The sequence below is a fragment of the Engystomops pustulosus genome, chromosome 11 (assembly GCF_040894005.1).
Source record: "Engystomops pustulosus chromosome 11, aEngPut4.maternal, whole genome shotgun sequence".
Classification (NCBI taxonomy): Eukaryota; Metazoa; Chordata; class Amphibia; order Anura; family Leptodactylidae; genus Engystomops; species Engystomops pustulosus.
Window position 1 is genome coordinate 62,560,044 of NC_092421.1, and position 554,836 is coordinate 63,114,879.

The 554,836-nt window shown below is 44.7% G+C and overlaps 8 protein-coding genes and 1 long non-coding RNA gene across 23 annotated transcripts; 3 read left to right on the forward strand and 6 right to left on the reverse strand.

The window, feature by feature from the left end:
• Window positions 1-22,003: 22,003 nt before the first annotated feature.
• On the reverse strand, window positions 22,004-71,584 carry SLK (STE20 like kinase). Of its 3 annotated transcripts, none has more exons than XM_072130925.1 (19): window positions 70,888-71,584; window positions 51,030-51,194; window positions 50,800-50,848; window positions 49,339-49,488; window positions 48,988-49,060; window positions 48,154-48,348; window positions 40,838-40,919; window positions 40,623-40,754; window positions 37,750-38,997; window positions 37,511-37,641; window positions 36,400-36,523; window positions 35,608-35,787; window positions 31,659-31,730; window positions 27,786-27,915; window positions 26,794-26,918; window positions 26,506-26,694; window positions 26,222-26,347; window positions 25,564-25,677; window positions 22,004-25,009 (listed from the first exon to the last, which is right to left on the reverse strand). In XM_072130925.1, the coding sequence occupies exons 1-19, from the start codon at window positions 71,035-71,037 to the stop codon at window positions 24,863-24,865; spliced, it is 3,582 nt and encodes a 1,193-aa protein (XP_071987026.1). In that variant the 5' UTR covers window positions 71,038-71,584; the 3' UTR covers window positions 22,004-24,862. The 3 variants fall into 3 exon arrangements, with proteins under 3 accessions (XP_071987026.1, XP_071987025.1, XP_071987027.1); XM_072130924.1 differs by lacking the exon at window positions 31,659-31,730 and adding an exon at window positions 33,061-33,153; XM_072130926.1 differs by lacking the exon at window positions 31,659-31,730.
• Window positions 69,371-103,724, forward strand: STN1 (STN1 subunit of CST complex). Of its 5 annotated transcripts, XM_072130927.1 has the most exons (11): window positions 71,705-72,011; window positions 77,855-77,900; window positions 88,491-88,615; window positions 90,519-90,614; window positions 92,896-92,967; window positions 96,146-96,310; window positions 97,350-97,479; window positions 97,601-97,760; window positions 98,519-98,632; window positions 99,506-99,578; window positions 103,033-103,724. In XM_072130927.1, the coding sequence occupies exons 1-11, from the start codon at window positions 71,705-71,707 to the stop codon at window positions 103,188-103,190; spliced, it is 1,446 nt and encodes a 481-aa protein (XP_071987028.1). In that variant the 3' UTR covers window positions 103,191-103,724. The 5 variants fall into 5 exon arrangements, with proteins under 5 accessions (XP_071987031.1, XP_071987028.1, XP_071987029.1 ...); XM_072130930.1 differs by lacking the exons at window positions 71,705-72,011; window positions 77,855-77,900 and adding an exon at window positions 69,371-69,527 and having other exon boundaries at window positions 103,033-103,720; XM_072130928.1 differs by lacking the exon at window positions 77,855-77,900 and having other exon boundaries at window positions 71,881-72,011; window positions 103,033-103,720.
• Window positions 103,725-104,486: 762 nt separating this feature from the next.
• LOC140106773 (alpha-2-macroglobulin-like) lies at window positions 104,487-171,717 on the reverse strand. The gene is made up of 36 exons (XM_072131397.1): window positions 171,573-171,717; window positions 167,217-167,400; window positions 165,957-166,113; window positions 147,862-147,914; window positions 146,297-146,317; window positions 145,990-146,158; window positions 145,236-145,320; window positions 144,815-144,935; window positions 144,200-144,314; window positions 142,980-143,089; window positions 142,709-142,864; window positions 142,399-142,626; window positions 140,823-140,886; window positions 139,795-139,940; window positions 139,189-139,338; window positions 138,928-139,098; window positions 138,263-138,359; window positions 134,478-134,604; window positions 133,523-133,751; window positions 133,309-133,435; window positions 132,212-132,330; window positions 124,692-124,743; window positions 123,645-123,728; window positions 123,042-123,218; window positions 121,880-121,964; window positions 118,469-118,625; window positions 116,629-116,703; window positions 114,864-115,026; window positions 113,954-114,165; window positions 113,186-113,401; window positions 112,138-112,262; window positions 111,917-112,007; window positions 111,760-111,828; window positions 109,831-109,933; window positions 108,741-108,785; window positions 104,487-105,189 (listed from the first exon to the last, which is right to left on the reverse strand). The coding sequence occupies exons 1-36, from the start codon at window positions 171,644-171,646 to the stop codon at window positions 105,164-105,166; spliced, it is 4,383 nt and encodes a 1,460-aa protein (XP_071987498.1). The 5' UTR covers window positions 171,647-171,717; the 3' UTR covers window positions 104,487-105,163.
• Window positions 171,718-227,129: 55,412 nt separating this feature from the next.
• On the forward strand, window positions 227,130-319,193 carry LOC140106770 (uncharacterized). Of its 3 annotated transcripts, XM_072131390.1 has the most exons (14): window positions 227,130-227,202; window positions 228,245-228,340; window positions 228,489-228,590; window positions 228,727-228,804; window positions 230,373-230,468; window positions 230,617-230,718; window positions 315,569-315,646; window positions 316,868-316,963; window positions 317,112-317,213; window positions 317,350-317,442; window positions 318,025-318,105; window positions 318,239-318,433; window positions 318,680-318,740; window positions 318,957-319,193. In XM_072131390.1, exons 1-12 carry the CDS (start codon window positions 227,185-227,187, stop codon window positions 318,431-318,433), a joined length of 1,137 nt encoding a protein of 378 aa, XP_071987491.1. In that variant the 5' UTR covers window positions 227,130-227,184; the 3' UTR covers window positions 318,680-318,740; window positions 318,957-319,193. The 3 variants fall into 3 exon arrangements, with proteins under 3 accessions (XP_071987491.1, XP_071987493.1, XP_071987492.1); XM_072131392.1 differs by lacking the exon at window positions 228,489-228,590; XM_072131391.1 differs by lacking the exon at window positions 228,245-228,340 and having other exon boundaries at window positions 227,137-227,202.
• Window positions 319,194-337,672: 18,479 nt separating this feature from the next.
• LOC140106765 (alpha-2-macroglobulin-like) lies at window positions 337,673-376,863 on the reverse strand. The gene is made up of 36 exons (XM_072131383.1): window positions 376,704-376,863; window positions 370,253-370,436; window positions 369,489-369,645; window positions 367,319-367,371; window positions 366,624-366,644; window positions 364,743-364,911; window positions 364,120-364,204; window positions 362,826-362,949; window positions 362,525-362,639; window positions 362,334-362,443; window positions 360,723-360,878; window positions 360,405-360,632; window positions 357,194-357,257; window positions 356,504-356,649; window positions 356,000-356,149; window positions 355,741-355,911; window positions 354,312-354,402; window positions 353,214-353,355; window positions 351,621-351,849; window positions 351,407-351,533; window positions 349,931-350,049; window positions 349,763-349,814; window positions 348,697-348,780; window positions 347,741-347,917; window positions 345,918-346,002; window positions 345,141-345,297; window positions 343,802-343,876; window positions 343,439-343,610; window positions 343,031-343,239; window positions 342,187-342,402; window positions 341,662-341,786; window positions 340,511-340,601; window positions 340,354-340,422; window positions 339,500-339,602; window positions 338,214-338,258; window positions 337,673-337,798 (listed from the first exon to the last, which is right to left on the reverse strand). The coding sequence occupies exons 1-36, from the start codon at window positions 376,775-376,777 to the stop codon at window positions 337,773-337,775; spliced, it is 4,401 nt and encodes a 1,466-aa protein (XP_071987484.1). The 5' UTR covers window positions 376,778-376,863; the 3' UTR covers window positions 337,673-337,772.
• A 26,025-nt stretch (window positions 376,864-402,888) lies between these two features.
• Window positions 402,889-412,339, forward strand: PHC1 (polyhomeotic homolog 1). Of its 4 annotated transcripts, none has more exons than XM_072131389.1 (15): window positions 402,889-403,021; window positions 404,957-405,084; window positions 405,632-405,742; window positions 406,034-406,111; window positions 406,217-406,369; window positions 407,070-407,228; window positions 407,455-407,779; window positions 408,086-408,639; window positions 408,771-408,903; window positions 408,990-409,177; window positions 409,253-409,364; window positions 409,711-409,816; window positions 409,961-410,120; window positions 410,747-410,972; window positions 411,942-412,339. In XM_072131389.1, the coding sequence occupies exons 2-15, from the start codon at window positions 404,971-404,973 to the stop codon at window positions 412,094-412,096; spliced, it is 2,574 nt and encodes an 857-aa protein (XP_071987490.1). In that variant the 5' UTR covers window positions 402,889-403,021; window positions 404,957-404,970; the 3' UTR covers window positions 412,097-412,339. The 4 variants fall into 4 exon arrangements, with proteins under 4 accessions (XP_071987490.1, XP_071987488.1, XP_071987487.1 ...); XM_072131387.1 differs by having other exon boundaries at window positions 402,917-403,028; XM_072131386.1 differs by having other exon boundaries at window positions 402,924-403,089.
• A 5,672-nt stretch (window positions 412,340-418,011) lies between these two features.
• On the reverse strand, window positions 418,012-428,555 carry M6PR (mannose-6-phosphate receptor, cation dependent). 4 transcript variants are annotated; one of them, XM_072131395.1, is made up of 8 exons: window positions 428,352-428,490; window positions 428,026-428,132; window positions 422,031-422,168; window positions 420,393-420,565; window positions 420,122-420,231; window positions 419,803-419,933; window positions 418,802-418,928; window positions 418,012-418,495 (listed from the first exon to the last, which is right to left on the reverse strand). In XM_072131395.1, exons 3-8 carry the CDS (start codon window positions 422,165-422,167, stop codon window positions 418,373-418,375), a joined length of 801 nt encoding a protein of 266 aa, XP_071987496.1. In that variant the 5' UTR covers window position 422,168; window positions 428,026-428,132; window positions 428,352-428,490; the 3' UTR covers window positions 418,012-418,372. The 4 variants fall into 4 exon arrangements, with proteins under 4 accessions (XP_071987496.1, XP_071987497.1, XP_071987495.1 ...); XM_072131396.1 differs by lacking the exon at window positions 428,026-428,132 and having other exon boundaries at window positions 428,352-428,555; XM_072131394.1 differs by lacking the exon at window positions 428,352-428,490 and having other exon boundaries at window positions 428,026-428,345.
• Window positions 428,556-432,136: 3,581 nt separating this feature from the next.
• Window positions 432,137-459,292, reverse strand: LOC140106774 (uncharacterized). The gene is made up of 3 exons (XR_011850854.1): window positions 459,185-459,292; window positions 434,987-435,062; window positions 432,137-432,297 (listed from the first exon to the last, which is right to left on the reverse strand). It is a non-coding gene; the product is annotated as an uncharacterized lncRNA (long non-coding RNA).
• Window positions 459,293-496,462: 37,170 nt separating this feature from the next.
• LOC140106768 (alpha-2-macroglobulin-like protein 1) lies at window positions 496,463-535,086 on the reverse strand. Its single transcript, XM_072131385.1, has 36 exons — window positions 534,960-535,086; window positions 532,229-532,412; window positions 531,227-531,389; window positions 531,045-531,097; window positions 529,760-529,780; window positions 528,805-528,970; window positions 527,951-528,035; window positions 526,435-526,534; window positions 522,636-522,750; window positions 522,113-522,222; window positions 521,268-521,429; window positions 520,608-520,841; window positions 519,895-519,958; window positions 519,385-519,530; window positions 518,532-518,681; window positions 518,025-518,159; window positions 517,313-517,403; window positions 514,989-515,115; window positions 513,714-513,939; window positions 513,501-513,627; window positions 512,299-512,420; window positions 510,748-510,799; window positions 509,314-509,388; window positions 508,549-508,725; window positions 508,266-508,347; window positions 508,005-508,161; window positions 507,847-507,921; window positions 506,116-506,278; window positions 504,471-504,671; window positions 501,538-501,758; window positions 499,691-499,815; window positions 499,383-499,479; window positions 498,600-498,668; window positions 497,729-497,831; window positions 497,384-497,425; window positions 496,463-496,745 (listed from the first exon to the last, which is right to left on the reverse strand). The coding sequence occupies exons 1-35, from the start codon at window positions 535,037-535,039 to the stop codon at window positions 497,385-497,387; spliced, it is 4,299 nt and encodes a 1,432-aa protein (XP_071987486.1). The 5' UTR covers window positions 535,040-535,086; the 3' UTR covers window positions 496,463-496,745; window position 497,384.
• Window positions 535,087-554,836: the final 19,750 nt, after the last annotated feature.

Genomic DNA, 554,836 nt, shown 5'->3' on the forward strand with positions numbered 1-554,836 from the left:
CCCCGGCGGGCCCCGACACTCGCCTCGGCAATCGGGCAGGTGCCTCCGTCCGTCCAGACAGGAAGCTCCTGCCCGTCACTGTATAGTGCTCGATGCGGCCGTTTCCGGCCGCTCGAGCACTATTACTGGAGCGATGTGGCCGGAAGACAACCCCGGCGCACATCGCTCCATGCACTAGGATGCGCGGCCGCGTGATTACGTCATCACGCGGCCGCGCACCCTTTCCTGCAGGGCCGCGGCAAGAAGATAGAAGACGCGGGACCCGAGGTGAGTATAAGGTTTTATTTTTTTTTACATCAAACAGCAGTAAAAGATGGTGGGCATCATATTAGTTAATTGTGTGGGGGCAGCATATTAAATAATTAATTGTGTGGGGGCAGCATATTAAATAATTAATTGTGTGGGGGCAGCATATTAAATAATTAATTGTGTGGGGGCAGCATATTAAATAGATCACTGTGATGGGCAGCATATTAAATAGTTAATTATGGGGGGGCAGCATATTAAATAATTGTGTGGCTGGCAGCATATTAAATAGTTAATTATGGGGGGGCAGCATATTTAATAGTTAATTGTGTGTGTGTGAGGGGTACAATATTAGCTCTGAGGCTTACATGTACGGCGCAGAAGTGTGGGACCTGTATGAAGAAGGCTCACGTGCTGAGCCCTCTCCATACAGCAGTGGGGTTTGCTGCATACTGCAGCAAACATCCACCGCTAATACCCACGATTAGTGCTAGTGCCTACAGTGGGTATTAACCCTTCTGATGCTGCCGCCAACATTTAAAGGACGGTGGCACATTGGTGCCGCCATCTTTGTTCCGATCGTTACTCGCTCCCTGGGACGTCATCGGGGGGCAGCGATCGGTTGCCATGATAGCATTGAGTCTTCGTCAGACCCAAGGCTGCATGGCATCTGCAGTTTCGTCACAATGTGCCAGTGGCTCATTGTAATGAATAATGTGTAATAATTGCATATACTGCAATACAGTAGTACTGTAGTATATAGTAGGAACGATCAGACCATCTAGGGTTAAAGTACTCAAAAAATAGTAAACTATTTTTAGAACTGATACTAATTTATTAAACAGTAAAAATCACAAACACGTTAGTTATGGCCATGTCTCAAAATGTCCGATCTATCAAAATATAAAAACGGTTATTGCTGGTGTTGAACCACATAACTGAAAATGGCGCCCAAATGTCCGAAACGCAACTTTGACACCATTTTACATAACATAAAAAATGTGATAAAAACTGATCAAAAGGTCTCACAGTCCTCAAAATGGTAGCAATGAAAACGTCAGCTCATCACACCAAAAATAACTCCTCACGTATCTCAGTACCATATATACTCAAGTATAAGCCAACCCTTATATAGCCAACACCTGCCCCTGATATAGCCTTCCCCCGTATACAACTTTCCTTTGCCTCCACAGGTCTTCTCTTGTTCCGTCGGCAGCGTGTACAGACCTGCCGCTGCCGATGGAAGAAGAGAAGACCTGCGGGGGTGCTGGAAAGGTGACTTTTTTTTCCCTTGACTCGAGTATAAGCCTTGAGTATATACGCTATGAAAAAGTTATTAGCGTCAGACAAAACCCCTTTTTTTCTTGATGAGGTTTTATTTTTTTCAAATGTATTAAAACTCAATAAAACCTCTATAAATTTATTTTCCCTGTGATCTTGCAAAAAAATACATTTGGGGGCCCAGTATATCAGTATATTACATAATTAATGGACGGGGGGTCAGTATATTAAATAACTAAATGGGGGGGGGGGGCAGTATATTAAATAATTACTTGAGGGGCCAGCCTTTAAAGTGTGGCACCCCAGTATATTAGAAAGGGCCATGAATAGGTAGGTTAATTCATTAAAGGGAGTAATATATAAATTAAGTAATGGGGGAAATATATATTGTGTAATTAGGGGGTGACATATATAATTAGGGGTACAGTATCACTCAGGGTCTGTAGTATAGTAATATATGCAGGGGACACAGAGGTTTAATTATGGGGTATATTTGGGGGGGCATATTTCTGTTATCCAGGTGGCATTATAATGTGAGTAACTGTGGTATTTTTAGGTGCAAAGTGTGGGGCATGTGCTGCCAGGAGCAGAAGACATCTGGTGGAAAATTCTTCAGCCATAAGTTACATCGATTCTGGCCCTGAAGGAGAAGACATGTCACCTGTGAGGTACTAGATGCCACTTCTACCTGTGTCAGATCAGTATTGTACTCACTGACTAACCTTCTAGTTTGAGACATCTCTCAGCTTGTACTGTACATGTCCTGTAATATTCCTAGTGTTCATAGTGAGCCAGCATTGGGATGTGGGGTTATTGTCATCAATTATTGTTATGGTTTTCAGCATTTTCTTATTGATAATATTGGTGCTGTGACTTCAGTGTTGTGTATTAACCCCCTGTACTGTGACATCACTGTGTGTGTAACCGCCCCCTGTGCTGTAACGTCACTGTTGTGCATTAACCCCCTGTGCTATGACATCACTGTTGTGCATTAACCCCCTGTGCTGTGACATCACTGTGTGTGTGTCTTAACCCCCTGCGCTGGGACATCACTGTGTGTGTGTATCAGCCCCCTGAATTGTGACAGCACTTCATGTGTAACAGTCCCCTGTACTGTGACATCACTGTTGTGCATTAACCCCTTGGGCTGTGACATCACTGTGTGTGTATCAGCCCCCTGTGCTGTGACATCACTGTGTTTGTGTATTGACCCCCTGTGCTGGGACATCACTGTGTGTGTTTACCATCCCCCTGTGCTGTGACATCACTGTTGTGTATTAATCCCCTGTGCTGTGACATCACTGTGTGTGTGTGTATCAATCCCCTGTGCTGGGACATCACTGTGTGTGTATCAGCCCCCTTTGCTGTGACATCACTGTTGTGTATTAACCCCCTGTGCTGTGACATCACTGTGTGTGTGTATCTGCCCTCTGTACTGTGACAGCACTGTGTGTGTATAAACACCCTGTGCTAGGACATCACTGTGTGTATGTATTTATCCCCTGTGCTATCACTGTGTGTGTGCGTATGTGTGTATTAATCCGCTGTGACATCACTGTGTGTGTATTAACAACTGTGCCTAATAAATTCATAAGGGGAGGACCTACCTAATGATTTATTAAAGGAGAGTCCTGCCTAATGAAATGCTAAGGGGGAGACCTACCTAATGAAGTACTATGGGGGGAACCTGCATAATGGGTTATGTACAGTGTGGTCACTGTTAGTATAGTCAGTTGTGTGGTGAGAGGTATATATGATATATGTAGGGGAGAGTATGGCCAGTTGTGGTGTGAGGGGTATATATGATATATGTGGGAACACAGTGTGGTCAGTTGTGTGGTGAGTGGTATATATGATATATGTGGGGGCAAAGTGTGGTCAGTTGTGGTGTGAGTGGTATATATGACGTATGTGGGGGTACAGTGTGGTCAGTTGTGGTGTGAGTGGTATATATGATGTATGTGGGGGCACAGTGTGGTCAGTTGTGGTGTGAGGGGTATATATGATATATGTGGGGCACAGTGTGGTCAGTTGTGGTGTGAGTGGTATATATGACGTATGTGGGGGTACAGTGTGGTCAGTTGTGGTGTGAGGGGCATATATGATATATGTGGGGCACAGTGTGGTCAGTTGTGGTGTGAGGAGTATATATGATATATGTGGGGCACAGTGTGGTCAGTTGTGGTGTGAGGGGTATATATGATATATGTGGGAGCACAGTGTGGTCAGTTGTGGTGTGAGGGGTATATATGATATATGTGGGGTACAGTGTGGACAGTTGTGGTGTGAGGGGTATATATGATATATGTGGAGGCACAGTGTGGTCAGTTGTGGTGTGAGGGGTATATATGATATATGTGGGGGTACAGTGTGATCAGTTGTGGTGTGAGGGGTATATATGATATATGTGGGGGTACAGTGTGATCAGTTGTGGTGTGAGGGGTATATATGATATATGTGGGGGTACAGTGTGGTCAGTTGTGGTGTGAGGGGTATATATGATATATGTGGGGGCACAGTGTGGTCAGTTGTGGTGTGAGGGGTATATATGATATATGTGGGAACACAGTGTGGTCAGTTGTGGTGTGAGGGGTATATATGATATATGTGGGGGTACAGTGTAATCAGTTGTGGTGTGAGGGGTATATATGATATATGTGGGGTCACAGTGTGGTCAGTTGTGGTGTGAGGGGTATATATGATATATGTAGGGGTACAGTGTGGTCAGTTGTGGTGTGAGGAGTATATATGATATATGTGGGGTCACAGTGTGGTCAGTTGTGGTGTGAGGGGTATATATGATATATGTAGGGGTACAGTGTGGTCAGTTGTGGTGTGAGGGGTATATATGATATATGTGGGGGCACAGTGTGGTCAGTTGTGGTGTGAGGGGTATATATGATATATGTGGGAACACAGTGTGGTCAGTTGTGGTGTGAGGGGTATATATGATATATGTGGGGGTACAGTGTAATCAGTTGTGGTGTGAGGGGTATATATGATATATGTGGGGTCACAGTGTGGTCAGTTGTGGTGTGAGGGGTATATATGATATATGTAGGGGTACAGTGTGGTCAGTTGTGGTGTGAGGGGTATATATGATATATGTGGGGGTACAGTGTGGTCAGTTGTGGTGTGAGGGGCATATATGATATATGTAGGGGGCACAGTGTGGTCAGTTGTGGTGTGAGGGGTATATATGATATATGTGGGGTACAGTGTGGACAGTTGTGGTGTGAGGGGTATATATGATATATGTGGAGGCACAGTGTGGTCAGTTGTGGTGTGAGGGGTATATATGATATATGTGGGGGTACAGTGTGATCAGTTGTGGTGTGAGGGGTATATATGATATATGTGGGGGCACAGTGTGGTCAGTTGTGGTGTGAGGGGTATATATGATATATGTGGAGCACAGTGTGGTCAGTTGTGGTGTGAGGGGTATATATGATATATGTGGGAACACAGTGTGGTCAGTTGTGGTGTGAGGGGTATATATGATATATGTGGGGGTACAGTGTAATCAGTTGTGGTGTGAGGGGTATATATGATATATGTGGGGTCACAGTGTGGTCAGTTGTGGTGTGAGGGGTATATATGATATATGTAGGGGTACAGTGTGGTCAGTTGTGGTGTGAGGGGTATATATGATATATGTGGGGGTACAGTGTGGTCAGTTGTGGTGTGAGGGGCATATATGATATATGTAGGGGGCACAGTGTGGTCAGTTGTGGTGTGAGGAGTATATATGATATATGTGGAGGTACAGTGTAATCAGTTGTGGTGTGAGGGGTATATATGATATATGTGGGGGCACAGTGTGGTCAGTTGTGGTGTGAGGGGTATATTATATATATGTGGGGGTACAGTGTGGACAGTTGTGGTGTGAGGGGTATATATGATATATGTAGGGGTACAGTGTGGTCAGTTGTGGTGTGAGGGGTATATATGATATATGGGGGCACAGTGTGGTCAGTTGTGGTGTGAGGGGTATATATGATATATGTGGGGGTACAGTGTGGACAGTTGTGGTGTGAGGGGTATATATGATATATGTGGGGGCAAAGTGTGGTCAGTTGTGGTGTGAGTGGTATATATGACGTATGTGGGGGTACAGTGTGGTCAGTTGTGGTGTGAGTGGTATATATGATGTATGTGGGGGTACAGTGTGGTGAGTTGTGGTGTGAGGGATATATATGATATATGTGGGGTACAGTGTGGACAGTTGTGGTGTGAGGGGTATATATGATATATGTGGAGGCACAGTGTGGTCAGTTGTGGTGTGAGGGGTATATATGATATATGTGGGGGTACAGTGTGATCAGTTGTGGTGTGAGGGGTATATATGATATATGTGGGGGTACAGTGTGGTCAGTTGTGGTGTGAGGGGTATATATGATATATGTGGGGGCACAGTGTGGTCAGTTGTGGTGTGAGGGGTATATATGATATATGTGGAGCACAGTGTGGTCAGTTGTGGTGTGAGGGGTATATATGATATATGTGGGAACACAGTGTGGTCAGTTGTGGTGTGAGGGGTATATATGATATATGTGGGGGTACAGTGTAATCAGTTGTGGTGTGAGGGGTATAAATGATATATGTGGGGGCACAGTGTGGTCAGTTGTGGTGTGAGGGGTATATATGATATATGTAGGGGTACAGTGTGGTCAGTTGTGGTGTGAGGGGTATATATGATATATGTGGGGGTACATTGTGGTCAGTTGTGGTGTGAGGGGCATATATGATATATGTAGGGGGCACAGTGTGGTCAGTTGTGGTGTGAGGAGTATATATGATATATGTGGAGGTACAGTGTAATCAGTTGTGGTGTGAGGGGTATATATGATATATGTGGGGGCACAGTGTGGTCAGTTGTGGTGTGAGGGGTATATTATATATATGTGGGGGTACAGTGTGGACAGTTGTGGTGTGAGGGGTATATATGATATATGTAGGGGTACAGTGTGGTCAGTTGTGGTGTGAGGGGTATATATGATATATGGGGGCACAGTGTGGTCAGTTGTGGTGTGAGGGGTATATATGATATATGTGGGGGTACAGTGTGGACAGTTGTGGTGTGAGGGGTATATATGATATATGTGGGGGTACAGTGTAATCAGTTGTGGTGTGAGGGGTATATATGATATATGTGGGGCACAGTGTGGTGAGTTGTGGTGTGAGGGGTATATATGATATATGTGGGGGTACAGTGTGGTCAGTTGTGGTGTGAGCGGTATATATGATATATGTGGGGGTACAGTGTGGTCAGGTGTGGTGTGAGGGGTATATATGATATATGTGGGGGTACAGTGTGATCAGTTGTGGTGTGAGGGGTATATATGATATATGTGGGGGTACAGTGTGATCAGTTGTGGTGTGAGGGGTATATATGATATATGTGGGGGTACAGTGTGGTCAGTTGTGGTGTGAGGGGTATATATGATATATGTGGGGGCACAGTGTGGTCAGTTGTGGTGTGAGGGGTATATATGATATATGTGGAGCACAGTGTGGTCAGTTGTGGTGTGAGGGGTATATATGATATATGTGGGGGTACAGTGTAATCAGTTGTGGTGTGAGGGGTATAAATGATATATGTGGGGGCACAGTGTGGTCAGTTGTGGTGTGAGGGGTATATATGATATATGTAGGGGTACAGTGTGGTCAGTTGTGGTGTGAGGGGTATATATGATATATGTGGGGGTACAGTGTGGTCAGTTGTGGTGTGAGGGGCATATATGATATATGTAGGGGGCACAGTGTGGTCAGTTGTGGTGTGAGGAGTATATATGATATATGTGGAGGTACAGTGTAATCAGTTGTGGTGTGAGGGGTATATATGATATATGTGGGGGCACAGTGTGGTCAGTTGTGGTGTGAGGGGTATATTATATATATGTGGGGGTACAGTGTGGACAGTTGTGGTGTGAGGGATATATATGATATATGTAGGGGTACAGTGTGGTCAGTTGTGGTGTGAGGGGTATATATGATATATGGGGGCACAGTGTGGTCAGTTGTGGTGTGAGGGGTATATATGATATATGTGGGGGTACAGTGTGGACAGTTGTGGTGTGAGGGGTATATATGATATATGTGGGGGTACAGTGTAATCAGTTGTGGTGTGAGGGGTATATATGATATATGTGGGGCACAGTGTGGTGAGTTGTGGTGTGAGGGGTATATATGATATATGTGGGGGTACAGTGTGGTCAGTTGTGGTGTGAGCGGTATATATGATATATGTGGGAACACAGTGTGGTCAGTTGTGGTGTGAGGGGTATATATGATATATGTGGGGGTACAGTGTAATCAGTTGTGGTGTGAGGGGTATATATGATATATGTGGGGTCACAGTGTGGTCAGTTGTGGTGTGAGGGGTATATATGATATATGTAGGGGTACAGTGTGGTCAGTTGTGGTGTGAGGGGTATATATGATATATGTGGGGGTACAGTGTGGTCAGTTGTGGTGTGAGGGGCATATATGATATATGTAGGGGGCACAGTGTGGTCAGTTGTGGTGTGAGGAGTATATATGATATATGTGGAGGTACAGTGTAATCAGTTGTGGTGTGAGGGGTATATATGATATATGTGGGGGCACAGTGTGGTCAGTTGTGGTGTGAGGGGTATATTATATATATGTGGGGGTACAGTGTGGACAGTTGTGGTGTGAGGGGTATATATGATATATGTAGGGGTACAGTGTGGTCAGTTGTGGTGTGAGGGGTATATATGATATATGGGGGCACAGTGTGGTCAGTTGTGGTGTGAGGGGTATATATGATATATGTGGGGGTACAGTGTGGACAGTTGTGGTGTGAGGGGTATATATGATATATGTGGGGGCAAAGTGTGGTCAGTTGTGGTGTGAGTGGTATATATGACGTATGTGGGGGTACAGTGTGGTCAGTTGTGGTGTGAGTGGTATATATGATGTATGTGGGGGTACAGTGTGGTGAGTTGTGGTGTGAGGGATATATATGATATATGTGGGGTACAGTGTGGACAGTTGTGGTGTGAGGGGTATATATGATATATGTGGAGGCACAGTGTGGTCAGTTGTGGTGTGAGGGGTATATATGATATATGTGGGGGTACAGTGTGATCAGTTGTGGTGTGAGGGGTATATATGATATATGTGGGGGTACAGTGTGGTCAGTTGTGGTGTGAGGGGTATATATGATATATGTGGGGGCACAGTGTGGTCAGTTGTGGTGTGAGGGGTATATATGATATATGTGGAGCACAGTGTGGTCAGTTGTGGTGTGAGGGGTATATATGATATATGTGGGAACACAGTGTGGTCAGTTGTGGTGTGAGGGGTATATATGATATATGTGGGGGTACAGTGTAATCAGTTGTGGTGTGAGGGGTATAAATGATATATGTGGGGGCACAGTGTGGTCAGTTGTGGTGTGAGGGGTATATATGATATATGTAGGGGTACAGTGTGGTCAGTTGTGGTGTGAGGGGTATATATGATATATGTGGGGGTACAGTGTGGTCAGTTGTGGTGTGAGGGGCATATATGATATATGTAGGGGGCACAGTGTGGTCAGTTGTGGTGTGAGGAGTATATATGATATATGTGGAGGTACAGTGTAATCAGTTGTGGTGTGAGGGGTATATATGATATATGTGGGGGCACAGTGTGGTCAGTTGTGGTGTGAGGGGTATATTATATATATGTGGGGGTACAGTGTGGACAGTTGTGGTGTGAGGGGTATATATGATATATGTAGGGGTACAGTGTGGTCAGTTGTGGTGTGAGGGGTATATATGATATATGTGGGGCACAGTGTGGTGAGTTGTGGTGTGAGGGGTATATATGATATATGTGGGGGTACAGTGTGGTCAGTTGTGGTGTGAGCGGTATATATGATATATGTGGGGGTACAGTGTGGTCAGGTGTGGTGTGAGGGGTATATATGATATATGTGGGGGTACAGTGTGATCAGTTGTGGTGTGAGGGGTATATATGATATATGTGGGGGTACAGTGTGATCAGTTGTGGTGTGAGGGGTATATATGATATATGTGGGGGTACAGTGTGGTCAGTTGTGGTGTGAGGGGTATATATGATATATGTGGGGGCACAGTGTGGTCAGTTGTGGTGTGAGGGGTATATATGATATATGTGGAGCACAGTGTGGTCAGTTGTGGTGTGAGGGGTATATATGATATATGTGGGGGTACAGTGTAATCAGTTGTGGTGTGAGGGGTATAAATGATATATGTGGGGGCACAGTGTGGTCAGTTGTGGTGTGAGGGGTATATATGATATATGTAGGGGTACAGTGTGGTCAGTTGTGGTGTGAGGGGTATATATGATATATGTGGGGGTACAGTGTGGTCAGTTGTGGTGTGAGGGGCATATATGATATATGTAGGGGGCACAGTGTGGTCAGTTGTGGTGTGAGGAGTATATATGATATATGTGGAGGTACAGTGTAATCAGTTGTGGTGTGAGGGGTATATATGATATATGTGGGGGCACAGTGTGGTCAGTTGTGGTGTGAGGGGTATATTATATATATGTGGGGGTACAGTGTGGACAGTTGTGGTGTGAGGGGTATATATGATATATGTAGGGGTACAGTGTGGTCAGTTGTGGTGTGAGGGGTATATATGATATATGGGGGCACAGTGTGGTCAGTTGTGGTGTGAGGGGTATATATGATATATGTGGGGGTACAGTGTGGACAGTTGTGGTGTGAGGGGTATATATGATATATGTGGGGGTACAGTGTAATCAGTTGTGGTGTGAGGGGTATATATGATATATGTGGGGCACAGTGTGGTGAGTTGTGGTGTGAGGGGTATATATGATATATGTGGGGGTACAGTGTGGTCAGTTGTGGTGTGAGCGGTATATATGATATATGTGGGGGTACAGTGTGGTCAGGTGTGGTGTGAGGGGTATATATGATATATGTGGGGGCACAGTGTGGTCAGTTGTGGTGTGAGGAGTATATATGATATATATGGGGGCACAGTGTGGTCAGTTGTGGTGTGAGGGGGATATATGATATATATGGGGGCTCAGTGTGGTCAGTTGTGGTGTGAGAGGTATATATGATATATGTGGGGGCACAGTGTGGTCAGTTGTGGTGTGAGAGGTATATATGATATATGTGGGGGTACAGTGTGGTCAGTTGTGGTGTGAGAGGTATATATGATATATGTGGGGGTACAGTGTGGTCAGGTGTGGTGTGAGGGGTATATATGATATATGTGGTGGCACAGTGTGGTCAGTTGTGTGGTGAGAGGTATATATGATATATGAGAGGGTACAGTGTGGTCAGTTGTGGTGTGAGGGGTATATATGATGTATATATGATATATGTGGGGGCACAGTGTGGTCAGTTGTGGTGTGAGCGGTATATATGATATATGTGGGGGTACAGTGTGGTCAGTTGTGGTGTGAGGGGTATATATGATATATGTGAGGGTACAGTGTGGTCAGTTGTGGTGTGAGCGGTATATATGATATATGTGGGGGCACAGTGTGGTCAGTTGTGGTGTGAGGGGTATATATGATATATGTGGGGGTACAGTGTGGTCAGTTGTGGTGTGAGGGGTATATATGATATATGTGAGGGTACAGTGTGGTCAGTTGTGGTGTGAGCGGTATATATGATATATGTGGGGGCACAGTGTGGTCAGTTGTGGTGTGAGGGGTATATATGATATATGTGGGGGTACAGTGTGGTCAGTTGTGGTGTGAGGGGTATATATGATATATGTGGGGGTACAGTGTGGTCAGTTGTGGTGTGAGGGGTATATATGATATTTGTGGGGGCACAGTGTGATCAGTTGTGGTGTGAGGGGTATATATGATATATGTGGGGGTACAGTGTGGTCCTTCTACTATATGCTGGTACATACTGGTCTGTCTGTGTAGGTTATCATATAGTATTGCAGTATTATTCAGTCATTATGTAGTGGTGATAATCAGGATGTAATGTTATTATTTGGGCTTGTACAGCGGTATCATTAGTGATATTGTCCTGTGCTCGGTGGTGTTTGTATTATAACAATATAGCGGTAAAGATCATCAGTAAGTGGAGTTTATAGTTGGTAAATTATTGGTAATACCGGTCATGTTGTGGTAATCCTGTGGGTCAGTTTCGAGGGATCATTTGCAAATTGTAGCGCTATTGTTTGGAATATTGGTCTTATGGTACTTTTATTTGGTAACAGTATTGTGGTATCATTATTCGGTAATAATATGGCGGGCGTATTTTTTAGTTTGTCATGGACCAAAATTGGAAATGGTTTAGTAAAAGTAGGAATTTATCTAAAACTAAAGATTCCTTTGTTTCTAATATCTCTAGAGCTTTGGAACTGTGTAACTATGTGAAATCTTTTTACATATATTGTTGTGGGAGGGGGCCCCACGTCGGCTGCCGAGCTGGGGGGGCCCCATTTTAAATGAGGTGCTCCATACCGCTGGGACACTTAATCTGGCCCTGCATACTACAGACGCTAACGGGTGCTCCAGGGAGAACCAGTACCACAGCCTCTCCCTCCATATAATTTCTTGCTAACACCACCTGCTGGAGACCCACCAGGCTGTAGGACAGCCCTCCGGACAGAAAGAGACTTTCCTGGGACTCTTTCCCCTATTTATTTATCTCAGTCAAGAGACTCTCCTTGAACTGTTTACTATATGTACTACATTAGCATCCACCTCTGCTGAGGCAGAGATAACTCCCAAAGGATTCTGTCCCTTTACATCCAGAGGAGACCCTTTGTTTACTGCACTTTTCCCCACATCAAGGGCTGTGCCCAGAAGATGGACTTTTCTTCAAAAGCCTTCTGAGAGACTTTTAGCCAACCACTACAAGGAAAAGCTTCCAGTGACTCTTGTGTTGCACTGAATGCTCTTTATTTGCAGGAATGAGACATTCTGTTTGCATTTATGTTTTTTTTCTCCACAGGAAAATGGACATTGTGGCACTTTGCTATTGCTACCCTGAGTAGCCATTCTCATGTAACGTTTGTAACATTCAATCACTTACCCATTGGGCTGCTAAAGCCAATGCGTGTTCAATAATGTTTGCACAACTGTCATCTACTGTCAGTAAGTTTGCATTTAACATTTTCAAAGGCTTTGCAGGTGATAGTATGACTGTGTTGGACCGTCTTATATGTAAATCCTGACCGCAAGCTTACGCCTAGAATCTGAGCTCAGTTATTCTGTGGCTTCTATAAACTGCGGGTCCTTAGGGGACCAGGGGTGTTCATTTAGAATCACCTAGATGTCATACACACAGGCAGTTAAAGTGTAAATTGTACTGTATGTATAACGTGTACTACTAGTATTACTATTTGTCGCCAAGGAAGAAGAGTTTTCGAACAAATAGTCAGGCCTTGGTGCAAGGAGGGAATTACAGGACATGACACCACACCTTTCCCTACTACACAGTTGGTTTAAGGGCGTTAGCTAGCAACTGTCACATTCACTGTATTTTGTGTACGTAGTCCAACACCAACCCAGGTGTCTGTCTCCAGGACCACGGGCGGTTTGTCCGCTACACTGCACATAGCCAGCACTTCCCCGAGAGTGCAACGTATTCCATCTTTACCCCTACCGGCTGTTATACACATAGACCCTCCGGATGACATCTGCTGCTGGACAGCAGTGGTTCTCTTTACTCCCATCTGGTCCAATAGTCGAGCCGTGGGCGGCTCTTTCAATTGCCCTGGGGGTATGCAACGTCCCTGCCAATGCACATGGCAGAGGAATTGCGAATAAGCGTTTTTTTTACTCCTCAGTACATATAGAGGTAATTGAGCAGCGGTAGATTCAGCCTGGATAGGCAAGGGTTAAAGGAATGTTAATGTCATCATCCAATGATGTTCCACTATTGTAACTGCAGTGTGATTGGAGAAGGAGACCACCTGGCTAGGGGAGTAACTAAACCCTTAGTCAGGGGAGGAGTTAGCTCTCTTCAGATCAAGCTCTCAACACAGGAGGAGCTCTGAGCACATGCTCTGCACACAGGCCTCTTAGGCCTCAGCTCAGCTATTACAGACAGAGTGACATAGGACTAACAGGAAATAGGTGCAGCTTCCAGGATTGGACACAGCTACCTCCCAGCCTGCCCCTGCATCCAGGCTGCTGAGACAACTCCTGAGGTTCCTCTCCAAGATCACTCCAGTACTGCACTTGTACAGAATTGTTTGGCGTGTTGTTACCGTTGGTTGAATAAAGAACTGTAAGTTACTTTTATGCACAACATTGCCTACGTCTGGTCCCTTCTACAGCTGTATCACCACCAAGGGCGCCCCATCTATCTACCAGGGACACACACTACAGACTCTAAGGGCTGCCCCAGGGATAACCAGTACATCAGCCTCTCCCTCCATATCATTTCTTGCCAACACCACCTGCTGGAGACCTGCCAGGCTGTAGGACAGCCCTCCGGTCCACATACCAAGCACCGTGACACTAGCGTGCCTAGGCCGCAACCGCCAGCCACTCCAGGATTCCGGGCCCCGGCTGTCTACAGGCCCCAAGAAGAGGCTAGGCCCCGGTGGGTGTCCGTTTGTTTGTAAATTTAATAAGATTGTGTTTTCTTTATCCATGTACATAAACAAGTGAAGCTTTCAAGGGATAAATAGTGGTGAAGGAAAGTCCAACATACTCGAGCAATTCTTGATACATTCTCATCCTCCAAGAAGGGTCGGGGTTTGCTGACCTCTCAGACGGGTCTACCAAAATAGGCCAGTCGCAACCCTTGTCCTTGTAATGACCTCCAATCAGAACTATAAAAATTCCTCATATAAGCCAACCAGCTTAAAGGGCATCTACCACCAGGATGAAAGACTACATGCAAATGAGCCTGAGGGGCTCCAGGCTCCATTAACTCCCAAGACTCACATTACAGCAGCCCCCGATGTGTGAGAGGCAGGGACTTACATTACACCATCCCCCGATGTGCGAGAGGCGGAGACTCACATTACACCATCCCCCGATGTGTGAGAGGGGGGACTCACATTACACCAGCCCCTGATGTGTGAGAGGGGGGACTCACATTACACCAGCCCCCGATGTGTTAGAGGTGGGGACACACATTACATTAGTCCTCGATGTGTGAGAGGCGGGGACTCACATTACACCAGCCCCCGATGTGTGAGAGGCAGGGACTTACATTACACCATCCCCCGATATGTAAGAGGCGGAGACTCATATTACACCAGCCCCCGTTGTGTGAGAGGCAGGGACTTACATTACACCATCCCCCGATGTGCGAGATGGGGACTCACATTACACCGGCCCCTGATGTGTGAGAGGGGGGTCTCACATTACACCAGCCCCTGATGTGTGAGAGGCAGGGACTTACATTACACCATCCCCCGATGTGTGAGAGGCGGGGACTCACATCACATCAGCCCCTGATATGTGAGAGGCGGGGGCTCCCATTACACCAGCCCCTGGTGTGTGAGAGGGGGGACTCACATTACACCAGCCCCCGTTGTGTGAGAGGCAGGGACTTACATTAAACCATCCCCGGATGTGCGAGAGATGGGGGCTCACATTACACCAGCCCCTGATGTGTGAGAGGTGGGGACTCATATTACACCAGTCCCCAATGTTTGAGAGGCAGGGACTTACGTTACACCAGCCCCTGATGTGTGAGAGGCAGGGACTCCCATTACACCAGACACAGATGTGTGAGAGGGTGGGACTCACATTACACCAGCCCCCGATGTGTGAGAGGCGGGGACTCCCATTACACCAGACACAGATGTGTGAAAGTGTGGGACTCACATTACACCAGCCCCTGATGTGTGAGAGGGGGGACTCACATAACATTAGTCCCCGATGTGTGAGAGGTGGGGACTCACATTACACCCGCCCCCGATGTGTAAGAGGCGTGGACTCACATTATAGCGGCCCCCGATGTGCGAGAGGCAGGGACTCACATTACACTAGCCCCCGACGTGTGAGCGGTGAGGACTCACATTACAGCAGCCCTGATATGTGAGAAGCAAGGACTCACATTACACCAGCTCCCGATGTGTGAGAGGCGGGGACTCACATTACAACAGCCCCTGATGTGTGAGAGGCAGGGACTCACATTACACCAGCCCCCGAGGTGTGAGAGGCGGGAACTCACATTACACCAGCCCCTGATGTGTGAGAGGCAGGGACTCACATTACACCAGCCCCCGAGGTGTGAGAGGCGGATACTCACATTACACCAGCCCCCGAGGTGTGAGAGGCGGGAACTCACATTACACCAGCCCCTGATGTGCGAGAGGTGGGGACTCACATTACACCAGCCCCTGATGTGTGAGAGGTGGAGACTCACATTACACCAGCCCCTGATGTGTGAGAGGCAGGGACTCACAATACACAAGCCCCTGATGTGTGAGAGGCAAGGACTCCCTTTACACCAGCCCCCGATGTGAGAGATGAGGACTCACATCACACCAGCCCCTGATGTGTGAGAGGGAGGACTCACATTACACCAGCCCCCGATGTGTGAGAGGAGGGGACTCACATTACACCAGCTCCCGATGTGTGAGAGGCGGGAACTCACATTACAGCAGCCCCCGATGTGCGAGAGGCCGGGACTCACATTACACCAGCCCCCGATGTGCGAGAGGCAGGGACTCACATCACACCATCACCCGATATGCAAGAGGCGGAGACTCACATTACACCAGCCTCCGATGTGGGAGAGGCAGGTACTTACATTACACCATCTCCCGATAAGTAAGAGGCGGAGACTCACATTACACCAGCCACTGATGTGTGAGAGGTGGGGACTCACATTACATTAGTCCCCGATGTGTGAGAGGTGGGGACTCACATTACACCAGTCCCTGATGTGTGAGAGGCAGGGACTCACAATACACAAGCCCCTGATGTGTGAGAAGCAGGGAATCCCATTACACCAGCCCCCGATGTGTGAGAGGCGGGGACTCACATTACATCAGCCCCAGATATTTGAGAGGCGGGGACTCCCTTTACACCAGCCCCCGATGTGAGAGATGAGGACTCACATCACACCAGCCCCTGATGTAAGAGAGGCGAGGACTCACATCACTCCAGCCCCCGATGTGTGAGAGGAGGGGACTCACATTACACCAGCTCCCGATGTGTGAGAGGCGGGAACTCGCATTACAGCAGCCCCCGATGTGCGAGAGGCCGGGACTCACATTACACCAGCCCCCGATGTGCGAGAGGCAGGGACTCACATTACACCATCCCCCGATATGCAAGAGGCGGAGACTCACATTACACCAGCCTCCGATGTGTGAGAGGCAGGTATTTACATTACACCATCCCCCGATATGTAAGAGGCGGAGACTCACATTACACCAGCCCCTGATGTGTAAGAGGTGGGGACTCACATTACATTAGTCCCCGATGTGTGAGAGGTGGGGACTCACATTACACCAAGCCCCCGATGTGCGAGAGGCCGGGACTCACATTACACCAGCTCCCGATGTGTGAGAGGCAGGGACTTACAATACACCAGCCCCGATATGTGAGAGGCAGGGACTCACATTACACCAGCCCCTGATGTGTGAGAGGTGGAGACTCACATTACACCAGCCCCTGATGTGTGAGAGGTGGAGACTCACATTACACCAGCCCCCGATGTGTGAGAGGCGGGGACTCACATTACACCAGCCCCCCATGTGTGAGAGGCGGAGACTCACATTACACCAGCCCCCGATGTGTGAGAGGCAGAGACTCACATTACACCAGCCCCGATGTGTGAGCGGCGGAGGCTCACATAACACAAGCCCCTGATGTGTGAGAGGCAGGGACTCACATTACACCATCCCCTGATGTGTGAGAGGCAGAGACTCACATTACACCAGCCCCCGATGTGTGAGAGGCGGAGACTCACATTACACCAGCCCCGATGTGTGAGCGGCGGAGGCTCACATAACACAAGCCCCTGATGTGTGAGAGGCAGGGACTCACATTACACCATCCCCCGATGTGTGAGAGGCGGAGACTCACGTTCAACCAGCCCCTGATGTGTGAGAGGTGGAGACTCCCATTACACCAGCCCCCGATGTGCGAGAGGCAGGGACTCACATTACACCATCCCCCGATGTGTGAGAGGCAGGGACTCACATTACACCAGCCTCCGATGTGTGAGAGGCAGGTATTTACATTACACCATCCCCCGATATGTAAGAGGCGGAGACTCACATTACACCAGCCCCTGATGTGTAAGAGGTGGGGACTCACATTACATTAGTCCCCGATGTGTGAGAGGTGGGGACTCACATTACACCAAGCCCCCGATGTGCGAGAGGCCGGGACTCACATTACACCAGCTCCCGATGTGTGAGAGGCAGGGACTTACAATACACCAGCCCCGATATGTGAGAGGCAGGGACTCACATTACACCAGCCCCTGATGTGTGAGAGGTGGAGACTCACATTACACCAGCCCCCGATGTGTGAGGCGGGGATTCACATTACACCAGCCCCCCATGTGTGAGAGGCGGAGACTCACATTACACCAGCCCCCGATGTGTGAGAGGCGGAGACTCACATTACACCAGCCCCGATGTGTGAGCGGCGGAGGCTCACATAACACAAGCCCCTGATGTGTGAGAGGCAGGGACTCACATTACACCATCCCCTGATGTGTGAGAGGCGGAGACTCACATTACACCAGCCCCCGATGTGTGAGAGGCGGAGACTCACATTACACCAGCCCCGATGTGTGAGCGGTGCAGGCTCACATAACACAAGCCCCTGATGTGTGAGAGGCAGGGACTCACATTACACCATCCCCCGATGTGTGAGAGGCGGAGACTCACGTTCAACCAGCCCCTGATGTGTGAGAGGTGGAGACTCCCATTACACCAGCCCCCGATGTGTGAGAGGCAGGGACTTACATTACACCATCCCCCGATGTGTGAGAGGCAGGGACTCACATTACACCATCCCCCGATTTGTGAGAAGCGTAGACTCACATTACACCAGCCTCTGATGTTTTTTTTTTTTTGGACAAGTGTCTTTTCTCAACCGTATAAACAATGTAACTTTAGTTTCATTGGATAGATATTTAGGAAATATTTGCCACATACTTTCTTTTTTGTTTTGTGATGTGTATTTCTCAAGAATTCGCCATTTTTGAACAATTTTTACCCATTTTGATTTTCGGTGATTGATTCCGTCAATGAAAAGGACTTGGTTATTTGGACTCCTGGGGAGTCCAAATCTACAATAATAAATGGGGATTCTCATTTAAGATTTTAAAGTTGCCACCCAACCCCGCCCCGATGGGGTGTGGGAAGGGAACAGAGTTTGGTATCATTGGATAGAGTTTTGAAAAATATTTTGGATGTATAATTTAAATTTTCAGATCCGGTGTGTTGTATTTTGCAAGGTATTCCTCCGCCCGACTTTTTTGTTACACCCTATATGTGTGGTAACAGTGAGTACACCATACATCTCCAGTATATGCTCCTGTATGTGATATGTATAATGTATAGTAACAGTGAGTACGCCTTACAGTATCTCTCCAGTATCTTCTCCTGTATGTTATATGTATTATGTGTGGTAACAGTGAGTACACCATACCTCTCCAGTATCTGCTCCTGTATGTTATAGGTATAATGTGTGGTAACAGTGAGTACACCGTATCTCTCTAGTATCTGCTCCTATATGTTAAATGTATAATGTGTGGTAACAGTGAGTACACCATATCTCTCCAGTATCTGTTCCTGTCTGTTATATGTATAATGTGTGGTGACAGTGAGTACACCATACCCATCCAGTATCTGTTCCTGTATGTTATATGTATTATGTGTGGTGACAGTGAGTACACCATACCTCTCCAGTATCTGCTCCTGTATGTTATATGTATAGTGTGTGGTAACAGTGAGTACACCATATCTCTCCAGTATCTGCTCCTGTATGTTATATGTATAGTGTGTGGTAACAGTGAGTACACCATACCTCTCCAGTATCTGCTCATGTATGTTATATGTATAATGTGTGGTAACAGTGAGTACACCATATCTCTCCAGTATCTGCTCCTGTATGTGATATGTATAATGTATGGTAACAGTGAGTACGCCTTACAGTATCTCTCCAGTATCTTCTCCTGTATGTTATATGTATAATGTGTGGTAACAGTGAGTACACCATATCTCTCCAGTATCTGCTCCTGTATGTTATATGTATAGTGTGTGGTAACAGTGAGTACACCATATCTCTCCAGTATCTGCTCCTGTATGTTATATGTATAATGTGTGGTAACAGTGAGTACACCATACCTCTCCAGTATCTGCTCCTGTATGTTATATGTATAATGTGTGGTAACAGTGAGTACACCATATCTCTCCAGTATCTGCTCCTGTATGTTATATGTATAATGTGTGGTAACAGTGAGTACACCATACCTCTCCAGTATCTGCTCCTGTATGTTATATGTATAATGTGTGGTAACAGTGAGTACACCATATCTCTCCAGTATCTGCTCATGTATGTTATATGTATAGTGTGTGGTGACAGTGAGTACACCATACCTCTCTAGTATCTGCTCCTGTATGTTATATGTATAATGTGTGGTGACAGTGAGTACAACATATCTCTCCAGTATCTGCTCCTGTATGTTATATGTATAATGTGTGGTAACAGTGAGTACACCATACCTCTCCAGTATCTGCTCCTGTATGTTATATGTATAATGTGTGGTAACAGTGAGTACACCATACCTCTCCAGTATCTGCTCCTGTATGTTATATGTATAGTGTGTGGTAACAGTGAGTACACCATACCTCTCCCGTATCTGCTCCTGTATGTTATATGTATAATGTGTGGTGACAGTGAGTACACCATATCTCTCCAGTATCTGCTCCTGTATGTTATATGTACAGGCGGTCCCCTACTTAAGAACACTCAACTTACATACGACCCATAGTTACCAACAGACCACTGGATATTGGTTATTTATTGTACTTTATTCCTAGGCTACAATAAACAGCTGAAACCGTTATTAAATGTGTCTGCAATGAAGCTTTAGTGTTAATATTGATTCTTATGACAACCCAACATTTTTAAAATCCAATTTTCACAGAGACCGAAAAAGTTCCGGCTGGGATTACAATGATAAAATATACAGTCCCGACTTACATACAAACTCAACTTAAGAACAAACCTACAGACCCTATCTTGTATGTAACCCGGGGACTGCCTGTATAGTGTGTGGTGACAGTGAGTACACCATACCTCTCCAGTATCTGATCCTGTATGTTATATGTATACTGTGTGGTAACAGTGAGTACACCATACCTCTCTAGTATCTGCTCCTTTATGTTATATGTATAGTGTGTGGTAACAGTGAGTACACCATACCTCTCCAGTATCTTCTCCTGTATGTTATATGTATAATGTGTGGTAACAGTGAGTACACCATACCTCTCCAGTATCTGCTCCTGTATGTTATATGTATAATGTGTGGTAACAGTGAGTACACCATACCTCTCCAGTATCTGCTCCTGTATGTTATATGTATAATGTGTGGTGACAGTGAGTACACCATATCTCTCCAGTATCTGCTCCTGTATGTTATATGTATAGTGTGTGGTAACAGTGAGTACACCATACCTCTCCAGTATCTGCTCCTGTATGTTATATGTATAACACTTTTATGAGCTATAGAATATTTGCTTTTACATAAATGTCGCCATGTGAGGTCTTATTTTTTGAGGGATGAGATGCATTTTTCTGTGATACCATCTTGAGGGGGGCTATGTCCTATTCCTGAAAATGTATTAACTTTTTTTGTAGGGTTAAGTAGCAAAAAATGTCAATTCTGTAATTGATTTTTGACATTTTTTTCTTGGTGTAACATGTTATCCTTATTGTACGGGTCTGTAGGATTAGGGCGGTACCTTAGGTATTTTTTCCTGCACTTTACTAAACTTACAGAATTAAACCTATGCAACTTGGAGTCAGGTCATCTGCAAAAAAATAGACACAATGCTATTAACCCTTTCCTGTAAAGAAAAGTAGGCCCAGCACAGTCTGGGATCCCCCATTTCTGAATCAATGACCACAACTCTCTGGATATGACCCTGTAGATTATTCCTACTAACCCCCCAACCCCCCCCCCCCCCCCCCATCCCATCAGGCGTCTATGAGGGACAGTATAAAATGCCTTTGCAAAAAACACTATATCCACACTAGTTTTCATTAGGGGGTCAGCTACATTTTTACAGGAAGTTGTGCTGTCATTTCCTGCTGGGATAGATGGAGTGACAACTGCTTTATACAGATAATGATTTTGTCTTCAAATTTATAAAGTAAAATTAGACATGAAAATACTTCCTATAAAGTGTACTCGGAGCATGGGCCCTTACACTGGCCTGGATGGTCATCATGTCACCACTACGGCAGGATTGTTAATCTAAACGAGAAAAAAAACACACAAAAAAAAAATCTGCAGTAACCCATAACACAGAGATGGTTACAGTATATGTGATTTATTTACAGTATAAGTCCATTTACAGTAAGTCTTTCTTCAAATGTGCTTCATAATGGCAGTAAAGCTGCAGAAATCAATCACTGGCTAAGCAGTAATTATACGAGGAGCTAGAAAAGCGACCGACCCACTCTGTACATTAAAGGGGTTGTACAAGATTAGAGTGAAAAAACAAAAAAATTCCTGCTTTTTCTGAAAACGGCGTCGCACCCGTCTAACTCGTGTTAAATATCGCAGCTCGGCTATGTTGAATTACATGGAGCTAAGCTGCAGTACACACACGGCCTGTGGACAGGTGGGGCGCTGTGTTTATTAAAAAGCAGCAATAGTTCTCCAATCGTGGACAATTGTTCCTGTAGTCTGGTACAAGTAAAAATACATATAAAAGGATATCATACAGGACGATTGATGGGTTACCTTACCAATAATTAACACAGAAACCAATTTATTATTGACAATATTTAGGATATTTTAGAAAAAAAAGAAAGTCAATGTTTTAACACTTTTGGGCTGCATTGGTCACATGGAAGTCTCCAATGGATAAGCAGCTATGTGATAATACAACTGCTCATTTAAAGGTAATGGGGGGAGGAGGGGGGGGGGTCACAATCCGTTTTTATGAGATCAAGATGATGCAAAACTGATGCTGGAGGTCACATGGGCTCGATGTTAACCTTGGATATAGGGTGGTCTAGTGTAAAGACAATTCCTCCCGGAGATATAAATATGATTATTAAAACCAAGGGCCAATAATCAGGTTTATTTTTTCATTCCTCCCTCCTCTAGGGGCGCTGTTTGATATGAAGTGACATAAACTACCATAGCAACTGCTCATAAACCCAAATATCTCTATAGAAAAATGACCAATGTGAACCAGTTATGATGTAACCTCTAACTCTGGGCCTAAAAACTCCTGTCCGATTTAGAAAGAAGCCTGATAAAATAAAACAATCCGTTGTAAAATAGCAGTAACCGAGTTGTTAAAAAAAAATTAATATGATTTATTTAGGTCCATCATTTTGTGCTTTATAATTTCTCCAAAAAATATTCAATTTACAAAGCTCCAACATCCTTACTTTGCCACAGAATTAAATGATGTAATTTTATCGACCGGCAGCCACCACTAGAGGGAGCTCACTGAATACAATTTCTGTAATAATCATAATAAAATATGTAAAAGAGTTTGGGTGATTTTTGTATAGGTAATAAGATGAACAGCTATTCCTCCTGTCCCCCTTAAACACATGCATGCTCGGGGATGGAGAGTTACGAGCTCATTAGGGATTATTCAGCTCATCTGGGCCAGAGGAAATAACGAACAAGGATAATACTGACAAGAAACGACACGAGAGCAAAACCTCACTTTTACCTTCTCATAATCTGTGCCACATAGAGAACACACGTGTTATATGTAGCACATGTAAGTAATGGAGGCACGGGGGGCTACACATGGGCAGAGTGCAACTACTTTCTAAGCAATTGCATTAGACTCGCTGGCATATATGTAGGGGACCAGCAAAATTTAAAGGGACGTGATGCACAAGGCGACAGAATATGGAGTGTTCCTTTAAGAAGACATTTAGTGCAAAATCCTTCAAGGAGAGCTGTAAAAATGGGGGATCTCGTGCCCCCCCTGCTATGCTAAATGTGCTCTACTGGAAGCAATCTGAACGAAATGCAATGCTCCTCGCCGTCTATAAAATCCCCACCCCCATAACCCTTTACCATGATTTTGTATTCAACTAACGAAATTAAAATCGAGGAAGTCGCTACAAGAAAATAGGAATTTATCAAACAGGATGTTCAGGGTGTGAAAAAGTATCATCACCCCATAAAGGGGTTTTGCCACCAAATAAGATAGGGCCTAACCTGCTGATCAGTGGGGGTCTCAGTGATGAGATCTCCCACAGATCATGAGAACGAGAGGCCGATGAAACGACAAGGGGTCTGACGGAGGTACCTCGGAATCCCCATTCACGTGATCACCGAGACCCCCACAATCAGCAAGTTAGGCCCTATCCTGAAGATAGAGCCTGAGTGGTTTGGTGGGAGGGGTTTTTCTCTAGGGATGACATTTTGACCTATGCACAACCGCGTGGGGTAATCTGGCAGATGGTGCTGTGATCTGTTGCATTCGTAAACTGCAATGATCAAGGCAGTCTGACATTCAGGATGGTATTACCCAGCTTTGCAAGGACTCTGAATGGCAAATCTGCCCATCTGTACCTGGGATTGAGCCTTCACTACATAATGTAGCAGATTTAAAAAAGATGAAAGCCAAATGGAAATGCCCTTTAAATCCTACCCATCTGCCTAGCTTATACAGGGTTAATCCATCCGCATGCATTCCAGTCCAGCATAACGCAGTGACCGCTCCTACCACAGTAGCTTTAAGTCAGGAACATAAAATTAAACTTGTGTGTAATTAAAAATCCTTCTGTGATATAATCCGCACCGGCTTCTGATATGAAAACCCGTAATAATAACCTTCACATGAACTCAATTTAGTTTTCGCATATTAAATATTATACAAAATACGGCCAATTTATTATTTTTTTTCTTCAAACTAAAACACAAGCGACTCCATAGCGCCTCCCGCAGGCCTTGTGTTCTCGCTGTACAAACAAGTCTTTTAATTTAAGCGATTCATATATTTATATAGTTTTTATATATATAAAAAAAAACAAAAACAAAAAAAACATCAAAAACAGCCTAAAAACATCTTGAGAAAAAATTCAAATAAAAATCTACCCATGCTCCCCCACCCCCCAACCTTCTAAAAAGTTCCAAAAGCGACATGGCAGAGATAAAAGCCTATAAAACAAGCGGTAAAACAGACGGAGGTTAAGACCCAGTAGAGTGCATGCTGGGTATAGGATAGAATTTAGAAATCCGGCTTTGCGTCGTGGGGTTAAGGCATTCGGATTCTCCGCTCATTTTGAAGAATAGTTCTTGCTCTTGAAGTTTCCTTGCAAACTCCTCCTCCAGCGCCTGTCAATGGCAATGTTTTAGTTAAAAAAATGTATCAGATGTTTTAGTTTGCAGATCCTCCTCCCCTCTCACAGCATGCACTCTCAGAAAAGATATAGTAGTTGCATCCCCCGCCTCCCTGGAGAACTAAAGCGGTCTATGAATATACTGACAATAAGGGGAACTCCAGGCCTTCACCCTCATTCACACAAACGTAATGGGGACCAACATTCAGCCGTAATGTGCAGCAAACACCCGGCTTGTATGGAGAGGGCTCAGCCCACAATTACTCTATATACTCCCCTAACAGACTTACGCCAATCTGATGGTTGTCTGACATTCTACAACAACGCAGGTTAGCTCCTTTTACTTGAAATTAGCTGCAAACAGCCCATATGAGGTCACATGTCTGAAAAGCCACAGTGGCTCTCAATGGAGCGCTCAAAACTACACACAGGGTGATAAAAATCATTTTTAAAAAGATCATCTATACTCCTTTAACTGAAACCACAAAGCGGCAGACAACTCTCATATTCTGAGGGCTGCCTGGGATGAGACTGCACTAGACATTATACCTTTTTCCTTGGTCTTAGTTTTTCCCTCCATTCTTTCAGCTCCAGCGCATGCTCCTCATCCAGCTCCTTCAGCTTCTGGGTTTCGTGTTCGATTAGAAGGTGACATTTCTCATTCTGAAACGGCCAAAATAATCGCGCTCTTATAAGAGTCTATCGAGAAAAACTTCTGGATGTGCTCAAAATATATTATGCAATTAGGGAAAAATTGTAACCCGGAGATACTGATGCAGGGATGTATGGTGACTGCAAAGCACCATGAACACGCCCAATAGATGGGGCCATCAGTTTGTGCAGCTAGCTCATGGCCAATGAACACATTTGTGTGCATGAAGCCCAACGACCATAACGGAGGCCTTGACTGCACAAATTATGGCCAGATCACGGCCCCCATAGAGGTCTAGGGCACCTGGTCATGGTGCGGTGGCTACACTGCAAATGACAAAGCAGGTCCTATCTTTTGACCTTTTTGCAGCCTGGCCACTCGACTTCCTGTGCAGAGGGGAGGGACAAGGACCGGTCACCCTTCTCATCCTCCCTTCTCCACCCACCCATATGCTTTGCCCAGAATCTAGCCAGGGTGAGCTCATGGTTGTGTGTAAGGGGTCCAAGAGTGTAAGCACACCCAATGGCCTACCTACACTGTGTGGTAACGTCATACCTGGAGTTGCTGCAGCTCTCGGATGTTGGCGTCACATTGTAGCTGCAGGTCCCGCATCTGGTTCTCGTGCTTCTGATGCTGAGCTAAACGTTCATTCTTCTGCCTTTTATCTTCTTGGACAGCAAACTGCAAATAGAAAGCAAAAATGTCATCGGTCATAACAGAGCAGCTTCGATGTGGAGTCATTTATAATACCATTACCACAACTTATTGGAGTACACCCCTGGCAGACCACAGGAAGGGTTTTAGGGTGTACCTGCACCATATGGCTATAATGCCTGTACCTGCTTAATCTTCTCTCTGTCCTGCTCTGGAGATCCGGAGCAGTTAATCCTCAGACTTTTCTTGAACATGGCCATGCGAGTCTTGGCGTCGCTGCGCTGGATTTTCGGGAGCCGTGCCCTCTCCTGAGCTTGCTTGTTCTTCAGTTCCTCAATCAGTCGCTGGTTATACCTCTGCATCTGCTCCATTTCCTATAGGAGAGAAGAGACGCATGAGAAGAAGTGGAAGAAACCCAACATACCTGCTAAATCTCAGTACGTGAAAGGTGACACATTTTCCCGCTTTCGTACCTTCTCGTGACGCTTCAGTAGTTGATGTCTCTGCATGAAATACTGATCCTTCAGCTGCTGCTTCAGTAGCTGATGCTTCTCTTGGAGATGGCGCTCTTCAAGCTCCCAAATAGCGGCTTCCCGCGCTGTAGTAAAAATACGTAGTATATAGATATAACATCAGGAATCAGATTGTATATAAAGAACGCTGTTCCCTTCCCTCGTCTTTGTCCAATGCCGAACGTTAATGCCGATCATTAAAAGGGGAAAATAAAACTCCACAAGGGCTGGAGCAGGGGTGGGTGAATGTACACTTACCTGGCTCCTGTGTCACAGCAGTTGTCTGCTCCCTGGGACTCCTGTCTGGGCTAAAGGTGTTGGAGGGTCATGGTACCTGCTTTGGCCAATCATTGATCTCTGTGGACCACAGTGATGTACAAAAAGTGACGTCACCTGGGTCTGCTGAGGTCGTAGCAGGTCCCATGATCTCGAGCCTATCAGCCTGGCAAGGAGGGCCAGCGATCAGAACGCCACCAAGAAGCAGAAACAGGGAGACAAAGCAGGGTAATTACATTTTGCCACCTATAAAGGGGTTGTACCAACTTTGATTGTTGTCCCCTATCCACAGGTGGGTCCCCACCAATCACAAGAACACGCCCCTCACACTTCATGAAAACGAGGGTCTCATTCTCACCTATAGAAGAAGCGCCAATACAATGCATGGGGGGCCAGCAGTCAGACCCCCATCAGGTGGTTATTCTCCATCTTCTATATAGTGGACAACAATCAAAGTTGTTTAACCCCTTTAAGGCTCTGCAATTTCTGCAATACAGCAGGTCATGGGGCACGGCTCTAGGGGTTAAGAACTTTTGGTTGGCAATAAACACTAGGAGCAAAAATTTGTGTCCAGAAACTGAAAAGATACAGTAATCAACTTTGGATGAATATGCAGATAGATCAGTCTGTAAGTGCCACAGGGCCATATTTAGTATAACAATGTGTGATGTACCTACCTCTCATAAGCTGCTGCTTGCGGCTGAGGCAGTCCCTCTCTATGGTGGCCAGCTCCATCTTCTGCTGGTGAATGATCTTCTTCAGGGATCCATCCAGCTCTTGCTGCTGCTTTAGTACAAACTCTTGTTCCTGGATGAAAGCATCTGACAGTGAATACGTCCTCCCTGATAATCTTCCCTATTTCATCTCATGCAATTTACATGGTAAAAGTCAGCAGCAGGAAACCACTCATGTATTATCACACCCAAAACCCATCTAGAAAAGCAGCACAGCACAAGGTGCATCACCCGCGGAGACCATGGGGCCCTCCCAACCAGGCCGACGAGCTGCAGACTGTCCGCCTCTAGTGTCCTACCTATGTTATTTGGCTGTGCATGTTTGGGATTCAGATTTGCCTGCAGAGACTCCTCAGTGTATAACAGTAAGTGAATGGGATTGTATTAAAACCAATCCACAAACTGTAGAATGTTACATTGTTGCAGAAGATTTCCATATGCAAATTTACAATGAAATCCACTTTAAAATCCACAGAATTCAGTGCAATTTTTCTATGGCTAATTTCCACCAGAAACACGGTATATTTTCAGAAAATAATCATCAATATCAACCCTGTGCAGATCTTACCCTATGTAGACTAGCCCCCTTAGGTAAGGTATAAAATGCCCCTTCAGGAATTTCCTCTTTCATGCTAAAACTCAACTATTTACCTATAAAAATTTACTCCAATGTCATATGAAAATGAGCAGAGAAGAGTCATATTTGCCTGAGACCTCATCATACTCCATTACAGGCGGTCCCCTACTTAAGGACACCCGACCCCTAGTTAAAGACAGACACCTAATTAAAGACGGACCCCTCTGCCCCCTTTGACCTCTGGATGCTGTAAGGTGTCTGTAATGAAGCTTTATTCATAATCTTTGGTCCAATTACAGCAAAAAATATTGAAACACCAATTGTCACGGGGGCAAATTTTCTTTCTGTCTGGAACTACAATTATAAAAAATATACAGTTTTGACTTGCATACAAACTCAACTTAAGAACAAACTTATGGAACCTATCTTGTACGTAACCCGGGCACTTGCTGTATATGCCTTTATCCCACAGTCTGGCCTATGTCACCTATCCTGTATATGCAAAGAGTGCACATCCCATGTTACACGTGAGAGTCCATCCTCTGGTATACCATCCCTTCCATCATGTCTGATATCTAGATAAGTTACAGTATTGTATAATAATCTAATTCTCTAAGGGTGAGATTTCCATAGAACTAACAGAAGACAGGAAAGGCACGGCACACTCTTATAATGTCACACTACATGTACTTTGTTCAGGAAACAAATGGCATCTCCAGCGTGAAGTCTATTCAATGGAAATGTCGATGCGGAGTAATAACAGGCTGTGAGCGGTGCGTGCCGGCTATTCCCCAGAACTTCCACCCACCCCGGCCTACTTACTGCCGTACAGTCAGGTACCGAGCCGCCATCTGTGTGATTCCCGAGCTGTCACACAATCTGACAGCTCATGCATGACACAAACAGCACCCCAAACACAACTTTTAGCTAAATCTGCTTCTGATACTGATAATCTAGAATCAGTCTCCTTCTCCCTCTGGCAATACAGACCCTGTTTACCTCTCCAGAAGAGAAGAGGTCTCTGTTGTACCGCCGTGCTTCCTCCTGACAAACAGGGCAGGAAGCCATTCCTATTGGCCGCTCTTCAGCGAATCACTATGCATATCACAGAGCTGGCTACGGGGAAGGTGACTGAGCATCTGTGTCCACCAGCAGTCAGCTCATTGGGTGAACGTGCCCCACACACCCAACACCAAACTATTTAAAGTATATCTATTATCAAAATCCATCATAATAAGTCAGGGACATTACTCATAGATCCAGGCAATGTGACTGTGGAAAACTTCTTTTATTTGTTATATGGCCTTCTCCCTTGTAAAAATCAACCTAATAAATGATGCTAATAAATCTTAACTGCTCTTGGGAGTGATAGCTTTACAGGCTGTTACACTGTCTCTCCTCTTTCCCATTACTCTGTCAGCACTACCCCCTGCCTTTTCCTTATGTAGTATAGTAGAAGTATAGTAGTAGTAGTTTCGGCACACAACGGATTGGGGGGGGGGAAGTGCTCCTGTACAGTGTAACAGCCTGTGAAGTTGCTGTATTAACACTCCTAGGAACCCTTCTGCTTCATAAGCATCATGAGTGAAACAGTATGTGAAGTTACAGCCTGTGAAGCTACAGCACGGAGGGGCTCTGGTAAAGCTCTTCTGACTTGTTAGCATAATTTTAAAAGTTGATTTTAGAAAGAAGGGGGCCATGCAAAACAAATATAAGAAGACTAACACAGTCATGGTAACTGAATCTATGAGTAAGTGTCCCTGGTTTATCGTGATGGATTTTAGATGCCCTTTAATGAGAACACGTCGGATCGATTAAAGAACCTAAACCAACAACAAGTCCATATGGACCTGTGGTTTAGGGTCTCAAATTGACCTGTATATTAGAACACTTGCAGGTTCTGTGCCTCCTCTCGTATTGGGGCAAGTGAAGCCAGCGTGTACTACCGTATTTTCTGGGTGATAAGGTGCACCGGACTATAAGGCGCATTACTAAAAAAGGCCTTATATAAGGAATAATTCCATATATAAGGCGCACCGGACTATAAAGCGCAGGGTCCGGGGGCGTGGAGGAGGTCCGGGGGCGTGGTGTGAAAACCGAGGGGAGAGGTCGCAACCAGCGACTCTCCACAGACCCGGCAAGAGGTGAGCGGTCTCCCCAGGGAGATGGGGAAGGGGGTCCGTTCAGGTGGAGGAGGGCAGCGGACTCTACTTACCGGAGACAGCAGATCTCCAGCGGGAACTGCAGACATCGCAGCAGAAGTTGGTTCGCGCTATGGCGCCTGTTGTTCGTGCCGCGTGATCTGCAGTTCCCGCTGGAGATCTGCTGTCTCCGGTAGCGGGGACCTATGTAAGTAGGGTCCGCTGCCCTCCATACATAAGGCGCTCCGGACTATAAGGCGCACTGTGGATTTCTAAGGAAATATTAGGTTTTTATGTAGTTTTTATGTGTATATAGTCCGGAAAATACGGTACATCGCCTTAACTTGCCACAATGGGCACGCAACCATGTAGAAGGCGATTTCGGACACGGCCCCATAAGGATTTCTGGGTGGTTTAGTTTCCCAATTCGCCCCGACAGATTCCCTTTAAGCATGACATCAGTCTGTACTAGATTAGAATAAATAGAAGTGTTCTCATTTGTCAGATAAGCCTGATACTAAGATCAGTGAGGCCCTGTTCACACAACACGGATTGTTAAAATGGCTCTCCTGTTCATCTCATACAGGACTGTCTGCATCGAAAACAGATTCTGACTTGGTCTTTGTGATGGACGATGTGATCCCTATTGTTAGCAAAGACAAATGCTAGGATACATATCCACTATGCCAATCCCGTTTTTAACATGACGAATATTTCCTATTTCTGTATATGAACTATATGGAGTTCATTCTACATATTAAGCTGCTACCTCTTCCTCTCTCCCAGCGGGAAGTCCCAGCACAACCACCATCTGCTGCTTATAACTAATCCCTGCTTTTGTAATATCCTGAAACCATGAAAGCTTTTTCATTGGTTCCGATTATTACACCAAAGAAAACTCCAGCAGGCATATGTCCACGCTAGGCATAGATCTCATCATAGAGCCCAGGAGAGAGAGGAGGGCCACAATTTCAGTAACTAAGATTTAGTTCAGCTCTGCGGAGTTTCCATTGAATAGACTCCATGCATCGGTACTCCTTCATGTGAATATGACATGCAAAACAGTCCACTGCAAACCTCCAGTAGTGATACACTTACATCTTGCATCTGGGCGTTGAAAAGAGTACAAGACGATAGTTGGAAAGACTGAATCATAACCTGGGCAACACCCTGCGGGTCAGAATATTATGGCCACAGAGTGAGGAGCTGAGCTTCAGTGACATATATTACACCCATACCCCATGTTTTTGCAGGGTATCAGCTGCAGACCCAACATCCGAAGATTCAGGTTCTTTCTAGGAAGTATAGAGATAGGTCTGGCCCATAGAAACCTCACTAGCGCCACTGAGTGGTGGTATCTTAGAGTAGAGGACATTAGTAAGATAGTCTGGTCACAGGAAAAGAGGACTAAAAGCGGAGATCAATAGGTGGCGCTAGTGAGATAGACCTGCTTTCTTACACACTGCCACTACACCAGATCCCTATAGTCTACGTAAAATTAAGATCTCCCTCAGTCATGGACTGACTATGACAGCGACTTCAGGACCAGAAAGGAAAGACCACCAATTATCCAGAAAATTCTGGAATAATAGTGAGCATGGCTCACTATTATTAACCCACTACTAGCCCTTTAAAATGTTCATTTAAAAAAAAAATTACATCTTCAAAGGGGTTGTCCAGTCACTGAAGAGAAATAGGATAGAGGATAGCTTGCCAATCAGTGGGGGTCCCAGTCAGGGGTGTAACTTCAGAGGGTTCATAGTAGGGTGGTTGCAACCGGGCCAAGATGCCTAAGGGGCCCGTATGGTGCACCTTTCGTTTGTGAGAAGACTAATAATCTAAACAATATATTATAATTTGGGGCCTGGCAAAATTTTGCATTGGGTCCTGACAGCTTCAAGTTACACCACTGGTCCCTGTGGTCACATCACGGGGGTCTGCTGTACTCCAGGTGAACAGAGCAGGTGGTCGTACATGTGCCCTGCTGCTCTATTCATCTCAATGGCGCAGAGATCACCGAGCGCTGTACTCAGTGTCATCAACAGTAAATGGTGGGGCAGCATGGAAGTCCAACCCGCCGCTCCATTCACCTGGGGTATAATAGACCCCCATTCTCGAGATGCATGGGGGTCACATCAATGAGACCCTGACCGATCAGTAAGTTATCTCCTTACCTGGAGATGCGGGATAATTTGTGCTGACTAGACAAACCCTTTGTAGGCACTGGGTGACGTCCGGACAATAGGTTTGTTCCCCAGCACTTGATCATAGCCATTCAGTATCACCTACCTGTTACCTTGTAAATGCTGCAGAGATCAAGGCTGTGACAATGCAATGTGTGTAGAAGGTACAACATATCTACATGGGATGAGGTCTCTAGGTTGTTAATAGATCAGAAATGGGCTGTGTTAGTGGCACATGATGTGTTAGTCGGATGACTCCATGTCTCTACGTGATGGGGAAAGCGTTAGCGACTTCTCTAGGTTTAGTAGCAGGTTACCTGCGCGTGCTGGGCATGTAAAAGCTCCTCTCTCTTGCGTTTCATAAGCTCTTTCCGCAGCTCTTTAGGCGCTCTCTCCACTTCAGTTATTACCTGGTATAAGCATGCAGAAGGTGGGGAAATGTGACCCTTTTCTGAAGAGGAAGCGCATGAGGAAGAGTAAAGCCGCGCCGCCACCAGGTGACAGATGCCCAAAGCCGTCACCGCTGACAGGTGATAGATTCATGTGGTTTAGTGATCATGAAGTGTTACATGTACCTACATGCAGTCTGTGAATACAGGTATCGCACTTGTGGGATGATGGGAGTATTATCGTATGTATAAAGGGTTAATGTTGTGGCATTTTAATTATTGACAACTATGTTTAAAGAAGCATTCCAGCTATTTTTTATTTTGCCAATAAATGTGCTATTCATGGGTATTATAAGATGGTAAATGCCCCTTCTGCCCTGATGTAGCCTACATTTCCCATAATTCCTCAGGCTTGGCGGAGGCAGAAGTAGTATAGCTTTGTCACTAGGCACTTATGAGCCCTATTTAATAGAAACAAGTGATAATCTATGTGATGCAGTATAAATGGATCCTAAGCCTCCTGCTTGTGATAGGTTTCTTCTTGTCAGCTCTTACAAGCAGGAGGCATGGAAGAAGATAGATTTGGTAGTGTGGGCAATTCATTGTAGGGACTCACCATTCTGCTACCTTAAAGGGATTTTACTGAGTAAGCAACCCACAAGATAGGGAAAATACATCAGATTGATGAGTGTGAATGCTGGACCCCTAGCTGGCTGCAAAATGGAGGTCCCGTACTCACTACTGGGTGGATCAGATGGAAATCACGTGTGCAGCTGCTCTATTCAATAGTACGCTGCCAATTTGTGATATTCCCATACTATTGGATGCTTCAATACCCATTCTTGTGATCAGTGAGGTTCCCAGCTGTCATTAAAGTAGTAAAACCCCTTTAAATGAAGCCTAAATATAATTTTGCAAAGCACTCTATGTATAAGAAATCAGAGCTACAAAAAGGGATTTGATAGTTGATCCTATTGCACATTTTGATACAGAATGTGGCTGAGCATGGATGATAAAAAATTAAGAAGGTAAAATAATATTATATGTGCTATAAATATGCTAGAGGGCTTCTTTAGTGGATGTAACCTGCACAACTGGACCTCATAGGGGCTAATAGTCATTTGTAATATATCACATGTTGTGCAATGTGTGGACCCTTTTATAAAGGCTTGTATGTAAAATATTACCTTGCATTGCAATTGTAAGTAATGTGCTTATGTGCATGAAACCAAAGTAACAAAGAATTCAGTGCAATGCCCAAGATAGAGGTTTATAGTAATAGGAGCAAGACTCATGATAGATGCGAATGGTTAAACACCAATAGAAATACACAAAGTTTAACAGAACTGTCAAGTCTGATAAACATCTAGTACAAGTTAAACCAGTGTACCAGAGATGATAATAGATCACCATGAAGACCCCCGTCAGTACCAGGGTCCATACAGTCACCAGTGCATAAAGCCCAACCACCAAGTCAAAGCGTAGGAAGGCTCAAAACACAAGTCAAACAATGGGAGAGGAAGATAAAATATCACATTATTGCATGTAAACAATAGAATCAAATATATTAAAGGGAATTGACTCATATATGACATGAAGTCTAATCCTAAACCATTGCAATGTAGAAGTACATGGATATACATCTCATCTATAAAGGATTCCATATATAAATAGTAAAAAAGAACCCTAGTACAATGTGCTTTACATCCTCTAGGGGTCCTTATCTGTGAGGGACAATACAAAGGTGAACTGGAGGAATCAAAGGGGTTCTACCAAGACAAACTATCTGATCTGTGGGCTTCCGACTGTCTGCACCCCTACCAATCATAAGAACAGGGGTCCAAATCTCATGAATGCAAGAAGCGGCAGGTAAACAACATGTCCTGCAGATCCATTCAATGCCTATGGGAGTCCTGGAAGTTGCAGAGCACAGTGCCCAGCTATCTCCTGCACTCTCATGAACAGTGAATGGGTGTGTTGGAGATATCAGAGTGCTGTCCACAGCAATTACCAACGCTGCCATAGTATTGACACTTGACTTTCTACTCCATCAATTAGCGAAAACGGGACCCTAATTCTTGTGATCTCTGGGGGTCTCATAGATTGGATTCTCCACAGGTCAAATATCAATATCACCTATCTGCAGGATAACAATAAAACTTGGCACAACCTTGCATTATAGGGTAATCCATTAGAATGGCATGCAATACTACACTTCTCCTGCAGTGGCCACTGTAGAGGTGAGGTTTAGAGCAGCTAGAGAGGTGGCGATCCAATGATTACGGGGGTTTTTTCAGATTGGCCACTTTAGAAAATAGGCCCAATATTCAGGCGAGACTGTACTGCCAAGTTTAGGAGGCAATTACTGCCCAATAGATTATATGGGGCGTACAATGGGTTGTGAGCAACCAGGTCAAGCAGTGGGATCCTACCTAAAGTTAAGACCTCCATCCGTACAGCCAGCGACCTTCTTACCTCTTTCTTTTTATTCTTTACAACATTCTGGAATTTGGACAGCTCCTTCTCCTGTTCGGCCTTGATCCTCTTCGCTTCGTCTCTCAGGCGGATGGTGTGTTCCAGCTCCAGCTTCTCGATCGTCTGTTTCTGCTGCTTCTCCAGGTTTTCTATATCCTGGTCATACTGTCGTTTCTTGTTCTAGGTTCAGAACAGACACTCATTTTATAATTTTTTCAAGACTTTTTATTCTGTTTTTTTAAGCCACATTGGGACCAACCATAAGATTAGCCATAGCCATGTATTACCTTCTTATCTTGGTTAATATACTGTATCTATACAATGAACTAGTCAGCTATAAATGGAGCTGTATAATCGTATATGCAGTCAGCTCCCCCTAGTGGTGGGCAGTTACATATCAAGGCTGGAGGGACACGATGGGGCTTATTTACTAAGGGTACCATGGCCGCATTTTTGTCGGTTTTCCCAACTTTTCGGGGATCGCGCCGGGGATTGTGTCACACACGATCGGTTTGTGTCGCACGCTTTCACGCAACACAAATTTTATGAATCTCAGCACAGTTCATCCTCGTCGGACAGTCCGGATCGGGGATTGCGCAGGGACCAGGTAAGTAAATGTGCCCCATTCAGTAAGGTGTCAGAAACTGGGTCAATGGCAAGACCTGCTTGTATATTCCCTATATATATTCTGTATTACCTAATGAGTTCTAGGCAGGAATATTCACAGTCTATGCACAGAGCCTGTAAGTGGGTTATTTTCTATCATTTCACAGACAAGTAGAGAATAATCACCGTCATTTCCTGCTCAAATCTTCGGAAGATTTGTTCTCTCTGCTGCAGCAGTTTGTTGCTGAGACTCTGCTGCGCTCTCTGTTCTTCTTTCTGTAGCAGCCGGAGTTCCCGCAGCTCTTGTCGCCTACAGGAAAAAAAAGAAGCAATGAATCAAAGGCTATCCCGCCAGGAAACCCGGCCATGTTACAATCACTGCCAAATATTGTACAATTTCCTCCTCTTTGTGCGCTCCGGCAGTCTGCTACAGGGGGATTGAGCAATGTTCTGAGACAGAGAAGCCGGAAACTGCTAGTTAGACCGCAAGATTACAGCATTTACTGCGGGATGCAATGTAGGGTGTCAGAGGCCCCCCAATGCGTCACTTATGGCGCTGCATCAACATATAGAGAAGCAATGTACAACACAAGCAGCTCACCGAGCCACACTGTGGGACTGGAAACATTATAAAAGCTGTTATACTGGAATGTATATGGACTTTTCTATTCTCACTACTAAAATACCATGTATGCATATTAAATGTCATCAGATGGGGTCCAATATCCAGACACTGCATTGATCAGTCCTTCTGGCTCCCATTGTGGGGCCCATGTTATCCAGCTCATATAAAAGAAACTATCTGCTATCTGCTGGACTATCTGCTGGAGGCTCCAAGAGACACCCAAGATAGCTGATCCGTATGGGGTCCAAAGGTCCCCAAATGACCGCAACAATCATGAAAAGAGGTCATCAATATGAAAGCTACCCAAAGGGGTCATGAAAACCTCTATAGAAGGCGTTTTCCCACCAAACAAGTTAGGCCCCATCCACGGGATAGGGCCTAACTTGCTGATCGGTGGGGGTCTCAGTGGTGAGACCCCTACAAATCACAAGAACGGGCGGTTCAACCGGGTCTGAAAGGTTCGACGGAGGTACCTCGGATCCCCCCATTCATGTGATCTGTGGGGGTCTCACTTGTTTGATAGAAAATCCCTTTAAGTAGAAATGTACACAAATCTGGTGCAGTCGGCCCAGTAAGTATAAAGTACTAGGGATGACCAGTCATTGCTAAAAGTATAAAAACTAAAATGTAAAAGTAACTTGATAATTGCCGTGTGTCACCTCTCGTACATACCTGAGGAACCTCATCTCTTCGCTCTTGTGATCATTATCAGTCACTATCTTAGAGGTTGTGACACTAACTTCCACACCGTCTACCATGAACTTGCGGGTTTTCTTCAGGGTCTTCTTCTGCCTTCTGCTATCCTAGTGAACAATGTGGAAAGCGAGATCAATGGATAAATCTATGAGGACATTACATGCCAGCAGATCAGGAGCCGGGATGAAAGCCGCGGCTATACGTGTAACCTTTACCTGGATGGAGATAGAGCCGGACTCCTTGCTCTTGGACATGAAGCTGGATATAGACAAGTTCAGGTCCATGCTTCCACTATCGGCAGTAGATCCCGTTCCTGAATCTGAATCGACCTCCTTTGGAATCTCAGCTTCTCTTGATGGAGAAGTCTCGGTCTTGGCTTTGTCCTTCTCTTCACTTTCTGCAGAGATAACACTGATACTGGGCACATTGCCTTGAGGATCCTTCTCCGAGGTGGTAACAACATCACTTGGATTTACAATGTTCTCCTGAGCCTGACTTTGAGCTGGTTCTTTATCAGACTCTGTTGGTGTCTCCTTTTCAGAGTCCAGAGGAGCTTCGTTCTCAGGTTTCTTATCTTCTACCTCCTCTGGTGATGGAGTCACAACTTCTTCTTCTTTAGTGATATGATTTACTTGATCAGCAGTCTCTGGTAATGGCTGGTCTTGTTTGTCCGATGCATCGCTATGATCCACATCCTTCTTTTCCTGGTCACCATCATCTACAAGAGGACTTTCAGAAGATTCTAGTTTCACACTAGGTTCCTCCTCAGTCTCCTTCACCTGTTCTGATATTTTGGGACCCTCAGGAATCTCCTCACTTATAACATTTGTGTCATCTATAGAATCAGATCCTTCAGCAGCTGCTTCTTCACTTATACCGTTCTCTTTTACTTCTGTTGCCTCTGACGTTTCTTTCGGCACTTCTGGAGCCTCTATCTGGGGCAGCTCCTCCTTGGCCTCAGGAGTAGCGTCTTCTCCTGGCTCACATACACTATCAGATTTCTTACTTTCCTCTTCATTTTGTGTTTCTTTCTTATCAGGTGTCTCGAGAACATCTTCCTTTATCTCAGATGGACCTTCAACATCTTTCTCCTCTGGCGTTTCTTCTGCCTTGGTTTCGGGGAGCGCGGGCACTTGTGCTGGTTGTTCAGCTTCAGCAGATGGTTCCACCACAGGTACAACAACCACATCTTTATTTTCTGGTATCACTGTCTTGTCAACACTTGGAACCTCAATGTCTTTTTTGGCGACAGCAGGACTGGCAGGTTTCTGAACTTCCGGAGTTTCCTCAACTTTCTCCTTCTTTGCTTCTTGTTCAGAGACTTTACTTTCCGCTGCAGGCGGAGGCACCGCGGTTTCAGAGACGGTTTCAAGGGTTGATGTTGATGCATTCTGGGAAAGTTTGTCATCTTCCAAGCTTGCGATACTAAGGTCTGAAGAAGCCCTTTTGCTGTCAGGAACAGGCTAATGGAAGAGTAAAAACAGAGATATTATATGTTTGTTATGTACATCCCACCCATTAAGGCAAATACGGTTCAGAGACGTTCATATCCCCCTATATAAAGATGATGCAAACATGAATTATAACCCTGGTTATAGAAAGGTATAACACAGCTCTCCAGGACTACTACCTAGTGTGCAGCTGTGCATGGTCAAAATTGCCGACAGATCCCTGCTTTATAATAGGTTTTTGTATCACGTGTATTTCTATAAATGACATGAATGCTTTCTATATTATTCTAATATATGCAAACTATATTAACTGAATGATTTAACGATTGGGCTATGAACTGTCATAAGATGGCTCTATGTATAACTATAAAAAACCCATCATTGTGGAGCTGAATGACTGTACTGCCTGGATAAATGAGCCGCTTTATTCCTTCAAACTTGGAGTTCTGCCTGGATCTCGTTATTTATGACTGTCCATTTGTGTCGGTGTCTGGACATGCTCGGATCTTTCATTTGCTGGTTTATCATTAAAAATGGATCTGTGTTGCAGTACCAGGCACGACCACACCTGTATGCATGGCAGTGCACCAGGATGAACAGTAGGTGGCTGCGCTCTACTATTGTTAATGAGAGGATGGGTAATCCTGAGTAGTCTTATATCCCTACATTTTGGCTTTACCCACTGGCATGGGCCTCAGTAAAGTAAAGTCTCCTTTATAGCTTGGCATCTCCTGTACAGAGACAATAATGATAATCAAAAAGGGATCTGGGGTCACTTAGCGACAGTTTTGGTGAGGGCTCCTGCCTTTTACACCACCTTGGACCCATTGTGAAATAACAAAAATTGAGGAACCAAGACAACCCCTTTAACCCCAACCTACCAGATAGGACAATAAGAATGTATTTGGTAGAATTATTTCTGCCTCTAACTGGTGTAATATTTTAAATGTTTGGTGAAGTCAGTAGATGTGCAGTAAGTTCTGAGTTATTAATCTGATGCAATCCTCAGTATTTGCTTATAGATCATCTTGTGTGCTCACAGATTACACGCACAGTTTCATTCAGAACTTTTACACGTTACAATAATAACGATCACTGGTTACTGTATCGCAGTGCAGACCCAACCAGCCGCTGCCAAGAACAAGGATTACAAAACTTCTTGAAAAAGCGCAATCTCACACAATACGCTTGAACTGCGCTTTGAAACTCATTTCTTCCCTGAACGCATGTGTGATCTTAGATAGATACTTTAGATCTATGCATCTGATATCCATGTATGCATCTGATATCCATGTATGGATGTCATATCCATGTATGGATGTCATATCCATCTATGGATGTCATATCCATCTATGGATGTCATATCCATCTATGGATGTCATATCCATCTATGGATGTCATATCCATCTATGGATGTCATATCCATCTATGGATGTCATATCCATCTATGGATGTCATATCCATCTTTGGATGTCATATCCATCTATGGATCTCATATCCATCTATGGATCTCATATCCATCTATGGATCTCATATCCATCTATGGATCTCATATCCATCTATGGATCTCATATCCATGTATCCATGTGTTTAGAATGTGTGAATGTGGCCACAAAAATCACAAAAATGACACTAACCAAAGAGCTCTCAGCCTCATCTTCTTCGTCGTCCTCTTTACTTTCTTCCACTTCCTCCAGGACTTCGGCCTTGGCCTCGGCGATCAGCTCACGCAATTGTTTGTTGCTGTTCACCACGGATACGAATGGATGCTGTAAAGAAGCAGAGTTCACCCATCATATCCTATTCATAGGAGAGACTAGGTAAGAAAAAGCGCAGCTGGTGTCCGTATTACCTGCAGCAGCTGTATGGCGGTCCACCGGGCATCAAGGTTCTTCTCCAAACACTTTCTCAAAAAGTCATTGAAATCTCTCGACCTGGAGGAAACACATTTGTTGTGTTAGTCATGTGATAATTGAGTTCTCTTTTCTATATCGCTTATGTTACTCCAGGTATTGTCTTAGTTTTGGATAGTTGTTTAATGCCCTGTCATTTCCACAAGCCTTGAAGGGGTTTATTGGTTCACAAGTAAATTTTGACCAGCACCAAACAGCGGAGATGAGCTGCAGTACCCATGGCCGGTCCTCTATTCAGTGGACTGAGTGTTCTGATTCTGGATCCTTACACTGCTGCATGGAAAAACTAAGGTGCAGGGTCAGGGTGTCAGACCCTACTGATGTTATAGATAAGATCTAAATTTTGCTTACCTGAAAATTTCTTTTCCTCGAAGTCCAAAGGCAGCACTGATGGGTAAGAGTCTGGAGTCCTAATTATGACAGAAGAACACAATAACAATGTTAATTAACAATAAATCAATTAACCGACTGCCCTATAAGTATCCTAGGAGTCAAGGAAGAGGCGTGTTTTATGCAGCAAAAAAATTATTTTATTGGGAGGGAATATAATAGTGCTGCCTTTGGACTTCGAGGAAAAGAAATTTTCAGGTAAGCAAAATTTAGATCTTCCTCTCGTCCTACAGGCAGCACTGATGGGATTTAGGTAGCAAATCAAAGGGGGGGACAAATTTTCTAAGCCACTGTAGATAGCACCGATACGCCAAAGGCTGAGCCAGCTGAGGAGACATCCAGCCTGTAATGTTTAGCAAAAGTATTAGAAGAAGTCCAAGAAGCTGCGTGACAGATCTGATCTATAGAGAGCATTGCATACTCTGCCCAGGAAGTAGCAGTAGATCTTGTAGAATGAGCCCTAATCTGTAAAGGTGAAGGTTGTCCCAAGGCTCTGTAAGCCATAGAAATACTCTGCTTTATCCATCGAGAGAGAGAGGCTGCAGAGGCCTTCATCCCTTTTCTTGGACCTTGAAATTGGAGAAACAGAGATTCAGATTTTCTAAAAGATTTTGTCTTCTCTAGATAAGTCAAGACGGATCTTCTAACATCCAGAAGATGCAGAACTTGCTGATGAGCATTAGCAGGAGTTGGACACAAAGCTGGAAGATAATATTCCTGATTTAAATTAGAAACTGAGGCCACTTTAGGAAGAAACGATGGAACGGTTCTTAGTATGATGCAGTCTGGTCTTATCTGTAAGTATGGCTCTTTGCAGGATAAGGCTTGCAGCTCTGAAATTCTTCTAGCAGTGGAAACGGCAACTAAAAAGAAGGTCTTCCACGATAAACATTTGAGAGAAGCTTCCTGTATAGGCTCAAAGGGAGGTTCTGTGAGATGATGTAGGACCAAGGCAAGATCCCACTGTGGACATGGTGGCCTAATAGGAGGTTTGATGTTCCTTAAAGCCTTGAAGAATCTCCGTACTAAATGATTAGATGAGAATCTATTGTTATTTAAAGCATTGATTGCAGCAAACTGAAGCTTCAAGGTAGCAGGTTTTAAACCTTTATCAAGGCCATCCTGTAGAAAAGTAAGAATATCTGAGACTGAAGGTTCAGATACAGAATTATCTGAACACCAGGATGTGAAGACTTTCCAAACTCTACCATAGGACTTAATGGTCGCTGGTCTTCTAGCTGACAACAATGTCTTTATAACTCTGGATGAAAGACCTAGACCTGTTAGGGTCTTCTTCTCAATCTCCAGGCCGTAAGCTGTAGCTTCTGTGGTGATGGATGGAAAAACCCCATCTGTTCCAAGAGATGTGGAACTGCAGGAAGTTTCCAATATTCGCCCTTGGACAACCTCATTACAAGAGGAAACCATACTCTGCGTGGCCAAAATGGTAGGATCAGAATTGCATTCGGTTTCTCTTCTTTGATTTTGTAAAGTATCCTCTGAATGAGCGGTATCGGAGGAAATATGTAAATGAACAGGTTGGTCCAGGGAAGAGACAGGGCATCCACTGCATAGGGTTGGTCTGACCTGTAAAGAGAGCAAAACATTGGCAACTTCGAGTTCTGTTTGGTCGCCATCATGTCCATTTGTAGACAACCGAACCGGCTGACAATCTGTTGGAAGATAACACTGTTCAGGGACCATTCCCCTGGTCTTAGTTGAGAGCGGCTTAAAATGTCTGCCTGAGTGTTCAGAGACCCTCGAATGTGGACTGCTGACAGACTCTGAAGGTTTTCCTCGGCCCAGGAGATAATCTTTTGACACAGTTTGATGAGGGGTGTGCTCCTGGTACCCCCTTGCTAGTTTATGTAATAAACACATGACAGATTGTCGGTCTGTACCTTCACATGCTGTTTTTTCAGCTGGGTCTGAAAGAATTTCAGGGCTAAATAAATGGCTTTCAATTCTCTTTGATTTGAGGACAGAGTCCTGTCTGTGTAATTCCATTTGTCCTGAACCCAGAGATTGCCGAGGTGGGCCCCCCAACCTGAGGATGAGGCATCGGTTGTCAAGATCTGGGGTTGAACAAAACGTAAAGATCTGCCGGACGCCAAATTCTTCCTCAACCACCAACCGAGGCTGACTCTGGTCTGAGGAGTTAGTACAATCGGTTTGTCGAATCCTGCTGGAGATTTGTTCCAAACAGCCAGAATGTTGAGTTGTAGCTGTCTGAAATGTGCCTTTGCCCAAGGAACTGCTTCTATTATTGAAGTCATCAGACCCAGGACCCTCATGGCTGTTCTGACCGTTGTGCATCTTGTCTTGATAAGGTAGTGCACGGACTGCTTGATTTTCAAGATTCTCTCCTGAGGAAGATGAATAGTCATACTGCACGAGTCGAGAATATACCCCAGGAACTGAATTCTGGTTGTTGGAATAAGAAGGGATTTTTCCCAATTGATTAGGAAACCCAGTTGTTGTAGAAGATCGATTGTCATCTGAAGATGAAGTTTCAAGAGAGATTGATTCTCTGCTATGATCAGCCAGTCGTCCAAATAGGGCACGATCTGTATCCCCCGAAGTCTCAGTGCAGCCGCCAGAACTATGGTGGTCTTGGTGAAGACGCGAGGGGCTGATGTAATGCCGAATGGCAGACAGGTGAACTGGTAGTGAAGAGTTCTTGAATTGGTCACAATTGCTATTCTCAGATATTTTCTGTGACCTCTCCTGATGGGAATGTGGAGATAGGCATTGGCCAGGTCTATTTTGGCCATGTAGTCCATCTTGAATGCAATTTTGGTCAAGAATTTGTTTAGATAGCGGAAGTCTATAATTAATCTCCACCTGTTGTTTGGCTTTGGTACAGCAAATATGGCGGAGTACACTCCTTTTCCTCTTTCTGACAAAGGGACTTCTTCTAGAGCTCTTTTTTGGATAAATTCGTGCAACAAGGGAAGGATCTGAGATTTCTCGATTTTTGTACTCAAAAATCTTTCTGGAGGAATCTTGTCGAATTGCAAAGCGTATCCGTTTTTTACTGTGGACAGTACCCAAGCATCGGATGTGATGTCTGTCCATAAGTGAGCGAAGTCTGCCACCCTTGCACCTACTGGAGACAGACCTGGCATGGCGTCAGAAGTCAGGCTTCTCGTTTTTTTTACTGTGGAAGACAGTTCTGTCTTTAGACTTCTGAACTCCTCTACGTCGGTAACGGAATGCACGAAAAGGTCTTTCCGGTCTTGCTTTTCTAGTGGAAAGCTCGGGTTTTTGGAGGTACTGGCTACTTGTGGAAAAGAGTTCCCCTTATCTTCACTAAGATTCTTCAACACCTCCTTCAGGTCTTTCCCAAACAAGGAAGATGGGTGGAAGGGAAGTGAACAGAAGTGATGTTTGGAGGCTACATCCCCTGTCCAGGGCTTTATACACAGGGCACGACGTGCAGAGTTAGCCGTTAGCATGTTCTTAGATGCAAGTTTTAAAGAGTCAAGAGAAAAATCACACAGAAAATCGCCTGCAAGTTTAACAGAAGACAAATTCTCATAAATTTCTTCTCTAGGGACTCCATCCAAAATGTCCCGACCAATCTGGCTTAGCCATAATCTTAAGGCTCGTGCAACAGGCACAGTAGCAAGAGATGCCTTAGCCATGGCTGCTGAGAGTTGATAGCTTCTGCGGAGCATAGCGTCAGCTTTCCTGTCAAGAGGGTCTTTAAGTAAAGAAGATTCATCTGCAGGAAAAATAGATTTTTTAGATAGTTTAGCCACTGGGATATCAATCTTGGGAGGCAATTCCCATTCTTCAGATTCTTTAGGGTTGATTTTGTATACTGCTCGAAAACGAGACCCCAAATCAAATCTTGTTTCAGGCTTAGACCAACCCTGTTCAAAGAGGACTTTAAGATCAGGATGACTAGGCAATACTTTGGCTTTTTTTTTTTTTCTGGGAAAATAAAAAAGTGCATCTTGGTTAACAGAGTCATTGTGAGACTCATCTGTCTCCATTACACTTTTAACCGCCTTGATCAATTTAGAGGTTTTATCTTTGTGAAACAGAAAAAAATCCTCAGATACATCTGGCCCAGAACCTTCCGATTCAGGGCTATCCCCAGAAATTATCTGGGCTTCTGAGCAGCTACTAGAAGGCAAAGATATAGAAGATGATTGCCTATGATGTTTTCTACGTTTATGATGTCTTTTAGACTTCTTTTTCTTTGAACTCATCTCATCAAATACAGCAGACATTTTTTCCTTCATCCACTGAAAAAATACGTCTCCTCCTGAAGTCTGAGCAGGAGCTGCACAAGGGGCACAAACATCATCAGGGCAATCATCCGGTATAGGCTGCTCACAGCTAATACAGTCTCTATGATGAGACTTTCTCTTCCTTTTACCAAGGCTGGACATCTGTAACACAAACAACAAGTGTTAGGACATGCCAAATGAAGGAACAAGGGCACTCATGAAAGGAACAAACCTTAAGCTCAGACTGACTCTGCTGCCTGGCAGGTGCAGAGAGCATACCTCAACAGTACAGCCTTAAAACATTCCCAACAGGAAATGCAATGCACCTGGTCAGAGGCGACACCCGGGCTAACAACCAAGTCCTTCTAACATAAGAAAAGGATGCAGGGGACGCGCTGAGCCCTAAGGTTAGCAAGAGCTTTGTTCACAACAATATAGAAACCACCTTACGGTACATTGTAGATGGTGGCTTCAGGAAGGGGGAGATGCGGCAAAACAGCAGCTATACCCCAAAGTATTGAGTGCAACACAAATCTGACCTCCACTTCTCTGCTTATTCAAAAGCCGTACCTGAGAATACAGCGGTTCCCGCTTCCAATGGGAGACGCAGTAGGAGGGGAGTTTATCCAGAAACTCTGAAAATACTGGACTTCCGCCACCACGGGGGGAAGGACAGCCTCAGAATGTAGTTTCACCAAGATTGCCACTGGTAAGACATTTGCTTCTACCCTGCTGGACGTGCACCACAGCCCAGGCCTCAGGGGAGCAAGAGGATACTGGCAGTAAACCTAATTAGGACAGAAGAAAAAAACACGCCTCTTCCTTGACTCCTAGGATACTTATAGGGCAGTCGGTTAATTGATTTATTGTTAATTAACATTGTTATTGTGTTCTTCTGTCATAATTAGGACTCCAGACTCTTACCCATCAGTGCTGCCTGTAGGACGAGAGGAATACCTCAGTATAAAATCTGGGCCGGTAAATCTAGATTCATTTTCTTGCCATTTCAAATCAATGATAGTAATTCTTCTCCTGGGCTTGACTATCTAACATATTCAAATATATCCAAACCTATAGTTAATCTTTCCTTATCCATCTCTTGCAATTCCTAATCCCCTTCCCCCTTCTTCCTCTGCACGCACCCCTCTGGCCTTACAGGCCAAACAAAACCATAGATGTTTAATTTTGGAGGACAATAAGGGCTTCTCTAGTCCCAGCAATTCCTTCCGCTAATAATGGATTTTCTCAACACTTGGGAATGCGTGAGATTGCAATTTACATAAATAAATGGCTTTAAGGAAGTTGGGAACACAGAATACAAATCCCTTCCGTAATCTAACATGCAATAGCCAGAATTTGCTACACTGGTCCCTAGTATACAAAATGCTTTGTTATAGCGTAGGTCCATAGCAGTTACCGGGCTGAGAACAGTATTCGGGCTCTTTCACAGATTCCCTGCACCGCCACAGAACAGCAGTATTAAACAATAATCATGTTCTCAGTTTGGCACTGCTATTACACAGGGAAAAGGGACTCCTTGCATCATATATCACTATCCTCGGCCTCAGTACTGTGGTTGGTCTGAAATTCACTGACTGTTCACAGCAGTGGGAAGGTAATGCATACTGCAGCGGGTAAACCTGTACATAGGGGAAAATGATGGCCCTGTTTATACCTAGGTCTACTGTTATTAGTCATAAAAATATGGAGTTTTTCTTAAAAGAGTTTTACCACTAAAAGACAATTATCCCCAATCCATAAGACAGAGGATAAGTGTCTGATTTGTAGGGGACCGACTACTGAGACTCCCAAATATTGTGAGAACGGCAGCCCACAAATGCTTCAAGTAAGTGCCACCTCATAGAAGAGTATTGGTGGACCTGTGCACAACCAATCCTATCTCACGGGAAATCTTTATAGGGGTTGGATTACATTTAACTGTGGCAAGAGGAATGATCACAGCAGTGACCTACCTAACCCAATAGCCACACATTAAAAAGCACTTAATTTTTTTTTAGGACCCTGGGATGGACCCATTTTAAAAGGTGCTCTACCATCAAAATCCATCATGATAATCCAGGGATATTCCTCATAGATCCAGGCTCCGTGATTGTGGAAATCTTCTTATATTTGTTATCCACGGCCTCCTTCCATCTAACATCAACTTTTAAAAGTTTAAACTTTTAAAAGCTTACGAGCCCGAGGGGGAACCCTGGGTCCTTTGTGATCTGCATCTACAAGCTGATACAATGTTTACACTGCGAGACAGTGTAACAGACTGTAAAGCCAAAACACAGAGGGTTGCCCTTCAGGCTTATAAGCATAACTTTAAAAGTTGATGTTAGAAGGAAGGAGGGCATGGATAACATATAAGAAGATTACCACAGTCCCTGTGCCTGGGACTGCCCGATTTACCATGATGGATTTTAAAAGTAGATTTCCTTTAATTCACAGTAATCATTAATTTAATATTATTTTTGTTTTAGTAAGAAGGAAGCAAAAATTCTAAAGAATTCCAAGGCATCCCCTGCACTTCTCTTAGCATGTTAGACGGTCTACCACAAGGTCCGCAGACTTCTATAATACTTGATCTATGCTCTTCCACCATGAGATTACGCACTTACCATCTTGACGGATGCGATAATGTCGGAGGCTCCGATTTAGCGATCTTTAACAAGACTCGCATAGGATTTAATTCATGGTGTGGGGGCTCAATCTGAGCCATCTCGATTAAAGTAACACCCAGAGACCAAATGTCTGCTTTAAAATCATACGGCTTGTCCTTGGAGGTCTCACACATCACCACTTCGGGGGCCATCCTATTATACAGTGAGAGAGAGGAAGAGATGTGGTTATAACCTACTAGCAGGACATAACAAACATGTAAAACTTGGTCCTGTCAAAGCGTGGAGTGAATGGAGAAGTCGCCATATATTTCTATGGTAGATAATATACAAGGCTACTAGGGAAAATGGGAAGAGCAGAAAGGTTGGTCATAGCTCATGTCAGTGCAGCCATACATTTCCTACCCTGACATTGTGGCTGTATGACTACTAGCTCAGTGCTTGCTCTCTAGTGTAAAGAGGTTGTCCTTCTCTACTGTGTCGCAAACTTCTTTAAGGTGTATAGGATTACAACTATCAAATCCCTCCTCACCCAGTTATACCCTATTTGCTCCCCTGCATATTGCTACATGCATAGTGAAAAAGGATAATAAATAATATTATTATTATTATGGCTATCCCGACCAGTGTGCATTGTATTTATATGAGATGTATCTTCCCTTTTCTCTTCCCTGCCTCTTGCTTGGAAGAGCTGGCAGTGAGAAAGTGATCACAAGCAGGAGGCAGACTGAAGCTGTATCACTCAGGATAACACTGAATCTCTATTTCCCTGACCCAACAAGTGAAGGGTGATGAGCTTAAGAATCAAAAATCTCCTTGGTATATAACACATACCAGTATGGTGTGCCAATGAACGAGTCTCTTCTCTGTAATGTTCTGGTGTTCTTAGCGGACACTCCAAAGTCAGCTGTAAAGGAAATATTAGCTTTTTTATCAGATGTTCTTCAGAAAATCAACAGTTTCTACATTTTTAAGGGATAACTATAATATAAACCAAGGCCACAAGACCTCCTTGACAGCAAATTCAGATCTCATTGTGGCTCGCAGGCCTATAACCAAGCTATAGGCGATGAAAACGTGTCCACAGATGAGCCCCAATTAGCTCAACTAGCAGAAGAAGAAATTTACAGGTGTATGTACCGTACCCTGGGGGCTCACTATAAGTAGGATACAATAAGCACTCACCCAGCTTCACGTCCCCGTCGAGGGTCAGCAGAATGTTTCCAGCTTTAAGATCTCGGTGGATAATTTTGTTGTCATGTAGGTAAACCAGGGCCTCCAGGGTCTGCTTACACACCACCCGGATCTGAGGTTCTGTTAATGGGCGTTCCAGCTCTGCAGGCAGAAAATCAGGAAAATATAACCCTTACTAATTAGCTAAAGAGGAGGGGGACCACACAGAAGGTCCTCTCCACTCACTGTATCCATGTAATACATGGAGCGGCCATGGATGTCTATGGCCAGACTATTATGTGTCATCTCCCCTGTACTGACATTGTAAATTCCTCTGGTGGGGGTTTCCCTGATAGATTATTGAGGGTCCATTTAGCAAATACCTGGTGACCAGCTTCCAGGTGCAGTGCAATAACTAGTCATAGCTCTAGGATAGGAGAGGCCATCGTTGGTTGGGTTTGAACACTTGGATTCTGGCTGCTTTTGGTTTAAGAATTAACACAGAGAACAGAGGAAGAAGAACTACCCCAGTTCTTTGGGTAGTGGCGGACTAGTGTTACTGCAGCTTAGCTTGCATTACCCTGCCCACAGGGCCGGATTAAAGGAGGGGCTCCTGGGGCTCGAGCCCCAGGGCCCCCACCACTTTCACTTTTTAAGGGGCCCCCACCAGTCTCCGACATTCAGCGACTCAGCTCAGCTGAGTCGCTGAATGTCTCTGTGTGCAATGAGCAGCGGCCTGTGGCCGCCCGCAATGCACATAGGCGTCTGGGATGTCAGCTTTGTCAGTGAGACACAGCTGCCTTTGCTGGGGGGGATCGCCATTTTCTACAGGGGACTGGCGGCTAAAGTCTACAGGGGGCTGGTGGCTGTATACTACAGGGGGCTGGTAGCTGTATTCTACAGGGGTCTGGCAGGCTATATACTACTATATACTACAGGGGTCTGGCAGGCTATATACTATAGGAGTCTGGCAGGCTACAAACTGCCGGGGGTTGGCAGGCTACATACTACAAGAGGCTGGAAGGCTATATACTACAGGGGGCTTGTGGAAGGGCCCCCACCAGTTTGCGCCCAGGGGCACCCACCACCCATAATCCGGCCCTGCCTGCCCAACCCCTACACAGAGAATGAACCTATTCATCTGATTCTATTCTCCGGGTGATTGACTGGTGAGAGTCTCCACTACGTGTGGGATATTGATCTACCCACCTATGGATAGTCAATATCAGTAAACTGGAAAACCCCTTTAACATTTGAGACATTCAATGCTAGGGGCCAAATATATAACATATCACATATTTATAAGCGCCAGACAACCGTGACCGGTCCGCACAGTTTCCTGTTTCACAGAGTGACCACATTGCAGAGGACATCATAGTGATCTATGCGATATCTAAGGAGTCCCTGCTTCCATGCAACACCTGAAACTGCCCCAACTCAAGAAAAGGATAAAGAAAACTGGAAGACACTTACCAAGCATTACTGCGTCTACAGCTCCTCCAGCACAAAATTCTATAAGGATCTACAAGGAACCCAAATAAGTGTCCAGTTACATCAATAATACACACAGAAACAGCAAGTTACACAAAGGATGAAGGATCTGTGCAATGAAGTGGTGGTACCGCGATGGACCTGAACATCTACAGCAGGTCCAACAGAACCCCTTCTCTGGAGTGACAATAGCAGTAATATTACCCACTTACCCAAAGGTTATTCTCATAATAAAATGCATCCAGCAGTTTGACGATATGTGGGTGATCGCAGGAGGCCAGGATGTCAATCTCCACCATATAATCTTCCAGTTCATCCTCAGACTTTGTGTCGATGACCTTTGCTGCCGCCAATATACCAGTCTCCTTATTCTGGGCCTGGAAAATGCAAACATATATGGTTAGCACGAGGCCAATAGAGACTGTGATAGAGACTGAGAATAGAGGTGATGGGAGGTATAAGGACCTCAAGTAGGAGAAGATGAGATATTTGCCGTGTAACCTCGCTGCTCCTTCACCATCACTTACAGATCTTCAACCTAAACATTTCTGCGATGACTTGTCTATAGTGATATTGTTATCTCACTCATTATCCCCCTCTATACTGGCCAGACATTATGAATTGGGTATCCCCATAACACTTGTATAGTAGATATTCTACATATTCGCCTAATAATTCATCACGCAATTCTCCTAAGCAATCACCTAATCCTGGGGGTCTTCAGTAGTTATTAACCATTGCAATAATAAGGTTAAAAGCAGAGTAATAAAAGCCGCAGAATAAGGGGACACACCAACATAGCTCCCAACTGTCCCGCTTTTAGCGGGACTGTCACGTTTTTTAACCCCTGTCCCGCCTCCCCGCTCAATTGATGATTTGTCACGTATTTCCCCGCTGGGTTCCGCTCTGGCTTGGCATGTCCCGCCTCCATGTCCCGCCTCCGTCTGTGTTCCGCCCCCCGACACCTACTTCCTTCTCTGAATGGCTGCAGTGAAGCCAGGAGGCGTGGTAGGCATCTTCCCGCTGCTGTGACAGATCTGGTCTTCGGCAGAGTCACACCTCCCCCTCATCATGATGGCTGCCCCTATCCCGAGTTTGGCCCCGCCCCCCATGTTACGATGTGCCTGCTGTGATGGGGCTCTGTGTGTGAGCACAGCCCAGCACCTCCCCTCAGTCCGAATTTGGCCCCGCCCCCTCCTCTGAGGATATGCCTGCTCTGTGATGGGGCTGTGTGTGAGCACAGCCCAGCACCTCCCCTCAGTCCGAGTTCGGTCCCGCCCCCCTGAAAAAGCATGTGTCTGCATACAGAAGAAGATGTGGGCACAGAGCCAGACAGACTGAGGACTGCGGGCAGCCAGCCAAAGAAGGTAGGCACATTTTAAAAAAGTTTCTCTGAATAATTAGTTTGGTCAACTTAACCCCTTAGCGCTCTGCGCCGTAGCTGTACTGCGCAGCTTCCCGCGAATAGCGCTCAGTGCAGTACAGCTACTGCGCAGAGACGATGCCGGTTCAGCTCTGCACAGGAGCCGAATCGGCATCGCTAGCCACGGGATTTCAGCGGTAATCTACCGCTGACATTCCCGGCTAACACCCACGGTCGGAGTGGGCTCCGATCGCGGGCGTTTAACACGTTAAATGCCGCAGTCAACGCGACCGCGGCAGTTAACCTGCCTTCTGGGGTCTTTACCCCACGATCGCCCCCCCCCCGCGCCCCAGAGAAGTTTGAAGGCACTGCCTTTAAGATGGCGTCTGTGACGTCATCTTAAAGGCAAAGTGTCAGCCTATGCATCTGCATAGGCTGGCACTGATAATACCCTGCAATACATTAGTATTGCAGAGTATTATCAAGAACAAGCAATCAGATGATTGCTTGTTCATATCCCATGGTGGATCAAGTAAAAAAATGTAAAAAAAATGTTTTTCAATAAAAAATAACTTTAGAAATCACTAAAAATGCCCATAAGCCCCAAAACATATAAAGAGACATATAACGCTCAAAAAAGTCTAAATCATAACACAAACCCCACATATATAGTATCACCGCATCCGTAACAATCCATAGAATAAAACTAAATAACTATTGAACCCATATGATGAATGCCGTAAAAAAAAACGTTAAAAACCCGCCAAAAATTAGGATTTTTACCTATTATATCCTACTAAAAATGCAACAAAAAGTGATCAACAAAACATATGTACTCCAGAATTATACTGTTGCAAATTACAACATGTCCCGCAAAAAACAAGACATCAACCAGCTCTGTAGCCAAAAACGTAACAATGTTATGCCACTTGGAAGACGGCGATACAAAAATGATAGATTTTTCCCCACATTAGGGTTTTATTTGGCAAATTTAGTAAAACATAAGAAAAAATATTCATGTCTGGTATCCCCGTAATCATATCGACCCATAGAATAAAGATAACAGGATTATTAGGCTATACGGTGAACACCAAAAAAAAAAAAAAGTAAAAAATCCAGTACAGAATTGATGCTTTTCTACTCATGACCTCAAAAAAAGTTCCTAAATTTTCAACAATAGGTGATACCAACCCCAAAATGGTAACACTGGAAAAAGCATCTCATCGCGCAAAAAAATGCCGTCACATGACCCAAATAACGGAAAAGCGAAAATGTTATAGCCTTCAAAAGGGGGCAACCATAAAACTAAAATCCTGGCAGCTGCAGGGCGCTCCTTCCCTTCTGCACCTCGCTGTGCCCCCATAACACAAGTAATGTCCACATGTGGAGGGTCGCTGCTCTCAGGAGAAATTGTAGAGCAAATTGTATGGTGGGTTTTCTCTTTTTATCTTTTGGAAATGTGTAAATTTTAGGGCTAAATGATCGTATAACCGACAAAATTTGACCATTCTAAATTTCACCGCCATTTTGATTCAATTACTATGAAGATCTCAAGGGGTTAACAATCTTTGTAAATGCTGTTTCTGATAGTTTGTGGGGTGCAGATTTGAAAATGGGTTTTTGATGCTAAATATGTAAAATTAAATTTCAAACAGTATTTATCCCCAAAATAGTCAATTCTGAAAATATGGAAAATCGCTATTCGATTTGTAGGCCGCGTGACATCAAAATAAATTATCCAAACATTTCAAAAATGATGAAAATGTAAAGTAGACAAATGGGAAATGTTATTCTGCAAGTTATTTAGGTGGTAAATCTATCTGCCTGAAAACGCTGTGATTTAAAATTTCGAAAATGGCAAATTTTTCTAAAAATTCATCATTTTTTTCTTCTTTTTGTAAATAAACGCAAAACTTATCAGCCAAAATTTACCACTAAAATGAAGTACAACATGTGGGGAAAAAAACTGTCTCAGAATCGCTTTGATAAGTAACAGTGTTCAAAAGTTAGAACCATATAAAGAGACGCAGGTCAGAATCAAAAAAATGGGACTGAGCCTTAAGATGTAAAGTGGCTGCGTCCTTAAGGGGTGATGCATTCAAAGATGCATTCAGTCGCGCGCACTGGTGCATGGGAGAGGAGAAGTGGCTCGCTCCTGCCCCTCTCCATAGAGATACAACCGTAAACATACGGTCAGTGATTCCAAAATTATGTTATTTACCAACGTAATATATAAATATGAAGGAAAAGATTATTAGTGAATTTCTGTAATTGATAAGGGGTGTGGCAAGGGGCGTGGCAAGTGGGTGTGGCTTACATGGGAAAAATCGCCGCGGCGCGCGAAGCGCGCCGCCCTCTTGTCCCTCTTTCCCTCCCTTAAAAGTTGGGAGGTATGCACCAATTATAGTAAAGTCATAAAACAGGTCGATATTCTATGTGGGTGGAAGTCTCAGTATGAGGATAAGATCTGCAGAAATCTTTTCTCCTGTGCTCTCACTCTGCAATGCAGCGATAAAAAGTAAAACTGCTGCAATGCACCGACTTTTAGTCTAGTCTAATCTTATACACAGAAATTTATCCTGTATAATCTCTATAGTAAATCACATAACAACCCACCTATTACTAGACCTGAAAACAAACTACTCCTCATAAAGGAGAGCAGCGGGGAGACAGGACGAGAACCTTTTCATGGGATATCAGAGTGAAGCACATGTGACCAGGACTCTGTTGGTTATGCATGTGCTCATATAGTCTTCCTGTCAGTCATCTCCCCCCACAAAAGCCAGAGGTTGTGACCCTACTGAATACTAGCTGAGAGCAAAACAAAGCTGAGTTATTCTCACCACTACAGAGTGAGAGGTTTATATCGTTATAAATCTTTATAATCTTTACTATTAGTGCAATGTACTTGTGTCTTTACATGTGGTCTCCCCATGGCTGTGCCGGGATTGATAGCTTCCCCCCTTGTGACCATGTAACAGAGACTTTCTAGGAGCGGCAACTAACTGAGGATATGTTTGTATCCGTGTAAAGGCCCGTCTTTATTTTGGCAAAATGAAAGGTACTGTAATGGGCACCGGACTGACCCCATAATAGTAATTAAAGTAATTAAAAATAATCATTAGCAAATTGCTCAGATTTTAGTATTCTTTCCACGGAGGCAAATTGAGCCCTGGGCTCTATGAATATTACGGCCCCTACAATCACTTCCTACATGTGGTACTAGACTCAAGCTTCCTGGGGAATGGAGGATGTGCCCCTTCTGCTGCTTACAATCTGTGGTTACAGGACCTTTAGAGAACTTGTAAAGGTCCTCAATGGCTTTTGTCTACATGTGTATTGTGAGCAGGAACAGATTACAAGGATATCACAGGTGAAGCTCTTAGTGTAATATTTGGTGGGTGGATATGGGCCCCCTAGCAGACTTGGGTCCCGGCCTACTGCCCAAACAGCCTATATAGTTATCCACTACAGTCTTTCCATTCTTTGGCTCCTATGATGGAACAGAACAGTAATGACCAAACCAGGTCCTGGGGTCAGTAAAAGCTCACAATATTATTATATGGCAGACTACTCTGTGACCCTGGGTATATGGCCATGAGTTATCCCACAACTATTACACAGCTTCTGTTCGGATTCTCGCAGGATTTTACAGCTACAGTCAGAAGGGAGTTGGGTGACTCATATACAGGATAGCCCATTTCCTCATAGCGAGTCGTACAATACTTGGGACAGACACAACCATATGGAACGTCATCAGGATGAAGTCATGTCGGCTACATTGTGAAGTGATGAAAGACGGGAGGGTCAGAGTGAATGCCCTACAGGTAAATACTGTCTGTACATGGAAACACAATCATAACAGAGAGCACCCGCGCTCCCGATGCCACCCATATTCTCCCAACAACATTCACACACAGCTGAAATAGACCTGTGAAGAAGGTTTCCAATCTATACAAAGCCTGCATCATATGTCTGGTCCTGTGGACCCCCTGTCACTGGCCATGGAGAACCACAAAGTGCAAATCACTGGACCAGTCCAAAATTTGGCAGAAGGTACCAACTCAGATCTGAGATGGGCTCCGTCTAGTTAAAACTACAACTCCCAGCATGCCCCCTAGGCTGTTACAATAATGCTGGGAAATAAAAGTCAGCGATTCCTATGCTGCAAGTCAAGAGGCAAGCAACCTGAGGCTTTAGCAATCATCTACAATACCCCGGTTATTTGTGCACCTACATGACATACAACGTGCACCAAGCTGTTTGGGCAGGTGCCAAGGCTGCTGGCACCACACACACACACAGCAGGACCCTGCAAACACTAATGTTTATTGCTAATCACTTTCTAAAGAGAGAGTAAAAAATGGTGGCCAAGGTGTCAACAAAAACACAAGACTGTTTGGCTTTCACACCATAGCCACGCCATCCATCATCTCCTTTAAGACGCTGGAAGGCCCTTTGTACTGTGACAGCTGCCCATCAATGGACTATAGAGGTCTCCTGTCTGGAAGGACATGTAGTTGCACGGAAAAGTAAGCGAACCCTTTGGAAATTCCAGGATTTCTGCATTGATGGGGGACAGTGGGAGTAGCCCCTTCACAATAAAGTGGTTGCCCACTTTTTGGAAACTTGAGCAGGGGAGGAACACAACCCTAATAGAGTCACATATATTATAGTTATCCTGATAAAGTGTCCAAGTAACTGACCAGAGCTGTGGGTCACATGACTTCTAGCCAGAAAGACTCATGAGGGTCCTGTAAAGAATAAAGATTATTTTTAACCCCTTACTTTACAATTTATTCAGTTTTATTGCTGTTTTAGCGCCTATCACTCAGTGATCGTCAGTGTAATATTCATGAATGTGTGTGGGGACTCTCTAAGCAGACACTACATGATTCCTCTGTGCTATAAGATGCTGTGTGCTGACAATGTGCTTACATGATCAGGATACAGGTTTATCTACACTTCTATTTAGCTTCCTAACATTCTACTAGTATCTGTCACCCAGAAAGAGAGATGAGATATATCAGAGATGACGAGATCCATGAGGTGGATATAAAACACAATGACACACTCTGAACTCTGCTAACTCGCCTATAACACACACAGTCAGCTCTGCTATATGTCTCCCTCCTGGATAAAGACCTTGATAAAGACCTTTTCTATCGGTAGCTTGTACAGCAAGTCTCTGCACTCTGCTGGTTGCCGGCAGGAAGTGCCTGTGTCTGAGCTAATCTTGTAATGCGGGGGGGGGGGGGGGGGGGGGTCAGGAGGCAGAGAGCACTGCAGTGTGCAGATAAGAGAAGCTATTCATGAGAAGAATCCAACCATATCTGTGAAAAGATGTATTTTTTGTTAATAACACTGAAGCAGAGAATGTTATTTTGTTATTCTGAGTATATTTAATAATCTTGTCTCCGTGGGAGGAATACCCCTATAATGAACTCTCTTTAGAATAAGGCATTATAGCTCTGAACCTGAAATATCCAAAGACAAAGAACAAACTGACCAAAGCACCAATCAGGTCACTTCTTTCATTTCTTAAAATCTCTCTAAAAACCAAGACCTGGACTCTCTGCTCAGGGCATCTGCTCCCTGACACTTGCCCTGATCAATCTCCCCCACCCCTTGGTCTTGGTGCACACTATGAGTAAGTCTTTCCTAACAGATGCCATCTCATTATGTAATGCAGCGGTCTATTTATAGGGCAGCGTTCACATGCCAGTTTCCCCTTTATTTTATCAAACAAATATTTTCCATGATATCATCTCACACAAAGACGACGTGTGAGATGCATTCACTACGGTAAATTATAAGGATGTTACAAGTCGCTGTGGTCATAAACGGATCAGGGAGGGCCATGAAGGTTTCCAGCTGCAGGAGGATGTGTCGCTGTGCATTGCATTGTGGGATATGTAGCTTGTTTCACAGGTAATTACTACATAATGTGCTCTCAGCCCAGACACGTATGATGTATTGCTGCAAAGATCTTCCGGGATGGGTTTATCTTATCTGATCCGACTCCTTCCTTCCCGAGCAGTCACATCCATAGCAGTAGAGTGGTGGAGACCCCACAATGCGCCGCACTGAGAGGGGATTACTACAATCTGCAGCCAGGAAATGCCTAGACCGGAAGAGATGAGACCGCTCTTCACTTCTGGAAGTCCCTGTCGGTGGCTATGAATCACACATTCATCATGGTCTCCTCTTTGTCACAGCAGAGGTCCTATCCTCACAAAATCATTTACCGTATTTACTTGAGTATAAGCCGACCGGAGTATAAGCCCAAAAACTGGGAAAAACTATTGACTCAAGTATAAGACGAGGGTGGGAAATGCATTGGTCACAGGCTTCCAGTATTTAGCAAGCGCCCTGTAGTATGTAGCCAGCCTGCCCCCCTGTAGCATGTAGCCAGCCTGCCCCCCTGTAGCATGTAGCCAGCCTGCCCCCCTGTAGCATGTAGCCAGCCTGCCCCCCTGTAGCATGTAGCCAGCCTGTCCCCCTGTAGCATGTAGCCAGCCTGCCCCCCTGTAGCATGTAGCCAGCCTGCCCCCCTGTAGCATGTAGCCAGCCTGTCCCCCTGTAGCATGTAGCCAGCCTGCCCCCCTGTAGCATGTAGCTCCTCTCCAGAAGAATCCCCACTGTAGCATATAGCCTGGCTGTAGTACATAGCCAGCCTGCCCCACTGTAGTATATAGCCTGCCCCCCTATAGCATATAGCATCCCCACTAGTCTTATACTCAGGTATATAAAAAAGAAAATAAACGGATTACTCACCTTTCCGATGCCCCGGGCAGCTCCTCTTCTGTCCTCATGTGCCGGCTCCAGGTCCTCGACAGCTTTGTGTGCACAGCCCCGCTCCAGTGAAGACCGAAGAGGAGCTTCCCGGGGCGTCAGATTGTTGAGTACTCTGTTTATTTTTTTTCTTTTTAAGTGCTGGCCATACTGGGGGCTCTCTGGCAGGCTATACACTACAGGGGGCTGGCTATGTGCTGAAAACTTGGCTTATACTTGAGTACATATGGTATATATTTGGGTTACATAAAACTTATTTTATATAGATAATGCCTTAGCACGAGCAAGAGTGATGTCACAAAGTATATCACATGTTGAGGACTTGCCATCTGATGGGTGATGGACGGACACCCAGTCTGTGAACCTATCAATTGTCCTGGCCCGCAGAGCTGGGGGCGGATGGCTCTGTGCTCAGTGTAGTAACCTGGCACATGTACTACTACTACTAATTCTTTATTAATGTAGCACACACAGGTTACGCAGCGCTGCACAGAGCTTACTATCACTATCAATTCTACCGGCATGCGTGCATTCTTGGGTCACTAACAACGTCTTTGGTTCGTGGTTTGTGGCCCATGGGTCATGTGCGTTTGAGGTCCACTCACCACCAATAAAAGAATAAAACACAGCCAGAAGTAGGACCTGCTTCAAAATTCACAGCTCAGGTCCAATAATCCATCTATGTAATGGAAATGTTACCAACAGTGTGATAAGTGCTGGGTAGACCCCCTGGAAATCAGGAACATGTAAACGCTAGCAGCAGGGCCTGGCCTCCCCTCCGCACCTAGCAGCAGGGCCTGGCCTCCCCTCCGCACCTAGCAGCAGGGCCTGGCCTCCCCTCCGCACCTAGCAGCAGGGCCTGGCCTCCCCTCCGCACCTAGCAGCAGGGCCTGGCCTCCCCTCCGCACCTAGCAGCAGGGCCTGGCCTCCCCTCCGCACCTAGCAGCAGGGCCTGGCCTCCCCTCCGCACCTAGCAGCAGGGCCTGGCCTCCCCTCCGCACCTAGCAGCAGGGCCTGGCCTCCCCTCCGCACCTAGCAGCAGGGCCTGGCCTCCCCTCCGCACCTAGCAGCAGGGCCTGGCCTCCCCTCCGCACCTAGCAGCAGGGCCTGGCCTCCCCTCCGCACCTAGCAGCAGGGCCTGGCCTCCCCTCCGCACCTAGCAGCAGGGCCTGGCCTCCCCTCCGCACCTAGCAGCAGGGCCTGGCCTCCCCTCCGCACCTAGCAGCAGGGCCTCCCCTCCCTCCGCACCTAGCAGCAGGGCCTCCCCCCCCCCTCCGCACCTAGCAGCAGGGCCTCCCCTCCGCACCTAGCAGCAGGGCCTCCCCTCCGCACCTAGCAGCAGGGCCTCCCCTCCGCACCTAGCAGCAGGGCCTCCCCCCCTCCGCACCTAGCAGCAAGACTCCCCTTCATACCTAGAATCAGGACTCCCTTGCACCTAGTATTAAACTAAAATAGGTGATCCCTGTATGATCCCTGATGGTCAATGTGCCATTTAACCCTATGGCTTTGTGCTGTGTCTGTCTTTCACAGCTTCAGATTTGCTCCTTTTGATATCTCAACACAACACAGAGCCAACTATTTCCAGCTCCATGCTGATAAGGCCAAACAGTTGGTGCGGTGATTAGGTGCCCTGTGGACAACCCCTTCATTTGTGTCTGCATTTTGTGGGCTTAGAAACAACTAAGATGAATGTAATGGGAGCCGTTTGGGAGCTTTGGGGGAATGTATGTGCTCATGTCTGTGCCCCCTGCAGATCTGGGCCCTGTACAACCACATGGGCTGCAGTTCCCCAAGGCTGGCCATGTACACACATATTATGGTGCTTTAAACAAGTAAAGAGCTGCTGCAGTAAGGAAACATCACACACAACCAGTGCTAGATACCGGGACTGATGCATTGATGACTTACAGCTCTTACCCAATTCCAAAATAAAGAACCAATGCACATTAGACATAAAATTAACTTTAAAATGTATTTTTAATGTCCGTGTGGTCTCAGAGGTGACTTTGTGTCCACGCGGCAGCAGTGCGATTATATTAGTAGCGGATTAGTAGTAAATATAAACTCCTTTACCCCTGATCCGCTCCTCGTACTGTTCATTCAATAAAGCAATTAAGTCTTTGGAAGAGTTATACAATGATGGCCAGCATGTGCCGCTATGGGAGGGATACATAGCACAGCATGATCCATATCACTTATCTATAGCTCAACAACCTCTGTACTAGAATCCACTGTACACGTCCTGTCACATATTACAAGAAGCAGAACAACATAAAGTAAACAGGATCCTCATACTGAGAATAATGTGTCCCCCTCCTTTCACAGGCCCGTCCCCTACCCAATACTTTTCCAGGCCCGGTATGAAAACAGTCGCCTTCCTGTCACTGTGAGTGTGAAAGATTCAATCATCCATGAGTGGGGAAGACCCAAGCAGATCCTACATGGAGGACCACAGGGGGTAGATCCTACATGGGGGACCACAGGGGGTAGATCCTACATGGAGGACCACAGGGGGTAGATCCTACATGGGGGACCACAGGGGGTAGATCCTACATGGGGGACCACAGGGGGTAGATCCTACATGGGGGACCACAGGGGGTAGATCCTACATGGGGGACCACAGGGGGTAGATCCTACATGGGGGACCACAGGGGGTAGATCCTACATGGGGGACCCCCGGCAGACCCTAGTAGGAGGAGGACCCCCGGCAGACCCTAGTAGGAGGAGGACCCCCGGCAGACCCTAGTAGGAGGAGGACCCCCGGCAGACCCTAGTAGGAGGAGGACCCCCGGCAGACCCTAGTAGGAAGACCCCTGGCAGACATTAACCTTGGTTTAAAATAAATAGAGCTAATGAAGATGCAAACATCTCTAAGACCTTTTAGCAAAAAGTTTAAAACATTCATCTCCTGCAGCTTGTAAGTATCTCAATCCATCGTCAGCTGCAGAATGACACCGATTGTAGAAACCCAAACTGCATTTTTCCTATTTTCTTGTATAAATTTCAAACTGTGGCTTAAAGGGGTTGTCTGGAGGTGGAAAAACATGACTGCTTGCTTCTAAACTAACCTGCCCCACACCTGAGTATAGTTATTGGGCAGTGTTGTAGCTTGGCTCGATTCATTTCTAAACAGCTGACCTGCAATACCGGCACAGATCATGGTCATGTGTGGCGCTGTTTTTAGAAGAAAGCAGCCATGTTTTCGAGCCTCTGTACAACCCCTTTAAGTACATACCCAGATCTTATGACATCAGATCTCTCAGCCCTTATATACTCCGTTCTGTAGGGTTATGATAGGTCTCAGTGCTGCCCCCTGTTGAAGAGCCACAGCAGAGGATGGCGGCTCCTACCAGCACTCATTCTAATGTGGCCACCGGAAACATATTACCTTATATACTCGAGTATAAGCCTAGTTTTTCAGCACAAAAAATGTGCTGAAAACCCCAAACTCGGCTTATACTCGAGTCAAAAAAATATATATATCTAAACTCACCTTTCCGGCGACCCCTGTATATCTTCTGAGCGATCTGTCCGGCAGCGGCGGCAGGCTATACACACTGGGGCAGGGTCTGGCAGGCTATACACACTGGGGCAGGGTCTGGCAGGCTATACACACTGGGGCAGGGTCTGGCAGGCTATACACACTGGGGCAGGGTCTGGCAGGCTATACACACTGGGGCAGGGTCTGGCAGGCTATACACACTGGGGCAGGGTCTGGCAGGCTATACACACTGGGGCAGGGTCTGGCAGGCTATACACACTGGGGCAGGGGCTGGCAGGCTATACACACTGGGGCAGGGGCTGGCAGGCTATACACACTGGGGCAGGGGCTGGCAGGCTATACACACTGGGGCAGGGGCTGGCAGGCTATACACACTGGGGCAGGGGCTGGCAGGCTATACACACTGGGGCAGGGGCTGGCAGGCTATACACACTGGGGCAGGGGCTGGCAGGCTATACACACTGGGGCAGGGGCTGGCAGGCTATACACACTGGGGCAGGGGCTGGCAGGCTATACACACTGGGGCAGGGGCTGGCAGGCTATACACACTGGGGCAGGGGCTGGCTGGCTATACACACTGGGGCAGGGGCTGGCTGGCTATACACACTGGGGCAGGGGCTGGCTGGCTATACACACTGGGGCAGGGGCTGGCTGGCTATACACACTGGGGCAGGGGCTGGCTGGCTATACACACTGGGGCAGGGGCTGGCTGGCTATACACACTGGGGCAGGGGCTGGCTGGCTATACACACTGGGGCAGGGGCTGGCTGGCTATACACACTGGGGCAGGGGCTGGCTGGCTATATACACTGGGGGCAGGGGCTGGCTGGCTATATACACTGGGGGCAGGGGCTGGCTGGCTATATACACTGGGGGCAGGGGCTGGCTGGCTGGCTATATACTGGAGAGGCTGTGAACAAAGCATTTCCCACCCTCGGCTTATACTCGAGTCAATAGGTTTTCCCAGTATTTTGTGGTAAAATTAGGGGCCTCGGCTTATACTCGGGTCGGCTTATACTCGAGTATATATACGGTAAGTACTAGTACATCTTTAGTAGAAATGGAATCGCTGTAATTTATTAAAATGTGAAATGTTTTCCTCTGGAGACGTCCTTTAATTAACTCTTGCAACTCCTGTAATTAAAGCAGAACATGTGCCTGTGTGCGCTTGTGTTTTGGGTATCAAAGCAGAACTTGTTGTGGCGGCAAAGAGTTAATGAATTGCACATGTAATACACGGACACGCCAGAGGCGGGATATGACACCACATGTGTTCTTCATCAGGATCCGCTGTGTATGTGGTATAGAACTCACTAAGCATTAATGGCTCTACTACCCCAAACCCTGGGAAATGTGGAGAAAATATCCTTACAAGCCTCATAGGAGTCATCTCTGGTCCTCCAGACGCCTGCACAGATACACGAGTACACCTCAGCTTCCCCTCTATGCACCCTGCTGGGTGCATCCACCTTGACATATGTTATGTATGTAATCGAGGGTGCGCCAAGGACTGTGCCCATTTCAGGGCTTGTCTGCCAGATATAACGGGTACAAGCCCTTATAAATTTGGCCCTTGCTGTAAGTCAGTGGTGGTGAACCTATGGCAAGGTCGTCAGAGGTGGTACTCAGAGCCATCAGATCCCAGAACAGAGTTTGCCGTACAGGACTCAAGGCCTCCTCCTGCAGTCTGGGGCAGCCCAAGATGTGCCACATTCAGAGCTATTTCACAGCGACACGTCCTTGGCTGCCTCTAGCTACAGGCAGAGTAAGAAAATGTGGACCTTGGATAGACGCTACAATGATACACTGAATTTCTCTACTTTTGTGTTTCTCAACTGTATTGGTGTCCTCGGGATGCTGATACCATTGTAAAACGTGACAGAGCAGGGACCAATAAGTTCCTGCTTAAATTGCCAGTATGACACTATGTGATAAATAAGTGGTTATTGGTTGTGGTTTGGGCACATTCTCTTTAAGAGGGGAGGCACCTGTTTTGAACCCGTTTATAGACATGCGTTTACAGATCGGAAAAAACACATTCATTTTTGGCCGTTTATTAAGATAATTGGGAAAACCGGACAAAAGCGGATGTATTTTCAAAAAATACATGCATTTTTTACGATCTGAAAACGCACGACTAAGGCCCCTTTCACACTTGCGTTTTTCACGTGCGTTTTCTGCGCGTGCTTTTGACGCACAGAACTTGCATTGCACTCTGACCCATTGTAATCAATGGGCTTTTTCAGACTTGCATTTTTTTCACGCACACACGCGCGTTTTTTTTAACACGCGTTTAAATCTCGACATGCTCTACTTTTGCAAATCACGCGCCATACAAGTCTATGGAGATGCATCAAAAACGCATTGCACTCCGAGACACTTGCAAGTGCAATGCGTTTTTCACGCATCAATTGCCATAGAAAAGATAGAGCTCAGCCCTGAGTCCTCCAGATAATGCGCGTGAAAAACTGAGACACTGAACAAACTCTGACTGAAAACTGATTGCACTCTGATGAAAAATGCGCGTTTTTCACTGACCAAACCCTGATCGCTCCCTGATCAAACTCTGACGTGATCTGCAACGCAAGTGTGGAAGGTGCCTAAATGGGTTCAAAACGCCACGTGTGCCACCACCCTAGAGAGCTCCTAGGTCACACAGAAAACTATACATATGTCCTTGCAGGGGAAGTCTCCTGCCTCAGAAGCAGGTCTTTCCAAGGAATTAAAGTCTGAATTTTAATATATAGGAAAACTGACCTATTTTTTTTGCACTATTTTGCTGCACTATTTTTGGGGTGCACTTATCTACAAGGGAGGAGGACAACAAGAGGGAAGTGTGGGCAAATAATGGTGCACCCAACCTAATGGACACACCCATGGTGCACTTACAGATTTATCTGCATTCAGGTCACAGATCTTATCCAGCAGGACACTCTCCCTTCAAGGCGTTTATATGTGACCAGGGTGCTGACAGGTTCCCTTTAATCCGCTCTCTGTGTCTGACGATTATGGCTTATCACAGTCAGGCCCTTACTTATCACTTCCAGTAACTGTGTCTGATGTCCAGCCGCCTCCATGTGATGATGCACATGAACGACTCGTATCTGTGATCAGCTCCAGACAATCACATGGCTACATGCAGTGAACTCCAGCCAGAAGATTGAATGACTGAAACTGGAGGCTCCCTGGCAGGCGGAGGTGAAGAGGAAGCAGGGGGTGGGGAGCGCAGGAGCAGATCAATCTTTCCCTGCTGGGGGATTGGGTTTCTTTCTAGGACTTTCCCACACTTTCATTAGCCCCCTACAAGCTGCTGTGCTGTATAATGTGCCAGGGGCTCCGCTCAGGAAGCACTGCCTCCCAAGACAAGAGAGAAAAATCAAGGGAGGACGCTGCAGTCTGGGGGGGAAGTGCCGTTTCCTCTGCGTTGATGCACTTTAGGTTTTTAGGAAAGCCAGTTATATAGCTCAGTCCTGCGTTGTGTGATAAGAGAGAAGCAGTATATAGCTACAGAAGTGACATCATATCTATAAAACACACAGCAAACATAACAGAGACATCTAGATGGTCAGTAACACTAACACTGACATAAAAGCCAACCATATACATTTTACAACCCCCGCAATATAGAATAAACCCTGCAGCATAATGACAGCCAGTTTAACCTTTTCATGATTGGGATCATGAGTAACTTACAAGCTCAACAGGAGTCTGCTAATATATCACAAGTGTCAACTAAACATGTGAGACATTACATAGGAGATGAATGTCTGATCACGCGGTGGGGTTGGTCCGGGCCAGGACCTTAGCCGCCCTATGATGACCAAGTTTAACCAATGCCAATGAGACACAAGGTTTCCGGAACAGCTCACAGGTCAGTCCGACGCTGTGCATCAGTGGGCTGCTGGACCCACTGGACACACAGGTTGGGTTTCAACATACGGGCTGGGGCTCACGTTTTGTGTTTGAATTGCGTTTTGTAACGCAATTCAAGAGCAAGAGGGAGGAGCTTTCTCAAAAGTCGACACAGTTTTGAAACACAGTGCAATCAGAACAGGTGGGGGCTTGTGCTGATTGTATCGGCCTTTCATAGGAGACGCATGTAATAGGCAGCAAGCACCACGTTTTGCATTGTTTAAATGCAAAACATGCGGTGCTGGTAACCAATCACGTGTCCCGCTCCCTGTACCGTTTGCATTGCGTTTCAAAACGCATTTCTAATGGAACGTGCAAATGCAGCCTTGGAGCTAAATGCTTGTGTTCGGAATGGTGAATCCCATTTTTAGATTGTTTCGGAAAAATATATGTGCCCGAGACTGCATTCACACGTTCCGCCGCTGGCTTTGGATTTAGAAATGGAACGCAAATGTTGGGGCTCGTCCCAACTGCATATGTGTTCTTCGGGGAATCGGCCCTTCACCCGCGCTGCAGTATTTATCCACTTGATAAAGGAGTCATTGTAGACTCCGAAACGCGTTGTGTTCCAGAGATACGAAATAAAATACCCCCGTTTTTGGATTCATCTTGTGTATGTCACCTATCTGTGTGCGCCGAACTGAGACAAGTACCCTCCCTGTTCTAACTGAGACACATGCGATCGGTACCCAGAACCACATGTTTTGCATGGAAATAAGTGTGTGAAGACACACGTGGCGTTTTTAGGCCGTTTTTAGTTAGTGCGTCTTCAGATCGTTAAAAAACGCATCAGTTTTATGAAAACGCATCCGTTTGTCCATTTTTCCGAAATTGCGCAATTAAAAAGGACAAAAACGCATGCGTTTTCACAAAACTGATGCGTTTTTAAAAAACGAATGCGTTTTTTAACGCATGCATTTTTTACGATCTGAAAACGCACTAACTAAAAACGGCTTAAAAACGCCACATGTGTCTTCACCCTAATGCAGAACACTGTGTGCCGGTTACCAATTCCATGCATTTCAGTTGAAACACAGATGTGATTGGGTCGAGCCCAGACGTTTGCATTGCAATGCAAAAGTGTAGGGTTGGGACTCGCATAAGGGTGTGGTCACACAGTGCATTCTTAGTCCATTTTTAAACACATTAAAAGTGCACATATTTTTGCATGTTTACCATTCGATTAAGCTGCATTTTTCATCAATTCTGGAAGTGTAAGCAGCTGTGAAAATGTACGCACCAAGGGCTGCGGTCACACGTTGCGTTTTGTTGGAGTTAGACCCATTGGTGTCAACATTGCGCTTACAAAATGCATGTGTTAACGCTTCGTCAACACATGCGTTTGTTAATGCATGCGTTTTGTAAATGCAATGTTGACAAAGTAATTAGGCAAATCTCCTCTTCAGCTGTCAGACGCAAAGAAAATGCATTGTGTGACCACAGCCTCACTTTATCTCCTGCATTTAAATGTAAAACACTGGGTTCCGGTTGACGATTACATGCATTTCACTGGAGACGCAGATGCAATTGGGTCGTGTCAACACAATGCAAACGCCACTTGTGAACAATACCTCAGGGTGCTGTCACACGTCGCGTTTACCGCATGCGTTTAAAAACGCATTGCAATAGCTGGAGAGTGATTTGCCTAATTAAACAGCTGCTAACACCTGTGTTTACAAAACGCAACCGTTAATGCATTGTTAACGCATGCGTTAACATCGCGGTTAACGCATGCGGTTGTTAACGCATTGTTAACACATGCGTTAACATCGCGGTTAACGCATGCGTTTTGTAAACACAAGTGTTAAGAGGTGTTTAATTAGGCAAATCACTCTCCAGCTATTCCAATGCGGTTTTTAACGCATGCGGTAAACGCGACGTGTGACCGCACCCTCAGGGTTCACTAATGCAGATTAAACTAAAACTATGAGGGAAAAAAAGGATCACCTTTGCTTTGTAAACTTTCCCTTTATAATTGCCTTTAAATAATGCATGTAAAAGCCGAATGTGGAAAAACAGACTCATGAGGGAGATACACGCGTAACCAGAACACTTGTTTTTAACAGGTTATTTCATCATAAACAGAGAAAACTATTACAGCGTTCATTAAGCGTATAATAATGATTTTGTTTTACGTCCGTATTTGGTTATTACGGACGTGGCGATGCTACATATGTTATATGTGGGATTGTAGGGTATTAGCACTGGCAGCCTATCCGGATGCATAGGCTCACTGACTGTAAAGTCACATCTGTAACAGGACCTTACAAGCATTTACTATGGACAACCCAGGGTCTTAGCCCAGACCCCAGGGTTGCCATAGCAATGATCGGCATCCCCCCCCCCCCTAAAAACGCTACGTGGGGGCGCAAATTGAGAAGGGAATCTTCCTGCAGCCATTTAAATGTCGCTGACCATAGATTACTGCTTACACCCCTCGCACAGGTTAATAAAGACTGGACAGAAAAAAAAGGGGGGCTGGCCTGGTCATAGGAAGGGTTAAATATTTTTACGGTGAAAAGATTGTACGTCAAAATTCCTACGGCTCCTGATTTAGAACCCAAGGCCCGAGATCTGCAGTAAAGACTATGGCAAATTCCCAATCACTCAGATGAGGGCCATGTATTATTACATTACTATATACTGGACACTAGACACAAGATGTAAGATGTAATGGATCACCCATGTAACCCCATGCTGGGACCTTTTATTCTCATAAGTCCTTAGGACACAACCTAAGGACTGATGTGGCAGCATACCTGGAGCACAGATGCATTTTGCGGACAATCAGACCATCAATACTGGATGACAGGAGAGAACAAATTTAATAAGAATGATCTGTGACGTGAAGTTCTTACTAACTCGGGTGTGTGAAGAGGAAGGGAGAGGTCGTCTGACTCATCATGGAAAACCAAATTGTCAGAGAAAGTAACCTTCCAAACTCAAGAAGCCTTGATGTGGGTCAGACTGCAGCCGACTTGTCCTAAGTGGCGCAGCAGACATATAGAGTCACTCGCTCCAACCCCAAACAGCTGTCAAATTCCCTCTACTGGATCTGCAGCCTTTCTGATGGGTGTCTAGAAGTGATGCTGGTTTGCAAGATTTTCGCCACACATATGGTCTTCCAAGGGAGGCGCGGTAAGATCCAGAAGGGGAGTGGCTAGTTAATTGTAGCAATTGATTAGTATAAGAATTTAATTTATTTATTTTTGAGAACGGATTCCTCAGATCTGACGCAAATCTTTTTTCTACTGATGGCACTTGTTAGTTATGTCCCCCAATTTTTCTTTTTAAGACAAGATGCACGAGTTTTCGTTTAAATATTTTTCCTGCGTCTCCAGGAGCCTCCCTTTAAGGATCATGGAACCACATCACCAAAGTACCCATGGTTCACATCACACAACTGGGTGTTGGATACAATGATGTAGCCAGCTCTTTACTTTCTACTGTTATATTTAGAAGTATAATATTTACAGTAGAAAACACAATGTTGTAAAACCATTCATTGTTAATGTTTTACTAATACGCTGCAGTAGTAAGTAGGACTGAGGAGCTCCCCGATGGCTTCCTACTCTGATCTGAACTTCCAACGTATCACACTATGAGGGTGCTGGCCCTTCACCTTCGTTTGCGTCTGTCATCCATTTTTCTCTGGATAACATTAATATCAATAACTAATGCACAGACATGTTCTTCACTGATCCACGTGGGAGCTGTGGAAAACTCAAAGCAGGTCCTATTCCTGCTCAAGGTTGGGCCTTCCTATAAGAAGTATAAGGGAACATGATGGGTTCACACATGGACCATATTTGCAGATCAGTTTCTATGCAACACAGTCACATGACTTTCCAAGAGTTTTGGACAAGCTAGTGACGTCATTTGCCAGCCCAAGATAGCCACAAAAAAGGTAATACACCATTTTTAGACCTCACAAACAGATTACAGATCAAATGTATCATATGCTAATGTAGCTTACTCTATTTAGCCAGTATGGAAGCCACTGCTTGTAGAGCTACACACCCCAAGATAGAAGTGCAAGTCCAACAATTCTCACTAATGGACCCAAAGGCTTTAGGGGGCAACCACGTGGAAACGCATGCGTTTAGAATGGTCCAAGAACGTGGCAGCATCATTCAGTTTTTCAGATGCCTATTTTGAAGCCAGAAACAGGTGAGAACATCATTGAAAGGTGCTACTCCTACTCTTTATTTCACTCCGGTCCTTTTTTGGGCATCGAAAACTGCATCTGAATAACTGAACATGCGAACACACACTTAGCTTTTTAGCAGTCAAGTGGGGCCAAATGTTATGCCTATATGAACACTGAATGGAGTAGTTGGTACTGTGACTGTCCAAATTTTGGTTTATCGTTGATGAATTCTAAAGACTAGAGGCCGGGGAGAATGTCTCTGTCCCACTGATCCGTACAGACGCATGAGTTATCAGCAGTAACCTGCTGTATGTACACAGATCATCACATCCACCAATCTTTACCCACCTTATAAACTTTTCCAAAGGCTCCATCACCCAGCTCCCCTATGATCTCCCACACCTCCTCCGGGTTCACATCCCTCTTGACATGCTCGTATTGCTTCTTCTTTTTGTCCCCGCCAAGCTTGAAGATCTTACGAAAGTTAAAGAAAGACATTTCCTCTGCTTTTAGTGGGCCGCTCCCCAAACCGCAGCCCTGGACGTGTGGAGGAGCCGGTCAGTGGGGGGCCGTTGGCTTCATGCCACTTCTAATAACAAGGGGAAACACTGGGAAATCCTGCCTGATCCTTCTGATAATGGCAGAACCGGTCCTGCTTTATCTGTCTGATGATAGAAGGGCAGATCCTATATTGTTCCTCTATACACGACTGTATGGTCCCTCTGTCTATAGAAGGACAAATCCTGTATGACTTCCCGAGTAATAGAAGATCCTGTATGGTCCCTCTGATTATGGAAGAGCTTGTCTTGCTTGATCCTTCTGATGATAGAAGGGCAGATCCAATATGGTCCCTATGATCCAACTCGATCCCTATGATTATAGACAGTATGACATTTATGGTCCCTTTGTTTATATATGTAGGAATCCGTCTGCTCCCTCTCTTTATTGATGGGCTGCTCCTGTATGGTCCATATGTTCCTATTCGATCCCTATGATTATGGACGGAAGATCAGATCCGGATTAATTCCTGCGATTCCACTAGTATATCCCAGATGTGTGACAGATCCACCCCAATCAGATCTTTCTGATAGCAGATCCCACTTCAGGACAGATGGGACCTCTCTCAGTGGCTTGATATGTCCTCACAGATCCGGTGTGGTCGTAGATGGATCGCCTGCACGACTCAGATCGAGTGGAGTCTACCAGATCCCGTCCACCTAAGGGATGGCATGGATCCCCAGCCTCCTCATCGGCAGATCCAGTCGGTGAGATGAGTAGCAGCTCTTATCAGTGTTACACCTGCTGTAAATCCTCTCCGGAGGCCGCGGGGAGCTCGCACATTACTGTCAGGCCCAGCCCATCACACAGCCGCGGCCCGGCCACAGGGGGAGGAGGAGGAAGAGGGGGAGTCACAACCCCCGCACCCGACCCGGGAACAGCTGGAGGAGGTCGGCGGGGACGTCCGCCCGGAGGTGAGAGGCGTGTAGCGCTCCGTCACACCACACCTCCGCCTGCCGCCGCGCGTGCCCGCGGAACACCGTCCCCGCAGCCTCGGCCGGGAGCGCGAACGTTTCCCTAGCAACAGCAGCTGACTTTTTTTTTTTTGGTAAAAACTTTATTAACAATTATAACGCATAGAGCCTCTGATGATAGATAAAAGCACAGCTCGGATATTGGTTATCATTATGGCGCTCCGGTGACTGCTCCGTGCAGGTGACGAGGACACCTCCCTGTGACTAGGCCTCTGGGGACGCATCTTCCAGTCTAGGCCGCAGACGAGCAAAAGTTGTTTTTTTTTTTCGTTCGAACTTTATTGACAGTGGCAAATATGAGCAGCCGTAGTAGAGTGTGTCTGTTAGTCATATTAGGGTCGTGCCGCCCAGGCTATTTATAACGAGGTCTAGCAGAAGAGACATAGCAGCGGGTTCTGAGTCATTCCTGTGCGAGGCCTTGTGCTAGTAGAGGTGTAGGCCCAGTACAATGCCTGCTCTAGCTGTGGGGAACTACAAGTCTCTGGAGGGTTCATGTAGCTTTAAAACTTGTACTGGGACTTGTAGTTCTCCAGTCACTGAACTACTGGGACTTGTAGTTCTCCAGTCACTGAACTACTGGGGCTTGTAGTTCTCCCGTCACTGAACTACTGGGACTTGTAGTTCTCCAGTCACTGAACTACTGGGACTTGTAGTTCTCCAGTCACTGAACTACTGGGACTTGTAGTTCTCCAGTCACTGAACTACTGGGACTTGTAGTTCTCCAGTCACTGAACTACTGGGACTTGTAGTTCTCCAGTCACTGAACTACTGGGACTTGTAGTTCTCTAGTCACTGAACTACTGGGGCTTGTAGTTCTCTAGTCACTGAACTACTGGGGCTTGTAGTTCTCTAGTCACTGAACTACTGGGGCTTGTAGTTCTCTAGTCACTGAACTACTGGGACTTGTAGTTCTCCCGTCACTGAACTACTGGGACTTGTAGTTCTCCAGTCACTGAACTACTGGGACTTGTAGTTCTCCAGTCACTGAACTACTGGGACTTGTAGTTCTCTAGTCACTGAACTACTGGGGCTTGTAGTTCTCTAGTCACTGAACTACTGGGGCTTGTAGTTCTCTAGTCACTGAACTACTGGGGCTTGTAGTTCTCTAGTCACTGAACTACTGGGGCTTGTAGTTCTCTAGTCACTGAACTACTGGGGCTTGTAGTTCTCTAGTCACTGAACTACTGGGGCTTGTAGTTCTCTAGTCACTGAACTACTGGGGCTTGTAGTTCTCTAGTCACTGAACTACTGGGGCTTGTAGTTCTCTAGTCACTGAACTACTGGGGCTTGTAGTTCTCTAGTCACTGAACTACTGGGGCTTGTAGTTCTCTAGTCACTGAACTACTGGGGCTTGTAGTTCTCTAGTCACTGAACTACTGGGGCTTGTAGTTCTCTAGTCACTGAACTACTGGGGCTTGTAGTTCTCTAGTCACTGAACTACTGGGGCTTGTAGTTCTCTAGTCACTGAACTACTGGGGCTTGTAGTTCTCTAGTCACTGAACTACTGGGGCTTGTAGTTCTCTAGTCACTGAACTACTGGGGCTTGTAGTTCTCTAGTCACTGAACTACTGGGGCTTGTAGTTCTCTAGTCACTGAACTACTGGGGCTTGTAGTTCTCTAGTCACTGAACTACTGGGGCTTGTAGTTCTCTAGTCACTGAACTACTGGGGCTTGTAGTTCTCTAGTCACTGAACTACTGGGGCTTGTAGTTCTCTAGTCACTGAACTACTGGGGCTTGTAGTTCTCTAGTCACTGAACTACTGGGGCTTGTAGTTCTCTAGTCACTGAACTACTGGGGCTTGTAGTTCTCTAGTCACTGAACTACTGGGGCTTGTAGTTCTCTAGTCACTGAACTACTGGGGCTTGTAGTTCTCTAGTCACTGAACTACTGGGGCTTGTAGTTCTCTAGTCACTGAACTACTGGGGCTTGTAGTTCTCTAGTCACTGAACTACTGGGGCTTGTAGTTCTCTAGTCACTGAACTACTGGGGCTTGTAGTTCTCTAGTCACTGAACTACTGGGGCTTGTAGTTCTCTAGTCACTGAACTACTGGGGCTTGTAGTTCTCTAGTCACTGAACTACTGGGGCTTGTAGTTCTCCAGTCACTGAACTACTGGGGCTTGTAGTTCTCCAGTCACTGAACTACTGGGGCTTGTAGTTCTCTAGTCACTGAACTACTGGGGCTTGTAGTTCTCTAGTCACTGAACTACTGGGGCTTGTAGTTCTCTAGTCACTGAACTACTCGGGCTTGTAGTTCTCTAGTCACTGAACTACTGGGGCTTGTAGTTCTCTAGTCACTGAACTACTGGGGCTTGTAGTTCTCTAGTCACTGAACTACTCGGGCCTGTAGTTCTCTAGTCACTGAACTACTGGGGCTTGTAGTTCTCTAGTCACTGAACTACTGGGGCTTGTAGTTCTCTAGTCACTGAACTACTGGGACTTGTAGTTCTCTAGTCACTGAACTACTGGGGCTTGTAGTTCTCTAGTCACTGAACTACTGGGGCTTGTAGTTCTCTAGTCACTGAACTACTGGGGCTTGTAGTTCTCTAGTCACTGAACTACTGGGGCTTTTACAACAATTGGGATTTGTATTTCTTCTTTCATTAAACAATTGGGATTTGTAGTTCTTCAGAAAGTAAAAAAAAAAAACAGAGATTGTAGTTCATTTAGCATTAACTTCCCAAATATTTTTGTAGCTCAACCTCCAGGAGTACACACAGAGGTCTGCGACCTTTGCATTGCTAAAATTGACATGCTCAGCACAAGTCACTTCTCACCCCGGGTGTCAGGAGCTGCATGTGGGTGAGATCTTGGTAAATCTTTATCCACCTAGCTGCTACTATATGGCGTAGGACTATTCCCCCTACATTCCTCAATAAGGGGAACTGTGACTTTTGTGCCATATTATGTCATTGTTTGGAATGTAAAACGACACCTGTAAAATTGTGGACTTCATAAGAATCCTCCTAAAAATAACTTGGAATTGTGTATTGTATGCAATCTTATGAAGGTACTACTAGTCTCAGCAGTTCTGTTTATGCCTCTATGGGTCTCCTGTGTCTATGACCCCCCTGGAGCGTGCCCTGAATTTCACCCTTTCCTGCAAAGCTACTTATATGAGTTATGTGAGGGACTGCAGAACAGCTGCGTAACTGGTGAGGTCACCTAAACCTGTTGTAAAGTGTTTGCTAAAGACATAATTGGTGTGTAACAGTAAAGGTCATAGTAATCCCCTCCGACCATGTAAACATGAACCAGGAAGCAATGTGTATGTGTGAACAGCAGTGATCTTCCACTGTGGACTGTGTACATACGATTTGCCAACGTTATCACTCCATCAGGTTACATTGCAAAAATAAATAAATAAAATGTAACAAGAACTCTTATTCTGTGAATATTGTGATATACTTGTTTTTGTATTGGCCCTCAAACAGAAATCCCCCCTCTGAAATGAGGTTACTAACCACTGGTTAAAAGGAAAAAAAAAGAAAGTAGTCGCCTATACATCGTGTCAGGCCCTTTCCGGGCTGTATAAGTGTTAATGACATCCATATCATCCCTTGTCAATCAACTACTTATAACCAATGGTCACTCAGTGATTAGCACTACAGCCTTGCAGCGCTAGGGGTCCTGGGTTCAAGTCCCATCCAGGTCAACATCTTCAATGAGTTTGTATGTTCCCTCCGTGTTTGCGTGGGTTTTCTATGGTGCAAAAAAATTCTGTCAAGTCGCTCTAATAAATGTGAGATGCGGTCTGAAACGGCACGGTAACGACCCTTTGGGTAGAGATAATGCACCCATTTCATCCAGTCTTGGTATATACATGTAGGTTCCGTCAGCCACAGTTGAAAATTATCCAAACCGGCCGATACAGTAGGTATACTGTATATAACATTGTGCAACTCATAATAGTTTTGCAACAATAACCTCCATTACAGCTCACCCTTCTGATTGGATGCAGTATTGTTATTACACATGTTGTTCCATAATTGTATTGATTCCATTGTTCATGAGTACACTAATCACGTTATGTAACCAACATAATTGTCTCTTGCATAATTAATAAGGCACCCGATTGTCTATTATCATCTTCACACATAGAGGGAACGCCTTACACATTTGGCTGACTCATGAGGGTTACAACAAGCCCTGGCAGATTCTGGGAGATTCCAGGATGTCACATAAATCTTTTCTTATTTATGTGGGTGATGCAGGTTCTGTACTTACTGAGAGATAGAATTCTTTTTACCAGGATCTTCTCTGATAATTCCGCAAATTACATTAAGGTTTCTTTAAAGCATCAGGTAGTAGGAATGTTAATTCACATAATTAGTTATATATTACTTGCCATAGGATGAAGTGTGGTTGTAACTATTTGTAAATTGTAACCATCAGGTGCATATTTTTAGATGAGATTTGCTGTCCTATCTGAGCAGGACTCCTAAGAGAGTCCTGAATACCCCACCCACACGCAATGATTGACATTGAGATTGTGATTAACCCGCCCACACATTGACTGAGTGATTGAGTCCTTTGTATGACATGTAAATTACCCCGCCCTCACACAGTGATTGACAGTGATAGTCCTGATTGCCCCGCCCACACACAGCGGTTGACAGTGATAGTCCTGATTACCCCGCCTACATAAAGTAGTTGACAGTAATAGTCCTAATTGCCCCGCCCACACACAGTGATTGACAGTGAGAGTCCTGATTACCCTGCCCACACACAGTGATTGACAACAAGATCTTTAGATTGTGTGGACATACTTAATACAGTTTATTAGTTATTATGAACCAGAAAGATGTGTTATGGTAACGCCCAGTTGTCAGTTTACCCTAAATTAATTATAAGATACAATACATAGCTAAGTTATTAATGAACATTTTTTTGCTAAAAGAGACTTGAAGGGAAGAGGTGAGCGCTCATATCCACAGTACTCTGTATAGTATGATACAGTAATAACTTTTATATAACTGCCCTACATTTCTTCTTGCTCCTGATGTCAGTGACTTTGTCTTCTCCCTCTGGTGGTTTCTTCATGGTGTCACTACACATTAGTCATTCCTCTTTATAGTCCTGCGCCCAGGACAGGAATCTCTTTGAGGGTCACGGCTTCCGGCGTGGCGTGTGTGTAAGTGTACAATGTGTGATAATTGCGCCATTATTCGCTCCATTAGAGATCACAGCCCTCATTCTTCACATCAAAGTCATGGCGGATTATTGCGGTCGCGTTCTCATCCAGGTCACCAGATTGCATAAGTCATGATCCTCTAGGGTTACCATGGTGACCACATGTGTCACATACTTCTCTTAATATATATTATTTCTTGGTAAATTCTATACGGTATAAATATAGACTGAATACATTGTTTAACGGCTTAGTACACTGGGGCACGTTTGCTTACCCGGTCCCTGCGCGATCCCTGCTGTGCGTTGTCCGAGGAGAATGAACTTTTCCGCAATTCACTAAGAACGTGCGCCAGAGATCCTGCATGTGTCGCTTCCCCGCTCAGGTCCGACGGAGTTCACCTTCTTGTTCCCAGTGTATGTAAGTGCATGTCTTGCGACACAATTTTAAAGTTAAATCCCGCGCTCAATCCTAATCCGTGGGATCGTCCGACGGGCCGCCCCCCGATTTCTGCCTCATGAAAGTCAATGTCCAATCACGTGTGACACAATCCCCTTCTAAATAGCTGTCACAGCGTTGCACATCCCCAAAGTTTCTAGAAAGTGCGATCTGCGGGACCCTTAGTAAATAAGCCCCTATGTGTGTTCTTCTAGGTTTTGCATCTCGTTGGGATCATCACATTTCAAGGTGTTGGGTCATGTAAGTATTTGCGGTGATTTTGTGTCTATGTACACATCTGAAGCTCCATGCATCCCCAAGGAATCTGTAAAATATGGTTTTCCATTGTTTTTGCCCTATTCACAGGATAGACTATAAGAGGGAGATGTAGCTTACGTGCTGGGCAAAACTATGCATGGTGCGATGTGGTGCAGATTTGAAAGCTGCCTAATGGGATCAAGGTCAAGTTTTTCCAATTGGAAGGAAGTCCATTATCATATCAAAGGTCGGAATTGTCTCCAAAATTGATCAGATCTGTAATATCTCTTGTGGTTCGAAAATTCTCAACAAAGAAGTTTGCATTCAGGAGCGGTTTCTATGCGACATGTTGTCACAGAGTTGATGGTTCTGGATCCAGTCCTTATGAATCTGCATGAGAAGCTACAAAGAATCTCTGTGTTGATAACTTAAACCACAAGGGATCTTGCAGATCTGATTGTGTCAATCGATTTCTGAGATAATTCTTCTTTGATAAATGACATGACCAATGGAAAACATGATCCAGTATGTGGGCTGTGTTGTGGACATATTTAAGAGACAGGCCCCTCACCCATTACATCTATATAATATAATCAGCCCATTGTTTCTAATACTGTTACTGTTGTTATATATATATATAGTTACTGTTTTACAACTGTTACAGTTGCTAAAAGAGACATGAAGCGCTCATATCCACAGTACACTGTGTAGTATTTGTTATATTATATATAAGCACCGCTCGCCCCTATGGACTCATTTGATACAGTCCCCCTGACCCCCATGGATTCCTTATGCACATCCTTCTGTATTAGATATGTCATTTTTTCTTTTGTTTCTAAATTAAAAGACTTTGACTCATCCTGTATCATATATATATATACACAGGCAGTCCCCGGGTTACATACAAGATAGGTTCTGTAGACTTGTTATTAAGTTGAATTTGTGTGTAAGTTGGAACTGTGTATTTTATAATTGTAGATCCAGACAAACTTTTTTGGTCTCTGTGACAATTGGATTTTAAAAAATGTTGGATTGTCATAAGAACCAGGATTAATAATAAAGCTTCATTACAGACACCAGTGATAACTGTTATAGCTGGTTATTATAGCCTAAGGCTAAAGTAAATTACCAACAGGTCCCCGACTTAAGGACACCTGACCTACAGACAACCGCTAGTTACGGACAGACCTCACTGTGACCTCTGGTGAAGATCTCTGGATGTTACTATAGTCTCAGCTGTACGGTGGCTGTAATAAAGTTTTATCGATAATCCTTGTTCCCATTACAAAATTTTGAAAATCTAACTGTCACTGGGATACAAAACAAATGTGTCTAAAAAATGGAGCTACAATGATAAAATAAACAGTTCCGACTTGCTGACAAATTCAACTTAAGTACAAACCTAAAGAACCTATCTTGTATGTGACCCGGGGACTGCCTGTATATAATATATATCTGAAAATAGAAGGGTTTGGCTAAAGACAAAGGTATAGTAATAACAATGAGATGATGTAGTGTAAATTTCAGAGAGAAATGACCACACTTATTATTAGACAGAACAGGGTGGCACCTGCTGCCAAATTTGCAGCTCAACCTGTTATAAATATGAATGATTGCATAATTGTATTACTATGTTTAGTTATTGCAAGGGAAGATTTCATTTCTTGTCGAGATGCATCAGCCCCACTGGGGCCTAACGGTAAATGGGGGCAGGTGTGCACCAGGAGGTGAGTGGTTGGCTGGTTGCGGCCTAGCTGCAGATGTCATGGTATCACAGTGCTAGTTCAGGCCTCAGGCGGGGACTCTTATTGATCTGGCATGTAAATCGCTGTCCAAATTGGTTCACTGAAGGGTTGGACCAGGACATCAGCCCTGGACCAGTGGTCTGTAGGACCTGGTACATCTTCTGGGAGCTGTGTCAGCTCTGCTGAAAACGCATCCGTTTTTGACAGGTTTTACCAATTATCTTAATTAAAAATGGTAAAAAAAGGATGCGCTTTCAAAAAACGCATGCGTTTTTTAAAAACGGATGTGTTTTTTAACGTAGCGTTTTTTAACAGACTGCTTAAAAACGGACCAAAAAAGGGTTCAAAACGCCATGTGTGGCATCACCCTAATAGATTATAGGAGGGGTTATTTATCATATGCCGGCGTTCGTGCGCCTGTGTATGATAGCCCCGCCTCTACTCTGGCGCAGCCCGATACATCAAGAGGCTTGGGGTCGAAATATACGCAGCCGGCGACTTTTCACATGTAAAAAATTCTCCGGCTGCAGCAAGTGTGCAGGGACAGTAACGCCCTGCACACCAGCCCATTCCCCGCCGGCCGTGCCCCCCCTTCACTGGCATGAAGGTGGCGGATTGGGTTAAATAATTGCACGTACGAGCAATACGCTAGCATTTGCAATTATTTCAGGGCTTCTATGCCACTGACATGACTGAGGCCCTGATAAATCTCCACCTCTGGAAAATTACAGGGTACTAGCCAATAAGACCCTGTAACAGCTAACATAATTATAATACATCTGCATAACAAGATATATATTGCACATAATATACTCACTAGTATCACTTGGTGGTGGTCTTGTTACACAATATCGGAGGTAATAGCTGGAAGAAGCTTAGGAAAAACTGGGTTACAGTCTAGAAAGCTGGGTCTCTGAGGTACAGATGCCAGAGTTTATACTTTCACTTTTTGCCTGGATGCTGGATTCCTTTTTGGATTTCTTACAGATGCCAGTAGGGTGATCAGACCATGAATTTTGTAATGACCCCCAACTCCAGGACATTGCAGAGGCAGGGGGGATGGGAGACCAACAAAGCAAAAAACGCTAAATTTTATGTACCAAACACAATTGAATGGAGAGAGCTATAGAAACCCAACAAAGCATACTTTACCTAACCCCATTTATAGTAAATCTGAAATTTTGCCTTTTTTCCAAAAATTATATACAATTCATGAAAGTGTTCATAAGATACTTTAACATCAGAGATAATCTCACTGGGGCACATTTACTAAGGGTCCACACACCGCATTTAACAGGGGTTTTTGGTGCACGCTATCGGATTTTGGGCTTTCATGCGTCACAAATCGGGGGTGTGGCCGTCGGATAACCCAACTGATTCGGACAAACCACGGAATTTAAAATTCAAATTGGGTCGGAGATCAATGCACTCACATACCCCGGGAAGAAGAAGGTGAACTCCGGCAGACCTCAGCGGGGAAGCGACACATGCAGGATATCGGGCGCACGATCTTAATGAATCGAGGCAGACTTTATCCTCGTCGGACAACGCACCTCGGGGATCGCAACAGGACCGGGTAAGTAAATGTGCCCCACTGTGTTTAAAAGAACCTGTCACCAAATTTCTGGGGATGTAAGCACCTACATGTTAAGTTATCCCCTTCTATTGTCATAAGTGTGATATATGTGTATGGAAAGATAGGATGACACCAAGAATCTTCTGGCCAGTGCCAATTTTGGGAAGAGTCATTCCCGTTCTGCTTGGATTGAAGTCATCACACGCTCTGCCAAGAAGGGCAACAGTCAAGGCATAATGGGTATAATTTTTGGTATGTTACAAGACTCTACAACAGATCAGCACCCCCCAGGATAACTCTTGAGTGAATCCTAATTTACACATATGGATCTGTATATGTATCTGTTGTTCATTTTAACTTTGATTAAACATTTTATTACAAATAAGAAGTGTCATGTAGATGTCACATACACAAGAATATAAAGTCTAACTCTTTATAAAGTGACCTCTTACCAACCCTTCTGCATTGTGGGGAGGGTGAATGGCGGCGGTTGTGTAGACCACAAGTCTCAGATGAGTCAGGAAACCTTGTATATTCTCTGCTATTCTGTACACCAGGGAGCTCCGCTGCTACACAATGAGCTTCTTGTAGGGAACCGCACATGTGTCTTACAGATGGGCTTCTGGATAGTTTCTAAACTTTACTAGGATAACCCCAGCGTCAATGTACATGTGCCATGTCATGGAGGTTAAAGCTTTTAGCAATCTTCATTTTTTTGGAAACTCTTGTAGACGGCCACTTCACAGAGCTAGATGGTCCACGATAGACTTAGCTATTGGGGAACATTATTCCACCCGTCTCACCCCTTTACATATGGTTAACTTATTTTGACAATTAGAAATTTAACATCTAAGATTCTTTTTTCCACTAAAGCAACCCAACTTCGATGCTGTTTGGTTTTCTAGTAGTTTGTGGGAAGAAGCTGCTGAGCAGATTGTACAGAGGGGAACAGGAAAATAATTGCAAGTACTGGTGGTTTGCAAGTGATATAGAGCAAGCGGAGCTAAGTAGATTGTACATAGTGTCTTATCTCCGAGCAGCATGTTATAGAGCAGGAGCTGAGAAAATTGTACCTAGTGTCCTATATGCAGGAAGCATGTTGTAAAGCAGGAGGAGCTGAGCAGATTGTACATAGGGGCTTATTTAATAAGGGTCCGCGGATTGCACTTTCGTCGGATTTTCAAAGTTTCTGGATTTACGCTGCTGTGACAGGTATTTAACTGGGGTTTGTGTAGCACGGATTGTGGCACAGCTGCGCCGGCTTTCATGCAACAGAAATTGGGGGGTGGTGCTGACGACGATCCGACTGATTCGGACTGAGCGCAGGATTTAAGATTCAAATTGTGTTGCTTCCAATACCCTTACATACACCGGGAAGAAGAAGGTGAACTCCGGGGAACCAACATATGCACGATATCGGGCGTGCATTATCATCGGACACTCTGTACTTTGTGTACTCCTCCGGAAGGGTATGTAAATGTGCCCCATGGTGTTCTATCTGCAGGCAGCATGTTATAGAATAGGAGGAGCTGAGAAGATTGTACAGAGTGTCCTATCTGCAGGCAGCATGTTATAAAGCAGGAGGAGCTGAGCAGATTGTACATAGTGTCCTGTATGCAGGCAGCATGTTATAGAGCAGTCAATAGAGACAGAAGCACTTAAAGGAAATCTAACTGTTGTGATAGATGTCACCCTTGGCATCTGAGGGCCTTAGGGAGACCCCATTATTACATATGGTAGATGGGGCCCTCTTATTACAGATGCTTTGGGTTACAGCATGTTCTCTGAAATAAACCAGTATATGAAAAACAATCTGGACGCTGCTTATTCTACATCACTGGGAGGACATGTCTGACTGGTTCTAACTGCTAATAAAATGTTTATCAAGGTAAAATGGGAGTTTCCTACTTGTTAACACTGATGTCCGCCTTTAAAGGTGATGTCATTACACCATATGTAACATTTTAATTTTTTTTTATTTGAAAGGGAACCTGTCACAAGGGACCTAATTTTCACTAAAGGAGGAGTCCGTTACAGCTGCATTGTAAATATATCTGTCTTCCCTCTCTAAGCACTTGCATTACAATATAATTGTGTGTTATTACCTTGCACCCTGACAGAATCCTCTGTGTAGTCCCACGGGCTGAGCTTTGGTTTGGATGCATTTCAAAAAACAACATGTTCTGCAAACTCCTCAGCTCTCAGCCCCCACCTTTGTGCTCCTGTACAGCTCCTCCCGCCTGCTCCTTCACTCACACAGGGGCAGAGCTAACAGCCTAGTGAGCTGAGATCAGTGGGGGATCAGTGGGGGAGGGAGGAGCTGTACATACCCACCTCTTGTGGAGATGGACGTGAAGGGGAAAATAAATGCAATTGCTGTTGTTTCACAAGTACACCAGTTTTCTTAAAAATGTTCCCCTATGAATCAATGTTTATGTGTATTTTAAAACCTTAAAAACCCATTAACGCATTGTATACATGCACTCACGGCCTGGCCAAGTGTGCATATTTAGTTTTGTCGGAAAGGGGAATAGCCTGCTGCCAGGCACTCTTGCCATAATTATCCATAGACAGGGCCGGATTAAGGTTGGTGGGGGCCCCTGGGCGCAAAATCTGGTGGAGGCCCCCACTGTGTGCAGCGTGCATACACGTCTTCCTGCACACTATCCACGCAGTAACACCGCTACATACAGCCGCCTGATCCCCAGTAATACATCTATATACAGCTGCCTCATCCCCAGTAACACAGCTACATACAGCCGCCTCACCCCCAGTAGCACAGCTACATACAGCCGCCTCGCCCCCAGTAACACAGCTACATACAGCCGCCTCACCCCCAGTCACTCAGCTACATACAGCCGCCTCACCCCCAGTAACACAGCTACATACAGCCGCCTCGCCAGTAACACAGCTACATACAGCTGCCTCACCCCCAGTAACACCGCTACATACAGCCGTCTCATCCATATTAACACAGCTACATACAGCCGCCTCATCCGTAGTAACACAGCTACATACAGCCACTTCATCCGTAGTAACACATCTACATACAGCCGCCTCACCCCCAGTAACACAGCTACATACAGCCGCCTCACCCCCAGTAACACAGCTACATACAGACGCAACGCCCCCAGTAACACAGCTACATACAGCCGCCTCACCCCGAGTAACACAGCTACATACAGCCGCCTCACCCCGAGTAACACAGCTACATACAGCCGCATCACCCCCAGTAACACAGCTACATACAGCCGCATCACCCCCAGTAACACAGCTACATACAGCCGCATCACCCCCAGTAACACAGCTACATACAGCCGCATCACCCCCAGTAACACAGCTACATACAGCCGCATCACCCCCAGTAACACAGCTACATACAGCCGCATCACCCCCAGTAACACAGCTACATACAGCCGGCTCGCCCCCAGTAACACAGCTACATACAGCCATCTCGCCCCCAGTAACACAGCTACATACAGCGGCATCACCCCCAGTAACACAGCTACATACAGCCGCATCACCCCCAGTAACACAGCTACATACAGCCGCATCACCCCCAGTAACACAGCTACATACAGCGGCATCACCCCCAGTAACACAGCTACATACAGCCGCATCACCCCCAGTAACACAGCTACATACAGCCGCATCACCCCCAGTAACACAGCTACATACAGCCGCCTCATCCCCAGTAACACAGCTACATACAGCCGCCTCATCCCCAGTAACACAGCTACATACAGCCGCATCACCCCCAGTAACACAGCTACATACAGCCTCATCACCCCCAGTAACACAGCTACATACAGCCGCCTCGCCCCCAGTAACACAGCTACATACAGCCACCTCGCCCCCAGTAACACACCTACATACAGCCACCTCGCCCCCAGTAACACACCTACATACAGCCGCCTCACCCCTAGTAACACAGCTTCATACAGCCGCCTCGCCCCCAGTAACACAGCTACATACAGCCGCCTCGCCCCCAGTAACACAGCTACATACAGCCGCATCCCCAGTAACACAGCTACATACAGCCGCCTCATCCCCAGTAACACATCTACATACAGCCGCCTCGCCCCCAGTAACACAGCTACATTACAGCCGCCTCACCAGTAACACAGCTACATACAGCCGCCTCGCCCCCAGTAACACAGCTACATTACAGCCGCCTCACCAGTAACACAGCTACATACAGCCGCCTCGCTCACAGTAACACAGCTACATACAGCCGCCTCGCCCCCCAGTAACACAGCTACATACGGCCCCCTCACCCCCAGTAACACAGCTACATACAGCCGCCTCACCCCCAGTATTACAGCTACATACAGCCGCCTCATCCCCAGTAACACAGCTACATACAGCCACCTCACCCCCAGTAACACAGCTACATACAGCCGCCTCATCCCCAGTAACACAGCTACATACAGCCACCTCATCCCCAGTAACACCGCTACATACACATGCCTCTCCAGTAACACAGCTACATACAGCCGCCTCACCCCCCAGTAACACAGCTACATACACATGCCTCTCCAGTAACACAGCTACATACAGCCGCCTCATCCCCAGTAACACAGCTACATACAGCCGCCTCATCCCTAGTAACACAGCTACATACAGCCGCCTCACCCCCAGTAACACAGCTACATACAGCCGCCTCATCCCCAGTAACACAGCTACATACAGCCGCCTCACCCCCAGTAACACAGCTACATACAGCCGCCTCACCCCCAGTAACACAGCTACATACAGCCGCCTCACCCCCAGTAACACAGCTACATACAGCCGCCTCATCCCCAGTAACACAGCTACATACAGCCGCCTCATCCCCAGTAACACAGCTACATACAGCCGCCTCATCCCCAGTAACACAGCTACATACAGCCGTCTCATCCCCAGTAACACAGCTACATACACATGCCTCTCCAGTAACACACCTACATACAGCTGCCTCGCCCCCAATATACACACATACAGCAAATACACACACATTCAGTATATACAGCATTTTCACAGACATACGGGAAATACACACACATTCAGTATACGGAGCATATACATACATACCACATACACAGCATGTAAACATACATCATATATATATATATATATATATATATATATATATATATATATATTTTTAAATCTGCACATATATATGCTTATACAAATATATGCGTGTATAAAAACAGTATATACATATATAGACAGTAGATTCATATATACACAGTATATACATATATAGACAGTAGATGCATGTATACACATATACACAGTATATACACATATACACAGTAGATGCATATATACACATATACACAGTATATACAAACATAGACAGTAGATGCATATACACATATACACAGTATATACATATATACACATATACACATATACACAGTAGATGCATATATACACATATACATAGTATATACATATATAGACAGTAGATGCATATATACACACAGTAGATGCATTTATACACATATACACAGTATATACATCATATATAAACACAGATAAATACATATGTAGTGTATACTTACCCTTTTAGGATGACTGGCTGTCGGGTCAGGCGGGTCTTCGGCGTGGGGGGGTCGGTCGGTTGCTGGTTTGGACGGGAGAGGGGGGGGTCGCATGTTCGGCCGGGTAGTAGGAGCGGAGGTCAGCCGTTTGTTCCGCGGGGGGGTGGGGGGGTGGGGGAGCGGAGGACGGCAGCTGCTTGTTCTGCCGGGGGAAGGGGGGGGGGGGGAGAGCGGAGGACGGTCGCTGCTGCTTGTTCCGCCGGGGGGGAGGATGGACGGCAGCTGCTTGTTCTGCCGGGGGGGGGGGGGTGTAGGGAGAGCGGAGGGCGACCGCTGCTTCTTGTTCCGCCGGGGGGGAGGAGGAGCGGAGGATGAACGCTTCTTACAGCGGGGGGGGGGGGGCGATGTGGTGGATGCGAGCGGAGGAAGGCCGCTTGATCCGCCGCTGGAGGGGGGGGGGGTGCGAGGAGCGGAGGACGGGCGCTTGTTCGGGCGCGGGTGGGGGGTTTGGAGTGGAGGAAGGGCGCTTGTTCCGCTGGTGGGGGGGGGGAGCGGAGGACAGCCACATTTCTGGGGGGGTTGGGGAGCGGAGGGCGACCGCTTGTTCAGGCGGGGGAGGGGGGGTTGCGGAGGGCGGCCGCTTGTTCGGGCTGGGGAGGACGAGCGCGAGCGGGGTTACGAGCGGGCGGGGAGGCGTAACCATGCAGCGAGTTGGGCGGGCAGGGAGGTGGGAACCTGTGCGGGGGGCAGACGCCTCGGCCATGTGGGGAGGCGGTCACCTGTGTCGTGGTCGGGCGGACAGCTCTGGGAGGTGGCGGCAGAGGAGCCATGGCCCAGGGGGGGTGATCTGGTGGGGGCCCCCTGGGGGGGCAAGATGGTGGGGGCCCCGGGGCTCTAGCCCCGGGAGCCCCGCCTATAATCCGGCCCTGTCCATAGACGTCTAAGGCTTCAACCATAGCTAAAAACTTACGGTACCTTCAGGTGATATGTCGTCCACATCAATTGCACGGGTTTTCCATGGAAGTGGATTGACATCCATGCTCATAGGCAGTTCCCCAAATATACTGTAGGTCTTCCCTCAACAGGTGAATCAAGAACGGTACAGACATATAGTGTGATCCTGTTTGATAAAATCCCAATTCTTTTATTTATACTACTTACAACAAATCTGTTAAAGAAAAAAAGGCCTTATTGTAAAATCAGTCTCACACGCTCAGCGTCTTTGCCCGACCCGGTGTTTCATCCTTGTTTTAGGCTTTTTCGGGGCATAACGCTTGGCCTAGTTACCAGCATTTCTCTACTAATGCAGAGTTATGTAAATGTTATGTTTCTCAGCTATCCTTTACACGGACACTTACGATTTGGCTGAGTGTGCATGTTTTATTTAGTGGCACAGGGGAATGTGCTGCTGCCAGACAATCTTGGCATACAGTAGTTATATAAAAAAAATATAATAAAAAGTTAGACAGAAGTAATTTTTCTCAGCTATCCTCTATACAGCCGCTCACGGTTTGGCTGAGGGTGCATGCTTATTTAGTAGAAAAGGGGAATATACTGCATCCTGACATCCTTGTCTAAGTTAGAAGCATTTCCGTATCATCTTCACAATGGCAAAATGTTGTATTTGTGTGATGCAGATTGTGTTACATGTAAATTTTTTTGCTGCAGTTTGTCAGATTTTTGGGTAAAATTCTGTGCAGTGTTTCAGCCAAACATGAAGTTTCGCGTCTTGTCCTTTTAGATCACCCAGACATTTCATGGAAGAATTACCATCACTATTATGGGGGCTGGATCCTGTGTTTCTTGCATTCGCCAAGTTGTACATTAAGGACATTTTGGAACTGAAAGAGTCTCATCAAGTACCTGGTAAGTGTTAGAGAATGTTCCTTTCTGTCTTGGCTGACTCCTTAATATTTTCGTCACGTATTCAGTCCGTCGCCAGCACTCAGTATAATACAAAACACAGTATCGCCATTCCAACCCAAAAGTATAAAAATACATCCCTTTTCTTACATTTAAAGGCATACTTGACTTAAAGGTGCTGTCCGTGTCCTGTGCAATGTTACTTTAATATGACGTATTGGAAAAATAACTTAAAACTTATTTGAGCCTCTCTAAAATTACCAGGGACCTCGTTTTTGTATCTCCGACTTTGTCCGGTGACGCGTCGTTCCAGGTCATTGCATACAGTCACAGACCCTAATGGTGACCTCTAAAGTCTCACAGATGAGGTCTGTGATTGGCTGCTCTGCCCTCCAATGCCACGTCTAGAATAAGGGACAGGTGAGTTTATTTTGGTTATTTTAACTCTGTTGCACAACTGGAGCACTTTTTCTAGGCTGCGTTCATACGCAATTCTACCACAAACGTATGTGATCAGGAATGAGCGCCACGTGTTTTGCACGTAAACAATATGAACCACCTGATTACTAGTCCTATACGTCTCAGTCGTAACGCATATGCGACTGGGTCATTCCCAGTGAATGAGGTTTAGTCTACTTAATAGGTAGAGTTTAAACATCAAATATTCTGTGCTTCTTGATATGTATATCCAGCTTTTTAAGATCTCTTTAGGTCCAGTTTAGTCTTGTCGCCAAGTTGGGAGCGCATTGTGGAGTAGCACTATACAGAGTAAGCTCCACTTCTGGCTCTATCATGAACCTCCTTTACCTGCTTTAAAGCTGAGGATGGTATTGTCTCTTATGTGTATATGATTATTAGTGTTGGACAGGGGATCCTTGGGCCCACCAGATACAATTATTCAGGGCGTCCACCCTTAGTTTCATAGTTTATACGGTTGAAAAAAGACACTTGTCCATCAGGTTCAACCAAGGAAGGGAAGGGATTACATGAGGAAGGGATTTAGGGGAAACAATTCTATATAACATAACCATCAATGATATTTAGGTGTAGAAAGCCATCTAGACCCTTCTTGAAGCTCTCTGCTGTCCCTGCTGTGACCAGCTCCTGAGCTCGGCTATTCCACGGATTGACAGTTCTTATAGTAAAAAGTCCTATATTCTCTGGTGATTAAACCTTGATTTCTCCAGACGGAGACAGTGCCCCCTCGTCTTTTGATTTGATTTAATCTGAAACAATTTACCACCATATTTTTTGTATGGACCATTCATATATTTATATAAATGAATCATGTCCCCTCGTAGTCGTCTGTTTTTCAGACTAAATAAATCTAGTTGTTTTAATCTTTCCTCATAATTAAGACCCTCCATACCCCTTATCATTTTTGTGGCTCTACGTTGAACCTTCTCCAGCTCCAGGGCCTCCTTTTTATGGACCGGTGCCCAGAACTGGACAGCATATTCCAGGTGTGGCCGAACCAATGCCTTGTATAGTGGTAATATTACATCCCTATCACGAGAGTGCAGACCACTTTTGATACATGACAAGAAAATAAACTTAATAATTCAATAACCAATAATCTACATCAGGTTGTCTGATGTATCTATGGAGTCCAGTATTAGGTTAGAGTGTGGGCCCCACCGGTGGATCCTCTGATGCTCTGTTGTGCCAGTCTGACACTGATGAATATGATATTATACCAAACTTATTGACACATCTGGATTTTTAGAAATTGTCTGCAATGATATAAATTATGTGCAGCACATCTGATAATATAGTGGCGTCCTGACCACTGCCATTAGGTCCTCCTGGTTTGTGAAGGCAAGTACCCTCACTAGCTGGGAAAGGGTATCATCCAGTTTTTCCCTAATTCCCATGTTTTTAATAACCATTATTTGCATCATCACAGGGATCTTTTTCTACAACGGTCATCCTATCCGACAAGTGGATATTTTAGGAATTGTTGTCAGTATCAGGGAGAAGGATGCCTTCTACAGCTATGGAGGTAAGTGTCATTCTCTCTTAAGCCTAATTCACACCCAGGTATCTTGGGTCCATATGCTCTCTATGGGTATAATAGACTTCAAATGGATCCATAATGACACAACAATAATTCACATCACAGTTTTTGAAGACCAACAAATCCTTGGAGACCATTAAAGAAAAGTTGTCTCCATTAACCTTTTGTTCGGTATCCTCCATGGAGGATGGTTGATTTGTTATATGTTTGTGCGATCCTGACCTTATCCTTTAATATACACATCACCTTTAAGTGTATTCCTCCACGGATGGATGGAAAAGTACACAACTAACAATGTCCCTGTTTGCTTAGCTGTCACATTGTATCACGCGGAGCACAAACAATGGGTAAGTGTCATGATCCCTGTCTGTGCTACCAATGGAACGATTTATTTGTTGTATCATAAACCAAAAACACTTTCCTAAATGACAGCAAAATCTGATGAATGACTGCAACTATAAACCAGAATAGCGCTCCCTAGAGGCTGGGAGCAGTAACCTCAGCTGTCAGAGATCAAACCAATTTTATCTGTTGCCGTAAGATAATGGGACCTGGGAAGAAGATGGTAACACATCAGTGGCTCGTTAGCCTCGTTACCTGAACAATACACCCATTCTGATTTCTCATTACATTTACCACTACCTCCTGTTTGTGGGCCACCCGCCAAGCCGCTCCACCCATCCCCTTCCTCCTCCACTGTCTGACGCCAACTAATGGATCAGTTTCCTGCTCTCTCCCCTCTCTCCCTACTTCTATTATCAGGCCAAGGAGATTAATAAGAGGACAGAACAAGCGGAGTGTACTTGTGTATCTAGTAATGTAACATTTTACCTAGAATTTAGATATATATATATATATATATATATATATATATATTAAATTTTACTTGTCACAAATTCTCATTTCCTGGAATCCGTAGGCGGCACACAATGGGTTACTTTTTGTTTAACCCCCTTCCCTCAGTCCATAGATTTCAGACTCCAGGGCATAAAGTTTTTAGGATAGTTAAATTTTTTTTTCCTGGATGCTGAACACAATGGATTTAATAGGAATAGAATAGGAAAGGGAAGGGATTAAAGGGTTTGTCCACTTTCAGCAAATAATTGATATTGTTTGTCTACTGAAAAGTTATACAATTTTCCCAATGTTCTACATTTTTTCTTGCTGTCATTCTAGTTAAGTAATGTCACACAGGTGCACGGCTTGTAATATCCCCGGTCATGTGATGTCACACAGGTGCACGGCTCATTATACCCCTGGTCATGTGATGTCACACAGATGCACGGCTTGTAATATCCCTGGTCATGTGATGTCACATAGGTGCACAGCTCATTATATATCCCTGATCATGTGATGTCACACAGGTGCATGGCTCGTTATTTCCCTGGTCATGTGATGTCACACAGGTGCACAGCTCGTTATTTCCCTGATCAGGTGATGTCACACAGGTGCACAGCTCGTTATTTCCCTGATCATGTGATGTCACACAGGTGCACGGCTTGTTATATCCCTGGTCATGTGATGTCACACAGGTGCAGGGCTCGTAATATCCCTGGTCATGTGATGTCACACAGTTACACAGCTCGTTATTTCCCTGATCATTTGATGTTACACAGTTGCAGGGCTCATTATATCCCTGGTCATGTGATGTCACACAGGTGCACACCTCAGTATATCCCTGGTCATGTGATGTCACACAGGTGCACAGCTCCTTATATCCCTGGTCATGTGATGTCACACAGGTGCACAGCTCGTTATTTCCCTGATCATGTGATGTCACACAGGTGCACAGCTCGTTATTTCCCTGATCATGTGATGTCACACAGGTGCACGGCTTGTTATATCCCTGGTCATGTGATGTCACACAGTTACACAGCTCGTTATTTCCCTGATCATGTGATGTCACACAGGTGCACGGCTTGTTATATCCCTGGTCATGTGATGTCACACAGGTGCACGGCTCGTAATATCCCTGGTCATGTGATGTCACACAGGTGCAGTGCTCGTTATATCCTTGATCATGTGATGTCACACAGGTCCACAGCTCATTATATCCCTGGTCATGTGATGTCACACAGGTGCACGGCTCGTAATATCCCTGGTCATGTGATGTCACACAGGGGCACAACTCATTATATCCCAGAGAGTGACCAGAGCTGTGTGTTATGCTGTGCACCTGTACACATCACATGACCATCATGTCATACATATATATTGGATTAACATTTTGGGATTTCATGCCTTTTTTTTTTGTCCAATGATACAGTGGATGACAGCACTGGAGTTATCAATTGCACATGCTGGAAATCCTCCGGGCCAAACTGTGCATCATCTTCAGGTGAGAATTTGTGTGAAATGTGGGTCTTAGCCTCTAAACATGTAACGTGCATGGGGTTGTCCCAACTTTGTAACCTTTGACAAATATTGGGGGGGCATAGAAGGGTCAGTGTGTTGATATGAGCATGTCTGATCTTCTTAGGGGAGATAAGCCACCACCAGAGTTATCTCCTTCCCACATGCACTCTCGGCTCACAGTCATTTCTAATGTAAGGCTGCAGTCTCCACGGCTGTTACATAATTTCTTTATCCATCCTACTAAGCAAATCATGGGGATGTTTACCCTCTCTTCATATTTATTCTGATTATTTCCTAAGTAAACTTTATGTATTCGGTAATGTTTGACTAGTTGCGAAACCAAGCCCAGTCCTAGGAAATGGCAGGATCAAACATACAATATAGGAGCTGCTTATTTCCTTGGTAAAGATGGAAGTATTTGCATAGGAACTTTGTGTAGAGACAAAAGTGTACATTATGTGACTAACCCTCCCCACAAAGACAAACGCCGTGAGATTAGCTGAAGCGTTTCCTCTTACTGATCTGAATCCATAATGCCCTTTAAGTGGGTGAAAGTACACGTGCCCCTTGACTAGGGAGCCCAACACCGTTACATTCAGACTATGCTTCACTTTTATCTATAAGACAACATGGACAATGCATACATCATAGGTCACACTTCTGGTCCGGAAATCTATAAACCGCTTTTATACCACTAATCTACCAAGAAATGGACCACGAAATGTCCTTTCTAGAATCCCTTCTTTAATGTTAAAATTAACCAGTTTACATATAAAAAATATCCTCTAACGGCACATGCAAGTGAGTTGGTGAGATTCACTTTTTGCCAGATCACGGTGCATTTTAAAAGATAAGATTCTTATCTTTACAATGAAACCAGAACCATGATCCTAGCTGCTATACAGCCTGAAGGCTTCTCACGCAAAAAGTGGCTCTTCTCTGCTCATTTGCAAAAGACTTTGGATGGAGTTTTTTTTATACGTAAAAAAGGAGTCTTAACCAAAAAGAGGGAAGGTTGGACAGGACATTTAATACCATACCTTGGGCCAGTTTAGTGATGTAAAATCTGGTGAGAGAGTCTCTTTAAGTACAGCAATAAGCTTACCGTATTTATTAGACTTTGATACAGTCCTATTTCTGCGCATATATATGAATATATTTTAATACAGTCCTTACACAGTCCTTACCCTAAACATACTACTAAATCGGTCAGATACAGTGTTAACACACAGTATTGGGGCCACAAACAGTGCCCAAAAAGTGCCACTTTGCACAGATGCACACATCATATACATTGTGGGCAGTAGTGGATAATAATACAGGCCCAAATCTTTAAGGGGGTCCATGGCCACCCAAACCACCCAAAAAATGTAATACCTAGAAGGACCTTTAGCTTTGAAATCCTCATACATCTGTTCCTGCTCTCAATACACATGTACACAAGAGCCATTTCGGGACCTTTCAAGGTCCTCCAAGGTTCCTGAAACCAAAGATTGAAATCAGGTAGAAGGGACCCATCCTCTATTCCCCAAGAAGCTGATTCTAGTACCAGATGTAGGAAGTGATTCCAGACTTGTAGGGGCTGTGATATTCATACAGCCCAGGACCCATGGCAGTCTCAATCCGCCTCTGACTGTGGGCACTATGCGCCTATATAATATAGTAAAGCATATAGTGAAGTATACAGCATGCTTCTATTTATTCACCAAGTTTTCACACTGAATTTTGCTTAAACTTCCCACATGGTGACAGAGAGTAATCGCAGAGAGTGCCGTGCCCTGTATACACAGATAAAGTTTATATACCACAGTGCCAAGCTTTACGATGCCCAGATACATAGTGCCGCCTTTGGATCCCTGCAACACGGATGTTCAGCTTTCTGTAGTCATGATGAATTATCAGGTTCTGCACAGAGAAGTTATTTCACAAATATCTGGACTCATTGGGGCTCATTTACTTACTCGTCCGCGGAGTTCACCGAAGATCATGCACTGTGCCGCGAATCACTAAGATCGTGCGCCTGATATCCTGCATGTGTCGCTTCCCCGCTCAGGTCCGACACAGTTCCCCTTCTTCTTCCTGGTGCATGTCTTGCGACACAATTTGAACGTTAAATCCCGCGCTCGGTCTGGATCAGTCAGATCGCGCCACAATCTGATCACATGCGACACAATCCCAGTGCAGACACCTGTTAAATACCTGTGAAAAAGCTGTGAAAATCCCGAAAAACGGCGAACAGTGAGTAGCGCGACCCTTAGTAAATAAACCCCATAGGGTGGGACTGTCTGGCTATATGTGGGAATCATTGTAGCAGCTAGGTTCTAGTCACATACACAATGCGGCAAATTTACTTAGCTAGTCCAGTCGCGATCCCCGATTCAGACGGTTCGACGAGGATGAAGTCCGGCGCGATTCATGAAGATTGTGCGCCCGAGTTCATGCATCTGTCGCTTCCCCGGCGAGGTCCGCCGGAGTTCACCTTCTTCTTCCCGGTGCTTGTAGGTGCGTGTCTTGCGACACAATTCTAAATGTTAAATCTTGCGCGTTGTCCGACGGCTTGCCCCCTGATTTTTGCCGCTTGCAATCCGGCGCCTATGCGCCAAAATCCGATTGCATGCTGCGCAAAGCGGAAATCTTCGCGGAAACCTGACGAAAATGTGCTCCGCGGACCCTTAGTAAATGAGCCCCAATGTATCTATTATATATTGAAAACATATCCATCTGTGCAGCACCCGGCACACCCTATTGGCTTATTATTGAGGGTTTTAGATACATTTTACGTCTGTGACAAAGGGGCATGGCTTAGAAGGAAATGGGGCGCGTGCCAAAAATTGTTCAAATGCGTCTTATAGGAGGTTCAAGGGGCCAGACTTATCATCAAGCATCAGACGCTGCGATAAATGTAAGACGGCTTTAGATGCTTTTGATAAATCTGCTCCAACACATTTTAGGTTTTACGGTCTCATCCTCTTTAGATATGAATATAAAGTTTACTTAACTTCAGACCCATAAATACGCAGCACATGGCACACTGTAGCCCACATCTAAGAAATGGACAAAAATCTGATGTGAAACCTCGTAACTATGCAGAACGGGGTCACGGACCTTGGCAGTGTTTTTAGACGCGGCTTGTAGCTTTGATCTTGTGCATTTGTTTTCAGAGGGTCCGAAAAGAACATCAGATGCAAAGGATCTCGATGGGTTAATGCAAGAGCTGTACAAGCAGGAGAGCAGAAAAGCCAAAATGGAAATCGGTGACGTCATCCGAGTCCGAGGTTACATCAAGGTCTTCAGGAACCAGAGGGAGGTGGTGGCCTCTACATTTTGTAAGGAAATTTTTGAAGCTTTAAGTTAGAAGAAAATATTTGATACCGGGATAGAAGGGAAAGACATTTGAAGAAGGTCTACAGGGAAACTAGTAAGGTTTCCCAGTGTTGGGCATCCTCAGTATCGCCAACGTTGTGGAACTGGTTTGACATGTATAACCATTAGGGCTTCACATAGATGACCTGTACAGTATAATACAGTATTTTTTGGACTATAAGGCGCACCGGATTATAAGGCGCACCTTATTATAAGCATGAATGACCAGCAGGTGGCAGACCTGTGCACAGTTCAAGGCAGCTGTTGTCTGTAAGTAAGGTTCACATATAAGGCGCACTGGACTATAAGGCGCACCTTTGATTTCTGAGAAAATCGAAGGATTTTTTTATGCGCTTTATAGTCCGAAAAATATGGTAGGTCTCCTTCAAGGGTTTGTCCATGAATATGGGGTGTAAGGAAAAAAAAAGAGAGAGAAAACTTTTACTTACCTCACTCCAGCTCCCATTTCCTGCATCACCCTGGTACTTTAGGGTCATCCAATGACTGACCTTCTTGGACCATGGGGCAACACAGAACATGATGCCCATGTGAAACCACTTATTGGATGAAACAGGTCCCCAAAACCTCCTATTGGGTCCAGGGCCCGAAACTGAAGTTTTCAAGTGACGTAGAAGTCAGAGTGGGATAATTATGTTATCTTTGTTCCAGAAAGATAGGAAGTCCAGTTAGGAATGGAGCATTTCCCTTCCTGACCCACGACTATGGCCTCTCGCCTAGTCAAACCAGTTTCCTACCCTGCACTGACAAGGAGCAAAGATTCTGAAATGGCGCCATCTATAGTTAGGAGTCTGTTCCTTGTGGAAGATACTTCTTGGTTTGGCTATTATCCCATTTTGTGTCACTAGGCTTCCTGAAAGTCAGACATTTGCTTGTGATTAATTCTGCTTGTGAATAATGCAATATATGTTGTGAAGAAAATTCGCTCTATAAGACAAGGTTCTGCTTTAATGAGCAAAGAAATAAAATCCCTTTTAACTTCAGACAGAGTAGATGACCCCACACTGGATGTGCAGATCAGCCGGATGCTGGACGTCCCGCACCTTTACAGAAATGTCTATGATACACCCTTTACTATACCCAATCACCTCGCGGATCCTTCCCACGGACTCTCGTAAGTGTAACCTATCGATAGGTCGGCCGCAGGATCGGAAGCTGGACGTATTCTTTGCTTCTCTCTATGAGATGATTAACCTGTTCCTCTGCCTGTCTTCTCCTCTTCTCACCTGACGCAGCGATGTCTTGTCACGTTCGGGCCTCATCTCACAGCTGAGTCAAAAAATAATGGAGTTTCTGGAAGAAAAACAGATTTGTGATTTTGATCAACGGGAATTGGAAAGTGTGTCCTCCTTACTGTCCAGCGCCACCAACCCAAACCACAAGGAGGAGGCCGGGGTATGTTCTGTACTGACCCGTCACTGCTGACTATTCTTGTATGTAATCAATATGTATAATACCAAGAACCTAACTTGCGGATCAGTGGGGGTCTCCAGAGGCCCTGCAGATCGTAAAAACGAGGGGCCCGACTGACCCCTCGCCACTCCGTCAGACTAATGGAGCAGAAGGCATCTGCTCCATCAGTCTGAGCAGCGGTGAGGGGTCGGTCGGACCCCTCGTTTTCGCAATCTGCGGGGGTCTCAGCAATCCGACAGGGTTCGCAACACCCCCCCCCCCCCCCTGGTCTCGTGATCTGTGGGGGTCTCATTACAGAGAACCCCACCAATCAGCAATTTAGGCCCTACCCTGTGGATAGGAACTAACTTGTTTCAAGGAGGGAAAAGCCTTACCACAGGCTCTGTAGGTCACAGAATCACAAGTCTGATGTAATTTGAAAGAGCGAATGCCCTCCCTCAGCACTACTATCCTGGCCGGAGAAAATGTGAATACTTGTGCCCCAGAGGAAGCCGACGTATACATGCAGTACAAACTGTGCAGGCTTACTATGTGCCAAGTCAGCTTGTCATGAGTTGTGGAAGTGAATATTAATTTATATTAATTCTTAATGTTGAAGCCCTTTTTTTTCTTAATAATTAACCAAACCCAGCAGTTAATATTAGGGACTGTTATTCTTACTATTATTTAATACGGAGTTCTATTTTATTGATGGATGGTGTAATATTTCAGGTGATATCTTTCGTGCTTTCTATTTTTAGGAAGGTTCAAGTGTAACATCCAGAGAAATTCATAACGTATTTAAAGAAGCCATACGTCTCCTTCAGGACAAAGGCATCGTCTACCTGAAATCCCACAAGACAGGAGTTTATCAGGTCTAAGACTGAACTTGCAATTCTGTCCAAAATCAAGGATTGTAAGCCCAGCACACTGACATACTGGTGTGTGCCCCCTCTGGCGCCACGGTCCGTCTGATCCGTGCCCCTATTTGTTTGCAAGGACAGGGAAGTTGCACTCGGGGAGCTACCGGCCCACCTTTCTCTTAGCATTGTGGGTGCTGGGATATGGTGACGGATGAGAGTGGTGGCCACCTCTGCCGGCCGTAAGCTTTCCGAGCCCATGTAAACAAACAGGGGCACGGATCAGACGGACTGCGGCACGGGACATCAGAAGCGGACGCAGTTTGGTTTTTTTTTAAAAGCCCACCCCGGTCCTGCCCTAATTTATTCCTAGTCTCGGATATCCCCTTTAATTAGTCACTAACTTTGGAACAAAATGTACATAGATTCATAATACAGATGACAACAAACTTTGTCATATATCTTATTAAAGAAAGGTGCTTCTCTTGCCACTTACTTTGGCTCTTATCATCCTTCCCTACTTATCTGCTTTTCACTCTCGCTTGGTAGACAGAGTGAAAAGTCTATGGAGAAGGGAGGGCGAGGAGTGAGTCACAGCAGCTAGATGTCCACTCACACCACAGGAAAAAACAAATTATGAATTTTCACTTGCTAACAAAAAAACCAAGATATTACAGAGAAGTCAATGGGGGAGGGAGGAGTGTGTCTCATCTCAAGTATACAATCTCAATATTCAACTCTCCTCCTTTTAATAGATGTGACAACGATTCTTAATTCTGCAGATAATGTGTTTTTATGGGGTGGACTCCCTATTAATTACACTTCGGGGCACCTCAAGGTGATTAGGAATATTCAGAATTTCTATAAACTTGTATTTCAATCTTGTAGGTAACTGATCAAGACAAAGAGTTGCATAAACGAGTTCTGAGCATCATCCAGGAAGATTGCCGGAGACAGAGACGTAAGTATATATGTATGTGTGTATACAAATTCTGAAAACCTAATGGGGGGTGATATATCATTATTAGACTGGCTCCTTGGGAGAGTTCTATGTCTGTCTTTGGAGCTTTGCTTCCATTAAATTTTCTTATGCTCTATTTGAAGTCGGGGATTTGTTTTTCAAAAAGTTGCAAATAAGTAGCAAGATTCATAAAAAGTCCCAGCACGTACGCCAGCAGGTGACTGGAGAGACTATGCAACTTTTTATGAAACTTTTTAAAAAAATGAATTATGGAGCCTTTTTTATGCCAAAAAAAACACCAAAACCAATGATAAATAACCCCCGATATATCTGTACTACTACTATGAAGGAATCACAGTAATTTGTATCTATGGATGTCATCGCCACCTACTGACCTTTACTAGGTATTACTGGCAAATTAAGAGAGTAGATATTAAAGGGCTTTTTCCACAGAGAAAGTGCTGCGACCCACATAGATCACGAGAACAATGGGCTTGATGGGGTCCCAAGTACCTCCTGCGAACCCCTCGTCGTTCCGTCAGATCAATGGAGCAGACGGCCACACATTACCGTTCTGTTCCATTAATCTCATGGGAAAACCGCTTTAAGTGCAATATTATCAATGCTATGGGGGTTAAGATGGGGTTTGAGAGTTGAGGGTTTAAAGTTAGAACACAATGGGGCATATTTTACCGTGTCGCGCCAAATTCCCCCGGGTTTTTGGCGCACGCGATCGGATTGTGATGCATCGACGCCGGGTTTCAGGCGACAAAAAAACGGGAAGGGGGGTGCGTGGCCGTCGGAAAACCCGACGGATTCGGAAAAATCGCGCAATTTTTTTAAAAAAAAGTGTCGCTTGACACTCACATGCACACTGAATAGGATGGTGAACTCCGGCAGACCTCGGCGCAGTTGCGACAACTGCTAGACATTGGGTGCACGACCTTAGTGAATCGCCGGAAGACCCAAATCCTCGAAGGGGAACGCTCTGGATCGCAACAGGACCGGGTAAGTAAATGAGCCCCAATGTGGCCAAAGATTGAGTTATTTATGTTTATATGCTAGTTTATTCCCAAATATACTGTATTTTAATTGAATTGGGATTAGTTGTGGAAAGCACTGCCCACTTTTACATTTTGTGGACATGAACCCACCTGACATAATTGCCAATTTCTTGTTGGCATTGAACTGTAACTAAGTATCCTGGTACCTTTTAAGAGAGGTTGGGTCTATGGTTTCCATAAAGGCTATCATTAACACATGACCTATCTCCCAAGTTTTGGGATGTCAAAAGAGGGACAAAACTTGTGCCCTGCTGAAAACTTTCAGGCCCCTTGCCCTGCTCCTAACCCCATTTTTAACTGCCTGTATCTCTGGATTTGTAACTATATGGGGGTATAGCTGCAACATCAGGTTATATAGTTCTGTTACTATATGGGGGTATAGCTGTATCATCTGGTTATATAGATCTGTTACTATATGGGGGTATAGCAGCAACATCAAGTTATATACGGTAGTTCTGTTACTATATGGCGGTATAGCTGTATCATCCGGTTATATAGATCTGTTACTATATGGGGGTATAGCTGTATCATCCGGTTATATAGTTCTATATATGCGGCTATAACTGTATCATCTGGTTATATAGTTCTGTTACTATATGGGAGTATAGCTGTATCATCCGGTTATATAGATCTGTTACTATATGGGGGTATAGTTGTATCATCTGGTTATATAGATCTGTTACTATATGGGGGTATAGTTGTATCATCCGGTTATATAGATCTGTTACTATATGGGGGTGTAGCTGTATCATCCGGTTATATAGATCTGTTAGTATATGGGGGTGTAGCTGTATCACCCGGTTATATAGGTCTGTTACTATATGGGGGTATAGCTGTATCATCCAGGTATATATATATCTGTTACTATATGGGGGTACAGCTGTATCATCCGGTTATATAGTTCTGTTACTATATGGGGGGTACAGCTGTATCATCCGGTTATATAGTTCTGTATCTATATGGGGGTATAGCTGTATCATCCGGTTATATAGATCTGTTACTATATGGGGGTATAGCTGTATAATCGGGTTAAATAAATCTGTAACTATATGGGGGTATAGTTGTATCATCCAGTTATATAGATCTGTTACTATATGGGGGTATAGCTGTATCATCCGGATATATATAGATCTGTTTCTATATGGGGGTATAGCTGTATCATCCGGTTATATAGATCTGTTACTATATGGGGCTATAGCTGTATCATCTGGTTATATAGTTCTGTTACTATATGGGGGTATAGCTGTATCATCTGGATATATATAGATCTGTAACTATATGGGGGTGTAGCTCTATCATCCGGTTATATAGATCTGTAACTACAGTATATGGGGGTATAACTGTATCATCCGGTTATATAGATCTGTTTCTATATGGGGGTGTAGCTGTATCGTCCAGGTATATATATCTGTAACTATATGGGGGTATAGCTGTATCATCCGGTTATATAGATCTGTTACTATATGGGGGTACAGCTGTATCATCCGGTTATATAGTTCTGTTACTATATGTGGGTATAGCTGTATCACCCGGATATATAGATCTGTTACTATATGGGGGTATAGTTGTATCATCCGGTTATATAGATCTGTTACTATATGGGGGTATAGTTGTATCATCCGGTTATATAGATCTGTTGCTATATGGGGGTATAGCTGTATCATCCGGTTATATAGTTCTGTTACTATATGGCGGTATAGCTGTATCATCCGGTTATATAGATCTGTTACTATATGGGGGTATAGCTGTATCATCCGGTTATATAGATCTGTTACTATATGGGGGTATAGTTGTATCATCCGGTTATATAGATCTGTTACTATATGGGGGTATAGTTGTATCATCCGGTTATATAGATCTGTTACTATATGGGGGTATAGCTGTATCATCCGGTTATATAGATCTGTTACTATATGGGGGTATAGTTGTATCATCCGGTTATATAGATCTGTTACTATATGGGGGTATAGCTGTATCATCCGGTTATATAGATCTGTTACTATATGGGGGTATAGTTGTATCATCCGGTTATATAGATCTGTTACTATATGGGGGTATAGTTGTATCATCCGGTTATATAGATCTGTTACTATATGGGGGTATAGCTGTATCATCCGGTTATATAGATCTGTTACTATATGGGGGTATAGCTGTATCATCCGGTTATATAGATCTGTACCTATATGGGGGTATAGCTGTATCATCCGGTTATATAGATCTGTACCTATATGGGGGTATAGCTGTATCATCCGGTTATATAGATCTGTACCTATATGGGGGTACAGCTGTATCATTCGGTTATATAGATCTGTTACTATATAGGGATATAGTTGTATCACCTGGATGTGTCTATATCTGCCCTCTAATGCAGTCGTCTTCTCCCACATTAGATGCTGATAAAGGCTGCCACTTTCTCCACATCCTCACTTGTGCGCAGCAGATCTCTGGCTCCAGCGTCAATGACACCGTACTGCAGCGTGTTATCGACACTCTCGAAAGGAACAGCGACATTGTAAGCACCATGGAAAAATATTACACCTCATTCTGATGGAAATCACCGACGGGAGAAGAGACGTCCAACGCTGTATTCACTGAACTGTACGTGGCCATGGAGATCCAGGATGAGCGTCTTGGTTATAGACATCACACAATAATAGAGATGGGCTGCACTAAAATATTTATCTCGTATATAAAATTTCAAGATAACCTTTAACTACATCAAAACTAAATTGGGAGAAACGTGTGTGATTTTTAGTAATTTTGTCACTGTGTGACAGGAGGTTGTTATATTATCAGCAGTAACTGTATGAAGAAGCCCAGAGCCCGAGATGATGGTCCAGACAGAAATGTGGGGGGTGTCGGAGAGGAGTCATCATGAGATCACATGACCACAATGCAGGGAGGCATCTTCGGATATATACAAATAAATAAGGGAATAATGGCAAAAATGTACATATCGGGGGGTGGGGGTGGGGGGTAAACTACGATTTTCCTTGTTGCTTTACCCAATTTAATATAGACCCCAGCTCTGATTTCTATTTGCATTGGATAAATCTTATGAACACTTTTATATTTTTTCTACAAATGGAATTATATATGATAAATAAATGTATTGGTAATATAAATATATTCATATAGTCTTCATCTATCCATGTATTCATCATCATCATCCCCTCATCTTCAGTCACCCTAACTGTAGGAGGGCACATTTTTTTTAGTTGAAGTTTTGAATCACAACCTTTTGGGGTACAGAATTTTTGGATTAACTTTTAACTGGGCAATTTTTTTTAAAAAAAATTTTATTTACGGAATTCACCATGTGGTAACATGATAATTTTCAGTCATCCTTACTGTAGGAGGGCTTGTTTTTGTAAGATGAGTTGATTTTTTTGTAATGACACCATGGGGCACATTTACTTACCCAACCGACGGAGTTCACAGTAAGTGCATTGTCCGACCGGAATGCCCTATGCCGTGATTCACTAATATCGTGCCCCCGATATCCTGCATGTGTTTCTTCCCCGCTCAGGTCCCACGGAGTTCACCTTCTTCTTCCCGGTGCATGTAAGTGCTTGATCTTGCGACACAATTTGAAAGTTATATCCCGTGCTCAGTCCAAATCAGTCGGATGGTCCGACGGCCCTCCCCGCTTTCTGTTGCATGAAAGCCGGCGCCGGTGCGGCAAAATCCGATCGTGTGCGACACAATCCCCTGCTAAATACCTGTCCCTGCGGCGCAAATCCCGAAAAAGTCAGAAGTCCAAAGAAAATGCGATACGCATAAGCCCCCATGTCTACTGACCCATAAATGGAGGGGAGATTGGAAAACATTGCAATTCTAACACTATTTTTTAGGTTTTTTAATTTATGGTGTTCACCATGCAATATAATAACATAACACTCTAGTGCAATCCTTACCGTATATATATATGAGAAGATCCAGAGCAGTACTAACAAGGGAAAAGCTGGGTGCACAGCCGTAGGTTCTGTGGCATATACACAATAATACGTTCAAGAATAGGCAGCACTCCGGATTGTTGTAGAAAAATAGGGTGACACTTTATTCCATTGCGAAGTTTCGGTGACAGCGTTCATCTTATTCTTGAACGTTTATATATATCTTCTAAGAAAAAGCTTCTACATGATGAAAGCACATTGCTTAGCCCTATGTTTTGATGATCAAGATTTTTCCTTTTTTTAAAAAATGTATTTAGTACCACAGAGACGAAATATTTTGTTACAAATGTAGACCAGGACATGACAACCCATGAGCAATTAGAAGAGGAATAAAAGAGGAACATCACAGTCACAGAAAGAGAAATCTGGAGCTGTAATTTTATATATTTACTAAAACTAAAATGTCATGGAAGTCCATGGGTCTTCTTCAGTTCTTTAGTCCACTAGATCTTTATAAACCACCATATAATAGATACGTAATAGATAGTTTGCTTTACTAGGATCCTCTATTCCCTTATGCAGCCTCACTGATGCGGATTCTTCCATCGTCTGCTTCCCAGCCACACTACTGGGCGCTCTGTGTTCCTCCTCCTGTAAATAAAAGGAGAGTCATCATCATATCAAACATGAGATTATATAATCATAAAACAACCACCAGAAATCAGAAAAGGCAATTAAATCCCAGGGGACAATAGTTGTTGAGGGATGAGGTGGAGCCTCGTAGGTGGAGGATACCCTTCCAATCACCATGTACCAGACCTAGTGTAGGTACAGGGGGCATCGTGGAGAGAGAGGGGAGTATTACAGTAGTGTACACAATCCCGTAAATTCCGGGTTGGATGTCGGAGAAGAGTGGAGGTAAGAGAAGAGTTTTAGTCTCTATGGTCCTCCTTTAAGCGCCGTTTCCACAAGTTAGTGTCACAAGAGGAGAACCAAGGAGACCAAAGCTGCTTAAAACTGCGGTGTTTCCTCTTGTTGTAGACACACAGTCCCTCTAATCTAGCCAATTGAGATATCTTGCATATCCAGTGCCCTAATGAGGGGGTATTGGGTTGGAGCCAGTGGGGTTAAATGGAACCTATCATCAGGGCTTGGTCTATTCTCTATAACCTGCTATCTCTCAGCTAACTCCCTCCTTGACCCCCTACAATCTGGCTTCCGCTCTATCTATTCCACTGAAACTGCTCTTTCTAAAGTCTCCAATGATCTCCTCACTGCAAAATCCAAAGGTGACTATTCTCTCCTTATTCTCCTGGATCTATCGGCAGCGTTCGATACTGTGGACCACCAGCTGCTCCTTAGGATGCTTCACTCCATTGGCCTAAAGGACACTGCACTCTCTTGGTTTTCTTCCTATCTCTCTGACCGCACTTTCAGTGTCTCCTTTTCTGGATCTTTCTCTTCTCATCTTCCTCCCAGTGTCGGGGTTCCTCAGGGTTCAGTCCTAGGTCCTCTTCTCTTCTCTCTCTATACTGCCCCCATTGGACAAACCATCAGCAGATTTGGTTTCCAGTATCATCTTTATGCTGATGACACCCAGCTATAAACTTCTGCACGTAACATCAGCCCTGCCTTAATCCAGAACACTAGTGACTGTCTCTCTGCTGTCTCTAACATCATGTCCTCTCTCATGTCCTCGTAATCTTTCTAAGACTGAACTTCTTGTCTTTCCACCATCTACTAACCAGACCAACCCTGACCTCTCCATCTCGGTCTGTGGGATCACTATAGCACTGAGGCAGCAGGCCCGCTGTCTTGGGGTTGTGCTGGACTCTGACCTCTCCTTTTCACCATATATTCAATCTCTTGCTCGCTCTTGCCGGATGCATCTCAGAAACATCTCCAGTTTCTGGCCGTTTCTGACATTTGAAACTTCTAAAATGCTAATTGTTGCACTTATTCACTCTCGACTAGACTACTGTAACTCCCTACTAATCGGTCTTCCACTCTCTAAACTCTCTCCTCTTCAATCTATTCTTAATACAGCAGCCAGGCTCGTCTTTCAGGCCAAACGCTACACGGAGGCCTCCAGTTTGTGCCAATCACTGCACTGGCTGCCTGTCTCCTTCCGTATTCACTTTAAAATAATAACCCTAATACACAAAGCTATGAATAATGCTGCACCTCCCTATCTCTCTTCCCTCATCTCTATCGCCCTTCCCGTGCTCTTTGATCTGCCAGTGACATTAGATTAATCTCTACCTTAATTCGAACCTCCCATGCACGTATCCAGGACTTTTCCCGAGTTGCACCAATTCTCTGGAATGCCCTTCCCCAGACTTTGAGACTAATGCCCACCCTCCAAAGCTTCAAACGTGCTCTTAAAACCCATCTCTTTAGGCAAGCCTATCACACTCGCTAACTGCTTGAAATGTCAACTCTCCCTTTACTAATCCATCCTATGTCCCATCTCCCATCTTTTATCTGGCAAACAGCTGATATATACCGAGCTCCAGGCTTTTCTGCAGTCTTTTTCACCTAGGACCCTGTAAATAAGATGGCGGCTGATGGCTGGTTCAAGCAGCAACATCGTTGTTTAGTAAATTATTTATTAAATTATTTTATATTGTTCCCTTATAAAGAATGGCTGGACCATTATACAACCTCTTGTGTCACCCCCTCATCCTCATAGACTGTAAGCTCTTGTGTCACCCCCTCATCCTCATAGTCTGTAAGCTCTTGTGTCACCCTCTCATCCTCATAGTCTGTAAGCTCTTGTGTCACCCTCTCATCCTCATAGACTGTAAGCTCTTGTGTCACCCCCTCATCCTCATAGACTGTAAGCTCTTGTGTCACCCCCTCATCCTCATAGTCTGTAAGCTCTTGTGTCCCCCCCTCATCCTCATAGACTGTAAGCTCTTGTGTCACCCCCTCATCCTCATAGTCTGTAAGCTCTTGTGAGCAGGGCCCTCACTCCTATTGTTCTATATGACTGTTTGTTCTTTGTAATGTAATATAGTTGTATATGTCCCCTATGATTTGTAAAGCGCTACGGACCTCATTTTCACTAAAGACAGATTACAGAAGCCCATGACACCTGCAGTGCAAAAATGCCTCTTTGCCTTTTCTAAGCATTTGCATTACAATATAATTGTGTGCTATAACTTACTCTTACATCCTGACAAAATCCTGGGGTAGTCACAGGGGCTGGGCTCTGGTTTGGATGCATTTCAAAAAACAACATGTGACTTGTCTGAGCTGCAGGCTGCCTCCATCTTTGTGCTCCTGTACAGCTCTGTCCCTCCCCCCACTGATGTCATCTCACCAGGCTGTGACCTCTGAGAAGGAGGAGGAGCGCTGTACAGGAGCACAAAGGTGGGGGCCAAGCTCTGAGGAGTGAGTAACACAGACAAGTCACATGTTGTTTTTTGAAATGCATCCATACCAAAGCCCAGCCCCTGTGACTACCCCAGGATTTTGTCAGGGAGCAAGGTAAGTTATAACACACAATTATATTGTAATGCAAATGCTTATAAAAGGCAGAAAGGCATCTGTGCACTGCAGGTGTCATGGGCTTCTGCAATCTGTCTTTAGTGAAAATGAGGTCCCTTTAAGATTTGGTCATTAGTGAAAGGGACCATAACTCGTCTGGAATACAACTTAGATTGCGTAAGTTTGGTGATGAGTAAGAAGCACGAGGAACCTGAGCAGATTCTCTGAATCAATCTACCATTTGGTCCCATAAAGGCCTGATTATGTCACAGTCCCACCTTAAGTGAAGATAATAACCTACAGCCAGCAAGTCTATAGAACATCATTCAACATTTTGTGAAGAAAATATGGCGTCTTGTACAATCTACTCCCATACGATTGAATGAAGCCACAGGACACATGCTGGACATGCCACTCCACCTGCTAATGGGAACGGGGTCCCCATCCACCGAATTGCCGGGAGGCCATTCCGTTATCCTAGCAGGCAGACACTCGCCCATCACATTGTTATCTCCTGTCTACAGGGTCGGGCATAACCATTAATGGTGGTGCAACCCCTTTATGCATGCATAAATCTCTATATATCAAGCCAACTTGGGTGGTCCCATGCAGCTGGAAAGAGAAATCAAAGCATGAATCCAATTTTGTCTTCCCCTCCTATAGTCACACTTCTTTAGACACCAATTCAGTTGTGATCTGCATCTCCTCACCATAGTTACTGCATGGGTGATAGTATTTGGTCACAGCAATGTCATCTGGAAGATATAAAATGACAATAGTAATAGCAGATATAGTTCATACATAGTTATACAATGAGGGTCCTGTCTGAGTCTTTATATAGAGTCTGGTGTATGTTTATATGGCTGGGGGAGGGGTCATACTGTATTTTTGGGATACAAATGCTGCAGGCTGTAGGTTTGTTTTATATATTGTATTTTTTGGACTATAAGGTGCACAAAAAATCCTTTGATTTTCTCAGAAATCAAAGGTGCGCCTCATAGCCCAGTGCACCTTATATATGAACCGTACTTACAGACAACAGCTGCCTTGAGCTGTGCACAGGTCTGCCACCTGCTGATCATTCATCTTTATAATCAGGTGCGCCTTATAGTCCAGTGCGCCTTATATATGAACCGTACTTACAGACAACAGCTGCCTTGAGCTGTGCACAGGTCTGCCACCTGCTGATCATTCATCTTTATAATCAGGTGCGCCTTATAGTCCAGTGCGCCTTATATATGAACCGTACTTACAGACAACAGCTGCCTTGAGCTGTGCACAGGTCTGCCACCTGCTGGTCATTCATCCTTATAATCAGATGCGCCTTATAGTCCAGTGCGCCTTATATATGAACTTGGACATTTAAGCAGGCATTTATTGATGGTGTGCCTTATAATCCTGTGCGCCTTATAGTCCGAAAAATACGGTAATATATCAGGATACAGATTCCATGGGGGGCATTTATCATGGCTTGTTTGCCAGTTTTGTGACATACAAGCCACGAAAAAGTTGCAATTACTGGCATACAACTACCACCCCCAACACTACCCTCATGCCAAGTGGGGTCAGTTGACTCGGATGGGGACGCCCTTGCCTAGTGCATTTGCTATAACTGGTGCCAGGCCTGAATTCAAACAGGGCCAAATCCTATATCAGGCGGATGCCCATGGGGTATCATGACTGACGGAATACATTCCCCCTCTGTATATTTCCTTTAATATTTCCTGGGTTTCTCTAATGAATAGTTGGACACCAATTCTCCGGGAAGTGACCTTGTATATGAAAATCGCTGGTGATTACCCGTCTCGTAGTAATCTAGAATGGTTGCGGTAGCGGCCTGAAGGTTTCCAACTGGAATCTCTTGTTCCACTGAGAATGTGAAGATCTGTATATGTTTATTAAGCTGATACAAGAGAAGAAATTACAAGTAAGTGATGAAACATTACATTTCTTTACATTCTAGGCTATAAATTATTATAAGCATTTTTTTAGGGTTAAATCTAATTAATCCTTTAGGGCAATAAACCTGAGCCACACTAAATGTATGACTTAGGATTTATACTGGGGTGCCGAAATTTCAAAGATGGGTGGTTTACCTGGGCTTATATGGAAATAGTCAAGTTTAACGGGGTCTTCCCACTAAGCAAGTTAGGCTATATCCACAGGATAGGAAGGGGTCTCAGTGATGGGACCCCCACGGATCACAAGAACAGGAGTACAATGTTGACCCACAACTATCAGAAACTGTGGATAGGGTCTAACTTGCTTTGTGGGAAAACCCCTTTTAAGTTTCTCCTTTAAAGGGGTATACCCGTCTTGACATTCACAATTCAGCTGATATACATATATACATTTCTTCGTATATGTACGTGCGTAAAGATTATTTTTCCATAAATGAAGCCATGTTATCTCTGGAAATAAGATAGTTGCCCTTAGATATGACCTCCCCTTACCCAACCACCTAGGCTCAGGGTTCATTACTACAGGATAGCTGTGCCAAAAAATTTGCAATCCCTCAAGCAGCGGCGGTCGTATCCAAGGATAACTAACTTGTTTTGAAGAGACAACATGGACACATTTATTGGATATTATCTTCACACAGGTTTTTTTTAATAACATCCAGTTGAATAAATGTACGTATGTAAATTACATGGCATGATGCGCGGCAGTCACCACCACCCTATGGAGCGAGCAGGTGGTCCGGGGAAGAGGCAGTGCCTCGGACCGCCCCTCATGAATACATCGGACAGCTTTGCGAGCTGTCTGACAATTACATTGTACCCCGCCACAGTGTTAGATAGCGCTACCAGAGGTTTCCGGTAATGCTATCTTTCTAACACTGCGGCGTTTGTTCAAGCACTAGGAGCTGCTTACTTTAGTAAGGAGCCCCTAGTGCCGAAATTTTAGGTGACAGGTTCTCTTTAAAGGAGTATTCAAGGAATAAACATAATTCATATTCAAATGAGTCATTAAAATATAAGCTAATATGTAATTAGTTGGCATTTAAAATTTTGCTCCCCTAAGCAGAAAAATGCCGTGGTCATACACTATAATGGAGTATTAAAATGCTACTGGCCCTTTAATCAGTCCTGTGACTTTGTCCCTGTGCAGGATACACAGGACAGAAGATGGCCGCTGGTAACATGTCCATAGTGATCAGCACTATGTTTGGCTGTAGTCGGTTGATTGCAGTGCATCCAGTATGGCTCGGTGACGTGCTGGCAGTTACACACATCATTACTATAGTAACAGAGCGGGACAGTCACAGGGAGAAGACCATAAAAAGGAAGAGATGTTGCTGAGAACTGAGGGATCATGGGAGTTGTAGTTGTAGATGATGGCCATGGAGATAACTCCACGTACTTTAGAAAGACCATAAAATTTTGTGAATCAATATTTAAGCTCCGTTTTGTGATTAATGACATTGAATTTTTTTATTTTATATTTATGGCATTATGGGTTTTTGTATCAGACATTCATATTCCCGGAATACCCCTTTAAGGCACAAACTATTGTGGCCAATATATGTAGAGGTGACAAATACAAATAACCCTTTTACACTGACAATATAGAGATATTGCACATGGACACAACACCATAAGGAAAGTATGTTTACTACCTGCTGTGTACACTGCACAGGGTACGGATAGTAGTGAATGGGATAGAAACTGTGATATAACAGGGATATAAACTCCAGAAAACCCCATGACACTAATGAAATATTCTCACCCTCTCATAGTATACAATGACTTTATTGTGATGCGGCTCTGCCCTGCTGATCGCAGTTTGTCTCTGTAGCTGGAGGGATACAAGTGAAAATGATTGGGTTAATAAAATAAAACGAATAAACTGTATATTGGGAAGATATTGTGTCCTCTTGCTGTACCTCTCTGACAGATGACTTCACCGGGGTGTATCCTGATGGGAGCTTGATTTCTACCAGCGCCATATTGGAGGCCACTCTCTTGCCAATGTAGCTGTGAGAATAGATAGAATTGTACATATATATTATTTTTCCAAAACCTCATCCTCCATAAAGACTGTTGGATGCAACAAAAGTGGCATTGGGGCACAATACATGTTGGATTTCTAGTCTGTACATCTCACCTAACATTGACATTGATGTTAAAAGATTTTAGAGACTGCACAGTACAGATCTCTGGCGCTGTAGAGACCGAAATGGTGAATGGTGAGTCTCCCTCAGGATGTGGCACATTGTACTTCAGGTTAGTCTGTAAAAGAAATGGGGAACCACACAATAACAATGGAGAAAGGTGAGGAAATCGGAAAACCGAAAATTCTTTTAAGGGGTTTTCCCATCAAACAAGTTAGGCCTTATCAGGATCTCCCACAGATCATGAGAACGGGAGGTCTGAGGTAACTCAGTCAGACCCCTCACTCTCCCTTAGATGAGTGGAGGCCGCACATGTCCATTCTGCTCCAGTCATCTCTATAGAGCTGATGGAGATGGCCGAGTGCTGCAGAATGCCCATGATCAGCTGTCTGCTCCATTCATCTCTGAGAGCAACGAGGAGTCCGACGGAGATGCCTCAGCTCCCCCATTCTCATGATCATCATTGAGACCCCCACCAATCAGCAAGTTAGACTCTATACTGTGGATAGAGCCTAACTTCTTCAAGGGGTTTTCCTGAAATGCAATTGTTTAAGGCTGTTGCCAATAATTGTACAGGGAGGTAAACTTAATGTTATAGCCATTCATTTTTTGGCGGCATGACTACTAGATAATAGACTGGTCCAACCAGAGACAGGTTTTCAAAAATCATGATCCAGCTTTACTGTGAAAACCAGTTCTATAAGTTCCGTGCGCTGACTGATTGTGCTACTAAAGATTGAAAACCAATTTACTTTATTCATATACCTTCAAGTTGGACAATGCAATAATAATAGTTATAATAATTCCTTTATTTGTATAGTGCACACAGATTAGGCAACGCTGCACAGAGCTTGAAAATCGTACACTAAAGACACAACATGCACCTCACTAAGGTGACAGCTCGGCTATAGCCAGCTAACAACTTGGCCATTTTTCTGGATTCTATGTAGCCCTGTTATCAAACACCAAGAACAGAATTATCTTTTATGTGATTTTAGGTATAACATTACATCAGTGATGGACAATTTTGTAGCTCCTTACCTGTAGATACACACATCCAGGTCCGCTGACAGTAGCCGTGTATTCTCCAGGAACTTTAGGCAGAGGAACCTTCTGCAGGAGGAGACGATTAGAGTCTTCTACATCAAATTTTGCAACTGGAGCATTGTCCAATGTCAATGTGACCGCTCTAGGATCGTCATGGCTGACAGTAAGAGAACCATAGAGAGAGAGCGCATCAAGAGCAACAACCGTGTCCTGGTTAATAAAAAAAACAATGGAGTTGAGGTTAATGTTGAGGTTGACCGCTCTTACAAAACTAAGATCTCTTGGGAGAGGAAACCTTAAGGTCGTGCAACCATATGCCATCTAATGCAGCCACGCCTCTCGACAGGTTGTGTGGTGGTAACTTTTAGGATGGCATAAACGATAGGGTTGCCCAATGTTTATTTTCTTACCCCTGCTCTGGCAAAGATGGAAAACCATTTAAGGCTGGTCTTCTGGTTGTTGGAAATGATTATTACTACTAAGACTATGGGGCACATTTACTAAGGGTCCGAATAGCGCATTTTCTTCGGGTTCCCCGACTTTTTACCGCTTTGCCCTGAATTGCCCCGGGTTTTTGTCACTAGCGATCGGAAGATCTGAATCCTTGTCGGACAGCGCACAGCGGGAATCGGAACGGGTATCTAATAGTACAGGTCAGCATTTAAATGTATTTTCAGACGCCTAAGTTACCATAGTGCCCCATAATCCTATTGTAAATCTGATGTAATAAGAAAAAGGATCACATGTGGTTGTGAAGTCTACCTGAGTAGATGAAAACCCTCCTGTCGGGTTTTGCTGCTCCATGAGCCAGGTGACAACTTTGGTGGCGGCAGTCAGATCTTCAGCGGTTAAATCGGGTTTCCATAACATGGACAGCAGTACGTAAGAGGTCATCTCCACTTCTATAGATGCAGCTCTTCTGTGATGGATGGAATCATCTGATAATTCTGGACGATGCCAACTGACTGTTCCATCTGAAATATGAAGAAAATAACATGTTTTGTATCTTTAACACGTCCTATCGCTATTAAGGATTCTAGCAGATCTTAGCAGATGCTAGCTGGATGTATGAATCACATGACCTTAGCCACTTAGTGACAGCCAAAAAGGCACATTTCATTTATGGTGATCTGTGAGGAGACATAGGGTAGACTACCGTCTAATGACAGCCAGGCTCCCTCTTCAGAAAAAGTTTCTGATAGTGTGTAATATAGAAGAATTGAAGCTGGTAAATAAGTCTTATACACACATGATGACCACAGCTTGGAGGCAGGCACACGTGCTATGCGCATCACTCCCAAAAACAACTGTGAGCTCACTGTCGGACATTGCTGGTGGGGGCCCCGGGGAGCGTGCCCTTGGAACCCTTCCTATAATCTGTCCCTGCACATCTTTGCTTCTGGGTCAACAAAGAACAGCAGTGTCAGTATGGCAATATGTTTACAACGGTAAAAAGGTTGTAATCACAATCATGGGAATTGGGTATAATATATGGATAAGGATGTCAAGAATATATGACAGAAAAATCTGCTTTGTTTTTTTCATCATGGAGCCTGCAACCAAAATGCGTGACTGATACATCACAGTTTTGTTTCGGACAGATGTAAGCTGCCATTCATCGACACAAGAGGAGTCAAGGCCGCCTGGTGCCTTAGATATCACAGCCGTTCACCTTTCTTAATGGCCTTTTCTTCCAGGGATTGCAGGAGACGAGAGCGGAGATCCATTCTTCCCGCAAGAGTAAAGGCGTAAGCCATCAGCGCTTGTGTATATACGTTATTTTCCTCGTTCAGGGCGCTCTCCAGGCAGAATAACGCATTTTGGACTACCACATCCTATGGCGAAAAGGTTTTCACTTATTTGGCCACTCTCTAGAGAACAATCATTCAGGTTTATGGAATTACAATGTTACTAAGCTTTATCACTGCAAAAGCTGAAGATGCCAATATTGAGCCTGTAAGACATTGTAGGGAACCTATCAGCAGTTTTGATCATACACAAAAGCCCTAGAGGTCTGTGTAACTATACTTTTGTTCATGTTGGACTGTGAAAAATGCATTTATATTCCAGAATTGTAGCTGGGACAATAAGAGTGTGTCCTCTTATTTCTGAATTCAAACAGCTACCCAGCCCATCCCCTCTGATCTAATATCTAATCAAAAACCTGCAACTGCTCTTACTCAGATCAGAGGGGAGGGGCTATTCTGTGTTCTGTGAAGAGATCTCACACACCAGTACATCGGGTCCAGTTACAATCCTGGAATACAAATGTATCTTTCACAGTCCGTCTTCTTCTAACAACACACAGGCATGATTACGCATATCTATGGGTCAATACAATCTGCAACTTTGTTTGGTCAAAATTTTAAACTCTGTCACCATTGTAGTTCCATTTTGAACACATAACTTTTCCAGAACTTCTTCCATTGATTGTTCTGACCCATTTTTGGACTCGGTTTGCAGCTGGCAGGGAGAAGCGAGTGCCAGTGCCCACTGACTTACCGGTGATAGAATACTGTGGTTTAATATCTATGGATTTTTTTATGATAAACATAAGATAAAGTTTTGGATGGGAAAACCGCTATATTCACATATGCAACACTCCTGCCAATACATAGGCAGGCTGGTAGTTGCGAATAGCGCCCTCTCTGGTTCAGGAGAAGTTAGGGGGAGTAGCGAACCCTCTATGAAGGTTCTAGAGCCTGGACATTATGTAATAGCAGCTGTAGACTCTGCCTGGAAAGGCAATAGTTAAATAGGTGTAATGTGTTATCCAATCAGTTGGCTGTATCGCAAACTGGAGTGTGATTGGAGAGGTGCTAACACATGACCAAGAGGAGTATAAAACCCCTGTGCAGTGGGAGCACACCTTTAGTGCTGTCACAGAAACCAATCCCAGGAACGGATCCAGGAGACTAACCCCAGAGCTGCAGCTTCCACAGTTTGGACACAGCTCCATCTCAGTTATCCCAGCCTCCATCTACTACCAGGCTGGTGCGCTATTCCTGCGGACCACTCTCCAGGACCACTCCGGTACCAGAATCCAAATCTGATGTTTGACCGTTTTGGCCCATTGCCTGCTACCTGTTGTTCAACAAAGAACCGTGAGTTGATTTGTACAACTTTGCCTCTGTCTGATCCCTGGATACGGCTGTTACCATCACAGGCTACCTATCCATTACCCAGGGGCTTATCCTACAGACACTCAGTGATTGCCCCAGGGAAAACCAGTACATCAGTCTCCCCCTCCATATTTCTTGCACACACCACCTGCTGGAGACCTGCCAGGCTGTAGGACAGCTCTCCAATCCCCATACCAAGCACCGTGACATCAGCTTGCCCTAGGCCGCAACCGCCAGCCACTCCAGTATTCTGGGCCCCAGCTGCCTCCAGGCCCTAAGAAAAGGCTAGGCCCCGGTGGGGGATGTTGCACATACCTGTGTAGATAATGCATATTCCAGTAAGGCTATGGTGATGTATGCGGACAATGTGACTTCATCATCTACCCCACCCTACAGGAAAAAAAAAAGTAATCCTTAGATCAAACTATAATACATTGTATTTCCAGAGCTCTTTATATTCAGTATACAGATGGTATTTTTTAAGATTGACACATAAATGGTAAATATATCATGTACACTTTAAAATCGTAACCCCAGTCAAAAAATTTTTTGTGTCTGTGACAATTGGATTTTAAAAATGTTGGATTGTCATTAAAACCAAGATTAGCAATAATGATTAATTAGAGACACCTTTGACAACTTTTAATGCTGATCATTGTATCCTGGGGCTAAAGTACAGTAAATTACCAACATCCAGAGGGCGGGTTGTAACTAGGGGTCAGCTGTAAGACGGGTGTCCTTAAGTAGGGGACCGCCTGTATAAAATATAATGGGGCACATTTACTAAGGGTCTGAATGCCGCATTTTCGTGGGGTTTCGCAATTTGTTTTTCCATTTTGCACTGAATTCCACCGGGTTTTTGGCGCACGCGATCGGATTGTGGCGCATCGGCACCTTGTTGCATGCAACACAAATCGGGGGACGTGGACGTCGGACAACCCGACTGATTCGGACAAACCGCGGAATTTATAAAGCAAATTTTGTCGCAAGTTCAGCACTCACATGCATCAGGAAGAAGAAGGTGAACTCGCACAACGCACGTCAGGGATTGAGACGGGACGGGTAAGTAAATGTGCCCTAATGTGTAAAGTAGTTTAGCTCTAATAGTCATTTTTGTGCTGTGCATTTTGTTTCTTTACCAAAAAAAAACAAACCTCTGATTCCTTTATGTGATTTGTTTGGGATAATGCACATGGCCATAGGATACATGGCCAATGCCAAAGATTCCCCAATAAATGGTCATTATTTCCATGCAACAGTCATTATTGCACACCTCCACAGGATAATTATGGGTAGTCCAATTAACGTTGGTACAAAGCCCTTTTAGGTATGTGAGCTTCTGTTTTTTTTTCTCTAAGCTCTCATAGCTTTTTATTTTTGTTTACAAAGATGTATCAGGGTGTGATGCACTGGGAAGCTGGAAAAAATTCTAAATGTGGTGAAATTAATTTAAAAAACACATTGGCGCCATTTTCATCCGACTTCTGTTTCTATAGATTTTACCATACAGTCCAGCGGCATCTCTCCTTTTTATGCTTACGGGACATCAACCACCAGGATGAAGGATTATAAACCAAGTACACTGACATACTGGTGTGTGCCCCCTCTGTCAGGATCTGCTATTTAAGATTCCTATGCCCTTGGTTTTTTTTTTAAAAAGGTGTGAAAAATTGTGCAAATTAGACTGACTCATGACTAAAAAAAAGGGCATGGTAAGCTTAAAAAAGAGTAGATCCCGCCAGAGGATGCACACACCAGTATGTCAGTGTACTTGGCTTACAATCCTTCATCCTGGTGCTATATGTCCTTTAAGGTCACTACAATCATAGAGATACCATATTCAAATAGTTTTGTTATGTTAATTCCCTACAAAATATTGTGGTCTGCAAACCTTATCTGTAGGTCACCTGTAGGGTCAGGTTTATGAAACTAATCCCTAGACATTGCCCTAAAGAGAAGGCTGACATCTATGGTAGGACTATCGTACATTTCATGTTCTAATGGATAAGACGGCCAAAGTTTTACATAGTTACTCCTGGTATTTTAGCATAATCAATCCTAATAGATACAAGGGATACACCGTTGTGTTTTTATATACCACTCAGATATCACCATCATTTGTTCCCTATATGTCATTTCTTCTCTTGCTCTTTACCTTCATAGCGTTGTTAAAGAGATAACCAAAATTCTCGAAGCAACCATTACTCTTCTGTCTCTGGGTAAGCCAAGTAAGAGCTTGATATATGTGCCCATGATCGATGTAAATGTAAGGTTGGGCCCTGGCAAATGACTTGAAGACAAAGGCCGTCAACCTGTAAAGAGATATAATATCTGAAGAGTAAAGATTTATGGTTCAAAGAGCCATTGAGTGATATGTTATTTCTGACAAAACAACAAGAAGACATCCTGATCCTGTAGATCTGTTTTAAAGAACGTCTGCAGGATCAGAAATGACCCAACATATAAAACCAGCATTGTGTAGGGCACTTCATAAGATTTATTCTCTTTCTATGGGAGCTGCCATTTGATATGTAAATGTTCTGTGGTAGGTTTGCTGGTCCAGCATGGGAAATCTAGCGGTTTGGAGGACCTCAAATTCATAATTTATATTCAGTAGGCATTCTCATATTTTCTTCCAAACCTCCATGTTTTCTCATATAAGAGGCGAAAGAGGCCAAAAGCACCACAAAAGCTCAGGGATCCATTTCTAGTGTTCTTAACATGCATACACCTCCAAAGGCATTGGTGGTTTAGACAAACCTATTGGCATTATTAAAGAATATAAACTTGATAAAGGAGGTGGACTGTCCACCTAAAAGTGAACTGAAAGGACACAACAAGTCTAGAGATCATTGATATAGATGGAAACTTTGTAATACTGCACTACACCTGCGGGGGTGCTGTATGGGAAACTGAGCAATCTCCAGTAAATTACACAACTTGGGGGTTCCAGAAACAGGGAACATTCTACTAATCTCATTTCAAGAGACCCTTCTAATAAACGATGTAGTCATAAGCAGAGATATTCTAGAACTGTGATTGTGTCTCTAGAAATAAATACTGCCTAGGCTAGGTTTATTCCAGTGGTGAAAATGTCTGAAAAATCTGTACTGTATAAAATAGGACGGTATAAACGTTCCTAAAGTCGTGTGTAAGGTAAAGAGACCCTCATGCTGTATCATAGAGTTAACGTAGACCAAAAAACGTAGATAAATGCCTGACTGGGTCCTCAACCAAATTGGACAATCATCACAAAAAAGGCCTAGAGGTGGCCTCACTAAGACCCATTGGTCAAAACGAAGTAAACTATATGCAAAACCAGATAACTTTATTTTTGTATGCTTTAAAAGAAATTGTGAAAATACCTCTACACACAGATATTTAAAAATCTACAGAAAGTAGAGCCAGCAATATGGAATTTTTATATTAGGGTTATATAGGTGTATCCTGGGTGTTGTGGATCGTGCTGGTTAGTTATTAGTTTATAGTTTCTTACTTGGGAAGTGATATGTTATTTCCATCCAGTGTGTCCATTTTACCATATTTATTATTCTCATACGGTGTGTCTCTTCACCGTGATTTGAGTGAGGAACACTAAATGATTTGGACACTAGGTGTCACTGGTGAGTGTTTTTTTTTCGTAGTTTTAGTTGTTTGGGTTTCTGGCGTGTGCCTAGGAACATGAATGAACAATGGAGAGTGACTGAAAAATTGTTGGGAGCTAATTCACCTCTGAATTCAGTCTGCTGAGGACGAATTGTGAATGGACACACTTCTAGGAATATCTGGTTAATTGAATGAATGAAAACAGTTACTTTGTAACAATCTCTACAACTACGAAAAAATAATCACCAGTGACACCTTGGGGGTCATTTACTAAGTGCCCGATTTGCGTTTTCCCAATGTGTTACCCGAATGTTTCCGATTTGCGGCGATTTTTTCCTGAATTGCCCCAGGATTTTGGCGCACGCGATCGGATTTTGGCGCATTGGCACCGGCATGCACGGGACGGAAATCGGGGGCGTGGCCGAACAAAAACCCGACAGATTCGGAAAAAACACCGCATTTTTTTAAAAAAAAATGTGTCACGAAACTTGCACTTACCTTCACTAGGAATAGGCCGGTGAATTTCAGGGCCTCAGTGCAGCAGCGACACCTGGTGGACGGCGGAGGAACTACCTTAGTGAATCCCGGCCGGACCCGAATCCAGCGCAGAGAACACGCCGCTGGATCGCGAATGGGCCGGGTAAGTAAATCTTCCCCCTTGTGTCCAAATCATTTAGTGTTCCTCACTCAAATCACGGTGAAGAGACACACCGTATGACAGTGGTGGCAAACCTATGGCACAGGTGCCAGAGGTGGCACTCAGAGCCATTTCTGTGGGCACTCAGGCCATCACAGAATAGACAGAGGTCACCACACAGGAACAAATCCACCACATCTTCCTGCAGTCCCAGGCAACTTAAGAGATGCTGCTCTTAGCGCTAATTTAAAGCGACACGCTATTTAAAGCAAACATTGGCTGTTTGGAATTGTGGGAAAAGTGAGAAGGTTTGGACAGGGCTGCAGTATTTTTGAAAGTCACCATTCTTCTTCTACAGACCCTGGAGACCCTGGATAGAAGCTACAACGAGAGTCTGAATATGCCCTCCTTCTTTCAACTGTATTGGTGGCCTCAGGGGCTGATACGATTGAAAGATATGGAAGAACATGTAACAATAAGTTACTGCTTAAAATACCATGTTGACACTTTGCGAAATATAAGTTGGTTTTTTGTATTAGTTTGGGCACTCAGTCTGTAAAAGGTTCGCCATCACTGCCGTATGAGAATAATAAATATGGTAAAAGGGCACACTGGATGGAAATAACATATCACTTCCCAAGTAAGAAACTATAAACTAATAACTAACCAGCACGATCCACAACACCCAGGATACACCTATATAACCCTAATATAAAAATTCCATATTACTGGCTCTACTTTCTGTAGATTTTTAAATATCTGTGTGTAGAGGTATTTTCACAATTTCTTTTAAAGCATACAAAAATAAAGTTATCTGGTTTTGTATATAGTTTACTTCGTTTTGACCAATGGGTCTTAGTGAGGCCACCTCTAGGCCTTTTTTGTGATGATAGCGTTAACGTGGATTAGTTGACTGTTGTAAGAGGTTTTGCAACAAGCAATTATTTGAAAAATACTTTCGATATGTCCTTCTTCACTTACACATTCACACAACCAACCATACACAGATGCACATAGGGGGAGATTTGCCACAGCTTCTTGCGCAGGGCAAGAATTTGCAATTAAAGTGGCGACTACTTCTCCCCCAGGCCATGTTGGCGTGGGGGGGTGGAGGGGGGTGTAGAGCGGTGCCGTGGCCGGCCAGCCATTCCAGCCCTGTGCCTGCATTATTTTGAAGAACCTGCAAACTTTTGTCACCTGCGATCTACGCCAGGTCCGGCCAGGAGCCACAACGCTGGCCGGGTACATAAAGAGGTCTAAGCTTCTTTATGTATGATAAATCTCCCCCAGACACTCACTCACACTCACAGCTTCCCACCCTACCATGTGTTTCCTGAATGTTGACTCCTTGGTCCAAATGCACTGTAGGATCCGTCATGGTGTTTATAAGCCAGCTGTCTTTGATACCCTGTATAAAAATATTAACAAGAAGAGGTAACGTACATAACCACAGAAGTTAGACTTGAGGCTTTACTTATTAACAATACTAAAGAGATGGGCATTCAGGTTATGTTTGAAGGTCTGGAAAATGGGGGGACTGTATGACACATCGTGGTAGAGAGTTCCAGAGTATGGAGGAAGCACGGGAGAAGCTCTGGAGGAGGTTGTGAGAAGAGCGGTTAGAAATAGAGTGATGCAGAAGGTCTTGTGAGGATTGGAGATTACATGCGGGACAGGAAAAGGTCAGACATATATAGAATAGAGGAAAAAGAAACCAGAGCTTTTGTGGGGCGCTGACTTTACACTTCCCAAAAAATTCAAATACCTTAGTTTAGCCAAAAAAGTCGGTACCTTTTAATGTACTTGTTAAAATACACAAATAAAAGTAATACACAAGTTAAAAAGCTTAAATGCCCATTCGTGACGCGTTTCGGGTGCTCGACCCTTTCTCAAACATAGGACAATGATCATTGTGAGTTTATTGCAAAGGGGCCTACTGAGGCTCTGTGGCCCGGGGCCTACTGAAACCTTGAGCCGACCCTGTATAGAGGGACGGGTTGTGGACGGCATGGTTAGTATTTCGTTTGTTATAACTTTTTATAATATTAACAATAACTTTTTCCAATATAGTTTCTGTATCAATTCCTCATGGTTTTCTAATTCTCTGCTTCCTGTCATTCAATAGGAAGCTTCTATGTTTACTTCCAGAGGATAAAAATCTGACCATGGTTACTCAGGTGCACAGCTCGTTATAACACCCAGCTCTGATTACTCTGTGTGATACTAACGAGCCGCGCACCTGTGTGACCATGGTCAGATTTGTGTCCACTGGAAGTAAACTTAGAAGCTTACCATAGAATGACAGGAAGCAGAGATGTAGAAAACTGTGAGGAATTTATACAGAAAGTATATTGAAAAACTGTGTAATTTTTTTTATAGTACAAACAATAACATTAATTTGCTGAAATGGGAACAGCCCTTTAAGCGTTAAAGTAACCAATCATATAAGAAGAGTTCTAAAAAGTGAAGGCTGCAGTTCTCTTACCTGTGCTCAGGTAGCTCAGGGCTTTAGCTTCTATCTCCGGTGTAAGCTGATTTGTCTTATTGAGATACTCCAGAATATAGATATTAGGAGTGAACAGCACCATGTTTTGTTCTCCGCATCCAAATGGTAGTTGAAGAAGATTCCCTAAATTCTGCATTGATGTTCCCATGATGTCCCCTATGAAGAAGAAGACCTTTGTCATTTCGAATTAGAATAAAGAAAGGACATACATTCTGTAAAATAGTCACTAGGTTTGGGGCCCTAAACCAGCTGCCCCAGTGCCATAATCAACTTGACTTGGTCAGCCACATGATCAAGTCTAGAGGTAGTAGCCCGTTGGTTCCTTGTAGTGAAACCCAGATCCATTTACAGGGTTAAAGGGCACAAGGGGAGGTGGAGTCCATTCAGTTGCACACTGGGTTCCCACCTGCAGTATTACAGCTGGATTCAAACTTTAGCAACAAGTACCAGGAAGCTGCTACCAAGGCAAATAAAATTATAGGATCATTTTAAATAATAACATTAGTACTTTCTATTCGTTAATAAAATACACCTTATCTATCCTAGTAGCATTGAACTACTGGGGACAACATGGAAACTTACCAATAACAGAGAAGTAAGCATGAGGAGATCCTTCCACTACTTTTCCAGGTAGTTTTACTAAAATTTGCTCAGAAATATCAGCACCTGAGTATAAGATTTTTTGATTGAGTTAATATTATTACATAAGTACAGTATATTTGAGGTACTTAATATTAGCATACATATTATATGATGTAATATCACTTTACACAGTGTTGGACTGGCCCACTGGTGGATCCGTTGATTCTCTGGTGGGCCAGTCTGACACTGTGTAAAATGATACTCTACATGTAAAGTAATATTACAGGTAGTAAGGTCTATTTCTTAGGGGATGATGAATCGTCGGTCTGCAGAATATTTTTATCTGTTGGTCCAAGGAACACTAGTTTGTCACTTATTTTGCATGACAATTGTCAGAACTCACTAATGCTTGTTGCAGTGTTCTGAGTTTTAGCCATAGCCTGGGCTGTTTGCTGGAAGCCTTGATTGACAACTGCCTTGGAGAGTCTTTTGCCTGGGAAAGCTTTCATTTTAGAATTCAATTGTGTATCACCTGTGACTTGAGTGATGGATGGCCAATCCAGTCAACTGCTCGGGGCGGTGTCCTTGAACTCCTTGCTGGTTTTACTAGTTTTCTCTTGCTATTTCTGTCCCATTGCTTTTACTATATTGTGTATTTGACTTCTGCTATGTTAGTTGACCATTCTCATATTTGATTACGTGCTTCGCCGATATATTGAATTTGACCCGGTTCTTTTTAACTTTGCTTGTCTGTCTGTTATCTATTCTTTGTCCCTCTCTGTCTGGGCACCTTTCCTGTGCTCTCAATCAGTGAAGGATTGTCAATCAATAGGGTTGTCCCTAACCAATAGGGTTTTTGACGCCTCTCCTCTATCGTGACAACAAAATTACTTGATGTTACTTTGCAAATATTATTTTTTTTTAATGTCCGTATGAATTTATCTTTATTTACATGCATTTTTATACCACTTGCTATTACTAAAATCTGTATCTGAGAGTTGCAACCAATTCAATGATATACCACTATGTAAAGTCTAACAGAAGTACCTTTCCCACAAATCATAGCATTCTGTATCTCTTCTTTTTCCACACCCTCGGGCTACAAGTGGCAAAAATATAGAAAAGAAAGTAGAGAGATTTTCATAAATTACAAACATATTTATTCTTACGATTACAATATAATAAATACATTCTGCATTATTTGTTTCATCTGACATCTAAGTTTACCCACTGTTGCAAACTTTGGGTATAATTCAACACATTAGGGCACATTTACTAAGGGCCGTGCACCAGTTTTCTTTTTTTTTTTAAAAGTATTTATTTTTGCAAATTTTTGGAAAATTTTTTTTTAACAATTGCAATAAACAAACCAAAGAACAAGATTGTCTGTTACATACTTTCTTCCCCACAATACAGAATAATTGAATAGCATCCGTGGTAATGAACAGGATCTTATTGCGTTTCAATATTAGCTAAGGGATATACCGCGATAAGTGACAGCAGATATTGTAACCAGACATCTTGATACAACACAAATAACTATTGACACAGGGACAATCAGTCACACACACACACACACACCAGCACGCTCAGTCTCCTTCATCATGGAGAGGAGTATATATCACATGTGATTATAAGGCTGTATGGGGAGTCTCGCACCATCTGGACCAGATGCGGTCAAACTTCTGGGGACACTTCCTGTTGACATACAGGGACCGGTAGTGGGGAATGACGCTGTTAATAAGTAATATCCATCTTTTTAATGGAGGGGGCTCCTGGTCCTTCCAGGTCATCACCACCACTTTTCGGGCGTAGTATAGGACAAACCTAAAGAAAATTTTGTCATAGTGGCCATTGATGACTTCATTTATGATGCCGAGGAGACACACAGAGGGAGACAGTAATCGTGGGAAATCAAAGTGTACATTTAGGAACTCCAGCACTTCGGACCAGAAGACAAGAACCCTAGGGCAGGACCAGACACAATGCAGGAAGGATCCGACTTCAGCCTGACAGCGAAAGCAAAGATCATTGGGCATTGCTCCCATGCGGAATAGTCTAGCAGGGGTGAAGTATACTCGATGGAGGAATTTAGATTGGATCAGGAAGTCCCTCGCACTCACTACAGATGTGAAGTAGGACAGTTCGACCTCCCTCCAGTCATCATCCGACAGGTCAGGGATATCCTGTCTCCAGCGTTCACAGGCTCTATCAAACGGTCTGGACTTTTGCTCTTGTAGGAGAGCATAGCACTGAGTGAGTGGCTTAGGGAGGTCCGGGGTACTCATCAGAGTCTCTAGTTTGGAGAATTTCACTGTCAGGCCGAAGGAGCCGAATTGGGCTTTGAATGCGTGTCGCAATTGCGTGTAATGGAAGCTGGCCGTATCGGGTACAGTATGTCTCTCCCTTAACTCGTGAAAGCTGAGTAACTCTGCTTCCGGAGATAATAGCTGGCCTACAAATTTCACCCCCGCCGCCCCCCACATTGTCCAGCCCGGGAGGGAGAGGAAGTGAGAGAGCCACGGATTGAGCCACAATGGAGTCCTAGGCGAGAGAGGGGGGGGGCCGTTTAGCTCTACCAGGGATTGTGCCCTACGCCAGCACACCGCTACCGTACGTAGGGGGAGTGGGGTATCAGATGGGGACTTATACCTGTACAGCCAGTTTGTAAGGGCCTCGTAGGAACCGACCAGGGCACCAGCCAGTGCAGTAGCTGCATTACCCATGTCTATATCTATCCACCACTGGGCATATACTAGCTGGGAAGCCAGGTAATAAAGATACAGATCTGGGGCAGCCAGTCCACCCCTAGACTTGGGAGCCTGAAGCAGCGCTAAACTGAATCGCGGGGCGCTACTCTGCCAGTAGAAGGACCTGAGAATGCCGTCTAAGCGTTTGAACAGACTCTTAGGGAGCAGTATAGGACAAGCATGAAAAAGGTATAGAAATTTGGGGAGGAAGATCATTTTGAATATATTGATACGTCCGTATAGGGACAAGGGGAGAGTGGACCAGGCTTTTAGGCGCGATTCCGTTGCAGCTATCAGGGGTGTGATGTTTAGCTCTGTATATGCCTGGACCTTGCGTGACACCTGGACTCCCAGATATTTAAAGGTGGACACCACCTGGACTGGGACGGGAAGGGCGCGTACCCCTATATCTGATAAGGGAAAGAGGGCCGATTTGTCCCAATTAACCCGGAGACCTGAGAACCCCCCATAGCATTCTATCAGGGACAGAAGGGATTCCAGAGAGGGGCCCACATCCCCAAGGTATACAAGTGTATCATCAGCATAGAGAGATACCTTTTCAATGATAGAACCTCTAGCAATGCCCTTAATGCTATCAGAGTGACGGATCGCCACAGCAAGGGGCTCAATGGCAAGTGCGAAGAGGAGGGGAGATAGTGGGCAACCCTGTCTAGTGCCCCTGGCCATAGGGAGAGTAGGTGAGATATTAAGATTGGTCCTTACCCTAGCCCTAGGGTCGTTATACAATAACCTAACCAATGCTGTGAAGCGAGGGCCAATACCCAGCCTGGGCAGGAGGGTCCACAAATAGGGCCACTCCACAGAATCAAACGCCTTGCAATTATCTAAGGATAATATAAACCCAGGGTCTGAAGACTTCTCTGCCTCTGCTACATTCAGGTGTAGTCTTTGAATATTTATGTCAGTACCCCTCCCTGGCATAAAGCCTGTCTGGTCTGGGTGGACCAAGGATAATATTACTTTATTAAGCCTTGTTGCCAGAATTTTTGCTAGTATTTTGACATCTGAGTTTAGGAGGGAAATTGGACGGTATGAGTCGGGATGCAGAGGGTCCTTACCAGGCTTGGGAATAACTACAATAAGGGCCTCTCGCATGGAGTCAGGAAGGGAACCGCTGTCGAGCGCATCGGAATACAGGCTAAGGAGATGGGGGACCAGAGTCTCACAGTTATCCCTATACCACTCACCTCCCAGTCCATCAAGTCCAGGTGTCTTACCGGGGGGCAATGATTGGATGGCCAGTTCCACCTCCTCCGCCGAGAGCGGGGCATCAAGCTCCAATGACTGTGCCGGTGTGAGCCTCCAAAGTGGAAGACTGTCAAGGAATCTGGAAATCTCGACGGAAGAGGCGGACAATCTGGAGCTGTAAAGAGAAGAGTAGAATTCGTGAAAAACCATGTTTATGGCCCGGGGTTCTGTGTTCAAGGCTCCGTTACTGTCAAGGATAGATGGAACGGATGCACACGGACGCTCAGCCCGCGAGAGATATGCAAGCAGCTTCCCATTTTTATCTCCAAATTCAAAGATGGACGCTTCCCTGGCTTGCAGGCGCTTGCTGGTGCGCTCCTTCACTACAGCTAGATGGTTCCTCTGCGCTTGGGCCCAAGTCTTTTTATTCCCCGGAGTAGGTTTCTCTAGATATTCCTTTTCTGCAGTCACCAGTGCAGCGGTCAGCCTCTCCTCCTGCGCATTTAATAACTTCCTATGGCCAGCTACACCTGACATGAATGCTCCCCGCACTGAGGACTTGTACGAGTCCCAGACTAGAAGAGGATCAGGATGGGTTGAGTGTACATCCCAGAACTCGCTATGCGCTGCCCTAACAGTACTCTGGACCGCTGGGGATAGGAGCCAGGCCGGGTGCAGGCGCCATAAGCGGGAGTCGCTGGGGGGGCCTATAAGGAGACTGATAAGCAAGGCGGAATGGTCAGATGCACTGCGCGGGCAATAGGATACTTGATCAACGTGCTGCAACATATCAGGGGAGACAAAGGCCAGATCAATCCGAGAGAAGCTCTTGTGCACAGAGGAATAGAATGAATATTCTCTCTCTTGAGGATGTTTACTACGCCAAACATCGGCGAGGTCTAGAGAAGTGAGCCACTCATTCAGACGGACCGAGCCTGTGTCTAGGCCGCTTGTGCGATCCAGGGAGGGATTAGGGACTGCATTGAAGTCACCAATGCAGAGGATCGGACTAGGAGGCATAGAAGCAAGTTTACCGGAGATTAGGTGCAATACAGCTGGATCAAAGGGAGGTGGGACATAGACCGACACTACAGTGAAAGTAAAGCCCCACAAGGCACAATGTATGACTACGTACCGGCCAAAGTGATCCGGTGCTACCTGTATGACCTCTATGGGAAGCGCTTTGGATATGAGTATGGATACTCCCCTGGCGTAGACAGAGTAGGAGGAATGATAACCTCTAGCCACCCAGGCCCGCTTCAGAGAGAGGACCTTCTGACCCGTAAGGTGTGTCTCTTGGATACATACAATGTGAGGGGCCTGACGCTTAATGACGTCTAACATCAGAGCCCTCTTGAATTTGGAGTTGAGTCCCCTCACATTCCAACTCATTACCTTAAGTGAGGACATCTTAGCGGAAGGGAAAGGGGTGTGGGGAAGGAGACGTGAGCAACCAAGCATTCATCCTTTCATACCACAGAGACATAGACAGACAGACAACAGTGAGCATAACAAATATAACCAGAACTGTACTAACAATCCCAAGAATATAAACCCCCTGTCTAACACCCTAACAGCAGTAGTGCAGACCTATACCCAATAACAATCAAAGAATAGAACAGTGGTCCCTAACTCAAGACAAACTTACACCATTTGTCCCGGGACCCCTAACCCTCAGAGTATATATAAACAGGAGGTATTTAGGCAGCCATGTTTAAAGAGAGCAAAGGAGGGGATAAGGGAAGAGTAATATGTAGAGGGGAGCGGTAAGAGGATAAGGGAGGGGGGGAGTAGGTACAAAGAAGGGGAAGGGGAGGGGAAAGAGAAATAAGTGCCATATGTGGCGCACAGGCCAAATTGACCAAAAGAGATAGCACATCAGTTATGGGGCACCATATACGAGGCGTGCGCCCCAATGTAAAGCAATATTAGAAAATTAGAGCAATGATTTAGGACCCCTAAGCATCAATACAGGACTAAGTCCAGCAATGTCATAGCTCATCAGATAAAAGGATATATGAGTCCAGTCACTCAGGAGGTGCGGGCCTTGCAGCGGGAGCCCGTGGAGCTGCATCAGCCCAGTGAAGTGCTTCGGTTGGGCAGGTGAAGAATCGAGTCTTCTGTCCGTCCACAATTCGGAGCTTGGAAGGATACATCATGGAGTATTTATACCCCTTGTCACGGAGACGGGCACGGACCTCAGTGAATTGTGCGCGTTGTTTCCTGACGGATGCAGAGAAATCAGGGTAGAAGGACACTCTGCTGTTGGCATAGAGGATTTCTCCCTTGGTACGGACAGCCCTGAGGATAGAGTCCCTGTCCCTAAAGTGCAGCAGCCGGGCCAGGAAGGGTCTTGGATTGCCCCCTGGGGGGCCAGGGCGGGATGGCACACGATGGGCCCTTTCCACTGTGAAGAACGGGGAAAAGGTATCTGCAGGAAGCAAATTTTTGAGCCAATTTTCAAAAAAGGATACCGGGTCAGACCCCTCCACTTTTTCGGGGAGGCCAACCACTCTGACGTTGTTCCGTCGCAGTCGGTTTTCGAGGTCGTCCGCTCTGTCGATGGATGCAGACATTTGGCGCTGAAGCTCTCTTATCTGTGTCGGCATAGGCCTCTGGACATCTTCCACCTCAGATATTCTGCGCTCAGTTTCGGTGATTCGCTCTTTAGCTTTATGGACATCGTGTCTTAAAAGAACAAAGTCCTGTCGCAGCTCATCCACCTTGGTAACCAGTTTGGATTGGCACCCATTAATGGCCGCCAGCACCTCTGCAAATTTGCGGTCCAGTTCAGTGGCCACGTCAGGCGGATCAGCGCCCTCTTCATAGCTTACAAGCTGTGGCGGGCTCTGGGAGCCTTCAAAGAGGGAGGGAGAGGAGTTTGGGGACCCCTGAGGAGAGCAGGGCTGTGTGCGGGAGAATCTCCCCAACTTTTTGGCAGCGTTCGACTGAATCTGTGCTAGAACGGCTTGTGATGTGGAGCAGTCCTGCGCATCCAGGGGTTCCAGGGACTGGAATGGAGGATCTTCATGGACGGATTCATCATCCGATGGAGGCGCAGACACCCCGGACGCTGCTTTGAGCAATTTAGCCGTCTTCCTCCGGTTACCCATGGCGTCTGGGCAGAGGGGGCCAGTGATAAACAATCGAGGAGCCTAGCGTCCAGTAATTAGCAGAAATAGAATCAGGGCCCACGTGGGAAATTGCAGCGGCACTGCAAGGGTTAATACAAAACAGAACCCGGGCAGGGGGTCACTGGGAGTATGGAGGACTCAGTGCTGGGCTGCACAGCTTGGGGTCCCCAGGTGAGAAGTGGGCAGCAGCAGGGGAATTACTTCCCTACCTTACTCCTGGCTGCAGTCCGGCAAGGGAGAGGTTAACCCTGCGCGCCTAGGCCTCAGGCAGCGCAGGGGAGTCCAGTATAATGGCGCCTCCGGCAGGCTGCAGGGGTGACTGGAGCGCTGCCGCGATCCTTCAAGTGGGTCGGCGGCTCCGTATGTCCAGAGGCGGGGGGGGGTTTCCCTCACCGCTCCGGTGTGCAGCCGCGATGTCGGGCGGCTACGGTCCCGCCGCCGCGCTGGGCACGTGGGAGCTGCAGGAGCTGGAGTGCGGGGGGGCCGCAAGGAGCCGGGGACCTCCGCGATATCGGCACCGGAGCGTGGAGGCAGGTACCCGCGGCACCGGGGAGCAGGCTGGAGGGGGCACAGGTGGAGGATGGCTGCCTAGGGAGGGTGATGGGGTGCCGGGTCCCGGGAGCTCCGCGGCGCACGTCCTCCTAGCTCGGCATCAGGCCACGCCCCCCCGTGCACCAGTTTTCTGTTGGACTTTGGTCGTTGTTACTGCTTGCACATGAATTTAAGAAGGGCGCGTGCCATATTTGTGTCGCACACAACCGTATTGTGGCACGGCTCCACTATTCTTCACACAACACAAATTTTGTCACTAAAATGGGTGTTCCGGTGCTCAGTCGGTTCATGCGTTACATTTATCAGGAAAACTCTGACAGAAGTGTGTCGCACGCCCCACGTTTAAGGTGCACCAAAAAAAGATGGTGCACCCTGTTAGGGCAGTGCAGGGAGTGCCAAATTCATGAATAACATGCACCACAATTTATGAATCTGGCGCCCTCTGCACAATACACCGGCACATGCACATAGTTCTATATGCACTGTTTTAAGTAAATGTGCACCATTAAGGTATGAGTGTCCATCACCTAGATATGTGCCAGCTCTTGCAGAAATGTATACAAGAACCCTCCCAGGAGCTTTGAAGGTCCTTCAAAGGTCCTTAAACTGCAGAAATGAAAGCTGTCTGAAGGGACACCCCTCATTTTCTGAGAAGCTTTGTTCTCATACTGTATACATGCAGTAAATGTTAAATAATTAAAAGAAAATTAGACTATTGGGGGCAATATATATACAGCCCAGGGGTCAAAAACTGCCCCCATGAGCAAGCTCCACATTTAGACATGTAACCTAATAGTACCACTTTGGATTGTTTGGTACATAGCCTGAAATAGGTAGTCAACTCCATACTAGGTACTTTTCAATCCATTTTATGCAGTGGAAAACCAATCATAGTATGTTATTTCGTGTGCAATATACTCACCTCAACTATGATAGATTTAATCACTGTGTCCTTTCTGCCTTGTGTCAGGGTAACAATCTCATTACCACAATGTCCCTCTCCAGGTACAGTCTGTGCACTCACTGTAAAGGACACTTCACCTGAAATACAATGAGCATGAGCATAACTACCATGGTAGAAGGTATAGCGGCTGGGAAGAGCTTGGAAACTCAGGGGAACCATCTGAATTGTTGACGAAATCTGTAGTGATAGATGTGAGACACTATGAGGGGAATTCAGTGAGTCCAAAGAGGAAAGCAAAAGACTATGGAATCCTCGTACAAGTTTTGCTATGACCTCTCTCTCACTCTGCTCCTCTTTATACCCCACCCTCTCCATAGACTTCTGTGGGGACATGTCATTTGAAACAACTGTTATATGACAGTCCAAGAATCATTTTGTAAAACAAAATTTGAAAAGTTTAGGATGGAAAAAAGGAGAGAAGAAAATAGTAGGATATCTGGATTTTTAGTGGATCCTCTGGACCACCGCGAGCAATGGCGTAAACTGACACCTGGGAACAGAATCTAAGTGGCACCTGGTTTTCACCAGAGCCCGCCGAAAAGCAGGATGGACTTGCTGCGGCAGGGTACCACTAGGTTGCTCCACTGACTTTGCACACAGTGGTGGCCAAGCCATGGTACAAAGTCGTGAGGCAGAATTGTGGTCAGGGACAGGCAGCACACGATCAACGTCAGGGACGAAGCAGGAGGTCAGGACAGGCAGTACGGAGTCAAATTCAGGAACGGAACCGGGGTCACAATGTGAAATGGGACAGGCATTAGGCAACAAAACAAGCTTTTTCTGAGGCATATGGCACAAATATCCAACAGGGAATGCTGGGAGAGGCTGGCTTTTATTCAATTCCTGGAAATGGCCACCACCAATAAGCGGAGCGCTGGGCCTTTAAATCTTCGAGAGCCCAAGCTGTGAGTAGCGGAGCAGGAACGTGGAGGGGTAAGAGAGCATAGCGGGGAGATGGGTGCCGGAGAGAGGCACAGGTGTGCCTGCGACCCGGGACTTGGGACATAGGAGCACCTGTGACAATGCCATATAAGAAAAAGTATAAAAATTGTCACCTATAGTTGATAGTGTCACTTCCCATGTTACAGTCACTCTCCCATTCGCTTCTATACAGTAATCCTCATCACCAGCGGTCATTTTTTTAGCTGTGAATTCATCAGATTTTTCCAAACCAATGTTTATCTAGAAAGAAAAAGGAAAATATAACACAAGACTGGATGACATTGGAGGATTAGGACATAGGGGCACACCGCTGCGTTGTCCGCTTACCCTTATGGTTTGCTTGAGGTAGTTAAAAACTGTGGATTTCAGATTGAAGGTCTCGCCCTGGATTGCTGAGTATGGCACAGATACCTCCAGGAAGAAAGGCTGGAACGTTACCAGTGACACCGGATCTATAAGACCAAAGCCGTTCTCCTCGGATGTGCAGAACACGCCAACCTTCCATGTTGTGATAGTGTCCGGTACGGTCAGCTTCGTATTAGAATGTCCAATGGAGCTACAGATTAAAAATAGAAAAGTTTTAAATGTTTTCAGAAATTTGGGGAAATCCCACTGAACCGTCTACGGGAAAGAACCATAGATAGTTGTGACAGCATAATCAGATGCCAGAGCAGAGTAAGTACATTCTTTTTTTGGCTTTCACATCTTCAGACCCTATATAGCAGTGGTGGCGAACCTATGGCACGGGTGCCAGAGGCGGCACTCAGAGCCCTTTCTGTGGGCACCCGGACCATCGCCCCAGAACACCAGACAGAACTCAAAGAATCTTCCTGCAGTTGCAAGCCACTTAAAAGATGCTGTTTTCATATTTTGATACTTGCTTCTCTACTTCGAACTGTAGGAATAGGGAGAATGAGTAGACAGGGCTGAATTATCTTTGGAGGATTCTCTGTGTACAAAAGGACACTGGAAAGAAGCTAAAATAATGCAAATTTTCCATCTTTTTACTGTGTTGCTGTCCACAGGAGGCCAATCTGATTGAAAATTGTTGAACAGGGAGCAATAAGTTACTGCTTTAATTTTTGGTTGGCAACTCACGATAAATAAGGGGGGTTTGGGTTGAAGTTTGGGCACTCGGTCGCTAGAAGGTTTGCATTCACTGCTATATAGGTTTTCAGGATTGCTAGGGTCCCCCCTTCCCAATCACATGAATGGACCCCCAAAGTTCACGACAAAGGAATAAAATGATATGTTTGAGACTGAAAATCTACTAAATACTTACTCAATCTCAATCAGGTCCCACAGCCAGGTCTCCGGGAACAACTTCCTTACAGTTTCGATAACTTCGGTATCATCACTATATTCACGATGAAACACAAAGCTTTGTGCTTCATCCACATCTAGAATCTCTGGAAACACAAAATGTGACTCTTTACTTGGTTCATTACTCACAAGGTATGTTTTGTTACTAAGACTCAACATAAACTACAACCATCTGCAACAAGGAGATAAAATACAGTGGGGCACATTTACTAAGAACAGTGCAGTGTGTACCATGTGCAGTGACCTGTGTATAACGCAGGGGGCGCCAGATTCAGGATTTGTGGTGCCCGTTCTTCATGAATCTGGTGCCCCCTGCACTGCCCCGACAAAGTGCACCAAATATTTTTGGTGCACCGTTAACATAGGGTTGCAACAGAATTCTGTCTGACTTTGCATAATAAGTGTGTTGCACAATAAGTTGTGTCCAACTGTGCACCGAAATGTCCCTTCCAGTGCCGAAATTTGTGTCTCGTAAAGAATAGTGCAGCCGCGACACAAAAGGGTTGGTGTGTAACACAAATGTGGCGCGGACAGTTCTTAAATACATGTGCAAGCAGGACATGAAAAGTCAGACAAAGAAATGGCACGAGGTCCATAGTAAATCTAAGCCAATGGGGCTTATTTACTTAGGGTCCCATGTCTGCATTTTCGTCGGGTTTCCCGACTTTTCGGGGATTGTGTCACATGCAATCGGATTTTGGCGCATCGGCGCCGGCTTTCACATAACAGAAATGGGGGGGGGCAGCCGTCGGAAAATCCAACGGATTCGGACTAAGCACAGGATTTAACATTTAAATTTGTGTTGCAAGTCAAGCACTTACAAGCACCGGGAACAAGGTGAACTCCAGCGGATCTGAGCAGGGAAGCGACACATGCAGGATATGGGGCGTAGGATCTTCTTGAATCAGGGCAGATGTGCATTCCGGCAGACACTCCGGATCAGTGATCGTGCAGGACCGGGTAAGTAAATGTGCCCCAACACGGGGATGCCGAACATGTTTATGATTTTGTTTGTTTACTTGTGTATTGGGAAACTGAGTTGATTTTAAGTTTTGGTTTTAAGTCTAATCGTTCATGTCATATCCTGCAATATTATGGTAGAAAATGCAAAATGAGAGGTTCCCAGCTGTCATGGCAACTGATCGGGGCCCCTGATGATCTGTGGGGGGTTAATCTGCACCGATAAGGTGACGCCCATATGTTGGTTCTGTAGAGGTGCTGTGGTTGGGTTTGACCTCTGCAGATGTGAATCGAGAAGCTGCCTTTATCGTTGCCTGTACTGTACAGGGCAATTGCCGTAGAGAGAACCTAAGAATTTCAGGGGTGCACTTTCAGGTCATGGGTGAATGTTAAAAAGACGTTGGTAGGACATTGTTTTCCTATAAGAGGTTATCACGGTTTTTCTACATCTTCACAAGCAGCGTGTTTCAGCTAGTTGTCATTTCAATAAACTTCAGGGATCAAGATGTTAGATTTGGGATTTCTGAGCCATACATCTGGATTGAAGATGAGCGAGCACTAAAATGCTCGAGTGCTCGTTACTCGACTCGAACTTTTTACTAAGCTCGAGTGCTCGTTTCGAATAACGAACCCCATTGAAGTCAATGGGAGACTCGAGCATTTTTCAAGGGGACCAAGGCTCTGCACAGGGAAGCTTGGCCAAAAACCTGGAAACCACAGAAAAGGATGGAAACACCACGGAAATGGACAGGAAACAGCAGGGGCAGCATGCATGGATGCTTCTGAGGCTGCTTAATCGCACCATTATGCCAAAATTATGGGCAACAGCATGGCGATGACAGAGTGACCGAATGAGGCTAGATAGCATCTAAAACATCCAATAATTGACCCTGACACTATAGGCATGCGGAGGCAGCGGCAGGCTAGAGAGTGGCAGGCTAGAGAGTGTCATGGCGACATACCCCAAATGGACTCAGGCTTCAAACCAATTAAAAAAATTCCTTTTGGCGAGGATAACGTGTAGCACAGTACGTATCAGTATTTGGCCTGGTTATGGTGGCAGAGAGGAACCAAAGGAGGTGAGCAAGAAATGAACTGATTTCCTATGTGAAAAAAGGTTGACGGTATATTTAGTCGATAACACAGCATGGCGGCGACAGAGTGACAAAGTTCCATAACGTATCTGGTGAAACACCCGAAAAATGTGGAGGCAGCTAAGGAGACGGCGTGTGGAGGCTGCTATGTAGATGACGTGTGGAGGCAGTGGGTACGGGTTATGGCACCCGAGATGAACGTAAGGAGGTGAGAAAAGAAGAGTGAAAAGCTAGATTTTAGAGGTAAAAGGTTATAGTAGTAGATTAAAGTTGCTGCAGTTAAAACAGCATCGCCACTGACCATCTGTGTTGACTCCTCAAAGTTACTCAGCACCTGACAGATATCAGACATCCACGTCCACTCCTCATTGTAGACTTGAGGAAGCTGACTGACCTGACTACCAGTTCTGGTGGAAGTTGACATCTGGCAGTCTACAATCGCTCTGCGCTGCTGGTAAACTCTGGATAACATGGTTAATGTTGAATTCCACCTCGTGGGCACGTCGCACAACAGTCGGTGAGCGGGCAGTTGGAGGCGGCGCTGCGCTGCCCTGAGAGTGGCAGCATCTGTGCTGGACTTCCTGAAATGCGCACAGATGCAGCGCAACTTCGTGAGCAAATCAGACAGATTGGGGTATGTCTTGAGGAAACGCTGAACTATGAGATTTAACACATGTGTCAGTCTGCCGAGTTGCAGAGCCGCCACCAGGTTACGGCCGTTGTCAGACACAACCATGCCTGGCTTCAGGTTCAGCGGTGCCAGCCACAGATCAATCTGCGCCGTGATGCCCTCTAATAGCTCTTGGGCGATGTTCTTTTTATCGCCTGGGCTCTACTAGAACACCCTAACGCTATCCCTGCAGCAGCAGCAGCTCTATCCCGGCATCCAGACAGAGAATGATCCGAGCAGCGCAGGCAGGGGCTAGTACAGTAATGGCGAACCTTTTGGAGATAGAGTGCCCAAACTACAACCAAAATCCACTTATGTACCGTGAAGTGCCAACAAGGCATTTTAAGCAGTAACTTATTGCTCCCTGTTCTTCCACATCTTTCAATTGTATCGGCCCCCTGAGGCCACCAATACAGTTGAAAGAAGGAGGGCAAATTCAGACTCTCGTTGTAGCTTCTCTCCAGGGTCTCTCTGTAGAGGAAAAATGATTGGTCCAGCAGGATGACCTCCAAAGATACTGCAGTTCTGTCAACACCTTCTCACTTTTCCTGCAGTTCCTAACAGCCAATGAAGTGTTGCTTTAAAATATCACTGAGAGCAGCATCTCTTAAGAGTGCCCACAGAAATGGCCCAGAGTGCCACCTCTGGCACCCGTGCCATAGCTTCACCACCACTTGGCTAGTATATTCCAGGGTCACCTGATCAGGCCAGCCAACCACTGCTATCGACATGTACATGTACCGCGTGATGCTGGGTGTACTGCAGAGTCTTCTGAATTGTGATTGGCTTTGTTTCTGGCCGCCAAAATTCTAAGTCTATTCACCTGACGAAAACGCATTGCCTGTGAAATTGGTGTATATTGGAAAATAATATGACTTTTGCTTACACGAACCATATCAATTATTTTCTAAAAGTGGACATCCCCTTTAATCCCATCTGCTTGAGCCCTTTTATACTATGGAAGGTATAGTAGATAGCAAGATTTATAACAAACAGGATGAATATTAGAAAAATATGTACCTTGATATGCTATTTCCCTTCCATCAGGAGAAGAGGACCCCACGCAGACAACTGGGCTTCTCACCATCGTGTTTGTGGCAACTTTCAGACCCAGGCTCTAAAACACAGAATTAAGGAAGCAAATAAATTACAAATTATCAGAGGATTTGTAACTTCTCCTGACATTTCTGTTTCCCCGTATAAATCTTAGATTTCTTAGAATTCACATACCCGTATTTTTCGGACTATAAGGCGCACAAAAAATCCTTTGATTTTCTCAGAAATCAAAGGTGCGCCTTATAGTCCAGTGCGCCTTATATATGAACCATACTTACAGACAACAGCTGCCTTGAACAGTGCACAGGTCTGCCACCTGCTGGTCATTCATCCTTATAATTGGCACCTTATTATCAGGTGCACCTTATATATGAACCTAGATGTTTTAGCAGCCATTTATTGATGGTGCACCTTATAATCCGGTGCGCCTTATAGTCCGAAAAATACGGTAAATGGTTTCCCTTTTAGATAATTTTTTACACTACCTAAAACCTAAAAATCTAAGATCCTCTGGACTGATTGGACTGCCCAGAGTTACTATAATACACCGAAATATGTAACATTAAACAAATTACGAAAGTATGTCCAACAAGAGACAAATCTAATCCTCAAAAAAAGAGAATACTGACCTTTATGATGTCATAGGCATTAGTGTCCAAGGGCGGGGTGGAGGGTATATAATAGACTCCATTCATAAAGATGGGTTCCAACTTTAAGCAGGCATCTTCCCGCTCCTCTTCTAGGTAATGACCATCGTGATTGTAACCAGACAAGTCAGTGACTGGCAGCAGATCATATATCTGAGTATTGAGACCAAAAAAGTAAAAAAAAAAGTGATTGGCAACTCATATTATAATAGCTTAATCCATTTTAATTAGGAACTTTCATACCGATTTCCGTGACATTTCAGCCTCAGACTTTAGCAGTGAGACACTGACATCCACAGCTCGTAACGCACAGAGAGAGTCTGGCTGAGCGAAGAGGGTGAGATCGACTTGTGATCCTGGAAGAGCTTCACTGGCAGAGAAGGAAAGCTTCACCTGAATGAAATCAAGGTACCATAGAGATAAACCCAAAGTTTCACAATGACCTCATTACATCACTACGGACAATAGATGATGTCACAACTTATCTCCTCCCTCTCCCTGTACAATGACTTCTATATAGATATCACCACTGAACAATCACTAGTCACAATAGATGTCACAACCAATGCTGGATTATGAAAGGGGCTCCCAGGGTGCATGCCCAGGGGCTCCCAAAGGGCCCCCCACTGACTAATGATGGATTATAGTGTGAGTTGCATGGCTGTCCAAGATCCAGCAGCAGGTTCAGACAACAGGGCAGTAGCTTATATCCTCCGCCTCCCTATACAATGACTGGTGAGACACAATGGTGGGGCGTGGCCTCTATCACTGGCGCACAAGCACCTTTATGTGATAAATCTCCCCCATGATGCTTAATAAGAATAATTACAATATTCAGTAGCATCTCACCTTGTTTGTGAAGCAGTTTTCTACATTGAAGCTGATACTATCGGCAAGGACCTGACCACTTTCCAGAACCAGGTAAACCAGAACTCTTGCCAAAGGTGCGGTGTGAACATTTACAGGAAGAGAGAATGTAAACTGTCCGAGAGATTCTATGGGAAACACATATAATATCAGTTTGTTTTCCCCCATCTATGGGTCAATTGGCATCAGCCTTATGGAGTAGTCAGATGCGTAAATGGGTCGTCTAGTTGCATCTACTAGGGCACATTTACTTACCCGGTGCCCGCTGTGCGTTTTCCCCATCTGCCGTGATTCATGAAGATTGTGCGCCCAATTTCCTGCATGTGTCACTTCCCTGATCAGGTCCGCCGGAGTTCACCTTCTTCCTCCCGGTGTATGTGAATGCATTGGATGCGACACAAATTGAATTGTTAAATCCTGCGCTTAGTCCGAATCAGTCGGACTGCCACGTCCCCCGGTTTGTGTCGTGTGAAAGCCGAGAAACCCGACGGAAATGTGGCCGCAGGACCCTTAGTAAATAAGCCCCAATGGGGCAGATTTACTTACCCGGTCCATTCGCGATCCAGCGGCGCGTTCTCTGCGGTGGATTCGGGTCCGGCCGGGATTCACTAAGGTAGTTCCTCCAACGTCCACCAGGTGGCGCTGCTGCGCTGAAGTTCCCCGAGGCCCACTGGAATGCCTTGAAGTTCACCGCCTTATTCATGGTGAAGGTAAGTGCAAGTCCCGAGAAACTTTTTTTTTTAAATGCAGCATTTTTTCCGAATCCATCAGGTTTTCGTTCGGCCACGCCCCCCGATTTCCGTCGCGTGCATGCTGGCGCCGATGAGCCACAATCCGATCGCGTGCGCCAAAATCCCGGGGCAATTCAGGGGAACCCCCAATGTGTACAAACACCATAATGCATGGATTCTGTATTATAACTACGGTATATCACACCATTTTTAACCATAACAATTTGTGACATAGTCATGTAAGGCAGTTACATCTCTGTGTGCATGATCACACTGTACCTTCATTTGCGGTTATTTTCACTTCATGCTTCCCCAAGTTGAGGATTCCTCCTTTTGCCATCATCTATAGGATAAGAAAATGACAAATATAAAAGTAGAGTTTGAATGGGTCGGGTTTGCCTTTTGCCTCTTTTTGATATCCAGCTATAAATGCATGACAAATACATAAATCAATGTATGCCTCCCATCTGTATAGCCTGTGCCGTGCACATGGCGGTGCGAGCAAACATAGAATAACTGAGGTTCCTGAGATCTTTTCATGGTGAGGATCTTCTAGAAGCCAAGATATTTCGGCAATATTTGCTGACAATGGGCAACAGCAGCAAAGTGGTTGTCGGCTTTCTTTTAGGAGGTCTTAAAAACAGAACTGGTCAAATATGATACAACGAGGAACTCCATTCTAACAATTCCATAATGGAATGTTGACTTTTTAAAAGAATACTTACAAATATTTTTCTCCCTCGCCTTAATAAAAGATGAAGACAGGTTTTAAGCTTTGTCTGCTCATATAAGGAGTCCAGGAGTTAATAGGTAATAAGGAGTTAATAAGTAAGAGGGACTGCTCACAACATGGCCGTCCCTCTCTGCGTTAGGGATGGTACAGAAAGCCGAGTGCCAGTCCCTTGGAATCAGACACCCTCTGCATGGGGCTGGCAACTAAAATGTAACCAGCTGTGATGTGATTGTGATGATCTGACACTAGCAGGGTGAATAAGTCCCTCCCTATCCATTGGTTAATTTATATGGGGTCATAATATCATAGCAAGTGACCCAGTGATGCTACCACCAGGATGAAGGATTGCAAGGCAAGCACACTGATATACTGGTGTGTGATCCCTTTAGCAGGATCTGCTCTTCTCTTTGCTTCTTATGGCCTGGCTTTTACAAAAAAAAAAAAAGGTCCTTTAAAATTATGCAAATGAGCTTGAGGGGCTCCGGTTTCCATAGCCTCATTTGCAGAATTTGTTAAGGGAAACCTACCACTTGAAGTGGCAGGTTTCTGATGGGAATACCGAGCACCAGCTCAGGGTGAGCTGGTGCCGGAGCTTATTTTTGCTAGTGTTTTAAACTGCGGTATCGCGGTTTAAAACACTTTTTAAACTTTATAGCCGGCGCAGGGAGCTTACCATGCGCGCGGCTACATAGGAAGTGAAGGAGAGCCGCGCGCATGGTAAGCTCCCTGCGCCGGTAAAGTTTAAAAAGTGTTTTAAACCGCGATACCGCGGTTTAAAACACTAACAAAAATAAGCTCCGGCACCAGCTCACCCTGAGCTGGTGCCCGGTATTTCCATCAGAAACCTGCCACTACAAGTGGTAGGTTTCCTTTAAGCCTTTTAATTTAAATAACAGGACATGAGAAGCTAAAAGAAGAGATTATCCTTCATCCTGGTCATAGATGTCCTTTAAACATGGGCAATACTGAAGAAATAAGCAATCAGGGAAACTGGATATATATTAACAAGTTGCTTGTAGTTTTCTTAAATTAAGTAAGCTGAGTTTTATTAATCATTCTTATAGTGTACATTAATGTTTCAGTGGATAACCCCTTCAAAAAGCCCTGAATAGTTATACTTACCAGGTGATAAAACACAACACTCTGAGCTTTGCCAACCCCCTCAGGAGTGAGAGCATAAAACACTGTAAACGTCTCATCATTTCCGCAGGTCAGTGTCCTGTATATGGGTTGGATCTTTACATAGCTCTTTGTTCTCGAGTAGAAAGGTTGAACTCTTTGTGAAGCCTCCTCGTAACGTGGAAACAACGTGAAAGGACTATAACATTGTTCTGACGTCTTGTAAACGGCCTGTGCGAATCCAGAAAAAAATAATAATTTTTTGAACCTTAGAATATGATATTTTCGAGAGATTTGGACTGATATTTCTCACCCTGAGATATATAGATGACGCAGGAAATGACTTGGTGTCAATAGAAAAATCTGCGGTTCCATCAGGTCCGGTTGTGTAGGTGAAGTGTTTGTTGCTTACAAAGATGGTTATATTCTCATTTGGAATTGGCTTTCCAGAGGCGTCTTCAAGGAAGATCTGCTCAAGGAAATAATAATATATGAGATAACACTGTGGTGTTATTTGTGCCTCTATTGGTGTGAAACAGAACATGACATCAATCATATCTACTCCGGACCTCATCCCCTCTCACCTGTCCATAGATGGGAATGCCCTCCTTAAAGTGGGAATCCAACTGTCGGAATGATACTTTAGCTAGAGTCTCCTTTATCTTGGATTCTCCCTCTCCGGTCATTATTTCTCCTATTGGTGATAGATCAAAAAATAAACCCTTTAAAGGGGTATTCCCACAAAGACAAGTTTCTTATATGTACTCTGGATAACAAAATAACACATTCTCTAATTCACTCCAATTCAAAAATACAGCATTTCACAGATATAATTCCAACCTCCATCAGTCCTGCTGTGCGTAATTTCAGTTGCCCCTAGACACGACCCTGTAACTTCTGACTTTAGGGTCAGGCCGTCATCTTTGATTTCTGTTTGAGTGCTTCCTGAGTTTCTCTGTCTTTCTGCTCTGAGCTTGTAGCCACGCTCTCTGCACGGAGCTCACTGACACTTACTGACTCACTTCCTGCCAGCACATCCTGAGCAGAAAGAAGCTGCAAACTACAAGGAGATAAGTGATCTGGGGGAAGAGGGAGGCAGGCACATACCTGTGAAATCTAGCAGAGCTAAAAGTGTAAAAGTCAGCCTCTGTGTAGTAGGCATCTCATCATCTCGGATCTGTCTCATTTCTCCTTCTATGTGTCAGTGTGTTAGTACAATGTCAGCAGCATGAAAAGGTTTAAAGGGCCAGTGCACCGCTGATTGGTGCTGGCCATTCCAGGAAATAGTTTAAAGCCGGCCTCTCCCAGCATTCCGTATTTGACTCTGATCCTGTTCCGCCTGTCCTGCCTTGTTACTCTGTTCCCGACTCTGATTCTGTGCTGCCCGTCCTGACCTCCTGCCTGCCCCCAACTATGATCCTGCCTAACGTCTTGGCTGCCACCACGGACAAGGTCGTAGCTGTGGAACAACCTGGTGGTACCACGCCGGGTATCACTTAGATGCCAGTCCCAGGTGTCGGCTTACGTCATCATCCGCGGTGGTCCGGTGGGTCCAGCCTGACAGTACCCTGATATTCTAACCACATTGTCACCCCAGAGAACTACATGGATCATGAAGTGTCTGCTTAGGGATTTTGCTCTGACCACACTGAGTGATAAATAAAAAAGTTAAATTGTAAAGTAAGTGGTGAAAATGATCTTTATTGTGTAGGGATTGAGATGTGAGAATTTTCTTTTGTCGGAAAATCCCTTTAAACACTCCCACTTTTTATTATTTTCTATTTGTACTCTTCTTTTACCTCACCTGTTCCTTCTTCAGTTATTTTCACACTTGCAGTAAGTTTCATCTCATATCCGGAACGTTTCATTTGGAAGAGTCTAGTCTTTACCACTTGTGAGAAACATCCATTTTTATCAGCCTGAAAAGGAAATCAATTCTTATAGGTAACTTACCATGAGCAATCTACTATCAGAGGTAGATCTGATGGTAGATTCATCCTACTGCCTCTGCCCTAATCTGTAATTTAATAATCCTGGAACCTAACTTGTTAAAAACTTTATTTTAGCAATATGTAAATTAACTGCAGAGGCTACTGGGGCATGGAGTAGCCTTAGTTAATTTGCAGTTAATTTGCATATTGATAAAAAAAAATTGTTAAAAGTTAGGTTCTAGGATTATTAAATTACAGATTATGGTAAAGGCAGAAAGGAGGAATTTTCCATCAGATCCTACTTCTACTGGTAGATTCCTCATGGTAGGTTTCCTTTAAAGGTTCAGATGACCATTATCATTCCCTCAAAACATTTAAAAGATTGATGGAAACACCCAATCACAAATGCAATGGAGCTCAATAAAGGTGAACTTTAAAGTCAAGAATAAGATGAAAAACCTAGTCATCCCATATTCTGTTGTCCTCACCCGATGTGACAAGTGTTCACATACTCCTCTTTCTTCTTGAGGGCAGGAATTGTAATTGTCTGCAAATGCTCTGCAGACTTGGACATCGATTTTGCCCACAACCGGTTTTCCATAGGTGTACCTGATGAAATAGACTTATCATAATTTCTACTTTGTTTGATAAATGGTTTCACACATTTGAAATATGACAAAAATAATGTAAAGGTATAAACTACAGCTATGGGAACATATATAGTTGCCAAAATTGACAATTGACAAACAGTGCAGAAATATTACAATGGACTCATAGTTATGTTTTCACTGTATAACTATGGGGTCACTCCCTCTTTTTCACCCCACTCCTTAGGACAACTACACACTAGAGGAGGACAGTGAGATTCTAACTATGAGTTTAATTATTGCTCCTTCTGTAAATACCTACTTGGCACATACAGTCACTGGAACCTCTTCATGCAGAATGGTAATGACTGGTGGGAGAGTCACCTTCACCTCAAATTTGGGTAGCACTACAAATAAAGAAATAAAATATTATACCAAATACTAGAAGTCTGGATTTTTGTAAACACTCAGCTGGCTATGAACAACCAGGCCACATTTTTGTTGGCCGTATGTTATCCATTAGTATCTTTTCTATGTATCATTAAAAGAAATCGACCATTTGATTTCATGCATTATGAAGCAAACATATATTGAGAATGCTGTAGCTACACTGATGCAGAATCATATCTTGTTTAATCCCCGAGCTGAGTGGTTTTGCTGAAAAAACTATTATAACATTTAGGATCTTGGGAAAGCTGGATTGCCTTCAGCCTGCTTGTTACATGGAGCTTCCTGGACTGTCCAGACAGGACTAATCAGCCTGAGCTGGATGACTCATACACAGCAGCTGGGGGATGGCGCATCTATTGATTACTTCTGCCTGTCAAGGATAACACAGTGACTACATCATTCTCTGGAGCAGTGCATAATTAGGGTAAGTGGAGAAGCGCCGGAGCAGCTACAGGAGCGACAGAGCCTCATTATCATAATTTTAGAATTGTTTTTTCAGCAAAACCACTCAGTTCAGTGATTAAAAAAGATATGTTTCTGCATCAGCATGGCTACAGAATTCTAAAGGTAAGTTTTCATAATGCATGAAAACAAATGGTAGATTTCCTGTAATGTAATAAAAATACCGTATTCCTCCACAGTAAACTGCTTCTCGATTTGGGAGCCTTTTTTCCTCTGGACAATCAGTTTATAAGTTCCCAGTAGAGGCTCAGAGGTGAGAAGGAAGGACTCTTGTGCTATCCCTTTCTTTGTCTCCACATTCAGCCATTGGGCGATGCGATTTCCATGCGGATCCTAAACGAAGAAATCCAGGTTCAATAGTCATTTTTATATGTCTATCTACAGTATCTGTCTTCCATCTGTCTGATCTCATATCTGTCTATTCCTATACTCAATAGTAACTATGTAAGATGAGAATTATAAACTCCTTACCTCAGCAAAAACCACAGGAAACTAAAAGAAAAAGAAAATATGCATTAACATTGAGAAAACTATAATTATTTCTACTTTGTTTTACTTAATTTTCTCAAGTAAAAGCAACGACCAGATATAGAACTTATCCCTCTACCTCTGCTTATCCAAACTGCATCTCCCCAAACAGGGTTGAACCTAAACTCTCTGCCAACTATAGAACCGAACCCACCTCTGCCTTATCCAGAAGTAATATTTATGTTTCTTTTAGTACGTGGACTTTCCATGCAAAGCAAAGAAGATATTTTCAATTGGCATATCCTTTGTATCGGATAACTGCGCACCTGGTGCTGCCCCCTATCTTGCTGCAGATGGTGCTTTCTGAGGCAAGAGGCTCAATTCGCCTCATGGCTGGTGAAACCCAAGCTTCTGCTAAGTGTATACATGAGGAGGAAGGTCCCCAGTGATTTCATTCTCCATATTGTGACAACACTGAGGAAAACACCTGAACATCAGCAACATCACTACTCCACTCCTATTAAAGGAGTATTCCCACAAAGACAAGATTCTTAAATATACTCAGGTTAACACAATAATAAATTCTCTATTATTCTTGTATCCGTCTCATAAATCTCATCATCTCTCATCTCTTTTTTTATGTGTCAGATACTAGCACATGTTCAGAAGCTAATATGAGAGTGTATATAAACCCTGTACCCTCATAATCTAAGCACATTGTCAGCATACAGCATCTCATAGCACAGAGGGATCATAAAGTGTCTGCTTAGAGAGGTCCCGCCTACACCCTGGCATCTTACACTGACCATCACTGAGTGATAGGAGCTAAAACAGCACAATCTTCATGGTGTAAACCTAACTAGGGGATTAAAATTTGAAAACTTTCATGGGCAAAACCATTTTAGGGGGGAGGAGGGGGCACCGAGTAAAAAAAAAATCTTTCTTACCCCTTGCTGATAGTGATCGACAACTTCATCTACATAAATATCTATGGTGAGAAATGTCACTCGCTCTGAGGTCAGGGGCAATCAGAACTCACAGGGGCATTTCTCATGGATAGCACCAGCCCCTACGTCTGTGGGAGTCCATGTGTCTTGCTATGCAAATCCCTTTCTGTTGTAGATTTAAGTCATTATTTATGCAAATTGTTTAGTGACAAAATGTATAAAATAAATGTGTTGGAGGCCGTAATCCCATCTTTCCAGCACATTCAATACCTCTTTTTATAAAACTGGTGAGCGAAAATCTCCAAAAAATGGAAGTTCACATTGGTATCTACTTTTACCACAATATCACCAAAAAAAATCTGAAATCATGTATATAATCTGACATATACAACCCATTTCTGCTGCTGTCATATACTACCCGCATATATATATATACTACCCGCATATATATACTACGCCCATATACAGTGTCAGACTGGCACAATAGAGGACCAGTAGATCCTCGGCTGGACAAAAGCTGTAACTAAATACTGGACCCCAGGGAACCCCAGTCGGATATAATTCATATAGGAGAAGTGCCGGATCTGTATTTGATATCAATGATGGAAATCTTTCACTCACCTTCTCAGACACTGCATGAAACGATTCATCCAAGGCAGCGATACGGAACAGAACTACATTAAAGAAAATTAAATAGATACAAAGTCAATAACAAGTGTTCTCAAAAAGACAACATACAGGGGCACAGTATAATGGGGAGGGTAGAGTACATACAGGGCACAGTATAATGGGGAGGGCAGAGTACATACAGGGCACAGTATAATGGGGAGGGTAGAGTACATACAGGGACACAGTATAATGGGGAGGGTAGAGTACATACAGGGCACAGTATAATGGGGAGGGTAGAGTACATACAGGGCACAGTATAATGGGGAGGGTAGAGTACATACAGGGGCACAGTATAATGGGGAGGGTAGAGTACATACAGGGCACAGTATAATGGGGAGGGTAGAGTACATACAGGGGCACAGTATAATGGGGAGGGTAGAGTACATACAGGGGCACAGTATAATGGGGAGGGTAGAGTACATACAGGGGCACAGTATAATGGGGAGGGTAGAATACATACAGGGCACAGTATAATAGGGAGGGTAGAGTACATACAGGGCACAGTATAATGTGGAGGGTAGAGTACATACAGGGGCACAGTATAATGGGGAGGGTAGAGTACATACAGGGGCACAGTATAATGGGGAGGGTAGAGTACATACAGGGGCACAGTATAATGGGGAGGGTAGAGTACATACAGGGGCACAGTATAATGGGGAGGGTAGAGTACATACAGGGGCACAGTATAATGGGGAGGGTAGAGTACATACAGGGGCACAGTATAATGGGGAGGGTAGAGTACATACAGGGACACAGTATAATGGGGAGGGTAGAGTACATACAGGGCACAGTATAATGGGGAGGGTAGAGTACATACAGGGCACAGTATAATGGGGAGGGTAGAGTACATACAGGGGCACAGTATAATGGGGAGGGTAGAGTACATACAGGGACACAGTGTAATGGGGAGGGTAGAGTACATACAGGGGCACAGTATAATGGGGAGGGTAGAGTACATACAGGGGCACAGTATAATGGGGAGGGTACAGTACATACAGGGGCACAGTATAATGGGGAGGGTAGAGTACATACAGGGCACAGTATAATGGGGAGAGTAGAGTACATACAGGGGCACAGTATAATGGGGAGGGTAGAGTACATACAGGGCACAGTATAATGGGGAGGTTAGAGTACATACAGGGGCACAGTATAATGGGGAGGGTAGAGTACATACAGGGGCACAGTATAATGGGGAGGGTAGAATACATACAGGGACACAGTGTAATGGGGAGGGTAGAGTACATACAGGAGCACAGTATAATGGGGAGGGTTGAATACATACAGGGACACAGTGTAATGGGGAGGGTAGAGTACATACAGGGGCACAGTATAATGGGGAGGGTAGAGTACATACAGGGGCACAGTATAATGGGGAGGGTACAGTACATACAGGGGCACAGTATAATGGGGAGGGTAGAGTACATACAGGGGCACAGTATAATGGGGAGGGTACAGTACATACAGGGGCACAGTATAATGGGGAGGGTAGAGTACATACAGGGGCACAGTATAATGGGGAGGGTAGAGTACATACAGGGACACAGTATAATGGGGAGAGTAGAGTACATACAGGGGCACAGTATAATGGGGAGGGTAGAGTACATACAGGGCACAGTATAATGGGGAGGGTAGAGTACATACAGGGGCACAGTATAATGGGGAGGGTAGAGTACATACAGGACACAGTATAATGGGGAGGGTAGAGTACATACAGGGGCACAGTATAATGGGGAGGGTAGAGTACATACAGGGGCACAGTATAATGGGGAGGGTAGAGTACATACAGGGCACAGTATAATGGGGAGGGTAGAGTACATACAGGGCACAGTATAATGGGGAGGGTAGAGTACATACAGGGGCACAGTATAATGGGGAGGGTAGAGTACATACAGGGCACAGTATAATGGGGAGGGTAGAGTACATACATGGGCACAGTATAATGGGGAGGGTAGAGTACATACAGGACACAGTATAATGGGGAGGGTAGAGTACATACAGGGGCACAGTATAATGGGGAGGGTAGAGTACATACAGGGGCACAGTATAATGGGGAGGGTAGAGTACATACAGGGACACAGTATAATGGGGAGGGTAGAGTACATACAGGGCACAGTATAATGGGGAGGGTAGAGTACATACAGGGCACAGTATAATGGGGAGGGTAGAGTACATACAGGGCACAGTATAATGGGGAGGGTAGAGTACATACAGGGCACAGTATAATGGGGAGGGTAGAGTACATACATGGGCACAGTATAATGGGGAGGGTAGAGTACATACAGGGGCACAGTATAATGGGGATGGTAGAGTACATACAGGGGCACAGTATAATGGGGAGGGTAGAGTACATACAGGGGCACAGTATAATGGGGAGGGTAGAGTACATACAGGGGCACAGTATAATGGGGAGGGTAGAGTACATACAGGGACACAGTATAATGGGGAGAGTAGAGTACATACAGGGCACAGTATAATGGGGAGGGTAGAGTACATACAGGGCACAGTATAATGGGGAGGGTAGAGTACATACAGGGGCACAGTATAATGGGGAGGGTAGAGTACATACAGGGCACAGTATAATGGGGAGGGTAGAGTACATACAGGGACACCGTGTAATGGGGAGGGTAGAGTACATACAGGGGCACAGTATAATGGGGAGGGTAGAGTACATACAGGGGCACAGTATAATGGGGAGGGTAGAGTACATACAGGGGCACAGTATAATGGGGAGGGTAGAGTACATACAGGGACACAGTATTATGGGGAGGGTAGAGTACATACAGGGCACAGTATAATGGGGAGGGTAGAGTACATACAGGGGCACAGTATAATGGGGAGGGTAGAGTACATACAGGGACACCGTGTAATGGGGAGGGTAGAGTACTTACAGGGGCACAGTATAATGGGGAGGGTAGAGTACATACAGGGACACAGTATAATGGGGAGGGTAGAGTACATACAGGGCACAGTATAATGGGGAGGGTAGAGTACATACAGGGGCACAGTATAATGGGGAGGGTAAAGTACATACAGGGGCACAGTATAATGGGGAGGGTAGAGTACATAAAGGGGCACAGTATAATGGGGAGGGTAGAGTACATACAGGGGCACAGTATAATGGGGAGGGTAGAGTACATACAGGGGCACAGTATAATGGGGAGGGTACAGTACATACAGGGGCACAGTATAATGGGGAGAGTAGAGTACATACAGGGCACAGTATAATGTGGAGGGTAGAGTACATACAGGGGCACAGTATAATGGGGAGGGTAGAGTACATACAGGGGCACAGTATAATGGGGAGGGTAGAGTACATACAGGGCACAGTATAATGGGGAGGGTAGAGTACATACAGGGGCACAGTATAATGGGGAGGGTAGAGTACATACAGGGCACAGTATAATGGGGAGGGTAGAGTACATACAGGGGCACAGTATAATGGGGAGGGTAGAGTACATACAGGGCACAGTATAATGGGGAGAGTAGAGTACATACAGGGGCACAGTATAATGTGGAGGGTAGAGTACATACAGGGACACAGTGTAATGGGGAGGGTAGAGTACATACAGGGGCACAGTATAATGGGGAGGGTAGAGTACATACAGGGGCACAGTATAATGGGGAGGGTACAGTACATACAGGGGCACAGTATAATGGGGAGGGTAGAGTACATACAGGGCACAGTATAATGGGGAGAGTAGAGTACATACAGGGGCACAGTATAATGGGGAGGGTAGAGTACATACAGGGACACAGTGTAATGGGGAGGGTAGAGTACATACAGGGGCACAGTATAATGGGGAGGGTAGAGTACATTGAGGGGCCCAGTATAATGGGGAGGGTACAGTACATACAGGGGCACAGTATAATGGGGAGGGTAGAGTACATACAGGGGCACAGTATAATGGGGAGGGTACAGTACATACAGGGGCACAGTATAATGGGGAGGGTAGAGTACATACAGGGGCACAGTATAATGGGGAGGGTAGAGTACATACAGGGACACAGTATAATGGGGAGGGTAGAGTACATACAGGGCATAGTATAATGGGGAGGGTAGAGTACATACAGGGACACCGTGTAATGGGGAGGGTAGAGTACATACAGGGGCACAGTATAATGGGGAGGGTAGAGTACATACAGGGGCACAGTATAATGGGGAGGGTAGAGTACATACAGGGGCACAGTATAATGGGGAGGGTAGAGTACATACAGGGACACAGTATTATGGGGAGGGTAGAGTACATACAGGGCACAGTATAATGGGGAGGGTAGAGTACATACAGGGGCACAGTATAATGGGGAGGGTAGAGTACATACAGGGACACCGTGTAATGGGGAGGGTAGAGTACATACAGGGACACAGTATAATGGGGAGGGTAGAGTACATACAGGGCACAGTATAATGGGAAGGGTAGAGTACATACAGGGGCACAGTATAATGGGGAGGGTAAAGTACATACAGGGGCACAGTATAATGGGGAGGGTAGAGTACATAAAGGGGCACAGTATAATGGGGAGGGTAGAGTACATACAGGGGCACAGTATAATGGGGAGGGTAGAGTACATACAGGGGCACAGTATAATGGGGAGGGTACAGTACATACAGGGGCACAGTATAATGGGGAGGGTAGAGTACTTACAGGGGCACAGTATAATGTGGAGGGTAGAGTACATACAGGGGCACAGTATAATGGGGAGGGTAGAGTACATACAGGGGCACAGTATAATGGGGAGGGTAGAGTACATACAGGGCACAGTATAATGGGGAGGGTAGAGTACATACAGGGGCACAGTATAATGGGGAGGGTAGAGTACATACAGGGGCACAGTATAATGGGGAGGGTAGAGTACATACAGGGACACAGTATAATGGGGAGGGTAGAGTACATACAGGGGCACAGTATAATGGGGATGGTAGAGTACATACAGGGCACAGTATAATGGGGAGGGTAGAGTACATACAGGGACACAGTATAATGGGGATGGTAGAGTACATACAGGGGCACAGTATAATGGGGATGGTAGAGTACATACAGGGCACAGTATAATGGGGAGGGTAGAGTACATACAGGGACACAGTATAATGGGGAGGGTAGAGTACATACAGGGCACAGTATAATAGGGAGGGTAGAGTACATACAGGGCACAGTATAATGGGGAGGGTAGAGTACATACAGGGCACAGTATAATGGGGAGAGTAGAGTACATACAGGGACACAGTATAATGGGGAGGGTAGAGTACATACAGGGCACAGTATAATGGGGAGGGTAGAGTACATACAGGGGCACAGTATAATGGGGATGGTAGAGTACATACAGGGGCACAGTATAATGGGGAGGGTAGAGTACATACAGGGGCACAGTATAATGGGGAGGGTAGAGTACATACAGGGGCACAGTATAATGGGGAGGGTAGAGTACATACAGGGACACAGTATAATGGGGAGGGTAGAGTACATCCAGGGGACAGTATAATGGGGAGGGTAGAGTACATACAGGGCACAGTATAATGGGGAGGGTAGAGTACATACAGGGGCACAGTATAATGGGGAGGGTAGAGTACATACAGGGGCACAGTATAATGGGGAGGGTACAGTACATACAGGGCACAGTATAATGGGGAGGGTAGAGTACATACAGGGACACCGTGTAATGGGGAGGGTAGAGTACATACAGGGGCACAGTATAATGGGGAGGGTAGAGTACATACAGGGGCACAGTATAATGGGGAGGGTAGAGTACATACAGGGGCACAGTATAATGGGGAGGGTAGAGTACATACAGGGACACAGTATTATGGGGAGGGTAGAGTACATACAGGGCACAGTATAATGGGGAGGGTAGAGTACATACAGGGGCACAGTATAATGGGGAGGGTAGAGTACATACAGGGACACCGTGTAATGGGGAGGGTAGAGTACATACAGGGACACAGTATAATGGGGAGGGTAGAGTACATACAGGGCACAGTATAATGGGGAGGGTAGAGTACATACAGGGGCACAGTATAATGGGGAGGGTAAAGTACATACAGGGGCACAGTATAATGGGGAGGGTAGAGTACATAAAGGGGCACAGTATAATGGGGAGGGTAGAGTACATACAGGGGCACAGTATAATGGGGAGGGTAGAGTACATACAGGGGCACAGTATAATGGGGAGGGTACAGTACATACAGGGGCACAGTATAATGGGGAGGGTAGAGTACTTACAGGGGCACAGTATAATGTGGAGGGTAGAGTACATACAGGGGCACACTATAATGGGGAGGGTAGAGTACATACAGGGGCACAGTATAATGGGGAGGGTAGAGTACATACAGGGCACAGTATAATGGGGAGGGTAGAGTACATACAGGGGCACAGTATAATGGGGAGGGTAGAGTACATACAGGGCACAGTATAATGGGGAGGGTAGAGTACATACAGGGGCACAGTATAATGGGGAGGGTAGAGTACATACAGGGCACAGTATAATGGGGAGAGTAGAGTACATACAGGGGCACAGTATAATGTGGAGGGTAGAGTACATACAGGGACACAGTGTAATGGGGAGGGTAGAGTACATACAGGGGCACAGTATTATGGGGATGGTAGAGTACATACAGGGGCACAGTATAATGGGGAGGGTAGAGTACATTGAGGGGCCCAGTATAATGGGGAGGGTACAGTACATACAGGGGCACAGTATAATGGAGAGGGTAGAGTACATTCAGGGGCACAGTATAATGGGGAGGGTACAGTACATACAGGGGCACAGTATAATGGGGAGGGTAGAGTACATACAGGGGCACAGTATAATGGGGAGGGTACAGTACATACAGGGGCACAGTATAATGGGGAGGGTAGAGTACATACAGGGGCACAGCATAATGGGGAGGGTAGAGTACATACAGGGACACAGTATAATGGGGAGAGTAGAGTACATACAGGGGCACAGTATAATGGGGAGGGTAGAGTACATACAGGGCACAGTATAATGGGGAGGGTAGAGTACATACAGGGCACAGGATAATGGGGAGAGTAGAGTACATACAGGGGCACAGTATAATGTGGAGGGTAGAGTACATACAGGGACACAGTGTAATGGGGAGGGTAGAGTACATACAGGGGCACAGTATAATGGGGAGGGTAGAGTACATACAGGGGCACAGTATAATGGGGAGGGTAGAGTACATACAGGGCACAGTATAATGGGGAGAGTAGAGTACATACAGGGGCACAGTATAATGGGGAGGGTAGAGTACATACAGGGGCACAGTATAATGGGGAGGGTACAGTACATACAGGGGCACAGTATAATGGGAAGGGTCGAGTACATACAGGGCACAGTATAATGGGGAGGGTAGAGTACATACAGGGCACAGTATAATGTGGAGGGTAGAATACATACAGGGACACATTATAATGGGGAGGGTAGAGTACATAAAGGTCACAGTATAATGGGGAGGGTAGAGTACATACAGGGGCACAGTATAATGGGGAGGGTAGAGTACATACAGGGCACAGTATAATGGGGAGGGTAGAGTACATACAGGGGCACAGTATAATGGGGAGGGTAGAATACATACAGGGCACAGTATAATGGGGAGGGTAGAGTACATACAGGGCACAGTATAATGAGGAGAGTAGAGTACATACAGGGCACAGTATAATGGGGAGTGTAGAGTACATACAGGGACACAGTATAATGGGGAGGGTAGAGTACATACAGGGCACAGTATAATGGGGAGGGTAGAGTACATACAGGGGCACAGTATAATGGGGAGGGTAGAGTACATACAGGGCACAGTATAATGGGGAGGGTAGAGTACATACAGGGCACAGGATAATGGGGAGAGTAGAGTACATACAGGGGCACAGTATAATGTGGAGGGTAGAGTACATACAGGGACACAGTGTAATGGGGAGGGTAGAGTACATACAGGGGCACAGTATAATGGGGAGGGTAGAGTACATACAGGGGCACAGTATAATGGGGAGGGTAGAGTACATACAGGGCACAGTATAATGGGGAGAGTAGAGTACATACAGGGGCACAGTATAATGGGGAGGGTAGAGTACATACAGGGGCACAGTATAATGGGGAGGGTACAGTACATACAGGGGCACAGTATAATGGGAAGGGTCGAGTACATACAGGGCACAGTATAATGGGGAGGGTAGAGTACATACAGGGCACAGTATAATGTGGAGGGTAGAATACATACAGGGACACATTATAATGGGGAGGGTAGAGTACATAAAGGTCACAGTATAATGGGGAGGGTAGAGTACATACAGGGGCACAGTATAATGGGGAGGGTAGAGTACATACAGGGCACAGTATAATGGGGAGGGTAGAGTACATACAGGGGCACAGTATAATGGGGAGGGTAGAATACATACAGGGCACAGTATAATGGGGAGGGTAGAGTACATACAGGGCACAGTATAATGAGGAGGGTAGAGTACATACAGGGCACAGTATAATGGGGAGTGTAGAGTACATACAGGGACACAGTATAATGGGGAGGGTAGAGTACATACAGGGCACAGTATAATGGGGAGGGTAGAGTACATACAGGGCACAGTATAATGGGGAGGGTAGAGTACATACAGGGGCACAGTATAATGGGGAGGGTAGAGTACATACAGGGACACAGTATAATGGGGAGGGTAGAGTACATACAGGGCACAGTATAATGGGGAGGGTAGAGTACATACAGGGGCACAGTATAATGGGGAGGGTAAAGTACATACAGGGGCACAGTATAATGGGGAGGGTAGAGTACATAAAGGGGCACAGTATAATGGGGAGGGTAGAGTACATACAGGGGCACAGTATAATGGGGAGGGTAGAGTACATACAGGGGCACAGTATAATGGGGAGGGTACAGTACATACAGGGGCACAGTATAATGGGGAGGGTAGAGTACTTACAGGGGCACAGTATAATGTGGAGGGTAGAGTACATACAGGGGCACACTATAATGGGGAGGGTAGAGTACATACAGGGGCACAGTATAATGGGGAGGGTAGAGTACATACAGGGCACAGTATAATGGGGAGGGTAGAGTACATACAGGGGCACAGTATAATGGGGAGGGTAGAGTACATACAGGGCACAGTATAATGGGGAGGGTAGAGTACATACAGGGGCACAGTATAATGGGGAGGGTAGAGTACATACAGGGCACAGTATAATGGGGAGAGTAGAGTACATACAGGGGCACAGTATAATGTGGAGGGTAGAGTACATACAGGGACACAGTGTAATGGGGAGGGTAGAGTACATACAGGGGCACAGTATTATGGGGATGGTAGAGTACATACAGGGGCACAGTATAATGGGGAGGGTAGAGTACATTGAGGGGCCCAGTATAATGGGGAGGGTACAGTACATACAGGGGCACAGTATAATGGAGAGGGTAGAGTACATTCAGGGGCACAGTATAATGGGGAGGGTACAGTACATACAGGGGCACAGTATAATGGGGAGGGTAGAGTACATACAGGGGCACAGTATAATGGGGAGGGTACAGTACATACAGGGGCACAGTATAATGGGGAGGGTAGAGTACATACAGGGGCACAGCATAATGGGGAGGGTAGAGTACATACAGGGCACAGTATAATGGGGAGGGTAGAGTACATACAGGGACACAGTATAATGGGGAGGGTAGAGTACATACAGGGCACAGTATAATGGGGAGGGTAGAGTACATACAGGGACACAGTATAATGGGGAGGGTAGAGTACATACAGGGCACAGTATAATGGGGAGGGTAGAGTACATAGAGGGGCACAGTATAATGGGGAGGGTAGAGTACATACAGGGGCACAGTATAATGGGGAGGGTAGAGTACATACAGGGACACAGTATAATGGGGAGGGTAGAGTACATACAGGGACACAGTATAATGGGGAGAGTAGAGTACATACAGGGGCACAGTATAATGGGGAGGGTAGAGTACATACAGGGCACAGTATAATGGGGAGGGTAGAGTACATACAGGGCACAGGATAATGGGGAGAGTAGAGTACATACAGGGGCACAGTATAATGTGGAGGGTAGAGTACATACAGGGACACAGTGTAATGGGGAGGGTAGAGTACATACAGGGGCACAGTATAATGGGGAGGGTAGAGTACATACAGGGGCACAGTATAATGGGGAGGGTAGAGTACATACAGGGCACAGTATAATGGGGAGAGTAGAGTACATACAGGGGCACAGTATAATGGGGAGGGTAGAGTACATACAGGGGCACAGTATAATGGGGAGGGTACAGTACATACAGGGGCACAGTATAATGGGAAGGGTCGAGTACATACAGGGCACAGTATAATGGGGAGGGTAGAGTACATACAGGGCACAGTATAATGTGGAGGGTAGAATACATACAGGGACACATTATAATGGGGAGGGTAGAGTACATAAAGGTCACAGTATAATGGGGAGGGTAGAGTACATACAGGGGCACAGTATAATGGGGAGGGTAGAGTACATACAGGGCACAGTATAATGGGGAGGGTAGAGTACATACAGGGGCACAGTATAATGGGGAGGGTAGAATACATACAGGGCACAGTATAATGGGGAGGGTAGAGTACATACAGGGCACAGTATAATGAGGAGGGTAGAGTACATACAGGGCACAGTATAATGGGGAGTGTAGAGTACATACAGGGACACAGTATAATGGGGAGGGTAGAGTACATACAGGGCACAGTATAATGGGGAGGGTAGAGTACATACAGGGCACAGTATAATGGGGAGGGTAGAGTACATACAGGGGCACAGTATAATGGGGAGGGTAGAGTACATACAGGGACACAGTATAATGGGGAGGGTAGAGTACATACAGGGCACAGTATAATGGGGAGGGTAGAGTACATACAGGGGCACAGTATAATGGGGATGGTAGAGTACATACAGGGGCACAGTATAATGGGGAGGGTAGAATAAATACAGGGCACAGTATAATGGGGAGGGTAGAGTACATACAGGGCACAGTATAATGGGGATGGTAGAGTACATACAGGGCACAGTATAATGGGGAGGGTAGAGTACTTACAGGGGCACAGTATAATGTGGAGTGTAGAGTACATACAGGGGCACAGTATAATGGGGAGGGTAGAGTACATACAGGGCACAGTATAATGGGGAGGGTAGAGTATATACAGGGCACAGTATAATGGGGAGGGTAGAGAACATACAGGGGCACAGTATAATGGGGAGGGTAGAGTACATACAGGGGCACAGTATAATGGGGATGGTAGAGTACATACAGGGGCACAGTATAATGGGGAGGGTAGAATACATACAGGGCACAGTATAATGGGGAGGGTAGAGTACATACAGGGCACAGTATAATGGGGAGGGTAGAGTACATACAGGGGCACAGTATAATGGGGAGGGTAGAGTACATACAGGGGCACAGTATAATGGGGAGGGTACAGTACATACAGGGGCACAGTATAATGGGGAGGGTAGAGTACATACAGGGGCACAGTATAATGGGGAGGGTACAGTACATACAGGGGCACAGTATAATGGGGAGGGTAGAGTACATACAGGGCACAGTATAATGGGGAGGGTAGAGTACATACAGGGGCACAGTGTAATGGGGAGGGTAGAGTACATACAGGGGCACAGTATAATGGGGAGGGTACAGTACATACAGGGGCACAGTATAATGGGGAGGGTAGAGTACATACAGGGCACAGTATAATGGGGATGGTAGAGTACATACAGGGCACAGTATAATGAGGAGGGTAGAATACATACAGGGACACAGTATAATGGGGAGGGTAGAGTACATACAGGGCACAGTATAATGGGGAGGGTAGAGTACATACAGGGGCACAGTATAATGGGGATGGTAGAGTACATACAGGGGCACAGTATAATGGGGAGGGTAGAGTACATACAGGGGCACAGTATAATGGGGAGGGTAGAGTACATACAGGGGCACAGTATAATGGGGAGGGTACAGTACATACAGGGGCACAGTATAATGGGGAGGGTAGAGTACATACAGGGCACAGTATAATGGGGAGGGTAGAGTACATACAGGGGCACAGTGTAATGGGGAGGGTAGAGTACATACAGGGGCACAGTATAATGGGGAGGGTACAGTACATACAGGGGCACAGTATAATGGGGAGGGTAGAGTACATACAGGGCACAGTATAATGGGGATGGTAGAGTACATACAGGGCACAGTATAATGAGGAGGGTAGAATACATACAGGGACACAGTATAATGGGGAGGGTAGAGTACATACAGGGCACAGTATAATGGGGAGGGTAGAGTACATACAGGGGCACAGTATAATGGGGATGGTAGAGTACATACAGGGGCACAGTATAATGGGGAGGGTAGAGTACATACAGGGGCACAGTATAATGGGGAGGGTAGAGTACATACAGGGGCACAGTATAATGGGGAGGGTAGAGTACATACAGGGGCACAGTATAATGGGGAGGGTAGAGTACATACAGGGCACAGTATAATGGGGATGGTAGAGTACATACAGGGCACAGTATAATGGGGAGGGTAGAGTACTTACAGGGGCACAGTATAATGTGGAGGGTAGAGTACATACAGGGGCACAGTATAATGGGGAGGGTACAGTACATACAGGGGCACAGTATAATGGGGAGGGTAGAGTACATACAGGGCACAGTATAATGGGGAGGGTAGAGTACATACAGGGGCACAGTGTAATGGGGAGGGTAGAGTACATACAGGGGCACAGTATAATGGGGAGGGTACAGTACATACAGGGGCACAGTATAATGGGGAGGGTAGAGTACATACAGGGGCACAGTATAATGGGGAGGGTACAGTACATACAGGGGCACAGTATAATGGGGAGGGTAGAGTACATACAGGGGCACAGTATAATGGGGAGGGTAGAGTACATACAGGGGCACAGTATAATGGGGAGGGTAGAGTACATACAGGGCACAGTATAATGGGGATGGTAGAGTACATACAGGGCACAGTATAATGGGGAGGGTAGAGTACTTACAGGGGCACAGTATAATGTGGAGGGTAGAGTACATACAGGGGCACAGTATAATGGGGAGGGTAGAGTACATACAGGGGCACAGTATAATGGGGAGGGTAGAGTACATACAGGGGCACAGTATAATGGGGAGGGTAGAGTACTTACAGGGGCACAGTATAATGTGGAGGGTAGAGTACATACAGGGGCACAGTATAATGGGGAGGGTAGAGTACATACAGGGGCACAGTATAATGTGGAGGGTAGAGTACATACAGGGGCACAGTATAATGGGGAGGGTAGAGTACATACAGGGCACAGTATAATGGGGATGGTAGAGTACATACAGGGGCACAGTATAATGGGGAGGGTAGAGTACATACAGGGCACAGTATAATGGGGAGGGTAGAGTACATACAGGGACACAGTATAATGGGGAGGGTAGAGTACATACAGGGGCACAGTATAATGGGGAGGGTACAGTACATACAGGGGCACAGTATAATGTGGAGGGTAGAGTACATACAGGGGCACAGTATAATGGGGAGGGTAGAGTACATACAGGGCACAGTATAATGGGGAGGGTAGAGTACATACAGGGGCACAGTATAATGGGGAGGGTAGAGTACATACAGGGGCACAGTATAATGGGGAGGGTAGAGTACATACAGGGCACAGTATAATGAGGAGGTTAGAGTACATACAGGGGCACTGTATACCGGGAAGGGTGTTACATGGTCCACAAACACAACTTTGCTTATTTCAATGTTATACAATAAAATCAATAGTGCGGCTTGGAGTAATTTCCCGTTAAACTGTTATTTATCAGTCTCGTTATCTGTATCTCCTCGAGGACAAGGACATTTGCTAAATTTCTCTTTTCTCCTCCCATTGTTTAGATGTAATAGTAATAGTTAAACAGTAAAAAATTTTATTTAAATTCAATTTGTTACATTTATTAGACGTTTACGGCAATTATAATTTTAATGGGAATTTTTACCAACATTTTCAAAAATACAGCGAGTGACAAGTAGAGCCCTAGTAACTATCTGACACCTTCTTTTTGCTAAAAATTGTTTTTCTCACATCTCCATAAATCAACTTTAACTTTTGATACCTTGTATCAGAGGGCACATGTCATGCACGACTGCCCCCCCCATCTACTCCTCCCCACGCCTCTTTTCAGCACATCATGTGACAAGGGTGTTGTCATCTCAGGTCCTTTACCCAGTTACATTTGCAACATCTATTCCATGTATGTATCTGATCCCATAAAATCTCGGCATGCCTTTTAGGAGAATGGGGAGACGTAGAAGTCTGTGGAGGCATGCTGTGATTTCATGTGATCAGATACATACAAGGAGTAGATGTTGTGAATGTAACAGGACCTTAGATGACATCTCTCTGGTCTCAAGACATGAAGTGAACAATGATGTAACAGAGCGCTCCCTAAACTTTCCACATAACAGAATATCCTAGCAGTTAGACCTGTCAATCAGGAACAAGGAGGCGGGGCAATGCAGTAACCACCCTTTGGACTCATTGGACTTGCATCAGATGATTTGCATATAAATTTACAAACTGATTTATTAACATTGCAGCCATGGAAAAGAACCATTTAGGAATAAGGGCAATGCTTTTTAACCATAGTTTTTAATGATTGTATTTTTGTTGGGTGGGTTAATTTGGATGCAGGTTGAGAATTGCTATCAAAAATCTACAGCAATTCCGGGCAAAGAAGAAAGTAGCAAAAATGCCTGGTTTCTGTCTCAGGGAGAAAGTCCAACTTTACATTGTCGTATCTAAAGCAATCATTAATATTCTACAGATCATACGGAAGGTTTTCCACAGCCACCATTCTGTTTTATAAGGTTTTTTTAGTAATTGGTTGATGCCAATTGGCCCATTGTGTGGGGAAATTGCTTATTGACCACAAATGGATAAACATGAAGTTTTTTCTTTCTTTTTTTTTCTTTTTTCTTACAGTGGATGGTAGAACAGCATCTATTTTCCTTTTTTTTGTATAAAAAGTTACTGCTGAGACCAGTGGATACAGCATTGACCCATTCTCCAATGGCAAGTCATAGCACAACCCAATCACAGGAGCGAGTAGGGGACTGTCAGGGAGGGCGCACACAGTAAATCGGAAGCTTCACGTCGTTAAGATTGGGTTAAACATTTGCAACACCCTCGCCGATGCAATGGCGAGGGAGTGTTTGCGAATACGTCCCACCTGCATGTAATCACATCACACTACATGGTCCTTATAGGACATAGGGGATATTGCAGTGGTGAGTCCTGCCTGGCAAGGCAGAAGTTAATCTGTGCATGATGTAAGATTCTATCATCCAATGTCTTGTGTTACATCCTGTCCTCTGTAAGCTGAGATGTGATTGGAGGAGCAGCCACCACCTGACCAAAGGGAAGTAATAAAAACCCCTGGCCAGGAATGTTCTGGAGATTATTCTAGTATGTCTTTCTAGGGTCTCAGATCTGAGAGAAGTCTCTCTCAAGAGATTCTAGTGTAGGAGAATCCTAGAGATTCAGTGAGTGAGTGAGCAATCTCTGTCTAGCCCATACCAGAGCAGGAAGAGCCTAGCCCCTGCCTCTGAAGAGTGGAGCAAGAAGACTAGAGTTAGTATAGTGAGGAAAGGGGTATCATCTTACCTTTAAAGGTGATACCTGAAGCCCTACAGGACAAGCTGAAGCTTCCTACCAGGACACAGCTACCTCCCAGCCTGCCCTCTACATCCAGGCTGGTGAACTATCTCCTGAGGCTCCCTCCAAAAGCATCTCAGCACTCCATCTACCTGTTAAAGGCACGTTGCTGCGGTTCCTGTCGGTTCAAATAAAGAACTGTAAGTTGTTTTCTTCAACTTCTGTCTCCGTCTGGTCCCTGCTAATACGGCTGCCTTCATCACCGGCACCCTGTCCATCACCCAGAGACTCACACTCGGGACATTAAGGGGTTGCCCCAGGGAGATCCGCTATAGCAGCCTCTCCCTCTTCATTTCTTGCCAACACCACCCTGCTGGAGACCTGCCAGGCTGTAGGACAGCCCTCCGGTTCCCCCGTACCAAGCACCGTGACAATAGCGTGCTTAGGCCGCAACCGCCAGCCACTCCGGTACCGCGGGCCCCGACTGTCTCCAGGCCTAACCTCAAGGGCTAGGCCCCGGTGGGGGATGTTGCACATTTAATATCTCGGGTCACAGGGCGTTTCGGAGTCATATAAACTCCTTTATCAAGTGAAATTATACTACAGCGTGGGAAATGTAGTCATGTTTCGGAGCTCTGGGACATGACAACATCTCCCACGCTGCAGTCTCATTTCACTTGATAAAGGAGTTTATATGACTCCGAAACGCGCTGTGACCCGAGATATTAAATAAACGTTTCCCCCAATCTTAAAGATTTACTGTGTGCGCCCTCCCTGACGGTCCCCTACGAACTGCAAAAGATTTCAATCCACACCATCCTGGCAACCGCGTCTCTTAAGGCAGCACCTAAAGATGTCCTCACCAGACCCTAAGAAGCGACAATAGCGTTGTGCCTAACTTAGCACAACCAGATTTGGTGAGCCTCTTACCAATCCTTTATTTTGAATATCATCATTTTATACTATAACAATAGTACTCTATGGGGCACATGTATCATTGTATCTGCTTGTCAAATTTTAGCGACTTTTGACGTTTTTGCACCATTTTTTTTGCACCATTTTTGCGACTTTTAACTCTGTTCTGTTTCAATTACGCCTTGTCTGCACCTTTATCATTGTTTTCCAGATGTTCCGTGCGACATTTTGCCGTTTTTGCACCATTTTTGCCCCATTTTTGAGCCATTTTTGGCGCAATTCCGCACCTGGTCCTGGGCAGGTACAAAGGAAGGGGTTTTTTTTCATGGACCTGATTTTAACATGTAAATTGGAATTATTTCACATGCTTTAACTGTTTAACATTTTGCACAGTAACCTCTTTTGTCAAAATCCTTAAATTTGTGCATTTTTTTTTTAAATTGGAAACTTCTAAAGGTGAGGTCAAACGTAGCGGTTTAATTGCGTTTTTAATGCATTTTCAAACTAATTACAACAGCTGAGGAGAGGTGATTTGCCTTATTTCATTACTGTTAACATTTGTGTTTACAAAACGCAATATAAACGCCATGTTAACATTGCGTTTACTATGCGTTTTGTCCATTCAAATGTTAACAGTAATGTAATTAGGAAAATCACCTCTCCTCAGCTGTTGTTATAGGTTTCAAAATGCATTAAAAAATGCAACATGTTAAATCCAAAATTAACAGTAGTGTCCTCTCCTGTATATAACCCCCTCACATGGCTTGTATCCTCTCCTGTATATAACCCCCTCATAAGGCTTGTATCCTCTCCTGTATATAACCCCCTCACATGGCTTGTATCCTCTCCTGTATATAACCCCCTCATGTGGCTTGTATCCTCTCCTGTATATAACCCCCTCACGTGGCTTGTATCCTCTCCTGTATATAACCCCCTCACATGGCTTGTATCCTCTCCTGTATATAACCCCCTCATGTGGCTTGTATCCTCTCCTGTATATAACCCCCTCACGTGGCTTGTGTCCACGTGGATTTGAGACATTTGCAACAAAAAGTCTCAAAAAGAAGCCAAAATTTGCGCCTGCCAGGATAGGAAAAACTGAACATGTTTCACAAGTAAAAAGACAGGATCATACATGAGGTGCAAAAACTAGCCGCCAAAAGTCTCTAAAATTCTCCAGAGAAAGAAAAAACTATGTTACACGTGCCCCTATGTGCGCTATTCCGTCGTTCCTTATCTTTCCATTTTTTTTCAATCACCGGAGCGGCAGGAACCAAGTATCTGTTGAAATTTACAGAGTTTGGAGAAGTTTCCAAGCAATTAGTGTTTGGCATTGGAGCCCTTACAACTTAATGCACAGAGGATGGCAGTGAAAAAAGAAGGGTGGGGGGTTGTCCAAATATGACTGGAAATGGGCAATGTCTCTCTCAGTGACAAATTAAAAATGCCAATTCACAAGTAAAGAGCTCTCACCTTTCTGCCCAGGTTTGTAGATGGGTTTGTCAGATTGGATAAACACTATGTTATCTGTAGGTCTGATAAGGACACTTCTTCTGTGCGTAAACAGTAATGTGTCCCCTTCAACATATAGAGTGATGTGTCCCACACTTGCATGGTCAGAAACAGGTGCCTGAAAGGTAATTAAACATTTTACTATATTATAAGTTAAGAATTAACAAAGAACCTTAGATACATCTTAAAATATGACATGTCCCAGAACTATCTATATAGGTAGAAGAAGCCATCTTTCCATCACTGGGGGGGGGGGGGGGGGGATCGGTTCAGACACCCCTATCTTGGGCTCTATAGTACAGGATAAGTACATCTGGATTGTACTTATTGCTGGCATAAGACCAGAGATACGGGGAGTTAAAATAATTCCAATTTCCATTAAAAAAAAAACTTCCTTTGCACCTGCCCTGGACCAGTGCAGATTTGCGCCTAAAAAGTCGCAAAAACGGCTGTCAGATTTTTGGCATGCAAAAGTCACAATTCCTGGCGCATGACATGGATTTGTGACTGCGTCACCTGCTTGGTTGTTCAGGGCGGGAATGTCTTCACCAGTAAAATTTTCTTTTACCTGCACCAAAATAACTGGCACAGATTATAGCTGTCAGACTGGACCTGGTTTCCATCAACTTTCAGTAAAGTTGGGTGTGCCGATTATTAAAACTTGCGTCCAAGCCGCCAGTCTTAATATAATGGCCCCATTGTTTGATGAAGTTCCAGTTCCCTACTATGTCTTTGGCTGCCCATGACAAGAAAAAAATTATGTGATTTGGAAGATTAAATTATCATCTTTGTAATGACACCAGAATCATGATGCTACGGTTCTATAAATGCTACATTGCGCAAGATATGGGCTGTTTGAAGTCATTCTTCCCCTCCAGCCTCTAAAAGTGATTCATCTCAGGCAACGTAATGTCTCTTTACTGCAATAACACTCAATCCTTCCGTCATGAAGGAGAACAGCGCTTAGAGGTTGTACTTGATTCTTATAGGTTGGACTTGATGGACCTGCGTCTTTTCCAATCTTATACACACTGATGCTATGATCATTTCTGATGCAACCTACAGCAATGGAATCCACTCACAATACTTGTCTGAATGTGGAGTGATTTTCATAGCATTTGCATTGCATGGTGTTGAATGTGATGTTGAAGGTGATTAGTTAACTATACTTTATGATGGCATATCTTGTCCAACCTAATGACTGGGAACCACTGTACTTACTTTAAAAGTGACGCAGCCATCGTCTTCTGGTCCTGTGACTTGTTTCTCCAGTAATGTTATGTGCTGGGCACTGGTCTCCAGGTCCACGGTGACATTGACAGACTCATTGAGATGGGACAACTGCAGGCAGAACTTCTGATCATTATTGGCCTTCAACACTGAAGGAACCAACAACATATATTTCCTGATGATAGAAAATACTAATATTAGGGTTATCAGAAGGATATGATGAGGATTGATTGTAAAAGAGAGTCTTCATGCTTCCCAAGTGCCAGTAGCGTGCCCTTAGAAGTTCAAACAGACCCGTTATGTTATGTGGATGGAGCATGGACGCTCCAGAGAGGATCAGGGAAGGGTTTCAAATGTCTCTGTGAAAGGGAACTGCAAACATTGGGAAGTAATCCAGTAGGGGCTATTATTGGGGGTCACACACCTTTCTTGTCACAAAGTGTAGTGGGGGTGGGCCTCCAGAGCTCAGACTCTCTTTATGGCACACTGAAGTGATACAACACGTTACCGTACTTCCAGCTAGGAGAGGACTGTAAGGTGTGATTCTAGTTGTTGGAACTGGGAATTTTTTTCATTGGTGTGTGAGGACACAAGAGAAATGAAGACATTGGGGGTCATTTACTAAGGGCCCAAATCACGTTTTTACGTCGCTTTACCCAAATTTTACCATTTTGTGAGGATTTTCCCTGAATTGCCCCGGGATTTTGGTGCACGCGATCGGATTGTGGCGCATCGGTACCGGCATGCACACGACAGAAATTGGGGGGCGTGGCCGTCGGAAAACCCGTCGGATTCGGACAAACCGCCATATTTAAAAAAAAAAATGTGTCACTTGACACGAACTTACCTGCACCCGGCCTGGCTTGGAGAACTTCAGTGCACTCTGACGGAATTCAGCGCAGCAGCGACACCTGGTGGACATCGGGGGAACTACCTTAGTGGATCACCGTAAGACCCGAATCCTCCACAGAGAACGCGCCGCTGGATTGTGAATGGACCGGGTAAGTAAATCTGCCCCATTGTGGGGACACTGTGACCTGGTACACACCGCCTGACATGGTTAATGTACACCATGATGTCACTTTTTATCATCACTGGTCCTGCTTATGGAACACATTCTGTACGGTTTGTCAATTTTTTTTAGCGTGGCTAGTAGTATATGAGTAGTAATAACAGATAGTATGACAACTGGTTTGCCGGTAAAAAATGTCTCCCCCGGAGGGCACAGTTCTTGGCAGTTACATATCTTGGCAAATGCACAGAGCTTATAAAACCAAAACAAAGTCCTTTGTGAACAGAACACATTAGGGCAGTGGTTGTGAACCTATGGCACGGGTGCCAGAGGTGGCACTCAGAGCCCTCTATATGGGCACCCTTGCCATCACTCCAGGACAGCTTATGCCAGACAGGACTCAGTGGCCTCTTGCAGTCCGAGGCAGCCCAGGACCCCAGAAGGAAGCTACAATGATAATGCAAACTTCTTCTCCTTCTTTCTACTGTATTGGTGTCCTCAGGTGACTATTCAATTTAAACCTGTGAAAGAGCAGGGAGTAATAAGTTACCACTTTAATTGTAGCACTGGCACATTGTGAAAAATACGTGGGTTTTGGTTGTAGTTCGGGCACTCGGCGTCTAAAAGGTTTGCCATCACTGCATTAGGGGGATTTATAATGCTCTGTAACTAGTTTTTTTTTTTTGTATACAAGTCCTAAAAAATTACAACATCCCCCCCCCCATGCCTCCCACATGTCAGTTTGGCTGCGAGTGATCGATGAGGGCTTTCCTACCCTGGTCCATTTACCACAACTTGCGCCATTTGTTGAAGCACTCAGTGATTATGTGCCCCATATATCAAGGAACTGGGTGCATCATGTGCCAGCGGGGTGCACATCATAACTGGCACACGATGCGCCCAGTCATGATAAATCCCCCACAGTAGAGCAGAGCTATCTAAAAGTTACCAGCTGCCTATGCTTTGTCTCTGACTGTTTCTGGTCCCTGTCAGTGTCCTGGACCATGGCTCATTTAGATATGTGCATGCATGTTTGGGCCAGTTGTACAGAACTGTTGTCGGTCCGTGAAAAAAGGAACAGGGGGCTGTATGAATTTTACGGACTGACCACAGAACAGAGGGCGGGACATATATCACTATGATGCACGGGGTCCCTTCTTACCGGCAAAACAGTATAATCATGATGACAGTTCGGTGCTGCTGTTTCACAGGGAGGATGGGATTCCATCCATTAAATATCTCTATGATGCAAGGAGTCCCGTCCTGAGCACTGTGGTCGAAATCCGCCAACGCAGGGTTAGACCGCGGCCGTATGCCACCAGCCTTACATTGACGCTCAGAGGTCCCTGGAGCTACATCAATGAGGCATTGCCCAGCAAGGGCCTCTTTCCCAGGGGCCATCCAGGTTTCATCTTTCTCCAACTCACTTGTGTTAAGTCATATACATTCGCCCACACTTCCCGAGCAGTGCAGGGGGCACCAGAGTCATGGAGAACCCCCCCATGGTGCCCCCGGCACACTTCATTGTTTTTGATCATTTAGACCTGTCAGGATGCATATGATTTATTTTCACCAGGCAAGAAAGTTCGGAGACAATTCCAAATCATTCCAGAGTGGATGATAAACAACATTTATTGGCAGAGATGTAAAGGGGTTGTTAGGTCACATGACATAATTGGACACGCTTACTAACAACAGTGCAGTGTGTACTATGTGCAGTTGCCTGTGTAGTGTGCGGGTGGCGCCAGATTCAGGATTTATGGCACCCGTTCTTTATGAATCTAGCCCTCCCTTCACTGCTCAGACAGAGTGCACCAATTTTGTTTTGGCACACCTATAACATGGGCCGTGCAACACAATTCTGCCGGACCTTGCATGTTAAATCTGGCGCACGGTCTGACCGAGCACCGGAATGCCCCCAAATTTGTGTCGCATGAAGAATAATGCAGCCGCACGTCACACAAATGTGGTCCGGACACTTCTTAAATACCTGTGCAAGTAGTTTGCGCAAAAAAGAACGTGAAAAGTCCACCAGAAAACTGCCGCATGCCCCTTAGTAAATTTGCCCCAGTGTGACCTGAAGACGTAGTTAATCTTACCCAATAACATTTTGTCTTAATGCCATTTATATTTTACTTGTTGTCACATATTGTAGAAGCATCGCTGAACCCAATTGAAAAGCGCAGTCAAACAAAGCCAAGCAAAAGGTCACAAACTCAGGTTCAAAGAAGGTAAAGAGGCAGGGTCAGGGTCAATGGTTCAGAAACAAAAGTCCCGAGAGTAGCTAAGGTGCAAGATCAATCAATCACAGAGAGGTGGTGATAGGAACAAGGTTAAAGGAACAATCCAGGCACAGCTGATTCATTGAATTATACCTTGTGCAGGACCTGGGGGGAGGAGCAGGACTCCAGGTCCTAGTAAGCTGCTAGGAATACAATGAAAAGGAGTCTTGCTCCTCCCTCCAGACCCTGCATCATGTAGTTTTCAATAAATAAGCTTTGACTGGAGTGTTCTTTTAATATTGGTGTCCTATTAGGTGTCATGTGACGTAGTGCCGCTATCTGACCACAGGAATGTAGTAACATGTGTTAGCCACATAAGTCATTTACTTACGATTTCCACATCTTAAAGGAAAAGTCCATCTTCACAATTTTCTTTTAATTGTTACAGTACAGACGGTCCCCTACTTAAGAATATTTGACTTACAGAAGACCCCTAGTTACAAACAGACCTCTAAATGTAGGTAATTTTCTGTACTTTACATCTTTAACAGTTATCAATGGTTTCTGGGATTAAGATTTATTGTTAATCCTGGTTCTTATGACAACCCAAAAGTTTTACATTTCCGATTGTCACAGAGACCAAAAAACATTTGTTTGGAATTACAGTTATAAAATATACAGTTCCGACTTAGGTTCTGTAGGTTTGTTCTTAAGTTGACTTTGTATGTAAGTCGGAACTGTATATTTTATAATTGTAACTCCAAAGTCAACTTAAGAACAAACCTACAGACTCTATCTTGTACGTAACCCGGGGACTGCCTGTACTCGATAAAAAGCATTTGAAAAAAATTCCATTTAAAAATGTTGCGTCTCTGCGGTAGAAAATGATAGATGTGGCCCAATGCTGCCGTAAAGTTGTCACGTTATTCACAAAGAGGAGAAAAACAGGTCGCCTTTCAAGCACAATCTACTATGGAATTAGTTCACAAACTACATAAAAATAAAAACTACAATGATTATATATATATGAGTATATTGATGCTACAAGGAGCAGAAAATAATAGAAATTGCATATTCAATAATAGAGAATAAGATAAAAGAGGTTTTACTTACGGGTCGGATACTGTAAATTCTCCTCCATGGATGAAGCTGAGGAGCAGGCACAGTGCGAGAGCTGATGTCCCCATGCTGCTGGCCAGATATGACACTGAAGAGGATGAGCGCTGGGGGGAGACGGCTTTATACAGCCGAGCCGGTGTACTGCCCCCTGCCCCCTGCCTACACACATTACACTGACCCTTGCACAAGGCTCGCTCTATTGGGGATGAAGCTGTTTACCTTACTTTGTGTCTGATGACTAAACTTTACTTGGCCTTTTGCCCAAGTGGACACTGGATTTCTAGATGAGAATTTTATGGAAATTGCAGAAAATTCAGAGGGGAAACATTCTAAACATCAGTGGCAGGGCCCCATAGCAGACGTCTGAATGCCCCCCCCCCCCTACCCCCAGAAAATATACATATTTTTATACTCTAACACACATTTATGCGCCATATATACCTCTATACACACATCTGTCCTAGTAGCTGCTGACCACATGGGGGAAGTACACGGCAGGAATTAGAGATGAGAGGTCCCTAGTCCTGTTGTTCTGCTATCCCCTCCATCTCCCTGACATTTCTTATCTGAGCTGCTGATTCATGCTGTATACTTTAGAAGATGTGCACTGTTATATATACTATGCTGTACAATGTGCACTGTTATATATACTATGCTGTACAATGTGCACTGTTATATACACTATGCTGTACAATGTGCACTGTTATATATACTATGCTGTACAATGTGTACTATTATATACACTATGCTGTACAATGTGTACTGTTATATACACTATTCTGTACAATGTGTACTGTTATATACACTATGCTGTACAATGTGCACTGTTATATATACTATGCTGTACAATGTGCACTGTTATATATACTATGCTGTACAATGTGTACTATTATATACACTATGCTGTACAATGTGCACTGTTATATACACTATGCTGTACAATGTGCACTGTTATATACACTATGCTGTACAATGTGCACTGTTATATACACTATTCTGTACAATGTGTACTGTTATATACACTATGCTGTACAATGTGCACTGTTATATATACTATGCTGTACAATGTGCACTGTTATATATACTATGCTGTACAATGTGCACTGTTATATACACTATGCTGTACAATGTGCACTGTTATATATACTATGCTGTACAATGTGCACTGTTATATACACTATGCTGTACAATGTGCACTGTTATATACACTATGCTGTACAATGTGCACTGTTATATATACTATGCTGTACAATGTGTACTATTATATACACTATGCTGTACAATGTGTACTGTTATATACACTATTCTGTACAATGTGTACTGTTATATACACTATGCTGTACAATGTGCACTGTTATATACACTATGCTGTACAATGTGCACTGTTATATACACTATGCTGTACAATGTGCACTGTTATATACACTATGCTGTACAATGTGCACTGTTATATATACTATGCTGTACAATGTGCACTGTTATATACACTATGCTGTACAATGTGCACTGTTATATATACTATACTGTACAATGTGCACTGTTATATACACTATGCTGTACAATGTGCACTGTTATATACACTATGCTGTACAATGTGCACTGTTATATATACTATGCTGTACAATGTGCACTGTTATATACACTATGCTGTACAATCTGCACTGTTATATACACTATGCTGTACAATGTGCACTGTTATATATACTATACTGTACAATGTGCACTGTTATATACACTATGCTGTACAATGTGCACTGTTATATACACTATGCTGTACAATGTGCACTGTTATATATACTATGCTGTACAATGTGCACTGTTATATACACTATGCTGTACAATCTGCACTGTTATATACACTATGCTGTACAATGTGCACTGTTATATACACTATGCTGTACAATGTGTACTGTTATATACACTATGCTGTACAATGTGCACTGTTATATACACTATGCTGTACAATGTGTACTGTTATATACACTATGCTGTACAATCTGCACTGTTATATACACTATGCTGTACAATGTGCACTGTTATATATACTATACTGTACAATGTGCACTGTTATATACACTATGCTGTACAATGTGCACTGTTATATACACTATGCTGTACAATGTGCACTGTTATATATACTATGCTGTACAATGTGCACTGTTATATACACTATGCTGTACAATCTGCACTGTTATATACACTATGCTGTACAATGTGCACTGTTATATACACTATGCTGTACTACTGTCTACTCCCCAGACAGCCCCAGGCCTCTGGCCTACTCCCCAGGCAGCCCCAGCCCCCCCCTCCTGTCACATACCCCCCACCCACACAGCAGACCACCAGCCTGGGTCCCGGCGCCCTCCCTCCCTCCCCCCTTCCCCTCCATGCCCCCCGGCCCAGCCAACACCACAGCCCTGGATCCCTGGGCAGCTCCACTTCCCTCCTCCTCTCCTATTCCCCCGAGTCCTCTCTGCATACCCTTGATGCGGTAGAGACCTCTATGCCCACGGTGCACCACAGAGACTGGAGCCACAGATCCCCGTCCAACGAGCAGCAACGGCACAGCAGAATGGTCTCAGAGGCCATACCGCAGGCGGGCTGCAGATACTGGCTCTGAGCTCCTCTCACCAGACCGCAGCCGCCATCATCATCATCATCACGGTGGACGCCGCGGACACTACAGCAGCCCATCGTCACCGGGTTCCAGTGGCCGCGAGGTGGCGCACTCACACGCCCGCACCCGTCACTGATACTCCCGACAGCGCCGCAGAGACTCCCCTCACCGCCTGACCAAGCGCTCCAGGCGGACATCAGAGCATCCAGCAACTCACCAGGAATCCGAAAACAGATCCTCAGCTCATCTACAGCCACCGCAGTCCCAGAGGTCATCCCGTCATGGCAGCCAAGGCTCTCAAGCTCCACCTCGCAGCTCTGACATCATCAAGAAACCACCTCAACGCATCACTTCAGCTTCCGAACATCACCAACCATCTGAACAGGACAAAGCACAGTCTTCTCATCAGGACACGTCAGCTCCACCAGCGAAGACTTCATCCGGTGAGTTCAGTGGCCTCCCCTCGTGGTCGGCCATTACCTCATCACACAAGAACACAGAGGTCATCACGCCTATTATCTCATCACACAAGAACACAGGGGTCATCACGCAAGAACAGAGGTCATCACGTCCATTAGATCACTACTCACACAATTAGAAGGCAGTCAGGATACACCTGTGGGCTTAGGGAAGTTGGCTAACGCAGGACAGGGTAACACATTTAGGGACACCATGTTCTGCAGAGTAGCTCCCCTAGGTACTTATGTTCCCGAAGAGACGAAAGAGAAGATTAGAAATGGCAGTATATTGTCATGTGGTCGCTCCTTAATGTCGACCACGTTACGGTGTATAAGGAACGATCCTATGAGAGGGGGTCAGAGTAGAAGATGAGGGTGTCCACGTCTTTCCATAATTACGCAAAATACTCCTGCCTCAGCCCCGGACCTATTTGTATGGTAACACATTTAGGGATCGCAGCCCCGGGACTGCGCGATCCTCCTTCCAGGAGCCAGGTCCGTGCCTTCTGGCAGGACCTGGCTGTAACACACTGAGCATGTGCAGGGTAATACATGTATTACACTGTGTAAGGTGAAGAATGGCTTGAACGGGCGATCAGTGGATTGCTTGATCAAGCTTACCGGTAAAAGAAAAAAAAAAAAAAGTTAAAAGCATTTAATAAAAACATTTTTTAATAATAAGAATTAAAGTTAAAGTCCACTAAACACAAACATTCCCTATACACATAAAAAAAAAAAAAAAAAAAAGTTATGTGCGACAAAATGGTATCAATTGAAAAGATAACTCAACACTATCAACGTAATCGTAGTGACCTTTTGAATAAAGATAATATAGTATTTTTAGTGTACGATGTACGACCCCCAAAAAATACAAAAAGGAAGGAAACCAAAATTGACATTCAAGAGTTAATAAAATCTCATCAATAAGCTAATGACCCACTAAAATTAAGTATTTGTAAAGTGCATCTCATGTCGCAGAAAATAAGCCCTTATATGTCCAAATTGCCAAAAAAATAAAGATTGTATAGCCAATAAAAATTGACAATGCATAATCTGCTCTGAATGGCGCAGCTCCCTTCGATGCCCTGGCTTGTGCCCATACAGCAGGTTACCACCACATATGGGGTATTATTATATGCGGGACAGATTGGGGATCAAATTTTGTGGAGCGTTTTTGTATTTTATCCACTGAGAATTTGTACATTTTTTAGAAACACATTAATTTAGCCAAAAATATGTACTTTCAAAATTGTATCCGATTTTGTTTTAACCCCTGTAAAACAATTAAAGGGTTAACGAATTCCATGAAAGTTGTTTCACATACATTGAGGGGTGTAGTTTCTATAATGGGGTAATTTAGGGGTTTTTTACATTTATTTAGGCCTCTCAAAGGGATTTGAAACCTGAGCAGGTCCCTCATTAGCAGGTTTTTGCGTTTTTTATGTAAATGTAATAAAATCGCACCTAATGTTCAAAGCCCCAGAACATCCTACAAAAATAAGAATATGCATAAAAAACCACGGAGACATAAAGTAGACATTCGGTGAATGTTAGTTACTAAGTTTGTTTTTTCTTTTATGACTATGTATGGGATAAAGTAGAACATTTTGAAGTTCAAAATCGAGAATTTTTCAAAATTTGCACCAAATATCTGATTTTCTCATAAATAAATGCAAAACATACCACCAAAATTTTCAACTAACATGAAGTACAAGGGGTCACGAAAAAACAATTTTAAAATCACTTGGATATGTTAAAGCGTTCCGGAGTTATAACCACTTGTAGTGACACAGGGCAGATTAAAAAAAAAAAAAAAAAAAAAAATTGGACCGTGTCAGGAAGGTGAAAAGTGGCTTCGGCGTTAAGGGGTTAATGTCAGTAGGATAATCCTGGGCAGCACAAAAGGCACCTCTCACCCCATCCACTGCATCAGGATAACCACCAGCCCACCGCAATGTTGGTTAATTGCGGCAGTTTAATTTTGTTTAATCCGGTATTCGCACTGGAGAAGGTCAGGAATGCGGTTTCCCCGGGTAGGACGGCCGGTCCCTTATAGAACCGCCAGGCTTAGTTCCCAATAGGAGCCCGGAAAGTTCAGATTAATCGACCACCTGTCTTTTCCCAAGGGTCCCTCGGTCAATGACGCTATATAGGAGGTTGTGGCGGTTACGTACGTCTCCTTTGATAGGGCGGATGTCTTAGTGCAGAGAAAGATGGAAGTGTCCAAAACTCTCCATAACTAGTTGCGAGCTTTTGCGGTTTCGGTCCCTGGTTTTGGGTAAATGCAGTAACTTAAAGTCGGTAAAAGGGTTGCGTAAAAGGCACATCTCACCCTGGATAACTAGTCCCTTGAAGGAAGTTTTGTGGGTTTTGCAGTTATGTCTTCGAGCAGTTAATGGGTCAGGCATCCTATTCACAGCTGCTTTACAGAGAGCAAGGAAAGTCCTGATTATCACAATACCTGATGTCCCTGGGAGGAGTGGCGTTTAGGCCTGAGAATCTGCGGGGGATAACCGCCATCTCTTATTATGAGAATCTGCAGGGGATAACCGCCATCTCTTATTATGCGATGGGGTCCATCTCAATTCCATTGAGGCGAATATTTTCGAAATATTTTCCTTCTCGGCCTGCAGGAGCTGGCTGAGATGTCCATGGCCTTGGTCTGTGTGGGGGGTCACAGCCGGAGGTAGGAGGGAGGAGGCTGCTCCGTGGCGGAAGTTACACAGGCCCTAAGGCGCTGGAAGATGCCCACATGCCGGCTGCAGGGACGCAGCCGCCATTTCGGGCGAAGTTGGTTCTCAAGATTTTGAAGATGCCAAGCGGGCCTAGCAAGTTGAGAAATGTTTTAATTTATAACGTTATTTAATAATTTATCTTAGTTGTTAATAAACGCTGTGGCCTTCCCACATTACCCAAACATTTAGTTTCCCGGTCTGTTGATGGGTGGTTAGTCTAGGTACACGGTCAATTACCAGACGGTTGGGTGGTTAGTCTAGGTACACGTTCAAGTATCAGTCGGATGGAAGGTTTATCAAAGTACAAGGTCAAGTACCAGACGGTTGGGTGGTTAGTCTAGGTACACGGTCAAGTACCAGACGGTTGGGTGGTTAGTCTAGGTACACGGTCAAGTACCAGACGGATGGAAGGTTTATCAAAGTACAAGGTCAAGTACCAGACGGTTGGATGGTTGATCAAAGTGCAAGGTCAAGTACCAAACGGTTGGATGGTTGATCAAGGTACAAGGTCAAGTACCAAACGGTTGGATGGTTTATCAAAGTACAAGGTCAAGTACCAAACGGTTGGATGGTTGATCAAGGTACAAGGTTAAGTACCAAACGGTTGGATGGTTTATTAAGGTACAGGGGCAAGTACCAAATTTAAGGTTTGGGTTTGTTAATCCATGCAGTCTAGACATTGTACAAGTTTGTGAATGACAGCTGTAGCTGGACTCTGCAGGACTTCCCCCATCACTAAAGACTATTTATATATTTAGTTGCATATTCTAGCTTTATCATCAGCTTTATGTAAAGGACATATATGGCATCATGTGTTCTCTTCTGCACTGCTATCAATCAGACAAGGACTGTCCTACCTCCTAGCCAGAAATAATTTGTGAGCCACTTAGAGGATGCTGCCCCTGCATCAGTCACATGTCTATGTAGATTGTGAGGGGCAGTCCCAGAATTTCACTATATATAATAAAGTTTATTTGAATGCTCTGGGGGGGAAGGTGGATGGAGCACTAAGCAACAACGTGTCACCTGTGTCTCTGTCCCTACTCCCTGCCCCCACCATCTCCCATGGGGGATGACTCTGTTCTCTCTGTATGTCTGTCAGTCTGTCTGTCTCACTCTCACACCCATAGAAAACTTGCTGTAAGCAGCTGCAACGACATTACAGTGGCTAACAGCACCACAGGGAATCACACTATTGGACTGGTGAGTAAGACAATTGACAAAATTGTATTAGCTGCTGTCCAGGTGTTGTTTTCTCGGTGTTAAGTAGGAAGTATATGGACCTAGTTTTCTATGGGTTGTGTATATGTACAGTTGTATATGTTTAGCTGTTGTTAGAATAAGAAACTGACTGTGTGATGTTCCTAGGTTGTGGGACTGATGTTGTTGTTAAGAAGTACTGAAGTAGGAGCTAGGCAATGCTCCAAGGGCCCGTGTAACATAGGATAGATTGTTTTGAGGGCTCCTGCATATGATAAGTAACTCATTGATGTTGTTTAAGGCGTTCTGCATGGAGCCTAGCAGATTATGGTGGTAGTTTAACCAGCTGCGGTATACAAGTTGATGCTAGACGCTTGATTCACTGGAAATCAGGTTGGCCGTGTGGGTAGGGTGCAGATTGGTTCTGCTGCACCCGGTGATTTCTAGGTGTAGGATCATGGAAGGCTGCCGATATGGGGGTCTGATCAGCCTCTTTTGTTTAAGTAGTTGCGCCTGTATTAAGGTAAGGTGCGGACTGGTAGTATGGGAATATCGGGGTCTAGAGCTAATGCAGAGATGACCACAGAGGGTGGGGAGCTACGGCAGCAGAAATAGTTACTGAACAATGTGGGGAAGGGAGTTAGAGAATGGGTTCACATACCATGGGCTGAGTCCATTTAGAATTATGGAGTTTAAAAGATGCGGCCCCTGGGAGCTAGAGATAAAGGGATGTGATTCGGAGATACACAACATAATGAACTTAAAGTAACTTTTAACAACTTTAAGAATTGTGCCTTATCTGGAACTTGTATAAGTGAATTAACGTGTCTATGTTTTTTTCCAGGTAATGTGAGTAAAAAGACAGAACTGTCTATCTGTATTGTCATAATGTAAAATGTAACGGATATCCATCAAATTGGTTAACTGGTACCAGGTCACGTGACAACAAATGAGCTCAGTTAAATTTTGCGTTCTGTGTACATTTCGTCTGTTTTTGTGTAATTGTGCATGTGCATTTTTGTGGATGTAAAAATTTGATGTTCCTATTTTTAGGTGCATGCCTTTGCTTTTGGTGCTAGGTGCATGCTGTGGAATGTTGGGAAAAAACCATGCCAATTGATTGACAGGAGCAAAGTGACATCTGTGACCATTTGGGGCTAAGAATAGGTTATGTCACATTTTTGGTGTCTGTTTAAATGTCACTTAAGTGTAGAGTCAATGTATTATTGTACATGTTAGGAATTGTATTAGTTATGCCTGGGTAAAGGCCTGCCCAGTCATCAAATGTATAAGATAAATTATAAGAATACATTTGCAATGAAGATCTTGGCAATGTCTTTATTTGTTTTATTTGTTTATATGTGAACTACAACTAAGTGTTTTATGTGTTAATACTGCGCAGTTGGAGCTCCAGTGAGAAATTTGTCACAAGTGTCATATGTGGGCCCATTGTCTATTTATGTGAAATGTATTTTGTACTACCCTTTTGGTGTCATAGGTGTCAGACAGCTGTCACATACAGTGATTTGTCTTTCTTATTTGTTTTCTACAACAGGTGAAGTTTCCTTGTGTGTGGATCATAGAGATAACAGCTTAGGGTCTGTCTGAGACTATTGTGGGAGAATGGTTTCTCTATGCATCTTCACTAAATGTTTACTTTGTATTTGTTTATATACCGCTTTTTGCTTATTTATTACCTAAGCTATTCAAATTGCTTCTTATATTGATTTACAAGGCCACAAACAAATATTATCATCAATTATGTTTTAGTCTGGTTGTTTAAGTTAGTGAGATACGCAGTTTCCTATTTAACATTTGTCTGTCTCATTGAGTATGAAAGCCTTCCTTGATTTAATTCTGTTTTTATATTATTTGTGGTGTGTTTTGTACCCTGCTATATTACATATTCAGGGTCCAAAAAGACGGGAGATATGATATGGTTAAATAAGGAATGACAGACATATGGGACTGTGGGATAGAATACAGACTGGTCACAGGGAATTCTCATAGTACACAGGTGACTACATTGCTCATTGTCTAACTGATACTTTAGGTTGTCTTGTAGATTATGTCCTGTGGAATCTAATAGATCAGAGATCTTCTTACCATCCTGACAGCTGGAATAGAGAACCACTCCTGCCCTGTCAGCACAGGAGGGGCTGAGGGCTTCGCTGATACATGTAAGCTGGTAAGAGGTGTCTTTAGTATTGTGGTTATGGCCAAGTCTGGAGATGTAAGACCTTGCTGGGTCCTCAGGAAATCTCATGATGAATGTTGATGAGTGGTTGTGATCCTGACACTGCCTCTGTATTTTGTATTATCAAGGAATGGGCACACATATGTTATCTGATGAGGCAGCTGAGGCTGCTGCCCTGCTCTACCTTTCCTATAGGACAGTGGTGGCGAACCTATGGCACGGGTGCCAGAGGCGGCACTCAGAACCCTTTCTGTGGGCACCTGGGCCATCACCCAAGAACACTAGACAGGACTTAAAGAGAACCCGTCATGCAAAATAACCCCCCTAAACTAAATATATTTTCATAAACTGCCATTAGAGAGCATTGCCTCTATCCCTTCATTGTCCCTCTACATGCCTGTAAACCTAAGCAATGAGGTCCTAAAGCTGTATGCAAATGACCTGTGAAATGTCCAATGAAGCATTAGCATATTCAAGCTGTCCACTCAATTCATGAGTGGGAGGTACAGCCACACCCCCAGTGCTTGACTGACAGCCTGTATAATGATGTGAGGCTGTATAATGATGTGCTTCCTGGTGCTGGTGGCCACGCCCCCTGCAGCCTGTGTGTGCCTGTGTGTGTGTATAGGAGAGATACAGCAGCTCCAGGCAGCCATGTTACAGCAGAACATGTCAGATTCATGTGTAGCTGATGTCTGTGTCTCTCACCTGTATATTAGGAGGATGCAGCATGTCAGCAGATGCAGCACACACTAGCCATGCTTTACTATACATTACACACAGACATGAGCAGGGGGAGGAGAGGGGGGGGGAAACAGGGGTGACATCACTGCCTCTGACCATGTGACCAGCCTCATTTATATGATAAAGAAAAGATGATTTTATAATGATTAATGTATGAAATAACTAGATAAAGGCTGGGATGGGATCCTTGTGAGCTGCTCTAACAGGAAGAGGTGACAGGACTAGTGGCAGAGACCTGATGACAGGTGTCCTTTAACCCCTAGGGGCACCAGGACGTTATAGTACGTCCCCGGGGCTAGATGCTTAGCGCACGGGGACGTTCTATAACGTCCTGCTTCTGGCACCGGCTCACGAACAGAGCCGGTACCAGAAGCAGCGGCTGTCAGCTGTCTAGTACAGCTGACAGCCTGCGCTAACACCCGCGATCGGAGCCGGCTCCGATCGCGGGTGTTAACCCCTTACACGCCGCGGTCAAACATGACCGCGGCGTGTAAGGGTGTTTGCGCTGTGGATCGGATCCCCCGTGCCGCTTACGGGGGGATCCGATCCACTTCTGGGCAGCTCTGAGGACTGGCATGTGCCCCGGAGCTGCCCGGTCTCCATGGCAGTCAGATCCCTTCCGGGTCTGACTGTAAAGTGTCTGAGCATGCGCAAGCTTGCTCAGACAGTTTACACTGCTCTACAATAAAATAGTATTGTAGAGCAGTGTATTGAACTTAAACCAGTGATCAGAGCATCACTGGTTCAAGTTCAAGTATGTATAAGTAAAAATATGCAAAAACAGTTAACACTACACATTATAATAAATAAAAAATAAATACATAAAAATATAAGCCCCTAAAATGTCACTTTCCCATAAAAACACTTAATAAAGTATAAAAAACACAAAAACAGAAAAAACCCCGCATATTTGGTATTGCCGCGTCCGTAACAATCTGTATAATAAAACAGAATCGTTACTGGACCCGCACGGTACACGCCGTAGAAAAAAAACGCAAAAACGTTCCGAAAAAAGATAATTTTTAATTAATACCCTATAAAAAAAAATGCTCTAAAAAGTAATTTCAAAAATGTTATGCACTCCAAAATAAGCCCACTAAAAAGAACAACTCTTCTCGCAAAAAATAAGCCCCTAACTAGATTTGTCAGCCGAAAAATAAAAAGGTTATGCATATGAAAAGATGGTGATGCTAAAATGAACAAGATTTTCTCCAAATTGGTTTTTATTCAGTACAATTGAATAAAATACACAAAACCCCCACATATTTGGTATCCCTGCGTCCGTAACAATCTGCATAATAAAACAGAATCGTTATTAGATCCGCAAAGTGAACCCCGTAAAAAACAAAAAAAAAAAAAGCTCCAGAAAAAAGATCATTTTCAATTAATACCCTATAAAAATGCTCTAAAAAGGGATTTAAAAAATGTTATGCACTCTAAAATAAGAACAATCCTTCTCGCAAAAAATAAGCCCTTAAACAGATTTGTGAGGCGAAAAAAAAAAAAGTTATGCATATGAAAGACGGTGATGCTAAAATTAACAACATTTTTGCCAAATTACTTTTTATGGAGTAAAAATGGGAAAAAAATAAAAAATCTATATAAATGAGGTCTTTTTGTAATCGTGGCGACCCATAGAATAAAAATAATATACTATTTTTATGGTATGGTAAACAGCCAAAAAAAACCCCATAAAAATCTTCCTGAAAAGTGATGATTTTCATTTCCTCCACCAACAAAGAGTTAATAAAATCTCACCAATTAGCCTATAGATTCCCCCAAATTACCTACCAGAAAAGTGCATCTCATGTGGCAAAAGAAATAAGCCCCTATAGGTCCACATTAAAAAAAAGAAAAAAATTATAGGCTGTACAATGTGACATAGCAAATCTGATCTGGATGGCGCCTCCTTCCCTTCTATGCCCGGCCGGGCGCCCATACAGCAGGTTACCAGCACATATAGAGTATCCGTGTACTCGGGAGAGATTGGGTAACAAACTTTGTGGAGCCTTTATTCATTTAATCCATTGTAAATGTTTAATTTTCCACCCAAAATGAGTGTATTGTGAAAAAATATTACAATTTGCAGACTGCACCTCCATTTTGTTTTAACCCCTATAAAACACGTAAAGGGTTAACAAAACTTCTTAAAAGTGGTTTTTCATACGTTGAGGTGTGTAGTTTCCACAATGGGGTAATTTACAAGTCTCACTATTATTTAGGCCTCTCAGTGTCAATTAGAAATTGAGCAGGTTCATCTAATACAGGTTTTGGTGATTTTACAAAAAATGTGAAAAATGATACCCAAATTCTGAGCCTCATAACATTCTAGTAAAATATGTGGAATCTTAAAAAACCATGCCAACATAAAGCAGACATTTGGGAAATGTAAGTTATGAATTTATTTGGGAGCTATGACTATCTGCATCAAAAGTAGAGAATTTAGAACGTTGAAAATAAAGAATTTTTCCAAATTTTTGCCAAATTTTGTTTTTTTTCATAACTAAACACAAAAGATATCATCCAAATTTTTAAACTAATTTGAAGTACAATGTGTCACGAGAAAACAATCTCAAAATCCCCTGGATATCTCATAGTGTTCCAAAACTATAACCACTTATAACAGATTTGAAGAATGGGGCCGCGTCCTTAAGGCCAAAAGAGGCTGAGTCCCGTAGGGGTTAAAGAATCTTCCTGCAGTTCCAAGAAACTTAAAAGATGCTGCTTTCAGTCATATATTTAAGTGATACTTACTTCGCTACTTGGGTGTATAGGAAGAGGGAGAATGAGTAGGCAGGGCCAAATTATCTTTGGAAGACCTTCTGCTGGCCCCAAAATTCTGTGTACAGAGGAACACTGGAAAGAAGCTAAAATGATGCAAATTTTCCATCTTGTCCTCAGGAGGCCAATTTGATCAAACGTTGTTGAAAAACAGGGAACAATAAGTTAATGCTTTAATTTTTGGTTGGCACCACGCAGAAAATAAGGGGGGTTTAGGGTTTAGGGTTGCTGTTTGGGCATTCGGCCGCTAAAAGGTTCGCCATCACTGCCTTAGGATATGGTCTCTTTCATGACTGTGAAGGATAAAGGTCCTGTAGTCGTGTTAGATGAGCTGCAAGGATGGATCCCAATGGCTGAGAGGAAGCACTGGGAAGCCTTCAGTGTATCTTGGAGTGATGGGAGCAGGAATAAACTAGTGTCTGCCTAGAACTATGTTTCCATAATGGTTTATTTTCTGGATGGAGGGACAAGTGTCAGGACAAGGACTATGTTTGCATGATGATGGGTCACCCTGGGATCTACCAATGCTGCCAGATTTGTTTCAATGATATATGTGTGTGCCATAACCTTACAACACTGTGTGAGTTACAGAAAGGCACATGGAGAGAGCAGCTTACACATCTCAGCGACTGCAAAGGGTAACTTGAGACTGTCAAGGGTTGGTGAGTATAAGGGTGTTCTGGTCTGTGCAGATCTCTTCTCAGGTGGACAGAAGGTAGATGATAAAGATATTATGTTTACTGAAAAGGTACAATCTTCACCCAAAACGGAATGTTTTAAATATTCTGGATATAGAGGTCAGGCTTTCCACACTCCTTAGTCTGAAGAGAAGTGGGAAGGTGGAAAGACTGCATTAGACCATCCAGCTTGGAGTTCAGGAGGCAATGACAAATGTGTGTTAACTAATGAGAAATGTTTGTCAACTGTCAGCTCTTTTTAATTTTCTGTAGGAGTATTGGGACTATAAGCTTGTTAAACATCATGTGACCATAGTAAAATATAATTATTATTATAAGTGTTTCCTTTTTATGGAAGTTGTTTTGTTAAATTATTGGGACCTGGCATAGTATTGTTAAAAGTATTGTCTTTTCTAGTAGTATGACATGTGCCAGGTGGTGGGTTCTATCAGTTATATATAGATCCTATTGGTCTTTGTGGGTCTAACATGATGTTGAGCAAGTTTAAAGGTTAAGGGAAAAAAATTCAATCATAATTTCTAACTCAGTAGAGGATGAGAATTTCTAGTGACCGTCCTGTCTTAGTTTGTTTAGTCAACTGGTGGTGGCCTTGAGGGATTAATCAATTTAGGGATTTAAAATTTATTGATAGTAGGGATATGTATTTTTGCTGTTTTTGCTGTCTTTTAAGCTTGTGTTTTGCTTTTGTGTAAGGTAATTTAAAGCAACAGCTGAAGATGCTGAAACAGTACAAGTCCAGTGTGGTCCAAGCCCAGCAGAGTCCAAGGGGAGATGATTAAAGCTTTCTGAAGTCAGATGATGTGACCCTTGAACTTCTGGAGTTTGGCGCCGCATAACAAGATCACCCTACTTCAATACTTTATTTGATACAATCCCTTAGATTTAGTGAAATAACTGGTCTGCAAGAGTTCCAGAGTTTTAGTATTTCCTTATGAGTTTGCGGCCCAACTGGTGAATGACATTCGAGTGTCCTGGTCTGGGGGATCCGGCCAGAAGTAGCTGTTTGGGTGCAACAACATAAGGAGGCAATAAATGTGTTCAAAAGGAGGAAATGTGAATGCAAATAAAATAATAATGTATTAAGTTTATGTGAACACAATTATTGCCTTGTGCTGGCTGTCTTAGGTCGTTGACCTCTGACAAGAATAGACATTGTACAAGTTTGTGAATGACAGCTGTAGCTGGACTCTGCAGGACCTCCCCCATCACTGATGCCACCTTCACACTATATCATTGTGCCACTCTGTGGGCTCCTCCTGCTGATGCTGCTACTGATGCCACCTTCAAACTATATCATTGTGCCACTCTGCGGGCTCCTGCTGCTGCTGCTTTTGATGCCACCAACACACTATATCATTGTGCCACTTTGCCGCTCTTGCTGCTTCTGATGCCACCTTCACTCTATATCATTGTGCCACTCTGCGGGCTCCTGCTGCTGCTTTTGATGCCACCAACACACTATATCATTGTGCCACTCTGCCGCTCTTGCTGCTTCTGATGCCTCCTTCACACTATATCATTGTGCCACTCTGCGGGCTCCTGCTGCCTCTGATGCCACCAACACACTATATCATTGTGTCACTCTGTGGGCTCCTCCTCCTGCTGCTACTACTGATGCCACCTTCACACTATATCATTGTGCCACTCTGCGGGCTCCTACTGCTGCTGTTGCTGCTACTGATACCACCTTCACATTATATCATGGTGCCACTCTGCGAGCTCCTGCTGCTGCTGCTACTGATGCCGCCTTCACACTATATCATTGTGCCACTCTGCAGGCTCCTGCAGCTTCTGATGCCGCCTTTACACTATATCATTGTGCCACTCTGCGGGCTCCTGCTGCTTCTAATGCCGCCTTCACACTATATCATTGTGCCACTCTGAGGGCTGCTGCTGCCGCTTCTGATGCCGCCTTCACACTATATCATTGTGCCACTCTGCAGGCTCCTGCTGCTGCTGCTTCTGATGCCACCAACACACTATATCAATGTGCCACTCTGCAGGCTCCTGCCGCTTCTGATGCCACCTTCACACTATATCATTGTGCCACTCTGCAGGCACCTGCTGCTTCTGATGCCACCTTCACACTATATCATTGTGCCACTCTGTGGCTTTCCCTGTTGCTGCCACCATGTTGCTGACACCTGTGGACTCCTGCTGCTGATGCCACCTCCACACTAAATCATTGTGCCACTCTATGGCTATCCCTGTTGCTGCCACCATGTTGCTGCCACCTGTGGGCTCCTGCTGCTGCTTCTGCTGCCATCACCTCCACGCTCTTAACATTGTGCCACTTTGTGGCCTACCATGTTTCCGCCACCTCCATAATTTGTCATTGTGCCACTCTGCGGCCTACTCATGCTGCTGCCAACTGACCGCTGTCTCCCTGGAACACCCTGTGATTTCCATAATGCTGTTTTCACCCTCCATGACGTTGCCACTGTTTGGTTTTCCCCTTCATTTCATCTGTCAGAAGGATGAAAAACTTCAGGATTGATAGCCAAAAGCAGGACTCGATACAGAACACAGAGGACATGCAAGTATCCCATTTGCTGCTCATCTCTATTCTGGATCAACTGTTTGTTTTTGGCTTTAGCAATACTGATGGATTATTGACCGATTGAAAGAGGACACTGACGCGTGAAAAGAAGGGCAAAATGATCAGTGACGTCAATGCAAAATTACTGCTGACATCCTCTGCACTCTTATGGGAGGCTTTCCACATGTATCCGCGTTTAACAGAACAGGTTCTGTTGTAATATATGGAATCATCTGATGTTAGTGTAAAAAGAGTGCAATCTTTGATGTTATAGTGGGATCTTGGCCCTCAGCTCGGTCCTTTCGAGCTGGCACAGACGTTACCTTGTAGGCTGCGTTCCCGCTTTGCTTATTTGGGGAAGTTGGCCTATGTAAGTGCAGATGGAAGTGAAGAGTGAAACGATTCTAAGTGCCACGGCTGTCATGTGCGTGTCATACTAAAACACAGCATTGTTTGAAGACCAAACCACGCTCCCTATGCAAATTTAAACATGGCACAACGTTCTACAACACCCTACAAATTTGGCGAATCGGGACGAAACTAATTTTAACAAATTTGCCCATCTCTAGTAATATTCTTTTTCCTCACATTGACCTATTTCATATTCTGTCCCCCGCAATGAACTATTTCATATTCTGCCTCCCTTGCAATTTTTATTTTCATATTCTGTCCCCCACAATGAAGTATTTCATATTCTGTCCTGCTTCCTTTGCTATTTTTATTTTCATATTCTGTCCTCCCACAATGAATTATTTCATTTCCTGTCCATCCTCAATGATTTATTTAATATTCTCTCCCCCTACAATAATACATTTCTTATTCTTTCCCCCTACAATGATTTTTTTCATATTCTAACCCCCTATAATGAATTATTTCATGCTGTTGGCAGCATGGTGGCTGAGTGGGTAGCACTTCTTCCTTGCAGCACTGGAGTCCTGTGTTCAAGTCCCACTTAGGTCAACATCTGCAAAGAGTTTGTATGTTCTCTCCATGTGTGCTTGGGTTTCCTCCCACACTCCAACACATACTGGTAGGTTGTTTACATTGTTAGACCCATTGGGGACAGGCACAAATTTGTAATGTTTATTTGTAGAATTTTTATATTGATTCCCCCCAAAATGATTTATTTCACGTTCCGTCCCCCATAATTAATGATTTAATATTTTGTCCTCCCACAATTATTTATCTTAATATCCTGTCCCTCTACAATGGATAATTTCAGATTCTGTCCCCCAACAATAATTTATTTTATATTCTGTCTCCCTACAATGATTTTTTCATATTCTGTCCCCCTACAATGAATTATTTCATATTGTGGGCAGCACGGTGGCTCAGTGGGTAGAAGTTCTTCCTTGCAGCACTGGAGTCCTGGGTTCAAGTCCCACTCAGGTCAACATCTGCAAAGAGTTTGTATGTTCTCTCCATGTTTGCAGGGGTTTCCTCCCACACTCCAAAACATACTGGTAGGTTGTTTAGATTGTGAGCTCCATTAGGAACTGGGACCAATTTGTCATGCTTCTTGCAGCTCCACTCAATTATAAGAAGACCCAAGTATAAGCAGAGACCCCTAATTTTACCACCAAAAACTGTGAAAAATTATTGACTCAAGTATAAGCCGATTGTGGGAAATGCATTAGTCACAGCCCCCCAAGTATATAGCCAGCAAGCCCCCAAGTAGTATACAGCCAGCCTGCCCCTAATAGTACACAGCCAACTTGCCCCCAGTAGTATGTCAGCAAGCCCCCCCCCCCCTCCATCACTTAAAAAAAAAAAATTACATACTCACCCTCCGATGCTCACATTGTCTTCTTTCTTCTGTGCGGCTCCTCTTCTTTCTTCTATCTTCTTTAACAGCCGGCATGGACAAGGCCATGTTTTTTTTCCAGCATACTATGATGTGGCCGCTGCTGACGTCATAGTATGCACCGGCCGGCCGGAAGAAAACATTGCCGCGTCCATGCCGGGAGTTAAAGAAGACAGAAGAGAGAAGAGGAGCCGGGCTGAAGGAAGAATACGAGCCGAGCTGACAACGGGGACATCGTGGAGCCGCGTAGAGCATCGGGCCGCCAGAGGGTGAGGAAAAAAGTTTAATGTTTTAATAGACTCGTGTATAAGCTGAGATGAGGTTTTTCAGCACATTTTTTGTTCTGAAAAACTCGGCTTATACGTGAGTATAAACAGTATTATATTCTGTCCCCCCACATTGACCTATTTTATATTCTGTCCCTCCACAATGAATTATTTTTTGCCCACCCCCCACAATGAATTATTTCACATTCTGTTCCCCTACAATTAATTATTTCATATTCTGTCCCCCCACAAAAATGTATTTTAGATTTTTCCCCCCCACAATGAATTATTTCATATTCTGCCCCCTTACAATTTTTATTTTCATATTCTGTCCCCCACAATTATTTTTTCATATTCTGTCAGCCACAATGAATTATTTTATATTCTGTCCCTCCAAGTTGTGTGGGATTATAGAAAAAGGGTTTACCCTTTTCTGTAGCCCCTTTCTGACAACTGACTGACAACAGAAAAGCAGCACTGGGGGCATTTTAGACTGGGGGCTGCTCAAAATGGCACATTATATGTTTTGGGTTAGATATAGGGAATTTGTGGGACGACCAATTTCTTTTCAATGGAGAGGGAGTTACACGCCCCCACTCACACACTGGCCATGCCCCACATTTTTACCATAATATCATAATAATAATCAACAATAAAAATAATATTAAACATATTTTGCCTAGCCTGGGTTTTGAACCAAGACCTCACAGCTCCACCTCTCATAGACAGAGAGAGACAGAGCCTTAAACCACTAGGCTATGGGCTCAGTAAATGTCAAAGGATTTTTGGTAACTAAGAGCTTTTACTGTTACACTGTGACTTAATGCTCTGGCATACAGAGAGGGATCTTCTTAGAGATTATTATTATTATAATTAATTAATGAGACAATTATTATTATTAATAATAAAAATAATAATGTATCCATAATAATAATAATAATAATAATAATAATAAAAAAAATGTCTTCTTAATAATAATAAAAAAATTATTAATTACAATAATAATCTCTAAGAAGATCCCTCTTTATCAGGGCATTAAGTCACAGTCTAACAGTAACAGGTAACAGCTCTTAGTTACCAAAAGCAGACATTCACTAACCCCATAGCCTAGTGAGTAGAGGCTCTGTGTCTGTCTATGGCAGGTAGAGCTGTGAAGTCTGGGTTCAAATCCTGAGGTGGGCAGAAATATTTTTAATTAATTTAAATAAGAGCTTGTGTCTGGGAAATCCCTAGGACAATGGTGGTGAACCTATGGCACTGGTGCCAGAGGCGGCACTCGGGGCCCTCTCTGTGGGCACCCAGGCCATCACCCCAGCATGAAATTCACCAGACAGGACGCAAAGAATCTTCCTACAATGATAGGCCAGTTTGCCCTCCTCCTTTTAACTGCACTGGTGTCTTTAGGAGGCTGAATGACTAACAGCTGTCAAAGAACAAGGAGTAATAAATTGCTGCCCTGTCACTTTGCAATAAATAAGTGGCTTTTGGTTGAAGTTTGGGCACTCAGGCTCTAAAAGGTTCGCCATCACTGCCCTAGGAGATGTAGTGACCATATATTGACAGCTAGTGATCTCTCCCTGATGACATGGTGCCTGCTCTGCGCCAACCCAACACATCTCTCAAAAGGATTCCCTGCCAGATGTCTGTAGAAGCCATTCAGTACTATGAGTTCTGGCTTTGAAAGTATACACTATGTGGACAACCCCTCGGGACAACCCCAGCCAGTTCAAGACCTGGAGGGAATATCCAGGACAATCTCCCAGCTGCCCGTGACGCGGAGCAGAGGTAAAAAAATCGGGACTGTTCCAGCAAATCCGGAACGGTTGGGAGCTATGGATAAGGATTATATAGAGCAGTGTACCCCAACCTTTTTGTATCTGAGGACCGGCCTTGTGTACCCCACAGATAGCCCCTATATAACCACAACCCATATAATTTTCTGCAGCCCCTGGTCTAGAATGCACCATTACTCGTAGCTGCCCCCTTTTCTGTGTCCCCCCCCCTCTATAGTGCCCATTTTACTGTAGCCTCCTTTTAATGTCTTGATAAGAAGGAGGCTACAGACAGACAGGACATTATAATATCTATCTATGGCAACACGACACACCTATAATGTCCCTATAGAGGGGGATAACCGCTGATATAGAGGATACAGGATATAGAGTCCTAACACCCAGCCACATGTTGGTTTGGACACTGAGGGGGCCCTAGTAGTGTAAACAGCCCAGAGCTCATGGGACACTTAATCTGCCACTAGTGCCTACTAATGTATGAACAATGCACATGTACCATATTTTCTGGCATAAAAAATTACCCCCCACATTTTCCAGTTAAAATATAGAGTTTGGAATATACTTGCCTTATTAGACTAAGGCACATATAGCGAAAATAAAATAAAAACACATTTGATTTCAGTATGGTAATTATGTTAACTAAGGTTTTAAGTAAAACCGTAAAAAAAACTTCTTTTTGCCATCTTTAGGCGCTAATAACCCTTCTAGTGCTAACCACTGCACCTCCGTGCTGCCCATTATTTCTGTTAAATGTCAGGAATAACCATTATATTTTGATAGAATGGACATTTTGGGACGTGGCAATGTCTAACATGTTTATGATTTTTACTGTTTATTACTTCTAGGTAAAGGGGGTGATTTTCATTTTTAGAGTAGGTATAATTAGTAAGATCCATGACACAACAGTATATGTACAGTCTCACGTACATGCATCATAAGATTACATAACGACCAGGGTGAAGACCCAAGGTCAGCAATAACCTAGCCTAACATAATACTGTTACATATTATCACAGAAAGAGGAGGCTGGAGAACAGGAGGCCACAGAAAAAGAGGCTGGAGGACAGAAAGAGGATGTTGGAGGACATGAGGCCACAGAAAGGGGATGCTGGAGGAAAGGAGGCCACAGAAAGTTGATGCTGGAGGACAGGAGACCACAGAAAGAGGAGGCTGGAGTACATGAGGCCACAGTATGAAGAGGCTGGAGGAAAGGAGGCCACAGAAAGAGGAGGCTGGTAGACAGCGAGCCATATAAAGAGTAGGGTGGAGGACAGGAGGCCGAGGAAAGAGCATGCTGGTCGACAGGAGTCCACAGAAAGAGGATGCTGGAGGAAAGGAGGCCACAGAAAGTTGATGCTGGAGGACAGGAGACCACAGAAAGAGGAGGCTGGAGTACATGAGGCCACAGTATGAAGAGGCTGGAGGAAAGGAGGCCACAGAAAGAGGAGGCTGGTAGACAGCGAGCCATATAAAGAGTAGGGTGGAGGACAGGAGGCCGAGGAAAGAGCATGCTGGTGGACAGGAGTCCACAGAAAGAGGATGCTGGAGGACAGGAGACCACAGAAAGAGGAGGCTGGAGGACATGAGGCCACAGTATGAGGAGGCTGGGGGAAAGGAGGCCACAGAAAGAGGAGGCTAGAGGACAGGAGGTCACAGAAAGCGGAAGGAGGCTAAAAGATAGGGGGCCACAGAAAGAGGAGGCTGAAGAACAGGAGACCACAGAAAAGAAGACTGGAGGACAGAAGTCCACAGAAAGAGGATGCTGGAGGACAGGAGACCAGAGAACGAGGAGGCTGGAGGACATGAGGCCACAGTATGAGGAGGCTGGAGGAAAGGAGGCCACAGAAAGAGGAGGCTAGAGGACAGGAGGTCACAGCAAGAAGAAGCAGGCTAAAAGATAGAGGGCCATAGAAATAGGAGGCTGAAGAACTGGAGACCACATAAAAGAAGACTGGAGGACAGGAGGCCACAGAAAGAGGATGCTGGTGGACAAGGAGCTATAGAAAGAGCAGGGTAGAGGACAGGGGGCCACAGAAAGAGAAGGCTGGAGGGCAGGGGGCACAGAAATAGTAGGGAGGAGGACAGAAGGCCACAGAAAGAGTAGGCCGGATGACAGGAGGCCACAGAAAGAGGAGGCTGGAGGAAATGATGCCACAGTATGAAGAGGCTTGAGGACAGGAGGCCACAGTAAGAGAAAGCTTGAGGACAAGGGGCACAGAAAGAGCTGGGTGGAAAACAGAAGGCCACAGAAAGAGAAGGCTAGAGAACAGGAGGCCATAGGAAGAGGAGACTAAAAGAAAGGGGGCCATAGCATAGAAAGAGGAGGCTAAAAGAAAGAGGAGACTGGAGAACAGGAGGCCTCAGTAAAAAGAGGATGGAGCACAGGGACCGCAATATGCAAGTGATGGAGGACAGGAGTCCACAATATTAGGAGAATGGGGGAGGAGAGAGGCCACAAAATGATGTTGATGAAGGACAGGAGGCCACAGTATGAGGAGGCTGGAGGACAGGAGGCCACAAAAAGAGAAAGCTGGAAGACAGGAGGACACAGAAAGAGGAGGCTGGGTGACAGGATGCCACAAAATATGAGGCTGGAGGGAGTAGGTCAGAAAGAGAAGGCTGGAGGACAGAGGGCCACAAAAAAGAGGAGGCTGGAGGACAGGAGGCCACAGTATGAGGAGGCGGAAGGACAGGATGCCAAAAGAAGAGCAGACTGCAGCAGGATGCCACAGAAAGAGCAGGCTGGAAGACCGGATGCCACAGAAAGAGGAGGCTGAAAGACAGGATGTTACAGAAAGAGGAGGCTGAAGGACAGGATGTTACAGAAAGAGGAGGCTGGAGGACAGGGGTGACAGAAAAAGGAGGCTGGAGGACAGGAGGCCAATTAAACATATGCATACAACTTTCCTGTATCATGTTGGCCTTGCAGCACTGGGGTCCTGGGGTCAAGTCTCATCCAGGTCAACATCTGCCAAGGGTTTGTATGTTCTCTCCGTGTTTGAGTGGGTTTCTTCCCACAATCAAAAACATGGTAAGCTGGTAGGTGGATTGGATTGTGAGCCTTATGGGGACTGAATTGGCAAGCGCTGCAGAAACTGTGGGTGCAATATAAATAAAGGAATTATTATAATTATAATTATAATTATTTGTCTAGCCTAGTTTTGTCACGACGTGTAATGTCTAATACCAACACAAATATAAACGCAAAAATAAAACACTCTCCACAACATTTTTATAAACCTCCAAAGTACCGTATATGAGTGTAAGCCAAAAAATGTGCCGAACAACCCTAACTTGGCTTATACTGGAGTCTATGAAAAATAAAGTCTGTACTCACCTTTCTGACGCCCCCCACAGGTTCTCTCCTGTGTTCTGAAGCTCCAGCTACGTCTTTGGGTCAGTGCATGCTGCGTCGCACACACCATGACGTCAGCCGCTTGCCGACATCATTGTTTGCACACCGCCATTGGCTGACCCAGAGCTTCCGATGACAGAAGAAGACCTGCAGGGGTGTTAGAAAGGTGAGTAGAGAGGTTTTTTTGGTATAGGCTGGACAGAGAGATGCTGGCTATACACTAGTGGGCAGGCACTGGCTATATACTAGGGGGCATGCATTGGCTATATACTAGGGGGCAGGCCTACCACGACTGTGTCATCAGAAAACTTTGGTATGAAACACAACAAGCTATTTCGACAGATGACAGATACACTGAAGAGTACCTTGGGGAACACTCATACTACACACAAGTATAGTACTTGTGTATATGTACCGACCCAAAACTGTAAAATACAACCCCACAAGAAAATGGCGCAAATGCATTTTTTCACCAATTTCACTTTATTTGGAAATTTTTTCCTCTTTCCCAGTACACGGCGTGGAATAATAAATACTGTCACTAAGAATTGCAATTTTTATGTAGTAAACAAGCCCTCACACAGCTCTTTAAAAAGTAAAAAGTTACCCATTTCTGAAGATGGGGAGTAAAAATGGAAACACAATAACAAAAAGAGGTCTCAGAGTTAAATTTATTCCACTTAGCATAATCACCTTGTACATTACTCATACCGACTTTCATACCGGCGATTCTTCGGTATCTCTGGTATTCTGCCCCTCAAATTTACTCTCAGTTTTATTCTTGTACAATTCCTTACTTTCTTGAATCTTAAAGGGGTATTCCAGGAATAAGTATAATTCATATACAAATGGATCTTTAACCTCTTAAGGACCAGGCCCTTTTTCGCTTTTGCGTTTTCATTTTTCACTCCCCACCTTCAAAATTCTATAACTTTTTTTTTCCATGTAGAGAGCTGTGTGAGGGCTTGTTTTCTGCCTAACAGATTGCACTTCCTAGTGATGGTATTTGTTATTCCATGCCGTGTACTGGGAAGCGGTAAAAAAATTCTGAATGCAGTTAAAATGATAAAAAAACAGATTTGCTCCATTTTTTTGTGGGCTTGGATTTTACGGCTTTCACTGTGTGCCCCAAATGATATGTGTGCTTCATTCTTTGGATCAGTATTAGAGATGAGCGAACACTAAAATGCTCGGGTACTCGTTATTCGAGACGAACTTTTCCCGATGCTCGAGTGCTCGTCTCGAATAACGAACCCCATTGAAGTCAATGGGAGACTCGAGCATTTTTCAAGGGGACCAAGGCTCTGCACAGGGAAGCTTGGCCAAACACCTGGGAACCTCAGAAAAGGATGGAAACACCACGGAAATGGACAGGAAACAGCAGGGGCAGCATGCATGGATGCCTCTGAGGCTGCTTAAACGCACCATTATGCCAAAATTATGGGCAACAGCATGGCCATGACAGAGTGACAGAATGAAGCTAGATAGTATCTAAAACATGCAATAATTGACCCTGACACTATAGGGGACGGCATGCAGAGGCAGCGGCAGCAGGCTAGAGAGTGTCATGGCGACATACCCTAAATGGACTCAGGCTTCAAACCAATGGGTGGCAGAGAGGAACCAAAGGAGGTGAGCAAGAAGTGCTCAAATAATATCGGTACATGATAAAAGTTTGCCAGTATATTTTGTGGATTACACAGCAGGGTGGCGACAAAGTTAACATGGAAGCCATGAAAACAACCCAAAATTCTGCCTGACACAGCTCGTTTGATAAGGGGACCATGTATGGAGGCAGTGAACTAGTAGTAGATTAAAGGTGCTGCAGTTAAAACTATGTTAGTTGGATCTTGGCATGGAGCTGGCGCTCCGCTGCCAGACGAGCTTTCGCCAATCCAAGCCCCTGTCTCTAGGCTACTCCCCAAACAGCACTTTTGTATAAGATCAAGTGTAGTAGCGTTCTTATAAGTTTAGGATATGCCGGGTGAGGGGAATGTAAACAGATGCGCAAGAAGCGCATGATGCGCATGGAGCTGGTGCTCCGCTGCCAGGCGAGCTTTCGCAAATCCAAGCCCCTGTCTCTAGGCTACTCCCCAAACAGCACTTTTGTATAAGATCAAGTGTAGTAGCGTTCTTATAAGTTTAGGATATGGCGGGTGAGGGGAATGTAAACAGATGCGCAAGAAGCGCTGAAATAATATCCCTAAATGGTAAAAGTTTGCAAGTATATTTTGTGGATTACACAGCAGGGTGGCGACAAAGTTAACAACTTTGATGTGGAATGCCCTGTAATAGCTCTTGGGCGGTGTGCCTTTTATCGCCTAGGCTCAGCAGTTTCAGCACCGCCTGCTGTCGCTTAGCGACGGCACTGCTGCTGTGCCTAGAGCTACCGACTGATGGCGCCATGCCCACGGATGGTAATTCGGAGGAGGAGGAGGTGGAGGAGGGGTGGGAGGAGGTATAGTAGGCCTTTGAGACCTGGACCGAGGTAGGCCCCGCAATTCTCTGCGTCGGCAGTATATGACCAGCCCCAGGGTCAGACTCGGTCCCAGCCTGCACCAAGTTAAGTGTAGTAGCGTTCTTATAAGTTTGGGATATGGCGGGTTAGGGGAATGTAAACAGATGCGCAAGAAGCGCATGATGCGCATGGAGCTGGCGTTCCGCTGCCAGGCGAGCTTTCGCCAATCCAAGCCCCTGTCTCTAGGCTACTCCCCAAACAGCACTTCTAAGAACCTTTTGTATAAGATCAAGTGTAGTAGCGTTCTTATAAGTTTAGGATATGCCGGGTGAGGGGAATGTAAACAGATGCGCAAGAAGCGCTGAAATAATATCCCTAAATGGTAAAAGTTTGCCAGTATATTTTGTGGATAACACAGCAGGGTGGCGACAAAGTTAACAACTTTGATGTGGAATCCATGAAAACAACCCAAATTTCTGCCTGACACACCTCGTTTGATAAAGGGACGATGTATGGAGGCAGCTATATGGACGACTTTTGGAGGTAGCAATGGAGACAACGTGTGGAGGCTGCTATGGAGACAATTTAATTTGGATAGTGCCTGTATGTGGCAGTCCCAAACATTTTTCAAACCAGAGGAGCAGGTAGGTGGCCCTCCAGTAAAATGGAATAGATTGAGTGCCTGTATGTGGCAGTCCCAAAAATTCTTCAAACCAGAGGAGCAGGTAGGTGGCCCTCCAGTAAAATGGAATAGATTGAGTGCCTGTATGTGGCAGTCCCAAAAATTGTTCAAACCAGAGGACCGGGTAGGTGGCCCTCCAGAAAAATGGAATAGATTGAGTGCCTGTATGTGGCACTCACAAAAATTGTTTCAAACAGAGGACCGGGTAGGTGGCCCTCCAGAAAAATTAAATGCATGAAGTATAGCAAGAGCCAGTGGGCCCTGTCAAAAAATAGCCATTTTCCTCTGCTTTACTGTACAAAGAGGAGGAGAAGGAGGAAAATGAGGAGGAGGAGGAGGAGTGGATCAATTATTCAGGTTGAGCTTCCTTCACCTGGTGGAGATTGGAAATTCTGAGAAATCCAGCCTTTATTCATTTTAATAAGCGTCAGCCTGTCAGCGCTGTCAGTCGACAGGCGTGTACGCTTATCGGTGATGATGCCACCAGCTGCACTGAAAACCCGCTCGGACAAGACGCTAGCGGCAGGGCAGGCAAGAACCTCCAAGGCGTACAGCGCCAGTTCGTGCCACATGTCCAGCTTTGAAACCCAGTAGTTGTAGGGAGCTGTGTGATCATTTAGGACGATGGTATGGTCAGCTACGTACTCCCTCACCATCTTTCTGTAAAGATCAGCCCTACTCTGCCGAGACTGGGGACAGGTGACAGTGTCTTGCTGGGGTGACATAAAGCTGGCAAAAGCCTTGTAAAGCGTACCCTTGCCAGTGCTGGACAAGCTGCCTGCTCGCCTACTCTCCCTCGCTACTTGTCCCGCAGAACTACGCACTCTGCCGCTAGCGCTGTCAGAAGGGAAATACTGTTTCAGCTTGTGCACCAGGGCCTGCTGGTATTCATGCATTCTCACACTCCTTTCCTCTGCAGGGATGAGAGTGGAAAGATTTTGCTTGTACCGTGGGTCCAGGAGAGTGAACACCCAGTAATCGGTGCTGGAATAAATTCTTTGAACGCGAGGGTCACGGGATAGGCAGCCTAGCATGAAATCTGCCATATGCGCCAGAGTACCAACGCGTAAGAATTCACTCCCCTCACTGGCCTGACTGTCCATTTCCTCCTCCTCCAACTCCTCCAACTCCTCTTCTTCTGCCCATACACGCTGAACAATGGTCCCCTCTTGTGTCTCGCCAACATTCTCCTCCTCTTCCTCCTCATCCTCCTCCACCTCCACCTCCTCCGATATGCGCTGAGAAACAGACCTCAGGGTGCTTTGGCTATCAACAAGGGAATATTCTTCCCCCGTCTCTTGTGACGAGCGCAAAGCTTCCGACTTCATGCTGACCAGAGAGTTTTTCAACAGGCCAAGCAGCGGGATGGTGAGGCTGATGATGGCGGCATCGCCACTGACCATCTGTGTTGACTCCTCAAAGTTACTCAGCACCTGACAGATATCAGACATCCACGTCCACTCCTCATTGTAGACTTGAGGAAGCTGACTGACCTGACTACCAGTTCTGGTGGAAGTTGACATCTGGCAGTCTACAATCGCTCTGCGCTGCTGGTAAACTCTGGATAACATGGTCAGTGTTGAATTCCACCTCGTGGGCACGTCGCACAACAGTCGGTGAGCGGGCAGTTGGAGGCGGCGCTGCGCTGCCCTGAGAGTGGCAGCATCTGGGCTGGACTTCCTGAAATGCGCACAGATGCGGCGCACCTTCGTGAGCAAATCAGACAGATTGGGGTATGTCTTGAGGAAACGCTGCACTATCAGATTTAACACATGGGCCAGGCATGGCACATGTGTCAGTCTGCCGAGTTGCAGAGCCGCCACCAGGTTACGGCCGTTGTCACACACAACCATTCCCGGCTTGAGGTTCAGCGGTGCCAGCCACAGATCAGTCTGCGCCGTGATGCCCTGTAATAGCTCTTGGGCGGTGTGCCTTTTGTCGCCTAGGCTCAGCAGTTTGAGCACCGCCTGCTGTCGCTTAGCGACGGCACTGCTGCTGTGCCTAGAGCTACCGACTGATGGCGCCGTGCCCACGGATGGTAGTTCGGAGGAGGAGGTGGAGGAGGGGTGGGAGGAGGAGGAGGCATAGTAGGCCTGAAACACCTGGACCGAGGTAGGCCCCGCAATCCTCGGCGTCGGCAGTATATGAGCAGCCCCAGGGTCAGTCTCGGTCCCAGCCTCCACCAAGTTAACCCAATGTGCCGTCAGCGATATATAGTGGCCCTGCCCGGCAGCACTCGTCCACGTGTCCGTGGTCAGGTGGACCTTGTCAGAAACGGCGTTGGTCAGGGCACGGATGATGTTGTCTGACACGTGCTGGTGCAGGGCTGGGACGGCACATCGGGAAAAGTAGTGGCGGCTGGGGACCGAATACCGAGGGGCGGCCGCCGCCATGAGGTTGCGAAAGGCCTCGGTCTCTACTAGCCTATAGGGCAGCATCTCCAGGCTAAGCAATCTGGAGATGTGCACATTAAGGGCTTGGGCGTGCGGGTGGGTTGCACTATATTTGCGTTTCCGCTCCAGCGTCTGGGGTATGGAGAGCTGAACGCTGGTGGATGCTGTGGAGGATCGTGGAGGCGACGATGGGGTTTTTGGGCCAGGGTCCTGGGCAGGGGGCTGACTAGCAGCTGACACAGGGGAAGGAGCAGTGGTGTGCACGGCCGGAGGTGAACGGGCTTGTTGCCACTGAGTGGGGTGCTTAGCATTCATATGCCTGCGCATACTGGTGGTAGTTAAGCTAGTAGTGGTGGAACCCCTGCTGAGCCTGGTTTGGCAAATGTTGCACACCACAGTCCGTCGGTCATCCGGTGTTTCCTTAAAGAACAATAGAAATCCAACCCCTACTGAATTTTGCCACTTCAGCCTTTGCTATGGATATGTGCGCCACTAAGCGCAGAACACAGCGGTCGCAAGTCTCACTACAAATTGCTCAGAATTGGCAAGTACATGCACTGCAGAAACTAAAGCCACCAGCAGATCAACCAGAAATCAAATATATAGAACGCTACTGTAGGCTTCAAGAAGCTGTTTGTATTCTCCTATGGCTATTTTCTAGCCAAGTATCAAAGGAAGCACACTACTATGCCAGATGAGATGACACTGAGTTATTGCCTAATAGAAATCCAACCCCTACTGAATTTTGCCACTTCAGCCTTTGCTATGGATATGTGCGCCACTAAGCGCAGAACACAGCGGTCGCAAGTCTCACTACAAATTGCTCAGAATTGGCAAGTACATGCACTGCAGAAACTACAGCCACCAGCAGATCAACCAGAAATCAAATATATAGAACGCTACTGTAGGCTTCAAGAAGCTGTTTGTATTCTCCTATGGCTATTTTCTAGCCAAGTATCAAAGGAAGCACACTACTATGCCAGATGAGATGACACTGAGTTAGTGCCTAATAGAAATCCAACCCCTACTGAATTTTCCCACTTCAGCCTTTGCTATGGATATGTGCGCCACTAAGCGCAGAACACAGCGGTCGCAAGTCTCACTACAAATTGCTCAGAATTGGCAAGTACATGCACTGCAGAAACTAAAGCCACCAGCAGATCAACCAGAAATCAAATATATAGAACGCTACTGTAGGCTTCAAGAAGCTGTTTGTATTCTCCTATGGCTATTTTCTAGCCAAGTATCAAAGGAAGCACACTACTATGCCAGATGAGATGACACTGAGTTAGTGCCTAATAGAAATCCAACCCCTACTGAATTTTCCCACTTCGGTCTTTGCTATGGATATGTGTGCCACTAAGAGCTAAACACAACGGTAGCAAGTCCCCCTGCTAATTCCTCACAAAATGGTAAAAGATGCAAATTAAAATAAAAAAAGTAGAACGTTATTGTAGCCCTAAGAAGGGCTGTTGGGTTCTTTGAGAATCACTCCTGCCTAACAGTAAGCTAATAGAACACCCTAACGCTTTCCCTGACCAGCAGCAGCTCTCTCCCTAGCGGCATCCAGAGACAGAATGATCCGAGCAGCGCGGCCAGCGGCTAGTCTATCCCAGGGTCACCTGATCTGGCCAGCCAACCACTGCTATCGACGTGTAAGGGTACCACGTCATGCTGGGTGGAGTGCAGAGTCTCCTGGCTTGTGATTGGCTCTGTTTCTGGCCGCCAAAAAGCAAAACGGCGGGAGCTGCCATTTTCTCGAGCGGGCGAAGTATTCGTCCGAGTAACGAGCAGTTTCGAGTACCCTAATGCTCGACCGAGCATCAAGCTCGGACGAGCATGTTCGCTCATCTCTAATCAGTATGATGAAATTTGTATAGGTTTTATAATGTTTTCATACATTTACAAAAATAAAAAACCTCATGTATGAAAAATAAATTCTTAATTTTGCTGTCTTCTGGTGCTAATAACTTTTTCATACTTTGCTGTACAGAGCTGTGGGTGGTGTCATTTCTTCTAACTTTTGATGACATTTTCAATGCTGCCAATTTTAGGACTGTGCAACATTTTGATCACTTTTTATTGAATTTTTAATATTTTTCAAAATGGCAAAAAACTGCCATTTGTGACTTTGGGCGCTATTTTCCAGTACAGGGTTAAACACAGTGAAAAAATGTTATTATAGATTGGCCATTTTCAGACACAATGGTACCTTAGGTGTTTATGATTTATCCTGTTTATATATATATTAGTTCTAGGGAAAGGGGGGTGATTTGAACTTTTTGTTTTTTTTTAAATATTTTTTTTTTTTACTTTTTTCAGCACCCCTAATAGATAGCCTAAAATATGATTGCCTCAGATCTTTGTGTGACCCGAGGCTGTCATGGCAACGGATCGCCGCTCCCCAATGACGTCACGGGGAGCCACTATCCAAGCCAAAATTGGGATCACTGGTGTTTGCTCTATTGTGAAGAAAACACCCGATGAGTATGAAGAGGATTCTATCCCCAATGGGGCTCACAATGTAAACAACCTACCAGTATGTTTTGAAGTGTGGGAGGAAACCCAAGCACACATGGAGAGAACAAACAATTTTTTTTGCAGATGTTGACTTGAGTGGGACTTGAACTGAGTACTCCGGTGCTGCAAGGAAGAAGTACTACCCACAAAATATGGAATAAATAATTGTAGGGGGGACAGAGTATGGAATAAATTATTGTAGGGGGACAGAATATGAAATATGTCATTAATAATATATGTCATAATTAATTTTTTTTAGTCTTCTGTTCCCCTACAATGAATTATTTCATATTGTGGGCAGCACAGTGGCTGAGTGGGTAGCACTTCATCCTTGCAGCACTGGAGTCCTGTGTTCAAGTCCCACTCAGGTCACCATCTGCAAAGAGTTTGTATGTTCTCTCTGTGTCTGCATGGGTTTCCTCCCACACTTCAAAACATACTGGTGGGTTGTTTAGATTGTGAGCCCCATTGGGGACAGGGACCAATTTGTCATGCTTTTTTGCAGAATTATTATATTCTGTCCATCCACAATGAATTATTTCATATTCTGTCCCACCACAATAATTTATTTCATATTCTGTCCCCTACAATTAATTATTTCATTATCTGTCTCCCTTACAATTTTTATTTTCATATTCTGTCCCCCCATGATTAATTTATTTTATTTTCTGTCCCACTACAATGAATTATGTAATATTCTTTTCCCCCACATTGACCTTTTTCATATTCTGTCCCCCACAATAATTTATTTTATATTCTGCCCCCCACAATACATTTTTTCATATTGTGTCCCCCACAATGAACTATTTCATATTCTGCCTCCCTTGCAATTTTTATTTTCATATTCTGTCACCCACAAGGATTTTTTTAATATCTCTCACCTCAAAATTAATTTTTTAAATATTCTGTCCCACTACAATGAATTATGTAATATTATTATCCCCCCGATTCACCTGTTTCATATTCTGTTCCCCCACAATGAATTATTTCATATTCTGTCCCCTCACAATAATTAATTTATATTCTGCCCCCAAAATAATTTTTTTCATATTCTGTCCCCTAAAATGAACTATTTCATATTCTGCCTCTCTTGCAATTTTTATTTTCATATTCTGTTCCTCACAATGAATTATTTCTTATTCTGTTCCCCCACAATAATTTATTTTATATTCTGCCCCCAAAATACATTTTTTCATATTTTGTCCCCTACAATGAACTATTTCATATTCTGCATCCCTTGCAATTTTTATTTTCATATTCTGTCCCCCCCCCCCAATGAATTATTTCATATTCTGTCCCCCATCAATGATTTTTTTCATATTCTGTCCCCCCATAATTATTTTTTTTTATATTCTGTCCCACTATAATGAATTATGTAATATTCTTTTCCCCCACATTGACCTATTTCCTATTCTGTCCCGCACAATTAATTATTTCATATTCTGTCCCCTCACAATAATTCATTTTATATTCTGTCCCCAAAATAAATTTATTCATATTTTGTCCCCTACAATGAACTATTTCATATTCTGTCCTGCCTCCCTTGCAATTTTATTTCCATATTCTGCCCCCCCCAATGAATTATTTCATATTCTGTCCCCCCATAATTATTTTTTTTTTATATTCCGTCCAACTACAATGAATTATTTAATATTCTTTTCCCCCATATTGACCTATTTCATATTCTATCCCCCACGATGAATTATTTCATATTCTGTCCCACCACAATATTTTTTTTTATATTCTGCCCCCCACTATACATTTTTTCATATTCTGTCCCCCCACAATACATTTTTTCATATTCTGTCCCCCGCAATGAACTATTTCATATTCTGCCTCCCTTGCAATTTTTATTTTCATATCCTGTCCCCCACAATGAATTATTTCATATTCTGTCCCCCCATAATTAGGGTTGATCACTTGATCACATATGGCTGTACACTTTATATAATGATAAAGGGATACACTACTTATTAAAATTGTGTTTATGTGAAAGATAATGTTAAATACTACTTTATTGTATATGTACGCAATGTTTACCCTGGATATGATGTCACAACTCTAAGAGTATATGCAACATCCCCCACCGGGGCCTAGCCTTTTTCTCTTGGGGCCTGGAGACAGCCGCGGCCCGGGATACCTGAGTGGCTGGCGGTTGCGGCCTAGGGACACTAGTGTCACGGTGCTTGGTATGGGGACCGGAGGGCGGTCCTACAGCCTGGCAGGTCTCCAGCAGGTGGTGTTGGCAAGAAATGATGAGGGAGAGGCTGCTATAGCGGTTCTCCCTGGGGCAACCCTTTGATGTCTGGAGTATGAGTTTCTGTGTGGTGGATAGGGTGCCCGTGATGGTGACAGCCGTAGTGGCAGGGACCAGACGGAGGCAGACGTTGAACAAAAATAACTTACAGTTCTTTATTGGAACCGACAGGAACAGTAACAACGTGCCCTGACAAATGGTAGAATGCTGGGGCTGCAGTTGGAGATGGAACCACAGGAAGGGATCTTCATCCTGGATGCAATGGCAGGCTGGGAGATAGCTGTGTCCTAGTAGGATGCTTCAGTTGCTTCAGATATCACCCTTGAAGGTAGGATGATACCCCTTTCTCTCACTAACTAGCTCTTCACTCCACTCAGGTAGAGAGCTGAGCTCTCCTGCTCTGGTCTCACTTGCTAGCTGTACTTGCTGCACTGTACTGAGAACTCTCTGACAGACTCCTGTCAGACTAATTGTTCTCTTCTTCTGCTCTCTAGAACCTTCCTGACCAGGGGTTTTATTACTCCCACTGGTCAGGTGGTGGTTCCTCCTCCAATCACATCCCAGCTTATAGACACAATAAGATAACACATGTGATTGGTTGACACTAGAGATGAGCGAGCACTAAAATGCTCGGGTGCTCGTTATTCGAGACGAACTTTTCCAGATGCTCGAGTGCTCGTCTCGAATAATGAGCCCCATTGAAGTCAATGGGAGACCCGAGCATTTTTTTAATAAAACTGAACAGTAAAAGAACAGTGCAAAAAAAAAAATTCCAGATGTTTGCAGATGTTTTACTTGTAAGAACACATTGAAATAACACTATTCTTCACTTTGCAGGTGTTCGCGCGTGTCTCCTGCTAAGTTAGGAGATGTGCACGAACATCTGGAATGTGAAGAATAGAATTAAAATATTAAAAACAGTGAATACAGGACCATTTAAGTGCAGAACACATTGAAAGAACAATATTCTTCACATTCCAGATGTTCCGAACATCTCCGAACCTAGCGGGAGACACGCGCGAACACCTGGAAAGTTAGGAATAGTGTTATTTCAATGTGTTCTTACAAGTAAAACATCTGCAAACATGTGTAATATTTTTTTTTTACAATAAAAATACTTTTATTCAATTTATTTTATTAATTTACTGCTCGATCTCGAGCCTTCGAGATACTCGTCCGAGTAACGAGCCGGTCCGAGTATGCTAATACTCGACCGAGCAGTATACTCGGACGAGTATACTCGCTCATCTCTAGTCGACACATATTACATCACATTCTACACTTAACTCCTGCCTTACCAGGCAGACTCTACCGCTGCAGGGTTCCCCAGTGTTATGTAGTGACCTTCTGTGGGGTTGATCAGACCCTACACAGGCTACAAGCTACATGGTGGGACGTATTCGCAACAACCCCTCTGCCTTGCATCGGCAGGGGTGTTGCATATATATATCTGTATGCACTTGGACACAAATGGCTTGACAAAGGCTGGATACACAGCCGAAACGTTGCTTGAGGTGGAATAAACACTGAATTATTTCACTACCTTGGAGTGCTGCCGTTTCTTATGTTTGTATCTATCTATCTCATATCTATCTATCTCCCATCTATCTAGCTATGTATCTCATATCTATATATCTCTATGATATGTATCTCATCTACCACTGTTTTAGCCTTCAGTATATCTGCAACCCAGCTTTCCTCGTCTCTTGAATGGGATGTCACCCTGAATGCTCCCGTAAGTATAATCTTCTATATTTGCTTCTGTGTAATGATCTCACATATTGTTATATTTTGTGTGTGACCTATGAGAGTATAATCTCCTGGCCGTCCATTATAAGCATATTACACATTATTACAGCCAGTCCTACTATTCATAAGTCACATGAAGGTTTTACTGTTTCTCATTCACACCTATTACCTCATAAAATACTCTGTATATAATGTGAGGTGATTATATCATGACCCATCATTACATGTGAGGAGTCATTTATATCATTGTCCTGGTGACTGATGAAAGACGTGGAGGCTGAAGCCATTGTTATTGTCTCGGCCTATGACAGTTGTTATGGTCTTGGCCTATGACGGTTGTTATGGTCTCGGCCTATGACGGTCTATGGAGCCATTGCTATGGTCTTGGACTGTAACATTGTATGGAGCCATTGTAATGGCCATGGCCTATCAAGGTGTATGGAGCCATTGCTATGGCCCCGGACTATGACAGTGTATGGAGCCATTGTTATGGTCTTGGCTTTTGACATTGTATGGAGCCATTGTTATGGCCTAGCCCAGTGGTGGCGAACCTATGGCACGGGTGCCAGAAGTGGCACTCTGAGCCCTCTCAGTGGGCACTTAGGCTGTTGCCCCAGGACTCACCAGACAGGAGATTAAGGGATTCTCCTGCGGGCCCAGGTAGCCCATGACGTGACACGCTGAGCGTTATTTTAAAGTGAAACATCTGGGTCTACCTGAGACTGCAGGGAGAGAAGGTGTGGACAGGGTCAGATTATCATTGGAGCTCCTGCTCTTGGATGTCAAGGGAAGCTCCAAGTGCAATCCGAAATTTTCCCTCCTTCTGTCAACAATATTGGTTTCCTCAGTAACGTTGAAAGCTGTGGTATAGCACAGAGCAAAAAGATTACTGTCTAAAGTTACTGTCTAAATTGCTGTGTGTGTTGCGTTAAATAAGTGAGTTTGGATTGCAGTTTGGGCACTCGGTCTCTAAAAGGTTCGCCATCACTGGCCTAGCCTATCATGGTGTATGGAGCCATTGTTATGGTCTCTGCCTATGACTGTGTATTGAACCATGGTATCACAAGCCCCACTGATACTAATGCTAAATAAATACACAACAACGACTTTTTGGAACAATTTTGGCCGCGGCGTTTATTATGGGTTACATAATTAACTTAATAAATAATCAATTCATAAATAAATCCTCATTTAAATAAATAAATAATCAATTAAATGAATATTCTTTAAAAACCACCATAACAATTCCAACTCATGTAATAACTCTCAAGTTAAAATTAATAAACCAGTCCACCCAGCAATGACTGGGTGACTAAATCCCACTAGTAAACGCCAGCGACAAATTACATTATACATAAAATAAAGGGAGGGGGGCGGGACAATAACTGTTTCTTCTTTTCTAGCTGGACTTGAAGAACTTCTCTCTCCAGCTTCACCTGATGAACTGATTGACCAGGCAGAATTCATTTCATTTATCACCTTCTGTGTTTCCCGCCTAAACACAGCAGCCAATCAGCTGTTCAGTTCCAGATGTTTTGCCCAGCAACTGGAAGCTTCCAGAGAAGACTATACCAACTACTGGACTAGGGAAATAAAACTTCACATTTAGCACAGCAACAGCACATACCATTCTTAAACTATCTCTATTAACCCAATACATACCAAACTCCTACAAAATCACTAAAGCTATAACATATACTAACTAATGACAGAAAGGGGGGGGGGCTGTGATACCATGTGTCCCCCAGCTTACAACTGGGGGGCCCCTATCATGGTATCACAAGCCCCACTGATACTAATGCTAAATAAATACACAACAACGACTTTTTGGAACAATTTTGGCCGCGGCGTTTATTATGGGTTACATAAATAACTTAATAAATAATCAATTCATAAATAAATCCTCATTTAAATAAATAAATAATCAATTAAATAAATATTCTTTAAAAACCACCATAACAATTCCAACTCATGTAATAACTCTCAAGTTAAAATTAATGAACCAGTCCACCCAGCAATGACTGGGTGACTAAATCCCATAAGCCTTACCCTGAAAGGGGAAGGCCACCCACACCGCAGCCAAAAATCAATAACATTATGTAAACTTGTATTAAAAACCTCAATACCAATATCTGATAAGTGCACCCAAACTAAATGGTAAAAAATGATATAACTTTCCAAATCCTGACAGGCAACCAAGACTGTGCAGCTATTTGGACATTGAAAAATTAATTCTTTTACAATTTTTTTTTTTTTTCCGTACGAAAGCTCCTTACAAGAGTGGATTAACCTAGGAACTATTTCCGAGAAACAAATGACCACATCTGTAAACATACCTTTCAACAAAGCTAAATCTTTTTATCATAACCCACAATAAACCAATTGTTTTTTCTCTTACCTATGTCATTACCCCATTATGTACTATTAACCCCTTAAGGACGGAGGGTTTTCCGGCTCATTTCTCGCTCTCCAACTTCAAAAATCCATAACTTTTTCATTTTTCCGTGTACAGACCTGTGTGAGGGCTTATTTTGTGCGTAACAAATTTTACTTTCCCGTAATGTTATTTATTTTAACATGCCGTGTACTGCGAAGCTGAAAAAAAATTCCAAATGTGGAAAAATTGAAAAAAAAACCGCATGTGCGTCACGTTCTTGTGGGCTCAGTTTTTACGACTTTCACTCTTCGCTCCAAATAACACGCCTACTTTATTCTTTGGTTCGGTGCAATCGCGGTGATACCAAATTTATATAGGTTTTATTGTGTTTTAATACATTTTCAAAAATTAAACGAATGTGTACAAAAAAGAAAAAAAATTTTTTGCCATCTTCTGACGCTAATAACTTTTTCATACTTTGGCGCACGGAGATGTGTGAGGGGTCATTTTTTGCGAAATGAGGCGACGTTTTCATTGCTACCATTTTGAGGTCTGTGCGACATTTTGATCATTTTTTATTTCATTTTTTATGTTATGTAAAAAGGTGTAAAAGTCGCATTTCGGACATTTGGGCGCCATTTCCCGCCTCGGAGGTCACCGCCGGCCGTAACCGTTTTTATATTTTGATAGATCGGGCATTTTGGGACGCGGCGATACCTAATATGTCTGTGATTTTTACTGTTTGTTATGTTTTATATCCGTTCTAGGGAAAGGGGGGTGATTTGAACTTTTAATATTTTATTAATTTTTTTTATTTTTTAAACTTTTTTTTTTCTTTTTTTTTCACTATTTTTTAGACCATCTAGGGTACAATAACCCTAGATGATCAGATCGCTCCTACCATATACTGCAATACTACAGTATTGCAATATATGGCGTTTTTGCAGGTCTTACATTACAATGAGCCACTGGCTCATTGTAACGAACCTGCATAAACCATGTAGCCTCGTGTCAAGAGAAGACCCGAGGCTACCATGGTAACCGATCGCCGCCCCCCGATGACGTTCGGGGGCGTGGCGATCGAAAAAAAGATGGCGGCGCCCGCGCGCCGCCGTCTTTTAAACGCCGCCCGCGACTTTGCGGGCGGCGTTTAGAGGGTTAATAGCCGCGATCGGTGCAAGCACCGACCGCGGTTATTAGCGGTGGGGGTTTTGTGCAAAATGCAAAAACCCCCACCTCTGTATGAAGAGGACTCAGCCCGTGAGCCCTCTTCATACTTCCCTTATACCTCTGCGCCGTAGAGCTACGGCGCAGAGCGTTAAGGGGTTAAAAGATCTAGATTAGGAAAAACAATGAACGAACATAGGTAAAAGATCCACCCACTTCAAACCTCTAACACCATGCCTTTATGTCAAATTTTCAGAGTAGGGTCTTCGGGCTGCCCTCTTCTCGGCCCAATAAGCAAAAGAATGTCCAACGATCCATACTGGTTTCTTAATCTGAAAGATAAAATAACTAGCACAATGCTATATTAGGTCTAACCTATAGCTTGAACCAGATGGACTCCCATCTTGCTGCTTCAGTTGCAGCTCCTATCTGAATTGAATGGCCCAATAATTTTTCATAGCCTAAACCCCAATTTTTTTTTTTTTTTTTAATGTATTAATTTATTTTTAAACATTTCTTAAGAACCACCTCAAACTGAAAAATAGTTACCGGCAGACCATCATTATGTTTTAACAAATATCCTTCACCCTGGGGCCTAACTTTCAACCAATCTACCATCAAACTAACTGGGCATAAAACATTGCCTTATAAACTATTAATCTGATTGTACATCCACTACCAAACTGATCTGTCTTAGACCTTCTTAGAAACAATTGTATAAAACCCTCTCTACATGTCACATCCCACAATAGCAATCCTGACTGAACTTTCTTATGCCGTCACCTCATAGCTGCAAAGAAAGCTGCAGCAAAAGCTGTTGTAAGCAGACGAACTTCAAACCCGTCCAAAAAACACTTCGCATAAACAATCAGATAAACTACGAATAACTCAAAAGAAATTGGGCGCCTATGTGCCCTTCCTGGTTCCGTTCATTTATATCCCTTCAGCATCTGTTTTACTATAACTTGAAATGTAACTAGTTGAATGCTATTAGCCTTGAAAAAGAGAGATATACCTGCCAAAGTCTTTGAAATGAACGAAAATGACAATTTCCTAGCCCTTAAACCGAACTAAAACATCACAAAACATTCAATTTATTTGTAAAACAGTTAATATTGTACAGATTAAAGAATTTTTGCCATTACTGCCATGCAGCTGAATATCCAGCCCATGTTTTCTTTTTCTTTTTTTTTTTTTTTTAGCAATAGAATTTTCAATACCCTCACTAATTATAAACAACATAACAATAGGTGGCGTAATAATTTAACTACTACGTCACTTTTATATGACAACGTATTAATTGCAAATACCACTCTTGTTATCTGAATTAATTAAGATCCCTTTGTTCTGAAAATGATTACCCCAAATCACCACGGCTACAATAATTGGAAACAACTCAAGCGCTACAATGGCATTTCTCAGCTGACCAGTTCCCGTTCCAAAACGGGCCATAAACCAAACTTCCAGCTAAGTCTGAAAATAATTCAAGCGCCTCTTAATCAATAAAAGGATCCTGAACATAGCTTTTACCATTGCATTTTGTCAAAAATTCAAACCAAAGAGCTAAATATTCCTTCAATTCTTTCGTAAGTCTGAAATGTGACTTTGTATTTTGTGACAAGAGGGCTAAAATTTCCAACCTTTTAAAAAATACTCTTCCCATGGGTATTATTCTGTTAGCAAAGTTAAAAAACCCAAAACTGGTTGTAACTCTCTAAACACACACTTTTTTTTTTTTTAAACCAACAAACTGCCCAAAACTTTTTTAATCTTATCAATCTTTTCATCCGGTAACGAAAATTCCAACTTTGTGCTATCAATTTTGATACATAAAATCTAAAACATAACAAGGATAAGCCGTCTTTTCCTCTGCTAAAAGTATATCAAATAACTTGGCCATCTGAACAAAACCGTCTAAGGCCCTGCTGCATAAGTCCGAATCACTATCACTTACAAATAAAAATTATCTAGATAATGCCGAATACCAGCACTTATTAGAAAAAGATTCAAAATAAGAACAGGATAAAGTAAAAAACCCATAGGCTGACACTTGTCAAAGTAATATTCATTATCAAAATAAAAACCCAAAGAGTTAAAACCCTCAGGATCCACAGGCAATAACCAGAAAGCAGACTTAATATCTGCTTTAGCCATCATGTATTAACTCCAAATTTTGAGAATAACTCCACCGCCTGGTGAAAAGATGCATACTGAACACTTGCAAAATTTTTGTCAATCTCATAATTTAATGTACTTTCTCTGGGTAAGATATGACCAAGCAATCCTATTCATTTTTAACTATTTTGACAATTTTTCCCTTACAACATCATAATGAAACACAGATTTTAAATTCTTCACAACATTTACCAGAAAAGGCAGGAACATGAAAAACATGCTGAAAACCTTTAGTTATTAACTCCGCCTTCTCCCTGTCTGGATACACCTCTATAAATGGTAGCATTTGGATAGCCTCACTGGAGTCAACGCTCTTTGCCACTTGCTCCTTTGTACTTGGAGCATGCTATGACTGACTGGCTTTTTTGGGTGAGTTCCTCCACAGAATGAGCACCAACGCCTATAGCAGCAGTTGGCTGGCCACTTACATTGCGACTCATTGTATGCCAAGCACACCCCTTTTCGAAAAGTAATTTGACTGGAGCTCTGACTGACACTGGATTGTCTGTTAAGAAACAGCTGTGGAGGCAACAACAAATCTAACCACAAACCAACATCCTTAATTCCCCATCTTAAAGATGGATACACTGCAAGCTTTTGCTAAAATGATTCATCATATGTGATCCAAGCCGAATCACCAAATTATCTATATGCGTCTTGAATTATATCCACATGCTGAAACAAACCACTACATAGATGCGGTTGTTTTAAAATGGCAGCATAAATACAAAAAGCTTAAACCAATTATGAAAAGACATATATGGAACTTTTTTCTTGTCATCTTTTGACCTATCAGACTTATCTGATTTAACCAAATTCTCCTTTTTAGAAGGAAGTGCAACACCCTCGCCGATGCAATGGCGAGGTAGTGTTTGCGAATACGTCCCACCTGCATATACCCACATCACGCTACATGGTCCTGATAGGACATAGGGGATATTGCAGTGGTGAATCCTGCCTGGCACGGCAGGAGTTAAGTATTTTGTATGATGCAAGATGCTGTTGTCCAATGATTTGTGTTACATCCTGTCCTCTGTAAGCTGAGATGTGATTGGAGGAGCAGCCACCACCTGACCAAAGGGAGGTAATAAAACCCCCTGGCCAGGAATGTTCTGGGGATTATTCTAGTAAGAGTTAGTGAGAGAAGTCTCTCCCAGATGAGAAGAGGAGAAGATCTTGTAGACTTAGAGTGAGTGAGTGAGTGAGTGAGTAATCTCAGTCTGGCCCATACCAGAGCAGGAAGAGCCTAGCCCCTGCCTCTGAAGAGTGGAGCATTAGACTAGAGTTAGTGTAGTGAGGAAAAGGGGTATCATCTTACCTTTAAAGGTGATACCTGAAGCCCTACAGGACAAGCTGAAGCTTCCTACCAGGACACAGCTGCCTCCCAGCCTGCCCTCTACATCCAGGCTGGTGAACTATCTCCTGAGGCTCCCTCCAACTCACATCTCAGCACTCCATCTACCTGTTAAAGGCACGTTGCTGCGGTTCCTGCCGGTTCAAATAAAGAACTGTAAGTTGTTTTCTTCAACTTCTGTCTTCGTCTGGTCCCTGCTAATACGGCTGCCTTCATCACCGGCACCCTGTCCATCACCCAGAGACTCACACTCGGGACATTAAGGGGTTGCCCCAGGGAGATCCGCTATAGCAGCCTCTCCCTCATCATTTCTTGCCAACACCACCCTGCTGGAGACCTGCCAGGCTGTAGGACAGCCCTCCGGTTCCCCCGTACCAAGCACCGTGACACTAGCCTGCCTAGGCCGCAACCGCCAGCCACTCAGAAAAGGCTAGGCCCCGGCTGTCACCAGGCCTCACCTCAAGGCCTAGGCCCCGGTGGGGGATGTTGCAGAAGCAAACTCCAAATGTCAATATACTCATTTCTCCAAATCTTTTCTTTAACTGACACTTGTAAATGAAAACCTAACGGTGTTAATATACATGCAAAACCTCCTTTACACAACTCTGAGACACTCCTTTTTCAATAATAGGCAAATTAACTGATTCAACATCATCAATATCAATTGTATTAACTTCATACATTTCTTTCAGGTGAATTAAACCATAGTTCAGCTGGCAAATTCAACGCCACTGATTACTCATAAACTCTGAAAACCAATTCATAAAACTAGCCATCCTTTTAAATTTATCTTGAAAACATTCAATAGAATAGGATTTCTCAATTAATTCATACTTCAGCTGGCGAATTCTGCGCCACTGATTACCTCATAAAATCTGAAAAAGAATTCACAAAACTAACCATCCTATTAAATTTATCTTGAAAACATTCAATAGAAAATGATTTCTCACCAGATCCACTAGATGGCGCCAAAAACTCCATGTCCTCCCTCACTGGCTCCTCTCTGCATCCAATCCAGCTGATGCTGCTGGGTTTGACACTCCTGCCTCTCACTCGTCCGCTCTATAGGACCCAGCAGTTACTTACCAGAGCCGGACGAAGGATGAGAGTAAACATGCTTTACCTTCCTGATCCACTTAGCAGGTAACACTTCCATTTCAGGCCTTCTCCCTTACACCCCTGCCTTCTCCATAACTCCTGCCTGACCTGCTTCCAAAGTAGCCGCTCCACACGATGATCCAGCTGCCACAGGCTGAGCAAAACCACACCGCTCACCTGCTTCATTACCTTCTTGCCAGGCCTCTGTTGCGGCTGTTATAGGCACCTGACTGCAGCACGGTGCGGCTTCACTCCTTCTGCCGCCTTCACTCCCTTCAGAGACTTCTTCTTGTTCCACATCCCAGACTCGGCTCCCAGACGCTTTATCCTCACGTCCGTCTTTATCCAAAACTGCAATTCTGGAGCCAGTCTTCTTTTCCTCTGCTTTCTGCCTTCTTTAGCATTCCTTTCAGCAAGTCTTCCATGACAATAACTGTTTCTTCTTTTCTAGCTGGACTTGAAGAACTTCTCTCTCCAGCTTCACCTGATGAACTGATTGACCAGGCAGAATTCATTTCATTTATCACCTTCTGTGTTTCCCGCCTAAACACAGCTGCCAATCAGCTGTTCAGTTCCAGATGTTTTGCCCAGCAACTGGAAGCTTCCAGAGAAGACTATACCAACTACTGGACTAGGGAAATAAAACTTCACATTTAGCACAGCAACAGCACATACCATTCTTATACTATCTCTATTAACCCTATACATACCAAACTCCTACAAAATCACTAAAGCTATAACTCACATATACTAACTAATGACAGAAAGGGGGGGGGGGGCTGTGATACCATGCGTCCCCCAGCTTACAACTGGGGGGCCCCTATCATTCTTTTGGTCTTGGCCTATAACGGTGTACGAAGCCATTGTTTTGGTATCCTCCTGGAAAATGTGTTTGGTCAGGAATTTTTATTGATGGCCTATTTTCAGTAGTTAATTGTTGGAGCAATGACACACAACACCCATATGATCAACTGTTTGATGCCCCATATACATAAAGTCTAGGAGCTGGAAGCAGCTGGCTCCTTGCCCCTGTAGATGTCTAGTGCCAACTCTTCAACTATTGATGGTCGATCCTTGGGAGCCCCTTTGTACCAATCTTTTTGTAAAAGACTGAAGGCACAGTAAATGGTAGTGTCACGTTGTGGATGTATTCTTACATTTCCAGGAGGAATCACGTGGAGTTCTAAGAAAAATAATTTTATGGCGTTATAATGACACACATCACACAACCTAATATACATAACTTTCTGTAGAGCTCTATGTGTGTTAGAGCTCATACATGGTGGTTATGACACCAAGCATGGAAAGGGTTGTGGGACCTCAGTTCTGGTGATGAGTCTTCCTAGTACATTGGGACACAACACAATGGGGCACATTTACTTACCCGGTCCATTCGCGTTCCAGCGGCGGCTTCTCCGACGAGCGTTCGGGTCTTCCGGTGATTCATGAAGGTCCTGCGCCCGATGTCCACCAGGTGTCGCTGCTGCGCCAAAGTCTGCCGAGGTGCCCCGGAGTTCATCATCTTCATCGTGGTGCATGTGAGTATGGCCCGTGTGACCAATTTTTATTTTAATACGGCGTTTTTTCTGAATCCGTCGGGTTTTCAGACGGCCACGCCCCCCAATTTCCGTCGTGTGCATGCCAGCGCCGATGTGCCACAAACCGATCGCGTGCGCCAAAATCCCGGGGCAATTCAGGGAAAATCGGCGCAAATCGGAAATATTCGGGTTACACGTCGGTAAAACGCGAATCGGTTGTTGCCATGTTGTGCCTTAGAAACGAGATAGCTTCCTTGGATACGAACGCCGCACATTTTGGCAGCGGTGGCCAGACATGCGCTACTGAGCCCTGCCTAACCACCTGGATTCAGAGATCATTACCACAGGATGGCTGAAGGATATGCAGTAACTGCCGTACATTTCATATACAAAAACTTTTTGTTACTTTGTGAAATCACTCCAGCAGAGGTGGCCGTATCCAAGGACACAGACTAGTTTCTAAGGGACCATATGGCAACATTTATGAGAGATTATCTTCACACAGTTTTTTTTTTAATAAGATCTAATTGAAGAAATGTATATATATCGCAGATTAATAAAATTGAATGTAAATGCCAAGACGAGAATACCCCTTTAAGTTTGTGGCAGATCTGTCTGAGAGCTGACATCATGGATCTATATTTGGAGACTTCAGAGGTGTAGGTTGGCCCTTCCATGGCAATATCTATAGATGGGCCTTAAGCTTCACTGCCAATGACTCCTTTTTTTTTTTTCTTTTTTTTTCCCAAAATCTCTAATTCTTTGATAAAACAGTTTCACAATCATCAAATTTCACTTAAGTAAAAAAGGAGTTTTCAAGTACATGTTGTATAGTAATTACATATACAATCATCGGTATTTCATCTAATTACACATGCTTAAGTTCATCTTTCATCTTATTTTAACTAGAAAAAGGTCTTTACATTACCTGTCTATAGTGATTTCAAACATTTGTGGAACTTTAACTCCTTAACGCTCTGCGCCGTAGCTCTACGGCGCAGAGGTATAAGGGAAGTATGAAGAGGGCTCACGGGCTGAGTCCTCTTCATACAGAGGTGGGGGTTTTTGCATTTTGCACAAAACCCCCACCGCTAATAACCGCGGTCGGTGCTTGCACCGATCGCGGCTATTAACCCTCTAAACGCCGCCCGCAAAGTCGCGGGCGGCGTTTAAAAGACGGCGGCGCGCGGGCGCCGCCATCTTTTTTTCGATCGCCACGCCCCCGAACGTCATCGGGGGGCGGCGATCGGTTACCATGGTAGCCTCGGGTCTTCTCTTGACACGAGGCTACATGGTTTATGCAGGTTCGTTACAATGAGCCAGTGGCTCATTGTAATGTAAGACCTGCAAAAACGCCATATATTGCAATACTGTAGTATTGCAGTATATGGTAGGAGCGATCTGATCATCTAGGGTTATTGTACCCTAGATGGTCTAAAAAATAGTGAAAAAAAAAAGAAAAAAAAAAGTTTAAAAAATAAAAAAAATTAATAAAATATTAAAAGTTCAAATCACCCCCCTTTCCCTAGAACGGATATAAAACATAACAAACAGTAAAAATCACAGACATATTAGGTATCGCCGCGTCCCAAAATGCCCGATCTATCAAAATATAAAAATGGTTACGGCCGGCGGTGACCTCCGAGGCGGGAAATGGCGCCCAAATGTCCGAAATGCGACTTTTACACCTTTTTACATAACATAAAAAATGAAATAAAAAATGATCAAAATGTCGCACAGACCTCAAAATGGTAGCAATGAAAACGTCGCCTCATTTCGCAAAAAATGACCCCTCACACATTTCCGTGCGCCAAAGTATGAAAAAGTTATTAGCGTCAGAAGATGGCAAAAAATTTTTTTTCTTTTTTGTACACATTCGTTTAATTTTTGAAAATGTATTAAAACACAATAAAACCTATATAAATTTGGTATCACCGCGATCGCACCGAACCAAAGAATAAAGTAGGCGTGTTATTTGGAGCGAAGAGTGAAAGTCGTAAAAACTGAGCCCACAAGAACGTGACGCACGTGCGGTTTTTTTTCAATTTTTCCACATTTGGAATTTTTTTTCAGCTTCGCAGTACACGGCATGTTAAAATAAATAACATTACGGGAAAGTAAAATTTGTTACGCAGAAAATAAGCCCTCACACAGGTCTGTACACGGAAAAATGAAAAAGTTATGGATTTTTGAAGTTGGAGAGCGAGAAATGAGCCGGAAAACCCTCCGTCCTTAAGGGGTTAACCCCCTCCCACATTCCTCCACTGGGGACCAACAACAAAACAAGACAAGAAAAAAAAAAACCACCAAGGAAAAAAGAAAAATTAAATAAGTAATATTACCATATTTCAGCCAATTCTTACTCTGTTTGTTGCCATAATCCCCAAGTTTTAACCCATTTTTGTAAACTCTTAGTTCCTACCGTCCTGATTAGAGATGAGCGAACATACTCGTCCGAGCTTGATGCTCGTTCGAGCATTAGCGTACTCGAAACTGCTCGTTGCTCAGACGAATACTTCGCCCGCTCGAGAAAATGGCATCTCCCGCCGTTTTGCTTTTTAGCGGCCAGAAACAGAGCCAATCACAAGCCAGGAGACTCTGCACTCCACCCAGCATGACGTGGTACCCTTACACGTCGATAGCAGTGGTTGGCTGGCCAGATCAGGTGACCCTGGAATAGACTAGCCCCTGCCTGCACTGCTCGGATCATTCTGTGTCTGGATGCCGCTAGGGAGAGAGCTGCTGCTGGTCAGGGAAAGCGTTAGGGTGTTCTATTAGCTTACTGTTAGGCAGGAGTGATTCTCCAAGAACCCAACAGCCCTTCTTAGGGCTACAATAACGTTATACATTTTTTTTTTTTATTTGCAGCTAGTACCATATTGTGAGGAATTTGCAGGGGGACTTGCTACCGTTGTGTTTAGCGCTTAGTGACACACATATCCACCTCAAACACCAAAGTGGGACAATTTATTAGGGGTTTGATTTCAATTAGGCACAGTCTGCCAGTTTCTTTTTATTTTACGTTTATTTTTTGATAACTCAGCGTCATCTCATCTGGCATAGCAGTGTGCTTTCATAGTTGGCTAGAAAATAGCCATAGGAGAATCCAAACGGCTTACTTAGGCCTACAATAGGGTTATATATTTTATTTCTGGTTGATCTGCTGGTGGCTGGCCTTGCTGTAGTGCATCTACTACCATATTGTGAGGAATTTGGAGTGAGACTTGCGACCGTTGTGTTTAGCGCTTAGTGACGCACATATCCATCGCAAAGACCGAAGTGGGACAATTTATTAGGGGTTGGATTTCAATTAGGCACAGTCTGCCATTTACTTTTTATTTTACGTTTATTTTTTCATAACTCAGCGTCATCTCATCTGGCATAGCAGTGTGCTTTCATAATTGGCTAGAAAATAGCCATAGGAGAATCCAAACGGCTTACTTAGGCCTACAATAGCGTTATATATTTTATTTCTGGTTGATCTGCTGGTGGCTGGCCTTGCTGTAGTGCATCTACTACCATATTGTGAGGAATTTGCAGTGAGATTTGCGACCGTTGTGTTTAGCGCTTAGTGACGCAGATATCCATCGCAAAGACCGAAGTGGGACAATTTATTAGGGGTTGGATTTCAATTAGGCACAGTCTGCCATTTACTTTTTATTTTACGTTTATTTTTTCATAACTCAGCGTCATCTCATCTGGCATAGCAGTGTGCTTTCATAGAAAATAGCATAGCAATAGGATAGCATCGTTTGGTTTTAAAAACTAAAAAACACAAAAAAAAAACAAAAAAAAAAACACACAAAAAAAAAGTAAAAAAAAAATTAAAGTTATAACTTTCATTTTCAAAATGTTTAACCCGAGGGCTAGGGGTAGAGGACGAGGGCGGGGACGTGGGCGTCCAACTACTGCAGGGGTCAGAGGCCGTGGTCCTGGGCGGGGTGAGACACCACCTGCTGATGAGGGAGCAGGGGAACGCCGCAGAGCTACACTCCCTAGGTTCATGTCTGAAGTTACTGGGATTCGAGGTAGAGCACTGTTGAGGCCAGAACAGTGCGAACAGGTGATGTCGTGGATTGCCGACAATGCTTCGAGCAATTTGTCCACCAGTCAGTCTTCCACGCAGTCCACCCATGTCACCAAAATCGGCACTCCTCCAGCTCCTGCACCTCAGCCTCCTCCCCCCCCAGTCTGCCTCCTCCCAGGAAAATTTGGCATTTGAACCGGCATACTCTGAGGAACTGTTTTCTGGACCCTTCCCACAGTCACAAACCACTTGTCCGGTTGCTGCTGAGCAATTTTCCGATGCCCAGGTTTTCCACCAGTCGCAGTCTGTGGGTGATGATGACCTTCTTGACGTAGTGGAAGAAGTGTGTAAAGAGGTGTCCGACGATGAGGAGACACGGTTGTCAGACAGTGGTGAAGTTGTTGTCAGGGCAGGAAGTCCAAAGGGGGGAGCAGACTGAGGGATCGGAGGATGATGAGGTGACAGACCCAAGCTGGGTTGAGAGGCCGGGTGAACACAGTGCTTCTGAGACGGAGGAGAGTCCTCGACCAGAACAGGTTGGAAGAGGCAGTGGTGGGGCCAGACGGAGAGGCAGGGCCAGAGCTGGTGCATCAGCGCCAAATGTGTCACGTAGTGAAGCTCCCGTGGCGAGGGCTCCCGCGGCGAGGGCTAGATTTTCAGAAGTCTGGAGGTTCTTTAAGGAAACACCGGATGACCGACGGACTGTGGTGTGCAACCTTTGCCAAACCAGGATCAGCAGGGGTTCCACCACTACCAGCTTAACTACCACCAGTATGCGCAGGCATATGAATGCTAAACACCCCACTCAGTGGCACCAAGCCCGTTCACCTCCGGCCGTGCACACCACTGCTCCTTCCCCTGTGTCAGCTGATAGTCAGCCCCCTGCCCAGGACCCTGGCCCAAAAACCCCATCGTCGCCTCCACGATCCTCCACAGCATCCACCAGCGTTCAGCTCTCCATACCCCAGACGCTGGAGCGGAAAAGGAAATATAGTGCAACCCACCCACACGCCCAAGCCCTTAATGTCCACATCTCCAGATTGCTTAGCCTGGAGATGCTGCCCTATAGGCTGGTAGAGACCGAGGACTTTCGCAACCTCATGGCGGCGGCCGCCCCTCGGTATTCGGTCCCCAGCCGCCACTACTTTTCCCGATGTGCCGTCCCAGCCCTGCACCAGCACGTGTCAGACAACATCATCCGTGCCCTGACCAACGCCGTTTCTGACAAGGTCCACCTGACCACGGACACGTGGACGAATGCTGCCGGGCAGGGCCACTATATATCGCTGACGGCACATTGGGTTAACTTGGTGGAGGCTGGGACCGAGTCTGACCCTGCGGCTGGTCATATACTGCCGACGCCGAGGATTGCGGGGCCTACCTCGGTCCAGGTCTTTCAGGCCTACTATGCCTCCTCCTCCTCCCACCCCTCCTCCACCTCCTCCTCCGAACTACCATCCGTGGGCATGGCGCCATCAGTCGGTAGCTCTAGGCACAGCAGCAGTGCCGTCGCTAAGCGACAGCAGGCGGTGCTCAAACTGCTGAGCCTAGGAGATAAAAGGCACACCGCCCAAGAACTATTATAGGGCATCACGGCGCAGACTGATCTGTGGCTGGCACCGCTGAACCTGAAGCCAGGCATGGTTGTGTGTGACAACGGCCGTAACCTGGTGGCGGCTCTGCAACTCGGCAGACTGACACATGTGCCATGCCTGGCCCATGTGTTAAATCTGATAGTTCAGCGTTTCCTCAAGACATACCCCAATCTGTCTGATTTGCTCACGAAGGTGTGCCGCATCTGTGCGCATTTCAGGAAATCCAGCGCAGCGCCGCCTCCAACTGCCCGCTCACCGACTGTTGTGCGACGTGCCCACGAGGTGGAATTCAACATTAACCATGTTATCCAGAGTTTACCAGCAGCGCAGAGCGATTGTAGACTGCCAGATGTCAACTTCCACCAGAACTGGTAGTCAGGTCAGTCAGCTTCCTCAAGTCTACAATGAGGAGTGGATGTCTGATATCTGTCAGGTGCTGAGTAACTTCGAGGAGTCAACACAGATGGTCAGTGGCGATGCCGCCATCATCAGCCTCACCATCCCGCTGCTTGGCCTGTTGAAAAACTCTCTGATCAGCATGAAGTCGGATGCTTTGCGCTCGTCACAAGAGACGGGGGAAGAAGATTCCCTTGTTGATAGCCAAAGCACCCTCAAGTCTGTTTCTCAGCGCATATCGGAGGAGGTGGAGGTGGAGGAGGATGAGGAGGAAGAGGAGGAGAATGTTGGCGAGACACAAGAGGGGACCATTGTTCAGTCCTTCACTGTTCAGCGTGTATGGGCAGAAGAAGAGGAGTTGGAGGAGGAGGAAATGGACAGTCAGGCCAGTGAGGGGAGTGAATTCTTGCGTGTTGGTACTCTGGCGCATATGGCAGATTTCATGCTAGGCTGCCTATCCCGTGACCCTCGCGTTCAAAGAATTTATTCCAGCACCGATTACTGGGTATTCACTCTCCTGGACCCACGGTACAAGCAAAATCTTTCCACTCTCATCCCTGGAGAGGAAAGGAGTGTGAGAATGCATGAATACCAGCAGGCCCTGGTGCACAAGCTGAAACAGTATTTCCCTTCTGACAGCGCTAGCGGCAGAGTGCGTAGTTCTGCGGGACAAGTAGCGAGGGAGAGTAGGCGAGCAGACAGCTTGTCCAGCACTGGCAAGGGTACGCTTTACAAGGCTTTTGCCAGCTTTATGTCACCCCAGCAAGACACTGTCACCTGTCCCCAGTCTCGGCAGAGTAGGGCTGATCTTTACAGAAAGATGGTGAGGGAGTACGTAGCTGACCATACCATCGTCCTAAATGATCACACAGCTCCCTACAACTACTGGGTTTCAAAGCTGGACATGTGGCACGAACTGGCGGTGTACGCCTTGGAGGTTCTTGCCTGCCCTGCCGCTAGCGTGTTGTCCGAGCGGGTTTTCAGTGCAGCTGGTGGCATCATCACCGATAAGCGTACACGCCTGTCGACTGACAGCGCTGACAGGCTGACGCTTATTAAGATGAATAAAGCCTGGATTTCTCATAATTTCCAATCTCCACCAGGTGAAGGAAGCTCAACCTGAATAATTTATGCACTCCTCCTCCTCATTTTCCTCCTTCTCCTCCTCTTTGTACACTAAAGGAAACTGGCTATTTTTTGACAGGGCCCACTGGCTCTAGCTATAGTACTCTATGCATTTAATTTTTCTGGAGGGCCACCTACCCGGTCCTCTGTTTTAAACAATTTTTGGCACTGCCACATACAGGCACTCAATCTATTCAATTTTTCTGGAGGGCCACCTACCTGCTCCTCTGGTTTGAAAACTTTTTTGGACTGCCACATACAGGCACTATCCAAATTAAATTGTCTCCATAGCAGCCTCCACACGTTGTCTCCATTGCTACCTCCAAAAGTCGTCCATATAGCTGCCTCCATACATCGTCCCCTTATCAAACGAGGTGTGTCAGGCAGAAATTTGGGTTGTTTTCATGGATTCCACATCAAAGTTGTTAACTTTGTCGCCACCCTGCTGTGTTATCCACAAAATATACTGGCAAACTTTTATGATTAACCGATATTATTTCAGCGCTTCTTGCGCATCTGTTTACATTCCCCTCACCCGCCATATCCCAAACTTATAAGAACGCTACTACACTTAACTTGGTGGAGGCTGGGACCGAGTCTGACCCTGGGGCTGGTCATATACTGCCGACGCCGAGGATTGCGGGGCCTACCTCGGTCCAGGTCTCAAAGGCCTACTATACCTCCTCCTCCTCCCACCCCTCCTCCCCCTCCTCCTCCTCCGAATTACCATCCGTGGGCATGGTGCCATCAGTCAGTAGCTCTAGGCACAGCAGCAGTGCCGTCGCTAAGCGACAGCAGGCGGTGCTCAAACTGCTGAGCCTAGGCGATAAAAGGCACACCGCCCAAGAGCTATTACAGGGCATTCCACATCAAACTTGTTAACTTTGTCGCCACCCTGCTGTGTAATCCACAAAATATACTGGCAAACTTTTATCATTTACCGATATTATTTCAGCGCTTCTTGCGCATCTGTTTACATTCCCCTCACCCGCCATATCCCAAACTTATAAGAACGCTACTACACTTGATCTTATACAAAAGGTTCTTAGAAGTGCTGTTTGGGGAGTAGCCTAGAGACAGGGGCTTGGATTGGCGAAAGCTCGCCTGGCAGCGGAGCGCCAGCTCCATCCCAAGATCCAACTAACATAGTTTTAACTGCAGCACCTTTAATCTACTACTAGTTCACTGCCTCCATACATGGTCCCCTTATCAAACGAGCTGTGTCAGGCAGAATTTTCAGGTGTTTCACCAGATACATAGTGGAACTCGGCGCGTCTGTCGCCGCCATGCTGGAGACCTGCAGTTGCAATCATAGAAGCGCAATATGGATGCCCCATACTGTCGCTCTTAATCATGGAAGTTCTCTCCATGGCTGCCTCCAAATGTCGTCCCCTTATCAAACGAGCTGTGTCAGGCTCATTTTTCGGGTGTTTCACCAGATACGTTATGGAACTTGGTCACTATGTCGCCACCATGCTGTGTTATCGACTAAATATACCGTCAACCTTTTGTTCACAGAGGAAATAATTTCAGCGCTTCTTGCTCACCTCCTTTGGTTCCTCTCTGCCACCCATTGGTTTGAAGCCTGAGTCCATTTAGGGTATGTCGCCATGCCACTCTCTAGCCTGCCGCTGCTGCCGCTGCCTCTGCATAGTCCCCTATAGTGTCAGGGTCAATTATTGGATGTTTTAGATGCTATCTAGCCTCATTCGGTCACTCTGTCATGGCCATGCTGTTGCCCATAATTTTGGCATAATGGTGCGTTTAAGCAGCCTCAGAGGCATCCATGCATGCTGCCCCTGCTGTTTCCTGTCCATTTCCGTGGTGTTTCCATCCTTTTCTGAGGTTCCCAGGTGTTTGGCCAAGCTTCCCTGTGCAGAGCCTTGGTCCCCTTGAAAAATGCTCGAGTCTCCCATTGACTTCAATGGGGCTCGTTATTCGGGAAAAGATCGTCTCGAATAACGAGTACCCGAGCATTTTAGTGCTCGCTCATCTCTATTCACAATCTTTTGTTCAACCAAGAAAGATTCTCTATTAGTCATTTAGATGCCGACATTTCGGATCACTATAAGGATTACATCTGAGCTTGTGAATTCTCCTATAGTGGAAAACCTAAATACCATAGGTGACCGCAGAGAAGGAACTTAAAGCTGCCAGGTCCCAGTAAGAAATCTATAATGTATTGGTCTTCATAAGGGAAAGAAACTGTATATAAACCCCCTAAGGCTCATTGGCCATGGGTGACCTTAAAGGAAATCTACCATCGCGATCAAGCATGAAACCAGGGGCTCTTATTCTTAGTTCCAGGCACCGTGACTGTGGTAATCTTCTTATATTTGTTATCTATGGCCTCCTTCCTTTTAAATTCAACTTTTACAATTATGCTAATGAGCCCTATAGAACTCTTGTGGTCACTGGTAATATCCCCCCAGATCGCTTCTGGCTCATCAGCAGAATTATAAAGGTTGATTTTAGAAGGAAGGAGTCTATGGATAACACATATGTGTATGAGTAATTGATCCTGGTTTATCAGGATGGAATTAGATGGCAGATTTAAAATTAGGATCTCACTAATTAATTCAGTTTTTCTATGAAGTGAACCAAAAAGTCCAAATATCTCTTGTGTCACAAATTAGCATCAAAAACTGCAACTCCTCTCATCACATGTCAAATCTGAACAGCAACTAGACAAGTGGACGGGGACTTAAAAAAAAAAGGATCAGTAGAATTTATTTTAGAGGGAAATGGCACCAATTTTTTTGTAACAAATCAATTCAGTTATCAAAATTTAGCACATTTTATAACTGAATTTTTTCCCATGTTCGTGGCTGTCTCTCCTTGTCAGAGCTGGTGAATGTGAAGCTGAGCTCTTACTATACATAGAGTCTCCCGGTGATATCTATCTATATAGCCATGTAATATAACTGTAGCAGCCAATCACAGCTCAGCTTTCATTCATACAGAGCAGCTAATAAAATTAAAGCTGGGCTGTGATTGGTTAATATGGGTTACACTACTTTTCTACAAACAGCTCATGTATAACTACCTTATGTATAACAATGGGACATAGTTTTGGCATATGCTGGGCTAATTTGGACCTAGGGATGTATATGGCAAGTATGAGGTCACCACCTGGACACTATTATACAAATGTCTTTGGGTTTAAGCAGAAATATTTTTGGCTGTCCTATCAGAAGTTGATATACTGATATATATGAGTAACTCCCGGAATAGAAGAAAGTCAAAAGGGTTAAATTTCCCATATTTAGTATACATATATCATGTCTCCATCATTTAATATACAAGATGGTCACACCCTGTACTGGGTTGCCATGGAATCAGAATCCTTCCCATTCAACTTCTAAACATGAGTTCTAAACATGATGTCATACCCGCTGTGATGTCATCACTACTATATAACTCCCGCTATGTACCTATAATTCTCTGAGGGTTGTATAGTAGAGGAGTGGAGAGTGAAGAGGAGATTTTGTTGCTGTTTTACAGACGAATGATGGAAAGATTTTTTGTAAGTAGACTTTATTTATTGACGGATATCAGGATTATTGTTAGTGATGAAATTTAGACATCAGGAAATAGACGGTCGGATTGTAATGTAGATAAGGGGAACCCTGGGCGGTGTCGTACCGGGATACTTAGGTCCACCAGATAACATTATTCTGGAGGACCCTCTTCACATTCAACTAAAAAAAAGAACCTCCAGCTTCCAAATTTAGTTATCTTCTGCTGTATCTTTGTAATCCAGTATAAGGTTGGAGCCTGGGCCCACCGGAGGATCCTCCCATCCTCTGGTGGGACAGTCCGACATGGATGCTGGGGAATATCTGCTATCATTTTTTGGTTTCTGTTCTACATTTTGGACATTATTGATAGCGCTGTGTGTCCAGAGGAGCAGGAAGAAGATTTACCCCCAGACCCCTGTCCCTAGAGGACATATTATAAAACGTGGTGACATCATATCCAGGTCCTGATGTCCCCTCCACCCATTCCTGGTTATACTGGGGTCCTAGATCTGTCATTAGGGTGACATTGAGGTGTCTGGGAGGGTGAGGGGAAGATCTAAACCCTGTATTTACTGTGCACTAGTTATAATATGTCACCCCCCAGACTCATTCTTACACTGCTCTTGCTGATAACAGTTTAAAATTATAAATTTTATGTGAAGAAATTGCAAAAATTGTATAATGTACTCTAAAAGAAAGATGGCGGATGTGTGTACTGGTTACCATAGCAATAGTATCTTTCTCCATTTAGTCAGGTTCTAGCGTGATGTCATCACTATCACTGCTGTATACAGCCTGGTATTACCCATAATGCTCTGCGTGATATTGAAGATGTTCTAGAGCCGTCTACTACATCTTTACTCATTTCTGGTTATATCAATGTCTCTTTCCACCAATGTCCTCCTATACTCCACTAGTGGTCTCCACCATCTCCGCTCCTGAAGGTCTATGGTTACTTTGCATGATTCCTTCTGGAGACGTCTCTATCATGTGGAACCACAAATAATTTCACTGACCCGAAATTCTGTTCTTCTCTCTCCCCTATAGGATAAACTTACTGGACGCACCCGTGTCCAAGTCCTGTCCCGCAGGGCACTGGAGCCGGAGGCAAAACGCACTTGGATCAAATCCTACAAGGACGGGGTAAATAATTCTAGAGACGTCATCAGCCATCACCACATTATACATAACATGTGATATTGGGGTTATCTGGGGTTCACCTCCTCCATGACATCTTATCAATAAGATGTCATTGATCTGAAAGTAATGTTTCTATTTTTATGTCTCACAGCCAGGTCGTTCCCCTGCCTTCTATGATTTGGCAGCTGCTATTCATGATGGACCAGGAGACCTGATGCCGGGGCCACCTGAGCCCTGCTGGATTGATAGATCGGTAAGGAGGCCATTACTATATAGTCATGGACTCACCATGTCCCATAACTGCTGCTGATGCTATTGATGATGATGATGGAGGTGATGATGAATTGTGGGAAAATGATTCGAATTTGACAATTAATATGTATTGACAGGAGACTTACCTACCACTGGATTCGCCTCCTGAGTGTAGTGCAGAAACAACGCCGCTAGACTTGGACTGCATCATCACGGTAATGTCTCTTCTCCTCTATGATCCACACACGACTTATAGACAATGGGGCAGATTTACTAATATTCTCTAAGAGAAAGTGCAAGATAAACTAGAGCGTGTTATCAAGTACATGATTTACAAATTTAGATGTAATAGTTACATCTGGTGTCCGCTGTACGTTTCTTAGATCCAGGCACCGTGACTGTGGTAATCTTCTTTGTTATCTATGGCCTCCTTCCTTCTAAATTCAACTTTTAAAATTATGCCAAAGAGCCTATAGAACTCTTGGGGTTGTTACCAGAGACTCTCTGTGCTGCAGCTTCACAGACTATTACACTGTCTTCCCCACCTCCTTCTCCCCCAGCACTTCCCTCCTGGGGAGGAGACTGGGTAACGGTCTGTGAAGTTACAGCACAGAGGGACACTGGTAATGCCCCCCAAGATCGCTTCTGGCTCATCAGCAGAATTATAAAGGTTGATTTTAGAAGGAAGGAGGCCATGGATAACAAATATGTGTATGAATAATTGATCCTGGTTTATCAGGATGGAATTTGATGGCAGATTTAATATTAGGATCTCACTAATTAATTCACTTTTTCTATGAATTGAACCAAAAAGTCCTAAAATCTCTTGTGTCACAAATTAGCATCAAAAACTGCAACTCCTCTCATCACATGTCAAATATGAACAGCAACTAGACAAGTGGACGGGTCTTAAAAAAAGAAAAGATCAGTAGAATTTATTGTACAGGCAGTCCCCGGGTTACATCCAAGATAGGGTCTGTAGGTTTGTTCTTAAGTTGAATTTGTATGTAAGTCGGAACTGTATACTTTATTATTGCAATCCCTAGCCAAATTTTTTTTGGTCTTGGTGACAATTGGATTTTAAAAATGTTGGATTCTCATAATAACTAGGATTAACAATAAAGCTTCATTACAGAGACCTGTGATAACTATTATAGCTGATTATTGTAGCCTAGGGATAAAGTACAGTAAATTAACAACATCCAGAGGTCCGTTTGTAACTATGGGTTGTATGTAAGTCAGGTGTTATTAAGTAGTAGACCGCCAGTATAGTAAAATGGCGCCAATTTTTGTAACAAATCAACAATTCAGTTATCAAAATTTAGCACAATTTTTACTTAATTTTTTCCCATGTTCGGGGCTGTCTCTCCTTGTCAGAGCTGCTGAATGTGAAGCTGAGATCTTACTATGCATAGCGTCTCCCGGTGATATCTATCTATATAGCCATGTATTATAACTGTAGCAGCCAATCACAGCTCAGCTTTCATTCATACAGAGCAGCTAATAAAATTAAAGCATCGCTGTGATTGGTTAATATGGGTTACACTACTTACTACAAACCGCTCATGTATAACTCCCTTATGTATAACAATGGGACATAGTTTGGCATATGTCAGGCTAACTTGGACCTATGGATGTATATGGCAGGTATAAGGTCACCACCTGGACACTATTATGCAAATGTCTTTACTATAGGTCGAAATATTTTTGACTGTCCTATCAGAAGTTGATATACTGATATATGAGTAACTCCCAGAATTCTGTTCTTCTCTCTCCACTATAGGATAATCTCACTGGACGCACCTATGTCCAAGTTCTGTCCCGCAGGGCACTGGAGCCGGAGGCTAAACGTACTTGGATTGAATCCTACAAGGACGGGGTAAATAATTCTAGAGACGTCATCAGCCATCACCACATTATACATAACATGTGATATTGGGGTTATCTGGGGTTCACCTCCTCCATGACATCTTATCAATAAGATGTCATTGATCTGAAAGTAATGTTTCTATTTTTATGTCCCACAGCCAGGTCGTTCCCCTGCCTCCTATAATTTGGCTGCTGCGACACATGATGGACCAGGAGACCTGATGCCGGAGTCACCTGAGCCCTGCTGGATTGTTAGATCGGTAAGGAGGCCATTACTATATAGTCATGGACTCACCATGTCCCATAACTGCTGCTGATGCTATTGATGATGATGATGATGGAGGTGATGATGAATTGAGGGAAAATGATTCGAATTTGACAATTAATGTATTGACAGGAGAATTTCCTACCACTGGATCCTGAGTGTAGTGCAGAAACAACGCCGCTAGACTGGGACAAGATCAGCGAGCACTGCAGCATCACGGTAATGTCTCTTCTCCTCTATGAACCACACACGACTTATAGACAATGGGGCAGATTTACTAATATTCTCTAAAAGAAAGTGCAAGATAAACTAGAGCGTGTTATCAAGTACATGATTTACAAATTTAGTGTGTGGTGTCCGCTGTGTGTACAATTTTTGGTGCTTTTCCATAGTAAATCTGGACCCGTGTTTATAGTTGAATGGAGGATTAATTTGCTTTCTATCACTCTAAATTTCTGTGTATCCAAATTCTCAACAGGATGAACCAGAAACCCCCGGGGAGAAAAGAAGATCTACTGGATCAAGATGGAGACAAAGACTCAGGAGCATCTTCTGCATGGTGAGGAGATCTCAGTCTAGGACATGTATCTCAGCCTGGTGATACATGTCGTAGGATCTCATTCACAAGTGACTGGACTCGTGATATACACATCATCATCAGCTTTCTCTTATGTTTCCTCTGTAGAGCCGGGAATCAGTCAAGGTGACTCCTTTCACGCCAGCTCTCAGAAGACCCAGCACAAAGGACTTTGGGTGCCAAGTCACCGAAGAAGATCTCAGCCTTGGGCCAAAAGTCACCGTGATCCATGTGAAACCCATGAAACATTCCTATATGGTTGACGCTTCTACCCAGGTCGATAAGGATGACATAAGTTCTTAGGTAGGTGGAACGCACATCAGTACATTGTGACAAGGACAACATCAAGGAGATCTGAGATTCTGCAGATCGGAGTCTTCAGAACTTGTCCAGTGACTTCTTTAATTTACTTCTCTTGTCCCGATATCACATATTATTTTACTATTACATGTCTAGAGCTAAGTTGATGCTACTGCTGTTTTCCTCTTAGTTTGGAAAAGTGCATTATGGGAGCTCAAAAAATATTTACAACATACACTGACTGATTTTTGGCTTTAGCGTTGGATTATATAACCTAATGTGAGACTTTACAATGAAGATAATCCAGAGATTTTTCTTTTGCAGCTTTCATTCACGAAGGATCTTCTTGATTTTATACCAGGACGTCCTGTAACCTACCAAACCTGTAAGTCCTGACTATACTCTGCCACATAGATGAATCACTTCTCTACCAGTGAGCAATGTCCATAAGATATTACAATCTAGGCTGATGTCCATGGGACATCATCACTTCTACGGACATTTAGATATGGATCATTCCAGGATGAGTCCAGTCTTGTAGACATGTAGCAGCCAGTTGATGAGGAATGTATGTAGTGATATATCTTTGTTCTTTCATTAGGCCAATAGATGTGTCCTCCCGCCCTTGGTGTCAGAACTGGATGTCTATGACTATGAAGACCATGAATGATGTTCTGAAGATATGGCAGACTTGAACACCTACACAAACCTTTGTACTCTAGGGTGACACCATGATACCAGCTATGGGCATCACTTGCCATTTCCTGATATCCAGATGTTGGCACATGGAGTCCTTAGAGTTATATTTCACTGCCAATAAATGTGCAGATTATATGAAGTGTTTCTGTGTTTTTACTTTCTAATTTGTAAAAATAGACCTGAAAGGGCTTGTTCCACCACATACCCCATCCATATTCCAGCGCTTAGTGGATACATATAAGTTGGTGGGCGACCCCTGGGGTGTTATTTACTTCAATGAGGCTGCCAGGGCCACAATCTTTGGCAGCCCTACAGAAGTGATGGGACGGCAGTCATATATACTGGCATGAAGTGGTATAGACAGGGGATTGGTATCAGTGGTGGGAGTGAAATATCCTAAACAAAGGTCACAATATACAATATCAACCCTTAGGCCTGATGGACACAAACACACAACTGTGATTCACTCACCGCCCCATAGCCTTCCATTCGGCACATTCACGGTGCGGTCAGTCATTTCCTATTGACCCGTCCTATGTGAGGGAGATCATGGTCATGTGCATGAGGCCTTAATCTACATCATCTCTTAGATTTATCTGGGACTATGAAGAAGAATTTCAGTTCTGTTATTGTGTTTTCTCTCCATCTTTATGCATAACCGGACATGTAGAGGTGCTGGGCCATAGATTCTGGAACTATAGTGTGAAAACTCACAACCACCTTACATATAAATCTATAATATCCTACAAGACTTTCTGGACAGACATGGACCTTCTCCTCTACACTTGGATATTGGGACAAGTACATTATGGAGATATATTCCGGGGCTCTTTGTATTACATGTATCATGGAAGTAAGAACCAGTCTTTCCGGCTGTAGACCCGTCACACATTCATCACGGTATCTGCTCCTTATCCTCAGCCCCAGGCCAGACCGGAGAAGTAAATTACCGAGACTTCATAGAGACATGTCAGGAGAGCGCGAAGTATACAGATTTATAGTATGTTGTGATATCAGGTTTTATATCTCATTACATGAGAGTAATTTGCTGTGTGTGTAGATGACTTATAGGACATGAGGGATTACATGGAGTAATGAAGATGGTGCCCTAACAAAGGAAAAGTTACTAAACTAAGATCCTCTCACCAGTCTATCACTCACTGATGTCCATAGCGCCTGCTACAGGGATTGGTGTGTTACTACTATTATTTTATGAGAGGAACATTGTAGGCACATGGAGGGCATTAGAGGATCATCATAGTATGTGGGCAATAGTGGAATAACAGGACCTCAGTGGGCAACAATGTGAACTTTGGATCGAACCCCTCATATAGCGAAACTCGCTCTGTCACCCGCATCTTGCACATCACACTTGATACTACACATTTTAGTTACACAGACATATGCACATAATACCATACTCATATATCATATATACTACCAGGAGTAACCTCCCCTCATGTGTTGCACAACAGTTCCCAAAAAGTAGAATAAATACCTTTAAGCTATTCCCTACACCTGCCAAGAACAGGTATGGATTAGTGACTTTTTTGTACTTAAATAATAATTCTTTATTTATATACTGCACACAGATTACGAGGCAGTGTGCCTGGAGTGTGGGAGGAAAACGGAGTACCTGGAGGAAACCCACACAAACATGGAGAGAACATACAAACTCTTTGCAGATGTTGACCTGGGTTGGACTTGAATCAAAGATTCCAGCACTGCAAGGCAGAAGTGCTTACCCCTGAGCCAGTGCACTGCCCAGTCGCAAATTCGGCATCTGTATTAGAGCGATAACTCAGGGAACACTACTCTCTAATAATCTACAATACTACTACCTAATAATCTAATACAAAACTACTACTCACTATTCTACTACAACACTGCTATTCATTAATATTCAACTACTACAATACTACTAGTCACTCATCTACTACACCAATACTACTCACTAACCTACTACAATACATTACATTCGTTGCAGAGCTCTACGGTTGGGAGCTATGGATACGGATGATAAAGAGCAGTGTACCCCAACCTTTTTGTATCTGAGGACCGGCCTTGTGTACCCCACAGATAGCCCCTATATAACCACAACCCATATAATTTTCTGCAGCCCCTGATCTAGATTGCACCATTACTCGCAGCTGCCCCCTTTTCTTTGCCCCCCCTCCCCCCCTCTATAGTGCCCCTTTTACTGTAGCCTCCTTTTAATGTCTTGATAAGAAGGAGGCTACAGAAAAGGGGACATTATAATATCTATCTATAGCAACACAACACACCTATAATGTCCCTATAGAGGGGGATAACCACTGATATAGAGGATACAGGATATAGAGTCCTAACACCCAGCCACATGTTGGTTTGGACACTGAGGACACTGGACATGCGCAGAACGCGGGCCTACGGTTGATCGGCCATAGCTCCAAGGCCGGCGCTACTGTGCATGCGCAGAACCCCGGGTACACGGACGAGGGCGCACAGCTGCGCGCCGAAGATTACATGGTAGGCGTAGAAAAGAGGCTACTGGGGCGTGAAGTAGTCGCGACGTGTAGCCTCATGTCCGGCTACTCCACGTCCCAGTAGCCGCTTAAATTTACATACAGACTTATTAAAGTTTACCAAAGGATAGCCGGGACGTGAGGATTAGCCCAAAAAAGGGCTATCCTCACATCCCATTCATCCACCTACCACCCGTTCTACCTTAAAGGGGACCTAACACCACGATTCTACCTATTAAGTTTTTTATTTTTTACGTGTTTAACCCGAGGTGAGTTTTTTCAGCACATTTTTTGTTCTAAAAAACTCGGCTTATACACGAGTATATACGGTATCTGCTTTTCAGCTAGAAATTTTAAGACAGTCAAGACCTGAGCAATAAAACAGAATAAAAAGTAAAGACGCCATAAAACCTATAGAAGCAGACAACCACGCGATGCATTTGGCAATTAACATTCATACTTTCCTAAAACAGCAAGATGTGAGGAGATCATAAAATACCCCACATGTGGATATTCACCAAAATATGCAGCAAAGGGAACGTTAAATCCCCAGGGGAACCAAACTATTTTTGCAGAAAATTGCACTGAGCGTCACACAGATCTATCATTGTATGCTTCCTTGCATAATGGTAGCCCAAATACATAATTATATATCCATAAACCAAACTAATGAGATAACAAAAGTCACGTTTAGATGTGCGCCAATGTATTAGCTACACAATAACAGAACCCTCCGCGCTTCATAAGAATAGGTGTATAGGTGTAGATAATAGAGGATGGTGTGATATAAAAACTTTATTCCAGGACATGTGTGTGTTTTTGGTGTTAAATATAACTTTATGGACATGTTCTGGGTCCCGGTGTTAATGTGTCGGCACATTAGGTGAAGAGGATTGAATGTTCATCGTATCAGTCAATTTTCTAAAAAAAAAAAAAAAACTATCACGAAATAAAAGGCAGTAAGAAAGAAAGTGTGTTCGTAAATAGTTCTGCATAGTAGAGGGTTAAAAACATAAACATTAGTTGATTTTATTCCTTATCAGAATGTAGTAACATATAAAGTGAATATTTCCATTATCTGTGAGGTGCAGCAGCTCCTGTGTGCAGCAAATTCTCCCTGCAGCCTGATGGCTAAGAATCTGGAGGGGCTACACTTCAGGGGGATGTATCTCTGGCTCCCTGACACATATGCAACATCCCCCACCGGGGCCTGGAGTCAGCCGGGGCCCGCAGTACCTTAGTGGCTGGCGGTTGCGGCCTAGGCACGCTAGTGTCACGGTGCTTGGTATGGGGGAACCGGAGGGCTGTCCTACAGCCTGGCAGGTCTCCAGCAGGGTGGTGTTGGCAAGAAATGATGAGGGAGAGGCAACCCTTTGGTGTCTAGAGTATGGGTCTCTGTGTGGTGGACAGGGTGCCCGTGATGATTGCAGCCGTAGTAGCAGGGACCAGATGGAGGCAGAGGTTGAACAAAAACAACTTACAGTTCTTTATTGGAACCGACAGGAACCGCAGAAACGTGCCTTAACAAAATGGTGGAGTACTGAGATGCAGTTGGAGGGAGCCACAGGAGGCATCATCAGCCTGGATGCAAGGGCAGGCTGGGAGATAGCTGTGTCCTAAAAGGCTGCTTCAGCTTGTCCTGGGTTGCTTCAGGTATCACCCTGGAAGGTAGGATGATACCCCTTTCCTCTCTCTGTCTAACTCACTGCTTGGTCTGACTGGCTAGTCTTTCTGACTGAATCCTGTCAGACTCACTTCTCTGACTGAACTGACTGTTGGAAATCTCCAACCGTCACTTTTTCTCAGCTCTTGGTCATGTGGTGGTTACTCCTCCAATTACATCCCAGCTTACAATACATTAGGATAATAAATGTGATTGGATGACACATTTTACATCACATAAAGCAATTAACTCCTGCCTTACCAGGCAGGATCTACCACTGCAGAGTTCATCTGTGTTATCTAGTGTTATGTAGTGACACGCTGTGAGGCTAAACAGGCTGCAAGCTACATGGTGGGACGTATTTGCAAACACAGCTCTGCCTTGCATCGGCGAGGGTGTTGCATACCCCCGGGGCAATTGAAAGAGCCGCCCTCGGCTCGACTACAGACTGATTGGGGCGCAGAGGTAGATAGGGGCACTTCTGTGAAGTGCAGGCTACATGATCTGTATGATCTGGACAAACCGCCCATGGTCCTGGAGACAGGCACCTGGGTTGGTGTCGGACTAAGACAAGGACATGTCTGACAGTTGGTTGCTGACGCCATTAAACCAAACTGTACAGTAGGAAAGGTGTGGTGTCATGTACTGTAATCCACTCCTTGCAGCGGGGCCTGTATATTTGTTATACAAACACTTCTTCCCTGGTGACAAATATATAGTGTATATATGCATTACATTGGCATATGTGACACAATAAAACATTGTACAATGTACAAGTACCTGCCGACTGACATTCTTACCCTTGTATGAGTGGCATCCAGGTGCTATATTTTTAACACCCCCGGTCCCCTAAGGACCCGCAGTTTACGGACTAGCCCCACTTGCAAAGCTTTGGTTTGAGGCATAAGATAGCGATCAAGGTTTACAGATTAGACGGTCCGACACAGCCACACTACAATCTGAAAAGCCTATAAAAGGTTAGTGCAAACTACAGACATAAATTGACAGTGTGCAAACATTTTGTAAACTCACATTGGCTTAGGAGCCCAATGGGTACACATCTTATAACATTACAAACGTTACAGATAGTTAGGCTACTCAGGGTAGCAGCATAGAATGTCTCTTTACCTGAAAAGGAAAGGCATAAAAGTGCATGTAGAATGTCCGTACCTAAAAGGAAGGCATTAAATGCAATATAAAAATAAATAAAGTAGCAACTTTTCCTTGAGGTTGCCAAAAGTCTCTCAGAAGGTCTTTAACCCCTTAAGGACGGAGGGTTTTCCGGCTCATTTCTCGCTCTCCAACTTCAAAAATCCATAACTTTTTCATTTTTACGTGTACAGACCTGTGTGAGGGCTTATTTTGTGCGTAACAAATTTTACTTTCCCGTAATGTTATTTATTTTAACATGCCGTGTACTGCGAAGCTGAAAAAAAATTCCAAATGTGGAAAAATTGAAAAAAAAACCGCACGTGACGTTCTTGTGGGCTCAGTTTTTACGACTTTCACTCTTCGCTCCAAATAACACGCCTACTTTATTCTTTGGTTCGGTGCGATCGCGGTGATACCAAATTTATATAGGTTTTATTGTGTTTTAATACATTTTCAAAAATTAAACGAATGTGTACAAAAAAGAAAAAAAATTTTTTGCCATCTTCTGACGCTAATAACCTTTTCATACTTTGGCGCACGGAAATGTGTGAGGGGTCATTTTTTGCGAAATGAGGCGACGTTTTCATTGCTACCATTTTGAGGTCTGTGCGACATTTTGATCATTTTTTATTTCATTTTTTATGTTATGTAAAAAGGTGTAAAAGTCGCATTTCGGACATTTGGGCGCCATTTCCCGCCTCGGAGGTCACCGCCGGCCGTAACCGTTTTTATATTTTGATAGATCGGGCATTTTGGGACGCGGCGATACCTAATATGTCTGTGATTTTTACTGTTTGTTATGTTTTATATCCGTTCTAGGGAAAGGGGGGTGATTTGAACTTTTAATATTTTATTAATTTTTTTTATTTTTTAAACTTTTTTTTTTCTTTTTTTTTTCACTATTTTTTAGACCATCTAGGGTACAATAACCCTAGATGATCAGATCGCTCCTACCATATACTGCAATACTACAGTATTGCAATATATGGCGTTTTTGCAGGTCTTACATTACAATGAGCCACTGGCTCATTGTAACGAACCTGCATAAACCATGTAGCCTCGTGTCAAGAGAAGACCCGAGGCTACCATGGTAACCGATCGCCGCCCCCCGATGACGTTCGGGGGCGTGGCGATCGAAAAAAAGATGGCGGCGCCCGCGCGCCGCCGTCTTTTAAACGCCGCCCGCGACTTTGCGGGCGGCGTTTAGAGGGTTAATAGCCGCGATCGGTGCAAGCACCGACCGCGGTTATTAGCGGTGGGGGTTTTGTGCAAAATGCAAAAACCCCCACCTCTGTATGAAGAGGACTCAGCCCGTGAGCCCTCTTCATACTTCCCTTATACCTCTGCGCCGTAGAGCTACGGCGCAGAGCGTTAAGGGGTTTATAGCAAAGTCCATCTTCTGGGTACAGCCCTTGAAGTGGGAAAAGTGCAATAAAGATGCAAAGGGTCTCCTCTATGTGTAGAAGGACAGAGTCCTTTGTAGGGGTGCTATCATAGCACATGACAGTGGGCAGTTCAAGGTATGTCTCTTGACTGAAATAAATAAATAGGGGTGAGAGTCCCAGGAAAGTCTCTGGCTCTTGTGGAATAGCGGGCGCTCAGCCCAAATGGGATAGCAGTAATAATATTTACAATATGTACAATAAGCACAGTATCTGGTAAGGCTTTCAGCCCATCAGGGGTTACTCAGTATCTTTTTCGGTAGTAAGTACTTCGGTGTCAGAAAAGCGTTCCTGCCTCCTCCTTCTGTGTGACACCAGTTGGTACTCCTGCAGGTACGCAGGAGCTTTACCTTTTGTCTCCCTTTGAGACCTCCGAAGTTCCGGCTGGGAGAAGATAACAACCTCCTCATCGTCCTCCTCTGAGTCAGGCGCTGGAGTCAGAGTCTCAGCTGTCTCTGATGCTTCAGGGGTTGCAGACACTGGAGCCGGATCATCCTCCACAGGCAGCAGTATTGGAGACTGCGGTGGGGATGATGGTCTCTCTGGGGTACCTCTTACTGGAGTGGAAACAACAAAACAGAGTTGAGGCACAGTCACAAGTTCTAAGAAACTGGGGGTAGGTGAACACAAGGAGGTCTGTAAGTTGGGGGTCGAGGTGAGAGGTGTGGACATAGGGGCAAAAGGACGAAGACATCTCTTCAGCTGGTTCCTATGTACCCGGAGTAGTGGACGGTCTCCTCTTGAAATCTCGTAGACTTCAGGGGAGAGACTGTCCCTAACTAGGTATGGCTCACGCTCCCAACGCCCATCTAGCTTACTGGTGGGATGGTTGTTGCGCAGCCACACTCGATCTCCTGGGGCAAGAGGCTCAGCACAGGCATTACGATCGAAGTCCCTTTTTTGTTTCTCTCGTGCCTCTTCCAACCGCAGATCCACAACTTCTCTGGCATCCGCCAGGCGCCTCTGGTGTTCATGAACCCTGTCAGTCTGGGGGAGTAAAGACTGAGAATCAGGGGACTCCATGTCCCAGGTCATATCAGCAGGGAGATGGCCGTGTCTCCCGAACATCAGATAATACGGGGTGTATCCTGTGGAGCAATGAGTGGTATTGTTGTACAGGTACACTAATTCGGGCAACAGTTTTGGCCAGTCAGCTCTTTTTGCAGGGGTCAGAGTCCTCAGCATGTTGATTAGAGTCTGATTCATCTTTTCGCAAAGCCCGTTGCCTTGGGGATGATAGGCTGTGGTCCTCAGCTTTTTACAGCCATATAGAGTGCACAGCTCTTGGAAGACGTGGGACTCAAACGCTGTTCCTTGGTCCGTAAGGATCTGGTCCGGACAGCCATAGGGGAGGATGAAGCTCTTCCACAAGGCCGCAGCGGTGGTCCTTGCAGATAGGTCTCTGACAGGTACTGCAACCACAAACTTGGTATAGTGGTCGATGAACGTGAGAGCATAACTGTGACCGGATCTGCTGGGCTCCAATTTCACATGATCCAATGCCAGGATCTCTAAGGGCCGTTGGCTCACAATGGGATGTAGAGGGGCCCTTTGATTGTGTCGCTCTCCTCGAGCAATGGCGCAGGCTGGGCATTCCCGACACCAGGCTTCGATGTCGGGCTTCATGTTGACCCAGTAGAAGCGCCTTCGGAGGGTGGCTTCAGTCTTCTGAGCGCCAAAGTGTCCGGACTGGTCATGGTACATATCCAGTACTATCTTGGCGTCCCTCCTGGGAATCACAATCTGGTACAGCCGGTCATAAGTGATAGGGTCCAGAGTTCTTCTCTTTAACAGACCCTGATGCATGTTCAGAGTCTTTCTCTGGCGCCACAATTGAGACAGTTCTCCATCAGCTCTTCTGCGGCGGATTCTTTCAGGCACTCGCCCACTAGAGAGATAGTCCATTACTTCTCCTATGGCGCGGCTATCAGCCTGAAGACTTATCCAGAGGTCCTTTTCCGCAGGGGGCTCTGACTCTTCTTGAGGAGTAGCTGGCGCTGCCTCTGACGGTAAGGAGTAAACTCTCTGGGCATCTTGACGCACAAACTGGGCATAGAACGCTGGCATCTCGACATCTTCCCACTGAGCATCCGTGGAGGGTCCCTCCCACTGGTCAGGGAGACGGGACAGAGCGTCGGCGTTGTCATTGGTCTTACCAGCCCGGTACTTGATGGTAAAGTTGAAGTTGGCAAGTCTGGAGGCCCACCGTTGTTCCAGTGCTCCAAGACGAGCGGTGTTCAGATGCGCCAAGGGATTATTGTCTGTGAAGACAGTGAAGAAGGATGAAGCCAGGTAATCCTTGAACTTTTCGGTCACAGCCCAGACTAACGCCAGAAACTCCAACTTGAAGGAACTGTAGTTCTGGTCGTTTTGCTCCGGTTCTCGGAGGGAACGGCTGGCGTAGGCTATGACCCTTTCAGTGCCGTTTTGGAGCTGGGATAGTACAGCCCCTAGGCCTTGCTTGCTGGCATCAGTGTATAGGGTGAAAGGCAGACTGTAGTCTGGATATCCCAACACCAGAAGCTCAGTCAACCGTTGCTTGAGCATCTGGAAGGCAGCTTCTCGTTCTGCTGTCCACTCAATGGATACTCGGGAACGTTGGCTCTCTTTTTGCAGGCCCCTTAGAAGTTCTTGCAGGGGAGCCGCCAGCTGGGCAAACTTCGGGATGAAACGCCTGTAATAACTGGCAAATTCCCAAGCTTTTGATGTCCCGTATGGTTGATGGGGTAGGCCAGTCGTGGACAGCTGCAATCTTCTCTGGATCTGGCTCAATTCCATGAGCGCTCACTACATGTCCCAGGTACTAGGTTGTAGCAGGTGGCACTTGGATGGCTTGACCATCAACCCATGTTGGGTCAGGATTTGGAAGACTTCAGCCAGATGGTGGAGGTGGTCTTCATAAGTCTTGAAGTAGATGATGATGTCGTCCAAATATAGCAGGACGGTCTCGAAGTTGCGATGACCCAAACATCTCTCCATCAGCCGTTGAAATGTGCCTGGGGCGTTGCATAGCCCGAACGGCATGTTGTTGAACTCGAACAGGCCCATTGGGGTGGTGAAAGCCGTCTTCTCTCTGTCTTCCGGCGCCATGGCCACTTGCCAGTAGCCACTGGTCAGGTCCAGGGTAGAGAAGTAGGCAGCTGACCCTAGGGCTGCGAGGGATTCCTCGATTCGAGGCAGAGGATAGGCGTCCTTGTGGGTGATATTGTTGATCTTCCTATAGTCAACACAGAATCGAAGGGTTCCATCCTTCTTCTTCACAAGGACCAGCGGGGCAGCCCATGGGCTGTGACTCTCCCGGATAACGTTGGCTGTCTTCATCTCTTGTACCAGCTTTTTCACCTCTTGGTAGCGGGCTGGAGGTATGGGCCGGTATCGCTCCTTGATAGGGGGATGAGAGCCAGTAGGGATGGTATGTTGGATCAGGGTAGTCTGCCCAAAATCCAGTGGGTGTTTGCTGAAGGCCTGGTGGTGCTTCATAACGACATCCAGGACACCTTGTACTTGGTCTGCAGGAGTAAAATCATTGTCTCCAATATTGAGCTCAGGCCACCAGGATTGCTCGGCAGGCTCACCTTCAGCACTTTGCTTCAGTTCCAACTGTTGGGAGGCAGACAGAGAGGTTTCCACCAAGTCTTCAGGATGGACGCTGAAGAGAGTGGCTACGGCTTGGTACTTTCTCAGATCCACTGGGGAGTCTCCCACATTTAGTAGTCGAATGGGTACTTGTCCTCGGGATACAGTGACTAGGCTCCTGGCGGCTAGAATGGGCAGGTCTTCATCGGCTGGTAGAGGTTCTACTATCGCGTGGTAGTCTTGACCTTGGACGCCCATGCAGGCTCGACACCATACTAACGTCTCAGTCCCAGGTTGAAGGCGGACAGGTTGGGGATCCTTGATCCGGGCTCTGCAGATTTCACCATTAGGGCCAGCAAACTTCTGTTGCGCCGCTAGAACCTGCATAGTCTCCTGAATCACCTTCCGGGAACCGTTGGGCACTGTTGGCAGGGAGTCGTGGAGAGCCTTCAGTATTTCAGGGTAGCAGTTGCGGAGGACATTGGTACCCAGTACCAGGGAGACGTTACCGTTTTCGGGCACTCGTGTCACCACTACGCCCTGTCTGGTTAACTCAGTGTCTCCAATGGTTAGCGTGGGCTCCCAGTAGCCACGGATGGGTACGGGCTTTCCGTTCGTAGCAATAATGTTCAAGTAAGCCTTGGGAGGCTGGACTAAGGATGCTCCTCCTCGGCATTTCTCGAAAGCAGCACTCCGGAGGGTGGTCACTTGAGAGCCGGTAGGGTAACTCCGTTGATGGTTACATGAACCATGGGGTGAGTCCCCACGAACCTGGGCATCCAGTTGGCATCTCGGGGACTTACAGGTCCTTCCCTTGGAGGTCGTCCCTTAGCTCCAAGGGTTTGTCGTTTAACTGACGACATCCATCCTCTTCATGACCATATTTATGGCAGTAGCTGCACCGCTGGCGGGGTTCCTTCTGACTCCAGGTGCTTAACGACTTCGCTTCTCTTGGGCGCTGTTTGGCCGGGGAGTCACAAGGGGTAGTTGACCGTACAGAGTTCTCTGAAGGTTTCTTCCTCATAGCGGAGACAGTCACTTCCAACTGGGTCAACCGATCGAGAATTTTATGCAGGGTGTCCGCCAGATTAGGGACCTGTCCTGCTAAGCCAGCAACTTCCGTAGCCGCAGGAGTAGGTGATGTCGACTGCGTTGCATGGCAAGCTAGAGCAGATTCCTCCATTTCCACTGATTCAGGCTCTTTCTGCGGTCCAGTAGGCGGTCGGTCCCCTAATATGTCAATGGCAATTTCCTTAAACTCAAGAAAGGAGCCCTGGGCATGTTGAGAACAGATGATCTTTAGTTGACACCTTTGATTTCTATCAACAAGTTCATTAATGAATTGTTCCCTCAGGGTTTGCTCAGAGGTTTCAGCATCTTTGGGATCAAGACGGGTTATGGCCTTCCATGTCTCCTGTAGGGAGAGGGCAAAGTCTCGGAGGGACTCTTGGGGCTCCTGTCTTTTCCCGAAGAATTGCTGCTTCAACTCTGAGGCAGTACACTTGTCAAAGGTGTTGCGCAGCCTATCAAGAATTTGGACCACATTCTGACACTGTTCTCGGGGCCAAGACTTGACTTCCCGGAGAGCGGGTCCTTTCAACTGCCCGGTTAGGATGCCCACTTTCTGTTCCTCTGTGAACGGGTACAGGGCAAAGGTGGCTAACAACTTGTCTCTGAATTCAGGGAGAGTGTGCAATTCTCCCTCGTAGTGGGGTAACCAGGGGGCCCCCGGATAGTATGGCATAGTCAGAGGCATAACGGTGGGAGTCCCAGGGACACTGGCTGTAGCAGGGCTGAAGGGACTCTCTGGTGGGCTTAACATGCTCCGGTACCCTGAGGAGGGACCAGGGGATGGGACCTGCTCCAGCCCCGTATCTTCATCTTGGGCGGACATGACTGGTCTAGCTGAGGGAAGTCAGCAGGGCACACAATATCCGTTGCTATGGGCGATGGCTAGAATGGGACGTGGGCACTTTAAGACACAGTCACTATTCCCTGGAAGGTGAGCCAATAACCTAGCATCGGAAACAATCTCTACCCCCCTTTAACTTCCCCAGCGGTACTCACTCAGGATCAGCCGCGGTGACAGGACAGCTCCGGTGCACGAAGGACTCAGTTCCCGATGTCCGGCAGGCAGCACGGGCACGGTGATGCTCAGCGGTGCTTTCCTCCAGTCGCATGACACATGTGCCGGAACTCCGGATGAGGCGCACGCTGCTGGCAGGCTTCAGGCGCGGCCAGCGCCAAAATCCAAGATGGCCGATTAACCCTCTTTGTTGCCGGCCGCACACGTTCCAGCTCCTCCTCCACGGTACTTCGCGCCACAGGGGGTGGAGCCTGGTGACGACTCTGGAGTTCCCGCCAGTGAGGATTTGGCGGGCTGGAAATACTTGCTGCGCCACAGCCTTGTGAGGTAAATGCTTCCACCGCTTTGCACCAACTGTAGTTGAGCTAACAGAGTCCGTTGGCAGGGATTAACCCCCTGATTGCTGGAGCGATGCTTCACAGCGCTTGGCAGCAGTAATAAAGTCAATGTGAAATATAGCACAAAATCACTTGGGCCTATACCCGAATGGTAGCAGGGTTAGGCAGCACAGTAGTTTTTCAATAAAGGATAGTCTCTAGTGCCAGAATAAGGCACAGAAGTAATGATCCTGTGTTCGTGACGCCACTTGCAACTTCCCCCACCGGGGCCTAGCCTTTTCTCTCAGTACCTTAGTGGCTGCCGGTTGCGGCCTAGGCACGCTAGTGTCACGGTGCTTGGTATGGGGGAACCGGAGGGCTGTCCTACAGCCTGGCAGGTCTCCAGCAGGGTGGTGTTGGCAAGAAATGATGAGGGAGAGGCAACCCTTTGGTGTCTAGAGTATGGGTCTCTGTGTGGTGGACAGGGTGCCCGTGATGATGGCAGCCGTAGTAGCAGGGACCAGATGGAGGCAGAGGTTGAACAAAAACAACTTACAGTTCTTTATTGGAACCGACAGGAACCGCAGAAACGTTCCTTAACAAAATGGTGGAGTACTGAGATGCAGTTGGAGGGAGCCACAGGAGGGATCATCAGCCTGGATGCAAGGGCAGGCTGGGAGATAGCTGTGTCCTAAAAGGCTGCTTCAGCTTGTCCTGGGTTGCTTCAGGTATCACCCTGGAAGGTAGGATGATACCCCTTTCCTCTCTCTGTCTAACTCACTGCTTGGTCTGACTGGCTAGTCTTTCTGACTGAATCCTGTCAGACTCACTTCTCTGACTGAACTGACTGTTGGAAATCTCCAACCGTCACTTTTTCTCAGCTCTTGGTCATGTGGTGGTTACTCCTCCAATTACATCCCAGCTTACAATACATTAGGATAATAAATGTGATTGGATGACACATTTTACATCACATAAAGCAATTAACTCCTGCCTTACCAGGCAGGATCTACCACTGCAGAGTTCATCTGTGTTATCTAGTGTTATGTAGTGACATGCTGTGGGGCTAGTCAGACCCTACACAGGCTGCAAGCTACATGGTGGGACGTATTTGCAAACACAGCTCTGCCGTGCATCGGCGAGGGTGTTGCACATAGAACCTCACTTCTTTTTTTCCTATGAAAGAAGAGAGTCTCATCTTTTATATGAATCTGAATGTGTTTCTAAGTGTCAGGAAAACAGAGCTATTAACTGTTAAACTGCCGTCAGGAGTAATTTTTCTATATAAAAATGGCACCTGATATTCTCACTTTAAACCTGAATATCTCTGGATCCCTGGCACCTAGAAACAAAATCCATTTTGGATTCATTTGAAAGAAGAGATTCTCCTGGGCAATTGCCCACTTTGCCTACCCATAGCGCCGGCCCTGACCCCCAGTAATTGTTTTTATTTTTTTTAACTGTGAATTTTTTTTTCTTTTTTTCTTTCAACTTGTTACAGAAAGGAAAAATATAAAAAGGTATAATTAGTAAGATCCATGACACAACAGTATATGTACAGTCTCACATACATGCATCATAAGGTTACATAACGCCCAGGATAAGGACCCAAGGTCAGCAATAAACTAGCCTAACATAATACTGCTACATATTGCCACAGAAAGAGGAGGCTGGAGAACAGGAGGCCACAGAAAAAGAGGCTGGAGGACAAGAGGCCAAAGAAAGAGGAGGCTGGAGGACAGGAGACCACAGAAAGAGGAGGCTGGTGGACAAGGAGCTACAGAAAGAGCAGGGTGGAGGACAGGGGGTCACAAAAAGAGTTTGCTGGATGACAGGAGTCCACACAAAGAGGATGCTGGAGGACAGAAGGCCAATGAAAGAGGAGGCTGGAGGGCATGAGGCCACAGTATGAGAAGGCTGGAGGACAAGGGGCACAGAAAGAGAAGGCTGGCGGACAAGGGGCACAGAAAGAGGAGGCTAGAGAACAGGAGGCCATACGAAGAGGAGGCAAAAAGAAAGGGGACCATAAAAAGAGGAGGCTAAAAGAAAGAGGGTCACAGAAAGAGGAGACTGGAGAACAGGAGGCCACAGTAAAAAGAGGATGGAGCACAGGGACCACAATATGCAAGTGATGGAGGACAGGAGTCCACAATATTAGGAGAATGGGGGAGGAGAGGGGCCACAGAATGAGGTTGATGAAGGACAGGAGGCCACAGTATGGGGAGGCGGAAGGACAGGATGTTACAGAAAAAGCAGGCTGAAAGACAGGATGTTACAGAAAGAGGAGGCTGGAGGACAGGGGGCGACAGAAAAAGGAGGCTGGAGGACAGAAGGCCAATTAAACATATGCATACATATTTCCCCATATGTACGGCCATGCAGCACTGTTTCCTATGGAGAGGGAAGAGGTGAGCAGCGCTTATCCCTCCTCCTCTCCATTGCGCTGCTGTGTGCTTGTCTGACTACGGCCAGGCGAGTGTAGATGCAGCCTTATAGTCAGGGGACTATTGCAAACTTCTGAATGGGGCCCTCCTACCCCCTCAGAAAATATACAACTCACACTTTTATACACTCCTGTTGGAAACACGATGCAGGTACACGGATCAGTCCCAGTAGCTGATCACATGGGGGAAGTAGACGGCAGGATTGTTCATCTGAGTTGCTGACTCGTGCTGTGTACTGTGCCTTTGGTAGCCATTTAAGTTCTCTTCTTTAATTTAATAAACAGTTGCGTGAAAATTAAATTGAGCTCTGATTGGACAAATAGTTCTACACTTCTGATAAATTTCCATGCAGTGGTGTGACGGTTGAGCATTATTTGTCCCAAAGGGAAATCACAAAAAAATCATACAATATGAGACACATAAACACATTAACAGCTTGACAAAACACAACACACAAACTACGGATGTGACATCTTATTCTCAAGTCTGATAGCTATTGGGGTAAAGGTTCCCCTAAACTTCTTGGTCTTACATTTTAGCTGAATGAATTTGCCGCTTAAAGGAAATCCTACCACTTGAAGTGGCAGGTTTCAGAAGAAAATACCAAGCACCAGCTCAGGGTGAGCTGGTGCCGGAGCTTATTTTTGTTAGTGTTTTAAACCGCTGTATTGCAGTTTAAAACACTTTTTAAACTTTATAGCCGGCGCAGGGAGGTACGCGCTCGGCGCTTACCATGCGCGCGGCTCTCTTTCACTTCCTATGTAGCTGCGCGCACGGTCGCACATGGTATGCGCAGAGCGCGTACCTCCCTGCGCAATACAGCGGTTTAAAACACTAACAAAAATAAGCTCCGGCACCAGCTCACCCTGAGCTGGTGCTCGGTATTTCCATCTGAAACCTGCCACTTCAAGTGGTAGGTTTCCTTTAAGGAACTCACTCTGTCATCTACAATGCAATGGATGGTTTACATTTCATGTTATTTTCCTAGGCCAGCTAACCAACCAAATTACTTAGTTCCAGTCCACCAATCAATGCAACTTTCCTGTATCATGGTGGCCTTGCAGCACTGGGGTCCTGGGGTCAAGTCTCATCCAGGTCAACATCTGCTAAGGGTTTGTATGTTCTCTCCGTGTTTGCGTGGTTTTCTTCCCACACTCAAAAACATGGTAAGCTGGTAGGTGGATTGGATTGTGAGCCTTATGGGGACTGAATTGGCAAGCGCTGCGGAAACTGTGGGTGCAATATAAATAAAGGAATTATTATAATTATTATTTGTCTAGCCTAGTTTTGACGTGTAATGTCTAATACCAACACAAATATAAACGCAAAAATAATACACTCTCCACAACACTTTTATAAACCTCCAAAGTATCGTATATGAGTGTAAGCCAAAAAATGTGCCGAACAACCCTAACTTGGCTTATACTGGAGTCTATGAAAAATAAACTCTGTGCTCACCTTTCCGACGCCCCCCACAGGTTCTCTCCTGTGTTCTGAAGCTCCAGCTACGTCTTTGGGTCAGTGCGTGCTGCGTCGCACACACCATGACGTCAGCCGCTTGCCGACATCATTGTTTGCACACCGCCATTGGCTGACCCAGAGCTTCAGAAGACAGAAGAAGACCTGCAGGGGTGTTAGAAAGGTGAGTAGAGAGGTTTTTTAGGTATAGGCTGGACACGGAGATGCTGGCTATACACTAGTGGGCAGGCACTGGCTATATACTAGGGGGCATGCATTGTCTATATACTAGGTGGCAGGCCTACCACGACTGTGTCATCAGAAAACTTTGGTATGAAACACAACAAGCTATTTCGACAGATGACAGATACACTAAAGAACACTGGGGAACACTCATACTACACACAAGTATAGTACTTGTGTATATGTACCGACCCAAAACTGTAAAATACAACCCCACAAGAAAATGGCACAAATGCATTTTTTCACCAATTTCACTGTATTTGAATTTTTTTCCTCTTTCCCAGTACACGGCATGGAATAATAAATACTGTCACTATGAATTGCAATTTTTATGTAGTAAACAAGCCCTCACACAGCTCTTTAAAAAGTAAAAAGTTACCGATTTCTGGGGGAGATGGGGAGTAAAAATGGAAACACAATAACATTCTGCCCCTCAAATTTACTCTCAGTTTTATTCTTGTACAATTCCTTACTTTCTTGAATCTTAAAGGGGTATTCCAGGAATAAGCATAATTCATATACAAATGGATCTTTAATAGAGATGAGCGAACACACTCGTCCGAGCTTGATGCTCGTTCGAGCATTAGTGTACTCGAAACTGCTCGTTGCTCGGACGAGTATTTCGCCAGCTCGAGAAAATGGCATCTCCCGCCGTTGTGATTTTTGGCGGCCAGAAACAGAGCCAATCACAAGCCAGGAGACTCTGCACTCCACCCAGCATGAAGTGGTACCCTTACACGTCGATAGCAGTGGTTGGCTGGCCTGATCAGGTGACCCTGGCATAGACTAGCCCCTGCCCGCTCTGCTCGGATCATTCTCTGTCTGGATGCCGCTAGGGAGAGAGCTGCTGCTGGTCAGGGAAAGCGTTAGGGTGTTCTATTAGAATAGTGTTAGGCAGGAGTGATTCTACAAGAACCCAACAGCCCTTCTTAGGGCTACAATAACGTTATATATATTTTTTTTTTATTCGCTTGTGGCTGGGCTTGCTGGCACTAGTAGTGCAGCTAGCACCATATTGTGAGGAATTTGCTGGGAGACTTGCGACCGTTGTGTTTAGCTCTTAGTGACACACATATCCACCTCAAACACCGAAGTGGGACAATTTATTAGGGGTTTGATTTGAATTAGGCACAGTCTGCTGATTTTTTTTTTTTTTACGTTTATTTCTTTTTATAACTCAAAGTCATCAGGCACAGCACAAAATCCAGTTGTGTGCTGTCAGTGTAGGTTAGAAACTAGCCATAGCAATAGGATAGCATCGTTTTGTTTAAAAAAAAAAAAACACAAAAAACAAAAAAAATTTACAAATGGCGAGAGCCTCTCACCACCTCTTCATGGACTGGAGATAAAAGATATCCCCGACTCCTTGCATCGCCAATCGTCCTCCTTTAGTGGGTTGAAACACAATCCTCCGCGGTGTGTTCCCAATCCTACATCAGGAGGTATGCGAAAGGATAGTGCAGATTGCCAGGTTCAAAAAGGAAATAGTATTTATTGTATATACTCACACATTCCAATTTAAAAGCGTGCATATAGTACCGTATTTTCCGGACTATAAGGCGCACTTAAAAGCCTTGGATTTCCTTGGAAATCCAAAGTGCGCCTTATAGTCCGGTGCGCCCTATGTATGGCGCTGGGCAGCGGACCATACTTACATAGGTCCCCGCTACCGGAGACAGCAGATCTCCAGCGGGAACTGCAGACCACGCGGCACGAACAACTTCTGCCGCGTGGTCTGCAGTTCCCGCTGGAGATCTGCTGTCTCCGGTAGTGGGGACCTATGTAAGTATGGTCCGCTGCCCTCCTCCACCTCCCCCTCACCTTCTCCACTCACCTTCCCCGCGTCGCCGCGTCTCTTCTCCGCGTCGCGTCCCGTCGCTTCCCGTTGGGTCTCCACTCCGCCCCGGACCTCCGACACGCCCCCGACCCTGCGCCTTATAGTCCGATGCATCTTATATATGGAATTATTACATATATAAGGCGCATCGGACTAATGCGCCTTATATTCCGGTGCGCCTAATGGCCCGGAATATACGGTAAAAGCATAAGACGCCTAAAACACCTCGCCCGACCCAGGTTTCGCCTATTCAGGCTTCTTCCGGGGCATGGTGTTTGGCATCATCACTGATGTTTTTATACCAAAATCACATACAACGACACAAAACCACTTCCCCCCTAACTCAGGGAGACCAAGACCTTCCATCCGCATAAAAATGATGTCATGTATTGCCATACAAGCCGATGTTAATTTTCATATAAAAATACAAAAATACACAAAAGCTTACTTACATGTAAACAAATTTTAAAAAACAAATTTAAAAAACTTTAAATGTTCGTTCAATATTAGTGCTTTACATATTAAGATCGCCTCCTTCATTCCTATATCAGCATTGAAACATTATACAGTCTCGCTGGTTGATAGTAGTAGCTATTACCAAGCCGGGACTGCATGGTCCAATCAGCTTTTGAGCTCTATACACCCCTCACCCACCTCTCCTCAGTCTACATAAACAGAAACACAGATGCAAAAATAGTAACAAACATCATTGCAAAAAAAACGGTATATGTAGATGGAGGAGGGGGATATATATATTTTTTTTAATAAAAGGTATTATTATTTGGGTGATTACTAAAATAATTATACAAGAAACCTTTTTAGTTCAAAGTCTATATTAAAGGAAACCTACCACCACAAATCTACCTATAAAGGTAGATCGGGTGGTAGGTGAATCAATGGGACGTGAGGATAGCCCTTTTAAGGGCTAATCCTCACGTCCCCGCACTGTTTTGTAAACTTTTATTACCCTAATATGTTAATTTACTTATGCGGCTACTGGGGCGTGGAGTAGCCGCATCTGAGGTTACACGAGGCGGCTACTCCACGCCCCGGTAGCCACATTACCCCTCCTAGACACCATGTTCGGCGCGCAGCTACGAGCTACGGCGCGCAGCCCTCGTCCGCCGATCCTGCCGTCTGCGCATGCGCAGAACAGCAGGCCCGCGCCTGCGCGGTCACTGCTCTGAAGCCGGGGCTGCACAGACGCGGGCCTGCTGTTCTGCGCATGCGCAGACGGCAGGATCGGCGGACAAGGGCGCGCAGCTACGAGCAGCTGCGCGCCGGACATGGTGAGTAGGAGGGGTAATGTGGCTACCGGGGCGTGGAGTAGCCGCCTCGTGTAACCTCAGATGCGGCTACTCCACGCCCCAGTAGCCGCATAAGTAAATTAACATATTAGGGTAATAAAAGTTTACAAAACAGTGCGGGGACGTGAGGATTAGCCCTTAAAAGGGCTATCCTCACGTCCCATTGATCCACCTACCACCCGATCTACCTTTATAGACCAAAAAAATTTAAACCTTTAGGGTTCTGGTTATGCTTCTCACTAAAGTGGGCAGACAAACTGTGTGTCTTTAAACTTTTTTATATTTCTAACATGCTGGCCGATTCTAATTTTTAGCTTTCTCCCCGTCCTCCCAACATACTTGAGTCCACATGGGCAAACGATCAAATAAATAATGGCGCAAGTATCGCAATTTATAAAATCTTTTATCTTGTATGGTGGTGAGTTCCTGTCTATATTGAATTCCTTTACTACCCCTTTATCCACCCAACTTCTATACTTGCATCCCTGACATTTTTTTGCAACTATAGAATCCTTGCATCCCTGGACCCTTTGTGTTTCCCTCTCTCACAAAGCTTGAGGTGATTAGATCCCTAATATTATGTGTTCTTTTAAAGACTGTCTTTGGTCTAGCGGTGACCACTTCACTTAACACCGGATCACTTGTTATGAGATGCCAATGTTTCTCTATTATTTTTTTAGACATCCAGTGCCTCCCTGCAATATTTCGTAACAAAGATGGGGTTAGAGGAGATGCTTTCACTTTTATCTTTTCTTTCCTCAAAAATTCTTTGTCTATTGTTAGATACCTCTTCATATGCCCTCCCCAGAATATCGCTGGTGTAGTTCCTTTCCTTAAACCTATTTAAGATGATTTCAGCCTGTTCGGAAAAATCCTCCTGTTTATTACAATTCCTTTGAATCCTTTTTAGTTGGCCTTTTGGTATGTTGTTTATCCAGGGGCGATGATGGCAACTATTAAATTCAATGAAACTATTTACATCTGTGGCTTTAAAATGATTTCTAGTTAGAATCTTATGATTTTCTATGTATATTTCTAGGTCCAAAAAATAGATTTTTTTGGAATCAATTTCGTAGGTAAAATTTAGATTAAAATTGTTTGTATTGAGGTACTTAATAAATCTTTCAAACTCAATAGAAGTACCCAGCCACACAATGATGCAATCATCTATATACCTCCTGTATACTTGTATATATTGTTCAAAAGGGTTCGTAGTGGAGTAAATAAACTCCTCCTCAAACATCTCCATATACAAATTCGCGAAACTGGGTGCGAATTTCGCACCCATGGCCGTTCCGGTTGTTTCCCCCATACCAAAAGTAATTTCTTTTCAAGCAGTAAACAATAGCTTTAATGATAAATTCCTTATGTTCCAATGTTAATTCCTTATCCTTTTCAAGGCATTTTTTAATTGCCTCTACCCCCAGATCTTGTAGGATATAGGTATATAGGGATGTAACATCACAGCTACATAAGAAAGGAGTACCACTGCCCAGTTCTATATTTTTAAAAAGATCTATAGCTTGCTGGGAGTCTTTTAGAAATGCACCGCGGACACGGTAACGAGACGAGGATTGTGTTTCAACCCACTAAAGGAGGACGATTGGCGATGCAAGGAGTCGGGCAGAGGTCGCATTAACGCCTCACCACGCGTCAGATACGTGATGAGGCGCCATTACCCCCCAAAATAATTGCCATGCGTAAAGTTACGCTTGGCAATTATTCCCTGTAGCGCGCAGGCTGAGCGGCTCGGCGCGCTCTGCAAAAGAGGTAAATGTCGCGCGATCACAGCGCGCGCCGGGCCGCTCAGCGCGACACGTGACGCAGTGATCTGTGTCAGCAGCGCTCCGGAGCGAGAGCGCAGGCCCCGCGATACCTGTGGACAGCGGGGCTGCTGCTCCCTGTCCTGCTCCATCTCTACCTGCCCGCAGATCCGGACGGGTGAGTGTGTGATTGTAGATGTAGTGTTCTGTGTGTGCAGTGTAGTGTAGTGTTCTGTGTGTGCAGTGTAGTGTAGTGTTCTGTGAGTGTAGTGTAGTGTTCTGTGAGTGCAGTGTGGTGTTCTGTGTGTGCAGTGTAGTGTTCTGTGCGAGTGTGTAGTGTTCTGTGCGAGTGTGTAGTGTTCTGTGTAGTGTTCTGTGCGAGTGTGTAGTGTTCTGTGTAGTGTTCTGTGCGAGTGTGTAGTGTTCAGTGTAGTGTTCTGTGTGTGTGTGAGTGTAGTGTGTGCTGTGTTCTGTGTGTGTGAGTGTAGTGTGTGCTGTGTTCTGTGTGTGTGAGTGTAGTGTGTGCTGTGTTCTGTGTGTGTGAGTGTAGTGTGTGTTGTGTTCTGTGTGTGTGAGTGTAGTGTGTGCTGTGTTCTGTGTGTGTGAGTGTAGTGTGTGCTGTGTTCTGTGTGTGTGAGTGTAGTGTGTGCTGTGTTCTGTGTGTGTGAGTGTAGTGTGTGCTGTGTTCTGCGTGTGTGAGTGTAGTGTGTGCTGTGTTCTGTGTGTGTGAGTGTAGTGTGTGCTGTGTTCGGTGTGTGTGAGTGTAGTGTGTGCTGTGTTCTGTGTGTGTGAGTGTAGTGTGTGCTGTGTTCTGTGTGTGAGTGTAGTGTGTGCTGTGTTCTGTGTGTGCTGTGTGCGCAGTGTGTGAGTGTAGTATGTGCTGTGTGCGCAGTGTGCTACCGAAATTTTCATACTCCTCCTCGGGTAAAAATACTCCTCAAAAATGGTGAGAGGAGTATTTTTACCCTTCTGGAAAAATGTTAGTGCGACCTCTGGAGTCGGGGATATCTTTTATTTCCAGTCCATGAAGAGGTGGTGAGAGGCTCTCGCCATTTGACAAACAGTATAAGGAGTAGAGCACTAATTTTATATCTGTGACTTTGTGGCATATACGGGAGTATGCCGTATTAGTGGCTCCTCCATATTTTGTATGTTACATTTTCCATCTTTCCTGGATATTTTATTATTTATTTCTGTATAAAAAAAATTTACAGTTTACACTTAATTTTGAAAATGTTTAACCCGAGGGCTAGGGGTAGAGGACGAGGACGTGGACGTGGGCGTCCAACTACTGCAGGGGTCAGAGGCCGTGGTCCTGGGCGGGGTGAGACACCACCTGCTGAAGAGGGAGCAGGGGAACGCCGCAGAGCTACACTCCCTAAGTTCATCATGTCTCAAGTTACTGGGACTCGTGGTAGAGCACTGTTGAGGCCAGAACAGTGCGAAGAGGTGATGTCGTGAATTGCGGATAATGATTCTAGCCATTTGTCCACCAGTCAGTCTTCCACGCAGTCCACCCATGTCACTGAAACCAGCACTCCTACAGCTCCTCCACCTCAGCCTCCTTCCCCCCAGTCTGCCCCCTCCCAGCAAAATTTGGTATTTGAACCGGCATACTCTGAGGAACTGTTTTCTGGACCCTTCCCACAGTCACAAACCACTTGTCCGGTTGCTGCTGAGCTATTTTCCGATGCCCAGGTTTTCTATCGGTCGCAGTCTGTGGGTGATGATGACATTATTGACGTAGTGGAAGAAGTGTGTAAAGAGGTGTCGGACGATGAGGAGACACGGTTGTCAGACAGTGGTGAAGTTGTTGTCAGGGCAGGAAGTCCGAGGGGGGAGCAGACTGAGGGATCGGAGGATGATGAGGTGACGGACCCAAGTTGGGTTTATAGGCCGGGTGAACACAGTGCTTCTGAGACGGAGGCGAGTCCTATACCAGAACAGGTTGGAAGAGGCAGTGGTGGGGCCAGACGGAGAGGCAGGGCCAGAGCTGGTGCATTAGCGCCAAATGTTTCATGTAGTCAACCTCCCGTGGCGAGGGCTAGATTTTCAGAAGTCTGGAGGTTCTTTAAAGAAACACCGGATGACCGACGGACTGTGGTGTACAACCTGTGCCAAACCAGGATCAGCCGGGGTTCCTCCACTACTAGCTTAACTACAACCAGTAGGCGCAGGCATATGAATGCTAAACACCACACTCAATGGCACCAAGCCCATTCACCTCCAGCCGGGCACCCCACCGCTCCTTCCCCTGTGTCATCTGCTAGTCAGCCCCCTGCCCAGGACCCCGGCCCAAACACCTCCCGTGCGAAAACACCATCTTTGCCTCCACGATCCTCCACAGCATCCACCAGCGTTCAGCTCTCCATACCCCAGACACTGGAGCGCAAAAGGAAGTATAGTACAATCCACCCACACGCCCAAGCCCTCAACGTCCACATTTCCAAACTGCTTAGCCTGGAGATGCTGCCCTATAGGCTGGTAGAGACCGAGACCTTTTAAAACCTCATGGCAGCGGCCGCCCCTCGGTATTCGGTCCCCAGCCGCCACTACTTTTCCCGATGTGCCGTCCCAGCCCTGCACAAGCACGTGTCAGACAACATCATCCGTGCCCTGACCAATGCCGTTTCTGACAAGGTCCACCTGACCACGGTCAGGTGGACGAGGGCTGCCAGGCAGGGCCCCAATATATATCGCTGACGGCACATTGGGTTAACTTGGTGGAGGCTGGGAGTCTGACCCTGGGGCTGGTCATATACTGCCGACGCCGAGGATTGCGGGGCCTACCTCGGTCCAGGTCTCAAAGGCCTACTATGCCTCCTCCTCCTCCCACCCCTCCTTCACTCCTCCTCCTCTCCTCCTCCTCCGAATTACCATCCTTTGGCATGGCGCCATCAGTCGGTAGCTCTAGGCACAGCAGCAGTGCCATCGCTAAGCGACAGCAGGCGGTGCTCAAACTGCTGAGCCTAGGCGATAAAAGGCACACCGCCCAAGAGCTATTAAAGGGCATCATGGCGCAGACTGATCTGTGGCTGGCATCGGTGAACCTGAAGCCAGGCATGGGTGTGTGTGACAACGGCCGTAACCTGGTGGCGTCTCTGCAACTCGGCAGACTGACACATGTGCCATGCCTGGCCCATGTGTTAAACCTCATAGTTCAGCGGTTCCTCAAGACATACCCCAATCTGTCTGATTTGCTCACGAAGGTGCGCCGCATCTGTGCGCATTTCAGGAAGTTCAGCACAGATGCTGCCACTCTCAGGGCAGTGCAGCGCCGCCTCCAACTGCCCACTCAGCGACTGTTGTGCGACGCGCCCACGAGGTGGAATTCAACATTAACCATGTTATCCAGAGTTTACCAGCAGCGCAGAGCGATTGTAGACTGCCAGATGTCAACTTCCACCAGAACTGGTAGTCAGGTCAGTCAGCTTCCTCAAGTCTACAATGAGGAGTGGACGTGGATGTCTGATATCTGTCAGGTGCTGAGTAACTTTGAGGAGTCAACACAGATGGTCAGTGGCGATGCCGCCATCATCAGCTTCACCATCCCGCTGCTTGGCCTGTTGAAAAACTCTCTGGTCAGCATGAAGTCGGAAGTTTTGCGCTCGTCACAAGAGATGGGGGAAGAAGATATGGCAGATTTCATGCTAGGCTGCCAATCCCGTGACCCTCGCGTTCAAAGAATTTATTCCAGCACCAATTACTGGGTATTCACTCTCCTGGACCCACGGTACTAGCAAAATCTTTCCACTCTCATCCCTGTAGAGGAAAAGAGTGTGAGAATGCATGAATACCAGCAGGCCCTGGTGCACAAGCTGAAACACTATTTCCCTTCTGACAGCGCTAGCGGCAGAGGGCGCACTTCTGCGGGACAAGTAGCGAGGGAGAGTAGGCGAGCAGGCAGCTTGTCCAGCACTGGCAGGGGTACGCTTTACAAGGCCTTTGCCAGTTTTATGTCACCCCAGCAAGACACTGTCACCTGTCCCCAGTCTCGGCAAAGTAGGGCTGATCTTTACAGAAAGATGGTGAGGGAGTACGTAGCGGTCCATACCATAGTCCTAAATGATCACACAGCTCCCTACAACTACTGGGTTTAAAAGCTGGACATGTGGCACGAACTGGAGCTGTACACCTTGGAGGTTCTTGCCTGCCCTGCCGCTAGCGTGTTGTCCGAGCGGGTTTTCAGTGCAGCTGGTGGCATCATCACCGATAAGCGCACACGCCTGTCGACTGACAGCGCTGACAGGCTGACGCTTATCAAGATGAATAAAGCCTGTATTTCTCAGGATTTTCATTCTCCACCAGGTGAAGGAAGCTCAACCTGAATAATGTATGCACTCCTCCTCCTCATTTTCCTCCTTCTCCTCCTCTTTGTACACTAAAGCAGAGGAAACCGGCTATTTTTTGCCAGGGCCAACTGGCTCTAGCTACAGTACTCTATGTATTTAATTTTTCTGAATGGCCACCTACCCGGTCCTCTGTTTTAAACAATTTTTGGGAGTGCCACATACAGGCCCTCAATCTATTTAATTTTTCTGGAGGACCACCTACCTGCTCCTCTGGTTTGAAAACTTTTTTGGACTGCCACATACAGGCACTCAATCTATTAAATTTTTCTGGAGGACCACCTACCTGCTGCTCTGGTTTGAAAACTTTTTTGGACTGCCACATACAGGCACTATCCAAATTAAATAGTCTCCATAGCAGCCTCCACACGTCGTCTTTTTAGCTGCCTCCACACGTTGTCTCCATTGCTACCTCCACACATCATCGCCATAGCTGCCTCCAAAAGTCGTCCATATAGCTGCCTCCATACATTGTCCCCTTATCAAACGAGCTGTGTCAGGCAGAATTTTGGGTTGTTTTCATGGCTTCCAGATCAAACTTGTTAACTTTGTCGCCACCCTGCTGTGTTATCCACAAAATATACTGGCAAACTTTTATCATTTACCGATATTATTTCAGCGCTTCTTGCGCATCTGTTTACATTCCCCTCACCCGCCATAACCCAAACTTATAAGAACACTACTACACTTGATCTTATACAAAAGGTTATTAGAAGTGCTGTTTGGGGAGTAGCCGAGAGACAGGGGCTTGGATAGGCGAAAGCTCGCCTGGCAGTGGAGCGCCAGCTCCATCCCAAGATCCAACTAACATAGTTTTAACTGCAGCACCTTTAATCTACTACTATTTCACAGCCTCCATACATCATCCCCTTATCAAATGAGCTGTGTCAGGCAGAATTTTCAGGTGTTTCACCAGATACACAATGGAACTCGGCCCATCTGTCGCCGCCATGCTGGAGACCTGAAGTTGCAATCAGAGCAGCGCAATATGGATGCCCCATACTGTCGCTCTTAATCATGGAAGTCGTCTCCATGGCTGCCTCCTTATGTCATCCCCTTATCAAAAGAGCTGTATCAGGCTCATTTTTCGGGTGTTTCACCAGATACGTTATGGATCTTGGTCACTATATCGCCACCATGCTGTGTTATCGACTTAATATACCGTCAACCTTTTGTTCACATAGGAAATCATTTCAGCGCTTCTTGCTCACCTCCTTTGGTTCCTCTCTGCCACCCATTGGTTGGAAGCCTGAGTCCATTTAGGGTATGTCGCCATGCCACTCTCTAGCCTGCCACTGCTGCCGCTGCATGCCGTCTTCTATAGTGTCAGGGTCAATTATTGGATGTTTTAGATGCTATCTAGCCTCATTCCGTCACTCTGTGATGGCCATGCTGTTGCCCATAATTTTGGCATAATGGTGCGATTATGCAGCCTCAGAGGCATCCATGCATGCTGCCCCTGCTGTTTCCTGTCCATTTCCATGGTGTTTCCATCCTTTTCTGAGGTTCCCAGGTGTTTGGCCAAGCTTCCCTGTGCAGAGCCTTGGTCCCCTTGAAAAAGCATCGGGAAAAGTTTGTCTCGAATAACGAGTACCCGAGCATTTTAGTGCTCGCTCATCTCTAATATTTAACCAGGACCAGGCCCTTTTTCGCCTTTGTGTTTTCATTTTTCGCTCCCCACCTTCAAAATTCTATAACTTTTTTTTGTTTTGTGCCTAACAAATTGCACTTCCTAGTGATGGTATTTGTTATTCCATGCCGTGTACTGGGAAGCGGTAAAAAAATTCTGAATGCAGTGAAAATGATAAAAAAACTGATTTGCTCCATTTTTATGTGTGCTTCATTCTTTGGATCAGTATGATCAAATTTGTATAGGTTTTATAATGTTTTCATACATTTACAAAAATAAAAAACCTCCTTTATGAAAAATAAATTCTTCATTTTGCTGTCTTCTGGTGCTAATAACTTTTTCATACTTTGCTGTACAGAGCTGCGGGTGGTGTCATTTCTTCCAACTTTTGATGACATTTTCAATGCTACCAATTTTAGGACTGTGCAACCTTTTGATCACTTTTTATTGAATTTTTTATATTTTTCAAACTGGCAAAATACTGCCATTTGTGACTTTGGGCGCTATTTTCCAGTACAGGGTTAAACACAGTGAAAAAACGTTATTATAGATTGGCCATTTTCAGACACAATGGTACCTTAGGTGTTTATGATTTATCCTGTATATATATATATATATATATATATATATATATATATATATATATATTAGTTCTAGGGAAAGGGGGGTGATTTGAATTTTTAGGTTTTTTTTTTTAAATAATTTTTTTTTTTACTTTTTTCAGCACCCCTAATAGATAGCCTAAAACAGTGGTGGCGAACCTATGGCACTGGTGCCAGAGGCGGCACTCGGAGCCCTTTCTGTGGGCACCCAGGCCATCACCCCAGCATGAAGTTCACCAGACAGGACTCAAAGAATCTTCCTACAGAATCTTCCTACAATGATAGGCGGATTTGCCCTCCTCCTTTCAACTGCGTTGGTGTCTTAAGGAGGATGAATGATTGAAAGTTGTCAAAGAACAAGGAGAAATAAATTGTTAAATTGCTTAAATTGCTGTGCTGGCACTTTGCAAGAAATAAGTGGCTTTTGGTTGAAGTTTGGGCACTCAGGCTCTAAAAGGTTCGCCATCACTGGCCTAAAACATGATTGCCTCAGATCTTTGTGTGACCTGAGGCTGTCATGGCAACGGATCGCTGCTCCCCAATGACGTCACGGGGAGCTACTATCAAAGCCAAAATTGGGATCACTGGTGTTCAGGGGCGGACTGGGAATTTATAATGGCCCTGGAAAAAACTATAAAAGTGGGCCCATTTAATGGGCGGAGTCAAAACAAGTGGGTGTGGTTAGATAATGTGGGTGGGGTTATAACAGACAAATTGTTGGTAGATGGCCTTAATGTAAAACAAGAACATTTTTTGCTAGTAAGTGAATCTAATGTGCAAAGAATGTGACCTGTCGATCAGTAAATGATGCAAACGCACGACCCGGTAAGCATTAAATAGCTTTCCGCTGTGCCATACATGTACAATTCAGAGAAAGAATATATTGATACTGCCTCCTATGTACAGGAATAATGCTGCAATAACACATTAAATCCTGCCTTCTATATACAAAATAAAACTACTACAATACCTTCTCCCATATACCAGCCAACTACTATAATACTGCCCCCTATATACAAGGATATAGCTACTATAATACTGCCTCCTATGTACAAGAATATAACTACTATAATACTGCCCCCTATGTACAGGAATATAACTACTATAATATTGCCCCCTATGTACAGGAATATAACTACTATAATACTGCCCCCTATGTACAAGAATATAACTACTATAATACTGCCCCCTATGTACAAGAATATAACTACTATAATACTGCCCCCTATGTACAAGAATATAGCTACTATAATACTGCCCCCTATGTACAAGAATATAACTACTATAATACTGCCCCCTATGTACAGGAATATAACTACTATAATACTGCCCCCTATGTACAGGAATATAACTACTATAACACTGCCCCCTATGTACAGGAATATAACTACTATAATACTTCCCCCTATGTACAAGAATATAACTACTATAATACTGCCCCCTATGTACAAGAATATAACTACTATAATACTGCTCCTATGTACAAGAATATAACTACTATAATACTGCCCCCTATGTACAGGAATATAACTACTATAATACTGCCCCCTATGTACAGGAATATAACTACTATAATACTGCCCCCTATGTACAGGAATATAACTACTATAATACTGCCCCCCTATGTACAAGAAAATAACTACTATAATACTGCCCCCTATGTACAAGAATATAACTACTATAATACTGCCCCCCTATGTACAAGAATATAACTACTATAATACTGCCCCCCTATGTACAAGAATATAACTACTATAATACTACATATATACACAGAAGCGGACATGCAAAAAATCAGTATTTATCATATACAGCTACAGAAAACACATGAGATCCTCACCTTTTGCATCCAGTGACATCAGGTGACGTGTCCTCGGATTGTATTCGTTCCTCATGTTCTCCATTGGTTCCACCATCACCTTGTCTCTTCCTCCAGGTACACAGCTTTCCTGCAGAGTTTACCACACATACGTCTTATGTTCTGCACTTTCCCGTTGTCCCTTAACTGTCCCTTCTTCTGCTACCACCAATACTGTGCCCCAAATACTGTAATAGAGCCCCCTGAAATATTCGTACCACACAAATAGTGCCCCATAATGTAACACACTGTAATGGTAAGGATAATGTATTTCTACTTACTCTCCTTTAGCCCCCTTAAACCCCCACCCCCACCCCAGTATTGATAGAGCTCCGACTATGACCCAGGTGTAATAATAATGGCCCCAGCCTTCTCCAATCATAAAATTAATCCCCCAGCCTGCCCCAGACATAGAATTAATGGTCCCAGCCTGCCCCAGACATAGAATTAATGGCCCCAGCCTGCCCCAGGCATAGAATTTATGCCCCCAGCCTACCCAGGACATACAATTAATGCCCCCTGCCAGCCCCAGATATAGAATAATGCCCCCCCACCCCAGACATTTAATTAATGCCCCTAGCCAGCCCCAGATAGATAGAATGATGTCCCCCCCGCCAGACATATAATTAATGCTCCTAGCCAGCCCCAGATAGATAGAACGATGCCCCCTGCCAGCCCCAGATAGATAGAACGATGTCCCCTGTCAGCCCCAGATAGATAGAACGATGCCCCCTGCCAGCCCCAGATAGATAGAATGATGCCCCCTGCCAGCCCCAGATAGATAGAACGATGACCCCTGCCAGCCCCCTATAGAAAGAATGATGCCCCCTGCCAGCCCCAGATAGATAGAATGATGCCCTCTGCCAGCCCCAGATATAGAATGATGCCCCCTGCCAGCCCCAGATAGATAGAACGATGCCCCCTGCCAGCCCCAGATAGATAGAATGATGCCCCCTGCCAGCCCCAGAGATAGAATGATGCCCCCTGCCAGCCCCAGAGATAGAATGATGCCCCCTGCCAGCCCCAGATAGATAGAATGATGCCCCCTGCCAGCCCCAGATAGATAGAACGATGCCCCCTGCCAGCCCCAGATAGATAGAATGATGCCCCCCTTCCAGCCCCAGATAGATAGAACGATGCCCTCTGCCAGCCCCAGATATAGAATGATGCCCCCTGCCAGCCCCAGATAGATAGAACGATGCCCCCTGCCAGCCCCAGATAGATAGAATGATGCCCCTGCCAGCCCCAGATAGATAGAACGATGCCCCCTGCCAGCCCCAGATAGATAGAACGATGCCCCCTGCCAGCCCCAGATATAGAATAATGCCCCCCCACCCCAGACATTTAATTAATGCCCCTAGCCAGCCCCAGATAGATAGAATGATGTCCCCCCCGCCAGACATATAATTAATGCCCCTAGCCAGCCCCAGATAGATAGAACGATGCCCCCTGCCAGCCCCAGATAGATAGAACGATGTCCCCTGTCAGCCCCAGATAGATAGAACGATGCCCCTTGCCAGCCCCAGATAGATAGAACGATGCCCCCTGCCAGCCCCAGATAGATAGAACGATGCCCCCTGCCAGCCCCAGATAGATAGAACAATGCCCCCTGCCAGCCCCAGATAGATAGAACAATGCCCCCTGCCAGCCCCAGATAGATAGAAAGATGCCCCCTGCCAGCCCCAGATAGATAGAATGATGCCCCCTGCCAGCCCCAGATAGATAGAACGATGACCCCTGCCAGCCCCCTATAGATAGAATGATGCCCCCTGCCAGCCCCAGATAGATAGAATGATGCCCTCTGCCAGCCCCAGATATAGAATGATGCCCCCTGCCAGCCCCAGATAGATAGAACTATGCCCCCTGCCAGCCCCAGATAGATAGAACGATGCCCCCTGCCAGCCCCAGATAGATAGAATGATGCCCCCTGCCAGCCCCAGATAGATAGAATGATGCCCCCTGCCAGCCCCAGATAGATAGAACGATGCCCCCTGCCAGCCCCAGATAGATAGAATGATGCCCCCCTTCCAGCCCCAGATAGATAGAACGATGCCCTCTGCCAGCCCCAGATATAGAATGATGCCCCCTGCCAGCCCCAGATAGATAGAACGATGCCCCCTGCCAGCCCCAGATAGATAGAATGATGCCCCCTGCCAGCCCCAGATAGATAGAACGATGCCCCCTGCCAGCCCCAGATAGATAGAATGATGCCCCCTGCCAGCCCCAGATAGATAGAATGATGCCCCCTGCCAGCCCCAGATAGATAGAACGATGACCCCTGCCAGCCCCCTATAGATAGAATGATGCCCCCCTTCCAGCCCCAGATAGATAGAATGATGCCCTCTGCCAGCCCCAGATATAGAATGATGCCCCCTGCCAGCCCCAGATAGATAGAACGATGCCCCCTGCCAGCCCCAGATAGATAGAATGATGCCCCCTGCCAGCCCCAGATAGATAGAACGATGCCCCCTGCCAGCCCCAGATAGATAGAATGATGCCCTCTGCCAGCCCCAGATAGATAGAATGATGCCCCCTGCCAGCCCCAGATAGATAGAACGATGACCCCTGCCAGCCCCCTATAGATAGAATGATGCCCCCCTTCCAGCCCCAGATAGATAGAATGATGCCCTCTGCCAGCCCCAGATATAGAATGATGCCCCCTGCCAGCCCCAGATAGATAGAACGATGCCCCCTGCCAGCCCCAGATAGATAGAATGATGCCCCCCTTCCAGCCCCAGATAGATAGAACGATGCCCTCTGCCAGCCCCAGATATAGAATGATGCCCCCTGCCAGCCCCAGATAGATAGAATGATGCCCCCTGCCAGCCCCAGATAGATAGAACGATGCCCCCTGCCAGCCCCAGATAGATAGAATGATGCCCCCTGCCAGCCCCAGATAGATAGAACGATGACCCCTGCCAGCCCCCTATAGATAGAATGATGCCCCCCTTCCAGCCCCAGATAGATAGAACGATGCCCTCTGCCAGCCCCAGATATAGAATGATGCCCCCTGCCAGCCCCAGATAGATAGAACGATGCCCCCTGCCAGCCCCAGATAGATAGAACGATGCCCCCTGCCAGCCCCAGATAGATAGAACGATGCCCCCTGCCAGCCCCAGATAGATAGAATGATGCCCCCTGCCAGCCCCAGATAGATAGAATGATGCCCCCTGCCAGCCCCAGAGATAGAACGATGCCCCCTGCCAGCCCCAGATAGATAGAACGATGCCCCCTGCCAGCCCCAGAGATAGAATGATGCCCCCTGCCAGCCCCAGATAGATAGAACGATGCCCCCTGCCAGCCCTAGATAGATAGAACGTTGCCCCCTGCCAGCCCCAGATAGATAGAACGATGCCCCCTGCCAGCCCCAGATAGATAGAATGATGCCCCCTGCCAGCCCCAGATAGATAGAATGATGCCCCCTGCAAGCCCCAGATAGATAGAATGATGCCCCCTGCCAGGCCCAGATAGATAGAACGATGCCCCCTGCCAGCCCCAGATAGATAGAATGGTGCCCCCTGCCAGCCCCAGAGATAGAATGATGCCCCCTGCCAGCCCCAGATAGATAGAACGATGCCCCCTGCCAACCCCAGATAGATAGAACGTTGCCCCCTGCCAGCCCCAGATAGATAGAACGATGCCCCCTGCCAGCCCCAGATAGATAGAACGTTGCCCCCTGCCAGCCCCAGATAGATAGAACGATGCACCCTGCCAACCCCAGATAGATAGAATAATGCCCCGCATTCTATAATAATAATAATAAAAAAAAAAAAAAACATAATACTCACCTCTTTACGCAGGTTTCTTCCTGTCCTCGGTCTTCAGCAGCTTGGTGTAGGGAGCTGCAGGGAGGGCCGGAGAGCTGACAGCTGACCTGATATGTGTCAGCGCTCCTCCACGCTACACAGGTCGCGCAATGACGTCAGTTGCGCGACCTGTGTAGCTGCTTGTACACACAGACGCTGAAGCAGCGGTGCTGCGCTGCGTCTGTGCACTAATCAATAGTACTTGCATCGTACGATGCGGGTACTATAGATTATGTTAAAAGTTGTAGGGAGTGCGGACCGGCCCGGACAAGCTCCGGACCAGCCCCAGACCGGCCCAGGACCAACCGGCCCACCGGGAAAACTCCCGGTGGGTGCAATGGCCAGTCCGCCCCTGCTGGTGTTAGTGACAGGTGTTTGCTCTATTGTGAGGCAAACACCCGATGAGTATGAAGAGGATTCTGTCCTCAATGGGGCTCACAATGTAAACAACCTACCAGTATGTTTTGAAGTGTGGGAGGAAACCCAAGCACACATGGAGAGAACAAACAATTTTTTGCAGATGTTGACCTGAGTGGGACTTGAACTGAGGACTCCAGTGCTGCAAGGAAGAAGTGCAACCCACTCAGCCACCAATAATATAAAATATTTCATTGTAGGGGTACAGAATATGGAATAAATAATTGTATGGGGGACAGAGTATGGAATAAATTATTGTAGGGGGACAGAATATAAAATATGTCATTAATAATATATGTCATAATTAATTCTTTTTAGTCTTCTGTTCCCCTACAATGAATTATTTCATATTGTGGGCAGCACTTCATCCTTGCAGCACTGGAGTCCTGTGTTCAAGTCCCACACAGGTCACCATCTGCAAAGAGTTTATATGTTCTCTCTGTGTCTGCATGGGTTTCCTCCCACACTCCAAAACATACTGATAGGTTGTTTACATTGTTAGACCCATAGGGGACAGGGACCAATTTGTTATGCTTATTTGCAGAATTTTTATATTCTGTCCCCCCAAAATTATTTATTTCACGTTCCTTCCCCCCACAATTAATTATTTCATATTTTGTCTCCCCACGGTGACTTATTTCATATTCTGTCCCCCTTAAATTAAATATTTTATATTCTGTCCACCCCACAATGAATGATTTTGTAATCTGTCCCCCCACAATGAATGATTTCATATTTTGTCCCACCACAATAATTTATTTTATATTCTGTCCCCCCACAATGATTTTTTTCATTATCTGTCGCCCTTACACTTTTTATTTTCATATTCTGTCTCCCCACAATAATTTTTTCATACTATGGGCAGCATGGTGGCTGAGTGGGCAGCACTTCTGCCATGGAGCACTGGAATCCTTGGTTTAAGTCCCACTCAGGTCACCATCTGCAAAGAGTTTGTATGTTCTCTCCATGTGTGCTTGGGTTTCCTCCCAACACTTCAAAACATACTGGTGGGTTGCTTAGATTGTGAGCCCCATTGGGGACAGGGACCAATTTGTCATGCTTTTTTGCAGAATTATTATATTCTGTCCATTGTGGGAGATTTGGCCCATTAGAGACCGATGTAGCGGGGTGCTGTGATGCAGTTCAAGACAGTGACATCAAAGTACAGTCCAAAACAGGTCTAGCCTGTGTTTATTTCAGCAGGAACAAAATAAAACAGCCTTCACATTCAGGCATCAAAACAAAATAATATCCTACCCGTCAGGGTGCTAACTAAACAATGGTTCTCTGACTCACCACTAACAAAAACACTTGGCTGCTCCAGGCACAGAGGTCAAGGCTGCGTGCTCTCCAGCCTCCACTCAGAGAGAACACACTCTCAGCTCTGCTGAGCGGCTTTATGCAGGCTGATTGGGCTGTTCCCACCACCTGTGTCCAAGGTGCTGGACAACCCAACCTCAGCACTAAGGCCTTGCATAATAGCAAAACCTAGGGGAAACATACCGCCCATCCACAGTTAACCCCTTCAGTGTCTCACATACCCTCCCCCTCTGTTTGACCATGTGGGGGCGAACACTTTTGGCCATCAGACAGTGGGTATGAGATAGGGCATCGGCATTCCCATGCAGCTTTCCTGCTCAATGTTCTACCGTGAATTTGAAATTCTGCAACATTAGGAACCACCTTGTGACCCTGGCGTTCCTCTCTTTGGCCTGACTCATCCAGGTGAGGGGAGAGTGATCGGTCACTAGTGTAAACTGTCGCCCTATCAAGTAATACCCCAGGGATTCCAGAGCCCATTTGATCGCCAAGCACTCCCTCTCAACTATATTATAGTTCTTCTCAGGAGGTGAGAGCTTGCGGCTCAGGAATGTCACGGGATGTTCCTCATCCTCCACTACTTGGGACAGGACAATACGGTACCCCAGGTAACGGGCCTCTTCCAGACCCAGTGCACATTTTTGGGGGTTCGCTGTCAACCCTGCTGCCCTCAGGGAGTCTACCACTGCTTGCACCTTGGCTAGATGACTCTCCCAATCGTTACTATAGACTATGATGTCATCCAGGTAGGCCGAGGCATATCTCCGGTGAGATTTTAGCACGAGATCCATTAACCTATGGAATGTGGCAGGGGCCCCATGTAGCCCAAAGGGAAGTACCACATACTGAAAAAGCCCTCAGGAGTAACAAAAGCGGTCTTCTCTTTAGCCCTGTCAGTAAGGGGTACCTGCCAATACCCTTTCGTCAAGTCAAGGGTGGAGAAGAACATAGCCTGTCCAAGTCGTTCTATCAACTCGTCAACTCTGGGCATAGGGTAAGAATCAAATTTGGACACCTCGTTCAACTTCCTAAAGTCATTGCGGAACCGTAGGGAACCATCAGGTTTGGGAATCAACACAATAGGACTCTACCAGTCACTTTTAGACTCCTCGATAACCCCCAGGTCTAACATCTGCCTGACTTCTTCGGATATGGCAAGCCGGCGCGCTTCAGGGACCCGGTAGGGTTTTTGATGTACCCGGATGTGGGGCTCGGTTATGATGTCATGCTTGATGACTGAAGTACGTCCCGGTAACTTAGAGAACACATGAACGTTTCGGAGCACAAACTCCTTCGCTTCCTGAATCTGGGCCCTGGAGAGGGACTCCGAGATCCGTACTTCAGGCACCTTGGCATCGGGTACACCTACCTCTGGTGTCACCTTCTTGGTGACAGATGCTTTTTCTACTCCCACAGCTATCAGGGACTCTCTTTCCCTCCATGGCTTTAGGAGGTTCACGTGGTATATCTGTTTGGGTTTCCTTTTCCCCGGCTGAGATACCTTGTAGTTAACCTCCCCCACTTTCTCCATGACCTCATATGGACCTTGCCATTTCGCCAAGAACTTACTCTCAACGGTGGGCACCAGAACTAACACTCTGTCGCCTGGGTTAAAGGTCCTGAGTCTGGCTGACCTATTGTAGACCCTATACTGGGCCTCTTGTGCCCTTGTCATGTGCTCCTTTACAAGGGGCATTACCGCCGCTATGCGGTCCTGCATAAGGGAGACGTGTTCAATCACACTACGGTGGGGGGTCCTCTCCTGTTCCCAGGTCTCCTTAGCTATATCCAAAAGCCCACGTGGGGAACGGCCATATAACAACTCAAAGGGTGAGAAACCCGAGGAGGACTGGGGAACTTCACTTATGGCAAACATCAAATAAGGCAACAAACAATCCCAGTCCTTCCCATCTTTGCTGACCACCCTCTTTAGCATCCCCTTCAAGGTCTTGTTAAACCTCTCGACCAGGCCATCTGTCTGAGGATGATATACAGAGGTGTGGAGCTGTTTAACCTGGAGTAATTTACACATCTCCTTCATTACTAGAGATGAGCGAGCACTAAAATGCTCGGGTACTCGTTATTTGAGACGAACTTTTCCCGATGCTCGAGTGCTCGTTTCGAGTAACGAGCCCCATTGAAGTCAATGGGAGACTCGAGCATTTTTCAAGGGGACCAAGGCTCTGCACAGGGAAGCTTGGCCAAACACCTGGGAACCTCAGAAAAGCATGGAAACACCACGGAAATGGACAGGAAACAGCAGGGGCAGCATGCATGGATGCCTCTGAGGCTGCTTAAATGCACCATTATGCCAAAATTATGGGCAACAGCATGGCCATGACAGAGTGACAGAATGAAGCTAGATAGCATCTAAAACATCCAATAATTGACCCTGACACTATAGGGGACGGCATGCAGAGGCAGGGGCAGCAGCGGCAGGCTAGAGAGTGGCATGGCGACATACCCTAAATGGACTCAGGCTTCAAACCAATGGGTGGCAGAGAGGAACCAAAGGAGGTGAGCAAGAAGCGCTCAAATAATATCGGTACATGATAAAAGTTTGCCAGTATATTTTGTGGATTACATAGCAGGGTGGCAACAAAGTTAACATGGAAGCCATGAAAACAACCCAAAATTCTGCCAGACACAGCTCGTTTGATAAGGGGACCATGTATGGAGGCAGTGAACTAGTAGTAGATTAAAGGTGCTGCAGTTAAAACTATGTTAGTTGGTTCTTGGCATGGAGCTGGCGCTCCGCTGCCAGGCGAGCTTTCGCCAATCCAAGCCCCTGTCTCTAGGCTACTCCCCAAACAGCACTTCTAAGAACCTTTTGTATAAGATCAAGTGTAGTAGCGTTCTTAAAAGTTTAGGATATGGCGGGTGAGGGGAATGTAAACAGATGCGCAAGAAGAGCTGAAATAATATCCGTAAATGTTAAAAGTTTGCCAGTGTATTTTGTGGATAACACAGCAGGGTGGCGACAAAGTTAACAACTTTGATGTGGAATCCATGAAAACAACCCAAATTTCGGCCTGACACACCTCGTTTGATAAAGGGACGATGTATGGAGGCAGCTATATGGACGACTTTTGGAGGTAGCAATGGAGACAACGTGTGGAGGCTGCTATGGAGACAATTCAATTTGGATAGTGCCTGTATGTGGCAGTCCAAAAAAGTTTTCAAACCAGAGGAGCAGGTAGGTGGCCCTCCAGAAAAATGGAATAGATTGAGTGCCTGTATGTGGCAGTCCAAAAAAGTTTTCAAACCAGAGGAGCAGGTAGGTGGCTCTCCAGAAAAATGGAATAGATTGAGTGCCTGTATGTGGCAGTCCAAAAAAGTTTTCAAACCAGAGGAGCAGGTAGGTGGCCCTCCAGAAAAATGGAATACATTGAGTGCCTGTATGTGGCAGTCCAAAAAAGTTTTCAAACCAGAGGAGCAGGTAGGTGGCCCTCCAGAAAAATGGAATACATTGAGTGCCTGTATGTGGCAGTCCAAAAAAGTTTTCAAACCAGAGGAGCAGGTAGGTGGCCCTCCAGAAAAATTGAATAGATTGAGTGCCTGTATGTGGCACTCCCAAAAATTGTTTAAAACAGAGGACCGGGTCGGTGGCCCTCCAGAAAAATTAAATGCATAAAGTACTATAGCTAGAGCCAGTGGGCCCTGTCAAAAAATAGCCAGTTTCCTCTGCTTTACTGTACAAAGAGGAGGAGAAGGAGGAAAATGAGGAGGAGGAGGAGTGGATAAATTATTCAGGTTGAGCTTCCTTCACCTGGTGGAGATTGGAAATTAGGAGAAATCCAGGCTTTAATCATCTTGATAAGCGTCAGCCTGTCAGCGCTGTCAGTCGACAGGCGTGTACGCTTATCGGTGATGATGCCACCAGCTGCACTGAAAACCTGCTCGGACAAGACGCTAGCGGCAGGGCAGGCAAGAACCTCCAAGGCGTACAGCGCCAGTTCGTGCCACATGTCCAGCTTTGAAACCCAGTAGTTGTAGGGAGCTGTGTGATCATTTAGGACGATGGTATGGTCAGCTACGTACTCCCTCACCATCTTTCTGTAAAGATCAGCCCTACTCTGCCGAGACTGGGGACAGGTGACAGTGTCTTGCTGGGGTGACATAAAGCTGGCAAAAGCCTTGTAAAGCGTACCCTTGCCAGTGCTGGACAAGCTGCCTGCTCGCCTACTCTCCCTCGCTACTTGTCCCGCAGAACTACGCACTCTGCCGCTAGCGCTGTCAGAAGGGAAATACTGTTTCAGCTTGTGCACCAGGGCCTGCTGGTATTCATGCATTCTCACACTCCTTTCCTCTCCAGGGATGAGAGTGGAAAGATTTTGCTTGTACCGTGGGTCCAGGAGAGTGAACACCCAGTAATCGGTGCTGGAATAAATTCTTTGAACGCGAGGGTCACGGGATAGGCAGCCTAGCATGAAATCTGCCATATGCGCCAGAGTACCAACGCGTAATAATTCACTCCGCTCACTGGCCTGACTGTCCATTTCCTCCTCCTCCAACTCCTCTTCTTCTGCCCATACACGCTCAACAGTGAAGGACTCAACAATGGTCCCCTCTTGTGTCTCGCCAACATTCTCCTCCTCTTCCTCCTCATCCTCCTCCACCTCCACCTCCTCCGATATGCGCTGAGAAACAGACCTAAGGGTGCTTTGGCTATCAACAAGGGAATCTTCTTCCCCCGTCTCTTGTGAGGAGCGCAAAGCTTCCGACTTCATGCTGACCAGAGAGTTTTTCAACAGGCCAAGCAGCGGGATGGTGAGGCTGATGATGGCGGCATCGCCACTGACCATCTGTGTTGACTCCTCAAAGTTACTCAGCACCTGACAGATATCAGACATCCACGTCCACTCCTCATTGTAGACTTGAGGAAGCTGACTGACCTGACTACCAGTTCTGGTGGAAGTTGACATCTGGCAGTCTACAATCGCTAGGCGCTGCTGGTAAACTCTGGATAACATGGTCAGTGTTGAATTCCACCTCGTGGGCACGTCGCACAACAGTCGGTGAGCGGGCAGTTGGAGGCGGCGCTGCGCTGCCCTGAGAGTGGCAGCATCTGTGCTGGACTTCCTGAAATGCGCACAGATGCGGCGCACCTTCGTGAGCAAATCAGACAGATTGGGGTATGTCTTGAGGAAACGCTGAACTATCAGATTTAACACATGGGCCAGGCATGGCTCATGTGTCAGTCTGCCGAGTTGCAGAGCCGCCACCAGTTTACGGCCGTTGTCACACACAACCATGCCTGGCTTCAGGTTCAGCGGTGCCAGCCACAGATCAGTCTGCGCCGTGATGCCCTGTAATAGTTCTTGGGCGGTGTGCCTTTTATCGCCTAGGCTCAGCAGTTTGAGCACCGCCTGCTGTCGCTTAGCGACGGCACTGCTGCTGTGCCTAGAGCTACTGACTGATGGCGCCATGCCCACGGATGGTCGTTCGGAGGTGGAGGAGGGGTGGGAGGAGGAGGAGGCATAGTAGGCCTGAAACACCTGGACCGAGGTAGGCCCCGCAATCCTCGGCGTCGGCAGTATATGACCAGCCGCAGGGTCAGACTCGGTCCCAGCCTCCACCAAGTTAACCCAATGTGCCGTCAGCGATATATAGTGGCCCTGCCCGGCAGCACTCGTCCACGTGTCCGTGGTCAGGTGGACCTTGTCAGAAACGGCGTTGGTCAGGGCACGGATTATGTTGTCTGACATGTGCTGGTGCAGGGCTGGGACGGCACATCGGGAAAAGTAGTGGCGGCTGGGGACCGAATACCGAGGGGCGGCCGCCGCCATGAGGCTGCGAAAGGCCTCGGTCTCTACTAGCCTATAGGGCAGCATCTCCAGGCTTAGCAATCTGGAGATGTGCACATTAAGGGCTTGGGCGTGCGGGTGGGTTGCACTATATTTGCGTTTCCGCTCCAGCGTCTGGGGTATGGAGAGCTGAACGCTGGTGGATGCTGTGGAGGATCGTGGAGGCGACGATGTGGTTTTTGTGGCAGCTGACACAGGGAAAGGAGCAGTGGGGTGCACGGCCGGAGGTGAACGCGCTTGTTGCCACTGAGTGGGGTGTTTAGCATTCATATGCCTGCGCATACTGGTGGTAGTTAAGCTAGTAGTGGTGGAACCCCTGCTGATCCTGGTTTGGCAAATGTGGCACACCACAGTCTGTCGGTCATCCGGTGTTTCCTTAAAGAACCTCCAGACTTCTGAAAATCTAGCCCTCGCCGCAGGAGCCCTCGCCACGGGAGCTTCACTAGTTGACACATTTGGCGCTGATGCACCAGGTCTGGCCCTGCCTCTCCGTCTGGCCCCACCACTGCCTCTTCCAACCTGTTCTGGTCGAGGACTCTCCTCCGTCTCAGAAGCACTGTGTTCACCCGGCCTCTCAACCCAGCTTGGGTCTGTCACCTCATCATCCTCCGATCCCTCAGTCTGCTCCCCTTCGGACTTCCTGCCTGACAACAACTTCACCACTGTCTGACAACCGTGTCTCCTCATCGTCGGACACCTCTTTACACACTTCTTCCACTACGTCAAGAAGGTCATCATCACCCACAGACTGCGACTGGTGGAAAACCTGGGCATCGGAAAATTGCTCATCAGCAACCGGACAAGTGGTTTGTGACTGTAGGAAGGGTCCAGAAAACAGTTCCTCAGAGTATGCCGGTTCAAATGGCAAATTTTGCTGGGAGGGGGCAGACTGGGGGGGGGGGGGGAGGCTGAGGTGCAGGAGCTGGAGGAGTGCTGATTTCGGTGACATGGGTGGACTGCGTGGAAGACTGACTGGTGGACAAATTGCTCGAAGCATTGTCGGCAATCCACGACATCACCTGTTCGCACTGTTCTGGCCTCAACAGTGCTCTACCACGAGTCCCAGTAACTTCAGACATGAACCTAGGGAGTGTAGCTCTGCGGCATTCCCCTGCTCCCTCATAAGCAGGTGGTGTCTCACCCCGCCCAGGACCACGGCCTCTGACCCCTGCAGTAGTTGGACGCCCACGTCCCCGCCCTCGTCCTCTACCCCTAGCCCTCGGTTAAACATTTTGAAAATGAGAGTTATAACTTTATTTTTTTTTTTAAACTTTTTTTTGTGTTTTTTTTTTTTGTGTGTTTTTTAGTTTTTAAAACCAAACGATGCTATCCTACTGCTATGGCTATTTTCTAGCCAAGTATGAAAGCACACTGCTATGCCAGATGAGATGACACTGAGTTATGAAAAAAATAAACGTAAAATAAAAAAGGAAATGGCAGACTGTGCCTAATTGAAATCCAACCCCGGGCCCTAATAAATTTTCCCACTTCGGTCTTTGCGATGGATATGTGCGTCACTAAGCGCAAAACACAGTGGTCGCAAGTCTCACTCCAAATTGCTCCCAATTTGCTAGTAGATGCACTGCAGCAACTACAGCCACCAGCAGATCAACCAGAAATCAAATATATATAACGCTACTGTAGGCGTAAGTAAGCCGTTTGGATTCTCCTATGGCTATTTTCTAGCCAAGTATTAAAGCACACTACTATGCCAGATGAGATGACGCTGAGTTATGAAAAAAAAAAACGTAAAATAAAAAAGGAAATGGCAGACTGTGCCTAATTGAAATACAACCCCGGGCCCTAATAAATTTTCCCACTTCGGTCTTTGCGATGGATATGTGCGTCACTAAGCGCAAAACACAGCGGTCGCAAGTCTCACTCCAAATTGCTCCCAATTTGCTAGTAGATGCACTGCAGCAACTACAGCCACCAGCAGATCAACCAGAAATCAAATATATATATAACGCTACTGTAGGCGTAAGTAAGCCGTTTGGATTCTCCTATGGCTATTTTCTAGCCAAGTATTAAAGCACACTACTATGCCAGATGAGATGACGCTGAGTTATGAAAAAAATAAACGTAAAATAAAAAAGGAAATGGCAGACTGTGCCTAATTGAAATCCAACCCCGGGCCCTAATAAATTTTCCCACTTCGGTCTTTGCGATGGATATGTGCGTCACTAAGCGCAAAACACAGCGGTCGCAAGTCTCACTCCAAATTGCTCCCAATTTGCTAGTAGATGCACTGCAGCAACTACAGCCACCAGCAGATCAACCAGAAATCAAATATATATAACGCTACTGTAGGCGTAAGTAAGCCGTTTGGATTCTCCTATGGCTATTTTCTAGCCAAGTATGAAAGCACACTGCTATGCCAGATGAGATGACGCTGAGTTATGAAAAAAAAAAACGTAAAATAAAAAAGGAAATGGCAGACTGTGCCTAATTGAAATACAACCCCGGGCCCTAATAAATTTTCCCACTTCGGTCTTTGCGATGGATATGTGCGTCACTAAGCGCAAAACACAGCGGTCGCAAGTCTCACTCCAAATTGCTCCCAATTTGCTCGTAGATGCACTGCAGCAACTACAGCCACCAGCAGATCAACCAGAAATCAAATATATATAACGCTACTGTAGGCGTAAGTAAGCCGTTTGGATTCTCCTATGGCTATTTTCTAGCCAAGTATTAAAGCACACTACTATGCCAGATGAGATGACGCTGAGTTATGAAAAAAATAAACGTAAAATAAAAAAGGAAATGGCAGACTGTGCCTAATTGAAATCCAACCCCGGGCCCTAATAAATTTTCCCACTTCGGTCTTTGCGATGGATATGTGCGTCACTAAGCGCAAAACACAGCGGTCGCAAGTCTCACTACAAATTGCTCCCAATTTGCTAGTAGATGCACTGCAGCAACTACAGCCACCAGCAGATCAACCAGAAATCAAATATATATAACGCTACTGTAGGCGTAAGTAAGCCGTTTGGATTCTCCTATGGCTATTTTCTAGCCAAGTATTAAAGCACACTACTATGCCAGATGAGATGACGCTGAGTTATGAAAAAAAAAAACGTAAAATAAAAAAGGAAATGGCAGACTGTGCCTAATTGAAATACAACCCCGGGCTCTAATAAATTTTCCCACTTCAGTCTTTGCGATGGATATGTGCGTCACTAAGCGCAAAACACAGCGGTCGCAAGTCTCACTCCAAATTGCTCCCAATTTGCTAGTAGATGCACTGCAGCAACTACAGCCACCAGCAGATCAACCAGAAATCAAATATATATAACGCTACTGTAGGCGTAAGTAAGCCGTTTGGATTCTCCTATGGCTATTTTCTAGCCAAGTATTAAAGCACACTACTATGCCAGATGAGATGACGCTGAGTTATGAAAAAAATAAACGTAAAATAAAAAAGGAAATGGCAGACTGTGCCTAATTGAAATACAACCCCGGGCCCTAATAAATTTTCCCACTTCGGTCTTTGCGATGGATATGTTCGTCACTAAGCGCAAAACACAGCGGTCGCAAGTCTCACTCCAAATTGCTCACAATTTGCTAGTAGATGCACTGCAGCAACTACAGCCACCAGCAGATCAACCAGAAATCAAATATATATAACGCTACTGTAGGCGTAAGTAAGCCGTTTGGATTCTCCTATGGCTATTTTCTAGCCAAGTATGAAAGCACACTACTATGCAAGATGAGATGACACTGAGTTATTAAAAAAATAAACGTAAAATAAAAAGAAACTGGCAGACTGTGCCTAATTGAAATCAAACCCCTAATAAATTTTCCTACTTTGGTGTTTGAGGTGGATATGTGTGTCACTAAGAGCTAAACACAACGGTAGCAAGTCCCCCTGCTAATTCCTCACAATATGGTACTAGCTGCACTACTAGTGCCAGCAAGCCCAGCCACAAGCAAATAAAAAAAAAAAGTATAACGTTATTGTAGCCCTGAGAAGGGCTGTTGGGTTGTTGTAGAATCACTCCTGCCTAACAGTAAGCTAATAGAACACCCTAACGCTTTCCCTGACCAGCAGCAGCTCTCTCCCTAGCGGCATCCAGACAGAGAATGATCCGAGCAGCGCGGGCAGCGGCTAGTCTATCCCAGGGTCACCTGATCTGGCCAGCCAACCACTGCTATCTACGTGTAAGGGTACCACGTCATGCTGGGTGGAGTGCAGAGTCTCCTGGCTTGTGATTGGCTCTGTTTCTGGCCGCCAAAAAGCAAAATGGCGGGAGCTGCCATTTTCTCGAGCGGGCGAAATACTCGTCCGAGCAACGAGCAGTTACGAGTACGCTAATGCTCGATCGAGCATCAAGCTCGGACGAGTATGTTCGCTCATCTCTATTCATTACTCTAGACATGAATGGGGTTCCCTGGTCAGTCAAGATTTCCTTGGGGAGGCCTGTACAGGAGAACACCTGGAACAGCTCCCTAGCAATGTTTTTGGAGGAGGTGTTCCTTAACGGGATTGCCTCTGGATACCGCGTAGCGTAGTCCAGGATAACCAGGATGTACTGGTGCCCCCTTGTGGACTTGACTATGCGGCCAACCAAGTCCATTGCAATCCGTTCAAACGGCACCTCTATGATTGGTAACGGTACCAGAGGACTCCTGAAGTGGGACACCGGGGCAGTAAGTTGGCACTCAGGGCAGGAGCTACAATACCGGTTTACCTCCTCCCACACCCCGGGCCAGAAAAATCTCTGCAGGATCCTCTCTCAGGTCTTCTCAGCACCTAAGTGCCCTCCCAGCACATGTTTATGTGCCAAATCTAGCACCAGCCTACGGTGAGATTGGGGTACTACAAGTTGCTCAACCTCCTCACCCCGTATCTGGTCAACCCTGTACAACAGTTCCCCAACAATCACCATTCGGGGGTATATTTTGTCAGCCCCTGGTATTTGGAGTACCCCATTTATTACTTTAACATTCTCCCGTGCTTTAAATAAGGTAGGGTCCTGTAGCTGTGCAGCCCCAAAATTTTCACGGGAGATCTCAAGGTCCGGCATATCGGCTACCTCCCCGTGGCCCTTGACCTCACCAGCTAGGACCTCTAGGGGAGAGAATTCATCACATGGGGTCACCCCTACTGCTGGTGTGGGAACATCGGCCTCAAAGGGTTCAGGGGCCAAGGCCGGACATACCTGTTGTCCATTATCTGCAACAGCACCTGAGGTGGGTCTTCGTCTCCAGAGGTCCCAAAACACCGGTAAGTCTCTGACGATAATAGCCTCATGAAACAGGGTCCCCACCACCCCCACTTCATGGGTAATAGTACCACAAGGGGTATGTAGGTTGATGACAGCAGTGGGATATTCGCGAGTGTCCCCATGTATACACAACACTCCCACTTTCCGCCCACTGTATAGTCCAGGTTCAACCAAAGTTCCCCGCACCAGGGTGACCAGACTCCCTAGACCAGAGTCTAGCAAGGCTTCCACTGTGTGACCACCGATTGTGACCATGCACACTTGGGGTTCTACATCCGTGACTGACTCAGCTACCAGAACCGGCCGGGCAAACAGTGACACTCGCCGGGTCTGGTTGCAGTCCATTGGCTCCACTGACAGGGGACAGTTGGCAGCAATATGGCCCATTTCATGGCATTGCCAGCACTGGATACGGCTATGACCTCTGTCACGAGCCTCACTAGGTTTCTGGGTATCCACGCCCCCCAATGAACCCCCTCCCAACCTGACATGTCTCCCCTTTTCCGCAGTAGCAGTCTTACCAGATGGTTTGGTGACCCTGTCACTGGCACTGCTTCGTGTGGGAGAGGCAAGTAGAAGGTCCTCCATAGGCCGATATCTCTCTACTAGGGACACGAGTTCCTCAGCTTTTGTGGGACCGGCCTGTCCAACCCACCGCTGGAGCCGAGAGGGCAGAGAACGGGTGAACTTGTCGAGGACCACTCTCTCTACCATCTGTGCTGGGGTGAAGTCCTCTGGTTGTAGCCACTTCCGGACAAGATGGATCAGGTCATGCATTTGGGAGCGTGGGGGTAGTTTTTCTGAGTAAGCCCACTGGTGGACCCAGCTGGAACGAACTTGAACGGTGACCCCAAGACGAGCCAGAATCTCCGCCTTTAGCTGGGGGTACTCACGGGCCTCCGTTTCACTCAGGCCGTAGTAAGCCTTCTGCGATTCGCCTATCAGGAACGGTGCCAGGACATCTGCCCACTGCTGGTAACTCCTCTCGCTCAGCTACTCGCTCGAACACAGTGAGATACGCCTCCACGTCGTCGGTCGCCATCATTTTTTGTAAAGCCTTTTGTACTGCAGCCCGTGCGAACCCTGGACAACCGGGTACCCTTGCAAACCAGTATGGGAACCCCCAGTAGTCGTCGCTTGCGGTGCTGCCATAATGCCAGAAAACTTCTCCATCATCAGCTGGAACATGGCTCGGGACTCTTCCTGCTGCTGGCGGGACCTCTCCTCCTGCAGCTGGAACATGGCTTGCTGCTGGCGGGACCTCTCCTCCTGTTGCTGGAGCATGGCTTGCTGCAGCTGCCGATTAGCCTGGGACTCTTCCTGCTGCTGCTGCCGATTAGCTCTGGCCTCCTCCTGCAGGTATTTAATAAAGTCCTCCATCTTGGCTGTATCCTGCAATTTGCCTGCTGCTTTAACCCAGGCCATGCAATGTTGCAGGATGTAGCGAGCTTTTCAGGTGTGTGTCTTTTTGAACTGCCTGCAATCCGAAGCACCATATGTGGGAGATTTGGCCCAGTAGAGACCGTGGTAGCGGGGTGCTGTGATGCAGTTCAAGACAGTGACACCAAAGTACAGTCCAAAACAGGTCTAGCCTGTGTTTATTACAGCAGGAACAAAATAAAACAGCCTTCACATTCAGGCATCAAAACAAAACAATATCCTACCCGTCAGGGTTCTAACTAAACAATGGTTCTCTGACTCACCACTAACAAAAACACTTGGCTGCTCCAGGCACAGAGGTCAAGGCTGCGTGCTCTCCAGCCTCCACTCAGAGAGAACACACTCTCAGCTCTGCTGAGCGGCTTTATGCAGGCTGATTGGGCTATTCCCACCACCTGTGTCCAAGGTGCTGGACAACCCAACCTCAGCACTAAGGCCTTGCATAATAGCAAAACCTAGGGGAAACATACCGCCCATCCACAGTTAACCCCTTCAGTGTCTCACACCATCCACAATGAATTATTGAATTATTTCATATTCTGTCCCACCACAATAATTTATTTCATATTCTGTCCCCCACAATTAATTATTTCATTATCTGTCTCCCTTACAATTTTTATTTTCATATTCTGTCCCCCCATGATTAATTGTTTTTATATTCTGTCCCACTACAATGAATTATTTAATATTCTTTTCCCCCACATTGACCTATTTCATATTCTTTCCCCCACGATGAATTATTTCATATTCTGTCCCCCCACAATATTTTTTTTTATATTCTGACCCTCACAATACATTTTTTTATATTCTGTCCCCTGCAATGAACTATTTCATATTCTGCCTCCCTTGCAATTTTTATTTTCATATCCTGTTCCCCCACAATGATTTATTTCATATTCTGTCCCCCAACAATGATTTTTTTCATATTCTGTCCCCCCATAATTAGGGTTGATCACTTGATCACATATGGCTGTACACTTTATATAATGTTAAAGGGATAAACTACTTATTAAAATTGTGTTTATTTGAAATATGTTAAATACTACTTTATTGTATATGTATGCAATGTTTACCCTGGATATGATGTCACAACTCTAAGAGTATATGCAACACCCCCCACTGGGCCTAGCCCTTTTCTCTTGGGGCCTGGAGACAGCCAGGGCCCGGGATACCTGAGTGGCTGGCGGTTGCGGCCTAGGCACGCTAGTGTCACGGTGCTTGGTATGGAGAACGGAGGGCTGTCCTACAGCCTGGCAGGTCTCCAGCAGGTGGTGTTGGCAAGAAATTATAGCGGTTCTCCCTGAGGCAACCCTTTGATGTCTGGAGTGATGGTGACAGCCGTAGTGGCAGGGACCAGACAGAGGCAGACGTTGAACAAAAATAACTTACAGTTCTTTATTGGAACCGACAGGAACAGTAACAACGTGCCCTGACAAATGGTAGAATGCTGGGGCTGCAGTTGGAGATGGAACCACAGGAAGGGATCTTCAGCCTGGATGCAATGGCAGGCTGGGAGATAGCTGTGTCCTAGTAGGATGCTTCAGCTTGTCCTGGGTTGCTTCAGATATCACCCTTGAAGGTAGGATGATACCCCTTTCTCTCACTAACTAGCTCTTCACTCCACTCAGGTAGAGAGCTGAGCTCTCCTGCTCTGGTCTCACTTGCTAGCTGTACTGGCAGTACTGTACTGAGAACTCTCTGACAGACTCCTGTCAGACTAACTGTTCTCTTCTTCTGCTCTCTAGAACTTTCCTGACCAGGGGTTTTATTACTCCCACTGGTCAGGTGGTGGTTCCTCCTCCAATCGCATCCCAGCTTATAGACACAATAGGATAACACATGTGATTAGTTGACACATATTACATCACATTCTACACTTAACTCCTGCCTTACCAGGCAGACTCTACCGCTGCAGTGTTCCCCTGTGTTATGTAGTGACCTGCTGTGGGGTTGATCAGACCCTACACAGGCTGCAAGCTACATGGTGGGACGTATTCGCAACAACCCCTCTGCCTTGCATCGGCAGGGGTGCTGCATATATATATCTGTATGCACTTGGAAACAAATGGCTTGACAAAGGCGGGATACACAGCCAAAGCTCGAGGTGGAATAAACACTGAATTATTTCACTACCTTGGAGTGCTGCCGTTTCTTATGTTTGTATCTATCTATCTATCTATCTATCTATCTATCTCATATCTAGAAATTAGAAAAAATAGCAGCACAGTCTCTTAGAAAAAATTGGTCTATGGGTGCTATCCTGCACTCTCACCATGCAGAGACCATGAAATATAAAAATGAAAAACGGCAGCACTCCATATAGTGAAAAACAAACGTGGTTTTTATTCCACCTCAGCTGTATCCCAGTGGCTTGACAAAGGCTGGGATACAGCCGAAACGTCGCACGAGGTGGAATAAAAACCGCGTTTGTTTTTTTTTCACTATATGGAGTGCTGCCGTTTTTCATTTTTATATCTCATATCTATATATCTCTATGATATGTATCTCATCTACCGCTGTTTTAGCCTCCAGTATAGCTGCAACCCAGCTTTCCTCGTCTCTTGAATGGGATGTCACCCTGAATGCTCCTGTAAGTATAATCTTCCATATTTTCTTCTGTGTAATGATCTCACATATTGTTATATTTTGCGTGTGACCTATGAGAATATAATCTCCTGGCCATCCATTATAAGCATATTACACATTATTACAGCCAGTCCTACTATTCATAAGTCACATGAAGGTTTTACTGTTTCTCATTCACACCTATTACCTCATAAAATACTCTATATATAATGTGAGGTAATTATATCATGACCCATCATTACATGTGAGGAGTCATTTACCGTATATACCGGCGTATAAGACGACTTTTGAAGACAGAAAAATCTTCTGTCTTCTCTGGGCTCCGCTGCTACGCTCCGGCCGCCGGTGACAGCTCCGTGGGTGCCGGCGTCGCAGAGAATATGACATCGGCATGCGGCTGACGTCATATTCTGTGAGCCGCCAGCGCTCAATGAGCTGTCACCGCCGGCCGGAGTGTAGCAGCGGAGCTTCGGTGGATCGCGGGAAAGGTGAGAAGCTGTTTTATTATTAGTGTGCCAAGCAGGCTGGCTATATAGAGGGGGAGGCGGCAGGATGCAAACTGGGGGGGCCGGCATTCTGCACAATTGGGGGCTGCCAGGCTGTATAATAGCTGACTGTATACTAGGGGGGGCAGTTTGGCTATATACAGGGGGGCTGGCTGTATACTGGGGGTACAGGCTGGCAATATACAGGGGGAGCTGGCTGTTGGAAAAGGGGTAGTCTTATAAGGCGAATATATCCTAAACTCTATATTTTCAACAGGAAAGTAGGGGGGTCGTCTTATACACCAGGTCGTCTTATACGCCGGAATATACGGTATATCATTGTCCTGGTGACTGATGAAAGAGGTGGAGGCTGGAGCCATTGTTATTGTCTCAGCCTATGACGGTTGTTATGGTCTCGGCCTATGGTGGTCTATGGAGCCATTGCTATGGTCTTGGCCTGTAACATTGTATGGAGCCATTGTTATGGTCTTGGCCTGTGACATTGTATGGAGCCATTGTTATGGTCCCGGCCTATCACGGTGTATGGAGACATTGTAATGGCCCCGGCCTATCACGGTGTATGGAACCATTGTTATGGTCTTGGCCTGTGACATTGTATGGAGCCATTGTTATGGCCTAGCCTATCACGGTGTATGGAGCCATTGTTATGGCCTAGCCTATCACGGTGTATGGAGACATTGTTATGGTCCTGGCCTATGACATTGTATGGAGCCATTGCTATGGTCTCGGCCTATGGCTGTGTATGGAGCTATTGTTATGGTCTTGGCCTATGACGGTTTATGAAGCCATTGTTTTGGTCTCAGCCTATGACATTGTATGGAGCCATTGTTATGGCCTAGCCTATGACATTGTATGGAGCCATTGCTATGGTCTCGGCCTATGACTGTGTATGGAGCCATTGTTATGGTCTTGGCCTATGACGGTTTATGAAGCCATTGTTTTGGTATCAGCCTATGACAATGTATGGAGTCATTGTTATGGTCTTGGCCTATAAATAGTATAGAGCCATTGTTATGGTCTATGATGCCATTGTTATGGTCTCAGCCTTTGACGGTTTATGGAGCTATTGTTATGGTCCTGGCCTATGACGGTATATGGAGTCATGTGTCTATTACACTTGGATATCTAGCTATCAGGGTCAAGGCATAGGAGGCGACAAAATGTCACTTGTCACTGGCTTATGTCTAGGATGGATTTTCCTCCTGGAAAATGGGTTTGGTCAGGAATTTTTATTGATGGCCTATTTTTAGTAGTTGATTGTTGGAGCAATGACACACAACACCCATATGATCAACTGTTTGATGTCCCATATACATAAAGACTAGGAGCTGGAAGCAGCTGGCTCCTTGCCCCTCTAGTGTTCAGAAATCTCTACTGGAGACGTGGCTCTTAATGAAAATGTATGCTAGCCGTGGCTGAAGCTACACAGGCAAGGAGTCAACTGCTTCTAGCTCTATGTCCTTGTGGTTGTCCAGATGACCACAGATGTCTAGTTCCAACTCTTCAACTATTGATGATCGATCCTTGGGAGCCCCTTTGTACCAATCTTTTTGTAAAAGACTGAAGGCACAGTAAATAGTAGTGTCACGTTGTGGATGTATTCTTACATTTCCAGGAGGAATCACGTGGACAGAGTTCTAAGAAAAATAATTTTATGGCGTTATAATGACACTAGAGATGAGCGAGCACTAAAATGCTCGGGTACTCGTTATTCAAGATGAACTTTTCCCGATGCTCGAGTGCTCGTCTCGAATAACGAGCCCCATTGAAGTCAATGGGAGACTCAAGCATTTTTCAAGGGGACCAAGGCTCTGCACAGGGAAGCTTGGCCAAACACCTGGGAACCTCAGAAAAGGATGGAAACACCACGGAAATGGACAGGAAACAGCAGGGGCAGCATGCATGGATGCCTCTGAGACTGCTTAAATGCACCATTATGCCAAAATTATGGGCAACAGCATGGCCATGGCAGAGTGACCGAATGAGGCTAGATAAAATCTAAAACATGCAATAATTGACCCTGACACTATAGGGAACGGCATGCAGAGGCAGCGGCAGCAGTGGCAGGCTAGAGAGTGTCATGGCGACATACCCTAAATGGACTCAGGTTTCACCAAAGGAGGTGAGCAAGAAGCGCAGAAATGATTTCCTATGTGAACAAAAGGTTGACGGTATATTTAGTCGATAACACAGCATGGTGGCGACATAATGACCAAGTTCTATAACGTATCTGGTGAAAAACCCGAAAAATGAGCCTGACACAGCTCTTTTGATAAGGGGACGACATGTGGAGGCAGCCATGGAGACGACTTCCATGATTAAGAGCGACAGTATGGGGCGTTTATATTGCGCTGCTATGATTGCAACTTCAGGTCTCCAGCATGGTGGCGACAGATGGGCCGAGTTCCATTATGTCTCTGGTGTATAGGAAAGGCGAACAGGGAGAAACCAAAAAGCGCTCATAGAGTAGTAGTTTGTACAACAATGGACAAATTCAGATGGGGGAGGGAAGAATGAGGCTCACCAGGTAGGGTTGTGCAAGTACCAGGCACAACACTAGTGGAAGGCTTGAGCTGAGTACCACTCAGGTGCTGCCTGTTGACGGGATCATCAGAGCGCAGTAGCCACACCGGTCTGGATCAAATGCATGGGATGATGGGGTGATTGTCACTATGGCGCACACTGGTAGTCAAAAGTGATTCGGAGAGTACTTCATAACAAAACTGTTTATTGGTGTCTCGGTAACACAACGCGTTTCGGAATCAGCGGCGATTCCTTTTTCAAGTGAGGAGAGACTAAAAGAATATATAGGTACAATGTGTGTCGATAAAGGACAAGAAATTGAAAATAAAAAATAAAAAATAAAAAATAAAAGCAATCCATATAAAAATGCCCATAGAGTGTTAGGGCGATGTAGATAAAACATTGCATGATATCATAGCATGGTATAAACTGACAAAAAACGTACATAACAAGTATTAATAGGTAAGCCAACATAAAATTGCATAGCAAGCATCAACTAAGTTTGATACAGAGTCCAATACAATGGATTAGGCATATATTGAGCAGAAATATAAATATATAAATATAGATATAAAATAAATAAACATGAATGTAAATATAACTATAGATTCAAATAAATAAATGTGAATATAGATACAACAATAGACATATCAATGAATAAAAATGAATATATACAAATGACAGGATAAAAAGAATGTGGAAAGTGGAGTGTCCATGATGAATCCCAATAAAGAAGTGGGCAGATAACAAAGGAATACTCATAGCTCATGGAATTTGGTGGTCATATAGACAAAAAGTAAATGATGCAATGTAGAGAAACATGAGGCAAATAGATAAATGAGCGACTGGGGTTCTTACCTAGAAGCTCAGGTCTTAGGTTTCTTCCCAGAGCTGTAAAGGTGTGATGGGAGTGTGGTCACTTTAAACAGACTGATGGGGGAGTGGCTAGCGCCAAAAAATGGGGGTGTGGCTTACTGGATTTTTTTTTTTTTTTTTTTTTTTTTCCTCTTTCCCCCTTTTCCTTTTATTCTAAAAATTACTTTCTAAGGACTCATTGAGACCATTCGGGACCAGACAATTAATTTTAAAGATCCAAAACATTTCTCTCTGGCGGAGTATATTAAGTCGTTCGCTCCCCTCAGGGATTGCTTCTACTGGGGTTATTGAAAAAGACCCCACATTTATGAAGAATTGGGATGACTTTCTTCTCACTTGTGCACAGGGCTTCATGGAGCACATCTGTGCCAAGAGAGAAGAGGTTATCCGGAAACTCACTTTTGATATCAACATCTGTCATAACCTACTTGATGACCACCATAACCACCCTGACTTCCTGAAATTTGACAGGATGATTACCAGTAGAGTCCTCTCATTTGAAAAAGAAACTATTGATAAAAAACTCAACAAATTACACAGGGACAGATCTGACTTCGAAACAGATAACATAAAATTCTGGCTAAAACCTACCCCAGACAACATGTCCACAGTTGACCCGGGTTCCATCACATCATCCAAACCTCAGATCTCCATTATACCTAAGAATGGACAAACACGCCGACCAGGTACACATACAACTTTCATCAATTCTAGAAACAAACATAGAACCAACAAGACCGGCCACACTAAGAATAACATTCCCACCACCCATCAATCCAAAAACATCAGGACTTTTGACAAAACCCCAATCATCCACAATACCCATCACCCCAACCATCCAAACAAGACTACTGACCTCTCATCCATTAATACATCCATTACAGCTCCCTTAATCAGACAACCCCAAGGTCTGCTTACTCCACATTCCAAGCCATCCACAACCACACCCCATGCCTACTCTCTGACCAACAAACAGTCTCGCACCCCTCCTCCATCCAAATATACACCAACTCCATCATATTTCACCCCTCCCTCCACCATGTCATTACTCAACAAACTAGCTCCCAATGCCTGCCCTCTCAATCTTCCGCCCACCACCTTTGCCAAAACAACCATACCTTCAGTCTCTCTCGCCTCCCCCCCTGGGTCACCCCCAACCACAATCCACACACTCAATGATTCCACACTTACAGTCCATCCCAGCTCCCCTCTGTCTCCCCCAAATACGGATCCATTCATCAATCTCTCCACCTCACCCCATCGAGACCCCACCGCAATTGAACCAGCTCCAAAACCCCATACACCTGCTAAAGTGGCCCCCCCACCTCTATCTATCTCAAAAACCACTACTAAGAAGCAAAGTTTTTTTCAATGGGGCTCCATCAAGAGCCAAAAAAGAAAAAACCTCGACAAGGCACCAGAGGCGGTACCAACAAAAGGAACAGAAATAGAAACTGTGACCCACCAACACATTCCCCTGGAGCCACTGATACTCCCTCAACATCCCAAGAAAAACAAGAAAATGATGTAAAAATATTCAATTTATCCTCCTACCCACTTCAGAAACACGAAATGGGCCTACTAAATAAAGGGCTATCGTACTGCCCCACATCTAAATTCAATGAATTCCAGCTTTTTGCTGATTTACAGTCCTTCATCCGCAAACTAACCCTGACACGCCACTTCAATCTGCCAAAAAAGGACACCAGGACAGATGCGGCAAGTTTGACTACGGCCACAATGAATAGTCTGACCCTACCACCCTTTCCGTCTGAGCATACTGATGCCACCCCATCAGAACCCCCAATCATAAACAGTGGTCTCAAACCTAAATCCTCCTTTTATCCACTCCACCACAGAGGTAGCAATATAGAGACCTTTATGACACTAGTCGAAAAAGATTTCAGATCCATCAACCGGGATCTACACCTTTCACATAACCTCTCCAGATTCGAGAGAGAGGCCATCAAAACCCTGATGAACAACCAGGACATAGTTATAAGGAATGCCGACAAAGGAGGCGGAATCGTCATCCAAGATAGATCAGTCTATATCACAGAAGCGCTCAATATCTTATCCGATAAAACATACTATGAAGTTCTACCCAAAAATCCACTTCCAACTCATACACAGGAACTTAAGGATCTGCTCACAGAAGCATTCAATAACAAAACCATCACCAAGACCGAGAGAGATTATATATGGGTTAAAACCCCGAACACTCCCATCTTCTACCACCTTCCAAAGGTACACAAAGATCTGCAAAATCCCCCCGGACGACCGATAATTTCAGGCATTTCCTCCATCTCATGTAATTTATCTCATTATGTGGATATTCACCTCCAAAGATATGTCGTCAAACTTGATTCTTAGAGACTCTACAAGTGTACTCATAGCTCTTAAAGACATCATCTGGAAACCAACGTACCATTGGGTCACCCTAGATGTCTCAGCCCTATATTCAAATATTCCCCATGATAGGGGCATCAGTATGATCGACCTGTGTCTCAGCCGTGACAACCTGATGCCCCTCAAACAGAAAATCTTTATCCTTAAAGCCATCAAATTCATCCTAACACACAATGTGTTTACATTTCAGAACACTATTTACAAGCAAACCCGGGGCACAGCCATGGGGACGAAATTTGCCCCGAGTTTCGCCAATATTTATATGGGTGAGTTTGAGAGACAGTTTATTCAAACCAACCCTGATTGGCGCAACAACATCATCTTTTATAAGAGATACATAGATGATCTCCTTATCATCTGGGACGGCCCTGAAAATCTAATCCCCACCTTTGTATCTTCTATCAACTCTAATGATTGGGGTCTAAAATTTACCCTCAGTTCCTCGACCACGGAAATAGAATTTCTCGACCTTCACCTCCAGGCAGATAAAGGTACGATCACGACAAAAACATTTTTCAAAAAAGTCGACACAAACAGTTTTCTACATTTCAAAAGCAATCACCACAAAAAATGGAAAGAAAACATACCATTCAGCCAGTTCCGCCGGATAAGAAAAAACTGTTCCGAAACCACCACTTTCATGGAACAAAGCCAAATCCTAAAGAAGAGGTTTTTAAACAAAGGCTTTCCGAAATCACTTGTCAACTCAGCTTATGAACGGTCTATGCAACTGGAACAATCCGACTGTCTGAAACCCAGGGCAAATGAAACTCTGGCAGAAAAGAAGTCTATGAAGGTAAACTTCATAACCACCTACAATAGCGAACACCGCCAGATCCACGAGATCCTCGGCAAACATTGGCCAATCCTACTCAACGACCCGTTCCTGTCCAATGACCTCCCTAAGAAACCAGGAATCATCTACAGAAGAGCCAAAACTCTAAAAAACAGTCTGGCCCCCAGTAAACTACGAAGCAAAGTCCCCCAAAGAAATTCTTTATTCCCCAAATTGACCGGGAGCTACAGATGCGGCCAGACCAGCTGCAAATGTTGCCTCAACATTTCAAACAAAGTCAAGACCTTTAGAAGCAACACCACAAATGAGGTATTTCACATCAAATCATTTATGAACTGTTCCTCTGAATTCGTGATCTACCTTATGGAATGCACATGCGGTCTCCAATACATAGGTCGAACATCACAGCACCTAAGAACCCGTATAAACAACCATCGCAGCAACACTACCAATGGTTTCACTAAGCATAGTGTTTCCAGACACGCTCTCACGCATCACCAAAAAGACTTTCTAGCTTTTTCAATAACCCCAGTAGAAGCAATCCCTGAGGGGAGCGAACGACTTAATATACTCCGCCAGAGAGAAATGTTTTGGATCTTTAAAATTAATTGTCTGGTCCCGAATGGTCTCAATGAGTCCTTAGAAAGTAATTTTTAGAATAAAAGGAAAAGGGGGAAAAAAAAAAAAAAAAAAATCCAGTAAGCCACACCCCCATTTTTTGGCGCTAGCCACTCCCCCATCAGTCTGTTTAAAGTGACCACACTCCCATCACACCTTTACAGCTCTGGGAAGAAACCTAAGACCTGAGCTTCTAGGTAAGAACCCCAGTCCCTCATTTATCTATTTGCCTCATGTTTCTCTACATTGCATCATTTACTTTTTGTCTATATGACCACCAAATTCCATGAGCTATGAGTATTCCTTTGTTATCTGCCCACTTCTTTATTGGGATTCATCATGGACACTCCACTTTCCACATTCTTTTTATCCTGTCATTTGTATATATTCATTTTTATTCATTGATATGTCTATTGTTGTATCTATATTCACATTTATTTATTTGAATCTATAGTTATATTTACATTCATGTTTATTTATTTTATATCTATATTTATATATTTATATTTCTGCTCAATATATGCCTAATCCATTGTATTGGACTCTGTATCAAACTTAGTTGATGCTTGCTATGCAATTTTATGTTGGCTTACCTATTAATACTTGTTATGTACGTTTTTTGTCAGTTTATACCATGCTATGATATCATGCAATGTTTTATCTACATCGCCCTAACACTCTATGGGCATTTTTATATGGATTGCTTTTATTTTTTATTTTTTATTTTCAATTTCTTGTCCTTTATCGACACACATTGTACCTATATATTCTTTTAGTCTCTCCTCACTTGAAAAAGGAATCGCCGCTGATTCCGAAACGCGTTGTGTTACCGAGACACCAATAAACAGTTTTGTTATGAAGTACTCTCCGAATCACTTTTGACTACCAGTGTGCGCCATAGTGACAATCACCCCATCATCCCATTATGTCTCTGATGAAACACCTGAAAATTCTGCCTGACACAGCTCGTTTGATAAGGGGATGATGTACTGCATATCCTCTCGTGCTCCAGCGTCTGGGGTATAGAGAGTTGAAAGTTGCGCATGGAGACATTGGTGGACGCTGTGGAGGATCGTGGAGGCAAAATGGACAGGAAACAGCAGGGGCAGCATGCATGGATGCCTCTAAGGCTGCCTAATCTTGGGATGGAGCTGGTGGTCAGCTGACAGGCGAGCTTTCGCCTGTCCAAGCCCCTGTCTCTCGGCTCTTCCCCACCCAAAATGGGCCTGGGGGCCAGAAGCATTTACTTTGAAAAAATTATAATTTTCAAAGCAGGCCGGGTCGTTTGAATATTTCACCTAGGAATAATGGAATAGCATAGTGGTTCTATTTTTAATTGTTTTCTCGGAAATGGTTCCATGATTAAGAGCGACAGTATTGGGCATCCATATTGCGCTGCTATGATTGCAACTTCAGGTCTCCAGCATGGCGGCGACAGATGGGCCGAGTTCCACTATGTATCTGGTGAAACACCTGAAAATTCTGCCTGACACAGCTCGTTTGATAAGGGGACGATGTATGGAGGCAGTGAAGTAGTAGTAGATTAAAGGTGCTGCAGTTAAAACTATGTTAGTTGGATCTTGGGATGGAGCTGGCTCTCCACTGCCAGGCGAGCTTTCGCCAATCCAAGCCCCTGTCTCTCGGCTACTCCCCAAACAGCACTTCTAAGAACCTTTTGTATAAGATCAAGTGTAGTAGTGTTCTTATAAGTTTGGGCAATGGCGGGTGAGGGGAATGTAAACAAATGAGCAAGAAGCGCTGAAATAATATCGGTAAATGATAAAAGTTTGCCAGTATATTTTGTGGATTACACAGCAGGGTGGCAACAAAGTTAACAAGTTTGATGTGGAAGCCATGAAAACGACCCAAAATTCTGCCTGACACAGCTCGTTTGATAAGGGGACCATGTATGGAGGCAGCTATATGGACGACTTTTGGAGGCAGATATGGCGATGACAGGTTGAGGTAGCAATGGAGACAACGTGTGGAGGCAGCTAAAAAGACGACGTGTGGAGGCTGCTATGGAGACAATTTAATTTGGATAGTGCCTGTATGTGGCAGTCCAAAAAAGTTTTCAAACCAGAGGAGCAGGTAGGTGGTCCTCCAGAAAAATTTTATAGATTGAGTGCCTGTATGTGGCACTCCCAAAAATTGTTTAAAACAGAGGACTGGGTAGGTGGCCCTCAAGAAAAATTAAATACATAGAGTACTATAGCTAGAGCGACTTGGCCCTGGCAAAAAATAGCCAGTTTCCTCTGCTTTAGTGTACAAAGAGGAGGAGACGGAGGGCAATGAGGAGGGGGAGTGCATACATTATTCAGGTTGAGCTTCTTTCACCTGGTGGAGAATGGAAATCCTGAGAAATCCAGGCTTTATTCATCTTGATAAGCGTCAGCCTGTCAGCGCTGTCAGTCGACAGGTGTGTACGCTTATCGGTGATGATGCCACCAGCTGCACTGAAAACCCGCTCGGACAACACGCTAGCGGCAGGGCAGGCAAGAACCTCCAAGGCGTACAGCGCCAGTTCGTGCCACATGTCAAGCTTTGAAACCCAGTAGTTGTAGGGAGCTGTGTCATCATTTAGGACGATGGTATGGTCAGCTACGTACTCCCTCACCATCTTTCTGTAAAGATCAGCCCTACTCTGCCGAGACTGGGGACAGGTGACAGTGTCTTGCTGGGGTGACATAAAACTGGCAAAGGCCTTGTAAAGCATACCCCTACCAGTGCTGGACAAGCTGCCTGCTCGCCTACTCTCCCTCGCTACTTGTCCCGCACAAGTACACCATCTGCCGCTAGCGCTGTCAGAAGGGAAATACTGTTTCAGCTTGTGCACCAGGGCCTGCTGGTATTCATGCATTCTCACACTCCTTTCCTCTCCAGGGATGAGAGTGGAAAGATTTTGCTTGTACTGTGGGTCCAGGAGAGTGAATACCCAGTAATAGGTGCTGGAATAAATTCTTTGAACGCGAGGGTCACGGGATAGGCAGCCTAGCATGAAATCTGCCATATGCGCCAGAGTCCCAACGTGCAAAAATTCACTCCCCTCACTGGCCTGACTGTCCATTTCCTCCTCCTCCAACTCCTCTTCTTCTGCCCATACACGCTGAACAGTGAAGGACTGAACAATGGTCCCCTCTTCTGTCTCGCCAACATTCTCCTCCTCTTCCTTCTCATCTTCCTCCACCTCCTCCGTTATGCGCTGAGAAACAGACATGAGGGTGCTTTGGCTATCAACAAGGGAATCTTCTTCCCCTGTCTCTTGTGACGAGCGCAAAGCTTCCGACTTCATGCTGACCAGAGAGTTTTTCAACAGGCCAAGCAGCGGGATGGTGATGCTGATGATGGCGGCATCGCCACTGACCATCTGTGTTGACTCCTCAAAGTTACTCAGCACCTGACAGATATCAGACATCCACGTCCACTCCTCATTGTAGACTTGAGGAAGCTGACTGACCTGACTACCAGTTCTGGTGGAAGTTGACATCTGGCAGTCTACAATCGCTCTGCGCTGCTGGTAAACTCTGGATAACATGGTTAATGTTGAATTCCACCTCGTGGGCACGTCGCACAACAGTCGGTGAGTGGGCAGTTGGAGGCGGCGCTGCGCTGCCCTGAGAGTGGCAGCATCTGTGCTGGACTTCCTGAAATGCGCACAGATGCGGCGCACCTTCGTGAGCAAATCAGACAGATTGGGGTATGTCTTGAGGAAACGCTGAACTATGAGATTTAACACATGGGCCAGGCATGGCTCATGTGTCAGTCTGCCGAGTTGCAGAGCTGCCACCAGGTTACGGCCATTGTCACACACAACCATGCCTGGCTTCAGGTTCAGCGGTGCCAGCCACAGATCAGTCTGCGCCGTGATGCCCTGTAATAGCTCTTGGGCGGTGTGCCTTTTATCGCCTAGGCTCAGCAGTTTGAGCACCGCCTGCTGTCACTTAGCGATGGCACTGCTGCTGTGCCTAGAGCTACCGACTGATGGCGCCATGCCCATGGATGGTAATTCGGAGGAGGAGGTGGAGGAGGGGTGGGAGGAGGAGGAGGCATAGTAGGCCTTTGAGACCTGGACCGAGGTAGGCCCCGCAATCCTCTGCGTCGGCAGTATATGACCAGCCCCAGGGTCAGACTCGGTCCCAGCCTCCACCAAGTTAACCCAATGTGCCGTCAGCGATATATAGTGGCCCTGCCCGGAAGAACTCGTCCACGTGTCTGTGGTCAGGTGGACCTTGTCAGAAACGGCGTTGGTCAAGGCACGTTGTCTGACATGTGCTTGTGCATGGCTGGGACGGCACATCGGGAAAAGTAGTGGCGGCTGGGGACCGAATACCGAGGGGCGGCCGCCGCCCTGAGGTTTCGAAAGGCCTCGGTCTCTACCAGCCTATAGGGCAGCATCTCCAGGCTAAGCAGTTTGGAGATGTGGACGTTGAGGGCTTGGGCGTGTAGGTGGGTTGCACTATACTTCCTTTTGCGCTCCAGCATCTGGGGTATGGAGAGCTGAACACTGGTGGATGCTGTGGAGGATCGTGGAGGCGAAGATGGTGTTTTCGCACTGGAGGTGTTTGGGCCGGGGTCCTGGGCAGGGGGCTGACTAGCAGATGACACAGGAGAAGGAGCAGTGGTGTGCCCGGCCGGAGGTGAACGGCTTGGTGCCATTGAGTGGGGTGTTTAGCATTCATATGCCTGCGCATACTGGTAGTAGTTAAGCTAATAGTGATGGAACCCCTGCTGATCCTGGTTTGGCACAGGTTGCACACCACAGTCCGTCGGTCATCCAATGTTTCTTTAAAGAACCTCCAGACTTCTGAAAATCTAGCCCTCACCACGGGAGCTTGACTACGTGAAACATTTGGCGCTGATGCACCAGCTCTGGCCCTGCATCTCCGTCTGGCCCCACCACTGCCTCTTCCAACCTGTTCTCGTCGAGGACTCGCCTCCATCTCAGAAGCACTGTGTTCACCCGGCCTATCAACCCAGCTTGGGTCTGTCACCTCGTCATCCTCCGATCCCTCAGTCTGCTCCCCCCTCGGACTTCCTGCCCTGACAAAAACTTCACCACTGTCTGACAACCGTGTCTCCTCATCGTCCGACACCTCTTTACACACTTCTTCCACTACGTCAATAATGTCATCATCACCCACAGACTGTGACCGGTGGAAAACCTGGGCATCGGAAAATAGCTCAACAGCAACCAGACAAGTGGTTTGTGACTGTGGGAAGGGTCCAGAAAACAGTTCCTTAGAGTATGCCGGTTCAAATGCAAAACTTTGCTGGGAGGGGGCAGACTGGGGGGAAGGAGGCTGAGGCGGAGGAGCTGGAGGAGTGCTGATTTCGGTGACATGGGTGGACTGCGTGGAAGACTGACTGGTGGACAAATGGCTAGTAGCATTGTCAGCAATCCACAACATCTCCTCTTCGCACTGTTCTGGCCTCAACAGTGCTCTACCACGAGTCCCAGTAACCTGAGACATGAACCTAGGGAGTGTAGCTCTGCGGCATTCCCCTGCTCCCTCATCAGCAGGTGGTGTCTCACCCCGCCAAGGACCACGGCCTCTGACCCCTGCAGTAGTTGGACGCCCACGTCCACGCCCTCGTCCTCTACCCCTAGCCCTCGGGTTAAACATTTTCAAAATTAAAGTGTAAACTTACATTTTTTTTATTTATTTTTTTTAAACAAAACGATGCTATCTATCCTATTGCTATGGCTAGTTTCTAACCTACACTGACAGCACACAACTGGATTTTGTGCTGTGCCTGATGACTTTGAGTTATAAAAAGAAATAAACGTAAAAAAAAATAAATCAGCAGACTGTGCCTAATTCAAATCAAACCCCTAATAAATTGTCCCACTTCGGTGTTTGAGGTGGATATGTGTGTCACTAAGAGCTAAACACAACGGTCGCAAGTCTCCCAGCAAATTCCTCACAATATGGTACTAGCTGCACTACTAATGGCAGCAAGCCCAGCCACAAGCAAACCAAAAAAAAGTAAAATAAAACGTTATTGTAGCCCTAAGAAGGGCTGTTGGGTTCTTGTAGAATCACTCCTGCCTAACACTATTCTAATATAACACCCTAAGGCCCCTTCCACACTCGCGTTGCATTTCACGTCAGAGTTTGATCAGGGTGCGATCAGGGTTTGGTCAGTGAAAAACGCACATTTTGCATCAGAGTGCAATCAGTTTTCAGTCAGTGTTTGTTCAGTGTCTCAGTTTTTCACGCGCGTTTTTGATGCAATTTCAATGCAATTTCAATGCGTTTTTCACGCGCGTTAAATGGACTCAGGACTGAGCTCTATCTTTTCTATGGCAATTGATGCGTGAAAAACGCATTGGGGCACATTCACTAAGGGTCCGCAGCCGCGAATCCGTCGGGTTTTTCCTGAATATTTCCGCTTTGCGCTGTATTTCACGGGATTGTGGCGCACGCGATCGATTTTTGGCGCGAAATCGGGGGGCGTGGCCACCGGACAACCCGAAGGATTCGGAAAAACCACAGAATTTAAAAAGCCATTTGTGTCGCAAGATCAAGCAGTCACATACACCAGAAAAAAGCAGGTGAACTTCGGCGGACCTCGGTGCAGGAGCGACACCTGGTGAATATCGGCGCACGGACCTTAGTGAATCCCGGCAGAACCCGAATCAGCGTCGGAGAACCCGCCGCTGGATCGCGACTGGACCGGGTAAGTAAATGTGCCCCATTGCACTTGCAAGTGTCTCAGAGTGCAATGCGTTTTTGATGCATCTCCATAGACTTGTATGGTGCGTTTTTCACGCGCGTGACTTGCGAAAGTAGAGCATGTCGAGATTTAAACGCGCGTTAAAAAAAATCCGCGTGTGCGCGTGAAAAAAAATGCAAGTCTGAAAAGACCCATTGGTTACAATGGGTCAGAGTGCAATGCAAGTTCTGCGCGTCAAAAGCACGCGCAGAAAACGCGCGTGAAAAACGCAAGTGTGAAAGGGGCCGAACGCTTTTCCTGCAGCAGCAGCAGCTCTCTCCCTAGCGGCATCCAGACAGAGAATGATCCGAGCAGCGCGGGCAGGGGCTAGTCTATTCCAGGGTCTCCTGATCTGGCCAGCCAACCACTGCTATCGACGTGTAAGGGTACCACGTCATGCTGGGTGGAGTGCAGAGTCTCCTGGCTTGTGATTGGCTCTGTTTCTGGCCGCCAAAAATCACAATGGCGGGAGATGCCATTTTCTCGAGCTGGCGAAATACTCGTCCAAGCAACAAGCAGTTTCAAGTACGCTAATGCTCGAACGAGCATCAAGCTCGGACGAGTATGTTCGCTCATCTCTAAATGACACATCACACAACCTAATATACATAACTTTCTATAGAGCTCTATGTGTGTAAGGCCCCTTCCACACTTGCGTTGCAGATCACGTCAGAGTTTGATCAGGGAGCGATCAGGGTTTGGTCAGTGAAAAACGCACATTTTGCATCAGAGTTCAATCAGTTTTCAGTCAGAGTTTGTTCAGTGTCTCAGTTTTTCACGCGCGTTTTTGATGCAATTTCAATGCGTTTTTCACACACAGAAAATGCGCTTGAAATGGACACAGGTCTGAGCTCTATCTTTTCTATGGCAAATGATGCGTGAAAAACGCATTGCACTTGCAAGTGTCTCAGAGTGCAATGCGTTTTTGATGCGTCTCCATAGACTTGTATGGTGCGTTTTTCACGCGCGTGACTTGCGAAAGTAGAGCATGTCAAGATTTAAACGCGCGTTAAAAAAACCGCGCGTGTGTGCGTGAAAAAAAATGCAAGTTTGAAAAGACCCATTGGTTACAATGGGTCAGAGTGCAATGCAAGTTCTGCGCGTCAAAAGCACGCGCGTTTTCTGCGCAAGAGTGAAAGGGGCCTTAGAGCTCATACATGGTGGTTATGACACCAAGTATGGAAAGGGTTGTGGGACCTCAGTTCTGGCGATGAGTCTTTCTAATACATTGGGACACAACACACTATGATATTTAAGGCATGTTCATGTTTATGATGTTTTTTCTTTAGGGGAATATTTATGGTGTTTTCCCATCTGGCCACTTACATTTATTTTAATTCATTTTCCATATGTAAACATTTCTTCTGATTGGATGTTATTAAAAAAATGTTCCTGTGTGAAGATAATTTCTCATCAATGTTGCCATGTTGTCCCTTAGAAACGAGATCCAAGCTTCCTTGGATACGACAGCCTCACATTTTGGCAGCGGTGTCCAGACATGCGCTACTGAGCCCTGCCTAACCACCTGGATTCAGAGATCATTACCACAGGCCGGCTGAAGGATATGCAGTAACTGCCATACATTTCATCTAATTGAATTGAAGAAATTTATATATATGGCAAATTAATAAAATTGAATGTAAATGCCAAGACGAGAATAGTGTGGCAGATCTGTCACATCATGGATCTATATTTGGAGACTTCAGAGATGTAGGTTGGCCCTTCCATGGCAATATCTAAGCTTCACTGCCAATGACTCCTTGTCTAATGATAATGTTAAGTAGAATCTACAGCTTGATCCATGTAAGGCTACATACATGTAATGGGCTGCACACCAGGGGATGTTTTGGGTTGGTTGAAGATGGGAGGGGTGAGTCCTCCATAGAGAGGAGGTTACCCAGCTCAGTCACAGTGCTGTGAGAGATGATATACTCAACACACCGTGACCTGGAGTAATAGACCTCAATAGCATAAATGGGCATCCAGATCATGACCACTGCACGTGTGCATTAGGCCTAATAGGAGCTATGGGACCCTCTAAGAGCAATACGGGGGTAGCTGTAATAATTCTTGAATAAAATATTAGCCCAAAAATTGCTGCTCAGGGGCGTGTCCTACAGCCATGCAGTGTGGACGCACCTAGAAGAGCTCCGCTCCGGGCCAACATTAAGGGAGACTACTAGCCCTATCATATGGGGAGGACAGACGCTAAAAAAACCTCCAAGAGGCTCCTGCGCCCACCGGAGGCGATCACGCCGACTTTTAACCCCTTCCAGCCGCTCCAGCAGCGCTCCCCGTCCACAGGCAGCCGTTCCCGCCGCCTCACACCACGAGGTCAGCAGTACCTCGCTGACAGGAAGCGATCTGTGATCGCCTCCAGACCCCGCTCAGAGAAGGAGAACAGAGGTAGGACAAGGGGTGCTCGCTCACCGCGAGTGGCACCTACCGCTCTGCCATCCCCCCAGCTTCCTACCTCTTTCTGCAGCCGGAGACCCCCTCCTCCAACACAGCAAACCTCTGCAGAGGCACCCCCTGGCAGTGATAAGGAGCCAGGAACAGGATCACAGGGCAAGATGGCCCCCCCTCACAAGCCCCCTGGGACATCCAGCAGCAGGGGAAATGCAGTGGGTGGAAAAGGAGAGGTGGGTAACAGCCCACCCTCCAAGAGATCCCTATTTGAGCCCCCAGCATCACCCCAGACAGGGAGAAATAAGGGCTGTAATGAAAGAAGCAGAGGGGAACCAGCCCCTAAACCCATACCTCCCAACTTTTGGACAAGAGAAAGAGGGACACAAAGCCCCACCCCTTTTTTCTAAACCACGCCCATTGTCCCACCCACAGGCATAGTATAATATCAAACTTGAAGGTCCCCATATGGTACAACGCCCCTTAATTTGGTCCTCCCTTCCCGTGGACCAATATAATATCCCCTAATGCAACTCTGCAATATATAAAACATATAAAACCCCTTCTTTAATTTTATATGTAAAGGCTTACATTTGGTTTTCAGCTTTTATTTTTCTCCCCAAACTTAAACATAATCCTATCTGTACTCCTACTCCCACCCATCCTCACATGGTGTGGTCCCTGTTCTCTACCCTCCTCATAATGTATCCTCCTGTCCTCCAGCCTCCTCCTGTATCCTCCTGTCCTCCAGCCTCCTCCTGTCCTCCAGCCTCCTGTAGCCCCCTGTCCTCCAGCCTCCTGTAGCCCCCTGTCCTCCAGCCTCCTCCTGTATCCTCCTGTCCTCCAGCCTCCTCCTGTCCTCCATCCTCCTCCTGTAGCCTCCTGTCCTCTAGCAGCCCCCTGTCCTCCAGCCTCCTCCTGTCCTCCTCCTGTAGTCTCCTGTCCTCCAGCCTCCTCCTGTCCTCCAGCCTCCTCCTGTCCTCCATCTTCCTGTAGCCTCCTGTCCTCCATCCTCCTCCTGTAGCCTCCTGTCCTCCAGCCTCCTCCTGTCCTCCAGCCTCCTCCACTAGCCTCCTGTTCTCTATCCTCCTCCTGTCCTCCATCCTCCTCCTGTAGTCTCCTGTCCTCCATCCTCCTCCTGTAGCCCCCTGTCCTCCATCCTCCTCCTGTCGCTCCTGTCCTCCAGCCTCCTCCTATCCTCCAGCCTCCTCCTGTCCTCCAGCCTCCTCCTGTAGCCTCCTGTCCTCAATCCTCCTCCTGTCCTCCAGCCTCCTCCTGTAGCCTCCTGTCCTCCAGCCTCCTCCTGTAGCCTCCTGTGCTCTATCCTCCTCCTGTAGCCTCCTGTCCTCTATCCTCCTCCTGTAGCCTCCTGTCCTCTATCCTCCTCCTGTAGCCTCCAGCCTCCTCCTGTCCTCCAGCCTCCTCCTGTAGCCTCCTGTCCTCTATCCTCCTCCTGTAGCCTCCTGTCCTCCAGCCTCCTCCTGTAGCCTCCTGTCCTCCTCCTGTAGTCTCCTGTCCTCCTCCTGTAGCCCCCTGTCCTCCAGCCTCCTCTTGTCCTCCATCCTCCTCCTGTAGCCTCCTGTCCTCAATCCTCCTCCTGTCCTCCAGCCTCCTCCTGTAGCCTCCTGTCCTCCAGCCTCCTCCTGTAGCCTCCTGTCCTCCAGCCTCCTCCAGTATCATTCTGTCCTCCAGCCTCCTCCAGTATCATCCTGTCCTCCAGTCTCCTCCTCCTGTCCCCAAGGATACCAAAATTATAGGTTTTATAATGATTTGATACTTTTACAAAAATTAAAACCTCCCCTTCATTTTGCCATCTTCTGATGCTAATAATTTTTTCATACTTCAGTGTAGGGAGCTGTGTTTGGTGTCATTTTTTGCGAGATCAGATGACATCTTCAATGTTACCATTTTTAGGACAGTACGGCCTTTTGAACACTTTTTATTACTTTTTTATATTTTGCAAAATGGCAAAAAAAGTGTCATTTTTCACTTTTGAGTTTTTATTATTTTATTTTTTTAACTACAGGCACGCGGCCATTTTTTCAGATCTTCCCCGTGTCACTATAAGTGGTATAACTTCGGAGCTTCAACGTATCAAAGTGATTTTGAAATAGTTTTCTCTAGAAACTTTGTACTTCATGTTGATTGAAAAATTTTGCTGCTAGGTTTTGTGGATATTTAGTGTATTGATGCGGCAATATCAAATATGTGGGTTTTTTCATGATTTATCATGATGCGTTTTTGTACTTTATTTGGTATAGGGAATGTTTGTGTTTAGGGGACTTTCACTTAATAAAAACAGTTTTTAATAAAAAGTTAATTATAAGTTGGCTTTAACATGTGATGCTCTGATCGCTTGTTCAAGCTCTTCTTCTTATAACACAGTGTAATACAGATGTAATAATACAGATGTAATAATACAGATGTATTAGACTGTGTTAAAGCCGAGTCCTGCTAGGAGGCAGAACGCAGCTCCCGGAGAGGAGCATGCAACCATCGGACCGGCACCCCCTTCCCCCGCGGCGTGTAAGGCAGCGGTCACTGGTTCCGCTAGCGTTGTGTTATGCCTCAGCCCGATCACATATGCGTTTCCAGAGACACGCATGGGATCGGGTTATCAATTGCATCAGTTTCCCGGGAAACGCATATGTGATCGGGCGGAGGTCCCCCTGTGCACTAGCGGTGCCTTATGAATACAACACTAGCGGAACGTGTGAACGCGGCCACAGGGGTTAACACCCGCTATCGTAGGAATCTCCGATTACGGGTGTTAGTGATCTGGCACCGGCTCCGTTCAGCAGCCGCTGACAAAAGCGGGATGTAGTACTACGTCACCCTGCATCAAGTCCTTGCCGCCCGTGACGTTGTAAGTCAATGTTGGAAAGGGTTTAACCCCTTCAGGACTCAGCCTATTTTGGCCTCTAGGACGCGGCCCCACTTTTAAGAAGTTTGTTAACCCTTTAGGTGTTTTATAGGGGTTAAAACAAAATGGAGGTGCAGTCTACAAATTGTAATATTTTTTGACAATACACTCATTTTGGGTGGAAAATTAAACATTTATAATGGGTTAAATGAAAAAAAGGCTCCACAAAGTTTGATACCCAATTTCTCCCGAGTACACGGATCCCCCATATGTGGTGGTTACCTGCTGTATGGGCGCACGGCCGGGCATAGAAGGGAAGGAGGCGCCATCCAGATCAGATTTGCTATGTCACATTGTACAGGCTATAATTTTTTTTTTGTTTTTTTATTGTGGACCTATAGGGGCTTATTTCTTTTGCCACATGAGATGCACTTTTCTGGTACGTAATTTTGGGGCATCTATAGCTAATTGGTGAGATTTTATTAACTCTTTGTTGGTGGAGGAAATGAAAATCATCAATTTTTAGGAAGTTTTTTTTTGTTGTTTTTTTTTGTCCGTTAACCATACCATAAGAATAGTATATTATTTTTATTCCATGGGTCGCCACGATTACGAAAATACCTCATTTATATAGATTTATTTTTTTTCCCATTTTTACTAAACAAAAAGTAATTTGGTGAAAATGTTGTTAATTTTAGCATCACTGTCTTTCATATGAATAACTTTTTTATTTTTCGCCTCACAAATCTGGTGAAGGGCTTATTTTTTGCGAGAAGGATTGTTCTTTTTAGTGGTCTATTTTAGATTGCGTAACATTTTTTAATCACTTTTTAGAGCATTTTTATATGGTTTTAATTAAAAATTATCTTTTTATTGGAGCGTTTTGGGGTTTTTTTTTACAGGGTTTACTTAGCGGATCTAATAACGATTCTGTTTTATATTATACAGATTGTCACGGACGCAGCGTTACCAAATCTTTGGGGGTTTTGTGTATTTTATTCAATTTTACTGAATAAAAACTAATTTGGAGAAAATCTTGTTCATTTTAGCATGTTCTTTTTAGTGGTCTCATTTTCGAGTGCAGAACATTTTTTTTTATCACTTTTTAGAGCATTATTTAAAGGTATTAATTAAAAATGAAAGTTTTTTGCGTTTTTTTCTCCGTCGTTTACCGTGCAGGTTCAGTAACGATTCTTTTTTATTATACAGATTGTTACGGACGCAGCAATAGCAAATATGTGGAAGGGTTTTGTGTTTTTGTGTGTTTTATACTTTAGTGTTTTTATGGGAAAGTGACATTTTAGGGGCTTATATTTTTATGTATTTATTTTTTATTTATTCTAATGTGTAAACGTTAGTGTTTATACATGCTTTTACTTTTCCATACCTGAACCAGTGATTCTCGGATGGTTCGCTGGTTCAAGTCCAATACACTGCTCTACAATACAATACATTGTAGATCAGTGTAAACTGTCTGAGCGTGCAGACGCAGTTTACGGTCAGACCCGGAAGGGGTCTGACTGGCAGGGAGATTGTGCAGCTCCAGGGCACTTGCCAATCCTCGGGGCTGCCCAGAAGAGGAACAGCCTTACACACCGCAGTCATGCTTGACCGCGGCGTGTAAGGGGTTAACACCCGCGATTGGAGTTGGCTCCGATCGTGGGTGTTACAGCGCGGTGTCCGTTCGTGAGCCGGTGCCAGAAGCGGGACGCTATACTACGTCCCGGTGCGCTAAGTATCTAGCCGCAGGGACGTAGTATAACGTCCAGGTGCGTCTAGGGGTTAATAGCTCACTGACGGATATATCCCTCTTGGTGTGGAGAAGGGCAAAGTAATTATTTCAGGGCTTGTATGTCACAAAGCTGCCATACAAGTCCTGATAGAGGTCTTCTGTCACACACTGACCTGCAGCTGTCCATGATGTCTTTGACTGTCCTACCTCATGATGGTAGATTCTCCTAATAGACTTCTGTAGCTGCTGGAGGGGGGGCGCATCCCACAAGCTGCTGCTATCTCTCCTCTGCGATGCCCCCCTCCCCCTGCACAGCTTCAGGAGAAGGTGCAGAAGAGTCTCCAAATCCATGGCCGTGTCACACAGCAGCACCCCCCCCCCCATGATGATTCCTCCTCACACAGGGGGAGGAGAAGGGCTCTGCTGTTCTGTGCTGTGCCGTGCAGGGCTGGGAGCTCAGACAGCAGGCACTCTCCAGGTGACCCCCCCTGATGATTCCTCCTCACACATCGTGGCAGCACACACAGGGGGACCAGGAGATGGGACAAAGTCTCTTGGTCCGGGAAAAAGCGTAACAAATCGTTATAACCTCTTAACCTCCCGGGGCGGCGGGACAGGGCTAAAAAATCGTGAAAGTCCCGCCGAAACCGGGACGGTTGGGAGGTATGCCTAACCCCCCCCCCCCCCACTCAGAGGAGACAGGCACATCTCATGACACACAAGGTGCCACATCCTCACAGTTTGAACACTCTAATATACTGACAGGGCTTCCAACTCCTGAAGAGGCAGCACAGGCTCTGAAAAGTCACCCTGAACTCCAAGCATTACTAGCACTTCTACCCTCAAAAAGGGATATGGATATACTAGCTTCCGATCTAAAAGGCGCCTGGCGCCAAGACCTGCAAAAGGTCCAATCTGATGTATCATCACTACAGGAGAGGGTAGATGAACTAGAAGCATTCAAAACAGAAATCTCCTCCACAATTCTGGAGCTACAAGCAGCCACTAACTCACAAGAAACCCAACAGCGCCATCTAGCGGCACAGCTAGACGACTTAGAGAATAGAAATAGACGGAACAATATCCGTATAAGAGGGCTACCAGAAGCTACTCATGCAGTGGATTTGATACCAACCCTCACAGGTATCTTCAATATTCTTCTAGAGCGCCCCCCTACCACCGCAATAGAAATTGACTGCGCTCACAGAGCTTTAAGAGCAAAAAGTAATGACCCTACAAGACCCCGAGATGTAATTTGCAGAATACACCATTACGCTCTTAAAGAACAAATAATGCAAAAGATCGGTAACAAAGGGGAAATAGACTTTGACGGTGCTAAAATAACATTCTTCCCTGATTTATCCAGAAGAACACTCCGCCAGCGAGCCATGCTTCGCCCTTTACTCTCCTTACTACAGGACAGAAATATCAATTACAGATGGGGCTTTCCTTTTGCTCTCCATGCGGAGAATGGAAACAGGCAAGCTACACTAATCCACCCAGAAGATTTAACTTCTTTTCTAGAAGATCTAAACCTTCCATCAATAACACTTCTCGACTGGGACGAACCTTTCAAAGATCAAGGTCAACGTCAGCCTACAAGACCTCAAGCCTGGTTCCGAGATCCCAACCAGAGACCCTACACGCTGCGTCCTCAAAGACAGAGATCCTCCAGAGGCTCGCCCAGCGAAAGATTGCAAGAGGACTAATCGCTTACTAGCCGACAAGATGTAGTAAGATATGTTCAAGTCTATTTCTTCAATACCAAACCACACTGTCTTCCTCCACATTCTTTTCTTTTAATTCCAAATGCTAAAAGATAGTTTACCGCATTGTTTTCATTGTACAGACTTGTAGTTACTGTATTCACTAGATTGCATAATCTTGTTTGTTTTTTTTTTTTCTTTTTGTTTAAAATATCTCTCTTATACCGGTGTTCCCAAGGTGACCTGGCGACTCCACTCTTCACGACACAACACATAAGTCAGGATACCACGTTTCTCATACACTGATCGGAGTCAGTCAGGTCACTAGGGGACTACCGGTAATGTCTCCCTCTCTTTATCTCAATACCCTCTACCAACCGGATTATAACCATATACTCCCCAAACACACTTGTATTTTAATTCTCCCTGTCCCTGGCCCGGACACAGGAACAAACTAGTTAACACCTATATAAGACTTCCACAAATTTTTTCTTAACTCTGTAAAAATAACCTAGAAACCCCCCAATAGGTTATACTGTAATAAGACATAACAGTTGTACATTACTGCGTTACTGCACACCTTGAAAAGTTAGCCCGGCTTATTCTCTCCAAGACCGGTTCTCTAACCTAACAACCTCTCCCCATTCCACCCTTCCCCTCTCCCCGCCTATCCAGACTCACATATATTACATCAAGTAAGAAAAGACACGACAAATTGACCTATCTTTAGATAGAATGATCTCCTCACTGAAGATAGCCTCTCTCAATGTAAAGGGCCTTAATCAACCCGAGAAAAGGTCCAAAATCCTGTACACCATGCACAAACAAAAAGTGCATGTACTATGTGTGCAAGAATCGCACTTTAAAACTAATCACACACCTGAAACTAAAAATAAGTATTTCCCAACTGCAATTCACTGCACCAACCCTGAAGGGAAAACAAAGGGAGTCTCAATCCTTATTCATAAAAACCTGCAATGTCAAATACTAGAAACTAAGAAAGACAACAATGCAAGGTTTATTTTTCTAAAATGCGACATACAAGGTACAATTTTCACATTCGCCAACATCTATGCCCCAACCACAAATCAGACCACCTTCCTTACTCAAACACTAGATGACCTATGCTCCTTCTCTAGAGGTTCTCTTGTTCTCACTGGGGATCTCAACATAGCCCTTAACCCAATAATAGACACCTCATCAGGGAAATCTTCAATCTCATTCAATAAAATTAATAGAATCAGAAAATCCCTCCACAATATGCAACTATGTGACTCTTGGAGACTCCAAAATCCAGAAGACAGGGATTATACTTTTTACTCACCTGTCCACAACAATTACAGTCGAATAGACTATATATTTGTCCACCATAAACTTCTTTCCACTCTACAAAATACAAAAATAGGCCTATCATACCTGTCAGACCATGCCCCAGTCTTCTGCTCCTTAACCCTCGCACCCCCAAAACGCCCAGCCTACAACTGGAGATTAAATGAATCTCTCCTGAAAGACTCAATTTGTTTAAGCGAACTTAAACAACAAGTCACAATCTTTAACAATGACCACAGCAGGGACCCCGCAAGCCCTACTATCTTATGGGAAACACTAAAAGGCTCCCTCAGGGGAATATTAATGAAGCACGGAGCCAGATTAAAGCGTATGACAGAAAACAAAATACAAAAACTCACAGCTTCACTACATGCCCTAGAAAACAAACACAAGCAAACGCTCCAACCCTGAGAGAACTCACCCAGGTCAGACATGAACTAAACTCAATCCTAGACAATAAACAAAAAAGACTCCACCAAATCTGCTCACGACACTTTTACCAATGGAGTAACAGACCAGGTAAATGCCTGGCAAGAGCCCTGAGAGATAAAAAGGCAGCATCTTACATCCCCTCCATTAAAACAGGCTCAGGATCTCAGGTGCATAAAGCAGAGGAAATAGTGAAAGCTTTTAGAGACTTCTATGCAAACCTATATAATCTCCCCCCTCCGGCTGCAAATTTCCCCCCTCCTTCCCCTTCAAAAACGTTGACACAATACATTCAAGAGACCTCCCTGCCCATAATCCCACCAGAGAAAATAACCCAACTAGAGGCCCCCTTCACCTCAGAGGAAATTCAACAGGTAATTCAATCTCTACCAAATGGCAAAAGTCCAGGCCCTGACGGCTTTACAGCCATATTCTATAAGACCCTAATTGAAGAATTAACAGTCCCTCTCCTACACACCTTCAATGCAGTCTCCGATAAGGTACATTTCCCCTCGGCATTTCTTCATGCCTTCATCACAGTCATTCCTAAAGAAGGGAAGGATCCACAGCTCTGCCAGAGTTACAGACCCATATCGTTAATCAATTCGGACGCAAAAATTTTTGCCAAACTATTGGCCAGACGCCTCTCTCTGCTCCTGGGTTCCCTTGTCCACCCGGATCAGGTTGGCTTCATACCTACACGAGAAGCAAGGGACAATACCTTGAAGACATTCTCTCTGATCCACCACTCCAATAAAACATCCTCCTCATTCCTTGCCCTTGCCCTGGATGCAGAAAAAGCATTCGACCGGGTGGACTGGGGATTCCTGGAGCTAACCTTATCCCAAATAGGTATTGGAAACAACATGCTAACAAAAATTAAAGCCCTATACAACCATCCTAAAGCGCAGATCAGGGCCAACGGCACCTACTCTTCCCCGTTTACAATAAATAATGGCACCAGACAGGGATGTCCCCTTTCCCCTCTCCTCTATGCATTAATCATTGAACATCTTCTAAATGCCATTAGGAATCACCCTGAAATCAAAAGAATTCAAATAAACAAAAATACATACATTTGCTCAGCATTCGCGGACGATGTATTAATATATTTATCCAATCCGGACAAGTCACTCCCATATCTAATGGAAGTTTTACAAACTTTCGGTTACTTTAGTAACCATAAAATAAATTGGTCCAAATGCACGGCAATGGGAATCGGCCTATCAGACACATTAACTAAAGCTCTTAAAAAGTCCTACCCATTCACATGGAAAAACAATGCCTTCACGTACTTGGGAGAACAAATCACCCCAAACTCTGATTCTATATATACGCACAACTATAAAGACTTTCTCGCCTCGACTCAAAATGACCTCACAAAATGGGGAAACAAAAAAATTTCCTGGATAGGGAGAATTAATTGTGTTAAAATGACAATCTTACCAAAGCTTCTTTACCTCTTTCAAACAATCCCCATCTCCCTCCCAAAAATTTTCTTCAACAAAATCTCAACAATGATTAATCGCTTCATTTGGTCCTCTTCTCCACCCAGATTAGCCAGAGCCATATTGATACGCAGGAAAACACAAGGTGGTTTGGGTCTCCCACACTTCAAAGGCTACTTTTATGCATCAAACCTCTCCAGAATCCTAGACTGGTTTCATCAAGACTCTAAACTATGGGTTAAAATTGAAAACGACATCTCGCCTTTCCCATTATCAGGCTTACCTTGGTCAGCCAGCTCACTTTCACTTCCCCACCAATTAAACAATCTCCCCCTGATAGCAGCCCACACATTGAAGACAATACAAAAACCTCCAGACACAACCAAATTGACTGAACCCCACGGCCCTCTCACTCCAATCTCAGATAATCCGGATTTCCCACCGGGCCTTGCAACAGACTTTCTTCACCCATTCAGGCAACCCCAAAAGCCACTAAGGTTTATAGACGTGCTCAAGTCTGGTTCACTACCATCATTAGATCAAAACATTAATCACTCATCAAAAACCAAATGGGAACACACGCAGCTTACAAATTTCTACATAAAACACAAGAACAAACTCAACCTGCAAAGAAACCTAACTGCATTTGAAGAATTATGCATTTCTCCCTCGCCAATCACGCACACCATCTCAACAATCTATAATCTAGTACTGGACAAATGGTCAACTTCCCCTACCCACTACATCAACTCATGGGAAAAAGAGCTTAATATCTCACTAACCCAAGAGGATTGATCCAAAGCACTATCTCGCACTCACAAGTCACCCTCAGTTAAAGCTCAGGAAACCAACTTTAAAATCCTCTCTAGATGGTACTGGGTCCCGTCCAAGCTCCATAAAATCTACCCCTCCAGTCCCAACGAGTGCTGGAGATGTAAGCTCGCTGAGGGTACCATGTCCCACATTTGGTGGCAATGCAAAATTATACAGTCTTTCTGGACTCAAGTTTGCGACACAATTTCATCAATAGTGAACTATACTACTTCTCTCCATCTTTCCAGATCATCTAGACCACAAAAGACATAAATTACTCTCTTTCTTGCTAACAGCTGCACGATCGGTTATCCCAAGACTTTGGAAACTCACCAGAGCCCCGTCAATCACAGAGTGGTTCCAAGAAACAATTCATGTACAAAAAATGGAAGAGCTTTTAGCAGAAAGCAAAGCAAATCATGAAAAGTACCTAGAAACCTGGTCCCCGTGGATAGCTTTTCAAAAGACAACAACATTTCTTTCTCTCCCAGACTAATCAAAATACATCAATACAATTTACAGTGTTAGGCGATATAGATCACCTGGATAGTCTCCCCCCACCTGTACCCTTACCCTCCCCTATCCTGACTCTAGCCCCTTACCTGTTTTTGTTACCATTAAGAAGTTTGCAGACCTGTTATTACTTAAATAGTGACATGTAAAGAAGGTTAGACACATTACTCTGGAACATATTACCATCTGCGCCTCACCTGAGCATGTCACTGATTACACACTAATGTCTGACAATTGTTTCATTGTTATTATTGATACAAGTTATTCATCTAATGAGATGTAACTTTAAATGTTATAAAATGTATGTATACCACTTTTTCTGAAATCTTTTCACAATAAAGAATGATAAATAAACAAAAATTGCTGCTCTGCTGATCGCCTGATTGGATATGGCTGATCACTGGAGGTTTATATGTATGTGTATAGGAATGATGACGTCTCCTCTTCTCCCCCCTCCCTCTCATTACGGTATTATATCTATTACAGATCTGACGGATATTTTGGCCATTAGTCACAGAGATGTCAGGACGTCACAGGTGTGAGGAGGACATGACAGGTCTGTATGGGAAATCCTACAACCATAATCCAGTGACCGTCACCTGGTGATAATACGGATCTTACACATGATGTAATATAGATGGAGGTTTCACAATCTTTTGTTCAACCAAGAAAGATTCTCTATTAGTCATTTAGATGCCGACATTTAGGATCACTGTAAGGATTACATCTGAGCTTGTGACTTCTCCTATAGTGGAAAACCTAAATACTATAGGTGACCGCAGAGAAGGAACTTAAAGCTGCCAGGTCCCAGTAAGAAATCTATAATGTACAGGTCTTCATAAGGGAAAGAAACTGTATATAAACCCCCTAAGGCTCATTGGCCATGGGTGACCTTAAAGGAAATCTACTATCGCGATCAAGCATGAAACCAGGGGCTCTTATTCTTAGATCCAGGCACCGTGACTGTGGGGATCTTCTTATATTTGTTATCTATGGCCTCCTTCCTTCTAAATTCAACTTTTACAATTATGCTAATGATCCTGGTTTATCAGGATGGAATTTGATGGCAGATTTAATATTAGGATCTCACTAATTAATTCAGTTTTTCTATGAATTGAACCAAAAAGTCCTAAAATATCTTGGGGGTCATTTACTAAGGGCCCGATTCGCGTTTTCCCGACGTGTTACCCGAATATTTCCGATTTGCTGGCATGCACGCGACGGAAATCGGGGGGCGTGGCCGAACGAAAACCCAACGTATTCGGAAAAACCGCCACATTTAAAAACCGAAAATGTCGCTTGGGAAGCGCTTACCTTCACCTGGTCCGGCCCGGTGTATTCCGGCACGTTTAGATTATTTTCAGCACAGCAGCGCCACCTGGTGGACGGCGGAGGAACTACCTTCATAAATCCCGTCCGGACCCAAATCCTGTTCAGAGAACGCGCCGCTGGATCACAAATTAGCATCAAAAACTGCAACTCCTTTAATCACATGTCAAATCTGAACAGCAACTAGACAAGTGGACAGGATCTTAACCCCTTCACGCTCCGTGACGGATATCCGCTATGGAACTGTGAAGGTTGTATGAAGAAGGCTCACGGGCTGAGCCTTCTTCATACAGAGATGGGCTTTGCTGCATATCGCAGCAAAGACCCATCGCCATCACCCGCGGTCGGTTTGGCGGCGCCATCTTACCTCCGATCGCCGGTCCCCCGAACGTCATCGGGGGGAGGGGGGGAGCGGCGATCGGTTGCCATGGTAGTTTGACCCGAGGATACATGGCTTCTGCACATGCATTACAATGAGCCTGTGGCTCATTGTAATGTATAGTGAGCAGAAATGCCATATACTGCGATACAGTAGTATTGCAGTATATGGCAGGAGCGATCAGACCATCTAGGGTTAATGTACCCTAGATGGTCTAAGAAATAGTGGGAAAAAAAAGAAAAAAAAGTTTAAAAAATGTAAAAAAATAATAAAATATTAAAAGTTCAAATAACCCCCCTTTCCCTAGAACTGATATAAAATATAATAAATAGTAAAAATCACAGACACATTAGGTATCGCCGCGTCCCAAAATGCTTGATCTATCAAAATATAAAAATGGTTATTGACGGCGGTGACCTCTGGAACGGCAAATGGCGCCCAAATGTCCAAAACGCGACTTTTACACCTTTTTAGATGACATAAAAAATGTAATAAAAAATGATCAAAATGTCGCACAGTCCTCAAAACGGTAGCAATGAGAACGTCGGCTTATTTCGCAAAAAATGACACCTCACACAGCTCCGTGCGCCAAAGTATGAAAAAGTTATTCGCGTCAGAAGATGGCAAAATTTTTTTTTCTTTTTTGTACACATTCGTTTAATTTTTGAAAATGTATTAAAACGCAATAAAACCTATATAAATTTGGTATCACCGCGATCGTACCGAACCAAAGAATAAAGTAGAGGTGTTATTTGGAGCGCAGAGTGAAAGTCGTAAAAACTGAGCCCACAAGAACATGACGCACATGCAGTTTTTTTCAATTTTTCCACATTTGGAATTTTTTTCCGGCTTCCCACTACATGGCATGGAATAATAAATAACATCATGGGAAAGTAAAATTTGTTACGCAAAAAATAAGCCCTCACACAGCTCTATACACGGAAAAATGAAAAAGTTATGGATTTTTGAAGATGGAGAGCGAGAAATTAGCGAAAATACCCTGCGTCCTTAAGGGGTTAAAAAAAAAAGATCAGTAGAATTTATTTTATAGGAAAATGGCGCCAATTTTTTTGTAACAAATCAATTCAGTTATCAAAATTTAGCACATTTTATAACTGAATTTTTTCCCATGTTCGTGGCTGTCTCTCCTTGTCAGAGCTGGTGAATGTGAAGCTGAGATCTTACTATACATAGAGTCTCCCGGTGATATCTATCTATATAGCCATGTATTATAACTATAGCAGCCAACCACAGCTCAGCTTTCATTCATACAGAGCAGCTAATAAAATGAAAGCAGCGCTGTGATTGGTTAATATGGGTTACACTACTTTATTACCTCCCCATTCAACTGAGTTCTAAACATGATGTCATGACCGCTGTGATGTCATCACTGCTATATAACTCCCGCTCTGTACCTATAATTCTCTGAGGGTTGTATAGTAGAGGAGTGGAGAGTGAAGAGGAGAATTTTTGCTGTTTTACTGACGAATGATGGAAAGATTTTTTGTAAGTAGACTTTATTTATTGATGGATATCAGGATTATTGTTAGTGGTGAAATTTAGACCTCAGGAAATAGACGGTCGGATTGTAATGTAGATAAGGGGAATCCTGGGCGGTGTCGTACCGGGATACTTAGGTCCACCAGATAACATTATTCTAGAGGACCCTCTTTACATTCAACTAAAAAAAAGACCCTCCAGCTTCCAAATTTAGTTATCTTCTGCTGTATCTTTGTAATCCAGTATAAGGTTGGAGCCTGGGCCCATCAGAGGATCCTCCGATCCTCTGGTGGGACAGTCTGACACGGATCCTGGGGAATATCTGCTCTCATTTTTTGGTTTCTGTTCTACATTTGGGACATTATTGATAGCGCTGTGGGTCCAGAGGAGCAGGAAGAAGATTTACCCCCAGACCCATGTCCGTAGAGCACATATTATAAAACATGGTGACATCATATCCAGGTCCTGATGTCCCCTCCACCCATTCCTGGTTATACTGAGGTCCTAGATCTGACATTAGGGTGACATTGAGGTGTCTGGGAGGGTGAGGGGAAGATCTAAACCCTGTATTTACTGTGCACTAGTTATAATATGTCACCCCCAGACTCATTCTTACACTCCTCTTGCTAATAACAGTTTAAAATTATAAACTTAATGTGAAGAAATTGCAAAAATTGTATAATTTACTCTAAAAGAAAGATGGCGGATGTGTGTACTGGTTACCATAGCAATAGAATCTTTCTCCATTTACCCAGGTTCTAGCGTGATGTCATCACTATCACTGCTGTATACAGCCTGGTATTACCCATAATGCTCTGAGAGATAGACTATGTGATATTGAAGATGTTCTAGAGCCGTCTACTATATCTTTACTAATTTCTGGTTATATCAATGTCTCTTTCCACCAATGTCCTCCTAAACTCCACTAGTGGTCTCCACCATCTCCGCTCCTGAAGGTCTATGGTTACTTTGCATGATTCCTTCTGGAGACGTCTCCATCATGTGGAACCACAAATAATTTCACTGACCCGAAATTCTGTTCTTCTCTCTCCCCTATAGGATAAACTTACTGGGCGCACCCGTGTCCAAGTCCTGTCCTGCAGGGCACTGGAGCCGGAGGCTAAACGCACTTGGATCAAATCCTACAAGGACGGGGTAAATAATTCTAGAGACGTCATCAGCCATCACCATATTATACATAACATGTGATATTGGGGTTATCTGGGGTTCACCTCCTCCATGACATCTTATCAATAAGATGTCATTGATCTGAAAGTAATGTTTCTATTTTTATGTCCCACAGCCAGGTCGTTCTCCAGCCTTCTATGATTTGGCTGCTGCTATTCATGATGGACCAGGAGACCTGACGCCGGGGTCACCTGAGCCCTGCTGGATTAATAGATCGGTAAGGAGGCCATTACTATATAGTCATGGACTCTCCATGTCCCATAACTGCTGCTGATGCTATGATGATGATGATGATGGAGGTGATGATGATTGTGGGAAAATGATTCAAATTTGACAATTAATATGTATTGACAGGAGACTTACCTACCACTGGATCCGGCTCCTGAGTGTAGTGCAGAAACAACGCCGCTAGACCTGGACTGCATCATCACGGTAATGTCTCTTCTCCTCTATGATCCACACACGACTTATAGACAATGGGGCAGAATTACTAATATTCTCTAAAATAAAGTGCAAGATAAACTAGAGCGTGTTATCAAGTACATGATTTACAAATTTAGATGTCATAGTTACATCTGGTGTCCGCTGTACGTTTCTTAGATCCAGGCACCGTGACTGTGGTAATCTTCTTATATTTGTTATCTATGGCCTCCTTCCTTCTAAATTCAACTTTTAAAATTATGCCAATGAGCCTATAGAACTCTTGGGGTTGTTACCAGAGAATCTCTGTGCTGCAGCTTCACAGACTATTACACTGTCTTCCCCACCTCCTTCTCCCCAGCACTTCCCTCCTGGGAAGTTTTTGAAGTTACAGCACAGAGGGACACTGGTAATACCCCCCCCCAGATCGCTTCTGCCTCATCAGCAGAATTATAAAGGTTGATTTTAGAAGGAAGGAGGCCATGGATAACACATAGGTGTATGAGTAATTGATCCTGGTTTATCAGGATGGAATTTGATGGCAGATTTAATATTAGGATCTCACTAATTAATTCAGTTTTTCTATGAAATGAACCAAAAAGTCTTAAAATCTCATGTGTCACAAATTAGCATCAAAAACTGCAACTCCTCTCATCACATGTCAAATATGAACAGCAACTAGACAAGTGGACGGGTCTTAAAAAAAAAAAGAACAGTACAATTTATTGTATAGTAAAATGGCGCCAATTTTTGTAACAAATCAACAATTCAGTTATCAAAATTTAGCACATTTTTTCCCATGTTCGTGGCTGTCTCTCCTTGTCAGAGCTGGTGAATGTGAAGCTGAGATCTTACTATACATAGAGTCTCCCGGTGATATCTATCTATGTAGCCATGTAATATAACTGTAGCAGCCAATCACAGCTCAGCTTTAATTCATATCGAGCATCTAATAAAATGAAAGCAGCGCTGTGATTGGTTAATATGGGTTACACTACTTTACTACAAACCGCTCATGTATAACTCCCTTATGTATAACAATGGGACATAGTTTGGCATATGTCGGACTAACTTGGACCTATAGATGTATATGGCAGGTATAAGGTCACCACCTGGACACTATTATGCAAATGTCTTTACTATAGGCTGAAATATTTTTGGCTGTCCTATCAGAAGTTGATATAGTGATATATGAGTAACTCCCAGAATTCTGTTCTTCTCTCTCCCCTATAGGATAATCTCACTGGACGCACCTATGTCCAAGTTCTGTCCCGCAGGGCACTGGAGCCGGAGGCTAAACGCACTTGGATCAAATCCTACAAGGACGGGGTAAATAATTCTAGAGACATCATCAGCCATCACCACATTATACATAACATGTGATATTGGGGTTATCTGGGGTTCACCTCCTCCATGACATCTTATCAATAAGATGTCATTGATCTGAAAGTAATGTTTCTATTTTTATGTCCCACAGCCAGGTCGTTCCCCTGCCTCCTATAATTTGGCTGCTGCGACACATGATGGACCAGGAGACCTGATGCCGGGGCCACCTGAGCCCTGCTGGATTAATAGATCGGTAAGGAGGCCATTACTATATAGTCATGGACTCACCATGTCCCATAACTGCTGCTGATGCTATTGATGATGATGATGGAGGTGATGATGAATTGTGGGAAAATGATTCGAATTTGACAATTAATTTGTATTGACAGGAGAATTTCCTACCACTGGATCCGGCTCCTGAGTGTAGTGCAGAAACAACGTCGCTAGACTGGGACAAGATCAGCGAGCACTGCAGCATCACGGTAATGTCTCTTCTCCTCTATGATCCACACACGACTTATAGACAATGGGGCAGATTTACTAATATTCTCTAAAAGAAAGTGCAAGATAAACTAGAGCGTGTTATCAAGTACATGATTTACAAATTTAGGCTACATTCACACTACAGTATGGGGGACGTATATACGGCCGACGTATATGCGGCCGATATACGTCCCCCATACACTCCTATGCGCTCACGGCCCTGTACGGGAGCGGTACGGTGCAGCACACGTGCGGCACCGTACCGCTCCGTAGCCCGGGGAAAGATAGGACCTGTCCTATCTTTCCCCGTATTACGGCGCCGTGCGCCATTAGTTTCTATGGAGAGGGGCGGGGGTGAGCTGCGCTCGCCTCCTCCTCCTCTCCCCGCGCTGCCGTGAGCCCGCCGTACTACGGTGCGGCGGGCTCACGGCAGTGTGAATTTAGCCTTAGTGTGTGGTGTCCGCTGTGTGTACAAGTTTTGGTGCTTTTCCATAGTAAATCTGGACCCGTGTTTATAGTTGAATGGAGGATTCATTTGCTTTCTATCACTCTAAATTTCTGTGTATCCAAATTCTCAACAGGATGAACCAGAAACCCCCGTGGAGAAAAGAAGATCTACTGGATCAAGATGGAGACAAAGACTCAGGAGCATCTTCTGCATGGTGAGGAGATCTCAGTCTAGGACATGTATCTCAGCCTGGTGATACATCCCGTGTATCTCAGTATCTCATTCACAAGTGACTGGACTCGTGATACACACATCATCATCAGCTTTCTCTTATGTTTCCTCTGTAGAGCCGGGATTCAGTCAAGGTGACTCCTTTCACGCCAGCTCTCAGAAGACCAAGCACAAAGGACTTTGGGTGCCAAGTCACCGAAGAAGATCTCAGCCTTGGGCCAAAAGTCACCGTGATCCATGTGAAACCCATGAAACATTCCTATATGGTGGACGCTTCTACCCAGGTTGATAAGGATGAGATAAGTTCTTAGGTAGGTGGAACGCACATCAGTACATTGTGACAAGGACAACATCAAGGAGATCTGAGATTCTGCAGAATGTCTAGAGCTAAGTTGATGCTACTGCTGTTTTCCTCTTAGTTTGGAAAAGTGCATTATGGGAGCTCAAAAAATATACTTACAACATACACTGACTGATTTTTGGCTTTAGCGTTGGATTATATGACCTAATGTGAGACTTTACAATGAAAATAATCCAGAGATCTTTTTTTTTTGCAGCTTTCATTCACGAAGGATCTTCTTGATTTTAGACCAGGACGTCCTGTAACCTACCAAACCTGTAAGTCCTGACTATACTCTGCCACATAGATGAATCACTTCTCTACCAGTGAGCTATGTCCATAAGATATTACAATCTAGGCCGATGTCCATGGGACATCATCACTGCTACGGACATTTAGATATGGATCATTCCAGGATGAGTCCAGTCTTGTAGACATGTAGCAGCCACTTGATGAGGAATGTATGTAGTGATAGATCTTTGTTCTTTCATTAGGCCAATAGACGTGTCCTCCCGCCCCTGGTGTCAGAACTGGACGTCTATGACTATGGAGACCATGAATGATGTTCTGAAGATATGGCAGACCTGAACACCTACACAAACCTTTGTACTCTAGGGTGACACCATGATACCAGCTATGGGCATCACTTGCCATTTCCTGATATCCAGATGTTGGCACAAAGAGTCCTTAGAGTTATATTTCACTGCCAATAAATGTGCAGATTATATGAAGTGTTTCTGTGTTTTTACTTTCTAATTTGTAAAAATAGACCTGAAGAGGCTTGTTCCACCACATACCCCATCCATATTCCACCGCTTAGTGGATACATATGAGTTGGTGGGCGACCCCAGGGGTGTTATGTACTTCAATGGGGCTGCCAGGGCCACAATCTTTGGCAGCCCTACAGAAGTGATGGGACAGCAGTCATAAATACTGGCATGAAGGGGTATAGACAGGGGATTGGTATCAGTGGTGGGAGTGAAATATCCTAAACAAAGGTCACAATGTACAATATTAACCCTTAGGCCTGATGGACACAAACACACAACTGTGATTCACTCACCGCCCCGTAGCCTTCCATTCGGCACATTCACGGTGCGGTCAGTCATTTCCTATTGACCCGTCCTGTGTGAGGGTGATCATGGTCATGTGCATGAGGCCTAAATCTACAGCATCTCTTAGATTTATCTGGGACTATGAAGAAGAATTTCAGTTCTGTTATTGTGGTTTCTCTCCATCTTTATGCATAACCGTGGACCCCAATGTAAACTTTGGATCGAACCCCTCATATAGCGAAACTCGCTCTGTCACCCCCGTCTTGCACATCACACTTGATACTACACATTTTAGTTACACAGACATATGCACATAATACCATACTCACATATCATATATACTACCAGGAGTACCCTCCCCTCATGTGTTGCACAACAGTTCCCAAAAAGTAGAATAAATACCTTTAAGCTATTCCCTACACCTGCCAAGAGCAGGTATGGATTAGTGACTTTTTTGTACTTAAATAATAATTCTTTATTTATATACTGCACACAGATTACGAGGCGCTGCAGTGTGCCTGGAGTGTGGGAGGAAACCGGAGAACCTGGAGGAAACACACACAAACATGGAGAGAACATACAAACTCTTTGCAGATGTTGACCTGGGTGGGACCTGAATCAATGATCCCAGCACTGCAAGGCAGAAGTGCTTACCCCTGAGCCACTGCACTGCCCAGTCGCAAATCGGCATCTGTATTAGAGCGATAACTCAGGGAACACTACTTTCTAATAATCTACAATACTACTACCTAATAATCTAATACAAAACTACAACTCACTAGTCTACAACACTTCAGTTCACTTATCCATGACCAGATCACTACTCACTATTCACTAATCTACTACAATACTACTCACTATTCACTAATCTACTACAATACTACTCACTATTCACTAATCTACTACAATACTACTCACTATTCGCTAATCTACTACAATACTACTCACTATTCGCTAATCTACTACAATACTACTCACTATTCGCTAATCTACTACAATACTACTCACTATTCGCTAATCTACTACAATACTACTCACTATTCACTAATCTACTACAATACTACTCACTATTCACTAATCCACTACAATACTACTCACTATTCGCTAATCTACTACAATACTACTCACTATTCACTAATCTACTACAATACTACTCACTATTCACTAATCTACTTCAATACTACTCACTATTCACTAATCTACTTCAATACTACTCACTATTCACTAAACTACTACAATACTACTCACAAATAAACAGCAACATCTACTTGTCTATTACCACTTACTACACAGCTACTTTACTATACTTATACTACATACTTTATATAGGAATGGAGTGTTGCTGTACATCTGGGAGGATTAGGCGTTTATGTTACTTTTGCTGTACGGTACAGTATGGGAAATCGCTGGTGTGTATATGTTAGTAGAGGTTATGGGAGCACAGCACTGCACCCATGATCAGGGTCAGGCACCGGCTGCTTGTGATGCTAATAAGAGGTTAATATGATGCTAATGATCAACACATCTATAATGTATTTAATGGAGGAGGAAGTAGAGGAGAATAACAAATGCAAAGTGAATTAAGAAAGTCCCTTCAGTTTTCGGTGTCACCGCCCTTTACCTACAGAACACTTCTTCTAGGGGCACTTCTATACAATTGTTATGGTATTTGCAGAAATTCTGCAGGGAGATTGTTCCAAACATCTTAGAGAAGTAAGCACAGATCTTACATGGATGTAGACTGACTCCAAACTCTGGATGCCCGGCGGCCCCCTGACACTATAGGCCCCATAGCAGTTGCCATGGCTGCTACCCCATGTTTCTTCTACACCTGCCTCAATCTTTTGACCCAGACCCTGGCCCAGTAGGCACCTCATAAATAGAGATGAGCGAACACACTCGTTCGAGCTTGATGCTCGTTCGAGCATTAGCGTACTCGCAACTGCTCGAGGCTCGGACGAATATTTCGCCAGCTCGAGAAAATGGCATCTCCCGCCATTTTGATTTTTGGAGGCCAGAAACAGAGCCAATCACAAGCCAGGAGACTCTGCACTCCACCCAGCATGAAGCGGTACCCTTACACGTCGATAGCAGTGGTTGGCTGGCCTGATCAGGTGACCCTGGAATAGACTAGCCCCTGCCCGCGCTGCTCGCATCATTCTCTGTCTGGATGCCGCTAGGGAGACAGCTGCTGCTGGTCAGGGAAAGCGTTAGGGTGTTATATTACGGTTAGGCAGGAGTGAGTCTACAAGAACCCAACAGCCCTTGTTAGGGCTAGAATATTTTTTTTTTCTTTGCTTGTGGCTGGGCTTGACTAGGCATACAAGAACTCAACCGGCTTTCTTAGCCCTACAATAGCTTTATATATATATTTTGTTGATTTGCTTGTGGCTGGGCTTGCTGGCACTAGTAGTGCAGCTAGTACCATATTGTGACGAATTTGCAGAGAGACTTGCGAACATTCTATTTAGCTCTTAGTGACACACATATCCATCTCAAACACCTAAGTGGGACAATTTATTAGGGGTTTGATTGAATTAGGCACAGTCTGCCGATTTTTTTTTTTTTCCAAAACTTAAAGTGACAGGCACACCACAAAATCCAGTTGTGTGCTGTCAGTGTAGGTTAGAAACTAGCCATAGCAATCATCATCATCTTTTGTGGTTGCTGTGTGATTTCTTCTGATTGTTACAGTTTACACTTTAATTTTGAAAATGTTGAACCGGAGGGCTAGGGGTAGAGGACGAGGGCGTGGGCGTCCAACTACTGCAGCGGTCAGAGGCCGTGGTCCTGGGCGGGGTGAGACACCACCTACTGATGAGGGAGCAGGGGAACGCCGCAGAGCTACACTCCCTAGGTTCATGTCTCAAGTTACTGGGACTCGTGGTAGAGCACTGTTGATGCCAGAACAGTGCGAACAGGTGATGTCGTGGATTGCGGACAATGATTCTAGCCATTTGTCCACCAGTCAGTCTTCCACGCAGTCCACCCATGTCACCGAAATCAGCACTCCTCCAGCTCCTCCACCTCAGCCTCCTTCCCCTCACTCTGTCCCCTCCCAGGAAAATTTGCCATTTGAACCGGCATACTCTGAGGAACTGTTTTCTGGATCCTTCCCAGAGTCCCAAACCACTTGTCCGGTTGCTGCTGAGCTCTTTCCCGATGCCCAGGTTTTCCACCGGTCGCAGTCTGTGGGTGATGATGACATTATTGACGTAGTGGAAGAAGTGTGTAAAGAGGTGTCGGACGATGAGGAGACACGGTTGTCAGACAGTGGTGAAGTTGTTGTCAGGGCAGGAAGTCCGAGGGGGGAGCAGACTGAGGGATCGGAGGATGATGAGGTGACAGACCCAAGCTGGGTTGATAGGCCGGGTGAACACAGTGCTTCTGAGATGAAGGCGAGTCCTCGACGAGAACAGGTTGGAAGAGGCAGTGGTGGGGCCATACGGAGAGGCAGGGCTAGAGCTGGTGCATCAGCGCCAAATGTTTCACGTAGTCAAGCTCCCGTGACGAGGGCTCGATTTTCGGAAGTCTGGAGGTTCTTTAGAGAAACACTGGATGACCGACGGACTGTGGTGTGCAACCTGTGCCACACCAGGATCAACAGGGGTATGCGCAGGCATATGAATGCTAAACACCCCACTCAATGGAACCAAAGCCGTTCACCTCCGGCCGGGCACACCACTGCTCCTTCCCCTGTGTCATCTGCTGCCTCTGCTAGTCAGCCCCCTGCCTAGTACCCCGGCCCAAACACCTCCGTGCGAAAACCATACCTTCGCCTCCACGATCCTCCACAGCATCCACCAATGTCTCCATGCGCAGCGTTCAGCTCTCCATACTCCAGACGCTGGAGCGCAAGGGGAAATACAGTGCAACTCACCCACACGTCCAAACCCTCAACGTCCACATCTCCAAATTTCTGAGCCTGGAGATGCTGCCCTATAGGCTGCTAGAGACCGAGGCCTTTCGCAACCTCATGGCGGCGGCCGCCCCTCGGTATTCGGTCCCCAGCCGCCACTACTTTTCCAGATGTGCCGTCCCAGCCCTGCACCAGCACGTGTCAGACCACATCTTCCGTGCCCTGACCAACGCCGTTTCTGACAAGGTCCACCTGACCAGGGACACGTGGAAGAGTTCTGCCAGGCAGGGCCACTATATGTCGCTGACGGCACATTGGGTTAACTTGGTGGAGGCTGGGACCGAGTCTGACCCTGGGGCTGGTCATATACTGCCGACGCCGAGGATTGCGGGGCCTACCTCGGTCCAGGTCTCTCAGGCCTACTATGACTCCTCCCACCCCTCCTCCACCTCCTCCTCCGAATTACCATCCCTGGGCATGGCGCCACCAGTCGGTAGCTCTAGGCACAGCAGCAGTGCCGTCGCTAAGCGACAGCAGGCGGTGCTCAAACTGCTGAGCCTAGGCGATAAAAGCCCAAGAGCTATTACAGGGCATCAAGGCGCAGACTGATCTGCAGCTGGCACCGCTGAACCTGAAGCCAGGCATGGTTGTGTGTGACAATGGCCGTAACCTGGTGGCGGCTCTGCAACTCGGCAGACTGACACATGTGCCATGCCTAGCCCATGTGTTAAATCTCATAGTTCAGCGGTTCCTCAAGATATACCCCAATCTGTATGATTTGCTCACGAAGGTGCGCCACATCTGTGCGCATTTCAGGAGGTCCAGCAGAGATGCTGCCACTCTCAGGGCAGCGCAGCGCCGCCTCCAACTGCCCGCTCATCGACTGTTGTGCGACGTGCCCACGAGGTGGAATTCAACATTAACCATGTTATCCAGAGTTTACCAGCAGCGCAGAGCGATTGTAGACTGCCAGATGTCAACTTCCACCAGAACTGGTAGTCAGGTCAGTCAGCTTCCTCAAGTCTACAATGAGGAGTGGACGTGGATGTCTGATATCTGTCAGGTGCTGAGTAACTTCGAGGAGTCAACACAGATGGTCAGTGGCGATGCCGCCATCATCAGCCTCACCATCCCGCTGCTTGGCCTGTTGAAAAACTCTCTGGTCAGCATGAAGTTTTGCGCTCGTCACAAGAGACGGGGGAAGAAGATTCCCTTGTTGATAGCCAAAGCACCCTCAGGTCTGTTTCTCAGTTCATATCGGAGGACGTGGAGGAGGATGAGGAGGAAGAGGAGGAGAATGTTGGCGAGACAGAAGAGGGGAGCATTGCTCAGTCCTTCACTGTTCAGCGTGTATGGGCAGAAGAAGAGGAGCTGGAGGAGTTGGAGGAAATGGAGAGTCAGGCCAGTGAGGGGAGTGAATTCTTGCGAGTTGGGACTATGGCGCATATGGCAGATTTCATGCTAGGCTGCCTATCCCGTGACCCTCCCGTTCAAAGAATTTATTCCAGCACCGATTACTGGGTATTCACTCTCCTGGACCCACGGTACAAGCAAAATCTTTCCACTCTCATCCCTGGAGAGGAAAGGAGTGTGAGAATGCATGAATTCCAGCAGGCCCTGGTGCACAAGCTGAAACAGTATTTCCCTTCTGACAGCGCTAGCGGCAGAGGGCGTACTTCTGCACAGTGTACTCCTCCACAGCGTCCACTAATGTCTCCATGCGCAACTTTCAACTCTCTATACCCCAGATGCTGGAGCACGAGAGGATATACAGCACATCATCCCCTTAGCAAACGAACTGTGTCAGGCAGAATTTTCAGGTGTTTCACCACATACATAGTGGAACTCGGCACGTCTGTCACTGCCATGCTGGAGACCTGAAGTTTCAATCATAGAAGCAATATGGATGCCCCATACTGTCACTCTTAATCATGGAAGTCATCTCCATGGCTGCCTCCACATGTCGTCCCCTTATCAAACATTTTTCGGGTGTTTCACCAGATACGTTATGGAACTTGGTCACAATGTCGCCACCATGCTGTGTTATCGACTAAATATACCGTCAACCTTTTGTTCCCATAGGAAATCATTTCAGCGCTTCTTGCTCACCTCCTTTGGTTCCTCTCTGCCACCCATTGGTTTGAAGCCTGAGTCCTTTAGGGTATGTCGCCATGACACTCTCTAGCCTGCCGCTGCTGCCGCTGCCTCTGCATGCCGTCCCCTATAGTGTCAGGGTCAATTATTGGATGTTTTAGATGCTATCTAGCCTCATTCGGTCACTCTGTCATGGCCATGCTGTTGCCCATAATTTTGGCATGTTGGGGCCAATGGGGCTCGTTATTCGAGACGAGCACTCGAGCATCGGGAAAAGTTTGTCTCGAATAACGAGCACCCGAGCATTTTAGTGCTCGCTCATCTCTAGTTATGACCACATACTGATGACAATTGCTAAATTTCTGCTTTTTGATAACCACACTTGTAGGGTGTCTGTGGCAGTCTGAAAGGATGGGCACATGGCAGAAAATCAAAGTACCAGAACCTCACAGTGACCAGAAGCCAGATCTACTAAGGGTCGCGGATCGCACTTTTGTCGGACTGTGCTCCTTTTTCTGAGATTACACGGCTTGGACAGGTATTTACAGGTGCCTGCGCTGAGATTGTGTTCCACGTGAACGGTTTTTGGAGCAGCTGCGCTGGCTTTCATGCGTCACAAACTGGAGGGCGTGCTGTCGGATGATCTGACTCATTCTGACTGAGCGCCATATTTAAGTTTCAAATTGTCTTGCAAGCTAATGCACTTACATGCACAACTTAAAAGATGGTGAGCTCTGTCGGACCTGAGCGGGGAAGCCACACATGCAGGATGTCGGGCGCACGATCTTAGTGAATTGCAGCACAGTGCATTATTGTCGGACAATGCACTTTTGGTGAACTCCAGCAGCCAGGTTAGTAAATGAGCCCCTGTAATTTTGCTTTGTTTTTTTGGTAAATTTGCTTGGTACTTACAGTTTTTCCATTATTATAGGAAAACACATTTTTTGACATTTATTAAAGGTCAGAGTTACTTAGCTGGAGAGAAAATATTCTAAAATCTAAAACCGCAACGCAAGTTGTGAAAGCGCCCTGAGGCAGCTTTTCTCCCACAACACATGGAGGACACCAACTTCATCTCACACATACCTCTCACCTGAGCAGCACCTGCTGCCTTTTCATAAGTGGCAAAACCTGGTATGGGAGCGACCTCCCCACACAGACTCTTTGGTCGCTCCATAAAAACCTGGACCCGAACTACTGCAGGAAAAACTTCTCAGTAACATAACATTACCGGCAACAGCTACTGGGTTTTTACATCACCAAGACCAGGTACCTTGGTGACACATACCTGTCATCAACAATTTCACCACTTGTCCTCTTACATACCACCCCCCCCTGCCCCAAGCAGAGGGACTGGGCACCTTCTGCCAGTAAACAATGATTTCTAGACAGTGCATCTGCATTACCATGTAGTTTACCAGGTCTGTGCTCTACATGAAAATTAAAGTCTTGCAGCGTTAGAAACCAACGTGTTACCCTGGCATTATTCCCTTTCTTCTCCCTCATCCATTTTATTGGGGCATGGTCAGATATGAGCCTGAATTTCCTGCCGAGGAGGTAATACCTTAGAGAGTCCAGTGCCCACTTAATGGCAAGACACTCTTTTTCCACAATAGAATAATTCCTCTCAGATTGGGAGAGTTTCCGACTGAGGAACATGACAGGATGTTCCTCACCATTGATTTCTTGTAACAACACAGCCCCCAAACCCACCTCTGACGCATCTGCTTGGACCAGGGGCGGACTGGCCATACAATCTGCCGGGAAAGTTCCCGGTGGGCCGGTCCCCTCTGGGGCCGAATCACCTACATCGGGCCGGCAGGGGGAGAAGAGCCCCGCCCCCTGTGCAGAGCCCTCGCCCATTGGTGGTAGAGCAGCAGCAGGGGTCTGTGTTCTTGCTGCTGCTCTCCCCCATAGACCAAACAAATACTGCAGTAACTTTGAGGGGGCATTCAGCAGCTCTGTGAGGGAGAAGCTGCTCTGCTTTGTGAGAGCAAGGCAGAAATACCTTAGTCCTGGCCAGTCGGGATTTGGCTGAGGGGAGGGGAACACAAAAGCAGCAGGAACAGAAGATCCGAGCACAGTGTGCAGCTGCTAAATAGTTCCTGCCTGTGAGTGCCATAATAAAGCAGAAAGTCTGGGCTGCTGCCTTTAAGAGGTACATATCTAGCTTTTGTAACTCTACTTGTATAACTTCTATCTTCCTTCTTCCTAGCTTTCTATTTATCTATAATCTATCTTTCCTATATCTTTCTCTCTATCTTTCAATCTTAACCAAAAAGCTTGCAGCACTCCAGAGATGGACTGTAAAAATATTGGGGCACATTTACTTACCCGTGCCTTGGAGTTCACAAAAAGTGCTAAAACCATGTTAAAACGGTCCAAAAAACGCGACCTTAGGGTGATGCCACACATGGAGTTTTGAACCTGTTTTTGGTCCGTTTTTAAATCAATCCATCCAAAAACGCATGTGTTTTTTTGAAAACGCATCCGTTTTTGACCAGTTTTAATAAAGATAATTGGTAAAACCTGTCAAAAACGCATGCTTATTTAGAACATCATAATAATCCCCTCAGATGCTGCAGAACCTCATTATACACATCTCAGCTGCTGTAGATAATCAAATCACACATCTCAGCTGCTGCAGAACCTCATAATACTCACCTAAGCTGCTTTAGAACCTTATAATCATACCTCCCAACTTTTGTGGAGGAGAAAGAGGGACAGAAGCCACACCCTAGCCACGCCCCCTAACCACACCCCCTGGCCACGCCACTGCTCATACCTTCAACGCATCCACTGGCACCAATGTATATTTATGTATATAATTGGGGGGCATATTCCACTCCCCCTAGACAACGAGCATGTCCCCCCCCAGACAACGAGCATGTCCCCCCCCAGACAACGAGCATGCCCTCCTAGACAACGAGCATGCCCCCCCCAGACAACGAGCATGTCCTCCCCTAGACAACGAGCATGCCCCCCCCAGACAACGAGCATGTCCTCCCCTAGACAACGAGCATGTCCCCCCCTAGACAACGAGCATGCCCCCCCCAGACAACGAGCATGTCCTCCCCTAGACAACGAGCATGTCCCCCCCTAGACAACGAGCATGTCCCCCCCTAGACAACGAGCATGTCCCCCCCCTAGACAACGAGCATGTCCCCCACGTAGACAACGAGCCTGTCCCCCCCTGTGGCTGCGTGCCCTTTTTGTGTGTTTGTGTTATTTTTGTCTTCCAGGACCGTGCCTGCTGTGGACTGCTTCGGATTCGAAGGATTACATCGATGACCGACAGTTCTAACAAATAAAATGGTCAACGAGGGTGTGTCTGCGTTTTTTGTTCAATAAAATTTTCTGAAAACGGTGTGATTATTTATTTTTTTGCGACACTCTTCATAGTTTGCCGTAGTAGTGGTGCCGGCTAGGTGACGGTGCTCATTACTAAGGGCTGGCCTTAGTGTTTGCCTTAATTTTTTTGGCAAATTCACACTAACGCCCATACCATTACCCTGGTGCCCACCGCCACCAGGGGTGCCGGGAAGAGCCGGGTACAAACCAGTACCTGACCGTCTATAGATGGTCAGGTGCTGGGGCGGCTGCAGGCTGTTATTGTTGCGCTGGAATAGCCCCCTAACAGTGACCTATCCCAGCTCAGTAATGGCAGGCTGCTGCTGCTTTTTTGTATCAGGCTGATTTGAAAAATAGGGGGAGCCCCATGCCGTTTTTTCTTCAAATTTTTGACAAAAATATGCGTGGGGTTCCCCCTTTAAAGGGGGCTCCCAGGCTGTTTCCAACATTTTTACAAAAAAATGGGGGGAAAAACGGCATGGGGTGCCCCTATTGTTCAAATCAGCCTGATACAAAAAAGCAGCAGCAGCCTGCCATTACTGAGCTGGGATAGCCCACTGTTAGGGGGCTATTCCAGCGCAACAATAACAGCCTGCGGCCGCCCCAGCACCTGACCATCTATAGACGGTCAGGTACTGGTTTGTACCCGGCTCTTCCCGGCACCCCTGGTGGCGGTGGGTACCGGGGTAATGGTATGGGCGTTAGTGTGAATTTGCCAAAAAAATTAAGGCAAACACTAAGGCCAGCCCTTAGTAATGAGCACCGTCACCTAGCCGGCACCACTACTATGGCAAACTATGAAGAGTGTCGCAAAAAAATAAATAATCACACCGTTTTCAGAAAATTTTATTGAACAAAAAACGCAGACACACCCTCGTTGACCATTTTATTTGTTAGAAATGTCGGTCATAGACGTAATCCTTCGAATCCGAAGCAGTCCACAGCAGGCACGGTCCTGGAAGACAAAAATAACACAAACACACAAAAAAGGGCACGCAGCCACAGGGGAGGACATGCTCGTTGTCTAGGGGTCAGGGGTAGACATGCTCGTTGTCTAGGGGGGGGGGGGGGAAATGCTCGTTGTCTAGGGGGGGGACATGCTCGTTGTCTAGGAGTCGGGGGGAGACATGCTCGTTGTCTAGGGGGGGGGGATGCTCGTTGTCTGGGGGGGGACATGCTCATTGTCTAGGGGGGGGGCATGCTCGTTGTCTTGGGGGGGGGGACATGCTCGTTGTCTAGGGGTCAGGGGGAGACATGCTCGTTGTCTAGCAGGGGGAAATGCTCGTTGTCTAGGGGGGGAAATGCTCGTTGTCTAGGGGGGGGACATGCTTGTTGTCTAGGGGGGGGGAGACATGCTCGTTGTCGCAGTAAAGGGGAGGGGTCCTATGGAGCGCAGTAAAGGGGAGGGGTCCTATGGAGCGCAGTAAAGGGGAGGGGTCCTATGGAGCGCAGTAAAGGGGAGGGGTCCTATTGAGCGCGCAGTGAAAGCCATAAAAAACACATTTGATATTTTCCTTCCCGCTTCCTAGTACAGGGCCTGGAATATTTAATACTGTCACTAGGAAGTATAATTTGTTACGCAGTAACAGGCCGCACACAGCTCTGTACGTGGAAAAATAAAAAAGTTATTGATTTTTGAAAGTGGGGAGTGAAATATGGAAACGCAAAAATCGTTCCGTCAGAGTAATGGAGCAGACGGCCGTGTATGACCATTCTGCTCCATTACTGTCATAGAGCGATGACATGGACCTTATGTGGACCCCAATAGACCCCTCGTTTTCATGATCTATGGGGGTCACATCACTGAAACCCCCACACATCAGCAGGTTAAGCCCTGTCCTATGGATAGGGCCTAACTTGTATTTGTGGGAAAACCCCTTTAACCCCTTAACGCTCTGCGCCGTAGCTCTACGGCGCAGAGGTATAAGGAGTGTATGAAGAGCGCTCACGGGCTGAGTCCTCTTCATACAAGGTGGGGGGTTTTGCATGTTGCAGAAAACCCCCACCGCTAATAACCGCAGTCGGTCATTGTCGCCGGCAAAGTCTTTTTTAGAATCGCTGTGCCCCCGAACGTCATCGGGGGGCGGCGATCGTTTGCCGTGGTAGCCTCGGGTCTTCTTTTGACACGAGGCTACATGGCTTCTGCAGATTCGTTACAATGAGCCAGAAGTATTGCAGTATATGGTAGAAGCGATCTGACCATCTAGGGTTAATGTACCCTAGAGGGTCTAAGAAATATTGGAAAAAAAAGAAAAAAAAAGTTTTAAAAATAAAAAAAATTTATAAAATATTAAAAATTCTAATCACCTCCCTTTCCCTAGAACGGATATAAAACATAACAAACAGTAAAAATCACAAACATATTAGGTATCGCCGCGTCCCAAAATGCCCGATCTATCAAAATATAAAAACGGTTACGGGCGGCGGTGACCGCCGAGGCGGGAAATGGCGCCCAAATGTCCGAAATGCGACTTTTACACCTTTTTACATCACATAAAAAATGAAATTAAAAATGATCAAAATGTCGCACAGACCTCAAAATTGTAGCAATGAAAACGTCGGCTCATTTCGCCAAAAATGACCCCACCCCCAGCTCCGTGCACCGAAATATGAAAAAGTTATTAGCGTCAGAAGATGGCAAAATTTTTTTATTTTTATTTTTTGCACACATTCGTTTAATTTTTGAAAATGTATTAAAACACAATAAAACCTATAAATCCGGTATCACCGCGATCGCACCGAACCAAAGAATAAAGCTGAGGTGTTATTTTGAGTGCACAGTCAAAGTCGAAAAAACTGAGCCCACAAGAACGTGACACGTGCGGTTTTTTAAAAAAAATTTCCACATTTGGAATTTTTTGCAGCTTCGCAGTACACGGCATGTTAAAATAAATAACATTACGGGAAAGTAAAATTTGTTACGCACAAAATAAGCCCTCACACAGGTCTGTACACGGAAACATGAAAAAGTTATGGATTTTTGAAGTTGGAGAGCGAGAAATGAGAGAAAAACCCTGCGTCTTTAAGGGGTTAAGGGGTTAAGTATATGGTACAATAAAAGCAGAATAGAAGGGCACTGGGGGGGGGATTAGGGATGGGGGCAGGGGGTCTATGGAGGAAAGTGAAGTGTTTAACCCTTTGCTACCTGCAGTCACTGTAGAGTACCTGTTATCACACTGCAGCAGCTGCACACACTCGGCTCTGCTTCATCAGACGAACTTCAGTGAGGAGCAGGAGGAGGAGGTGGGGGCAGGGAGCTATTGATGTAGCAGAGCTGGAGAGCTCCTGCCTGCACGGAGGCTGATCCCCTGGGGCTGCTGTGCAGGGGCAGTGCAGAGAATATGACACTCTGCACTGCTCCATCCATCCATCCATGTGCCTGCAAGTGGCAGCCTGAGGACAGGGAGGGCTCTGCCTCCCAGGGGAGGGGATGGGGGAGGTGCCGGCTCTGCAGCAGACAGCCCGGGAGCTGGAGAGGAGGAGGACGCTGCACCCCGCCCCCTGGCTTCTCTGTATCCTGAGCAGGACGGGGGCGGGACTCGGGGGCGGGACTCGGGGGCGGGACAAAACGGAAAAATCCGTGAAAACGCAAAAAAAAACGGGACTTTCACTTAACGGTCCGTGCAGGCGGGACAAGGGTTAAAAAACGGGACTGTCCCGCCCAAAACGGGACGGTTGGGAGGTATGTCATAATACACATCTCAGCTGCTGCAGAACCTCATAACACACACCTCAGCTGCTGCAGAACCTCATAACACACACCTCAGCTGCTGCAGAACCTCATAATACACACCTCAGCTGCTGTAGATCATCATATAATACACCTCAGCTGCTGCAGAACTTCATAATACACTCAGATGCTGCAGAACTTCATAATACACTCAGCTGCTGCACAACTTCATAATACACTCAGCTGCTGCAGAACCTCATAATACACTCAGCTGCTGCAGAACCTCATAATACGCACCTCAGCTACTGCAGAACCTCATAATACACACTGCAGCTGCTGTAGATCATCATATAAGACACCTCAGCTGCTGCAGAATATATTATTTATATCAAAGGAATGTTAGAATTGCTTTTTTGCATAAGCAAACCTTCTACAAACATGGCTGTGGTTCGTATTCTGAACCCGCCCCCTTTTGTTGACTCCACCTTCTGAGAATTTGGACCAACCCATGATGAACATGGGGCCACTTTTAAAACTTTTTCCAGGTCCATATTAATTTCCCAGTCCGCCCCTGGCTTGGACGATGAACTCTCTGCACTGCCTGCTTACACTGAGCCTGTTTCAGCTCTTGAAAGGCCCATTCGGCTTCAGGAGACCACATGGCCATGAACGATTTTGTACCTTTGGTCAGGTCCATTAAAGGGGCTGCTATCATGGCAAAATTGGGAACAAACCTCCTAAATATCCCACTACCTTACTAACCTGCTTCTTGGTAAGTGGGCGTGGCCAGTCCTGTATGGCTTCCACCTTGTTTACCTGTGACAAAATCTTTACCCTTACCTACTATGTAGCCTAGGTACACCTTGCCTCTTCCATGCCCACGGCACACTTTTTGGGGTTCACCGTGAAGCCTGCTTTTCTTAAGGTCCAAAGCACTGCCTGAAATTTACCCAGATGGCTTCCCCAATCCCTGCTGAAAATGACTATACCATCTAAGCATGCCCAAAAATTGAAACAAACCAACAATAGGGAGGAAAATATAGTATGTGGTCATGCAATGGAACCTGTCCTTCTCCCTACATGGTGTAATACCATATAGCTGGTTGGAGAGACTAATACAGAACCTATTATTCTTCCTCTCAAAAGAGTGGAAGGGAAAAATCCAACACTATAGCACAATTAGAATATCACCACTTTCTTTGTTTCTAATTGTGCTATAGTGTTGGATTTTTCTCATCTAAGCATGCCGCTGCATACTTCTTGTGGGGACCTAGTATTCTGTCCATGGCTCTCTGGAAGATAGCCGGGCTCCCTGTAACCCAAAAGGCATTCTCACGTACTGGTAGCACCCATCGGGTGTAGAGAATGCTGTATTTTCTTTGGCCTCTTTGGAAAGGGGAATCTGCCAGTAGCCCTTCGTGAGGTCCAGGGTGGTAATGAATCGGGCCGGACCTAGCCTCTAAATTGACTGTCAAGTGTCAAACTTTGACACCTCATTCAGTTTCCCACAATCATTACAAAATTGCTAAAACTATGGGGTTTGACCACCCTCTTCTTGCCTCTTCAATCACCCCCAATTTTAACATCCTTTTTACCTCAAAATCGCCTGGAAATCGTCTCCCTACGTGATTCAGGAATGTAGAGTTAACTCGCACATGAGGCTCACATGTTTAATGACCTGGTTGAGACCTGGCAAATCTGTGAACATATTCCTGTTCTGTTGCAACAACTCCCTCACTGTTGTTTCTGGGAATGGGACAAAACTTCTTCAACTCTCACCTCTTCAACACTAGCATCAGTTTGGGCCACCATCAGGGCCGGCGCTATGGGTAGGGAAAGTGAAAGGCAATTGAAAGAGGAGAATCTTTTCTTTCAAATGAATCTTGAATTGTGTTTCTAGGTGCCAGGGATCCAGAGATATTCAGGTTTAATGTGAGAATATCAGGTGCCATTTTTATATAGAACAATTACTCCCGACGGCAGTTTAACAGTTAATAGCTCTGTTTTCCTGACACACACATTTAGATTCATATAAAAGAGAAGACTCTCTTCTTTCAACGGAGCCAAAGATACAGCCCCCTGAAGTGTTCCCCCCTCCAGATTCTTAGCCATCAGGCTGCGGGAGCATTTGCTGCACACAGGAGCTGCTGCACCTCACAGATACTGGAAATATTCACTTTATATGTTACTACATTCTGATAAGGAATAAAATCAACTAATGTTTGTGTTTTTTTTTTTTTAGAAAATTGACTGATACGATGAACATTCAATCCTCTTCACCTAATGTGCCGATACATTAACACCGGGACCCAGAACATGTCCATAAAGTTATATTTAACACCAAAAACACACACATGTTCTAGAATAAAGTTTTTATATCACACTCTCCTCCATTATCTACACCTATACACCTATTCTTATGAAGCGCGGAGGGTTCTGTTATTGTGCAGCTAATACATTGGCGCACATCTAAACGTGACTTTTGTTATCTCATTAGAGGGGTTTATGGATATATAATTATTTATTTGGGTCACCATTATGTAAGGAAGCATACAATGATCTGTGTGACGCTCAGTGCAATTTTCTGCAGTTCCCTTTGCTGCATATTTTGGTGAATATCCACATGTGGGGTATTTTATGATCTCCTCACATCTTACTGTTTTAGGAAAGTAGATTTTCTTTATATAAGTAGACTGGATTTGTATATATTTTAGAGGAAATTTTGAATGTTAATTGCCAAATGCATCGCCTGGTTGTCTGCTTTCAAAATTCTATAGGTTTTATGGCATCTTTACTTTTTATTCTGTTTTATTGCTATATTTTTCAGGTCTTGACTGTCTTAAAATTTGTAGCTGAAAAGCAGATACCGTATATACTCGTGTATAAGCCGAGTTTTTTAGCACAAAAAATGTGCTGAAAAAACTCCTCGGGTTATACACGAGCCAAGTAAAATATAAAAAACGTAATACTTACCCTCCGGTTTCCAGATCGTTGGCGCGGATCCCTATCTTCAGGCCGAGACTCACGATCTTTGGTATCAGTCCCGGCGGCTCCTCTTCTCTCTTCTGTAGCTGGCAGATCGCGTCCATGCGATCTGCCGGCGGGTGCGCACTATGATGTGTCACCGCTGATGAAGAAAGAAGAGACGAGAGGAGCCGCCGGGACCCGTGCCGAAGATCGGGAGCCTTGCGCTGAGGATCGGGACCCGCGCTTCGCAGGGGGCTGACTGTATACTACGTGGGGGCTAGCTGTATACAACATGGGGGCTGGCTGTATACTATAGGGGGCTGGCTGTATAATATTTGGGGCTGGCTGTATACTACATGGGGGCTTGCTAGCTGTATACTAAAGCCTCGGCTTATACTCGAGTCAATAGGTTTTCCCTGTTTTGATGGTAAAATTATGGGTCTCAGCTTATGTTCAGGTCGTCTTATACTCGAGTGTATATACGGTATTTAGTTATTTCAGTTTTAGTGATATTATGATGATTTATTCATGTGAACATATAAATATGAGACATTTGTGAACTGTACACATGTCCATCTATTACATTTAGGAGATGTGAAGGTAAATATTTTCTGTTTGGAGCACATTTTTTGCCATCAAAGTAAAATTTGAAGTATTTTTTTATAAAATGTTTCAGTTTGAATCAAAATTGCATGAAGGCGCCTATGTCTATAAACTCTTTAATGTAATTTTGAAAATGGGGCAAGTCTCTGCTTTCAGAAAATATACGGTTTGTTGGGTTTACTTTAATTCTTTTTGCTGTAATTTCGATTTTATTTTTAAACCTCAAAATTGTAAAAATTGCTCTGGTCAATAACGCGATAAAATATCCAGAAATGCCGGGCGGTGAAAGGGTTAATACCGCTTGGTTGAATTCCCGGGTGAAGATGCTTATCATCTATCTCCTGTCTATATATCTATGTGTCTAGTTATCTATCTCATATAATCTGACCATTTATATATCTTGCTTTTTCTCTATCAATTTTTCAATCAATCTTCTATTTCTCTTCTACTGTATTTATCTCAAATCTCCATCCACTGTAAATATCATCTACTTAATACTTCTGCATCTAGAAATCTCTATCATCTTTCATATTCATCTTCTATCATAATAATTAAAATGAAATTATTTAAATTTATTTATATAGCGCACACAGATTAAGCAGCGGTGCACAGAACTTGCCAGATCTCTCCCTGTCCCCAATGGGGCTCACAATCTATTCAACCTACCAGTAATTTTTTGGAGTGTGGGAGCAAACCGGAGGACCCGGAGGAAACCCACGCAAACATAGAGAAAACATGCAAACTCTATGCAGATGTTGACCAGCGCTGCAAGGCTGTAGTGCTAACCACTGTGCCACGGTGCTGCCCATCATCTCGCTATCATCTATCTCCTATAAAATTTGCCCATTTGCTCAGTTTTTTTTACCATACTAAAGGGAGCCTCTTACTGGCTGTGACTGGTCATAAAATAGTTTTATTTTGGGGCCCCACTTTTAGTTTTGCTCAGTATTCCACTTTGTCTAGAACCGGCTCTGCACAGATCTGTTCTACTGGCTGCTGACCACATGGGGGAAGTACACGGCAGAAATTAGAACATCCCGACGATTTTCGTTTTGCGCCGCTGGACAGGGACTTAAAAGGGCCATTGGACGAATGACACAATCCAACGTGTATAGCTGGAGCCAGCAAAGCAGTAGAAGGAAATTAGCACAGCTGTAGTTTCCACTGCCCTGTGTATACTCTGACTGCACCAGTTTGCAGCTCACGTAGTCCCTTTCAAACCTTAGATTTGTCATGTAGTACCGTACTTCTTCAATAAATATTAAGTCTCATTAGTATTTATTATTTTGATGACTATTTACCTCTATGTATGATATTTTTACGTGGCCGTAAGAAAACCTGACGGATTCGGAAAAAACGCAGAATTTAAAAAAAAAGTGTCGCTTGACACGCACTTACCTGCAGCCAGGGTAGGACGGTGAACTTCAGCGCAGCAGTGACACCTGGTGGACATCGAGCGCACTACCTTAGTGAATCCCGGAAGACCAGAATCCTCCACACAGAACGCGTCGCTGGATCGCGAATGGACCGGGTAATTAAATCTGCCCTATTGTATTCCATAGTATTCATACACCAAACTCACAATCATCATTAACACAAAATCCAACACTCTTTTTATAGATCAGTTGCTTTAATATGAGCATCACATTACATAAAAAATAAACATATAAAAAGAAAAACTGATTCTTCCATCGTCTTCTTCACATCCGCACTAGTGGCTGCTCTGTCCTCTACCTCCTGCAAATAGAAAAGTACAACAATTACACAACTGCATCATAGTAATTCTCCAGTGTCCTCAGCAGGGGCGGGATAAGACCACCATGTGCCCAGGGCTGTATGAATATTATAGCCCCTACAAGTCTGGAATCACTTCCTACATCTGGGACTAGAATCAGCTTCTTGGGGAATGGAGAGGAGTCCCTTTGTCTGGCTTCAATCTGTGGTTTTAGGACCGTTAGCGGACCTTTAAAGGTCCTGAAATGGCTTTTGTGCACATGTGTATTGAGATCAGGAACAGATGTATAAGGATTTCATGAGTGCAGGTCCTTCTCAGCATAAAATTTGGTGGGTGGTTTGGGTGGTTAGGTTATGCTGAATCACCTATTGTCTCTATACTATCCCTCATTGATAATAGTTGTAGCTCTTTCCTCACCGTTGTTACTGCAGGGGTGATAGTATTTTGTCACAGCGATGTCATCTGGAAATAAAAAAAGTAATAATGTCAGTTATTGCTAAATATCATACAGCAAAGGACATTTATACCGAGAAAATTGTAATTATAGATTGTAATTAGACTGCTTCAGAGTATGGGGCCAGAATATAGCTCTGGGTCTGAGAGTATATAAAAGCCTTGGCTGGAGATGGTATAAAGAAGTCACATGCCAATCAACTTTAGTACCAGAGAAAGTGCAACAAAATTAAATAAAACAAAACCTTTTGACTCTGTGTGCGACTCTGCCAGTCTCAGAACATGGGACATACCTGCTTTGAGGGACACCAGAACAGACCCTAAATCCGGATGTAGTCAGCATTCCGGGTTTACAGCCGTTTACTTATTTTGGGGAAGTGAGATATCGATACATTTAAAGAAAATCTACCATTTGTTTTTATGCATTATGAACCAAACATACCTTGAGAATGCTAACACTGATGCAGAAACATATCTTGTTTACTCCCTGATCCATCTGATATTATAAAATTCAGGACCTTGGGAAAGCTGGGTGCAGGCTGCCTACATAAACACATTACACAAGCAGCTTCCTGAACTGTCCAGAAAGGACTAATCAACCTGAGCTGGATGACTCATACAGAGCAGCTGGGGGATGGCGCAGCAATCGATTACTTCTGCCTGTCAGGGACAACACAGTGATTACAGCATTCTCTGGAGCAGTGCATAATTAGGGTAAGAGGAGAAGTGACGGGGCAGCCACAGGAGCAACAGAGCCTCATTATCATCATTTTATAATAGTTTTTTCAGCAAAACCACTCAGTTCAGGGACTAAACAAGATATGTTTCTGCATCAGTGTAGCTTCAGCATTCTCAAGGTATGTTTGGTTCATAATGCACAAAAGCACATGGTAAATTTCCTTTAAGGATGTGTGTGTGTGGGGCCATAGGTGCTATGTGTGATGCGAACGCTGCAGGTTTGGGATTTGTTCTATATAATTGATAAGGGAGCATTCACACGTGGCGTTACCGCTTGCGTTTTTGTAAGCGCAATGTTGACAGTAATGTAATCAGGCAAATCTCCTCTTCTCAGCTGTTGTGAAAACGCATGTGTTACCGCCACGTGTGACCGCAGCCACAAGGACATAAAGAAAACTATGTTTCGTTATGATGTTTGGAATCTTCCTGATGTCTCTTCGGAAAAGTTGGATACTTATTCTCAAGTAAGTGGCTGTGTCCATAGATATCTCTGTCCAATGGGCGGTGATTACCTGTCTCGTAGTAATCCATGACAGTGGCGGTGGCGGCCTGAAGGTTACCAACAGGAATCTCTTGTTCCACAGAGAAAGTGAAGGACTTTGTGTTTTCATCCAGCTAATAGAAGAGAAGACAAGTTAGTAACGTTTAATTTTTACTACATGTTAAGTTTGCCCTTAATGGCTTTATATGCAAATAATGGTATAATGTATGAATGGGTTTTGTAAAATAAATATAATAATATTACACCTCTGAAAATTCTGAAATCCTACATGAGGACCTAGTCCAAAATACACGGCGCTGTCCACACTAATAATGTCCACTCCACAGCTTAGATACATATAAAGGGAGTCTACTCTCTCCAAAATAAAGTAAAGAGAATTGGCTATGGAACCTAATAACATTTGAAGACATACCCCAATTTTTTTTTAAAATATATATTTTATCTAAATGGAAATGAACCGGGAGCAGAGCAGTAGATTACTGGTAGACCTGGACATGTACCTGATACTTCAAGTCTGGACATGGACCTGGTACTGCAAGTCTGGACATGGAGCTAGGCATAGACCTAGAAACCTGGACATGGACCTGATGTTACAAGCCTGAATGTGGCCCAAACTTGGATCTGGTACTATAAGATTGGCCACAGACCTGGACATCAAACTTTCCAAGCCTGTACATAGACCTCAACTTTGACCTGATACCTGATGCAAACCTGGACACGGACCTGGACATAGACCTGATATTACAAGTCTAGACATAGACCAGGATACAGACCTGACACTACTGTACAAGTCTGGACATGGACCTGGAGTAGGACCTTGTACTACAAGTCTGGACATACTGATGTAACATGAATAAATCTCACCTTTTCATAGTATACAATGACTTTATTGTGATGCGGCTCGGCCCTGCTGATCGCAGTTTGTCTCTGTAGCTGGAGGGATACAAGTGAAAATGATTGGGTTAATAAAATAAAACGAATAAACTGTATATTGGGAAGATATTGTGTCCTCTTGCTGTACCTCTCTGACAGATGACTTCACCGGGGTGTATCCGGACGGGAGCTTGATTTCCACCAGCGCCATATTGGAGGCCTCTCTCTTGCCAATGTAGCTGTGAGAATAGATAGTTTTTGCATATATATTATTTTTGTAAACTCTCTCCCCCCCACTATAAGCCTCAGATATCAGACCTTCTACATTAGAGATTGGATAGTGGGGTAGGCGGGGGACAGGCAGGGGTGTCAATGCCCCGGCCCTAGTATTTACTATAGTTTCCACCAGAAAACCGGTTGAGACTGTAGCTGGACTAAACAGATCCAACCTGGCGGAGAATGCGTCTACATCTACTACGAAGCCTCTTAGTAGATACTGGCGGGTGAGAGAATTTTTTAATATCGTTGTTTAAAGTGCTAGTCTTAATATATTCCCCCTAATGTTTATAACGTCAGACAGTCCTAATATTAGTCTGTCTGTGAATAGGTAAATCTTTCTACCCTTTAGGCTGTGTTAACTTGTGTGACTTTAAGAACCTAAGAACTTTATAGACTTTTTAAGAGTGCGAATATATCAGGACGGCCGCATCATTTAAGGAATTGTGCCGATAATTCACAACAAAATTATTATTTAGTAACAGTTTCATGTTAACAGCACATGAAACTTTTACAAAATAATCATTTTGTTATGAATTATTGGCACAATTCCTACAATATCCTACAACATCTTAACCGCGTCATGGTTGCAATGTATATTCGCACCCTAAGGCTACATTCATATGGACGTATGACCGCCGTGTTACGGGAGAGGAGGAGCTCAAACCCGCACCTCTCCATAGCAATAAATGGCACATGGCGCCATATGCCCTGAAAAGATAGGACATGTCCTATCTTTTCACGGCTACGGAACGGTACCGCTCCCGTACGGCGACGCACGCCCATTGCCGGCCTATATCGTATATGCGATGTATATATGTCGCTGTATATACATCCCCCATACAGTCGTGTGAATTCGGCCTAAAGGAGTTTTCAACTGAATGCGCTTCTTACGGTGAAGTTATGACTCAGTTTTAACTGCAATATATGAACATCCCCCAAAACTGCCGCAATGTCTAGCACACATCTACGATGCATTTCAGACGTAATCTTAGAGCCATTGTACTGGTCTGTGCATCTCACCTGACATTGACATTAATGTTGAATGATTTAAGAGACTGGACAGTGCAAATCTCCGGCAATGTAGAGACTGAAATGTCGAATTGTGCGGCCCCCTCCGGATGTGGCACGTTGTATTTCAGGTTGGTCTGCAACACAAAGGGCGGATCTCTATCACATCGTACTAATAACCGATATGTACTGTAAACGAAGTAAACATTTGGATACAGTTACGACAATAATTTTTTAGACTGTCACGATGAGAAAGAAACTGTACAATCGGAGAACTGGTACTGCCAACTTTTTTTTTAAGATTTCCTCAAAATAGAAAATGGCTAATAAGATCAGAACCAGTTTACAAATTGTGCCTGTAGATATACTCACCTCTGCGGACAACATGTTTATTGATGATATGACTAGTAGACAATTGAATCACCCAAGAGAAAAGATGCAGTTTGGGTTATTTGAGACTTCATTATTTTGAAGTTGCAACCGCTAGTTGAATGTTCTTCTTATCCAGAGGAACATTCATGTATGCAGCTACCTTACCTGTAAGTACACACATCCAGGTCCGCTGACAGTAGCCATGTATTCTCCAGGAACTTTAGGCAGAGGAACCTTCTGCAGGAGGAGACGATTAGAGTCTTCTACATCAAATTTTACAACTGGTGCATTGTCCAGGGTCAACGTGACCGCTCTAGGACCGTCATGGCTGACAGTAAGAGAACCATAGAGAGAGAGCGCATCAAGAGCAACAACCGTGTCCTAGTAAAAACACAATATAATTAGAAAGTTGAGGTTTAATGTTAAGACAAAATGAAGATTTTATGGTAGATGAACTCTTAAAATCTTAAAGGAATTATGTGTTGCAAGACATCTGGCTCCATACATTTCACATTCATTTCATTTCTTTATGTCTGGAGTTGGTGATAGTGTGTTGGTAATATTTATCTAGATGGTTCACCAAGTTACAGGCATATTATTTTAGCCGTGGATTATGCTAATACAATCACTTGTCCTGAACAGTTTGCATTTTGTGGGCAACACATCCACTCTTGACACTGGTTCCTGAGATTTAGGACCCCACTTAATCATGGGATTAGCAGACACTACAGTTTGTTTATTAGATGAAGGATTGTTAATATGTCAGGATAGTCGGAATAGTCAGGAACAACTACTCCTGCCGACACTATGTCCTATTTATGAGACCAATAATGGTAGCCACTAGTCATTAGTACAGAGAGAAGAATACTCCCAAGTATATATAATTCCTAGGATTAGTAATTCACACACCTAAGATTTTATCTCTCGTGTACCACAGTGATCAAAAATCACAAATTGGGTGTAACGAAAAGAAGAAATATCAGGCATCACATATGGTATTGAAGTCTACCTGTGTAGATGCAAAGCCTCCAGTTGGGTTCTGTTGTTCCATGAGCCAAGTGACAACTTTGGAGGCAGGAGATAGATCTTCAGCAGTGACATTAGGCTTGGACAACATGGTCAACAGGACATAAGAGGTCATCTCCACTTCTGCAGATGCCGCTCTTCTTGCACGGTTGGCATCATAAAATTCTTCGCGATGCCAATAGACTTTGTCATCTGAAATATGAAGAATACAAGATTTCGCTTTATGGGTTCATATACACACAAGAGGAAAACCAAGCGGATGGTAAATCCAAGCCTACACAGAGTCTCCAAGGGTTCAGAGAAATAAAAGTGCAGGCACTCTAGGTGATACTAAGACTCTTACAGAGGTAATCTGTCCTAAAGCCAAGCAGAACTTTTTAGGGTCTTGTACCTTCCTTAGTTGCCTTTTCTTCCAGGGATTGCAAGAGACGAGAGCGGAGATCCATTCTTCCCGCAAGAGTAAAGGCGTAAGCCATAAGTGCTTTTGTGTATTTGTTGTATATGCTGTTTTCAGCGTTCAGGCTACTCTCCATGCAGAATAACGCATTACGGACTACAACGTTCTGTAGAGAGAATATGAATATATATATAACATATATGGCAAATCTAAATCATTCCATATCCTTCCTAGGTTACGTATTTACCAAACTGTTTAACTGGATAACAGATAGTCCAATGGTGATAAATATGTGTAATTTTTTTTATTATATACATTAGATATACACTGGATGGGAAAGAAAAGGTGTTCACATACCTGTGTAGGTAATGGATATTCCAGTAAGGCTATGATGATGTATGCGGCCAACGTGATCTCATCACCTACTCTACCCTACAGGAAAAAGCAAATTATATTTAGATCAAATCCCAATGCATTTGAAGTAGCCCCTATATAAAGTATGCAGACACTAGTTTTTAAGGAATGACAACAAAATAGTTGAGTTTGTCTGACAAGGTAATAAAACTACATCAGGACCCGGATTTCCATGTGTGGTTTGTATGTAGTATTGTTTCTATATGATTGTGTTCGACATGGAGCCTTTGATTACAGTATTGTGATAGCGGAGGCCTTTGTATGCAGAGGCTTGTTAAAAGAAATGGTGGTTAATTAAAAAACTTTGTTTCAGGACAAAAAAAGAGTTGTGACAATAAATGCCCAATGCAGAAAAATAACACACCAGTCCTAATTTCAGAGATTCCAGAAATCATTATGAAAATCTACATCTGCAGAACATGTTACCATAAGTATGCTCAATGTCAATTTGGAAAAAGTATAAGGGGACATTTTTCATAAAAACAGCTAGTAACAGGTTCCCATAGAGCCATATTAACTAAATGCCAAACTTCTTTTAGCTAAAAATGATTTCCCACACATCCCCATAAAATCAACTTTGTTCTCTCACCTGGCATACAATCCGATCGTGAGTCAGGGGTGGTGTGTCCTCCCATCCTGATTTCTACTCCTTCTTACCATTCAGCACGGTCACCTTAGGTCCTTTAACCACTAACATTTGCAAAATCTACCCCATGTATGTATCTGATCACATGATATCACAGCATGCCTCTATGGACATCTACTCCTTCCCATCCTCCATGGAGGCATGATGTGATTTCATGTGATCAGATACATACATGAGATAGATCTTGCAGATGTTAGTGGGTAAAGGACGTTGGATAACACCAATCTGGTCACATGACATGAACTGCAGAATGGTGAGCAAGAGAAGAAATGAGTGAGGCCGGGAGGACATGCCCCTTCTGACTTGTTGCTGGATCTGGCTGATTGCCATGTAAGATAACAAAGTTAATTTTATGGGGATGTGAGCAAAACCGATTTTAGCTAAAAGAAGGGTAGCGTTTAGTGAATAGGGCTCTATGGGAACCTGTCACTAGCTGTATTCGTGAACAATGTTGTGATAGGTTCCCTTTAAAAGAAGGGAATAAACAGAAGCTTTTGGCATATCGGCAACTGGACATGACCCTTGAAGGCATTTAGTCCTGTTACCGTCTGATAAAGATTTAGTCCTGTTACCGTCTGATAAAGATTTAGTCCTGTTACCGTCTGATAAAGATCTGCCTTTTTCCTTTGCTCTTACCGCCATCAAATTGTTAAATAGATTTCCAACATTTTGGAAACAGCCATTACTCTTCTGTTTCAAAGTAAGCCAGGTAAGAGCATCAGATATGTGCTGAGGATCGATGTAGATGTAAGGCCGGGCTCTGGCAAATGACTTCAACACGAAAGTCGTCAACCTGTAAAGAAACATGGTACAATAGTGACGCTTTAGGGTACATGAACATGATGAAGATTGTCTGAATCAAAATCTGTGACCCAATCTTCATGAAGAGAACTCTAGATCAGCTCTCCAACACAATTTCATGCTATGGAATGTCTCATTTTATTTCCATGTGAAAAAAATCCATAGCGAGTCCATGATAATGTGTAAATCCCATTCACTCCAATGGTATTGTGTTACGCATCAGATATTCCAAACCAAAAATTTTGGAGAGATTCGTCAGTGCTTTGGAGCAAGAAAACTGGTGTAGAAATACTAAAATCATTTCTTTTGGGTGGGCGTGGAGGGGCGTGCCTCATCTTGTATCGGCAGCAGCGAATGGGTGGGGCCTTGGCTATGATAAATGTCCCCATATATATATATAACCATAAAGATGCTAGCATTGATGGAACAACATGAAGATGTGTTTTAGAGGGAATCAACCCATTGAAAAGTCCTCCACATACAAACACAGCATTGTTATCTGTGACATTGACTGCTAAATTATTTTAATAATTAAGCTCAATCAGTTCACTTTTTGAAAGCCCCTCTTCCAAATCAAAAACACACGCTCATTCCCACCCTGCTTCTTCTTACCATGTGTTTCCTGAATTTCCTCGGTTTGGTCCAAATGCACTGTAGGATCCATCATGGTGTTTATAAGCCAGTTGTCTTTGATACCCTAAATTAAGTGAAATAAAACTTGTAAGAAAACAAGATAAACTTAAAGGAAATCTGCCATCAAAATCCATTATGATAAACCAGGGACACTTACTCATAGATTCAGGCACCGTGACTGTGGTATCTTCTTATATTTGTTATCCATGGCCTCCTTCCTTCTATAATCAACTTTTTAAATTATGCTAATGATCCTAAAGAACTTCTGGAGTATTATTAAAGCCCTTCCATGATCCATCTTCACAGGCTATTACACTGTCTCCTCTTCCCCCTTTTCTCCCTCAGCACTTTCCCCTCCACTCAGCACTTTTCCCCTTTCACTCTGATATAAGTTCACACAGTGGGAGTGGGAAGTGCCCCTTGAACACAGTAACACCTGTGAATCTGCATGATGGAGGGGCTCTGGAAACACACCAATAGGCCACAGTCACAGTGCCTAGATCTAGGAGTAAGTATCCATGGTTTATCATGATAAAGTATGGTGGAAAGTTGTTCCAGATTAAATCAAAAGACGAGGGGGCACTGTCTCCGTCTGGAGAAAACAAGGTTTAATCACCAGAGGCGACAGGGCTTTTTTACATAGAGAACTGTCAATCTTTGGAATGGCCTGCCTCAGGCGCTGGTCACAGCAGGGACAGCAGAGAGCTTAAAGAAGGGTCTAGATGCATTTTTACACCCAAATAACATAGACAGTTATGTTATATAGAATTGCTTCCCCTAAATCCCTTCCTCATCCAATCTCTTCGCTTCCTTGGTTGAGCTTGATGGACATGTGTCTTTTTACAACCGTATAAACTATGAAACTATGATGAATTTTGATGGTAGATTCCCACTTCTTAAAAGTTAAATACATAAGTAATCTTCATGGCAGTTTCCTAATTTGCAATAATTTTCTATGTTTCTTGTGTAAAATGACTTATTTAAAGAGGTTTATTGCTACGTACAGAACATCAGTCTTTCACTGTTAGCTGACAATATAGTCTTCTTATATTTCCCCTCTCAAAGTAGTCTTTTTAGCCAAAAAGACTGTTGTCCTTCCCTGACAAGCAGGACAGGAAGCCATATCAATCGGCTACTTTGCAGTGATTAGAGGATCACTATACAGCGACTGAGCATGTGTGTCCACCAAAGGAGAGTGACTGAGCATGTGTGTCCACCAGAACTCAGCTCATTAGGTGGACATTGTTAAACACCTTGGGGGCATTTATCAGTGCTTCTAGCCTATTTTTCTGGCCTAGAAGCACTCAAATAATTGCACAAAGCAAGAATTTGCAATTAGTATAGTGACTACACCACTCTACGCCATGTGAGCATGGAGGGGGCTTAGAGGGGCGTGGTCTCCGGAGTTCCTGCTCCATGCCCATGTACTTTTGAAAAACCTGTGTTGGCAAAATGTGACTTGGCATAGTTTTGCCTGCCAGCCGGGCCTACCGATTGATACATCAAGAGTATCAGCCGGGAGAATGATAATTAACTAAGAAGTGAGCAGAGTTTATCATGGCAACAATCATAGTTGTACATAGAGTTGTACATTGATACATAAATATAGGTCTCCTTGGATTCACAAATAGATTTTCTACTGTAGATAAGCTCAGAGACAAACCTTATGGTAGTACAAGTCCCATTGGTTGTCACTTGGAACCCTCTGGTAGTCAAGAAACAGATGGATAAGTCGTAGATAAAACGGGTGTACAAGTCAGTGTCATAGATATAGGTACTGCACTAGTTTAATAAAAACTTACCTGTGCTCAAGTAGCTCAGAGCTTTAGCTTTTATCTCCGGTGTAAGCTGATTTGTCTTATTGAGATACTCCAGAATATAGATATTAGGAGTGAACAGGGCCATGTTTTGCTCTCCGCATCCATAAGGTAGTTGAAGAAGATTCCCTAAATTCTGCATTGATCTTCCCATGATATCTCCTAAAAAGTTAAAAATATTTATCAAATTAATAAATTAGAATAACACTTTGGAATAAATATATCATAAATTTTACACCAGTCTGTGTGTTCAGCTTAACTATCCGTTGTCCTGCTGCGGATTACGCTCGCACACTGGCAGCGCCATCTAGTGGAAGGGTATGCTCATCCTTATGCAGGAAGTCACCGCTAATGAGGAGGAGCATACTCGTCCTGAGACCAGTGGTGGTAAAAGTTAGAATTAAAAAAGTGTCTCTTCTGTTTGTTTTCCCAAAGTCTCCCATAAGGGAAATGTATCTGTTCATTGTTTTGAATCCTAAATATGGACAGGAAGGAGCTTGGTGCCTATTATAGTATAATAGTTACAATTACAATTGTAACCAAATGCCACCGGTAATGGTGGTTAATAGAGACTTTGGGGAACATTTACTAAGAACAGTGCAGTCTGTACTATATGCAGTTTGCCTGTGTAGTGTGCAGGGGGCGTCACATTCAGGATTTCTTGCGCGCGTTCTTCATGAATCTGGCGCCCCGACAGAATGCACCATTTTTTTTTTTTGGTGCACCTTTAACATGGGGCGTGCGACACACTTGTGTGGGACTCCACAAAGGGTCCCGTGTGACACAAATGTGGCGCAGACACTTCTTAAATACATATGCAAGCAGTTTACACTAGAAAGAACGTGCAAAGTCCACTGTGCTCCTTTATTCCAAAGGTCCCTACTCAGTGGTCCTGAAACTTACTTTTGGCTCTGGCTAAAGAAATGGACCTTCTAACTTACCGATTGCAGAGAAGTGAGCACGAGGAGATCCTTCCACCACTTTTTCAGGAAGTTTCACTGAAATCTGCGCAGAAATATCAGCACCTGAATATCAGATATAGAGAAAAGTTCAATCACGTAATTTTACTACAAAGATTATATCTTTCTTACAGATCACTTTACGTTACTCTAAATATACAGTATCACTTTGAAGGGGGTACACTAATAATAATAATAATTCTTTATTTATATAGCATACACAGATTCCGCAGCACAAAGCTTGCCAAATCAGTCCCTGTCCCCAATGGGGCTCACAATCTAATCCACCTAACTGTATGATTTGGAGTGTGGGAGGAAACTGGAGGACCCGGAGGAAACCCTCACAAACACACTAACAGGCATGACCACATCCCTGCTGCACGTTTGTATGAACATAACAAGTTTCTCTTAAAGGAAATCTACCATCAAAATGAAACAAAATAAAACAGGGGCGCTTACTTATAGATCCAGGCACCGTGACTGTGGAAATCTTCTTATATTTGTTATCCATGGCCTCCTTCCTTCTAAAGTCAACTTTTAAAATCATGTTAATAAGCCTCAGGGGCCCTGAGGGGTGTTAACAGAGCCCCTCCATGCTGTAGCTTTTACATTGTCTCCCCCTCTCCTCTGCACTTCCCCCTTCCTCTGCCTGATGTAATCTCCCTACAGTTGAGGAAATTTCAGCACACAGTGAGAGGGGGAAGTGCTCCTGCACAGTGTAACAGCATGTAGGGGCTCATTAACATAATTTTACAAGTTGATTTTAAAAAGAAGGAAGCAATAGATAACATAAGAAGATTACCACAGTCACGTTGCCTGGATCTAGGAGTACCATGTTTACCATGATGGATTTTAATGGTAGATTTCCTATATATGTAGAAGCTTTAAAAGTCTCCTCCCCAATGCTGTTTTTACTTTTGGCTGATTTGGGAGCCGGTAGACCCCCCTACCAGTAATAGTTCAGTCCACATATGAGATAGTAGAGATAAATCAATATTGTTTTTTTTAATTACCATACATTTTAATTCCTACACAAGAAATATTTTACCTTTCCCACAAATGACAGCGTTCTGTGTTTCTTCTCTTTCCACTCCCGCTGCCTAGAAGCGAATAAATCATCCATGTAAGGAGTTTGTTTTTTAGTTTCCGGAATTACAATCAATGGTCAATGGATCAATTGCTTGGGTCTATCATCTCTCCAGTGTAATATACTCACCGCAACTATGATAGATTTAATCACTGTGTCCTTTCTGCCTTGTGCCAGATTCACAATCTCATTACCACAATGTCCTTCTCCAGGTAGAGTCTGTGCACTCACTGTAAAGGACACTTCACCTGAAATACAGAGAACTAGTGAGCTGGACACGTGGAATCTAACTCCTTTCCAAATTGACGGTCCATCTTAGGAGAACAAGAGTCGGATAATATATATATTATATATATCCGAGTTTCTTCTATTTGTATGTACTATTGATTTATGCAAGTTTTTATGACTGATGAGGACATCACCCTAAACCACTTTAAAGGAAATCTACCACCAGGATGAAGTATTATAAACCAAGCACACTAACATACCGGTGTGCCCCCCAACCCAGGAAGGATCTGCTCTTCATTTAGCTTTAATGCCCTTGTTTTTAAGCAAAAAAGGCTTTAACAATTATGCAAATGAGCCTGATGAGCTTCATGCTCCATAGCTACTGTGGGGGCTGTGTGGGAGACATTACTTACTGGGGGGCACATTACTTACTGTGGGTCCTGTGTGGGAGACATTACTTACTGGGGGGGGGGGCTGTGTGGGGGACATTAGCTACTGGGGGGGCTGTGTGGGGCACATTAGCTACTGGGGGGGCTGTGTGGGGGCACATTAGCTACTGGGGGGGCTGTGTGGGGGCACATTAGCTACTGAGGGTAGCTGTGTGGGGACACATTACCTACTGAGGGTAGCTGTGTAGGGAACATTTTGGGGGTGGTAGATGTATGGGGGTCATTGCTTTGTGGCTGTGTGGGGCACGTTACTGGGGGGACATTTCTTGGGGTGTGTTCACATGTGGCACTAGAACAGGCCTCAGTTTGATCTCATTTGCGTTTCTAGTGAGACCAGTGTGATGGGTAACAAGCTCCTGGTGTTTAAATGCAAGCCTTACTGTATTTGGGGGAGATTGTTGGGGGCAGCAGCAGGATAACACTGTCCAAGATGTAGGGACAATGGGGAACATAAGATGTGGTGATGCCTAATGGAGAAGATAGAGGAGATGTCACCTGCAGTCACTGGAGGGAAAAAGTAGGGGTTTCTTCTGTGTTTTCTGTAGCTGTATACACTGTCAGGTTGTTATTGGCACAAGCACATGTGAGGGGGTTATGTACAGGGGGGGCATTACTAAAAGTCTGATACACATGCATTGGGGCCCGTGCCCCGGATCTTTTTCCACCCTAGCAACGCCCCTGCCAACCCCTTCAAGCTTTAACAATTCCTAATAATAATTGAGGAAGTTTCAGCACACAGTGGGAGGAGTGAGTGCTCCTGCACAGTGTAACAGCCTGTTACTTATCTCTCTATGACCATTATGTGCATAAAGAAATTAAATTAGATTGTGATGATTACCATGGACAGGCCCTGATAGAAGTGAATGCATTGGTAACATTATAGAATATGTTGGTGTCATATAAGAAAAATGTTATTAAAAATTGTCACCTATAGTTGAGAGTGTTGTTTCCCATGTTACAGTCACTCTCCTATTCGCTTCTATACAGTAATCCTCATCACCAGCGGTCATTTTTTTAGCTGTGAATTCATCAGATTTTTCCAAACCAATCTTTATCTAGGAAGAAAAAGGAAAATGTAACACAAGACTGGACGACATTGGAGGATTAGGACATAGGGGTACATGGCTGCGTTGTCCGCTTACCCTTATGGTTTGCTTGAGGTAATTAAAAACAGTGGCTTTCATATTGAAGGTCTCGCCCTGGATTGCTGAGTACGGCACAGTTACCTCCAGGAAGAAAGGCTGGAACGTTACCAGTGACACCGGATCTAGAAGACCAAAGCCGTTCTCCTCCGATGTGCAGAACACGCCAACCTTCCATGTTGTGATAGTGTCCGGTACGGTCAGCTTCGTATTCGAATGTCCAATGGAGCTACAGAGAAATGGAGATCCTTATACTCATCAATATGTAACATAAATACCATAAGTATTCTCTAACGCTCCTTCAAATCCATCCTTAGATGCCAGTCTAATCCATCTTTATCCATGTTTTTCCTTAGCCTCTCCTTCCTGTCAGTATCTCCACGACCATATAAGACTCCACACGCCTACATGGCGGCCTTAATTGACCTCCCGACCGACCCTAGCCACAAGCCTCTCACTGAGCCAAACCAGTTCCCTACACTGTACAGAAGAGACCCAACCAGTGCTGTCTACAGTTGGGAGTCTGTTTCTTCTGGATTAGATATACTGGTTTGGTTGTAATCCCTCATATCATAAGGCCTCTTGTAGGACATGCTTGATATCAAGGGAGTTGCCTTACATGGTAGCTAAAAGAGGTGTGGTTTTCCTTATCCCATCCTGGAAAACTTTGCATATTTTCCCAGAATCCCCCTAGTGGAACATCCATGGCTATAAGACTACACACCTACATGGCGGCCTTAATTTTCAGTCTATGGAAGGAGAACTCTTACTTCTCGACCTCCGTATAGTTAGTCATTATAAAACTAATTCAGCTTAAAATACTAACCATGACTTATAAAGCTGTTCACAACCTCTCCCATCCATATATCTCAGAACTAAGCAGCCAATACCCTCCCAATAATCTCTGATCCTCGCAGGACCTTCAGCTTCACTTAATTACCATCCGCTCTTCTCACAACCGTATCCAGGACTTCTCCCATGCATCCTCCATACTCTCTGGAACTCTGTACCAAAATGTCTAAGACTGTCCCCACCTTCCAAACATGCAAAAAGGCACCTGAGAACTGACTTAAGGGTGATGCCACACACGGCGTTTTGAACCCTTTTTGAATCCGTTTTGAATCTGTTTTTGGCCCGTTTTTGGATTCAAAACAGGTTCAAAACGCCATGTGTGGCATTACCCTAAGACTTAAGAATTGCCTACAATATCCAGTAACACCACCACGATGCTGCTCCACCCAATGTTTCCATCTTTCCTTCCATATCAATGTACATTTTTATGCAATATCTTTACTTGATCTCCCTTGTTGATGTACAGCACCTTAGTATTAATGCTGCTTTAGGAATAAATAATAATACAATTACTAATAAAAGGGATTCTTGTCTTATGAACGGCTTTGCCAAATGGTGGAAGGTGTAAATGACCAGGATCGGAGCTCAGGTCAATGATAGATGTTAATGTTGATCTCCTCTTTCCTCGAGCAGGTAAAAACATGAAGAACAGTACATACATGTAAGATGGAAGCTGGGAAATAGATCTGAACATTTGATATGGGCTTAGATTTTTGGATTTCATCTCTACTAAATACTTACTCAATCTCAACCAGGTCCCACAGCCAGGTCTCAAGGAACAACTGCCGGACAGTTTCAATGACATCTTCTTCTGACGCAACGCCTGATTCTAATCTTAAAGAGCTTAATTCACCTCGGGCCAATGAGGCGCTCATTGGAGTAGCTAAACATATAATAATTGACCAGTTAAGTGAGGTCATTCGCTTTAGAGAAAAAGTCAAAAACATACAGAACGTACATAGGGGGAGATTTATCACTGTTTCTAGGCCAGTTTGCTGGTTGCCGAAAGACATGAACTGAACAAGTGAAATTGATTTTGAAGGGAAAACCTGTTCAATAAATGGGATTCCCCTTTTCAGTTCATGTTTTTCATCTGTTAAATTTTAAAAAATTTAACCACAACCAAAATGATTATGATGCAGTTTTAATCCTTATTAACAATTGAACAAAAAAAAAATACATATAGGACACAAAAGACTGAAACAAGAACAAACACAACTATGATAAATGACCCCCATAGACTTGTATTTTTATTGGATTACATTTATCTATTCACTTTTCTCTTCCTAGCTTTCTCTTTGGTGCTATTCGCATATCTCAAAAGAGGAAGTGAAAAAATTCTCTGACCTATGAAATAGGCGCAAATAAGCTAAAAATGTAAGAGAAAATAGAAATAAAACTAAAATAAAATGTCCCACTATGTGTCATATATTTTAGGCAATGACCAAAACAATTTCTAGACAAAACTATTACTTTCATTTAACCAATTGTATCAAGTTTTTATTTTATTATTGACAACATTTAAAAAAAAATAATTCTTGTCGTTGCCCCAAGTGTCTTGACCTGAGCAGTAAAATTATTCTGCTTAGTAAACGACATAAAAATGTGACGACAGGGTTGTATGTTGTAAAAAAAAAAAAATCTACCCGCACGACAAAATAAACATTGTCACACTGCAGTGTCTTGGTATTGTGAGGGCTTCCCACGATCAACTATTGAGGATAGGTCATCGATAGATATTCCTGGCCAACACTTGAACCATTCCTCGAGCACTTTTATGGGTGTAATAAGTAGTAACGTTGTTTACTAGCAGAATTAATAAAAACAAACAATATATACCATATCGTATCACTGGTTCAGAAACAAATACATCCGAGCAGATGACAGGAATTCTGATAAATGTGTTTGTAGCAGCTTTCAGACCCAGGCTCTTAAATGCAAAAAAAAATAGAAAAACAGAAAAACGTTATTTAAAAAGACTTTATTCAAAGATTTTTGTAAAGGAATCCACCACCTCCTAGCTCACCTACAAGAAAAAACATCTGGAAAAATGCCTGGAAAGATTATGAAGTGTCCGACACAATGTTGGTTTTACCTGTGTTTGAGTTGGGAGCAGGAAGACTACTAAAACTATTTTTCCAAGATATTGTTGAATAAATCAATATTTGGGTGTTACTATTCACTTTGAGACACTTCCAAATGGAAACACTGAGTAGTCCATATATATGCTGTATACAGCCGGTCCCCAATTTAAGGACAACCAACTTTTAGATTACTCCTAGTTACAGACAAACCACTGGATGCTCATAATTTACTGAACTTGAGCCCCAGGCTGCAATTATTATCTATAAGCGTTTTCAAAGGTGTCTGCAATGATAACAAAAGTTCTACTTACTAAATATACCTGTTCCAACCAACATACAAAATTCAACTTACTGTATATACTCGATTATAAGTTTTCTGCGATTATAAATCTGCTGAGAAACTTAAACTCGATTTATACTGGAATAAAAAGAATTACAAACTTACCTTGTGACTCCCCACCAGTCTCCGGGGTGTCGGAAAGGGGAGTTTTGACTTTATTTTTTATAGACATATTGGGGGTTTGTTATATACGGAGGCTGGCTATATATGGGGGTAGATGCTGGGTATATATTGGGGGCTGGCTGGCAATATACTAGTGGCATGCGGGGCGGCATATCGCCAGCCCCTATATACTATATACTAGCTATTTCCCCACTGTGGAACTAATAAAGGATTATCTTATCTTATATACTGGGGGCATGGGCTGGCCAGCTAAATACTGGGGGGCAGGAGGCTGGCTAGCTATACACTGGGGGGCAGTATACTGGCTAGCGACATACTGGGGTGCATGGACTGTGACCAATGCATTTCCCACCCTAGGCTTCTACTTTTTTTGTAATGAAATTAGGGACTGCGGCTTACATTCGAGTCAGCTTATACAGTAATAAAAAACCTTAAGGACCCATCTTGTACACAACTCAGGGGCCTACCTGTATGTTATAATCAGAACCTCTATTCTATAATTTTCAATAACTGAAACACTGTTATGGGAGGAGCACGGCCAAAGAGTGAGAGTACCCCAAAAGACAAGAGGCCCGTGTATAGGCCCCCCAACCCAGAACTAGTAAACATACATATAGCCAAATATGTAATCTGATTTACACCAAAGTATATATGATAAAAATTATGATAAAATGTCCAACATTAGACAGAAATCTAATCTGCAATGAAAAGAAATACTGACCTTTATGATGTTATAGGCATCAGTGTCCCAGGACGGGGTGGACGGGTTATAATAGACTCCATTCATAAAGATGGGTTCTAACTTTAAGCAGGCATCTTCCCGCTCCTCTTCTAGGTAATGACCATCGTGATTGTAACCAGACAAGTCAGTGACTGGCAGCAGATCATATATCTGAGTATTGAGACCAAAAAAGTAAAAAAAAGTGATCGGCAACTCATATTATAATAGCTCAATCCATCTAAACGAGGAACTTTCATACCGATTTCGGTGACATTTCAGCCTCAGGCTTTAGCAGTGAGACACTGACATCCACAGCTCGCAACGCGCAGAGAGAGTCTGGCTGAGCGAAGAGGGTGAGATCGACTTGTGATCCTGGAAGAGCTTCACTGGCAGAGAAGGAAAGCTTCACCTGAATGAAATCAAGGTAACCGTGAGACCTCACCAACCAGCACATGTCCCCATTTCTTACTATTGTTTCCATGGCCCTATGTATGAGCCAACTGCCCAAACTGCAGGTTCCATTCCTGTCTGAGTCTTTTCTTTGGTCATAAGTGTTGAGTGGACATCATACACCGATGACAAACAGACTCCAAACGACGGACCACAGGTCCATTGTAAGCGGTCCGTTATACGTGCACGAGGCCTAACTCTGGATATACATGAGATTCTGTAGTAGTAATGCCATTCATTTAATAAATGTAAGTACATATTTGAAATGTGTTTTAGATGGTTAATCCCTGTAAATAGTGGTCACACATCTCACCTTGTTTGTGAAGCATTTTTCCACTTTAACGCTGATACTATCGGCAAGGACCTCACCACTTTCCAGAACCATATAAACCAGAAGTTTAGCCAAGGGTGCGGTGTGAACATTTACAGGAAGAGAGAATGTAAACTGTCCGAGAGATTCTATGGGAAATAGAGAGAAGGTTAGTGAAGTAACCAATTCACCCAGAGCCGGGGCCAGCACTGGTTATACCGGGGCAAGTGTCGGGGTCCAGAGCTGCTGGGGGGGCCCACATAAGGCTGTATGTAAGGAATCCATGGGATGAGGGGGGCTGTATCTAATGATTCCATAGGAACTGAGGGGGGCTTATATAAGAAAGGCTATACCTAGGGAATATTTTAGGGAACAGGAGACTGTTTTCGTTTCTGAATTTTTAATTCCGCCACGTGAGTTCACTGCAAAGGGGCCCACTGAGGCTCTGTCGCCCAGGGGCCTACTGATACCTGGAGCCGACCCTACATTCACCTTATACGATTGTGAGCCAAATGCTAATCTGGCCAAAAGCAAAGCTATTCCTATTGACTCCTATAGACGGATCTAATGTAGATGGAGGCCTCTCCTCCATTGCGTAATGTCAAGAAGAAGAAGGATTTAACATATGTGAACCGTAATGGTCACATACATAGGTAATGAGACATTATATCACTATGGAGGATCATACTGTACCTTGATTTTCAGTTAGTTTTACTTCTTGCTTTCCAAAATCAACAATTCCTCCTTTTGCCATCATCTGTACATACAGAAGATAAAAAAATATATAAAATATACAGTAATTGTTCATATTTCAACAGTAAATTCAAAGCTTGAATGTGCCCAGTTATTTTTTTAAGTTAACTACTCAGTATTTGCTAGCAACATGACATAAAACATTAAACGAGTTGTGAACATTGGATGTATTTTGGTTAGGAAGCATCAGGAGTAGAAGAAACTCGTATTGTTTGCTTACCACTCCAGCTGGTAGAACAAGGAGCTCTTCCCCAAAGCCACTTTTCCCAAGACCATCTTCAGTTCAAGAAATATTGGTGTGCATTTCCAGAACAAGCATGGTTGTGTGACCCAAGCAAATTAATTTCATAGGTAGATATTGTGATGCAAGGTCTCAAAGGGCTAGAGCAGTGACGGCGAACCTTTTGGAGACAGAGTATCCAAACTACAACCATTATCCATTTACATGTCACAAAGTGCCAACATAGAATTGTTTCCCCTAAATCCCTTCCTCATCCAATCCCTTCCCTTCCTTGGTTGAACTTGATGGACAAGTGTCTTTTTTCAACCGTATAAACTATGAAAAATGACAATTTAAGTAGTAACTTATTGATCCCAGCTGTATCACAGGTTTCAATCGTATTGGTTTCCTGAGTCCAACAATACAATAGAAAGAGGATGGAGAAATTTGGGTTGTAGCTTCCTTCCAGGGTTCCCTGAAGAGAAAGAATCAGGGGACCCAGAGCAGGAGCTCCAACGACAACCCATATCTATCCACACCATCTCAATCATCCTGGCTGGCTACCAAGGATATTGCTTTAAAATGGCGCTGAGCATAGCACGTCCTGGGCTGTCTTGGACCACAAGAGGAAGCCCTGAGTTCTGTCTGGCAAACTCTCTGTTGGCAGGAAGGCCTGGGTGCCCACAGAAAGGGCTCTGAGTGCCACCTCTGGCACCAGTGCCAAAGGTTCGCCACCACTGGGCTAGAGCATAACTAGGAATCTATCGTAACCCACTTTGAGTTGAGTTGGCACAGCTACGGTCAACCTAGGAAACGTGGTTAACACTTGCCCTACGATACTTCTAGAGAGTACAGTATATAAGCCTAGTCCACCTCTAGGTAAAATTTTTAATTTGGGCTAACACTTCCACCCAAGTAGGAAAGGAATAATCCAATCAATGGTTTGGCTACCAGGAGTGTGACATGCACAAATGGTAACAACAACTCAACCATCTTCTTTCTGGTCACTGGATATGCCGAATGGAATGGAGAGACAAGGCATGGAGTGGGAGAGTGTCGGAGTATGATTTGTCAATCTGATCGCAAATTTTCATCCATTGTATGTTGGGACATCCATATAGTACGATATAAATCCACCAAAGGTGCAATGTACTTTGGGAATTTTGTTATTCTATAGTGTCATGTTTTAGATCTTGAACGCGTAGATGGCAGCATGGAATAATTTGCAGAGGGTCTCCCTCAACCTTTGCTCATATAGGGGCTCATTTACTAAGGGTCCGCAGAGCGCATTTTCATCTGCTTTCCCGATGATTTCCGTTTTGCGCTGAATTGCCCCAGGATTTTGTTGCATGTGATCGGATTTTGGCATATCAGTGCCAGCTTGCACGCGACAGAAATCAGGGGACCCGTCGGACCCGACGGATTCAGACAACGCGCAAGATTTAACATTTAGAATTGTGTTGACCGGGAAGCGATGGATGCAGGAACTCGGGCGCACGATGTCCATGAATTGCGCCGGACCGTCCAAATCGGGTATTGCGACAGAACAAGCTAAGTAGATTTGCCCCAATGTGTCTGCGCACCCATTCCCATTGCAACAGGATGCAAGAAGAAACATCATTTGCTCTTAATTGCCCTTTCCAATGCTTCCCCTCTTTTTTTCTACCCAACAAAATTGAAAGTATCAAAATGGATCTCCATATGACGTCCCAAATAGTCTATCATAGGTGTTGGCGGATATTTTGTTTGCTAGGTTGTGTAGTTTATAAGAGCAAAATGTTGCTAACTTGGCATAAGAAAAGTCCTGCCTATCTGGCAGATTGTATTTGGTTTTAGGTTCAGCTAAAGATTTTAGCCTTGGTTCCGTTGGGTGGATCGTCTGGTTCAGTTGTCTAATATCCCTCTCTTTTCAAGGTGCAAACAAGCTGCTCGTCCTTCTTGCCTGAATCTTTGGGTTATCCCAGAGAGTGAGATGTTTAGAGAATTGAAAGGACAAACCAAACTGTCCATATATCACTTCCCATGTTGCAATGGTGTCTCTCAGGAGCACTGTTTTTCTATCTTTGGTAGCTTTGCATGTGTAGGGCTGGTACTAGGCCGTAGGCTTGCAGTAGTGACGGTTCTAGTTGTACATTGAAATAGAATTTAGTCTTGTGGACCCAATCAGTAAAGTGACGCAGTAATCATGCATGATTATAACTTTTCACGTCAGGGAAATTCAACCCTCTAAAATATTTGGAATATTTAAGGATATCTTTTGCCTCGCGATACAAAGGTGGTAAAGGCCTTGATCAGATCTTGTATATCTACTGTTTTCAGTAACAGAAGGAACATCTGTAAGGGATATATCAATCCTAAAAAACCTAATCATTGTAATGAGAAGTATTCTACCAGAAATATTTAAAGGTAAAGATTCCGACCAAAGGAATTTAGTACTTATTTTCTGGAATAATGGCAAATAGCTAAATATAGTGAGGACGATGTCTAGCCAATGAATTTTATGCATTTAGTTAGGTGAATCCCAAAAGTCCTTACTGCTGCCCGTCCCATGAATAGAAGGGGGTCTAGCAGCAAGAGGTCACATTTGGCAGGATTTACTTTAAAACCCAACATCTTGGGAGTCATGATAACGGATCAGAGATAAACCGCAGTATGTCGCCTGCAGACAACACTGTTTTTGTCCAGCTATTCTCCACTTTGATCCCTCTCTTAATAGTAGAAGCATGCAGTGCTTTCGCCTATGGTTTGAACACCAAATCAAATAATAAAGGCGATAGGGGGCAAGTTTATGTGTGCCTCTACCTCGGTGTATCACATCTGATTTCAAGCCAGAGATGTAAATAGTCCCACAATTTACTAATAGGATATATTTAAAAAAAAAACCTCTTAATCAGAGACCCCATTTAACTGTATGGATGGATAAACACTTACCAAATGGTAAAACTGAACACCAGTAGCTTTGCCAACCCCCTCAGGAGTGAGAGCATAAAACACTGTGAACATCTCATCATTTCCGCAGGTCAGTGTCCTGTATATGGGCTGGATCTTTACATAGCTCTTTGTCCGCGAGTAGAAACGTGAAACAGTTTGTGAAGCCTCCTCGTAACGTGGAAACAACGTGGAACGACTATAACATTGTTCTGACGTCTTGTAAACGGCCTGTGCGAATACAAACAAAATAATCTTTAGATTCAAATCTATTTTCTATACCATTGAAGTTATTTAATATGAATGATTGATATTTCTCACCTTGAGATACACAGATGATGAGTGAAAAGACTTGGTGTCAATAGAAAAATCTGTGGTTCCGTCAGGTCCAGTTGTGTAGGTGAAGTTTTTGCCGCTTACAAAGATGGTTATATTCTCGTTTGGAATTGGCTTTCCAGCGGCGTCTTCAAGGAAGATCTGCTCAAATGTATGTGAGGTGTGAATATGAGATGAAATGAACAAAGGGTCGTGTTCATACACTATATATACACTCACGATGTACACCGCCTGTAAGATCTAGTTACTTAACAAAGTAACTGAATATGAGATAAATATATGAGGACACTAGAAGATGGGTCGGGATTTTGCCATGTATTAAAAGGGATCTTTCACCATCTCCATCAACTCCAATCTTTTGCATTTTTTAATGAGCACTGCTCCACCATTTGTGAGCAATCTGGGCCATTAGATTTGATTTCAGGCTCTTTACTGTCCTAGGGGGCGGTCCTGGGCTACAGTCTGACATCCTTCCACTGGCCAATAAGTAGAGGGCCTAATTAACATATTAGGGACGATGTATCTTGCCGTATGTGCCAAGGTATGAATAAGTAGCCAAGGAATTTGCTTACTTGTTTGGCCAAAAGATGTTGGGGTGGATGGATGAGGAACAAGGGCAGGGACCCCATGGCCAGCCAAACTTTCTATAACCTGGCATAGACTTCGAATGGGTGCTGCTCTCCAATTACATGAAATCACTTTGGACATGTTGTGATCTGAGTGTGCTGATTATTAAGGCTGCAGTTGGAAACGATAAAATCCCAACTACACCAGATGATTGACACAACAAAGTAGGTTGTAAGAAGTAATAAAGAGATGGCATTGGTGGTGCATGAAATTGGTGAGAGGTCATCTTTAAAGGACACCTGTCATCAGGTCTGTGTCACTAGTCCTGTCACCTCTGCCTGTTGGAGCAGCTCACAAGGATCCCATCCCAGCCTTTATCTAGTTATTTCATACATTAATCATTATAAAATCATCTTTTCTTTATTATGTAAATTAGGCTGGTCACAGAGGCAGTGATATCACCCCTGTTCCCCCTCCCCTCTCCTCCCCCTGCTCATGTCTGTGTGTAATGTATAGTAAAGCATTGCTAGTGTGTGTTTGCTGCATCTGCTGACATGCTGCATCCTCCCAATATACAGGTGAGAGACACACATCAGCTACACATGAATCTGACATGTTCTGCTGTAACATGGCTGCCTGGAGCTGCTGTATCTCTCCTATACACACACACACATGCACACACAGGCTGCAGGGGGCGTGGCCACCAGCAAGCACATCATTATACAGCCTCACACCATTATACAGGCTGTCAGTCATGCACTGGGGGTGTGGCTGTACCTCCCACTCATGAATAGAGTGGACAGCTTGAATATGCTAATGCTTCATTGGACATTTCACAGGTCATTTGCATACAGCTTTAGGACCTCATTGCTTAGGTTTACAGGCATGTAGAGGGACAATGAAGGGATAGAGGCAATGCTCTCTAATGGCAGTTTATGAAAATATATTTAGATTAGGGGGGTTATTTTGCATGACGGGTTCTCTTTAATGCCATAGGTCAGATCTGCTGCAGACATCATCCCATCTCACCTGTCCATAGATGGGAATGCCCTGTTTAAAGTGGGAATCCACCTGTCGGAATGATACTTTAGCAATAGTCTGCTTGATCTCGGATTGTCCTTCTCCAGTAAGTACTACTCCTGTTGGAGAGAGATTAAAGATGAAGTCCTTTCACATGGTCCAACATGTGTTAAACTATTTGAGCTCTTGATTTATCTCACCTGTTCCTTCCTCTGTTATCTTTGCACTTGTAATAAGTTTCATTTCATATCCGGAACGTTTCATTTGGAAGAATTTGGTCTTTACCACTTGTGAGAAACATCCATTTTTATCAGCCTGAAAAGGAAGTCAATTGTTTAAAAATGGTAAGAAAAGGGGGTCTTCATATATTGCCAAGAGAAGCAAGAAAAGCACCAAGAAAGTGCCATGGAAGCCCCTTACAGACTATATTGGGGGTAAGTCGGGGATCAAGTGTTTTTTTTTATCATTTTGTATCATTGTCTTGTATTCTGTTGTACTAACCTCATGTGTCAGGCTTTCACATACACTCTTCTCTTCCAGAGGGCAGTTAGAATAACTGAGGCCTGAGATCATTCTGCAGACTTGGACATCGATTTGCCCCAAAACTGGTTTTCCATAGGTGTACCTGTTAAAATAGACAAGTATTTCTGTTACATGAGATAGAGAATGACTGGGCTCAAAGGGTTTTTTTGCATAGAAGAACATTTATATTCATGAATTATAGGGGAAACTTGATAAGTAGAGATGGGCAGAACCAAACTCTTAGTTCGGGTCCAGGTATGTCCCACACGACACAGACATATTGCCAGATTGGCGGTCGCGCAGCCAATCAAGCAAATTAACGCTCCTATTTACTACCAGCCATGACTGTGATTGGCCAGGGGGACTCTGCTGGCCAATCAAAGCCATGGATAGTTGGTAGCGGTGTAAATTTACCAGATCGGCCACCAATTCAGCAACATTTCTGGACCCAAACCCGGACCTGAACTTAAAAGCGAATCCCGCTAATCTCTATTGATAAAATTACTGAGATCCAACCCAGGGGGTTCAACAAACAATTAAATGTGAGAGTTCCCTTCTTGGAATGTAGAAGTAGTGTACATTCATTTGCAAGGGGATGTAAGGAGATAGCTGAATAAATTGCTTTATCAGTTCCCCAGAAGTTAGTTAAGCAATGTTTTTCCATAAAGGAGAAATTTGTGACCCACATGTGGGGGGTTTTAGACATTTGGACCCCTAAAGATCCTTACATTTCTCAATGAAGTTTATTTGTATATCCAAATTACCTAGACCTCCTTTTGGTGGAGGGGGCAGACTGAGTAAGAGACCACCTAATAAACTTTATAAATAATCAATGTTCTGCTTGGAGCAAATGTCCAATAGCAAGGAGGGTGGAGGGAAGTAAATTGTGGGCACAACCTAGTCCAATTCTTTTTTAATGGTTTGATATTTACTGCCTACATACGGTACCAGAAACAAGCTTCTAGTATTCCTTCTGCCGTCTTCTAGTCCTGCTGTTAAGGACCTTTGGAAGATCGACAGATGCCCTTGAAGGGTTCTAATATACCTGTATGATGTTTTCAAGGCCAGAGGTCCTTCTCATTATCTCTGCAGGGCAGTATCAAATTTGGTAGGTGTTTTTGGGGACCACGGGCCCCCCTAGAAGCCCTGGCTGCTGCCCAAACCTCCCGTGTTGTTATCAGCTACTGGACACATAGGACCTATCTGCATATTGTAGCCTCATACCTTCAGGTCCAATGTACTTTTTCAATGGTTCTTTATATTAATAACTTACTTTCCACATACGGTTATTTCAACTTCTTTATCCAAAATAGTGATAACTGGGGGCACGGTCACCTTCACCTCAAATTTGGGCAGAACTAAATATGAAAAGGTAAATATGAAAATCAATCCCTAATCATCAAGATATATCATATATTTTAGTGGGTGCTGCCACATCTTACAAAAAACCTGACATTAGAACATTTTATGGGTTGGCCACATTGGGGAACATGCCAATATACTACACAGATTTCTTGATATGTAAAGTGAAGCCTCCTGTGTTTTACCTTATCAGCCAGACATTACTGTCCATAAAATGGCTGCACTTGGAGAGTCATGTGATCTCTACCTGACTATGAGCAATTGCCCTGCCAGGACCTTGATCTTATATTTATGAATGTTATTATAAGGTCCTGGCAAGGTGATTGCTCATAATCAGAGATGACATGATCCTCCATCTTTAGCCATTTTATGGACAGGGATGTCTGGCTGATGAGGTTAAAGAACAGTCAGATGGTCTTGTCCCAGTTGCCATTTTAATTGCTTTAGTAGTTTCTGCAAAGTATTGAGAATACTGTTACCAATTTATATTTGTTCTATGCATCAGCAGAATAAGAATATTGTAACAGTGAATACCATATTCCTCCACAGTAAACTGCTGCTCGATTTGTGAGCCTTTTTTCCTCTGGACAATCAGTTTATAAGTTCCCAGTTGAGGCTCAGAGGTGAGAAGGAAGGACTCTTGTGCTATCCCTTTCTTTGTCTCCAAATTCATCCATTGGGCGATGCGATTTCTTCGGGGATCCTAAAAGAAAACATAACTTTTCAATCATCCATTTCATATCATCATATCTATCATCTATCTTATATCTGTCTGTCTATCCCTCCATCGGTCTTTAGCATATGTATATGTAAATAGAACAATGGGGCAGATTTACTTACCCGGTCCATTCGCGATCCAGCGGCGCGTTCTCTGTGGTGGATTCGGGTCCGGCCCGGGATTCACTAAGGTAGTTCCTCTGACGTCCACCAGGTGGCACTGCTGCGCTGAATGCACTGATCTTCACCAAGCCGGGCTGAGTGAAGGTAAGCGCGAGTCCCGCAACACTTTTTTTTTTTAATGCGGCTTTTTTTCTGAATCCGTCGGGTTTTCGTTCCCCCACGCCCCCTGATTTCCATCGCGTGCATGCCAGCGCCAATGCGCCACAATCCGATTGCATGCGGCAAAATCCCGTGGTAATTCAGGGAAAATCGGAAATATTTGGGTAACACGTCGGAAAAACACAAATCGGGCCCTTAGTAAATGACCCCCAATGTTTTGGCTACAAACAAAGGGGTTGACCATCTCACCTCAAGTTTTTGCAGCATGTAGGGGGCAGAATATGAGGTAATTTACCAATATACATTTATGAAAAGTTTTGCCTGCACCACTTTCTCAATATGTTAATAATTGATATTGTTTGTGCAATGGAAAGTTTTACAACTTTCCATTAAACTTTCTTTATCAATTCCTCACAGTTTTCTTTATATCTTTTTGCTGACATGACACAGGGAGTTTCATTATTTACTTCACGTAGATAAACACCGGCCCACGGTCATGTGATGTCACACAGGTGCAAGGCTCATTATCTCCTCTGTCATGTGTTGTCACACAGGTGCACGGCTCTTTATTTCGCTGGTCATGTGATGTCACACAAGAGCACGGCTTGTTATATCACATAGCTCTGATTACACTGTCTGCTATAGAGAGCCGTGCACCTGTGTGACATCACATGACCATGGAGCAGTGTTTATCTTAAGAAATTAAACAAAGCGTTCTGTTGCATGACAGCAAGCAGAGATCTAGAAAACCATGAAGAATTGATACAATATTCCAGTATATTTTGTGTATCACTTTTCATTGCACAAACAATTTCTGCTCTTGGACCCCACCTTTGTGCTCCTGTACAGATCCTCCCACCTGCTCCTTCACAGAGCTCAGAGCCTGGTGTGCTGACATCAGTGGGAGAGGGAGGAGCTTTGCAGGAGCACAAAGGTGGGGGCTGAGAGCTGAGGAGATAAACAGATGATAGGGAGATTGATGATAGAAGATAAATATGAAAGATTTATAGATAGCAAATAGATTTATAAATGCAGAAATATAAAGATTATATACATATAGCAAGATATATGATAGAAGATAAATACAGTAGAAGAGAGATAGAAGATATAGACAAATAGACAAAAAGCTAGATAGATAAATGGTTAAATAGACAGATATATAGATAGGATATAGACAAATTATAGGCAGATAACTAGACAGATAGATGATAAACATCTTCACCCAGGAATTCAACTAAGGGGTATTGAAGGAGCAACACATCCTCTGTCCACAAAAGTCTACATGTGGGGGGGGGGGGGACTTTAGGACCGGGGGCCCTGAGCAAGTGCCCAGTTTGCCACCCCATAACGCCAGCCTTCTCTGTACATATGTATTTATTGAAGTAATGAGTGTTGCAACAAGTGTAAACTTCTTACCTCAACATAAACCACAGGGAACTGTAACAAAAAGAGAGAAGGACATTAAAAGATACATTTTGAAATAGATCATTTTTCTAATGTTGAGATTCTAAATGATTAAGAAACAAAAAAATTTCAAAACAAAATCTGCTGAAAGAGAATAAGGTAGTGAAGGGAACAGCGAGCTCAGGAATATCTACTGTATTTGTTGCTTCATACATAACATATATATATATATATATATATATATATATATATATATATATATATATATATATATTCATGTAATTTTATGATTTTGAATATTTTATTCAAAAACTTGCATCTAAAGTGTAGAAGACCCAGGGGGAGGGGTATGGAGGTGCAGGAAGGAGTGTGGCAGGCGGGGCAGTGGGCCAGTGCCGGGGGTTCTTGTCCCCACTTGCTTCTCAAATGTGAGAAGTCCGTGGCTGCGCTTATTTCTATGCAAGGTAGGACCTGGTGTAGAAATAAATTTTGTACAGCTCACTGCAGAATACATCAAGAGGCAAATAAATACCCCTCTGTGAGTCCATCTCACCACTCCCAGTGATTGAGTCAGCCACTATGTGTTGAAAGAAGCAGGGCAAACAAACTTTCTCTGAATCCTCAATACTTAACAGTGAACCCTCAAACTCTAAAACTCCTTCTCTAGTATGTGCAATATATAATAATTAGGAAAATCTTCCACTTACCTTCTCAGACACTGCATGAAATGTTTCATCCAAAGCTGCGATACGGAACTGAACTGCATAAAAGATATACAATGAGTAACATAGAAAAATGAAAGTAACAACATACAAATACACACATGTAGTAAGAGTTCTCCTTGTGGAGACTTTGCCAACTAAGGCCAACTTGCATGTTAGTAAAGACTTCTAGCCATTGATGCTCTATTAGAGGATTCTTGAAAATATGCAAATACTTATGTATATTTCTGGGATGGGAAAAGGAGCACCTCTTTTTGCTACAGTGAATGGCAGCCCACTTACCATCAAGCATGACTTTCAAGAAGCCTTATGACATGATGTGGGATTAAAGCCAGACCAGTTTATCTATTCCAGAAGGAAAAGATTTCCAACTGTAGAGAACCCTGTTTTGAAGTGTGGGCATTATTTCAGTACAGTGCAAGGAACTGGTTTGAGAGTCTTTAGACTAGGGTCAGGAAGTAAGAGTTCTCTTTACAGAGACTTTGCAAATTAAGGCCACCTTGTAGGCTAGTGGAGCCTTAGTCATTGATGCTCCTCTAGGGCTTCTGGAAATTATACAAATACATTTTCTAGGATAGAGCAAGGAAGAAAATGCCGCATTTTGCTATCTTTTGATGGAAGATTTCCTTTCAAAATAAATTAACATCCAAAAACGGAGAGTTTTTGAACAGAATAACGACTATGGAATTACAACCCCGAATTCCATGTTCTTAGAGGAATCTTAGAGGAATGTTCAAAGTTTCACACAATTTGTGTGCCTGAATTAAACTCTATGGGGGTTATTTATCATTGGTTTTCCTGGGATTTTTTGCGTAAAAAAAAATCTCAGAGTAGTCACATTGATGGCTTTTGAGACTTTTCACAGCTAAAAAGTTTCACAGGACTCTATATAGACCTCTTCATTAATCTGGCTTAAACATAGAATTACTGCTAGTGCAACACTGTGAAAAGCCAGATACGTGACTTGAGACTTTTGCAAAAAGTCTCATAAAAAGTCTCAAACTTACTCCAATCGACTGCTAGTCTATGGGGGTTATTTATCATCAGACCAGCTCCTTGGGACAGTTCTATGTGTATTTTTAGCACTCCGCTGCCCATCAGATTCATTAAAGTGGCTTTGGCCCTTTAATAAATAACTTTTTGCAAAAGTAATGAATCTGGATTTGCACTGTGTTGCACAAACAGTAGTTGTATGCTTATACCAGATTAATGAAGTGGCAGAAATAGCTGTGTGAGACTTTTTAGCAGTGAAAAGTCTCAAAAAACCTCAATGCGACTACTTTGGGGGATATTCATCAGGACCTCTGCGCACCGCCAGTGGCGCAGAGGCCCTGAAATAATCGCAAAAGGGCGCGGACGGCCGGGAGTGGGCCGGCGCGGGGCGTTACTGTCCCCGCGCCTGCGCACTCGCTGCTGCCGGCGACTTTTCATACGCTGTGCTGCAATCAGCCCCGATACATCAAGAGGCAGAAGCCTCTTGATGTATCAGGCTGCGAATTTGCAACAGTGGGGCTATCATACGCTGGCTCTCCCCCTTTGAGTCTTTTTTTTATGCCAAAAAAGCCCAGGAAAGCCAATGATAAATAACCCTATGTGCTGAGACTTTATATGCATTTTGAGACTTTTTTGGGGACTTTTTGAAAAAAAAATCCCAGACAGAAAATAGACTGTAAGAACATTTATTAAAGGGCCAAAGCCACTTTAATGAATCTGATGGGCAGCGGAGCCCCAAAAATAGACATAATGGGGGATATTTATCAGGAGCTCTGCGCACCGCCAGTGGCGCAGAGGCCCTGAAATAATCGCAAATGCTAGCTTATTGCTAGCTTTTGCGATTATTTTCCCCAATCCGCCACCTTCACGCCGTTACTGTCCCCGCGCCTGTGCACTCGCTGCTGCCGGCGAGTTTCCATACGTAAAAGTCGCCAGCTGCGCTTATTTCTACGCGTAGGATGAACGCTGCGCTGCTGGCAGAAGCCTCTTAATGTCTCGGGCTGCGAATTTGCAGCGGCGGGGCTATCATATGCTGGCGCACGAGCGCCAGCGTATGATAAATATCCCCCAATACTTTCCCAAGGAGCTGGTCTAATGATAAATAACCCTATGTTTGGATGTTTTTTTCCCTCCTGTATGGAAAAATGATTATAAATCTAACCTTTCTGTCCGGGTTTGTAGATGGGTTTGTCCGTTTGGATAAATGCTAGATTATGCAGAGGTCTGATGAGGACACTTCTCCTTTGCTTAAGGTGTAGAGTCTCCCCCTTAGCGTCGACAGTGATGAATCCTATGTTTGATTTGTCACAATCAGGGGCCTGAAAGGAAATTAAAACAGTTTGATTGTGTAAAGTCAATGTGATGCAAAGTGGGAGATGCATTTTTTTTTTAAACTGTTTTATTGCAGAAACAGAATCGTATAAAGCATTACATTTACATTTTGCATTTTACAGTCTATCAACAGTATTTATGTAACAGTCTGTATCGATTTATCTGCATTTTGCCAAAAACATAAAAACATAAACTACAATAAAATAATGAGTCAATACCAGCTAACTGGGTCTTTGTTTTCATTTTCGAGTGTCTCTGATGTATTATCTTCCTTGATTTTTATCCCTATTGCTCCTCTCTATCATATCCTACTGGTATGTCATTTATTTGTTCCTTCAAACGTTGCTATTTATAGATATTCGGTCTTTCTCAGACTCAAGAGGGTTGTGCAAATTTGGTCTCCCTCTGAAGTCAATTTTAAACTCTACAAAAAAACTGTGGGGAGATGCATTTTACTATAGAAAAACCCACTGCGGACTGTGAAGCCTCAATGAAGTCTGAGAGATTACAGCTCTGAAGCCCACATAACGCAGCTGTGTTCTGTACAAACTGTAACAGAGAATGGGTTGATGCGATCCAGGCTGTTATACTTACTTTGAAAGTGACACAGCTGTCATCTTCCGATTCGGTGATTTGTTTCTCCAATAATGTTATGTTCTGGGTCAGAGTCTCCAGCTCCACGGTGACAGTGACAGACTCATTGAGATGGGAAAACTGCAGGCAGAACTTCTGATCATTATTGGCCTTCAACACTGAAGGAACCAACAACATATACGTCCTGTTGGTAGAAGATACTAATATTAGGGTTATCGGAAGGATATTCCTTGATGCTGTCTAATGATAAATAATCATTGTTGCTTTGATCATTTGTGACCATACAATATTAAAGAGGTCTTACAAATCTCTCATGAGCATGATACTCGAAATTCCATAGGTATCTCAGTATCATAGTTAATAAGGTTAGAAAAATAAATCAGTCCATCAAGTCATACCTATTAAACAGTGTTGATCCAGAGGAAGGCAAAAACCCTGCAAGGTTGATGGTAAAAAGTAGGGAAAAAATCCTTCCAGACCCCTAATATTACAGACACAACGGGGCACATTTACTTACCCGGTCCTGTCGCGATCCCGCGGTGCGTTGTCCGATGAGGATTTGGGTCTGCTGTGATTCACTAACCTCGTGCACCCGATTTCCTGCATCCGTCACTCCTGCCCCAAGGTCCGCCGGAGTTCACCTGCTTTTTCCCGGTGCATGTGAGTGCTTGATCTTGCGACACAAATCCTTTTTTAAATTCCGCGGTTTGTCCGAATACATCCCCCGATTTCTGTTGCGTGCAAGCCGGCGCCGATGCGCCACAATCCGTTCGTGTGCACTAAAATCCTGGGGCAATTTGCCGCAAAACGGAAATCGTAGGGAAACCCGGCAAAAATGCATCCGACGGACCCTTAGTAAAAGAGCACCAATAACTCCCTGGATCAACAGAAACTACAGGCGGTGCCCTACTTAAGAACACCCGACTTACATACGACCCCTAGTTACAAACGGACCTCTGGATATTGGTAATTTATTCTACTTTAGTCCTAGACTACAATGATCAGCTGTAACAGTTATCACAGGTGTCTGTAATGAAGCTTTAGTCTTAATATTGATTCTTATGACAACCCAACATTTTTAAAATCCAATTGTCACAGAGACCAAAAAAGTTCTGGCTGGGATTACAATGATAAAATATACAGTTCCGACTTACATACAAACTCAACTTAAGAACAAACCTACAGACTCTATCTTGTATGTAACCCGGGGACTGCCTGTACTTACAAAAAGTTTTATTCCCAGCTTAATGTGGTTATCTGATCCCCAAGATCCCGATCTCATTATTTGATGTAGCGCCAGGTCAAGTCTGTGTCCTGAAACTCTATTCAATACAATAGGGGCGTCTGAAATTGGAGAGCCCAGCGCTTGCGTATCTTCAGCACTCCTATACACAGTAAGTGATCGTGCCGGAGACATCCAAGTGCTGTGTTTGGCAATTTAGGACAAGAAAAGAGAGCCTTTAAGGGAAACCTACCACCACAGATCTACTTATTAAGTAGTAAGTGGTAGGTGCATCTAATGAATGTAAGGATAGTCCTTTTCAGGGCTAATTCTTTAGTCCGCACAATCCTTTGGAAAATTTACTGGCCTTGATATGCAATTTTTCGAAAGAGGCTACTGGCTTTTTGATCCTCCTACCAGATATCTTCAGCGTGCAGCTACAAGGAGCTGCGCACACTCATCTGTGAAGCCGGAGTTCTGCGCATGCTCAGTAGCTCCAGCTTTGGAGCCGCTGGCCTGTGTTCTGCGTATACAAGGAGCTACAAGGAGCTGTTCGCTGAAGATATCTGGTAGGAGGATCACTGGGGCTACTGGGGATCACGCCCCATTAGCCTCTTTAGAAAATTAGCATATCAAGGCCTTTAAAGTTTCTAAAAGATTGTGGGCACTAAAGGATTAGCCCTAAAAAGGGCTATCCTTACATTCGTTAGATTAATAGGTAGATCCGTGGTGGTAGGTTTCCTTTAAGAGGGCCTAACGCCTCTGAGAAGGATATTCAACCATGAAATCCTCGTACATCTGTTCCTGCTCTCAATACAGATGTACACAAGATCCATTTCAGGACCTCTGACAGTCCTCCCAGGGTCCTGAAACCACAGACTAAAAGTAGACAAAAATGAAGCATCCTTAGAAGCTTGATTCTAATACCATATGTAGGACTTGAAGGGGCTATAATACTCATGCAGCCAAGAGTCTATCCACCCCTGGGGCCCCAGCCATATAAAACTTGTAATTTTAAAAGGAAAAGGGGTTGAAATCCATTGTAATTTATTAGGCTTCCATTAAAACATAAATTCCACAAAAAGAAGCTTCAGCTGATGCATTTCGAATGCACAAATCATCCACAGACTACGGCTAAATTCACACGTGTGCCTGCTGTACAGTAGCACGGTGGGCACACAGCGGTGCCTGGGAGAGGAGAAGGGGATGAGCCCCCACTAACCCCCGACCCTCTCCATAGCGATATATGGCGCACGTTGCCGTATTCTGGGGAAGGATAGGACATGTCCTATATTTCTCCCGGTTACGGAGCGGTACGGTGCTGCACGTGTGCTGCACCATTCCGCTTCCATGCGGCGCGGTGCACCCACTGCCGTCTATGGGGGACGTGTATACGCCATATATACGGAGTATATATATATGTCCCCCATACAGCAGTGTCAATGTAGCCTAAGGGCGATTTGGAGTTTCGTTTGTGGCACCTATGTTTTAATGGAAATCTAATAAAATACATTGATTTTAAACCCAGTATCGGGATTCATTTCCTTACAAAATTTACGACACTTTCTTGAATTGAGACCAAACGCCAGTCTTAATAAATCTGCCCCCAATGCTCTGCGCGGCTGCCGGTTGAGCACAATTGCTCCAAGTCTTTCTCTTCTGACGTGCATTGCTAATCTTTTTTATTTTGTTTGCTCACATACAACCTGTGACCTTTGTGAGCAAACATGTAGGGTTATAAGCAAAGAATTTACAGTACTTGTCCAGGACTAGAATGAAGCAGGATGCAATTTACACAATAGTAATATAAAGTCTATTAACATCCAACAATAAGCTCTGATCCTGGAGACAATCCCTCTGCAAATAGCAGCTATCTTCACCATCATGGTCCAGTTATACCCACTACCACTAAGCCATCTTAGATGTTCCATTGAAATCAGTAAAGTACAGAACAAACCTGTCTTGCGCTCCATTGGTTTCTTTAGTACCCCTCCAAGGCTCAAGGGGGCATTAAAACACAAGTCAAGGCGAACCCATTATGAATCCCCAAACCAACTATCTGCCCCTCTAACATTATAAATCCCACCGACCTTCACTGACACGAAACCCTCGTGGCCCTCTCCGAACGTTATATTTTATCTGGCTCTGCAATATATGTACTTGTCATTACACAATTTATTGGCCCCCGTAGGCATTAATTTGTAATCCGGATCAGAAAGTCTATTGATGAAATTATCCTTTAACTTCTATTGACATTGGACATCAAGTCCGTATATTGCAAAACTACCAGAGGTTTGTCAAGTGTTTAAGTTGTAAGAACTCTATTCATCGTGTTCATCAGATTTCTCTCCAGGCAAAAATACTGTTGCCAAATTTTACATGGAAGCCAACAAGGAATAATGAAATTGCCACTAAAAATGTGGTTTCTTATAGACTCTATTAAAGACTTACAAAAAGTCTTATAAAATACATAAATTTTACCTTTTTTTAATTTTACAATGCTGTACACAAAGACCATGGCCCAGACTGACCTATCCTAGTGGCTCACACAAAACAAATGTCAACTTAAAACTTCATAATACCAAAAAACTTTAGACCAGTCTGCACCGTGTCTCTTTGCCAGAATCATGGATTTCAGATAAGACAATCTAGGGGAGAAATGTCTGACCACAAGTTCCCGACCTACTCCATACTGGTGGGACTTTTGGCTTTCAGGTTTGTTGTTCTATGCCAGAAAGCAGGAGTAATTTGCACCTGAAAATGCCATGCACCACATTTATTGAAGGTTTTAGACCATTTTAAGGCAGTTTTCCGAATCGCCCAAAAAAATGGCAGCGTGTCCTCAGTAACTTGGGGCTGTGACGGGACAGAAAATAGCATGTGCGACAGAAAAATCAATATTGTGGTGCAGCAATCAAGATTAAGTAATAGGATTTGCAAAGTACAACCTGCCAGATTTATACTGCAGCAGATTAATAATCCATATTAATAATCCAGCATTAGGGAGTAATTTGAAGAAGCAGAGAACTGTTTAGTTCTACTCTGCACTGGTCTTAGGACCAACACATTAATACATCTCCCCCATTGTGATTAGTGATGAGCGGACCCGAACCGCAATGTTCAGGTTCATGCTGAAGATGGCAGGTTTGGATCCCCGAACCTAAACTACAGCTGGACTTCTGGGTTCGGCATTTGGCACGCCACCTGATTGGTAACACCTGTGATTAGTGTTGGCAAAAAATTGTATTCTTGACCACCTTTAAATATTTTTACACCAGAAGAAAAGGATTGTGGAGAACACTGGCGACAGTGCTGTATACAGTATTCATGCGCATCCATCACTTCTCACTAATGTGTGATGATTAGTCTGGGCCCCCAATTGCTAAAGCTACAAAAGTAGCAGTTATGTCGTAGCAAAAAAACATTTCCGCATAAACTGACAGGCTTAAAAACTGCAGGGCATATTGGATAAAATCTGACCCCCGATGCTGATATATAGGCACTCCCATGGTTACAAGATAGAACCTAAATACATGTTCAACCTAAACCAAGATAGGTTCTTAAGGTTTGTACTTAAGTTGAATTTTTTTGTTAGTCGGAACAGGTAACTAACTTCAGTCAAAAAAAATTTTGTCACTGGGACAATTAGATTTTGAAAGCTTTTTGCTGTCATGAGAAGAAGGATTATTAAAATAACTTCATTACAGACACCTTACAGCTAATCATTGCAGCCTGGGACTAAAGTAACATCCAGAGAGCTTCACCAGAGGTCAGAGAGGTCCGTCTGTAACTAGAGGTTGTCTGTAAGTCAGGGGACTGCCTGTATAAAGTATATTCTACATACTCTATATATCAGCTTATAGTGGCAAACCCTCTGTACGGCATGTTAAGCCCCAGCCCGGAATATGTTGAGAATGTTGAAAAAAAACAAATAATTTTTGGCACAAATAGTATAGATTATATCCTGGGCACACATTGGCGCAGTGTCCGACCTAAAACAATGTACACTTACTTCAAAGAGGTTGAGATTAAAGCAATTACTAGTTGTCAAGTTATTCACAAAAATTTAGAAGGACTAAGACCTTTTTCTAATAATCTGGATAATAGTAAATAGTAATAGTAAATTGGAATTATTTCACATGCTTTAAATGTTTAAAATTTTGCACATAAACCTGTTTTTTGAAAATCCAGAAATTTTAGCATTTACATTTTTTTAAAAAATGTATTCGTTACTTCTAATGGTGATGCCACACATGGCGTTTTTGGTCTGTTTTTAGTCCGTTTTTCCCAATTATCTTAATAGATAAACAAGTTGTAAGCAGCCAAATGCATGGTAAACTGCCAAAAACGGAGTGAAAACGGATGTTTAAAAACGGACCAAAAAGACGCCATGTGTGGCATCACCCTAAGGGTGCGGTCACACGTTGCATTTTAAATGCGCTTTAATTGCATTTTGAAACCTATTACAACAGCTGAGGAGAGGTGATCTACCTAATTACATTACTGTTAACATTTGCGTTTACAAAAAGCAATAGAAACGTGACATTAACACATGTGTTAACATTGCATTTACAATGCGTTTTGTAAATGCAAATGTTAGCAGTAAAGTAATAAGGCAAATCACCTCTCCTCTCCTTGTTATGTGTTTCAAAATGCAATCAAAACGCAACGTGTGACCGCACCCTTCTCATCATGTGTGACCGCAGCCTCATAAGTCATCATCTCCCTGGGATGTGACTAGTGCTTAAAAATGCAGGACACGGCCTCAATTCCCAAATTAACAGTAGTGTCCACTCCTGTATATAACCCCCTAACGTGGCTTGTATCCTCTCCTGTATATAACCTCTCACGTGGCTTATGTCCATGTGGATTCAAGAAATTTGCAAAAAAAAGTCTCAAAAAGAAGCCAAAATTTGCGCCTGCAGAAACTGAACATGTATCACAAGTAAAAAGACAGGATCAAACATAAGGTTCAAAAAAGAGCCGCCAAATGTCTCAAAAATTAATCGCAGAAAAAACAAACTATGATACATTTGCCCCTATGGGCAAAATATTACCACCACCAATGTGTCTATAGGCTTCATAGATATGGATAGAAATGACAGGGCAGAGATAAATATTAAAGATTGATCTGAACGTTTGCACCATTAGAGCTAACAATCTAAAGGGTAAGAAAATTGTTAAAAATAATCTATACAATAAATGCATTAGGAATGAAGTTTTACTTACGGGTCGGATTGTGTAAATTCTCCTCCATGGATGAAGCTGAGGAGCAGGCACAGTGCGAGAGCTGATGTCCCCATGCTGCTGGCCAGATATGACACTGAGGAGGACGAGCACTGGGGGGAGACGGCTTTATACAGCCGAGCCTGTGTACTGCCCCCTGCCCCCTGCCTACACACATTACACAAACACCGACCCTTGCACAAGGCTCGCTCTGTTGGGGATGAAGCTGTTTACTGAACCGGTTTATTTAATCCTATTCTATTTGCATGGCCTCCCGCCCAGGTACACAGGATCCTAAATTGTTATGGGAATTTCATAACGTTGTTAACTCTGCCGTCACAGGAGCCCAAATATTTCAACAGAAGGAAATAAGTGGTGGTGTAATCTTTCAGCCTGGCATCCGGATCATGTCATTGATTGGTGTACTTGGCAGAGACGTAGGGCACAGAATGCAATTAAGTCTATGTATACGATGCCTGTATATAAAGTGTAAAGGAGATGTCTGACTTGGAGTGAAGATATTTTGATCTTTTGAGGTCCTATCTAAGCTCTGGGGTTGACCACCTTCATCGAAGGTCCATATACTGGTCTTCTCAAGAGACCAACTGCAGGAGGACCTTTCACTACCTCACTTATATGGAGATTAGCATCTCTAGGGGCTGCTTCACAGATTCGTGAGCACTTTGAATTTTCCTCCTAGCCGACGCGGTCACGGAGTTATTAGTCCTGATATCTGACCATTATAATATGTGTTTGGTCAGAGAGGAGGAGTTGGAGCTGGGGGCGTGTGTTATGCTAATCTTCTCTCATACTGTCAGTAGTGAGCTGTAATTTCTCTATGTGCATCTAAAGTCCACGTCCACACACGTTCTAATATTCTGTTGACATTGCATTCACACCTGTTTACGAAAATGCAAAGTTACAAAAATTGTAAACACGCATGCAATGTAAACAGAAAAACACATATGCAAGTGTAAACACGATGGAAACAAGACACAACTGCAAAAGACATGTAAATGTAAGTGTAAATGCAAACGTGATGGCACGGAAGTGTAAATGCTAGCGCCGTTTACATGAGCATAAACACGGGGCAAACGGCACGTGAATGTAAAAACATGACACAAGTCACATAAACATGATGCAAATGCAGCATAAGCGTAAGTGTGACGCAAACTCCACATAAGCGTAAAGGTGCCGCAAACTACGCATAGACATAAACGCTGGGTAAACGCTGGGTAAGTGTAAACCTGAATATTTGTGAACGCAGCCTTTAGATGAACATAGGCTTCTCTGACATTACCTGCCACTGATTGGACAGTATGACAGAAGATTAGCATAACACACGCCTCCAGCTCCTCCTCTCTGACCAAACACAGATTACAATGGTCAGAAACTGGGAATGATCTCCCCACAACTGTGGAAAATGTGGCCGTGAATCTGTGGAACAGCCCCTACAGAATGATATCCTAATCTACACATGTGCAATGCGGTGAAAGGTCCTCCTTAATTCCTATATCTGTAAGTTATCTCCTTGTTCCTCCTCAAGGAAGTATGAGGAAGAGCCAGGGGCATAATGTGACATGACATATATTACATTACACAATATGAATATGTGATTTGCATTAAATAAACTGGGGTTCACCTGAGATCAACCCTATCCTATATCTGTGTGCACTGCTATCTGCTATGTGGACTGTACACGTGGGAAATAATCTCTTGGTTCCTCCTCCAGGAGGTATGAGGAAGAGCCAAAGGCGTAGCGCGGCATGACGTATATTACATTACACAATATATATGTGATTGGCATGATAATTTAAATAAACTTTATTCTGACATGTGACTGGTTTATAATTTACATGTACAGTACAATACTCTAAGACAATCTATTAGGTGGTGCCTCTGGTAGCTTCGATACAACTTCGATAGACCCTTGGATGTCATGGACGGCCATTAGCACGGCGATTGGTGATAACGGGAGACCCCTTTCTCTAAGCCACTTGGATTCTGCAATAAATACATGACTAAGATCTGAGCTTTTCCCATCCTAGATGTTCGTTCTTGTATGAGGGCTCATTGATTAGGATGATGATTGATTATGGTGATAGTCAGAATTAAGAGTTGGTGTCCTGCTTGAAACGCGTCAAGCTTCATGTCCTCCATATCGGCATTTTACTGGTAATGTTACCGAAAATAAAACTTATTCGTGTTTCCAGTCTGGCTGGACCATGAATATTTCCTTGGATCTTCTTACCTTCACTCACCGCACTGTGACTGGGCACCATAGACATCAATGGGGACCGATACAGGTCCCCATTACATTTTACATAAGACCCGTAATCATCTTTGACCCTTGAGATGTTGTATATGACCACAGCTGCTGTGTGGTTACTTTCACTTGTCAAAGTAATTAAACTTCTCTTCCTCTGAGATAGCATGGGAGCCATTCCAATGTAATGATAGCCTGTGGCCATCTAAAGATTTCCAGACATGGTGATTTTCTATTTTTTTGGCCAATAATGGGCCACATTTATCCGAAATAGTGCAAACTGCAATACGTGCAGATTGCCTGTAGAGGGTGAGAGGGCGCAGGTTCATGAAATGAGCCCCAAGGTCTTCATGAATCTGGCGCCCCCTGCACTGCTCCAGCATTGTTGTGGAGACAGAATTGTGGCTCATGGAATGCCCCTTTTGCTGCACATTTTTTTTGTTTTGACGGACACAGTGCAGCCACAACACAGAACTCACATAAAAATATCTTCAAAACATGTTGCAAAGTCAGGCAGAAAACTGGTACAAACGCTTTAATAAATGTAAAACTAAAACTGCAAAATAAAAAAAAAAAACTAAAAAAAAAAGACTAAAAAAAAATAACTTTAAAGAAAAAAATATAATAATTGAAATGACTCGCTTCTTCATGAGTACATATAAAAATATATAAGCAAAACATAGCATAATAACTATTAAACTATTTAGCCCATATGGCCAATATCATAATAGGTAAAAACAGCAAAATGTTGGCACTGAACAACTAAAAACATTTTACATTTAAGACATAATACATACATCTTGGCACGACTGCATCTTTTTAGTGGCAATTCACAAGCGTACAGTACTTCTACAGGGACGGATTGTATATGGACACGTGTTTGAGCGTACCTAAAATGTTGTGTTCTTGACCACCAACAGATGTTTATGCTGGAAGTTGTTTATGGTAGAGGATGCACTGAATACAGTAATATCCCTCATTACTACAGTGTGTCGACCATGCTGTGCTACGGGACCCCCCTGACACATTGGGCCCATGGCAGTTATCCCGATGTATCTAAAAAACAATCTTCTAGCCCTTAACTTAAAACATAGTAGGTTATGAAGATCTTGACCTAAAATCAATTAAAATACAAAAAAGTGATGGTCATGGTCCACAATGCACATTACACTTTGGGGCAGATGTATCAAGTGCTGGAGCTTTGTGCGCTCAATGTTAGTACTGGCCCTTAGCCTGCACCAGATGTAGTAAGAGGCTCTGGCTTCTTGATATATCTCCAGCAATTAGGATGCACTGCCTGGCATAGAACTGCACTATACTTTGCGCCTAAACCTGGTGCAGGATAAAGGGAGGCACCCCTGCCCTGCACTGGTCCACACCATGGTCCTGCACCACCCTCTTCCCAGCCAAATGAGTATGGGACCGGCTCAGCTCACAGCGGGTAATGCCTGTGATTGGTGCTGGCACCGGTGGTGGGCATTAACTTTTTAAATGCACCTGGGAAAGCACAGCACTATTTTGGGGAGGATTGACACTCCCTGATGATGTAATGGGGAGCGCTGATCCTCCCCAAAATAGTGTCGCAGGGTGATTTAAATGATGCTGGCAACTTTGCTGCTTTGGGTACCATACTGATTTTCATGGGTTCACTCATCACTTAACATCACCTCAAATGAACTAAAACATTCCAGTAGCAGCAAATACAATATACTCATTCAAGAATATGCAAAATAAATGCAAATAAAACAAAACCAATGATAAGGGGCTACCATTTTATGTACCATATCACAAGTTTTGTGCTATGTTAGCCAGTGGAAGGAATTCCTGGCTAACTGAAATATAAGATGTTACAAGCTTTCGGGACAGCGATGGTTCCTTCATCAGGCCTGGTATAATTCTAAGAGGAGCAGAAACATCTACCTGTGGCAAAACACTTATGCAGTCCTGGCCATAATACCCTGGATATGAAGGTTTTAGTATTAAATGGCAATTTCCCCTCACAAAATGAGAATTTGGGAATACAAGTTTATTACCCTCTTTGACAACCTCCACACAGGATATAATCTATCAAAGGGATTCATGACCCACTACAACCTCTAACAAATGTTCTCCTGAGATAATGGGTCATCAGAGACTTCAGAGCGTTAACTTGGAGGCAATAAACCATCACACTGCCCAAGTCATTTAATTAGGGACCTATTATCTCAACATTGTTATTGTTCTTTTGTTTACATTACTTCTCTTTTCATGGTGTATATGGTCTGTGTCACTTCAGAAAGACTGTTATACTATCCCTGATGAAGAAACCATAGACGTCCCGAAAGCTTCCTTGTAACATCTTATATTTCAGTTAGCCATTAAAAGGTATCACAATCTCAGGAAGGTTACTTTATTTGACCTATCAAAAGCAACAGGAATTACCAAAAATCCTCAGAATATCTGTATTGCTGCTCTAAGGAAACAGATTTAAGGACATAAAGGACAGATAAGGACAGTGAGTCTTAAGGCTAAATCCACTTCCTAGCTGTCCTTGCCTGCTTATCCTACTACCCTAAGCAGTAGGCAGGGCCGGCTCCAGGTTTTAGTGGGCCCCTTGGCGACAGAGCCTTAGTGGGCCCCTCCGTGGGCCGCCCTCCAGTGGCCACACTGCCCCCCCTCCCCTGCGGACACACTGACCCCCTCACCCCCCTGCGGACACACTGTCCTCTCCCCCTACGGACACACTGAACCCCCCCTGCTGACACAATGACCTCCCTGATGACACACTGACCCCCTCCCTCCCCCTCTCCCTGCAGACACACTGAACCCCCCCACCCTCCGGGAAAGAAAAAAGAATTCACCTTTCCTAGTTCCCCCGGAGCAGCGCCTGCAGCTGTCTTCGGCCTGGGCCTCCCGTACGCGCCGGCTCTGAAGCCGGCACACGTGATCCGATGACGTCATCATGTGCGCCGGCTTCAGAACCGTCGCATACCCTGCGGAGCGCCGCATCGTGGGAGCCGGGACAGGTGAGTTTTAGATTCTGCCTCTATGCTGCGCTCTCGACCAGCGCAGCATAGAGGCAGAAAAGTGATCGATCCGGATGGTGATCAATTGTACCAGTGTCTTATAGCGACACTGGTACAATTGATCCGGGGGCCCGAGTGGGCCCCTCCAGTACCCCGGGGTCCCGGCACTTGCCCGGGTTGGCCGGGTGCTGGCGCCGGGCCTGGCAGTAGGTGACAACTTGTCTACGTTTCCTTTCTGCACGTAAAGGCAAACATGAAGACAAAGCCAAGGTAATACAAACAAGAAGAGATAGTCGTCAAATGTAGGTCAGAGCCAAGAAGAAATGAAAAAGAGAAACACTAGGCAAACGCAATAAGCCAGGAGGGTCAACGATACTAGAATACATAAAGAACACTAGCTACCTCAGACTATAGCAAGAAAAGAGTGATAGACCATAAAACCTTTTATGAGATGCCAGAGGTCAGCACTAATGGACTCATGTCCCTGGTCACTCACTGTAAATAGTGATATAATTTATCAGCCAATCACTGGCCTCAGCAATGACCTACTACATCCACTGTTTGGGCAAGTAGTAAAACAGGGACATGTACCGTATATACTAGCACAAAAATGGGCTGAAAAACCTCACCTCTAGCTTATACTTGAGTCAAGAAAAAAAACGAACAGTGTACTCACCTGCTGACGCCCCCTTGCAGGTCCTCTTCTATACCACGATCCTCCGGCATCAGCTCTGCGTCCCTGTGCTGTCTGTCGCAGGGATCGTGACGTCAGCCACACGCTGGCATAGTACTATGTGAGCCGGCATCGGCACATACTATGATGTCAGTGAGCGCCAGAGGTCACGTTCCCTGCAACAGACCGCGCAGGGACACGGAGCTGATGCCGGAGGATCGAAGTATAGAAGAGGACCTGCGGGGGGGTGTCAGAACGTGAGTAAACTATTTGTTTTTTTCATACAAGCATTATATTGGGGGCAGGGGCTGCAGGCTATGTACTAGTGGCCTGGCAGGCTATATGCTATGGGGGCTGGCAGGCTATATACTACGGGGGCTGGCAGGCTATATGCTACGGGGGCTGGCAGGCTATATACTACAGGGTGCTGCAGGCTATATACTACTGGGGGCTGGTGGCTATATACTACAGGGGGTGGCTGGCTATATACTACAGGGGCTTGCAGGCTATATACTACAGGGGGAGCAGGCAATATACTACAGGGGCTTGCAGGCTATATACTACAGGGGGAGCAGGCAATATACTACAGGTGGCTGATGGCTATATACTACAGGGGGCTGGGGCTATATACTAGAGGGGGCTGTCTGGCTATATACTACAGCGGGCTGGTGGCTATATACTACAGGGGGCTGGCTGGCTATATACTACAGGGGGCTGGCTGGCTATATACTACAGGGGCTGGCAGACTTTATACACTACAGGGGGCTAGCAGGCTATATACTGCAGGGGGCTGGCAGGCTATATGCTACAGGGGGCTGGCAGGCTATACACTACAGGGGGCTGGCAGGCTATATACTGGGGAGGCTGGCCAATGCATTTCCCACCCTCCGCTTATACTCGAGTCAATAGGTCTTTGCAGATTTTTGTGTTAAAAGTTGAGGTCTCGGCTTACACTTGGGTCGGCTTATACTCGAGTATATACAGTATTTAACAACTGGTCAACACTTTTATGCAAGTGTTTAAAGTATACAAGCAATCAAATGGCTGATATATAAGACTCAAGCTATGTGACTGACATGAACAATAGAACAACATGGCTCCAGCAGTGTCAAAAGACGTTAAAATGATTTTGTGGGGGCAGAATCCACATCTTTGTTCTGCATAACAAGGACTGTCTGCAGGCGATCGGTCAGCTCGGTCGGACATGTCCTGTGAAGCTAAATACTTTTATTAAAAAAGTCAACAAGCCAAATCTCCCACTGTGACCCTGACTCCCTGGAATTAGCTGACTGGATGTTTTTTTTATGGAAGTTTTTCCTGGCAGTGATCACACCTGGTGGAATAGCTTGACCAACCCAACTTCCAAGACTATTTCACATCACTCTGATGCCTACAGTTTTTTATTATTTTCTAGTAAATGGTTTCATCACATTGCCATCATTTGCTCGTCTAGTGAAATATTTTCCAGAGACTAAGTGTATAATGGCACGGACCGTAGTTTTATGAGGAAAAACATAAACTGTACTTATTAACCCCTTAAGGACGCAGCCATTTTACAGCTTAAGGCTCCGCCCCATTTTTTGGATACTGATATGCGTCGGCTTTATATGGTTATAACTTTTGAACTCTGTTACTTATCAAAGCGATTCTGAGATTGTTTTTTCCCCACATGTTGTACTTCATTTTAGTGGTAAATGTTGGCTGATAAGTTTTGCGTTTATTTTCCAAAAAAGAAAAAATGAGGAATTTTTTGAAAAATTTAACTTTTTTGAAATTTGAAATCATTACATTTTCAGGTAGATAGATTTACCACCTAAATAATTTGCTGAATAACATTTCCCATGTGTCTACTTTACATTTTCATAATTTTTGAAATGTCTGGATAATGTATTTTGATGTCGCGCGGCTTACAAATCGAGCAGTGATTTTCCATATTTTCAGAATTTACTATTTTGGGGATAAATACAGTTTTGCATGAAATTTTACATATTTAGCATCAAAACCCCCTATATAACCAACCCATTTTCAAATCTGCACCCCTCAAGCTATCAGAAACAGATTTTAGGAAGATCGTTAACCCCTTGAAATCTTCATAGTAATTGAATCAAAATGGAGGTGAAATTTAGAATGGTCAAATTGTGTCGGTTATACGTTCTTTTAGCCCTAAAATTTACACATTTCCAAAAGATAAAAATAGAAAATCTACCATACAATTTGTTCTGCGATTTCTCCAAAGTACAGAGACCCCCCACATGTGGCCGTTACTTGTTTTATGGGCGCACGGCGAGGCGCAGAAGGGAAGGAGCACCCTGCAGCTGCCAGGATTTTAGTTTTCACGTTGCCTCCTTTTGTAGGCTGTGAAATTTTCACTTTTTTGTTATTGGGGCCATGTGATGCCATTTTTTTTTAGATGCTTTTTCCAGTGTTATCATTTTGGGGTTGTTATCACCTATTGTTGAAAATTTAGGAACTCGTTTTTAAAGGACAAGAGTAGAAAAGCATCAATTCTGTACTGGATTTTTAACTTTTTTTCTTTTGATGTTCCCCGTATAGCCTAATAATCCTGTTATCTTTATTCTATGGGTCGATACGATTACAGGGATACCAGACCTGAACATTTTTTCTTACATTTTACTAAATTTGTCAAATAAAACCGTAATGTGGGGAAAAATCTATCATTTTTGCATTGCCGTCTTCCAAGTGGCATAACATTTTTACATTTTGGCTACATAGCTGGTTGATGGCTTGTTTTTTGTGGGACATGTTGTACTTTCCACCAGTATTATTCTGGAGTACATATGTGCAACATCCCTGCCAATGAGCATGGCAGAGGAGTAGTTGCGAATAAGCCCTTTCACTACCCAGTACATATAGAGGTAATTGAGCAGCGGTAGATTCTGCCTGGATAGGCAAGGGTTAAGAATGTTAATGTTATCATCCAATGATGTTCCACTATTGTAACTGGAGTGTGATTGGAGGAAGAGACCACCTGACTAGGGATTAACTAAACCAGGGGAGGAGTTAGCTCTCGTAGGACCCAGCTTCTGGCAGAGGAGCATGACCTCTTAGAGCACCTGCTCTTACTACAGGCCTCCTAGGCCTCAGCTCTCACTACAGAGCTACAGGGTGTCAGTCCAACTTCGGGGCTGATACTGAATATACACAGGATTAAAAGCATTTTTTGTAAGATTGAATAGGTAAAATTGATAATTTTTGGTGGGTTTTCAACATTTTTTTAAACGGCGTTCATCGTACAGGTTCAATAATGACTTACTTTTATTTTATGGGTTGTTACGGACACGGTGATACTACATATGTGGGGTTTTTGTTATGATTTAGACTTTTTTGGGGGTTATATGTCTCTTTATATGTTATGGGGCTTATGGGCATTTTTATTGATTTATTACTTTATTTTTTATTGAATAACATTTTTTTTCTTTACTTTTTCACTTTTCCACCATGGGACATGAACAAGCAATAAGATGATTGCTTGTTCATGTCCCATGGTGGAAAAGTGAAAAAGTAAAGAAAAAAAATGTTATTCAATAAAAAATAAAGTAATAAATCAATAAAAAATGCCCATAAGCCCCATAACATATAAAGAGACATATAACCCCCAAAAAAGTCTAAATCATAACAAAAACCCCATACTCATGTATTGCAGGGTATTATCAGTGTCAACCTATGCACATCACAGACGCCAGTGCCTGCAGGCAGTGCTGGGGACCAGATCGGACCCCAGCACTTCCATAGCAGCGATCAGCGCCCCCGAAAACGGTTCGGGGGGGGGGGGATCGTGGGGGAAAGACTCCCCAGAGGCATGATAGATACCGCGGTCGCGCTGACCGCGGCATTTAACGGGTTACACACCCGCGATCGGAGCCCACTCCTGGGGTGCCAGCTATGAGACACAGCCCGCACCCCGTGCTTCCCAATGCCGCTTCACCTCAGATCCAGAGCCGACCCGGCATCAGCTCCGTGACGGATATATCTGCCACTGAGCGCTAAGGGGTTAATGTTCTTTTTTGGTATGTTTGTAATCACAGAGGAAAACCTAGTTTATGGTAGACTCTACTGATACTCAAAATACTAAGCCTTTTATAAAAGATCTTATAAGTTTAGTCCATATACCAGAACAATAGATATTCGCCAATATTCTACTATCTATAAGAGTCTGTGGTTAAGCCTTTGGTAGAAGGAAATCCAGATGCTGCTCTAATAAGAGGCTCTGAGGTACTACATCAACATTCTGAACATCATCTAGGTACCACATCTCTTCCAAAACCTGGCTGTCAATCACTAGAGACCACAGGCAGTCCCCGGGTTACGTACAAGATAGGTTATGTAGGTTTGTTCTTAAGTTGAATTTGTATGTAAGTTAGAACTGTATATTTTATCATTGTAAACCCAGCCACATTTTTTTTGGTCTCTGTGATTGGATTTTTAAAATGTTGTGTTGTCATAAGAAGAGCTAAAGTTCAGTAAATTACCAACATCCAGAGGTCTGTTTGTAACTAGGGTCGTCTGTAAGTCGGGTGTTCTTAAGTAGGGGACAGCCTGTAGTCAGTCCCAAGTATTGAAAGCCAGCAGAGTCCATTTAGGCTTTTTTTTATCAACTTCTCCTTGACCAACTGTCACAGGTGCTCTCGCGACCCATATCGCAGGCGCACCTGTGCCCCTCCGTACTCACTGATGCGGCGCCTGTGCTGCTCACCTGCCGGCTTCAGAGAATTTAAAGGGCCAGTGCAGCGTTAATTGGCGCTGGTCATTTCCCAGAATTCTATTTAAACCTGCCTTTCCCTGCACACCCTGCCAGATCTTTGTGCTTAGTGCCTCAGAGAAAGCTGTTCCATGCAATTTACTGTGTTTCTGAATCCCTGTTGTGACCCCGGTTCCGTTATTGTCCTGATCTTCCGCTACGTCCCCGACTCCAATCCTGTGCTGCCTGTCTTGATCATTTGCCTGTCCCCGTCCATGAGTTTGCCTTAAGATTCTCTACTTCACCTTGGCCGTCACCACAGACAAAGTCGAGCTTGTGGAATGACCTGATGGTAGCACACCGCAACAAATCCAATCTGATTTGCGGCGGGCACTGGTGAAAACAGGGTACCACTTAGACTCTGGTCCCAGGTGTCGGCTTACATCATGGTCCGCAGTGCTACCGAGGATCCAATACCAAAGGGGGGAGGGGTATCAATCACAGGCGTATCTCACCTCAGCAGTTGGCATATAACAAGGAAAGGGGCGGCAGCGTCGGTGGATTACTTGGTATACGGATCTGCCAAATGCTGGCAAGTCCATACAATCAGAAAAATCAATTGCAACTGCTCTGTGTTCGCTGAAGGACACAGGCTGGAGCGATGACATCACACTGGCTTGCATCTATACACTGCAGGACTACCGGCAGAAGAGCCGAATGGGAGCCCTGGACGGTGATTATACCTTTTATTATTTCTCTTTTACTATTCACAATCGTAATTTAAATTTGCATGAAGAGCTGTAAGTGGGGAATCTGCATATAGGAGGTTGTATATAATTTACCCAAGAAGGGGCCGAATGTAATTAATCCATGAGGGGCGCGTGTTGTATATAATTAACCCATGATGAAAGTGCTGAATATAATTAACCCATGTATATAACATAACCTGTGCCCATTGCGCCCATTAAATTAAAAACTACATTTTCTTCAAGTATAACTTTTTATTTCACAAATGTCTAAGCTGCAAGGCCGACAGGAACAAGATGGCAGCAAGACATTGGAATGACGCTGAAGTAGCAGAAACTGCATCATTGTTTTGTAGAAGCTTCTGCCCGCTGTGTCCTCTGCTGGACGCCTTAGTCACGTCTCTACTTGAAGCTCAATCCCATAGTGCACAACAATGCCAGCCCTTAGGCCATAGGTCAGGTCAACTTTGTCCTGTGTTACTTATTATTATATTACTATATTAACTGCAGAGGCTACTGAGGTGTGGGGTAGCTTGGCATGGAGGTTCCTCTATGACTAATGCACAGCTTAATAATAATAATAATAATTCTTAATTTACACTCACCGGCCACTTTATTAGGTACACCATGCTAGTAACGGGTTGGACCCCCTTTTGCCTTCAGAACTGCCTCAATTCTTCGTGGCATAGATTCAACAAGGTGCTGGAAGCATTCCTCAGAGATTTTGGTCCATATTGACATGATGGCATCACACAGTTGCCGCAGATTTGTCGGCTGCACATCCATGATGCGAATCTCCCGTTCCCCCACATCCCAAAGATGCTCTATTGGATTGAGATCTGGTGACTGTGGAGGCCATTTGAGTCCAGTGACCTCATTGTCATGTTCAAGAAACCAGTCTGAGATGATTCCAGCTTTATGACATGGCGCATTATCCTGCTGAAAGTAGCAATCAGATGTTGGGTACATTGTGGTCATAAAGGGATGGACATGGTCAGCAACAATACTCAGGTAGGCTGTGGCGTTGCAACGATGCTCAATTGGTACCAAGGGGCCCAAAGAGTGCCAAGAAAATATTCCCCACACCATGACACCACCACCAGCCTGAACCGTTGATACAAGGCAGGATGGATCCATGCTTTCATGTTGTTGACGCCAAATTCTGACCCTACCATCCGAATGTCGCAGCAGAAATCGAGACTCATCAGACCAGGCAACTTTTTTCCAATCTTCTACTGTCCAATTTCGATGAGCTTGTGCAAATTGTAGCCTCAGTTTCCTGTTCTTAGCTGAAAGGAGTGGCACCCGGTGTGGTCTTCTGCTGCTGTAGCCCATCTGCCTCAAAGTTTGACGTACTGTTCATTCAGAGATGCTTTTCTGCCTACCTTGGTTGTAACGGGTGGCGATTTGAGTCACTGTTGCCTTTCTATCAGCTCGAACCAGTCTGCCCATTCTCCTCTGACCTCTGGCAGCAACAAGGCATTTCCGCCCACAGAACTGCCGCTCACTGGATGTTTTTTCTTTTTCGGACTATTCTCTGTAAACCCTAGAGATGGTTGTGCGTGAAAATTCCAGTTAATCAGCAGTTTCTGAAATACTCAGACCAGCCCTTCTGGCACCAATAACCATGCCACGTTCAAAGGCACGTTCAAAATCACCTTTCTTCCCCATACTGATGCTCGGTTTGAACTGCAGAAGATTGTCTTGACCATGTCTACATGCCTAAATGCACTGAGTTGCCGCCATGTGATTGGCTGATTAGAAATTAAGTGTTAACGAGCAGTTGGACAGGTGTACCTAATAAAGTGGCCGCTGAGTGTATATAGCGCCTACAGATTACGCAGCGCTGCACAGAGCTTGCCAAATCAGTCCCTGTCCCTAATGGGGCTCACAATCTAAACAACCTACCAGGTGCTTGGAGCGACTTAGAACCCTAAAGTTTAAAAGGTATGACAGATGTTCTGAGATTATGGACTGTACATCATTTTTACACTTCAGCCATCACCTGCTCTCTTGGTATCCACTTTATGTAGCTTCGGATCCGGCACACTCTATCTAAGGAATGGAAATGGCGCCTAAACCCTGCTCTTCGTGTCATGCCCCATCACAGAGAAGAGACCAGCATGTATCCCAGCAGCCGACTAAACAGGGGTAATCACCCAAAATACTAATGGCCATTTCCTTTGTATTTTTGTTGATTCTTCTTGCCGTAGTTGGAGTTGGCTGGACCATGGAGCTCGAGGTAAGCAGGCTACAAAAGTTATCATTCCCTACACAGGGGCAATGCTCTCAAGTTGGGAAAAATATAACATATTATTGAAATAATTCTCGCCTTGTCCCCAAAAGGGACTTGAACCACTGAAGTACTAAGTGAGGCACAGGCTCCACAGCTGTCTATGAGAGAATTTCCCTTCAATTTTAATGCTTAAATGGTACAACCGCTTTATTAATTGTCACTAAATGTCACAAAAATTAAATGTTTACCCAAAAAACTAAAACTGCTCTTGATCAGCTACATCGACACAAAAATAAGGGGTGTTCAATGTGAAGAACATGTATGAAACAGATAGTAACTATATGAACAGATACAGGAAATTTTCGTAATGTCAGTCTCCTACATAACAGCTGTGCCCCCCCTGAGAAATTTCCCACAAAAAAAGGGCTAATTGGAAGGTGTGATGGGATATCCAGGAAAAACCAAGAATGGAGCGGAACATGAGACACGTGGGAGAAGCATTGTCTCTCTGAGCCTGACAAGGTGATTGAACCATGAGAGAACATCATTGTCAGATGATTGTAGCAACAAGGGAGCCATAGGATGAGTGAAGTGACTGCGTGCCTAAGGATTTGGCTACAGCAAGTGAAGCTCAAATATTAAACTGCAACCCATTCAACATTGCATTATTCTTGAGCGATCACTGGATGACTACATATGGTTAACTTACACTGATTAACAAAATACAACAATATTTATAAACTCAACATGCAATTGTGTCTCATAATAGGGTCAGACAGTAGGTGTTCTCCTTAAGGAGAGATTGCCAATGAAAGCCACCTTAAAGGCGTGTGGAGACTTAAAGCCATTGCTGTCTAATAATATGGCAGATATATAATTGACTATAGATGTGACCATCAGGAGCTCCGTTGTGTAGTGTGGCACTTGGTGAGAAATGAGACATGTCTCTACGACACACTCAAAAGACATTTTGCCCGGGTTTGGGGAGTGGGCCTGGCCTGGCCGGACCTGGAATAGAACTCAAATGGGTGGCGGATGTTGAGGTAGTGGGATGAGTGTCATGATTGACACTAGGGGTCGCGGATCGCACTTTCGTCGGTCTGTTCGCTGTTTTCAGGATTTGCGCAGCTTTGACAGATATTTAACAAGTGTCTGCGCTGGGATTGTGTCCCACGAGATCGGATTGAGGCGCGGCTGCGCTTGCTTCGAGGGGCGGCCATCGGATGCGGACTGAGAGCGGAATTTAACTTTCAAATTGTGTCACAAGACAATGCACTTTCATGCACCAGGAAGAAGAAGGTGAACTCCGTCGGACATGAGCGGGGAAGCGACACAAGCAGGATATCGGGCAACTACATAAGTGCAAAACTATTTGCTCAAGTGTAGTAGAAAAGGGCACGAAAAAAGCAATCACAAATGGCCCCATCCTTTGGTGCAAATTATGACCGAATACTGTCGTAAACAATTTGATAAATCATGTTTATAGAAGACCTTTGCTTCTACAGCTCTTTGAATCCCGCAATAGGCACTGGGTTGTCATATATCTGTAGTCTGGGACTTTGTGACTTTCTTTGTGAAAAAGTCAAAAAGATTTGCGCAAATATTCAAATGCTGATAAATAAGAGAAAAAAATACTAAGATAAATGACCCCCATTCTGGCACAGTTGAAATTTTCTGTAAGTTTTTGGATCTCTACTGTACAATAGATGGAGCCAGGCTACCTACTTCAGCCCAGGACCGCCCACTTGAAAGTAGAGTGCTTAATTAGCATAGTATCAGGGTAATTTGAGCAGCCACTATGCTAATTAGACTCTTTACTGTCAGACAATAGTCCTTTATTTGTATAATTATTGTGAAGTATCTCTCCGGTAGGCAGGGAGTTACCATTGACCTGTAGAACAGTTTGTAAAGTGGCCTTTATCCTGCTGCAGAACAAATAGTGTTTCCTAATCTCCACTATCTGTCAGTGACCTTCAATTTGTATAAACTGAAACCTCTAGACAAAACTTCTTCAAATCATCACATTTTAGATATTTTAGAAATACGTAGAAAAGAAACATATAATTAGAAGCACAGAGCGCGGGGACAGGATGTGCGGCACTCCGGGCTGCTAATTATGCCCGGTGGCCTGCATAATTAGCAGCCCTGAGTGCCGCACATCATGCCGGGATGAAGATGAAGAAGAGCTCGGGTGAATGTCCTTAGATTGTTTTTTATTCCTTTCATGCACCAGGACCTACTATAAAGCCCTGGTGCTGGGGGGGTTGTATGCAGCGAACTTATGGGCGGAGCTCTCTCCATCCCCAGCGGGTGTCAGCTGTTTAATACAGCTGACACCTTCCTGTTACTGCTGTGGTTGGTCCTGGCAAAGATTGTGTCAGTTAATATGTCAATTGCCATGGTTCAAACCCGACCACTTCATCACGGGGTGGCCGATGGCAGGCTGTTAGAGATCAACAGTAAAATTGCTATATACTGTGTGACAGAACCAGGGGAAAAGTGTTAAATGATGTGTATGTTTCTCCTAGGTTTCTGTCCTACACTTTCTGTCCAACAAGCTCTTTGTGCCCAGCCAGTTTTAATAACACCAGACTTTACCAAAGAATTTGTTGTGCAAACAGACACTTCTGATGTTGGGGTAGGTGCTGCGTTGTCACAAATTAGGGGAGACACAGAACATCCCGTGGTGTACCTGAGAAGGTAATTGATTGACCATGAAAGGAAGTATGCCATTGTAGAGAAACAATGCTTGGCAATTAAGTGGGCGTTAGAAGTGCTCAGGTACTACTTGATAGGCAGGACATTTAAGCTGACTGGGGCTAATCACCAGCAACACAAGAGGAGTCTCTCTCTGCTCCTGGGAAACCTGATGTGAGTTGCCAATTGCTGTATGCTGGGGTTGGGAAGCTGTACAGTAGGTACAGTTCCTTGGTAGTAAGGAAACTACTGTATTGTATAGTTAGTGGTCAGACGGTGTAGGATTTTATTTCTGTATTATTTTGTTTTGCCATTTTAAAGAAGTTAATAAAACTGGTTGCGGCCAGTTGCACCCAACTGGCCTGGAGTGGACTGTGACTGAGATGTGCCAAAAAGTGCTTATCTATCCCAGGAGACGGCGATCCCAGAGCTTATCCGGTTACAACTGCAATACAGTAATATTGCAGTCTATAGTATGAGCAATAAGATCTTGCAGGGTTAAAATATCCTAGAGTCTGAAAAAATAGTAAAAAGAAATGTAAAAAAATATTTTAAATTTAAAAAAAAAGGAAAAGTTTAAATCACCTCCCTTTTTCTCTAGAACACATATTTAAATAAACAGTAAAAATCATAAACTCGTTGGGTATCGCCATGTCCCAAAATGCCCGTTCTATCAAAATATAAAAAAGATTTTTCCCGGCTGTGAACACCGTAACGGAAAATAGCGGCCAAATGTCTGAATTGACACTTTTTTGCCTTTTTTCCATCCATGAATATTCGAATACAAAATGATCTAACAGTCCTATAGGTCTCATATTGACATGAGTTACAACGCCAGTACGTACTGCAGAAAATGATTTTTTGTACAAAAGATTTTAATTTTTTTAAAATCTACTAAAAGCTAATAAAACCTATATAAATATAATATATAAACAGAGTGCACACAAAAACGCAACAAATGTGCTTTTTTTTTGTCAAATTCACCGCACTTGGAATTTTTTTTCCAGCTTTCCCGTACACTGAATGGAATATTAAATAATGCCACTAAAAAGTACAATTTGTCCCGCAGATAACAAGTCCTAACTCATCTCTTTAAACGTAAAACATAAAAAAAGTTATCGCTTTTGGAATGAGTGGAATAAAAAACAGAAACACAAAAATAAAAAAGGGTTGAGTCTTGTAAGGGTTATATACTGATGCCTGTCCCACAATTGTCCTTGTATAAAGAACACATTCTGTAGGCGGAAAAACTGGTCCAGTTTGATAGTCTAATTTAGTAAAAAGTCATCATGTCAATATGTAACACTAGGAGGCGCTACACCCAAGCATTAGAAACCTGACCATCATTTCAATTTCTTTAAAAAATATCAGTAGTACACGCAGTTTTAAGAAGCTTTATAAAATATCATATAGCAAAAAATCATGTCCATATGCTGACATATGCATATGATAACATCTGATCTATGCTGGAATATATATCAGTGTGTATAATACTAGGCGAGTGAAAAAAAGCCTTAAATGTGGCACCAATAAAAGAGCACAGCTTATCTTGCAAAAAACAAGCCCTCAACCAGCAATGTCAACAGAAGAATAAAAACTTTTGAGGTTTTATTCTGCATAATTGGTAAAACAGAAAAATCGATGAATTTGGTATCGCCATAATCATGCAGAGACCTGTAGTGCTCCAGTCCTCACCCAGACTAGGCTTCAGGCCCCCCGCTTTTTTTGTTTTGTCCCTACACAAGTTAATTGCTACCTTTTAGAGTTACTGACTCCTTTGTCATTTTCTTCTTATCTCATGTTTTAATTCCAAAGTTCCCAGTTTTTGCCCTCATTCTGATTAACTGTCCCCTTTGATCCCACTCATAGTTGTACCCTCTTTTTAGCAAGTGCCCCTTTATTGTCCTCATTCTTAGTAAGAGTCCTCTATTTGCCCCATGATTAATAAATACACCTTTACTGCCAACCTTCTTAGTCCCTCTTATTATTAAGAGCCCCCACTCTCAGTCAGTGGCCAATTTATTGTCCTCTTCTAAGTAAGTCCCTGTTTCTTGTTTTTGCAATGCAGATAACAAAAAAAGGAATTACCATATATACTCAAGTATAAGCCTAGTTTTTCAGCACAAAAAATGTGCTGAAAACCCAACTCGGCTTATACTTGAGTTTAAAAAAAATATAGGTTTTACCAGGTTTTTGTGGTAAAATTAGGGGCCTCGGCTTATACTTGGGTCGGCTTATTCTCGAGTATATACGGTACCTTCTCCCTGATCCCTCTCATCTCACGTAGTAAGATGCTCCTGCGCCATGATGAAGTTATTGTGTTGCCAGGGCTGGTTTGCTTATGTTTTACACAGTGGCAGAACAGGGAGTGTATAACTTTCAGAGGGGTCTGGATGATCATTGATGCTCCATATCACGGCCTCCTTGGCCATGCTCGCAGGATGGGAGAGGGAGGTCCTGGGATGTGCATAATTAGCAGCCCGGAGTCCCGGATATGTTGTCCCTACGCTCCGTGCTGCTAATTAGAAGTTTCTTTGCTAGGTGATCCCGGCGTGTCAAGCTTAGCGATGAACAGCACCAAGATCAAGGTGAAGAGGAGCGGAGGTGAGTATTTCTAGCCTTCTTTGTTATTTTCGTTGATTTACTTTAATAGTAAGAACCTGTTTACAACTTAGTTGGTTACAGGTGGCTATGGAAAATTCCTAGGAACAGCAGTCACTCTCTCCAGAGGCTCGGCTTACTGGGTTGTGCTGATGGGACAACTGCTGTGAGGACATATCCTGGCAGTGTCACAAGCTATGACAGGAAGAATAACGGAGAAACAAAACATTTGCAGAATTGATTTCTAATTTTTTTCATGGGAATTTCTAGAAATTCATAGAAATGCCAGGATCCGTCGCATGTTCTTTGTTGACTGCTATTCCACAGAAATGTGCATCACCTTCCAAATTATTATTCAGATGATATTTATCTTTGATTTTTCCGAAATGGTTGATGTAAACATCAAAACAGCAGCTCTGGGAGGCGATTCTGACGTCATGCAAAGAGATTCAAGCAGAAACTCTCCAAAAACTCACAAGTTCCATGGATGCAAGAATTGTGAAGGTATCAAACATGTTACATGTAACTTGGCCTGTTAAGATTTTGATTTCAGTGAATAATGCAATAATAATAATAATGCAAATTCAAATTCAACAAATGACCATTTTCAATTCTTTACAACCTATAAAATGTTTTGAAACTCTGTTGTGCATAGTAAATTGGTGCATTTTGAAATTTTTATTTAATTTTCTGAATATTCTGTTGTCATTGGGAGGTATGTTCCATAAAATTTGATTCATACTCAATAACGGGTGATATCTTTTATTATATTGACTGTCAGTTGCATCAACCATTTAGGAAAATCAGAGACAAATATAATTAAAAATCAGGAATAAATATAATTTACATATACAGCACAGAGGTGCGGAGGATGTATGAAGATGGCTCTTCATACGCAGGTGGGGTTTGTTGCATATCGCAGCAAACCCCCACCGCTAATAATTGCGATGCTTGCACCGATTGTCACCGCAGGTAACACCTCTTCCGATGCTGGCGGCATTTAAAGAGACAGCAGCGCGGGCACCGCCATCTTAGATCCAATCATTGCTCCCGGAAAGTCATCGGGAGGGGAGGGGGGCCACGATCGGTTGCCATTGTACCGTATGTATACTGTGCAAAAATGCCATATATCCGGAGTTCCCGGGTTACGTACAGGATAGGTTCCATAAAACTGGCTATTTTATAATTGTAGCTCCAGACAATTTTTTTTTGCCCCAGTGACGTTTCATATATTCATATTTAGTGACTATATGGGCCACATTTACTTACCTGTCCTGACACGTTCCCCAAAAGTGCTTTGTCCAACTGGAATGCACTCTGCCGCGATTCACATAAATTGTGCGCCCGATTCCTGCATGTGTCGCTTCCTCGCTTAGTCCAAATCAGTTGGATCTTCCGACGGCCACACCCCCCGAAAGCCAGCGCAGCTGCACAACAATCCGATCGCATGCGACACAATCCCCAGTTAAATAACTTTCACAAATCTCAAAAACGTCGGAAGTTCTGACGAGCCCCAATATCTGTGATGGAACAGATTTCAGGGGGCAGATCATTGCTCAGACATCATTCTCATTACTTTCTTTGTGTCTCTTGCTCTCCATCATCCTGGTATTATTCTGCTACAAAAGGAAAAGGTTAAAATAGAAACCACAACAATGTGCAATAACACGAGACAAGATGATGGAGCACTGGGTATTATTAATGGAAGACTTCATTTGTGTGATCACTGATCTAGGAGTCTATCAGGTAAAGTCCTAATTTAATCAATTAAGCGCTTGTGAGCAAGGTTTCATCTAAAGATATTCCATTATGTGCCCCACATGTAGTGTAAGCAGTCCCCGGGTTACGTACAAGATAGGTTCTGTAGGTTTGTTCTTATTTTTTTTTTCCCTTGTGACAATTGTAGTTTCAAAATTTTTTGCTGCAATGGGACCAAGGATTATACATAAAGCTTCATTACAGACACCTTACAGCTGATCATTGCAGCCTGGGACTATAGTAACATCCAGAGAGGTCACCAGGGGACATAGAGGTCCATATGTAACTAGGGGTCATCTGTAAATTGGATGTTCTTAAATAAGGGAACCGCCTGAATATAATTTATAATAGTATACACAGTGCAGTCACAGTACAGGGATAATAGAATATTACCATAAAAATATGTCTTTATTGACACAGCCACATCACCTTCTGCAGAGTTTTACATATACAAACAAAACAAGAGTAATTACAGAGTATTAACATGGTTATATATGAAACAATAGGAGTGAACTTACAGGCTTCCAGGAGGAAGGGGCGACACAGGACGTATAAGAGCTTGTACAACGGTCCAGCAAATTCATATTCTTAGGGCTGCAGAATAAATAAATGAAATAGAACCAGTCACAAGCCGCCATCTAACATGCTATAGAGCCCAAGGTGTATAGCACTGCAGAGTAACCTGGACACTGGCTAGTGAAAAGAAAGAGATAAAGTTACATGAATTTAGGGAATACGTTTGAAGACATGGGTTGTAAGACTCCTCAGATTGTAAACTCTTGTGAGCAGGGCCCTCATTCCTACTGTTTCACCAGGTTATTACTTATTATCGTCTCTATATGTACCTCATAAATTGGAAAGCACTGCAATGGCGATATAGAAATAAAGATTTATTATAAGAGCGTTTGCCATTTCTGTAGTTGATAGCCTAGAGAATTGGTGCAGCTTGGGAGAAGTCCAGGAATAAAACTTTTTGTTGTAAATATTTTCTGTTGATCCATGTTGTTATTCCACCATATGTGGGGTCAGGCGGAGGTCGCAATACCTTTTTAAAGGCTGAGTAAAAATACTCATCTTCGAGTATATTTAGCCCACAAGGAGTACAAAACTTGTAATAGTGCAAATAAATAATATTTAGGCACATATAAGGGCTTATTTACTAAGGGTCTCACGGCCGCATTTTCACGGGTTTTCCAACTTTTTGAGGATCGTGCCGGGGCTTGCATGCGATCGGAATTTGGGGCATCAGCACCGGCTTCCATGCAACAGGGGTAGGGGAGGGGGGAGGCAGGCAGTCGGACGATCCAACGGATTCGGACAAACCGCGGGATTTAACTTTGAATTTGTGTCACAAGATCAGCACTTACATGCACCGGGAAGTAGAAGGTGAACTCCGGTGGAACTCCTTTACTGAAACCCAAAATTTGTCACTCCAAAACAGTAGAGCATGTGAAAATAAACTCTTCAATAACCGCTGAACTGGAAATAAACTTGAAAAGGAAAAACTGGAACTCAGGGTTGAACTCAGTAAAGTCTTAGAATTAGGCCCAAATACCAGAAGTGACCTGTGTGTTTTTGTGCTCCCAGAGTGCAACTGCTGCTTGAAAATTCAAAGTTGCATTCGACAGAATCATTTTAAAAGGCAACGGAAGATCCTTGCTCTAAAATTCTTGAAACTGCTCCTAACTTACTGCATTTCCTAGACTTTATCCTATTGTGTATAGAAAACCCACATTGACACCAAAGCGGTAGATAACGGTAGAAGTCTGGGTAAACCAACACATCTAAAGTCTTTCATTTACATGTACTTGTACCACCACCTCCAACATTGTTCAGGGAGTCATCTTTTGAGATGATGAGGGGAGAGACATTGGGTTTAATATCTGATCAAAATCACAAAAGAAAAGATAAATCTGTTAAAGGACATCTATCACCAGATGTAGGATCGTAAACCAAGCAAACCGACATACTGGTGTGCGCCCCTTCTGGCAGGATCTGCTCTTCTTTAAGCTTTGTATGCCCTATTTTTTTTAAAGGCTTTTAAAATTATGCAAATGAGCCTGAGGGGCTCCATATTAGTTAATGGAGCCTAGAGCTCTCAGGCTCATTTGCATATTTTTTAATTTTTTTTTTTTTTTTTTAAAAACCAGGGCATAAGAAGCTGAAAGAAGAGCAGATCCTGGCAGAAGGAGTGCACATCAGTATGGCGGTGTGCTTGGTTTACAATACTTCATCTGGTTATAGATGTCCTTTAAACTGAAGCGTTCCTTGTAAATTGTTTAACAGATTATTAAATAATTTTCCATCACATTTGGGACAGAAATGCTGCATGATGCTTTCCTGGTGTCGCTCTCATTTTTTCTAGCAGGACAGTTACCGATCCCAGTTGACTTCTTTTTGGAACACCCTACTAACTCTATTGATTACTCCAAGAACGTCTCTTGGTAAACAAAGAGTGGCAATGAAAATGTATTCAGAGCATCCTTGAAGTAATCCAGGAGCTCAGTCACATTTAGGCCCATTTCAAACAATGTAGCCCTGCTCACCGCTCCCCTCTCCATAGGTGCAGCCTGGCCATATGTAAGGGGAAAGATAGAGCAACCTTTTTCCGTCTGCGGTAAAGTACGGTTTGTCCATTCATATGGATGGACAGTTTGCCCATTGAAATAAATGTGGCTGTATGTTACCTGTACCGAAATGGTATTGAAGAGATAGCTGAAAGAAATCAGGTTGTGTGAAAGAATCCCAACTAGGTTTTATTTGTAGCCACCAAATCTGTGAGTTGTAAAGCATCCAAAGCCCTTCCAAATTTGACTCTCAGGCTTCCTGCATTGTTGGTAGTCTTTACCAAATAGCGGTTAAAATAGCTATAGAGCATACCCATGAGATTTCACTCATCTTCTAACTGGGGGATCCCTTCATATGGCTGTGATACGGCAAGTGCCATACAATGAGCAATGCAATGAAAATGCATCATTAAAGGAAACATTGCCTGCAGTTTTTCTCTTATACTGTTGTATCTGCCTACCACTACTGATGCACCATCTGTAGCAAGGCCTATAATTTTAGTAAGGGAGTCATCCCTTTTCTCCCAAAAATTTTTTTAAAACATTAACAATGGCATCTGCAGTACACTCTCCATGTACCTCTAAATTTGCCCAAAAGTGTTTCTGTCGCACATTGCCATTAATTGTTCTGCCATAAAGTATCATTTGTTGATGCCCAGCAATGTCAGTGGATTCAGCAATGAATACAGAAATACATGGACGTCTTTTTACTTCATTATCTATGCCTGATGCCATGGTTTCCGATGATACAGACTATCTCCGTCAGCGTACAATGATGAAGGTTAATGTGCTTTTCTTTAATATCATTATTCCCTAATGATTTAATTGAGGTCATAACGAGCTTACATTTAAACTGGGGCATTTCTTCTTTTGCCATAGCATACAGTGTTCTAAATATGGCCAATTCTCCAGGAGTTGCTTCCGAGGTTGCTACCATGAATGTTTTGAGCACTGTATAATAAATACGCCTTAGGCTACATTCACACAGCAGTTGCCCGCCATACCATAGCACGGCGGGCAACGGCAGCACGCGGGGAGAGGAGGAGGATGTGAGCGCAGCTCATCCCCGCCCTCTCCATAGCAGCGTATGGTGCACAGCGCCATACTTTGGAGAAAGATAGGATTGCACATAGCGGTGACGCAGCGCAGGGAGGATGCACATAGCGGTGACGCAGCGCAGGGAGGATGCACATAGCGGTGACGCAGCGCAGGGAGGATGCACATAACGGTGATGCAGCGCAGGGAGGATGCACATAGCGGTGACGCAGCGCAGGGAGGATGCACATCGCGGTGACACAGAGCAGGGAGGATGCACATAGCGGTGACGCAGCGCAGGGAGGATGCACATAGCGGTGACGCAGCGCAGGGAGGATGCACATCGCGGTGACACAGAGCAGGGAGGATGCACATAGCGGTGACGCAGCGCAGGGAGGATGCACATAGCGGTGACGCAGCGCAGGGAGGATTCACATAGCGGTGACACAGAGCAGGGAGGATGCACATAGCGGTGACGCAGCGTAGGGAGGATTCACATAGCGGTGACGCAGCGCAGGGAGGATACACTCCGCAGTGACACAGAGCAGGGAGGATGCACACAGCGGTGACACAGAGCAGGGAGGATACACACAGCAGTGACGTAGAGCAGGGAGGATGCACATAGCGGTGACGTAGAGCAGGGAGGATGCACATAGCGGTGACGTAGAGCAGGGAGGATGCACATAGCGGTGACGTAGAGCAGGGAGGATGCACATAGCGGTGACGTAGAGCAGGGAGGATGCACACAGCGGTGACGTAGAGCAGGGAGGATGCACACAGCGGTGACGTAGAGCAGGGAGGATGCACACAGCGGTGACGTAGAGCAGGGAGGATGCACACAGCGGTGACGTAGAGCAGGGAGGATGCACATAGCGGTGACGCAGAGCAGAGAGGATGCACATAGCGGTGACGCAGAGCAGGGAGGATGCACACAGCGGTGACGTAGAGCAGGGAGGATGCACATAGCGGTGACGCAGAGCAGAGAGGATGCACACAGCGGTGACGCAGAGCAGAGAGGATGCACATAGCGGTGACGTAGAGCAGGGAGGATGCACACAGCGGTGACACAGAGCAGGGAGGATGCACATAGCGGTGACGTAGAGCAGGGAGGATGCACATAGCGGTGACGCAGAGCAGAGAGGATGCACATAGCGGTGACGCAGAGCAGAGAGGATGCACATAGCGGTGACGTAGAGCAGGGAGGATGCACACAGCGGTGACGTAGAGCAGGGAGGATGCACATAGCGGTGACGCAGAGCAGAGAGGATGCACATAGCGGTGACGCAGAGCAGAGAGGATGCACATAGCGGTGACGTAGAGCAGGGAGGATGCACACAGCGGTGACGCAGAGCAGGGAGGATGCACACAGCGGTGACGCAGCGCAGGGAGGATGCACATAGCGGTGACGCAGAGCAGAGAGGATGCACACAGCTGTGACGCAGAGCGGGGAGGATGCACACAGCGGTGACACAGAGCAGGGAGGGAGAAAAATAGATATTGTTCTGTCAGGTGAGAATTATTGATGACAGAATTAGTTTTATGACTTTAGTAAACCGCCTGCAGCTTCTCCTTCTATAAATGTGATGAGAGAATTATTTTTGTGACTTCAGTAAATTGGCTGCAGCTATAACTGTGATGAGATATTCTCCTGAGGTGAGGAGGCCCCTGCTCTGCACTTAACACTGGTGGGCAAAAAAAACTAATCTAACTTTTTTTTAGAGAGATTCCCACAGTTTGGCTTTTTGCTTCCTCCGTGTGAACAAAGCCTAATAAAGGATAATAACCGCGCACTGTCCCCTCAATGTCCTGAGGTAACACAACACGACGTGAGGGGGAACATTCCCCCGCCCGATTCCAGGGTAACGCAGCGAAAGGTGAGAAGGAGGAGGAGCTGGAGGAGCAGGGGGCGGGGTCACGCAAGGGACGGGTCACGTGCTCAGGAAGTCGCGCCGCCCGACGGGAAGCGACGTCACGAGCTGAGAGAAAGAACCAGACAGAGAGGGAGAAGCTGAGCTCGGAGTGAGAGCGGCGGGGAGAGGTCAGAGGTCAGCGGGGGACCGCAGGGGGAAAAGGTCAGAGGTCAGCGCCGGACCGGAGACCTTATAGGTGAAAAAGCGGAGAGGGGAAATGGCGGGAGACGTACGGGGACTATCCGGCTGTGTGTATATGTGTATTGGGGACATGGGGCTCCTCCCACCTCTGTCTATACACAGCAGTGTATGTATACAAGGCACTGCTCCACCTGCTCTATATCACATGTATCATATATAGCAGCTGCTGCCATCGTCTCATACACCGTGTCCACACTCCCAGTATACAGTCACATCTGTGCGCAGGACAGCCATTATATTGTCACAAGATATTGTATCGTTTTATGATAACGGCGCCATATGGCCTTTAATTACCGGGCCCCCCCCCCCACGACTAATTACACTAATTATTCCTGATCCGTCGCTGTGATAAATGCTGCCGTGTGTCTGTCAATGATTTTTTTATATTTGTTTATAATACAAATAGCGCAGGTGTGGACCGATGTGGTGCCAATGGTTTTTAGTTATTGTAGGATCGGTGGTCAATAGTAGATCGAGGTCGGCGACCCCCCCGATCAGTAGTCGTGCTACAGTGGATGCCACTAAGATCCACAACATCGTTTGCCCAAGAGTTGTAGGTCAGGGGTGTCAAGAGTAGCATCCAAAGCTATACATGTCAAACTTTAAAGAGAAAAAGCGGATGCTAATGTACAAATAACATTTTATTGGTTCATATAGATACACAGAGAAGAGGTATAAAAACAGTTAAAAAGCACTAAACGTGCATATATAGTACCCTTGTCCCCAGTGCACAATGGTAAGTAATGCAAAAGAGGTTAGTACAGGTTATAATAGGATCACACATAATAATCTTAGTAAAGGATAAGGAGCAAAGTGTATTCCATATAAACATATATAAAGGGGTAACCTGTATATTACCTAGATGAAGAATATCCAGTAGTGACACTGGGGACACTAATCCCCACGCGTTTCGCCTGGATCACCAGGCTTCCTCAAGCCTAAGATCCACAACATCATGTTCAATCACATGACCTAAACCTTTGATGGACAAGCTATTGAGCTTTGGGTTTCAAAGTTTCTAAAAATAAAAAATAATAATTTGCAGAACTCGGGTGGTGTCACTTCTAGAAAAATTCATAATTTTGTGATATATTTAGCACTAATTAAGTTATATTAATATATTAGGATTGTTGTTGGTAGGTATACTGGTAGTACAGTGAGCTCTCTGTAGGGTAACTGTCTCTGTGGTGTTCTCTTACTCCCGTATTGCTGAGAGGTAACAGTGTTGGGGTAAACTGGCAGCACTTTGAGCTCTCTGTAGGGTAACTGTCTCTGATGTGGTGTTCTCTTCTTCCTGTATTGCTGAGAGGTAAATGTGTTGGGGTACACTGACAGCACAGTGAGCTCTCTGTAGGGTAACTGTCTCTGATGTGGTGTTCTCTTCCCCCAGTGTTGCTGAGAGGTAACTGTGGTAGGTACACTGGCAGCACATTGAGGTGTTAGTAGGGTAACTGTCTCTGATGTGGTGTTCTCTTCCCCCAGTATTGCTGAGAGATAACACTGTTGGGGAACAAATTCAAGCAGAAAAAAAAGAAAAGACAGGGGGCACTACTTCGTATTATCAAACTGTCAGTCTCTGTAGATCAGACTAATGTGGAGTATGCGTCAAGGTAGAGGTAGCCCGGAGTGGTGGTGCTCTAATTCTGATGGGGTGTTGTTTTCTTACCGTTGTATTGCTTAGAAGTAACTGTGTTGGGTAAACTGGCAGCAGAAAATGGAACAATTAATTTCTATTATACATACATTCAGCTGCCAGATCTGGTGTGTTCTAAACCTTCATATTTCCTCTGCTAGACGATGAATTGAGCTTTATGCTCAGAATACTTATTGATATTAAAAATAATACAGTATTTATTTTACAGATCCGAGAAACAACATGGAGACCGAGAGTGAGCAGAACTCTACTTCCACCAATGGGAGTACAGCATCCAGCGCCAGCTCCCGACCACAGATATCTCAGATGTCTCTGTATGAACGCCAGGCAGTCCAGGTATGTATCATGTGTACACCAACTCATAAAGCATTGCCATCTACTGTAGTATTGTATTGCATTGTGTTTGTACCTGGAAGAGGAAACTCTGGATTTATGGATTTTATGACTTTTAAGGAATGCTTTGTTTTTATTCTTGTACTGACTTGTGCTCAGTGTGATTTCCTGTTATCCCACTAAATGAGAACCTCCCAGGGAATACTCCTTGTAATTGGTGTGTAGGTAAGGGTTCCTGCGGGACATCCATGCTGTACTGAAAACATGATTACAGATGTGCGCAGCTCTCTGCGGTGCTTCTTGCATCATCTATAACAGTTGTCCCAGGAGCAGTGTTCGAGCTGTGAAATGAGGCCACCACATGGTTTGTGTTTCATTGATCAGACTCTTTACATGAATAAGCCCTAAGGTTTTGGTTGGGTTGCACCAAATTGGTGTATTACTGAAAATTTCCGCTGTGTCATATGGTACAGATCAGTTGCTGAAGTGATGGATATTTAAGCAGAAGGTTCAATGTTTACTGTGCACTAATACAATCTTTTCTCCACAGGCTCTGCAGGCTTTACATAGACAACCTAATGCGGCGCAGTATTTCCACCAGTTGATGTTGCAGCAGCAGCTAAGTAATGCACAGTTACATAGTCTTGCTGCAGTACAGCAGGTAAGCCGTCCTCTCATATGGAGCAGAAAATCACCAAATATTCAGCAGCCCTCCGTCGCTGTGTGTTTGATGTCTGTGGTTGTGTTGAGGTGTTGGAATTTGTACACATCATATTGTTTTTAATAAAAATCCCTATTGCTGCAGAACCGTATATACTAAGCATACATCAGAAACATAAAGTGGAAATGTAATTGTAATGAGCCGTCCATTAAACTGGTTCTCATCAGTTGAACAAGATATTATATGTTTCACATACAATGTAGCCTTTAACCTTCTAATTTGTGATTTCAGGCAACAATTGCTGCCACCCGCCAGGCGGCCTCCCCTAACACGGTTTCCAATCAACAGACGAGTACCACGCAGGGATCGGTAAGTAATAGCTATTGACATGATGTTATACAGGGTAATCATCACTTCTTGTATTGTGGTGTCTAGTTGATGTAGGTGGTGTATTTATTCTTCTTATTTTCTCAGCAGGTGAATATGTCGACTAGCTCCTCTGCCCAGCTCCTGAGTAGAGCTCAGAATGTCACTGCCCCCAGTGCTACCACACTGACACAGTCCGTTTTGCTCAGCAATGCTAGTTCCCCACCTCTCAGCCAGTCACAGACCCAAATGTACCTTCGGGTAAGTGAGACTATTAAACCATATCCTTAAATATTGGGCCGTGTTTATCAAAAGTAGTGCAAACTTCACTATCGCTTGTGAAGGTGCAGAGTGCTGCAGATTATTGAACACTGGGGAATCTGGCATACCATCCTTTTTTTTTTTTTTTTTTTTTTTTTGTGCACCTTTGACATAGAGCGTGCAAAACAGTTCTGTAGTGTTGCAGTAACAAATGTGGTTCACAGTCCGAACACCTCTTTAGGTGCAGAATATTGTGGGGCGGCGGACACAATGCAGTGCCACTCAATACTGACGCAGACACTTCACAAATACATGAGCAAGTAGTTTGCATGTTCTTTGCAGATAAAAATGTGGCCCTTGTATTACATGAAAGCCATTCAGACATGCTCCAAGATGCGTCTCTTTCTGTTCTAAATTATAAAGCATGGGACAGCCCATTTAATACTTTTCGTAGCTTTACATGTATCTTATAGGTCTTCTTTGTAAAGTCATGCCCATTCTGCATAATTTTTAGATGCAAAACAGTATTGATGTGAAATCTTACTTGAGCTTACGCATGTTACAACGGGTCTCTTAAATGCATTTGTTGAAGGCCTATATTTTCAGCATGTTGATTTTTTTGATAAATTTTACTCCAAAAGCTTCCATATCTTCATCTTTTGCTAATCTTCGATTTTTTTTTTTTTTTCTCTCCAAGCAGCAGCCGCAACTTGGAAACCTGTTACAAGTAAACCGATCTCTTAACCGTGGTGTACCTCTGAACTCTCAACTTATTCTAATGCCCAATGGATCTGTGGCTACAGTCCAGCAGGAAGTGGCCTCCCCCCAGAACCAAGGCATGCATCCAGACTCCGACCAGGTTAGTGGGCCAACAGTTATGGTGAAAGTTAACTTCTGTAGTGATATCCGTTTGAGCTGAGATATTGGAACCATCTTTACTCCTTTCATAATTGACTTTTACGTGGCCAAATTGCAGCTAAAATTTAGAACCCTACAAGGACTACAATACGGATCTATGAATATGTCACTGTTCCAGTAATGCACAATGAAAGGCATTGTTGAAATTTGTCTTTCTTTCCTCTTAGGTTCAGAACCTGGCTGTCCGAGGTCAGCAGACTGCTCAGCCCACATCCACAGCTGCCGGGCCCACCATTGCTCACGCCGCTCCTCCACAATCCAAACCAACTGCTCACTCCGTACCCTCATCATCTGCACCTTCCCAACTACCTTCTTCTCCTGTACCACAGACTGTGAAGAGCCCCATGGGCCCAGCAGGAGGCACAGTGAGTCAGGGGAGTCAGACAGAGGTGGAGGGAAGAAAAGCAGAAGGAGAGGCTTTGCAGCAGAATGTTGGTATCAACTTGACTAGAGCTGCAACACCTGCACCCAACCAGACCCTTATAAGCTCTGGTAAGTTTAAAGGACAATCTCAAGCCTATCCGACAGCATTGTCTTACATATTTCCCATTATTATGCACTGTTTTTTTTGGACACACTTGACTGAATATTTAATATACTGTGTATATGTGAGTGTGATTATATATTATAATATTGTTATGTGTGTGTGTGTGTGTGTGTGTGTGTATATTTCTATATACACACATGTATATATACATATATATACACACATGTGTATATATACATATATTTGTTTCATGAGGAGTGAACAAATTTTTCTTTTCTTCTAACTTCCTCTCATTGATCTTCTTCACTCAGCTACCTACACTCACATTCAGCCACACTCAGTTCTCCAACAGAAGCAGGTGGTATTCCAGCAACAGATTGCCATCCATCAGCACCGTCAGTCCCAGCTCGTGCACGCCTCTGCTCAAATACAGCTGGCGCAGCAGCAGTCACAAGCCCCCACACAGCAAGGCATGCAGGCAACTCCTACACAGCAGACCCTGGTTGTACAACCTATGCTGCAGACTCCCGAAGCGGCTCTACCAACTAAAGCACCTGTGCCCATTCAACCCAAACAACCCGGCAAAGGGGTTCCACCTTTAAATCTACAAGGACATCTTGCAGCCAAACCTACCCAAAGTGCTAGACCACTTCCTACACCTCCTCCTAACCAACCTCACATTCCTGTTCAACTTGTCGGTGCAAGACAACAGGGTCCTGCCCAAGCTCTGGCTCTCGGAGCTCCCCAGGTCCCATCACAGGGGTCTTCCTTAACACAAATGACACTGCCTCCTTCTCCTGCCCCCGTTCCAACTGCTGTGTCAGGAGCTGTGGAAGCACAAGCTGCATTTTACGGAGTCCTGCAGGTGGGTCATAGTAGGATAAAAGCATTTAATATATCATTGTATTCTGTGATGTCTTACATAGACATTATGCGAAGGAAACTAGCGATTTTGCTGCTTAGCTGTTGCATATATGTTTCTCATTGTTTTAATAGGGTAAGATGTCTGGAGCTGGAAAGAGAAAAACAGAGTCAGAGGAAGACCGGGAGGAGTCCCCAACACTACCTGTAAAAGCATCTCCACCAGCAGACACGCCACCTACAGTGGAGGAGAGCAGCACACCAGCCAGTGAGTGAATGTGACCTCTCATCCCCTGAAGCTTGTTCATCATGATTTCCTCTAACTTTGGTTCTTCATTTCTTTGCACTCCACAGACAAGTCTGAGGCTGCCTCTCAAGTCTCTCCAGCTCTCACCGTTTCGGCTCCCCCTTGCGCCCCCACAATCTCGGTCACATCTCGTCAGCACAGTGATTCCAAGCCCCCACAAGCCATTGTAAAGCCACAGATCCTGACTCATATTATAGAGGGCTTTGTCATCCAAGAGGGAGCAGAGCCCTTTCCTGTAAGCACCCTTACTACTGACCATAACCCACAATGTTTTCCTTATTGTTCCTTAAGTTACTGTTTCTCCTTGTAGGTGGGCAGCCCTCAGATACCAAAGGACCCAGAAAAGTCACCTGCGACAGTTACAGTTTTGCCTCCTGTAGATACATCGCCACCTCACCCTCCAGTAGATCATACTGTTAGTGGTAAGTCCTGCTTATACTCACGGGAAATAGTAGTTGTAAGCTTCCAATACCGAGCACCAGCTCAGGGTGAGCCGGTGCCGGAGCATATTTTCATTATTGTCATAAACCGCTGTATTGCGGTTTAAACACTTTTAACACTTTTGCGGTGTTTAAACCGCAATACAGCGGTTTATGACAATAATGAAAATATGCTCCGGCACCAGCTCACCCTGAGCTGGTGCTCGGTATTGGAAGCTTACAACTACTATTTCCCGTGGTAGGTTTCCTTTACGGCCAAGTGATCTAAAGGCTTTGTAGAGAAGATGAATTCTTTCTTTCTTATCCTTATGTTTGTGCCTTGTTACAGATTCTGTAAACTCTAAGCTGTTGAAGTGCGAGTACTGTGGGAAGCTTGCCCCAGCGGATCAGTTCCGTGGCTCCAAGAGGTTCTGCTCGATGACCTGTGCTAAAAGGTAAACCTGAAAATATGGTTCTTCTGGACATCGGATGCATCAATGTGCTCTGCTATCTTGTTGCATCTTGGATATATCTGCTTGCTTGTGCAAAGTGACTGCTAAATGATCCAGAGGCTGAAACCAGAAATTTTTGTCTCTCAGGTATAACGTCAGCTGCAGTCACCAGTTCCGTCTTAAAAGAAAGAAGCTTAATCCACTGCAAGATGCCGGAGGGGTGAGAGTGCGCAGACGTGGTCCACGGAGAAACAGCTCTGAAATTGCACGGGCTAAGATCCAGGGGAAGAGACTGCGGGTAACAGAGGTGAATAAAGTTTGATACTTCTCACACTTTTGAGAAGTCAGGTATATAAATGAATAGAATGCAAGGTTGATTCAATACTGATAAAGGACTGCATGTAAACTATGTCAGGGTTCCCTTTAAATGGAAGAATTAGTCCTCTTGGTTCTGCTCTGTTGTAGGAGCAAAATGATAAACAATAATGGAATTTGGCGCTATATACATAAAGATTATTATTAATATTATGCATCTTAACCCCCTTCTTACTGCTGTATGACTATATATGAGTGTTGATATTGGTCCGTTATTTAAGGGGTTTTCCAGGAATCTGGAAAACCCAAGGAGACCCAAAAAAGAGAATGCATACTGCAATGCTCTGTTACTTCATGGTTTTTGGGCCTATGAACATAGCATCGGAAGTACATAATGTGATGCTGGAATTGGGAGTGGAGTGAATCCATGTTTGTTTTTGTTTTTTTGTTGTCATCCTGGCCTGGTTGATTTGAGGAGCGATGTTCCGTTTGTTCCAGATGAATGCCGCAGTCATTTGCAATAATCCGTGTGTGAACCATGGACGTGGAGAAATCCTGTTAGAAAGATGTCTTTGCTACGTTGGGTTGCTTTTCCTAATGCCATACAATTTCTTACAGGAGGATTCCAGCCATGGATCTGATATCTCCAGCTATGAAGAAGCTTTCTCTCCAACCTCTCCAGCACCACCATCCTGCAGAACACCACAACGAGAGCGAGACGGGAGCACTCCGACAAGCGGACCGTCAAATTCCGAGCTGCTGGGGATCAATCCAGTTTTTCTCTCAAGCAATCCAAGCCGCTGGAGTGTGGAAGAGGTGTACGAGTTTATCTCTTCTCTGCAAGGTAACGTGGATGTCCAATTGATGTACATTATACATACCTTGGCCTCAAGGACACCGCCCCATTTTTCATATCTGGCCTGTGTCACTATAAGTGGTTATAGCTTTGGAACGCTTTACCATATCCAGGGGATTTTGAGCTTTATTTCCTTGTGACACATTGTACTTCAAATTTAGTTTCAAAATTTGGATGATATCTTTTGAGTTATGACAAATATGGAAATTTGGCAAAAACTTTTAAAAATTCTTAATTTTCAAAGTTCTTAATTCTCTACTTTTGAAGCAGATAATTGTAGCACGGAAATTACTTCATAACTTACACTTCCCAAATGTCTGCTTTGCCATGGTTTTTTAAGATTCCAGGTATTGTACTAGAATGTTATAAGGCTAAGATAAGAATTTGGGGGCCGTTTTTAAATTTTTTTTGGAAAATTGTCCAAACTTGTATCTAGATGGACCTGCTCAACATTTAATTGACTGAGGCTAAATTACCCCATTGTGGAAAAGACACCCCTCAACGTATGAAAAAGCACTTTTAAGAAGCTTGGTAACTCTTTAGGTGCTTTCTAGGACATTGGGCAGCCCTGGAAGAGGATTCGAACCCCGGGAAAGTAGCATCGGGTATCCGATCCTTTGGGGGAAGACCCTCACATGTGGCGGTCATGCTTGACTGCAGCGTGTAATCCAATCTCGAGTGTTAACCACTTACAAGCAGCAGTCAAGCATGACCGTATTAGAGCGCTGTGTTGACTGTGATATACAACTGACATCCATTGCATCTGGTGCCGGCTCCAGAAGCTGGACATGATGGAAAGTCCTGGTGCGGGAAGTATCTTTCTTGAGCAATGACATACTATCACATCCTGATGTGTGTAGAGGTTAAAGGGGTATTCCAGGAATAAGCATAATTCATATTTAAATGGGTCATATTGTATAAATGACTAATATTTCATTTTTCTTCTCTTGCCGTCAGGATGCCAAGACTTAGCCGAAGACTTCCGGTCTCAAGAGATTGACGGGCAGGCTTTGCTTCTCCTGAAAGAAGAGCATCTCATGAGCGCCCTGAACATTAAACTCGGACCTGCATTGAAAATCTGCGCCAAAATTAACCTCTTAAAGGAGACTTAACTTTTCATGCTCTCCCTACAAAGCACAAGGGGGTGGAGAAAGTGACTGAGGACTACCCAGGGCAGTCGCCCCAAGTGAAATGAGTAGGGAAGACAGAACTTATAAGGAAAAAAAAAATATTTGGGACATCAGCGGCCTCTACCAGCGGCCACCATTTGTAAAACACTCCCTACACTCGTGCTCCAAGCTCTTCTTTTACCATCTCTTCATTATTACTCTAAATATATATCTATATCTTCTCTATGTCTGTATCTGTTCATTCAGGTACCGTTGTCTAAAGGAAGGGAAAGACTTCTCTGCGGGGGCCAAGTAATGTTCCTTGTGAATTAGGCGCACATCTACGGACATTGGTAGGCTCCAGATTTTGGTGGGTTTGAGGCAACAGACATTGATCTACACGTACATGTAGCAAATCTGTAGGTGAGATACAGATTACGGCTTTGTAAATATACTGGTCTGTACAGGGACAGGGGTCTCTATACTGACGAATCATATGCACACGTTTCTACATGGACCTGAATGTATATAAAGAGATTCCCCTGATCACGCTTTCTGTAGAGACCGGCATTTCGGACATGTCCACACTGTTTTTCTCTGCGTGCCTCTCATTAGTTTGCTGGTTTGTTGCACATTTATGCAATGGTTTTATGCTGCAGCATGCAATACTGCCTATAGATCCCTTTAGTCGCTGAGGCAGATTACGGCTGCACCATTGATGTTGCAGCGTTCTCCATGACCACCAAACCCCCTGTGTGCACCAGCATCCCCATGTTTGGGATCTGAGCCTTAATAATAATATTCATCTCATAATCGTGCACCCCTATTATTGCTGTACCGTTGTACAGCAGACGGACCTGCTGTGGTCAGGGAAGACTTGCCTTAGCCCAGGTATGGTGGAGGCTGCAATTTATTGGACCTAATATTCTGAACAGAACGCTAGTACACCTATGTGCATGTAGCGAACCAAAAGACTTTGTGCGGACTCGGTTTTTATGTGAGGACAATATTAAGGTCTTGCACAATGTTATTCCAATGATCCGTGCTGGCAGGGGAGTAGTGATGTATACATGATGGGGTGTCCTTATATCCCCTTTGTAGAAACTGCACCACTATTACACATAGGTTGTGTCTGGCATTATAGCTTGGCTCTATTGCAGTGACCTGCAATACCAGACATGGTCTATGGGCATTGGTGGCGCTGCTTTTAGATAAATGTCTTGTACAATTCCTTTTATAGAAGGCCTGTCACCTCTACTGAGATATCTGCTTTAATAATTACTTGTATTCCACAAAAAAACTTTTTCGTATTACTCCCTCTCCCTCAATTGTGAATAAATTGACAAATAAGCCAAACCATTCAACCAGTCCAAAGGGTCTCTAGACATCATGTGCACTGATCTGATACACCGCTAGTCGGTGTCGCCCAGTTGTCAATTTGTTCATACATATTAGGGGATACAAATCTTTATTAAAACAGACCTCGCCCCGAGAGAGGTGACAGATCTTGTTTTTAAAATAGTCCTGTCCTGATCTCCTCTTTGCAGGAGAGAATGGCTCTTGCTTTCCTGAGCTGGAACTCAAAATCTAGGTTTTAGATTTGTTATAAGTTGCACCACTTTCTAGTGTAAATAACAGTGGCAGGCTGAGGGAGGCCCCGCCCCCTGCTTTTGGGCCAGACACGCCCACTTCAGAAATAAGTGGCATGAATATTGTAGATGGGATGTTACTAGTCTAGGTGCAGAATCACCCGAAACTAGTTATACATTTCCTGCACTTTCTGTTAGATCCATAATCTATCATCTACAGGTTGTCAAATAGATTTTAGACAGATCATATGATCACCAAGATCCAAAGGCAGCTTAAAGGACTCTTAAGGGAGCTGTTCTCTTTCAACAAATAATGGAAAATTGTGGAATTTTTTATCACATAAACAATATAATATACTTTCTGTATCAATTCCTCAGGGTTTTCTAGATCTCTGCTTGCTGTCATTTTATAGGAAGCCTTATTGTTAACTCATGCGTATAAACACTGGTCCATGGTCATGTGATGTCAAACAGTTGCAAGAACATAATAAGCCATGCACCTATGTGACATCACATGACCAAGGACACAACGAGCTGTGCACCTGTGTGACATCACAAGACTGGGGATATAACAAGCCCGTGCATTTATTTATGTGACATCACATGACCAAGGACACAACGAGCCGGGGAACCTGTGTGATATCACACAGGGGTACGGCTGGTTAGATCCCCAGTCTTGTAATGTCACACAGGTGCCCGGCTTGTTATATCTCTGGTCATGTGATGTCACACAGGTGCACGGCTCATTATATCCCTGGTCATGTGATGTCATACAGGTGCCTGGTTTTGTTATATCCCCAGTCATGTGAAGTCACACGGGTGCCCGGCTCCTTGTGTCCTTGGTTAGGTCATGTCACATAGGTGCATGGCTTGTTATGTCCTTGCACCTGTATTACATCACGTGACCAGGGATATAAGGAGCTGTGCACTTGTGTGACACAAAACATGATGTGTGACATCACATGATCATGGACCGGTGTTTATACACATAAGTAATCAAGCTTCCTATAGAATGACAGCAAGCAGAGATCTAGAAAGCTGAGCAATCGATACAGAAAGAATATTGGAAAATTGAATAACTATTCATCACACAAACAATAACATTTGCTGAAAGTGGACCACCCCTTTAATTGTGTGGATCATGGACACCCCAGGGATGTTAAACGTTGCAATTGGAAATGGACGCAAATTAGTAGAATTTTACTGAAATAATAAGTAATACAAACAGATCGGTAGACTAGACGCACTCAGAAGCACAGCGCGCTATCATACTGTTGAGCCCAGGCCTAGGGTTCCGTGTTTTTAAGATTCCCATTATTATCTGGTAATACTCCTGGTTTTCTGACCCTCCTTGCAGTAACGGCTTCCTTCCCCATTTGTATTTCCTTTTTTTTTTTTATTCTAACATATATGAATATATATATATTTTCTGTAGGTTTTTATGTAAGAGCTCCATGGAGGATGCTGTGACTACGGACCAGCTGATACAGCGGCGGGTGGGGGAGGGATCGGAAATGTGTCCCTTTTTTTTTTTTTTCTTTCTTTTGTTACATTTTGTCAGCACTTGAAGACAATGAATAATAATAAAAATCATTGCTTTGGATCTCTGGGGTGATATGCTGGTGTGTTTTTTTTTTTTTTTTTTTTCTATTTCTACAACCAATATGATGCCTTTCACACACGCAGATTGCCCTAGCTGGAATGTCCGGCCCAAACGCTGAGCAAGCGAAACCAGTTTCGGTTGTCCCCGTTCCAGGTATCACATTTGCTCGTGTAGGAGGGGCCTTTGTACAGCAAAAGCTCCAGCTAAACAAAGCGGATGGCCAACCCTCTCCCTGTTTCACTATGGAGTCTTCGCTTTCCTACATGGTAGCACCTTATGGTGTGGTGGCTGGCAGAAGGATATGTGTCTCGTATGTCAGCAGGGATTCATTTTGGTATAATAATTCTTATATAGCGCACACAGATTATGCAGCGCTGCACAAAGCATGACAATTTGGTCCCTGTCCCCATGAGGCTCACAATCTAAACAGCCTACCAGTATGTTTTGCAGGGTCGGAGGAAACCCACTTGGTGGGATTTAAACCCAGGACCCCTGCGCTGCCGGAGTGCTATCCACTCAGCCACGTGTGCTGCCCATAGTATGTCACTGTGGAGCTGCATAGGTTTGCATATGAGCTGTAAACCCAAAACGGCAGATATTGTTCAACCTCTAAAGACTGTGTTATGGTAATTTATCATTTTAGTGAACATTTGATGGACCTGTAACTTGCCAGCAAAGTCATTTATAAAATAAACTTTGTAGTATACCAAAACAGAGGAAATCGCTTCCTACTCTCATTATCTGGCTCTTCTCCTGCTCCGCCACCTTTCCAAACTGAAATCTGCTGAATCTGTGTCACTTAAGTAGATGTGAGATAACAGAAGTCCAGCAAGGAAATATCACTTTGACCCTTGTGGCACCTTTTTGAAAAGTGGGCGGGGCCTACTGGTGCGGGTTATAGCTGAAATCTATGCCAGGAATGAATCTTTTGGTAATGGATGTTGTGTGTTGGGGGAAGGGGGGGGGGCACACAATGCACCAGTCATCATAATCCTCTCCCATAAGCAGTTGAAATTGGTTCTGCTTCACCACAAGTGTTTTTATCTGCTTAAGTAGAGGTCGATAGGTCTCTATAAACTGAGGCTTTTGAGTTAATGTACAGATTCAGTTGTGTGTGCAGTGAATGGGTGACTAGATAGCAGCCAGTCTCCACTCACCAGCTCAGACACCACTGAGCACCGGCAGTAAAGCCTTACGTAGGAGGGAAAACTCCTTTCCTGACCGACTGGTGGTTCACAAACCAAAGCCCTCTCCATGCGTGATGGTGGCCATCTGTACTATACAGCTGACACCGGCCAGAGCGGTCACAGGTTGGTCCTGCACCGATGGTGGGAGTTAACCTGTTAGGTGCCACTGTTAGATTTGACCACAGCCGCTCCTGGCTACCATTATCTATAAATGCCAATCAACACCCCCCCAAACCTGGCCATCATCCGAGGGTGCCAATATGTATTACACCTATTGCCCACGTGTGCTTGCTCTAACGTCCGTCCCAAAAGCTCAGTAACTGAACTCAGAGTATCCGGTCGCTGAGCGTTTGGGACGTACGTTCCAGCAAGCACACAATGCACTAGACCTAATCTAACTTTTTAAAAAGTTTATAAAAGTAATATGCAAGTTACCCGATGAGATTACTGGGGACAGGAGCCAGACCTACTGCACAGTGACGCCTGAAAGAAGATGGGCGTGATGGAAGTGGGCGAGCAGCCTCTCACTTCACATATTTACATATATTATAAACTTTTGGAAAAGTTTGATTGTTTGACTAAACTTAAAACCTAAAGATTAGGGCAGATGTAGGAACGAGGAACCTACCATCAGATCTACTTCCTGTAAAGTCACCTCTGTACCCCATGAAGGAGTGGAGTGAAAAATGGAAACACAAAAAACTTGGACTTGTAAATAATGGGCGTAAAAGTTTGCACAGTAGAGATCTTGGCCGTGGATGATAATGGAGAGTGTGGAGGGACAGCAAATACCAGAAGACTCTGCTGCTTCTATTGTTCAGCTATTGTTATTGGTTACACTGCTCTATATTGCTCTCCATGCTGCTGCGTGACCAGAAGATAATTGCTGAGCTTGGCAAATCATTCTGGGCATGAAGTGCGAGGCCTTCTTCCAAAATTGTGAAACACTGTGGATGCAGACCACGAGTATGTGATCATCCATTCGACAGTAGCAGGGTTGATATTTTGGTTTCAACTTGCAAATCCCAGCACGAACACTTATTTTTGGCAAAGGTGACATCTCATCTACCTGCTCTACTACAGCAATCAAACACAAATCTAAGACACAACACGTGTTTCTTTTTTCTTCTTCTCTTTTTAATTCTTTTGTTAAAAAAAAAACAAAAACAAATTTTTTTTTCCAAAACTGCCAATAAGTCACACAAAGATATAAACACCCATAAAAAGGTAAATACCCCGAAAACCTTAAGTGGAAAAGTATTAAGAGGGAAAGCAAAGCAAAGAGTGTGGAATAGTGATGTAGATGCTTCACTTGGTCACACAGAAACCCAATGGCGATGAAATGCACAGTAGGTCCATACAGGTTGGTGTGTTTCCAGAGTGTACAAAAAGAGTTCAAGTACTTCTGTGGGTCCATATTTAGTGACATTGTGTGAGTGGCCGTGTATAAGCTTATAACATTATGTCAATTTCACTATTCTGCCAATAGAGGACTATAGGGATCCTCGAGAGCGCTCAAGTGCCTGTCCACACAGTGGGAAGACGTCATCCAAAGACGGACCGTCCAGAGACCTCAATCTATCGACATCCTAACTTGACCTGAGTGTGGTTCCTGGTTTAAGGCCTGTACCCATGTCGTGCTAATACAGGAGAAGACATCAGGTCTATCTCTGGCCGTAAACCACAAGTACCATGTCGGCTCTACTCCCAGTACAAAGCACAGGAGGTGGTCGCCCAATGTAGGGGGTTACACCACAGAAGTGATCGGGGACGGACACCCCCAACTGCGGCAGAGGAGCGTTTAGGAAACAAAGGATTTTCTAAGCAGCAGGGGAAGAACGTTGTGGAAGATGTGTTGCTTCTTCCGGATGATAACTTTTGTGAAGACTCCATAAATGTATCACATTGGTAATAGGTGGTCGTCTCTCTCTTCCGGTTCTTCTCCGAGTTGATCGTCGCCAACTCCTCGGTAAGCGGTTTCGGAAGAGCGGGGTTGGGACCGACACACAAAGTCACAGCCGTCCTGAGGACAAAAATAAAAAGATATACACGTTCAATGATATTACATTCTGTCCCAACAATGTCCAGCATACAGAGGAGGGAAGAGGCAAATAGACGGATGATTAATGGGAACATGTTACTTGTGCTTCAACTCTTAACCTCAATAGCAAAATCTATTCATTTTTACTAATCTGTATTTATTTTTGCTTTTATTCATGGTCCACGATTATGGGGACGGCCATCTTGTCTGCGCTCTAGAACGTGCACGGGGAAGTCTAGATACATCATACACAAGACAAACTGCAAGTATCACATAACAAAAACTTACGGCGACGAGGTTGCCCAGCTCTCTCCACATGGCGATGTTTGGGAATTGCTCCATGCCTTTGGCTCCCACTACAAACCTCTGGTACAGGAAACCACCGATGATGTAAACTCCGACCAGTACAACAAACCTAAGACAATGAAGACCATGTGAGTGCGGTCACATACTGCGACAACACATTCATAGATTGCTTTTAGCTTTACCATTAACCTGATGCCCTCGTTAAATTGGGTCTTCCATTACAGATTTATTCTAGATTATTGCTGGGGGTCCAACATTGGGGAGTCCCAACAATCACCAGGGTCCTGAGGGTTCAGGTGAACATACAGGTTGTGTACTTGCTCAGTCACGTTTCTATTCAGCTCTATGAAACTTTTTGAATCTCCGGCAGTCCCACGAAAGTGAATGGAGCGGCCACAGAATCGATCGAATCACTTAAGGTCCTCAAATTACTGTTATGAATGTAAAGACCCCATTGCAACCCGATAACCCAGATCTTCCACCCCAACAGGACACGTCTTTTTCCATGGATTCTAGTGAGGGATATGGAAGAGAGCATAAGAAGCTAAAAGAAGAGCAGATCCTAACAGAGGGAGCACACACCAGTATGTACGTGTGCTTGGTTTATAATCCCTTATCCTGGTGGAAGATGTCCTTTAAGGTTTGTCCTAACTTAAGAAGCTATCAGCTGTCCAAAGGATAGGGGACAACAAGGTAATTAAGACTGCTGGGACTAAGAACATGACCTCCCACAATCTGGGGTAGTGGGTGGAGCGAAGGTCCAGCATGCATCTTGCCGTTCTACTGCGGGAGTGTTTGGCCATCTCTTACCTCTCTCATAATTTGACAAACTGGCTTTATGCACCCCCCCCCCCCCCCCAACCATCAGTGAGAACAAGTCAAAATATTATTTTATTAATAAGTTAAGTTTGTTGCAAAAACTACTGGGGGGCCCCTATAGTAACCAGATCCTGGACACTGAACAGTAGTCTGGGAGAACTTACACGATGATGAGGATGGAGCCGACGCTGAGATGAGATTCCTCTATAGGACAAGCGACGCTGCTGTCCATCTCAAAGAGGTAGAAACAGTCGCTGCTCTTGTCTCTCTCCTCATGGATTATCGTGAAGTCATCCTGAAGAGAGATCGAGAGATATATACTGAATAATAATAATACATAAAATAATAATGATAATAATCAAAATACTTATAACAATAAAAAATAATAAAATACAGTATATTAATAATAATATGATATATTTAGAAAACATTCATGTCATATACCCCTCACCCCCCCCCCTCCCCTCCACGTGACCATCTTACCGCTAGTGTTTTCTTGTTACAGGAGATCATGATCATCGCCGTTCTCGCTTCTTGTTGACAGTGACTGTCATATTTGTCTCCGGATCCATAAATCAGCATGATCCAGTCCGCTACAGGATGACAAAGTATGTAAGAAATATTCAATCTGCCGCCGGTTCTACACCATCATGAATGTGCGCCCTGGCCGATTATCAAATAAAATCTAAAATGTTGCCTCTTACGAATGCTATAGGACGCACTACGAGCGCCGGGCCCTGCAGCCAGCACTTACTTCCATTGATGATTTGGGTGTCGTTGTAGCGGCCGATCACAGTGATCTCACTGGTTTGGGTTCTGTTTTGCACCAATGTTTCATATGAGCTTTTGCCTGGATCAAGGACACCCCCGCAGAGTATGAGGGTATACGTGTAGGAGTCTTTGCCATCGTTATATGTAGTTTCAATCCTAAAAAAATCGGTAACAGAAGACACTGTAGAATTACCGCTGCATTACAGATGCTAACATTAAGCTTGTCACCAAGAAATAGAACCGGAAGAGGGATGTTGTTCACAGTTTCCCATTTACAAACAGCATGGTATAGAGCAGGAGGAGCTATAGGATACTATGCATCTTCTCAGCTCCTACAGATAGGGCGCTATGTACAATCTACAAGCAGCCCATTATAAAGCATGAGGAATTAAGGAGATACATTGGAATTTGCAGGTTTTTAAATGTATGCAGGCACAAGGCAGGAACGCCCTGTGCTTGCCCACTCCGCTGGCGGACGTGATGCCATGTGGAGGTGACGTAGTCGCAAATTCTTGAACTGCTCGAAAATTAGCAAATATGTCACGGCTTCTACGCCAGAAAACTGTTGAAGTTAAATTCCCCCCACAGCGTCCTATCTACTCAGCCCCTCCTGCTATATAACATGCTGCCTGCACAAAGGACACTGTGTATAATCTACTCAGCTCCTCCTCTATAACATGCTGCCTGCACAAAGGACACTATGTACAATCTGCTCAGCCCCTCCTGATATAGAACATGCTGCCTGCAGATAGAACACTATGTACAATCTTCTCAGCTCCTCCTGCTCTATAACATGCTGCCTGCATATAGAACACTATGTACAATCTTCTCAGCTCCTCCTGCTCTATAACATGCTGCCTGCATATAGAACACTATGTACAATCTTCTCAGCTCCTCCTGCTCTATAACATGCTGCCTGCATATAGAACACTATGTACAATCTGCTCAGCCCCTCCTGATATAGAACATGCTGCCTGCAGATAGAACACTATGTACAATCTTCTCAGCTCCTCCTGCTCTATAACATGCTGCCTGCATATAGAACACTATGTACAATCTTCTCAGCTCCTCCTGCTCTATAACATGCTGCCTGGATATAGGACACTATGTACAATCTGCTCAGCTCCTCCTGCTCTATAACATGCTGCCTGCACAAAGGACACTATGTACAATCTGCTCAGCTCTTCCTGATATAGAACATGCAACCTGCACAAAGGACACCATGTATAATCTACTCAGCTCTTTCTGCTCTATAACATGCTGCCTGCAGATAGGACACTATATACAATCTGCCCTGCACCTCCTGCTCTATAACATCAGATGTCAACCAGTAGTCTGCAAATCTTGCCGGCAAGCAGGGAAAGTCTCAGCACACATGAGCGAGATTTGAAGCCTTTTTTAAGTACGATACAGCCAATCAAGAATACAGTAAAAACACCTAAGGTAAGAAAAAGACCCCACAATTACAGGAGCCTCCCATCGGTATATCAGATGTTAATGCCCTAGTCCACCTGTGGCTTAGTCTCTGTGGCTTTTCCACAACTTTTTAATCTTTCATAATTGAATAAAGACTTATTTTTAGGTGTGAGTTTGTGTGTATACACTTCATGTACAAGGTTACCTCTTGTGCTTCAATGGCGCCAGTCTATTGAGGACGGCTTGCTCGGAGGCCGATATCTTTCCACCATTCAATATGCAGTCGTCAGCAGCCATGGCCGATACAGCAGCGAGACAGACGCACAACAGCCGGACGTTCATCCTACAAGAAAAAGTGAAAACCGGATATCAAACTGCACCAGAATCGGGTATCGGACATAATAGAAATCTCTAATAAGTGATAAAGTGATGAAAGGGAACGTGTCACCAGATTTTACCCCATTAAACTAGCACCCCCCTCAGGTGGGGTATGAAAGAACATTTCCACAGTTCCCTGTGAAATCTCATCTATCTCCAAAGCCATGTGAAAATGAGCTTAGAAGAGTCATATTTCGCCTGAGATAGATCAAGTTTAGAGGCTAAAGGAGGGGAGTCCCACTTCTATCTTCAGTTCTATAGCACCTAGAAACATGGCATCAAATGAAAGTTAAAATAATCTCATCTTCCAGATCCCATCAGGTTTGTGCTTTTGTGAGCTACAGAGAGTTAAGGACATACCTGCAAATGTAAGCTGCAGCTAAAGATCCAGTCCCTGCCTATTTCTTTAGCTCCCTGTGTCTCTGGTTCTGTAACTCACAGAATCACAAGCCGGGTGTAATCTGAGAGTTGAAATTATTATGCTTAAAGAAAATCTACCATTTGATTTGATGCAGTATGAAGCAAACATACCGTGAGAATGCTGTAGCTACACTGATGCAGAAACATATCTTGTTTAATCCCTGAGCTGAGTGGTTTTGCCGAAAAAAACAATACTAAAATTCAGGATAACGAGTCTCTGTCGCTCCTTTGCTTGGATCACCGCTTCTCCTCTTACAATGCTCAAGAGAACGATGTAACCATTGACAGACAGAAGTAATCAATCGCTGCACCATCCCCCAGCTGCTCAGGTTGACAGTGCAGACAGCTCATGTGTTTATGTACTGCAAGGAGTATGCAATCCAACTTTCCCAAGATCCTGAATGTCAATTGTTTTTTCAGTAAAACCACTCAGAGACTAAACAAGACATGTGTAGCTACAGCATTCTCAAGGTATGTTAGGTTCATAATGTATTAAATCAAATGGTAGGTTTTCTTTAATCCCAATTTGTATCCTTGATACCAAAAGTTTCAAGGTCCTATAGAACCTGAGATAGAGGCATCTGAAGTGACACTCTCCACACAGCCTCTAGACTTGACTCATCTCAGGCAAAATATGACTCTTCTCACATGATTTTTTTTTAAATGGGTAAACGGGTGAGATTTCATGTAAGTGAGGGAGTGGTCTGTAAGGTAAGCTGTAGATGTGTACACGGTTCAGCTTGGAGCACATGAGTTTAGAATAGACAGAAACATCCGTTTACTTCCCCTTTTAAATAAAAGGATCAGAATTGCAGAAATCAAACGAGACTGGATCTTCCATCCCTAAATCCCCCCTTGGTGGAAAAACCTGGAGCCCCCTCATACATTAAGGTGTAGGGATAACTTCAGTGTATAATATATTGTCACATGATACAACGCAGGGGTTCCCTTTAAGTGAAAGCCGTTCTTATGAAGCCATAAGGTGTAGTAACGATCTCCAGATCAAAGCTTCCTGTCTGGGGGATTTGGGGAGGGGGTGACACATTTCTCAATCATCTTTCCTCTATTGCAGAGTTTCCCTTTCTGGTTTTACATGAACGGTTCACATTCATCAAGTGCCGGATCCTTGCAGCTCCCAAAACTGCCCCGACCTGTTCTATAAGTAGATTGTGCAGAATCCTGGCGCGTGGGGGAAGAGTCACATGCAGGGTAAACAGCGACAACGCTGCGAGCCTCAAAGTGTCTGCTTCTAGCATCACAAGAGGGCCCTGAAGTACATGGATAGGGCCGAGAGATCTCAGGAATCCCGAGTGCTTCAAGTATAGGGAAGCTATGCACTCACACTGATCTCCTGTACACCAGGGACCCCCAAATATCCAATATGCATGGGGTCAGGAAGGTCAAAGACTAAAACTATGAATGACCCATGTACAGGATAGGTAATACATTATACAACACCCACTATCACCAGTAGTTTATAGCCCATCCGGCCGCACCACAGGCACGACTCTAATTCACTTCGATGGATGATACACTGTCGATAGGGCTGCTCCTAGTATTACACAGCACATCCTACCCCCACTGATCACTTATCAATAACTAATCCTATAATTTCTGTTTGGAAAACCCCTCTAGGATATCTGCGTTATAGTCTGTGAAGACAACGTGTGTGCTGTATCCCTTTACTCACAGCAGCATAGTCATCTGCGATGCTAGGAGCCCCTGGGTCCCGTCCGGATGCTCTAAGTATGGGAAGGTAGATACTTACAGCATCCTGGATGACTATAGATGTCTATGGGACTTGCGTTGGACAGGACACATGACATATGGTCAACATTTAGAGGCAACTACAGGCGGTCCCCTACTTAAGGACACCCGACTTACAGACAACCCATAGTTACAGACGGACCCCTCTGCCCCCTGTGACCTCTGGTGAAGCTCTCTGGATGTTACTATAGTCCCAGACTGCAATGATCAGCTGTAAGGAGTCTGTAATGAAGCTTTATTGATAATCCTTGGTCCCATTACACCAAAAATTTTGAAACTTCAATTGTCACTGGGGCAAAAGAAAAAAATGTGTCTAGAACTTCAATTATAAAATATACAGTTTCGACTTACATACAAATTCAACTTAAGAACAAACCTCCAGACCCTATCTTGTACGTAACCCGGGGACTGCCTGTAATAAGAAAGTTAATAGTGTTGTAGTAGTGTTGTACTTACTCTGGATATCAACTTTCTATATAGAAGCTGCAGTCACAGGACCCGCAAGAAGCAAGTCTCAGGACCTCCTGTGTTGCTGCATGGATTTCTGGCGGGTCAGGGGGCATGCAATCATTACTTTATGTACCCCCTCTCCATGAACACCACTCCATGTCACCAGTCGGAGGAGGCATGCCAAGGACGTCACCGGAAGTCCCAGTCCTCCTACCAGAAGGTCATGTGACCACGACCCCTACTGACTGCAGGGTACATTTACCAGAGTAAGTACAACATGGGTAACCCTATTAGGGTCTCGTACTTGCCCTGAGAGGTCTAACGTGTAAAGTGAGATGAGCAGTGCTATGTTATCCGGTAAACATTTCTTACCCCCTCTTTACCGAAATAAACACGTCTCCAGGCAACAACCACTTCAACGAAATCTACCATCAAAATCCATCATGATAAACCAGGGACATTACTAATTGCTCCAGGCACCCTGACTGTGGTAATCTTCTTATATTTGTTATCCTTCTTTCTAAAATCAACTTTTACAACTATGCTAAAGAGTCTGCAGAGCTCTGGGGCCATTACCAGAGCCCCTTCGCGCTGTAGCTTCACAGGCTGTTACACTGTCTCACTATCCCTGCTGTAATCTCACAGTGGGAGTGGAAAATGTTCATTACCAGAGGCCCACCAGCTGTAGTCTCATTAGTATTGGTTTTAGAAGGAAGGAAGCCATGGACAACAAATAAAAAAAGATTCCCTGGATCAATGAGTGTCTCTAGTTTATCATGGATTTTTCTGTAAAAGTTTCCATTAATACTCCTGAGGACCTGTAGTATATGAAAGCAATAGTTTAGGAGCAACCAAAAGATCCCTTCCCCCAGGATGGTGATGCATCTCAAGATCAAAGCCTTGCAAAAAGTAATTCCAAAAATCCCTGAAAGCATTATTCTACACTGATCTGCAACTGCATCGATTCAACATAACTACTACTACTAGCCACTACCCCTTACAGCCACTACCCCTTACAGCCACTACCCCTTACAGCCACTACCCCTTACAGCCACTACCGCTAATAGCTAATACTGTCCCTAGGGGCTGTCAATGAGATTTCCATTCCCATGATGCATCAGAGATGTCGCTCTCATAGTCCAAACTAACAGGACCATTCCCAGGGGTCCCGACCCCCAATAGGTCTGAGCTGGAATATTAGCGGAGGGTGCAGGATTGGTTACTGCTGTGTGATACATGTGGTCGGGTCTTGCAGAGAAACAACTTCCTACACATGAATGGATTAGTCACAGAGATGTCTGCAAGAAATCCGTCACATGTAGACACTTCCGACCCCCAGGATGAGTCATGGTCCGAGCTGCTAGAAATGACATTTTGTGGATTTTGCAGTTGATTGGTGCTGGAAGCAGGACCTGCAGGTGTCACTTCTACTGATATTAGTGTAAGGATGGGCAGGAGGAGTAGGGACTCTTTATTTTAAAGCCTAAACGGCCAATGTTTTTGTTGTGTGGAGCAGATAAGGGGTTCCCTGAAAATATTAGATCTTAAAGGGATTGTCCTTGATAAGAAACAAATTTGCTATCTTCAAGGACCAGCGCCTCCCCTGTGTATAGGTTGCATACGGCATTGCTCAATGAGGCTGAGCTTCAATAACACACACAACCTACGGACAGGGATGGTGCCGCTTCACAAAGAAAGCTATCTGTGGACAATCCCTTTCAGAGATGAAGCAGTGTGGATGAGATAAGTGGTTCCCTGTGGGATCCTGCAGTGTGGATGTGTGCATGCGTCCTGTGTAGATAAGCGGCGCCTGGATGTGTGCCTGCATTCTCTGTAGATAAGCGGCGCCTGCATGTGTGCATGCGTGATGTGTAGATAAGCGGCACCTGAATGCGTGCATGTGTTCCGTGTAGTTAAGTGGCGCCTGCATGCGTGATGTGTAGATAAGCGGCACCTGAATGCGTGCATGTGTTCCGTGTAGTTAAGTGGCGCCTGCATGTGTGCATGAGTGATGTGTAGTTAAGTGGCGCCTGGAGGTGTGCATGCGTTCTGAGTAGATAAGCGGCGCCTGCATGCGTGCATGCGTTCTGAGTAGATAAGCAGCGCCTGCATGCGTGATGTGTAGATAAGCAGCACCTGGATGTGTGCATGCGTTCTGAGTAGATAAGCCGCGCCTGGATGTGTGCATGCGTTCTGAGTAGATAAGCAGCGCCTGGATGTGTGCATGCGTTCTGAGTAGATAAGCAGCGCCTGGATGTGTGCATGCGTTCTGAGTAGATAAGCAGCGCCTGGATGTGTGCATGCGTTCTGAGTAGATAAGCAGCGCCTGGATGTGTGCATGCGTTCTGAGTAGATAAGCAGCGCCTGCATGCGTGATGTGTAGATAAGCAGCGCCTGGATGTGTGCATGTGTTCTGAGTAGATAAGCCGCGCCTGGATGTGTGCATGCGTTCTGAGTAGATAAGCGGCGCCTGCATGCGTGATGTGTAGATAAGCGGCGCCTGGATGTGTGCATGCGTTCTGAGTAGATAAGCCGCGCCTGGATGTGTGCATGCGTTCTGAGTAGATAAGCGGCGCCTGCATGCGTGATGTGTAGATAAGCCGCGCCTGGATGTGTGCATGCGTTCTGAGTAGATAAGCCGCGCCTGGATGTGTGCATGCGTTCTGAGTAGATAAGCGGCGCCTGCATGCGTGATGTGTAGATAAGCCGCGCCTGGATGTGTGCATGCGTTCTGAGTAGATAAGCAGCGCCTGGATGTGTGCATGCGTTCTGAGTAGATAAGCAGCGCCTGGATGTGTGCATGCGTTCTGAGTAGATAAGCCGCGCCTGGATGTGTGCATGCGTTCTGAGTAGATAAGCCGCGCCTGGATGTGTGCATGCGTTCTGAGTAGATAAGCCGCGCCTGGATGTGTGCATGCGTTCTGAGTAGATAAGCAGCGCCTGGATGTGTGCATGCGTTCTGAGTAGATAAGCAGCGCCTGGATGTGTGATGTGTAGAGAAGCGGCGCCTGCATGCGTCATGTGTAGAGAAGCGGCGCCTGGATGTGTGCATGCGTTCCGTGTAGATAAGCGGCGCCTGGATGTGTGCATGCGTTTTGTGTAGATAAGCGGAGCCTGATGTTCTTAGTTCCCTTTCTGTGTCTGTGGACCCCCAGTACAGCAGGATCGCTCGCAGCGCACGTTACCTGTATGGATCCTGTATCTTCCTATGTTACTTTTCTTTGGCAGCGCGGATTCTCCGGGTCACACGGGGCGGCGCCGGTCACCTCACAGAACCTACAGGACCCGAAATCTAAGCAGCAATGGGAGAGCAGTGTCAGTCAGGGATGTCCTAGCAGCCTCCTCTACCAGGATGTAACAACTTCCATACTACAGTAGGTACAGGGCAGGTCAGTAGTCACACACAGCCCCCTATCTGCAGAGTATCATCTGCTCGCTCCCGGTGAGATGTGCTGCAGCCCCTGTCCCTCCACACTTCCTCCTGACTGCTATCATGTGACTCCTCACTCACTTCCTCCTGTCACTTCTCCTTCTGTTCCGCAGGACCGGAAAACGGAAGCGAGACGGAAGTGACTCTGCAGCCTCGGAAGGGACAATAGCAAGCGGCGCATCCGCCGACCAATCAGCAGACGGGGGTTCTCGTTTACCACGCCCACCTGCGCTGCCTTCCGTCCGTCGGGGCGGTGTCACGTGCGGCGCGGCGCGTGACCCGCGCGAGGTGGGCCCGCGATGCATGCCGGGAAGTGTAGTTCTTACTTAAATACTTAAAATGTATTTTGTGCGCCAAATTTCAAGGTAATTTTGGAACCGAAGGCAGATGAAAGAAAATAAGTTAATAGAACCTTAATTGATATTTAATACATTTCCTTTGAAATTCATTTTTACTGTTTTTATTGAAAAAGCATACACATACTCAAAGAAGCACATAGAAATAGTTATCTCCCTGTAAAACCCTCTTGTATCTGCCTCACTTCTTATCTGACCTATCCCTATGATACCTTTATGCTGCTTTGGCTGTTCGTTTTGGGGTGCCACACCAAAATAGACCCTAGGACAGTGGTGGCGAACTTATGGCACGGGTGCCAGAGGTGGCACTCAGAGCCCTTTCTATGGGCACTCAGGCCATCACCCCAGGACAGAGTTCACCAAACACTGAATCTTCCTGCAGTTCCAGGCGAATGAAGAGATGCTGCTCTCAGCACTATTCGACACTTAGTTGGCCGTTTGGAACTGCGGGAAAGGTGAAAAAGTTTTGACAGAACTGCATTATTTTTGAAGCTCATCCTGCTGAACCCGACCATTCTTCCTCTACAGAGAGACCCTGGTGAGAAGCTACAATGATAATCTGAATTTGCCCTCCTTCTTTGAACTTGTGTCCTCAGGTGGCCGATACAATTGAAAGATGTGGAAGAACAGGTAGCAATACGTTACTGCTTAAAATGCCTTGTTGGCACTTCACGGTAAATAAGTGGATTTCGGTTGTAGTTTGGGCACTCGGTCTCTGAAAGGTTCGCCATCACTGCCCTAGGACATCTCTTTTTCCTCAAACCACCCCTATTTCGGGGGGGGGGGGGGGGGTATTGAGTTCCCACGTGTTTCAGTCCCGGCCAGAGGGCTTAGGCAGGGTCACAACAAATTCACTATTGAAATTGTTTCCCAACAAAAATGCTTGTTCGTAAAACCCATCTGCAATAAGGAGAAGCTCCGCCCACTGCGATTGAATAGCGCCGTTTCTAAATGCATGTTGTTTAAGCCTGGCCAGTTTAATTTAGACCTAAAGATCTTATACAATAAGCAGAGTTTGAAGAAAGGGATTTTCTTTCGTGTGAACAAAGCCAAACAGTTGAATATGTTCAAACACCTCAAATGGGTGTATTAGGAATACAAAGGGAGGAAAAATATAAAGAGAGCGTACTTACGTTCGTATATGCCTAGCTCCCTCCAGTACTTCTACTTTTTGGCCCTTCACCCAACCTGAGGTACAAGGGGGTCATGGGACCCAATTCAGGCAATGAGCAAATAATTAGCATCCCTCCTATTGGGCCAAAGAAAGTGGGATAACATGAAAATGTTTTTTCCATAATAAACCGTACCCTATGCCCGATACCTTATCCCTCCCACACAGTACAATATTTAGATTTATGGCCCTTAGGCTGCATTCAGACAAACGTGTGGCCACCGTACTGTAGCACGGTGGGCACACGGCGCCCCCACCCCTCTCCACATAGAAACATGGCGTACAGCACTGTTTTACAGGGGAAAGATAGGACACGTCCTATATTTTCCCTGAGTGCAAAGCGGTACTGTGCCGCACGTGTGCGGCATCATACTGCTCCGTACGGCGCCTTGTAGTGGTGGTGGTGGTGGGGCGTATATCCAGCGTATATGCGGCCGATATACGTCCCCCATACACTTCTATGGGCTCGCGGCGTCCTATGGGAGCGGTACGGTGCAGCACACGTGCGGCACCGTACCGCTCCCTAGCCCGGGAAAAGATAGGATATGTCCTATCTTTCCCCGTATTACGGCACCGCGGCCATACATCGCTATGGAGAGGGGCGGGGGTGAGCTGCGCTCACCTCCTCCTCCTCTCCCCACGCTGCCGTGTGCAGGACAACCCTTTTAAGGCCTCATCCACATTACTGTATAATGCGGGGGTGTGCTAACCACAAGGGCCACTCCAGCCTCTGGCCAAAAGGCGTTCTAGACATCCTCAAGATATCCTCGCCTTGTTCCATGCCAGGTCCAAGCAGGTTTGTCCTGTGTTCTCTGTTCCTACTCTCTTAATTAGGTGTCCCGTCACCAAGATGAATTGGAGGAAGCGGAGGAAGAAGAGGAGGAGGAGGAAGAAGAAGAGAAGAGGGGCCCTAAAGGGGGGGTACTGTCACGGATGCCCCCGCGATGTCTTGGATCGCGGGCACATCCGTGTCCTCCGCTGTGGCGCCACCCCCATGGGCCCATACTCACCTCTCCTGGCTCAGGATTCCGCCGTGGTACTGTCCAGGCCGTGGGCCTGCTTCCTGGCTAGGCCGCTTGCACCCGCTGCTAGTGCGCGGGCGCCCCGACTCTCCAGGAACTTAAAGGGCCAGCATCCTCCTCATTGGCGCTGGCTACTTCCAGGCTCCTATATAGCCCGGTGGCTCCCAGCATCCCCTGCCGGATCTTCAAGTCCTCCCACTGAAGTGAAAGCATCCTGAGCGTTTCCAGACACCTCAGTGTTTCCCGTGTTCCTGTGGTAGTCCCGTGTTCCTGTGGTGTTCCTGTGGTAGTCCTGTGGTCCTGTGGCGGTCCTGTACTCCTGTGGCGGTCCTGCCATCCCGAGGTCCTGCCTTCCCTGTGTCCCTACCTTGTGCCTAGCACCCACCCCCCCACCCTTTTTTTAATGGGCTCATCCCCACAATCAAGTTTTCTACATTGTCATGACCAGGCAACAAATTAAAGAGCATTATCTATTCCTGCCCATGTTTGGTGTGTGAGGAAACTTCTACTCAATATGGGAGCAGCTGGAATGCCCATATACTGCAACAATACATACTTGATAGTTTATATTTTACTCCAGTTTTATAAACTGGAAATAAATTACACCCCAAGGATGTAACAATCACATCACACTATTTTATTGCATAGATCTTTTTTTAAAAAGGAATCTTTAAAGAAGCATTCCCACGAAGACAAGATTCTTAAATATAGGATTCTTAAAAAACAACATATTCTTTAATTTACTGTTAGTAACAAAAATCCAGAATTTCACAGATATAATTCTAGTCTGTCTCTATCAGTCTCATGAATAGCTCCTCCTTCCTGCTCGCTGCAGTCTCTCAGCTCTCCAGCCCCTCCCCCTGCATTCCAAGTGGAGCTCACACACAGACACAGGCACTTCCAGCCAACAAGTAGCATTGTGAGGAGACTAAATCTGCAAGCCGCAAACAGATAAGATCTTTATGGCAGGGGACTGTGTGTTTTATAGCTCAGATGTAGTGGAGGTGTAGCAGAGCTCTAGTGTGTTATTGTGTGTTATATTCATCTCATCATCCCTCATCTCTGATCTGCCTCATCTATCTATGTGTCAGATACTAGTGAATGTTCCTATTCTAAGTAAAAGTGTAGGTAAACCCCGAATGATAATCTAAGCACATTGTCAGCACACAGCATCTCCTAGCATAGAGAGATATGGAAGTGTCTGCTTAGAAAGGAATAAAACTTAGAAAAACTGTAAAGTAAGGGGGTAAAATGATCTTTATTGTGTAAACGTAAACAGATTAAAATTTAAGAACATTCTTTAATTGGAAAACCCCTTTAATAAGGCATACAGATAATATTACTATATATACAGTACAATATTCCACATAATCCAGTTACATATTTAGTATAGGGTTCCCCGGAGTTCCTTCTTTACTTCATAACATCGAGTCTTGTACAAATATGTATAAAGGAACAAAAGTGACTCCTTTTTTCACCTGTAGAGAGAGTTAATAGAAAAGTCCATTCGATATATGAGGGTACATCAAAGCAAAATGTCTTTCTGGCTTACATTCTAGTAAATCTTTTATTCAAAAGTAATAAATCTGCGACTGGATACTTGATTATTAAACTTGTAGATTAGGTCAGTGGAACCTCATTCTCCCAGCCCCTGGGACAAACACCTTTCAGCCATCGATATCTCTAGGACAGAGGTTTTATGTACTTGGCTATCCTTGCCACTCCCATAGTGTTGTATGGCGTTGCTGATGAATGGGATTAGGACTAGGAACCCCCATTATTTGGATCAGCGGGGGTCCCATAGGTGGAGTCCCCAATGATAAAACAATATGTGAAACATTTATCATAAACCCGCGTTCCTGCCCCAGCATATGACAAAGTCCCTTCCTCTCCGCCTGTGCCGGATACATCAAGAGGCTCCTGCCTCCTCATGTATCGTACGGTTAAGCTTCCGTTCAGCTGGAACTGAATCGAGAATAATAGGGAGTGGTGTGTGCAGGCACGGGGTGCAGCTGCTGGCCACACCCCTTTCACGCCCCTGCACGCCCTTAGCGTGGAGATGCTGAAAAGAGAGAAATAATGACAATTACAGGCGGTCCCCTACTAAAGGACACCCGACTTACAGACGACCCCTAGATAAAGACGGACCTCTACCCCCACTGTGACCTCTGGTGAAGCTCTCTGGATGTTACTATAGTCCCAGATTGCAATGATCAGCTGTAAGGAGTCTGTAATGAAGCTTTATTGATAATCATTGGTCCCATTACAGAAAAACAATATTTTAACTCCAATTGTCACTGGGACAAAAAAAAGTTTTGTTTGTAGCTACAATTATAAAATATACAGTTCTGACTTACATACAAATTCAACTTAAGAACAAACCTATGGAACTTATCCTGTACGTAACCCGGGGCTGCCTGTACTGGCATTTTGCTAGCATTTGCAATTATTTCAGGTCTTTTACAACCAGTTTTTTGGCATAGAGGCTCTGATAAATGTCCTCCTATGTCTACCATTGCAATCCTTACAGGTCAAGTCTTATTTGTTAGACAACCCATAAATAGAAGTTAACCCTTTACAGTCTTGTGATCTCAATCTGATCGCGTGTGACACAATCCCAACGCAAACCCCTGTTAAATATTTGTCAAAGCCGTGTAATTCCCAAAACCGGCGAACAGTCCGACAAAAGTGTGATCTGCGACTCTTAGTAAATAAGCCCCTATGTGTTTGTATTGGGGGTCATTTACTAAGGGCCAGATTCACGTTTTCCCAACGTGTTACCCGAATATTTCCGATTTGCGCCGATTTTCCCTTAATTGGATTGTGGTGCATCGGCACTGGCATGCACGCGACGGAAATCAGGGGGCGTGGCCGAACGAAAACCCGACGGATTCGGAAAACCGCCGCATTTTTTAAAAAAAAAATGTGTTGCGAAAATTGCACTTACCTTCACTCAGCCCGGCTCGGTGTATTCCAGTGCGTTCCGATGCTCTTCAGTGCAGCAGCGCCAACCTTAATAAATCCCGACCGGACCCGAATCCACTGCAGAGATTAGGGCGTGCGAGTGCCGACTCTCCAGGAGCTCAAAGGGCCAGCATCCTCCTCGTTGGCTACTTCCAGGCTCCTATATAGCCCGGCGGCTCCCAGCATCCCCTGCTGGATCTTAAAGTCCTTCGACTGAAGTGAAAGCCTCCTGAGCGTTTCCAGACGCCTCTGTGTTTCCCGTGTTCCTGTGGTATTCCCGTGGTCCTGTGTTCCTGTGGCGGTCCTGTACTCCTGTGGCGGTCCTGTGTTCCTGTGGCGGTCCTGTATTCCTGTGGCGGTCCTGTACTCCTGAGGTCCTGCCATCCCAAAGTCCTGCCAACCCAAGGTCCTGCCTGTCCCTACCTTGGCTGCTACCACGGGCCTAGTAGCACCCGTGGAAGGACATGGTGGCTCCCCTCTGGCGAAGACCATGGGTCCACTTAGATTCCGGTCCCGGGTTGCGGCTAGTACCATCATCCCCCACGGCGGTCCAGGCAGTCCACAGACTTTAGCCGAAAGAGAGTCTCCCACAACCAAGTGTGTGACAGATGCGTTTTGCCTGATGCATTTGTTGTGCCTTTCAGACGCAATGAAAACGCACCTAAGAATATACAGGTGATATTTCCATGTTGCAGTAGGTGGGGGCCCAGAATCAATTTCATTGGGAGGGGAAAGGGGCCCTAGGCTCTCCAGTCTGACCCTGCTTACAATGCCAGGCTAATACAAAGATAATATCACTATGTAGTGGATAAATAACAATAAGCAATATATTTATATACACAGGCAGTCCCCGGGTTCCATAGGTTTGTTCTTAAGTTGAATTTGTATGTAAGTCGAAACTGAATATTTTATAATTGTAGATCCAGACAAAATTTTGTTTTCCCCGGTGACAATTGGATTTTCTAAATTATTTGCTGTTTTTGGACCAAGGATTATCAATAAAGCTTCATTACAGACACCTTACAGCTGATCATTGCAGCCTGGGACTATAGTAACATCCAGAGAGCTTCACCAGAGGTCACAGTGGGCAGAGGTCTCTGTCTGTAACTGTGGGTTGTCTGTAAGTCGGGTGTCCTTAAGTAGGGGACTGTCTGTATTCAAAATATATTATTTTTAGGCATAAGCGAGCCACACTGTAATTACCTCGTAATAGTCATACACCTTCATGGAGCACGACTTCACATCATTCACTATAAATTCTCTCCAATGTTTTACTTATCTGCCAAAGAGACAAAGGGAAATACTTAAGGAGGCAAATAAACAAATATATTGGGATAGAATATACACCCTGGTTATAACTTACCTTCTCTATATAAAGAATAACTTTTTTTTTCTGGCGTTTCATGTCTTTTCACCAATGTGCAACAATGAGCATCTATCAATACTAACCTATGGGACGTGCACCTTATTACCAACACTCCTGTATCTATTGTATTTCCAAAACACCTAAAAATAGAGTGCTGTACCTGTCTGTGGCTACATGTGATAGATATGAGTCTGCATACCGAGAAGGTCAGCAAACACTGACCAAGGTCATCACTGTAGGAGTCTAGGTTGGTTGGACTTTATGAACCTAGGTTTAACAACCTCTCTATTAATATAATTTCTATAATTTTTCAAATTTGAGCATTATATATTTGTGCCATGCATATCTGTCCTTGCATTTTTAGGTCTAATACTGAAGCTTATTGAAATACATGTCTAGAGCCTGCTGCATTTGAAAATGTAATAAATAAATGAAATAGGTGCAAAGAAAGAAGAAAAAATGAACAAAACACTTACAAGAACACGACAAGAAAGTTCGGCTTCTCCATATTTGCACAATAAAACTTAAAGTCACAAAAAAACAACAGAAAACTGTTAGAAAAGGTAAAATGTAATGATAAGGATTTATGGAAACCTCAATTTATAGACTGTAAGCTCTTGTGTCACCCCCTCATCCTCATAGACTGTAAGCTGGTGCCCGGTACAAACTCTCTGGGGAAGATGGGTGTGGGGAGGGAAGTATGGAGGTGCAGAGTGAGGGGGCAGCTAGTTGGGTAACATGTAGAAGCGGGGTAGAGGGAAGAGTTGTAGGGAGTCTAGTCCTGATCTGGTGCACCCCAATAAGTTTGCCAGGCTGGCGGATGAGGGGGATATCAGCTCTGGGGTAGCAATGCTGCAGCAAGACGTGGCCGCTAGCAACCAGGGGAATGTCTGCTCCAGTAAGAAGGGTAATGGGAGCACAGGCAAGGTCAGACAGGTGCTGGTAGTGGGAGATTCCATTATTAGGGGAACACACAGGGCAATCTGTCACAAAGACCGTGCATACCGAACAGTGTGTTGTTTGCCGGGTGCTCGGGTTCGGCATGTTGCGGATCGGGTTGACGGATTACTGGGAGGGGCTGGTGAGGAACCAGCGGTCATGGTCCACATTGGCACTAATGACAAAGTAAGAGGTAGGTGGAAGGTTCTTAAAAATGATTTCAGAGATTTAGGCCGTAAGCTCAGGGTAAGGACCTCAAAGGTAGTTTTCTCCGAAATACTGCCTGTAGCACGTGCCACACCAGAAAGGCAGCGGGAGATCAGGGAGGTAAATAAGTGGCTCAAAAGTTGGTGTAGGAAGGAGGGTTTCGGGTTCATGGAGAACTCGACTGACTTTTCTGTGGGCTACAGGCTCTACAGTAGGGATGGGCTGCACCTCAATGGGGAGGGGGCCGCTGTTTTAGAGGAAAAAATGGCTAGAAGGTTGGAGGAGTGTTTAAACTAGAGACCTGGGGGGAGGGCAACTACACTTGTGCAGGGCAAATAGACAGTGTACATAGAGAGCTGGGAAGAGTCATAGTCCATGGGGGAGGAGGGGGGCTGGAATGAGATTGGGGAATAAGGACAAAAGGAATACGGACAGGGAAAACCATATAAAGTGTATGTACACAAATGCCAGAAGCCTCACAAACAAAATGGAGGAACTGGAACTCTTGATGTTGGAGCGGAAATCTGATATAGTGGGTATCAGCGAGACATGGCTGGACAGTAGCTATGACTGGGCTGTTACTATAGATGGTTATAGTCTTTTTAGAAAGGATCGTATAAATAAAAAAGGGGGAGGGGTTTGTTTATATGTGAATTCTTGCCTCAAGCCCGTCTTGCGAGATGACATCAGTAACGCAAATGTGGAGTCCCTATGGGTGGAGATAAGAGGAGGGAAAAAGAATAATAAAATATTACTAGGGGTTTGTTATAAGGCTCCAAATATAATGGAGGCAGCAGAGGAAATGCTGATAAGTGAAATGGATGCAGCTTCAAAGCATGGTGAAGTACTTATCATGGGGGACTTCAATTACCCAGATATTGACTGGGGGGCAGAAACCTGCAGGTCCTTCAAAGGCAGCAGGTTCTTGTCAACAACAAAAGACAATTACCTGTCGCAACTAGTCCTGGAGCCAACAAGAGGGGGGGCACTGCTGGACCTTATCCTTACCAACAGACCTGATAGGGTATCAAAACTACAGGTTGGGGGGAACCTGGGGAATAGTGATCATAATATCATTGATTTTGTATTACGCTTTACTAAGAGCGTTAGTGAAGGGGCAACCAACACTCTAAACTTCAGGAGGGCAAATTTTCAGCAACTAAGGGAAGACCTTAAAGGCATAGACTGGGATAATGCTGTCAAAGACAAAAGCCTCCCCCAAAAATGGGACTTTTTCTCATATATTCTGAAAAAGTCCTGTGAGAAACACATACCTTATGGGAAAAAGCATAAGAGGAACAAGGAAAACCCTATGTGGCTAACTAGTCTTGTAAGGAAAGCAATAAGCGAGAAAGATAAAGCGTTTAAGGTGCTAAAACGTGAAGGTAGCGATGAGGCATTACAGGATTATAGAGAGAAAAATAAATCCTGTAAAAAGCAGATAAAGGCCGCAAAAATAGAGACTGAGAGAAATATTGCCAGGGAGAGCAAAAATAATCCCAAATTATTTTTCAAGTATATAAATGATAAGAAACTAAAAACAGAGAGTGTGGGTTCCCTTAGAAATAACATGGGGGTCATGGTGGAAGGAGATGAGGAAAGGGCCAATCTACTGAATGTCGCCTTCTCAACTGTCTTTACCCAGGAAAATCCCCTGGTGGAAGACACAATGAGGAATAATGTTAATTCTTGTTATAATGTCAACAGTTTAATCCAGGAAGAGGTACAGTGCCGCCTCGCAAGCACTAAGATAGATAAATCACCTGGGCCAGATGGCATACACCCCCGGGTTCTGCATGAATTATGTACGGTGATAGACAGACCGTTATTTTTAATATTTGAAGATTCACTGAGGACTGGTTATGTTCCACAGGAATGGCGCATAGCAAATGTGGTACCAATATACAAAAAAGGATCAAATAGCGATCCTGGAAACTACAGACCCGTGAGTCTAACTGCTGTGGTGGGGAAAATATTTGAGAGGTTTATTAGAGATGCTATCCTGGAGTATCTCACTGTGCACAACCTTATAACCCAGTGTCAGCATGGGTTTATGAGAGATCGGTCCTGTCAGACTAATCTGATTGGTTTCTACGAGGAGGTAAGTTCAAGACTGGATCTGAGGTATGCTGTGGATGTTGTATATCTGGACTTCTCAAAGGCATTTGACACCGTGCCACATAAAAGGTTGGTATATAAAATGAGACTGCTGGGAATAGGAGAAAATCTGTGTATTTGGGTAAGTAATTGGCTTAGTGATAGAAAACAGAGGGTGGTCATTAATGGCACATTCTCAGATTGGGTTGATGTTACCAGTGGAGTGTCACAGGGGTCAGTATTGGGGCCACTTCTTTTTAATATTTTTATTAATGACCTTGTAGTGGGTTTACACAGTCAAGTTTCAATATTTGTAGATGATACTAAGCTGTGTAAAGTAATAAATACTGAGGTCGATAGTTTAGCATTACAGAGGGATTTGTGGAAGCTTGAGGGATGAGCAGAGAAATGGTTGATGAGGTTTAATGTAGATAAATGTAAAGTTATGCACTTGGGCCATGGAAACAAAAAGTATAATTATGTTCTAAATGGTCAATTACTTAGTAAAACTGAAGCTGAAAAGGACTTGGGGGTATTGGTGGATGGTAAACTTAATTTTAGTGACCAGAGCCAGGCGGCTGCTGCTAAAGCAAATAAAATAATGGGATGTATCAAGAGAGGAATAGATTCTCATGATAAAGACATAGTTTTGCCCTTATACAAATCCCTGGTCAGACCACACATGGAATATTGTGTACAGTTTTGGGCACCAGTGTATAAAAAGGATATAGAAGAGCTGGAACGGGTGCAGAGGAGAGCAACCAGGATTATTAGGGGAATGGGGGAACTAGAATACACTGACAGATTAAAAAATTTGGAATTATTCAGTTTAGAAAAAAGACAACTGAGGGGAGACCTCATTACAATGTACAAATACCTGAACGGACAGTACAAGGATCTCTCCAAAGATCTTTTTATACCTCGGCCTGTGACCAGAACAAGGGGGCATCCTCTACGCCTAGAGGAGAGGCGATTTTACCATCACCATAGACAAAGGTTCTTTACTGTAAGAGCAGTGAGGCTGTGGAACTCTCTGCCGCAGGAGGTTGCTATGGCGGACCCTATGTACATGTTCAAGAGAGGCCTGGATGCCTTTCTGGAGAGAAAAAAAATCACGGGTTATGGGGATAAAACATTTATTTAGTTCTTAAAGGTTGGACTTGATGGACTTGCGTCTCCTTCCAGCCTTATATACTATGATACTATGATACTATGATCCTCATAGACTGTAAGCTCTTGTGTCACCCCCTCATCCTCATAAAATGTAAGTTCTTGTGTCACCCCCTCATCCTCATAGACTGTAAGCTCTTGTGTCTTCCCTCATGCTCATAGACTGTAAGCTCTTGTGTCACCCCCTCTTCCTCAGACTGTAAGCTTGTGTCACCCCCATATCCTCATAGACTGTAAGCTCTTGTGTCAGCCCCTCATCCTCATAGACTGTAAGCTCTTGTGTCACCCCCTCATCCCCATAGACTGTAAGCTCTTGTGTCACCCCCTCATCCACACAGACTGTAAGCTCTTGTGTCACCTCCTGTCCTCATAGACTGTAAGCTCTTTTGTCACCCCTCATCCTCATAGACTGTGAGCTCTTGTATCATCCCCTCATCCTCATAGACTGTAATCTCTTGTGTCACTCCTCATCCTCATAGACTGTAAGCTCTTGTGTCACCCCCCTCATCCTCATAGACTGTAAGCTCTTGTGTCACCCCCCTCATCCTCATAGACTGTAAGCTCTTGTGTCACCCCCTCATCCTCATAGACTGTAAGCTCTTGTGTTACCCCCCTCATCCTCATAGACTGTAAGCTCTTGTGTCACCCTCCTCATCCTCATAGACTGCAAGCTCTTGTGTCACCCCCCTCATCCTCATAGACTGTAAGCTCTTGTGTCACCCCTCTCATCCTCATAGACTGTAAGCTCTTGTGTCACCCCCTCATCCTCATAGACTGTAAGCTCTTGTGTCACCCCTCTCATCCTCATAGACTGTAAGCTCTTGTGTCACCCCCTCTTCCTCAGACTGTAAGCTTGTGTCACCCCCTCATCCCCATAGACTGTAAGCTCTTGTGTCACCCCCTCATCCACACAGACTGTAAGCTCTTGTGTCACCCTCCTCATCCTCATAGACTGCAAGCTCTTGTGTCACCCCCCTCATCCTCATAGACTGTAAGCTCTTGTGTCACCCCTCTCATCCTCATAGACTGTAAGCTCTTGTGTCACCCCCTCATCCTCATAGACTGTAAGCTCTTGTGTCACCCCTCTCATCCTCATAGACTGTAAGCTCTTGTGTCACCCCCCTCATCCTCATAGACTGTAAGCTCTTGTGTCACTCCTCTCATCCTCATAGACTGTAAGCTCTTGTGTCACCCCCTCATCCTCATAGACTGTAAGCTCTTGCACAAAGGTTCTTTACTGTAAGAGCAGTGAGACTATGGAACTCTCTGCCGCAGGAGGTTGTTATGGCGGACTCTATGTACATGTTCAAGAGAGGCCTGGATGCCTTTCTGGAGAGAAAAAAAATCACGGGTTATGGGGATAAAACATTTATTTAGTTCTTAAAGGTTGGACTTGATGGACTTGCGTCTCCTTCCAACCTTATATACTATGATACTATAATACTATGATCCTCATAGACTGTAAGCTCTTGTGTCACCCCCTCATCCTCATAAAATGTAAGTTCTTGTGTCACCCCCTCATCCTCATAGACTGTAAGCTCTTGTGTCTTCCCTCATGCTCATAGTCTGTAAGCTCTTGTGTCTGCCCCTCTTCCTCAGACTGTAAGCTCGTGTCACCCCCATATCCTCATAGACTGTAAGCTCTTGTGTCACCCCCTCATCCTCATAGACTGTAAGCTCTTGTGTCACCCCCTCATCCACACAGACTGTAAGCTCTTGTGTCACCTCCTGTCCTCATAGACTGTAAGCTCTTTTGTCACCCCTCATCCTCATAGACTGTGAGCTCTTGTATCATCCCCTCATCCTCATAGACTGTAATCTCTTGTGTCACTCCTCATCCTCATAGACTGTAAGCTCTTGTGTCACCCCCCTCATCCTCATAGACTGTAAGCTCTTGTGTCACCCCCCTCATCCTCATAGACTGTAAGCTCTTGTGTCACCCCCTCATCCTCATAGACTGTAAGCTCTTGTGTCACCCCCCTCATCCTCATAGACTGTAAGCTCTTGTGTCACCCTCCTCATCCTCATAGACTGCAAGCTCTTGTGTCACCCCCCTCATCCTCATAGACTGTAAGCTCTTGTGTCACCCCTCTCATCCTCATAGACTGTAAGCTCTTGTGTCACCCCCTCATCCTCATAGACTATAAGCTCTTGTGTCACCCCCTCATCCTCATAGACTGTAAGCTCTTGTGTCACCCCCTCATCCTCATAGACTGTAAGCTCTTGTGTCACCCCCTCATCCTCATGGACTGTAAGCTCTTGTGTCACCCCCTCATCATTGTTTTTCTTAAAAACAAGGGAATAAGAAGCTAAAAGAACAGCAGATCCTGCCAGAGGGGGCGCACTCCAGTATGTCAGTGCTTGGTTCTAAATCCTTGATCTGGTGATAGATGTCCTTTAAGTTTTGAGATACATATAGTAGCAATGTACAAATATTTCCACAAAAGAAGAGCTGGCAAAATGTGCCAACATTACCCTTTATTGTTCTAATATTTTCCTATTATTATATATGTTTGTTTCTATAAAACTTAATAATGATCAGTTAACTTTTTCAAGACTGTGGATTATTGGTACCTGAATATCCAGATCATATTATGGCAGTTCTGTTCTGCTCTTCTTTAAAGGGAACCTGTCACCAGGACCCCTTTTTCTGGCTCCCCCATGTCCCCATAGAGAATAGTGTGCACATTGCAAAAAGATTTATAGTAAAACTGTCTTTTTCAGAAAAAAAGATACCGTATATACTTAAGTATAAGACCCCTCATTTTAACACAAAAAATGGGAAACTCAAGTATAAGCCTAGGGTGGGAGATGCATTGGTCACAGCCCATGTAGTATATAGCCTGTCAGCCCTGGAGAATATAGCCTGCCAGCTACCTGTGGTACACAGCCATCCCCCTGTTGTATATTGCATGCTAGCCCCTGTAGTATGTAGCCTGCCAGCCCCCTGTAGTATATAGCCAGTTAGCCCCCTGTAGTATATAGCAATGGCCTTGTAGTATATAGCCTGCCAGCCCCCTGTAGTATATAGCCTACCAGAGCCTGTAGTATATAGCCAGCCAGCCCGTGTAGTACATAGCCAGCCAGCCCCTGCAGTATAAAGCAAGCCAGCCCCTGCAGTATATAGCCTACCAGTCCATGCAGTACATAGCCAGCCAGCCCCTGGAGTATATAGCCTGCCAGCCCCAGAAGTATATAGCCTGCCAGCCCCCAGTAGTATATAGCCTGCCAGCCCCTCTGGTATATAGCCAGCCAGCCCCCTTTAGTATATAGATTCACTGTAATGGAGGTATAGTGTCAAAAGATTAAAACGTAGCTTTTATTTCTTCAAATTATAAAAGATAAAGAGACAGAGCTCTGAGTGCACATTAGTTTGTATGTCTAATCCACTGCTGAACCAATTGGATGCTGTGTGTATATACTGTACTCCAAAAATGGTTAACAGCAGGGGAAGGGTGACATAACTAAAAGTGGGGTGTGATAATGGATTGGCTCACACCCCTGTTACTTTATAGTGAGGAGGTGTAGTCACTATCATTTAAATGGTAGAGAAATGATAGTTTGTCAGGTAACTGCAGGTTCGTATCCTGCCTGTTCCAATCTGGCTTTATTTCTGTATAGATTGGATTTAGATACACTGACTTTAACTCAAGACTAATAGCAGCCAATCTTAAATTCTGTGGGCAGACACCACTCAGTTTTTGAAAAGCTAATGGGCTGACTGAGCTATATATCTTCTGCCTAGACTGGCTTGAGTATGAGCGGCTAGCACTTCCTCACTAATAGATACCCCTAAGACCCGACGCGTTTCATTTTGCCATTATCATCAGGGGTCTTAGAATTTGGCATGATGAATAAGGGTATATGATATAGAGCTGCGTGCGGTGTGCACGCCCGGCATAGTCGTGGCCGTGGCGCGCGCCCGTCTAGCTCCGCCTATATACAGAGTACTGAGCCCGTCATCGCTAACGAGCCCCCCTCGCCTGACCAATCGGGTGTTCGAACGTCACTGATGACGTATAATCTATGGGCGTGAAAGTTGTCTTTTGTCCCAGATGTTAAGGTCAATGCATTTGAATGGACAAAAGACATTAACCTATTTGCGAGAAAACTCAAATGGGGAAAATATTTTCAGATACAGAGAAACAAGAGATGCATTGAACACGGTTTAGAGGAATCAGATGCCATAGGTCTCAGTGATCTTGAGTCGCTGTTTGCGGAAGCAAATAGGGAAGAGGGACAAGGTCCATTTACGGAACTCACTCTCAAAAGCACAAAAGCTCCCCCAATAGGAGACTATACTCACGTTTGTGGAATTGGTAACCAGAAACCTCAGGAAGCTGAATCCTAAGGGTTATAAATACCACAATTTCCATTAAAAAAAGATATGGAAGCCCTTAATTCACTGCGGAATGATGCCACCCTTGTCATAAAACCATCTGACAAAGGTGGGAACATCGTCTGCATGGACAGACAGTTGTATGAGGGAATGTGCAGTACAATTCTTGAGGATGCTCAATGCTACCAGAAGTTAGATCATAATCCCACAAAACATTTCAAGGAGGAGCTCAAAATTATTTTGGACTCAGCACAGGCACGAAACCTGATCTCTGAGTCAGAACACAAATACATGCTTCCCAAACATCCACAGATTGCAGTGTTTTACGCGATGCCCAAAGTACATAAGGGATACCCTCCCCTAAGGGGCAGACCCATTGTGTCAGGGATGGGCAACCTGACACAGAATGCCAGCTGCTACCTGGATAAGCTTTTGAGACCCTTCGTCCTGTCCCTCCCATCTTATGTGAGGGACACGATGGAAGTACTAAAGAAACTGGAAGGGTTATACGTCGATGAAAACCATTATTTGGCTAGCCTAGACGTAGAAGCCCTCTACTCCTCGATCCCGCACAGGCAAGGGATCGAGGCAGTACGTTTCTTTTTACAAGCTAGAGGTACCCAATATTACCAACACAATGAGTTCCTTTTGGACCTTCTTGAATATGTCCTCAGCCACAATTACTTTCTCTTCGGGGACACCTTCTTCCACCAAAGCCGAGGTACTGCGATGGGGACACCCTGTGCCCCCACATACGCAAACTTATACCTCGGCTGGTGGGAGGACAGGGTGGTCTTCGGAGAGGACATGGTAGAGTGGACTCAGCATGTCCCACTGTGGCTGAGGTACATAGACGATGTCCTATTAATCTGGACATCAACTCCCGAGAATCTCAGTTGTTTTGTGGCGGCCCTGAATCACAACACACTAGGTCTCCGTTTTACATCGGAGATCCAGATGCAGAAGATAGCTTTCCTGGATTTAGAAATTAAAAAGACCAATGCCGGACAGTTAGCCACCACGGTCTACAGGAAGAGCACAGCGACCAATAATCTGCTTAAGTGGGATAGCTGTCATCCATATCCCCTTAAGAAGGGGATACCCAAGGGACAATTCCTTCGTATGCGAAGGAATTGTAGTGGTATCAGGGAGTTTAAGAAAAAATCAGAAGAACTGGCACAACGCTTCAGGAAACGAGGATTTCCAAATAAAATCTTGGTGGACTCGTATGAAGCGGCATGTCAAGTAGATAGGACATCGTTACTATCTCCGAAAATGAAAGAACCCACAGAACAAACGACACGGATCATTGGCACCTATGACACTCATAATAGAGAGATACGTGAGATTATCAACAACTACTGGGATATTCTAAGACTGGACAAGGAATTGACCGATATGATCCCACCGGAACCAGCTATAACCTACAGAAGGGGCAGGAATTTAAAAGATTTGCTGGTCCACAGCTATCTGCCCCCACTCAAACCCAGTGGGACCTGGCTGGAGCGAAAACCGAAAGGGACCTTCCGGTGTGGACACTGCTCAGCCTGCAAATGGATCACTCCTTGTAAACAAATAACGAGTGCATCAACTGGGAGGAGTTATGATATACGGGATTTCATCAATTGCTCCTCGGTAGGAGTAGTTTACCTAGCCACCTGTACATGCCCAGCGGATTATGTCGGGAAAACGTTCAGACAATTCAAAAAACGAATTCAAGAACATATGCTTGACATCAAGGACAGCAGAGATACCCCCATAGCCAGACATATGTGGCTACGACATCAGGGGGATCAGAAAGCCCTGTCCTTTAGAGGTATCGAGGAGATCAGACCCCCAATCAGAGGAGGAGACTGGGACAGATTGATCCTCAGAAAGTAGGCTCAATGGACTTTCAGAATAAACTGTGTAAAACCCCATGGGATTAATGACTTTATATCCTACGCCAGCTTCATTGAATAAAGTCATATGTGTTTCATCCCCCAGTATAAATGATGTATTGTCAGGTTTAATATCCTGACAGTATCTATCTTGATCAATATCTCACTATGGAATAACAACTGAGTTACACATATATGTATACTAGTGGGCAGTGGAAACAATCCTCATTAGCTAATATGACCCAAAATATTGCTGCACGTGAATCAGTAAATCTGCAATAAAAGCACTGGAAGCAGTGCTATTCCAATTATTAAACATTCTACAAAGTCGGACAACACCCTCGGTACTGTTACCATAAGGATGTCGTATCGGTGTAGTTGTTCGGGCATACTTCTTAGAGAAGTTTAAAGACTGTCGGAGCCCGGCTGAAGTATTCCGGTTCCCATAGCAACAGGACTTGCACCTACAAACCAATAGGTTTATCTGGTACCTCCGCTGCATCACCTATATTTGGTAGCTCTGCTGAAACACCTCTGTCTCCACGGGAGTGGGACGTGCGGTATTAAATGTACACAGATAGATGGTACCTGATATTAAGTAGTCCGTTGAGTCAGAACACCGGAGTAACAGGATACAGTACAACCCGGTACCCGTACAGTAACTCTAGGCGATCACATCAGGAAGAGGGGAGTGTCCGAAAGAGATGGGGACCTCCCCCTAGCCTCCGACTGGCCGAATCTTTAAGAGGGGAATGTCCGGAAGAGGTAGGGACCTCCCCCTTAATCCGATTGGTCGAAACAAGACGCCCACACTTTACAGGTCACCAGTGACGCCTACAAACATCTAGTGTTGCCTAGTGACGCCAACACATGTAGACGCCTACACACTAGATGACGCCCATACATGACCTGTCATCCAGAGATGCCCGAACTTTCACGCCCATAGATTATACGTCATCAGTGACGTTCGAACACCCGATTGGTCAGGCGAGGGGGGCTCGTTAGCGATGACGGGCTCAGTACTCTGTATATAGGCGGAGCTAGACGGGCGCGCGCCACGGCCACGACTATGCCGGGCGTGCACACCGCACGCAGCTCTATATCATATACCCTTATTCATCATGCCAAATTCTAAGACCCCTGATGATAATGGCAAAATGAAACGCGTCGGGTCTTAGGGGTATCTATTAGTGAGGAAGTGCTAGCCGCTCATACTCAAGCCAGTCTAGGCAGAAGATATATAGCTCAGTCAGCCCATTAGCTTTTCAAAAACTGAGTGGTGTCTGCCCACAGAATTTAAGATTGGCTGCTATTAGTCTTGAGTTAAAGTCAGTGTATCTAAATCCAATCTATACAGAAATAAAGCCAGATTGGAACAGGCAGGATACGAACCTGCAGTTACCTGACAAACTATCATTTCTCTACCATTTAAATGATAGTGACTACACCTCCTCACTATAAAGTAACAGGGGTGTGAGCCAATCCATTATCACACCCCACTTTTAGTTATGTCACCCTTCCCCTGCTGTTAACCATTTTTGGAGTACAGTATATACACACAGCATCCAATTGGTTCAGCAGTGGATTAGACATACAAACTAATGTGCACTCAGAGCTCTGTCTCTTTATCTTTTATAATTTGAAGAAATAAAAGCTACGTTTTATTCTTTTGACACTATACCTCCATTACAGTGAATCCAGGTCAATCAAGGAGATATTACTCACTAACATCGGTAATTCATTCAGTGAAATACCCCTTTAGTATATAGCCTGCCAGTCCCCTGTAGTATACAGCTTGCCAACCCCTGTAGTATATAGCCTGCCAGACCCTGTAGTATATAGCCAGCTAGCCCCTGCAGTATATAGCCTGCCAGCCCCCAGTAGTATATAGCCTGCCAGCCCCTCTAGTATATAGCCTGCCAGCCCCCTGTAGTTTAAAGCCTGCAAGCCCCTGCAGTATATAGCCTGCCAGCCCCTGCAGTATATAGCCTGCCAGCCCCTGTAGTATACAGCCTGCCAGCCCCTGTAGTATACAGCCTGCCAGCCCCTGCAGTATATAGCCCGTCGGCTCCCTGTAGTATATAGGTATATAGCCTGCCAGCCCCTGTAGTATATAGCCTGCCAGCTCCCAGTAGTATATAACCAGCCAGCCCCTGGAGTATATAGCCTGCCTGCCCCCTGTAGTATACAGCCGACCTTCCAACAGTTGATATCTCTGGTTCTGTGGCACCTAGAAACACAGTCCTGATGCAATATTAAAGGGATTCTTCTTTTTAATATGAGAGCTAACAAGATGGTTCCCAATCATTTATAGTACTAACCTATTCATATGGGGAAGAGACAACTTATTGGCCACATTTGGTTAGGTTTCTGGGTTCAGGTGCAAGTGCACCCTCAAAACACCCTCAGCTTAAAAGGGTTGGGCCCATGTCCATGGTCATGTGATCAACACATGGTCCACGGCTTCTTTTATGGCTACCTGCCCAAGATGTGTGCAGGTATACAGGACACAAACATGGCTTCCACCGACTATTGTTATATCATGTATGTCATCTACTGGTAAGCTCTTCTCACGTGCCAATGGCCATGCACCTGTGTGATATCACATGACAGGGATATAACAAGCCGCACACCTGTGTGATATCACATGACCAAGGATATATAATGAGCTGTGCACCTGTGTGACATCACATGACCAGGGATATAATCAGCCATGCACCTGTGTGACATCACATGACCAGGCATATAATGAGCCGTGCACCTGTGTGACATCACATGATCACTGATATAATAATAATCACTTGCACCTGTGTGATATCACATGACCATGGACCAATGTCTATCCACAGGAACTAAACAATAAAGATTCCTGTAGAATGACAGCAAGCAGAGATCTAGAAACCTGTACCTATATTAATAGTAAATTGGAAAATTGTATAACTTTTCATATTACAAACAATAACAATTTAGTTGCTGGACAACACCTTTAAGTCCTTTGCTTTAAGTGTGAAACCCTGAGATTCAGTAAGATGAGATGACGCACAGCTTTGAAGCATAACCCCAGCCCTTTCTAATGGCCCCGGCCGCACCCTCAGTGGCCATGACCTGCACTTCCCATAAAACACATTGCTAGACTTCCCCATTATAGCTGTCAGAGGGACGAGTTTACTATGTCTGTAGGTAAATCCGTGCAGCTTCCTCTCTGTAAGGTAAAGCTTGTGGATGTGCGCTGTCACCTATGTGTGCACATGATACATTATCTCCATTATAATTACTGTTTTACTTTCTGTAATGACATGGATTATGTTCTGGAAAATCTCATTACATCCATAACATTGTGTCACTCGTGTCACCACACTCCTTGTAAAATTTGATACATTAATATAGTTTGATTCGCAGCTGAAACATGTTCTAAAGTAGAAAGTATGTGCCCCCCTTACTCAGCCAGGACAAATGCATCTGGACTTCATTAAAATTAATTTTAGCCTAGGAGTCAGGTTACAGCTCTGCACAATGTCAGGTACAGGTCATTAATGAGCTCATATGTGGCTTCACATCCTACTATGATCAGCAGATACGTGTAGGAAGTTGTGCACTATGGAAAATGTCTGTTTGCTATACCCTGTGGTGATGGGTCATTCGTGAACGAGCCGGCACAAAGAGCCGGCTAATTCACGTGAACGACATGAGCCGGCTCACCTCAGTGATAAAATCGGGTTGAAAGTGGAGTGGGGTGACTTACATACATTATATATTTAATAGGGAGCCGTTCAGGAGCCAGAAGAGCCGGCTCTTCTTAGTGAGCGGAGCCTAATGAACCAGCTCACTAAGATGAGCCGGATTCCCTTCACTAATACCCTGGCAATCATCCATAAGCTGGTGCAGCACCTCTACAGGTGGGAAGGGTAATGGATAATGTAGTTCCTATTAAAATAAATAAATGACTATGCGCTATAGACATCCGGGATTGTAACCATCTGCAAAACCAGACACAACGCCCAGGGAGATGTTCATGTAATCCTATATAATATCTATATTTGGTGGCCAATATAGAATAAATTACTGTCACTAGACCTGTTCTGCCAGGTGTCCATGTACAGATCCTGTACTTTAAACCACGCAATGTCCTTAGGTTGCTAGTAAATCAAATATTTGCTATAATACAGTAATATAGTGTAGCTGAATAACTCTGGGATAAAACCACCCTCCTCCTTCCCAGATCCTGAGAGCGCTTGAGTCTGTTTTAGCTTTAAGGGGGTTGTCCACTTTCAGCAAATATTTGATATGGTTTGTCTAAGAAAGAGTTATACAATTTTCCAATATACCTTCTGTATCAATTCCTCACCGTTTTATAGATCTCTGCTTGCTGTCCCGCTATGGAAAGCTTTTATGTCTACTTCCAGTGGATATAATCTGTCCATGTGATGTGATGGACACGCATGTGCAAGAAATCACTGCTTCCATGTAGAATCTCAGAGCCAAACTTTGACACTGCTGTTTTGCAAGGTAAGCAGGGACTCCTTGCATCATATATATCTAGGATGTAGTATTCTTTCCTCAGCACCCTTGCTGATCAGTCCCTGATTTCCAGCCAGTACATGAAACACGACAATCTTGTGCTTTAGCCCTTAAACTCTGTTCCAATCTAAGTTGCCCTTAACCTTTCCTGCCTTAAAGGTCTATCACAGGACCCAGGGTGAAATGACCTGAGCTCACCAACCTCTATGCTATGTACTACTGATACTGGCACATAGTTTGGTTAGGGAAAAAAATCTATAGTTTAGTCAAAAAAGGATTTTATAATATATTCATATTTATAATATTTTATGATATACATTTATAATATACTCAAATGAGGTACTGCTTCATCACCAGGCTGATTCCGTGCTCCTCCGCTATGTAATTATGCACGCCTCCTTTTTTTCTGTTCCTCTTCCTGCTGCCAAGAGTAGGTGACGTCACTCGGCTCTCGGCGCCTTCACATAATATAGCGTAGCATTAACAATGATAAGACATATTGGGGCATTTTGACTTACAAAGTCACTGGAGTGCACTAAAAATGCATTGTCCGTCTGTAATGCTGTGTGCGGCAATTCACAGAAATCCACAATCTGTCGCTTCCCTGATCAGAGTTCACCTTTTTTGTGGTGCACCTTTAACATAGGGCGTGCAACACAATTTGAAAGTTATATACGGCGCTCAGTCTGAATCAGTTGGGCCGTCAGACGGCACACCCCTAATTTGTGTCGGAGGCCAGTGCAGCAGCGCCACAAAAGGCTTGCGTACGCCACAATCCAAGTGCACACACGTTTTAGCCATAAAGAACATGAACAGTCCGACAAAAGTGCAGCGCGCGACCCTTAGTGTATGTGCCCCATTACCTTTTTAGTGATGTCTCCTGAAGAAGCCCTGGTGAAATGTGTATCGAAGCAGTAATCCAGGCACTGCTAATACCTGTAGGTAGCTACCTTGAAACTACCTTGTAGTATACACATTTGAATTCATACCAATATGCATTACTGTTCATTTGGGTATTTGAATTTGCTCTAGGTGTAAGTCCCTTTTATGAAATATTCAAACAATTTTTAGCTGCTATCAAAATCTGGGACAGGTGCACAACATAGAATTTACAACAAAAGACTTGCAAACTCATCCTGGGAAGGTAGGCCTGCCAGAATCCCGTTTTAACCCTTTTGGTTTTCTGGTCATTTGGATGACTTTTAATCTGTTAAATGTAATGGGGACACTAGATGACAGACAGGACAGTGAACCCTAAAACTCCAGCCACCCAACACCCCTGCCTATTTGCCTCCACATATGCTAGACGAGACGCGACAACCTTGAAGACGGTCCTTCCCTGTGCCAAAGTGTGGATATGAAACTAACAAAATTAACACTAAGGGGAGAGCAACAATCCGGCTTACAACAGAGGTAGCATATAAAGCACATTATTGTATAGACAGAAGAATAGTCAAAAACGTAAGCCAAATATTGAAAAAGCATAAGTACTGACATATAGCAAGCAAAGTGCAGAAAATCAGAATAGCACACAAGGGGAATTTATCATACCCGGGATTCTGCTTCAGGTGAGAGTGGTAGAACTCTGAGAATGAGAGCATTAACCCTTGCTAATTCAGAGCAAGTTTGTAGAGAGATGCGCCAAGTAGAATTAACTTGCAGCTCAGCCACTAGGGCACTGTTCAGACTGTTGACTGAAAAGATCTACATAGATTTCAGCATCATCTCAGACTAAAAATACGTTTACACAGCCGTAGGCATACAGCTATGTGATGGAGAGGAGGAGGAGGTGACCCCTACCCCCTTCATCAAGAAAAGCGGCGCACGGCCGCACACACAGGGAAAGATAGAGCATGCTTCTATCTTTTTCCCTGTGTGCAGCGCGGAAAGGTGCCAGACATGTGTGGCACTGTACCGCCACCGGACTGCCATTGCAGTCTGTGGGGACATATAATTGGCCGCATATACATCTTCATAGATGGCCGTCTCAATGAACCCTACGAACTGCAGAAAACCCAGACACAGTTTGTAACAATATGTTTTTTCTATGGTGTAGAGATCATTATATACATGGAGAATAGAATATCTCCATAAGTTGAATTGTATTGCCAAACGTCCAGAAGAAGGATGACTTTTCATTGCTGCCCACTGGGAGACATCCATCTAAATAGTACTGACATAGAATATCTCCACATAAACTATGAAATGCAGGGTTTTTTTTTTTTTTTTTTAAATCAGATAATTCTTTATTTGATTTTGTAAACACAAACAAACAAGTGGTCATGCATTACAGCTCTATTGACAAGGTATGTTACATGTAGGAAATTGCAGAAATATTACACTTTATTACAAACAGACTTAATCAATCACAATAAAAACTGTACCAATAATATTTGACAGTATTGGAGCTATGTTTTTCAACGAATTGCAATGACCAAGAAACCAACCCGACCCCGCACCCACCCCAGAGTCAGCTCCCGAGGACTTGGCTAATATGCCCAGAGGCACTTCATTCCACGTTTTCACTTAAGTGGCTAAAGACAGTTCCTATTGCAGGCTCGCTCTGAGTTGGAGCAAGGATCGTGATGGCAGAATTCCTTTTCAAATATGTTCCATATTCAAGTCTAATAACGTTGTTAACCCCATCTTTATATTCCCTTAGCGCCGAGGCCTTGGTTTAATCCAATGAGCAGAAATTAGCTTCCTAACCTGGTATAGAGACCGTTGAATCCCTATAACATTGGAGGACGAGACATTATTTATATCAAGGATTCCTAATAAACAAGCGAGGGGAGTGTCTGGTATGGCCTCTGAGTACACCTTACCCAAGAGTTCTAGCACTTCCTTCCAGAGTCCTTCTAATTCCCCACACTCCCAAATCATGTGCAGAACACCCGTCTCTTCAGTCCCGCACCTGGGACAGCATGAGTCCCTACGGACCCCTATTTTACATAATAATAGTGGCGACCTGTATGCTCTATGCCAGTGATTTTCAACCTGTGTGCCGTGGCACACTAGTGTGCATCGACACATGGTCGGGTGTGCCGCGGGGAAATTTCCCCAAACTATGGTGCCCCCTGTGTTTTGTTTCCCGGCGATGCGCCGCGATGCGCAGTCATGGCTTCTTACAATGTAGGAGACGTGTACAATAACACATGTGCAAGCTTTGAACCTCGTGCGACAAAATGACGTCACTGAGGCCGGCGCATCATCCTGAGAGCGGAGAGACTCCCGCAATTGCCCACCACCAAGGTAATGCCCACCAATAATGCTGACTATATGAGCTTTTGCCTGAGTATATGAACTGTTGGCAAAATACTCAGCATATGAGCTGGTACTTGTAGTGCTCCAGCAGTATACTGCATATAACAATGAGAAATACTATAGTCATGAGGCTGGAGTACTACAAGTACCAGCTCATATGCGGAGTATATGAGCTGGCACTTGTACTCTGGCCTCATGGCCATAGTACTTCTCATAGTACCCCTTTATTTTGCAGTATATGAGCCACAAAATAATCAGCACCATATACTAAAAACAGGGAGAAACTGAGAACTGTTGAGGAAGAGCTTTGTGTGTGTCTTTCCACCATTCCTGCCAGGATATCCCTTTTGTGTTTATCGAAACAGGCCCAGGTTTCCCAATGAGTGAGTAAAATAAATTTAGAATCTATATTATTAACTATATGTATAATATGACTGTTTTAGTGTCATTTTGGTTGGTGGTGTGCCCCAGGATTTTCTAAGTATAAAAAGTGTGCCGCGGCTCAAAAAAGGTTGAAAATCACTGCTCTATGCAACATGAGTAGATGTGACATTTTGTAAGACTCACTTGGAGACAGAGTTGGTACAACCTCCAGGCAGTCAGACCACTGTTCATCTGGAATAGGTCCAATATCTCTCTCCCATTTGGCCCGGCATTTCACTGGTATATTTTCAAATTTTTTGTTCAATAATACTGTGTTATAGAAGGAAATTAACCCTTTAGTAGAAGTAGACAGCAAAGCCCTATTCAGAGCACCACAGGGCCCTACCGTAATCGGCGTCAATCTGTGCTGAGTGTCATAGGCATGTCTCAGTTGCAGATATTAAAAAAGCAAGGAGCTGGGGAGCTGATAAGTGGCACTAAGGTCCTTAAATATTTTACACACACCATCGGTGCATAGATCCTCTATAGTAATGATCCCCCTTTCCTCCCAGGGCGAGAAACCTTCCAGCCGAAAAATCTCTGGTAATGCCGGGTTTCTCCATGTAGCACTATAAGAAGTGAATTTGGCTGTACCCAAAATGTCCTTCACCTCACGCTGTACCTTTCCCATAAGTAACATCGTTGGTTTCCTACTAAGCGGTCCTCCTCCAAATTCAGCTTCCAGGGCGTGTACAGGGGTAGGAAGCCCCGTCCACCCTTTGATTAGACTGCCCGCCATGTTAACCTCCTCTATCTTACCCCACTCTACATAATGCTGAACCTAAGAGGCCAGGAAATATAACCTGGGATTTGTCGGCCAAATTAGTTTGCGGAACATCCCTTGTATCCTATGAAAATAGGTCTGTGGTACCCATATCGGAGAGTTATGTAGGATATACAAGAGCTGCAGCATCAGAACCATCTTAATCAGGTTCCCTCTTCCTACTGGGACAGAGGGAGCTTACACCATGTGTTAATTTTGGTTAGTGAGCGGGAGAGTAAGGGTTCTAAATTATCTTTTAATCCTTCGGTTGACTGGTTACCACCACTCCCAGACGTTTACTTTTGGATGCCACCTGTATGGGACCTATGGTTTGGGGATCACCCGGAATAGGAACCAGGGGCACTAACTGAATTATCCCAGTTGATGTGAAACCCTGAGTATCGTCCAAAATCCCTAAGAATGTTCATGACCCCAGCTAGGGAGCTGTCTGTGTCACCCAAATATACTACGAGGTCAGGGTGGCTATTGTACAGTAACTGTACAGTACATTAACGGCATTAATAAAGTAAATTAATATGTACTTAAAGGGCTAATTTCTCAGTCTCTCCTGGAAGTCTTATGTCTTTTAATGCCTTTCCTCCTGTGAGTTCTCACTAGCAGGTAATCATGAATGGACATCAACTATTTTCCACCCCATCCCAAGACACTTTGTGCAGGGCACTCAAACTCATCGTTTAGTATAGCTGTGGACCAAGGAAAAGCTACATCTTCTATCCTACATCCTATCCATTTTTTGGAAAGCACCCTTTTGACACACAGTGGCACCATTTTTATACCTTTTTTGCTGTGATTGTATAATTCAACCACTATGTTTGTGTAGGTCTAAATATTTTATTATTTTGCTATATCAGTTTCCTCATGACTATGAGTAAAGAGCTTAACTTAGTATCGAGACAAGTACATGGGATGTGGATTTGATGACAAGATAGTCAATCATAGTCAATGAGACTTACTAATGAGAGTGAGCTGAAGATAGCACAGAGTGAAATAAGGACACTGCCAGACAAGATTAAGCCTTAATCCTGTAACAACTAGGCCAGAGTCCTAATCCCACTCACAAAAATCAATTTGGGAATTGATAGCGATTCTGCTGAACTGCTCCTGATTTTAATTCAACAAAACTTTGGTACTTTTTAATAAAATGCTTATTGGAAACTAAGGCATCTCTTTACTACCCTCCAAATCCAAAAATAACACTCAACATTAGCCTATCTCTACTGAAAAAAACTCTAATATCAACTTCACCACCACCTTTAACAGTGAACATGAACACATCAAAATAATTTTGAACTAACACTGGTCTGTTCTTCTTACCGACCCATATCTGTCCAAACATATTTTTTTTAAAAACTGAGGATCGTCTTCAGAAGGGCCAAAACAGTCTAGTCCCCAGCAAACTTCGAAACAACACTTATAAGAAAAATCCAAAATGCGGCTTATCCGGTTACAAATGCTGCTTCAATATAACTAATAGAGCTAAGACCTTCAGGAGTTCCACCACCAATGAAGTGTTCCCCATCAAAACCTTCATAAACTGTTCCTCAACCTTCGTTATTTATCTAATCGAGTGCCCATGTGGCCTCCAATATGTGGGCCGCACCACACAACAACTAAAAACCAGGATGAACAGCGATAGATGTAACACTACGAATGGTTACATAGAAGACAGTGGGGCACATTTACCTGGTCCTGCGCGATTCCCGCTGTGCGTTGTCCGACGAGAATAAGTTTTGCCGCGATTCACGAAGATTGTGCCCGATTTCCCCAATCTGTCACTTCCCCGCTCAGGTCCGCTGGAGTTCACCTTCTTATTCCCGGTTTATGTAAGTGCATGTCTTGTGTCATAATTTTAAAGTTAAATCCCGCGCTCAGTCTGAATCCGTCGGATTGTCCGACGGTCCGACCCCAGATTTCTGTTGCATTTCTTGTGCGACACAATCCCCTTCTAAATAGCTGTCACAGCTGCGCAAATCCTGAAAATTTCTAAAAGCTGACGAAAATTGCGATCCGCGGGACCTTTAATAAATAAGCCCCACTGTTTCAAGACACAGATTCATGCACCACCAAAAATACAGAGAGAAATGTTCTGGATCTTCAAAATCAATTGCCTCACTCCCAATGGCCTGAATGAATCACTGGAAAACAACTTTTAACACATCTGAATCGAAATCCCTCTCCAACCCCCCCACTCCCGATGTTCATTATTTATATTATAATAAAATTCATTCATCCACTCATACAAATTAAATTCATCATATCCCCATTTCTACTCTCACATCAGAGTCAAAATATGCCATTACCTTGCAATTATAAAAAGAATAATAATCGATCTTGATATCCTATAATGGATGGACATGTATATTATGGATTGACCACCCCCATTCTTTTTTGGTTCTGTGGATTTTTTTGTATGTTTTAGTGGTTTTTAATTGCCCTATTGTGTATAAATAAAGATTTTAATCATTTTTATTAATATTGGAATTATGGCTTATGAGTGATACTCTTTTGTCCTATATACTATTATTGGTATTCATCTTTTCGTTGGTATAGGGATTGTATACAGTAGAAGCGGTTGTTCCTATTGTTCCTATTGGTATTCAATAATCAATCTTGGACAAGATATGCAGTGAAAGAATGCAATTGGCTGATCAGAATGCCAATCATTATGGACAGAGCAAAAGTTGCCAGAGAACGGGCGTGACTACCCCCAGAGGAAGCTGCGTGTTAGCGGGGAAACGGCCATAGGGTGTTTTATTAGAGCAAGATGTATATTAGACAGGAAGGGAAAGTGCTGTAATTCAGCTGTAGATATAAGTGTTGACCATACCTTAAGAGAAATTGTAAGAGCAAGCGCTGCAATCCTGTGTTGGAATTGTAACCTGGGGCACAGGATTGTGGCATCTAGTTTCAATAGGCTGCCCTCAACAACGGGCAGCGTAGGATACAGAGCATACAGAGCGATACAGATAGAGGATTAAGTATATAATAAGCTATGTGCTGAGCGCGGCTCAAAATCCTGAAACCGGGACACAGCCATTCAAGACAGAATTCAGACACTGCTTGGGCCTACAAATAGTCACGATCAATAAAAAAAAGGATACTTGTAACCTAAGTGCTTGTGATACAAAGGCATGTAGTCAGAAGTTACAAAGAAAGTGCAACATTGGGGCACATTTACTTATCCGGTCCTGTCGCGATCCAGCAGCGCGTTCTCCGTCAAGGATTCGGGTCTTCCGGGAATTCACTAAGGTAGTGCGCCCGATGTCCACCAGGTGTCGACGCAAACCGGTAATTTCGGGGAACCCGACGAAAAAGAGCGATTCGGGCCCTTAGTAAATGACCCCCATTGTATCAATATTCACTGATCATGCTCTTACCAGCACACTGGTGAAAAAATGATCCTAAGGCAACTGCAGAGATCCTAAAAGTTTTCAAACACTATACCTTCCTGTCCCTTTCTTTGAAAGTAAAAGCATGCACAGAAAATTGAAGAATAAAGCAATAAAAGAATATCAAACAAGTTAATAATAACAGGGGTCAATACATGCATGGAGGAAGATAAGCTTCCTAATCTTGCCTTGGTTTTTTATATATGTTTGTAAATTTTAATATTTCTTTTGCAAAGACATTTTAATAATAACAAATAAATATATTTTATCTGCCACAATTTTTCCCAATTTTTCCCTTCCCTTTCTGTAAATAGTACCCTAAAATTCCAGCCCCCCCCCCAACATCTCTGCCAGCTTGCCTTTGTATATCCTATGCGATGACAGTGCCTCCTTGTGCCAAAGTGTGGACACGTTACAAGAAAGACAAACAAATAACACAAAAGGGAGGTCGAAAATCTGGGTCACAACGGAGATAGCATAGAAAGTACAGAATCGTATAAATAGAAGAATAGTCAAGACCATAAGCCAAATATTGACACCAGAAGAACAAATGAATGGCAAACAGATACGACAAGTATAGACAAGAAATCTAGCAAGATAAACGTTTAAACAAGCAATGGAGGATGGCACACACAGGGTTTTTACTGTATGACATGAGCTCCAGTTGAGAGGGGATGAGCTTTGATAGTATAAGATTGTTCACCCTTGTTGATTCAGAGTAAGGATTGCAGAGAGCCAGCAGCTTTGGCAACAAGAACTGTTCAGACTGCTGACTGAAAAGCACCAGATTCAGCATCTTCTACGTCTGACAGTAGGAAATGTAGAAGACTTTTTTATGGATTACAGTAAAGATATAAACTCCTCTGCAAGACTGAGCCGCACTTCTTAGAAAGTTCTACAGCTCTCCAAATTTTGCTGGCTTAATTCTATGGGCATGGGCAGATTTATTTATGGGCCCTCAAGCAAAGCTATGTTTGTAATTATGCCTCCTAAATGCATAGCTCCACTATTAGCCTATTACTTACTGCTGTGCTTTCATTGCTTTGAAGTTTATCCGTAGCCTGTCAATGTGGAGTATGTTCTTGACAATTTGGCTCTTGCTCCTGACCACTGTCTTATTACCACTCCCTTCTACCCAGCCTGTCATATCATCTTTGGCTTCCAGTAATCTCCTCCTCTCTGTCCCGGTACAGGGAATGTCTGCTCCTCCTTACTGAGTCTACTTTTGACATGTAAAACTTTCCACTACCAATGCATTGCACCCCAATGTTGTTTGGACTCCCCTTTTCACCAAGATCAAGGCTCAATAAATCTTGCCAACCCCTTCTGACTAATTTATACTTTTATTTTCCATTTTAATATCAAATAAATAGAAACCTAAAAAACTATGGGGCAGATTTACTTACCCGGTCCTGTCGCGATCCAGCGACGTGCTCTCCGACAAGGATTCGGGTCTTCGGTGATTCACTAAGGTCTTGTGCCCCATGTCCACCAGGTGTCGCTGCTGCGCCGCGGTCCGCCGGAGTTCACCTGGTTTTTCTCGGTGCATGTGAGTGCTTGATTTTGCGACACATTTTGTTTTTTAAATTCCACGGTTTTTTCGTATACATCGGGTTTTCTGACGGCCACGCCCCCGATTTCTGTCGCGTGAAAGCCAGCGCCGAAATCTGATCGTGTGCACCAAAGTCCCGGCGGTATTCGGCGCAAAACAGAAAAAGTCGGGAAACCCGACGAAAGTGCGGCATTCGGACCCTTAGTAAATGAGCCCCTATGTGTTAGCTAGGTTCTTTATCATCTAATCTGGCATTGCAAGAATTTTCTCTATTACTTTCATTGTGCCTGAGTAATCAAAGTGGTTATGTTTGGATATTTATTGTCAGAGGTGTATTTGGGGTTAGAGAAGGTGGTAGAAGATCGTCTATAAAGGGATTATCCTAATGAAATCTTTCTTTTAAAAATAGAAAATTGAAAGATCGATTATTTACCAGAATCGATCAGATTAAAACATTATCCAGAGGAATACAGCAGATTACAGCTAACAATAGATTGCCTTTTATTTAGAGTTATTATTTTAGGAGGTTAAGAGTTATAATTCACAATAGGGCCAGATTACATTAACAACACAATATTGTCATTAACTTATAGGAAAAACATGTCAAAGCCAAAGGGAGTAATCCAAATACCCTCAAGGTGAATCCTATAATAAGAGTCACTTATGTATACAGTAATTATGTTTTCAGAAACTTAATTAAGTGAAAATGATCTGTTCCCAAAGAACAAATAACATGTACCAGAACACAGAACCTAATACAGCAGAAATTCTAAAAGAACATTTTGTTACAGAAGAAGAAAGGGGTTGCTTGGGCTTTACAAAAATGTAAATCAGCACATGGGAGGCTATAAAAACATTGGGGGATATTTATCAGGGCTTCTGGGTACATCAGCTTATACCTAGCATGCATGATTATTTCCCCTAATCTGCTTTCATGCCAGGGGGGCATGATGGGGTGGGAAGGTGGGCATGATGGGGCGGGAAAGGGGAGGGACTGGCCAGGTGTTGGGGCGTGGCCAGCGGTGAGCCGTCTGGTGCGGGGCGCTCCTGTCCCCGCGCCTGCGCACTCGTAGCAGCCAGCAAATTTTTAGATGTCAGAATTCACTCATCTTTTCTTTCTAATTTTCTACCTCCACTTTCTCCAGTTGCATATATTTATTTATCACTTGCATTACTTCACTTATTTGGGGGCAGTGAGGTTGTAACCATTCCCAGAATGGCACGCTTAGCCGCCGGTATATATATATGCAAAAAACCCAGGCAGTGTGAAGTCTAGTATATTGCAATGTAGCAGGAGTAACCGGGGTTCCATAGGTAGGTTAATTTTTAATGTATCCTTAATCTGGGTCAATGAAACAGAGAGTGAAAAATTGAAAGGGGTCTTAATACTTTCTGTACCTCCTGTATAATACTGAGAACCCATTGAGCCCCCTTAGGCCCCAGGACTCCCCTACAACAAACCTTCATGTAATTGTGCTATTTGTTTGATAACAACCTCATAGTACATTACACAATGTCAAACACTAACGTCAGGGCATATGACGGGAACATTGCTATGTTCCAAAAGTATTTCACTTAATGGGCCTTTGGCAATAAAGTTTGGCTCAGGACAATTATATACTACAATATGTCAGGCAGATTTAATCCGCTGCTTTGTGAAAGAACTTAAAATATCAACAGAATATTGTATGAAATTTCATCTCTGCTACATGTCACAATAGCCAAAAAACAATCGGGCTCTGTAGGAGACTTGGTAAAGACTGGGTATTGTGGGGGATTATTCAGGGCTTTGAGGGCTCTAAATGTGCTTTTTCTCTGTATAAACTAACATTGAAAAAGTTATAGAAAAACACAACATTCAAGTTCGGGTTTGGCCCCTTGACCCGGACGTAACTAGGAGAGGCAGGACCCCACAGCAGCCTTCTGAATGAGGTCCTCCATCCCCCTTAAAAACCATACATGTCTGTATACTCACACATGTAAGTTACAATCACATTATACACTCATATAGTCACACATTTATATACTTACTATATACAGCATATACACACATACAGAATAAACATACATATAGTATACACACACACCATATATACATACATACAGCATATACACGCATACATATGGTACCATATACACCCATGCAACATATACATATCACATATGCACACACATACAGAGCATATACACATCAGCATATACAAACATTAAGCACAACGTATATACACACACATCCAAGAAATGCACACACAGATACAGTGGGGCTCATTTACTGAGGGTCTGCGGTCCGCTCTATCGTCGGAATACCCGACGATTTCCGATGTGCGCCGCATTTAGAGGGGTTTTTTGGCACATGCGATCAGATTGTGGCGCATCGGCGCTGGCTTTCACGCAACCCAAATCGGGGGCGGGCCGTTGGACGATCTGACGGATTTGGACAATGCGCGGGATTTAACATCTCAAATTGTGTCGCAAGACATGCACTCACATACACCGGGTAGAAGAAGGGGAACTCCGGCGGACCTCAGCGGGAAATCGCGCCGTACTTCATCTTCGCCGGATAGTCCGGATTGGGGATCGTGACAAAAGCGGGTAAGTAAATGTGCCCCAGTATATGCATACATACACACAACAAGCATATACACACCCAATACCTCAGATGCTGGAGCCCCCTGACACTGTGGGCCCCATAGCACCTTCTATGGTTGCTACCCCTGTAGTTATGCCCCCGGTCAGATGAGGATATGTATTGTGAGGTTTTGGCCAACAACCTTCTTCTCTTAGTAAGAGCAGTGCAGATGGGGCATGGCTCGGTCTTCCAGCATTATAATGACTCGAAAATCGCAGCCAGAGAAACAAAGGTAATATTCCCAAGTAGTATTTCAAGGTCCTGGAATGGCCTAGCAGGTCCTTAGATCTGAACCCAGTTTGAAATCTTTAGAGGGAGCTGAAACGCAACGTTGCCTTGAATGATTTTTCAGAAAAAAAACAAACTACATGAGGTGATACAGGCTGCATTTTATTGGAGATATAGGGACATAACTAAAGAAGAGAAAATGTCACCGGCATGATTCCTAAAATAACAGCTTGGTTGACTTATTAACGAAACCTGCCATCTGCTGGCCAAAGAAAGTAAGGCACTGCAAGACTGCAAGTATTGGTATTTACAAAAAGCTCATTAGTAGAACTTTTTGAACCAATTAATTGATTTTTGAAATGTTTGCATTTCTAGTTTATCTTTTGTAAATGCTGCTCTGTGTGTGATTGTTAATAATTGCAGCATAATGGATAACAGAGAAAACAAGGAAATTATTATTAGATTCATAGCAGGAATTGCCCCTTTTTCCAGTATTGAAATGTTCCAAAATTATATTTTACCATATATATATATATATATACCATTTAATAAATTTGGAGCACCTTATTCCACATATAAAATTAGAAGCCATCCTTACATAGACTTGTCGTTAAAGGGTCAGAGAAATACATTTAGACAATGTTTCATAAAATTCTAAAGCAGGGCAAATAGATTTAGAAATTCTTTTGTACCTAAAACTTTGCAATTAGCCAATAAGATTTCTCATAAGTTAAAGGTAACCTGCCATCAGAAAGTGACCTAATAAACCACTACCAGTATGTAGCCAAGCAGCTGAACACCATCCAGATCACGTTTCTTTCATGACCCAGTGTGGTGGTTTCATCCAGAAAATCTACTTTGAAGTGAGATGTATGTGGTTGTATAAAGTCAAGGAGGCGGAGAGTTTAACATTGAAGTCAAGCTCTCACTTCCTCAGAAAGTCCCTTCACTGTAATTGATGGTCCTGTCTTCAGAGACATCACTAACCAGATCTCCTGAAGTCCAATGAATAATTTCAATCCCAGAGGAGGAGGCGTTCAGAGCTCCCCACCTTGACTTCAGTATTAAACTCTCCTCCTCCTTGACTTGATACAATCAATTTACAGCTCACTTCAAAGATGATTTTCTGGATGATGCTACCACACAGGACCATGAAAGAAACAAAAACTAGATGGTTTAAACCAGTTGCTGATAACAAGATCCCTTTAAGGTCTTGTCAGGATCAGTGGATCCTCTGGACCCCCGCGGGAGATGTAACTAGCCAACACCCGGAACCGGAGCCTAGCGGCACCTGGTATTCACCAGAGCCCGCCGCAAAGCGGGTTGGACTTGCTGCGGCAGGATACCAGTAGGTCATTCCCAGGTGTCAGCCGAGGTCGAGGTACCTTAGCGGATGACAATCTCGTAGACAGGTCCAGGCACAGGGTCAAGGCAGGCGGCAGAGATGCAAGGTGAGGTCCAATCCGGGGTCAGCAACAGGAGGTCCAGGCAGAAGGGGACGGGAACACAGGCACAGGAACACAGCAACGCGGAGGAACACGGGAAACACAGGACTTGGGAGCGGAGACACACAGGAACGCAGGAATACACAGGAACGCAGGTGCAACATCCCCCACCGGGGCCTAGCCCTTGAGGTGAGGCCTGGAGACAGCCGGGGCCCGTGGTACCGGAGTGGCTGGCGGTTGCGGCCTAAGCACGCTGTTGTCACGGTGCTTGGTACGGGGGAACCGGAGGGCTGTCCTACAGCCTGGCAGGGCTCCAGCAGGGTGGTGTTGGCAAGAAAAGATGAGGGAGCGGCTGCTATAGCGAATCTCCCTGGGGCAACCCCTTAATGTCCCGAGTGTGAGTCTCTGTGTGATGGACAGGGTGCCGGTGATGAAGGCAGCCGTATTAGCAGGGACCAGACGGAGACAGAAGTTGAAGAAAACAACTTACAGTTCTTTATTTGAACCGGCAGGAACCGCAGCAACGTGCCTTTAACAGGTAGATGGAGTGCTGAGATGTGAGTTGGAGGGAGCCTCAGGAGATAGTTCACCAGCCTGGATGTAGAGGGCAGGCTGGGAGGCAGCTGTGTCCTGGTAGGAAGCTTCAGCTTGTCCTGTAGGGCTTCAGGTATCACCTTTAAAGGTAAGATGATACCCCTTTTCCTCACTACACTAACTCTAGTCTAATGCTCCACTCTTCAGAGGCAGGGGCTAGGCTCTTCCTGCTCTGGTATGGGCTAGACAGAGATTTCTCACTCACTCACTGATCTCAAGGATTCCACACTAGAATAATCATCCAGAACATTCCTGGCCAGAGGTTTTATTACCTCCCTTTGGTCAGGTGGTGGCTGCTCCTCCAATCACATCTCAGCTTACAGAGCACAGGATGTAACACATATCATTGGACAACAGCATCTTGCATCATACAAACTACTTAACCTCTGCCTTGCCAGGCAGGATTCACCACTGCAATATCCCCTATGTCCTCTCAGGACCATGTAGTGTAAGGTGATTACACGCAGGTGGGACGTATTCGCAAACCCTCCCTCGCCATTGCATCGGCGAGGGTGTTGCATACCCCGGGGGCAATTGAAAGAGCCGCCCTCGGCTCGACTGCAGATGTTTTGGGGCACAGAGGGGGCTAAGGGCACTTCTGGGAAGTGTAGGCTGTGTGAGGTGTAGGGACAAACCGCCCATGGTCCTGGAGACAGGCACCTGGGTTGGTGTCGGACTAAGACAAAACATGTAGCTGTATGACAGTTGGTCGCTAACGCCATTAAACCGAACTGTACAGTAGGAAAGGTGTGGTGTCATGTCCTGTAATCCACTCCTTGCACCAAGGCCTGTATATTTGTTGTATCAACACTTCTTCCCTGGCGGCAATTATATAAGGTGTCTATCTGCATTGCGTTAGCATATGCGACACAAGTACCTCCTGACTGGTATCCTTACCCATGTATGAGTGGCATCCAGGTGCTAACTTTGTAACACCCCCGGTCCCCGTAGGACCCGCAGTTTACGGACTACCCCCATGTGCAAACCTCGGTTTGAAGGATCAGGTAGCGGTCAGTGTTTTACATAAAAGACGGTCCGACACAGCCACACTACAACCTGAAAAGCCTATGAAAGGGTTAATGCAGACTACTGGCATATCTTCTGACAGTGTGCAAACAGGTTAAGATCACATTGGCTTAGGAGCCCAATGGGTACACATCTTGAACGTTACAAACGTTACAGAGGTAAATAGGCTACTCAGGGTAGCGCGACAGCAAATGTCTCTTTCCTGCAAAGAAAAGGCATGGGAGTGCAAACATAATGTCCGAAGGCATTAAGTGCAAAATACTAATAAATAAAGTGGCAACTTTTCCTGGTAGTATCTGGCAAAAGTCTCACAGAAGGTCTCTAATGACAAAGTCCATCTTCTGGGTACAGCCCTTGAGGTGGGGAAAAGTGCACTAAAGAAACAAAGGGTCTCCTCTAGGTGCAGAGGGACAGAGTCCTTTGAAGAAATTCTCTGCGGTGGCAGAGGAAGGGGTGCTATCATAGCACATGACAATAATCAGTTCAAGGAGAGTCTCTTGACTGAGATAAATAGGGATGAGAGTCTCAGGAAAGTCTCTGGCTCCTTAGGGAAAGGACAGAAATATACAATATGTACAGTACCTGAAGTGTGCTACAGTCCTTCAGGGGTTACTCTGCATCTTCGCTGGGTTCAGCAGGGACAGGATCCAAAGTCAGCAGGGAATCCTGTGCATCCTCAGCGGGAGTAGGTTCCGGCTGGGGACACCCGGTGGCAGTAGCGGGTACTGCAGGTGCAGCAACATCCTCCGGACCTTCAGGGGGAGGAGCACTGTCGCCCGGGGTGTCGGCTGATCCAGCCGGGGGCTCAACTGAGCCAGGGACCACGGAGGGGTCCAGAAAGACATAAATAGGGACCTGCGGCAGCGCCGCGGCTCCTTCCAGCTCCGGTTCTTCCGGGGCCGGGTCATCACCCCATTGGTAACCGGCAAGGGGAGATGTGGGCCTAGACGGAACCTCCGGACAAGGTTCGCTAGCCGGGATGTCTTCTCCCACAGAAGAGCCGCGGGACCTGGCAATGCTCCCGGCAGGGGAGACGGTGGGGGTGGCGCCCTGGATCATGCCCGGCCCATGGATGGCAATGGGACCCGTACTCACGATTACCGTGGATGGGGCATTCACGTGGGTCACCGCCCGGGGACTCGCAGCCGAGGAAGAAGAGGTGTTCGGAGACTCCGGCCACTCGTCGTCCTCATACCAGTCGTCGTGCGGGAAGTAGCGGTCCTCATCGGAGTCGGGGATCCGGATCACACCAGCCGCCCAGGGTCCTCGGGGCCCCTCTTGCAGGGAGAATTCAATGCACTCGCCTGGCTTCAGGTTGTGCTGGCTCTCCGGCAGATCAGGCCTCTTGACGGACCGGCGGGGTATAAATACTTCCCGTCCGGTGTAGTCCTGGGTGGTGAAGCCATAGCCACGCTGCTTGTCGAAGAACCGGACCATGCCGGTGGTGCGGTTCTTTTCCACCCAGGCTCCAGCTGTAGACCGGCCGGCCATGTAGCGTTGGGCCTCCTTCTCGCGGCGTCGCTGCTCCAAGACAGCGTCCCGGAGTCGCTGGCGGGCGGCCTCACCTCGGCCTCGAGGCTGCGGAGGTGCTGGTGCTGGGGCTCGTGGCTCCGGTGCAGGCTCAGATCTCCGTGATGGTCGGGCAGGTGCCGGAACAGGAGCGGGAGCAGCCGGAGGATCAGGAACCGTCACAGCAGGGCTGGTAGGCCGAACAGCAGGGATGGTAGGCCTCGGAGCAGGCGGCACAGCCGCAGTAGGCCCAGGCGTTGGCTCGGCAGGAGCCTGAGCCTCCCCACGTGGCGCCTCCACGTGGGCCTGCGGTACCGGGATGGTAACCGGGATAGGTATGAGGAAACGCCCGGGTGGGACCTGGTACTGCGTCACCGTTTGATAACACGTCCTGGTGACGAAGGCCCGAGTCAATCCTCGGTGCAGCCGATGTCCAGCGGAGGGTCTTCGGACCGGCTGCGCAGAGACCACCACCATAGTCTCTAGTACCTCATAGAATTCAGGACGCTCCACAGGAGGGAAGGGCGGAGGACCCCACATGGTGTTGTCTTCACTGTCCAAAATCCACTCAAGTTCTGGCGCTTCTCTGAGGCAGGGCAGGAAGTCCGCCTCAAGCCAGTGGGAGGAGTCCAAGTCTTCCCGCCAAGAGCTGTGGCGGGCTCTAATTTTTCCTGCGCCACAGGAGGCGGGGTTCGCGCCCTTCGCGCGTGGGTGGAGCTTGATGCGTCATCTGGGTTTCCCGCCAGTGAAGGTTTTGGCGGGCTCGAATTATTTGCTGCGCCACAGTTTCTGAGGTAAAAATCTTCAGGCGCGGCAGCGCCGGAGGTAGCAGCGCTGGTACAGTTCTTGCCAGGATTAACCTCTGGAGTGCTGGAGCGGCGCTCGACAGCACGTGGCAGCAGTATAACACCGTTCAATCCAGAAACACACAATCACTTGGGCCTAAACCCGGATGGCAGCAGGGTTAGGCAGCACAGTCTTTTCAATAAAGGAAAGTCTTTAATGCCGTAATAAGGCACAGAAGTATCAATCCTGTTCGTGACGCCACTTGCAACATCCCCCACCGGGGCCTAGCCCTTGAGGTGAGGCCTGGAGACAGCCGGGGCCCGTGGTACCGGAGTGGCTGGCGGTTGCGGCCTAAGCACGCTGTTGTCACGGTGCTTGGTACGGGGGAACCGGAGGGCTGTCCTACAGCCTGGCAGGGCTCCAGCAGGGTGGTGTTGGCAAGAAAAGATGAGGGAGCGGCTGCTATAGCGAATCTCCCTGGGGCAACCCCTTAATGTCCCGAGTGTGAGTCTCTGTGTGATGGACAGGGTGCCGGTGATGAAGGCAGCCGTATTAGCAGGGACCAGACGGAGACAGAAGTTGAAGAAAACAACTTACAGTTCTTTATTTGAACCGGCAGGAACCGCAGCAACGTGCCTTTAACAGGTAGATGGAGTGCTGAGATGTGAGTTGGAGGGAGCCTCAGGAGATAGTTCACCAGCCTGGATGTAGAGGGCAGGCTGGGAGGCAGCTGTGTCCTGGTAGGAAGCTTCAGCTTGTCCTGTAGGGCTTCAGGTATCACCTTTAAAGGTAAGATGATACCCCTTTTCCTCACTACACTAACTCTAGTCTAATGCTCCACTCTTCAGAGGCAGGGGCTAGGCTCTTCCTGCTCTGGTATGGGCTAGACAGAGATTTCTCACTCACTCACTGATCTCAAGGATTCCACACTAGAATAATCATCCAGAACATTCCTGGCCAGAGGTTTTATTACCTCCCTTTGGTCAGGTGGTGGCTGCTCCTCCAATCACATCTCAGCTTACAGAGCACAGGATGTAACACATATCATTGGACAACAGCATCTTGCATCATACAAACTACTTAACCTCTGCCTTGCCAGGCAGGATTCACCACTGCAATATCCCCTATGTCCTCTCAGGACCATGTAGTGTAAGGTGATTACACGCAGGTGGGACGTATTCGCAAACCCTCCCTCGCCATTGCATCGGCGAGGGTGTTGCTCAGGAATACACAGGAACGCAGGAATACTCGCTTGGAAGCTTTTTCTAAGGCTATGAGGCACAAAGATCCGGCAAGGGTCACAGGAAGGGGTTAGAAACTTATAGCAGGCCAGCGCCAATTATTGGCGTGCTGGCCCTTTAAATCTAAGAGTGACGGCGCGCGCGCGCCCTAGGAGACGGGGACGCGCGTGCCGAGCTGCGGGAGCCAGGGAGGACATCGCGGGAGCCAGGGAAGGTGAGCAGGACCCGGGACCGGGGGCAGCAGCAGGAACACGGGTGCGCCCGCGATCCGAGACAGCGATCGCGGGAGCACCCGTGACAGTACCCCCCCCCCTCCTTCGGCCTCCCCCTCTTCTTCTTCCTCCGGCCAATAAACCTCTGGAGGAGAGTCCGATCCAAAATGTTCTCTTCGGGCTCCCAGGATCTCTCCTCAGGCCCGAACCCCCTCCAGTCTACAAGAAAGAACCGCTTACCCCTCACGAACTTCGGGCCACATTTATCACTTTTGTGCGCCTAAGTGTAGTAGTTGCGCCTAAATTCGGGCGCACTGTTTTGCCAGAATTATCACAAGCTACAACCATCTGTGATAAGTATATTTTCTGCCTCTTATTAATCACTTTCCTTTAACACAGTTTAGGCGCAGTTTAGGCGCAGTTTAGGCGCAATGTTAGATTCGGGCACTTACATGTCATCCTGCTACAAGCTCCTATCTGTTTCTCTTCTTCCCCCCGGCATGAGAATGACCCCCACAGCAGCACCCAGGTGTGTGACACCCTGCACCCAGTGACCTCCTCAGCAGTGGCTTCTCCTGGAGGGGATCCCCCAGTGCTGGTCTCCTGCTGCACCCCTGTAATTCTGCACAGTATCCCCTTCAGACACTGTGCAGAATTACATGGGGGACACTTGTATGTAGTATCTGCAAGCTTCTGCAAACTTGTGCAAACTTCTCTTGCTCTTGCTTTGAGCTCAGGTTTTGCTGAATATTTTGTAAATAGAAGGTGATGAAGTGTAAATAGAGTCTGCAGCTCCTGTCTGCAATGTATCTAATTGTATCTATTATATGTTCCAGTGTCTGGCTGAGCTTTGCTGCTAGAAATGAGCTGTTCTGCAAAGGGGCTCAGTGCTTTCTTCTCAGATAACGCCACCTTCGAGCTGGAGTGTTTTTGCACCCGTTTTTGCGCCTAAATGCAAAAGTCGCACGTGATGAATATCATTAGGCGCAGCAAAACATCTGGAATTGAACGATAGATGAGGGAAAGGTGGTTATTTTTGCTGCGCGGCTAATTTGACGTTTAATCGCAAAAATGGCGCAAAAACGGTGCGCCTAAACGAAAAGGCGCAAAAACAACAGAAAAAACAAGTGATAAATGTGGCCCTTCATGTCCAGAACTTCCTTAACCTCATAGACGTCTGGGGAATCCGCCTCAGGAGCAGGAGGAGGGGATTGTTGGGAGAAGCGGTTCAGGATGACAGGTTTCAGGAGGGAGACATGGAAGGAGTTCGGTATACGCATAGAAGGAGGAAGGCGGAGTTTGTAGGCCACTTGATTAATGCGCTTGATTACCTCGAAAGGACCAAGGAACCGGGGACCGAGCTTGTAGCTAGGTATCTTGAGTCGGACGTATCTGGAAGATAACCATACTTTTTCACCAGGAGAAAAGACGGGAGGAGCCCGACGCCTCTTATCAGCCTGGGTCTTGATACGGTCTTTAGCTCGCAGAAGAGACTGGCGGGTCTGGTCCCAAATAGAGTTGAGGTCCAACAGCAGATCCTCAACCGCAGGGACATCAGAGGGAGTAGACAGCGGAAGAGGAGGGCGAGGAATACGTCCATAGACCATGAAGAATGGAGACAAGCCAGTAGACCCAGAGTCCAGGGAATTATATGAGAACTTAGCCCAGGGTAGGAGGTCAGCCCAGTTGTCCTGACGGGCTGAGACGAAATGACGGAGATAGCAGCCCAAAGTCTGGTTCACCCTCTCCACTTGACCATTAGACTGAGGGTGGTAGGCAGAAGAAAAGTCAAGGTTGACCTGCAGTTGGTTACACAAGGAACGCCAGAATTTTGACACAAACTGGACTCCACGATCGGACACGATGTGCAGCAGAAGACCTTGAAGCCGGAAGATATGTCTGAAGAAAAGGCTGGCAAGCTGCGGAGAAGATGGAAGACCTGGAAGAGGAACAAAATGTGACATCTTCGAAAACCGGTCCGTCACCACCCAGATGACAGTACAGCCCGAGGAGACAGGCAGATCAGTGACAAAATCGTATCGGTAATAACAGTCCAGCTGGCTTGAGACGAGAGGCTTTGTTGCGGGCACAGGAGGAGCAGGATCCCACAAACTCCCGAACATCTTTGACCAGGTCAGGCCACCAGTAGTAGCGGGAGATGAGGGCCACGGTGCGTTCCACCCCAGGGTGCCCAGCCACACGGGAAGAATGTCCCCAAGACAAAATCCTCTTCCGAAGAGCAGGTCTAACATATGTCTTGCCAGGAGGTAGCTGCCGAAGATCAACAGGAGCTGCAACAACAAGCTGGTCCGGAGAAATTATATGCCGAGGAGCTGGTTCCTCTCCAATCACATCAGAGGCACGGGATAGAGCATCAGCCTTGACGTTCTTGTCAGCCGGACGAAAATGGATAAGCAGGTTGAAACGGGAAAAGAACAATGACCACCGGGCTTGCCTGGGATTCAGGCGCTGGGCTGACTGAAGGTATAACAAGTTCTTGTGGTCAGTGTACACACATACAGGATGAAGAGCACCCTCCAGACGATACCGCCATTCCTCCAGAGCAAGTTTAATGGCCAAGAGCTCTCGGTCACCAATCGAATAATTTCTTTCAGCTGGGGAAAATGTTTTTGAAAAGAAGCCGCAAGTGGAAGTTCGGCCCCTGGGCCCTTTTTGGGTGAGGACCGCTCCAGCTCCCACGGAGGACGCATCCACCTCAAGAAAGAAAGGTTTGTCGGTATCAGGCCTAGAGAGTACTGGAGCTGAGGCAAAAGCGGACTTTAACTTGGAGAAGGCCTCTTCAGCTGTAGGAGACCAGGAACGTGGATTGGCACCCTTCTTAGTGAGGGCCACGATGGGAGACACCACAGTGGAAAAATGGGGAATAAACTGTCGATAATAATTTGCAAACCCCAGGAACCTCTGTATGGCTCGGAGGCCCTCTGGGCGAGGCCACTGAAGAACTGCAGACAGTTTTGCGGGATCCATCTGGAGGCCTTTGTCGGAAATTATATAACCAAGAAATGGAAGACTGTGCTGGTGAAACTGGCATTTCTCCAGTTTGGCGTAGAGATGGTTGGCACGAAGTCGATCAAGAACTTGGCGTACGTGTCTCTGGTGGGATTCAAGGTCCGGAGAGTACACCAGGATGTCATCCAGGTAGACCACGACACATGTATAGAGGAGGTCCCGGAAAATGTCATTAACAAATTCTTGAAAGACAGCAGGGGCATTACACAGTCCAAAGGGCATTACTAAATATTCAAAATGCCCATCCCGGGTATTAAACGCCGTCTTCCACTCGTCAACTTTGCGGATCCGGATGAGATTGTAAGCACCCCGAAGATCCAGTTTGGAGAACACCTTGGCGCCGCGCAGGCGATCAAAGAGTTCCGTGATCAACGGCAAGGGGTATCGGTTTTTAACCGTGATCTTATTCAGCCCACGATAGTCTATACAGGGACGTAAGGAGCCGTCTTTCTTGGTGACAAAGAAGAATCCTGCACCAGCCGGAGAGGAGGACTTGCGTATGAAACCCCTCTTAAGATTCTCCTTGATGTATTCAGACATAGCAGCCATCTCAGGAACAGAAAGCGGATAGACCCTACCTCTGGGGAGAGTGGCACCCGGAAGGAGATCCACAGGGCAATCATAGGAACGATGTGGAGGTAGTGTCTCAGCTTGTCTCTTGGAAAACACATCTGCGAAGTCCATATACGGATCGTGAAGTCTCTGCAGGGATTTGTGAGACAACATAGACGTCCAGACAGGCAGTGGATGAAGGACCCGCATGCAATGTGAGGAACAATCCGGACCCCAACGGAGAATCTCTCCAGAAGACCAGTCCAGAACAGGGGCATGAAGCTGCAACCAGGGGAGACCCAGCAGTAGAGCAGATGTGCTTTGGGGCAGCACAAAAAAAGAAAGTCTCTCTTGATGTAGGGCACCAACTTGCAGAAGCAGGGGTTCCGTGCGAAACCAGATGGGCACGGAGAGAATCTGACCATTGACCGAGGCAATGGACAATGGCTTCTCGAGACGAACCACCGGGAAGTGATGCTGAGAGACCAAGGCTGCATCCACAAAGTTCGCTGTAGAGCCCGAATCCAGGAAGGCAGAAACCTGGATCTGGGTACCGGTGCCAGCGCTGAGGAGCACAGGAAGAGTCAGACGTGGAGAAGCTGTACTCACACCTAGGGACGCCTCTCCCAAGAAGCCTAGGTGCTGGCGTTTCCCGGACGTTGAGGACGGACAGGACAGGAACTGATGAAGTGCTCTGGGCTGGCACAGTACAGACAGAGGTTCTCCTGTCGTCGTCTTGAACGCTCCTGTAGGGAGAGACGAATTCTGTCCACCTGCATAGGTTCCTCAGCAGACAATTCAGGCGAAGGCTGGAGAGGTCTTTGAAAGGCAGGAGCCAGGCGAGGAAAACGTCTTACCCGGGCTTGAGGGTGCTCGGTGCGGAGTTCCTCGGCGCGTTCCTTGAACCGAACATCAATCCGAGTGGACAGAGTGATAAGACCACTCAGAGTTAACGGCAGGTCCCGAGCAGCCAGAGCGTCCTTAACCTGCGCAGAGTCCCTTCTTAAAGGTAGCGATGAGGGCTGCATCGTTCCAGGCAAGTTCAGAGGCCAGGGTGCGGAACTGAACCGCATACTCTCCCACAGACGAGCTGCCTTGGCGCAGGTTCAGTAAAGCAGTCTCGGCAGAAGAGGCCCGTGCAGGTTCCTCAAATACGGCCCGGAACTCTGCCAGAAAAGCCGTGAGAGTAGTCGTGACTGGGTCGCCTCTATCCCAAAGAGGGGTAGCCCAGGCCAGAGCTTTCCCGGAGAGGAGACTGACGAAGAATGCCACCTTAGACCGCTCCGAGACAAATTGCGAAGGCATGAGCTCTATTTGCAGAGAGCACTGAGTTATAAAGCCCCGGCAATCCTTGGGGTCTCCGTCAAACTTGCGGGGCATAGACAGCCGAAGTCGGGGTTCAGCGGCAGGAGGACAGACCGGAACGGCAGGGGTCGCTGGAGCGGGCACAGGAGCCTGTTGCTGTTTCTGGGTGGCTAGCAGCTGTTGCAGCATGGTGGTGACTTGATCCAGCTGTTCACGCTGAGCGGCAATCTCCCGGGATTGCTGAACCACAATGGCGGCAAAGTTGGGACGAGTAGGAAGCGGAACCTCGGCGGGATCCATGGCCGGATCTTACTGTCGGGATCAGTGGATCCTCTGGACCCCCGCGGGAGATGTAACTAGCCAACACCCGGAACCGGAGCCTAGCGGCACCTGGTATTCACCAGAGCCCGCCGCAAAGCGGGTTGGACTTGCTGCGGCAGGATACCACTAGGTCGTTCCCAGGTGTGACTAGCCCACGGTGGCAGCCGAGGTCGAGGTACCTTAGCGGATGACAATCTCGTAGACAGGTCCAGGCACAGGGTCAAGGCAGGCGGCAGAGATGCAAGGTGAGGTCCAATCCGGGGTCAGCAACAGGAGGTCCAGGCAGAAGGGGACGGGAACACAGGCACAGGAACACAGCAACACGGAGGAACACGGGAAACACAGGACTTGGGAGCGGAGACACACAGGAACGCAGGAATACACAGGAACGCAGGAATACACAGGAACGCAGGAATACTCGCTTGGAAGCTTTTTCTAAGGCTATGAGGCACAAAGATCCGGCAAGGGTCACAGGAAGGGGAAGAAACTTATAGCAGGCCAGCGCCAATTATTGGCGTGCTGGCCCTTTAAATCTAAGAGTGACGGCGCGCGCCCTGGGAGACGGGGACGCGCGCGCCGAGCTGCGAGAGCCAGGGAGGACATCGCGGTAGCCAGGGAAGGTGAGCGGGACCGGGGGCAGCAGCAGGAACACGGGTGCGCCCGCGATCCGAGACAGCGATCGCGGGAGCACCCATGACAGGTCTATTGTTGTGTTTTTCCATTCTGTTTTTCCCATGCCTGTTTGATCTATGTATGTATTTATTTATTGTATTATTATTAGAGATGAGCGAGCACTAAAATGCTTGGGTGCTCGTTATTCAAGACAAACTTTTCCCGATGCTCGAGTGCTCGTCTCGAATAACGAACTCCATTGAAGTCAATGGGAGACTCGAGCATTTTTCAAGGGGACCAAGGGTCTGCACAGGGAAGCTTGTCCAAACACCTGGGAACCTCAGAAAATGATGGAAACACCACGGAAATGGACAGGAAACAGCAGGTGCAGCATGGCGGTCCGCTGCCAGGCGAGCTTTTGCCTGTCCAAGCCCCTGTCTCTCGGCTCCTCCCCACCCAAAATGGGCCTGGGGGCCAGAAGCGTTTACTTTGAAAAAATTATAATTTTCAAAGCAGGCCGGGTCGTTTGAATATTTCATCTAGGAATAATGGAATAGCATAGTGGTTCTATTTTTAATTGTTTTTTCGGAAATGGTTCCATGATTAAGAGTGACAGTATCCATATTGCGCTGCTATGATTGCAACTTCAGATCTCCAGCATGGCAGTGACAGACGCGCCGAGTCCAATAATGTATCTGGTGAAACATCCGAAAATTGTGCCTGACACAGCTCGTTTGATAAGGGGACGATGTAGGGAGGCAGTAAAGTAGTAGTAGATTAAAGGTGATACATTTAAAACTATGTTAGTTGGATCTTGGGATGGAGCTGGCGGTCCGCTGCCAGGCGAGCTTTCTCCTGTCCAAGCCCCTGCCTCTCGGCTCCTCCCCACCCAAAATGGGCCAGGGGGCCAGAAGCGTTTACTTAGAAAAAATTATAATTTTCAAAGCAGGCGGGGGCTACAAACAGCACTTCTAAGAACCTTTTGTATAAGATCAAGTGTAGTACTGTTCTTATAAGTAATTGGCTTGGTTATGGCGGTTATTCAGGTTGAGCTGCTTTCACCTGGTGGAGAATGGAAATCCTGAGAAATCCAGGCTTTATTCATCTTGATAAGCGTCAGCCTGTCAGCGCTGTCAGTCGACAGGCGTGTACGCTTATCGGTGATGATGCCACCAGCTGCACTGAAAACCCGCACGAACAACACGCTAGCGGCAGGGCAGGCAAGAACCTCCAAGGCGTACAGCGCCAGTTCCTGCCACATGTCCAGCTTTGAAACCCAGTAGTTGTAGGGAGCTGTGTGATCATTTAGGACGATAGTATGGTCAGCTACGTACTCCCTCACCATCTTTCTGTAAAGATCAGCCCTACTTTGCCGAGACTGGGGACAGGGGACAGGGGACAGTGTCTTTCTGGGGTGACATAAAACTGGCAAAGTGCTGGACAAGCTGCCTGCTCGCCTACTCTCCCTCGCTACTTGTCCCGCAGAAGTACGCCCTCTGCCGCTAGCGCTGTCAGAAGGGAAATACTGTTTCAGCTTGTGCACCAGGGCCTGCTGGTATTCATGCATTCTCACACTCCTTTTCTCTCCAGGGATGAGAGTGGAAAGATTTTGCTTGTACCGTGGGTCCAGGAGAGTGAATACCCAGTAATCGGTGCTGGAATAAATTCTTTGAACGCGAGGGTCACGGGATAGGCAGCCTAGCATGAAATCTGCCATCTGCCAACCCTCACTGGCCTGACTCCTCCAACTCCTCTTCTTCTGCCCATACACGCTGAACAGTGAAGGACTGAACAATGGTCCCCTCTTCTGTCTCGCCAACATTCTCCTCCTCTTCCTCCTCATCCTCCTCCGATATGCGCTGAGAAACAGACCTGATGATGCTTTGGCTATCAACAAGGGAATCTTCTTCCCCCGTCTCTTGTGACGAGTGCAAAGCTTCCGACCAGTGGCGTAACAACAGCCGTAGCAGCCATAGCAGTTGCTTAGGGGCCCGGGCGCCACAGGGGCCCGGGATGAACAGCTGAGACAAAATGTATAACCTCATCTGCGGCCGCCGGACTCGGCCTCTTCATTTGCGGCACGTAGCCCGCCCAACTTCATTTGGCACCCACCTCCCAGACGGCTCCAACAGTGGCTGCATGACCTGTCCATTTCATCTGTGGCCGGCACTACCTTTTTTATCCGCCCACCACTTTATGCCAAACTTCTGCGGACTTGCGACCAGCACTCTCTGTCCCCGGGCTCCAGGCCGCCACACTGCTTCTGCGGGCACCCACCCGACACCCCGGCCAGTACACTCAGTCGGCACACTGCTTCGGCTGACGGCACTCTCTGTCCGTGGCTTCCCGGCCAGCACCCTCCATCTGCGGCCGCCCAGGCCAACACACTGTGTCGGCGGCCTCCTGGTCATCCAGTCAGTTAGCCAGCAAACTCCTTCAGAAGTGTGCTGGGCCGGCCGGCACACTGTTTCCGCAAGCGCCCGGCCGACAGTCAGTTGGAGGGCTCCCGACCGGCACACTCCTTCAGTGCACTGCTTCTCCAGCCGTCCGGCCAGCACAGCCAGATGGCGGCCTTCCGGCCAGCACACTCCGTCGGCCGGCCGCCCGGCACACTCTGTCCGCGACCACCCACCTGGCACACTGCTTCTGCGGGCTTACGCCCACACGATGCAGCTGCCACCTACCAGCCGAAGATACAGCCACCCGCTAGCATGATGGCACAACCAGCCTCCTAACCGACCCACCCCACCACACAGAAGCAGGTCTGCAAGACATGTAAGTCCCTATATATGTATGTATCGTTTTGTGTGTATGTGCTGTACAGTATATGATGTGTGTATGTACTGTATGTATGTGTGTATATGCTATATCTATGTGTGTATATGCTGTAAAGTATATACTGTATGTATGTGTATGCTGTACAGTATATGTGTGTATGTACTGTATGTATGTGTGTATGTGCTGTATGTACACTCACCGGCTACTTTATTAGGTACACCATGCTAGTAACGGGTTGGACCCCCTTTTGCCTTCAGAACTGCCTCAATTCTTCGTGGCATAGATTCAACAAGGTGCTGGAAGCATTCCTCAGAGATTTTGGTCCATATTGACTTGATGGCATCACACAGTATATACTGTATGTATGTGTGTATATGCTGTATGTGTGTATGCTGTACAGTATATGATGTGTGTATGTACTGTATGTATGTGTGTATATGCTGTACAGTATATACTGTATGTATGTGTGTATGTGCTGTATGTATGTGTGTATATGCTGAACAGTATATACTGTATGTATGTGTGTATATGCTGTATGTGTGTATGCTGTACAGTATATGTGTGTATGTACTGTATGTATGTGTGTATATGCTGTACAGTATATACTGTATGTATATGTGTATATGTGTATATGCTGTATATGTGTATATGCTGTACAGTATATGTGTGTATGTACTGTATGTATGTGTGTATATGCTGTACAGTATATACTGTATGTTTGTGTGTATATGCTGTTTGTGTGTTTATGCTGTTTGTATGTGTGTATATGCTGTACAGTATATACTGTATGTGTGTGTATATACTGTTTGTATGTTTGTATATGCTGTATGTATGTGTTTATATGATGTACAGTATATACTGTATGTATGTGTGTATATGCTGTACAGTATATACTGTATGTATGTGTGTATGTGCTGTATGTGTGTATATGCTGAACAGTATATACTGTATGTATGTGTGTATATGCTGTATGTGTGTATGCTGTACAGTATATACTGTATGTATGTGTGTATATGCTGTATGTGTGTATGCTGTACAGTATATGATGTGTGTATGTACTGTATGTATGTGTGTATATGTTGTACAGTATATACTGTATGTATGTGTGTATATGCTGTATGTATGTGTGTATATGCATGTGTATATATGCTGTACAGTATATACTGTATGTGTGTGTATATGATGTACAGTATATTCTGTATGTGTGTATATACTGTATGTATGTGTATATGCTGTACAGTATATACTGTATGTATGTGAGTATATACTGTATGTGTGTATATGCTGTACAGTATATACTGTATGTATGTGTGTATATACTGTATGTGTGTATGTTGTACAGTATATACTGTATGTATGTGTGTATATGCTGTACAGTAAATGCATGCTGTATGTGTGTATATGCTGTATGTGTGTGTATATGCTGTACAGTATATGATGTGTATGTGCTGTATGTATGTGTGTATATGCTGTACAGTATATACTGTATGTTTGTGTGTATATGCTGTTTGTGTGTTTATGCTGTTTGTATGTGTGTATATGCTGTACAGTATATACTGTATGTGTGTGTATATACTGTTTGTATGTTTGTATATGCTGTATGTATGTGTTTATATGATGTACAGTATATACTGTATGTATGTGTGTATATGCTGTACAGTATATACTGTATGTATGTGTGTATGTGCTGTATGTGTGTATATGCTGAACAGTATATACTGTATGTATGTGTGTATATGCTGTATGTGTGTATGCTGTACAGTATATACTGTATGTATGTGTGTATATGCTGTATGTGTGTATGCTGTACAGTATATGATGTGTGTATGTACTGTATGTATGTGTGTATATGTTGTACAGTATATACTGTATGTATGTGTGTATATGCTGTATGTATGTGTGTATATGCATGTGTATATATGCTGTACAGTATATACTGTATGTGTGTGTATATGATGTACAGTATATTCTGTATGTGTGTATATACTGTATGTATGTGTATATGCTGTACAGTATATACTGTATGTATGTGAGTATATACTGTATGTGTGTATATGCTGTACAGTATATACTGTATGTATGTGTGTATATACTGTATGTGTGTATGTTGTACAGTATATACTGTATGTATGTGTGTATATGCTGTACAGTAAATGCATGCTGTATGTGTGTATATGCTGTATGTGTGTGTATATGCTGTACAGTATATGATGTGTATGTGCTGTATGTATGTGTGTATTTGCTGTATGTGTGTATATGCTGTACAGTATATACTGTATGTATGGATGTATATGCTGCACTGTATATACTGTATGTATGTGTGTATATGTTGTATGTGTGTATATGCTGTACAGTATATACTGTATGTATGTGTGTATATGCTGTATGTGTGTGTGTATATGCTGTACAGTATATACATGCTGTATGTGTGTATATGTTGCATGTGTGTATATACTGTACAGTATATGACGTGTATGTGCTGTATGTATTTGTGTATTTGCTGTATGTGTGTGTATATGCTGTACAGTATATGATGTGTATGTGTGTATATGCTGTATGTGTGTATATGCTGTACAGTATATGCTGTATGTGTGTATATGCTTTATGTAGACGCATGCATATAAATATATATTTACATGCATATGGTGTACATGTGTATCTGCTGTATATAGTGTATGTTTGTGTGTATATACTTTATGCATGTGTTTGCTGTATGTATATGGATTATGTGTATATACTGTATGCATGTGTATATAGATTTGGTATGTGTGTATACAGCGTTTTTATACTGCATTTATGTGTATACACATTTGATGTATGTATGATGTATGTGCCATATGTATGTATATAAACACTATGTATGCAACTTTGCATATATACTGTATGTATATACAGTATGAGTTTGTTTATACTGTATGTATGAGTGTATAAATGTATATATGTTGTAGGACAGCGGCTGGAAAGGTAATAGATGGTGTATATATTCCTTTCAGGTTACTTCCATACCTGGGGTAAAGGGTTAATGCACTGACCAGAGACTGCACAGCCCTAATTACCAGGTGCAGCTGGGAGAAGGGGTTTTATCCCAGAGCTGCATACTGGGCTGGAGCTCTGTGTGAGAGACATTGCTCTGGAAGGCTTGCCAGCCGTGTGTCACTAGCCGCTGTGAGTACGCTGCTTTGCTAGAGAGGGACTTACCGATGTACAGGTAGTGCTCAGACAAGCCCGTTTTTGTTTCCCCGCTTTGTTTTATTTTACTTGCCTGTAAAGCTGCATTGTTTTGGCTGCCAATAAAAGCCGCAAGGAAACAGCATTTCTGCTGTCAAGCCTGTCTGTGTCTCTGGATTTTGTCACATTAAAACTGACCCCGCTACATCTTGGTGGAGAATGCGGGCAGTTTCTTAAAGAGACAGTACTCTTAAAGGGACGGTTGCAACAGACAAAGGCCTGACTAAACATGGAGGAGCTTATAAAGCAGCTGGTGCAGTCCAACATCAACCTCCAACAAGCAAACGCTCTGCAGCGACAAGTGCATGAGGAAGCGGTAAAGATGCACCAGACATCGGTGAGAGAGCAACAGCAGCTGAACCAGTCCCTCCAGCAGCAGTTACAAGTCTTGACTGAGAAACAAGTGACAGCTCCAGCATTGCAGTCTATGCCACGCCATTTGGTGCAAAAGACGCTAAGAAAGATGACTCCGGAAGATGACATTGAGGCGTATCTGGGTACCTTTGAAAGGATTGCCGAGAGAGAGAGTCTACCCCAGGACCAGTGGGCGGATGAACCCCAGGAGAACCCCAAAAAGCCTACTTTGACCTGCGAGTGCAGGATGCAAAAGTTTATGCAAAGCTGAAAGGGGAAATCCTGGCTAGGCTAGGGGTTACCTTGGCTGTCCGAGCCCAGCGTGTCTACAACTGGGAATATGATCCTGACAAGCCTGTACGGTCTCAGATGTATGACCTCTACAATCTCACCAACAAGTGGTTGCAGCCGGAAGCCCTCTCCACAGACCAGATTGTGGACCGTGTGGTCTCTGATCGTTTCATCCGCGCCCTACCAGTGAGGATGCAGCGCGGCCTTGGATATACGAATCCTAAAAGCATTGATGATTTGATGCAGGATGTGCGTAACCCTGGGAACAAAAGAAAACCATCCAGTGGTAAGACTGTTCCTATTGTTAAAGGGATGAGACTGTCTGTTAAAGAGGGTGGTGTCCCCTCAGAGGGCCAAGCCAAAAGACTATCAAATCCCCGAAGGGACACGGTGCCTGGTGCTCGGGCACAGATAGTTTGCTGGCGTTTGTTAAAAAGTATATATCACAATATTCACTTGTACTAAACCATTAAGAGTTAAACTGATAGCATACACGAGCTGTACACGAGATGTACACGAGCTGTGACATACATATGGTGTATGGGATGAGCTACTGTACATTACATCCAGCCTAAATATATATGAATACCATATATAGGGACACAGAACGTCCAACACTACAAGACACACCTCTACTAGGACTATATATATGACAGACGGACAGTGTCATGGCGGCTGATACGGGCTGATACCGAGAGGCTGTTACATCGGGGCTGATACATCAAGGCTACGGCAGCTGGACAACGCTCACAACTGAAACTACTGAAACTCTCACAGACACATGGAGAAGACACAACAGGTGTACCACGACATATGAAGAGCTACGGGAAGAGATGGAAGCCTCCCGGCCATTACAGAACATATCCTCACTGATACACTGACTGACATTAACACGTGACTGATAATCTGCGCAAGTATCTTGTATCCTGTATTCTGCAACCTGGATGACGCCAATAAAGGAGACTTTTTATAAGTATCATCGAGTCCTTCTGGTGTCACCGAGTGACGTATTTTGGGAATAATCACTTTGACACCAAGTGTAGTTATTTGTATCAAATTACATTTAACAATACACAGAACAATAGACAATATCTATTATTAGATTATTACAATGGCGAGCCTAGCGGATATACGATTGTTCCAGTCTGAAGAGGGGGAGAAGGAATCGTCCCATAAAGACATTTCAAACTGTCACGATCGTAGAAACTGAGAATCTTCTGACGAAGGACAACAGGTGCCAGGATCCAAGGGTGTAAGTATGGAAATCATTGATTCTTTTACTAAGAAATGTAACTTAGAGTTTAAGTTTGTGCCTAGTGATCAGTCAGATCTAGAAACTGTTTGGTTGAGTTTATATGATGAATGTCAACAGGAGAACAGGAAGATAGAGAGGAAACGTGTTACAGTCAGAAAAGACAAAGAGAAATTGAGGAACATTGTGCATATGGTAAAAGTCTATCATCAGGTTGTGCTAGACAGATCCATAGCTAAGAAACCTACTGCTATCTCTAAGACAGATAATGTGATGTGTAAGGAGAGAGATAGTGACAGTAAGGTGTGTAATGATGTAACTCAGCAGAAGGATCAGGGACAGGTCTGTGTCCTCTCTGCTGGAGGGGACTCTGTGTCTTTTCAGAAACAGGCATTGGAGATGAAAGAATCCAGCCTGAAGTTAAAAATGCAGAAGCATTTACTTAATCTGAGCAAAGAGGTTCCCATGTATGATGCTAAAATCCATGTGTGCAGGAATCATGAAATCTTTGAGAGTTTTGTGGAGAAATTTGATTTATCTAATGAACAGAAAAATCAGTTGTTTAAAATTTGGCTTCCTCTAGAGTTTTCCAGGCGACTAGAATTAGAAAATTCACTTGATGACGAGTCCAGTGAGTGGTCACATGACAGTGACGTAGACAGATTAAAGAAGTTACTCTGTTGCACTACAAGTGACAGCATGCCTTCATATGAGATTTTACATGAGCTGAAAATTGGTAGGAAGGAATGTACCTTCTCATTCCTGTCAATGTTTGAGAGAACGTGTAAAGCGATTGGAATTTGTAATCCTCGCTCAATAATGAGAGAATTCATTAAGAAATTTACATTCCTTACTGCTGCTGCACTTGTATTTGCTTCAGATCTACCTTCTTTATTCAAAGTTGCTAAATTTTTAGATAATGTTAGAAAGCAAAGCAAGAACCAGTCACAGGTTCATAGACAGAATAAAGGCAGAAAAGAGACAGATAGTTACTCAAAGAGGAAAAATCTCCCTAAACGATTACACAAAGTATCTGCCCCCAGAAGGCAATGTAACAATATCTATCAGGAAAGGCGCAAATTACACATAGAGCGGAAACCTTATCATGAAATGATGAAATCTGTACCAAGTAGTAATTTGTCTTTACCTTTAAGTGTTAAGAAGGAGCCTTCTAAATGTCAATCTATTTCTGAATGTAAAGACATTGATATCAATGTGCCTGGTGCGCAGCAAAGATTCCCTGATGTGAGTGAAGGTACAAATAGTCAGAAGGTTTTCTGTAAATATGATATCCCCTCAGTCATTGAGTCTATGAATAAAGCCACTGCTCTTGTGCATCATAGGAAAGATACATTGAAAAATATATTCAATGACATATTGGATGGAAGGAGATACAGACATGGATTAGGTATTGGCTGAGTACAGACCTAGATTTACTACTGATTGGTTAATGACTCGGACTTGTTTAAAGGAAATGATTTTTGGATAATCACAGTTCTGTTATTTGTGATAATTGTTGGTACCTGTGAATATAAATCTATCGGTGTATAGGACAAGTTGTGTTATTTGTCATGAGATACAAGGTTATGTATGAGGTCACATGATACAAGAGTTTTGCTCTAGTTGGTGAAGTCTCAGACCTTTTTATTCCTTCCATAATGAGTAGAAGTCAGTATAAATTATAGAGTCAATTTCCTTAGTTAACTTTCAACTTTGTGAAATTATTGATGTATTTATTGATTTCTAATGATATTTCTATTTTCCTTGACAAAGTTACAGGAAAAAGAAGCAGATATTCTAATGATATAATAATAATTATTGTGACTCTAATAACTGCATGAAAGGTCTAACCAATAGAAGTTATTAACCAATTCATAACTAATATCTTGTGTACATATGAAATTAAACTGGTCTGCTGATGGCTGGCGACATGTGGTGAAATGGTCTTATACATATCTTTGTCAGTCTATGTATATATATATATGTCTCTGCCAGTCTATGTATATATATATATCTCTGTACGTGGAAACTGTTGGTTCATGTAACATGAGATCTGCAGTACTGTGATGTCTCTTGTGCAAGTCCTGCATAGAACTTCAAGGTAAATAAGAAGAAATAATGTTTTATGTTATATGTGATCCACAATGAAGTACTTCACATCTAAAGTTCACTCATGGTAAATGCGCATCAGTTAATCAGAAATTACATATGAATTCATTAATGAACAATGAATAAGGCCACATACATCCAGTATATATGAGGAGTGTGTGGAGCGGCTGAGTGATGGTGGCAGCTGCAGTGAATGATGAATGGAGGGAATGTGATGTTATATGAAGAAGAAGAGAAGATTCATATGGAAAAAAAAACATATCTGATTCCTGCTTTCCAGAACAAACACATTTGTTTATGTATCTAAGGATTTACATTTTTGGGGATTTAACATTTATTTTTATATTATAAATTGTTCTTTTTAAGACTCACATGAATGTGCACACACAAGACAAGACAGCTCTATACATACCGACATATGTCATATATTTTTTATTTTTGGGGTTCATTCAACAAAGATATTTAATGACCAATCATCTTGACTATTACAAGGACGTCTATCTACAAGAACTCAATAGAATTATTATCTTGGTCTAATTCAAAGGTCTATGGTATAATACATGGAGTAAGGTCTCTGACTGACTTGCAGGGATATTTCATACTCAGAACAACTCAAGGTTTATTGTTACACAGGAAAAAATAAATGACACACGTCTCGGGTTCTACATACTGAATACAGTATAAAGGGATAGATGAGAATGTGGAATAAAATAAAGTGGATATAACACTTCAATTAGGGAACAACACACTGAATAAAGATCTGAAGACTTTGGTTTCATTATAAAACAGAACCTTGTACTTACCAGAATAAATACATTACATCGATGTTTTATTGAATAAAATATTTAGGTAATAATCATATACAATATGGTATATTCTAAGGTATCTGTGAAATAAATGTCTCTTATTCTTAAGTTTAATGAATAATCCACATTAAGTTCCAAAAAAATTGGATGAGATTTAATATTTCCTACACTTTTTTCAATTGCAATGTGATATCTGGTTATTTATTGATATATGATTAATTAATATAATATTAATAATGATATCTGATACTATAAAGCAATATTAATGACATTCAGTTACATTAATATTATAGACATAATGAATGATATGGTTCACTGTGATCGCTATAAATTAGGAATTATTACCAAGTTTGGTGTAGATTAGGGAAGAAGATATTGGGGGACATTTACTATGGCGTTTCCGCCAGTTTTGTGGCGCTCTCACCACATGTTCTGCTCTCCGACCTATTTATTAGCTGTCGGGGACAGAAAAAATGCCTTTTTCCGCCTGCTCCGACTGTTCTCCGAAAAGGGGCGTGGCTTTGGCGGAGTGGAGACTCAGACACAATTACTATGTGTCGCAGCCCTTTTTGGGCGGTGTAAACTGACGGAAAGTAGACCAAAAGAAAACTGGTCTAGCAGGGACTGTTGGACACATTTCTGGTGCTCGGGACAGATTTTGTCCCAGGGACAGAAAATAGTCTCGGCGCCAGAAATGTCTCTGCACAGCTCCACAATATTAAATGTGTGTCTTCTTACCGAGAGCAGGTCGGTAACAAAGCCAATGCAGACACCGACACTGTAAGTAAATGTCCCCCATTGTCTTCAATCAAGTCTCCAAACCAATGGAAAAAGACTTTGTTATGAATCAGAGACTGATATATACAATTCCAGGGGCGATGAACTTCATAAAGGTAAAGAGTTGATGTGCAGAAGTAACAATGTGCAGGTGATGATGTTACACCTGATGGACGCATCTCATGGACTGTGTTATCAATGAATGATTACACCTGATGGACGGATCTCATGGACTGTGTTATCAATGAATGATTACAGCTGATATTGGACTTGTGATACATACACATAACAATTATTGGACTGAGTTATTATCAAGATTGTTTTTGTCAAAACTGTCGAAAGAAATTCTATTGACAAAGCTTGTGAGGAAAGGGTTACTGAAAGCTGATTATTGATACAACCCTATGGACTGTTATGCTCTGACTACAAATCCAGTCTCCTCAGACGCACAGATGACGTCTTTAGCAGCGACTCAGGTGATGGTTTTCAAGGCCTCAACCCAAGAAAGTCTAAGGTGATCCTCTGCCTAGGATGTGGTGACGGGGAACAAATCTGCTTGTCTACCTTAGAGGGGCGCAGTCTCGCTTTAACCATCCCCATACTTGCTTCAGGGATCAATGTCAATATTAACCCTTGCGATGCTATCACAGCTGTTCCAGTGACAAGTGCACAGATGACTTCCCAGGAGAAGAAGAATTTACTTCGAGTCAAGTCAATTCCAAGGAGGTGACACAGATATCAGGAGTGACACAGTTTCATCACAAGGACTTTACTTTTACATCTATAACTTCCTAAGACTTGTGTTACATACTGGAAGAAAATAACAATCCAGGAAATGTAATGAAAGGTTCTGCACATAATAATCTATCAACAGTAACGATAAGAAGTCTACATACTAAAGACTGTGTAACAATCCTTCTACTGGACCAGGAGAAGATGACAAGAAGAAGCTTCATCTAGTGTAGACTTAGTATATAGTCTATCCACTTATTTCTCTTTGATCACAGTATATCATAACATTTATTCCTATAATAATGTGATAATGCTGATTGAATTTTATATCAGAAAAATGTATTTATTATGGACATTTCTCAACAAGAAGAAAGAAGATCATCTGATGATTTATGATTGAATATTGTAAATGTATTTTGAGGGATCGAACAAATGTAACTCACCCTCAAGAGGGGGAAATGTTAAAAAGTATATATCACAATATTCACTTGTACTAAACCATTAAGAGTTAAACTGATAGCATACACGAGCTGTACACGAGATGTACACGAGCTGTGACATACATATGGTGTATGGGATGAGCTACTGTACATTACATCCAGCCTAAATATATATGAATACCATATATAGGGACACAGAACGTCCAACACTACAAGACACACCTCTACTAGGACTATATATATGACAGACGGACAGTGTCATGGCGGCTGATACGGGCTGATACCGAGAGGCTGTTACATCGGGGCTGATACATCAAGGCTACGGCAGCTGGACAACGCTCACAACTGAAACTACTGAAACTCTCACAGACACATGGAGAAGACACAACAGGTGTACCACGACATATGAAGAGCTACGGGAAGAGATGGAAGCCTCCCGGCCATTACAGAACATATCCTCACTGATACACTGACTGACATTAACACGTGACTGATAATCTGCGCAAGTATCTTGTATCCTGTATTCTGCAACCTGGATGACGCCAATAAAGGAGACTTTTTATAAGTATCATCGAGTCCTTCTGGTGTCACCGAGTGACGTATTTTGGGAATAATCACTTTGACACCAAGTGTAGTTATTTGTATCAAATTACATTTAACAATACACAGAACAATAGACAATATCTATTATTAGATTATTACAGCGTTGCGGTGGTTTAGGACATGTTGCTGCAAGTTGTCCAGAACTAACTGAACCCATGGACTGCGATTTGGGCAGGCGCAGGTCTTATTTTGCAAGGCCCTCATTTGCTGCCCAAAAAGACATTGTAAGTGAGCGGCAAGTGTGCCCAGTCAAGATTGGAGGGCGTCATGTGATGGCCCTGCTGGACTCGGGAAGTCTAGTGACTTTGTTGCATGCCAGCCTGGTCGACCCTGACCAAGTTCAGACCCGCTGGATGGGGGTGGTGTGTATACATGGTGATTCAAAAGACTATCCCACAGCCTTGGTGAAACTGGAGACTCCATGTGGGTCAGTGAGGCATGAAGTGGGCGTAGTTAAAGACTTCATGCACCAAGTCATACTGGGGTGTGATTTTCCTCTGTTTTGGAACCTGTGGGAAAATAAGCAAGCTAAGGTGTGTAGGTCAAATCAAAATGTGAAAAATCTGTGTAAACTTTCAAACACGGTGACAGAAGCATCAAGGGAAATGGAGAACTTTCCTTTAGAGGTCCTCGCTGGAGACTCAGAGGAAACTTCGCCTGAGACTGAGTTCTCTGCCCTACAAATTGCAAAGGGAAACTTTGGTACAGAACAGTTGAGGGACCTCAACCTAGCTAATGCCTGGAAGAATGTAAAGGTGATCAATGGTGTTTCCCAAGAACCAGGTAGAGAGTTGGTGTATCCACATTTTATGGTAAATAATGATTTGCTGTATAGAGTTAAGAAAACCGACTTTTCTTAGGTTGTGGAGCAACTTGTGGTACCACAGTCCCACATACGCTTGGTATTGGAGCTGGGCCATTCACATGTACTGGGTGGGCACCTGGGGACAGAAAAGACCAGGGAACGTATAGAGCGGAGGTTCTTTTGGCCCGGTATCTATAAGGCAATAGAGGACTTCTGCCAGTCTTGCCCAGAGTGTCAAATACACACCCCTAGACCACACTTCCGTAGTCCGCTGATTCCGCTACCCATAATTGAAATACCCTTTGAGTGCATAGCTATGGATTTGGTTGGGCCCCTTCCTAAGTCTGCCAGGGGGCACCAGCATATTTTGGTCGTACTTGACTATGCCACATGTTGTCCCGAGGCCATCCCTCTCAGAAACACCTCTTCAAAAGCAATAGCAAGGGAACTATTCCAAATGTTCACTCGAACAGGGATCCCTAAAGAGATACTAACCGACCAAGGGACACCGTTTATGTCAAAAGTCACCAAAGAGCTGTGTCATCTCCTAAATATTGCCCAATTACGTACGTCTGTATATCACCCACAGACGGACGGTCTGGTTGAAAGGTTTAATAGAACCTTAAAGGGGATGCTCCGGAAGGTAATTGACAAAGATGGGAAAAACTGGGACCGCCTTTTGCCCTACTTGATGTTCTCTATAAGGGAGGTGCCACAGGCATCCACAGGGTTTTCCCCGTTTGAATTGTTATACGGTAGACACCCCAGGGGGCTATTGGATATAGCCAAGGATACCTGGGAACAGGAACGCACACCACACCGTAGCCTTATTGAACATGTGAGTGAAATGCAGGAAAGGATGGCCGCCATAATGTCCATTGTGAAAGAGCACATGTTGCAGGCTCAAGAAGCTCAAGCTAGGGTGTACAATAAGTCTGCAAAAGTCAGGTCCTTTCAACCCGGTGACCGTGTGTTAGTGCTTGTGCCGACAGTTGAAAGCAAATTTTTGGCAAAGTGGCAAGGCCCCTATGAGATTCGGGAAAAACTAAGTGAGGTAAACTATAGGGTGCATCAACCAGGGAAAAGAAAGCCACTACAAATTTACCATGTGAACTTGCTTAAGCCTTGGAAAGACAGAGAGGTGCTGACTGCTGGAAGTTGGCCTAGAGATTCACCTAGTCATGAACTACCAGCAGTCCACATATCAGAAGCCTTGTCTGCAGTACAGGTACAGGAGGTCAAGGAGTTCCTACAGAGAAATAGAGAGACTTTTTCTGACCTGCCAGGGCAGACCAATGTCATACAGCATGACATAGTGACAGAGCCAGGCCAAAGGGTAAGGTTGAGACCTTATAGGGTACCAGAGGCTCAAAGACAGACTATTTCAGAGGAGGTGGGAAAAATGTTGTCTTTGGGGGTTATAGAGAAGTCCAAAAGTGGTTGGTCAAGCCCCATAGTTCTGATTCCCAAACCTGATGGCAGTCTTGGGTTCTGCAATGACTTTAGAAAGTTAAATGAAGTTTCAAAATTTGACGCCTACCCTATGCCACGAGTAGACGAATTTATTGAAAGATTAGGTCCGGCAAGATATATTACTACTTTGGATCTGACCAAAGGCTATTGGCAAGTGCCACTTACTGAAGCGACGAAGGAGAAAACAGCATTTTCCACGCCTGATGGTCATTTCCAATATGTAGTTCTCCCCTTTGGCCTGCATTGGGCACCGGCTACATTTCAAAGATTGATGGATCTTATTTTACAGCCTCACAAGGAGTATGCGTCTGCATATTTGGACGATGTGGTTATTTTTAGCCCAGACTGGGAGTCGCATTTAAAAAAGGTCCAAAGGGTGTTAAACTCCATTCGAGAGGCGGGCTTGACAGCTAACCCAAAAAAATGTGCCATAGCCCTGGAGGAAGCCAGATATTTGGGATATACCATTGGGCGAGGTGTCATTAAGCCCCAAATGGATAAGGTTGAGGGTATAAGAAATTGGCCTAAACCTGTTTCAAAAAAGCAGGTAAAGGCTTTTTTAGGACTAGCCGGGTATTATAGAAGGTTTGTGCCAAACTTTGCCACAATTGCAGCACCCCTCACAGACCTTACCAAAGGGTCAAAATCTGCTATGGTTAAGTGGGATGAGAAAGTAGACAAAGCGTTCCAACAGTTAAAGGAGATGTTGTGCAAAAGGCCAGTGTTGATAGCCCCAAATTTCAGAGAAGAATTTGTGGTCCAGGCCGATGCCTCTAATGTCGGCTTGGGAGCTGTCCTCTCCCAGATAGTCAATGGAGAAGAACCTCCTGTTGTTTATCTGAGTAGGAAATTGTCTTCTGCAGAAAAGAATTATGCCATCATAGAGAGGGAATGTCTTGCACTTAAGTGGGCCATTGAGTCCCTAAGATATTACCTACTAGGGAGACAGTTCAGGTTGGTGACGGATCATTCTCCCTTAAAATGGATGGCTCAGAATAAAGGGAAAAATGCCAGGGTAACCAGGTGGTTTTTAGCCTTGCAGGACTATAAGTTCTATGTGGAACAGTGCCCAGGGTCTAAGCAAGGTAATGCTGATGCGTTGTCCCGTGTCCACTCTCTAGGGGCACAAAGTGCTCCTCCCCACAGGTCTGAGCAGAGGGGGAGGGTATGTAGCGGCTGGAAAGGTAATAGATGGTGTATATATTCCTTTCAGGTTACTTCCATACCTGGGGTAAAGGGTTAATGCACTGACCAGAGACTGCACAGCCCTAATTACCAGGTGCAGCTGGGAGAAGGGGTTTTATCCTAGAGCTGCATACTGGACTGGAGCTCTGTGTGAGAGACATGTCTCTGGAAGGCTTGCCAGCCGTGTGTCACTAGCCGCTGTGAGTACGCTGTTTTGCTAGAGAGGGACTTACCGATGTACAGGTAGTGCTCAGACGAGCCAGTTTTTGTTTCCCCGCTTTGTTTTATTTTACTTGCCTGTAAAGCTGCATTGTTTTGGCTGCCAATAAAAGCCGCAAGGAAACCGCATTTCTGCTGTCAAGCCTGTCTGTGTCTCTGGATTTTGTCACATTAAAACTGACCCCGCTACATCGTGTATGTGTGTAAGAGTATATAAAAGTGAGTGTAGAATGTTATGTGACCAGAGAGTTTTTCAACAGGCCAAGCAGCGGGATGGTGAGGCTGATGATGGCGGCATCGCCACTGACCATCTGTGTTGACTCCTCAAAGTTACTCAGCACCTGACAGATATCAGACATCCACGTCCACTCCTCATTGTAGACTTGAGGAGGCTGACTGACCTGACTACCAGTTCTGGTGGAAGTTGACATCTGGCAGTCTACAATCGCTCTGTGCTGCTGGTAAACTCTGGATAACATGGTTAGTGTTGAATTCCACCTCGTGGGCACGTCGCACAACAGTCGGTGAGCGGGCAGTTGGAGGTGGCGCTGCGCTGTCCTGAGAGTGGCAGCATCAGTGCTGGACTTCCTGAAATGCGCACAGATGCGGCGCACCTTCGTGAGCAAATCAGACAGATTGGGTTATGTTTTGAGGAACCGCTGAACTATGAGATTTAACACATGGGCCTGGCATGGCATATGTGTCAGTCTGCCGAGTTGCAGAGCCACCACAAGGTTACGGCCATTGTCACACACAACCATGCCTGGCTTCAGGTTCAGCAGTGCCAGCCACAGATCAGCCTGTGCCGTGATGCCCTGTAATAGCTCCTTGGCGGTGTGCCTTTTATCGCCTAGGCTCAGCAGTTTAAGCACCGCCTGCTGTTGCTTAGTGACGGCACTGCTGTTGTGCCTAGAGCTACCGACTGATGGCGCCATGCCCACGGATGGTATTTCAGAGGAGGAGGTGGAGGAGGGGTGGGAGGAGGAGGAGGCATAGTAGGCCTGAGAGATCTGGACCGAGGTAGGCAGTATATGACCAGCCCCAGGGTCAGACTCGGTCCCAGCCTACAACAAAGTTAACCCAATGTGCCGTCAGCAATATATAGTGGCCCTGCCCGGCAGCACTCGTCCACGTGTCCGTGGTCAGGTGGACCTTGTCAGAAACGGCGTTGGTCAGGGCACGGATGATGTTGTCTGACACGTGCTGGTGCAGGGCGGGGACGGCACATTGGGAAAAGTAGTGGTGGCTGGGGACCGAATAGCGAGGGGCGGCCGCCGCCATGAGGTTGCGAAAGGCCTCGGTCTCTACCAACCTATAGGGCAGCATCTCCAGGCTGAGTAATTTGGAGATGTGGATGTTGAGGGTTGGGCGTGTGGGTGGGTTGCACTGTATTTCCTCTTGCGCTCCAGCGTCTGGGGTATAGACAGCTAAATGCTGCGCATGGAGACATTGGTGGATGCTGTGGAGGGTCGTGGAGGCGAAGGTGGGGTTTTCGCACGGTTACTCTTTGGGCCGGGGTCCTGGTCAGGGGGCTGACTAGCATAGCCAGCAGATGACACAGGGGAAGGAGCAGTGGTGTGCCGGCCAGAGGTGAACGGCCTTGGTTCCATTGAGTGGGGTGTTTAGCATTCGTATGCCTGCGCATACTGATGGTGGTTAAGCTGGTAGTGGTGGAAGCCCTGCTGATCCTGGTGTGGCACAGGTTGCACACCACAGTCCGTCGGTCATCCGGTGTTTCTTTAAAGAACCTCCAGACTTCCCTGGTCATCCACGGGAGCTTCACTACTTGCAACTTTTGGCGCTGATGCACCAGCTCTGGCCCTGCCTCTCCGTCTGGCCCCACCACTGCCTCGTCCAACCTGTTCTCATCGAGGACTTGCCTCCGTCTCAGAAGCACTGTGTTCACCCGGCCTATCAACCCAGCTTGGGTCTGTCACCTCATCATCCTCCGACCCCTCAGTCTGCTCCCCCCTCGGACTTCCTGCCCTGACAACAACTTCACCACTGTCTGTCAACCGTGTCTCCTCATCGTCCGACACCTCTTTACACACTTCTTCCACTACGTCAACAATGTCATCTTTACCCACAGACTGCGACCGGTGGAAAACCTGGGCATCGGGAAAGAGCTCAGCAGCAACCGGACAAGTGGTTTGTGACTGTGGGAAGGGTCCAGAAAACAGTTCCTCAGAGTATGCCGGTTCAAATGCCAAATATTTCCTGGGAGGGGGCAGACTGGGGGGAAGGAGAATGAGGTGGAGGAGCTGGAGGAGTGCTGATTTTGGTGACATGGGTGGACTGCGTGGAAGACTGACTGGGGGACAAATGGCTAGAAGCATTGTCCACAATCCACGACATCACCTCTTCGCTTTGTTCTGGCCTCAACAGTGCTCTACCACGAGTCCCAGTAACTTGAGACATGAACCTAGGGAGTGTAGCTCTGCGGCGTTCCCCTGCTCCCTCATCAGCAGGTGGTGTCTCACCCCGCCCAGGACCACGGCCTCTGACCGCTGCAGTAGTTGGACGTCCTCTACCCCTACCCCTAGCCCTCGGGTTCAACATTTTCAAAATTTAAGTGTAAACTGTAAATTTTTTTTGTTTTTTATTTTTGGTGTTTTTTTGTGCTTTTTTTTTTTAAACAAAACAATCAGAAGAAATCACACAGCAACCACAGAAGATGATGATGATTGCTGTGGCTAGTTTCTAACCTACACTGACAGCACACAACAGGATTTTGTGCTGTGCCTGTGATGACTTTCAGTTTTGAAAAAAAATAAAAAATCGGCAGACTCTGCCTAATTCAATCAAACCTCTAATAAATTGTCTCACTTAGGTGTTTGAGATGGATATGTGTGTCACTAAGAGCTAAATAGAACGTTCGCAAATCTCCCGGCAAATTCGTCACAATATGGTACTATCTGCACTACTAGTGCCAGCAAGTCCAGCCACAAGCACAGAAAAAAAAAATATTCTAGCCCTAACAAGGGCTGTTGGGTTCTTGTAGACTCACTCCTGCCTAACAGTAAGCTAATATAACACCCTAAAGCTATCCCTGCAGCAGCTCTCTCCCTAACGGCATCCAGACAGAGAATGATCCGAGCAGCGCGGGCAGGGGCTAGTCTATACCAGGGTCACCTGATCAGGCCAGCCAACCACTGCTATCGACGTGTAAGGCTACATTCACACTGACGTATGGGTGACATACCTACGGCCGACGTATATACGGCCGATATACGTCCCCCATAGATGGCAATGGGCGCACGGCGCCCTACGGGAGCGGTATGGTGCAGCACACGTGCGGCACCGTACCCCGGGAAAAAGATAGGACATGTCCTATTTTTCTCCGTAGTACGGCGCCATGCACCATAACTTCCTATGGAGAGGGGCGCAGCTCACCCCTTCCTCCTCTCCCCGTGCACTGCCGTTGCCCGCTACGGTACGGTACAGGCGGGTAACGGCAGTGTGAATATAGCCTAAGTGTACCACGTGATGCTGGGTGGAGTGCAGAGTCTCCTGGCTTGTGATTGGCTCTGTTTCTGGCCGGCAAAAATCAAAACGGCAGGAGATGCCATTTTCTCGAGCTGGCGAGATATTCGTCCGAGCAACAAGCAGTTTCGAGTACGCTAATGCTCGAACGAGCATCAAGCTCGGACGAGTATGTTTGCTCATCTCTAATTATTATGCATTGTACTGTATGTCTAATGTAGCTGTAGTGATGCATTAAAGGGGTATTCCCACAAATTCCAACCTGTCTCTATCAGTGTATACAATTTTGAATGCCCCCGATTCCAGTTTGGTTTTTACTTACAATTTTTGGTTTACAATTTAATTTCCCCTGATTTGGTTGCCCCTGGTTCCACAATCGGACTGCAAAGTACCACTCTGTTCCACTGCATTTAGGCATGCTACACTAAGTCTAGGGTTTTGAGAGTCATAAAATTGGAAGAGGGGTAGGGAGAGTATTTCACTAGTATGTGAAGATAGTCCTCTTTTTTACCTGACAGATGTCCTTTAAATATTTTAAGAAATGTAAAATTCAATAAAATGCCATTAAAATTCAGGAAAGGGATAAACAAAAATTGGTGATACATTTTTGCAAGTGCACATAAATGCCTGCCTTTTACTTGAATAAATACAATATTTTTTTTGTACAAAGCTTTATTTAAATTTTAAACATAACATGATTGATTATATAATTGTCTATTGCCATTTTCCTGTTACATTTTACATTTTTAATATGTAGAACAACCTCCATTGTAAGCATACATTATAAGAAATTGTAAGCATTGTAAGAAAAAGTAACTGTAGTACTTTTTTTTATTACATCCTTATGATTTATAAGTAACCTAATTGTTACTGATATAGAGAAACAATTTGATTATTAAATAAAATAAATAATTAAAATATTATTATTTATATATTAAATAATTTAACTCTCAGATTATTCTGCTCAATGTAGGATCCACAAATTATCCACACATTTCCATATCAGGTCCTACAAAGACAAGAAGAAAAAAAATAAGTATCGTGTATGGAACAAAGGGTTTTGGACAATGTGGAAGGGACCACCATGGGCACGTACATCAGCCCTAAATGTGGATGTTACGATAGCCATTAACGTTCCCTATAACACTGAGCACAGTATTGGTTTTAATGGTTTACGTGCAGTAAATACTTGAGTAAAACCTCCCTGCTGTTCCAACACCATTGCTCCTGTGTCTCTGTCAGGGATTGGCTGTAGTGGTCAGATGATTAGACTGATTGTTAGCCTTGTAGTCAAGTAAATAGACCAGCAAGGATCACCAGAGTAAGGGCTTATTCACGCGGCCGCATAGACAGCAATAGCGGCACGGCGGGGATCCGGTGCCACACCAGTGTGGCACCGATCCGGGCCACACACCGCAAAAAGATAGAGCATGCTCTATCTTTCTGCGAGTGTGCGCCCGTGAGCCGCTATTCTCTATGGAGGGAGGAGGGGTCATCTCCTCCTTTACTCCAGCACACGGCGGTATACCCATGAGTACAAATTTTTTTCAAGCTATTCTATGGGGGGGGGGGGTCCTCTCTTTTTCCTTTTAGAAGTTATAAAATGCCCAAAAACTTTCATTTCACAAATGAGTTGAATTATCTTACCTTACTTGCAGGGGTATTCATAAGAGACCTCAATATGTCGTGCTGTGTAATAAAAAACAGAGGTGTAAGGCACTGAGGAAGGACTGTAAGATGAACTTTAAAGGGTTTTCCTGGAATTTACTTTAATTGACCTATGTACAGTATAGGTCGATATCAATTTAAGGTTTATGAGGGTTCAATCCAATGATCTAAAGATTGATTCAGAACTCCATTGATCTGATCTCATTACCAATTGTAAGGCTAGATGCTCACTTTGAAGACATCCTCCTCAAGTTGATAACAGGTAGACAAGAGATATCATTGTCATGGAAAACGTAAGGTTCCTGTTCATTAACATTCACTTACAGGTCTCATAATAATCCTTCAGATATACCACAGCCGCATTCAAGTCCTTCACTTCACTTTGCTGCTCAACCTCTATAGAGAGTTGGTTTGGTGTGGATTCAACCTAATGGACAATAATAAGCAAAACATCAATAACTCATTTGTGATCAAGTGCACCCCCATTTCTGAAGATCTCTGCTTGCTGGCAGTATGTAAGACAAAGTCTCAAAAGTGCTTATTTATCTCTCCCCTCTTCCCACTTTTCAGTACCCTATACACAATTTATTATTGTGTTATTATTAACTTATTATTATTTGGCCAAGGGGATGTCATGTAATGTCACATTTTCTTTACACAGTAACATTAACAACTACTCTATGTATGTATCTGATCACATGAAATCACAGCAGCCTCCATGGAATTATGCCGTGATTTCATGGGATTTGATAAAACATGAGGTATATGTGAATGTTTCTGGTTAAAGGACCCTTGATGACATCATCCTGGTCACGTGACACAAAGTGGTGCATGGTGAATGCAATACAAAACAATAGTACTTTATATGAAGAGGGATATGGATATGGCGTGGAGAGGAGAGCAGTGGATGGGAGGGGCCGGCAGTGCAGGACACGCCCACTTTGATACCAGACAGGATAACATAAATTTGATTTTATGGGGATGTGAGTGAAACAATTTTTAACCTAAAGAGGGGTGGCATTTAGGTAATAGGGCTCGATGGGAGCCTGTCACTAGCTGTATTTTTGAAAAATGTGGTGACTGGTTCCCTTTAACCAAAACATGATCCAAAAAACCCATTAAAATAGTTTTCAAACCAGTCCACAATTGAGAGAAGTCACTTTATATACTGATACAGTATCTTTTGTGAATTTACCTTGTCCAGATAGATTGTAACCTCTGTCTGGCTGGATTCAACTCGCATCACCAGGCTATTAGCTAAAAGCTGAAGGAAAAAAACAGGAAAGATGACATTCAAGATACGATATAATGAAAGTAATAAGACAGGTACAGCCTATAAATGGTGAACTCTGATTATACTGTATGTACTGCTGGGGTGTGGATATCATTGAGGAGCGCCCTCTAGCTCAGGATCCCCTCTATGAGTAGCCAGCCATGGACATTAATCTTTAGGGCCCAAGATGTATTTCTACATTTACATAGAATTCCCAAAACTACATTATAACATTATGGAAGTCAGGGACGGATTAAGACCAACATGGGTCATGGGCTGTATGAATATTAATGTCCCTACAAGTCTGGAATCACTTCCTACATATGGTACTAGAATCAGCTTCTTGGGGAATGGTGGATGTGTCCCTTCTGCCTGATTTCATTCTGCGGTTCAGGACCTCTGGAGGAGAACAAAGGTCCTGAAATGTCTCTTGTGTATATATGTATTGAGTTTGGGAACAGATGTACGAGGATTTCATGGATGAACACCCTTCTCAGTATAAAAGTTGGTGGTTGGTTCGGGTGGCAATGGGACCCCTCGAAGGCTTGGGCTGCGGACTACTGCCCAAACTGCCTGTATTATAATCCACTACTGATGGAAGGGGCATCCAGAGACAAAGGATTTTAAGAATAGATTGTTTTCTATAGGATTAGGACAATAGGATTGCTGGTACAGTTCTATAATGAGCTTATATAAGTAACTCACCCTATTTACAGAGTCTTCTATGGGGACAAATCCAGACACCATCTTTACGATCATTATGGCCATGTTAGAAGCTTTGTTTTCGCTTGTATCGCTTAAACTGAAATATGAAGAGATTGGTCACAAACCAAAAATAATATTCTTATCTCCTGCAAAAAAAAGCAACACATTCCATATTCTTTATTTTCGTGCCACTAGTTATAAACTCCACAAAGATGTTATCCTTGGTTTTAAAGTTGAGGCACCATAAATGAGACCAGATCTACGGTTCTACGACCACTGATATGTCCTATGTCCCATCAATGACTTACCCGACACTGATATCTATGGTGAAGGATGGCGCAGGATGCGGAGGGCACTCAATTGGTGCAGATGTTACATCCAGTATAAATGTCCTGTCTGGTTCCGGATTCAGAATATTGTATCTTAGTATAACCTGATTATGGAGAATCCGAGAGAAATAAGGTTTTAAAAACACATTCCATGTATTCTCCTGGAAAGGAGAACCTACCACTAGAATTATCACCACTAAACAACCAACAGCTTAAGTTACATTATAAAAATTTCCTTTAAGCACCATTTAACCTCTAAAACAATGGCCAACATTTATTAAAGCTCCTGCACCAGTTTTCTGTCGGACCATGCACATTCTTTTCAGTGCAAACTTCTTGTACGTGTATTTATAAAGTGTCAGTGACACAAAGTTCTGCACTGAAGGGGGCGCTCCGGTGCAGAGTTGGACCGTAAGCGCCACATTTAGCATGCAGTGTCCAACAGAAGGTGCACCAGAAAAAAAGTTGGTCCACTCTGTCGGGGTAGTGCAGAGGGCGCCAGATTCATGAAGAACAGGCACAAGAAATCCTGAATCTGGTGCCCATTGCCAGGGCTGCCACTGGGAAGTTTGATCCCCCCCCACAGAATGATAATCTGGCACTGTGTGCACAGAGAGTTCCCTGCACCTGGGAAAGGAGGAGGTTCTTCTGTGACTTGGGGCCCCTTCTCCTTCTCAGGGCCCCCGCAACACACTCACACTAAACCGACCCTGTCCATTGCCCCACATTTATTGAAGGGTTTGCACCAGTTTTCTATCCGACAGTGCAAATAATGTGCAAACTACTTGCAGATGTATTTATAAAGTGTCTGCGCCAGTTTTGTGTCGCAGCTGCTCTGTGTCCGACAAGTCAGAAAAAAGGTGCACCTTAAGGGGATGTTACTGCTTAGTCTGAGATTGCGCCACATTTATTACTGACGTGCTCCAAGATTCTGTCTGCGCCACAATTCTGCTGCGTAAACAAAGTGCACCAAAAGAAAAATGGTGCACATTCCCAAGCAGTGCAGGGGGCGCAAGATTCATGAAGACCGTGCTCCAGTTTTGATGAATCTGGCGGCCTCTGCACACTACACAGGCAAACTGCACATAGTACAGACTGCACTTGTACTGATAAATGTGGGCCACTGTCTGGAAAGTGACATATACATATATAAACAAGCTGAAAAGAGTCTTTTCTTGCCTGTGACGAGTCCGGATAAGGGACTGGAATGGGAGTGTAACTTTAAATGCTTTTACTTTGGATTTTATAGCATATAGAACCTTCTGATGTAATTTTAAAGTTACAAATCTCAGTTTTAAGAATGCAGAATTGTGACTGTGCTATGGAACTGGATATTTAAGTGCAGCTCATTATCTCAATTTTCTCTTCAGATATCTTTGGTGCTGTGACACAGAGAACTGGGATCCTAGTGAATCTTTAAAGGAAATCTCTTTAAAAGAAAGGCGTCTCCTCCCCTGACAGGTAGGTAAAGTCAGCTTGATTCACTACCACACAAGTGGTAGTTTTTCTTTAAAAGTGCACCAGAAGGTTATAGGTACTTTGAAACCCAAGACAGGGGAATCTAAATAGAGCATTCCTCCTCTCAGTGTGATATATCTTTTTTGGATACCTGCACAGGGAGATGCTTATCAACTAGTTTGCAATGGTAAATTTTTGGCCAATATTTAACTCAAAGAAAGGAAAGCTGCAAAGGATTTTATATATCCTATTGAGGCTGATTTGGGTTCAAAGTTGAAAATTCTGTTGACAGGTTCCCCTCTAAGACTGAGGAGACCAATCTGCTATCCAAGTGAGTATTAAGTTAGTGGTAGGGGTAGGTACTGTACCTGAACATACGCACAACCGCTTCCAGATGCTTCCAGGGTGTACTCTGCTGGGATGTGTGGCAGGTCCACAGTCTGCACCTCTGTTGGTTTCTTGGAATCTACTATCACATTGTCACTAAATCCTTTGTCATTGGTAATGGTTATATTGGGCATGTTTTCATCAACGAAGGTTCGGGTAGCATAGATACTGATCCCCCATAGAGCAACTAATGTGTCCTGTAGTATCCAAAAAAAAATCTATTTATTCCAACAAATGGTAGTGGATTTAGTTCTATAAAGATTTCATTCACATGAAAACAAGAGACATAAAAATGTAAAAAAAAATAAGCAATGATAAATTCTATACATTTTAGGAAAACTATTACACTGGGTTATGCCTACTGTAAGAACTAATGAGGCGGAATTTATTAAATATTGTAAATTTAGAGGATGTTAATCTGTGTCATGACCTGCTCCTCGTGGCTTTGATTATTTACTAGTCTTAATCTAAGATGTTAAAGGACATCTACCACCAGGATGAAGGTTTGTAAACCAAGCACACTGACATACTGGTGTGCGCCCCCTCTGGCATGATCTGCTCTTTTTCTAGCTTCTTTTGCCCTGGTTTTTACAAAAAAAAGGCTTTTTCAAAATTATGCAAATGAACCTGAGAGGCTCCGGGCTCTTTAGGTGTTAATGGAGCCCCTAAAAATTTGCACAATTTTTAAAGCCTTTTTTCTTAAAAAACAGGAAATACGAAGCTAAAAGAAGAGCAGATCCTGCCAGAGGGGGCGCACACCAGTACGTCAGTGTGCTTGGTTTACAATTCTTCATACTGGTGGTAGATGTCCCTTAAAGGGATAGTCAAGTTTTAAAACATTGGTCACCTATTTTTTGGATAGGTGATGGGTTTGTAATCAGCAATCTGTTGCTTCTGCATCACAAGCTAGTGAGGACCCGTCTGTACATCATTGAATACATGTTTGCAGCTCAATCCCATAGAAATGAATAACGTACCAAAAAATGGCAACCCCTTTCAGATTGTGAAGTTCAATTTTACACCTTCAATTTGTTGGCTTACATTCAAAAATATTAATTCCAAATGGGTTTTCAAAAGAATTTAAGTTATTGTTGTCCTGTGAGTAGGGGATACCAGGATGATCTGTGAGCGTCCGACTGCCAGGGCCTCCATGAAAACGGGACGCCATGAAAACGGGACGCCATGAGAACGAGTATCCCCTTCTCAATAATGGGTGTAGCTCCATTCAATTTTAAGGGAATGATAGAAATAGCGGAGTACAGAGGGAATAGAGAGGAAAAACGCACGCTCATCCACCCATCAGTGAGATTGGGATCCCCGTTCTACTGAGGGCTGGACCCCCACTAATTGGCCAGTTATGCCCTATCTTGTTTATAGGGGATATCTGAGATACTTGGTTCATCCAAAATTAAATTAAAGGAGTTTTCCCAGGATACGAATGCACTGGCCAACAATGGAACTGTGATCCGTGGAGTAGGCCACAGGTGGTAGGGGTATGGTCATGACAGGCTGGATGGTAGGGATAGGAAAATGGGGTTTGTATGGTTCTGGTGGATGGATTATTTTCTGAGGTGATAAGGAGATTTTTGGGGGGGGGGGTTACGGGAGTTTATATAGTGCAAGAAGTGTGTGCCATCTTTTTGGCAAGAGCAAAGTTGTCCCGCCTGCCCACCCCAGTAGTTGGTCTTTGTATTAGTGCACTATAGTGCATTTTGAGGAGGAAGGATACAAGTAGACTCCTATCCTGTCAGGTGAGGGTAGTGTGAGTTTCGTTTAAGGTTGTATCGGGTTCTTGACAATGGTCAGATAAATCTCTAGATGTGAGGAACTCCAGTAATTAAGTAAAGATATACAATTTTCTAAGTCCCGGGGATGGAAAGTGTTGTTATGTGGTTGGTCAATGGTTGTAGTTTTGGATCACACTTTTTCTATGTCATTTGCCAGAAGGTTTGTGGATTATGGAACTGGGTGTGAGCTGCATGATGAGCGTGCTTTATCCGGCTTTATGGAAGTGGAGGACCAGATGGAAGTTCATTTGATTAATCCATTTGCTTGGGGTTGTTGTCAAGATCTCAACTATTCATTGAATTGGAGTTACTGGGGGTCATTTACTAAGGGCCCGATTTGCATTTTCCTGACGTCTTACCCGAATATTTCCGATTTGCGCTGATTTTGGCGCACGCAATCGGATTGGAAACTGGACACGCGCTTACCTTCACCAGGATTGTGAACTCTGCAGGACCTCGGCGGACTTCAGCCCAGCAGCGACACCTGGTGGACGTCGGAGGAACTGCCTTATTGAATCGCCGGAAGACCCGAATCCACCGCAGAGAACGCGCCGCTGGATTGCGAATGGACCGGCTAAGTAAATCTGCCCCAATGTATTTAGTTGTATTATGCTAATATTTCTTTGCAATTTTACCTACTAAGCCCTGTCCTGGTCATGTGGATCACTCCATTTTTAGGTCATGGTCTGGTGATAATTATTAATACTAACCCCTTTTAATAAAGTTGGAATGTGTGGAACTCTTCATATTTAAAGGGGAATTCCCACGGGATAAGGCATAACTTGCTTATCAGTGGGGGTCTCAGTGCCGAGACCCCCGCAGATCACGAGAAGGAGGGGTCCAACAAACCCCTCACTGCTCCTTAGACTAATGGAGCAGACGGCCACGCATGACCGTTCTGCTCCATTAATCTCTATGGAGCTGATGTAAAAATTGCCGAGCGCCAATCAGCGATCTCCATCAGCTCCATAGAGATTAATGGAGCAGAACAGTCATGCGTGGGAAAACCCCTTTAAACAAAAAACTAAATTCTTATTCTTAGCCTTTACTTAAATCATCGATGACCTCCATGCATAAAAAGTTTCAAGTAAGTATATATCATCTTATCATTAATAAACTTGCCTGAGTAGTGGTAAATCCTCCATTGGCATTATGTTGAGATGTTAACCAGTGAACCACAGGTACAGCCGCACCTAAGTCTTTTTCAGATGGTTCAGTCCCAGACACGAGTGTCAACAAAACATATGCAGTAGGCTCCACTTCTCCAGACTTTGCTTGTGACGGATTATCTTCAGGGATCTCAGAATTGGACCAGTATGTCTTGTCATCTAAAGAAAAGTAAAAAAAAAAAATGATGTGAAACGTTTCAATGTTTCATATTTACACCAATTTATTATTTATCAATTTGACCGACACCATAAGTGCCATAACTTTCCCTTTGGCAAAATAAAAACAACTCACCACATGCATAGAAATGTAGCAACACAGAATTTGTATGGTTTATCATAGTGAAGAAATGGGGCAATAAAATTTTGAGGATAACTGGGTATATTTGATGGTTTAGCTTTGGGTGGGTGGTTTGTGTGGTCATGGGCCCCCTGGAAGGCTTGGGATCTGTGTGGTCATGGGCCACCTGGAAGGCTTGGGATCTGTGTGGTCATGGGCCCGCTAGAAGGCCTAGTCTGGGGCTACTGCCCAACCCACCTATATTATTATCCTCTACTGATTATCTTAAGGAGACATTGGGGCACATTTACTAAGGGTCTGAACACCGCATTTTCGTCGAGTTTCCCAACTTTTTACAGTTTTGCCCTGAATTGCACAGGGGTTTTTGGCGCATGGGATCAGATTGTGGCACATAGGCGCTGGCTTGCATGCGACACAAATTGGGGGGCGTGGACGTCGGACAACCCGACTAATTTGGACAAACCGCGGAATTTAAAAACCAAATTGTGTCGCAAGATCAGCACTCACATGCACTGGGAAGAAGATGGTGAACTCCAGGGGACCCCAGCGGGGGAAGCGAAACATGCAGAAAATTGGACACACAGGGGCAAATTTACTTACCCGGCCCATTCGCGATCCAGCGGCGCATTCTCTGCTCTGGATTCGGGTCCGGCCGGGATTCATGAAGGCAGTTCCTCCGCCGTCCACCAGGTGGCGCTGCTGCGCTGAAAATCATCTCCACGCGCCGGAATGCACCACCTCGGACCAGGTGAAGGTAAGCGGTCACCAAGCGACACTTTTTCGGTTTTTAAATGCGGCGGTTTTTCCGAATACGTCGGGTTTTCGTTCGGCCACGCCCCCCGATTTCCGTCGCGCGCATGGCGGCGCCGATGCGCCACAATCCGATCGCGTGCGACACAATCCCGGGGCAATTCAGGTACAATCGGCGCAAATCGGAAATATTCGGGTAACACGTCGGGAAAACGCGATTCGGGCCCTTAGTAAATGACCCCCACAATCTTAGTGAATTGCGGCAGCTCCGAATCCTCGTCAGACATTCCGGATCGGCGGCGTCAACTGGACAGGTAAGTAAATGTGCCCCATGGTCTCTTGAACAACAAAAAGACCTTAGACCAATGTAAAATTTATGACCTAGTCTAAGAAAATGAGAGTTGCGCCCCTTCCAATGACTGTTCAGCAGGGGTACCGAGAGTTAGTCTCTCAACATCCTGGTATTGTGCAGGGGATACAAACACTGTGACCGACCCCATAAAATGCCTGGTTATTTTTGATGCCAAATATTCAATAAAAATTCCATAAACATACCTTGCTTTATGGCTACTTCGTCAAGCTGCTCCAAAAGTTGTGTCCTCTTCACTGTGTCCCCCAGCAGAGTGTAAGTGTATGCGCACTGAGCCTTGGTGTAGGTTGAGCTTTGGGCTTGAGTGCAATTCTCTAGACATTGCTTTGCCTTTTCTACGACTTCATCCTGTGATGTTAGAAATAGATGATGAAGTATCACTGGATGTTATTTTTTTTACATTACTGTGACTTTTACGTGTAACCGTGCCAAAATGGATTTGTTTTTAAATGGAAACATGATGTATTAACTATAATAGAGTCAATGAGGTAGACATCTCTAAAATGTACACAATATTTTTGTGTTCCTGTGAGAAAGTTCTAACTAAAGAAGTCATGTGATTACGGTAGGCTCATTGCCGAGATTTGACCACAGGATTTTGGTAACAATATCATGGTGGGGGGGGGGGGGGGGGGTTGATGGTATCCGACAATTGTAAAAGATAAGTTGAAGAAAGAAGAACCAGTTACTGGGCCTCAACACCACTAAAATTGTGCAACTATATTCTCTCTGAATTGGTACAGCCCTATAAATTTTATTCCCATGTCCTAAATCAGAATGCAGTGCCAATATAGGTTCTCTGTTCCACGTTTTTTGGAATTACTCTGCTTTTCTCCAATATTGAAGGAGAGTTAGGGACCTTATCAAAGATCTGTTTTGAATAGCTGTTCCAGACCTGGTGGTTTATATTTTTAGCCTTTCCCTTGCCCCTTTTGGGTTACCAGTTCCCAGTTGCTCATACAGGTTTTGACTGCAGCCAAAAACCGATTATTGGAAATGCCATTTTCCATTCTCTCTTTTGGATCTTTGTTCTAGGATGAGAGATCTGTGAGATATGGAATACCTTACAGCTCTGCTTCCTCATACCATGGACAGATTCAGGAGCACTCAGTCTACTTGGAACCTCTTCAGTGCTGGGCCAAATTAAGGGCCAACTAAGGGTCGCGCTGCTCATTTTCGGCAGGCTTTGGGGATTACACAGCTTTGACAGTTATTTAACAAGTGTCTGCTCTGGGATTTTGGCTCACGCAATCCTTTTGTGGGGCAGCTGCGCTGGCTTCCATTCATCACCAATTAGGGGGCGGGACGTCAGACGATCCGACTGATTCGGCCTGAGTGCGGCATTTAACTTTTATATTGTGTCGCAAGCCTAAGCACTTACATGCACCACAAAAATGATGGTGAACTCGAACCTGACCGGAGGAGCAACACATGCAGGATACGGGGCGCACAATCGTAGTGAATCGCGGCAGAGTGCATTATCATCAGACAATGCACTCTCTGTGAATTCCAGCGGCCGGGTAAGTAAATGTGCCCCACGGTGGTTGTTTTTTTCCGCACATTGGGGGAGATTTATCAGAAGTTTTTGAGAGCAAAACTGTTCTAGTTGTTCGTGTCAACCAATCAGAGTTTCAGCTTTTATTTTTTTAAACTGCTGTGGGAAAATGAAAGCTGAGCTCTGATTGGGTGACACTTCTGATAAATCTCCATCATTATTTCTATGTTATTTTTCTTTTGTTGTAATTTTTTTCAAAAATATGTAAAATAAAAAGTTGAAAAAAGACTTATATATTCCCCCCTTCGGAAAACCCCCAATAAACCTCTTATAAACTGCTTATTATTAAGACTATTCTAGCAAAACAAGAATATCCTAACCACAACCGCTTTATGTTGTATAAGACGTGGTGGACACTTACGTATTGTGGATCTCCTATCTCTAGGAATGCTGATGTGACATATGCTGTGAGTGAGGTCTCACTGTCCAGTCCTCCCTGAAGATAGAGTTAAAGTGAAAATACAGATATAAGATCCCCACACTAGTAGTATGCCATTTTCTATGGTGTCATGCTCTTACTTGAAGCTCCTGGTGAATTACTCGGCCAACGTTCTTGAAGCAGCCATTGCTTTGCTGCTGCCCTTTCAGCCAGTCCAGAGCTTCTGTGATGTGTCTGTACTCTATAAAGATATATTTGGTACCAAGAAAGAAAAACCGTGCCACCAACGCTGTCAGCCTGACAGTAACAAAAGATAAAAAACAATGAAAAACATTGAAAAATTGGGATAATCCAACACTAATAGCACAGTACTCTACGTGTATGAAGCATGGGTATCTCACCATGTACTTCCAGATACATCACTATTCCCAAAAGCGCTGTAAGATCCATCATCATGTTTATAATTTAGTTGATTCTGGTAACCTGGAAAAGACAAAAGCCACTTAATCACAAATTCTGTGGGTCTTTACTTTACAGCCGTCACCTCATTTACAGCAGAGACAATTAAAGCTGTACTGGACCGGAAATGATTCGTTCTACGAGATATAGAATTTTGCTTCTTAGTAACCTGATGTTGTATCAACCTTCTTCCACCATTTTTGATACTGCATAGCTGTATCTTACCTTCTTCCATGTACTCATTTGCTTTGTTCATAATTTCATCAGTAAGTTGTCCAGTAGCACTATAGTATCCCATAACTGCTATGGTAGGAGCTAGGAGGATCATATTCTGCTCCCCACATCCCATTGGCAGGTTCACAAGAGCATTTAGGTTTTGTAGTGGCTTTCCCATTATATCCCCTAAAAAGAGAAAGAAAGTTAATAGGACAACCAGGGGCGGCTCCAGGTTTCACTAGGCCCTGGGCGACAAAGTAGGCCCCTTTGCAGTAAGCTCGCATGGCAGCATTCAAAATTCAGAAACTATAACAGTCTCCTGTTCCCTAAAATATTCTCTAGTTTATCATCACAAAAAGTCCACTAATGGTTATTTTATATAAGCCCCCATGGATTCCTAATGTACAGCCTTATGTGGGCCCCCACCAGCAGCTCTGGCCCCTGGCACTTGCCCAAGTATACCCAGTGCTACGCCATCCCTGATCACAACAAAGCAAGAAACTTCCAACAATAAAAGTGTGGGTTTTTTTTTTACAAGAAAAACTACAATCACTAAAGGTTGCTTGAGATTAGATATTGGTTCACAAATTTCCAAACTTATTATATTTTAGGTCAGAAAAAAATTATCTTGGCACTTTGATAAAGAAACAAACACTACTTGGGAATTGGTTGCTTTGTCTTTTACTTGTTCGTCATCCGACTCTGTATTTGTGGAAAAATATATCAATGTCAGCTAGAAATATCACACCAACCTGCAAAAGATGGTCTCCTTACCTGTGACAGTGACCTCTGCAGACTGTGATCCAAGCACAACATTTTCTGGAAGGTCCAATGATATTGTCTGCGACTCTGGAAAGAAAAACATTTCAGCAACATTAGGAGAATCAGTGGCTAATCGGGAGGATGTATTAGGAAACCTACCATGAGGAATCTACCATTAGAGGTAGATCTGATAGTAGATTCTACCTCCTGTCTCTGACATAATTTGTAATTTGATAATCCTGGAACCCAATTTGTTAAAAACTTTTTGTAGCAATTTGTCATTTAACTGCAGAGGCTATTGGGGCGTGGTGTAACCTTAGCTCCCAGTGCCCGGCCAGGCTAGTACACGCCCCAGTAGCCTCTGCAGTTAATTTACATATTACACATAAAGTTTTTAACAAGTTACCTTAGGTTAGGTTCCAGGATTATTAAATTACAGATTAAGACAGAGGCAGACAGGAGAAATTCTACCATCACATCTACTCATAGTAGATTTGTCATGGTAGGTTTTCCCTTAAGACTGGACTTTTGTACGCCAGTCTTAATATTCCCCTGCCCAATGGCGCACAGCGTGCTAGATCTACTAAGAGGCTCCGCCCTTTTAGTAGACCCAAAAGTCATTTCCACCTGTGTAGACCAGGTCTGACTTGGAGGAGATTTTAGCTATACTCTATGCCAGTTTTTAACCGGTCTGTGTCTAGTACACTTTTTGTATTGATGTGATATTTTTTTATGTCAATAAAGTTATTCACATTTTAGTAGCCTCTATGTGACACACATCTTTCCTCTCTTTGCAAAAAAAAAAAAGCTGTCAAAATTGCCTAATTTCACATTTAACAAAGATTCTGGTCAAGTTTTAACCACTTTTGTGTTTTGTAAAAGAGGGTATAATAATAATTTCTGTATTTATACAGCACACATAGATTATGCAGGGCTACACAGAGCTTGCCAAATCGGTCCCTGTCCCCAATGGGGCTCACAATCTAATCAGCCTACCAGTATGTATTGGAGTGTGGGAGGAAACCCACGCAAACACGGAGAGAACATACAAACTCTTTGCAGATGTTGACCCTGGGACTTGAACCTAGGTCCCCAGCGCTGCAAGGCAGAAGTGCTACCCACTGAACCACCGTGCCACCCTTGGTCTAGGTTGTGTAAAATGTGAGGCAAAATTTGGCACATTTTTCTGGTGTGAACCAAGTCAACAAATAGGAGGTGCAAAATATAACTAGACGGTTTTATAGTATTGCAGACAATACTAGAGTGTGAGACATTTTGATAAATTTTCTGCAGTATGAGACTGTCTGTCTAACCATAAGACACTTTAAATAAATCTAACCCAGTCAACTTTTCCTGGTAACTTTTGTTTCCGAGCATTTAAGAATCCCCATCATAGTGTAACAAAAATAGAATATATGAGATAATATGATATCCTAAATCACTTACGAAATGCGCAAATGAGAAAATTGCTTGTTTTTTCCACTGGTACTCCATTGGGCTGTGGGGAAAAAAAAAATCTACTGTAACAACAAGTAAGAAACAACTATATATAGAAATAATTACTATATGCCTTTACTACAAGCCTTTAATGTACTAGAATACATAAAATAAAGTATATGAAAGCGCTTGTAGCCCCAGCCCACAGTAGAGAATAAAGTTGAGTTTCAAGACAGCCCATGGTAAAGAAAAGTCGCACTGGTTCTCATTTGTAATCTAAAACCTGTGGATAACTTGGTAATGGCACAACATAAGAACTTGAATGGTAGTTCGTCTAACTATAGAGTTGCCTACAGAGCCAGCGTTATGGGGTGGCAAACTAGGCATTTGACAAGGGCCCCCTGCATGTGGACTTTTGTGGGCAGAGGATGTATTTCTCCTTTAATACCTCTTGGCTGAATGCCTGGGTGAAGATGCTGATTATCTATCTTCTGTCTATATATCTATCATCTATCTGTCTAGTTATCTATCTCCTATAATCTGTCTATTTCCATTCTATGTACAGGCGGTCCCCTACTTAAGAACACCCGACTTACAGACAACCCCTAGTTACAAACGGACCTCTGGATGTTGGTAATTTACTGTACTTTAGCCTTATGCTATAATAAACAGCTATAACATTTACCAAATGTGTCTGCAATAAAGATTTTTGGTTCATCCCGGTTCTTATGACAATCCAACATTTTTTAAATCCAGTTGTCACAGAGACCAAAAACTATTTGACTGGGGTTTCAATTATAAAATATACAGTTCCGACTTACTCTAGACAGCAATGTTTTAATGTCATTGCATCTAGTCAGTACAGTGTAGGAAATTGGTTTGTCTAGTTGAGAGGCCATGGTCTTAGATGATGCAAGAATTTCACCTCCATATGAAGATTTCCTGTGCAGGCCACCTCTATAGGTGTATGGAGTTTCACAGGCATCTCCATAAGTAGAATGAATCTATATATCTCACTTTGCCAAACCAGTTCCCTATATTGTACTGATGACATGTAATGACATTCAAACAGCACTGTCCACACTTAGATGTCTATTACTTTTAAAGGCTGACTGGTTTGGCTATGATCCAGAGTCAGTACCCAAAGTGCAATTGCGGGATCCAGCTATGGACATGACCACAGACTTCAGCAAGAACTCTGTGTTTGAGTTTGGCGTTCAGCTGAATGCTGGGTGTTATCCCTTACATGCCGCTGTCAAAGCCCCAAGTGGCAAGTAGTTCCCGGTCGCACATACGCTGGCAAAATTTCTGAGAGTCTTGACACTCTAAACGATGCCAGGCAGCCTCATGGGTATTCAGGTCTGGGTAGGAGTACATGAATCCAGACTTTTGGTCAAGGTTTGGCCAAACCCACTGGATGTGAATCCCTGTATCCCCTGGGTACATTCATCACTAGTCACCAGGCTTCTTGGAAGTCAGATCTTGATTTGTAGGTAACACTGAAGGTATAGTTTTCCCTTTCCCACCCAGGAAAACATATTTGCATATTCTAGAACTTACCTCAACTATAAGTCTCCTCTGTACTATATCTGACTGGCCTTTAGTAGGTACTATAGGCGTCTGCCCATCACACAACTCACTGGTGCTCAGCGCCTTCGTTCCAATGATGATATTGATAGCTCCTAGAGAGAGAACATGGCAGATCTCAATACAATATTGTAACAAATGGCACATGTATAATTATACATTTTTTCAGCAAAGCCTATTGTTGTCTTCATCATTAATAGTTATAGGGTGAATATGTCATGTGGTCAAAATTTTTAATAAACCTCTTACCCTAAACTTCTTGTGCATGATATGTGCATAATAGCTCTACATTTTCCTAGTCAAAGCTCTAAATTATCTGTGTATTCATAGTGTAAGTAAGTTTAGTAGCAAGAATCCACCACTAGGGGGAGCTCACTGAATACACCTATAAAAAAAACCTTATAGAGCTCAGAGCTCAATAATTATGTCTCCATAATAAGCAAGATTTGTATTATTTACCCTGAGCGCCAGTTCCCAAAAAATATATTGTGACGTTAAAGGAATTTTCAGGTGTAGAATATTTATGGTCTATTATCAGGTCAGACCATAAATAGATTTGTAAATTTCATTGGGAGACCCCAGTGAATGTTGTTGACACCTACCATCTACATAGCTACAGTGATGCAAGGTATTTTCGTTGAATACAGGCAGTCCCCGGGTTACATACAAGATAGGGTCTGTAGGTTTGTTTTTAAGTTGAATTTGTATGTAAGTCGGAACTGTATATTTTATCATTGTAGTCCCAGCCAGAACTTTTTTGGTGTCTGTGACAATTGGATTTTAAAAATGTTGGGTTGTCATAAGAACCAGGATTAACACTAAAGCTTCATTACAGAGACCTGTGATAACTGTTATAGCTGTTTATTGTAGCCTAGGACTAAAGTACAAAAATTACCAATATCCAGAGGTCCGTTTGTAAGTAGGGGTCGTATGTAAGTCGAGTGTTCTTAAGTAGGGGACCGCCTGTATAGCAAAACTGCACTACCGTGCACTGCCACTATATTGTGTATTGTTTATTGTGCAAACATTGAAGTGGCCATAAAACTTCCTTGAAATGAGTACAATGGTCGCTTAAGAGATCAGAAGGAGTTTCCAAGAGTCGACTCTGACAATCTGGACTCAGATGATCACATAATTTCATCTTCATGAAGTCATGTGTGGCTTTGGGCTCTTACCCATGGTTAAGGGTTTGATATTCCAGGTAAAGGTGTAGGTTGGTTCCCTGCAGAGGCAGGCGGTATAGGTGCAATCTACACATGGTTCTACTAGAAAGTCACTGGACTCATACAAGGTGGCCTGGACCTAAAAACACAAGAATCAGAGATGAGATCAGGTTTGGATACACATAGACCAACAACATGTAATATATATGTATATTATATTCCCACCTTGATGCAGCGCCTCATAAAGTTAAGGACAATTGCCTTCAGCACTACAGTCTCCCCTTGTTTAACAGAGTATGGGATGATCATCTCAAGAAAGAAGGGTTTGAAAACTTGGAGAAAAGTTTGGGGTGAAAACCCAAGACCAATGGCCGATGTGCAGAAGGCGTCTGTTTTCCATTGGGTGATGGTGTCTGCAGTTTCGATTGGATAGTCCAATTCCCCACTGGGTCTGTACAGAGAAAATGTATGGAATAAGCACAAATACTTATACCCGACCTGGGAATGTTCACATCAAATTAGCTTTTATGCATTGTGAACCAAACATACCTGGAGAATGCTATATCTACATTGATACAGAAACATATCTTGTTTACTCTCTGATCCAAGTGGTTTTGCTCAAAAAACCATTATATAATTCAGGACCTTGGGAAAGCTGGGTGCAGGCTGCCTGCCTTACATAAACATATTACACAGAGCTTCCTGAACTGTCCAGACAGGACTAATCAAACTGAGCTGGATGACTACTACACAGCAGCTGGGGGATTTCGCAGCGATTGATTACTTCTGCCTGTCAGGAACAACACAGTGAATACAACGTTCTCTGCAGCAGTGCATAATTAGCGTAAGAGGAGAAGTGCCGAGTCAGCAAAAGGAGCGACAGAGCCTCATTATTATAAAGGTATAATTGTTTTTTCACTAAAACCACTCAGTTCAGGGTTTAAAACAAGATATGTTTCTGCATCAGTGTAGCTACAACATTCTCAAGGTATGTTTGGTTTAATGCTCAAAGGCAAATGGTAGATTTCCTTTAAAATATTTCCCATCAGTGGTGTATGTCATCCAGCGGCAGTAGGGATACAGTGGATTCAATTTTGCTAGGATTACAAGTTATGTAGTTTAGTAAAAACTTTCCCACTCTTATTTGGAAGAGCGGTTCTGTAAAATATCCACACATTTATTGTTGGTTCTAGACTCGTTCAGATTAGTATAATTCAATAGAATTGGACAAAGCTGCAATACCTAGCACAGCCACTATATAATATGTGACGCTGTGCTTAGTTTACTGTGCAGAGACCCAGGGCATTAATAAGTGAGCTGTGTCCTCTTCAAACAGCTGATCTGCAGGACTGCCGGATGTCGGACCCCTTTCAATCACCTTCTCTTATGATGAAACCCCCAAAGAATAGCTCTAATTTATATATACAGTATATGCATATTTATTATGTTTTATTTATTACTATGTACCGTACATTTTTATTTATTTATAATATTATTTACCCTATTGGCATCAGGTTCATAAACCAGGTACTGGGGAATTTTTTGCGCACTTCTTCTTGTGGTGGTAATGCTGGCTCTGGTTCTGCTACAAAATGAGCTGCAGAATTCTGAACCAAAAATAAATGATCTGTACAGAAATAAAAGCAGAAATCATTGAACATGTGGGTAGAATCATATGACTTTTATGGTGAAAATGTGTGCACAGCTGCTTACACTTACAGCAATGAAGGAAAACGCTTTCACAGCAGCCAAACGCATTGGTAACATTTCAAAACGCGTGAGTTCTGACGCCACAACACGCCATGTGTGAACGCACTCTCAGTATTTTATTAAGTGGTCCGTGGTGTTAAAGCAACCCTACAACTTTTGCGGTAGATTAACCCTAAACGATGATTATGACTATGAGACAGATTTATTTATTTACACCAATTGGTTGTGGAGGGGTGGTTAGGGGCCGGTGCTGGACAGCGCCTGGCGTAGAATTGTCTGGTGATGATCCAGCAGCACAGTGAAAAACCTCACTGCTACCGCATTATTGCTGGTAGACAGTGCGAGGTGCGGCAAAGTAGGAGCCAAAAGAAAGAACAAGAGCACTGGAGCTCGGAGGGGCTCTGGTAATCTCCCAGAGCCCTTAGGCTTAATTTAACGATTGTTCTCTAAGTAAAATATAGGAGCACAGCTCCCATGAAAGGAAATATACCATTTGATTTTATACATTATGAACCAAACATACATTGAGAAAGCTGTAGCTACACCGTTGCAGATACATATCTTGTTTAATCCCTAATCTGAGTGGTTTTTCTGAAAACAACAGTTATGAAATTCAGGATAATGAGGCTCTGTCGCTCCTTTGCCTGGCTCGGGGCTTCTCCACTTGCACTGCTTCAGAGAATGATGTAATCACTGGGTTGTGCCTGACAGGCAGTAGTAATCAATCGCTGCACCCCAGCTGCTGTATATGAGTCATCCAGCTCAGGTTGGTTAATCCTGTCTGGACAGTTCGGGAAGCTCAGTGTAATGTGTTTATGAACGGCAAGCAGCATGCAACCCAGCTTTTCCAAGGTCCTGAATTGTATAATTGTTTTATCACCAAAACCACTCAAATCAGGAATTAAATAAGATATGATCCTGCATCAGTGTAGCTACAGCATGGTCAAGGTATGTTTGCTTCATAATGCATCAAGTCAAATGGTAGGTTTCCTTTAAAGATATAGTTAAAATCAAGCATCTGGTAGCAACCTAACTGTGTTAAGGGTTAATCCACCACTAAACAGATTTCCTTTAATAATGATCCTTTTGAGCCTTATTTTCATATCGTCAACAAATGTTACCCAATCCTTTTAATATAAAAGTAAAAACTACCATTATTGATCAGAGAATGGATGACACGGAAATAAATCTGAATTTCATGAAAAATTTGATTCTGAACAAATCCAAATTTTTCTGGAGATTCGTAGTAACAAAGTTACTGGTGGGAACTGTGACTGGCCGATCTGGAGACCTTTCCAGCCTGGCCTGGTGCTTCATCACATTTACGCCAAAATGTATACAAAAACCGTGAGGCTCTCAAAAAGTACCCATCATGACTTAACCATGGCGGGGGGGGGGGGGGGGTATACCGGAGGTGAACCAGAGCTGCCCTTAGTGTCAGACTGTAAAGAATTCGTTTTCCTAGGCCAAGTTAGGATGGGGACTACTTTTCGAGAGCCTCCCGATCTTGACAAAAAAGGAGGTCAGTTAGCAGTAATTCGCAGTAGCAGGGGGGAAAGTTCAGCCGTTGAATTGAAAAGGTTGGATTCTGCTCCCTGAATCCGCATGAATAATTAACCTGCTGGACATTAGGAACCAGTAGTGGAAACTTTGTATAAATCCCAACTGTTATGTAAATTTCACACAATTCTGCTGCTACTTACCCTAGAACAGTGATGGCAAACCTTTTAGATGCCGAGTGCCCAAACTACGACAAAGACCCGCTTATTTATCGCAAAGTGCAAATACAGAAATTTGATTTATGATTTATACTCCCTTCTCTGTCACAGCTTTCATTCATACCAGCACCTGAGGACACCAATAAAGCAGAAAATATTCCCAGGTAGAGCTGTCACTTTAAAATAGCTCTGTGCACAGCAAGTCCTGGGCTGTCTGGGACTGCAGGAAGATACCTGGAGTCATCTCTGGTGATGGCCTGAGTGCCCACAGAAAGGGTTCTGAGTGCCACCTCTGGCACCAGTGCCATAGGTTAGCCATCACTGCCCTAGAATAACCCCATGGTCAGCCCAAGTAGAGCTTTATCTTATTAAATACATTAAACAAAGTAATCTTACCTTCCCCACCCAAAGCATCCGTGGCTTTTGCCACATAGCAATTTGGTGGCTTTCGGATAACAAAGTTAGTAACGGTTTTCATCCCACAATCCTGTTAAACATAGAAAGATACTAATTATACAACAGAGTATATAACTTTTATTCTATGTGTAAATAATCCATATATATTTGTACTTTCCACTTTCCATGAATTTAGGGAGTCCCTGTGCCATGAATGCACAAAAAACCATAAGTTGACCACATTTGGTGGACCAAACATGGGAATCCAAAAATCATAGTTATTGACGATGCAATGAGGTCTCGCGGCTATGACGCTTGGACTACGACCTAGTAGAAGTGTTCAGTCCATGAAATGCAACCACCTCACGCGCCATGCTTCAGGGACCAAACACTTTTGTGTGAACAAGTCCTAAATTGAGATGTATTAAACTCGATTGGCTAATTACTTGCATTCTTTTAGCACAGACACTTGGCTAAGGTGATGTTGCAGCCATTTTGTTGTCACATGACTTGGCTGCTTTGTCCAATGGCTGAAGGCTACAGTGTTGTTAACACTTCATGGCCATGAGATCCCATTGAATGCAGCATCATTGCAGAAAGTGGTCCATGGCCATTGATCCCTACTCAATTAATTGTTAGTCAGCCGTGGCAGATAGACAATATACAGTATACCGATCATAACTACAATATGATCTACAGTACTAAGTATTACCTCAAAACCAGTGAAGATATCAGGTCGATCAGAAGAGTCTACAAAAACAGGAGAAGAACCACTTGGACACTGCTGCAATTCCTCAATTTGTATGGGGTAACCAACTGTATCCCATTGGTTCAGGTATTCATTTACCTATTCCAGAAACATAAATATGAGGTCAAATTCTAATCACATGTGTATATTATGTAATATTAGCGCCATCATATTCCACAGCGTTTGCCATATCAGTCCCTGTCCCCATGGGGCTCACAATCTAAACAACCTACCAGTATGTTTTTGGAGTGTAGGAAGAAACTGGAGAACCCAGAGGAAACCCACGCAAAAATGGAGAGAACATACAAAATTTTGCAGATGTTGACCTGAACTTGAATCCAGGACCCCAGCGCTGCAAGGTCGTAGTGCTCACCACTGAGCCACCGTACTGTTTAGATGTAAACAAGAAAGGCTCAAAGCGGAAAACCCAAAAAGCAAAAAAACAACAAAAATGGCATAATAGCTACTTACGACATCCTCTGAACGCTTCTCTTCTGCTTTCAGGAGCTCAACACTCTTATCCACAGATCGGACACTGCACAAGGAGTTGGGATAAGCGCTGATGTGGAGATTCACCATAGATCCAGGAAGACTATCCTCATCCGAAAACTTAAGGGATACCTACACGGAATCAAAAATATCAACTCACAAGAGTGATAAGCGATTGGTAGCGAAGAAGCCCCACTACATGGACTATGTCATGAAATTGGGAACACCACTAAACAGGGTTGTGTCATGTTTCACATCGACCCAAACCAACTCCATGATGATGGTACTTCTGACCTGTACACCACTGACTGCTATAGGACTACCAGACCAGCTTATATACATTTGGAGCCATCAGGGAGTATAGTGGGCTCTCCTTCTTGTGATTGAGGTGGGATGTCCCAAAATCTCAAACTTCAACAATCAAACACTTATGCCTATCCTTTGGGTAGGGAATATGATTCAGAAGTGGTACGAAACTTTATAGGAATGATGAATATAATTTTGATATATGGCCAGTTGCATAACTTGGAAAGACAGGGCCCCATAGCAGGCTGGTGCATGGGGCTCCCCTTCCCATATAGCAAACACATCACAGCAGATATACAGCACATATATATCACAAATATGTATACATATTATGATGTACAATGTTCAGCATAATATGAATATAATGGTGCAGCATAATATGCATACAATGGTGCACATCCTCCATTCTTTAGTGTGAGGTCGAATGCTGGGGCCCCCTGACACTGCGGGCCCCATTGCTGCTGCTATGGCTGCTACCCCAGTAGTTATGCCCCTGTAAATGGCAGATGAACAAGGCCATATCACTTACTTTATTGGGAAAGCAGCTGGTGACTGGGATCTTAACACTGTCAGCAATCAGTTCTCCATTTTCAAGGCCGGCATAAATGATGATGGTAGCCGCTGGTGACATGTCAGAATTAATCATAATCGGAAAGGGAAAGAAGCTCTTTGGTCCTAAATGAAATCAAAAACATTACAGAAGGTCCCATTATTTAAAGGTGAACCATTAGATCCTGGATCCTACCAGCATATACTGCAGATACATGGACATATATAATTCTACCCCTCTTATTATTGTCCCTGTTCATTGGAAATATCCACCAAACATTGGAAGACACATCATTTACTTTTCCAATTTTATTTCTTCCCCTCGTTTTATAATTGAACTGTTTGGTTTAACATCATCCTATATAACCCTGCACAGAGCTACATGATTTTTCTATAATGAGAAATTGTTGTAAGATTTTATAACGACAAGACAACAACCCAAAAGGAACAGAATAGCTCATTGCAGTGCTGGACAGAGTCCTGATAATACCTCCGATTGTAGATGTTGTGTGTCTTATACTTGAACTGAAGACAATTCTTCCAAATGTGATGACCTGTAAGAAAGACACAAATATTCATGTACAAAATTGGTGACCTGCCCACTTGAAGGAAACCTGCCACCACATTTTTGCTAATACAGCTAGTGATAGTTAACAGGGCTCTATGGAAACCTAACTGACACTTTTCTATTAGCTTCAAATTGTTTCCCTTACATCCCCATAAATAAACTTTATGTTATATGACCTGGTATCAGAGGGGGAGTGTTCTACTCAGCCGGCCACTCCCATCTACTCCTCCCCATGTCCCATGCCTCTCTTCATCATTTAGCACTTAATGTCATGTGACCAAGGTGATGTCATCTAAGGTCTTTTAACCCTCCATGGACTTCTACTCCTCCCCATGCCTCTATGGAGGTTTGCTGTGGTTTCATGTGATCAGATACATACATGGGGTAGACGTTACAAATGTAACAGGACCTTAGATGACATCACTCTGGTCACATGACATTAAGAGCCTAATGTTAAAACAGAGCTTTCTTTCTCAATGTTCCACATAGCAGAATGATCAGCTTAGTAGATAGGAATGAATATAACTTCCATTGAATTCAATTAAAAAAAAAAGCTCTCCCTTTTGGTGACTACCTGAAATCCATTAGATTCTCCCTACTGTAGCGTCCAACTAAGATGCCTCATTATCACTTACCATGTAGTGAAATTCTATAGTTTCTTTTGAGAACTCTGAAGGATCCAGGACGTAGTCTGCCCAGAGGTTAACTTTCTCATTACAGGGCAGGAGAAAAGGATCATTTCTGATTTTCACTTGGCTTATCGTATTTGCGTATGAGGGGATCAATGATGCATAGCCATCGTTATACACCGGTTGGACTTCAGAAGGATCTGTAGGGTCGGCCTCTGGTTGTCTGGGTAAGAATCGTGCCTATAAAAGTTAACAAAAGTAATTTTTATCAACAACCGTAGGAAGAACAATGCAAGGTTTTAATACTATTTTATATTTCAAGGGCTCTCAGTCTGGTGCATCTTTGTCATACTAAGTGGATATAGGGTAAATGTTCAGGGTTTCCTCTCCATCAGAGAGTTATGGCATGTCCTAAGTTTCTGCCAATGATATTCCAGATGAGGAGACCTCTTTGCCCCCTGTTCCATACTGGTCTCTGTTCCATCAGTACCACTGAAGGCAGTGGCCAATAATTGAGGGCATTGGTCACATGACATGTTAACCCATCATCAATAGAGGAACATAGACCAGTGTGTGACATGGGAAACATCAGCACATGAAATAGACCACCAAAGGGAAACCTAGTGAACTCTAGAAGAATCAAAAAAATTCTCATGTTTCGATTACCCGAAGATTCATGACTTCGTTAGTAAAGATGGTGGATTCCAATGTAAATCTTGCCATTCCAACATTATCCGTCGTGTAGACTTCTTCCCTTCTTTCCTCATCCACATACAGCTCAATATCCTCATCTGCCAATGGAAGTCCATCTGACCCTGTTAGAGTCATCTATAGGAAGAAGTCACAAATATCTCTTATTTTACCTTGATATAGAACTTAACAATCCTTTCATATCATGATTTTTTTTCCCTTAATAATGTTGAAATTGTAAGAAATTGTGTCTCATCTGACAAAGTTTTGTAAAAAAAACAAAGTTGGGGCATATGTATATTTCCCTAACATTGAGTTATAGGTTTCATGGTAGGACACTACAGTGTCGGACTGGCCCACCGGAGTACCATAGGATCCTCCGGTGGGCCCCTGCTCTAACCCAGAGTTATAACTTGAGGGGGTGCTGAGGGTACAGTCACAACCGGGCCCAAGAGGCTTAGGGGGCCATTAGGCTGCTTTCTCATACTCTGCCACTTGGGGTGGCAGTGCCCTTTGCTTGTTATTTTAAAATGTAATGAATAAAGGAAATTTTTATTTTTTACTTCTTTGGTGCTGAAACAGTTTTTTCCTTTATATATACCGTACATTTCTCTGGCTGCAATCCAGAGAGCATTGGAAGTTCACCAATCAGAACCCAGCTGGCAAGACTAGTCAACCAGCTCTGGGAGTTTTTTCACACATTTTGCCCAAGATACACTATATTCTTTTCCCGAAGCAATGCTTCTCTCAGAGCATATGTGTGTGGTGGACCGGCTATATAAGCGATAGGGCATAACTCCTATGAAATATGTATCACCTACCGAACCTCGATAATCCACTCCTGGCTTGTAGACGCCTCTGGACACTTTAAACTCCACTGTGGCAAGAACATCTGTGATGAAAATGTTTTTTCTAGCTTTTCTTTCAACCCCTGCAACAAAACATTTTCATCATTTCATTATTTGGAAAATGGGCCTAAAGGAAATCTACCATTAAATGCAAGCATGATAAACCAGGCACACTTACTCATAGATCCAGGCGTCATGACTGTGGTAATAGTGTACCAGAAGTGGTCTGGGGGGGGAGGGGGGCTTTTAGAAGAGCTTATCTCTTATCTTATCTGCTCTGGATTCATAGGCTGTTACACTGTGTATCTCCCGCTTCCACCCTGAACCCTTAGCACTCCCGTCTGCCTGCTGTAATCTAACACAGTGGAAAGAAGTACTCCTGTAACAGTGTAACAGCCTTTGAAGCTGCAGCGTGGAGGGCCATGGATAACAAATATAAGTAGACTACCACAGTCACGGTGACTGGATCTATGTGTGAGACCATAGATGTCAGTACCTGTTCCATCTTCTATGAGCGACACCTCCACATGAACATTGTTATCGTAGGTGTCATGCTTATATTTGAAGTAGTCAGTGTCAACATCGGTGGTGTAGCATCCATACACATCGGTCTACAGACAACAGCAGAAAAGTATAGTAAAAGTTTGTTTTTGAATCCTCCTAATTATCCTTGCATCTGTATCTCATATCAATGTCATATCTATCCATCTATTACATATCCGGGGGGCGTAACTTCAGTGGTAGCAGCCATAGCAGCCTCTATGGGGGCCAAAGTGTCAGGGGCCCCGTCATCTGACCTGACACTAAAGAATCAAGGATGTGCACCATTATATACATATCATGCTGCACATTGTACTGGGTAATATGTATATAACATATATGTGATGTATATATGCTTTATATGTGTGTGTATCGGTGATGTGTATATGCTTTAGGTGTGTGTATATGCTGTATATCTGTATATGGCATTTAGAAGTCTGCTATGGGGCCCTGCCTCTCCCAGTTACGCCCCTGCACATATCTATTATCTATCTATCTATCTATCTATCTATCTATCTATCTATCTCATATCTATCTCATATCTATCTATCTATCTATCTAATATCTATCTATCTATCTATCTAATATCTATCTATCTATCTATCTATCTATCTAATATCTATCTATCTCATATCTATCTAATATCTATCTAATATCTATCAATCTCATATCTATCTATCTATCTATCTATCTATCTATCTATCTATCTATCTATATCTATCTATCTCATATCTATCTCATATCTATCTATCTATCTATCTATCTATCTATCTATCTAATATCTATCTATCTATCTATCTATCTCATATCTATCTAATATCTATCTAATATCTATCAATCTCATATCTATCTATCTATCTATCTATCTATCTATCTATCTATCTCATATCTATCTATCTCATATCTATCTAGCTATCCATCTATCTCATATCTATCTATCTATCTATCTATCTCATATCTATCTATCTCATATCTATCTATCTATCTATCTATCTATCTATCTATCTCATATCTATCTATCTCCTATCTATCTATCTATCTATCTATCTATCTCATATCTATCTATCTATCTATCTCCTATCTATATCTATCTATCTCATATCTATCTCATATCTATCTATCTATCTATCTATCTCATATCTATCTAATATCTATCTAATATCTATCAATCTCATATCTATCTATCTATCTATCTATCTCATATCTATCTATCTCATATCTATCTAGCTATCTATCTATCTATCTCATATCTATCTATCTATCTATCTCATATCTATCTATCTCCTATCTATCTATCTATCTATCTATCTATCTATCTATCTATCTATCTGTCTATCTATCTCATATCTATCTATCTCCTATCTATCTATCTATCTATCTATCTATCTCATATCTATCTATCTATCTATCTCCTATCTATCTATCTATCTATCTATCTATCTATCTATCTATCTATCTCCTATCTATCTATCTATCTATCTCCTATCTATCTATCTATCTATCTATCTTCTATCTATCTATCTATCTATCTATCTATCTATCTCATATCTATCTATCTATCTATCTATCTATCTATCTCCTATCTATCTATCTATCTATCTATCTATCTATCTATCTATCTATCTATCTATCTATCTCATATCTATCTATCTCATATCTATCTATCTATCTATCTATCTATCTATCTATCTATCTATCTATCTCATATCTATCTATCTAATATCTATCTCATATCTATCTATTACATATCTATTATTTATCTATTTATCATCCATCTATATCATTCATATCTACCTATTTTCCGACCTATAAGACGACTTTTAAAGACCCAAACTTCTTTTCAAAAAGAAGTGGGGCGCCTTATTGAAGCAAGATTCCATAAAGTGCCCCCTACTGCAAACCCTCTTCCCCGTCCGATCCTGGGTGTTAACCCTCTCATCTCAGCAAGCAAAGCTGCCGACGGAGCGTGGGTGCCACTTCCTTGACTTAGATCATCACTCCCCATGACATCATCAGGGATTGACGATCTGTCACCACGACAGCCTTAGGTCTTTATAAGACCTGAGACTGTGGGGGGTATTTATCCCCCCTTTACGCTCCTTCACGCCCCACTGGCGTAAAGGTGGCGGAGAGGGCTAAATAATTGCAAGTGCTGGCAATAAGCTAGCATTTGCGATTATTTCAATGCTTCTACGCCACTGACGTGTCACAGAGGCCCTGATAAATATGCCCCGTGTGTTTTTTTCTCATTTTTAATCTGTAATAAATAATCAGTATAATCCCCACCAGGGGCGTTGCTAGGGTTGTAAAAGATCCGGGGCACGGGCCCCAATACATATGTAGCACTCTTTTAGTAATGCCCCCTCCTGTACATAACCCCCTCACATAACAACTTTACTGACAGTGTATACAGCTACAGAAACACCAGAGAAATCCCTACTTTTTCCCTCCAGTGCCTGTAGGTGACGTCTCCTCCATCTTCTCCATTAGGCATCACCACATCTTATGTTCCCCATTGTCCCTACATCTTTGTTCCCTGGCAGTGTTTTATCCTGCTGCTGCCCCCAACAATCCCCCCAAATACTGAAAGGCTGCGCTCACACTTTGTCTTGCATTTAAACAAAACCAGGTGCGTGTTACCCATCACGCCCCAACAGTAAGTAATGTGCCCACACAGCCCCCCAGTAAGTAATGTGCCTCACACAGTCCCCCAGTAATGTGCCCACACAGCCCCCCAGTAATGTGCCCACACAGCCCCCCAGTAAGTAATGTCCTCATACAGCCCCCCAGTAAGTAATGTGCCTCACACAGCCCCCCAGTAAGTAATGTGCCTCACACAGTCCCCCAGTAAGTAATGTGCCTCACACAGTCCCCCAGTAATGTGCCCACACAGCCCCCCAGTAATGTCCCCACACAGCCCCCCAGTAATGTCCCCCACACAGTCCCCCAGTAAGTAATGTGCCTCACACAGCCCCCCAGTAAGTAATGTGCCTCACACAGCCCCCCACTAAGTAATGTGCCTCACACAGCCCCCCACTAAGTAATGTGCCTCACACAGCCCCCCAGTAAGTAATGTGCCTCACACAGCCCCCCAGTAAGTAATGTGCCTCACACAGTCCCCCAGTAAGTAATGTGCCTCACACAGCCCCCCAGTAATGTGCCCACACAGCCCCCCAGTAATGTCCCCACACAGCCCCCCAGTAATGTCCCCCACACAGTCCCCCAGTAAGTAATGTGCCTCACACAGCCCCCCAGTAAGTAATGTGCCTCACACAGCCCCCCACTAAGTAATGTGCCTCACACAGCCCCCCAGTAAGTAATGTGCCCCACACAGCCCCCCCACTAAGTAATGTGCCTCACACAGCCCCCCAGTAAGTAATGTGCCCCACACAGCCCCCCCACTAAGTAATGTGCCTCACACAGCCCCCCAGTAAGTAATGTGCCCACACAGCCCCCCAGTAAGTAATGTGCCTCACACACAGCTCCCCAGTAAGTAATGTGCCTCACACAGCCCCCCAGTAAGTAATGTGCCTCACACAGCCCTGGGGCACAGGCCAAAAGATCCGGGGCACGAGCCCCAGATCTTTTGACCTAGCGACGCCCCTGATCCCCACATACCGTAGTATGGCAGTATGATCAGGATGAGTAGGATCCATCAGACAACCTAGGGTATCCTAGGGGGTTTGAAAATGTATTTTTGTTTTTTTGGAAAATATGGTATCTCTCCATGAACATTTCAATAACTTAACCCTTACCTTTCCATCAATTGCCTTACAGATGTGATCTGAGCTGAATATGGCATAGCGACATATTTTTCCAATGAGTTGACCTCTCACAGGCTTCCCATATGTATATCTACAAAGAGAACAAGAGTTTTCCATGATATACATGTTATACTATCGAATTGTTTTACTAATGTTTTGAAGAAAACATCCAATCCTTAACCCCTTAACGACCTGGCCCTTTTTAGTTTTTTCACTTCCATTTTTCACTCCCCACCTTCCAAAATCTATAACTTTTTTATTTTTTCCACTTAAAGAGCAATGTGACGGCTTGTTTTCTGCGTAACAAATTGCACTTCATAGTGATGGTATTTATTCTTTCATGCCGTGTACTGGGAAGCAGGAAAAACATTCCAAATGTAGTGAAAATGGTGAAAAAATGCTTTTGCAACATTTTCTTGTGGATTTTACGGCTTTCACTGTGCGCCTCAAGTGACAGGTCTACTTTATTCTTTGGGTTGGTGCAATCACGGGGATACCACATTTGTAAAGTTTTTATAATGTTTTTATACATTTACAAAAATTAAAACCTCCTGTAGAAAATGTTTTAGGGGGATTTTGCCATCTTCTGGCGCTAATAACTTTTTCATACTTGTGTGTACGGAGCTTTGGGTCTTTTGATTTTTGCGACTTTTGATGATGTTTTCAATGCTGCCATTTTTAGGACCTTTCAATCACTTTTTATAGAATTTTTTATATTTTTTAAAATGGCAAAAAAGTGCCATTTTCTACTTTGGGCGCTATTTTCCGTTACTGGGTTAAACACAGTGAAAAAATGTTATTATATTTTGATAGATCGGCATTTTTGGACGTGGTGATACCTAATGTGTATAAGTTTTTTTCGGATTTATTTATATTTATATCAGTTCTAGGGAAAAGGGGGTGATTTGAATTTTTAGGGTTATAATTTTTTTTAACTTTTTTAATTCTTATTTTTACTATTTTTCAGAGTCCCTAGGCTACATTAACCCTAGGTTGTCTGATCAATCCTTTCATATACTGACATACTACAGTATGGCAGCATATGGAGATTTTCCATATCGCGGGTGTTACCAATCGCGGGTGTTACCGGTAAGTCTTTGCTGCAATATGCCGGCTATGGAGAGGGTTCAGCCGGTGGAGCCTCTCCATGCACCGGGACCTTTTAATGGGTCATCTACCACCAGGATGAAAGGTTGTAAACCAAGCACATTGACATACTGGTGTGTGCGCCCTATGTCAGGTTCTGCTCTTCTTGTAGCATCTTATGCCCTTTTTTAAAAAAATATTTTGATATCAATGGAGCCTGGAGCCCCTCAGGTTCACTTACAACTTTTTTAACCTTTTTTTCTGTAAAACCAGGTCCTATAAAGATAAAACAAGAGCTGAACCTGCCAGAGGGCACACACACCAGTATGTCAGTGTGCTTGGTTTACAATCCATCATCCTGGTGGTAGTAGTCCTTTAAAGTCAGGAGACTATGCTGTTAACATTCATGGACTGTACTTACTTGCAGCAGATGCTGATAGGAAAGGTGGTCTGGTGAATGGTTGTTTCAGCCGGTGCCTCTATTTCGACTTCAAACTTTGGTAAAACTAAACAAAAAAAATATTTATGTTTTATCTCTAGAATATGCACCAAAATTTGTTAACATTAGAAGATCAAGACAGATTCAACAGATCTTGAAGAATGAGTGAAGACTTTAGGATAAAAGCCTAATAGGCAGAGAAAGAATCACTATGCTCTGATAAAATATATTACAAAGCTTCTTATATCGCTGCATTCTCATGATTTATGCCAAGTATGTTAAAGGAAATCCATCATTTTATGCATTGTGAACCAAACATACCTTGAGAATGCGGTAGCTGCACTGATGCAGAAACGTATCTTGTTTAATCCCTGAACTGAGTGGTTTTGCTGAAAAAACAATATGATAATGAGGCTCCTGTGGCTGCCACGCTCTCCTCACCCTAATTATGCAGTGCTTCAGCCTTGTCCTGCCCAACATAAGCTGAAAATATGTCATCACTGTGTTTTTCTTGACAGGCAGAAATAATCAATCGCTGCACCATCCCCCAGCTGCTGTGTATGAGTCATCCAACACAGGTTGCTTAGTCATGTCTGGACAGTTCAGGCAGCGGCTGTGTATCTGGAAGTAATTTGTTTATGTACAGCAGCCAGGGCACCCAGCTTTTTATAATAGTTTTGTGATTTAAACCACTTAGTTCAGGGATTAAACAAGATATGTTTCTGCATCAGCATTCTCAAGGTATGTTTGGTTCACAATGCACAAAACAAATGGTAGATTGTCTTTAAAAAGTTAAATTGAAATTGAAAAGCAAACTCAAGTGACGTTGCACTCACCAAACTTGTCCACAGCGATGGTCGTATCGGCGACAAGATTGTTTTTAGTAACTGTGATTTTAAGATCACCCACACGGATGTTAGGGGAGATATTGAAGGACAAATCTAATATGCCACTTTTGGGTTCAGGGTTCTGCCACTGTTTTAGAATATTGCCCTGGTCGTCCTAAAAACAGGCAGAAAATTATGTATCAGGAACCTCCTTCTTCTATCATTACTACATTGTTACACAAATATTACAAAAGGTTTATTCCAATGAAGACAACATTCTTCAATGTCCTCAGGATAACAAAATAACACATTCTCTAATTCACTGTTATTAACAAAAATACAGCATTTCACAGATATAATTCCAACCCGTCTCTATCAGTCCTGGAGTACACAATTTCAGTTGCCCTTAGACACGACCCTGTAACTTCTGACTTTAGGGTCAGGTAGACATATTGTTCTCCTATCTGATGCTGCACTGAGCTGCTCTCTGCCTTTAGCCTCCACCTTTGAATTCCAGGACGAGCTCACTCAGACGCACACACTGATTTCCTGCCGACACGTGAGGAGAGTAAAGCTACAAGTTACAGACAGATAAGATTTGTATCCAGGGTAGAGTGAGGGAGATATATAGTAGAGTTGATGTATGTATGTATGTATGTAATGGATGTGATAGCAGAGCTGAGATGTAAAGAAGCTAAATGTAAGTGTATATTAACCTGTACTCTGATGATGTAAGCACATTGTCAGCACACGGCATCTTATAGCACTTAGGAATCATGAAGTGTCTGCTCACACTACACTTTAAAGGTAGTAAACTTAAAGAAAATCGAAAGACTTGATATTGTGTAATAAATGCAATGAAATCTCTCTGTTTTATGTAGAATTTCTGGAGATAATTGTTTGTTTCTGAGAAATGTAGAAAATTTGGATTCTAGATTATCTGTATTACTATATAATAACCTACCTGGATGGTAACTTCTGTAAACTGTAAAAAAAAAAGTCACAATTTTAACAAGAAATTTATTACAGTTTACAAGAAATTTATTACAGTTTACAAGGAATTTATTGGCTTTTGTTTTACAGATGGAAATCCAGTTTGTTATAGAAATCAATTTCTTATTAGAAAAGAATTCAACCCAATATTATAAGTTAGCAAAAGCCTCGAAAAACTGTAATTCATACCCCAAGGCTCCAAGGGGAGTCCACAAATAAAAACAGTATTTTCAACAGGGTTTTTTTCATAATAATAAATGTTTTACTGACTTGAAGGATCTCCGATGATCACCAATGAAAGACCCCTCCCCCCGCCCCTGTATTCCCTTAGTGTCCCATTTCCTGTGACATCTTATCCTCTGAACCAGTGGCGTAACTTGAAGTTGACGGGCCCCAGTGCAAAGTCTGTGCCAGGCCCCTGACTATAATCTATACTTTATAGTACTAGTAGCCTCATATGGGAAAGTGAAATCTTATGGGCCCCCTAAGCCTCTTGGGACCAGTTGCGGCCGCATCCTCTGCACCCACTCAAGTTACGCCCCTGCTCTGAACCATTAGAACGCTCCATTGATTGCTATGTCACTTTTGATATGGTTTACAGATGTATGGCAGCACTGAGCAGCTAAGCGGGACTTGAGGTCACCCACTCTGCTGATCATGGAGGGCGCTAGCAGTAAGCCCCCCCTACTGCAAGATGGGGGCAGCGTCAGGGGCACAATCTCCTGCTATAAAGCAGGACCTGACACCTAAAAATGGATGCCAGCATGTGTGTGAGACACTGCTTACTAAAAAAAAAAACTTGATAGCTACTTCTAGATGGGGCAGAGGTGGCGCTGTTCTATAGCTCGCCTCAGGCATCAGAGAGATGCCCCTGTGATCAGACATTTATCACTATACTGTGAATGTGGATTACTGTCAGTAATGAAAAAAAAAACTATACCTCCTCTACCAAGCAGAATAATCTGCTGTAGAAAAAATCAATGTTGTTTCTTAACAAACATTTAATGTTCCACTTCATTATGCGCTTTCCAACATATTCCCAGTTTAATCCATATGCTAATAAGACTGACACTTGCCCGGGTATGCCCAGACCTGTCGCCGGCCCTGGGTCACCTCCATGTATCAAAATAGTCTTATATAAAAATCTCATACTGTTTAGTGTATGCAGCTTGTATGCAAACCCTTATGTCTCCATAGTTACAGACTACAGAAGTCTAGATTCTGCTATTTAATTACTGAATTCCAGTTTCGCTTACCTTTTCATTATTGGCAATGAGGTGTTCATTAAAATCCACTGCTCTTATAAATACTGTATGCGAGAAAAAGTTGTAAAAGTGTTATAGAGACTTAAAGGAACGCTAGAGATTAGAAAAAACAAAGCTTGAGCAGGGGCGCATTGATTCTTAAGATTTTACATTTTTTAAGGAAGCAATCTTACCTTTGTCTCCCGGTTGGTAAATAGCTCTGTCTGTTTGGACAAATATCTCAGTTCTTATGGGTCTGATTATGACATCCTTACTCATTGACTGCTTTTGGACATCACTTGTTATGTCGACTGTAACAGTGGCTACCTCCTCTTCACCGTTCATGGGTGGTGGAATCTGAGAAGAAAAATTGGCTTCAATTTTGAACATGAAAACTTAAGGAAACTGATAATCTTTGATGGTTAAAACGGAAATGAATGCATTTTCATAAAGATTTAAACATATCTACCAATGGATTAAACATTTTTAGACCAAGAAAATTTTAGTTTGTTAGGTTGTTCCTTATAGGGAACCTATCACCACATTTTTCACAAATACAGGTAGTGACAGGTTCCCATAAAGCCCTATTAACTAACTGAGATTCAACTTTATAGTTTTACCTGATATCTAAGCATGGCTACAGTGAGTCAAGGTGGGCGTGGCTACCTCGGGCTGAATCCAGCAGCTCCTCCCCATCCTATATCTGCATACAGCTGTAATGTCATGTGACCAGGGTGACATTGTTGCAGGTCCTACAGCTTTTGTAGCATTAGAAAAACTGTACACCAAGCATATTTCTCATGAAATCACAGCATATTGTACCACATGAAATCACAGCAGCCTGCATGGAGAGGAGTAGAAGTCCATGCAGGCTGCTGTGATTGTTTTATGTAATCAGATATGTCCATGAGGTACAGTTTGCTAATGTTAAATAGCTTAAGGAACTTTGATAATGTCACCATGGTCACATGACATTAGGCCACGCCCCCTTGACTCGCTTCAAAGATGCATAGATAACAGGCAAAATATAACTATGATTTTTTTGGGGATCTGAGGTAAACTATTTTTAGCTAAAAGCAAGGGGTCAGATAGTTACCAGGGCTCTTTAGGAACCTGTCACTACCTGTAATGCAGCAGTCCTGCATTGTCCCACCAGAATACAAAACAAAATCCATCCCCCTAACATAATACATTACCTCAAAGGTGTTACAATACAACTGCCCGTCTCCATCGCCGATTTCAGTGTTGAAAGAAGAGGTTCCTGACTTGGCCGTCAAGGAAGTGACAATCTTAGTATTAGAATCAGGCAGCATGACATAGACACATACAGTCTGGTTGGAGGGGTAGGGCATAACTGCCGGTGTAGTCAACAAATATTTCCTGGTAGAAAATGAAAATGAACAATGAGAAGCAATAGAATCTATCAGATAACTTATTCTAGGGGACCAACCTCCATTAGTCTTAGCAAAAATATCCTAGGAAACTTTTAGTTAGAACTTTAGGGACCACTAGTGGGTGAAAGTCTGGCCCCACAGGAGGAACTTCTGGTACTATGATGGCCAACTAAGACACTGATTGTACCCCAAACCCTTGATAATAATTCACTTTCTTCATACTAATGGTTTGCTTTTGCATCTTACACACAAATTATTCATTAATAACTAAAGGAAATGGTTAAGTAATGGAATTATATAATAATAACATTGGGGTTTATTTATCATTAGCCGGCTCCGAGGGAAAATTCTAAGTCGATTTTTGGAGCTTCGGCGCTCATCCAATTCATTAATCTCTTTAATAAATGTTCTCATGGTCTACTTTCTGTCTGGGATTTTTTTTTTAAAGAGTCCCAAAAAAGTCTCAAAATGCATAAAAAGTCCCAGCACATAAACAAGCCGTTTTGTGTCCCTGCACAACATGCTGTAAGTTGATCTTACAATAAAAATATGTTTGCACGTATCTGGCGAGTGCCGGGATCTCTTCTATAATTTACATAAACAAGCAGGGGACTGGAGTGACTATGCAACTTTTTAGGAGACTTTTTGCAAAAGTCCCAAGTCATGAATCTGATTTTGCACGCTGTTGTGCTACCAGTAGTTTTTATGCCAGATTAAGGTGGAAATAGCCCTGTGAGACTTTTTAGCAGTAAAAAGTCCCAAGAAAGCTCAATGCAACGTTTTTGAGACTTTTTTTTATGCCAAAAAGCCCAGGAAAAGCAATAATAACCCCCAATATTACTAATTCACTAAGTTTGCAGTTGTTTTTACCTCTATACATCTATGCTTACAGACCCCATGGATGCTAACTGAAGCTCCTACTCAGTGAGGTCATGGAGTAAGAAGGAAATGATTGATCAAAGGCAATCCCCTATCACCTATCTCATGGGATAACCCTATTCAATACATTTAAATAAAATATAAACTAAAAAGTTATGTAAATAGATAACAGTTTTCTATGTACAGGCAGTCCCTGGGTTACATACAAGATAGGTTTTTTAGGTTTGTACTTAAGTTGGATTTGTATGTTACTCTCAACAGTCATATTTTTAACTCTCAACACTTTTTGGTCCCAGTGATAATTGGATTTTCTAAATTTTGTGCTTTCATGGGAACAAACATTGTAACTCCTTTATTTATATAGCGCACACAGATTACGCAATGTTTGCCAAATTAGTCCCTGTCACCATGGGGCTTACAATCTAATCACCCTACTAATATGTTTTTTGAGTGTGGGAGGAAACTAAGGGACCTGGAGGAAAGTCATGCAAACATGGAGAGAACAAACAAACTCTTTGCAGATGTTGACCTGGATGGGACTTGAACCCAGGACACCAGTGCTGCAAGGCTGTAGTGCTAACCACTGAGCCACCTTGCTGCCCATATTATCAGTAAAACCTCATTACAGACGCCTTACAGCTGATCTTTGCAGTCTAGGACTAAAGTAAAGCATCCAGAGAGCTTCACCTGGGGTCACAGTGGGTATAGAGGTCTGTCTGTAACTAAGGGTCGCCTGTAAGTCAGATGTCACCAGGGACCTCATTTTCACTAGAGACAGACTGTAAAAGCCCATGACACCTGCAGTGTAAATCTGCCTCTCTGCCTTTTCTAAGCATTTGCATTACAATATAATTGTGTGTTATAACTTACCTTGCTCCCTGACAAAATCCTGGGGTAGTCACAGGGGTTGGGCTTTGGTTTGGATGCATTTCAAAAAAACAACATGTGACTTGTCTGAGCTGTAGGCTGCATCCATCTTTGTTCTCCTGTACAGCTTGTCCCTCCCCAACTGATGGAGCACATGTGACAGGAGCACAAAGGTGGGGGCTAAGCTCTGAGGAGTGAGTAACACAGACAAGGCTAATGTTTTTTGAAATACATCCAAACCAAAGCCCAACCCCTGTGACTACCCCAAGATTTTGTCAGGATGCAAGGTAAGTTATAACAAACAATTATATTGTAATGCAAATGCTTAGAAAAGGCAGAAAGGCAGATGAGCACTGCAGGCGTAATAAGCTTCTGCAACCCTTCTTTAGTGAAAATGAGGTCCCTGGTGACAGGTTCCCTTTAAGTCAGAGACCGTCAGCAATGATGTAAGCTATAACAATATAATGTAAAATCATACAATCTTAGGGCATCTAATAACATAAAATAGTATAGTCAGTTCTTAGAAATAATATCATACAGCATATACTACAATAACATAAAATAGTACAGTCAGTTCTTAGAGATAATACCATACAGCATACACTACAATTACATAAAATAGTATAGTAGGTTCTTAGAAATAATATCATACAGCATACACTACAATTACATAAAATAGTATAGTCAGTTCTTAGAGATAATACCATACAGCATACACTACAATAAAGGATTATTATACAAATCTCACACCCCATCACCTAATGGTAGAAATAAATGAATGTCTTACATCTTACTATCCTGTCCCGATGCCAGGCCAAGAGCCAGGACAATCAGCATTAGTCTTCTCATGACGATGGAGTCCTCCATTCACCTGTGTAGTGCTATAGATGGGAGTGTTGAGAGTGAGTTGTCTCTCTTACTCCTATCTACTTAGTGTCTGCTCTCCCTGATTTTTATACTTTTTTAAGAGGAAATGAAACCTAATTGTGAACATACTTCCTTCTTTCCCTTAGCCATTCCAAAATCCACTGCGGATACTGTTCCATGGCAGCCAGCACAGTAACACATTGTCCACGTGAACTGGAGTCAATAGCTCCACAGTATTAACAATGGTGGAGCAGAATCAATATCTGGCTCCTGATCCCTTATAGATACAAAGATAATAACTAAAAGCTTCCTTATTTTGCGGTAATGGAATTATTCACTTTAGACAATCCCTTTTTATTAGGTTGGTACCTTGACAAAAACGTGATCGCAGATCTACTTGGACTCACTGCAGTCATTTTGAACCAGATGCCCCTCTATAGGAGAAATGAATGGACTTGTACCCCAAATTCTTGCATCAACTGCTGTGACCTTTAGATATGAGAGTGCAAATCCTTCCATTTGAATGGAATGATAGGTCGGGTGCAGATTAAAGTATCTCTGGTCCCAATTGGAAGGAATGGCAGCACTTATGTCCAAGCACTACTCCATGCAAATGGTTATTAAAGGACACCTGTCATCAGGTCTGTGTCACTTGTCCTGTCACCTCTACCTGTTGGAGCAGCTCACAAGGATCCCATCCCAGCCTTTATCTAGTTATTTCATACATTATTCATTGTAAAATCATCTATTCTTTATTATGTAAATGAGGCTGGTCACATGGTCAGAGGCAGTGATGTCACCCCTGTTACCCCTCCCCTCTCCCCCCCCTGCTCATGTCTGTGTGTAATGTATAGTACAGCATTGCTAGTGTGTGCTGTATCTGCTGACATGCTGCATCCTCCTAATATACAGGTGAGAGACACAGACATCAGCTACACATGAATCTGACATGTTCTGCTGTAACATGGCTGCCTGGAGCTGCTGTATCTCTCCTATACATACACACACACACATGCACACACAGGCTGCAGGGGGCGTGGCCACCAGCACCAGGAAGCACATCATTATACAGCCTCACATCATTATACAGGCTGTCAGTCAAGCACTGGGGGTGTGGCTGTGCCTCCCACTCATGAATAGATTGGACAGCTTGAATATGCTAATGCTTCATCAGACATTTCACAGGTCATTTGCATACAGCTTTAGGACCTCATTGCTTAGGTTTACAGGCATGTAGAGGGACAATGAAGGGATAGAGGCAATGCTCTCTAATGGCAGTTTGTGACAATATATTTAGTTTAGGGGGGTTATTTTGCCTGACGGGTTCTCTTTAAGGTGTCAATGGAGGCATTTATCATGCCTAGTATGTCAGTTTAGTCATTACAAAGATTAGGGAAGGCTGACTTGGACAATTATTATGGTAGCTAGAGATGGCTGACTTGGACACCCATTATATGGACTATGGCTACTGAGACAGGAAAGGCTTAGTAAGGTCAGTACATGAAGAAGTCTGTCTGAGACGATAATTAGGAAAGGATGTCTTCGACATTCACCGCAGAATATAAGAAAGGCTGTTTTGGACAATTATTACAGAGTGTGTGGAACGTAAGTTGAATGTGAGACTAGACCGTCAAGACAAAGACTCAGGAAAGCGGCCTTGGACAGTCACTACAGAAACTGGAAAAGATGTGGGACAGACTTGTGCAACACCCTCGCCGATGCAATGGCGAGGTAGTGCTTGCGAATACGTCCCACCTGTAGGTAACACCACATTGCACTACATGGTCCTTATAGGATCAAAGGGGAAATTGCAGTGGTTAATCCTGCCTGGCAAGGCAGATGTTAATAGGTGATGTAATTTCTATTATCCAATGATATGTGTTGCATCCTGTCTCTGTGCACTGAGAGGTAATTGGAGGAGCAGCCACCACCTGACCAAAGGGAGGTAATAAAACCCCCTAGCCTGGAATGTTCTAGAGGAGAAAGAGAGAAATCTCTCTCAGGAGAGAGACCGGTCCTAGTCAGGCCCTCTGGGTCTGCAGGACGTAAGCAGAGAGTAGTTAGCTGAGCAGCAGCTCAGAGAGTCTCTAGCACACCGGACCAGTGCAGGAAGAGCCTAGCCCCTGTACTTTATGGAGAATAAGACTAGAGTTAGTGTAGTGAGGAAAGGGGTATCATCCTACCTTCAAGGGTGATACCTGAAGAGATCCAGGACCGAGCTGAAGCCTCCTCTAAGGACACAGCTGCCTCCCAGCCTGCCCTTACATCCAGGCTGGTGACCTACATCCTGCGGCTCCCTCCAAATACCTCTCCAGTACTCCATCTACCTGTTAAAGGCACGTTTGCTGAAGTTCCTGCGGTTCCAATAAAGAACTGTAAGTTATTTTCTTCAACCTCTGCCTCCGTCTGGTCCCTGCTACTACAACTCCCATCATCACCGGCACCCTGTCCACCACACAGAGACTCACACTCGGGACATTAAGGGGTTGCCCCAGGGAGATCCGCTATAGCAGCCGCTCCCTCATCATTTCTTGCCAACACCACCCTGCTGGAGACCTGCCAGGCTGTAGGACAGCCCTCCGGTTCCCCCGTACCAAGCACCGTGACAATAGCGTGCTTAGGCCGCAACCGCCAGCCACTCCGGTACTGCGGGCCCCGGCTGTCACCAGGCCTCACCTCAAGGGCTAGGCCCCGGTGGGGGATGTTGCAAGTGGCGTCACGAACAGGATATATACTTCTGTGCCTTATCCTGGCACTAAAGACTGTACTTTATTAAGGAAAAGACTGTGCTGCCTAACCCTGCTGCCATCCGGGTTTAGGCCCAAGGACTTGTGTGTTTCTGGAATGAACTGTGTTATACTGCTGCCACGTGCTGTCGAGCGCCGCTCCCGCACTCCAGAGGTTAATCCTGGCAAGAACTGTACCAGCTCTGCTACATCCGGCGCTGCCGCGCCTGAAGATTTTTACCTCAGAAACTGTGGCGCAGCAAATAATTCCAGCCCGCCAAAACCTCCACTGGCGGGAAACCCAGATGACGCATCAAGCTCCACCCACGCGCGAAGGGCGCGAACCCCGCCTCCTGTGGCGCAGGAAAAATTAGAGCCCGCCACAGCTCTTGGCGGGAAGGACTCGGACTCCTCCCACTGGCTCGAGGCGGACTTCCTGCCCTGCCTCAGAGAAGCGCCAGAACTGGAGTGGACTTTGGACAGAGAGGACAACGCCATGTGGGGTCCTCCGCCTTTCCCTCCTGTGGAGCGTCCGGAGTTTTATGAGGTCTTAGAGACTATGGTGGTGGTCTCTGCGCAGCCCGTCCGAAGACCCTCCGCTGGACATCGGCTGCACCGAGGATTGACTCGGGCCTTCGTCACCAGGACATGCTACCAAACGGTGACGCAGTACCAAATCCCACCCGGGCGGTTCCTCGTCCCTATCCCGGCTACCATCCCGGTACCGCGGGTCCACGTGGAGGCGCCACGTGGGGAGGCCCCGACTCCTGTTGAGCCAACGCCTGGGCCTAGTGTGGCCGCTCCACCTGCTCCGAGGCCTACTACTCCTGCTGCGCGGCCTGCTAGCCCCGCTGTAGTGGCTCCTGACCCTCCGGTGGTTCCTGCTCCTGTTCCGGCACCGACCTGTCGTCCAAGGAGATCCGAGCCTGAACCGGAGCCACGAGCCCCAGCACCGAAACCTCCGCAGCCTCAAGGCCGAGGTGAGGCCGCCCGCCGGCGACTCCGAGACGCTGTCTCGGACCAGCGACGCAGAGAGAAAGAGGCCCAGCGGTACATGGCCGGTCGATCTACAGCTGGAGCTTGGGTCGAGAAGAACCGCACCACCGGCATGGTCCGGTTCTTCGACAAGCGGAAGGGCTATGGCTTCGCCACCCAGGACTACACCGGACGGGAAGTATTTATACCCCGCCGGTCCGTCAAGAGACCTGATCTGCCGGAGAGCCTGCACAACCTGAAGCCGGGAGAGTGCATCGAGTTCTCCCTGCAGGAAGGACCTCGAGGACCCTGGGCGGCTGGCGTGATCCGGATCCCCGATTCCGACGAGGACCGCTACTTCCCGCAGGACGACTGGTATGAGGACGACGAGTGGCCGGAGTCTCCGAACACCTCTTCCTCCTCGGCTGCAAGTCCCCGGGCGGTGACCCACGTGAATGCCCCATCCACAGTAATTGTGAGTACGGGTCCCATTGCCATCCATGGGCCGGGCATGATACAGGGCGCCACCCCCACCGGTTCCCCTGCCGGGAGCATTGCCAGGTCCCGCGGCTCTTCTGTGGGAGAAGACATCCCGGCTAGCGAACCTTGTCCGGAGGTTCCATCTAGGCCCGCATCTCCCCTTGCCGGTTACCAATGGGGTGATGACCCGGCCCCGGAAGAACCGGAGCTGGAAGGAGCCGCGGCGCGGCCGCTGGACTCCGTTTATTTTTTCCTGGACCCCTCTGTGGTCCCTGGCTCAGTTGAGCCCCCGGCTGGAACAGCCGACACCCCGGGCGACAGCGCTCCTCCCCCTGAAGGTCCGGAGGATGTTGCTGCACCTGCAGTACCCACTGCTGCCACCGGGTGTCCCCAGCCGGTACCTACTCCCGCTGAGGATGCACAGGATTCCCTGCAGGAGCTGGATCCTGTCTTTGCTGAACCCAGCGATACTGACTAATCCCTGAAGGGCTGTAGCCCACTTCAGGTACTGTACTGTGTACATATTGTATATTTATCTCCATTTACCCCAAAGAGCCAGAGACTTTCCTGAGACTCTTACCCTTATTTATCTCAGTCAAGAGATTATACACTGTCATGTGCTATGATAGCACCCTTCCTCTGCCACAGCAGAGATTTCTTCAAAGGACTCTGTCCCTCTCCAAAAAGAGGAGACCCTTTGCTTCTTCATTGCACTTTTCCCCACATCAAGGGCTGTACCCAGAAGATGGACTTTGTCAGTAGAGACCTTCTGAGAGACTTTTGCCAACCTCCAGGAAAAGTGGCAATGTAATTTATTATCATTTTGCACTTAATGCCTTCCTTTTTAGGTATGGACATTCTGTTTGCACTTTTTATGCCTTTTCTTTGCAGGAAAAGAGACATTTGCTACCGTGCTACTCTGAGTAGCCTATCCACCTCTGTAACGTTATGTTATAAGATGTGTACCCATTGGGCTGCTAAGCCAATGTGATTTTGCTAACATGTTTGCACACTGTCATATATGCCAGTAGTCTGCATTAACCCTTTTATAGGCTTTTCAGGTTGTAGTGTGGCTGTGTCGGACCGTCTTTTTGTGTAAAACATTGACCGCTACCTGATCCCTCAAACTGAGGTTTGCACATGGGGGTAGTCCGTAAACTGCGGGTCTTTAGGGGACCAGGGGTGTTACACAGATAGCACCTGGATGCCACTCATACATGGGTAAGGTTGTCAGTCAGGAGGTACTCGTGTCGCATATGCTCATGCAATGCAGATAGACACCATATAATTGCCGCCAGGGAAGAAGCGTTGATCAAACAAATATACAGGCCTTGGTGCAAGGAGTGGATTACAGGACATGACACCACACCTTTCCTACTGTACAGTTCGGTTTAACGGCGTCAGCGACCAACTGTCATACAGCTATATTTTTGTCTTAGTCCGACACCAACCCAGGTGCCTGTCTCCAGGACCATGGGCGGTTTGTCCCTACACCTCACATAGCCTGCACTTCCTAGAAGTGCCCTTAGCCCCCTCTGTGCCCCAAACCATCTGTAGTCGAGCCGAGGGCGGCTCTTTCAATTGCCCCCGGGGTATGCAACACCCTCGCCGATGCAATGGCGAGGTAGTGCTTGCGAATACGTCCCACCTGTAGGTAACACCACATTGCACTACATGGTCCTTATAGGATCAAAGGGGAAATTGCAGTGGTTAATCCTGCCTGGCAAGGCAGATGTTAATAGGTGATGTAATTTCTATTATCCAATGATATGTGTTGCATCCTGTCTCTGTGCACTGAGAGGTAATTGGAGGAGCAGCCACCACCTGACCAAAGGGAGGTAATAAAACCCCCTAGCCTGGAATGTTCTAGAGGAGAAAGAGAGAAATCTCTCTCAGGAGAGAGACCGGTCCTAGTCAGGCCCTCTGGGTCTGCAGGACGTAAGCAGAGAGTAGTTAGCTGAGCAGCAGCTCAGAGAGTCTCTAGCACACCGGACCAGTGCAGGAAGAGCCTAGCCCCTGTACTTTATGGAGAATAAGACTAGAGTTAGTGTAGTGAGGAAAGGGGTATCATCCTACCTTCAAGGGTGATACCTGAAGAGATCCAGGACCGAGCTGAAGCCTCCTCTAAGGACACAGCTGCCTCCCAGCCTGCCCTTACATCCAGGCTGGTGACCTACATCCTGCGGCTCCCTCCAAATACCTCTCCAGTACTCCATCTACCTGTTAAAGGCACGTTTGCTGAAGTTCCTGCGGTTCCAATAAAGAACTGTAAGTTATTTTCTTCAACCTCTGCCTCCGTCTGGTCCCTGCTACTACAACTCCCATCATCACCGGCACCCTGTCCACCACACAGAGACTCACACTCGGGACATTAAGGGGTTGCCCCAGGGAGATCCGCTATAGCAGCCGCTCCCTCATCATTTCTTGCCAACACCACCCTGCTGGAGACCTGCCAGGCTGTAGGACAGCCCTCCGGTTCCCCCGTACCAAGCACCGTGACAATAGCGTGCTTAGGCCGCAACCGCCAGCCACTCCGGTACTGCGGGCCCCGGCTGTCACCAGGCCTCACCTCAAGGGCTAGGCCCCGGTGGGGGATGTTGCACTTGGGAAACAAGTCCCTACATTAAATGTAGTAGGTAAGGAAGCCAGGCAGTGTTGGAACGCGTGGGGAGCTGAGCCCCTATCTCTCTCTATTGGACATGGTGATATCCTACTTTTTTATTGTTTGGAACCACTTTCTTTTCATGCTGCTGTTTTGAACCTGGGAGCATAGTACACCCATATTTCTAACAGATAGGACACACAATCCATGCTCACATTGTACCCTACAGCACGCATAGGTCACCACCACCAATAGATATATTAGGGCATAGGTAGCCTATAGCATGAACTGCAGACACACCAAAGCAGTCCATGCATTGTTCTTTGCACATACCAGATGTGCTTTTTAAGTGTTTTTAAACACTAGTGTGAGATACAATTCCGTTCAGATACAATTCCCCTCTTTTTCTTCAAACTGCTATAGTACTTTTCAGGAAGTTGTGGCTAGATTAGTCCACATGCATACATTCATTTTGTATGCATGGTTATGAAGGGGAATACTGTGTGCATATGAATTCGGATGCAATTATATACAATAGCTTAAAGCGCAACCAAAATCCAGGATGAAAGAGTGAATGAAAAAGAGCCAGAGGGGCTCAAGTCTACTTTGCCGTTTGAGGCCGGTGGCCCTCTGTCTCTTTTAAATGCAGTCTTTCAACCTTGTGTTCGGTACCCATAAAAAATAAAAAATCCATTAAAAAGTATAATGCATGGTGGAGGATGGTGTGAAGCATAAAGCAAGAAAACCCAAAAGACAGTAAATTTTTTAAACAAATTTTATCAACGAAAATATGCAATATCATACAGACAAATATCATTCTTACAAATCAAAAAGCACCCTAATGTAGGGCTCAGCTGATAACTGGCTCTGAGAAGCCATGGCTGAAAATGGGCCATGGAACATAGGGGCCATGGTAGGGTATCTGCTTGGCGGAAGTGGGCTTGGAGGGAGAAGGAACACGCTCACAGCGTCTGTCCAAAAACAAAGACACCTTGATTTACCCTGAAGTTCATCTTCTCATCCTCATGCACGTCCTTGAGGTCTGGAACCAAGGAGCGCATGAAGATATCTTCTCGCAAATCTTTCCATCTCTACCTCAATTGCTCCAGCACCTCCGACCCAGCAGCAATATCGACTGTGGATGCTGGTGGCTGCTTACCTTTTTTTGCACACTGCATTGGAGGTGGTGATGGAGGTGTTGGTGGTTGGTTGGAGAGATCCTCCGACTACTCCTCAAAGGACTGCTTCGCTTCAACCTCCACTGTGTTGGTAGCGGAAGTGTCCTCCAGATTATCTGCAGTTGTAGAGAAAGAAAAAAGAATGTAATGTTAAAGTTTGGGCGCATATGAAAAATGCATTCATGCAAATACAATTTTTAGGAGACAAGAATGTACAAGTCTTTTATTAAAAAAGCTTTAAAGCAAAAATAAATTTGAACAACTTACTCTCCCACGGCCATCACCGCATCCAAAAACCGAAGGTAGTATAAGGTTTGCCACTTCCACTACGCCCTTTGTTCGTTTTGTATTGGTCTTCTGCTGAGACCTAAGAAAAAAAAAAAAGGATTGTCAGAAGTTCATGTTTCCAGCTACAGGGGTGAGACAGGCCACATGGCTGCAGGGGTCATGCAATGCAAATGTCCGCAGGGGTACAGGCCACATGGCTACAGGGGTGAGACAGGCCACATGGCGGCAGGGGTGAGACAGGCCACATGGGGGCAGGGGTGAGACAGGCCACATGGCGGCAGGGGTGAGACAGGCCACATGGCGGCAGGGGTGAGACAGGCCACATAACTGCAGGGGTGAGACAGGCCACATGACTGCAGAGGTGAGACAGGCCACATGGCTACAGGGGTAAGACAGGCTACATGGCTGCAGGAGTGAGACAGGTCACATGGCTGCAGGAGTGAGACAGGTCACATGGCGGCAGGGGTGAGACAGGTCACATGGCGGCAGGGGTGAGACAGGCCACATGGCTGCAGGAGTGAGACAGGTCACATGGCTGCAGGGGTGAGACAGGCCACATGGTTGAAGGGGTGAGATAGGCCACATGGCTCTATGGATGAGACAGGCCACATGGCTCTATGGATGAGACAGGCCACATGGCTGCAGGGGTGAGACAGGCCACATGGCTGCAGGGGTGAGACAGGCCACATGGCTGCAGGGGTGAGACAGGCCACATGGCTGCAGGGGTGAGACAGGCCACATGGCGGCAGGGGTGAGACAGGCCACATGGCGGCAAGGGTGAGACAGCCACAAGGCGGCAGGGGTGAGACAGGCCACATAACTGCAGGGGTGAAACAGGCCACATGACTGCAGAGGTGAGACTGGCCACATGGCTGCAGGGGTTAGACAGGCCACATGGCTGCAGGGATTAGACAGGCCACATGACTGCAGGGGTGAGACAGGCCACATGGTTGAAGGGGTGAGATAGGCCACATGGCTCCATGAATGAGACAGGCCACATGGCTGCAGGGATGAGACAGGCCACATGACTGCAGGGGTGAGAAAGGCCAGATGGCGGCAGGGGTGAGACAGGCCACATGGCGGCAGGGGTGAGACAGGCCACATGGCTGCAGTGGTGAGACAGCCCACATGGCTGCAGGGGTGAGACAGGCCACATGACTGCAGTGGTGAGACAGCCCACATGGCTGCAGGGGTGAGACAGGCCACATGACTGCAGGGGTGAGACAGGCCACATGGTTAAAGGGGTGAGATAGGCCACATGGCGGCAATGGTGAGACAGGCCACATAACTGCAGGGGTGAGACAGGCCACATGACTGCAGAGGTGAGACAGGCCACATGGCTGCAGGGGTGAGACAGGCCACATGGCTGCAGGGGTGAGACAGGCCACATGGCGGCAAGGGTGAGACAGGCCACAAGGCGGCAGGGGTGAGACAGGCCACATAACTGCAGGGGTGAGACAGGCCACATGACTGCAGAGGTGAGACAGGCCACATGGCTGCAGGGGTGAGGCAGGCCACATGGCTGCAGGGGTGAGACAGGCCACATGGTGGCAAGGGTGAGACAGGCCACAAGGCGGCAGGGGTGAGACAGGCCACATAACTGCAGGGGTGAGACAGGCCACATGACTGCAGAGGTGAGACAGGCCACATGGCTGCAGGGGTGAGACAGGCCACATGGCTGCAGGGGTGAGACAGGCCACATGACTGCAGGAGTGAGACAGACCACATGGTTAAAGGGGTGAGATAGGCCACATGGTTGAAGGGGTGAGATAGGCCACATGGCTGCAGAGATGAGACAGGCCACATGGCTACAGGAATGAGACAGGCCATATGACTGCAGGGGTGAGACAGGCCACATGGCTACAGGGATGAGACAGGCCATATGACTGCAGGGGTGAGACAGGCCACATGGCTGTAGGGATAATGTAATGCAAAGGTCCGCAGGGGATGGGTATGTACATGGCTGCAGGGATCCGCAGGGGTGTGGTATGCACATGGCTGCAGGGCTGGGGAATTGATAGTGACATGGTGAGACAACAACACACACCAAGAGCTTCACACTCCTTGCTGCTTCTGCACGTCCGCTCATCCGGAAAAATAATGGTGGTAATCTCCTCCCACTTCTTGGGCTTGAGGGCATGGTCATGGAAGTCTTCCATGCGTTTATCCCAAAGAATAGGATGCACTTACACCAGAGCCAGAGCCTCTCCATCTTTACAAAAGACATTTTGAGTACTTCTGTCCCACAGGAAAGTCCTCCTCTCCCATAGCTCCAGGTCTTTCGAGATACAGAACATATATACGGCAGCATATGGTGACTATAACATATGACACCCGTATTTTATATGTTTACATAGACTTCAATTAGGCATACGGGCGCAAGAACGTGAGAAAATAGGACATGCTATATCTTTGTATATGTTGGGTTACGGTGACAAGTACGGCATTCAATGTGTGACCGTATTGCCCATAGGAACGAATGGTAACGTATTCTGGACGGTCATGTGAATGTAGCCTTATACAAAGACTGGAAAAGTTTTAGGCTGTCATTGTAGAAGCTAGGGAATGCTAGCTTAGACAGTCAACAGTCATTACAGAGGCCATAAAAGGCTGTCTTGTAAACTTACTTGGTAGTTTGGACATGAAAGAGCTGAATCACAAACTTATCACAACAATAAGAAACTCAACAGCCAGTACATGCTTAAAGGGTTATTATGTGCAATAGGGCTAGCTCCCAGATATGAGGTGTTATTTTAACAATCCCTACTGATGGAAAATTTGCCTTTTTACAGGACTATTTGTACCCATAGCTCCCGAATATCCAGAGGAAAGGTCAGTCCATTTAGCCATTGTTCCCCAGAGTTCTCCTCTGCATGGAGTTTTCCTGGTAGATGACCCTTTGTGAGTTTTTGACAGTGAATTTTTTGGTCCTTCAAATATTAATTCCAAATAGATCAGTTTGTGTTAAACAGATGGTAGCAGTTGCTTCAGTTTATAATTTTATGTAAGATAAGTATCAAACATCTTCTTCCCGGTTGCATTATCAGTTTGGGGGCTGTTATATAAACCTCATATTGCCCTCACACTGATAATATGCTGTAATTAGTACATTTTGGTTAGAGATTGGATGTTTCTAGCATTAGACATGGGAGGGTGTAGGGTAGGTCAGTGTGGACAGGGACGGCGCCAGCAATGGGCATATCTGGGGTGCTGGAGGGGTCCAACATAAGGCTGTATTTAAGGAATTCATCGGGGTAATGTGGGCTTATATAAAATGACCATGAGGGGGCTGTTTGGGATGATAAACTAATATAGGAAATATTATAGGGAACAGGAGATTGTTTTAGTTTTTGAATTTTGAATGTTGCCGCATGAGTTCACTGCAAAGGGGCCCACTGAGGCTCTGTCACCCAGGGGCCTACTGATACCTGGAGCCGACCCTGAGTGTGGAGCCGTCCTGTGTGCTGGCCATAATGAAAACTTAGGCAGAGCACAAGAGGGCAGACATTCAGGATTTTGCTAAGTGACTAGACCAGACAACCCCCTTGGCAAACATCAACGTGTCTACCGGATGTCTGAGCGGTGTAGACTAATGACCTGTGATGATTCCGACACCATGTAACCATGTAACCTGCCATACTGCTCTGCAGGGAATAAAACTTGCTATAAAGAGTGAGGGACCCTCTGAGAGTTTTGGTTCTTGGCTCACGTTCCTCTGATAAAACCACATAATATGGTGTATACAGAGTCATTTTTGTCACACTTTTCATTGTCATGTTTGTAATTGTGCGCATGTTGCCCCATTTTTTGGGGAGGTAAAAAAACAACAAAACTGCACAAAAACCCAAACATCTTATACTTATACAAGTAAGTTTTCATTGGATTAAAAGTTTTATTTCTTTCGGTAATTTTCTAAGTTGAGTTATGTATTTTAAAACCAGTTTGTCAGTGTCACTAGAACATTGTTGTTTTTTTATGCACCTCTTAACCTTAAATTGACAGGAACGCCCAGGATGTTGACTAATGATGAATCAGTGTACTTTTTTTTTTTTTGTAAAAAAGTCAACTTTATTCATCCCGGATTAGTTAAAGGGGTTGAGCACTTTACCGCATGTTATTTTTTGTTTGTGTGTGTAAATGTGGGGGGGGGGGGGGCAGGATATTAGGTAATTTACCAATATGCATCTATTAATAGTTCTGCTCTGCTTTCCTGATATGTAAAGTGAAGCCTCCAGTCTTTTACCTCATCAGCCAAAACACTCCTGACCATGGAGGGTCATGTGATCTCTATCTGTCCACAAATAGGACATTGATCATTGATCTGTCCTGCCAGGACATTGATCTCTCATATTTATGAATACTATCATAAGGTCCTGGCAGGGTGATTGTATAAGGACAGATAGAGATCACATGACCACAGGTAAAAGACGGGAAGCTCAACTTTACATATCAAGAAAGTGGTGCACATTTACACACACATTACAAAAAGTAAAGTGGACTGTGACCTACAGAGTAAAATACATAAAATATAGAAGAAATTTAAAAAAGTCAACCCTATGGGTTATGTTTATGTTGGTCATAAAAAAGTAGAAAACTCGAAATATGACAAGTGTAATGGCAACAGTGCATTTGGATTGTTGGACAATGCTCGTTGGAGAACATGATTTTTCGGTCAGTTTCCTTTAAAAGGTTTTATCGAAGTCTAAGAAAATAATGGAATATCACTAGTCCTAATTGTTAGAGTAGAATTTTTTTTAGAAAGCAATTTTACATAAATGGGGACAGGCACAAGCCCGGACATGAATCCATGGTACATCAGCCTCTACGTTCATGTATTTTGGTGGTCTTCCCAGTTGTCAGACCTCATAACTAGTAGGTCACAACCTATTCTATTCTAACTCACGTGTCGGGATCATATAAACCCCTAAAATAATTCAAACAAAGTGACAACTGAATCACCTGGCATCAGTGTGACATTGGAAGCCGTAAACTTCTGCCACAACAAATTACAGAAAAGAATAAGTGATAAATTAGGGTAAAGATGCCTCCAGGGTGTTGGCTTGTGGTCACGCTCCTCTTCTATGCTTTGTAATGTTAGAATGGTATTTATCCTGGCGTACACATCTATTGTGAGAAGTTTCCAGCATTGTTCACATTTGCATTCTGTATCCAGAACCATTTATACAGGGGAAGCATTGTGGAATAATATTTTGCAACTCAAACACATGGAGGCTTGAATGAATGTTAAGTTTAAGCCTTAAATTACCTTTCCATTACCTCGAAGAACCCCAAGTAAGCGACAGTGTACAGTCATGGCCAAAAGTTCTGAGAATGATACAAATGTTAATTTTTACAAAGTCTATTGCATCAGGTTTTATAATGGTAATTTGCATATACTCCAGAATGTTATAATGAATGATCAGCTTAACAGCAATTAATTGCAAAGTCAATATTTGCCTAGAAAATGAACTTTTTCCCCCAAAACACATTTCAACTTCATTGCATGCGCCTTAAAATGAGCAGCTAACATGGTGTCAGTGATGTCTCCAGGTGTAACACAGTTGCGGGTGCTGATGAGGACAGCGCTGGAGATCAATCTGTCATGATTAAGTAGGAATCACACCACTGGACACTTTAACCCCTTAAGGACCAGGCCCTTTTTAGTTTTTTCACTTCCATATTTCACTCCCCACCTTCAAAAATCTATAAATTTTTTTATTTTTCCACATAAAGAGCTCTGTGACGGCTTATTTTTTGCATAACAAATTGCACTTCATAGTGACGGTATTTAATATTCCATGGCGCGTACTGGGAAGTGGGAAAAAAAATCCAAATGCAGTGAAAGTGGTGAAAAACCGCATTTGCACCGTTTTCTTGTGGGCTTGGATTTTACAGCTTTCACTGTGTGCTACAAATGTCTAATTCATTCTTTGGGTCGGTGTGATCACGGGGATTCCACATTTGTATAGGTTTTATAATGTTTTCATACATTTACAAAAATTAAAACCTCCTGTACAAAAAATCTTCTGGCGCCAATATCTTTTTCATACTCTGGTGTACGAAGTTGTGGGTGGTGTCATTTTTTGCAACTTTTGATCACGTTTTCATTGCTATAATTTTTTAGGACTGTGCGACCTTATGATTACTTATTGATTTTTTTTATATTTTTCAAAATGGCAAAAAAGTGCCATTTTCGACTTTGGGTGCGCTATTTTCCGCTTCGAGACAAAACGCAGTGAAAAAACATCATTATATTTTGATAGATCGGGCATTTTCGGACACTGAAATAACTAATGTGTTTATGATATTTACTGTTTATTAATATTTATATCAGTTCTAGGGAAAGGGGGGGTGATTTATTTTTTCATTATAATTTTTTTATATAAAAACTTTTTTTATTTTTACTTTATTTTTACTTTTATTATTTTTCAGACAGCGGCAAGATGGCGGCGCCCATGCACCTCCATCTTTTTGAAGCTGCTGGCAGCATTGATTGTGCAGGAATCTACGGCTATCAGTCAGGATTTGGTCCAGAAGGTGATTGAGAGCTGCCAGGGAGAATTGCAGAGGTCCTGAAAAAGAAGGGTCAGCACTGCAGATACTAACTTGCTGCAGTAACTCCTTCTAACTGTCTATAAAAGCTTTTGTTACTCATAATATGATTGCACTTGTATCTCTGTATGTGATAAAAACATCTGACAAACACACATAAAAACCACTGGGCAACAGATCATGTGAAAATATAATATTTGTGTCATTCTCCAAACTTTTGGCCATGACTGTAGCTCTGGTGGGTCTATCACCCATCTCTTAAGGCAGTGATGGCGAACCTTTTAGAGGCCGAGTGCCCAAAATGCAACCCAAACCCTTCTGACTTGAAGTGAAGTGCCAACACAAAAATTTAACTAGAATAACAAGGTTTTAATTGAGAAAACGAGCCATAGAGAGACGCCCCCCCCCATATACGTAATATAGTATAAAATGCATACAGCTTGTCGTCATGTAGTATAAAATGCATAAAGCTTGTCGCCATGTAGTATAAAATGCATAAAGCTTGTCGCCATGTAGTATAAAATGCATACAGAATGCCGCCAAGTAGTATAAAATGCATACAGAATGTCGCCATGTAGTATAAAATGCATACAGAATGCCGCCAAGTAGTATAAAATGCATACAGAATGTCGCCATCTAGTATAAAATGCATACAGAATGTCGCCATGTAGTATAAAATGCATACAGAATTTGCCATGTAGTATAAAATGCATACAGAATGCCGCCAAGTAGTATAAAATGCATACAGAATGTCGCCATGTAGTATAAAATGCATACAGAATGCCGCCAAGTAGTATAAAATGCATACAGAATGTCGCCATGTAGTATAAAATGCATACAGAATTTGCCATGTAGTATAAAATGCATACAGAATTTGCCATGTAGTATAAAATGCATACAGAATGCCGCCATGTATGATAAAATGCATACAGCTTATCGCCATGTAGTATAAAATACATACAGAATATATATATATATATATATAATATATATATGTATACACATATAAACACCTACATATACACATCACATACATATACACCCACATATGCACATCACATACATATACACATCACATACATATACACATACATATACACATTACATACATATACACATACATATACTCATTACATACATATGCATATTAATATACTCATTACATACATATACATATTACATACATATACATATTACATACATATACACAGATAAACTTACTTTATTTTCTTTTTTCTACAGGAAGGTTCTCCAGGAATGCATGCAGGTTACACTGTATGCATTCTCCACTCCCACCTGGAGCGGAGGAGAGGGGGGCTACGGAGCGGAGGAGAGGGGGCTACGGAGCGGAGGAGAGGGGGCTACGGAGCGGAGGAGAGGGGGGCCACGGAGCGGAGGAGAGGGGGGCCACGGAGCGGAGGAGAGGGGGGCTACGGAGCGGAGGAGAGGGGGGCCACGGAGCGGAGGAGAGGGGGGCTACGGAACGGGACAGAGGGAGCAAAGCAGTGCGGAGCGGACCGGGACAGAGTAGAGCGGACAGGGAGGGAGCAGAGCAGAACGGAGCGGCCCGGGATAATTAATGCGCATGCGCGGTTTCTATGGGAGCGACTGAAACTTTCAGCGCTTCCCAAGTTACCGCGCATGCGCAAAAACACTGCGGTTCTGTCTATGGAGCGGCGCGTAGTTCCGCCGCTCGCATAGACCAAATTTTTACGGGCAGCGGGCAGAGGCTTACTGGCGACGGTACGCGTGCCAACAGAAACGGCTTCGCGTGCCGTCTGTGGCACGCGTGCCATAGGTTCGCCATCGCTGTCTTAAGGGCAGGTCAGCATGGGACTAATAACAGGCCTCCACTTGCTGAGTGCTGTCTATGTGGAGGTCATCACTTGGGCATAGGCATGGGTAAGCGCATAGTTGCACGAAACAGCCCGTTGCCTGCCTGTTCGGCGTCCTGCCCGCACTGCCACATGGAACAATAAAGATTTTTCCTTGATTCATCCTACTAGGTGAGTGCCACTGCTTTTTCTTTTTCTGCACATGAGATCATCACTTGGGCCTGTGATTGGTTAAACAATGTTCTGCCTTCTATCACTAGAAGAACCAGCCCTCACTGTAAGACCCCTTCCACACTAGCGTTGCATTTCACGTCAGGGTGCAATGCGTGAAAAACTGACGTTTTTGGCTGCGTTTTTGTTCCATTTTTCCTTGGAGTAATTAGCGTTTTTGCGTTTTTCACGCGCGTGTTGTTAGCGTTTTTTTTGCATTTTTGGCGCATTTTTCACGCGCGAGTCAATGGGAGAATCGAGCATTTTTCAAAGGGACCATGGTTTGGGATTAAAATGTGTTATTTAATTGAAAAATAATGTCTTCTGATAAGTTGCAAACATCTGCGATCTATTCTTCACTGTTCCCCGTGTATATTATCTCCCGACAAGTTAGCAGATGTGAAGAACAGTGAAGAATAGAATAAAAACAGTGAACACAGTGAACACAGGATCATTTAAGAGAAAAACACAGTGCAGAACACAGTGCAGAATAGATTACAGATGTTCGGCACATCTGCTTACTTGTCGGGAGATACGCGCGGAACGGTGCGCCCAAAATAGCATGTGAAGAACAATATATATGTGTGTGAAGAACAAATTGCAGATGTTTAAATACATCTGCAATGTGTTCTTCACACATATATATTGTTCTTCACATGCTATTTTGGGCGCACCGTTCCGTGCGTATCTCCCGACAAGTAAGCAGATGTGCCGAACATCTGTAATCTATTCTGCACTGTGTTCTGCACTGTGTTTTTCTCTTAAATGATCCTGTGTTCACTATGTTCACTGTGTTCACTGTTTTTATTCTATTCTTCACTGTTCTTCATTGTGTTATTTTAATTAAATGATCGTTCGCGAGCAGGGGAAATACTGTTATTCTGGTCACCTAGCAACCCTTACGTTTAAAACGCATTGCACTCGCATTGCACTTGTAATGATTGCGAGTGCAATGCGTTCTTGATGCATCTCCATAGACTTGAATGGTTCGTGAAAAACGCGCGTGACACGCAAAAGTAGAGCATGCTGCGATTTTGACGCGCGTGAAAACGAACGCAAGCACGCACGTGAAAACCAACGCTAATGAAGAAAGACCCATTGAATACAATGGGACAGAGTGCAATGCAAGTTCTGCGCGTCAAATGCACGCGCAGAACTCCCGCGTGAAAAACGCCAGTGTGGAAGGGGCTTAACTCTTTAGACCTGTAAAATCCCTCCTGCCCAGTGGTCGTAAATGATTTATTTTGCACTTTTCCCTGTAGTATCTCCCCTCTGCCTCATTTTAGTTTTGTTACTTGTTTTGGTTCCTTCCATTCCCTACCCCCTGGCTAAAGAACCCGACCGAGCCTATGGATAAAACGCCTCGGTGTGAGCATCTCCATTGAATGTTTGATTCCGGTAGAAGTCTAGAAGTCTGAGCACCATTCGTTTGTAGAGCAGTACACCACCTATTGTGGCTCTCCTTATTCATCCCTAATCCCTGCTATCTACTATTCCCTGTTGCAGCGTTTGACAAAGACCACTAGGTCAAAACATTACGCACGCATTGTAAAAGTGGAATTACCTGTCTACTTCAAATAAAAATTATATTTGCATTAATAGAGAGTCAGTATCCAAGCCCATACAGCACCCGCCATATAAATGTGCGGCCGCACTTCATTTTATGATTAGAAGGCATTTATGAGGTTCAATGTGGATAAATGTAAGGTTATGCACCTGGAGGCTAATAATCCAAAGGCAAAATATGTCCTTGGGGGAGTAAATCTGGGAGAGTCTCTTGTTGAGAAGGACCTGTGGGTACTAGTAGATCATAAATTGAATAACAACATGCAATGTCAAGCAGCTGCCTCTAAAGCCAGTAGGATCTTGTCATGTATCAAAAGTGGTATAGACTTTCGTGATAGGGATGTAATATTACCACTATACAAGGCATTGGTTCGGCCTCACCTGGAGCATGCTGTCCAGTTCTGGGCACCGGTCCATAAAAAGGAGGCCCTGGAGCTGGAGAGGGTTCAACGTAGAGCCACAAAAATGATAAGGGGTATGGAGGGTCTCAGTTATGAGGAAAGATTAAAACAACTAGATTTAGGTAGTCTACAAAAGAGACGACTACGAGGGGACATGATTAATCTATATAAATATATGAATGGTCCATACAAAAAATATGGTGGTAACTTGTTTCAGATTAAATCAAATCAAAAGACGAGGGGGCACTGTCTCCGTTTGGAGAAAACAAGGTTTAATCACTGGAGGCGACAGGGCTATTTTACTGTGAGAACTGTCAATCTGTGGAATAGCCTGCCTCAGGTGCTGGTCACAGCAGGGACAGCAGAGAGCTTCAAGAAGGGTGGAGGTAAATTTGTTTATTAACCCCAGAATATTGGAAAATTTTTCAGATAAGATCACTGAGAAATGTTACCACAATCTGGTGTCTGGCTAGAGAACATATCTGCAGCAGATCATAACATCAGAAAAATAATGTATCTGTGGTCCACTGTTTGGGGCATCTGTGTGTGTCTGTTCACATTCTGATGACAAAAGAAAAGACTGGGCAGGAATCGGACCTGCTCCAATATTTGCAGTTTGGGACCATACAAGCCACTGCGCTGTGTATGAACCCATAGAAATAAAATAACTAGCACATATCGAAAAGCAATATTCACATGAGACCAAATTCGGAGACTGCAGTAGTCGTTGAACGTGACTTTAGAGAAGACTCTTGTTATATCAGAGTTTAGTTCCTTATTTCATTGTTCTCAGAATATTTATAGCCTGGTTCTTTGGGTGGTAGCCTGGGACCCAAGCCTTCCACCCAAACCACCCACTAAATTTTATTCTGAGTAGAGGCTTCATGAAATCCTCATTCATCTGTTCCTGCTCTCAATACACATGTACACAAGAACCATTTCAGGACCTTTGAAGGTCCTCCAAAGATCCTGAAACAGCAGTTT

Coding starts and splice junctions, on each gene's coding strand:
- M6PR (XM_072131393.1), bottom strand. Junction 419,934..420,121: donor GTAACAAGAAAACACTAGCG/GTAAGATGGTCA, acceptor ATCTCTCTTCAG/GATGACTTCACGATAATCCA. Junction 418,929..419,802: donor GGCTCCATCCTCATCATCGT/GTAAGTTCTCCC, acceptor TCATTGTCTTAG/GTTTGTTGTACTGGTCGGAG.
- LOC140106770 (XM_072131390.1), top strand. Junction 230,469..230,616: donor TTGAATCCTACAAGGACGGG/GTAAATAATTCT, acceptor TATGTCCCACAG/CCAGGTCGTTCCCCTGCCTC. Junction 315,647..316,867: donor ACCTGGACTGCATCATCACG/GTAATGTCTCTT, acceptor TCTCCCCTATAG/GATAATCTCACTGGACGCAC.
- LOC140106773 (XM_072131397.1), bottom strand. CDS start 171,646: ATGGGGACATCAGCTCTCGCACTGTGCCTGCTCCTCAGCTTCATCCAT. Junction 142,627..142,708: donor CGTCATCTATATATCTCAGG/GTGAGAAATATC, acceptor GGATTCGCACAG/GCCGTTTACAAGACGTCAGA. Junction 112,263..113,185: donor CTGGATGTGTGTATCTACAG/GTAAGGAGCTAC, acceptor TTTCTTTTACAG/ACTAACCTGAAGTACAATGT.
- LOC140106768 (XM_072131385.1), bottom strand. CDS start 535,039: ATGGAGGACTCCATCGTCATGAGAAGACTAATGCTGATTGTCCTGGCT. Junction 519,959..520,607: donor CTATAGAATTTCACTACATG/GTAAGTGATAAT, acceptor TCTTTCTTACAG/GTCATCACATTTGGAAGAAT. Junction 515,116..517,312: donor GGATGCTTTGGGTGGGGAAG/GTAAGATTACTT, acceptor ATTTCTGTACAG/ATCATTTATTTTTGGTTCAG.
- STN1 (XM_072130927.1), top strand. CDS start 71,705: ATGGATCGCCTGCACGACTCAGATCGAGTGGAGTCTACCAGATCCCGT. Junction 96,311..97,349: donor GGTGGTGGCCTCTACATTTT/GTAAGGAAATTT, acceptor TTTTAACTTCAG/ACAGAGTAGATGACCCCACA. Junction 99,579..103,032: donor AGATTGCCGGAGACAGAGAC/GTAAGTATATAT, acceptor CTCCCACATTAG/ATGCTGATAAAGGCTGCCAC.
- LOC140106765 (XM_072131383.1), bottom strand. CDS start 376,777: ATGGGGACATCAGCTCTCGCACTGTGCCTGCTCCTCAGCTTCATCCAT. Junction 351,850..353,213: donor TGGGACCTGGTTGAGATTGA/GTAAGTATTTAG, acceptor ATTTCTCTGTAG/CTCCATTGGACATTCGAATA. Junction 349,815..349,930: donor TTAAATCTATCATAGTTGCG/GTGAGTATATTA, acceptor ATTCGCTTCTAG/GCAGCGGGAGTGGAAAGAGA.
- PHC1 (XM_072131389.1), top strand. CDS start 404,971: ATGGAGACCGAGAGTGAGCAGAACTCTACTTCCACCAATGGGAGTACA. Junction 405,743..406,033: donor GTCTTGCTGCAGTACAGCAG/GTAAGCCGTCCT, acceptor TTGTGATTTCAG/GCAACAATTGCTGCCACCCG. Junction 410,973..411,941: donor GTTTATCTCTTCTCTGCAAG/GTAACGTGGATG, acceptor TCTTGCCGTCAG/GATGCCAAGACTTAGCCGAA.
- SLK (XM_072130924.1), bottom strand. CDS start 71,037: ATGTCTTTCTTTAACTTTCGTAAGATCTTCAAGCTTGGCGGGGACAAA. Junction 40,755..40,837: donor CCGCCATACAGCTGCTGCAG/GTAATACGGACA, acceptor GCTTCTTTACAG/CATCCATTCGTATCCGTGGT. Junction 37,642..37,749: donor CCGGCTCTATCTCCATCCAG/GTAAAGGTTACA, acceptor ATTGTTCACTAG/GATAGCAGAAGGCAGAAGAA.